The sequence below is a fragment of the Salvia hispanica genome, chromosome 2 (genome assembly GCF_029641045.1).
Source record: "Salvia hispanica isolate PSC_SH4W2 chromosome 2, Shi_PSC_v1, whole genome shotgun sequence".
Classification (NCBI taxonomy): domain Eukaryota; kingdom Viridiplantae; phylum Streptophyta; class Magnoliopsida; order Lamiales; family Lamiaceae; genus Salvia; species Salvia hispanica.
In genome coordinates this window covers 20811650-21375082 of record NC_142693.1, presented here as the reverse complement: position 1 = coordinate 21375082, position 563433 = coordinate 20811650, and the positions used below count along the sequence as shown (strand labels likewise).

The 563433-nt window shown below is 35.9% G+C and overlaps 72 protein-coding genes, 1 long non-coding RNA gene, 1 other non-coding gene and 7 pseudogenes across 108 annotated transcripts; 41 read left to right on the top strand and 40 right to left on the bottom strand.

The window, feature by feature from the left end:
- Positions 1-903: 903 nt before the first annotated feature.
- LOC148931790 (protein VACUOLELESS GAMETOPHYTES-like) lies at positions 904-6469 on the bottom strand. Its single transcript, XM_089064895.1, has 3 exons — positions 6322-6469; positions 3934-5468; positions 904-1499 (listed from the first exon to the last, which is right to left on the bottom strand). Exons 2-3 carry the CDS (start codon positions 4166-4168, stop codon positions 904-906), a joined length of 831 nt encoding a protein of 276 aa, XP_088921021.1. The 5' UTR covers positions 4169-5468; positions 6322-6469.
- Positions 6470-9734: 3265 nt separating this feature from the next.
- LOC125202120 (uncharacterized) lies at positions 9735-13609 on the bottom strand. Its single transcript, XM_048100460.2, has 4 exons — positions 13450-13609; positions 12387-13033; positions 11744-12124; positions 9735-10638 (listed from the first exon to the last, which is right to left on the bottom strand). Exons 1-4 carry the CDS (start codon positions 13596-13598, stop codon positions 9896-9898), a joined length of 1920 nt encoding a protein of 639 aa, XP_047956417.1. The 5' UTR covers positions 13599-13609; the 3' UTR covers positions 9735-9895.
- A 5432-nt stretch (positions 13610-19041) lies between these two features.
- Positions 19042-21065, bottom strand: LOC125202497 (ABC transporter G family member 10). Its single transcript, XM_048100897.2, has one exon. It carries the CDS (start codon positions 20965-20967, stop codon positions 19192-19194), a length of 1776 nt encoding a protein of 591 aa, XP_047956854.1. The 5' UTR covers positions 20968-21065; the 3' UTR covers positions 19042-19191.
- Positions 21066-23852: 2787 nt separating this feature from the next.
- Positions 23853-27007, top strand: LOC125201147 (ATG8-interacting protein 1-like). 5 transcript variants are annotated; one of them, XM_048099110.2, is made up of 4 exons: positions 23959-24117; positions 25252-25675; positions 25820-26103; positions 26702-27007. In XM_048099110.2, exons 2-4 carry the CDS (start codon positions 25285-25287, stop codon positions 26804-26806), a joined length of 780 nt encoding a protein of 259 aa, XP_047955067.1. In that variant the 5' UTR covers positions 23959-24117; positions 25252-25284; the 3' UTR covers positions 26807-27007. The 5 variants fall into 5 exon arrangements, with proteins under 5 accessions (XP_047955064.1, XP_047955067.1, XP_047955066.1 ...); XM_048099109.2 differs by having other exon boundaries at positions 25252-25738; XM_048099107.2 differs by lacking the exon at positions 23959-24117 and adding an exon at positions 23853-23939 and having other exon boundaries at positions 25252-26103.
- Positions 27008-36109: 9102 nt separating this feature from the next.
- On the top strand, positions 36110-40061 carry LOC125201450 (TPR repeat-containing thioredoxin TTL1-like). The gene is made up of 7 exons (XM_048099564.2): positions 36110-37279; positions 37827-38022; positions 38122-38306; positions 38399-38732; positions 38815-39019; positions 39091-39197; positions 39278-40061. The coding sequence occupies exons 1-7, from the start codon at positions 36399-36401 to the stop codon at positions 39428-39430; spliced, it is 2061 nt and encodes a 686-aa protein (XP_047955521.1). The 5' UTR covers positions 36110-36398; the 3' UTR covers positions 39431-40061.
- A 4289-nt stretch (positions 40062-44350) lies between these two features.
- Positions 44351-47069, bottom strand: LOC125202501 (ubiquitin-conjugating enzyme E2 36). The gene is made up of 8 exons (XM_048100905.2): positions 46922-47069; positions 46729-46756; positions 45887-45973; positions 45261-45319; positions 45077-45118; positions 44917-44990; positions 44707-44804; positions 44351-44598 (listed from the first exon to the last, which is right to left on the bottom strand). Exons 1-8 carry the CDS (start codon positions 46955-46957, stop codon positions 44561-44563), a joined length of 462 nt encoding a protein of 153 aa, XP_047956862.1. The 5' UTR covers positions 46958-47069; the 3' UTR covers positions 44351-44560.
- Positions 47070-47868: 799 nt separating this feature from the next.
- LOC125200727 (anther-specific protein LAT52-like) lies at positions 47869-48778 on the bottom strand. Its single transcript, XM_048098473.2, has 2 exons — positions 48548-48778; positions 47869-48355 (listed from the first exon to the last, which is right to left on the bottom strand). The coding sequence occupies exons 1-2, from the start codon at positions 48696-48698 to the stop codon at positions 48024-48026; spliced, it is 483 nt and encodes a 160-aa protein (XP_047954430.1). The 5' UTR covers positions 48699-48778; the 3' UTR covers positions 47869-48023.
- Positions 48779-49271: 493 nt separating this feature from the next.
- On the top strand, positions 49272-52814 carry LOC125202076 (uncharacterized). 2 transcript variants are annotated; one of them, XM_048100399.2, is made up of 7 exons: positions 49272-50438; positions 51179-51329; positions 51400-51681; positions 51753-51924; positions 52015-52093; positions 52190-52395; positions 52576-52814. In XM_048100399.2, exons 1-6 carry the CDS (start codon positions 49915-49917, stop codon positions 52392-52394), a joined length of 1413 nt encoding a protein of 470 aa, XP_047956356.1. In that variant the 5' UTR covers positions 49272-49914; the 3' UTR covers position 52395; positions 52576-52814. The 2 variants fall into 2 exon arrangements, with proteins under 2 accessions (XP_047956356.1, XP_047956355.1); XM_048100398.2 differs by having other exon boundaries at positions 49275-49637; positions 49874-50438; positions 52190-52814.
- Positions 52815-64142: 11328 nt separating this feature from the next.
- Positions 64143-69800, bottom strand: LOC125189148 (lectin-like). Its single transcript, XM_048086396.2, has 2 exons — positions 69666-69800; positions 64143-65140 (listed from the first exon to the last, which is right to left on the bottom strand). Exons 1-2 carry the CDS (start codon positions 69666-69668, stop codon positions 64307-64309), a joined length of 837 nt encoding a protein of 278 aa, XP_047942353.2. The 5' UTR covers positions 69669-69800; the 3' UTR covers positions 64143-64306.
- On the top strand, positions 69612-70649 carry LOC125189144 (lectin-like). Its single transcript, XM_048086385.2, has one exon. The coding sequence runs from the start codon at positions 69667-69669 to the stop codon at positions 70483-70485; it is 819 nt and encodes a 272-aa protein (XP_047942342.1). The 5' UTR covers positions 69612-69666; the 3' UTR covers positions 70486-70649.
- Positions 70650-73903: 3254 nt separating this feature from the next.
- On the top strand, positions 73904-84378 carry LOC148931789 (uncharacterized). The gene is made up of 6 exons (XM_089064894.1): positions 73904-74087; positions 74262-74726; positions 75253-75395; positions 75513-80037; positions 84146-84219; positions 84367-84378. The coding sequence occupies exons 1-6, from the start codon at positions 73904-73906 to the stop codon at positions 84376-84378; spliced, it is 5403 nt and encodes a 1800-aa protein (XP_088921020.1).
- Positions 82732-85635, top strand: LOC125202010 (uncharacterized). 6 transcript variants are annotated; one of them, XM_089064458.1, is made up of 9 exons: positions 82732-83094; positions 83274-83357; positions 83990-84059; positions 84146-84219; positions 84395-84448; positions 84518-84581; positions 84663-84824; positions 84903-85010; positions 85277-85635. In XM_089064458.1, the coding sequence occupies exons 5-9, from the start codon at positions 84435-84437 to the stop codon at positions 85298-85300; spliced, it is 372 nt and encodes a 123-aa protein (XP_088920584.1). In that variant the 5' UTR covers positions 82732-83094; positions 83274-83357; positions 83990-84059; positions 84146-84219; positions 84395-84434; the 3' UTR covers positions 85301-85635. The 6 variants fall into 6 exon arrangements, with proteins under 6 accessions (XP_088920584.1, XP_088920588.1, XP_088920586.1 ...); XM_089064462.1 differs by having other exon boundaries at positions 84367-84448; XM_089064460.1 differs by lacking the exon at positions 83274-83357.
- Positions 85636-86275: 640 nt separating this feature from the next.
- LOC125210258 (phosphoenolpyruvate carboxylase-like) lies at positions 86276-91167 on the bottom strand. Its single transcript, XM_048109823.1, has 11 exons — positions 91038-91167; positions 90584-90774; positions 89795-90186; positions 89601-89685; positions 89274-89496; positions 89054-89157; positions 88849-88936; positions 88521-88675; positions 87434-88432; positions 86969-87355; positions 86276-86881 (listed from the first exon to the last, which is right to left on the bottom strand). The coding sequence occupies exons 2-11, from the start codon at positions 90749-90751 to the stop codon at positions 86588-86590; spliced, it is 2895 nt and encodes a 964-aa protein (XP_047965780.1). The 5' UTR covers positions 90752-90774; positions 91038-91167; the 3' UTR covers positions 86276-86587.
- Positions 91168-139178: 48011 nt separating this feature from the next.
- On the top strand, positions 139179-139820 carry LOC125189123 (B3 domain-containing protein At3g25182-like). Its single transcript, XM_048086346.1, has one exon. It carries the CDS (start codon positions 139179-139181, stop codon positions 139818-139820), a length of 642 nt encoding a protein of 213 aa, XP_047942303.1.
- A 10927-nt stretch (positions 139821-150747) lies between these two features.
- LOC125202128 (putative sulfate transporter 3.4) lies at positions 150748-153565 on the bottom strand. Of its 5 annotated transcripts, none has more exons than XR_016135411.1 (8): positions 153429-153565; positions 152548-152678; positions 152364-152471; positions 151596-151702; positions 151417-151482; positions 151220-151329; positions 151005-151142; positions 150748-150924 (listed from the first exon to the last, which is right to left on the bottom strand). XR_016135411.1 is itself a non-coding variant. In XM_048100470.2 (7 exons), exons 2-6 carry the CDS (start codon positions 152582-152584, stop codon positions 151261-151263), a joined length of 387 nt encoding a protein of 128 aa, XP_047956427.1. In that variant the 5' UTR covers positions 152585-152678; positions 153429-153565; the 3' UTR covers positions 150748-151142; positions 151220-151260. The 5 variants fall into 5 exon arrangements, 1 of the variants encoding a protein (XP_047956427.1); XR_016135412.1 differs by having other exon boundaries at positions 150748-150966; positions 151035-151142; XR_016135413.1 differs by having other exon boundaries at positions 150748-150963; positions 151035-151142.
- Positions 153566-157407: 3842 nt separating this feature from the next.
- LOC125189109 (B3 domain-containing protein At1g05920-like) lies at positions 157408-158345 on the top strand. Its single transcript, XM_048086323.2, has one exon. It carries the CDS (start codon positions 157408-157410, stop codon positions 158131-158133), a length of 726 nt encoding a protein of 241 aa, XP_047942280.1. The 3' UTR covers positions 158134-158345.
- A 13837-nt stretch (positions 158346-172182) lies between these two features.
- Positions 172183-174634, top strand: LOC125201704 (protein LIGHT-DEPENDENT SHORT HYPOCOTYLS 10-like). The gene is made up of 2 exons (XM_048099928.2): positions 172183-172870; positions 174375-174634. Exon 1 carries the CDS (start codon positions 172336-172338, stop codon positions 172867-172869), a length of 534 nt encoding a protein of 177 aa, XP_047955885.1. The 5' UTR covers positions 172183-172335; the 3' UTR covers position 172870; positions 174375-174634.
- A 2346-nt stretch (positions 174635-176980) lies between these two features.
- LOC125201595 (peptide-N4-(N-acetyl-beta-glucosaminyl)asparagine amidase A-like) lies at positions 176981-179479 on the bottom strand. The gene is made up of 2 exons (XM_048099772.2): positions 177933-179479; positions 176981-177472 (listed from the first exon to the last, which is right to left on the bottom strand). Exons 1-2 carry the CDS (start codon positions 179369-179371, stop codon positions 177118-177120), a joined length of 1794 nt encoding a protein of 597 aa, XP_047955729.1. The 5' UTR covers positions 179372-179479; the 3' UTR covers positions 176981-177117.
- Positions 179480-186355: 6876 nt separating this feature from the next.
- Positions 186356-188711, top strand: LOC125201713 (multiprotein-bridging factor 1b-like). The gene is made up of 4 exons (XM_048099940.2): positions 186356-186563; positions 187562-187645; positions 188176-188258; positions 188363-188711. Exons 1-4 carry the CDS (start codon positions 186431-186433, stop codon positions 188480-188482), a joined length of 420 nt encoding a protein of 139 aa, XP_047955897.1. The 5' UTR covers positions 186356-186430; the 3' UTR covers positions 188483-188711.
- A 449-nt stretch (positions 188712-189160) lies between these two features.
- On the bottom strand, positions 189161-192566 carry LOC125201632 (tubby-like F-box protein 7). Its single transcript, XM_048099824.2, has 4 exons — positions 192053-192566; positions 190757-190844; positions 190308-190437; positions 189161-190014 (listed from the first exon to the last, which is right to left on the bottom strand). The coding sequence occupies exons 1-4, from the start codon at positions 192479-192481 to the stop codon at positions 189435-189437; spliced, it is 1227 nt and encodes a 408-aa protein (XP_047955781.1). The 5' UTR covers positions 192482-192566; the 3' UTR covers positions 189161-189434.
- A 2076-nt stretch (positions 192567-194642) lies between these two features.
- Positions 194643-196327, bottom strand: LOC125201696 (transcription factor-like protein). The gene is made up of 2 exons (XM_048099913.2): positions 195854-196327; positions 194643-195035 (listed from the first exon to the last, which is right to left on the bottom strand). Exons 1-2 carry the CDS (start codon positions 196304-196306, stop codon positions 194796-194798), a joined length of 693 nt encoding a protein of 230 aa, XP_047955870.1. The 5' UTR covers positions 196307-196327; the 3' UTR covers positions 194643-194795.
- A 716-nt stretch (positions 196328-197043) lies between these two features.
- On the bottom strand, positions 197044-198761 carry LOC125201677 (protein DOG1-like 3 pseudogene; annotated as a pseudogene).
- Positions 198762-203024: 4263 nt separating this feature from the next.
- LOC125201741 (uncharacterized) lies at positions 203025-203594 on the bottom strand. The gene is made up of 2 exons (XM_048099983.2): positions 203410-203594; positions 203025-203327 (listed from the first exon to the last, which is right to left on the bottom strand). The coding sequence occupies exons 1-2, from the start codon at positions 203486-203488 to the stop codon at positions 203200-203202; spliced, it is 207 nt and encodes a 68-aa protein (XP_047955940.1). The 5' UTR covers positions 203489-203594; the 3' UTR covers positions 203025-203199.
- Positions 203595-213318: 9724 nt separating this feature from the next.
- Positions 213319-216315, top strand: LOC125198675 (pathogenesis-related family protein). Its single transcript, XM_048096983.2, has 4 exons — positions 213319-213496; positions 214224-214356; positions 215487-215785; positions 215997-216315. The coding sequence occupies exons 1-4, from the start codon at positions 213359-213361 to the stop codon at positions 216135-216137; spliced, it is 711 nt and encodes a 236-aa protein (XP_047952940.1). The 5' UTR covers positions 213319-213358; the 3' UTR covers positions 216138-216315.
- Positions 216316-219387: 3072 nt separating this feature from the next.
- LOC125201640 (protein GRAVITROPIC IN THE LIGHT 1-like) lies at positions 219388-222611 on the bottom strand. Of its 5 annotated transcripts, none has more exons than XM_048099837.2 (3): positions 222465-222611; positions 222071-222187; positions 219388-220809 (listed from the first exon to the last, which is right to left on the bottom strand). In XM_048099837.2, the coding sequence occupies exon 3, from the start codon at positions 220807-220809 to the stop codon at positions 219613-219615; it is 1197 nt and encodes a 398-aa protein (XP_047955794.1). In that variant the 5' UTR covers positions 222071-222187; positions 222465-222611; the 3' UTR covers positions 219388-219612. The 5 variants fall into 5 exon arrangements, with proteins under 5 accessions (XP_047955794.1, XP_088920032.1, XP_088920033.1 ...); XM_089063906.1 differs by having other exon boundaries at positions 222071-222202; positions 222465-222548; XM_089063907.1 differs by lacking the exons at positions 222071-222187; positions 222465-222611 and adding an exon at positions 221637-222049.
- Positions 222612-224214: 1603 nt separating this feature from the next.
- Positions 224215-225835, bottom strand: LOC125201721 (DNA-directed RNA polymerases II, IV and V subunit 8B-like). The gene is made up of 5 exons (XM_048099952.2): positions 225719-225835; positions 225302-225374; positions 225039-225172; positions 224582-224682; positions 224215-224433 (listed from the first exon to the last, which is right to left on the bottom strand). The coding sequence occupies exons 2-5, from the start codon at positions 225369-225371 to the stop codon at positions 224322-224324; spliced, it is 417 nt and encodes a 138-aa protein (XP_047955909.1). The 5' UTR covers positions 225372-225374; positions 225719-225835; the 3' UTR covers positions 224215-224321.
- Positions 225836-226504: 669 nt separating this feature from the next.
- Positions 226505-229723, bottom strand: LOC125201621 (uncharacterized). The gene is made up of 7 exons (XM_048099813.2): positions 229602-229723; positions 228628-228997; positions 228033-228260; positions 227584-227938; positions 227368-227492; positions 227141-227276; positions 226505-226880 (listed from the first exon to the last, which is right to left on the bottom strand). Exons 2-7 carry the CDS (start codon positions 228969-228971, stop codon positions 226641-226643), a joined length of 1428 nt encoding a protein of 475 aa, XP_047955770.1. The 5' UTR covers positions 228972-228997; positions 229602-229723; the 3' UTR covers positions 226505-226640.
- Positions 229724-231899: 2176 nt separating this feature from the next.
- On the top strand, positions 231900-235051 carry LOC125201610 (NHL domain-containing protein). The gene is made up of 7 exons (XM_048099795.2): positions 231900-232186; positions 232366-232437; positions 232875-233045; positions 233355-233525; positions 233608-233817; positions 234022-234110; positions 234205-235051. The coding sequence occupies exons 1-7, from the start codon at positions 232105-232107 to the stop codon at positions 234871-234873; spliced, it is 1464 nt and encodes a 487-aa protein (XP_047955752.1). The 5' UTR covers positions 231900-232104; the 3' UTR covers positions 234874-235051.
- Positions 235052-235442: 391 nt separating this feature from the next.
- Positions 235443-236438, top strand: LOC125201729 (uncharacterized). The gene is made up of 4 exons (XM_048099974.2): positions 235443-235703; positions 235783-235905; positions 235992-236111; positions 236194-236438. Exons 1-4 carry the CDS (start codon positions 235667-235669, stop codon positions 236256-236258), a joined length of 345 nt encoding a protein of 114 aa, XP_047955931.1. The 5' UTR covers positions 235443-235666; the 3' UTR covers positions 236259-236438.
- A 109-nt stretch (positions 236439-236547) lies between these two features.
- LOC125201604 (uncharacterized) lies at positions 236548-239894 on the bottom strand. Its single transcript, XM_048099782.2, has 8 exons — positions 239666-239894; positions 239410-239465; positions 239193-239317; positions 238520-238679; positions 238029-238363; positions 237417-237914; positions 237211-237313; positions 236548-236846 (listed from the first exon to the last, which is right to left on the bottom strand). Exons 1-8 carry the CDS (start codon positions 239732-239734, stop codon positions 236711-236713), a joined length of 1482 nt encoding a protein of 493 aa, XP_047955739.1. The 5' UTR covers positions 239735-239894; the 3' UTR covers positions 236548-236710.
- Positions 239895-242457: 2563 nt separating this feature from the next.
- On the top strand, positions 242458-245011 carry LOC125199757 (craniofacial development protein). The gene is made up of 3 exons (XM_048099880.2): positions 242458-243275; positions 244137-244254; positions 244342-245011. Exons 1-3 carry the CDS (start codon positions 242518-242520, stop codon positions 244555-244557), a joined length of 1092 nt encoding a protein of 363 aa, XP_047955837.1. The 5' UTR covers positions 242458-242517; the 3' UTR covers positions 244558-245011.
- Positions 245012-245131: 120 nt separating this feature from the next.
- LOC125189074 (putative LRR receptor-like serine/threonine-protein kinase At1g53440) lies at positions 245132-250039 on the bottom strand. The gene is made up of 24 exons (XM_048086268.2): positions 249967-250039; positions 249694-249865; positions 249319-249390; positions 249158-249226; positions 249003-249074; positions 248857-248928; positions 248693-248764; positions 248517-248588; positions 248368-248439; positions 248237-248308; positions 248096-248167; positions 247927-247998; positions 247794-247859; positions 247660-247722; positions 247550-247588; positions 247426-247475; positions 246988-247352; positions 246725-246920; positions 246533-246649; positions 246359-246468; positions 246069-246279; positions 245763-246000; positions 245537-245687; positions 245132-245474 (listed from the first exon to the last, which is right to left on the bottom strand). Exons 1-24 carry the CDS (start codon positions 250037-250039, stop codon positions 245133-245135), a joined length of 2910 nt encoding a protein of 969 aa, XP_047942225.1. The 3' UTR covers position 245132.
- A 3751-nt stretch (positions 250040-253790) lies between these two features.
- On the top strand, positions 253791-260280 carry LOC125201567 (putative leucine-rich repeat receptor-like serine/threonine-protein kinase At3g14840). 2 transcript variants are annotated; one of them, XM_048099739.2, is made up of 23 exons: positions 253791-253981; positions 254085-254259; positions 255473-255544; positions 255646-255714; positions 255845-255916; positions 255999-256070; positions 256174-256245; positions 256330-256401; positions 256476-256547; positions 256643-256714; positions 256792-256863; positions 256997-257068; positions 257184-257249; positions 257334-257396; positions 257478-257510; positions 257607-257644; positions 257724-258299; positions 258448-258600; positions 258669-258787; positions 258871-259081; positions 259163-259400; positions 259478-259628; positions 259712-260280. In XM_048099739.2, exons 1-23 carry the CDS (start codon positions 253900-253902, stop codon positions 260063-260065), a joined length of 2976 nt encoding a protein of 991 aa, XP_047955696.1. In that variant the 5' UTR covers positions 253791-253899; the 3' UTR covers positions 260066-260280. The 2 variants fall into 2 exon arrangements, with proteins under 2 accessions (XP_047955696.1, XP_088919604.1); XM_089063478.1 differs by having other exon boundaries at positions 258871-259400.
- An 888-nt stretch (positions 260281-261168) lies between these two features.
- On the top strand, positions 261169-265670 carry LOC125189068 (putative leucine-rich repeat receptor-like serine/threonine-protein kinase At3g14840; annotated as a pseudogene).
- Positions 265671-294892: 29222 nt separating this feature from the next.
- LOC125201574 (putative leucine-rich repeat receptor-like serine/threonine-protein kinase At3g14840) lies at positions 294893-303853 on the top strand. Of its 4 annotated transcripts, none has more exons than XM_089063480.1 (24): positions 294893-295036; positions 295663-295837; positions 296036-296107; positions 298262-298330; positions 298642-298713; positions 298798-298869; positions 298953-299024; positions 299117-299188; positions 299268-299339; positions 299476-299547; positions 299626-299697; positions 299789-299857; positions 300225-300290; positions 300413-300475; positions 300557-300589; positions 300666-300703; positions 300829-301208; positions 301362-301557; positions 301864-301989; positions 302134-302252; positions 302340-302550; positions 302649-302886; positions 302977-303133; positions 303239-303853. In XM_089063480.1, exons 1-24 carry the CDS (start codon positions 294955-294957, stop codon positions 303602-303604), a joined length of 2964 nt encoding a protein of 987 aa, XP_088919606.1. In that variant the 5' UTR covers positions 294893-294954; the 3' UTR covers positions 303605-303853. The 4 variants fall into 4 exon arrangements, with proteins under 4 accessions (XP_088919606.1, XP_088919605.1, XP_047955707.1 ...); XM_089063479.1 differs by having other exon boundaries at positions 301831-301989; XM_048099750.2 differs by having other exon boundaries at positions 294894-295036; positions 301861-301989.
- A 6005-nt stretch (positions 303854-309858) lies between these two features.
- LOC125189063 (uncharacterized) lies at positions 309859-310611 on the bottom strand. Its single transcript, XM_048086243.2, has one exon. The coding sequence runs from the start codon at positions 310609-310611 to the stop codon at positions 309859-309861; it is 753 nt and encodes a 250-aa protein (XP_047942200.2).
- Positions 310612-319565: 8954 nt separating this feature from the next.
- On the top strand, positions 319566-321059 carry LOC148931788 (putative LRR receptor-like serine/threonine-protein kinase At1g29720). Its single transcript, XM_089064886.1, has 2 exons — positions 319566-319607; positions 320733-321059. The coding sequence occupies exons 1-2, from the start codon at positions 319566-319568 to the stop codon at positions 321057-321059; spliced, it is 369 nt and encodes a 122-aa protein (XP_088921012.1).
- Positions 321060-332839: 11780 nt separating this feature from the next.
- On the top strand, positions 332840-339717 carry LOC125202193 (putative leucine-rich repeat receptor-like serine/threonine-protein kinase At3g14840). The gene is made up of 20 exons (XM_048100555.1): positions 332840-332978; positions 333125-333299; positions 335072-335143; positions 335221-335289; positions 335537-335608; positions 335700-335771; positions 335879-335950; positions 336046-336117; positions 336199-336270; positions 336365-336436; positions 336518-336589; positions 336825-336896; positions 336960-337025; positions 337154-337236; positions 337325-338023; positions 338125-338228; positions 338300-338510; positions 338624-338858; positions 338965-339115; positions 339223-339717. The coding sequence occupies exons 1-20, from the start codon at positions 332912-332914 to the stop codon at positions 339574-339576; spliced, it is 2862 nt and encodes a 953-aa protein (XP_047956512.1). The 5' UTR covers positions 332840-332911; the 3' UTR covers positions 339577-339717.
- A 217-nt stretch (positions 339718-339934) lies between these two features.
- LOC125201396 (putative protein phosphatase 2C 33) lies at positions 339935-341255 on the bottom strand. The gene is made up of 4 exons (XM_048099485.2): positions 340935-341255; positions 340611-340853; positions 340413-340541; positions 339935-340341 (listed from the first exon to the last, which is right to left on the bottom strand). The coding sequence occupies exons 1-4, from the start codon at positions 341115-341117 to the stop codon at positions 340093-340095; spliced, it is 804 nt and encodes a 267-aa protein (XP_047955442.1). The 5' UTR covers positions 341118-341255; the 3' UTR covers positions 339935-340092.
- A 4014-nt stretch (positions 341256-345269) lies between these two features.
- Positions 345270-350981, top strand: LOC125200134 (protein trichome birefringence-like 41). Its single transcript, XM_089064011.1, has 5 exons — positions 345270-345660; positions 348596-348767; positions 349497-349672; positions 349952-350110; positions 350496-350981. The coding sequence occupies exons 1-5, from the start codon at positions 345404-345406 to the stop codon at positions 350779-350781; spliced, it is 1050 nt and encodes a 349-aa protein (XP_088920137.1). The 5' UTR covers positions 345270-345403; the 3' UTR covers positions 350782-350981.
- Positions 350982-351555: 574 nt separating this feature from the next.
- Positions 351556-354153, top strand: LOC125199578 (protein trichome birefringence-like 41). The gene is made up of 5 exons (XM_089064291.1): positions 351556-351829; positions 351904-352075; positions 352835-353013; positions 353096-353254; positions 353695-354153. The coding sequence occupies exons 1-5, from the start codon at positions 351576-351578 to the stop codon at positions 354020-354022; spliced, it is 1092 nt and encodes a 363-aa protein (XP_088920417.1). The 5' UTR covers positions 351556-351575; the 3' UTR covers positions 354023-354153.
- Positions 354154-354836: 683 nt separating this feature from the next.
- On the top strand, positions 354837-357371 carry LOC125212202 (protein VTE6, chloroplastic-like). Its single transcript, XM_048112301.2, has 5 exons — positions 354837-355280; positions 355993-356246; positions 356343-356466; positions 356612-356716; positions 356917-357371. Exons 1-5 carry the CDS (start codon positions 354882-354884, stop codon positions 357010-357012), a joined length of 978 nt encoding a protein of 325 aa, XP_047968258.1. The 5' UTR covers positions 354837-354881; the 3' UTR covers positions 357013-357371.
- Positions 357372-358141: 770 nt separating this feature from the next.
- On the bottom strand, positions 358142-360578 carry LOC125202088 (B-box zinc finger protein 22-like). The gene is made up of 3 exons (XM_048100413.2): positions 360215-360578; positions 358896-359315; positions 358142-358759 (listed from the first exon to the last, which is right to left on the bottom strand). Exons 1-3 carry the CDS (start codon positions 360395-360397, stop codon positions 358484-358486), a joined length of 879 nt encoding a protein of 292 aa, XP_047956370.1. The 5' UTR covers positions 360398-360578; the 3' UTR covers positions 358142-358483.
- Positions 360579-361386: 808 nt separating this feature from the next.
- HEI10 (RING/U-box superfamily protein) lies at positions 361387-364527 on the top strand. Of its 3 annotated transcripts, none has more exons than XM_048106208.2 (9): positions 361387-361550; positions 362210-362348; positions 362446-362518; positions 362780-362825; positions 362961-362991; positions 363107-363362; positions 363435-363586; positions 363811-364057; positions 364268-364527. In XM_048106208.2, exons 2-9 carry the CDS (start codon positions 362279-362281, stop codon positions 364269-364271), a joined length of 879 nt encoding a protein of 292 aa, XP_047962165.1. In that variant the 5' UTR covers positions 361387-361550; positions 362210-362278; the 3' UTR covers positions 364272-364527. The 3 variants fall into 3 exon arrangements, with proteins under 3 accessions (XP_047962165.1, XP_047962146.1, XP_088921493.1); XM_048106189.2 differs by having other exon boundaries at positions 363781-364057; XM_089065367.1 differs by lacking the exon at positions 364268-364527 and having other exon boundaries at positions 363781-364061.
- Positions 364404-367092, bottom strand: NADK3 (NAD(H) kinase 3). Its single transcript, XM_048106176.2, has 5 exons — positions 366937-367092; positions 365776-366021; positions 365602-365682; positions 364972-365123; positions 364404-364853 (listed from the first exon to the last, which is right to left on the bottom strand). Exons 1-5 carry the CDS (start codon positions 367033-367035, stop codon positions 364490-364492), a joined length of 942 nt encoding a protein of 313 aa, XP_047962133.1. The 5' UTR covers positions 367036-367092; the 3' UTR covers positions 364404-364489.
- A 412-nt stretch (positions 367093-367504) lies between these two features.
- LOC125202636 (trifunctional UDP-glucose 4,6-dehydratase/UDP-4-keto-6-deoxy-D-glucose 3,5-epimerase/UDP-4-keto-L-rhamnose-reductase RHM1-like) lies at positions 367505-370433 on the bottom strand. The gene is made up of 3 exons (XM_048101089.2): positions 370238-370433; positions 368245-369791; positions 367505-368161 (listed from the first exon to the last, which is right to left on the bottom strand). The coding sequence occupies exons 2-3, from the start codon at positions 369775-369777 to the stop codon at positions 367709-367711; spliced, it is 1986 nt and encodes a 661-aa protein (XP_047957046.1). The 5' UTR covers positions 369778-369791; positions 370238-370433; the 3' UTR covers positions 367505-367708.
- A 5151-nt stretch (positions 370434-375584) lies between these two features.
- Positions 375585-376041, bottom strand: LOC148931787 (non-specific lipid-transfer protein 2 pseudogene; annotated as a pseudogene).
- Positions 376042-377354: 1313 nt separating this feature from the next.
- Positions 377355-378146, top strand: LOC125199584 (uncharacterized). Its single transcript, XR_007172606.1, has 3 exons — positions 377355-377397; positions 377653-377722; positions 377833-378146. It is a non-coding gene; the product is annotated as an uncharacterized LOC125199584 (long non-coding RNA).
- Positions 378147-391120: 12974 nt separating this feature from the next.
- On the bottom strand, positions 391121-391663 carry LOC125203110 (non-specific lipid-transfer protein 2 pseudogene; annotated as a pseudogene).
- A 3069-nt stretch (positions 391664-394732) lies between these two features.
- Positions 394733-397316, bottom strand: LOC125189039 (uncharacterized). Its single transcript, XM_048086208.2, has 2 exons — positions 396736-397316; positions 394733-394982 (listed from the first exon to the last, which is right to left on the bottom strand). Exons 1-2 carry the CDS (start codon positions 397138-397140, stop codon positions 394941-394943), a joined length of 447 nt encoding a protein of 148 aa, XP_047942165.1. The 5' UTR covers positions 397141-397316; the 3' UTR covers positions 394733-394940.
- A 1112-nt stretch (positions 397317-398428) lies between these two features.
- Positions 398429-402782, bottom strand: LOC125201281 (mitogen-activated protein kinase 15-like). The gene is made up of 10 exons (XM_048099327.2): positions 402379-402782; positions 401304-401712; positions 401045-401172; positions 400876-400935; positions 400253-400402; positions 400009-400164; positions 399687-399898; positions 399508-399609; positions 399249-399397; positions 398429-399082 (listed from the first exon to the last, which is right to left on the bottom strand). Exons 1-10 carry the CDS (start codon positions 402403-402405, stop codon positions 398628-398630), a joined length of 1848 nt encoding a protein of 615 aa, XP_047955284.1. The 5' UTR covers positions 402406-402782; the 3' UTR covers positions 398429-398627.
- Positions 402783-403711: 929 nt separating this feature from the next.
- On the bottom strand, positions 403712-406677 carry LOC125212717 (pfkB-like carbohydrate kinase family protein). The gene is made up of 5 exons (XM_048112957.2): positions 405973-406677; positions 404549-404734; positions 404247-404442; positions 404056-404172; positions 403712-403949 (listed from the first exon to the last, which is right to left on the bottom strand). The coding sequence occupies exons 1-4, from the start codon at positions 406576-406578 to the stop codon at positions 404078-404080; spliced, it is 1083 nt and encodes a 360-aa protein (XP_047968914.1). The 5' UTR covers positions 406579-406677; the 3' UTR covers positions 403712-403949; positions 404056-404077.
- A 2670-nt stretch (positions 406678-409347) lies between these two features.
- MSRB1 (methionine sulfoxide reductase B 1) lies at positions 409348-411716 on the top strand. Its single transcript, XM_048103717.2, has 5 exons — positions 409348-409664; positions 410420-410531; positions 411080-411145; positions 411234-411431; positions 411527-411716. The coding sequence occupies exons 1-5, from the start codon at positions 409457-409459 to the stop codon at positions 411552-411554; spliced, it is 612 nt and encodes a 203-aa protein (XP_047959674.1). The 5' UTR covers positions 409348-409456; the 3' UTR covers positions 411555-411716.
- An 812-nt stretch (positions 411717-412528) lies between these two features.
- On the top strand, positions 412529-417293 carry LOC125221683 (SH2 domain-containing protein B-like). Its single transcript, XM_048123925.2, has 11 exons — positions 412529-412982; positions 413784-413975; positions 414090-414299; positions 414371-414460; positions 414575-414817; positions 414958-415320; positions 415464-415744; positions 415878-416037; positions 416124-416473; positions 416888-416956; positions 417050-417293. Exons 1-11 carry the CDS (start codon positions 412827-412829, stop codon positions 417066-417068), a joined length of 2133 nt encoding a protein of 710 aa, XP_047979882.1. The 5' UTR covers positions 412529-412826; the 3' UTR covers positions 417069-417293.
- A 298-nt stretch (positions 417294-417591) lies between these two features.
- Positions 417592-419003, top strand: LOC125202786 (Carbohydrate-binding X8 domain superfamily protein). Its single transcript, XM_048101247.2, has 4 exons — positions 417592-417794; positions 417926-417975; positions 418148-418382; positions 418744-419003. The coding sequence occupies exons 1-4, from the start codon at positions 417752-417754 to the stop codon at positions 418767-418769; spliced, it is 354 nt and encodes a 117-aa protein (XP_047957204.2). The 5' UTR covers positions 417592-417751; the 3' UTR covers positions 418770-419003.
- Positions 419004-419339: 336 nt separating this feature from the next.
- On the top strand, positions 419340-422654 carry LOC125209991 (Peptidase S24/S26A/S26B/S26C family protein). Its single transcript, XM_048109575.1, has 5 exons — positions 419340-419538; positions 419635-419859; positions 420813-420923; positions 421894-421971; positions 422304-422654. Exons 1-4 carry the CDS (start codon positions 419398-419400, stop codon positions 421930-421932), a joined length of 516 nt encoding a protein of 171 aa, XP_047965532.1. The 5' UTR covers positions 419340-419397; the 3' UTR covers positions 421933-421971; positions 422304-422654.
- Positions 422655-423250: 596 nt separating this feature from the next.
- Positions 423251-427470, bottom strand: LOC125202059 (cytochrome P450 CYP72A219-like). Its single transcript, XM_048100378.2, has 5 exons — positions 427098-427470; positions 426281-426498; positions 425362-425621; positions 424499-424862; positions 423251-423866 (listed from the first exon to the last, which is right to left on the bottom strand). The coding sequence occupies exons 1-5, from the start codon at positions 427366-427368 to the stop codon at positions 423450-423452; spliced, it is 1530 nt and encodes a 509-aa protein (XP_047956335.1). The 5' UTR covers positions 427369-427470; the 3' UTR covers positions 423251-423449.
- A 1173-nt stretch (positions 427471-428643) lies between these two features.
- LOC125189030 (cytochrome P450 CYP72A219-like) lies at positions 428644-431613 on the bottom strand. The gene is made up of 5 exons (XM_048086199.2): positions 431291-431613; positions 430720-430937; positions 430400-430659; positions 429676-430042; positions 428644-429202 (listed from the first exon to the last, which is right to left on the bottom strand). Exons 1-5 carry the CDS (start codon positions 431559-431561, stop codon positions 428786-428788), a joined length of 1533 nt encoding a protein of 510 aa, XP_047942156.2. The 5' UTR covers positions 431562-431613; the 3' UTR covers positions 428644-428785.
- A 546-nt stretch (positions 431614-432159) lies between these two features.
- On the top strand, positions 432160-432251 carry LOC148931786 (U6 spliceosomal RNA; annotated as a pseudogene).
- Positions 432252-432683: 432 nt separating this feature from the next.
- On the bottom strand, positions 432684-436234 carry LOC125204157 (acyl-acyl carrier protein thioesterase ATL3, chloroplastic-like). Its single transcript, XM_048102728.2, has 5 exons — positions 435894-436234; positions 435688-435788; positions 434852-434943; positions 433577-433672; positions 432684-432966 (listed from the first exon to the last, which is right to left on the bottom strand). The coding sequence occupies exons 1-5, from the start codon at positions 436079-436081 to the stop codon at positions 432847-432849; spliced, it is 597 nt and encodes a 198-aa protein (XP_047958685.1). The 5' UTR covers positions 436082-436234; the 3' UTR covers positions 432684-432846.
- Positions 436235-437470: 1236 nt separating this feature from the next.
- On the bottom strand, positions 437471-440837 carry LOC148931785 (acyl-acyl carrier protein thioesterase TE3, chloroplastic-like). Its single transcript, XM_089066109.1, has 5 exons — positions 440671-440837; positions 440424-440524; positions 440023-440114; positions 439667-439762; positions 437471-437703 (listed from the first exon to the last, which is right to left on the bottom strand). The coding sequence occupies exons 1-5, from the start codon at positions 440826-440828 to the stop codon at positions 437578-437580; spliced, it is 573 nt and encodes a 190-aa protein (XP_088922235.1). The 5' UTR covers positions 440829-440837; the 3' UTR covers positions 437471-437577.
- A 2427-nt stretch (positions 440838-443264) lies between these two features.
- LOC148931784 (cytochrome P450 72A14-like) lies at positions 443265-443702 on the bottom strand. Its single transcript, XM_089064885.1, has one exon. The coding sequence runs from the start codon at positions 443700-443702 to the stop codon at positions 443265-443267; it is 438 nt and encodes a 145-aa protein (XP_088921011.1).
- A 1471-nt stretch (positions 443703-445173) lies between these two features.
- On the bottom strand, positions 445174-448203 carry LOC125217138 (acyl-acyl carrier protein thioesterase TE3, chloroplastic-like; the record flags this gene model as incomplete). The annotated part of the gene is made up of 5 exons (XM_089066110.1): positions 445174-445299; positions 447090-447185; positions 447420-447511; positions 447807-447907; positions 448067-448203. Coding segments are annotated over 5 exons (552 nt in total), but the record flags the coding sequence as incomplete, so codon positions are not given.
- Positions 448204-452108: 3905 nt separating this feature from the next.
- LOC125202253 (cytochrome P450 72A397-like) lies at positions 452109-456641 on the bottom strand. Its single transcript, XM_048100620.2, has 5 exons — positions 456366-456641; positions 455503-455720; positions 454608-454855; positions 453407-453794; positions 452109-452700 (listed from the first exon to the last, which is right to left on the bottom strand). The coding sequence occupies exons 1-5, from the start codon at positions 456592-456594 to the stop codon at positions 452269-452271; spliced, it is 1515 nt and encodes a 504-aa protein (XP_047956577.2). The 5' UTR covers positions 456595-456641; the 3' UTR covers positions 452109-452268.
- Positions 456642-460664: 4023 nt separating this feature from the next.
- On the bottom strand, positions 460665-462630 carry LOC125210290 (DNA-directed RNA polymerases II, IV and V subunit 12). Its single transcript, XM_048109847.2, has 3 exons — positions 462476-462630; positions 462226-462318; positions 460665-460912 (listed from the first exon to the last, which is right to left on the bottom strand). Exons 1-3 carry the CDS (start codon positions 462513-462515, stop codon positions 460890-460892), a joined length of 156 nt encoding a protein of 51 aa, XP_047965804.1. The 5' UTR covers positions 462516-462630; the 3' UTR covers positions 460665-460889.
- A 3749-nt stretch (positions 462631-466379) lies between these two features.
- LOC125222396 (Pseudouridine synthase family protein) lies at positions 466380-470083 on the top strand. 2 transcript variants are annotated; one of them, XM_089064604.1, is made up of 10 exons: positions 466380-466883; positions 467277-467336; positions 467466-467624; positions 467771-467818; positions 467917-467997; positions 468098-468214; positions 468322-468423; positions 468495-468653; positions 469043-469492; positions 469957-470074. In XM_089064604.1, exons 1-9 carry the CDS (start codon positions 466575-466577, stop codon positions 469412-469414), a joined length of 1407 nt encoding a protein of 468 aa, XP_088920730.1. In that variant the 5' UTR covers positions 466380-466574; the 3' UTR covers positions 469415-469492; positions 469957-470074. The 2 variants fall into 2 exon arrangements, with proteins under 2 accessions (XP_088920730.1, XP_047980935.2); XM_048124978.2 differs by having other exon boundaries at positions 466381-466883; positions 469948-470083.
- Positions 470084-470349: 266 nt separating this feature from the next.
- Positions 470350-473595, top strand: LOC125222348 (putative late blight resistance protein homolog R1B-16). 3 transcript variants are annotated; one of them, XM_089064603.1, is made up of 3 exons: positions 470350-470879; positions 471012-472939; positions 473107-473211. In XM_089064603.1, the coding sequence occupies exons 1-3, from the start codon at positions 470354-470356 to the stop codon at positions 473152-473154; spliced, it is 2502 nt and encodes an 833-aa protein (XP_088920729.1). In that variant the 5' UTR covers positions 470350-470353; the 3' UTR covers positions 473155-473211. The 3 variants fall into 3 exon arrangements, with proteins under 3 accessions (XP_088920729.1, XP_047980906.2, XP_088920728.1); XM_048124949.2 differs by lacking the exon at positions 473107-473211 and adding an exon at positions 473469-473595 and having other exon boundaries at positions 470350-472939; XM_089064602.1 differs by having other exon boundaries at positions 470350-472939.
- Positions 473215-477032, top strand: LOC125189020 (putative late blight resistance protein homolog R1B-16; annotated as a pseudogene). The gene is made up of 2 exons (XR_016135485.1): positions 473215-473632; positions 474121-477032. The product of XR_016135485.1 is annotated as a putative late blight resistance protein homolog R1B-16 (transcript).
- Positions 477033-477525: 493 nt separating this feature from the next.
- LOC125201495 (protein NARROW LEAF 1-like) lies at positions 477526-481461 on the top strand. 2 transcript variants are annotated; one of them, XM_048099638.2, is made up of 6 exons: positions 477526-477683; positions 478341-478945; positions 479110-479253; positions 479864-480104; positions 480234-480734; positions 480828-481461. In XM_048099638.2, exons 2-6 carry the CDS (start codon positions 478457-478459, stop codon positions 481250-481252), a joined length of 1800 nt encoding a protein of 599 aa, XP_047955595.1. In that variant the 5' UTR covers positions 477526-477683; positions 478341-478456; the 3' UTR covers positions 481253-481461. The 2 variants fall into 2 exon arrangements, with proteins under 2 accessions (XP_047955595.1, XP_088922003.1); XM_089065877.1 differs by lacking the exon at positions 477526-477683 and adding an exon at positions 477724-477972.
- A 911-nt stretch (positions 481462-482372) lies between these two features.
- On the bottom strand, positions 482373-486886 carry LOC125201268 (Leucine-rich receptor-like protein kinase family protein). The gene is made up of 4 exons (XM_048099308.2): positions 486146-486886; positions 483137-486058; positions 482548-482931; positions 482373-482486 (listed from the first exon to the last, which is right to left on the bottom strand). Exons 2-3 carry the CDS (start codon positions 486039-486041, stop codon positions 482549-482551), a joined length of 3288 nt encoding a protein of 1095 aa, XP_047955265.1. The 5' UTR covers positions 486042-486058; positions 486146-486886; the 3' UTR covers positions 482373-482486; position 482548.
- A 4050-nt stretch (positions 486887-490936) lies between these two features.
- On the bottom strand, positions 490937-491010 carry TRNAN-GUU (transfer RNA asparagine (anticodon GUU)). The gene has a single exon. It is a non-coding gene; the product is annotated as a tRNA-Asn (tRNA).
- A 727-nt stretch (positions 491011-491737) lies between these two features.
- Positions 491738-493303, top strand: LOC125201112 (glutathione S-transferase U19-like). Its single transcript, XM_048099037.2, has 2 exons — positions 491738-492130; positions 492804-493303. Exons 1-2 carry the CDS (start codon positions 491810-491812, stop codon positions 493149-493151), a joined length of 669 nt encoding a protein of 222 aa, XP_047954994.2. The 5' UTR covers positions 491738-491809; the 3' UTR covers positions 493152-493303.
- Positions 493304-493312: 9 nt separating this feature from the next.
- On the bottom strand, positions 493313-499021 carry LOC125201111 (ubiquitin carboxyl-terminal hydrolase 25-like). Of its 3 annotated transcripts, none has more exons than XM_089065497.1 (9): positions 498644-499021; positions 497161-497653; positions 496914-497010; positions 496730-496822; positions 496123-496209; positions 495101-496041; positions 494269-494397; positions 493649-493783; positions 493313-493563 (listed from the first exon to the last, which is right to left on the bottom strand). In XM_089065497.1, the coding sequence occupies exons 1-8, from the start codon at positions 498825-498827 to the stop codon at positions 493663-493665; spliced, it is 2145 nt and encodes a 714-aa protein (XP_088921623.1). In that variant the 5' UTR covers positions 498828-499021; the 3' UTR covers positions 493313-493563; positions 493649-493662. The 3 variants fall into 3 exon arrangements, with proteins under 3 accessions (XP_088921623.1, XP_088921624.1, XP_088921625.1); XM_089065498.1 differs by having other exon boundaries at positions 493313-493560; XM_089065499.1 differs by having other exon boundaries at positions 496914-496989; positions 498644-499020.
- Positions 499022-499573: 552 nt separating this feature from the next.
- On the top strand, positions 499574-506206 carry LOC125202796 (UDP-Glycosyltransferase superfamily protein). 2 transcript variants are annotated; one of them, XM_048101270.2, is made up of 17 exons: positions 499574-499852; positions 501056-501172; positions 502061-502094; positions 502944-502999; positions 503081-503221; positions 503611-503759; positions 503853-503942; positions 504034-504100; positions 504175-504238; positions 504329-504440; positions 504654-504820; positions 504895-505005; positions 505089-505150; positions 505264-505316; positions 505409-505484; positions 505670-505798; positions 505883-506206. In XM_048101270.2, exons 2-17 carry the CDS (start codon positions 501080-501082, stop codon positions 505904-505906), a joined length of 1428 nt encoding a protein of 475 aa, XP_047957227.1. In that variant the 5' UTR covers positions 499574-499852; positions 501056-501079; the 3' UTR covers positions 505907-506206. The 2 variants fall into 2 exon arrangements, with proteins under 2 accessions (XP_047957227.1, XP_047957226.1); XM_048101269.2 differs by having other exon boundaries at positions 500963-501172.
- Positions 506207-506526: 320 nt separating this feature from the next.
- On the top strand, positions 506527-510132 carry LOC125205984 (bystin-like). Its single transcript, XM_048105231.2, has 11 exons — positions 506527-506940; positions 507135-507258; positions 507430-507481; positions 507594-507921; positions 508140-508219; positions 508772-508819; positions 509090-509236; positions 509342-509414; positions 509511-509586; positions 509674-509787; positions 509907-510132. Exons 1-10 carry the CDS (start codon positions 506623-506625, stop codon positions 509751-509753), a joined length of 1326 nt encoding a protein of 441 aa, XP_047961188.2. The 5' UTR covers positions 506527-506622; the 3' UTR covers positions 509754-509787; positions 509907-510132.
- A 951-nt stretch (positions 510133-511083) lies between these two features.
- Positions 511084-514357, top strand: LOC125202643 (pyruvate dehydrogenase E1 component subunit beta-like). Its single transcript, XM_048101093.2, has 4 exons — positions 511084-511397; positions 511597-511679; positions 511803-511843; positions 513121-514357. Exons 1-4 carry the CDS (start codon positions 511319-511321, stop codon positions 514091-514093), a joined length of 1176 nt encoding a protein of 391 aa, XP_047957050.1. The 5' UTR covers positions 511084-511318; the 3' UTR covers positions 514094-514357.
- Positions 514358-523550: 9193 nt separating this feature from the next.
- On the bottom strand, positions 523551-525652 carry LOC125214306 (9-cis-epoxycarotenoid dioxygenase NCED1, chloroplastic pseudogene; annotated as a pseudogene).
- Positions 525653-536143: 10491 nt separating this feature from the next.
- On the top strand, positions 536144-539879 carry LOC125221465 (ethylene receptor 1-like). Of its 2 annotated transcripts, none has more exons than XM_048123588.2 (7): positions 536144-536301; positions 536979-537921; positions 538000-538368; positions 538442-538708; positions 538783-538910; positions 539015-539212; positions 539473-539879. In XM_048123588.2, the coding sequence occupies exons 2-7, from the start codon at positions 537022-537024 to the stop codon at positions 539477-539479; spliced, it is 1869 nt and encodes a 622-aa protein (XP_047979545.2). In that variant the 5' UTR covers positions 536144-536301; positions 536979-537021; the 3' UTR covers positions 539480-539879. The 2 variants fall into 2 exon arrangements, with proteins under 2 accessions (XP_047979545.2, XP_047979551.2); XM_048123594.2 differs by lacking the exon at positions 536144-536301 and having other exon boundaries at positions 536980-537110; positions 537190-537921.
- A 3176-nt stretch (positions 539880-543055) lies between these two features.
- Positions 543056-546473, top strand: LOC125201747 (polyadenylate-binding protein-interacting protein 9-like). Its single transcript, XM_048099986.2, has 10 exons — positions 543056-543756; positions 544691-544801; positions 544878-544922; positions 545203-545275; positions 545371-545483; positions 545592-545651; positions 545783-545830; positions 545920-545988; positions 546093-546154; positions 546241-546473. Exons 1-10 carry the CDS (start codon positions 543481-543483, stop codon positions 546305-546307), a joined length of 924 nt encoding a protein of 307 aa, XP_047955943.1. The 5' UTR covers positions 543056-543480; the 3' UTR covers positions 546308-546473.
- A 288-nt stretch (positions 546474-546761) lies between these two features.
- On the top strand, positions 546762-551537 carry LOC125201769 (uncharacterized). 2 transcript variants are annotated; one of them, XM_089064189.1, is made up of 18 exons: positions 546762-547033; positions 547739-547985; positions 548068-548516; positions 548605-548680; positions 548839-548880; positions 549015-549077; positions 549217-549266; positions 549348-549375; positions 549524-549598; positions 549690-549800; positions 549887-549947; positions 550060-550173; positions 550246-550367; positions 550450-550516; positions 550658-550705; positions 550778-550818; positions 550912-551038; positions 551295-551537. In XM_089064189.1, exons 1-18 carry the CDS (start codon positions 546816-546818, stop codon positions 551423-551425), a joined length of 2070 nt encoding a protein of 689 aa, XP_088920315.1. In that variant the 5' UTR covers positions 546762-546815; the 3' UTR covers positions 551426-551537. The 2 variants fall into 2 exon arrangements, with proteins under 2 accessions (XP_088920315.1, XP_047955970.2); XM_048100013.2 differs by having other exon boundaries at positions 546905-547024; positions 547737-547985.
- Positions 551538-555890: 4353 nt separating this feature from the next.
- LOC125202361 (E3 ubiquitin-protein ligase DA2L-like) lies at positions 555891-559276 on the top strand. The gene is made up of 8 exons (XM_048100743.2): positions 555891-556662; positions 556921-556972; positions 557054-557099; positions 557357-557438; positions 557528-557669; positions 557744-557846; positions 558132-558198; positions 558372-559276. Exons 1-8 carry the CDS (start codon positions 556405-556407, stop codon positions 558915-558917), a joined length of 1296 nt encoding a protein of 431 aa, XP_047956700.2. The 5' UTR covers positions 555891-556404; the 3' UTR covers positions 558918-559276.
- Positions 559277-563433: the final 4157 nt, after the last annotated feature.

The following is a 563433-nucleotide window of genomic DNA, read 5'->3' as shown; positions in this document are numbered from 1 at the left end:
CTGTGGTTCAGAGATAAGACAGTAAGGTGGAGACAAAGGGGGAATAGAAGATTGATCATTGTCCAACCTAGGTGGAGATTTGTTGGAATAAAGGTTGAGAAATGATTCAATTGGGTAGGCAGTTATTTCAGTTATGAAGAGGTTCAAGATTTGGTTAAAGAGTTAATTCTTTTCTCAATCTGATTGGTGGCGCTTCGGTGCATATAAAGACTAAATCCAGCTCATTTTTTGGGATTCATTATTCAGCCATTCAACATTCCAAGTAGAAGTCGATCTTCTTCTACATTCAATACAACATACAAATCTTCTCTCTTCTCTACAACTTCATGATCGAGGGTTTCTAAGGAGTGATGCAGAGATGGTGTTGAGTTAGTGAGTGTGTGTTGTAACTCGTTTCTGAGAGTGTATTCGAGTGTGTGTGTTGTACACGATTAATCAATAAAGCTATTCCCTTCCCGTGGACGTAGGCCTACAAGGCTGAACCATGTAATTCTCCTGTGTTCTTTCTTAGTTTCTAGGTGTTTCGATTGTTCTTGAGAGTTCTTCACCGAAGCAATTCTAGTTCAGATTGAATCTTGTTCACTGATTCACAGTATTATATACGAAATTAATAGGAAGGGGATGTCTATAAATATGAGAAAGTTGTAACATTTTGTTTAAGTAGACAAGTTGAGATCTTGAGAAGTTTGAGAAATAAAAGTGTGTCTTACTTTTCCCACATCACCAACATCTCCTAAATTATTTCCTACATATTCCACCCATATTCCCCTCAAATATTTCCTCCAAACTAAATTACTCCTCCAACATATATCTTATATATTCCAACATGTTTCTTGGCGCAGCTTTGGTGCAACCCGAAGAAACAATTGGAGCACTCATAAGCCAAACCATCATCACCTAACTTCAATTTTCCCCCACAAGCTCCACACTGCCGCCCGGCGCAAATACCCTCCTCCAGTCGAACAAGCGAACAGGACATCTGTGCACATCCACACGAGCATCCTTACCCAACTTTATCCTGGAAAGCCGGTCGACCGAGGGAATGCAATCATAGTGGAACCACTGATCACACTCGCCGCAGCTGTAGTGCCACCGCCGCGGCCCTTCTCCCTCCAAATTCTCCTCACAGACCTCACAGAAGAACTCATCCTGACTGCTGCTGCAGCCGCCCTTTGCCTCTCTGGGGGCGGCTATGGTCAGCAGGATAAGGTGCGGGTCGAATATATGATGAACGGTGCGTGGCAGCAGGGCACATCTGACGTGGAGGTTGAAATTGGTGCAGCTGCTGCAGCTGTAGCATATTCCGGTCAGGGTAGAGCTGCAGCAGCTGCACTTTTCATAAATGCGGAATTCGGTGGTGGGAGACATGAAGAGGAAGTGGTTGCTCTTGTGAGGTGCGTGTGTTATTGCAGGAGTGATGAAGGCGCAGACAACATCCATGTTGAAGTCGTCGCAGAATATGCAAGAGTAGGAAAATCCATTGCACCAAAGATGACAACCTTAAGAGATACATGGACTATAGATTAGGATATTAGTAGAATTTATAACAAATGGACTAGATTAGCTTTCGACCGCCCATACATTTACCTTTTTTCCAGTTTTGGTAATTAAACTCATACTCAATTAATTCATTATACCAGTATAAAATTAATATGCAAAAATAGATTCATATTCCACTAATATTTTCACTCGTTTCTTTTATAAAGTTAAATAAAATTTTAAAACTCATATCGAGTCAAAATGTGACTCTAAATAGCGGGCAAGTGGAGTAGATTATAAAACAAATGGACTAGATTAGAATATTAGAATTTAAGACAAATGGACTAGATTAATTAGAATATTAATAGAATTTAGGACAACTGGACTATATTAGATATTACTCCATTCGTCCATCATTAACGTTCAATTTTGTCATTTACATCCATCCACCAGTAAATGTCACATTTGTCTTTTTACTACTTTTGGTAATGGGCTCACAATACACACTTTATCCAGTTCACATTTTATTTTAAAACTAATATAATCCACTAGCCTTTGCTTTTTAACTTTCTTTTACATTTTTTGGAATTCATGCCCGATGAAAGTCAACCAATTATTGTTGGACAGAGTGAGTAGAATTTAGGACAAAAGTTTAGAAAAATTGTGAATTTTGGGTAAATTCGGGTTCATCCCCTACCTTTAAAACCAACAGTAAAGATCACAAACTTTAACATTTTTCTCAATATCCCTATATGCTCTAATTTGTGTTATACTCCCTCTCTCTCATATAAATCAAGATATTCTCTTATATTTTTGGTAATTTCTTTCTTTCTAATAAGGTGGGTGATAAGTCGTATTCTAAGCCTTGATTACTGGTCAGTATGTCATGAAATGCATGTATTATCTGCAAAACAGTTGCTCAAGTGTGCAGAATTAAGGGATCCAAGCCAGTTGGAGACGATTCAGGCGACGCAAGTGAAAAGAAGTGCTAGAAGGGTGCAATACTGACCAGGATGCATGCCAGAGAAAAGGCTCGAGATGGAGAAGAAGGATAGCTGGGATGATCATTAACAAGGGCAGAAAAGTCAAATCGACAAGGAAGTCTACCCTAAAAGCAAGGGCAAGCCTCCCTATAAAAGAAGCCACTTGGAGAGAGAAAAGAGACTTGGTCGTTCACTCTTCACACTTAGTAGAATTCTCTCTAGAAGATCAATCCTTCAGCATTATCCAGTCTCTCGTTCCTCGCCACAGCTATGGTCACTTGACGTCCAAGAGTCTGCCGGAGAAGTCATCAATCTACTGTTCCAGCCAGTTTGTCGTAGTAGTATAGCAGTATCACCGCCCGGAGTGGCAAAACAATCGTTATTTGCTTTCTAGTTTAATTTTTACCTGTTTTCTTCGTTGGATCTGTTGCAAACATTTATTTTTGTTGCCTTTTGAAGTACTTGATGAAGATCCAAACGTTTGTTATGAAATTTCTATTCCGAATGTCTCTTTGGTTTGAGTTTGCTTCATTTTGCCTAGAAAAGCTAGATCTAGTTATCGCCTTTAATTTCTAAGTGCGTGCATGTATTTTCTTTCGAGTAGGCTAGATCTGTAGTTTTTGATCGAAATTTGTAGTTATGTCTCAGTTTGAGTTTCCGTGCATAAGGTTTCCTGTTCTGCACTGTGATCACCACCTTGCATGTTAGTCAGTAGAGGTAGTCCGCAATTTCAGCTGTTCATCTTAAGTTAAGCATTTTAATCAATGGATCTTGAGTTTGAAATTATGAATCTGAGTTTAGTCATGGAGTTTGTGTTCATATGATTTCTGTCAATACTTGGTGAAGAAGAAAGCATCAAAATCAACTTTACATTGGACCACTTTTGCTTTTTAGTTACTTTTGCTTTTGTCTCCTAGTTTTCAGTTGTACCTTCCAGACCTGTCAGAAAGCCAACCAGCCACCAAATATACCATGTTGTCTAAATTTCCTTTTTTAGTAACTGTCTACTTTTCACATGTCTCTGAGATACCTTGTCCCCTATTTTCACGAACATAACCACGTGCCTGTTATTTTCCCGCCTACTAGCCAGTAGAGTACCATCTTTATTTCTCGTCTAGGTAGAATCCCAACCCCAAAAGCGTGGTAGCTAACCAAAAACACCCAGGAATATCACCACAGCTATCCGAACGTGTCCATCCTTGTGGGATTCGACCCTTACCTCCATTATATTAAGCAGTAGAAGTGGATTGAGGAAATTTGTTTGATACCAGGTTCCGGTTGTCGCACCAACGACTCAGCTAGGTCGGAATCTCATTCTGATCAGTTGGATACACCCTTGCATTTACACACCCAACCGAAAACCTGCACTTTCAGTGGGTCACATTCTCCACTAACAATACTATAAATACTTTTTCTTTCTATCTCCCTCTTATTTTACCAATTGTGCATTAGTTCTTGTGGCATTACATACCTTTGCATGAGAATCCTGCAGAGATACCATCCGAGTTAGGTGCTTTCGGGCAGAGCACGAGATAGTGTTCTCTGAGATCGTGAGCACGGTGCTCGATTCGGGTTGGAAGATGAGCGCAACAGCCATGGAGATAGAAATCCGGACATTCAGAGCAGCTGTAAAACGGGGGGAGAAACATATTGGGTGCATGCATTGCATACGCGGTGCCAAGATCGATTGCCATCATCGTTTTCATGGAATATCAATGGATGTTTGTGGACTTCAGAGAAACCATCACTGCTGCTGTCAATTGCAGTAATATCATGTCTTATATAGGGAATGAGACTCGTCCGTTCGTCTTCCATTGGCAAACGACCAAGGTCGGAAGCTTTTGCGTCTCGCATAAGCACTGCATTTCATTTTCAAACAAAATCGTACGACAATATATAATACTCCCTTCGTCTATAAAAAATAGTTATAATGTCCAAAAGTGTCAGATTTTGCTTTTTATCGAATGTAAGCGACTAGACGAAGAATTTAAGATATCCGCAGTCACGGGCTCTTTGAACAATTGAGCATGCATGACATAAGAATGACTGAACTCGTAGAAAAACACTCAAAAACCCTAGTTTATTTTAAATTTGGTAAACCCTAGAAACTCAAAAGAAAATAAAATGAAAAATAAGAAATTAAAAATAAATTTGGAAAAACAATAAAAAAAAAACTATTTAAGCTTTTATACTATTTCGGATGGCCAAATTCTATCATATATCATTCCATATAAATTCTTTGATTACTCATTTTCAATTTTAGAATCACACTTATGTAATATCTACATTATTCTCTATATATTCACTTAACATACAAAACAATATCGCATAAATTACGGAATAAAAGTAGATGTATACATACCTGGCTTGAAAGTTTGAGGGCTCCGGCGGGCGCAACTGATGTGAACAAGATAATCAGTACATTTGAGACAAACAAATGCCCCAAAACTCCCAGTATGTACTTTAAAACAGATTAAACATCGGGAAGAATATGAAGTAGGGAAATTATAGATGAGAAAAAGAGAATGTTGGTGTTGTTTATAATTTAGGGCATTGAGTAAAAAAGCACAATCTGGATGAATCCAGTAACCGCAGAGGTTACAAAAATAGGAAATAGTCAGCCTCTCCGGCTTCAGATCATGCTTCGTGTTGCATGCGCCGCAAGTTAGAGAAGATGACTCCCTTTGCCTAATGACCGTCAAGGCATGGTTGTGGCTTTTGTGCTTGATCTTGAGGTTTAAAACACAAAATAAGTCGAGTCGAAAGTCACAACTAGGGTTAGGGCAATGGTAGAACGAGGTCCCACAGGTTTCGTTGCAGTAGCGGCATGTATAGGAAGTGTCATCTGGCTGCGGATCTTGAACCAGCTGGTTGATCAGGACTAGGGGTTTGTGCGGGTGAAGCTCGTGGACATATTTAGGCGACAGACTGACGCATTGTTCGTTCAGGAAAAGCTTGTCGCTGCCTAGAGAGAATGAAATGGATGGAGTCGAGAAGATGGGCTGCCTGCAGTAATGAAAACATATTTTCGTTTACTTGACTCAATACGACAAGTTAAGATATTACGTAGATTTTATAATTATTTTTTAGTTTACAAGAATATTTATCTTGATAAAACTAGGAAATAAAAAAAAAAAAAAAAAAAAAAAAAAAAAAAACTCTAAAAGAAGATTAAGAAACCAAACATACTCTAAAAGACGATGTTCTCTGTCCTACGGTTATCTGACCTAAAAAAATGTGTGCTCTTATCATGTTTAATGCTTTAAAGAAAATAAGGAAGCCAATTCACTTTCCGAATTTCAATTCTATTTTACAACACATGCACAAAAGCACGAGCATATGTATTGTTAGTACATAATTAGCATTCGCCTACAAGATAAGACATGTAATGACTTCTTTAAATTCTGTTTTACTTTTCGCATTTTAATAATTTATTTCAAAAAATATGTACAAAACCAAGAAAATATGCATGTTTTCTCAGCATAAACATTTTGAAGAATTTTTGGAGTTTCAGTATTTACTTTCCGCATTTCAATTCTATTTTACAATACCGTAACTGCAAGCGCAGCACAAAGAAGAGGTTTCGCTGTCCGGATCCACAACTCTTTCAACCTCGAGTTCTGTTGGAAATTTATATGGAGATAAATGAAACAAGAACAACAAAGTGAATACTTTGTGTAGAAAACTCTTGTTGAATACTTGAATGAATAATGAGTACAAGGATCATCCTATTTATACTAGTATAGGAATGCACTAGTTGGATGAACCTACACAAATACATGTATCAAAATTTAAGTAATACATAGAATTAATATTAGAAGTTGGACCATTGGTTCATGAATCTAGGAAATGCATTAACCTTCAATAAGTTCGCTGCCGGAATACCAATCTCTTTCGAGCATCCCAAAATTAGGAGCTTCTTCTTCTAGAGCAGAGTGTGTTCGCACTCTGTAATACAAGTTCCGCGGACCCATTTTAGCGTGTGGGAGTTGGTCTGAATGAGGATAAGGACCAAGATGTTAAATTTATATTGCTATGAAAATAAATGCTTTTTTTGGATTTCCAAATAACAATGGATTAAAATAAACAATGAATTCCTAACCTAATTACAAAGGAAAATCGGATTCTGTCGGGTGATGATTCTTATGTCAATTTTGTTTTGCTCATCTGTTTCTTTACCATTATTCCACGTTTCGTATATTAAGTACTTTCACCATATGATATTGTCATATTGATATAACTTTATCACATCGTCTGTCAAATAATGTCTCATTTGGTCATTTCAACAAGTCCCTGATTTAAGGTCTCATTTATTTTCTTCATCTCATATTAGTTGAGTCGTTTGTTTTGCCATGGAATTAAAAATATTATACTTTCTAGGTTATATATGTAGATAAAATAAAGTAAGACAGAATAAAGTAAAATTACTTCATCTGTCCCAAGTTGGTTGGGTCGTATTCCATTTCGGCAATCCCATTGTAGCTGGCCTGAAATTCTGGTTTTTCTTGGTCTTGATTATATTCACATTCTTCGTCTCTCAGTCGCGTCTCTCCTCCCACCTCTGGAGAGACGGGCATTGACCGACAACGGTCGAGAGTCGATCCAGGAGAGCTTGAGGAGGAAATAAATGGAGAAAAACTGTAACCACTTCGATCGGGTCGGCCATAGTGGACCCGGCCGGAGACATCACTAATATATTATAGCCTATTGTGCTAAGAGTGGCTGTAAAGATGGAATATTAGATACAATGAAAGTGTTTTGAGAGGCATTTTTTTCCTTTTTTAATAAAAAGGTTCAATGATAATTTCCCTTTATCCTTGACGTGCCGATTCGAAACTCAATATATTAATTGGAGGAAAATGTCACATGCTTTTTTCTATAGTTTGTTATCTTAGTTTAGACTAACCAAAAAAGGAAATTGAGTCATCATACACAGATGGACTATAAAATAGAATGTTACTTGCAATTTATTATTCATTTATTTCTTTCTCATTCATCGATAATATTATTTTTCACGGACAGATAGAATATTATTTTATTCACACAAATGTAATATATTCATTACTTGATTACAGAGCTACTGGCTCGATGTCATGTTTATTCTGACTCGTCATGAATCTTCAATAAATGTTTCTTGGCGCAGTTTTGGTGCAACCCGAAGAAACAGTTGGAGCACTCATAAGCCAAACCATCATCACCCAACTTCAACTTATCCCCACAAGCTCCACACCGCCGCCCAGCGCAAACGCTATCCTCCAGTCGAACAAGCGCGATGGGACATCCGTGCACATCCACACGAGCTTCCACACCCACCTTCATCCTAGAAAGCTGATCGATCGAGGTAATGCAATTGTAGTGGAACCACTGATCACACTTGCTGCAGCTGTAGTGCCACCGCAGCGGCCCCTCTCCCTCCAAACTCTCCTCACAGAAGAACTCATCCCGACTGCTACTGCAGCCGCCCTCTGCCTCTCTGGGGGTGGCTGTGGTCAGTAGGAGAGGGTGCGGGTCGAACATGTGGTGAACGGTGCGTGGCAGGAGAGCGCATCTGACGTGGAGGTTGAAATCATGGCAGCTGCTGCAGCTGTAGCAGATTCCGGTCAGGGTAGAGCTGCAGCAGCTGCACTTTTCATCGCTGCCGAATTCGGTGGTGGGAGACATGAAGAGTAAGTGATTGCTCTTGTGAGGTGCGTGTGTTATTGCAGGAGTGATGAGGGCGCAGACAACATCCATGTTGAAGTCATCGCAGATTGTGCAAGAGTATGCAAATCCATTGCACCAAAGATGACAACCTTGAAAGATATAACCATGAACATTAGTCAAATTCTGAAACATTATAAAATCGGCAGTAAAAATTGTGAACTTTAACATTTTTCTCAATTTTCCAATATAATCTAATTTGGGTGAATGAAAATTTCTATAAGGACGAGACAGACAATCCATGAATTTATCATTTTTGTAAACACATTAACAAATATAATAACTAAACGACGTCATGAATTTAAAAATCATATACTTTGAATCAACAATATATTGCGAATAAAATAAATTGAATATTTCATCATGGAAAATCGAGAAAAAATGTTAAAATTTACTCCCTCGTTCAATTAGTGTTGGATCATATTCCATTTATTTCATGATGTGCCAGATTCTGGTCTGTCCATTGACATTTGAAATCAGAATAAGAAATCAAGAAGTTTCATTTTTTTCAATTGTCTCATCCGTATACTATATGTCGTCTTTTAAAAACGACGTGTTTCTTTTCTTATTTTTGAAATATTGCCATTTTTACTATCACCAAAAGACGTCAATTTGTGTATAGATGAGACAATTAATTGAGAAAAATTGAAACTTAGTGATTTAATTTTTCACTTTCGAAATATCTGTCTTTAAATGAGTTTTCTAAATATCATCTTTAAATGCTAAAGCCTCATTTTTGTTACAAATCTAAATCATACTTCTCTCTCTATTATTTTTGCCGTGTATCATTAGATGATAACACGAATTAATAACATTGCATGAAGGAGTTTAATTTCTACACTCCATAATTTGAGATTGCATGCAGTAGAAATTTCAAACTCATCGTCTAAGGCTGAAAAATGATTTTTACACAATATCTGGGGGGTATTATCATATTTTCCAGAAGATACTAGATTCTTTTGTGAAGGAATTTAGAGGTTGCTGGGGGTGTCTTTGCAAAAGAATGGGGTGGCATTTTATATATATCAAAAGTGGAAGGGTCTGGGGATAGATCGTAGACTTGGACGAGGTCAGCTCTGACTCCGAACGTTGTTGCGAGGCTCCGCCATAACGCCTTGGCAGATTGGTGTTGAGCAAATTGCAAGACGAGTTTTGGCTCCATGTTTTGGATGAGCCAACAGCGAAGTCGGAAGCTTGCCATTTGTTGAATTCTGATCGGTGGTTTTTGGGGGATTCAGATCTCCTTCGATGTATTCGAGTTTCTCTCGATTGCCGATGACTACTCGCATGAGCCGGGACCATACAGAGAAGTTTTTTTCCATCTAACTTGAATCCTAAAGATACAGATTCAGTTTGTTTGGACATTTTGTGTTTGGTTTGGTTGATACTCACTTGGTTTTGGCTGTTTTTCAGGCTTTGGAATGGGTGGTGGTAAGGCTGATTTTTGCCTTGAGGGGTTGAGGGGTATTGAACGATGATGAGCACTTCTCTGAGTTCTCAAAGAAAATAGGATCGAAATCTTGCTCTTGATACCATATTGAGATTGATAGTTTTGTATATTTGATTCATTGAAGAAGATAACCAACATCCATGAATTTATACAAGTGTTGGTGACTGTTGGGATACAACAATAAATACAATCTTGGAACTAGTCTACTCTTGAAACTAGATATTATAAATGTTCACTTCTTGTAATTTTTGACGTATATTTTTTGGAACTCATACAAACGTTCTTATATACATTTTTCAGAAAAATTGGAGTATTTCTTTCTGTCGTGTTCTCCACTCTCTAGTCCCAACCTCTTCAACAAATGTTTCTTGGCGCAGTTTTGATGCAACCCAAAGAAACAGTTGGAGCACTCGTAAACCAAACCATCAACACCCAACTTCAATTTCACCCCACAAGCTCCACACCGCCGCCCGGCGCAAACGCCATCCTCCAGTCGAACAAGCGCGACGGGACATCCGTGCACATCCACACGAGCTTCCACACCCACCTTCATCTTAGAAAGCCGATCGACTGAGGGAATGCAATCATAGTGGAACCACTGATCACACTCCCCGCAGCTGTAGTGCCACCGCCGTGGCCCTTTCTCCAAATTCTCCTCACAGACCTCACAGAAGAACTCATCCCTACTGCTGCAGCCGCCCTTTGCCTCTCTGGGGGCGGCTGTTGTCAGCAAGAGAGGGTGCGGGTCGAATATATGGTGAACAGTGCGTGGCAGCAGGGCGCATCTGATGTGGAGGTTGAAATCAGTGCAGCTGCTGCAGCTGTAGCAGATTCCGGTCAGGGTAGAGCTGCAGCAGCTGCACTTTTTGTAAGTGCGGAATTTGGTGGTGGGAGACATGAAGAGGAAGTGGTTGCTCTTGTGAGGTGCGTGGGTTATTGCAGGAGTGATCAGGGCGCAGACAACATCCAAGGTGAAGTTGCATTCGTCGCAGGAGTATGCAAATCCATTGCACCAAAGATGACAACCTTGAAATATATGTAAAACTAGATTAGGATAATTTAGGACAAATGTTCAGAAAAATTGTGAATTTTGGTAATATCTCGTTCATCCTCCCTACCTTTAGTAAAACTCTTAAACTTTAACAATGTTCTCAATTATATGGTCTAATTTGGGTGAAATTATATTTAAAAATTCTACAAGGATCATATCGCACGTGAACTTTATTACTCCCTCCGTCTCCCATTAAATGTCTCATTTTTCCTTTTTCGTCCATCGGCCAATAAATCTCTCATTCACTTTTACCATATTTGGTAAGTGGACATTACATTCCACTAACTCATTACACTCACATTTTATTATAAAACTAATTCTCCCCCTGTCCCATTAGAAATGAAACGTTTTCCTTTTTGGTCTGTCCCATTAAAAATGAAACGTTTCTAAAAATGGGAACAATACTCTCTCTACTTTTTCTTCTCTCTTACTTTACTCTCTCTTCAATAACTCACAAAACAACACTACATAAAATCTCGTGCCGAAAAGCAAATGTTGCATATTTAATGGGACGGAGGGAGTATATAAAAGTAGGTCTCACATTCCACCAACTTTTCTATCCACTTTACTACATAAAGTCAAACAAGTTCTTAAAACCCGTACCGATCAAATATGGGACATTTAATTGCGGACGTAGGGAGTATTTTTCTCAACCTATTGAACAAATACTAATAATTCAGCCAATTTGAAATAACTGCAGTCCAAATCTATAATATTATAAATAGAAAAGGGAAATATTTTATTATGGGAAAATTGAAAAAAAAATGTTAAAAGTCGAGATTATGACTAATTTTTTAAAATTACGAAATAAGCCAGAATTTGACAAATTAATTTAATAAATTAAGATTAGATTTTATTTAACTAATGTAATCAAAAGAATTTAAGTCAATGGGGAATTTAGAAAATACTAAGAATTTAGAACACGTTTGTTCGATTAAAGATTTTTATAGTTTTCTCTTATTGAACCGTATATCACAAATTATTCCTACATGTGGTGTGGCGTAGGGCGTACGTACCATTTTTATTGTAAAAAGGGCAAACGTATTAATTAGTAGATGATGACATGAATTTATAACAAACCTTTGCATGAGAAGCCCGCAGAGATTCTATCCGAGTTGCAGGGTGCTTTGTGGTAGAGGTATAGATAGGATTCGTGAGCATGGTGCTTGATTCTGGTTGGAAGACGAGAGCAGCAGCCATGGAGATAGAAATCTGGACAATCAGAGCAGCTGTAAAACGGGGGAGAAATATATTGGGTGCATGCATTGCATACGCGGCGCCAAGATTGGTTGCCATCATCGTTTTTGTGGAATATCAATGGATGTTTGTGGACTTCAAAGTGACCATCACTGCTGCTCTCAATTTCAGCAATATCATGTCTTATATAGGGAATGAGACTCGTCCATTCGTCTTGCATCGGTGAACGCCCAAGGTCGGAAGCTTTTGTGTCGCGCATAAGCACTGCATTTTATTTTATTTTAAAAAAAAAACTAAGAAATTAAAACTAAATTTGGAAACCCAATACAAAGACACTTTCAGCCTTTTAACGATTTCAGATGGCCAAATTCAACATATTCTATTTCACAAGCCCAATGAGAATTTCAAAGCACGCACTCAAGGTGACTAATTTTGGAAAATGGAAACACTATTATCCATATATTCACTTGACGCACAAAATAATAGTATCGCATAAATTGCGAGATAAAACTAGAGCTATACATACCTGGCTTGCAAATTTGAGGATACCAGCGGGCGCACCAGATGTGAACAAGATAATTAGGAGTACATTTGAGACAAACAAATGCCCCAAAACCCCCCCTATGTAATTTAGAACAGATGCAACATAAGGCAACATAAGAAGTAGGGAAATTATAGATGAGAAAAAGAGAATGATGGTGATTTTTATAATTTAGGGCATTGAGTAACAAAGCACAATCCGGGTGAATCCAGTAACCGCAGAGGTTACACAAATAGGAAATAGTGAGCCTCTCCGGCTTCGGAGCGTGCTTTGTGTTGCATGCGCCGCAAGTTAGAGAAGACAACTCCCTTTGCCTAATGACCGTCAAGGCATGGTTGTGGCTTTTGTGCTTAATCTTGAGCTGCAAAACACACGAAAGGTCGAGTCGAAAATCACAACTAGGGTTAGGGTAATGGTAGAACGAAGTCCCGCAGGCTTCTTTGCAGTTGTGGCATGTATAGGAAGTGGCATCTGGCTGCGGATGGGGAAGCAGCTGGTTGATCAGGACTAGGGGTTGGTGCGGGTGAAGCTCGTGAAGATGTTTACGCGGCAGACTGGCGCATTGTTCGTGCAGGAAAAGCTTGGTGTTGCCTTTGGAGAAGGAAATGGATGGAGTCGAGAAGATGGGCTGCCTGCGGTAAAGAAAACATAGTTTGGTTTACTTGACTTGATACGACAAGTTAAGATATTACTTAGATTTTGAAACCAAACAGACTCTACTCTAGGTTTCTCTGTCCTAAAGATATGTGTTTTTATCATGTTTTGTTTTATTCGTTTTTCCTACCAAACTACCTCTTAGTTAATGCATTAAAGAAAATAAGGAAGCCAATAATTTCAGTATTTACTTTCCGAATTTCAATTCTATTTTACAACACATGTATGAAAGCATGAGCATATGTATTGTTAGTACAGAATTAGCATTTGCCTGCAATTTCACAAAATACAAAACCAAGAAAATATGCATGTTTTCTCAGCATAAATATTTTGAAGAGTTTTTTAGTTTCAGTATTTACTTTCCGCATTTCTATTCTATTTTACAATACTGTACCTGCAAGCGCAGCACAAAGAAGAGGTTTCGCTATCGGGATCCACAACTCTTTCAACCTGTTCAGGATACCAATCTCTTTCAAGCTTCCTAACATAACGAGTTTCTTCTTGTTGTTCTTCTTTACCTAAGAGTCTTGGCTCTCTGACCATTTTAGCTTGTGGGGAGTTGGTCTGAATGAGGATAAAGACCAAGTGTTAAATTTATATTGCTATGAAAAGAAATGCTTTTTTTTTGGATTTCCAAATAAATCAACAATATTCCTAACCTTATTACAAAGGAAAATCGGATTCTTGTCTAGTGGTGATTCTTATGTCAATTTTATTTTGCTCATCTTGTTTCTTTACAATTATTCCACGTTTCGTATATTAATTAAGTAGTTTCACTTTTACAATAATATGATATTGATATAACTTTATCACCTCGCCCGTGAAATAATGTCTCATTTTGTCATTTTGGTACATCCGTGATTTAAAGTCTTATTTATTTTCCTTTCGTCTAACTTTAGCTGAGTCGTTTGTTTTGGCATGGAATTAAAAATATTATATTTTCTAGGTTATATATACGTAGATAAAACAAAGTGAGACAGAATATATAAAGTAAGAAATTACTTCATCCTTCCCAAGCTGGTTGGGTCGTATTCCATTTCGGTCATCCCATTGTAGCTGGCCTGAAATTCTGGTTTTGCTTGATCTTGATCACAATCAAATTCTCCGCCTCTCAGTCGCGTCTCTCCTCCCACCTCCGGAGAGACAGGCATTGACCGACAACGGTCGAGAGGCGATCAAGGAGACCTTGAGGAGGAAAGAAATGGGGGGAAAATGTAACAACTTCGACCGGGTCAGCCATACTAGACCCAACCACAAACATCACTAATACTCCTTCCGTCCACGAAAAATAGACAAGATTGAGAATGACACGGGTTTAATGTATAATTAGTAAAGTAAGAGAGAGATAGGAAAAGTAAGAGAGGGGGAGTGAAAAGGTAATGAAATGAGTGTTGGTGGATTGTGGGGTCTACATTTAGAATGATGTGTAGGGTTAGTATTGGTCGAAAACTTTCTTTTTTGAACTTAGTCTATTTTTGTTTGATGGATCAAAATGGCAAAACTTGTCTATTTTTCGTAGACGGAGAAGTATATTATTTCCTATTGTGCTAAGAGTATGAACTTTGCGTTTTGTTGCTCTTTCCGGTCTTAAGCGAGAAAAAACAGCCATTTTTTGGGATGGGAATTGTATGAATGGGGATATAAAATTTAAATTGCGGTTTTTTGGATTTCGTTTAAAAACAACACTGAATCTTCCTAAAATAACTATAAAGAAAAATCCGATTCTCCCGGTTGATGATTCTTTGGATTGGGCTCATCATGTTTCTTTATAGTTTCTACGTTTAGTATATTGAATCCTTTCACCATGTGATATTGACATAGAATTATTTATTACAGGGAAAGGAACAAGAATCAAAAGATGCAGAATATGTGTCTATTGACATGAATTATTTATTGCAGGTAAAGGAACAAGAATCTTTGGTAAGGATCACTTACGGCAAATCTTAATTCATCTCCTAATACATACACACACATGAGTGATGGACCCCACCATCATTTATTATGCATGTATGTGTGTATGTATTAGGAGATAGATTAGAGTTTGCCGTAGGTGATCCTCTCCGTTATCCCATCTTTGAACATCAAATTGAGCCCTAAAAAATGCAAAGGACCAATCTAGCTGCCATCTTCTCCACAACTCTCTCTAAATCTCCAACCGACCCGGCGAGGGGCAGCAAGCTGCATTCCGAGAGTAACGTCCCGTCCTCCTAGGGTATAATAAATTCGGCGGTCGTTAACTGGGCAACTTAAATGCAACAAGAACAAGGCTAGGGTTTCATTAAAAGGGATTTGACCTAGGTATTTAACAACTAAGGAGGAAATAAAACCAGGTTTAATCAAGAATAATCAATAAAAAGTAGCTAACATAAATGACGATCAATGTCAAGAGTTTAACAAGAAAATCAAAGGAGAAAGATATCGTAACTACGATCCAAAAACAAACGGTTGACGTAAGCTCAACAAAATCCACGACATGTCTCAATCGTCTAAGCGAAGGGAAAAAAAATAAGTTCAAAATGACTAAGTGATAATAATGAGTTTCGAAATTTAGCGGAAGCATCCAAGAGAAAGTAAAGCCATGTATGAAGACACGACTACACTCGAGGTTCAAAATATCCATCTTATTAATTAAGTTTGCTCAACACCCGCCAACGCTCGTCGCCATTCAACCTGCACATAAGGAAAACACATGCAGGGCTGAGTATTTTGAAATACCCAGTGAACTCGTTGCCAAAATATTTTATTTAATAAGTTATGCCACCCTTACCATAGTAAACTCGAGTTTTAAGCATTTAAAAAGAATATCACGAGTATCACAAAAATAATTTCTTAGACTGGCCAGTCAAACATCTCCCCGCTTTTCTCATCAATAATCACAATCACAATCACAATCTTTCCATAGTGCGACGAAAGTGTGGCCACACTTTTCGCCCACGAGACCGGCCGACTAGCAAGGACGGCTCCCGATCCCACCGTGTACACGGCCTGGTAGGGTTTGCGGCCCATACTCAGACCCGAATTCGTTTATATATATCCATTGCCACTATAGCCTAATGGAGCGTACTCACAAACTAGGCATCAGGCACACAGTATCATCAAAACAATCACATGCATGGCATAATGTTTCAAACCACCCTTATAACACCAGTCAATATTTTTTTTCAAGAAATAAGAGAGTTTAAGAATAAAGCCCACCTCGACTGCTTAGATTTCAAGTATGTTCTTTCCCTTTGTTATCCTGCTTCGCAACCGAGGTTTCACCTTTTTACCACACATGTACATACCAAGTATTAGTCCCAACATAAATTCCTAAATCATGCATGTCTCGCGTTCTCCCTTTTCCCATCGATTTATCTTAATCTTACCAATCAAAATCAAGTCATATTCATCACATAGATTCATTCACATCTTAACTCTAGATCTACCATCAACATATGTCGCCAAGAGTATTTTGCCAACATACACACACCACACACACGACGCACACACATGCACACACACACGACGCACACACATGCACACATATATTCCACATCCCCTTTATCCCACTTTCACTCGATCAAGATGCATGAGGATTCAAGAATACCGATTAATCGGTTAGATGAAGAAGAATTAATATAAGAATACCTTTTTGGAGAAAAACGAACTGTAGAAACAAAGTAGAGACTTGGTTCTTCAAAAATCTTGAGGCTCAAACTCAAATTCTTCTCAGAGGATGAAGGATTATTGGAGAAAAGTAGAAGAAAATTAAGAGAGAAGAAGAAGAGAGAGGGGGTGAAAATTTGGAGGGTTGGGGTTAGGTTTTGCTCTTATTTATAGGGTCCAATAAAATCTTTAGGTAATTAAATAGAATATTTGGAAAGATTTTATTCTCCACAATTAATTAAAAACAAATATTGCAGAGTAGAGAAGAAGAAATTAACAAAAATAAGCTCTAGGGCTCAAGCATGAAATTTTCGAAAATGGTGGCTTTTAATTAGCCAAGATTTTGTTTTGTATATTTTACGGAGTAGAATAAAATATCACGGTGCAAAATAAAAATAAAAATCCTCCCATTGGAGAAGGAAAATAGGCGTGTAGTAGGCCTTTTAAATAAGGAATGGATTTTTAATATTAACTAAAATAAGATATGGCAAGATCTCCTTGAGGTATGGTAAGATTTGCTAGAATATTTAATTATAGGTATGGAACGAAATCAATAAGGGATCAATTAAAAATAAAATAATTCTTTCCTTCCCAAATATAGGTGATTTTCGAAAATCACCTAGAACAAGTGGGGGCCGATTTTTCTCATTAAAAATAGGGAATAATTGGGTTTTGGATTTAATTTGGATAAATATCCCAAGAATTAAATTAAATCCGGAAAATTAGGATTTTCTCCAATAAAATGAGTGGTTTTCGAAAATTCCAAGGGAAAAGGTTATGGAAAAAATATCCTAATAATCTCATTCACCCATAAACAATTAAATCATCACATAATTCCACCTTTAATTCAAATATTTGCATGCCACGTCATATAATCAACAAGTTTGACTTTTCAAACTTCCAACGCAACCCTAAACTCGACTTGGTCATAACTTTGTTCCTCAATTAATTCTCGTCTCCTAAGTCATAAATTAGGAAATTAAATTCTTGGCTCTAAATTTAGGGTTCGAAAATGTGGGGTGTTACACCGAGTGTCCAACTTCCCGAGAGCAGACCGACACTTGGGATTGCGATAGGTCAGAGAGGAAGTCGCAGTTGGTTGCGGTGAGGAGGGCGAGCTTCCTGGCGTTGACGACGGATTTGGATGGGGATATCTGTGAGATGAGGTGCCGGAAGAAGAAAATCCGAGCAACCAGTCAGGCGGCAGTGGGGAAAGTGACTACCATTTGGTGGAGATCGAATCGCAGGTGGCGATTTGCAGTATAACCATATGTACCCGTGATTCGAGTTGATACATGAGTCCTGTCACCGGTAGCCTGACAACTTGGCGTTAAAGTCCTGTAATCCTCAATCGGAACCAAGCTGTATACACCGGATTTCATTGTGAGCCGACCCGCTCCTGAACAAGATTTTAAATGAAAATTAGCATAGTGTTATTTATGGCACCAAGCGCTACAACTTAAGAAAAAGGAGTAAATTTGCATTTGAATATTAGTTTGATTTTGTTCGGAAATGGGTTTAATTTCACTCTGTTTCGTAGCTTGCTTTTAATTAATTGTCCCAAGATTTTAATTTCACTCTCATCATTTTGATGTTTACAAATTGGACAATAATGGAATCGGACTGGTGCAGCAATGATGGAGATGCACTAGTGTGTGAGAGGGAAAATCTTAGAGGTGAGATTATCAGTAAAAACTAAAAAGGAAGATGAATGCATTGACTCTAGTTTGTGAAGAAGGTGCCACATAGGATTTTGGGTGTTTTTTAATATTTTAAAGAGTACATACATGTTACAATTTTATTGGTGGGGTAGCAAATGGTATATAATATGGAGGAGGTGATCCGCTCCGGCTTAAACCAAGGAAAGGAACAAGAATCAAAAGATGTAGAATATGTGTGTATTGGCCAAACAGTTATGTTTAAACCAAAGGGAGTTTGAATCATTGTGGCGCTGCCCTAAAAAATATTGTTATTAAGACCTGATTCCATCATAATAGAAAATCCAGAAAAGAGTTTATTAATATGCTCGAATCTTAAGATTAGACAGGAACGGATCCAAGTGGGTCGGGAGGGGTTGACTGACCAACCCATTGACCCATATATTTCCGACTTCACGGCAACGGCTCTGCGCCTCTGCCCTTCTCCTTTTTTGTGTTTCCCTCTTCGGGAGTATTTATTTAATTTATTGATTGGCAAAAATATTCTTCTTACATATGGAGAAAAAATTCTCATAGTCCAGAGTCTAGACGTACCAAATGAATAGTTGAATCTATAGAGTTGAATAGTTCTATGATAAGTTTGGTAAGAAAATGAATCCTATATACGAACTAGTAGGACCATATATAAATTGGAATGGATTACTAGACTACAATATGAGAACATTATACAAATATAAATAACACCGACAAAATAAATTTGACTTTATATATAACACCACCACCACCGTACTAAAAAATCAAGAAAATTATATACTAATTCAATTTTATTAAAACTACAATCTTCTGGTCTTCAAACTTCTGCACCACAAGATGAAGAAACAAAGCAGTCTATATCCCACAACAAACCCAAACATCACCCCCAAATTGCTCCATTTATGTGACTCCTTCAACCCTTGCTTCCTCAAATACTCATCCCCAGAAATCACACACTCTCCCACCACTCTCTCCACACACTCCCTCCCTCCATACTCATTGATCACCAAGCACTCAAATGGGTACTTGAACATGCTCAAGTAGTGCATGAACACCCAGTACTCCGGTATCCTCTCCTCCGCGATGAAGTACCCGGAGAAGAGGAAGAAGGCGCCCATGATCCCCGCGATCAGGGACGCCCCCATGATGAAGTCGGGCACGAGCGCGGCACAGCACGCCGTGAGCGAGCTCGACATCATCACCACCGCCCACGCGACCAGGGCGAAGTAAAGGAACCCGCCCGGGTCGCGGCGGAGGCCCACCAGCCAGTAGGCGGGCGCGCTGTAGAGCAGCGCGACTGCCCCCAGGAACGGGAGGAGCACGAGCGCGTTCGCCAGGGCATATGACGAGACCCTGTAGGCGCCTCGTGCGACCTCCCGCGCGAAGATCCTCCTCTCCTGGAGGAAGATCGGGAGGCCCTCCGTTGTCGAGGAGAGGAGGAAGCTCAGTGTGAACGCGAAGAACCCGAGGCGGGTCTGCATCACCGCCTCGGATTTTTTGCGGTCCCCGCCGTTGTGGACGTCCATGTACACCGTGCCGAGGATGGACCCCACGGCGAGTGCCTGCAAGGCCCTAGCCGTGAAGAGCTCCTTCGTGCGGAATATATTCCGCGCAAATCTCTCTCCTAGAATCGCCACCTCCTCAAAGTGCGAGTTCGCATACGATGAGGTGGCGGTCTTAGCGTTGACCGAATCTATTTTCCTGCAATTACTGCAATCGCGACTATCGAGGTCGTGACCAGCAGCAACATCGATCCGCGGATCGATGTTGCTGCTGCTGGCGACCTCGATGGCGAACTCAAGCACGTTTATATGAGGGGGGATGCGGTGGCCGGAGCTAACGAGCCGCTCCTCGAGCGACTCCAGGGAGCCGTTGTGGAGCGCGCGGCCGCCGGAGAGGAGGAGGAGCCGGTTGATGAGCTCGAGAATCCGGAAGCCGGGCTGGTGGATGGTTAAAACAACCGTCTTGTGTTTAGTAACCGCCATTGATCTCAACAAGGAGACGATGTGAAGCGCCGAGGCCGAGTCCAAGCCGGAAGTCGGCTCGTCGATGAGGAGCGCCGCCGGGTCGTGGATCAGCTCCACGCCGATGGAGAGGCGGCGCCTCTCCCCGCCAGAGATGGACCCCACTCTGGACCCCGAGATGTGGTCTAAACCGAGGTCCTTCATAAGCAGCTTGGCCCTCCTCCTAGCGCCGCGCTGCTCAGGCGGAAGCCTGAGCAGCGCGCTGTAGGTTAGGGTTTCCTCCACGGTGAGGAGAGGAAACAAGGCGTCGTCCTGTGTGACGTATCCTGAAGCCCGGCCGAACCTTGCAGGTTCGGCCGGGTTTCCGTTAACCAGAATCTCGCCGGAGATTTTTCCCGATGGGATTTCTCCAGAGAGAATCTGGAGAAGCGTGGTCTTGCCGGCTCCACTGGGGCCAGCAATCGCGGTGATCTCGCCGGGACGGGCCTCGAGGCTGACGTTGTCGATGACGAGCTTCGTGGCCGGGCTAGCCCGGCGAGGGGTGAGGGTGAAGGATAAGTTGTTGGTTTGTAAGGTGTAGGATGAAACCGGCGAAGTGACCGGCAAATCCATGGATTGAATAGTGGAAAGGAGGGAAGGAAAGGGAGAAGGGATATTTAGGGGGTGTGAGAGAAAGGGAGGTGGTGAGCTAACATGCACCAAACCATGGATATATTTGGTTAGAGAGAGAGAGAGAAGAGTGTGGAGAAGTGGCATTGGCTTGACTTGAGAGTGTTTCTTGTGAGATGGGACAAGATTTGGGGGTGATTGAAGTTATGTGCAGGTAAACTGTATGTTGACCATGCAAGGTTGGTGTTGGTGGTTTCATTTGTTTTCTACTCTATAAAAATCTAACATCTCTACTATGTTTAACCTTTTTTATTTATTTTTTACTCCTATATGTTTTATTGATGTATAAAATTATGTGCCACCATGTCATTCCATTAGTTTATTAAAATTAAATGATTAAATATAATTATAGATTAAACTAAAGAAAAGTGAGGCATCAAATTTGGTAGATTGAATCCAATATACCCCCACCAACAAACTTATTAAATCATAATCTTACTGACACAATGGAAAATGATAGCATATAGGTAAACTATGTTTGTCTAAAAACAATTGTTTGGACAGATATCACAAGTTTTTATCCAAAATTAATAAAATAATAGTAATATAGAAATAATTACAATAAATAGATAAAGATTAATTTAAATGAATTAATCAAAATATAGTTACATGACTATTTTTCAAAAATGAGATAATATTAAATTGACTAATAAACAAGTCTCACACTCTCATCATATGCTCATTGAGCTTTTCCTTTTCCTTATTGAATATTCGTTGTTGTTGGTTTTAAATCATTTCTCCATTCCTTTAAATGAACCTTGTATTAGAGTAAAAATTTAATGGTCCAAACATGTTGTCTTATAACCTATCTAGTCGATTATAATTGTAGAAAAAGAGAAAATAAATGGAGAGGAAATATTCGTGTTATTATGAATGACTAGACATATTTGACAATATATTCGGAGAACTATATTTATATTCCTAATACTCGAGGTTGAAAGCAAGAAATTTTGTTCGATTTTAATTTGATGGTGTTGATTGTTTCATTATACTCCTACTCTATAAAGATCTGACATATATCAATATTCTAATTGCAAATAGTTGATTCATTCTTTTCTTGGGTGTACATGTTATGTTTAAGCTCAAAAACTCTCATGCGTAGGTATATCGTTGTTCTCTATTGCACATATAATCTTACTTTAATTCGTTACACCTATAAAAATGTAGAATTTTTCCACTATATATCTACAATACCTATTTAAAATAGACACCAAAAAATACTACTGTATATGTTTATTCATATTTATGGCTATTCAAAATTAATTATACAAGAATCGCACAAATGTACTCTCTTCATCTCTAAAAGTAATACTCCATCCGTCCCAAGGAAGATGACCCCTTTCTTGGATGGCACAAGATTTTATGTAAATTTATTTTGTGTGTTGAGAGGAGAGAGTAAAGTAAGAGAGAGGGAATAAAGTAGAGATAAAAGTGTTTCCATTTTAAGTAATGTGTCATCTTAGTTGGAACAAACTAAAAAAGAAAGTGGGTAATCTTCAATGGGACGGAGGGAGTATTTGTCATTTGATCTGTCAGCACAAGAACTTTCCACTGTTACTATTTAATCACTCTGTTCGTTTCAAAATAATATGAATTCAATATTCCTTTTTAGTTCGTCCACAAAAATATACACTTTGAGAACTCTATCTTTTCAAAGAGGTGAAACTCATTCTCCATTAATATACTTTAATTACTTTTTCCTTCTATTTTTCTATTACTTTACCAGTTGTGCATTAAAACTCATGTTCAATTAAAAGTGCATATTCTTGTGTGACGGATGGTAATTTTTTTTCTTTTTATCTTTAATTTTACCAATTTCACAACTAAATTTTCCAAAATCATTATTTTTACAGGAAGAAGGAAATTTATTTCTTTAATTTTTAGTTATAAGACTTTGATCTTGTTTTCTTTCTTATTTTACTTCATTATTTTAATTCAACTTATCCAATTCAACAATTTTAGAGGATAAAGGATTGAGAATTTTTAAATTTTGTTATTTGTTATTCAAATTTTTTAAAACAAATTAGATTAACTAAATTTCATTATTTTATAGACAATTTACTCTTTTGTTTTTACCTATTTTCCTTCACAATATTTCCAATTTTGTTATTTATTTTTCCATTAAAAAAATCTCTTATTTTCCCTATTACAAATTACTAGGGGTGGGTAGGTACGGTATACCTTACCAAAACTACTATATCGTATACCTTACCGTAAATACGATATGCGAAAAAGTCATACCTTTACCTTACCAAAATTTTCGGCATACCGAACTTCAGTATACCTTATTTTCGGTATGACGAATTTTCATACCGATACCGTACCTCATTTTCAGTATACCGTGCCGAAGTTCGGTATACCTTACTTTTGCGGTATACCTGACTTTCAACATCAATTAAAATGTAGAAAATTAGATTTTTAGAGTATTATTTATATTTAATAATTTTAAAAAATAAATTAAATATAATTTATTCATAATTATATTTATATTTCACAATAGATTTTATAATTTAAAAATATATAAAATATATTTTATATATAATTGTGTTTATATTTTTGTGATATATACCTTAGTTTACGGTATATACCTTAATTTACGGCATATACCAAAATTCGGTATGCAGCGGTATACCGCGGTATTTGAAAATTCATACCGTTACCTATCTTTCGGTAAGGTATCATAACGTATCAAAAGTCACGGTATACCGAAAATTCGGTATTTTTTTATATTTTTTCGATATGATAAGACCAGTATTTCGGTATTTGGATATTTCTCAACCCTACAAATTACAATGTCACTATTTCCAATTCGACTTTATCCAATGCACTTCCATCCCCGCGCACGCAACCGCAGTAACCGGTGGCGGCTTTCAACTGCTACGCATCGAAGCGACACCGTTTCACCCCCACAGCCGGTAACTCCCAGCTCCTCCATCACCGGCTACGCCGGTACCTCGTATATTCTAACCCCCTCCATATTTATCTACAATATTCTTTTATGTCGTATTATAATAATTCTCGATAAATCTCCAATCATTCTTCTCCTTCAACCTCCGTTACTTCCGCTCGATCGTTATCTCCACTCCTTTTTCTGTAAGTAGTCTCCTCCAATTCATCGATCGATTGTCTTTGTCGCGGTGATCGTGGATCCGTTTGATTGATAATTTGATGGTTTGACTTGATCCGAATTTTGTTCGGTTTTGGTCGGATTCAATCCTTAATTGCGGATCTCCGATTGTTAGCTTTAGCTGTTTAGTTGATTTAGCTGGTTTTTCACTTTATGATTCTGATTTTGGCTTGATTGTGTGTGATTACGTTTGTTATTGTGATGGATTTGTGATGGAAGAGTTGCTGTAGGCTATGTTGAGATTGGATTTTAGGGGGAAATAGTAGTGGAAGTACTTGTTGGCTGTGTTACTTACTGATTTGGTGAAGTGAGAGTTTCTGTGGGCTATGTTGATGGATTTTCTGGATTGACTAGCTAGCATCAAATCGAAATCTATCAGCATCGCCACCGGAACGTGCTGAGAAACGAGCAATATTGTGCTTGAATAACTATGCTAACTTTTCCAGCTCCTTGGAAGATATGAATAAGCTAGGTAGGAGGTAGCGATCCGCGTGAATGATAGTTGATAACGGCAAGCCATATGTGGATAATGGTTATGTATACTTGTACTATAAACTATACTGTTTGTTGTCGGATTCACATTCACCGATTCACGTTGTGGAAAATGTTGTTGAATTGTTAATGTATTGGGATATTGGTCCATAAAGCCAAGAACTTTTGCTTAATTCCGGTATTTCCCACCAACTTCAAAATTGGTCCAAAATAGCACAAGCTTTACATTCCGTATTTGTGTTTCCAACCCGACCCAGATAAGATATTTTCGACAAAAACATATTCTACGTGGGTAACATTGAAACGTTTATGATATTTTAGACCACTTTTTAAGTTCGTGACAAGTAGGATAGAAAGCCATGATGATTTAGCTATACCAAGTAGGATAAAGAATCCATGTATGTTAGTCGGATATGGTGATTGACCAGCTGTGGGAAATAACTCAAAATGTAAAGTTTAAGTTTGTGATATTTTAGACCGGTTTCAAAGTTCGAGGGAATACCAGAATTAGGCCAAAGTTCATGGTTTTAGGGACTAATATCCCTAATGTATTTCATGTTTTTGGCAATTTTTTAGGGCTAATATTTTTGTAATATTTCATTCTGTAGATAGGAACTATTGGTGGGTTGGCAGTCCTGTAAATGGCCGATAATGAAGAAGCGAAGGAAATTGGTCCAAGGGGAAATGAGTGGGAAGTTGTATCGCTCACCGCGTCTGCATATGCTGCTGCTCCTGGACCCGAACCAGTTGACTCAAGCGAAGATAGCATAATGATGTTAGATAAGCACGAGGGTGAAACTTCAAATGCCATGTTTATGTCTGGCCATTTTGTTTTTCCTCCAAACCAGCACGAGAATTTGCCAATTGAACCTGAATTCAACGAAGTGGACAGTGAAAAGGGTGGAGAAGATGATGTTTCTCAGTTGGGTATAGAGGATAGAGTTAAATCAGATCCGAAGGATGAAGACAGTGCAACTATTGAAGGACTCATGACTGAGGAGTTTCCTGGAATTCAGGTACTTGATATAAAAGGTAACACACTATCTCTAGGTGGAGCGGATCTGGGAAAAGATATGGCCTTTGACAAAGCGCAAAGTATTTACACCCCTTCGGAGTTTAGTTTGTTAAATAGTGAAACGGCCATGGGCATATCCAATAATAGTGGGGACGGTGCAGGAACTGATGATTCAGTTGAACCTCTTGATGCCTCTGTGGATCCTGACTTGCCAAATTTCCAGAAGGCCGTGGAGGGGGGCAAATATGATGATGCTGACCTTCCTTGTGAAGCTTGGTGGAAAAGACGGGCCTTATCAGTGTATGCTCATGCAAAAGAAGCAAATACGGTCTGGTCTATTTTCCTTGCAGCAGCTGTTATGGGACTTGTAATTATCGGCCACCAGTGGCAGCACGAAAGGTGGCAGATTTTGCAACGTAGGATACAGTTTGGTATTAATGATGAGGTATTCCCTCTTAACTATATACACTCATTTAGTGAATTGTCATCCTTATTGTATTTTCCAGAACACTATGCTATTATTGTATGTTAAGCAGCTTATACGTACTCTCGAGCTAGACTGGTGACTTCTGGTTTAATTAGATGATTGCTACTCCTTAAGTTTTCTAGTAGATGCCTTGATATTCCTGTGGAACGTATAGCCTGATAATTAAAGAAGGAAAGTAGAATGTAGAATGAAACAAGACAAATTAGGAGCAAGTGTGTCTTTGTTGAGGCATTCTACCCCTAGCCATTGTTCTATCAAAAGTATGAACAAGCACGAGAAGAAAGATGACGGAAGAATGTTGCTTGTGTATTTGAAATTGAGGCTTTGCTCTCAAAGATATTTGTCATTGTATATTTCAGATTTACACGGCCAACTGCTCCCTAGGAATAATTGTGTTTGGATAAGTGAAAAGTTAATAAACATACGAGTTGGAATATCTTTCAAAATCTGATGATTTTTTTCCCATGAAAGCAATATATGATGCTGAAGATTCATCTACCTATTCGCTCTGTGTTAATTGACTAGATTTTGTAATTTGTATGTGGTTCATGTGCAGAAGATGAGCAGGTTGCTTGCTCCCATATCCCGCCTTAAAGACGTTGTAATTGGTGGCCACAGACGGGGTTCACTGATTAGAGGGAGCGCCTCATCAGAACGCTAAGATGATGACGAAAAAGTTTCATTAGGGGTAAGAGTTCTACCGCATGTCATACGCAAGTTCTATCAAATTTGACTGTATATCTCTCGAGTCTCGACTAAGCCTGTTAATATTTTCTTCGTCATGCTTCCATCATGATGAGGTTTTTCTTGATATTTGAAACTGTGGTGTTTAAAGTAAGTTGTCAAATTACTTATTTTCCAACCTTCTGCGCTCTGATTTACTTATATGGCTGCTGTCTCTGCTTCTACTGGGCTTCATATTGATGCATCTTTATGTTATATTACTACTCTAGTATGTGAGATGGGATGCTAGTTTGTGCCAAACGAGGTTGAAGTCCATCATTTGAAGTATTTTAGATACAAAATTATAAAGTGATTATAGCTTATTGAAATCATGGAGTTTGGTTTGGTCAAATCCTGCTTAGATTGAAAACAAAGTAATGAAGGTTCAATTGTTCTCAATTGTCTTATCCGTATACAGAACGACCGACGTCTTTTGGGGATGCTCAAAACAATGTTGTTTGGTTAAAATAAGTAAAGAAAAATACTTATTTTAATAATACAATATCATATTGAGTATTCCTAAAAAGACGTCGTTTCGTATATGGATGATACAATTGAAACTTTGGGATTTAATATTATGTTTCAAATCTTATGAGACTCAATAGAATTTGATCAAACTACGTGACTGTAATCATTATTATTCCCAAAATAAGCATATGGTATTTGTAAAAAATTGGTGGAACAACCATCCATCCTTGCCTAGCTCATCAACTAATTGTGCAACATATATACCATAATACCATCTTTATTTTTCTGTCACATGCATGTGAATTGCATAAAATAGATGGGGGGGGCCTTAAGATTATGATTGTAGGAACAAATAATATTATTTTGGAATCATGTTCATGTGAGAAAATAAAAGGGCCTTTTTATTATGATTAGTTGAGGCTTTTTCAGAAGGATCCCACAAACTCCTCACTCAAAATATCCAAAACAATGCAAGAAACGATAAAAATGGCCATTTTTTTCTTCCAATTCCCATGTGAACTTCACGTGATTTTGCAGCCCATTTCATGAAACTCCCTATCCAATGTGTTTGTTCTCAATTTGTGATATTTATGTATTTCCTTTTGCAATATGTGGAAATATATAAGTATAAATTGAGAGATATACAATGTAGGAGATTTTGTTTATGTTTTTCTGATATTTATAGCTCAATTATAATTTGGTAAGTTATAACAAAACAAAGGAATGTTTTGGACTGCCTTAGCTCTTGATTTTTAAAATCTTATTGTAGATTAATTTTGAGGATTATGAAGCACTTCATATTTTTTTATTCATGAGGCACGCATCTACTTTTATACTCCCTCCGTCCCGGAGTATTAGACTTACTTCTTTTGGGCACATGATTTAAGGAATTGATATTTAAATAGTTAAAGTGGAGAGAGTAAAGTACGAGAGAGAGAAAAAGTAGGGGAGAGAAGAGAGAAAAAAGTAGGTGGAGAATAAAATAAGATATATGCTTTTTGCTAAAAAAGGAAATGAGTCTAATATGTTGGGACATCCCAAAAAGGAAAGTTGGTCTAATACCTTGGGACGGAGGGAGTATTATATATGCTTCCAAGTATTATGGAGCAATTCACATATACTCCCTTGAAAGCTTATTTTTCTATTTTGATTCGTCCGCAAATAGAATTTTCATTTTTTTTGTTAATCCATCAAGAAAAGTATCATTTCACTTTGTAAAAATAGGATACACATGGCACTACGTCTTGCAATTCATATTTTTTAAAATTCATACCGAAAAGAAATGAGACTCTTGCTTTTGAATAAAGGGAGTACTATTCATTTTTTTTCTTTTCTTATTTAAAAACAGATGCTAGAATCGAAATCGGTTATAGAAGGATGGTGTGTGCTGATGCCACACCATTGGTCGAGACACGTCAACAATTGTACAAGTATAACTGTGTTAGAGCACTCCCAATGGAGGTGGCGAATTCTCGGCGATAAATCGCCGATTATCGCCGAATTATCGCCGGCCATTGTGGCGAAGTCGGCGATAATTCGGCGATAATGTTACCGTTGCTTCGCCGAGTGGCGATTTATCGCCGGATTATCGCCGAGCGATCGCCGGCCACTGTGGGCGACGCTCGGCGATAATCGGCGATTTTTAAAATTTTTTTTTTTTTTTTTGGCCGAACGGCTATTTTATCCCACCCCTATAAATATTTCATCCTCTTCCTCCATTCATCACCCACAAACTTCATTCACACAAATTTTCAATCTTTTTTCTCTCCATCTTTATTAAATGAGTTCTGATTCATCGTCTCGTGCTCAGTCCGACGAGGAAATATCACATTCTTCTTCCGAAGAAGAGGTACCTCCCGCTCCCACCGGATGGGATGTAGCGGGTTTCGCCAACAACCCAATCAACAACTATATCTCCCGCTGCATACAAAGCGAGTCCGCCCGCCAGGGTGTACCGCACAACGAACATGAACGGTTCCAGGCGTTCATGGACATACACCAGAAGGAGGCCCATCAAGCACTACAACACGATATCATCGAAGAATTGTGGGCAAATAGAAACCGCGCCCACCGCCCTTGAATTTTTTTTTCTTTGAATTTTTTTTTTGATTTTTTATTTCCATTCGTGTACTTTTTTTTTTTTTAATTTTCTTCGTTGTAATGTGTACCCGTGTTTAATACAACGAACTTTATTACTATTTATTTGATTTATCTTTATAAATTAAATAAGCTAGCTTTATTATATATAAAAATAAAACAATTAAATTAGTGATGATGTAAAAATGAAATGTTGAGTTAGGGAGAAATAAGGGAGAAATAAGGGAGAAACCATTGTAGGGGTTGGCTAAAAACTGGGGATAAAATGTGATGCTGATGTGGCGCTGATGTGGCAGGAGTTAGGGAGAAATAAGGGAGAAATAAGGGAACTCCATTGGGAGTGCTCTTACGTGCTTTGTTGAAGACTTTGCAATGTTGTGCAAACCTTTTTTTTATAGCACAAATTTGCACATGCTCTAAGAAACAATGTGTGTTCACACACAAACTCTCACTCATGTGCATAAACATGGTGGATTCTGAAACATGATTATTGGGTCTGCAAAACCATAAATATTTTAATATAAATCCGTACACCTAAACAGTCTGATGTTAGGTATTTCGATGCATTCCTAGTTGCACTTCTTTCCACATGGCACCTCCACTACTCACACATCTCATTACTAGATTTAATTATTACACCTATCTTTGTTCATGAAAAAAAAATCTTTATAATATACGCTACAAATTTAACTGAAAAAAATTGACAACTACTAATAGATAGAATAAATAGAGATTAATTTGGTGGAGAGAATAAATGAAAAAACATGATTATTTACATGGACATAGATAGATAGTACTATCAAAGATATATTCAATCAAATACAATTTGACATTTGATTCTTTTCTTTAATATTTTTAATATGTTTCTTTTAGGGTATCAAATTTAAAAAGTAGTGTTTTGTGAATTAAGTGAAAAGGATAATTAGAGAAATAGATTGATTTTGTCAAAATAAAAGATGACTTTTTATTCCGAAAGTTCTAAAAAATAATACGAATCGATTAAATTGAGATGGAGGAAGTATATAAATGTTAATAGCTAAGCAGTACAAGACTTTAATATATATATATATATATATGGGGACGGGTTTGGGAGAATAAATTAGGTTGGCCAAAGAGGAAACAAACTTTTTACATGGAACGTGGGGTTGCTTATATATTAAAAGAGGGCCACTATTTACATAATTATTGGACAAATCATATGCCACATAATTCTACATCGTCACCTCATAATTATTTTGGCATTATCCTTGTCTTCAATTTCTCTTTATCTATATTTCTTCAGGATGATAGTACATGTGAAGAATAGGATTATAGCTAGTGATGTCAATTCAATTCAAATTCTAGTATGAATAAATTTAAAAATTGAAAATCATTTAACTTGATCGATCCATCTCGAAACTAGCCTACTAGAGATAGCATGATTAATTGATCTAGGTTTGAGGTTTTTATAGGTTAGTATGACTATAGTTCAAATATAATAATACTAGGGAATTCAAGAGACGAAACTTGTGGGCATGGCAAAGTGAAGAAGAAGATCGTGGGTCGAAAGCAGTATACCAATAAAATGAAACAAGTCAAAGTGAGATAGCAATTGACAACATAACAAAGATGAGCAATGTAGCAAAAGTAGTTTTTCTGATATTATTGTAATTTAGTTTAATAGGGCCAGAGTATATCTATGTATGTATAAAACTGTATTACTCCTACTATTATGAAATATCAAGAAGAATATCCTATATATATGTCTGTTTTTATATTCTTCATCTCACTTTCTGCGATTTGAAAATGTTTGAAACTTATACTTCATACGTTTATGAGAATAAAACGTATCAATTGGTGTTTTCACTAATATCGAACCGAACGAATCCTCACACTGAACTCACTAGCTTTTAAATTTGGATAACTCATTATTCCTCAAATAATACACTGCTCGCTTTCCTACACACTCATGCCTTCCTGGACCCTAGCTGGCAATACACATGTTCATCTTTACCCATATATACATTTTATATTTTTATTTAAATAAAACATTATATACTCCATCATTTGATCTTTTATCACACATTGATTTAAATGTTGACAATTTTTTTCTGGTCGGTTTTAACTTTCCTTAATTTTCTAAATAATAATAATTTTACACTTCATTATCTTATTTTATTTATATAATATATGTCAAATTTAATTTAATTGTCTTAAATATTTTCCTCTCTATGTCCCCGGGACTTGGCTCAGCCACTGAAAATTTAATTTAGTAAGTATGTAATAACCAAATTTAATTGAAAACATTAATAATAATAATTCTCATTTTCTTGGGTAAATAATCATAAATTAAAAGGTCACGACCTGAAGGACGTGCAAAACCTTTAAATTCAGACATTAACCTTTTATTGCTTGGCAACTGACATATAAAATAATAGTTCTTCAGTTCTTCTGGCGTGTAACTAATATAGGTGTATATATATGTGTGTGTTTTTTTTTAAATAAAGGAAGTTTAATCTAAATTAAATTTTCAGTTACAGTGGTTAGTGGTATTTGCCGTTTTATTTAATATGATACAGTGTTAGTGGACCCGCAGTTGATAAATAGTGATGATACATTGACACGTTCATATGGATACATTTTATTTATTTTGGAATAAGGTTGCATTTATTTTATTTTATTTAAGAATATGGACACATATTGTGTTTGTGCGATTTTGGATGCATCTATATACAGATAAGAAAAAATAGTAGTATCAAATAGAGGTCATACAAATAGAAGCATTAATATTGTATGTATAAAATTACAATTAAACTACTCCTAAAACTCAATGTCCATTGATATTGTTTTGCATGAAAGTCAAGTCAACCCTACACTATCATAACTAAATGAATCTCGATACAATTTTAATTATTCGATAATATATTACTCTAGTAGATGCGAATATTCGGAGATATACATGGGTTATGCCACCACCAATTCAATTTTAAAATTTTGAATTTCACAAAATTAGTTATGCAAAAATCCTGTTAATATACACATTTGTTTCTTGAAAAGGAAGAAAATATAGTTTCCAAATGAATCTATGACTTATGCTAAAAATATTATCTATAGATCTAAGCACTTTCATTAAACAGCATAAGCTTAAATCGAACAACTCAAACATTTTATTATTTTCATTTTAGCGATTTTCTCATTTAGTTTGGTGTTAAGTATACTTGAAGTTAATACTAGTAAATACTGATGGGTGTTTGTCATGTAAAACCAAGTCGCGATTCTACTATAGTCCGTCAACCCGTTGGCAATAAGATGTTACGTTCTTGCCAAGCTAGAGTAGCATCTCATCAAGAAACTAAATACATTGTCAAGTTGATTATCTGGTTGCACCAAATTGTAGATGTAGGAGGAGTTTTTCGATCATGTGCGGATCCAGCTATACTAATTGTCTCTTCTTAAATTCATAAATTTTTCTTATATAACTAAATTTTGCTCTCCTCAAATGAAAACATGGCTGCGTCCCTGTCTCTGAACCATGATAAATAATATTAATATGTATATTTTCAACTCAGACGTATTACTGAATTATCGTCACATAGTAAGCATAACATTTCATACAACTAGCTAGTTCTTACACATTCATATACTCAATTTCACAAGAAAAAAAAAAAAAAAAAAACTTAAGAGAGTGAGAACTGAGAACTTAACTAACACTAATTATTACCTTGTCAACTACATACAATAATATAGGCTCAAACCTTCGTAGTAAGTATTAATGCATATGTGATAATGTGAAGAAACAGAATAAAAAGCCAGTACAGAATGGCCGTAGCCTGCAACTCCACTTTCCTACAAAATTCATTTTCCATATAAATAAATCAAATAAATAATTTGTGGAAATTAAATTTATTCTGACTTGTTCAAGAAATTAATTTTAATTAAATTAGATGGGGGTTGAAAAATTAAAACTAAAGTGTGCTGAAACGGTCAACCCATATCGTCATTAACTTGATGGAACAATTAATTTATTTGGTGCATGATTATTTGTTGATCAACCCCACAACCTAGTATTTAATCCTCAATTATGTTTGCACTTATTTCTAAATTATCCCACTCTACTAAATAGAAAATGAAAAGATTCCATTAGTTACACTTTACGTTACTCTTAACATTATATAATTATTTTATTTATTGTTACAATTGGTTTCCTACTATCCTAATATTATAATGCCAGATGTTAACCTACTATTTTGTACAAACAAATAGTTATTACGTTTTCATATTTATCTTCTCATCATAAACAATCGTCTAATAAATAATTTATACAATTTGAAAAAATATGATAGATATGCATAATTTTGCGAGAGTTGGAAAAGGACATGGTAACACATCTCATCTTAATACTATTGAAATTCTTCAATCATAGTCAAAATCTGTACAATTTGTGTAATTTTAACTTTGGAATACAAATTATATGTGTAATTCTAAATAGCTTTATTAGTTTTCAGAAAATCATGTCTACACATCAGTTGAAATCTTGATCTCAATTTTTTGTCAATGTTCTAAGTTTCTCCTCCCAAATATAAAAAAAAGAAAAAAAAAATGGAAAAGAAATATCAGAAAAGGTAGCAAAAATACTACTATAACAAATAAAGTGGAATAATATTTGATCAAAATAACTAAATCTCACATACATTCGATTAAGTTTCTCATGATTTCACACGAAAATTACTTAATCTTTTGAAAAATGCAAAAGAGAAAAGTAACATATTGTATGATATTTAGTCAAACAATAGTAACATATTGTATGAATACAGATATGATTACAATTATATAATACGTGTAATTTTGACTTTCCAACTACAGAGATCATATATGTGTTCTTGCCAAAACTAAAAAAAGGAAAGTGTGTTACATTCATTGTAATGTTTAATTGAACATTGATAACACATTTTATATTTAATGCAAGTGTGTGGTATGAATTTACAAATATAGTAGTAGTCACTACCGATTTATGCAAATAGAACCAAATGCACATAATCTTGTGTAATTTTGACTTTCAACTATACAAAATAGGCATATTCTTATTAATAAGATTCGCAATACAATTTAAACAACCGGTGGATTTGAAGAATAATTTCAAACAGTCACGTCTCCTACACATCAACTAAATCATGATATCATTTTCTTTGACAATGTTCTAAAAGTTCACCAAAATATTAAAGAAAAATTAGATGAAAAAAAATACCACTACCATAGAAATAAAGTAGTAGCATTATATTTCTAACAACTCTTCCTTTGAAATGAAGGATTATCAAGATGCCTTTTGAAAAGAAACAAAGAAAAATGACCTTCAAACCCACTCTACCCATTGTATACTATAGTATTTATTTTCTATTATATGAATATCATTAATAATAACACTATTATGAAGTCAATTTTGTTAAATTTAGGCTTTATTAATTATTATGAAAACTACCCCCGGTGGAGCATATAAAAATAATACTCTTCCATCCATAAGTTCATAAAAAATAATCACTTTCTCACTCTAATAATATATATATTTTTTAATTTCATGTTCCACTAGTAACACTCTAATCAACTTTATTTATATTCATTTTTTCATCAATGTTGTATTAAAATTCATAATATTATCTATTATCAAAACTATCAACAAATTGAACCTGTCTAGTTTAAAATATTATTCCCTCCATCCGCGAATAGGAGTCTCATTTTCCCATTTTAGTCCGTTCGTGAATAAGAGGCCCGGTTTACTTTTACCATAAATGGTAATAGAGTCTCATCTTCCACTAACTCATTCTACTCACATTTCATTTAAAACTAATATATAAAAGTGAGACTCATATTCCACTAACTTTTAACCACTCATTTTTTTAACATTTATTAAAACTCGTGCCGCCCATAAATAAGACTCCTAATGGCGGACGGAGGGAGTATATCTTATGAGTAACTCTATGTTTGGTTTGTAAGATTGGATCTCTCGTCTTAAATCATAGATGAAAAATTAGATGATAATGAATCATAGTCATCCCTACCAACGAAATAATCCACTAACTTAACCATAGATGAACTCGTCTTAAATCATAGATGAAAAATTAGATGATAATGAATCATAGTCATCCCTACCAACGAAATAATCCACTAACTTAACCATAGATAATAAATTATATGATAATGAGTCATAACTACTTAACGACACGTTCAACTAAAATTTATTATTATTTTTATATTAAAATTCATATTGTCTAAAACTATTTTTTTTGATTGAACGTACACTCTACTGTACCATAAAAATTTGAGTGAATTTTAGTAGATTATATTAATGAAAATCATAAGTACTTAAGTGAAATGAGCTTCTTATCCATAAATCTAAAATAGAAAAATGAGACTAGTATTTTCGAATGAAGAAATACTACTACTCCAACATCCAAGAAAAATGAGACTAGTATGCAAGTAATTAAATCCAAATCGACGCCCACAGACTCTTCTCAATCAATGAGAGTGGGTTGTATAAAGAGTTGGAATATGCCAAATAACAGAAATAGTTTTTTCTAGAGAGAGAAAGTAATTAAATAAAGAGAGAGTAGAAGAGTTATCGAATTTATGTAGAGGGAAAGATAGTAGAGAAACCTGTCTCGTGAATAAGAAAGAAGGCAAATTATTTATATATATAAAATTATAAAAAAAAAACTCTTCTTTTCCCCCTCCTCTCTCTCTCATCAATACTTCAATTCCTTCCTCTGTAAAACCCACTCTGGTTTCGTTTCTCTCTCTCCCATTCACATTCATTCTTTGCTTCAACCCTTTTAAAATCACGAGATCCCCACCATTTCTCCCTTTCCCCTCTCTCTCCCCTTCTTCATAATCATCTCTCCCTCTCTCGCCATTGCCGCCTCCGCATTGCCGGCGATAATCCCAAAGACTGCTCCTTTCCCCCAAAACCACGACTCCCAAACCTAATTGAACAAATGTCGGCCAAAATCAAACCCGAATTAGGCCTCGATTCGCTCTCCGATCGCCTCCGGACCACCCTCCCCTACGCCGAGGCCGATTGCGCCGCCAACAAGCCGGATTTCCGCGAGCTCGATCTCGGCTCGCCGGTCTCCCCTCTCCGAACCCGAACCGCCGCCGCCACAACCACCACCACCACCACCACCACGAGCAGCAGCTCCAGCTCCTCCGGATCCGTTTCGGGTCGGAACCCTAACCCGATTCCGCCGCGGAAATCCGATTCCAATTCGGGAGAGCTCTCCGCCGAGAGCTCTCCCTCTCCCTCCGCAACCCGGAGCTTCAAACCGGGCCACACCCGGTCCGATTCGACCGGTTCCCACCCCGGTTCAGTGTCCTCTCCGCCTCTAAACGTGCTTCCCACCGGCAACATTTGCCCCTCCGGCCGGATTTTGAAAACCGGGATGGCGAGCCGGTCCGCGAAAACCGATGTGTTGGGTTCCGGTTCGGTTAATTACGGCCACGGCAGCATAATGCGGGGCGGTCTTGCTTCAAAACCGGGTTTAGACGCCTCCCCTCCGGCTTTCTCGAGAGGGCTGATGGTGGGGGGCGAGCCGGTAAAGAGGGCGGCGCCGCCGCCTGCCATCGGCGCCGCCGATCCGGAGGAGGTGAAGAGAATGGGGAATGAGAGCTACAGAAAGGGGAATTTTGCGGAGGCTTTGAGCCTTTATGATAAAGCGATCGCTTTGTCGCCGGGGAATGCGGCCTACCATTTTAACCGGGCGGCGGCGCTGATGGGGCTGCGGCGGCTGGTGGAGGCGGCGAGGGAGTGTGAGGAGGCGATTGGGTTGGATCCGGGCTATGTCAGGGCTCACCACCGCTTGGGATCTCTGCTTCTTAGGTGAGTTGATTTAATAAAGTTTGGATCTTGATTTCCTTTTTTGTGTTCTTGATCGTTTTTGTGGTTGCATTGGATTTCATTAGTTGTATTTTGGGGTTTGTTTTGGAATGTATTGATTATGTGATCTTAATCTGTGTTGGCATTGATATGCATTAGCTTCTTCTAGATCTGGTTGAGTTGAGCTGAGCTGAGCTTCAATGGCAAGATTGTTTGACTGTTTGTTTTCTTGTGGTAAAGTCACTGTCACTAGTTACCCTATTTTGCACTCCATCTTTAACTTGTGTGAGTGTACCTTTTCCCTCTCTTGTTTCCAATGGTTATTACTCATACACGATGGATGTTGGTGTCTGTTCTTGAGCTGCATTCAATGCGAATTGACCAATTATCGTCTCGGGTTTCATGCTGTTCTTGTTGTTAATTATCTTGGTCAATTGAGTTTCGTATGTGTATCATGTTATGAGTTTCGGACTACTGTCTTCGAATTCTTGGTTGTATATTGAGCATTAGACTGTCACGTCAGCTAGCTAATTCCTTGAAAGAATCACAGCTTAGGTCATATTGAGAATGCGAGGAAACATATTTGTTTTATCGGGCACCAACCGGATCCTGTTGAGCTGCAAAAGTTGCAGTCTGTAGAAAAGCACATGAGCAAGTGTACTGCTGCACGAAGAGGTGGTGATTGGAGGAGTATGTTGAGGGAAGTTGAAGCAGCCATTGCATCTGGAGCTGATGCTTCGCCTCAGGTTAGCATTTATTGCGTTCAACAAAGTTCGATTTTTTGTCTGTTTGTATGGAGCTTAGCGCGATTGCTGTGATTGAACCGTTTGAATTGGAATTTGCAGTTTTGCTCGTGTAGGGCGGAAGCTCTTTTGAACCTCCATCAACTAGAAGATGCATTTTTGGCGTTGCCAAGTATCCATAATTCTGGTCCGTCTTCCCATCTCCATTCCCAGTCGAAGATATTCGGGATGCTTTTCGAAGCATATCTGTATTTCGTGAAATCCCAAATTGAGTTGGCGAAAGGAAGGTGAGTTTGGAAATGTTTGCACGACTCCATCAGATACGAAAGATTAAATCTTTAAACTTTGAAGTATGAGATTAATCGTAAAATGTCTGCAGGTTTGATAGCGCTGTGACAGCCATTGAGAAGGCTGGACAGATAGACCCTCGCAACGTTGAAATAGCAGTTCTACTTGGCAATGTGAGGCTGGTTGGGCGTGCTCGTGCTCGTGGTAACGAATTATTCAAATCAGAAAGGTACACCGAGGCGTGCTCAGCTTATGGGGAAGGCCTCAAACACGATCCTTCGAATTCTGTTCTCTACTGCAACAGAGCGGCTTGCTGGTTTAAGCTTGGCATGTGGGAACGTTCAGTTGATGATTGTAACCAAGCCCTCCGTATCCAACCCAATTACATCAAAGCTCTGCTTCGGAGGGCTGCCTCAAATAGCAAGGTATAGTAAAACCTCTTTGCCTGTTCCAAAATGCAGCAATATTATTACATTTCATGGTTTAAATAAACATTACTACTTACAGCTCGAGCGGTTGAGTGAAGCTGTGAGAGATTATGAGGTGTTGAGACGGGAACTCCCGGATGACAAAGAAGTCGCTGAATCTCTGTTCCATGCCCAAGTTGCTTTGAAGAAATCTCGAGGAGAAGAGGTACATAACATGAAATTTGGCGGGGAAGTGGAGTCTGTTTCGGGTCTTGAGCAGTTCCGAGCTGCTGTCTCATCACCTGGTAAGTGTGTGCCCTGAACTAGTATGTTTTTCGTTGTCATACCAGTGAATCATCAAAGCTACGAAATGCAGGTGCATCTGTGGTCCATTTCAAGACGAGCTCCAGTGCAGAATGCAAACAGATATCTCCGTTTCTTGACACATTATGCACCAGATACCCGTCTATCAATTTTCTCAAGGTCAGTTGCATTTCTCCTTACGATTGTGCTTGTTCCGACGTTCTCATCCCTGACATTGTCCATTTCTCGTCCAACTGAAGGTGGATATCGAAGACAGTGCTTCAATAGCTCATGCTGAGAACGTCCGAATAGTGCCAACGTTCAAGATATACAAAAGGGGCACGCGAGTGAAGGAAATGATCTGCCCGAGCCCCGAGGTCTTGGAGTCATCGGTGAGGCATTACAGCATATAAGAAAGATGATGATTCTTGTTTGATATATGCATTCCTGTCTAAGAAAAAAGTCCGGGTTAGTCGGAAAAATCACACCTTGACATTAGTTCCATCTCTTGCCTAATAACCTCAATAGGATCTGTGGAATCAATCAACATAGAGTAGTAGCCTTTGCCCTTAAAAATTCATTCTTTCGTCCGATCCCGTCTTCGTCTTCGGCCCTTCTTCTCTTCCCATTTATATCTTTTTATCTTTACCATTTCTAGTTAGACCAGAGCCTGTTCCTAGTAAATGTTCACTGGAGAAAGGAGTAGTAGTGAGGGATGTGTACAATTATTTGCCTTTGGATCTTTAGTTGAAAGTTTAGAGGAAGAGAGAGAGAGGATGTGTGTATGTACATAATGTGATGATGAAATATACACAAGACTGGAAGGGCCCCTTTGGAGGAAATGAAATTGTGTGGTGGGTACTTATGTATTGGGTTGGTGAAAGAAGGATGAGGTCATTGATATTCATGTTTCTTTGTTCAATCATTTAATCAATAATAAACAAAAAATTCTACATTTTTTTTTTCATTTGGATGTTTCTTCCATGTATTATCATTGTAGACCATGTAAACACCTTCATATTTATACAGATCTTTTTTATTTTATTGCTTCTTTAATCATTCATTATCTCACTCTTACACACTGTACAAACAAGACTTTATCTTTTTGTTCCATGTTGTATTCTATTGCTCACTCTTTTTGCTCGAATCGATCTGGTTTGAGTTTAATTCAAGTTGGAGTCTTTTATCGAGTTGTATAAATAGGGATTCGTCCTTTCTTTTGCCTATCGAGTTGTTATCTTCCGTTATGCAAATCCATCGCTGTTTTACTTTCAAATTGATCATCGACTATTGTTATCTATTTTCGTCCGGGTGCTGTTATATTTGTGTAATCAACAACTTCGTTCCGATTGATCATGTCGATCGTATCATATGTTTCGTATACCAAGATATCACTTAGTATCAAGACTCGAGAGGGTTTATCAATAAGACACTAACCCGTCACATTATTTTTATTATTTTTTCTAAAGTAAAGATTAATATTAGTGTTGCAAGATACACTCTTTGTCCAAACAAAGACTTCTTTGATGATTTAATTTTTCAAAGATTAAAAAGAAATTGAGTAATGCTGAAGATGAAAAAAATGTAGTTGGATTACAACTGATTATTTACGGAGTATATTTTTTTAAATAGAAGTGTGATGTCTTTATTGTGCCATACTGAATTGAAGTTATACTGAATATAGAAAAAATATACTGAGTATAATTGTTTTTATTTACTCCTTCAAAAATAAAAGTGTGATGTCTTTATTGCAACATACCAAAAAAATAAAGTGAGACATCTTGGTTACAGCCAGGAACTACTAATTATAGTTGATGATTTGAAATAATTTATTATAGATTGGGATGGTGAGTCAAAGCCATAATCCCTTGACAAAAGGGTTTTGCCCAAAATCACATGTGAGCAATAAATATTTGCTAACTTCCAAACAATCCCCACAAATGATATAATAAGTATAATAATAAATCCCATCATTGAAGGGAATTGTAAAGCGGAAAAGCAGTGAGAAGTCGGTGGAAAGTAGAGTAAAAGAAATTAGGGTTCTTGACTTTCTATTCGATTTTTTTGGTAGTAATGTGTAATGCATTGAATACTTGCTGCATTTTCTTGACTGACAAATGCTACTGCTAACATTTATTTTGAATGGGAAATTGCCCTATATTAGAGACTTCCCCTCTTCAACTATCTTTTAGTATTAGAAATAATTATTTCAAGTGTTTTTTTTGGGTAAATTGCTAAATAAATTAAGACAATTGGTCAAATTTTGGTATGACTCATTTTTTAAAATTAAAAAAAAAAATCACGAAAGATGAAAATTTTGTAATTGTCCCACCCATCTATTTTCTGGTGAAATAAGATGATCTAGTAGTCAGTCTAAAATGCATGGACAAAACAATAATTTAAAAACGATAAGTCGATCCCGTCTGAAATAGTGTACAATCATGTGTAATTGCAATATCTCAGTATTCATATGCAAGATCAACCGTCACATTACCTTTTTTTCAAATTTTGTTAAATGTAGGACGAACTAGAATTTTTAACCACCTTTCAAGAAAAGTTACCCTTTATTTTTTGTATCAAGATATAAATCATCATCTAAGAAATAGGAGTGGACATAGTGTTGGGTGAAAAGATGGCGTGGATAACATAGGGCTCAAATTCATTTGAGAACACGTGGTTCTACAAATATACTTGTAGAGATAGGGGAAAATGTGGCATGTATATATAATTTTCTTTGTTATGGAAATGAAGTCCAAATGAAAAGTAATTTGCAAAATGGGAGAAAAGGTAATAATGAACATGGTGTTAAATTTTTGAAGGACCACTCTTTGTAATAAAGAAATTAATGCACCAAAATTGGGATATTATCTGAACCCAACTTCTCTATTCCATTCCTTGTTAATAGAGACATTTCTTTTCGGCATAGAGTTTAAGAATAGTGTGTTAAATTGATAGTGAAAAAAGTAAGAGTAATGGCGAGATAAAAAAGTAAATGAGAAAATTACTTTTTGCCAAGAATAAAAACAACTCAATTAACTTGGAACTTCTCAAAATAGAAAAATGACTCTATTAACATGGAACAGAAGGAGCAGTATTGAACTCAAGTTTTAAAAAAAAAATGACTTTTGTAAATGAAAGTGAGTGAAATTTTTTAATGAAATACTACTATAACTTTCACTTTTATGTATTGATTTCTTAATGGATTGTGAATATAGTGATTTAGTGGATTTCTCACTTTAGGAAGAGTAATAATTTTGCAACTCTAGCCAAATGTAAAATGTCGACAGCCAATCCTAGTCTATTACTAGTTGCTAAAATGAAATAAGATGATCAAACTCCCAAAAAAAGCATAGACATCAATGACGAAGAGAAGAAATGTGAAAATGATATGTAATGATAGTAGTTTCTATGAGATAGATAGCCTTTTTCATATTTATAGAATAATTGACTGCACATAAAAGAAGAAAAATACTAAAATTTCCCATGATAGGTATCGCCACCCAACTTTGTGTTGTGCTGCCTAATTTATTTTAGCCCTAAATTTGATTCAGTTACGCCAACGCATGCATGTGATTATCAGTTTATCACTATATTTTGGATTATTATTAGTAGTATTTATTACTCCTACTATTACTATTAGGGCAACTGGTCCCAATAATATGAACTCTGATCGAATTTCAATTTTTTTCACAAACTTAAAACTTTGTCATAAATGTCACGAACTTTTTTATTGTTGTCGTCAATTTCTAACGATCCCCAAGATTGAAATTAGTGTGTCAATTTAAAGCCGACGTGACAAGATAAGCGACTCACATTCCTTTTTGGGACGTCCCAACATAAGTGAGTCATTTCTTTTTTATGTATTCTCCTTTTTACTTTTTCTCTCTACTTTATTAATTCTATTACTTTATTCACTTTCCACTTTACTAACAAAACCTCATTTTCTTAAATCTCGTGCCAAAAAGTTTGTGCTCACTTATCTTGGGACGGAGGGAGTATTATTCATTTGAAAATCTGAAAAAAATCTAGAAACATCAATTGGGAAAACAAAATAAATAGACTATAAAGCCAATAACTCATAGACTCATTGCAAACGACTGCTTTAACATCCAGTTCAAATCACTATAATTATTCGTCACACATTAAATCGAAATTCTATCTCTAAATTGCATGGTGTATGATGTAGAAGCCCCACAAAATTGAGGATGAGGTGAAGCAATAATAATTACTTTATCCATCCCACAAAGTTCCAGTTTACTATTTTCGTCCGTTCCACAAAGTTTGTTCGAATTGGAATCTTTTCAAAAATAGACATTAAATACACCACTCAATCTCTTCAAAATGGGACCACTATTCCAATGCACGTCTTTATTTAATAGTACAAAGTTAACAATTTATTAAAACTCACCCTGGGTCAAACTTGGACAAATTTTATAGGCCGAATGGAGTAATAAATATAGTTCATGGCAGCATATATGCAAGGGAAATAAATATAGACTTCACAAAATGAATCCCATCAGCATACGTCTCCTATAAATCTGTAGATTCCAACACTTTTTCAGTAATCGATTTTACTTGTCAGCCACCCTATTTTTTGTGATGAAATCGTACATACTTTCACTATTTAGACCCTCTTCATTATTTGTATTGCATTCACATTTTTTGTCGGTTATGTTCATTTTTAGTGGAGTATTCTTTTTCTTTTAATTTTAAAGAATACCGTCATTTATAAATTTTAAAAATTAGTTAACTTAAATAGAAAATGAATTAGTGGAATGTGGACTCCTCCACATTTTGTAACACGGCAAATAAAACAAATTGGCCGCAGTTTCCCACCCAAATTTTCGAGAATTTGTATAGTAAACCCTTCTTTAATTTCACGCGAAGCTGGAAGATTTATCAAAATTTATGGTCCAAGAGTCGTCCCGGCATGTGTTCTCCCCAAAGTTTCATTTTTACCCTGAGCTTCGACATCGGTAAGTTTTTTCGAGAGAAATTGCGATAGGTCTGTACGCAGCACATACAAAGCAACAAAAAAGAATTGGAGTATTTGGTATTCAAACACAGTTCTATTAAAAAATCTCATTAAAAAGAAAGAGAAGGATAAAGAGAGGATGTATCAATAAGGGACTACATTTCGTGCAGCTTAGATCGACATTTTTTCTGGTTCAACTTGCCTAACAATGGCTTAAGTATTTCTGGGATGTTAACAGACAAGGCGTAACTTCAAAACAAAATTACCAATCCATGTGATGAAATCGGTATGGTTTCCTACTCTGCTTAGGCCAAGATAAACTAGTTGACGAACATCAAATTCTAGACACAAGATAGAGTGTTCTTAACTCTCACAGATCACACTTGTAAGTTGTAACAGAAGCATATTATAATTCATTATACATTTTGAGCAGCAGTTTAGAACAGGAAACGAGTACTATATTCTCGAGTTTTGAGCAAGATCATTCTTCCAATTTTCCATTCCAATTGAGGTCAATAGGATACAATTAGGTTATTTCTTGGGAGTCCTGAGTTTTTCCATGGCTACTTCATGCACCACTTGCATATAAACGCGTCCATTCTTTAGCTGCAACATCACCAACAAAAGAACACTCTTGATTGTCTAGTGGTTGTATTTGACACCAAAGCAAATACATGTTTCCATTTGAAATTAGAAACGGGGATAAAAGCGTACCTGTTTCAACAGCTTCGGCCTCATTTGATTTCCAATGCTTTGCAATATTTTCCGAGAGCGGATCATCAGGATTTGGAGCACTCAAAAGTGCTTGAATGCTAGAAGCAGAAAAATAATGTTGTTGAGTGTTACAGAAATTGTCTCCAATTTTAAACATTTTGAAATTAATTGAAGGCTAAAATACATACTAGAGTGTAACCTGAGTCATACCTCAAAAGTACAGTTCTTATCTGAAGTGCAGGACTCCATTTGTCTTTAAGAATGTCCAGGCATATTCTTCCAAGCTGCATTGAAATTTCATCAGCCAATATGAGATATTACATCGAGATCAGTCCAGTCCATACTAAGAAAAACCAAAATCAAGACAAACCTTGTCAATGTTTGGGTGGTAAATTTTTGTTAGGAAGCGTACCTGTTGCAAAGAAAGTACATTTAGCATTGTTCTAACCCAGATCAAAAAACAGATTACAGAAAACTTTTAAATTTAAATTGATGACCCCCCCCCCCCCCCCCACCCAATAACAATCGTAAGAAAGAAACAAAACATAAAGTACCTTTGGGGCAGCCATTGGGTATTCTTCTGGTAAAAATAACTCCAGCTTAAAAACACCTCCTAAATAGCACAGAACAAACAAGAACAATTTTGAGAAAATCATATTTTCCCATTTAATTAAGAAGTAATCCAAGCAAAAAACAAGTTTCTGCTAAACTAAACATACAAGACATTGGACCATTACAGCTACAATATAACATCTCAAGTGAGTAAGAGGATTTTCCGCCACTCACTTAATCTATCCCTTCGAGAAAGGTGCTAAATTGAGGAACACGGCTAGTAAATAAGCATGGCTAATTTCCAAGAGAGAGAGATGTAAAATATGTGCCTAACATATTCAAATAGATGAAATTCATTCAGAGATGCCAGTTTATCCAGGGGTATCAATCATTTTGTCAAAGAAAGTAATTATTTCTGTTGCACTCTGGAGTGGGTATTGATAAGTAGAGAAACCATATCCTAATTTCCGGTTAAACCTGTATACTGCAGTACTACTCCTATTTCTGAAAATTATAATCACTGCATGGGAATAGTGTACATTAGAATACAGAGGTATAAAATACAATAAATGTTATCAAGAGAGTATCAGTCATTCATTCAGTCAACAGAAAGTCCAGCTCTAGTTACCTTCATAAGGAGACTGTGTTGGCCCAAGAATCATTACATTGAAATACCGCATATTTTCTTCTGAAGGCGACGCACTGATTCCTGGGGCTGCATTCATACATAAAATATATTCAAGAACCTCAAAAAAAGCTTTACTTGCTCAGTTGGTGAACAGGAATGGCATCAAATCTTTATCCCAAGGACAACTGCACAATCACACTGCATATGACAAGCCATTCCCTCCCTTTCCTTCCCTAAACTATAAACCCAGATCATTATTAACTAGTCAAGAGAATAATGGCTTTTTTCAGTTTTTATCCTTTTAAGTATAAATAAAAAAAAAGGCCACAGAAGTAACATCAACAAACTCATCACCTGCATCTGTGATCAAATCCTTCTCCCAATTCTACAATAACTCACACCAATCACACATATGAATATATACCTTGAGTCCTTGACCTTCATATCTCAGTCCCTTCTTATCTTACTTTAGCATCTTGTGGACTATTCTCTTCTCAAAAACCTATAAACCTAAGGCTACAAAACTTAAAGAAATGTGCTAGAAGGGCTTTTATTTCATTTAATTTTTCTACAATAGGTGGGAAAATGACTAACCCAATCTAAGATTTCGTATTTACCTATAACATACTATTGTCCAACCCTGAGCAATTTTCTCCCCCAATTTCAATTCGACCTAGTACCCTCAACATATAAATCCAAAATCACAGTTTAAAGTTTTCTTCAGCAAGAAATCAAGATAGCCAATAGCCACAAAACTCAATACAATTAATAGGCATAGACCTCAACATTAAGTTCAATTCATTTTCAAATCACATGTATAAGTAGAAATTGAGGTGTTTTACCTGGTTCGCTTAGAAGACGCTGGGTTTCCTATAACATAAAAATAGATAAAAGAAAAAAACATCAATAATCACACCAATTAAACTGGCAGCACGCTGAATCGGATGAAATAAATCCAAATAGCAACGAAATACACGATTTACAGATAATGAAAAGGACAGATCGGAGGTTCAGGGCGACAATCGGAGGCTATACCTTGATGATTCTGCGCGGTAGATTGCTATTCGCCATGGCGATTGGATCTGCTCTCCTCTCTCTCTCTAGTCGGGGAGTTTACGCAACAGTGGGATTTCTTTGTGTTCTCACAAAGGGAAAGAGGAATGGGTAAAGGGTAAAAATAGAATAAAGAATTGAAAAGAAAATAAAATAAATAGTCAATTGGATTCGGATCGGGATCGGGATCGGGATCGGGATCGCGATCGGGATCGGGATAGGTGAAAACCCGCCAATTCTTAACTGGGATCGGAACTTTGACTATCGGTTAAAAACGGATATTAACTTGACATGCTTGTTATAGTTTCATTTTTCTTCGAATCAGAATGCATTGTCGATATTAAGAATAAAATGTTATTGCATAGTCGAAGTGATTAACTTATTACTTGTTGGCACATATTCAATTTTGGCATTGCAACGTTGTAAGCTTGGTTGCACCATGAGCATGGTTGTTTTGTCGACGCGGTAAGTACAATTGTACTACTGTGTGCATTGTTCCTCATCGGTATTATAACTTGTAAGCTCATTGCAAAGTGAATGGAAATATTATTGTACATACCTTATTTATGGAATATAGTCTCATTTGTTGACAATGCGAGTTTGATTGTTTGATTGATAAAGTAGGAAAGAAAATTAAAAATTGAATAAAGTAATAAAAACGAAACACTAATTCAAAGGATTTTATAAATAGAAATGATACTAATTTTATTGAATAAATTAAAATAAAGAAATGATATTATTTTTCGCGAATAAAGGGGATTAGTTTTAAGGCAAACTCCAAAATGTTAATTGTGTATTGCCTCTATACTTGTTATTTTTATAAATTAAGTTTTCTTCTTGAGAGAAAAGTCCATTATAGACGACTATTCATAGTTGAATACCACCACAAAACAAAAACAATTAATAAATAAATTTCCACGAAACATATATAAATGAAAGAAATCAATATATTTCATTTATCATATTCTTTCACAAGTTTTATTATTGATTACACATGGACAAGAGAAGACCAAAGTCAACATTGATGAGAAGATCATATCTTCAAAATGGCATAGGCTCAATTTTTGTGTTCTTAACCAACGAATTAATTCTCAATTTGGTCGACCAAAATCTCTTTCAACACCGATAAGCACTGCGGGGCAGCATCCAAGGTCATGAACCCTAACGGGTTAGCGAAGCGGGCATCGGTGTGGATCCCACTGTTTGTGGTGCACTCGATGCGCGACACGGTCACGTCATCCATAGGCATGTTGCATGCACTATCTGGGCTGCTGACGGCCATCACCTCACACGTGTCGTCTTCGTGGTCGCCCACAACCTCCACCACGTAGTGGCCTTGCTCGTTGGTCGTGCCGTTGACTGAGAAAGTCAACGCCTTTGTCTCAGTGTTCCTGCATTCCACTCTAATCGCGGCTCCTGCAATACATACACATATTTTGTTTTCAAACTTATGCTATCATGAAAACTAGTTGAGATTGATGAAGTATATTTTTCGAGATAATTTTTAATGCCACAATTATATGCATTATCTTGAATAGTAATTTATATTTTTTTTATGATAAACCTGACTTTTATGCAATAGCATGCAAACTGATTTATGCTCGTTACCTGAGAGCTTTGTGCTGAGAGGGGTCTGGAACTGGACGCGGCAAGGGTCGCAATATACATCGCCTTCGACTCTAAAGAGCTCGTAGGCACGGCCGACGGTTACAAAGGCCACAATGCATATCATGGAGACAAGAGATGCGGCCTTTGCCATTTTTTTTTTTTTAAAGATATTTTCCTTCTCGTTTAAATATAGATATTGGCTTCTCTTGGTGTGTGTGTAGATGTTTATTTGAAGCTTGTAAAATGAGTTTTTATAGGGGTGCAGAAAGATATAAAAAATAGTTAGTGGTGGAGCGCTTGATTCTTTCACCCTCTTATTTTTTTGGATGTAAAAGATTGAGATTAATCTATTTCTAACTTTTTATAATTCGGAGTTACTAAATTATATAGGCAAAAATGGAAAGTTTGTTCTCATATTAGTTGGGGAAGATATTAAACGTGAAATTATACTTGTTTTATTTGAGATAGGTTACGTGGAACATAAAACGATATACAAATAAGAAATACTACAAAAGATATCTATAACATATCCATACAAATCTAAGTCTCGTTACATGAGGTATGCAAGAAATAAAGAACAGTTACAAGTAAACGACAAAGATAAAAAAACTTAGTCTAGCACACAAACTTATTGGATGCACACTTTAACAAAAATCTCAAGGGGAGACTAGTGACAAAGTACCCAAGACCACAAGACATGACCCTAAAATCCCTACATATGGCCAGAAACCAGAATCCACGTACAACAACCTCACTAATACCACGAAAAATCACCAAATAGCCAGTAAGAAAACTCTTGGATCTCTCAAAGTACATAACTTATCCAGGCCAAATTCTAATAATGAATTTAGACCACAATAAATTTGCATGGAAAAAGAGAATCAGAGGGTACCACTAGTCACTCACACTACTCACAAAGGCAGTGAAATACGATGAAGAATCCAACCAAAGATGACACGAGAGAACACTCATAGAGAGAACTTAAGCAAGATAGAATAAACAGTGTGAATTCAGATAAAAAGAGAGAGTAGCAAGTTGTGAGGGCGGTGAAGGGATTCGGCTTTATAAGGTCTATCCGTCTCCTAACCACGTAAGAAAGACATTTAGACCATGTTAAACAAACGTTTTCTTTCCTTTTTAAAATATTCAATTATTTTATTTCTTTCTGCTTTACTATTTGTGGTGTGGGAGGAGTAAGAACTAATCAAAGTGTCATGTGGTGTGTCTGAACTATTTGTGGGAAACGGTTCACTCATTGCCTGTCCACCGATTGAATTCCCACTCTTCAATAAATTTGTAATCATATATCTACATTACCTTATTTAGCCAAATTAATTGATGAATCAACAACCTTCCCCCCCAAAAAAATGTCTTCCAAATTCGATCCATTTCTCCCACTCAATCCCAATCTCATCCTTCCCCACCCAAACCCTCCCCCCAACTCCCCTCACCTCCCCGCCGCCCCTCCCGCCGCCGCTAAACTCGTAATCACCGGCGGCAACAGCCTCTCCGGCCACGCGCCCATCAGCGGCTCCAAGAACTCAGCTCTGGCGATTCTTGCGGCGACGCTCTGCTGCCGCGGCGATTCGAGGCTCAGCAATGTGCCCCAATTGATCGATACGACGACAATGGCCGCCGTTTTGAGCTCTTTGGGAGCTGAGATTGAATTCTCCGGTAACAACTTGGTGGTGAGGACGGAGCGGGTCGGGTCGGTGGAGCCCGACGCGGGTCTGGTTGGGAGGATCCGAGGCGGGTTCTTTGTAGTCGGGCCGCTGCTGGCCCGGTTCGGCGAGGCGGCTGTTGGGCTTCCCGGCGGGTGCGATATTGGGGCCCGGCCCGTTGATATTTATGTTCGTGGGCTTAGGGAGCTTGGCGCCGTTGTGGAATTGAGGTTGGGTTTATTTCTATTTTTGTTTTTTTTTTGTATTTTATTGCTGTTTTTTTTATTGTATTTTGCGTCTATATATTTTTGGATTGGAGATTTGAAGTGATCAAATCAAATCTATCAATTTATGTGGATATTGTGAATTTATGAGTTGCTAACTCTTCGATTCTTCCCAACCACGGAAATTTTTTTATTTTCTCACTTTATCATTTAATTTTTCTTGATTGTATTGATTTATTGAATTGATATTATAATTAAATTCCATTGTAACAGTTGAGTCATTCACTTGAGCTCTGATTTTTTGTTCTAGAAGATGATCTATTATTTTATTTTTGAAAATAAATTGTATGTACTATAAGATGACCTATTATTTCATTTTCGAAAATAAATTGTATAGGACAGTTTTCAAAATTTTATTTTAAATTTTATGTTTTAGTAAACATTATTTGAAAAACGATTGGTAAATTTCATATAAATACAAAAGATAGAATATAATAAATAAATTGAAAAGAATGAGACATAATTGTATTTCCTCCCCATTCAAAGTTCTAAGTTTTTCTTAAAATGGAAATACCAATACTTTGGCTGCGTTACGCTATAGAATTCTGACTATAATGTAGCCTTTTTTACATGAATTTATAGCTAATAGAAAATGTGAAAACAGAACATAAAGACATTGCATCAAAACATCTTCCACATCAAGACTTCTTCTTGTAGTAGAGAGATTGATTTAGCAGCATCTTCAGGGACAACAAGCTCGTAGCACGTGCAGCGAACGGACGAGGTCTCGTTGGCGGGAGGTTCCGCCTTGACTACCCCAGCGTCGGAGCAACTCAAACTCTGATGATGGCGGCTTGCTTGGCCGAAGGCACGACGCTCCTCTCCAACGTTGCCCGAGTAGGACTCTCCCCATCCGAACAATACGGATTAACTTAACTCAAGTACTAATCTGTTAATTACTCTGCAGGAGCCAGAGATAGCCGATCTTGCTTCCTTCCTCACAAGCGCGGGGGCTCGTGTGGAAGGCGTGGGGACGGACAAGATACGCATTCACGGGACGAGGCAGCTCTATGGCGCTGAACACGCGATCATGCCTGATCGGATTGAGGCAGGCACGTTCATGCTCGCTGCTGCCATCACTCGCTCGCGCATTTCCCTCTCCCCTGTCTGGCCCGAGCTCTTGTCTGTCTTGATTGACAAGCTCTCGGGCGCTGGTTGCACGATCTCACACATGCGTGATGAGCTGGAGGTATCGTTTCTTCGTCCTTTAACGTAAGTCTTGAATCTTGATCTTGATCGATTGTGTGCTGTTCACATCAGCTTTCCGCCATTCCTCGAAGAAGTGGAGAGGGCTTACGCGGTTTTGATGTTAGAACGCTCCCATATCCCGGATTCCCGACGGATCTCCAGCCTCAGACAATGGCGATGCTGTCAACGTGTGATGGTTTGAGCATTGTAGAGGAATCCGTGTTTGAGAACCGCTTGACTCATGGTATTATGTTATGTTCGTTACACCTAAACGCATTCTTTTAGGATGAATTCTCCTGTTTGGTCTGTCTGTAACTGTCTAGCTCCTTTGCAGTGAAAGAACTGCAAAAGTTCGGAGCTAAGATTTACACCGAGGGAAGTACTGCATTTATACACGGGAAAGGGAGAGGAGAGTAAGTTCTACAGTTTATACTCTACAGATACGCCTTATTGTTCATCAGGATTTACGTCTCGTTAAAGCTCCACGCTTGATTTGAACCTTTTGGCAGGAAACTACGTGGTGCACGAGTTGATGCAGCTGACCTAAGAGGCGGGATGTCGTTAGTATTAGCCGGCTTAGCTGCAGAAGGAGTAACTCAGGTCAGCAGAATGTCTAACATAGACCGAGGTTACGAGAGTTTGGAGACGAAGCTTAGATCACTGGGAGCCGATGTGAAGAGGCTAGAGGAGCCCCAGTCCATCTTGAGATCATGAAGTACTTTTTTTGTCCCATTCAAAAGCAAATCATTTCTTTTTCTACACTAGATTTCATGCAGTGTTGTTTAGTGCGTCGAGTAAAGTACAGAAAGTAAATGTTTTCATTTTAAAAAATATATAGCAATATAATACAAAGAATTGTCAAGGAGAAGAGAGCAGAGTGAACTATGTAATGCAGTTGCAGGGGAACTGCAGGGGATTCACGCGCGTTGAGCCTGCTCGTTCAGAATGCATCTTCGATGATTTCTGTTGGGCAACGACGCTGGCTCGACGTGGTAAAAGGGGTTCGACGGAGATGATCATTCGGAGAGGGGACCAAGTTTTAAAGTACAGACATTGCTGATACCACAATTTGTATCTTTAACCAAATGTTGTGATCCTTTTTCATGTATATGAATGAGAACCTTTGCTGTGTAACTAATGCAGTTTTTTAGTTTTACTGTATGTATTTCTTCACTCAGAAGACATGAATAAGATTTAAAGAAAATTCACAAAAGAGGTGACATAAGACATATGAGCAAATCGAAATAATGAAAAGACCAGATTTAATACTGTGAAATCTTAAATCTGGACGCGTAAAGTAACAAACATATTTAAATTATAGGCACTTCAAATTAGGTCCCCTAAAAAATAGAGTTTGGATCTATTAGATCCTTGAATTTAAAGAATATCGCCATATGTATCTGAAAAATTATTAATCTTCAGGTCATTTTTAACTTTTTTCTTTCCCACTCCTGTGAACCCCTTGGATGATGTTCGGTTTCTAAGATAAAATAATACCAAGATTAGTCTAGAATTGAGTTGTGAAATTATTTAAGCCATAAGAGTTAGTTTATGACTAATTGTCGCATGATTATCCATCTAGGATTGAGTTGTGGGAAATCTCATGAACTCACTACATATTTAATTTCGGGTAACAATCTTACAAACCGAACACCCCTTGAAAAATTAATTAGCTTAAATTAGTATTTTCTAAATTTTGCATGTACTTATTTATAATTTTTTTTTAATTTACACAAAAATATAATATAGCTAGTGTGAACTTTTTAAAATGAGAAGTGAAAATTATATAAGTACTCTGATACAGTGATATCAGCTGATATCATAAAATACATATCAAAATATATAAATTCCTGAAACTGATATGTTCTGTGATGCCAACTGATATGAATGTATTTGCAACTGATATATTTTTCTGTTCTGCATTTTAGAAAGAGTGAACTACAAAAATAGTCCCTGGACTATGCATTTATCTCGCCAGACAACCCTGGACTTTAAAAATATCCCCAGACAACCCTGGACTAAGCCTTTATCTCAAAATTGGTCCTTTTTCACTGTTTCGTACCGAAACTACCCTTTTAGGGCTTTGGGCATTTTCGGAAGTTAAAAAAAAATCACTTTTTCAGATGTCAGCACATTTAATGAGATGTTGCAGGTTGTCTCATTATATTAATGCAGATGTCTTTCTCTCTCTCTCTCTCTCATTCTTTCTCTCACCTTCTCTCCTCCATCTCTCTCTTCTCCTCCCTTCTTCTTCCTCCCCTTCCTTTCTTCTGCAACAGTCGAGAAAACATCTCGACTCAAGAAAGAAATCAAAATGGAATGTTGTATCCCTTTTGCGAGCAAAAGGGTAAGGCTGGTTGGAGGCTGCAAGTATTTTCGCTGGTGTCATCCACCCCAACTGTGTGGATTTTGAAGGCTGCAATTACTTGGTTGAGCATGGCGGGAGTGAAGAGGAAGTTGATTCTGAAGTATCTCCTCCATATCTCTCTGACCTTCTCTCCTCCATCTCATCTCATCTCATCTCGTCTCTCTTATTCTGCAAAAGTCGACGCAACATCTTGTCTGAAATGGATTTTTGCGAGAACAATGGCAAATGATTAATTTTGGTGGTGTTATCCGAATTGTGTAGATTTTAATTTGGTTTGACAGATTTGGCGTGAAGGTTGGGTGGGGGGAGAGGCCGGACGAAGTTGATTTGTTAGATAGACTGCAGTTAGTGAGTTTTGGGCAAATTTTTGATTGGCGTGAATTTTATTTGATTATGTGTTTGTAAGTTGTAAGTTAGGAATTTTATTAATTTTGAAGGTTTGAAGGTTGTGATGTTGTAGTTCGGAGAATATGAAAATCACTTTGTGTTAAGTAGAAGTATGGAATAAGCATTTTCAGTCGAAATGTCCAAAATCTAGTTTCGTTTGCATTTTGGGGGCACTCTAACCTTGCAAAGATACTTCTCAGCTTTTCTTTAGACTATTTTCCACCAATTTGTGTGTTTGGATTTCTGTTTTTCTCCATTTTGTTGTGTTTAGGCGTATGTATTGGGTTGTGCAGGTGTTTGTATTGGTTGATAATGTAGGGTTCAATGAGTTGAATGAGTTCGTTGGAAGTTGGATGATTTTTCACGCGTGTTTGGATGATCATTGGGTACCGATCAAACTGAATTACACATATCATATACAATACTAATATCAGTTCGAAACTAATATCACATGTGGTTTGGAAAACAATATCATCTTTATTAATTAATATCACATGTGGTTTAGAAAATAATATCATATTCGGTCACATTCTTAGAGAATAATATCATCTTTGGTACTAATATCTGAAGATTGAAAACACTACTACACAAAACAATATCATGCTGCATACAAATAGTAATCTGGCCATAGTGGATATGCATGCAATCTCGCAATATCCATTTCATAAAATATGCATGCAATCCCACAAAATGATATCAGGTTCAACAGACGAAGGTTTAAGTACATCAGTACTACTAAGTTATGCATGCAATCCTACATAAATGCATACCAAAATCATCATCAGTCTGCACATCTCTTCCTATTCCATGGGAAAAAACAAACAAAAGGAGTTGCAACCCAAATAGTGAAGGTTAGAAACACAGACTGTATGTGATTTACACCAACAAAACCATAAAGTTCCAATATTTGTAATGCCATTCACCAAATACACCATTTGCAAGGCCAATTCAATCAGCCGTCTTGCGACGACCACATCTCTGAGCTTTCCGAACACGGCTCGGCCCAGCAGTCGTCTCTGTAGTAGGGCGAGGAGGTCGGTCCCTCTGCGCGTCTTGCTCCTGACTCCCACGCACACTTGATTGAGCACTTGCATGACTACGTTGGCTGTTGGGTACTGAAGGGTCGTTCTGGCAAGTCCGCCTATTATGCCCAATCTGTCCACACCGGCTGCATGAGAGCACTGCAGTTCTTTGTAGTGATTCAACTCCATTCTCATGAAGATGTACCTGTCAGGAAATCAAACTTGCATCCGTAATCAACGTTGAACAACACAAATGTGATACATGTAATCTGAAAAAGATGTGTTACCTGAGGCTGTTCTCTCCTCAGTTTTCTTGGGCGACCACGTTGCCTTTTTGTGTTCGGAGGGTCCAGCTCAAAACCAACCTCCGAAGACCTCGACCAGTTTTCCATACCGTTGATAGGGTACAAGACATGCTCATATAGTGCCGCCATGCTGGACCTCGAGTAATATGGTGAAACATAATCAGTCAGAGGGAGTTTACACTTGAGTATGGATGCTGCTGCATGCACGCATGGGATCCCACTGATTTGCCAAAGCCTACACGTGCATGACATATTGGGCATGTTCACCACAAACTGACCAGCAGGGCCTGAGACCTGGTATTCATTTTCTCCATTCCACAATGCTCTCCAAGAGGTAGAGTTGGATGCCGCCTTATCAAGAAGCTCTTTTATGACAGGTGGGACAAGGTAGTTGTAGTTCTTTACCCACTGACCTCTTATCTGGATGCGCTCCAGTTGGTTTGTTCTAATTTCTTCCAACAACGTCAGAATGGGTTTTTCACGAGGCTCGACGATCTTAGCATTAAACGTCTCACACATATTATTCAGCTGTAGAATAATGTCGACATTAGACAGTTTTGACTCCAAATTCAATACCCAAAACAGTGTTATATAAACTAAACGTGTGTTATTGACTTAAAAGTTGTTCACCTGCGTATCACATTTAGCATGTCCAGAGAAGTACGCCTTAACCCACTTTTCCTTCGGAGCCGCACCCAACAAATGCTGATAAGCCGCCTCGTTGTACACCCGAAGTTCATCCATATTCCTCTCGTAAACCTCCAAAGTTGTGCTTTCAGATACTTGCCACATCTTTTTCTTCAACTCTTTACCCGAGAACCGCTTCTTAAAGTTGTTGTACATATGTTGTAAACAGAACCTGTGCTCACTCTGAGGATACTTTTCAGCAATTATCTTAGACAAACCCTTTCCAGAGAAAAATTAGAGTAGTTACCTATCAAGTTATACAGAAACGCAATTATTTTCAGTTATGGTACTTACCTTCTGTTGATCAGACATGAATACATATCGAGACCCGTTTTCTGATAGCTGCAAGTCGTCGTCCAGATGATCTAGAAACCATTTCCATTGCTCATAGCTTTCAGTTTCACAGACAGACCAAGCAATTGGCCACCAACCATTATTCTGATCAATCCCGATGGCAGTCAAAATTTGTCCCTTATACGACCCTCGCAAAAAACATGCGTCAAGGAAGATGATAGGTCGACAGAACCGTTTCCATCCGATCTTCAGTGGCCCTAGGCAGATATAAATTCTAAGGAATCTCGGACTAGAGGTTGGTGTGCGTCTAAAATTCTCATAGTGTATCTGAACAGTGGAGCCGGGATGCGTTCGAAGCAGCTCATTCTTGTAGTAGAAGAGCTTCTTGTATTGCTTGTCAATGCTCCCAAATGTTCCTTCGAGCGCGTGTCCCTTAGCCCTGTAGGCCTTCATCCGACTAAGTTTGGAACCAAACTGCTCATCAACACATTGTCTGATTGCAACCAATGGAATCTGAGGATTTGCCTTGATCTTCTCAGTGAACTGTTTCCCCAACCACTTAGACGTGATCCATTTGTTTTCTTGAACCTCTGAACAAGTGTGAATATGCTTCCTGTTCAAAGTATGCACAACGTAGTCCCCATTTTTTTCCTTATGCAGGTACACAAACCAACTGCACTCACCATCAGCCCCACGGCACACGGCTCTCAACCTTGTATCATCATTAACTTTGATATGAACGGGCCTCTTTGACATCACGCCGTACTGTTGGAGGACCTCTCTAAAGAACTCTCTGCTGCCGAAGATATCTCCAGCACTAAATTGTGGCAGGTCATCAGTGAGTACAAACGGCCGATTAATCACGATAGTACGTCTCCTAGGTCCTTCATCTTCAGAATATACATCCCTCACCTCGGCATTGGCCACATCCTCAAGCATGTCAGCCTCATCAGCCAGCCATCGGTCATCACCTTTGTTCACATCAACCACAGGGGAGAATGTGCGGCGTTTAGTTGTCTTCGAGGTTGATCTTTTGCCGGCCGCGATCTTCTCTCTTGCGGCTTGCTGAGCCTGGCGTTCCCTTTGGATTTCATCGTAGAATGACAAAAACAATTGTTCATCACGGCACATGCTTGCCAGAGAAATGAACTGATCCAAGTCTTCGCAGTCATCATCACTATGCATATCAAAACCCTCGTTATGCAGAGGGCAGTCGCCAAGGTCTTCGTCGTCGACGTCGTCGCCCTCAACCTGACCGGCTTGCAAATTTATACTTCCTACATTGTTCACAAACTCCTCAGCAGCAGCCCCGACCTGGTTTGCCTCTGTGCTAAACTCCTCAACAGCAGCCGAAGTTGTGGTTGCTCCACCTGGTCCACCCAGGTTGAGATCTGTGTTAATATCCCCAACATCAGGCCAATGTGCAGTTTCTCCCACCTTGTTCTCCAAATCCATCTCATTTAGCCGCCCAAGATACTCCTCAAACACAGCAGCTGCTTCACCAAAGTCGGGCACAAACTGTCTTTCACAGTGTGAATGAAATGACCCGTAATCTTCCAAACCATCCATAATTGGCCTGTAAACATCATCCTCTACCTGTGCATTACTAACTGTTTCTTGTTCAACTGCTTCACAAACACCTAAAGTTGGCTGCAAAGTGAAACAAAATGCTGCATTAACAAAACCACAACAAATCTCTTATCTCTTCCTCAAAAAATACAAAATAATATCAAAATCAGAATGAATACAAACTAATATCAAAATAAATACAAATCCACACAACATAATATCAGAATCAGTATGCATGAAAACTAACATCAAAACTACATTCAAATGAAACCTTGAACTCGATATTATACGTACACAAGTAACAATACCTCATCAAATGCATGTTGAACCTCATCTCCAACTGAACAGTATAGATGAGCTTGTATTCCTCCCCATCCAAGCAATGTCTCAACCTACATCATGCATACAATATGATCAACTCATATACAATTTCATCATCTCATATACAATATGATCAACTCATATACAATTTCAATCAAGTCAGTTTGTCTGCTTTGTAACTCAGCAACCATGACAGCTATGTGAATGTAATCTATTCAACACTAAAGTCTCAAAACCAAGGACAGACAGTAAATTACCTCATCAACATGAGACACAGCTACATCAGATGTAGAATGAACTTCATCACCTTGTTCAACTGCTTTAGCTTGCTGCAAAGTGAAGTTATTTGAATTTGAATAATTTAATTTGTTAACGTACATCAAATCTCCTCTCTTCTCCTCAAAACCAACAAAACATAATAGCAAAATCAATATGCATGAAACTAATATCAATGACAGTACCTCATCGTCTTTAGATTGTGCTGCATCAATTGCTACAGTTTGTACTTCATCAACTACAGATTGTTCAACTACGGATTGAACCTCATCTCCAACTACATGTCCAACTTCATCTTCTAATCCTCCCACACCAAGCACGGTCTCAACCTACAACACGCATTTCCATAGTTGTAATTATGCAAGCATAGCATATCATCTGGTATTGAAATTCAATCCAAATGTAAAATTTCAATATCAATGCAAGTACCTCAGGTATGTCAAATGTCGTATGGACTTCATCAACTTGTTCAGCTGTTTCAGCTTGCTGCAAAGTCAAGTTCATTGAATTTGTTAGTTAACCAAATCAAATCTCCTCTCTCCTCCTCAAAACCAACAAAACTTAATAGCAAAATCAATATGCATGAAAAATAATATCAATGACAGTACCTGATCAGCATGTGAATGTGAATGTGCTTCATCAATTGCAGTTTGAACTTCATCAACTTGTCCAACTGCATGGCCTTTCTCTATCTACAACATGCATATAGCAAACGTATAACATATTACAGTTAACTTTATTATATACATAAATCTGTCATTTAATACCTGTTATAAAACATCAACATCATCTTCCGCAATTGCAGCACCATGATTAACATCACCAACATCATCTTCCTCTATTGCTTCACCATTATTAACATCACCAACATTATCCTACAAGATAATTTCAACATTTAGATATAGTAGCAGTTAGTATAGTTATAACACAACCAAACATAACATTGAAGTCACTAACCTCAACCACAGCAAATTCATCCATCAGATTCTTGATAACGTTTTCATTTTCCCTGTCTTTTGCCTTCCATTCCTCACGTGCTTTCACCAAGCTATGAACGAGGAAGTCCTCAAACTCGATGTCACGTTCATACCACCCTAACAAAGGTATTTGTGGATTAACCTTTGATTCTGTTTGAATCACCTTTGCCTTCTTCCTAGGCGGCTTCGGTACAACCAAATTCAGCTCCTCTACTTCTTCTATCGCAACACTACTAGACGATTGCGACTTCATAAACTTTTTAAACAACTCAAGTTGGTCCTCCTGCTGTCGTGCCCTAGCGTCTGCAGCTGTGATCTCAACCACGTAAACGTGAACGAGCCTTGATTTCGAGCTACTAGCAACCTTCATAAATTGAGAGACATCGTCTTCTTCGTACAGCGGATCCAGAGGATGCCCAATTTGAGTTCCCTCGCATCCATCATTGAAATGGGGATGACAATAGTAAGACTCACATATAGCGAACCTTGAATACCCAACTCTGACCATCATACTTGCCAATTCGAACAAGTCAAACTGCATTACGCTCACGTAATCGATATAGTTTAACAATCCCGCAAAGTAATCTCCAGCGCGGATCACACCATGGTGGTGAAGGGCAATTGTAAAACAATCGGGCCTATTCTCTGTCAAAGTCACACAACACAATAAAATCCATTAATTCAAAAATGTCTACCTTTTTCGAGTGCATAGAATCGATAACTTGTCACTAAACTCCTAACCTCAACATTACATAAGTTACAAATTCCTCAATTTTACAAGTATATAGTAAAAAACTTTTAAAGGTAAAAAAGGCGTACCATATTCAAGCTCCGGGTGGAAGATGGAGATATGTTCACCACGAAGTACCCATGTCTCCTGGTCAAGGTCTATTATCACCGGAGGTGGCCGGCTAGGGCCAGCACCATCGTTGTTCCTCGTATTTTCACTCGACCCAGCACCATCGTCGTTCTTCTTCTTTCGTCCCCTTTTTTTCGGCGGCATCACGATCACGGTGTCGTCCCCTTCGACGATACGACTTTCTGAGTGTGGGAACCGGTGATTTACTTGCTCAACAGTCACGACACAGAGGAGTAACAGTCGGAGGATGAAGGGTAGCAGGTGAGAGAGCGAAGTGAGAGAGCGAGGTGAGAGAGTGAGCTGAGAGGGAAAATGAAGAGTTGGTGTGAGGAAAGGAAGATGAAAGGTTCAAATTGGTGGGAAGATGGAAGGGTTTCTCGGAAGTCACTAACATTTGTCTCTCTCTCTCTCTCTCTACGTGGCAGCACCCCATTACTCCGTTCCTCAAATTATATATGTGTATATTTTGATAGTACATGCAAATCCGGCTGAGACTGACAGATTGAAAAAGTTAAAATTTTCAACAGTCTACAATGTACAGTACTCTACTAGGGACTGCAATTGATATTTCTTCAAACCCAATATGATATTAAATTTTGGGACTACATCGATATAACTATCAGGTATCAAATATGATATTATTTATTGCTTATTGTCCTAGTACTTCATATGATATTATTTGTGTTGATTACGTCGAGTACTACATCCGATATTATTTCAACAAGATGCATTTGTGTAACATCTCTAGCCCATTCTCAAACTAGTGAACTGTTTTTTTTCGATCGTATACATTTCATATCCATCGAAGAAAAACCCACTCATTCATGCCATGGTTAGTTTCATTACTCAATTTAGAAATCAAAATCAAATTACATTGATTTGAACACTACAATTCTTCCCCAACTTTCACGAACTACGTCACCAATTTATTTTCAACAAACTGCAATCACAATTTTCTGAAACAAATGTGAAACTTCAAAAATTAATACTCAGTACTTAGAAAACATACATCAAAATCAAATTACATTAATTTGGAACATTACAATTCTTCCCAAGTTTCACGCACTACTTCACCAAATTTTTCTCCCACAAACTGCAATCTACGGGTGAAAGCCTACTTCATCAAACTCACCATAATGGCTACAAACGAAACAATCAACGAAAACCCAACAAATAACACCAAAATATAATCTTTAACTTTACTTCCACCTTCAACACGATTTGGAGATAATTCAGAATCAACTTCATCTTGTCTTCCAACTTCGTCTTCACGGCCACCATGCTCAACCAAGTAATTGCAGCCTCCAAAATCCACACACTTGGGATGACACCACCGAAAATACTTGCAGCCTCCAATCTTGCCCTTTTTCTCGCAAACGAAATACAACATTCCATTAGATTCCTTTATTGGATCAACAACGATTTTGAGAATCGCTCTTTGCCGGCACAAACAATTTTCGTACTCAAATCGGAACCACCTACAACCAGTCCTGTGTCCTCCATCAATCGATTTTGAAAACGACAGCGAAGAAATTTTGATTTCTTTCTTGAGTCGAGATGTTTTCTCGACTGTTGCAGAAGAAAGGAAGGGGAGGAAGAAGAAGGGAGGAGAAGAGAGAGATGGAGGAGAGAAGGTGAGAGAAAGAATGAGAGAGAGAGAGAGAGAAAGACATCTGCATTAATATAATGAGACAACCTGCAACATCTCATTAAATGTGCTGACATCTGAAAAAGTGATTTTTTTTGAACTTCCGAAAATGCCCAAAGCCCTAAAAGGGTAGTTTCGGTACGAAACAGTGAAAAAGGACCAATTTTGAGATAAAGGCTTAGTCCAGGGTTGTCTGGGGATATTTTTAAAGTCCAGGGTTGTCTGGCGAGATAAATGCATAGTCCAGGGACTATTTTTATAGTTCACTCTTTTAGAAAATAGATTTAGTTAGTTACATATTATAGGAATCAAACTGACAAAAATTAAGCACAATTTAAAAAAAAAACATAGATATGGATAGAAGAAAATGTAGGCAAGAAGCAATAAGTAAACCATAACTAATTAATGCCATTAATGCCATTAGTTCCCATTGCATAACACCAAACAAATGGAAATTAGCTAAAGATTTTTATTTTTGGACTCAAACTAGCTAATCCTTATTGCATCCAAACAAATGGAAATTATATTTGAATAAAAAACGGAGCCAGAAATTCTATATAGATGGCACAAAAATACCTATAATAATATTTTAAGAATTAGACAAGGGACATGTATAGAGGATATTTCAAAAAAATTTAAAATTAGTAATCAAAATAGTATAAATAATTTTTTTCAGCTGGGGCAATTGCCCCTTGTAATGCGCATGTGGATCCGTTAATTTGAATATATGTGTACTAGATAAAACACCGAAAAATATCAAATTCTAGTTTCGTTCCATATTTTTAAACAAAATTAAATTATAAATTACAAAATTTGTAAATGTTACAATCATCACATCGATTTCTTTTCGGGCAACATATACAGTGATATAGCAATCAATTTGAAATACATCGAAGTGTTATGGCGATGGTAGAATATTATTTCCTCCCTTAAGGTGATTACATGTTTATGTGGCAGTGGCGTGTTTATAAATCGATTGTCGTATCATTATGTATAACGCCGGAAATTGGATAGATGAGATAATCATAAAAATTGCAAACTTTTTAATTTATTATTCTTTTTTTAAATAAAGGACACTAAAATTTAACCAACTTTCATAATTTTACAATAGGGGCACGTTAAAATGACAAAACCTCTTAAAATAACACCATATCACCATTCCTAGCAATCATTTGTACACGTGTACGAATAATAAGCTGCCATGTGGCAATAAAAAAAATGCTCAAGTGTACAAATCTCGGTCAGCAATATACAACAGTGTATACAATAATTTTTTCTCGGCCAACAATATCCAACACGCTGTACAACAATCTATAGATTGCCGTGTAGCGTATATAATATTGTTGTGTAGCGTTAATAATATTGCTGGATATGTGGTGTCACGGTATCACTTTAAGAGGTGTTGTCATTTTAACACAAACCTTTTACAATATGTTCAAATCTTATTGAATAGATCAAAATTTATCAAACCTTATAATAGTCTTATTTTTTCTATTTTAATATGTCCACAAAATTAGTATACTTTTATTTTTAGGAAGGTTTTTCTCCCCTCGTATTATACTTTTTCCACTAATTATTTTAAACACTTTTTTTCTATCTCTCTACTACTTTTCGTATTGGAACTCGTATCACCTCCAAAGTCCCCATTTTAATGGGATGGAGGGATTATTGTTAAGTTGGATATTAGTGTATATGCTATAAGAATGAAACTTGCAAATTAAGCACGATATTAAAATACATAGATTTGGATAAAAAGAAAATTTAACCATACCATTAATTCCCATTTCATAACAAGAAGTTAGTACTACATCCAAAGAAATTGGGATTAGCTAAAGATTTTTATTTTTGGACTCAAACTAGCTAGTCCTTATTCATCCTTAGCTACATGGCAAACAAACTAGAAAGCCATGAAATCAAGCAACCTTGCGGATACGGGCGGCGGCGGCGGCGGTTCTGGTGATGGTGAAATCCCAGGAGATGACTTCATGGCGGGCGACAAAAACCCCAGTGGAGGCAGAGAGTCCTACTTGAACTCTCGCCTGTAGAAGGCTCTTCAAGTCATAAACCTTACTCACCTCAGTCCTCCTCCCGCCGGCGGTGACGACGACGACGGTGATCGTCTTTGTGGCGGCGACGTAGCTGATGTCGGCGGTGACCTCCTCCCCGACCAGCCCCTCGGGGATAATCGTGGCCGTATCGGACCTAATCGACTCGAAGTTGATCCCCACGTGGGGCCCCTCCGGGTCCACTTCCGGGTTCGGGTATATGTCGAATTCTACTGCAAAGAGGTTGGGCGTGTACCCTATGTACTCGTAGATCCCGAGGTTCTCGCCAAAGGAGGCACTCGGGATCTGGGACCCCACCGGGGCGATGAAGAAGGCGAGGCCTTCCGCGGCCGCGGTGGCGCCCGTGTTTGGTCGGATGAAGAATTTCACGGTGGTTGTGAAGTCGGCGTCCGACCACCCGGGCATGTCGCCGAATGTGAACGGCACGGAGTGCATGGCCCGGCCGACGTTGTTTAGGACGGCTTCGCCGTCAGGTCTGGTGGCGGTGAGCTGGAGGTAGGTCGAGTCCGCACGGATGTGGGTGTTGCCTTGGTAGGTTAAGGTGGCCGGCTTCACTCCGTCGTTGAAGGTGTAGTTGAAGGACTGCGTTACCGACTGTGATCGTGCAGTGTTTGCGAGGACGAGGACGAGGAAGAGGGGAATTAGGGTTTGAAGAAACTTGGCCATGGTGATATTAGGTAGCTAGGGTTAGGGTTTTGCCTTTGAGATTGTGGGTACTTGGTTTCTCTCTTGACCCCCTATTTATACTAGTTTTAGTACTACCAATATCATGCATTGCATTATAGTCGCAATTCGTACTAAATTCAAATGTACTACTTGTCAATATGCCAATGTAAAATGAGATCTTATCCTCTTGAGATCAACTAATTAATTAACTAATACTCATATAAACAATTACTACAACGTTTATTGTGTTCCAAATCAAAGATTCAATCCTCCGCATTGACCGGCTGTCGCACTAATTAAATCCATCTATTACCATCTTCCTAGAGTTGAAGTACTAGTGACCATTTGTTAATTTGTAGTTTTCTCGTAGTAAGTGCCACTATGCATTATAGTCACAATTTCTATTATATTAGCAAATGAAGCTTGTAAAATTGAGATCTTTTCTTCTTAATATTAATAATCAATTAATACAAATATTGTGCCATGCACCCCATGTGTTTATATTAATCTATACACAATTATCAAACTTTATTGTATTCCAAATGAAATATTTGATTCCCCACATTAGCCGGCTGTCGCATTAATTGCTACACACTAATTAAATCCATCTATTACTACCATCTTCCAAGAGTTGACCTACTAGGGCACATATCCATATTGTAGCTTTGTGGCATCCCTCTTTCTATGTATAATGTATCATGATTCTTAATACTTTCACTAATGAAATGCAGTTCAGTTAGTAAGAATCCCCCTTTCAACAAAAATATAAACTGCATGAATATAAGAAATCATATCGACTTATAAAATTTTGTTTCTGGAAAATAAGAACAGATTCTCGAAATCACAAAATTATTCTATTTTTAGATTGAACATGATTAAGCTCCCGCATGCACCTCTAGTTGGGCTCGAGTCGCTTAATGGATGTGAGCGTCTGACTGTCTATTGATCGATCTCGTGATTCTTTTAACCATTTTGACGCCTATAAATATAAAAATGTACGTTGAATTATAAAACTATCCTTAATAGACACTAAAATAAGTAAGAATGTCATAACTCATAAGTATAAGAAACTTATCGGCCTTTTAGGGTTTGAATATTGAATATTCAATTATCCAATTATCAACGTTTATTGTATTCCAAATTACGTATTTGATTCTCCCCATTACCCATGGCTATCTTTATTAGTCGAATTAACTACGTTCCAAAATTTAATTGACTGGAACGATCAATGACATTTGAAGAAGACCTGTCGATAATTGCAGTTTCATTAGATCTCCATGAAAACGCTAGCTGTTATTATTAATCCACCCTATTGTTGTTGTTATTGTTGTCGTCCAGCCCCTCATCACGCCTGCATTTCTTGAGCAACCTCTACGGGCACAAATTAAACTACGGCCAACATAGCCTAGTAAACCTCTTTTGCACAGTGTGTAACGCGCTTTATAGTTTCTACACAAGCGCGCACAACACTAGCCGTGTCCCATGTGTGCAAGCTTGTGCATAACATAGTAAACTGTGATATTATTAATAGGTCTTATTCAAGTGACAGTGAACGTTCTAATCAATTGAATGTGGACACGTCTTCTCAAATACCAAAAAATATACTACTATGCACAATTTGTTTAACTATGTTGATGTGCATATAATAATTGTTCTAGACCTATCTAATTGTCTCAAATATAATCAATTATTGCCATCAAAGTAATAATTTTACCATGTTAAATTATTCCCTCGAGATTTACAAATCTAACTACTAGTTTAAGTTCAACATGGCCGGTCAACCGTCAATGTGGGAAACAAAGTAGTATGTAATTTGGAATGCAATAAACGTTGATAATTGTATGTATAAATATTCAAATGCATGTGGTGCATGACACGAGTGTTATTAGTTAATTAGTTCATACCCAAGAGGATAAGATCTCAATTTAACGATAAGATCTCAAATTACATTAGCATATTCCCAAGCATATGTGAATGCAATATATTGTAATTGTAAATATAGTGCATGAAGCACTAAAACTAGTATAAACAGAGGCTAAAGTGAAAAACCCTATAATACCCACTACCTCAAAGGAAAAATTAGTGGAGGATAATAGAAGTGAATGATCGAGAGTTGAATGAATTTTTTTTTTCACTTTAATAAGAGATAAAATTGTAATTTTACAAAATAAGTTTCTCTAAAAAATCTCAAAACAACGTCGTTTGCTGTCTTCTTCTTAAAAAATTTCAGATCTGGATTGATTGTAGTTTATCCTCATTTTGTCACAAAGCTATTTTTCAGTTGTCGCCCCATCCAGTTTCAATTAAGCCACAACACCTACGCAATGCAACCAGACATAAATTGCAACTAACCAATTTATGCCGCAAAACAATTTTTCTGTTTCATCAATTTTTGTAATTCTGTGATTTATTTATTTTAGTTTCGATATTGTTAAAATCAAAATAAATGAATAAAACTTCAAAGATTACTCAATTAAAATTCAAATATTACATTAATTAAATCAAGAAAATTAGTAGTAGTACTAATTAAAAATGTCAACATGCATAATTAAAACTCCTAATATTACATAATAAAATAAACTTTAGTTGTTGTGTGCCAAATTTATTCGATAAGATCTTGTTTGAGTTGACCGTAAGTTCGTTCTTGCGGATGGAAGCATGCCTCATCGCCGATGTGAACTCTTGCAATGTAGAGAGACCCTCGCGTCCAGCACATGTGGGGCACTGCTGGAAATACTCATTACGTCCTACCAACATGATGTCTTCAGCTTTTAAACTTTACCATACATACCTCTTTCCATATGATAACAATAACAATAGTAATAATAACAAAGGGTAGATTAATATTAATAACACCTCTATCAAGGTAATTGTCGCATTAATAGAAATAATTAAAATGTGCAATTATTGATAGGTCTTCTCCAATTAAATGTGGCACGTCTTCTCCAATAACAATATACACAATATGATTAACTATTTTTGTGAATCTCGAGGTTCTTATAATAAATGTAACACATCTATCAATTAATTTTGCCATTTCTGCAGTTTAATAATTCCTCGAGATGTATAAATTAATTTATTTTAAGTTCAAACTAGTCAACTCTTTCTCTTATTGGCCATGAGTAACTACCTCCAAACCCTAAAAGGCATACTTGCCCAATTAATTTGTTATACCTATGGCATAGTTACATGTTTTAGTTTTTATTAGGGATCGATTTATAATTCAATAAACATAGCATATACATATAGTGTGATGATTGCATAAAGTTAAAAATGATGGTTTGATCTATTTTAAGTTTATTTTTGAGTTGGAGCAATGTGGTTTTCTTTTTGAGACAAAAATCACGCACACCAATACCTAGCTAGCACAAATCACCAACCTATTACATTAGATGTGAGACTTCTTACCAACTGAGTTCCACTTCGATAGTTAAGCATGCGGGACTAATAATACTTCTTACACTGGCTTACTACGAGAAAACTACAAATTAACAATAGAGAAAACTTCTTTTTTGGTCCACGAACTTTGCCAAAGTATCATTTTAGGTCCGTGAACTTTGAAAATATCATTTGAGGTCCATCAACTATGGGATAATATCATTTGAAGTACTCTTTTACTATTTCCAAGTTTTTCTGGACGAAAATACCCTCAATACCTTAAAGGGTATATATTTTTAATAAACTTATCATATACTCATATTTTTTATAAATATCTTTACAATATATTTTTAACAATTTTTCTAATATAATTTGACCTTCAATATTATCACTTAATTTTGTGACATGCAAGTTAAATTGCTTCTTCAATTATTTATATTAAAGAATTTTAAAATTGAATATAGAACTTCTTTAATAATAAAAAAATTGAATAAGGATTATTTCTTGCATGTCACAAAATTAAGTGATAATATTGAAGGTCAAATTATATTTAGAAATTTCATCAAAAATATATAGTAAAGATATTTATAAAAAATATGAGTATATCATAAGTTTATTAAAAATATATACCCTTAAAAATATTGAGGGTATTTTCGTCCAAAAAAACTTGGAAATAGTAAAAAAAGTACTTCAAATGATATTACTCCATAGTTTATGGACCTCAAATGATATTTTCAAAGTTCACGGACCTAAAATAATACTTTGGCAAAGTTCGTGGACCAAAAATGATGTTCCCTCTTAACAATAAGGATATTATATTGGTCTCTAGTACTTCAACTCTAGGAAGATGGTAACAGATGGATTTAATTAGTGCGACAGCCGGTCAATGCGGAGGATTGAATCTTTGATTTGGAACACAATAAACGTTGTAGTAATTGTTTATATGAGTATTAGTTAATTAATTAGTTGATCTCAAGAGGATAAGATCTCATTTTACATTGGCATATTGACAAGTAGTACATTTGAATTTAGTACGAATTGCGACTATAATGCAATGCATGATATTGGTAGTACTAAAACTAGTATAAATAGGGGGTCAAGAGAGAAACCAAGTACCCACAATCTCAAAGGCAAAACCCTAACCCTAGCTACCTAATATCACCATGGCCAAGTTTCTTCAAACCCTAATTCCCCTCTTCCTCGTCCTCGTCCTCGCAAACACTGCACGATCACAGTCGGTAACGCAGTCCTTCAACTACACCTTCAACGACGGAGTGAAGCCGGCCACCTTAACCTACCAAGGCAACACCCACATCCGTGCGGACTCGACCTACCTCCAGCTCACCGCCACCAGACCTGACGGCGAAGCCGTCCTAAACAACGTCGGCCGGGCCATGCACTCCGTGCCGTTCACATTCGGCGACATGCCCGGGTGGTCGGACGCCGACTTCACAACCACCGTGAAATTCTTCATCCGACCAAACACGGGCGCCACCGCGGCCGCGGAAGGCCTCGCCTTCTTCATCGCCCCGGTGGGGTCCCAGATCCCGAGTGCCTCCTTTGGCGAGAACCTCGGGATCTACGAGTACATAGGGTACACGCCCAACCTCTTTGCAGTAGAATTCGACATATACCCGAACCCGGAAGTGGACCCGGAGGGGCCCCACGTGGGGATCAACTTCGAGTCGATTAGGTCCGATACGGCCACGATTATCCCCGAGGGGCTGGTCGGGGAGGAGGTCACCGCCGACATCAGCTACGTCGCCGCCACAAAGACGATCACCGTCGTCGTCGTCACCGCCGGCGGGAGGAGGACTGAGGTGAGTAAGGTTTATGACTTGAAGAGCCTTCTACAGGCGAGAGTTCAAGTAGGACTCTCTGCCTCCACTGGGGTTTTTGTCGCCCGCCATGAAGTCATCTCCTGGGATTTCACCATCACCAGAACCGCCGCCGCCGCCGCCCGTATCCGCAAGGTTGCTTGATTTCATGGCTTTCTAGTTTGTTTGCCATGTAGCTAAGGATGAATAAGGACTAGCTAGTTTGAGTCCAAAAATAAAAATCTTTAGCTAATCCCAATTTCTTTGGATGTAGTACTAACTTCTTGTTATGAAATGGGAATTAATGGTATGGTTAAATTTTCTTTTTATCCAAATCTATGTATTTTAATATCGTGCTTAATTTGCAAGTTTCATTCTTATAGCATATACACTAATATCCAACTTAACAATAATCCCTCCATCCCATTAAAATGGGGACTTTGGAGGTGATACGAGTTCCAATACGAAAAGTAGTAGAGAGATAGAAAAAAAGTGTTTAAAATAATTAGTGGAAAAAGTATAATACGAGGGGAGAAAAACCTTCCTAAAAATAAAAGTATACTAATTTTGTGGACATATTAAAATAGAAAAAATAAGACTATTATAAGGTTTGATAAATTTTGATCTATTCAATAAGATTTGAACATATTGTAAAAGGTTTGTGTTAAAATGACAACACCTCTTAAAGTGATACCGTGACACCACATATCCAGCAATATTATTAACGCTACACAACAATATTATATACGCTACACGGCAATCTATAGATTGTTGTACAGCGTGTTGGATATTGTTGGCCGAGAAAAAATTATTGTATACACTGTTGTATATTGCTGACCGAGATTTGTACACTTGAGCATTTTTTTTATTGCCACATGGCAGCTTATTATTCGTACACGTGTACAAATGATTGCTAGGAATGGTGATATGGTGTTATTTTAAGAGGTTTTGTCATTTTAACGTGCCCCTATTGTAAAATTATGAAAGTTGGTTAAATTTTAGTGTCCTTTATTTAAAAAAAGAATAATAAATTAAAAAGTTTGCAATTTTTATGATTATCTCATCTATCCAATTTCCGGCGTTATACATAATGATACGACAATCGATTTATAAACACGCCACTGCCACATAAACATGTAATCACCTTAAGGGAGGAAATAATATTCTACCATCGCCATAACACTTCGATGTATTTCAAATTGATTGCTATATCACTGTATATGTTGCCCGAAAAGAAATCGATGTGATGATTGTAACATTTACAAATTTTGTAATTTATAATTTAATTTTGTTTAAAAATATGGAACGAAACTAGAATTTGATATTTTTCGGTGTTTTATCTAGTACACATATATTCAAATTAACGGATCCACATGCGCATTACAAGGGGCAATTGCCCCAGCTGAAAAAAATTATTTATACTATTTTGATTACTAATTTTAAATTTTTTTGAAATATCCTCTATACATGTCCCTTGTCTAATTCTTAAAATATTATTATAGGTATTTTTGTGCCATCTATATAGAATTTCTGGCTCCGTTTTTTATTCAAATATAATTTCCATTTGTTTGGATGCAATAAGGATTAGCTAGTTTGAGTCCAAAAATAAAAATCTTTAGCTAATTTCCATTTGTTTGGTGTTATGCAATGGGAACTAATGGCATTAATGGCATTAATTAGTTATGGTTTACTTATTGCTTCTTGCCTACATTTTCTTCTATCCATATCTATGTTTTTTTTTTTAAATTGTGCTTAATTTTTGTCAGTTTGATTCCTATAATATGTAACTAACTAAATCTATTTTCTAAAAGAGTGAACTATAAAAATAGTCCCTGGACTATGCATTTATCTCGCCAGACAACCCTGGACTTTAAAAATATCCCCAGACAACCCTGGACTAAGCCTTTATCTCAAAATTGGTCCTTTTTCACTGTTTCGTACCGAAACTACCCTTTTAGGGCTTTGGGCATTTTCGGAAGTTCAAAAAAAATCACTTTTTCAGATGTCAGCACATTTAATGAGATGTTGCAGGTTGTCTCATTATATTAATGCAGATGTCTTTCTCTCTCTCTCTCTCTCATTCTTTCTCTCACCTTCTCTCCTCCATCTCTCTCTTCTCCTCCCTTCTTCTTCCTCCCCTTCCTTTCTTCTGCAACAGTCGAGAAAACATCTCGACTCAAGAAAGAAATCAAAATTTCTTCGCTGTCGTTTTCAAAATCGATTGATGGAGGACACAGGACTGGTTGTAGGTGGTTCCGATTTGAGTACGAAAATTGTTTGTGCCGGCAAAGAGCGATTCTCAAAATCGTTGTTGATCCAATAAAGGAATCTAATGGAATGTTGTATTTCGTTTGCGAGAAAAAGGGCAAGATTGGAGGCTGCAAGTATTTTCGGTGGTGTCATCCCAAGTGTGTGGATTTTGGAGGCTGCAATTACTTGGTTGAGCATGGTGGCCGTGAAGACGAAGTTGGAAGACAAGATGAAGTTGATTCTGAATTATCTCCAAATCGTGTTGAAGGTGGAAGTAAAGTTAAAGATTATATTTTGGTGTTATTTGTTGGGTTTTCGTTGATTGTTTCGTTTGTAGCCATTATGGTGAGTTTGATGAAGTAGGCTTTCACCCGTAGATTGCAGTTTGTGGGAGAAAAATTTGGTGAAGTAGTGCGTGAAACTTGGGAAGAATTGTAATGTTCCAAATTAATGTAATTTGATTTTGATGTATGTTTTCTAAGTACTGAGTATTAATTTTTGAAGTTTCACATTTGTTTCAGAAAATTGTGATTGCAGTTTGTTGAAAATAAATTGGTGACGTAGTTCGTGAAAGTTGGGGAAGAATTGTAGTGTTCAAATCAATGTAATTTGATTTTGATTTCTAAATTGAGTAATGAAACTAACCATGGCATGAATGAGTGGGTTTTTCTTCGATGGATATGAAATGTATACGATCGAAAAAAAACAGTTCACTAGTTTGAGAATGGGCTAGAGATGTTACACAAATGCATCTTGTTGAAATAATATCGGATGTAGTACTCGACGTAATCAACACAAATAATATCATATGAAGTACTAGGACAATAAGCAATAAATAATATCATATTTGATACCTGATAGTTATATCGATGTAGTCCCAAAATTTAATATCATATTGGGTTTGAAGAAATATCAATTGCAGTCCCTAGTAGAGTACTGTACATTGTAGACTGTTGAAAATTTTAACTTTTTCAATCTGTCAGTCTCAGCCGGATTTGCATGTACTATCAAAATATACACATATATAATTTGAGGAACGGAGTAATGGGGTGCTGCCACGTAGAGAGAGAGAGAGAGAGACAAATGTTAGTGACTTCCGAGAAACCCTTCCATCTTCCCACCAATTTGAACCTTTCATCTTCCTTTCCTCACACCAACTCTTCATTTTCCCTCTCAGCTCACTCTCTCACCTCGCTCTCTCACTTCGCTCTCTCACCTGCTACCCTTCATCCTCCGACTGTTACTCCTCTGTGTCGTGACTGTTGAGCAAGTAAATCACCGGTTCCCACACTCAGAAAGTCGTATCGTCGAAGGGGACGACACCGTGATCGTGATGCCGCCGAAAAAAAGGGGACGAAAGAAGAAGAACGACGATGGTGCTGGGTCGAGTGAAAATACGAGGAACAACGATGGTGCTGGCCCTAGCCGGCCACCTCCGGTGATAATAGACCTTGACCAGGAGACATGGGTACTTCGTGGTGAACATATCTCCATCTTCCACCCGGAGCTTGAATATGGTACGCCTTTTTTACCTTTAAAAGTTTTTTACTATATACTTGTAAAATTGAGGAATTTGTAACTTATGTAATGTTGAGGTTAGGAGTTTAGTGACAAGTTATCGATTCTATGCACTCGAAAAAGGTAGACATTTTTGAATTAATGGATTTTATTGTGTTGTGTGACTTTGACAGAGAATAGGCCCGATTGTTTTACAATTGCCCTTCACCACCATGGTGTGATCCGCGCTGGAGATTACTTTGCGGGATTGTTAAACTATATCGATTACGTGAGCGTAATGCAGTTTGACTTGTTCGAATTGGCAAGTATGATGGTCAGAGTTGGGTATTCAAGGTTCGCTATATGTGAGTCTTACTATTGTCATCCCCATTTCAATGATGGATGCGAGGGAACTCAAATTGGGCATCCTCTGGATCCGCTGTACGAAGAAGACGATGTCTCTCAATTTATGAAGGTTGCTAGTAGCTCGAAATCAAGGCTCGTTCACGTTTACGTGGTTGAGATCACAGCTGCAGACGCTAGGGCACGACAGCAGGAGGACCAACTTGAGTTGTTTAAAAAGTTTATGAAGTCGCAATCGTCTAGTAGTGTTGCGATAGAAGAAGTAGAGGAGCTGAATTTCATCAAAAAATTCCTTCGTTTGCCTAGTTAACCGTGGAGATTAACATCATTGCCCTGTTTTGGCATAGTTGGGGAAAACCATACAAAACATATCCAATCACCAAATCTGACTATATATGGCCATTTTTCCCTTGATCTAGACTTGTTTGGGAATCTATCCACCAAAATTCATCCAAATTAGGCGCGGGAATCAATACCAAAAAAAATCATAAAGATCAGCCAAATTTCAGCAAAAGTGTCACCCCTTGTTTGTTTTTCTTTGACTTGCATCTTGCTGATATGTGTTTATGGCTTTGTCTTCTTGATTTTGTTGACCAAGGAGTATACCTTGATTGATCCACCTCAAGCATTTAAATCTTGGAATTGTATTTGTGAGTGTGAGTGAATCCACCTTTCTCACAATATTCTAAGCCTTTGTCGAGAGTTATAGGGGAGTGATTTGAGGGGGGTTTGGGACATCAAGGTTGAGTTCATCTTCTTAAATTCTACTTTCTTTTATTACTAACCTCTAGGACTAGTTCCTAGTGTTTGTTTGATTTGTAGGTACTTACTCTATGCCTCCTCGCACCCGGTCCAACAAAATGGCGGGGACAAGTGCGGAGGGGGAGGAAACAAGCATGACTCACCCTATACCCGATGGGGATCTTGTGAGCATGATGGCCCGTATGATGAAGGAATTCAAACAAGTGATGATGATCCAAATGGATGTGCGAGCAAAAGAATCCATTGCTCAATCAAAAGAATCCGAAGCCCGCATGCTTGCCGCCCAAAACACTTTATTTGAGGAGTTCAACACTTGGAAGGGAGAGCGGGGTACGAGGCCTCCCACTCCTATGGGCAATTTTGTGCCTAATGAGGTCCCGGAGGAAAATGTTGAAGAGGAGGAGTATGAGGGGTGGCAAGGAGGGAATGTTTGGGATAGGGTTAACAATTTGGAGAATGGAAGGTTTGGGTGGAGGGGGGGAAATGGAGTCAATAGGCGAGGGGGAGGAGGAAATGAGGGGTATGGTCGCTATGGAGGAGGAAATCAATATAGAGGGATGGAGCCTTATGGGGATAGATTTAGGAGGGATAGGTATTATGAGGAGGAGCCCCGACCAAGGTTTGATGATCCGTCCAAGACCTTGAAACACAACCTTCCCGAATTCCATGGAAAGTTCGATCCCGAAGCCTACTTGGAGTGGGAATCTCAAGTGGAGAAAATCTTTTCCCTCCACAACTATTCCGAGGGAGATAAGGTGAAGATTGCTTTGGCCGAATTTAGGGGTAATGCTAACACTTGGTGGAATGATGTGTTGAGAAAGAGGAGGATAGCTAGGATGGGAGAGGTGCGATCATGGGATGAGTTGTGCCGAATCATGAAGGAGTCCTTTGTACCGAGGTCCTATTATCTCAAGCTTCGTGGGGAGCTTCAAGACCTAAGGCAAGGATCCATGAGTGTGATGGATTACTACTATGAACTTCTTGCTTTGATGAACAAGATTAGAGTAAATGAATCGGAGGAAACCACTCAAGACCGTTTCATCCATGGTCTCAACACGTCCTTGAAGCATAAAATCCAAATTGAGGCTTTGAGGGGAATCACATTGGGGGAAGTACTAAGTTTTGCCGAGACTTTTGAGAGGCAAGGTAAAGAGGTGGCTCTTAGCAAGACAAGAGTGGCTTCTAGTCAAACCAGGATGGGAGGAAACAAGTGGAGTACCCCTTCCAAAAAGATGGAGAGCTCACCTATTACTCAAGGCAAAGCACCATACAAGGGATCTCCAAGCTCAAGTCCACAAGTTACCAAGAGCCCTTCCTCAACGGAGAGTAGCAAGGTACAATGCTTCAAGTGTAAGGGCTATGGTCACTATGCTCGTGAGTGCCCCAACCAAAGAGTCATGGTTATTGGGCAAGATGGTAGCGTGCATAGTGAGGATGAGGAAGACGTGGTGGTAGAAGACAAGGAGGCGAGTGTAGAGCCACGAATGTCATATTCTAGTGGAGAAGAAGAGGATGAGGGGTCAAAATCCTTAGTGATGCTAAGGATGCTCAATGTACAACCCGATCTTGAGGAGCATAAAGAACAAAGGTGCAACATCTTCCATATGAATTGCAAGGTATACTCTAAAACTTGTTTGGTGATTATTGATGGAGGTAGTTGTGCTAATGTGGTGAGTGAACAATTGGTGGCCAAGTTGGGGTTGAAGGTTGACAAACACCCCAATCCTTACAAGCTTCAATGGCTAGGGGAGTCCGGGGAGCTAAAAGTGAAGGATCAATGTCTCGTCCCTTTGAAGAATGGTTTCTTTGAGGATGAGGTGATGCGTGATATCATTCCAATGACGGCTTGTCATGTGTTGTTGGGAAGGCCTTGGGAGTTTGATAGGAGGGTGTATAAGAATGGTTTCACCAATGAATATTTCTACATGGTGAATGGTTTGAAGGTTAGGTTGAAGCCCCTCTTACCTAAGGATGTGTTTGAGGCACACCAACATCTACAAAGGGAAAGGGAAAGGGATAGAGAGAAAAGGCTTGTGAGTGAGGGTGAGCTAAAAAAGCCAAGTGAGAGTGGGGGTGGTGAGAGTAAAAATAAAGTACCTAAACAAGAAAAACCACAAGTAAGGGAGGGAAAAGGTTGTTTGTTAGCTAGGACTCCCGACCTTGGGTGGGCACTAAAAAGCCGTTCAACCATTCTCCTCATGGTCCGGAACGATTTATGTTTAAATACTAACACTAATCCTTGTCCTTTGTTGATTGAAAGTGTTTTGCAAGGTTTCAAGGATGTCTTCCCGGACGAGCTTCCAAACAAGCTCCCACCCGTGAGAGGGATTGAGCACCAAATTGATTTTGTACCGGGATCCTCTCTTCCCAACCGGGCGGTATATAAAGCAAACCCAAAGGAGACTCAAGAACTTCAAAGGCAAGTCGAGGGACTCCTTGCCAAAGGTTTGATTCGAGAATCTCTCTCACCTTGTGCCGTCCCCGTTATTTTGGTACCTAAGAAGGATGGAACTTGGAGAATGTGCGTGGATTGTAGAGCCATCAATAAGATCACCATTAAGTATAGGCACCCTATACCTAGGTTAGATGATATGCTTGAGGATCTATGTGGCTCTCATTGTTTCTCCAAAATTGATTTAGCAAGTGGGTACCACCAAATTCGCATGAAAGAAGGGGATGAATGGAAAACCGCTTTTAAAACCAAATTTGGCTTATATGAATGGCTTGTTATGCCTTTTGGATTGACTAATGCTCCTTCCACTTTCATGCGTTTGATGAATCATGTGCTTCGTCCTTTCATTGGAAAATTTGTGGTGGTGTATTTTGATGATATCTTGATTTATAGTAAGAGTGTAGAAGAGCATGCTAATCATCTTAGGGATGTGCTTGAAGTGTTGAGAATGCATGCCTTATATGCCAAGTTATCCAAATGCACTTTTTGTGTTGATGAGGTTGTTTTTCTTGGATTCGTTGTGGGGAGGGATGGTGTGAAAGTAGATGAGGAGAAAGTGAAGGCGATTAGGGAGTGGCCTACACCCAAGAGTGTGAGTGAAGTTCGATCTTTCCATGGTCTTGCAAGCTTCTATAGGAGGTTTGTGAGGGACTTTTCTACTAAGGCATCTCCCCTTAATCACCTTGTGAAAAAGAATGTGGAGTTTAAGTGGGGAGAGGAGCAAGAAAGAGCTTTTAACACCTTAAAAAATGACCTTACTCATGCTCCTTTGTTAGCCCTTCTCAATTTTGACAAGACTTTTGAGCTAGAGTGTGATGCTAGTGGAGTGGGGGTAGGAGGAGTGCTCATGCAAGAGGGGAAGCCCATAGCCTATTTTTCCGAAAAGCTTGGCCAAGCCCAATTAAACTACCCCACATATGACAAGGAGTTGTATGCTATAGTGAGGTGTTTAGAGAATTGGCAACATTACCTCATGCATAGGGAGTTTGTAATACACACCTACCATGAATCCATTAAGTTCCTAGGGGGACAACATAAACTTGATAAAAGACATGCTAAGTGGAGTGCTTTTCTAGAAACTTTCCCTTATGTGATCAAATATAAGAAGGGGAAGGAAAATGTTGTTGCCGATGCCCTTTCTAGGAAGCCTCATGCTCTTTCAAGTGATGATGTCTTGATTGATAATCATGTGATGCATGTGAGAAAACAAGTGCTTGTTGTGTGTGCTTCAAAGTATGTTGGCTTTGAGTTCATTAAGGACTTATATAGACATGATCACGAATTTGCCACTATTTTTGAAGCATGTGAAAAAGGATCTTTTGATAAATATTATAGGATGGATGGTTACTTGTATAAAGAGAATAAGCTTTGCATTCCTAATTGCTCTCTTCGTGACTTGTTGATTAAGGAATCTCATTTGGGAGGCTTGATGGGGCACTTTGGGGTGTCAAAAACTTTTGACATTTTGAGTAAACATTTCTCTTGTCCTTGTATGAAGAAACATGTTGAGAAATTTTGTGGTCAATGCATAGAGTGTAGGCAAGCCAAGTCTAAGTCTAGTAACTTTGGGCTTTATACTCCTTTACCTATACCTACACAACCTTGGGTGGACATTTCCATGGATTTCGTGTTAGGCCTACCCATGTCTTCTCGAAAGAATGATAGCATTTTGGTAGTGGTAGATAGGTTCTCCAAGATGGCTCATTTCATTCCATGTAGGAAGACGAATGATGCTAAATTCATTGCAAACTTGTTTTTTAAGGAGGTGGTCAAATTGCATGGGATTCCAAAAACAATTGTGAGTGATAGGGATGTCAAATTCTTGAGTTTCTTTTGGAAGACCCTTTGGGGAAGTCTTGGAACCAAGCTTCTTTTTTCTACTACCGCTCATCCCCAAACGGATGGACAAACGGAAGTAGTGAATAGGTCCTTAGGAACCCTCCTTCGTGCTCTAGTATTTGAGAATAATATGTCTTGGGAGGAGTGTCTACCTATTGCCGAATTTGCATACAATAGGACTTTTCATTCCACTACTAAATTGTCTCCATTTGAAGTTGTATATGGATTTAACCCCCTCACCCCGTTGGATTTGTCCGCGGTGGATTTGCCTTTGTCAATTATGCTTGATGTAGGGGGAGAGGAAAAGGCTAAGTTCGTGAAGGAGATGCATACTCAAGTGCAAGAGAGGATCCAAGAGAGGGGAGAGCAAGTAGCCCGCCACGTGAACAAGGGACGCAAGAAGGTGGTTTTTGAACCCAGCGATTGGGTGTGGGTACATCTTAGGAAGATTCGTTTCCCCGACAAGACCAAGGGCAAGCTAGCCCTTAGAGGAGATGGGCCTTTTCTTGTGTTGGAACGCATCAACGACAACGCCTACGTGATCGACTTGCCCGGTGAGTATAATGTTAGTTGCACGTTCAACGTCACTGATTTGAGTCCGTTTGATGTTGTAGGGAGTTCGGATTTGAGGACAAATCCTTTCCAAGAAGGGGAGGATGATACGACCTCACGTGTTGGACCCATGACGAGAGCCATGACGAGGCGGCTTCGGGATGGACTCGCAACTTTCATTCAAAAGTCCAAGCGGGAGGAGCCTAGGAGGACGGATGAGCCAAAGTTGAGGATCGTGCTGAAGAACGAGGGCCGACCAGTTGGATTCAACTGGAAATCTTCCTATTGAGATGACATCCGAAAGGTATGAAACTACCACCATTGTCTTCGTCTTGGAAACAGCTTCGCGTGGGTATCTTGCACATCCCAATCGGAGTCCGAATGAGGGAGTTATGGTGGTTTTACAGAAGTCGCGCAGAGAAGGCCGGGAGCTTCGGGAAAAACGCCCGACCGGGCGTTTCGCTTGTGAAAATCGCCCGGGGACAGGGAAAACGCCCGGGCCGGGCATTTTGGCATGTGAAAAACGCCCGACCGGGCGATTATGCCATTTTTTTAGATTTTGTGGGCCAACTTTCTATTTTTGGACCCATACTATAAATACCTCTTGATGTTATTCCATTTCCTTAGATTTTGATGAAATTAGATGCTTGAGAGCTTTGTTTCCTCTTGGAGAGGGTTTCTATCCAATTCCTAGATTTAGGTTGCTTGAATCCATCAATTGCTAGTTCAAGCATGGATCAAGTAGAGGTATGCTTTGAGGTTTGTGGTTCCCTTGAAGATCTAGCCTTGGATGCATGTTAGTTATGTTGTAAGTGCCTTAGCTTGCTTCATCAATGACTATGTATCCCAATTTCCACCCTATCCAATGTTATTTCCTTCTTTGTTCATCTTAGTTTCCTTATTTGTTGTTGGGTTGCCATTATTGACACAATAGAAAATCTACTTCACAAAAATATTAGATCAATCACCTACAAATTGGGTAAATCCTTGGGAAATGGATCACAAAATACATGGATCCACATCACCTATTGTAAAATTATGAAAGTTGGTTAAATTTTAGTGTCCTTTATTTAAAAAAAGAATAATAAATTAAAAAGTTTGCAATTTTTATGATTATCTCATCTATCCCATTTCCGGCGTTATACATAATGATACGACAATCGATTTATAAACACGCCACTGCCACATAAATATGTAATCACCTTAAGGGAGGAAATAATATTCTACCACCGCCATAACACTTCGATGTATTTCAAATTGATTGCTATATCACTGTATATGTTGCCCGAAAAGAAATCGATGTGATGATTGTAAAATTTACAAATTTTGTAATTTATAATTTAATTTTGTTTAAAAATATAGAACGAAACTAGAACTTGATATTTTTTAGTGTTTTATCTAGTACACATATATTCAAATTAACGGATCCACATGCGCATTACAAGGGGCAATTGTCCCAGCTGAAAAAAATTATTTATACTATTTTAATTACTAATTTTAAATTTTTTTAAAATATCTTCTATATATACCTTTTCTCTAATTCTTAAAATATTATTATAAATATTTTTATCCCATCTGTATAAAATTCCTGGCTCTTTTCCCTGATTCAAATATAATTATGAATATGTTATTTGTCAATGAAGCTAGATCTTATCCTCTTGGGATTAACTAATTAATTAGTATATGCTGTCATGCACCACATGCATCTTATAATTATTTATATTTACACACAATTATCAACGTTTATTGTATTCCAAATTAAATATTTCATTTTCCACATTGGCTGGGCTAAATATGTAAATCTCGAGGAATAATTAAACTACTAAATATAGTAGTATACTTTAGTACTTTGAGAAAGGAAGGCCAATTTAGTGGCAATTATTGATCATATTTGAGTTAATTAGATGGCTCTATGTAATTATTATATGCACCTCGAGATTCACCAATATAGTTAGGGAAATTGGTCTCTAAAATCATGAACTTTACCTAAAATTTGGTATTTTCCATAAATTTTGAAATTGGTATATAATATCATGAACTTTGCATTTTGTTTGGTATTTCCCAAACTCACTCAAATAAAATATTTTCATTAAAATCTTATTTAACGTAGGCAACCGTGATATGTTTTATAATATTTTGAACCACTTTTTAACTTCATAACATGTAGGAAAAAAAGTTACGTTGAAAATCACGTTGATTTAATTGTGTGAAGTATGATGAAAAAGCTTCGTAAGTTAGTCAAATATAGTAATAGACATGCCGTGGGAAATACCAAACAAAATGCAAAGTTTGTGATATTATATACCAATTTCAAAGTTCATGAGAAATACCAAATTTTAGACAAAGTTCATGATTTTAGAGACCAATTTTCCATATAGTTAAGCAAATTTTACATAGCATATTTTATGTTATTAAAGAAGACGTGTCCCCATTTAATTGATTAAAACGTTCTCTGTCATTTGAATTATAAGACCTCTCAATAACTGCACAGTTTAATGGTTTCTTTTAAAGAGACAAATTACCTTTAAAACGCTATCATGATTAATTACCCTATCATTTTTATTATTGCTGTCATATGTTCGAGTTATGGTGAAGTTTCAACCTTGAACTCCTATTCTCTTTAATTCATATTTAATTTAATTTGCAATTGTAATTGTAATTTATTACTACCACACTACAAAAAAAGCGTGTGTTTGCGACCAAATATTGGCGAGCACACGCTGATGCTCGCAACTTTGCGAGCACAATGGAGAGCACATGTTACGGTGCTCGCAAACAATACTACTTGCAGAATTTTCTATATACAAATAAAGGGCTCGCAAATTAGCGAGCACATGTAAACTGCTTCAAATTCTCTAATTCATTTGCATGCTATCAATTCCCGCTTATTTGGAATCAATTCCCGCCGCTGTTCTCAGATCAGATTAGATCTGCGCTGCTCAGCCAACCGCCACCGTTCAATTCAACTCTGCTCCGCCACCGTCCAATTTAACTCTGCTCGGCCACGTTCAATTCTCCTCTGCTCCACCACTGATCCTCCGCCACACTCCAATTACTAAGTAAGCATTGCCTAATTGCTCGAAAATGTATGATTTTCAGATTTGTTTTTTCTGATTCCGTAGAAAAACTTTAATTCCTCGTCGTCAAGACGTACGGATGAAGTTACAAAGACATGTTCTTCGTGAAATTGAACTTCTAATAGCAAAAATAACATATTGAACGTTATTTGGATTGCTAGAAACAATTCGATAACGGCTTAAGAGGACAATTGAATCAATATTCATTTCGAGCAAAGTGTAGGAACGAATACCAGTTTCCAGAGGTAAAACGTTGTCTCTGTATCCCTCTGATCTTGTTTGGTAACATATGAGTTTGTTATGTTTATAATAGCACGCCAGCTGCTCGACTAAATGCTCAAAGGTATGTTTTAATAGCTATGGTAATTGAGCTCCATCATACTAGAAAATAAATGACAGATCCTAGTATTTACTATTTACTGTTGTCCAATATGAATAAGGCTAGGTGAGCTCAGTACGGGTCGTTTATCATTCAGAATACATATGATAGCTGTGCAATGTGATTTTGTTGATTATAAGTTAAAATGGTTGTATTTCATAAAGCTAGTGTGTCACGGACTCAATATTTCGTTGGATGTTTAATCATCCTTTTGAGATCCTGCTTTTTCTTTCTATAAAAGGAGGATAGAGCATAGTGAATTGTATTGTTAAATTTCTGATTGTGTTGATGTACTTTGATCAATGTGTTAAGGTTCACTGTTCTCATCTCTATTATTTGACTGTATTTTATAAGCTTGGAAATGATAAGTTGTTTCTCTTACAAATGGAGCAAGGCAGAGCAGTCAATTGCTTTAGCAACTGCTACTGATGCTACAATACATGTATCTTATTGAAAACTTCAATTGGTGCATAAACCAAATTACATTCTGTTTTGAAGGCAAACCAAAAAGTAACCAAAACTGTGCTGCTTAAGGATTTATATGTGGAAATTGAGAGAATGAAGCAAGGTTTTCTTTTTCTTCCTTGCCCATGTAATGGTTTAGATTAGTCATGCATGTTTAATTGACATTTACTCTACTTCGAATGTGTTCAGATAGTCGAGCAGCAAGAGAAAAGAATGGTGTTTTTATTCCACATGAGAGGTTTCTCCAGGATGAAGCAGAAAAGGTCAGTTGCTAACAGTAAACAGCGTAGCTTAGTTCTGGAACTACAAAATTCTTTTATGTTGGAGCTTCCAGTCTTATTTCGCTTCTATGTGCTATAAGTGAGAGTATCTGAACATGATGTAATTTATAGATATCTAATTTGTTTTAGTTTGTTGGTTAATGGATGACACTTGCAGGCTAAAAATGAGAGAATAGAACAGTTGGAGAGCGATCTTAATGAGAGTGAGAAGGTAAATTTTTACTCGTTTCTCATTACTCTTTTCTCCAAATAATTTCGGCTGACTTGTCTAGTTATGCAGAAAGTTGATAAATTCCGTGAGCTTTATCTCACTGAACATCAAAAGTGAACTTAAAGACTGCAAGGTAATAGAGAAGATAGAACATTGGAAAATATTTTACTTTGTGAAAATTTCTAGTCATTCAAATTATCATGCATTTTTCCAGAGGAATCTTGAGACGACCCATAAACTCTTAGAAGATCTAAAAGAGAAATATAAGATGGCTCTTTCCACACTGAAGGTTACATATGCACTGAAGACAAAAGCATCTTCTGATCTGGAAGAATTAACATCTGTGATGCCAGCCCAAACTATTGTTGTTGAGAATGTACGAAGAATCTAATCGTTACTTGAATATGTTCATTGTGTATCACCTATAAATATGTTTCCTTAATTGTCTATGCAGTTCTTCCAAACTGCTACCTTAGAGTCAAAGGAAGTACTTTCTGACATTCAGAAGTCCTTAACTGAACAGAGAAGGATGTTGGCTTTCTCTGCCCAACAACATACGGAGGTTAGATCACTTGATGTAACCCAGTGGTTGGTCATTAAGAAACAGTCTTCATTGTTTGTGTCTCTACTTGATTAGAAATGTCCTTTGAATAGATTTGAAGTTGGTATGTTTTGCTTGTTTGGACATGTTATTGCAAAAACAATGATATTTCTCCATTGTGACAGAACTCGATGGATAAAATTACATTTACTTTCTACATTGATTTGAGTTTAAATTTAGAATACTTTTGGGATTATGAAGTTGGTATGTTTTGCTTGTTTGGACAGATGCATTACAGGCTAATGGGGTAGAAGACCAAGATTATGATGCCATTTACGTTGAGCTTTCTGGGGAGACGAAGAAGAGAAAGCAAATTCCCGGAGCCGGTTAGGCACTGAGCATTTACTTCCCATATGATACCAGTTGTGCGTAGAGTTGCAGAAGCAAAATGCAGCATTGCATGTAGAGTCAGATAAGCAAAATGCAGAGTTGCGTGTGGAGCTAGAGAAGAAAAATGCGGAGGTGCTAGAATAGTTGAAGAATCTTAGTCAACAAGTCTACGAAATGAGAAGTCTTATGAAACTAAAAGGAAGTGTAAAACAATATCATTAATATTATGTAATATTTGAATTTTGTTACTCTTTAATTTCATTATATTATAATTTTTTTTAAAAGTTATCCAGAAAATAATTTGTATACCAAAATTACTAATTAAAATAGGAAAATACAGAATTTATGATTTGTGCTTGCAAAATAGTCCAAATTTGCGAGCAAAGCATAGGTGCTCACTAATTTGCGAGCAAATTTGTGCTCGCAAAGAGTCCAAAAGTGCTAGCTAATCAAGGTGCTCGCTAATTTACGAGCAGAATTGGGTGAATTGCAGGTGCTAGCAAAAGTGCTCGCAAATGGTCTTGTGCTCACAAAAAGTTGTAGCAAATTTGCTACAAGCCTCATAGCTAGCACACATAGTGCTCGCAGCCTGCTCGCAAAACTGGGTTTTGCTAGCACATTGGTGCTCGCAAAACGCCTTCTTTTTTGTAGTGCCACATTTATTAAAATAGAAAAATACTAATCATAATAAAAAGGGAAAAATATTTTAAAAAGCAACGATGAAATTAAATTGTAAATTGTAGTAGTAAATAGTAAAGGCATCAACTCTCTCGACCACTCCAACGTCTTGAGCAACTGTTTGGCTCCCATGTATAAGTAACCTTGCAAATATCACACTACGCATTTCGTTTTATTGTATGTGTTTGTGTGCAAATTCTTTACTCTGTAAATAGAAATAAGATAAAAAGATAAAATTCATAGAAGAGTTAAAAAAAAAGGCCTTAAATTAAGGTCCTTTTCACAAATGCCACTTTCAAAGTGACATTGCAGACCTTATTACATTGAAAAGGAAAGGCACAATAAACTAGTGTCATTTATTGAGATAGATAGATCAGACCAGGCTGAAAAGACGCATTGTGCAAGAACAAGAAAAAGGAAGATGATCAACACTTTTTTACGCGGTCGATCATAGCCTAACACAGTGAGGAACGGGAAAACGTCTCAGGTTGGATGAAGCCGGGGATGAAGAGAAGAAGACGCAAGTTAAATTAACCGGTGTTCTGTAGTCCAGCAGCGATACCCTTCATGGTCAAGATGAGGGTGTCTTCGAGCCCTGGGGCGTAGTCGCTCGTTGGGTTCAGCTTGACGAGCTCATCAGCAGGTTTGGATTCCATGTACTCCTTCGAGATATGTGGCCTCAGCTTCACATGGTAGTGTGGGTCGCGGATTCGCTTCAGTGTGTACGCCTGGGTCACGTTCAGTGTCGTGATGTAGGAATCACGGAGACGAAGCCGTTGCTTCAGGTGCAGGTCGCCTTCGAGAAGATCCTTGTGCCCGGCAATCTGTCAAGAAACAGGGAAATTGATCAGATCTCAACATGAATTGAAAATGTTGTGGAAATCAAATCAAATCACTATTAGATAGTTCACCTGGAGCAGAAGAGTCTGTGTTTGCTCGTAGTCGGACCTCAGTCGCTCGCCAAACGACCAGAGGTCTTCGGAGACGAGGAGTTTGTCGTACAAGGCAGCAATGCCTGGGTCTCCCTTGGCGAACACCATTTCAACCAAGTCGATTTGGACTCTGAAGAAGGGCCAATGATTGTACATATCTTGCAGCGTTTTGAGGCTTCGTATGTCCTTCTCTATGGCGTGTTTGAATCCTGCTCCGAAGCCTAGCCAGACGGGGAGATGGAATCTGGTCTGAGTCCATGCGAAAATCCAAGGAATGGCTCTCAGCGATTCGATCCCTCCACTCGGCTTCCTCTTGGATGGACGACTACCAATGTTCATTCGACCATACTCTAGCTCCGGTGTTGCCTAAAACAGTTCATAAATAACGTTATATTCACAAGTGGTATACCGTATACTGAATTATAACGTTTTGTGGACACTTACCAGGCGAAAGTACTCAACGAAACGAGGCTCCTGGAAGACGATCGACCTGTACTTCTCAGTGGCAATGACGGCAATCTCATCTAGAAGAGTCCGCCATTCTGGCTTGGGCGAGACAGGGGGACGCATACCATGCTCCAACGTGGCAGCAGTGAAACGCTGGAGTGTTCTAAAGCACAAGTGCTCCTCGCCAAACGATTGCTCGATGACTTCTCCTTGAACTGTGACACGAAGAGATCCGTTGATCGTGTCTGGTGGTTGGGACAAAATAGCAAGGTGAGTAGGGCCGCCTCCTCTTCCCACAGTCCCACCTCGCCCATGGAACATCGTCAATTTCACTCCGTATTTCTTTGCAACTTCAACAAGCTGCTCCTGTGCCTTGTACAGCTGCCAGGCCGCTGACAAACGACCGGCATCTTTACCAGAGTCCGAATACCCAATCATGACTTCTTGCTTGCCGTTGATTCTGTTTTTGTACCAATCGATCGAGAAAAGGCGTGCGACAGCAGCTGGTGCGGCTTCAAGATCGTCCAGTTTCTCAAAAAGTGGGACGACTCTCAGAGGATTCTTCACATGGCATTCACGTTGCAGAAGCTCAACTGCAAGCACATCAGATGCTGCGGTGGCCATGGAGATAATGTAGGCACCGAAGCAGTCAGATGGAAGTTCTGCCAAGACATGAAACGTGTCTAAAACGTCAGTAATCTCTTCGGTTTTTGGTAGATCAGGACCAAAGAGGGGCCTTTTGCTGGCGAGTTCCGACAGCAGCCATTCTTGCCGTTGTTCTTCTGACCAGTCTCTGTATGAACCTATTTCCAAGTATTGGGTAATGGCATCAAGGACGTCGGTGTGCCTGTCTGATTCTTGCCTTATGTCGAGTTTCACCAGTGAGAGGCCAAAAGTGGAAACTTGCCTCAGGAAATCGAGAAGGCTGCCATCAGCAATTGCTCGATCACCACTAGCACAAAGAGATCTGTAGCAGAGCTCAAGTGGCTCCAAGAACTGCAAAATGTCCATGCTAATTGAGTAAGTCTGCACATTCTACGTATTAAGGATGATTCGAGTGACATCGTGAAATTTTCTCAAATACCTGGTCGATGTTGGTGTAAGTTGAATCTTCTGAGATCTCAGAGATTCCTTGAGCGAGCAAATGACGAGAACGCTCACGTGTCTGGTAGAGCTTATCCCTCACGTCACCAAGAAGGACACGGTAGGGCTCGCTCGGGGGGATTGTTTTCCAGAACTCTGCACAACAAGGAATATAAAGAGTCATAAATTTCATACAGCGCTAGGGATGGCGTCGAATGCCAAATGGCCACGGAAACCAATCGGTATACAAAAACCAAAATGCACTAGATGCCAGTTCCACTCAAAATCAAGAAAATAGATGGAATCACTCATGTGAGTTGGTTGGCTACCTATGTAATGCTTGGCATCTCTTTTAGAAGAGGTGAGGAGTTCATCAGCTCGACCACGAAGCTCATCACTGCAGCGCCACATGGACAACTGGAGAAAGATTGCAGAGTTAGATGAAACAGAATCTTAAATCGTCTTGAGGAATAGCTCACATAACAAAAGATTCTAGATTTCTACTGAATATCTACAATTATAGTAACCATATACCTCAAACATGAGGTCCTCAATTTGTGAATAGTACAAGTTTGCAGCCATCATTCTTGCCAGCAGGCAAACATCCCTAGTGACTTCCGGAGTTACTCTTGGGTTTCCTGCAAATCGTTAAATATATAGTTAAACATAGTGACGGAAAAATAACATAATGCCCTGTTATGCATAGTTAAATATCACCAAATCAAGAAGAAAACATAAAGCATCGAAGCTATACCATCACGGTCTCCACCCATCCAGGAGGAGAACTGAATCAGAGGGGCGTTGTAAGGAACACGTTCATCGATCCCGATATTCTTAAGGGCAGTATCAACACGGCGCAAAAATTTGGGTACACCTTTCCAGATTGTTTCATGGAAGTAACTCATCCCCGCTCTCATTTCATCTTGGGGAGTAGGGGGAGTCCTTCGGATCTCATCAGTTCGGAAAGCAGCTTGAATCTATAAACATACGGACAACATGTAAGCAATTTATACAGCAATAGGCATTGCATAACATCACTTTTTCAAACTGCTCTCAAAAATTAAAGGTCTTGATAATTCACCTCTCTTTGTAAAGCCTCATCAAGCTCCTGTTTATCATCCGGAGTGATGTCTTTGGCATATAACTGAGCTAAGCAATTCCGAATCCTGAAAAAAGGACAGGTTAAGTCAACGAAAGTCGAAGAGAAGATTAGTCCAGATCATGAGAAAAATGCAATTATTAGTCCAAAAGCATATAGCAATCAGCAGATCCAACCTTCCGTGCTTCTGAAGCAGCGACCTTCGCACAGACTGAGTAGGATGAGCGGTGAAGACCAGATCCACGGTCTGATTCTTCAACGCGTCAAAAACTTCCTGAGGAGACTTCTTCAAGTCAACCACAAGTCTCTTGAGAGTCTCTTCGATGTCCGACTCAGTGGTGGCAGAGTTTTCGTCGGTGTAATCCCCCTTCTTCTTCTTGTTCCGCCTGCGGTAAGCAATCTGGACCTCCTCGGCCAAGTTGGCCAAGCTAAGCATGTGAGAAAATGCCTTCGCCACAACAATCGAATCACCCGGATCCAAACTTGTCAGCACATTCCCTAGCTCCTCCAGCTTCTTCGGATCACGCTTATTCTCGTACTCGGCCGAAAGCTCGTAGCACTCTTGCACCTACAATGATGGAAGAGAAACATGTTTCAACTCACTCCATCAAACCAAAACACTCTTAACAAGTTCATACTATTCCCAAATCACAAAAGAAAAAGTGGAATTGATAAACAAGCTTCTAGAAACTTCCAAGACCTGTGTTTACTCATTTTCAAATCAAATCCAAATCACAACAAGCCACTCTTTTCAAATCAAAACAACCCCCAAATTCAAAACCACTGATTATCAGAATAATCACATAGCTCAAATCTTCACAACAATTCTCACATCAACACATCAATAAAACAAACAAGATCAGATTTTTACACTAAAAAAAACACCTAATTCAGTCAAAACCCCCAAATCCAGATCTCCAAAACCAAATCGAGAACAAAACAAAGCCAAAAACACGGTGTTGTACCGTTTCCTTGAGATCCTCTCCATGCAAATCCTGAAGAATGTCGAGAAACCGATCCAGAAGCAGAGCATCATACTCAACAAGCTTATCATCTTCAGAGACTTTCCCAGGAACCAAGAGCCGCAGCTGGGCATCAATTGACGCCATCTTCTCCAGATTCCTCGTAGCCATCGCCGCCGATTCAACTCCCAACTCTAAAAAATTGATAAAAACGAAGTCAATTTGAGAAAACCTAGAAACAAAAAAAAATTGATCGCACAAATCACGGATTCAATCAATTAGCGTGAATGTAGCGTCAATGGAAGTCGCAAAAAGTGAGCTTCATGCAAAATGTTTGACAATCGCACTCAAAATTGATCAGTTTTACTACTATTTATGTACAATGATTGCAGATTTTTGAGTTGCTGTGATAGTGGAAATTGAAATTGAGGTGACTAAGAGTGAAATCACAGTGTACCTGAAGCTGGGATGGTATATTCTTGAGCGAGAAGGGGATCGAAAAGTGAGAGGGTGAAAGAGAATGTGATTTAAGCACAAAAGATGCAGGTACAAGAGCAGTTATATATAGGTACAAAATGTTGTTTTTGGTGGTGAATAAATTAATGGAGTACTTTTCTTGGACAATTCAAAACAAATAAATAAATTTACTATAAAAAATTATGGAATTTTGTTAAATTTGGTGAGTCTGATTTTAAAAATCAGATAGTAATCATGAAATTGGATTTATTATCAATTATTATATGTGTAAGATAATTATCAATTATCATTTGCTGGTAAAATTATGAATTAATAAGTTATATATATGTCAAAAAAATATTTTATGGGATAATTGAAAATAAATTTAAATTTAAATTTATATTTACTAATTTTTAATATTGCGAGACAGATTAGAATTTGACTAATAAAGAATGTTTTGGACATAAGAAAAAGAATTCGGTGGGGTTGTAGTATTGTTCATATTATACACAAAGTTTTATGCAAATTTTGTTAGATTTGGAACTTCATCTCTATCCGTTCCAAAACTCCCATTTTTCTATACTATTATTCATCCATTTAGATAAAATATTCTATTAAAAAGTTAATACTTACGTTTCTTTTTAAAAGTAGAAAATTTTAAAATTATATGAGTTTTAAATTCAAAATTAGTAAAACAAAAGAGATTAAAAGAAAAATGTATTAGTAGAAAATGAAATTCACCTTATTATAAAAAATGAAATCTCATAAAATAGAAAATTTTAAATTTTAAGGGATGGACCAAGAAAGGAAAAGGTGTTTATTTTTGGGAAATTGGTCTCTAAAACCATGAACTTTGCCAAAAATTTGGTATTTTCCATGAACTTTGAAATTGGTATATAATATCACGAACTTTACATTTTGTTTGGTATTTCCCACGACATGTTTATTACTATATTTGACTAACTTACGAGGCTTTTTAATCATACTTGACACAATTAAATCTACATGGTTTTCAACGTGACTTTTTATCCTATATGTTATGAACTTAAAAAGTGGTTTAAAATATTATAAAACATATCACGGTTGCTTAAGTTAAATAAGATTTTGACGAAAATATCTTATTTGGGTGAGTTTGGGAAATACTAAACAAAATGCAAAGTTTATGATATTATATACCAATTTCAAAGTTCATGGGAAATACTAAATTTTTGGTCAAGTTCATGGTTTTAGAGACCAATTTCCCTTTATTTTTAGTACAAGTTGAGTATATTAAATTGAGTACAATTGTACAATTCAAAGTAAATGCAAATTATGCAATAAACATTTGTTTCCACAAATAGTAGTAGGTTGCATATTCAGACTCTTTTACAAATATTTAGTTTCGTGTATTGTCACTATTCGTATTGAATAATATTATAAATACAATACAAGGGAGTTTATAATCTGAAGTATCTAATTTAAATATAATGCACGGTTTTAGTTTTAATCCACACGAAATTTCGATTTCGGAACTTATTGTTGCATATCAATTTTAACTACCATTAATTGCTCTTTTCCAATCGATATTTAAGTGAGATGTTTTCAATATTTTCTTTTCATTTCAATTTAATAATTTGACTGATTAAAGAATATGCCTTCGAAGATGCTTTTAGAATATTCGTCGTTGTCGATAGTTTACATATGACTTTACCAATAAGATTCTAAGAAGAAAATAGTGACATTGTTATGTACTAGGAATTCAAACTCAATTTGTCTTTACTTTAAAATAAAAATATTATTCTATACGTATTTTTTCTTAGAATAAAAGTTTATCAAGTACAAGCATATATAATGCCTCTAAATTTTAAAGGTTATATGCCTATAAATTTACGAAGAGTAGATCATTTTTAGTTTGTCATGCACTTTTTAAAAATTTGACTGATAAATTATGGAATTAAATCAAGCTGAAAAGGAAACTCAAAGGGAAAATATATATAGATCGAATCACTGTCAATGAGGATTGCAAACTCAATGAGGATTGCAAACTCTATGTTGTTGATAAAATTAAATTTATTAACCAAAAGACAAAAAAGTAAATTTTACAAGTATATTTGATATATATAATTTATATAGGGTCTTGTTAGGATGAGATTTTTGGGCATAATTAAGAAATGAGATGCAATCTCAGCCTCCTACTGAATTGCCAATACGCTCGTCTTCATCCCCTACCTCCTTGCTAATCGCAACTCCGCTTCTGTTTGCTTCTTATATTCATGTTTCAATTGCTCAAATTCTTCAGCTTTAATTTGGGGGAAAAAAAACGTGCAAAATGTGCAAAATTTTTGCTCAATAAATCCAGAAATTACACAACGAAAGAGACGAATTACTCACAGAGAGCAAGAGAAGAAGAGGAAGAAGAGTGTGGTGTAGTTGGGAGCTAACCGCTTGAGGTTCTCTTGGACACGGAGGCGCGACTGAGAGCGAGAGGACGGGAACAAGTACGATTCGGAGGAGCTGTAAAAAGCCACAGTCCATGGCGGTGTGTTGCCGGAGAAATCGCGGTGGCGAGCTTCGAGAAAGGGTTGAAGGTGAGCAGCGATAGCAGAGTGGGAGAAGAATCGCGAGACGAGGAATACTCTGCTGCTGAAAAAACATGAAAGTACCTTTATGTCCTTTCATATTAAATTAATCTAAAAATATTTATTGTGTGGCAAAATCTGGAACGCTTATTTAATAAAAATGAGTGGCTGATATTGCATCTCATTTCTCAATTAGCCTAAATAATCTCAATTGATCACAATCATAATCTATATATACCTTTTTATTATATAAAAAATATAGAATCTCGTAAATACAAATATACAGAATTATACACTTTTAGTTGCTACTTTAGTCGTGAACCGAATAAACTCGTGTTTAATAATAACTGCAACATCTTAGTTTTGGTAAATGATAATTACGAATATAGGTTTGTGTTAAAATAACAACCCCTAGTGACATCGTGACACCATTTATACAGCAATATTATAAACGTTACACATCAATATTCAATAAGCTAGACAACAATCTATAGATTGTTGTCAAGCTTGCTGGATATTGCTGTCCAAGAAAAATTGTTGTATAGTGTACAACATATTGCTGGCCGTCATTTTTAACTTTTTTTTTTTTTGCCACATGGCAGCTTATTATTCTTTCACATGTACAAATGATTGGCTAGTAATGATGGTATGGTGTTATTTTAAGAGGTGGTGGCACCCTAACATGCCCCTACAAGTATGTATATATATATATATATATATATATATAGGATTGTGTTAAAATGACAACACCTCTTAAAGTAACACCATACCACCATTCCTAGCCAATCATTTGTACATGTGAACGAATAATAAGCTGCCATGTGGCAATCATAAAAATTGCTCAAGGATAAATTTTCACGGACTGCAATATCCAATACACTAGACTGCAATTTTTCCCGACTGCAATATCCAATACGCTAGACTGCAATCTATAGATTGCAGTCTAGCGTGGTGTCACAGTGTCATTTTAAGAGTGTTGTCATTTTAACGCACCCCTATATATATATATATAACGCACCCCTATATAACGCACCCCTATATATATATATATATATATATATATATATATATGGAGATGATCAAAATAAGAATGTCCTTAAATCCAGAAATGCAGACAAAATCTTGGCCCTAAGATGATAATCTATTGGTCAATAATTAACCTAAAACACGGAAGGTCATAATTAAGTAGTTTTAGGTCATATTATAAGATTTTGGTTTATGTCATGTTAAGACCATTTTAGGTCATGCTTTGTTAGCATGACCTAAAAATAAACTAACTATGACCTAAAAATGCCCTACGTATGAATTGTTCTGCGTTTCTGTATTTAAATCTAGTCTTCATAGATCAAAACCCTATATATATATATATATATAAGGATGTGTTAAAATGAAAACTCATCTTAAAATAACACCAAATGTCAACTAGGGGGTATTATCGTCAATAGCCTGCACATCAAATGTCAATAGCCTGCACATCAATAAATACTTTTTTTAATTTATTTTTTTTAATTTTTTTTAAATTTTTTATTTTATTTTTTTTAATAAAAAAATATTTTTTTCAAATTTTTTTTTTGTCAACTACATATACTCCCTCAATTCCCTCATAGTTGAGTCATTTTTCCATTTCGAGAAGTTCCCTCATAGTTGAGTCATTTCCATATATAGTGAGTTTTTTCTCTTTCTTACTTTAATCTCTGTTGCTTTATTCTCTCTACTTTATTCACTTTTCACTTTATTCTCTTCTACATTTTTCTCTTTCTTACTTTTTTATCTATTTATTTAACACACTCAACATTTCTTTCTCCGTACCGAAATGTTTCGCTTCAACTATGAGGGAACATATGGAGTGCAAATCATGTCAACTACATATACAATTCATGTCAACTACACATCAAATGTCAACAACTTTATTCAATAAATACTTTTTGACATAAATTGTACATGTAGTTGACATGAATTGTATATGTAGTTGACATGGATTTTATACATAGTTGACATTATATGTGTGTAGTTGACATGAATTGTATATGTAGTTGACATGGATTTTAGATATAGTTGACATTATATGTGTGTAGTTGACATGAATTGTATGTATAGTTGACATGAATTGTATGTATAGTTGACGTGTAGTTGAAAAATAAAATAAAATTTAAAAATTAAAAAAAAAATTTAAAAAAAATTTAAAAATTTAGAAAAGAATTTATTTTTTTAAAAATTTTTTTTTTAAAAATGTTAAAAAATAAAAAAAGGTTAAATTAAAAAATTTAAAAAAATTATTGAATAAAATGTACCATGATATTACAATTCTGCCTTTTCATAATTAACTAATCTAAAAATATTTTCTATATGACAAAATTTGGACCACTCATTTAATAAAAATGAGTGACTAATATTGCATCTCATTTCTCAATTAGCATAAAAAATCTCAATTAATCAGAACCGTATATACGTGACAGTGTATGATTTATTGATTGTTTTCAGGCCAATATTTGCGATGGATGAGAATTGATGGATTACTTTGATTTGTTTTATTTGCTAGTTTTGGTTTCTTGTTTATGTAATAAAGTAATTTTTAGTAGAATGCATACTTGCGTTATATTTTTGTTTTTATTTATATTTTGAATTGTTTATTTATAAATACACTGAACACTCGCTATCTATTTGTCAGATAATTTTGTAGTGTATAAATACACATAATAAACTATTAGTACTCCATATGTAAATAAACCGTACACGTAAGCACAAATGTGTCCAATAAAATGCTAGCTAGATTCCTTGCTATTGGGTAATTAAAGGAACTATATTAATTAAAATAATACAAATAAATTGTTTAAAAAATTTAGAATATCCAATTTAGTACATACCTTTATTCCCTAGTGTGGGACTAATGTATCCTTTCTTTACCTCTCGAGTCATTAATTTTATACCAATAATTTTCATATGGAGTATTTCGTAAATTAAAACCTTTTTTTCTTACTTTTAAAAAAAGTACTCCTAATAAAATAGAAACACGAAGCATAATCCGTAAATTACAAGTTGAATTGATTACTTCCTCAAAGTTTGTCACTAAGGTCTCGTTTATTCCCTTTAGGGGGAAAAGAAATATTTAATTATAGGTATGTTAATTGAAATATTTAACTATTTGAAGTGAGATATTAATTAATAAATTGATTATATATAATCGTGCAATCATCACCTAATACATGATGAAGGGAATATATCCTTCCTAGCATAAAGACGAGTCTCATTTTATAAGCAATTATTTTCCTACCTATGAATCATGATATACAACCAAGTGTCACACTTAGAGACCATTTGTCTTAAAAATCATGATTTAGAGGGAAATTTATAAATATTATGCCAACTTTGAAAATTTTAAACCATTATTATTCAATTATGAGCTTGTAAGCAAAACCAATCAAGAAACAAAATCAATTTGGAGTGACTCATACATAGGGGTGAAAGTTCGGGTACCCGCCGGTACCTAAACCCGAAAATTCGGATACCCGAATCCGAAATCTCAAAAATATCATACTCAATACCCGATCCGTATGTGAATTCGGGTACCCTAATACCCGATACGGGTACCCGAACCCAACTAATCGGGTACCCATAAACCCGGAATTGTTATATTTAAAATTTATTCTTTTATATAAATTAAATTGTGATGAGAATAGAAATTATTAAAAATCACACAATACTTATACTATTTATTGACTATAATTCTATATTATATAAAATAGACCTTAGACAAATAGACACTACTTAATTTTAAAATAATTTTTTTTTTGGTATAAACTGAAACATAAAAGGGATTATAAAAGAGATTAAAATAACTTTTTAAGACATTAAATGAACATGTAAATAAAATGGAGAAAGCATAACTAATTAACTATATATTTTCAAAAGATAACAAGTACGAACATAAATAATGCAACATGAACCGAACACGAATGTAAAGAAGAGAGCAAACGGCAAAAAGAGAGCAGCAGCAGCGGCGTGAAGGAAACTTGAAAAAGTGAGGCATGCGAAAAATTTATAAATCTACAAGTGATTAAATAAAGTTACCCTAGATTTACCTTACGGGCCATAGGCCCTATACTAAATAAAAATATTTATCACAAATACATAATTAATCGGGTTTAATCGGGTATTAGTCGGGTACCCTAATACGGGTTTCGGGTACCCTAAACCCGAAAAATCCTAACATTAACTACCCAAACCCGTACCCGAACCCATTATTTCGGGTTTCGGGTACCCATAACCCGTCGGGTATTGGGACTGGGTCGGGAATACCCGAAACCAGCGGATTATATTTTCAGGCCTACTCATACACGACCAGCAAAGTAGACAAACAACTGTTGAACCGTGCGAATGTTAATTATCAAATCACAAAAACGATCAAAGCTAAGAAAGTCACCTTAGCAACTGTCCTTGAGAGGGGCGGATCCCCTACTCCACACTCACGACAAAATAAAATAATCCACCATCACTTAATAAAATTGCCCATGATTGTAAAATTATTTTATTTTGCTGTGAGTAGGTTGAGTAGGAATGGAGTAGGAATTGTGGAGTAGGGGATCCGCTCCGATCCTTGAAAGAAACAATTGTTCTTTAATTATTTCTAGACCACCTTCTATCTTTAATCAAACTTAACACGTCTCTCTCTAGAAACGCAGAATTTGGACATTAATCCTGGATCAGAGTGAGTTTCTTCTCGACATCTCATACTGGCTCCATCTTTTGAAATATAATATTGTTTCTAAGCTACCAAATGAACCATGAAATGATGTTGAAAAGAAAGCTTCAAATCCTCTTATCAAACTGCACGAAAGGTGCACTCATCCACGTGATAAATTGCAAACAAATTATCTTTACTACCCCTCTAAAGTCATAATATTAATTATAATTTACCTAAAATTAAAACTCTACAAAAATAAAATTGTAACCTAATATAGAATAAAATTTAGAGAGACAAAACAAAACATAATAAACAATTATTTCTAAGTAGGATTATCGTGTTACAACGCAACCGGCCGACAATCTTTGTTTAACTCAATTTAGAATACACCATAGATCAAATCATGACAAAAAAATAAAATAAAATAAAGTGAAGTAAACTGCCTCAAGTGTATATCTTATAGTACATAAATTCAAAGTCGTGTCAGTTTCAACAATAAATTAAAGATTAGGAAGATGGAAGATGCGTGGGTAGTGTTGGTTTTATTTCCTTTGTGTTTGTGGTGGAGATCCTCGTCGGTTGATCAATTATTGTCTTTTTTTATACTATGTGCTTTTATGTTCATCTCATTTTAAACTATAGTCTACACCCAATAAAATTCCACCTCATACTCTTACCAATTTTAGCCTTTTTAGGTATTAGGATCCCATGTGTGATTTTAAGTAGAGTTGTTAATTGGGCTGAGTTGAATTAGCTCAAGCTCATTTGACAATTCTAATCTTGAGTTTAATTATTTTTTCGTGAAGTGTAGTATATTTGTCACGATGATACAACCGTATAATATGTTAGAGATATAGGAAACAATTATTGAACTTGTACATGTGATATTCATCTATTACAACTGAAAGAAATTAATGAACGAAGCAATATGGGACTGATTTGCCAAATCATCTACTGATTTTACGTAATTAATTCTGATAACACCACACATGATCAATTGTCTAGACTTACTATTATACAAGGCATTACTATATAATAACGTATCATGTCTGTGGAACTGACTTCTTTTAACATGGAAGATAATTTAGGAAGTTTTCAAGTCATTCAACTTCTTCCTCTGCTTTATTAAAAACGATAAACTCGGATTTCATAATGGATTAGGTTATACTCGTTTGTTTTGTTAATTTTCACGAAATAGCTTCACTCTCACAGTAAATGCATACTCACTAGTCAAATGCAGTTTGTGGTAACAACATATTTTTCTTGAGATGGTGTCAAAATAATTCCATTCTAATCCCTTTTTATCTTGATAAATGTATAGTATAATTCACTTAATTACTAAATTCCACAAAAGATAATGAAGAAGGATAAAATGAGAAAACACAATGATTATATTCTACTATTTCTAAACTGGGGTAGTATTAATTATTAAAGCACAATCACATAATTTTAAAGGAGGCCGGAGTATTCCCAACAAAATGGAAATCTCAATTAAATGTCTTTCTCATTTCGTTGAATAGAAATTAGTAATTAATTAGATACTAAATTATTACTAGAAAAGCATGTTATTCCCTATGTAAGGTTATCACCTCACATTTCAATTGCAAAATTATTTATCAATCTAAATATATTCAAGTTGTGGGGGGCCCTAAATGATATGCACCTTGATATCTGAAAATAATTCATTAATTTATAGATTCTTTAAATATAAGTAATAATCGAACTGGTAGGATGAACTATGAGATGATGTCGAAATACACTTGAAATTATTACATTAAAAAAATCGAATAATGATAGTAAATAAATTCATGAAAGCGAAAGTCCGAATCTCATAACATATTGATAAGTCATTGACATTATTGAACGCATGGGTTGTTATATCACGTTTTTTGAATAATGGACTTAAATTATCAAAATTAGTCAATTTTAACCTTTTCATATTTTTGACTTGTTTATAAATTTCAAACTATTACCAAACTTTTGAAATTTCATTTTGGAAGAATGAAAGATTCTTAACTAGATCCATATATTCTTGCGTGCATCTTTTGTAATCTAGGGATGGGTGTAATTTCCACTTTGGTAATGATGGTCAACGCCTTTTGATTGCACCTCGACTCAGGTGATGGTTAAATTAAAAATATTTTACTATCAAATGTTGGGGGAAAATAAAGGGAAATTAGTACCTCAAATCCTACATTAGGCTCATTTATCCTTAATTGTAATTAAAGTGTTGATCATAGACTTTTAAAACAACAAATATCAGGTTATCTCACTTTCTAAGATGTCTACATATTAATAAATAGATGAAAATGCACCTTTAAATTGGATTAGTTATCTCACCCTTTGAATTTCCAACAAATCAGTTAAGAGATCAAAATGCTCACGAACGACATCTCGGGATCTTGGCCAAATTGACAAATCTAGCCAGTGGAGTGAATCAAAAGGACACGTGACTTTGACATGATCAAATCCGGTTTTTTCTCGTGGTTCCTTCCACCCAAGTCGTCAAAAACTTGATTAAGTGAGAACGAGAAGTCCAGGCTTCATTCTCTAATCCACTCACCGAGATGCCAAGAATGTGATAGCCTTAACTTTCTTGCCGCAAGCTTCTTTGGTAAGAAGAGTACTAGGTTTGAAGAATTAAAATGCATTGATTCATATCATAGTCGATAGCTAGTGAATGTGGTGTACAATTGAATAACGAGTAAATGCCAAAATTGGTCCTAAACATCTGCCCATTTTACAATTTTGGTCCTAAACTTTATCTTTTGAATTTTTTGGTTCTGTACATTTCAAATCGGATCACAATTGGTCCTCCGTTAACAATTCCGTTAATTTTATAACGGTCAACGGGTTTAACCCAATTTTGACCAATTAATTCTCTTAATTATGATTTTTAACTCACTAATTATATCATTAATTATTATTCTGATTTCAGATCATAAATTATGAATTTTAGGATTTTGGATCATAATTTATGATTTCGGGTCGAAATTATAATTTAGAGCAAGCGTTGCTCGATTTCTGGACAGCGACAAGCAAGCATTGCTCGATTTCGCAGACAATATCCATCTCTCCCGCCGCCCTTTGAACTGGGGTGTTTAGAGCTCAATCTGCAAGAATTGGACTGGAATTGGCTGCAGCGAAGATGGAAGCAGAGTGATATCACTGCGGCTGCCGGGAATCGGCATCCACGGCCCTATTCCGGCGAACACGCTCAGCCTCAGCCGCCTCTCGGTGCTGCAGATCTTGAGCCTCCGGTCAAATGGGATTAGTGGGACTTTCCCTCTCGATTTGGGTAATCTAAAGAACTTATCTTTTTTGAATATTCAGTACAACAATTTCTGGGGGCCTTTGCCTCTGGAGTTCTCTCTTTGGAGGAGCTTAACCATTGTGAATTTGTCTGATAATGGGTTTAATGGTAGCATCCCTAGCTCTATATCTAGTTTGAGCCGTCTCGTGGCCTTGAATCTTGCTAACAATTCGCTTTCCGGTGAAATCATAAATTAGAATAATAATTAATGATATAATTAGTGAGTTAAAAATTATAATAAAGAGCTTTAATCGGTCAAAGTTGGGTTAAACCCGTTGACCGTTATGAAATTAACGGAATTGTTAGCGGAGGACCAATTATGATCCGATTTGAAATGTACCGGATCAAAAAATTTAAAAGATAAAATTTAGGACCAAAATCATAAAATGACTACATGTTCAAGACCAATTTTAGCCTTTATTTTTTAATAACTTACCCTAGTAATATTTTCAAATGTCGCCATTTTTTGAATCACTGGATTTTGAACAATTGGACTTGGCCTGTTATTTGATTTTCAAATGTAGTACACATCTTATTGAAGTTACTGGATTTTGAATAATTGGACTATAGGCCCAATAAAATATCACTCCTCATGTGAATATTTAAAGTAGACCCAAATATTTATTGGGCTTATAAAAGGAGTCAATATTGCGAATTAGTAGTAACTACTACTACTCTTAGGAAGCAAATGTTATATTGGTTCCATCATGCTAAAGATAATATTGGATTTTAGAAGATAAACGATGGTGGATCCACCCCATGTATTGGTTCCATTATGCCAAAGATAATATTGGATTTTAGAAGATAAACAATGGCGGATCCACCCACTACAAATTCTATGCAATTTGGCATTCATAGCATTAAAATTATTCTTAGACCTCTCTACTCATACCTATTGTCATACATAATTCATAATTTAGACATCGATAATATGCAGATATTCTAAGATATCCTTACCAGTTATCCAAATGAATATTAATATCAATTTAAATTATAGTGCGAGATCATTTCACGTAGGATATATATTACTCCATATGTCCTACTAGGCCTGTCAAAATGGATATTGGGTATCCAATATCCGAAAAAGTCGGATAATTGGATAAATGAAACCTGATTTTTCGGATATCGGATCAGAATCGGGATCGAGTAGTGAGAATTTTAGATTATCGGGTATCGGGTTACCCGAAATCCGATCGGGTATATCCGAATTATCCGATTTGTTTTCTAAAAATAATAAATTATGTTTTTATTATAATTAAATGTAATTCAATTTCTTAACTATATTTTAATTAATACTTAATAGTTAGCATATAAGATATGTAATTTAATTTAATTACATTTTAATTTCTTTGATTTGTGATATTTTGAATTTGAATCTTTGATGATGTTACTGTTAGATCTTGATTCTTATGAATTATTGAATTATGATGTTTATAAGGGAGGAATGTTTGAACTTATGAATTTTGATGGTTATTGACTTATCCAAGGGAGGAATGTTTGAACTTATGAATTTTGATGGTTATTGACTTATTGTGGATGGATGAAAGATGTTAATATGTACATAACTTATGAATTTTGTATTTTTCAAAATTTGTAGTTATTTTCTTTTAAATTCGAACTACTACAAGAATTTTGTATTCCTAAATGTTTGTAGTTATTTTCTCTTAAATTCGAACTACTACAAAAAATTTGTATTTCAAAAGTTTGTAGTTATTTTCTCTTGAATACTACTTCAACTTTGTATTAAATTTGAATTAAATAAATACTAAAAGTTTGTAGTTAATTTTCAAAAATAAAAAAATTAAAATCATAATCGGGATTGGATACCCGATTTTTCGGGACTGGATACCCAAAATCAAATTCAGGTTGGGTATCGGGTAATGAATTTTGGAGATTTCGGATCGGGTATCCGCGAGTATCCAATTTGACAGGCCTATGTCCTACAATAGGAGTCACATTTGGCTGGATATACCACCATTTTCCTTTGTGGAATACTCCCCCTGTCTGGTAATAGGAGTCCCATTTTTTCATTTTAGTCCGTCCGCGAATAGGAGTCCCGGTTCACTTTTACAATAAATGGCAATAGGGTCTCACCTTCCACTAACTCATTTCACTCATATTTTATTTAAAACTAATATATACAAGTGAGACCCCTATTACACTACCTTTTTTCCACTCATTTTTTTTAATATTTCTTAAAATTTGTGCCGTCTATAAATGGGACTTCTAATAGCAGACGGAGGAAGTATAAAATTCTGTCCACGTTAATAAAAACAATAGTACTCACAGAACATCTAGCTGTTCCTTTGTGTAACGACTTTAATTTGTTTAAAATGGGAAAATATGATCATAGGCGCACACTCAAAGTTAAGGCATCATATCTTTAAAATTTACTCCATGTTACAACGAATAACGTAAGAGTAAATTAGAAAATTAATTTATTGAGTATATTATTATAGATTTAATGTTATAATGAACTCAGATTCATTAATATAAAGGTTATTAGGTGAAAAATACAACTATACGTCAATTCATTCATGACTTTACCACCAATATTAGATATGATGAAAAAATACATAAACTTTTATTAAGGGACGTGATCAAATGATAACTCTAAATATTGTACAAATTCAAAACTATAATCTGGATCATTGAAAAATGTCAACAGATCATAAAAAAGCATCAACAGGAAAATGTCAATTAAATTTCAACGGTAGTCAATGATTGATGTTGTGTTGATACTGTGTTGACATTAAAATCATGAAATTTACACTGTGTAGAAACTGTGTTGAAGAGTTTTGAGTTTGTACGATATATAAGTTTGCATTTTATCACTACCTCTTTTAGCAATGTGTAGCCAATTTTCCACAAATCAAATTTCATTCAAATTAAATCTAAGCAAGCTTAAATGTGAATACGGTTTCATATCTTAGTCATAGATGGTACGCATGTCGAAATGTCTAACTATAGTATAGTAAAATGGCGTCATTTCATCAAATAATACATAAGAATTCAACCACATATTTAATCATTAAAACTATATCAGCTTGATGTATAGTACTCCCTACGTCCCAACTAAGATATATATGTATCAATTTAGTTGGGACAGAGTGATAGGATAAACCTCCTATCGGCGTTCGTAGATCGGCGATCGATAAATGCCTGTCGCGGACAAGTGCCCGTCGAGCACGACAATTTTTTCACCTGGAGAAGAGAATGGACGATAATATTGATATTCTATTGATTGATTTCTCAAATGATTACAATAACTCCTATTTATAATGCAAAAAACTAACTTAATGAACAAGAAAACAAAGATATGGAAAAGATACGCAAATCCCTAATTTAACTAACTAAATAATGTTAATGCTCGTATCAACTCCCCCACGGTTGAAATCCACCTTGTCCTCAAGGTGGGAACTCCTCGGCAACCAAATCTGGTGCTGTGCGGGGAACGTCTTCCGTCGGGCAGCGGCGCAACTTTGGTTCGAGATGGTGGGAAGGCATAACTAGTTGTTGTGCGCGGGTGGATTCCCGTCAGGCAACGACGTAGCTATGGTTCGATCGGTGTGGCTAGTGGCTGTGCGCGGTGGATTCCCGTCGGGCAACGACATAGCTGTATTTCGATCGGTGTTTTGGAGGGTGAGATCGTGATGAAAACACCAATTTGATAGGATAAATCTTCTATCGGATTGATCGGCGTCCGTAGATCGGTGATCGCTAAATGCCTGTCGCGGGCAAGTGGCCGTCGAGCACGATGGTTTTCTCACTTGGAGAAGAGAATGAACGATAAGTTTGATATTCTATTGATTGATTTGATTACAATAACTCTTATTTATAATGCAAAAAACCAACTTAATGAATAAGAATACAAAGATATGAAAAAGATATGCAAATCCCTAATTTTAACTAACTAAATAATGTTAATGCTCGTATAACAGGGGGAGTTTGTCATGGCATCAACATCCATGACTAGACACATTAGATATGATTTTAATTTGTCAAAATACTTAATTGTGAGAAATTGGCTTCGCACTAAATGTCATATATTTTTCATCATAGTTAAAGTTTGCAATAGTAATTATCTGAATTGACTTATACTCCAGTCGAGTTAATTGTGAGAATTCCTTTCTATTCTCTTTTTACGCGTATTTTAGAGTATTTGATTCAGTTTACACAAGATATCAAGTTTAATTAATTAACTCTAATAATACTACGATACTGCAAGATTACAGTGTCGTTAGTAGTATTTCAAGTGTCGATCGACAGGGAGGTAAAGATTGTTTACACTTAAGAGCATATAAAAACATACAAAGATTTGATTTTGGATTTGTGAAAGTTAATGACAAAAGAAAGCAACAAGTTGATTAAAGAAAGACTATTCAAATGAGAAAATATGCCACTCAAGTTTCTCACTAGGCTTGTATTGTTCTACACCTATAACAATGAAACATGTGAAGGGATTAAAACATCAACCTAATCACATAAACTGAACATGTACACGATGAGTAGTTCACAATTAGCTGAACACAGAACCTATGAACCAATCTTTGATGTCTATAAACTCCTGCGGAAGCGCTGGAAAAATAAGCATCTACTATAATCACCTACTTAATCCACTATCAAATTATCCTCTGAACAATTCTAATTCAATAGCATACCAACAAACAAACATTCATAAACTATGTTAAACAGACAATAGCAAAGGAAAGAACAACACTACATTATTAGCCAAAAATATAGTGTATAAACATTAAGCACATTGTTGGTAACAAACACATGAGTTCAAAGGTGTAGAAACATCCATACAAAGCCTAGATTACAACTGGAGCAACATAGAGAGTTTAGCCTAAACACATGGTGGAATTTGCAATAAAAACCATAGAAATCATGCTCTCGATGAGTGGAACTCGTCCAAGAATGTTTGAATTTCCTCCTCAAAACCGCATCAAAACTATATGAAAACTGAATTTGGAGGTTAATTCGTCTTCGTACCCGGCCGGGTGCATTATTGGGCATAAAATACACCCAGCCGGGTGGCCAATTTTGAGGGCTTGCTGGAATTTTCGTGTTTTGAACATCGTACCCGGCCGGGTGGAATTATTAGGCATAAAATTCACCCGGCCGGGTGCCTCATTTTGAGAGTTTTTTCGACTCACGACGCAAACTGGGCAGTCTGTCAACTTGGGCAATCTGTCAACTTGGGCAGTCTGTCAAATTGGACATTTTGCACGACTTTTTCAAAGACATCCAAGCTTCATTCCATGTTTAATTCCTCTTCCTACACCATAAAACATACTTTTGCAAGTATCAAACTATATAAATCATGTAGAGTTATGGGAATAAAAATGTACAATTTGATTCGCATCACCTTTCTAAGTTCACCAATTTTCTCTCTTCACACAAGGTGTAAAAAGCTATTTTTGCAAAGATTAATTATGAAGTTCACTCTATAACCATTGATATGAAGTGTAAGTCGATAAATTTCCAATTCGATTAAAACTTATAATTGTTCCTGAAGCTAAGCATGGAGAATGTGAAAGAGTTCGTGATCGGCCAAACAGATTATTATACAAAAATGAAGAGTTTTGCCGGTGCACATAACAGGGGAAAGAAGGATAATTGTGAACATCGAAATAATGCTTAATTAATGAAATAAAATAGAAAAAAAGTTCAAGAATAATGCAAAATGACTTCACATATGATTATTGCAGTAAAATCAGTCCCTCCGTTGCCAATTGCGCTACGCCCCTGCGGGCAAAAGTATGATTATTCTATGTTCAAATATGATTATTCTATGTTCATGAACTATCCTTATTAATTGTAAAATTTACTAGGAATAGAAAATGTAAAAATCATTATTGTACTTATACTCTAGATATTCTATATCTCAAATGCTAAATAATTACCTCCAGCCCCCAATTTTATCGTTCATGTATATATATTGCTTACAAAATTTGATAATCTAGTATTAGTGAAAGTGGTCGTGGAATTGATCTTTTATTCTAGCTATTCTTTCTTAAGAAGGAGATAACTGTAACATCATACGAAAATTTTGGTATCTGAAAAATTGAAGTTTTGAAAGTGAAAAGTCAAAATCAAAATTGTACTAGTATTATTGAAATTAAATTAAATTAAATTAGAGGCGAGTTAAAACCGTGTAGGAAAAATATAGTAGTAAGAATTATGCAATAGAAGAGGATGTATTAATATATGAGGGGCTTTCTACAGTTGCATTTGGGGGGATCAATGTGATATTTTCTTGATGGGGATTTTCCTCAATAATTCGGTACTAAATGTGCATTCAGAATGCAAGAGAATGTAGAATAAAGCCCATTTCATTATATTTTTGACAAATAACTTAGTCATCAATTATACTCCACTAACCTCTTACAAAAGAATTGTTGCCATAAAGAAAGAGAATATTTGACAAATATCTTAGTCATCAATTATAACTGACCTCTTAACCGTGAGAGAGCACAGCCGCAAGATCGCACGTGACAGATACTTACCCAACTTGGATACTAACCCGTTTTATTGCTTCATAAACCCAAGTTAAGGGGTGAGGGTTTCACCATAATCCATTGTTTGATAACTTTCTGCTGCTTTCCTAAAGATTTGGATTTATTACTTATTGCCCGGTTTTATTCACTGTTGGGTTTAGAAAAATGGGCAAAAATAGTCCATCAATTTTTGAAGGACTTTAAACCCTAGTCGCCGCCTCCACCAGGATTAAGGAGCAAAATGCCAACCGTGCCCCTCTAATATGCAATTTCCAACATGACACAGTTCCCACAAATTTGAGGACAAAATGGTAAATTCAACTTAATACTCCTCAGTGCATAAAAGACACCAAACGTCAGAAATGAATTATCCAAATATTTAATCCAATCCATCTTTTTTCAATTGTTATAAAACTCTCACAAGTGGATAACTTCAACCTTAGTTAAAGCCAAAATTATCCAAATAATTAATCCAGTCCATCTTTTTCCAAACCAAGCAATAAAACAGGTCCATGTGGATCTGGGTTATTGGGTGTTAGGTAGAATGCCTCAAATTTTATGATATCACCTCATTTATACACAGATAATATATTTTGTGAATTGAGTAATAAAACTCTCTACTAAAGAAATAGTGATATTTGCATTTTAAGAGATGAATAAATTACAATGGAATGCTTCAAATAAAACAGGCAATTTTGAGTGAGAATTAAGTAGGTGGTATACATATGTATGAAAAATTCTTAGTTTTAGGCCATGGAAATTATTGGCTAAATGCCCCTCCTCAAATACTAAGAATGAATTTTACTACTAGTATCTATCTATATACATACAAATATAATTATAATCTGATAAATTCATAGTTTTCGGTTCATGGAATTCAATAATTTAAAATGATAGTAATATTAAAATTATAATCCTACAACTAGTACTATTTGTTAAAATGGTGAGAATATGATCATTACAAAGAGTTACACAGTTGTAATCGTTAACGAATTTTTAGTCCTTTCTGATACTACAATTTTTTATTCTTTGGCACAAATTTCGAAGACAAAATATCCAAACCTACATAGATTCGGAATTTACAGAAATTAACGGTAGGATCAACAGCAAGATCGCACGTGACTGACACGTGGAGACTTCCGATTTTATTTTTGTCAACAATCCATATTATATTGCCTTTTTATTCTTTAAAAGAGGTCTTTTTAATTAAATTCTTACTCTCTCTAGTCAAATTATCAAATAGCGAAATGGCATCGTATTACATCAGAAAATAAAATACTTATTATTGCATACACTTCCCAACTGCCCAACCTCGCTACTTTTATGTTGGTTGTAAACAATATATGTATACTTAACTTTTTTATCTTTTAAATGGCCATTGCCAATAAATTACTCCATGTTTTTACTTAAAATTTATTTATAAAATTATTTAACTATTGATTTGTTCTAATTTTGCAACCAATTAGTAAAATTTAAGTGATGACACATTTTAATGACTTACTTATATCACACCATCGATTGTTAATTAGCCAAATATGTTTAAATCATTTTAATTGTTGTATTATTCTGTTCCATCTCGTTTCTCAAATGTTGTTTTCTCCATTCCTTTTCAGTAAATAAAACTATTCATTTTAGATAATACGATGACGTTTAACTATCTAAAATGTGAACGTTGTTTTTGTTTATGTCTCATAGCGCCACGTAAATAAATTATCAAGATATATGTCAATATTGTTAGCTCACATAATCCATCTCACACATGTGCCACTTCCAATGATGATTCGATGGATGGCCAACGTGGAAAGCTTGCAGTATCTGTTCCAGATCATCACATCAAAATGGATAGAATTGACGATGCCAACTCATCTCTGAAAACCAACAATATTTTGCTGCAATCTTGTTAATAATATTCTGTATATATATCCCTTAGTTAGTTAGCATCTTTGTCTTTTAGTGATTGATAATATCTAGATCCTTCCTATGCTATGTATACATAGCTAATTATGTAGTCCTTGGAGACCATCTTTTTGAGTAATATAACAGTGAACTTTCTCCCATATTTCTTTTGTGTTTCCTATCATGGTATCACGAGCACAGCTCTGATCCTCTATTTTTTTTTAGTATCTTCTTTTTATCCAATGGCCTCTTCTCCTTTTTCTGATTCCCCCACCTCCGCTCCTCTCGCCTTTACCCATTCTCACCCCATCCCCATCAAACTTTCCGATAATAACTTCCTTATCTGGCGCCAGCAAATTTTGGCCACCGTCTCCGGCTACGGCCTTGAAGGATTTCTCACAGGCGACAATGTCGCTCCTTATCCTGTCGATGCATCTTCCTCTCTCCCTAATCCGGCCTTCTCGGCATGGCATCGTCAGGACCAGTTGCTCTCTGCCTGGATTCAAAGCTCACTTTCCAAGAGCGCAATGATTCTTGTTGTCGGACTCACGTCCAGCAAGGACATTTGGCAGGCTATTGAGGCCAATTATGCCAGCCAATCCAAGGCCAAAGTGATGCAGTACAAGCTCCTTCTCCAGACCTTCCGGAAGAATAATCTTTCCATGAGTGAGTATCTCAACAGAGTAAAATCATATTGTGATTTTCTTTGTGCTGCAGGCCAACGTGTTTCTCAGGATGATCATATCCTTCATATCCTTGGTGGCCTCGGTCCTGAATATGATCCCGTCATGGTCACTGTCACGTCCAAATCCGGTGACTGGTCTGTTCCTGATGTTACAGCTATTCTCTTATGCTTTGAATCTCGCTTGGAGGCTGCTCGTTCTCCTTCTCTGAATGTCGACGGCTCTCAGCCCTCTGCCTACGTTGCTTACTCTCCCTCTCCTCGCAGAGATGGTAGCTCTGGTTCATCTGCTTCGCCTCGTAATGATGGTCGGCCTCCGACTAGTTATCGCGGTGGTCGAGGTGGTCGTGGTCGTGGTCGCTTCTCCAACAACAGACTGACTTGCCAGGTCTGCCAAAAGCCCGGCCACTCTGCCGACCGTTGCTGGTACCGCTTTGACCAAGGCTTTACTCCTTCTGGTTCTTCTGGTTCAATTCTTGGCAGACCTCAGTTCGGAACTGCTCCAGCTCCTACTATGCTGCTGCCACCTTCGGCTAATCTCATTCAGTCAAGGCCTCCTCAAGGCTTTCAGCCTCCTCGGCAGCCTGCCCCTGTTCCTCCCTCTGAGTTTAGCTATGACAACTCATCTGTCTCCTCTTGGTACCCAGATTCCGGAGCTACCAACCATGTCTCCAATGATCTGTCCAATTTGAACATAGCTACTGAGTATCAAGGAGGTACATCTCTCCATCTTGGTAATGGATTTGGGATTGATATTGCTCACATTGGCAGCTCTAAATTTCTCTCCTCATCTCTTCCTAATTCTAAATCTCTTCTCCTGAGTAATCTCCTACATGTTCCTCAGATTTCAAAAAATCTCTTAAGTGTCTCCCAGTTTGCCTCTGACAATAATGTTTACTTTTAATTCCACTCTAACTTTTGCCTTGTGAAAGATCAGGTCTCCCATCAAGTTCTTCTCAGAGGCACTCTTAAGGAAGGCCTTTATCACTTCTATCTGCACAAGCCTCCTTCACTACCAAATAAGCGCATCATCAGTGTTCCTGCTGACTGCTCTCCATTTCATTCCGCTGGATCTCCTGCTGTTTATTCAGCTTCTGTTATTTCCTCTTTAGACATTTGGCACAAACGTCTTGGCCATAGTGCCTTTGATATGGTAGAAAAGGCCCTCAAAAGCTGTAATATTCCTTATCATTCAATAAAGACTAGCATATTGTGTCATCCTTGTTGCATTGCCAAGAGTCATCGGCTTCCCTATCCCTCATCTTCCACTATATACACAGCTCCACTTCAGCTATTACATACTGATCTTTGGGGACCATCCCCAGTTAAATCAAGAAATGGTTTTTCATACTACATCACCTTCATTGATCAATTCACCAGATTCTCATGGATTTATCTTCTGAAAACTAAAAGTGAAGTAGAAGGTGTCTTCAAGCAGTTTAAAACCATGGTTGAAAATCAGCTTGATCACAAAATTAAAACTGTCCAAAGTGACTGGGGTGGGGAGTATAGAAGCCTTACTAAATACTTTCAAGAGGTTGGTATCCAACATCGGCTATCATGTCCTTATACTCCCCAACAAAATAGGCTTGTTGAAAGGAAACATAGGCATGTTGTGGAAATGGGCCTTGCCCTCCTTGCCCAATCTGGTCTTCCTACTTCATATTGGGATGATGCATTCACTTCAGCCATTTTCATAATAAACAGAATTCCCACCAAAACTCTACAATGCTCATCTCCTTATGAACTTCTTTTCAAATCTAAGCCAAATTATCATATCATGAAAGTGTTTGGTTGTCTTTTTTATCCCTTCATAAGACCATATAATCACAACAAGCTCGAATTCAGATCTTCTCCAGCCACATTCTTGGGTTACAGCAGCTCACATAAAGGCTACAAAGTTCTTCTTGCAAATGGGAAAGTTATAGTCTCAAGAGATGTCATATTTGATGAATCTACTTTTCCTCATCTTTTGGCAGAACCTCCTACCTCTCTTATTCCTAATTCAAATGGCTATCCACCCCATTTTCCCATTCTCTCTCCCCCAGTTACTACTCCTAATAATTCGCCTCACATCAGTCCCTCAACTTCTTCCCTCCCACCCTTGCACAGTGACTATACTCATGATACTCCTGTCTCTGATCCTATCAATGTTCCTGTCCTCTCTCCTATTACTGAGTCATTACCCGTAGCTTCTCCCGTCTCTAATTCTTCCCATGACTCTCCCATCTCAGATTCTTCTCAATCTCCCACTCCCACATCTGCTACATCTCAATCTTCTGCTGCTACAACAATTTCCCCTCCTCAAAACATCAACTCTCACTCAATGGTCACAAGAGCTAAGGATGGTATTTTTAAGCCAAAAATTTTCCTTGTTCTCCTCCCTGGTTCATTTCTTCCCAGATCAGCTGCTGCTGCACTTCTAGTTCCAGTTTGGAAACAAGCCATGGTCGAAGAATTTCTGGCTTTGTTAAAAAATAAAACATGGATTCTAACTGTTCTTCCTCCTTGGAAGAATCTTGTTGGTTGTTCTTGGATTTTCAGGCTCAAGAAACATGCTGATGGTAGCATTGCTCGCCACAAAGCTCGCTTAGTAGCTCAAGGATTCTCACAGGAACCCGGTTTCGACTTTACTGAAACATTCAGTCCAGTTGTGAAGCCCACAACAATCAGGATTATCCTTGCGCTTGCTGTATCTGCTTCTTGGAGCATTAAGCATTTGGATGTCAATAATGTTTTTCTTCACGGCGATCTCAATGAAGAAATATACATGAAGCAGCCTCTTGGTTTCGAACAAGGGGCTCCTCATCTCGTTTGTAAGCTAAACAAGGCTCTATATGGCTTGAAACAAGCCTCTCGCTCTTGGTTTCTCACTGTACAGTCAGCACTTTTATCTCTCGGTTTCTCTCAGTCAAAGGCTGATACATCGCTCTTCTTTCGAATCCGCAAATCAGAGATTGTTTAGCTCCTACTTTATGTCGACGATATGTTGATTACTGGTTCGTCATCCTCTGTTGTTGATCAGGTTATTGCAAGCTTAAGTTCTAAGTTCTCTCTCAAAGACTTGGGCCAAGTCACTCACTTTCTTGGTGTCTAGGTTACTCGCACGACTGAGGGTCTTCACCTTAGTCAAGGAGCCTATATCAAAGATGTCCTTGACCGTGTTAAAATGCAGGATGCAAAGGGAACTCCAACTCCTATGCTAGCTAATCTTAAACTCTCCAAGGATGATGGTAATCCCATGGTTGATGGAAAATTATACAGGAGTACTGTAGGTGCTCTCCAGTATGCTACATTAACTCATCCGGAAATCAGTTTCTCGGTTAATAAGGTAAGTCAATACATGGCTAACCCTTTGGATTCACATTGGAAAGCCGTGAAGCGTATATTGCGCTATCTGGCTAGCTCCATTGACTATGGCCTCCACATCAAAGCTTCAAACACATCTCTCACAGCCTTCTCTGATTCGGATTGGGCTTCTGACATTGATGATCGTCGATCAGTTGGTGGTTATTGTGTTTTCTTTGGCAAAAACCTCATCTCCTGGTGTTCTAAAAAGCAACCAATTGTCTCCCGCTCAAGTACTGAGGCAGAATACCGAAGCCTCGCCCAAGCTGTCTGCGAGATCTCTTGGATTTCAAGTCTTCTTCATGAATTGCAGATTAAATGTCCTTCTGTTCCTGTTATCTGGGTGGACAACATCAGCACAATCTCCTTAGCCAGCAACCCTGTCCTCCATGCTCGATCAAAGCACATCGAATTGGATATTCATTTTGTTCGTGATAAGGTCCTTGAAAAGTTGATTGATATTCGTCACGTTCCATCCCTGGATCAAACGGCTGACATCTTCACTAAACCTCTTTCATATCAATTCTTCTCCAGACTCCGAAACAAACTGAGCATATGTTCGAAGTCCGCGCTCGAATTGAGGGGGGATGTTAGCTCACATAATCCATCTCACACATGTGCCACTTCCAATGATGATTCGATGGATGGCCAACGTGGAAAGCTTGCAGTATCTGTTCCAGATCATCACATCAAAATGGATAGAATTGACGATGCCAACTCATCTCTGAAAACCAACAATATTTTGCTGCAATCTTGTTAATAATATTCTGTATATATATCCCTTAGTTAGTTAGCATCTTTGTCTTTTAGTGATTGATAATATCTAGATCCTTCCTATGCTATGTATACATAGCTAATTATGTAGTCCTTGGAGACCATCTTTTTGAGTAATATAACAGTGAACTTTCTCCCATATTTCTTTTGTGTTTCCTATCAAATATCAACCAAAAATTTGATTAGTTGCAAAATTAAGAATAGTTCAATAATTTACAAAATAGCATACAAAATCAGTACTTGGCGAAAGTGTTGAATTGTAGGCCAAGTATTACTTTTTTTATAAAAAAAATAAACACCTGAAACTATATTGATTGATTTATTTGCAATACATAATAATTCAAGAATCTAGATACATGTGACGTGCGAATAAAATACTCCTTGAGCAATCTAATGAAAAGTACGACATCGCTTTGTCCTAGAAAAACATTTGGAAGATTCCGTGGTAAGAGTTGAAAGTCAAACCAACTCCCTCTCTCAATTGGAATTGCTAAAAATACATTAAATATCTAAATTCAAATCAATAAAATATGTGAGTATACAAACAGATTTTGAAAATTAATCCAAAAATGGTAAAAAAGCTCAATCTTACCTATAAAAACACCCCATAGCAAGAGCATTTTTATTCACATCTCACACCTTCCCCTCCCGCCAATTCGGATCCAATCCCAATCCGGATCAGAACCCGAACCCGAGATCCGATGGATCCAACAGACTTATCCCTCTCGGATTTCCAATCCCAAGAGATCCGCCGCAACGCCGACCCGGGCGCCATCCTGCTCGCCGTGGTGGCGCGCGCAACGTAAATCGCCGTTCGCTGCGGCGCGTGGAGGAGAAGAACGACCCGACCGTTTTCCATCCGCCGCCGCCGGAGATCCGCGAAGAGCCCGTTCGCAGTGGCTCCTCCGCCAACCCGGCGAAGAGGAGAAAGCTCCTCGGCCGGGGTCCTTTAACCTACATGATCCGACAGCTTTCTCTGCAGCGCGGCATTCCGCCGCCGCTGCCGAAGCTTGTGATACAGAAGACGCTGTCCCGCACCGACGTGGACTCCAACCAAAACCGGCTATCCATCCCGATATCCAAAATCGACGACGATTTTCTCACTGATGCGGAGAAGCAGCGCTTCCGCAGCGAGAACAAGCGGTCGAACCACGTGAATGTTACGATCATGGCTGCAGCAGCGGTGGAGGAGCTGTCGACGGAGAACGTGAAGCTGTCCCGATGGGATATGCACAAGGGGGAAGGCAAAAATACGTATTCGATTTACGCCATCAACGGTAAGTGGAATGCCTTTGTAAAAAAAAAAATAATCTGACAGAGGGGATGCTTGTGCAGCTCTGGTTTTTCCGGCTCCGGGAGGAGCTGTGCTTCGCGCTCGTGCAGTTGTGATTCATATTCGTATTCTACTTCATCGGAGTTTCGGATTTTTATTTTATGTTAGAGTGAAATAATGTCTTGTTCGAGGGTTTTCTCTTTGGTTCTACGCGTCCAATCTGTTTGGTAATTCTCTTTTTTATGAGTGAAATTGTATAGTTCGGGCGAGGGTTTTCTTTTCGGTTCTTTTCCCTTTGTGATAGATTAGGTTTTTCTTTTTCTTTATTATTAATAATACCTATTGATGTAATGTAATTCAATGTGCGTGTCACATTTATATGAAAACATTATGTATTCAGGTATATGTTTGTGTATGATTTTACCGTCAATTCAAGTCTTTATACATCAATTTTGAATATGGTCAAAAAGTTCCATTGACTATGTGGTAATGTCCAAAACGATGTCGTCTTAGTCCGAAGAAGCATGTCTGGATGTCTAACTGGACTAATACGACATTGTTTCATCAAAACTACTAAAAGATTATGTGTTTTAAGGCTATTAGAGCATCTCCAACCATTACATTAAACTCAAACTCATTTTAGTGTAAATGTCACACTAAATATTGATTTTGCTCCAACCATTTACACTAAACTCAAACTCAAAAGAATATTCCTCTACCACTAACTTTTTATACCTTTCAATCATACCTATATATTTTATCTAAATTACACACTAAACCCATGACACTTTGTCAATATCTTAAATTAAATTAAATAAGTATAATATAAGTTTTATTATTAGATTAAGTTTATTAGTTTTTGTAAATTTAATTATTAGTCTTCTATTTTTAATTTTATGTATTTGGCTTAGGTTTCTTTATTTTGGAATTTCCATATTACATATTGTTAATTACTAATGTTTAACTATATTTTGTTATATTTGATAGCATATTTAGTTTGAATAATATTAATACACATATAGTATATAATTAACTAATAAAATAAACGTAGATTTATACATACCATTTATACATACCATAAGTTATCAATCAATCTAATAAAATTTGATTCTGTATTGAAATAAAATAACGGCTCTTTATTAGTAAAATAATAGATTTTTTTTCAATTACGTTGAATAATACTACTCCATAATATTAATATGGGCAGACCACTATTTAATAACTAATCAATTATTAAAAAAAATATATTAGGTTATTATTTCACCACTAGTCTTCTTCCCCACGCCGCTGCATATCTCTGTAAGTTTTTCAATCTCTGTATTTTAATTTCTCTTCCCTCTCTTCTTCTATTTTGATGAATATGAACTGATTTGGACTTGAATGCAATAACTCAAACTATGAAAAGTGTTTTGGGTATACTTTTAGTGCAAACATAAAGATAGGTATTTTTTCTTCAAAAGCCTATAATAGGATTGGTTTTGCAGTACTGTTGGAAGTATTTTTCTACTGCATTTTTAGTTTTGCAGTACTGTTGGAGATGGTCTTAGCCCAAATTGTTTTAGCGCAAATTGTACATGATCAACATAATATCATGGTAAACGATGACTTTTCTGCTAGCACTTTATTACTTATAATTTTTCTTTCAAATAAAAAGGTTGAAGGTTGCTAATTATGCATTGGAATCACAAGACAGAACATTAATTAGTTAATTGTACTTTATGATAGTAGTAAATTGTGGCATCCTGGTCGTCGAAGAGAGAACACTGTATAATTGTGGGGAAGAGAAAGCATAGAGAGAGGAAAGAAGTTTGACGATAGAACACTACAATAGCTGAAGAGGAAACCAATACAAATTTTCATATTTCATTGAATTTATTTTATTTATTATTCATGTCGCTGTAAGGTTTAGATTAGTTCAATTTTGTGGGACAATGACTTTTAACTTTTCTTTCCTTGATAATCATAAATATGTCAACATGCAATAACATAATCATAATATGTCTCATAATAGAATAAGGAGTATATATTGTAGATTATTCAAAAGAACAAAGATAAATGTAAATAAATGGTACATGTACACATAATGGTTTAAATTTAAATTATAAATTATTTATTTTAAATTATTTCACATTTAAAAATTGATTTTCAATATAAAATATTTAAAAAGTTCAATTATGTAGTACTCCACAATTTATGTACAAGGAAATTAAATGAAAAAAAAACAGGGGAGGTGTATATCTTTGAGGTGAGGTGAGGTGAGGTGAGGTATAATTCTAATTTGTTATTAAAAACTAAAAGTAAAATGTGTCGTTATAATTAGTTACCACAACAATTTCTTTTTTCTCCAATTTGTTTTATGAGAATTATTAGAATAAAACCCCCAAAAAAATGATTCAATAGTTGTTGAACATTAAAGAAAAATAGAGAAAGAGCACGCTTTTTGCAAGAAAATTAAAGTTTAAGAGAACAATAGTAGAGATAGATTCTTCTGTACGATATTCCGAATTAGATATTGTATAACGTGTTAACTTCATTATGCATAGCTACTAAATAAGTTCACACATAGTGTTTCAATATATATGCATCGCTCTCGAGTATAACTGAAACTGACAATTTGCATAATTAAACAAGTAGTTCTGTATTTATGAAAAATATAATCACAAAATAATAGTACTACTAGTTGGTTAATACTACTATACTAGTATATGCATGTTTTGAGATATTCATCACAATAAATACTCTCATTGTATATTTTTATTTTTACTTTATTTTTTTAGTCTATTTTATTTACTACTGTATTCTTTATTTACTTTATTTTTCGTTATATACTTATTATTGTTATAATTTTTTTTATTAAAATCTACTGTATTCAAATAACTTAGGTCGCCGGATATAATATCAATAAACTACAGCCTTGATGCAAACTTAATATAGATCAACGATTTCAGATTGTCTATTATCATGAGATCGTGAAATGCCAAAAATATTATCTTCTACAAAAAATTAAAGTTTGTATTTTCCTAATCGGAAAACCCTAAATATTTTCACCCATAAAACTGAAAATGGATCATTATCAGCAGTGACTCATCATTCGGAGAGAGATATTACTAGTACATTACTGATTAGTGACTCATCATTATTCATTGCTGACTCATAAGAGAGAGAGACTGCAATATTGATTAATTTAATACTACTAATATTTCTTCCACAGTACAAGAGTATTACTAATAAGGCCGAAATATAGGGACAAAGTTTCTAGCATTCTTTGTTTTCATTCGCGTGTACTTTGATGGTGTTAGATTTCCAAAAAAAAATAATATCAATATATAATCTAAGATTGATTTGTGAGATTATTTTAGTCATACGGAGTTTGCTATTACTAATTATCTCATGATTATCAATCTATGATCGAATTATGGGATTGAATCTCATGAACCAAACACACTACAAATTTAATTTCGGATACAATCTTGCAAACCGAACACCCACCGTGTACAATTTTTCAGAAACTCGCTCTTCTCACAAATTTTCTCATGCCAAACACGCTTAATTTTGATGTTTTTACGAGATGAACTCTAAAAAGCCAATACCCACGTATTCTTTGAAATCTTTTTTTTTTTTTTTTTTCACTTCATTCATATTTCATCTCATTTTCATGTAGAGGTAACTCTTTGTCCATGCCTATGCATCGACATGACTCTACTATTCCCCTTGCGTTACAATTTTGTTAAATCTCATGAAATTGTTTTCAATAAATAATATTCCAAACGTTTGGTAAAAATAATAACTATATCTATTTTGATGGGTCCCTTGATATAATGCACTTTTTATTTTAAGATAAATTTTCTCTCTCATTTTTCACTAACATTACTTCAATCAACTTTTTCTTTTTCTCACTCTTACTTCTTCTAATTGTGTACTAAAACTCTTATTGTTTCAAAAGTTGTTGCTTTTTAAAAGACGAATGGAATACTTTAAAACAAAAGACTCATACTCCCTCCGTTCTATAGTAATAGAGTCATTTTGCCATTTTGGTATGTTCCATAGTTGATATGACCACAATTGCTAGACGTCAAGAGTGTCCCTCTCGGCGTGAGCCATGGATCGATTGGGGTCCAAGGATAAGAGGGAAGTCATGCCACATACCCAATACAGCTCGAGGGATGACCAAGGAAGCGAGAAAGAGGGAAGGCTCAGATTTGAGGACAAATCCTTTCCAAGAAGGAGAGGATGATACGACCATGGAAGTCGTGCACCAAAGCTTGTACCTGCAGCTGTCTTCAATCAGTATTATGCCCGTCAAGATGACTTCCAAATGCTTTGAAACTGCCACAATTATCTTCGTCTTTGAGAGAGCTTCGCGTGGGTATCTTACACGCCCCAATCGGAGTTTGGAGGAGAGAGTTATGGACGATCTAAAGCCGCGCAGAACAGGCAGGGAGCTCCAGAAGGAACACCCGGGCGGGTGTTTTCACCATGAAAATCACCCGACCGGGTGAAAGTGTTGTGAAGCATTTCCAGATTCCAGAAGAAACACCCGGGCGGGTGTTTTGGACCACACAATTCACCCGAGACTTAGTTTTTGAGGGCCTTTTTCCACATTTTGGGCCCTTAGTATAAATACCTTTTGGTGTCATTTTTCATTCTAGATTAAGATAAGATTGTGATTGAAGTTATCTCCCTAGTGAGTTTTTCCTCTTTGAGGAATGTATCCAATTCCTTCCTTGAAGGTTGCTTGTTTCAATTTCATAGATTGATTCAAGTAGAGGTATGCATCAATGGGGTGTATCCATTGAGTAATGGAACCAAGGGGTGATAGAGCTATTGAAAGTTGCCTAGGGTTGTTTCCATCCTTTTGGTCAAGGTCCTATGGTCATAACTCTTTTATCTCATCATTATACACATGCTTTCCATTCCTAATCTTCCATCCATTCTTGTTTAGATTCAATTTTTGTTGGTTGGATTTTTATTATCTTTTGCCTTGTGTTGATAAATTGAAAATTAATCTCACAAAAACAGTTAGACCAAGCATCATTAAATGGGTAATCCTTGGGAAATGGATCATAAAATACATGGATCCTTATCATTTGGTATCTAGAGCCTAGTACCCACTAGGTGTTTGATCTATTGTTGCTTTGGGTTGGGTTATTTTTCCTTTTGTTCTTTGTTTTGGCTCTGTTTTTGTTGGGATGATCGGATTGATCAATTGTGCTTATATTAAGCTGAAATTTGGTGTGTATGATCTATGTTATGTGACCTAGCTACCTGAAAATTTTCATCAAATAATTACTTCGTTTGCCTAGTTAACTGTGGAGATTAACATCATTGCCCTGTTTTGGCATAGTTGGGGAAAACCATACAAAACCTATCAAATTATCAAATCTGACTATATATGACTATTTTTTCCTTGATCTAGACTTGTTTGGGAATCTATCCACCAAAATTCATCCAAATTAGGCGCGGGATCAATACCAAAAAAATTCATAAAGATCAGTCAGATTTCAGCAAAAAGCTTCATCCCATGTCTTGTGTTCGTTAGTGTGTGTGTTTGCTCTAGGCCTAGTTTTCTTTGCTTTCATATGTTTAATCATTATTAATTTGGTATTTACTACTTGGTGTCCATATGTTCTTGAGGTGTATACCTTGATTGAGTTGTCCGGGTGCCAACGAGTGGGAATTGGATCGAGAGTGTGTGATACTAGCCCCACTATATTCTAAACCTACCGAGTGACATTGGTGAGTGACTTGGGGGGTGTTGGGATACTATATTGGGGTGAGTTAGCTTCTTAAATCTCTTTTTCTTAATTTACTAATCTCTAAGGCTAGTTCCTAGTCTTTGTCTTTGTGTTTGTAGGTAACTTGGATGCCTCCTAATACTCGATCTAACAAGATGGGGGACATCCATGAGGAGGAAGTAGGGAAGGGAGCGGGCTCAAGTAGTTCCAAACCCGAAGGTGATCTTGTGAGCATGATGGCACAAATGATGAAGGAATTCAAGCAAGAGGTGATGACCCAAATGGATGTTCGGGCAAGAGAATCCATCGCTCGGTCAAAAGAATCCGAAGCTCGCATGCTTGCCGCCCAAAACACTCTATTTGAAGAGTTCAACACTTGGAAGGGAGAGCGGGGGACGAGACCTCCCACTCCTATGGGCAATGCCATGCCCAATAAGGTCCCGGAGGAAGTTGATGAAGGGGAGGCCTATGAGGGATGGCAAGGAGGGAGTGTTCGGGATAGAGTTAACAACTTGGAGAATGGAAGGTTTGGAGGAAGAAATGAGGGGTATGGTCGCTATGGGATAGGAAACCAACATGGAGGGATGGAGCCTTATGGGGAAGTTGAAGGAAGGAAAGTGAGAAATTGGGATGAGAATAGGGGCTATAGTAGATTTGGGCAACGAGGGAGAGTTGAGCTCTATGGTGATGTTAGAGGTGGCTATGAATCAAGGTACCATGAAGATGGACTTGATAGGGGAAGTAGAGGGAAACGAGCTCCCTTGTCTCATGGAGAGTGGCATTCTAGGAGGGTGAGAGATCATGTTAGCCATAAGGGGTTTGAGAGGCCAATTGAAGAAGAAGTCTCATATAGAGCTCGATTGAGGCCTACCTACCTACATGGTGGTGTTGACACGAACCAAAGAGGTAACTCATCAAGTCATTTGACTACATCCTCTTCTTTCCATTTTTCAAATAAGCCTCTTGATGTATATGGAAATGTCTCCTCTTCGATGAGCTTAAACCAAATTAGTAGAGAAAAAGAACGAGAGAGAGAGAAAAGGCTTGAGAGTGAAACTGAGTCTACAAAGCCAAGAGAGCGTGATAAAAGACAAGAGTGTGAGGTTCAAAAGTCAAGAGAGAGTGGTGGGGGTGAGAGAAAAGAAAATTATCAAATGAGAGAAAAACCACAAGCACAAGTGAGTAAAGGGTGCTTGTTAGATTCTAAGGCCTACCTTGGGTGGGCACCAAATGATCCTTTGCCTCTTGCCCTTGGTGAGGAAAATAAGCCCTTACCCACTAACACTTCTTCTATGTATTTTTGTGTTGATGAATGTGTAGGAAATTTAATTGAAGATATGGAAGTGAAGTATCAAATTGCACATGGCTTGGAAACTATGCCCCCGGAGAAGGACCAAGAGGAACAAGGGCAAGTGGATGAACTCCTTGCCCAAGGTTCAAGTGCACTATCCTTATCACCTTGTGATGCTCCCTTGCATATGATTACACTAGAGAAGTCCCTTTGTGTTGATAGATTTGTTATTGATGACTTGTGTAAAAAGTGGTCTCATGAGCTTGAATCTTTGAATGCTAAATCTATCTTTGCATCATATGTTGATCCTTTCTTGATAAATCCAAGCATTGATAGACATGAAATTTCTCTTGTGAAATCTACCTTGAATGTTGGAGTGACTTCCTTTTATGCTAAGATGCTTAAGCTTTCATTTGTTGGTAATTTTGAGTTTCATGAGTGTGCGGATGAGAATAGTAGGACCAAGAGGAGTGACATGGATAGTGACTTTAGAACTTGGTGTTTGCTATGTTTTCATTTCAAGGTGGTTAAACCCTTCAATGGGATTGGAGTGTTCTATGGCCGTTTTGTGAAGGATTTTTCCACTCATATGTCTCTTGAGGATGATGTTGTGAATATGGGCATAAAATTGCATTGTTCCCATAATTGTGGTCTTGTTTTTATATTGTTGGAGCAATTGTGTAAGGCATATTTTGATAAAAATCTTATGATGCGTACTATGACTTTACACAAGTTACATATGCATGATGTTGTGCTTATTATACATGTGGAGCATAAAGATTTATGGCTACACTGTGCATATGATTTTGACCACTTTTTGAAATTGTTGAAGAAAGTGAGTGAAATCCATTGTGGTGAACTTTGTTTGCTGAATGATAATCCTTCTTACAAACTTGATGTGTGTTGTGATGAACCACATCTATATTTTCACCAAGAGTTTGTCAATTTGTGGAAGAGAACTTCTTATTTGAGCAAGAGTGGTGTGTTAATGATTGAAAATTTGTGCTTAGACCTCTCTTGATAACTTTCCATTTTGCACCATATGAGGACCCTTTCTTGTATATGCCTAGTCTTGATGAGAATGCCAAATCTTTTTGTCAAGATGTTCAATAATTTGGGCATCAATTGTGTGGGAATGATCGAGCCAAATAGAAACAAGGTGCTTGGGGCATGTGTGTTTTAGCATGTTGATTGCTTTTATGGTCTATTTGTGAAAAACTTTATATCTAATGGCTTTGTTTGGGACTACATAGTGAAGGAATGTCTATGTTTATTTGCACCCACATCTTGTACCTATATTGTGAGATTGTTTGAGTTTTGGTATGAAGGGTGTCTTGATAAGTTTGTCTTGATTTCTTATGGGTGGGATTTGGACATGAAAGGATTCATTAATTTGCGTTCTCATATTTATTGTGACTTGGCCTTGAGCTTGAGGGAAAATGAATTTGGAAGTCCATACAACGTCTTTGGTGTAGTATTGTCTCTTAGAGCCGTTAGTGGTCTCAATCTTTATCGACGTACTTTGATATTTGATTTGCTCTCGTTCTATTTTGTAGTTGCGCGTAACCCGGATTTGAGGGCAAATCCTTTCCAAGGAGGGGAGGATGATATGACCACAATTGCTAGACGTCAAGAGTGTCCCTCTCGGCGTGAGCCATGGATCGATTGGGGTCCAAGGATAAGAGGGAAGTCATGCCATATACCCAATACAGCTCGAGGGATGGCAATGGAAGCGAGGAAGAGGGAAGGCTCAGATTTGAGGACAAATCCTTTCCAAGAAGGAGAGGATGATACGACCATGGAAGCCGTGCACCAAAGCTTGTACCTGCAGCTGTCTTCAATCAGTATTATGCCCGTCAAGATGACTTTCAAATGCTTTGAAACTGCCACAATTATCTTCGTCTTTGAGAGAGCTTCGCGTGGGTATCTTACACGCCTCAATCGGAGTTTGGAGGAGAGAGTTATGGACGATTTACTAAAGCCGCGCAGAACAGGTAGGGAGCTCCAGAAGGAACACCCGGTCGGGTGTTTTCACCATGAAAATCATCCGACCGGGTGAAAGTGTTGTGAAGCATTTCCAGATTCCAGAAGAAACACCCGGGCGGGTGTTTTGGACCGCACAATTCACCCGACCGGGTGAATCACCCGAGACTTAGTTTTTGAGGGCCTTTTTCCACATTTTAGGCCCTTAGTATAAATACCTTTTGGTGTCATTTTTCATTCTAGATTAAGATAAGATTGTGATTGAAGTTATCTCCCTAGTGAGTTTTTCTTCTTTGAGGAATGTATCTAATTCTTTCCTTGAAGGTTGCTTGTTTCAATTTCATAGATTGATTCAAGTAGAGGTATGCATCAATGTGGTGTATCCATTGAGTAGTGGAGCCAAGGGGTGATAGAGCTATTGAAAGTTGCCTAGGGTTGTTTCCATCATTTTGGTCAAGGTCCTATGGTCATAACTCTTTTATCTCATCATTATACACATGCTTTCCATTCCTAATCTTCCATCCATTCTTGTTTAGATTCAATTTTTGTTGGTTGGATCTTTATTATCTTTTGCCTTGTGTTGATAAATTGAAAATCAATCTCACAAAAATAGTTAGATCAAGCATCATTAAATGGGTAATCCTTGGGAAATGGATCATAAAATACATGGATCCTTATCAATAGTATTAGAGTCATTTCCCTATTTAGTAAAAGTCAACACATTTTTCCACACCTACTTTACTCTCTCTTACTTTTTTCTCTCTTCATCTCTCTACCTTTTTCATTTTCCACTTTATTCTCCCTTTACTTAATTCACCTAACACAATTTTCCTTAATCTCCATGCCAAAAAGAAATGCCTCCATTACTATGGAACAGAGGTATAATTTAATATTTTGATACTTCTCCGTTCACAAAAACATTCTCATTTGTGGATGCCACGAATTTTAATAAGAAATTGATAAAGTGAGAGAGAAGGAGAAAAAATAGGTAAAATAAGAGAGATGTGGAGAATAAGTAAGTAAAGTAGAGAAGAAATGAGAAAAAGTGGATAAAGTACAGGAGAGATAAAATTTCCATCTTTAGAAATGAAATTATTTTTAGTGGACATTCTAAAATGATAAAATGAGACTATTTTTTATGGATGGATGCATTATATTATAGAAGAGAATTTTATTGCTTATGTTTCGTAGCCCAATAGTGAAATTTGGAACTATCCATAGCAGGCCAGGATAATATCTATAGGCCCGTCAGACTTTTATAGTAGGAGTATATATTATTCATACTACAAAACAATGGATTTACGTGGATTAAATAAATGGGCCCATACCACAATAACCCACCTATAAAATGGGTCATTAGGGAACAAGTATATGCATATAACATTTATTAAGTGGAAAATTTTCAGTTTTAGCCCATATGCCCTATATCTCATATAAATGAGCCTAGGAGTTACTATTTAATCTCATAATAATCCATTATTATCACTGCATAGCAACGCAAATATTGTTTATTTTCATCAATAGTTTGAATTATTATGACAATGATGTTGGGATTAATATGTAGATTAATCTTAACTGCAGTCTACAAAGGAGTGTTCGGTTGTCAAGATTAAATCTTATGATTAAATATGTATCATGTTTGGTTCATAAGATTGAACCCTACAACTTCATCCTAAATGGATAGTCTCATGATAAATAGTTATAATCTCACCCATCCAGCTAAAATAATTCCACAATTTAATCTTAGATGGATAGTCTCATAATATTAGTTGCCACCAAATAATATTAGTTTAATAACTAAAAGAAAGCATCATTTTTACAGATTTATCAAATATATTCGTCCCTACATATTGATTCAGATATTGCTTTTCTTTTTACCTATATATGTAGCCTAATTAATCCTAGATCTCCCTTTATTACTTTAATCGGAATCTTGAGGTTCAACGAAATTATCCTAAATTGTGAGAAAATCCTACCTTTTTCCTCGTAGGGGTGAAATGGTCAAACCAATTAATTATGGGGTATTTAGTTCATTGCAATTAGGGGTGGCAAAATGGGTAGCGGGTAATGGGTAATTCCCATCTTGATCCGCTATCCGCCGGGTATTGGGTACCCACTACCCGACGATAACGGGAAACGGGGCGGGATCGGGTAATGCGTTTTAGAGTTTTACGGGTAGCGGGTATACCCACTACCCGCGCGGGTATACCCGTTAGTCCCGATAATACCCGTTATTATTAGTATTAGCCATATTCCATCTTTTAATACTCCCTCCGTTCCATATTAATAGACGTGTTTCAAATAGTTAAAGTGGAGAAAAAAACAAGTAAATAGTTAAATAATAATAGCCTTATACGCACTCCTTTTGAAAAATTAAAAATATATAGTTAGAATGGAGGAAAAATAAAGTAAGAGAGATAATAATGTAGAGAAGAGTATTTCTATTATTATTTTTTCAAAATGAGTGAGAAAATGAAATGCCTCTATTAAGGTGGAACAATGGAAGTACTTTATCTAAGAGTTCATTTGAAACATTTATATATTCCAACGAACATACAATTGAAAACTCACCGAACTAGCTATAGAGTGTTCTCTAACTTTTATTCCCAATCTATTCAACGTTTACCATCGATATTAATAAAGTAAATTAGGGAACATTGACGGTTGTTATGGTTTTCAAATTTTTTATTAGGATTTCGGGTCGGGTACGGGATACCCGACACGGGTATCGGATAATCCCGGTATGTCGCGGGGCGGGTATCGGGACAACAATTTGGCTAAAATCGGGTACGGATACCCGCGGGTAACCCGTTTCGCCACCCCTAATTGCAATCATAAAATGGGCAAAAGCAAATTACTAATCAAATATTGACATATCTCTTTAACTGAAACTCGTAGGTTGGACACAAGAAAGAATTTTTTTCACATGTGTTAGAAGGCAAAAGTAGTGCAATGATAGTTATTATCAATTAATATCAGACGAACAACGATAGTGATCCTCAAACCCTTTAGAGATTAGGGCAAAGCTACAACACTATGAGATTAACGACAGCTTCAAAAACCATATTTAATGGAGAATCACAAAATTAATTGTCTGTTTAACTTTATATTCTTATTAACAAAATTAAATGTCTAAATTATATATTCACATAGAATCATTACCAACTCTAAACATATCGCCTCCATCAACTACTACACGTATAACAAATAAATTCTCATCGACTTAATATGCATCAAAACCATATTAGGAAGAAGTTCAAATAAAAATCTCTCTCTTTTTAAAAACCGAGAAGTATTTTCAGCTATTTGATAGTGAAAATTTACCATCAAATTAAAGTATTTTGTAGATAAGTCCCTCTATAATTTTTAGTACATATATGTGGGTATTAGATGGCCAACTTATAAGTTATTGGTTGTTTGTCTTTTTGGCTACATGATTCGTGGCTACGTATATTATTTTGTCGAAAACAACATAACTGACAAATCTAATACTAAAAAAAAGGCAGTTCCCCAAGATGTTGTACATCATTTAATAATACACAAAAATTTCTGATTGGCCTTCACTTTGGAAATTTATAAAACGTGATTAAACATATACTAGCAAATGACGGTTTCTAGGTTTCAAGAATTCAAATGCATTGATCATAGCAATAGGTAGTCGATATAGCTAGTGAATGTGGTGCACAATTGAATTAAGTCACACAATCTAATATAGCCATCTTATTTGAAATCACATGATTTTGAACATTTGGACTAGGCCTGATATTAAATTTTCAAATGTAACAGCCATCTTATTTGAAGTCACTGGATTTTGAACACTTGGACTAGGGCCCATTAATATATCACTCCTTATAAATATATTTAGGGTAGGCCCAAATATTTATTGGGCTTGTAAAATGAGTTAATGTTTCAGATTCATGATACATAAAAACATAGTTCTATATCAGTATAAAAATAATAATGAATCTGATCACTATATTAACTTTTAATAAATATTTTATCCACTCAAAAAAAACTTAATTAAAAATTAAATTGTTATATAGCATGAAATACCATATTTGAAATATAGCTTTCCACAAAAAAATGGTGGCCCATTCAAAATCCTTAATTCAAATATTGTTAATTTTCATCAAAAGTGTTAATCAATCTTAACTACAGTCTAAGGAAAGCGTCACTTTTAAAGATTTATCAAATATATTCGTCCATACGTGATTGAATCAGATAAAGCTTTTCTTTTTACCTATATCTATAGTTTAATTAATCCTCTCATATTATTACTTTAATCAGAATTAGTCAAACAAATTCATTATGGGGCATCTGAGTGCCAATAATGAAATTCATTGCAATTATAAAACAGGCAAAAGCAATATGGCCCAAATGGTATATATCTTGTTTTAATTCTAAACATGACATATATCTTGTACATTGAACATTAGTTCTGAATATTAATTCTGTGGGCCCTTCACACATAAATCTATCATGTTTTAATTCTCATCTTCCCCAATCAAACAAAGTGAAACACGCCCTAAATGTTCAGGTATCTTTCACCATATTCAAAGTTGATATATATATATAGTAAAAAATTTGAATGGTCTTATTCGATATAAAAAATTTGATCTCAGATATCATTTTTAATTAAACTTTGGCAATACTAAATTACCTCAAAAGACAGCATTGTAAAGCGAGTCACTGTGACGAACTAACATAAGTGTTAATCCTCGTCTTTAAGGATTAATATTTGAAATAGAAAAAAAATACTTTTTAAACAATGATGAAAATTCGTTCCAAAATTTGGTGTGGTTGATATAATGATATTGACTTATTTTGTCCTTGCAGTCTTATTATGTTGATATTTTCATTTATTCTGTTATTTTGGTCTTGGAAATCTTATTTTATTGATATTTTATTTATTTAATTATTTTGTCCTTACAAGTTACAATCTTATTTGTTGGAATTTTTATTAATTCTGATATTATATCCTTGCTATCTTTGTGAAAGGATTCTTTGAACTAGAAGAAATATATTGCGAACAGTTGCTGAGTAAATTGAATGAAAATAATGCCTATGTGAAAAATAATGCACAAATATAACATTGGCACAAATTCTCTACACATAGGCATTAAATTGATTTAATATTTGAAATAATCATTCTCTTATCAAGGCCTGCCTTTTTACTTTATGGTCCCACGTCATCTGTTTATTTTTTGTCTTATTTAAAAGGATACAACACCCTTTGGCCCATCACCAATTTTCTTTACTAGTGTATGTTCAATTAATTTATCATGCATACATCATGCTAGTTGAGCATTACAAAAATACAAAGGAGATTGTGCATTTCGCATTAAATTTGGTGAAACCTCATCACTAGCATGAACATAAATACGGAGTCTCTAAAAACATATTGTAAACAATAGATACAAAGTTCTAAATAGAAATTCAAAGAAAAAAAAATTAATTAACAGTTGCTTAAATTCCTAGCGAGCATAAAGAGATAAAAAAAAATAAAGTACTATGAATTACTATAATTTTTGACAGAGCTAAAAATATAGAGCTAACAAGAGAATTCATGTGATGAGCTAGGACAAAAAAAAATAAAAATATTGATCTAAAAATGTACTCTAAAACACCAAAGGGGAATAAAAAAAATTTAATTAGATACACATGAATGGAGTCACATCATTTACTCTTTCCTCAGTGAATTTACTTTCTTTAATTTGACATAAATTTCCCGGACGAAATTTTCTCGTGTTTTCCTACTGCTCATACGTTTGATTTCCAATCATATAAAATAATCAGTAATGTAGCCCACTTAGGAAACACACAGCAGATTTTGCAGCCAATCAAACAACGTTACTACCTTATGCGCAAACTGATGACATTATAATATTGTCCCTCATTTCATTCAATCGTAATCTTTTTCTTTTTTTTTCCTCTTTTTCCTTTCCTCCTCATCTATATTTGTCGCACGTCATTTAATCAATTTGATGCAAAAAAATTAAATTTATTACACTCCTGGCTTTTAGAAAAATGCAACACAAACTCACTATTCACACACCAATTTCTTTTGCCGAGTATTATATATGAATCTTGTAAGTGATGATCAAATCGTTTTTTTATACTTCATACTATTAAACAATTAGTTGCATGTAAATCATAGAAATTCAACATAAATTCACTTTATGTCGATTTATAATAATTTATACAATTGTTTTTATTTTCATATACAATTCATCTCAGCAAAACATCACTTATAATCTACCTCTGAAAAATGTCATGAAGCATATATGAGCAACAACATAATCTATATAAACCTTGCTTTTAATTTCACCTTATCTGATATACAATACTCACATTCTGTAATCAATACATATAGTACTACTATATATACCTTACAAAAATAACCCACATTGAAAATTAGACTCATGCAACAATTCATAGATTATATAAAAAATAACCAACATGGGCAATTAGAATCCATGGAAACACAAGATTATTGATAGTTGAATAATGAGCGGCCCTCTGATGTACTACATTTTTTATTATTAATTTATCTTCTTAGTTTTCTACAATCAAAAGAGAACTAACATTTTTTACACTATAAAAACACCACACCAACAAGAAAAATTTCTTATCCCAAAAACCAAAACGGCAAAAACAGATGGTACTGGCAAACATAACCCGAGCCGATTTTCAACCCGACGAGCTCGACCCGACGGCCAATCCTTTCGTCATGCTACTCGCCGTGGTGGCACGAGAATCGGAGAGAATCGCCGCCGCGGAGATCTCCACCAACCCGGCGAGTAGAAGAAAAACCCTCAGCCGGACTCTCCCTCCGGCTGAGGGTTTAACAACCATGATCCAAAATCTCTCTCTCCGGCGCGGCATTGCTCCGCCGACGCCGCCGAGACTGGTGATACAGAAACTGCTGTTCGCCACCGACTTGAGCGCCCAGCACAACCGGTTCTCGATCCCGATCTCCCAAATCGACAACGATTTCCTCACGGAGGCGGAGAAGCAGTGCCTCCCCGGGTCGAACTACCTGGAGGTTAAGATCATGGCGTCGGAGATGTCGTGGGAGACGGTGAAGCTCTCCCGGTGGGATATGCGGAAGGGGAGAGGCCGGAAAATGTCGTCGATGTACGTCATCAATGGTAGGTGGAATGCTTTTGTGAGAAAGAATAATTTGAGTGTTGGGATGGTTGTGCAGTTGTGGTTTTTCCGGCTTCAGGAGGAGCTGTGCTTCGCGGTCGTGCAGCTGCCCGCGCCCGCCTGAGTTTCGTGTTACGGACTCAATTCCCACATCGGTTGTGAGAACAACTGGTGTCCAGTATATAGACTAAATTAATTTGTGCACTCGTAACATGCTAGTCTTTTGGCCAGAGTTCTCCTGTTTAGTTTGTACTACTGCGTCGGTCGGGTATCAGGATTAGGGTTTTTGTGTTGGCGTGCAATTTTAATTCGTTTCGAGGGTTTTCTTTTTGATTCTTTCCCTCCGTGGCTTTCATTGAACGACTAGCTTCTCTTATTTGATGTGTCGAGTGAAATTATAACACTCGTCGACGGTTTTCTTTTCGGTTCTTTCCCTCTAGACTTTTGTTGAACCGACTAGGCTAGGTTATTATTCTCGTCTATTGAAAGACTAAAAGTTCATGTATTTTTCGTCATATTCAAAGTTGGTGGTAAAGATGATAAAGGCCATGGAACTCACACGACAGAACATTAGTTACTTCCCCAAAATAAACAAAAAGTGGTAATATGACAAACGATATAAACAAAAGATACGTTTTAGTTATAACATTAATGCAACTTATCCTTTTCAAGGATAAGTTGATGCAACTATATTAATTATGACGGGTGAAAATTCATAACATAAAGAATTTTCAAATTTCATTGAATTTTTATTAGTGGCTTTAAGAATTAGATTAGTTAAAGTTTGTGGGCCAAAGAGTTTTAAAAAATCAAAAGAATATGTGACTAAGACAAATTTTCAAACACTCGCTCCAGCTTAAACTTCAAACAACCAACTTCTTCCATAATTTAAATACTAGGATTAGTAAAATCAAAAGAATATGTGAGTAAGAAATTTGTTAAAAATTACTAATTCAATAGAAAAAAAGGACATAAAAGCACCACATGAGGAGCACGAGCTCAGCCGGAAGGCCAGTAAACTCTCCGTTCTACTCCTCGCGGCGGGGCTGAGAATTGGACAGACTTGCCGTTGCCGCCGCGGAAGAATATTCATTTCTGCGTCATCGGATTGTAGGACTAGGGTTTTTTTATATTTTGAATTTATTTTATGTTAGAGTGAAATTGCATCTCGTTCGAGGGTTTTCTTTTTGGATGGTATCAGCCTCAAATTTTACTTTCATCAAATCTAAACTATCAATTTTAGGATGGTATCACCCTAGTGCAACACTTTGTTAGAATATTCATAAAATTATCTTTAATAAAAAAAATCTTATAGATTTATAGTCTAGCCTATTTATCACCATTTTATCTAGAAAATCACTTGTATATTTATACCTCCCATCATGGTGGACGCACGCCGTAGTACTCTCTTTGTTCCTTATTAAATGTCCGTTTTTGTCATTTTTGTCTATTCTCCACTATATTTATTTTTACTTTTACTAAAATTAAATGATAAGTAGATCTCACATTTTTTATAAAATAAATATATAAATGTGGAATTTATGTTTCATTAACTTTTTCAACTCACTATCTTTTATACTCCTTTCTTAAACTCGTGCTGAATGAAAAATATACACTTAAATGGGGGGTTGAGGGGCTTAGGAAGTAAGTGTAGTGGGTTTAGGAGGTCTTTTATGGTACATCAAAACTATCAAAGGGAAAGGGTTATGAGGTGGGTATCCAAACACTTCTTGGGCTTGTTAATTGAGTTATTGTGTGATATCCATGATACATAAATGCATATTATTATTGGACCAGGCCCAGTAAAGGACTACTGCTAATACAATTTATGGTAAACCCAAATTATTCTTGGGCTTTTAAAAGAAGTTACTTTGATGATCATGATACATAAATACACCCAATCTCATATAGCTAGGGATGTCAATCGGGCTAACCCGTTCGGGTTCGGTCCAGCTCACTCGGGTCACCGGGCTATTTGGGTGCGGGCCATTCGGGTTATGGATTTTTCGGATCATAAATTTTCAGCCCTAACCCCAACCCGTCGGGTTTGGGGCTAACCCATCGGGCTATTCGGGCCTAAAAGCTTTCGAAAATAATCTCTTGTATCAAAATTTTCTTCTATAAAATAATTTTAAATTTTAGATACTTTTTTCTTTTTAGTTTATAATCATATAAAATCTTCAAATTTTCATAGTTTTCTTCAATAATACTTGAAAGAAGCCTTTCCTCTCGATCAACTACAATATAAATTAAAGCTTGTGTTCGTGTCATTATTATGACATTGTTCGTAACTAATTCTTAATGAAAATTAAAAATCATACCTTACATGAATCATTATTAAAATGATAAATATATTAAGATTTTGATGGGTTAGTTTTTAATTTTGTCTTGATTGGTTTTGGTGGTGGTAAGACACTAGTGGCAGATGATGGGACGGTGCAATAATGAGTTGAGATGGAACTTAAAAGCTGATATTATGGGAAAAGTGTAGAATGAAGATTGAATAAGATTAATGATCGTGTAGAATGAAGATTGAGGATTAAAAAATATAAAAAACCCCTAAAACTTAATATTTTATAATTAAAACTCACAACCCATTGGGCCGACCCGCAACCCGTTCGGGCCAACCCGTTTAGCCCGTTTTGTATTCGGGTAATTAAATTACAGCCCTAACCCGCTCATATTACCGGATTGTTCGGGCCGGCCCACGGGTTTCGGGTTGAATTGGCATCCCTATATATATAGCAATAATAAAATTACTATACTATTTGTTTTAAGTACACAAAAAGCTTATTTTTAATTAAAGTACTTATTATATAGCATAAAATAATATATTTGGTAAAAAACATCCACTTGGTTTTTCTGTAATATCAATCGATATGTATGTGTTACTATCAATATACGCAATAAGGTGCAGTTAGTGTCGTGTCTATCACCGTCGAGTCTTCTTATTGAGTGATGATTATTGAAGTAATCATTCTACATATTTAAAACGCTTCGTTTAGTAATCAATTAGTAACTTTGAATTCTACCATTTGGAAACCTTTACCCGTAAATTCTACCATCGAGAGCTTATTATTCTAAATTAAACATGGATAAGCATATTAGTTTATTCTATTAATTCAAATCTAAAACAGATTACCAATATCCATTGCTATAGGCATGCTTTACTTTTTTCGTGATATATAAAGTTGCTAATTATTTAGATTCGAAAAAAATGAAATCTTCACCCCTTTGCGTGATTGATGGGTACAATCATTCATGATTCAACCCATCACATGCTGCCTCGACTACATATATGTCCAAGTTTTGTCCACGTACGTGTTCCAAATTCGGAGATAACAAATTGTCTTCATCTTTTGTCAATAATAGCGTGTACTAGGTGCAACTCCTAGAGAGTATATAGAGATATAAAAAATACTCCGAATCACTATGATTTTTTATAAAGCTAGCAAGAGAACTCGTGTGATGAAAAATTAGGAAAAAGTTATTTCGATCTAACAATGTAAAACACCAAAGGGGAATAAAAAACAGTTCATTAGAAAAACTATTTCGATCTAACAATGTAAAACACCAAAGGGGAATTAAAATAAAATACTCCATTAGATATTTAGATAACATAAAGTCCATAGCATTTACTCTTTCGATTGTGATTTTCTTGTGATTCCATTTGTTACTCCTATTTCATATTGGATTTTCTTTGATTTCAGTCAATATATATGAGGACCATTGAAAAGAGACACAGCATGGGATAAATACAGCATGAACAATCAATAAATACATTATATTTTCATTTCTCATCCCATAAAAATAAGAGTGATGCTAAATGGCCAGATTATGGCCAGCCATAATATTAAAAAAATATTAAAATTCTGTGTACTTAATTTTAATTTGATGAAATTTATACATCTAGACAGTAGTAATTATTTAAAGACTAATGTACCCTCATATTAAATGTAGTAGGTAGTACTCCCCAATTCACATTTTGACTTATACTGATCACTTGCGCTTATATTTATTTTATTTCTGCACTCACATTTTCTTTACTTTTTTTTTGTTTCTTTTAGTTATGTTGAATAGTATTTATTTGTACTGTTTTTCTTTCCTAGATATTAGATTATATTATAAGTTTTTTTTCTCGTATTATGGAGTACTATTTATTTTAATTTCTTTGATTTTTTATGTTATAGAGTACCCATTTACTATATTTTATAATTTATGTTATATTATTTTTAATAAAACTCATACTTCAAATAAAAATATTCTTACTTTTTTTAATTGCTTTTTATTTTTTATATTATATTCTATTATTTTTATTATTTATATAATATTATTTTTAACACAACTCGTACCTCAAATAAATATTCTTGGTTTTTATTATTTACAATTATATTTATATTTCATATAATTTTATTTATATCATAACTATTTGTTATATAATTCGTACCTCCAAACCTTAAATCCTAGATCCGCCACTGTTTGTATACAATCAATAATACGAAAATTTGGACCTCAAATTCCTCTTCATTCTTGACTTGATTGGAAAATCAATAGATCCAACTCTAAGGCATGATGAAAAAAAAATTTACTTTTTCCTAGTTATTTCCCAATGCCTACATTTAGAAAACATTAAACCGCATACGTTTGATCAATTTTAACTATACTAATTTTTAATTATTATAAAATTGTTTAGTAATCAAACATGCACTTATTTGTAATAAATACATATTTTATTAATTTAAAATGAGGTACAAAAAATTATTCAGATGATTTAATATGTATATTAGTTTTGATTTAGAAAACATTGAACCACACACTTTTGATCAATTTTAACTATACTAATTTTTAATTATTATAAAATTGTTTAGTAATCAAACATGCACGTATTTGTAATCAAATACATATTTTATTAATTTAAAATGAGGTACTAAAAATTATTCAGATGATTTAATATGTATATTAGTTTTGATTTAGAAAACATTGAAGCACACACTTTTGATCAATTTTAACTATACTAATTTTTAATTATTATAAAATTGTTTAGTAATCAAACATGCACGTATTTGTAATCAAATACATATTTTATTAATTTAAAATGAGGTACTAAAAATTATTCAGATGATTTAATATGTATATTAGTTTTGAAGTCATAATAAAATATGCTTCTGATATTTCAATTCTATTATTAGTGATTATTTATGTTTAGCTTCACTTACTTCGTTTAAACTAATTTAAAATATTCTATAACTTATCCTACTATTAAATAACTTGTGAATAAAATACATGTAAACGCTATAACAATATATTGATACAAAAACAATTCAATTTCATTTATACTACAAATTAATTTACTGTTTAATTATAGTGAAATAATTTAATTTTAATGAAAACACATACTCCTACTATTATATAATATTAATAATTTGTCAAAATAATTCAGAGTTAAGTATTTAAATTTTATAACTAATTTTAATATAAAATATATTTAACCTTGGTGTTATATCACAACCTACTCACTTATGTGGAAATGTAATGCCAAATATTCACAACTTATTTTGAAATTATAGAGAAAATTAATAAATTAAATCTTGATATATGAAGATTTAAAAAATAAATTAAATAAACATATTACGATAGTAGTTGGATAGCTTCATCATTATCTTATTGATTATATGTTATGGAGTATTGTAATAACTAAAATTAAAAAAACTATTATTAAGATTATATAATATGGAGTGATAAAAATAAAAACGAAGTGGTAAAAAAGTTAAAGTAACAAATTACTCTAAAAAAGAATGAAATAAATGAAAGAAACCACAATTAAAATCTTAAGGGTAATATTGTCAACTGATTAAGCATTAAATGAATCAATTAAATTATTAATATCCAAAAGTACCTATATTTACTAAATCAGATAATTCGGGTATACCCGATCGGATATCGGGTAACCCGATATCCGATAATCCAAAATTCTCACTACACGATCCCGATTCGATACCCGAAAAATCGAATTTTGGGTATCCAATTATCCGACTTTTTCGGGTTTGGATATCAGGTATACAATACCCGATATCCATTTTGACAGGACTAATGACTACATAGCTTTACCCTAAAAATAATATACTGCTATATTTATCTATTTGTGATCACTTAATCCCTCCTTGTCTTTATGATCAATTTAATTCTTTGTCTCTTTTTTCTTTCCTCCTTTGTCTTTATTTCTTATTCAATTTAATCAATTTGACGCAAAAAACTACATTTATTACACTCTTGCATCCTAAACTCACGCCACAATTTGTAAAAGTTAATGCTCTTGTCATGGATGATGAAATCATTATATACATTACTCTCTCCGTTCCATTAAATTTGAGTCGTTTGCTTTTTGTCATAGAATTTTACTTAATGTTATTTTTTGAGTTAATGAAAAGAAAATAAAGTAAGAGATATGTACAATTAATTGTATATGATAATATTTCCATTTTAGAATACGTTTCATTTTTAGTGGGACAGCTGAAAAAAAAACGTTTCATATTTAATTGGGCAGATCCTTCCTAATATTAAATAATTACATGTAAATCATAAAAATTCAACATAAATTAAATCACATTATTTACATATGCACAATATTTACTGAAGTAGTATTGGTGCTTCATTTTCAATTGTCCAATTGATTAAGTTATCCAGCTAGTTTTAACAATCACGTCACTTGCTACAGTTTAAACATTCGTAGTTATAAACATTACCCATATTGATAATCCATGGAAGTCGAAAAAAGTAGTACTAATATAGTATTTGAAAATGTACTAGCTTGTTTGGTCGTTGAATAAATTGTTCTTCATTTATTACATTATCATAAATATTTAGGAACTATGGTAAAAAAATACCACGTTCATTTAAACTATAAAACCCTTATCTAACTTCAACTTCCACAATTCAATCAAAAGAAACCAAAAACAATGGTTCTAACAGACATAACCCGAGCCGATTTTCAACCCGACGAGCTCGACCCGACGGCAGATCCTTTCGCCATGCTACTCGCCATGGTGGGACGAGAATCGGAGAGAATCGCCGCCGCGGAGATCTCCGAAGAATCCCTTCGCGGCGGCTCCTCCAGAAGAAAAACCCTCAGCCAGACTCTCCCTCCGGCTGAGGGTTTAACCAACATGATCCAAAATCTCTCTCTCCGGCGCGGCATTGCGCCGCCGCCGCCGCCGAGACTGGTGATACAGAAGCTGTTGTTCGCCACCGACTTGAGCCCCCAGCACAACCGGCTCTCGATACCGATCTCCCAAATCAACGACAATTTCCTCATGGAGGCGGAGAAGCATCGCCTCCGCGGCGAGAACAAGCGGTCGAACTACCTGGAGGTTAAGATCATGGCGTCGGAGACTTCGTGGGAAACGGTGAAGCTCTCCCGGTGGGATATGCGGAAGGGGAGAGGCCGGAAAACGTCGTCGATTTATGTCATTAATGGTAAGTGGAATGCTTTTGTGAAAAAGAATAATCTCACTGTGGGGATGGTTGTGCAGTTGTGGTTTTTCCGGCTTCGGGAGGAGCTGTGCTTCGCGGTCGTGCAGCTGCCCGATTCGCCCGCCTGAGTTTCTCGTCGTCGGGTTTCATGATTAGGGTTTCTGTGTTAAGAGTGAAATTTTTAATTCGTTCGAGTGTTTTCTTTTTTATTTTTTCCCTCAGTGGCTTTCATTGAATGACTAGCTTCTCTTATTTGATGTGTCGAGTGAAATTATAACACTCGTCGAGGGTTTTCTTTTCAGTTCTTTCCCTCGAGACTTTTATTGAGCCGACTAGGCTTGGTTATTATTCTCGTCTTATAGGATTGAATTTTGAGATTATTTTAGTCATAGCTGGGGTTAGCTATGATTAATTATCTCATTATTATCCATCTAGGATTGAGTTGTGTGATTGAATCTCATGAACCAAAAATACTACTCCCTCCATCCGGCATTAGGAGTCCCGGTTGAGTTGGGTGCGGGTTTTAAGAAATGTTTGAGTGTGTAATAATTAGAGTAGTGTGATAATGGAATGTGGGATCCATTTGTATTATTATTTGCTTTATTTTTTGGATGTGTTTTTACTTGTGCTTCTTGCTCTGTCTGAGATCCTTGATGTTCCACCTCAATCTCAGAGATGATCACCCTCTCACTTTCACTTCTTGTATCAACAACTGCCTTCTTCTTGAAAGGCATCTCATGCTCCCAGAAAATGACATCTCTGCTTATAACAATCTTTCCATTCTCAGGTTCAATGCACCATAGTCTATAGCCTTTCACACCTGACTGATAGCCTAACATAATACACTTAACTGCCCTTGCTTCCAACTTCCCTTGCCTGATATGTGCAAAAGCCTTGCAGCCAAAAACTCTTAAGTTCTCATAGCTGCTACTTCTTCCAAACCATTTATTATCTGGTATATCCCCATTCAAGCTGGAAGCAGGGCATTTATTCATCAATATCACAACAGTGGATGTTGCCTCTGCCCAAAATCTCTTCTCCAAGCCAGCAGATAGCAACATACACCTTGTTCTCTCTAGGATAGTACGGTTTGCTCTCTCTACCACACCATTCTGTTGTGGATTCAAGGGGACAGTCCGGTGACTTTTAATTCCTCTAGACTTGCAAAACTCATCAAACTCTTTTGACAAATATTCTAGCCCGTTGTCTGTCCTCAAACATCCTAGACTTGTGTCTTTCTCTACCTCCACCTCAATGCACCATTCTCTGAATTTACTAAAAGCTTCTGACTTCTCCTTAAGTATGTAGAGCCATATTTTTCTTGAGAAGTCATCAATAATGCTCATGTAGTATCTCCCCCCTCCAATAGATTTTTCTTGGGCAGGCCCCCATAGGTCACTATGTGCATAGTCAAGTGGTTTTGATGATGTGTGTATGGCCTTCGGGTAACTTGATTTCTTGGCCTTTCCTAACACACATTCTTCACATCTTGCTGAATCATCATCATCTGCTTCATCATAGAGTACAAGGCCCTTTTTAATCAGCTCTTTCACAGTTTCAAAAGCTGGGTGACCAAGCCTAGAATGCCATACCCTCAAATTCTCTTTAATGACGGCACAATCCACCTCTGAATTGGCCTTCAACACAGTGGCAGTCATGTAGTACAAACTACCTTTTCTTCTTGCTTTCATTAACAACTTTCCTGATTTACCAACTGTCATCACCCCATCCTCATACACAAACTTGCATCCTTTTCCCTCAAGAGAACCAAGTGATATTAAATTTCTTTTAACTTCTGGGAAGTATCTCACAGATTTGAGCAAGATGCTGCACCCACCCTCAACTCTTAACCTGATGGAGCCAACACCTTTTACTGAACATATCTGATTATTCCTCAACATGACTGATCCAGTAATCCCTGTCAAGTCTTCAAACCAAGAGAGATTGTAGCTCATACGGAAACTGCAACCAGAGTCCATAATCCAAGATCCATCCTCCTTATCCATAACATTTAAGGCTACTGGAGCCTCATCTTCCTCAACTTCCTCGGTTGAATTCACTGTCTTGCCACCAGTTTCTTGTTGCTTTCTTTTCCAGGCATAGCAATCCTTCTTCAAGTGCCCCGGCTTCTTGCACCAGTGGCAAGAACGAGTTTTCCTTTGATCATTTGAAACATTCTTGGAAGGCTCATTGAACTTCTTGAATGGCTTCTTTCCCTTGAACTTTTGTACATTCAAGCTCTCAGACATTGAGTTACCTGACCTACTCTCCATACTCTGCAGCTCTTTGGACATCAAAGCAGCCTGCACCTCAAGGAATGTCACGGTTTTCTCTCGGCCATACAAGATCGCATCACGAAGTTGGTCATAGCTTGATGGGAGGGCATTCAATAACAGAATAGCCTTATCCTCGTCACCAATCGACACGTCAATATTCTCCAGATCATCGACGGTTTTACTAAAATCCTCCAACTGTTCTAACACCCCATTTCCTTCCAAGAACTTTGAGTTTACCCATTATACCTGCAGCGGTGGTTTCTTTTGCCACCTCTCGTAAGACTTTATCCCCAAGACTGAGAACAATTGTGTTGAACGCCTTTGCCTCATTCTCTGCGCTTAGTTGAGCACTCTTCTCACTTGTGTCCGCAGCCTCGGTCTCCTTTCCCTTAGTCGTCAAAGCGGAAGCTAGACCTTGTTGAGTGAGCATCGCACGGATCTTCATCTTCCACAGTGCGAAATCATTCTTTCCCGTGAATTTCTCCGCCTCGAATCTTGATGCCATCTCCGTCGCAGATTCATCTCCTCAAGAACTCCTCTTGTCTTTCAAATCAATCGATTTCCCACCGGACGGCGCCACTTGTTAGAATTGGAGATCGATTGTGTTGTAATCGCAGAAAGAGAACGTAGAAACGAGGGTTGAAAAAAGGGATTTCTGATTGAATTGACTCATGAGTGAATGAGCTACCACAACCTAACCGAAAAGTAACAAACACTTATATACATTTCAAAAACTAACGGTAACTAAAGATCAACGGCCGAGATTAAATCTTCAAGGATCAGAGGCTGATCCAACGGCTACTGAAGCTCATCATCAAGTAATGATCTTCGACTCCTTTCTCCGTTGTGTTTGCAGCTTAATCCATCAACATATTCACATAACGGCCTTAGACTAGAGTGTTATTTTCTATCTATCCTACAGACAGATCAAGATAGATAATCTAAAATTTATTATGACGCATGAGGAGCCGTATAAGGTCAAAATCTCATGTACGGTTTAAACAACGAAAATAAATTTTAACCTAGCATAGAATAATTTATTCCGCAAACAAATGATGATAGTGTCCAAGTTTTCAGGAATAAAGTACTCCCTCCGTCTCAGATTTGTAGTAACATTTTGCCATAAAAGTCTGTCCCACATTTGGAGTAACATTTAGAATTTACCATATTTGCACATAAAATTTTACCCCATTATTCACTAAAATTACACCCAAATGTCATTATCTATACTAAAATAAATCAAAACAAAAATAAAAAATCAAAGAGTCAAAAAGGGACCCACCAACTCACTTAATTTATTATACACTCTATCATCTCACTTCATTTATTACACACTCCATCATCTCACTCCACCAACTCACTTCATTTATTACACACTCCACCTCTCACTTTATTAATTACACACTCCACTAATTTCTTAAAACTTGCGCCATAACTAAATGTTACTATAAATGTGGGACGGAGGGAGTACTTATTTGGAAAGTTTCGTTTTAACTCTTTTAGCCGACATAAGATGGATATTGTAATATCAATACGTCATTGTTAGATTATTGTGTCTTTTTTGACTTTTCCCGTCTCGTGGACAACAAGTCTTACATGACTGACATGCGCCAAGTAAGGAATCAAATGATAGAAGACTCTTGATTGGTAGATAGGGCATTTTTTAAGAAAGGATAGCAGATTGGGATTGAAGTGAACCCTAAACGATGCACTGCATTGTAGCTTGGTTTTTGTTAGATTTCACTACATTTTAGCTTTATGATTGGTTAGATTGCAACATTGCATGAACAGACTTAAATGTGGAGTATATGGGTTGGTTAGTTAGGTATTGATATATTTCCTGGTTTCCTCAGTAATTATCCACTTTGAATTTAACACATGTTTTAAGAAATATAAATGAAAACGGTTTTAAAAAGTTAGTGGACTAAGAGTCCCACCTTTATACATTACTTTTGTAAGAAAATGTAACTGGAATGAATAAGTGGAATATAAGACCTAATTACCATTTATAGTAAAAAATAAAAGTGGATAATTAATGGAGTTGGACGAAAATGGCAAAAGTGGACCATTAATGAGGGAGCAGAGAATAGTAATCAATGGAATATAAGTTATTGAACGAGAGTGTTATAATCGATGATCAACAATAAAAGAAAAAGTCGCAGATTGACCCCTTCCAAACATAAGTAATATAGTAAGTAGTACCTTGAGATCGAGAAAGACCAACAATAATATCATCTTTTAGATAATTACAGCTAGGTATGATTTTGATTAATTGGAAAACCAGCACTACGTTATACTCCCTCCGTCTCATTAAAGATGACCCATTTTTTCTTTTAGTTTATCCCAAACAAGATGATCCATCACTAAAAATGGAGACATCTTTTATCTCTAGTTCATTTCTTCTCTCTTACTTTATTCTCTCCACTTAACACACGAAATAAAATCGTATAAAATCCCGTGCCGCCCAAGTGACATAGTATCGAATACATGCGTTCACGGGCCGGGGGGGGGGGGAGGAACCGGTCGATAACAAAAATAATACTAGTTGTAAGTATATTTGATTATTGAATTCTTTTAGGCTAAAATGTGATTAAAAAGATTGAATTAATATATAATCTGATTACTATATTAAATTTCAAATAAATATTTTATCCACACAAAAAACTTTAGCATAAAACAATAAAATTTGAAAAATAGATTTCCAAAAAAAATGGAGGGCCCATTAAAACTCAAAAAAGTTAACTAACACTGCATAATAACACACAAATATTGTTAATTTTCATCAAAGGTGTTAATCATGTTCGTGTAGGGATTTATAAATAGATTAACAGTCTACAATTCGTAGTTCAGTACTCCCCCAATCCCGGCTAAAATGACATATTTCTTAGTCAATATGGATTTTATGAGTTTTTGGTTAATGTGGTTAATTGAATAGAGAAATAGTTGGTGTAATTATTAAATGAAGAGAGAAAGAGAGTTTGAATATTTAAATGGAGAAAAAAAAGTGGTTAATTGGGTGTATTAATTGGAGAGAGAAAGTTACCAAAAATAAAAATATGTCTCTTAATTGGGACAAACTAAAAAGGAAAGTATGTTATCTTAATTGAGTGAGTACTAAAGAAAGCATCACTTTTAAAGACTTATCAAATATATATGGACGTGATTGATTTAGATAAAGCTTTTCTTTTAAAGATTTATCAAATATATATATATATATATATATATATATATATATGTACTCTATCTGTCCCATAGATATGTTAAGGTTGATACGAGTTTTAAGTAATTGGTAAAGTAAAATAGAAGGAGAAAAATTAATTGAATTTATATAGTGGATGTTGGGCCCATAAATGATTAAAGTAAAAGAGAAGAAGAAAAAGAATGTCATAAATGGATTTGAACTATTTCTATGAGATGAAAAAAAAAAGAAATATAATCTATTTCTATGGAACGGAGGGAGTAGTTTATTTAATCATCTCATGCTATTATTTTAATTTAATCAGAATTAGTCAAACAAATTAATTTGGGGCATTTGAGTGCCAATAATGAAATTTTTTGCAATGATAAAACAGGCCAAAGCAATTTGGCCCAAATAAAAGATCACTTGTGTTAGACGTGTACGTACAATTTAGGTAAGCCCAAATATATATTGGGCTTGTTAAAGGAGTTATATATGTTGCAATTAACAATTTAGGAAGCAAATGTTAAATTGGCACAATATGCTAAGATGATATTTGATTTTAGAATATATATACAATGGTGGATCCACCCACTACAAATTATATAAATTTGTTTTTAGAGCATTTAAATTCGATTATTAGATCTGTAAACTTATACTCCCAATTCATGATGTAAACATATGTAGATATTTCAAGATATCCTTACTAGCACAATAGGCGCATAAGGAAGACAACTTTATGTTGTTTAGTGACATTATTGCAAAAGTTAGTACTCGATTTTAAATATTGGTTAAATTAAGTGAAATATTTTGTGAAAAATGATGAAAATTCGTTCCAAAATTTGGTGTCCTTGATATTCACTTATTTTGTCCTTGCAATCTTAATTTGTTGATATTTCAACCTAACGAGCTCGAAACGAAGGCTGATGCCTTTGATGTTATACTCGGTGTGGCGGAGCGAGCAAGAGAGAAACCCACCAGCGGCACAAGAGTAAGAGGAAGCTAAGATAGATGCGCCACCCTCGAAGTCATATCTCAAAGGCTATAGTTAGTTATTATTTTTCCAAAACAAGTGAAAAAAATGAAAAGCACATATGGATTATAAATTATTCATACTACAAAACAGTAGTTTTAGGTGGATTAAATGGGCCAATCCCACATTTGTTAGTGGGGAAATTTTCAATTTTAGCCCAGAGGCCCTATAAATGAGCCAAGGAGTTAGACAGTTAGTAGTATTTAATCTCATACTAATCCATTATTCTAACGGTTAATGTACTACTCCCCCGTTCCATGTTAACACACTATTTTAAACTTCATGCCAAAAAGAAATGCTTCTATTAACAAGGAACAGAGGGAATACTAGGCAGTGAGGATTGGCCGAGTATGTTAACTGGGCTCCAATTGGGCCTCTTTACAAACTCAGGACCGGCCCAGACCTAGCAAATTCTGATATACGTCCTATATACTTCATTCTTAATACTTTGAATAGATCTATTTTATCCATATACATATTATTATTTATATTATTATTTGTTAGTTTATTTGTTATAAGACAAATTAAGTTAATCAATCTAAATCAAAACTTATTTAAAATTTGATTTCCATAATTATAATGATTAATTATTAACTAATTTTCTCTTTAAAAATAGTATATTCTAGAATTAAGCCTTAGAAGGCAGCCTTCGGTATATATGTATAGTATGGAGATTGGATATTATTTTCATACATATCCATATGTTTTCTAGTAATTTAATAGTAAAGTGCATGATTATTTTATATTTGTATATTTTCAAAATACTCATAGATTTTATTAATGATATTATGCAAACAGTAAAAGTAATCTATTAATTTTATTTCTCAACCTGAATCCAAACTTATACTCCATAATTATAGTAACAAATTGTTAATTGTTAAATAGTTCATTGATTTGATTTGCATTTGAATTCCATAATTATAGTAATAAATTTGAATTCCATGATTACATTTCATTTGCATGATTGTAGATTTTTATCATTAAATGATTTGCATAATTATGGATATTAGTTGTTAATTGATTTATCTTAATTAAATAAGAGTAACATTTATGTGTGTATATATTACATGCGTGTGGTGTGAATACACATTTTTGTAAAGTTTGGATATAAAATTATATTATATGTCATTCCTTTTACTTTTACATATAGTGCCAATTTCTTTTGGTTAAGGAAAAAAAATGACTTTGGCCCGGCCCAGCACAGCTCGGCCCGGGCCTGGGCTGGGCTCATCCTGTATACCAAAACCCGGCCCCGGCCCGGTCCGCCACAGACATGGGCCTGGGCCGGGCTGGGCTTAAATATTACCGGGCCTCACCGGGCCTGGGCCGGGCTGTGCCGGCCTAGCCCACTTGACAGCTTTACCCACAGTCAGTTTTTCGTCTGTCTAGTCATTTTAGGAAAGTTGTTCACTAGGTCTGGTAAATTTCGTCGTTGAAGTGTTACTATGTTTAAATCTATGTTTTCATCATGCCTATTTTCATTATGTTTTCCTTTTCCTAGGTCTAGCTGTTAGAATAGAACATTTGCACTTCCCGAGTCTAGTAGTTAAGTTCTCAACCCAAGTTTGAGTGGCAGCAGCCAAACCAGACCAAAGTCCTCTTAACTCTCACTCGTGTCCTATCTGTCTCTGTGGCTTCGACCCTTACTTCTCTATGCTAGTTACAGTGTAGTGGGTTGATGTATTATTTTCTTTGACAGCAGGCTGAAGGTGAGTCCAACGACTGTAATCTTCCTGATTATCGAGTTCCTAGATCTTGCAGTCTAGTAAATTCCCTTGACCTGAGGATTATGAATTAATTGATATGTACTGTGCTCTCAGCCCGACCTCTCATATATTAATAAGAAAATTAATATTTGTGTTTTTTTACGTTATGATCATCTAATAATTTTTCTTGAAAGCAAAAAAGGATAAAATTACAATAATTAAGTCCATGTAATTCTTAGGACAGCACATTAGTTACATCCCGAATTTAAACAAAAAAGTGTTACTTACCAATCATCAAAAGATATAAGTGAAATGCATGTATCAGATATTAACATTAATGCAATTAATCAATGCAAGTAATCTTATGACGGCTAAAGCTAATATTGGAGTCTATTATATTGTAAATTTCCAACTAATTTAATCATGAAAACTAGGACAAATCTTCATTAAGAAACTATTTTGCGAAATTGAGGACTTGTGACACGATGGTATGTTAAAACTAAATTTCAGAGTCATTAGTATATAGATGTCCAAAACCCGGGGCTGACCCGAACAATTTACTAAATTTAAAAGATCGGGGCTGTAAATTTTAATCTCGATAAAATCCAACTTGATCAAAACTTACATACACAATTGACCCTCAAGCCAAGCGTGAATATTGTGAATGAGTTCTTGATGGAGTAGGTTTTCCGACTCCTATTTTTCCTCAAGTTTGAGCGCTCCGTCACCATTTTTCTTTCTTCGTGTAAATGCTATTTTCGCAGAGATTAATTATGAAGTTCACTCTATAATTATATATATACATAGTGTAGATAATAGAATTCCAATTCGTTTAAAACTTATAATTGGTCCTGAATCTAAGCATGGAGAATGTGAAAGAGTTCGCGATCGACCAAACAAATTATTATACAAAAATGAAGAGTTTTGCCTATTAGAAATGTGTCACTCACCCCTTTAAAGGCCTCATAAGAGAGAGGGTTATCCACACTTATATAGATTAGATTGGATCATCACCAAGTCGATGTGGGACATAATTGAGAGAATTTAACACGCCCCCTCACGTGTGGGCCGGAAAGGACATCAGTCTTCCATCACGTGGGTAGGCAATGCAAGAGATAAGAGAGAACCATCATCGATGTGGGCCGGAAAGGATATCGGCCTTCCACTCGTGAGGTAGATAAGAAATAAAGAGAAATCCATCATCGACTTGGGCCCGCTCTGATACCATATTAGAAATGGGCATTGTCGCCAGAAATGTTAGCTTGGCGCAGACAAGATCAGCGTCTAGCGGCCTGGCTTTTATCATCACTCTCAGAAGGAGCTCTGATACCATATTAAAAATGGGCCACTCACCCCTTAAAAGGCCTCATAAGGGAGAGGGTTATCCACACTTATATAGATTAGATTGGATCATCACCAAGTCGACGTGGGACAAAATTGAAAGAATTTAACATTGCTTATGCAAATAAAAGGGGAAAGAAGCATAATTGTCAGTATCGAAATAACGCTTAATTAATTAAATAAAATGTAAGAATAGTAGCTTCAAAACTAATGTGAAATGACTTCAAATATGATTATTCTATGTTCATGAACTATCCTTATTAATAATAAAATTTATTAGGAATAGAAAATACAAAATTCATTATTGAGAAACCTTTTTGTACTTTTAGTACTCTAGATATTCTATATCTTTAAATGCTGCATAATTAATTACCTCCAGCCCCCAACAATTTTATCGTCCATGTATATATATTGCTTACAAATTAGGATAATCTAGTAGGATTAGTGAAAGTGGTCGTGGAATTGATCTTAGAAACTTTTTATTCTAGCTACTCTTTCTTAAGAAGGAGATAGTTGTAATTAACATCATGAAAATTTTGGTATCTGAAAAATTGAAGCTTTGAAAGTGAAGAGTCAAAATCAAAATTGTGGTATTATTGATATTAAATTAAATTAAATTAGAGGCGAGTTAAAACAATTGTAGAAAAAATATATTAAGAATCATGCAATCAAAAGGTAATGTATTAATATTTGAGGATAGTTGCACTTGGGGGAATCAATGTGATATTTTCTTGATGGGGATGTTCCTCAATATATTGGTACTAAATGTGCAGTCAAAATGCTAGAGAAGTTAGAATAAAGCCCGTTTCATTATTTCTCACAATTAACCGTGACATATACTTACCCAACTTGGATACTACTATTATGTGGATTTGGGTCATTGGGTGGTAGGTAGAAGGGCATATTATGCCATATTGCCTCATATTTTATGATATCACCTCATTTTTATTTTTAGCTTAGCTATTCGATAAGATTAGATTAAGTAAATAACTCTACTAAAGAAATAGTGATATTTGCATTTTAAGAGATGCATATATTACAATGGAATGCTCCAAACACTACAAAAAAAAGCTGCGTTTACCGAGCACCGAAGTGCTCGGAATATTCCTCAAGTGCTAGGAAAAATGATGTTTTCCGAGCAAAAATGGTGCTAGCCATTTGCTTCCTCGGAATTATTTCCGAGCAATTTTTCCGAGCACTTTCTGGGTGCTAGGAAAGATTGGTCAACTCTTGCATTTCACCTCCCTACTACTTCCTAGCACCTGCCTGTGCTCGGAATTCACCTACCTACTCTTTCCTAACACCTGTGTGAGCTCAGAATTCACCTATACGTTTTTCAAGAATGCTAGCACAATTTGGCGCTAGGAAGGTTCTAATAGTCTTATATTCCGAGCACTTATGTGCTCGGAATTCTTCGAATTTTTCATATTATTTATAATATTTTTATTTATTTCTTATTATTATTATTATTATTATTTCATTTTAAATTCTTATCCAATGAGATTAAACTAAAAATAGAAATGAAATAATCAAATTAAAATAACATTAAACTCAAGATGCACTAAACTGTTTTACAGGCAATTGAGTTCAAAATGCTTTAAATCAAAATCTAGTGATGATGATCAAGTTTGAAGACTTTCCAAAGCTTGTACGCTGCGTGGTAGTCAATTAGGCCAACCACAACAGTGATGATGATGGCTGCCAAGATGAGACTGGGAGTGTAAGAGAACAACAGCACTGCTGCAGCAATTACTATGTCAAGGAGAGTAGAAGTATACCTGAAGATGAGGAAATCAAGAAATATATACCAGTGGTAACGTAGCAAGACGAGCAAGAGCCAGCCATGTTCATCAGGCCATCGTTTCTACAGATTAGTTTTTCAGACTAGCAAATGTCCTTCCAACTGCAATCCCTTCCTACAGATTCACAAATGTAAAATGTTACTATTTGATTTGCAACTCAGATTTTTGTGCACTAATCTTTGAGAACTTACTGTGAGAGAAAGTATTCAGGTTATGATTCCAGTTTTGATTGCTAAAGCAGATGAGGGACATTGAAATACAACATGTTCGAAGAAACAAGAGCTTTAGGTTTTCTCATGCTCTGCATTCACCATCGAAATTCAGTCAGTCACAAACGAGTCAGGAAAAACCAAGCAACCAACCATGTAAGATGATCACAACCACTTACAATTTGCCTTGTTATCAGCAACAGCGCTAAAAAACCGATTCTCATCACAACTGTTTGCCAAGACCACTGCAAGCAAAAAATAGCTTCTCATTTAGTCAATCCATCATTTTAGCAACGCTGATTACATCAAAGATATGATAATCATCTAAGAAAAGGCCATGTTTAGATAGAGATTCTACCTCATCTATTTGATGGAAGGCAAAGGACAACACGGGAACCAGTTGCATTTTGGTAGTGAAATGGCCTATCCCAAGTAGCCCTTTCAACTGCTGCAGCAAGAAAATCACTGCATTTTGACACAAAAACAATTTACAGCAATAGTAAAAATAATTACTAGTAAAGCTATAACCAAATGCAACTGTATGCAAATAAGGGAGAGTGAAGATGAAGTTTCTACTTCAAGGGCGACTTATTAGCCACAAATATTTTATTCTGGACATTCTGAAGCTAGAAGCCTCTCCTTACTTCCAACAGTTTGTGGTATAATTATGTTTGCGCGACTAGACTTGCAATAAGATGGTTAGATGGATGTTTATTACTCCCTCCGTCCCGCTTAAGATGACACGTTTTCCTTTTTAGTTTGTCCCAACTAAGATGACACATTTCCTTTTTTGGTAACCTTCTCTCTCCAATTAATACACTCAACCACTTTTTCTCACTCCTATTAAAATATTCATCTTTCTTTATCTCTCTACTTTAATACTTACACACACCTTTTCTCTCTCCAATTAAACACTTTAACCAATAATTCCTAAAATCCCGTGCCGGCTAAGCAATGTGTCATCTTAGCCGGGACGGAGGGAGTACATGCTATCAGGCTTTATCATGAAATCTCATCACCTATACATTAGGCATAGCAAAACAATCAAAATCATAATCCTTAGGCGTAGTCTCACTTGTCAATTAGCATAACTTTTATCAGAATCAAAGAATGAAGAGGTGTGTACCCTGAGGCGTCTCTTTGAAGGCGATCAGCGCCCCAAGCAAGCAACTCTCGTATGCAATCAAGAGAACCACTTCTTGCAGCCAAATGAAGAGGACTACTTCCAGGGAAGCTGTGCAACAAATAATGCTAGAAATCAGAGAAAGTAGTCATATCATCAAAGGGAAGACCGAGAAAAGATATATTACCCGTATCCACAAGTTGAAGCGCAAACAAGAGCTCCATTTTGCAACAATATGTGAACACATTCAGGGCACCTCTGGCGTGCAGTGGTGTCGCTCCTTTGTGGTCTCTAACATTCACAAAATGAGAGTATCCCCTGCAGTAGTACTTGTGTTCAATTTCAAGACTAGTCAAATAAGTTTACTAGTATCAAACATCACAAAATTTCTTGCAAATGTGGTCTAATATTCCTTGCAAATGTCTGATGAGCAGGGGTGTTGGCCAATCTATGACTTCTCTTCTTTTTTTCTTCAACAAAATTTCATTTCCCTTATATTCACATTTATGAAGCATAAACAGCCCCAGATACAAGCATACATAAAATTAACCATCAGGATGACACAACATCACCAAGATAAAGCATAAATTTGGCATAATTAACAACCAATTTCAATCCGAGAACCTGCAGAGGTTAAACTCAACATAGAACTGTTTCCTTTTTTCTTTTTCTCTCACTTTCTTGCTCTATTCCTCAACTCACATTTAGAAAAGGAACTTTCACCATACAACATCAAATTCTCAAGTTAAAGGGTTAATGAAAAGAAAAACAAGCATTGATCAGTTTGAGTTTGAGTTCAATATTCAAAATCACATCCTACTCCCTCTCTGATTCTCATATGTTCCTGACTGACTATATGGAATCAGAGATACAAAAAATCATGATGACAGTGTAGAAAGGAGCATATGATTAGTTATAATCAGAGGAAATGATATCAGAAAATAAAAATCCAACACATGTTCAATTGGCATATAAACATAATAAACGGATCGAATTAAACTAAAATCAGATCATGTTCACTAACCCTAGCTAAACCAAATCAAACAGACACGCGGGATATTCACTAACCTGCAGGTGTGAGAAATGGAAGAAGTGTGCGCCGATGATTGGAGGTGTCTCGGAGAGAGATCGGAAATATGTGCTAGGTAAATGCGCGATTTTTTGTAGTGAAATTTAACAGGTCATTTTGACTGAGAAGTAGGTTGTATACATATGTATAAAATTGTATATAGGAATTTATTGGCTAAAAGCCCCGTCAAATACTTATAAATCAATTTTACTACTCCTTCCGTTCCGGCTAAGATGACACATTCCTTAGCCGACACAAGATTTTAGGAGTTATTGGTTACACTGTTTAATTGGAGAGAGAATCGGTGAGTGTAAATATTAAAATAGAGAGAGAAAGAAAGATGAATATTTTAATAGGAGTGAGAAAAAGTTGTTGGATGTATTAATTGGAGAGAGAAAGTTTCCAAAATAGGAAATGTGTCATCTTAGTTGAGACAAACTAAAAAGGAAAACGTGTCATCTTAAATGGGACGGAGGGAGTAATATTTATTTATATAAATATAGGGATGTATTCAGGTCAGAACGCTAAATATTGTCATAACGTCAAACCATATACATTTTATACACATATAATATACCACCCCCATATGTAATAATGTACCACTCCAAAATAATGTACATCCCCATATAATGTACATTATATGGGGGTGGTACATTATTATATATGGGGTGGTACATTATATGTGCATAAAATGTACATGATTTGACATTCTGACTGTAATACTGTTCTGACCGTAACAAACCCCTATAAACATAATTATAATCCAATAAATTCTTAGTTTTAGGCCATGGAAATTATAGGCTAATTGCCCCTCCTCAAATACTTAGGAATGAATTTTACTAGTATCTATCTTCTACAAATATTATTAAAATCTGATAAATTCATAGTTTTCGGTTCATGGAATTCAATAATTTAAAATGATAATATTAAAATTATAATCCTACAACTATTTGTTAAAATATATAGGTTTGGTAGAATATGATCATTACATAGAGATAACACATTTGTACTAATCGTTCACGAAAGCGTGTAACATAATTCATCAAGATAGTTAGATAGATAACACGGCCTCGACGTCATTTTTTGTCCTTTCTGATTCTATATTTTATTCTTTGGCACAAATTTCGAAGACAAAATATCCAAACTACATAGATTCGGAATTTAAAGAATTAACGGTTGGATCATCAGCAAGATCGCACGTGACTGACTTCCCAAATATCCATCTTTCCCTGCCTCCCTTTTTATTTTTGTCAACAATCCATATTATATTGCCTTTTTATTTTTAAAAAGAGGTCTTTTTCATTAAATTCTTAAACTCTCCAGTCAAATTATCAAATAGCGAAATGGCGTATTACATTAGAAAATAAAATACTTATTATTGCATACACTTCCCAACCGCCGCCCAACCTCGCTACGTTATGTTGGTTGTAAACAATATATGTATATTTACCTTTTAACCTTTTAAATGGTCCTTGCCTATAAACTTTTTACTATTTTTAACTATTGATTTATACTAATTTTACAATCAATTAAAATTTAAGTGATGACATATTTTAATGAGTTACTTATATCGCACCATCGAACATTAATTAGCCAAAAATGTTTAAATCATTTTATTTGTTGTATTCTCTTCTATCTCGTTTCTCATATTTTGTTTTCTCCATTCTATTTCATTTCTTTTCAGTGAATAAAATTATTCATTTTAGATAATACGATGACATTAAACTGTCTAAAATGTAAACATTGTTTTCGTTTACATCTTGTAAGGTCTAAGTACACCGAGCTATTACAAATAATACAACAATTCACAGAGATCTAGCTACCAAACTCCTAGATCTTGATCCTTCAATCTTCTAGCACTCCTGAAACCAATGTTTTAAAAACCGGATCGGACCGGCCAGTTCGACCGATCGGACCGCGAACCGGTAGGCAGTCCGGTCCGGTTCACTCCTTTAAACCACCAATGCATTGAACCGCTATGAACCAACAGAACCGGCCGGCCGGACCGGTTGGACCGTGAACCGGAAACCGGTTTAATATTGTTTTGTTTAAAATTTTTTAAAATTTGTTGTTGGTAGGGAGTTGAACTCATGACCTCTCTTCTAGATAAGAAGACCTCTACCACTCCACCACATGAGCTCATTGAACAATTTGAACATCAAATATTTTTATACATTAACCTTTAAATTTTTATCTACAAAAACTAATAATTCATTTTAATTTTGTATTCTTTAATATAATTGTTAATTATAATATAAATAATTATCATCCTCTATATTTTAATGATGCTCTACTTACCATCTATATTATTATTAGTACCATATAAGATTCATTATTTACTATAAATAAATTTTTTATATTACATACTTAATTTATATACCCTAGCTATTGACATCAATGAATATTTTATCTAAACTTAATACCTAATTCGTATTTAATTATAATATTATTTTACGAAATAAATTTTCTTAAATTAATAAACATCATCTATTTTAATACATAAAAATATTAAATTTCTTAATAATATTTAATATATGTGTTTATTATATATTCAGGTTCGACCAATGGTTCGACCAGTGAACCGGTTGAACCAGTGAACCAGTAACGACGCCGGTTCGCCGGCCGGTCCGATTTTTAAAACATTGCCTGAAACACTTAACACACCGATTAAATGCGTTCGCCGCAACAAGAAGTAAACAAAGCAATTAATCCAGAAAGTAAGAAACCACAAGAATCTCAGATCAAATAATAGGCTCAAGTTGCACCAGGTACAACTGCACAGGCCACTAATATCTGACCCTCAATCCCTTGTTCACCAATTGATTTGCCCTCAAGAGAAACCGCGGCAAATCAAGATCTGCTTCACTGTATCCACACAAGCCCTAGACCACACAATCCCACAGACTGTAGTCAAGATCAAGAGCCTTAGAACCAGCAAATCACCACAGGAAACCCTTCTCAGAAACTCAAGAAAACTTAACCACATTCGGTCAAATCCCTTAGACCAGAAAACCAGAAGTTTCCTAACTCACAATCATGCACCCTCACTCTTGTTTACACACACAGAAACCAGAGGGGGATCAACAATCTCTCAGGAACAGAAAGATCTACAGAGGATAGGAGAAAACCCTAACTTCACAGAGTGTCAAAATCAGAAGTGAAGAGGAAACAGTGAGAAAAATGAGTATATAAAAGACTCAGCTCTCACACCCCACAAGAGAGTGACACGTATAGGGTTTATTAGTGAAGTGGGCTAAGGCCTTATTCTACAGCAGGTTGTAATCTCTCGGGCTGGTTACAAGAGAAGCAGACCAGCCCAATTTAATAGGCCCACAATACTACACATCTCATATCATCACGTAAATAAGTTATCAATATATATGTCAATAACGTAGTTGCAAGCATCAGAATTAAAAATAATTTACAAAATATTTCAAAGTTAGTATACAAAATCAGTATTTGGCGAAAGAGTTGAATTGCAAATTATCCTTTATTATATAAACACCTGAAACTATGTAAAGGGTAGGTAGATAGATTTATTTGCCATACAAAATAATTCAAGAATCTAGATACATGTGACGTGCGAAAAAAAAAATCCTCCCTAAGCATTCTAACGACAAGTACGACGTCGCTTTGTCCCAGAAAAACATACATTACTCCTGCAAGAGTTTTTTTATTTTTTAATATTTTAAGGATCGTGCAAATGGAAGATTCCTCAGAAAGTACTGTAGTCATCGTTGAAAGTCAAACCAATTTACTCTCTCAATTGAAATTGCTAAAATGCATCAAATAAATAAATAAATTAAAACCAATAAAATATGTGAGTAAGACAAACAGATTTTAAAAATTAATTCGAAAATAGAAAAAAAGGCATCCTTACCTTATAAAAACTCCCCATAGCACGAGCATTTTTATTCACACCCCACACCTTCCCCTCCCACCGATTCGGATCCAATCCGGATCCGAACCCGAGATCCGATGGATCCAACAGACTTATCCCTCTCCGATTTTCAATCCCACGAGCTCCGCCGCATCACCGATCCTGGCGCCATTCTACTCACCGTAGTGGCGCGGGCAACGGAAATCGCCGTTGCAAACGAACCCGCCCGCGGCAGCAGCGGGTGGAGGAGAAGGACGATCCGACCGTTTTCCATCCGCCGCCGAATCGCACCGCCGGAGCCCGTTCGCGGCGCCAACCCGGCGAAGAGGAGAAAGCTCCTCGGCCGGGGTCTTTCTCCGGCCGAGGGCTTAACCAGCATGATCCGGCAGCTTTCTCGGCGGCGCGACGTTTCCCCGCCGCCGCTGCCGAAGCTTGTGATACAGAAGCCGCTGTGCCGCACAGACGTGAGCTCCCATCACAACCGGCTGTCCATCCCGATCTCCCAAACCGACGACGGTTTTCTCACTGAGGCGGAGAAGCAGCGCCTCCGCAGCGGGAACAAGCGGTCGAACCACATGAATGTTAAGATCATGGCTGCGGCAGCGGCAGGGGAGCTGTCGACGGAGACCGTGAAGCTCTCCCGGTGGGATATGCGGAAGGGGGAAGGCAGGAAGACGTCGTCGATTTACGCCATCAATGGTAAGTGGAATGCTTTTGTTAAAAAATATAATCTCACAGAGGGGATGGTTGTGCAGCTGTGGTTTTTCCGGCTTCGGGAGGAGCTGTGCTTCGCGCTCGTGCAGCTGCCCGATTCGTCTGCCTGAGGTTCTGCGTCGTTGGAGTTTAGAATTAGGTTTTTTGTAATTTTTTTTTTAATGTTAGAGCGAAACTATATCTCGTTTGAGGGTTTTCTTTTTTATTTAAACCCTCTGAAGGTTTAGGTGATTCTCTTCTTTGATATTTTTTTTGTCGAGTGAAAGTATCACTCAGGTGAGGGTTTTCTTTTCGGTTCTTTTCCCCTCGTGATCTTTATTGAACCGGCTAGATTAGGTTTTTCTTCTCTTTTTTAATAATACCAATTGATGTAATGTAATTCAATGTGTGTATCACATTTATATGAAAACATTATGTATCTGGGTATATGTTCGTGTATGATTTTACCATCAATTATATGTCAATTCAAGTCTATACAACCAATTTTAAATATGGTAAAAGGACACATGATTTTTTTCGTAATGAATTCAATGACTATGTTGTAATTATGTCCAAAACGATATGGTATTGGTCTGAAGAAGCATGTCTGAATGTCATCATAATCAAAGTCAATGATAAAAACAAAACTTGAATTGACGTATAGTTGGTTTGTTTTAATTAAGGCTATTAGCTCGTATTGTTTTAGCGCAAATTATACATAGTCAACAAAATGCCATTGTAAACGATGACTTTGCTGCTGAGTGCTAACACTTTATTACAATCATCTTATAATTTTTTCTTTCAGATAAAAAGGTTAAAGGTTGCTAATTATGTCCATGGAATCACAAGATAGAACATTAGTTACTTCCCAAAAATAAACAAAAAGTGTTTTCACAAACATTAAAGAAATTGTTCCTTTTATGGGATAAATAAATGCAACTATATTATGGCGGTTAAAGCTAACCGAATCTAATTATTCAAATAATTTATTCCTAAATCTTAGCTAATTTGTAGCACACTCAATATCTTAGCTGGACTAAGGATTCCTGATCATTTGCTTCTTCATCAGAATTGAATGCCTCTTTCTCTATTTAGTAGTAGTGATTTATTAGGTTTAGAGCATACGCAACGGTGATAACATATCCCGTCCCTCGGTCCCTGCAAGGGAAATAAGGGACGGGCAAACTGGATGGAGTAAGAGATGGCGGACAGATCGTACACCGTGATTTTTGTGGGTATTCTTTATGTATTTTCAAGACGATTTTACTCTTTTTAAGTATTTTCGCAATTTTTTGTCACATGAATATATATTTTATTTGCTTATATTGTTTTATTTATATTGTAAACACTACAGTTAGTGATTTCTGATGTGACTGTGAAGTGTAAACTACGTTTAGATATTTTACAAATTATGAAATTTAACGATACTTTGGTGTTGGCATTGCTTATTTCACTGGTTGAATATTGATTTATTTTAATTAATTATACTTTATGAGGAGTAGTAAATTGTGGCATCATATTCGTCGATTGGGTACACGTGTATTAGTTTTTAATAGTAAAATATATTAATAGATAACTGTGGGGAAAGAGATAAGAACTCTGTATAACTGTGGGGAAAGAGAACGCATAGAGAGAGAAAAGAAGTTTGAAGATTGAACGCTAATAAAAGCTGAAGAGGAAACCAATGGTGTATATTATTACCAAATTTCATTGAATTTATTTTATTTAATATTCATGTCGCTTTTAAGGTTTAGCTCGATTAGTTAAAGTTTGTGGGACAATGAGTTTTAACTTTTCTTTCAATGATAATTAAAAATATGACAACATGCAATATCATAATCATAATATTTCTCTTAGCAGAATATATAATCTATACATATATAAAAGACGAGTTTTGGCGTTTTTTTGAAATATTTATAAGTTTTGTTCATATTCTAAAATATTCATAAGATATGGGATCAATTTGATAATATTGCATTTGGAACTTACATTTTTTAAAATAAATTTAGATTAAATTATGTGGTGGAAGTTATTCAGCCATGGAAATGTAACTGCCACATTCTAATTCATTATCATGTACTCCCTCCGATTCACTCAAGATAGTCACATTCTTAATTGATGCGAGATTTTATGAAGAGTTATTAGGTGGAGTACTTGAATATTTTAATAAGGAGAGAAGAGAGAGGAGGTTATTTCAAAATTTGAAAAGTGATAATTTTGATTGAGACAAAAAAAAAGGTGGACATCTTGAATAAGACGGAGGGAGTATATATTACTATTACCATATTTATTACCATTACTATTATTCAATATTAGGATTAAAGAATTAGTGCAATTTACCACCACCACCCAATTAATTTGTTTGGATCATTTCTATAAATTAATAGTATGCAATCAATTCATAATGCGGCAGTTATAAACCAACGGTTACCACATTAATTTTAATATAGCACAAACTAAACGCCCAATAGTATATGATTCATATTCTTATCAATTAAATGCAAAAGCATGACAGTATAATCATAGTTTTACTAACTTATAATGGATTATAATTTGAAAGGTCAAAAAATTTATAATTCATTTGTTATTAATTTAATTTATAACAGGTATTATTGACTTTAAAGTCACTAAGAATATAAAGAGCTACCCGTTCTCTATAAATTTGGCTTGTACAAAAATGCTTTGCAAAAACAGAAACACGAAGACAATTGAGTTCCACCAAGCGAAGAAGCTCAAAGAGTTGATGGAAATTCATTCTTGCTAATGGCAACTTTAACAATACTGCAACTCATTGTTGGGATTGAATTAGCTCCAACCATTACAAAAGGTATCCTATTTTCTTTTTTCTTTTGGTTGTTTGGTACAATATCTACGATTTACTATGTTGAACTATAGCAATCCTAAATATGTTTTTTCTTTTCAAATTTTGAAAATTTCATTTACACTATTGTTTCTTTGTTTGTTCAATAGAAAAAGGGAGAGATGTCCCTGGTTGAACTGGCCAACGAGCAAAGCTTGGGTAGGATGATGTTTGTCGTCCGAAAAGAAGAAGATACATAAATATTTTGGTGAAGAAGATGAGAATGACAACTATTTTTGTTAGGTTAACATGTAGTAGTATTTGATTAGGTGTATATCAGCTAATAAACTCATCAAATGTTCAAACATGCACAGACGTGAATTACAATTATAAACGTGTATAATTATGTAATTATTGGCTGATTATCTGAATAGATTCTTTCTTGAAAACTTATACTCCCTCCGTTCAAAAAAATAGATCACTTTTGCCATTTTTGGGACGTCCAAAAATAATAGATCACTTTCTAAAAATGAAAAGTTTTATCTCTCAATACTTTTCCCACTTTTTCTTCCTCTCTCATACTTTACTCACTTTTTCTCTCTATCTCTCTTACTTTACCTACTTTTTTTCTTCATCTCTCTTACGTTACCAATTCTATATTAAAACCTGTGCCGAACAACAATAGATCTATTGTTTGTGGACGGAGGGAGTATAATGTTAGAGGCGTCGTTTAAGGATAGATTATAGGAATATTTTCTGTTTTTCTAAACAAACTTTTATATATATGTAACGTAACTATAATTCTTTTGTATTTAGTATAATGTATTATATATAATTTGTGAAAATATGTATTTCATAAAATGTTTATCCGTTATTTGTTTCAAGTTTTATTATTAAAATTAAAATTAGGTTTGTAATGTCATTAATGTTTTTTTATTATTATAATGACTTTTATTGTTATTTTTTAGAAAAAAAATCCCTTTTATACAAAAAGAAAATATTTTCACTCGCCTAATTCATACAAAACATCTATAACGACACTCTTATTATTTTAAAAAATATTTTCACTTCCACTTCCTCTGATCATTATAAAAATGCATAAATTATTTTCGTTTTCCTATTTTTGTAAAGGTTTAAGGTTTAGGTGTATTACTTATAAAAGTCTATCAAATGTTGGGTATATCAATGTGTATAAATTATAAATTGTGATTGTTTCTCTTTTGATTAAATATATTTATAATTGGAGACCCATATAATAATATTGTTTCATATTTCAAATAAATACTGCATACTTTGATATAAATAGAATGGACCGTGCATAGCACGAGTGTGATACTAGTAAAGATAAAAGGCAAAATACATAGGTCCTTATACTTTAGTCAAAATGTTCATTAGGTCCTTGTACAATTTTTTCATTTTAATAGGTCCTTATATTTTTCACAATATTTTTATCAGGTCCTCGTACAATTTTTCGTTTTAGTAGGCCCTTATACTTTTATCATAACTTTCATTAGATCTTTGTACAATCTTTTATTTTAGGGACTTTTTTACATTTATCTTGGATAATAATCTAAATCTAATTAAACTTAATGAACTTTTTAATATTCCATTATTTAACTTAGCATAATCTATAAAGATAATATCATCTTGTTATTCAATAATCTCAATAAGTTGTAGATAATAATAAAAAGATTAACCGTGATGATTGAAGATTAAAATCGAATTTTTTTTTAGAATAACTATCCGAATTTTTAATTGATTATTTATATTTATATTGAAAGATACGTTTCCCTGAATATTTATAATCATAAGATAAGTTAAATAATAAAATTAAAAGGTTCATTAAATTTAATTAAATATAAATTATTATCTAAGATAAAAATAAAAGAATATCTTAAAATAAAAATTGTATAAGGACCTAATAAAAATTCTAATTAAAGTATAAGGACCTACTAAAATGAAAAAATTGTACAAGGATGTGATGAAATTTATGAGAAAAGTATAAGGACCTATTAAAATGAAAAAATTGTACGAGGACCTAATAAACATTTTGATTAAAGTATAAGGACCTAAGAATGTGTTTTGCCTAAAGATAAATGTAATATATGTTAGACTATAAGTTAGTTTTGTTATTAGTTATACTACTCCGTATAATTCTATAGCAATAAAAAAATGATATAGAAAATTATGACAAAAAATTACACATGATTTTGAGATTGATTTGAAATAATTTTATACAACATTTAATAAAAAAATAATTAAATTTAAAATTCCAATATTTTTCTCATTGTTGCAAAATAATTAGTATACGTACAATTTATTTTAAATTAGTTCAAATCTATAAATTGATTTTCAACGTAAAATGTTAAAAATTTCAATCATGTAATACTATGACAATTTATGTATATTTATCACCAATTACCAATTAAGATGCAAGGGAAATTAAATGAAAAAAATAGGGGAGGTGTATATTTTAGAGGTGGGGTGAGGTATAATTGCTAAAAAAAAATTAAAATAATAAATTTAAAAGTGTATCATATTAATTTAACTACCACAACAATTTCATTTTCTCCAATTTTTATGAGAAGTAGTTAAATTAAAACCCAAATTGAATGTTATAGAGATATTCATCAACTAGTACTGACAATTCATCAAACAGAAACTAACAATTTACATAATTAAACAAGTAATTGTACTAGTGTTCGTAAGTTATAACGTGTAAACTAGTTGGTGAATACTAGTAGTATCTGTTTTAAATTATTAATCATAATAATCTCATAATTCAAAGTTCGTTAAGTTATATTTTATTTTAGACATTTGAAGTCATTTATTCTTATAATAAAAATATACTCCCTCCGTCCACAAAAAATAGATCACAATTATCATATTTGGCCGTTCACAAAAAATAGATCACAATCATATATGAAAAGATTCTCTCTTACTTTTTCTCCTTCTCTCTTACCCCACGTTCCACTAACACTACTTCTCTCTTACTTTTTCTCCTTTTCTCTTACTTATTTCCTTCTCTCTTACTTTTTCTCCTTTTCTCTTACTTATTTCCTTCTCTCTTACTTTACAAATTCTATATTAAAACCCGTGTCATATACAAAGTGATCTATTGTTTGTGGATGAAGGGAGTATATATTTAATTTTTACTTTATTTTATTTATTTCAGTCTCTCTTATTTACCACTGTATTTTTTTTACTATATATTTCTTCATATACTTATTATCTTTATAAATTTTGTATTAAAATATAACTTAAATAAATTAGTCGGATGAATAATACTAGTAATATCAATATCGCTAAGTTTACTTTTCATATTGAAAAAAAATGGAATACCATAAATAATACTAGTAATATCAATATCGCTAATTCGCTATTTTCACCCCCCAAAACTCAAACTGGATCATTATCAGCAGTGACTCATCATTCGGAGAGAGATATTACTCGTACATTACTCATTACTGAGTCATCATTATATCACCAGTTATTCAGTACTGCTGAGTCACAGGAGAGAGAGGCTGCAATGTTGATTAATTTAATACTTGTATATTTCCACTGCCGAAATAACGACCTTATTGCATGGGACAAAGTTTCCAAACATGTTTCGTCCTCGTTCACACACTTCGCGAGCAATTTTCCATAAAGTCACTCGACTCATAGTTTTCTGATCATGCCAAATACGCTTCATTTTTGGAGTATTTAAATTGCTTCAAAAGTCATAAACTTGAGCAAAAGTTTGTTTTTTTCCATCAGCTTTAAAAGTTCCATGAAAAATTATAAACTTTATCAGGTATTGTAAATTTCTCAACCGGTCCGATCCAATATATATTTCCGGCAGAAACTGATATGACAAAACACCCCAAATCCCAAATCCCTCTCTATCATCTCCTCCCTCTCTCAAAATAAAAAAAATTCAAACACCCCAAATTCCTCTCTTCTTCTTCCTCCAGCAACGGTTCCTCACTCCGTCGTCTTTGATTTCGCGGCTGGCCATCCCCGATGTCCAGCACCGTCAATATTCGTCACGCTTCCTCCGCTGCCAGTTCTCCTCCTCATCGCTGCCTCCTTTCTCTCTCCACATCCGCGTGCAGCGCCGCCGCCTTTTCCTCCGCCAAATTCACGGCCTTAGATATGTGATCAAGATCAAGTTCAACTCCGAGAAGCTGATCATCTATGGAAGCTTCGAGATGATGATTGAAGTGAATACTTCCAGCTCCGGTTACAAGCGAACAACCTTTTGCTAATGCTGCTTCAAACTTTGGCAGAGGCTTCAACAAGTTTCTATGCAGTCATTGTGGTAAAACTAACCACAATGTGGATAAATGTTTTTTTCTACATGGCTTTCCCCCAGGATATGGCCGAGATAAGCCTAAATCTACTGGATTTGCTCAGTCCAGCTCATACAAGCATAAGTCCGTCAATTGTGTTGAAGATAATTCTGCTTCTTCTGATTGGAAAGGATCTCAGCTTGGTGCTATGAATCTACCTAGTATGGATCAGTATCAGCAGCTTGTGAATCTCTTGCAGAGTCAATTCCATACTCAAAGCTCCCTCACTGCTCCAGAACCAACTCAACCTCCACAATCATATAATCCTTTTTCTGGTACGGTCTCAGTTAACACTTTATCTTCATCATGCTCCCCCTCAGTTAACACTTTATCTTCATCATGCTCTAGTTTATCTTCTTGGATTCTAGATACAAGTGCTACACACCATGTTTGCTATGATCCATCACTACTGTCATCTGCCTCTCCTATATCCAATGCTTCTGTAAACCTCCCCAATGGTCAAACAGCACCTATAACTCATATAGGTACTGTTAATCTTACTCCACAAATCACTCTCACATCAGTCTTACATGTTCCTTCTTTCTCTTTCAACCTGCTTTCTGTCAGTGCTTTAACCAAAAATGCCTTATGCACTGTCACTTTCACTCACAACCAATTCCATATTCAGGAAGCTTTACTGGGGACCACGATTGGGAGGGGTAAACGTGTTGGAAACCTCTACATGTTTGATTTTCCAGAGTCTCCACACATTGATCCAAGTATGCTGAAATCTCACTCCTCTACTGTTGTCTCCCATTCTATTGCTTTTGTGAATTCTGTTGTAAGTTGGATGTCTGGCACCAACGTTTGGGCCATCCTTCTTTGAATAAACTGAAGCTTTTATCTGATATATTGTCTCCTTCTAATACTCCATATCTTCCCTCTAGTAAAACAAAGAAAACTGCATTTCCCAACATCTTCCCACAGATCTTCTGTCATCTTTGATTTGATCCATTGTGATGTATGGGGGCCATTCTCTACTCCTACACACAATGGATTCAGATATTTTCTCACAATAGTTGATGATTTTTCTCGGTTTGTTTGGACCTTTTTGCTCACTCAAAAATCAGAAGTCCCTACTGTGATGTCTCAGTTCTTCTCCACCATTCTTACTCAGTTGTCAAAAAAGATAAAAATGATGAGAAGTGATAATGCTCCCGAGTTCAACCTTACTTCCCTACTCCCTACATATGGAACTATTTCTCAACACTCTTGTGTAGAAACACTCCAACAAAATGCCAGAGTAGAAAGGAAACATCAACATTTGTTGGAGTCTCCTTTTTCAATCTCATCTTCCTATGGAATTCTGGGGAGAGTGCATCCTTACAGCTTCTTTCCTCATCAATAGACTTCCCTCATATGTGCTACACTGACACCTTTTCAGCTATTGTTCAATAAACCCCCAACATACTCAAGTCTGAAAGTTTTTGGGTGTCTCTGCTTTGCTTCAACTTTGGATAAAAGCAAAAATAAATTCTCACCAAGAGCTATCAAGTGCATATTTATTGGGTATCCCTCTGGATACAAGGGGTATAAAGTCATGGATTTGGAGAACAATAACATTTTCATCAGTAGAAATGTTATTTTCCATGAAACTGAGTTTCCTCTTTCACATTAGACACCATCTTCCTTCCCAGATTCACCTTTTCCTGTTTCAGAAACCACTCTGCCTCACACAGATACAGATCTTTCTCTTCTTCTTCTGTCGCAGCAAAATACTTCCCAGCTTAATAACACTGATGATGTATCAATTGCAGCTCCTCACCATTCTGCTTCTGGGAGGGTTATCAAAACAACAACACATCTCACTGATTATATATGTAACTCAGTGGTCTCTACTTCCGAACATCCCATTTCTTCTTATTTTTCTCTTGCCAAGCTGTCTCAGCCTTACCTCAAATTCATCATTCTTCTTTCCATCCTCACTTAGCCTAATTCCTACAAACAAGCCGCACAACATCCTGAGTGGGTATTGGCTATGCAAGAGGAGTTACAGGCTCTGATAAGGACAAATACTTGGCTGATCACAGTGTTGCCTCCAGGCAAGATTCCTATATCTTGCAAATGGGTATACTAAATCAAGTTTAAGGCTGATGCTACAATAGAGAGATATAAAGCTCGCTTGGTTGCTAAAGGATTCACACAACAAGCTGGAGTAGATTTTCATGACACATTCTCTCCTGTTGCCACGCTTACTACTGTAAAAATGGTTCTTGCTCTAGCTGTTATACATGGATGGAAGCTTGCTCATCTTGATATTAATAATGCTTTCTTATATGGTGAACTTGATGAAGAAATATACATGACACTGCCACATGGTTTGGTTGTTCTAGAAGCTCCACCAGAATCTGGAATGCTTGTTTGCAAGCTGAAAAAATCTCTTTATGGCCTTAAGCAAGCTTCTCAGCAATGGTATTTGAAGTTCTCACAAGTTCTGTCTGGTTTTGGCCTATCTCAGTCAGCATCAGACCACTCTTATTTCTACAAACATTCCTCTAATGGTTCATATTTGGAGTTGTCATTTATGTAGATGAAATACTTGATAACAAGTTTCAAAGAGTTTCTCACTAACCACTTCAAGTACAAGGATCTAGGCACACCTAAATATTTTCTGGGGATTGAAATTGCTAAGAACCACAATGGTATTTTCATTTCCCAACACAAGTATGCATTGGATCTGGTTTCTGATGCATGCCTTCTTGGCTGCAAACCCTCTGCTATCCCTATGGATTCATCTAAAACACTGCAACAAGATGAGGGAGAGCCTCTTTCTGATCCTATTGTCTATAGAAGACTGATTGGCCGTCTAGTGTATCTCTGCATAATAGACCTGATATCACCTTTGCAGTGAATAAACTTAGCCAATTCTTGTCCAAGCCTTGTTCAGGGCATATGCTAGCTGGTGAAAAAGTTCTTAAGTATTTGAAAGGCACCCTAGGCCATGGTCTTTTTTACTCAGCTAAAGTAGATCCATCCTTGAGCATTTTCTCTGATGCAGACTGGGCTGCTTGTCCAGACACAAGAAGGAGCATATCTGGTTTTTGCTTATTCTTGGGAAGCTCTTTGATCTCTTGGCGTTCTAAGAAGTAGCACACGGATTCTAGATCCTCAGCTGAAGCAGAATATAGGGCAATGGCTTTGGCATTCTGTGAAGTACTCCCTCCGTCCGCGAATAAGAGTCTTGTTTTTCCATTTTAGTCTGTCCGCGAATAAGAGTCCCGGTTCACTTTTACCATAAATGGTAATAGGGTCCCACCTTCCACTAACTCATTCCACTCACATTTCATTTAAAACTAATATATACAAGTGGGACCCATATTCCACTAACTTTTTTCCATCCACTTTTCTTAACATTTGTTAAAACCCGTGTCGCCCATGAATGGGACTCCTAATAGCGGACGGAGGGAGTAGTTTGGATTGTGGCTTTACTGAAGGATTTTGGTGTTCCTGTGAAGCAGCATGTTCCCCTTTATTGTTACATTAGCTCCAATCCGGTGTTTCATGAGCGTACTAAACACATTGAAATTGACTGCCACACAGTTCGAGAAAAGCTACTTGAAGGAGTTATTAAGCCTATACATGTCCACAATCACCTTCAGCCTGCTGATATATTCACCAAGCCTTTGGCATCAACTCCCTTTCATAATCTGTTGGCCAAGATGGATTTTACAACGGTATATAGTCCATCTTGAGGGGGGCTCTTATATATGTGATCAAGATCAAGTTCAACTCCGAGAAGCTGATCATCTATGGAAGCTTCGAGATGATGATTGAAGTGAAGACTTGAGCTCAGCTCATTCAGCTGCCATCCTAGCTGTCATTAGTTAGTTTTTTTATTAGAGTTTGATCTTCTAGCTTTCACCAAATATACAAGGCGATTTACACACTTGTATTTGTAATTTCGATTGACTCAATAAACAAATCAAGTTCTCTCTTTGTTTAGCATGATTATGCTGAGATTACAAACTTGTTAGCCGCTTCTGCGCCGTCGTCGGCATCCCATCACTATCCTCTGTTCGCCCTCTCCCTTGTTCTCGGTTCCCTATCTCTCCGTCTCTTCTTCTCTTGCCAAGTCCAAACTTAATTCCCTAAACATCACCCCTCTTCTCTCGACTTTGTTCTTGTTTCGTGGCGCTTCCAGAGGTGAGCTCCGTCGCACTACCACTCTCTCGCTTGCATGTCTCACGGTGTTGGTCCGTCGCCAGTGTCCAGTCATCACCCTCGGTTCGCCTCCTCCCATACTCTCGGTCCTCTACAACTCGCCGCCGAACAGCCCTCAAAGACGGGGCTGCTGCCACCTTCGCCCTCTCCGTCTATCTCTTCCGGCGGGTGGATGCGGATGAGGAGAAGGCGAATGATTGGAGAGGGCAGTGTAAGTGAAGAGGAGGAGCGAGAAGACAGAGATAATTGTGGAAATGGACGCCATGGATGAATCTGATTATTAGATTGGAGCTTCAAAGTGAGTGGAATAGTAATTTACACGTCAGCACACGGATGGCCTGAATACTCGACTCGGGAAATCGGCAACAGAAGGTAAAGTTCATGACTTCTCATGCAACTTTTAAAGTTGATGGGAAAAACCAAACTTTTGCCAAAATTCATGACTTATGAAGCAATTTACCCTTGAATATAATAGCACTTATTAAATCAAGCTCTCCTCGAATATGCAGAATATGCAGTACTACAATACCTACATATTTTTGGAATCCCATTTTTTCAGGTGTATTAAGATTCATTCATATTCCTCTCCGTTTTTTACATAAAGGTTTCTCCTCGTCCATGCCTCTGCACCGACATCACTCTCTACTCTTCCCCATGCATTACAATTTTGTTAAATCCCATGAAAATATTTGCAATAAATAATATTCCGAACGATAAGTTAAAATAACAACTATATATATCTATTTTGGTTAATCCCTTAAAATCATGCACTTTCTATTTTAGGAGAATTTTTCTCTCTAATATTATTTGACTCATTCTTTACTAATAATACTTTAATATTTTTTTTCTTTTTATCCCTCTCTTACTTATTCTTATTCTAGTTGTGCATAAAACTCGTATTGTGAGTAATTTAAAATAAAAGACATATATAAAATTTAATATTTTCAAATATTTTATGTGACAAAATTATCATGCCTAATTTTATTGATTCACAGCCCACCACTGCATAATTCAACATATTTTATAGGATTATGTTTCGCAGCCCAATAGTGAAATTGGGAACTATCCATAGCAGGCCAGGATTATCTATAAGCCCGTCGGACTTTTACAGAAGTATAAATCATTCATACTACATACTAGTACAAAACAATGGTTTTAGGTGGATTTAATGGACCAATCCCACAATAACCCACCTATAAAATGGGTCAACAGAGAACAAGTATATGCATTTAATATTTGTTAGTGGGAAAATTTTCAGTTTTAGCCCATATGCCCTATATCTTACTATATAATTAAATCAATGAGCCAAGGAGTTAGTATTTAGTCTCATACTAATCCATTATTATCACTGCATAGCAACGTAAATATTGTTAATTTTCATGAATAGTGTGGATGATCATGACAATGATGTTGGGACGATTAATATATAGATTAATCTTAACTACAGTCTACAAATAACACTAGATTAATAACTAAAGAAAGCATCATTTTTACAGATTTATCAATTATAATCGTCCCTACGAATTGATTCAGATATTGCTTTTCTTTTTACCTATATATGTAGCCTAATTAATCCTAGATCTCCCTTTATTACTTTAATCGGAATCTTAAGGTTCAACGAAATCATCCTAGATTGTGAGAAAATCCTACCTTTTTCCTCGTAGGGGTGAAATGGTCAAACCAATTAATTACGGGGTATTTAGTTCATTGCAAATCATAAAATGGGCAAAAGCAAATTATTAATCAAATATTCACATATATGATAAATAAAACTAGCTATGAGATTAGGGCAAATGATAGTGAACCTCAACCCTTTAGAGGTTAGGGCAAAGCTGCAGCACTATGAGATTAACGACAACTTAAACCATATTTAATAGAGAATTACAAAATTGATTATCTGTTTTACTTTATATAAGTTTTAACAAAATTAAATATCTAAATTATATATTCACAGAGAATCATTACCAACGCTAAACATATCGCCTTCATCAACTACTACACGCATAACAAATAAATTCTCATCGACTTAATATGCATCGAAAGTCGAAACCATATTAGGAAGAAGTTCAAATAAAAATATTTTTTAATGTAAAAACCGAGAACTATTTTCAGCTAGTGGATAGTGAAAATTTACTATCAAATTCAAGTATTTTGTAGATTAGTCCCTCTATAATTACATACACATATGTAGGGATTAGATGGCCAACCAACTTATAGTTAATGGTTGTTTGTCTTTTTGGCTACATGATTCGTGGCTACGTATATTATTTTGTCGAAAACAATATAACTGACAAATCTAATACTAAAAAACAGCAGTTCCCCAAGATGTTGTACTTCATTTAACAATACACAAAAAATTCTGATTGGCCTTCACTTTGGAAATTTGTTACACTTATTGCATTATACTCTTTTTAGAAGCAAGATATATTGTTAACTTAACAAAGTTTTTTAATTTATAAAGCCCAACAGAAACTACAAAAACAATGCCCCTAAGCTACAAAAACTAAATAATAGTGAAAATTGCATAATTAATATATCAAGGATTAAAGCATCTTAATTAAAGCCATAACAAATCAAATCATAGTCTAAAATTTAGGGGAGACAGGTTTCAATATTACTTTGAAGCCTCGGAATAAAAGTAGGATTTTATGCTGTCCGTATCACTTTCTCCCTAATTAACTATGGTTTAGTAAAGCCTAGAGTCAATTAATTAGGGGTTAATTAATTAATAACCTAATGGCATTTGATAATGATTGCTTTCCAATGATGCTACCACAATCCAATTAAGATAAAATATATAGATGCATAAAGAAGAGCATCATTTCTAATTACACTTAATTACTTCCATTAAAGGAAGAAAATAGTGTTGTCAATGTAGAAAAGAAAAGGGATAGCTAAAGCACTTTCCTTTGTCCCATACTACCATGTTTCCTCAATAGTCTCTTCTCTTTGATTTATTTTTCCATCTCACTATATCATACATCACATTTCATCAAAAAAAAATTCTCCAACCAAAAATTTTTCTTAAGAAAAAATTAATGATGTCTAAAGACCACGGCGGAGGCGAGGAGGGATCGTCGTCGGCCGCCCACCCGCCGCCTCCGCCGCAGCTGAGCCGGTACGAGTCCCAGAAGCGGCGCGACTGGAACACGTTCGGCCAGTACCTGCGGAACCAACGCCCACCTGTGGCGCTGGCGCAGTGCAATTACGGGCACGTGTTGGAATTCATGCGCTACCTCGACCAATTCGGGAAGACGAAGGTCCACATGCAGGGATGCATGTTCTTCGGGCATCCAGAGCCCGCGGGCCCCTGCACTTGCCCCCTCAGGCAGGCCTGGGGCAGTCTGGATGCCCTTGTGGGCCGCCTCAGGGCGGCCTACGAGGAAAATGGAGGGGTACAAGAGACCAATCCATTCGCCAATGGGGCGATACGAGTCTACCTGAGGGAGGTTAGGGATTCCCAGGCCAAGGCGCGGGGAATCCCGTATAGGAAGAAGAAAAAGAAGAAGATGAAGAAATTGAGTGGAACGGTCAACTCTACCTTTCCCTCTATGCAGCATTCTGCGGTCTGAGGTCAGTTTTTTAGTCATTGTGATGCTGATTTTGAATTAAATCGTAATATTTCTTGTATTAAATAGGAATTATGTCAAAATCGAATTATATCATATATATCATACGGTACGGTACAATAATTACGTGGAGAATTTTTGCGACAATTTATACTCTTTTTTATACAAACCCTAAATCAAAAACCCTAATTTGCACGCCCCTTTATCTAGTAGTAGAAATAATTAAAATTTTAAAATATATACTGTACTACATATATAAACACCTTCAATACTTGAAAATGAATAGTAACAACGGGAATTTTATTTATTTGTTTATTTATTTATAATTAATTTTAATTTCTGGATTTGAATATTGTATTAATTTGTTCAGATAAATATATATACTTTGATGTCCATTTTGTCTAATCTTTTGTCTCTTGGGATTCTGCCTGATATTATGGAGTTCCCTTCAGTTTTATTAGAATGCTAAGTCACCAATTATGGAGCACAGCTTCTAATAAAATTATTAAATAATCCAACAGATATATAGATAGATAATATGATTAATTAATTATCTACGTTGCATAATCTGCAGCCTATATTTGTTTCAAGCCTTTATATGTAGCTACAAATTTTTATTATATAATTTTCTTTCATTATCATCAGTCACAACCACAGGAATGTCTTTTCCCTTTATAAAAGTAACATCAATTTTTGTTGTTGTCTCATTATATCTATAAAGATGAGGATGATGAGTCTGTTGCTGTGTCATTTCTGTTAAATAGTAGTACTAGTTAATTAATATGAGCAAGTATACCTCAGTTGCTCAATTGACATATATGTCTCTTTTCTTCTACTTTTGTGCTAACACCCATTTTTGCTTCAAATTTGAAACAAGTCTTTTGATCCAATTCATTCCATGATGAATTTTTGTATAAGTTGTGTGTGTGTGAGTGGGTGGGTGTGAGAGAGAGGGAGGGTTTTTAACTTTTTATCATATTAAATTATAAATTTGTTTCACAAATAGGGATTGGTGGTGATACAAGTTGTGTCAATTCCAATATGTATGATGATTTAATATAGAGGTATTTGTTTGAGGTGTCTACTATTTTGTTTGTAGCAAACAATTTATTAATTTGTTTTCCAATTTGACCCACAAATCCACTCAAAATCACAATGATATCAAATTTACCCTTGAGATATCTACTTAGCTTGTTGTCCTGATACTCTAAATCATAGCACATTGTTTTCTTGATATATGTTTAGTGGTTCACATTCTATTTTGTTTCTTAAATGCTAGCTAATCATCTTTTTAACTTGACCATTTTGTAACACAGAAAAAATTACTATATCATTTGCCAATACATATTAAAACTTAAAACTATATATATCCATGGCAAACATAGTGACCATCTAGCTAGCTAGAGTGGTAGGTGGCTAGACTCTTGATTAATTATGTTTTATTAAGATATATAATAGTAAATAAATATATTTTTGCAACTAACACATGATTTTTTTATAATTTGCAGCAATCTTGAAAGTGAAAGGAGAGCATATACGCCTAAAATGACCAGTTTCAGAATTCAGGGTTAATTGCAGTTTTAAGCTTTTATAGCTTAATTGAACAAGCAAACCGCAGTTCAACTCTTTTAAATACTTCTATTTCTTTGCTATATAACCAAAAGAATTTTGGTGGGATATAATATATATACACTTGTATTTTTCTAGATCATGCATTTGTCAAATATTAGTAATTAACAGCATTACATTTATCAGTTTTCTTGATGCACTCTTTGAATATCTTTATTTTAAGTTTGGTTTATGCAACTGGACGTTGATTCTATGATAAATATATGGAGTATTTCATATAGTATGCATTTCGTTGCTTTTTTCGAAATTTGGCTAGCATTTATTCGGCTCTATTATGTTTGGGTAGACGACATTCAATATATCGCTATGTGACACTCATTAATTGTTTTTAGATCATTATTAGAGTAGTTTCTTATTCGGTTAAGAGTTGCGGTGAAATCACTACTATTATTTGGCTAATGAAGATTGATGGATAACAAATTCACAAGTATTGATTTTGTGTCTTGTTTGTATTAATTTTATTACCTTTTTTTATTATTGTTAATTTAAAATTGTTTTGTAATACTATCTCGCCATTTTTTTTTAGCTTGATCATTTTGTATAGGAAAGACTAGCTATGTATATTAAGGTTCTTCTATACTTAAATTGCCCTGAAAATTTATGGGGTTAGAAACTCAAACAACTCTTCTTCTTCTTTCATTCCAGTTGTATACTAGTAATAATGTACTAATATACATGTGAAATTGTGTGGTTGAAAGAGGGAGTTGATGTTTGCATTTTCTATCATTAAAATTAAATTATCTGTTTCACAAATAGAAAATAGGTGTTGGATACGACTCAAACCTAGAGTTTAATTGCTTGAGATGGATACAAGTTATGTTAATTCCTATATATGTAATGATTTAAGATGGATGTGTTTCTATTTGTTTTTGCATATATCATTTTCAAGTAGATTGCAATCTGATCCTGGTGACCATTTCTAGTTTATTTATTTTCCAAATTGAGTTAAATCCATTCAGAATCAAATGACATCAAAATTTATCCTTAACATATTTGGAAAAGTTTCACCAATGTTCAATTTTGTAATTTGCAGCAACCTTGAAAGTGAAAGAATTGAAAATATGAGCATATGGCTAAAACAATCGATTACAGAGTTTACTGCAATTTTAACCTTTTATAGTGAATTGCATTAAAAACGCAATTTTATTTTATTTTTAATGTAAGTTGGTAAGAGTATTTCTTCTCAATTCAGTGGGCCGAGAGTTCGAGTAAACTGGTAAGAGACTAAGAGTCTTCTTTCCTGTCAAAAAGTGAATTGAATTAGAAAAATAGAAAGAAAAAAAAACATAAATAACATAAATAAAAATCGCCATAAAATGGCATTGGGCCAATCCACTTCAGCATGAGTTTGGGTCGGATTGGGCCTCATTCCAAACAGGGCATGAACGAATAAAGGATGGGTAAGTGGGAGCATTGAAAAGACCTTTATGGGCATCCCCATCCATGCTTTTAGCTAAAAGCACGGAAGTGTGTCCGGACCCACTTTTACTCCTTGTTCTTAGCTAAGAGCACAACACCCACATCTGTGCTCTTAGCTAAGGACAAGTTCAAGGGTCCCACCATTCTATTATTCAATTTAAATACTCCAATTATTAAAAACATTTCTACATTATAAAAATACATTAAAAAATAAAAATTACATAATTAAAATCCTAAAAAATGAAAATTACATAATTAAAATACTAAAAAATAAAAATACATAATGTGATTCTAGAAAAAAGATGAGAGAATGTGGATGATGATAGAATAGATGAGAATGTGATTTTTTTGTGTTGAAGTGGGGGTATTTATAGATGAAAATGTAAATTTTAGGGGGGACAAATTAAAAAATAAATTAAAAGTGGGGAGAAAACGGATATATTTTTTTGGGAAGTGGGAAAATATTTTTTTATTTAAAAACATTTTTTAATTAATTTCGCATTTAAAAAAAATAAATTAAATAAGCCAACTGCTATGCCATTGGGAATAAGGCGACGCCACGTGTGTTGCTCAGCGGCACGGACGTGCTCTTAGCTAAGAGCAGCGCCGTGCCGCTGGCACGAACGGACGCGCTCCATCAGCGGACGGACGAGCTAGGCGGTGCTCAGCGGCACGGACGGACGAGCACGAAAGTGTTTACCGCTGCGGATGCTCTAACCTTTTCTAGTACGAGAGGGCCGGGAAGGACACACGCATCTTCGATGTAGTAGTCATCGTGTCCACGGTACACATTGAGCATCCACTATTAAGTTTCTTGTGGTAGAGTAATTTACTTGGCTTTGTTCAATTGTTTTAGACCTTTTTTTCTTCATTATTTCATATGTTCTATAAAATTGATAATTTTTATATACATCAATACGATACTTCATTTATCCTACTTAAGTATCTCGTTTATTTTTATACACAATTCATTTGCCCTGAAATAGAAACATCATCGTCTTCACTTTATTCTCCGTATAAAATTCAATAATAATAAAAAAAAAAAGATTCACTTTAATCTGACGGATCAATTAATACTTTCTCATCTTTTATTCATCCAAAATGGATTACTAATTTATTCAACAAACCAAATATCTTAATTACACTTACAAGCCTAAAAGAAATCACTAATTTTCACCTCAATTTCCGTAATGAAAAAAATCATCAAAATCCAATAAGCCCTTTCTTCACACGAAAGTTCCTCCTCGAAGAATATGGCCACAATCGATCTTTTATACAAGCATGGCTGACTTCATCATGAAGAATAGTGTAGTTGAAGCTGCTCACATTCCTAAAATAGCACCATTTATCACTAGAGTAGCCATATTCTTGCTGATTTCTCCCAACTCCACTCACCACCAAGTTCCCCCTCACCACCGTCGACCCCTCCGCCCTCTGCACGTTTCTCACCCTGCTCGTCCCCACCCCGCTCCTCCGCACCCCCTCCTCGAACCCCAGAGTGACGTTCGCTACAGAGGCGTAGCTTCCATCATCGTTGTCAACATAGTCTGTGGCGTACCTGAAATATATTGGATCGAATTAGGTTATTGAGCTTTGATTAATTAAAATTGAACTTTAATTAATTAAATCAAAGTATAGTAGGACGTAATCATGAATTTTGATCAAATTTTAATATATCACACAACTTTGAAAATCAGTTGTATTAATTATGAATTTTAACATTATTCACAATTTTCCCACGAAGTCATAACATAATAACTTAGCCAAGTTATCAATTTGAAAAATGTGAGTCACATTAACAACATTTATAAATAGGCCACCAGAATATTTTTCAAGAAAAATTGAGAAAATGTTAAAAAAAACTCTTAGTTTTAATGCCAATTATGAAAGTTGTCAACTCTAGCAATTTATTGACTTCAATTATTAAACATGCGATATTAATTATGAATCTAGATTTGTATCCGTGTCAATAATTTCCGCCAAAAATAATTAGACAATAACTGTAATTATCAACATACCAAATGCTAAACCTCCTTTCCGCGTTTGCAGAAGACGACGGAGACGAGGCGAGGCGGTGATCACTATCAACGCTCGTGTTGAATGTGATCACCTGCTCAACAACTTGCCTATTCCCATCATTCCCCATCGTCATCGAGCTCGTGTACCCCAGCTCTCGGAGCGAGGTCGTGACGACCTCGCCTCGGGATGAGCTCACCACGCCGCTCGAGACGATCGAGCGGCTGGCATTGGTGACAAACACGCCGTCCAATCCCGTGAAGTTGGAGAAAACGGAGAGAGAGAGTTCCGATGCTCTGTGCTCTAGAATCTTCCCCTGTGTTTTCTCACTTTTCTCATCTAACCACAGATGCAAATTCGCATCGATGTACCAAACATTTAACGCATTCGTCACGCTGAATTCGAGATCGTGAGGTTTGTTATCTAGCAATTCGCCTAAGAAAGGTGTGAGATCGACGTCGTAGGTGGGGAGATCGAAGGAGCCGATGGCGGAGATCGGCCGCCAGAGGAGGGGATTCACTCCGCCGGTGTAGATCACGGTGAACGGGAACACGGCGCCGACGATTTCGCCGTCCAATTTCACTACGATTTCTCGGAAAGGACCGTTTCCGGCCAGATCGGTGAGGTTATTGGCTGACAGGTACTCATTTGGGGGATTTCCGTACCAGAATTCATCGTTTTCGTGAAACGAGACGTAAATCTCCAACACTGCTCTGTATGTGTTCAACGGAATTCTGAATTGCTTCGATTCTGCTTGTTTCGAATTCTCGATTTCAAACCACAATCCGTCGTTTGATTGCGGATTTTTCGAGATCGGAAGGATTAGATCTGCGGCGGTGGAGGCGGTTTTTTCCTCAGTGGCGTAGAAATGGAGGGAGATGTTGACGTGGTAGACGCCGGTGTAGGTGGAATCGACGAGATTCCCCAAATAAACAGCTAGGGTTTGGTTTGTGGAGAGAAGAGAGGAGTACCTCGTGACGTCCTTCTTCACCGTCCAGATAATGCCGGCGGCGGATGGCTCGGCAGTGCAGCTGCGGAGGATTTCGGCGCCGCCGATCCAGATGCCGAAGATGCGGTCGAATTGCCTGCCCTTGCACGTCGCCGTCCACTCGAGGACGATTTTGGCGGAGGTTGGGGAGGGGCAGTGCGGCGGCGGCGTGTAGGCGGCGAGGACCGGCGGCTGGCCGTAGGTGAAGGCGAAATCGTGCTGGAGGAGGAGGTAGGAGCACGGCGCGGTGGCGGGGAGCTGGATTGGTTTGGTGACTTCGAAGTAGGTTGTTGGAGGAGCGTCGCCGCCGGTGGATGATAATGTGGAGTTGAAATTGAAGTGTGGTGTGAATAGAGTTGTTGTGCGGCGGAGGTTGGCGGCGGCGGAGAGCGGCGGAGGGTGGAGATGGAGGAGAATTAGAGTGAGGAGGAGAGAGGGGATTGTTGCCGCCATTGATGAAGTGGTGGTGGGTTTGTTTGAAGCTGGTTTTGTTGAAGGAGAAACAACGGGTTTTTGCAGTTATTTAATGATGCTATTTATCTTGAATATTTTATTTTTTAGGAGTATTTTTATTTTCCATTGTGTTTGGCGTTACTCCTTCACATATATATTTTTTATTTTTCATGACATTATTTTATTGTGTTTGGCGCTCAATATTCTCAAGTTAGTTGTCCAATCAGATTCTTGTTGTGTGACTTACAATTAATTATATGGATAATTGTTATTGTTTAGAGGTAGATTGTGCAACAGTATGAATAAATTGATAATAATGGTCCATGATTGTACAATACTTATAAAGTCAGATCTCATTCATTTATAATAAGGTCCCCATAAACCACATCCCATCCCCCCCCCCCCCCCCCAACACTATAATAACTGAGTCATGCAATAATTACAATAATTCATGGCCCAAATCAAACACCAAATTATCTACTCCAACTTAATTTTATTTCTCCATTTTTTAAAATTATAATCCAATTTAAAGATTTCATTTTATTGTCTGTATTTTTGACTAAGAGGAATGATCGATTGATAACTCATCATTTAATTGCTAACTATAACTAATTTAAGACTATATGATTTTAGAAAGTTTGTTGTTTACAATTTGCTACGTGTAATTTTCGGTTTTACTCTATTAATTAAATCGAAAAAGATAAACAAAACTACCAAATTAGGGTTTTGGATTAAAATGTCAATATAGTGTTTCAAAAATATCAGCATAATGCTTTGAGAAAGTCAACACAATGCTTTGAGAATGTTAACGCATTGCTTATATTGACATTCTACGTGTATTATATTGACATATATTTATACTCCCTCCGTCCGCCATTAGGAGTCTTATTCATGGGCGACACGGATTTTAATAAATGTTAAGAAAAGTGGGTGAGAAAAAGTTAGTGAAATAGGGGTCTCACTTGTATATAATCCCCCCGTCCATGAAAAATAGAGCACTTTCATTTTTTGCCCTCGTTTTGAAAAAATGATTGTAATAAATAGTTAAACTGGAGAGAAAGTAAAGTACGAGAGAGAATAATGTAGAGAAGTCTTTTGTCTATATTAGTTGTAAATGAAATGTGAGTGGAATGAGTTAGTGGAAGGTGAGACCCTATCACTATTTATGGTAAAAGTGAACCAGTGTTCCTATTCGCGGACGGACTAAAATGGAAAAACGAGACTCCTATTCGCGGACAGAGAGTATACTATGTTGACATTTGTGTTGTACGGAAAAATTAAAAATTTTCGAATTTTTTTTCAAATTTTGATTTCGGAACATATGCAAGTGAGATCTCGTTAAACTCCTTGTGAAATTATCTTTAATTCGATATATGTTGTGCGAAAAAATATTTTAAATTGACAAAGTTATATGCGTCTTTAAAATTATGGGATATTTTTCAAAAGTTAGTTACAACTAATTTGTTGTAAATTGACCTTAATACCCTTATTGACGTTTTTTGTTGATTGTATTGACATTTCGGGATTGATGATCTAGGCCCTTCATTTGAATATCATGTAATTAACATTTAAGTATTGAGTTAACAATATAACACTCCTATTAAAAACTAAATAGATATCAAACTCAAATAATAATAAAAATATTTAATTAAAAACATAAAATTACGTTAAATAAAAATCTTTAAAATTGTGTTCAATTCATCAGCCTCGCCAGATCCCAACCACTTTGTAGAAATCTGTGTAGCTTATATGCTCAAGTCAACTCAATCTGATATATGGGTGTTTAATCCTGTACGTAGATCTTATTCTTTAAGATCAAAAGATTGTGGACCATTGGATCAGCTCATTGCTGATTTAGAGTTAGTTGATATATTAGCTTGTAAAATTTAATTAAGGCTCATATATCTCTGTTGTAATTCCCAAAATCAGAAACGAGCTGTGTTCTTCAATTCTTGAGTGATCAATAAAGTTTTCTCTTGATTCTCTCATATTGTGTGTTCTTCGATTCCAATAGTTAACAAATTGGCGCCGTCTGTGGGAAGCGAGCAATCGGAGTAGATTGTGTTTTGTTTTGGAATCGAATTCACAGAGAAGGATGGCGGCGAGGCTTGAAGCAGAGAAGTTCACCGGGAAAAATGACTTCGGTCTATGGCGGATGAAGATGCGCGCGATGCTCATTCAACAAGGGTTATCGGCGGCGCTTGAGACGGAGAAGGAGACGCCCGCGGTGGATCTTGATGAGAAATCGGTGGCGAAGCGAGTTGAAATTGCTGCGAAAGCACACAATGTGGTAGTGCTATGCCTTGGTGATAAGGTGCTCAGGGAGGTCGCGAAAGAAACTACGGCGGCTGGAATCCTCAAGAAATTAGAGAATCTGTACTTAACCAAGTCCCTCGCAAATCGGTTGTTCATGAAGCAACGACTGTATTCTTACAAGTTCTTGGAGGATAAAGGGGTTCTTGAGCAACTGGAGGACTTCAATAAGGCAATCGATGATCTTGAAAACATCGATGTAACGATAGGTGATGAAGACAAGACAATACTTCTCCTCAATGCTCTGCCAAGATCCTACGATCAGCTTCGAGATGCAATTATGTATGGGAGAGAAGGAACTATCACTCTCTTGGAGGTGCAATCTGCACTAAGGGCCAAGAAGTTGCAGAATTCTGGCTCAAGAAATGGTGATCCTACTTCTGAGAGTTTGAACATAAAGGGTTTCAAGGGCAAGAAACCTTTTAAGAAGAAATTTGATGCTCCTAAGTCGTCTGGGAATGAGCAGAAGGAGAGTAGGGTGTGTTTTTGGTGTAAAAAACCAGGGCATTTGAAGAAGGATTGCTTCGGGTGGAAGAAGAAGCAGGCTACATCTGGAAATCAACACACAAATACTTCTGATTGTGTGGAAACCATTGATGATGCAGAGGCGTTGAACGTGATGGAAGCAATTGATGGGGCTTCTTAGATCATGGACAGTGGGTGTAGCTTTCACATCTGCCCCAACTCAGATTGGTTTGAGGAGCTAGCTGATAGTTCTGGTACAGTGATTTTGGGAAACAATCAAAAATGTAATATCAGAGGAATTGGATCCATTAGATTGAGAATGCAAGATCAATCTGTAAAGGTTCTCAATGATGTCAGGTATATCCCCGAAGTGAAAAGAAACCTGATATCTTTGGGGTTATTGGAGTCAAAAGGATGTAGTTTCTTCTCCTCTGGTGGAAGAATGCTGGTGAAAAGAGGGGAAAGTGTTGTTATGACAGCTGAGAGAAGGGGGAGTCTTTACTATCTCTATGCGTCAGTGATTAAGGTTCAGAAGGAGGAGATGAATCTGGTAAAATCAGAAAGCTTGATGTTGTGGCATGGAAGACTTGGCCATCCGGCAATGGGAAGTGTTAAAGAACTGGTGAAGAAGCAGGTTATTTCAGCCAGTGATACAGAGGAATTGCAGCCATATCAGGATTGCATTCGAGGGAAGGGTAAGAAACTTCCATACCCCACTGGTAAACACAATTCTTCCTCTCCTTTAGATTATGTACATAGTGATCTATGGGGGCCAGCTTCTGTGAGTACTATAGGAGGAGGTAGATATTACATGTCTCTTATTGATGATTTTTCAAGGAAGATTTGGATATATGTGCTGAAATCCAAATCAGAAGCCTTTGGTAAATTTAAGGAATGGTGTAGTGAGGTTGAGTTGGAGAAGGGCTGTAAGGTGAAGTGCCTAAGAACTGATAATGGACTTGAGTATTTGTCCAAAGAGTTTGATGATTTCTGTAAACAGAAGGGAATGAAAAGGCATAAGACAGTTCCATTAAATCCTCAACAGAATGGGGTAGCAGAGAGGGCTAATAGGACCATAGTTGAGAGAGTCAGGTGCATGCTCTTCTCTTCAAGTCTGGGGAAGAAATTTTGGGGAGAAGCTGCCTCTACTGCGGTGTACTTGTTGAATAAATGTCCTTCATCCAGCATCAATGGGGATACACCATATTATAGATGGTTTGGGAAACATTCAAGTTACAGTGATCTAAAGATTTTTGGTTGTAAGGCCTTTGCCCATGTGAAGCAAGGGAAGTTAGACCCTAGAGCATTGATGTGTGTGATGTTGGGGTATCAAAAGGGGGTCAAAGGATACAGATTATGGTGTATTGAACCTGGGAATCACAAGATTATTGTAAGCAGAGATGTGATTTTCTTAGAGAATGATATGCCATATTTGAATAAGGGAATTACTTCTGATGGAGTAAGGATAGTTGCAGCAGAAGGTAATGATTTTGAGGCGGAGCCTGCAGATAAGGGAGATCATACCCAAGATGAAATTAGCCGTGAAGATGAATCTGCAACATAACAGATAGGCAGCAATGAAGCTAGTGTATCTGATGGGGGACCTGTGCAGCAAGATAGTGAGATTGGAGATCTGAGAAATTACATGCTGGCCAGAGACAGAGTTAGGAGAACATCAGAAATCCCAGCTAGGTTCTCTGACTCTGAAATGCTCTTCTATGCGTTTACTGCTGCAGAGGAAGTAGAGCTTGAGGAACCACTAACATACACAGAAGCCATGGGAGGCAATGAAAGGGATAAATGGTTGAGAGCAATGAATGATGAAATAGATTCATTACTGAAAAATAAAACATGGAGTCTGGTGGATAAAGTGGAAGGAAGGAAGTTGGTCAGTTGTAAGTGGATTTTCAAAAGGAAACTTGAAGCAGACGGCTCAATCAGATACAAGGCCAGGTTGGTTGCCAGAGGTTTCAGCCAAGAATATGGGATCGACTATAATGAGGTCTTTTCACCCGTTGTAAAACATAGCTCCATCAGAGTACTCATGTCTGTTGTGGCAAACAGAAATTGGGAATTGGAACAACTAGATGTCATAACGGCATTTCTGAATGGAGACTTAGAAGAGACCATCTACATGGTGCAGCCTGAGGGGTTTGCTAAGCCTGGAGAGGAAATGAAGGTTCGCAAGCTCAATAAGAGTATTTATGGGTTGAAACAGGCCAGTAGACAATGGCACAAGAAGTTCAACAATCACATGTTGAAATGTGGTTTCACAAGGTCAAAATATGACTCCTGTGTGTACTTCAAGAAGAGAGGTGGAGTTGTTGTGGCATACTTGCTTTTGTATGTAGATGATATGTTAGTTGCAGGAGCTAACATGAAAGAGGTGCAACTGGTGAAAGATGACTTGAACTCAGGATTTGATATGAAGGATCTTGGTCCTGCAAAGAGAATACTTGGCATGAGTATAGTCAGAGACAGAAAGGCTGGGGGCATTTGGCTTGGTCAGTCTGATTATATTTTGAGAATGCTGAAAAGATTCAAGATAGATAATCTCAAGGGAACTGGTACTCCATTGGCGCAACACTTCAAGCTGTCAGTGGATCAGAGACCTCAGAGTGAGAAGGAAAGAAAAGAGATGATGCTCATTCCTTATGCCAACATCATAGGTAGTGTGATGTATGCCATGATTTGTACACGGCCAGACATTGCGCAAGCAGTAAGTTTGACTAGTAGGTTTATGTCTGATCATGGGAAAGAACACTGGTCAGCTCTTAAGTGGCTTTTGCGGTACTTAAAAAATACAGCAAGTTTGGGTATCTGGTATGGAGGAGGCAGTGGTTGGTCTGGTGATGCTTTGATGGGGTTTAGTGACTCTGATTTTGCAGGGGATGTGGATAAGAGGAGATCACAGTCTGGTTATGTGTTCACAATGTTTGGCTCTGCGGTTAGTTGGAAGTCGAGACTTCAAGATGTAGTTGCCTTATCGACAGCAGAAGCGGAGTATATTGCTTTGACAGCTGCTGTTAAAGAAAGCTTTTGGCTGAGGGGGTTAGCTGCTGAATTTGGAGTGGTGCAGAAGTCAATAGCTATTGGCTGTGATAACAGCAGTGCCATATGCCTGGCAAAACACCAAGTTTTTCACGAACGTAGCAAGCACATCGATGTACGCTTGCACTTCATCAGATAGAAGATTGAAGAGGGCGAAGTATAGATATTCAAAGTGAGCACTGAGGTGAACCTAGCTGACATGCTTACAAAAGCTTTGCCTAGAGAGAAAGTAGAGCTTTGTAGGAGGCTGATATTCCTGCGGAATAAAGGTTAGAATTGCTTGAGCAAGGTGGAGATTTGTAGCTTATATGCTCAAGTCAACTCAATCTTTTATATGGGTGTTTAATCCTGTACGTAGATCTTATTCTTTAAGATCAAAAGATTGTGGACCATTGGATCATCAGCTCATTGATGATTTAGAGTTAGTTGATATATTAGCTTGTAAAATTCAATTAGGGCTCATATATCTCTGTTGTAATTCCCAAAATCAGAAACGAGTTGTGTTCTTCAATTCTTGAGTGATCAATAAAGTTCTCTTGATTCTCTCATATTGTGTGTTCTTCGATTCCAATAGTTAACAATCTGAATTTGGGATTTATTTTATACTTAATAGGTCGAAAATTTTAAATTAAGAATATGAAATGAAAAGAAGAAATGAAAATAAAATAAGATGGTAGTAGAGTAAATTCTAGTACTACATTACTACATACTTTTATTAAAATTCACATCTTCACAATTTTGTAAGCCTATTTTTTAAATGAAACAGAGTAAATTTATTAAAATAGTTTTCTTCAACGTCAACACTAATTTTATATGCCACATGGAATTTGCAACTCGTGAGTATAAAAATTCAAATTTATATTTTGAATTCGATCTTATCAACCAAAAAACTTCAGCGGAATATTGAAGTATGATTTTAAAAAGTTTTTTCTTTTCAAATAATGTTATCTAGAATTTTATTCCCCTCTCACGGAAAACCGAAAATGATATTTTTATTCTCCAGAAAAAGAAGATAATAAACAAAAAGATATTCTCCTATCCCCTGTTTGGCAAAACACGAAATGCCGCACGCATGTGGGCTCACCAAAACACCGTTTCCAAACAGATCCTCGCGAAGCATTTCTGCCATATATATAAACCCTTCCTTAGTCTCATAGAGCTGAAAGATCCCAAAAATTCTCCTCTATCTTCTACCTTCATCGATTAGCAGAACTTCCGAATTGAAAAAAAATGTCAGGATTCACACAGGATTGGGAGCCGGTAGTCATCCGCAAGAAGGCGCCGACCTCCGCTGCTCGCAAGGACGAGAAAGCCGTCAACGCCGCCCGCCGCGCCGGAGCTGAGATCGAGACCGTTAGAAAGGGTGAGTGTTGTTTCTCTGTGTGCGTAGCTATTTTGTTTTTATGTGAACGTGAATCAGTGTTTTTGAATTTGTGTGATATTCGTTGGAGGTTTAATTCGGTAGAGATTTTAATTTAGGGTTATGACTTTGAAGATTGAGAATAGTGACCGATTTTATCTGCTTTTGTTGGTTTGATTGTTCATCGTTTAGTGTCGAATTCATCATTTCCAGCTGGATTATGATTTATGCGGATTGATTGTTCATTGTATCTTTCTGGATTAGTGGTGAAATCTTGTGATTGGATTAGTGTTTGAATTTGTATAATACGTTCCTTCGTTGGAGGTTTTATTTGATAGAGATCTCTATTTGGGGTTATAACTTCGAAGATTTAGAATATTGACCAATTTCATCTACTTCTGGTGGTGTATTTTTCATTTTCTAGAGTTGAATTCATCTTTTTTAGTTGTATTTTGATTTATGTGTTTTAATATTGCCTAAATTTGTTGTATCTCTCAAATATTGTTTGTGGTTTATTTCTGGATGATTAATCATCGTTATGGATTAGTGGTGAAATCTGGTGATTTGATCAGTGTTTTGAATTTGTACAGTATGCGCCTGTGTTGGATGTTTTATTCAGTAGAGATGTTTATCTAGGGTTTTAACTTCAAAGATAGAGAGTAGTGACTAATTTCATCTACTTTTGGTGGTTTGATTGTTCATCGTTTATTGCCAACATTCCCAGCTGTATTATGATTCATGTGTTTTGTTATTGCCTAAAATTGTTGCATCTTTAACGAGTTTATGAGACTGATGGCACTTTGTAGCGTTTTTTTTGGGATGATTATTCATCTTTATGGATTAGTGGTTAAATCTCGTGATATGTCTACGCTTTTGTTTCATTTCTGGTGCCATGGAATTAAGTTTTATGTGACATTTTTGGTTTTGCTAACAATATACATAGCCTAGTCATTGAAATGCTGATGCTTGATTGTTGTAAATATAATTGTGTTATGCTGCAGCAACTGCCGGGTCGAACAGAGCTGCTTCCAGTAGTACCTCGTTGAATACCAGGAAGCTTGATGAAGATACAGAAAATCTTGCTCGTGAGTTGAATTTTGTTTTAATTTGTTTTTCTCTGGTTTTGAAGTACTATATTGATAAGTTCTACACTCAAATTTGAGATAAGATTTTTATATTAGTTGAAAACAATCTGTTCCTGCTGTCATGTTTTTTTGTGTTACTTTAGTTGGAATTATTGAGATCAAAGCATCATGCACTAATAGATTCATCTTAGATACGGACTCTTCTTATATTACTACTAATCTAATGAAGCCAGAATGATGATAACTATCTCTCAACAACTGCACCATTGAAATGCTGATGCTTGATTGTTGTAAATATAATTGCCAAAGTCGTGCTTCTACAGCTGCTTGTTTTGCTCTTGTGTTTAAAGTACATAGTTGGAAAAACGATGAGGGCTTCATGTACCTGCCCAACATTCTTTTATATGAATATGTCCCGACTATTTTGCAGTCGATGTTGTACTGGATGTATATCTCTGGTTTATGTAGTACAACAATCATTTCTTTGTTATTGTGTATCAACTAACAAGAAACTCTGATTGTTATCACAGATGAAAAGGTTCCGACTGAATTAAAGAAGGCAATCATGCAGGCTCGAATGGATAAGAAACTCACACAAGCTCAACTTGCTCAGGTTTGATTACTATATCTGTGTTTGATGTGTTCATACAGTTCCAGATTGCGATCAATCATTTTCCATTCTCTGGTACATAATCGAATGGACTTCACGTGATGCAGATTATAAACGAGAAACCCCAGATCATACAGGAATACGAATCTGGAAAAGCAATTCCCAATCAGCAGATCATATCCAAACTGGAGAGGGCTCTTGGTGCGAAACTGCGCGGAAAGAAATAATACAACGGGGTGTAAATTATCCTCTATCATCTTTCTATTCGAGTGTTTCGAACGCATATCAAGATACTAAAGAATAGGTTTGCCTGTCCTTCTGAAACATGCTTAGTTCTAAATGAGGCATCCTTAGATCTGATACTCTAATTGCTTATGAAAACTTGATTATCTCAATTATCTTGAAAAATATGTGGTGGTTTTGTGTTATTAATAAACAGCTTGTGTTTTTATTGCTTCGGAAATGGTATATTGTGTGTGAGGTCGTTATCGTGTCTACACGGTAAGGTCAAACCCAAATACGATTCGAAAGATAACCCTTGACACGGACATGACACAAATGTGATTAATTTGTGTTGGCACAACCCGGTGGAAACATGACAATAAAAAATGAATTTCACACAACGTAACAATCATATAAAGTCTAGACTTTTGTTCGTTCATCGATAAGATTCTTATTTCACATTTACCACAAATGGTAATAGTAAATAAGCCTCAATCCACTCTTCCTTAATATTTTTAAAACACGTGTAGTGGAACTGAGAGTAAGTTTCTTCTCTAAGTTGTTACAAAACAATATTTTTTTTGTTTGTAGGCTCTGCTTTTATGGAAGTTTAATTTAATCTTGTGTAATTGAAACATTCTACTATAGAGGACTACAAATATTTTGTAAATAAAGTTGAAACATTAAAAAAAATCAAAATAATGGAATACCTTCATTTACAATTTACGTATATTTTTTTTCACCAGACCCTCAGATACAAAAGAAAACTGCCGGTGAAAAAAGCAAAAACGATCCATCAATTTGTTCAGACCAGCAAAAACAATTTATTTACTAAAATTTACTTCAAACTCATTTAACAGCAGCCTTAAATACTTATTAGATCATGAAATAGAGGCATGGCTGCATGAGCAAGAAGCCGAACCTCGACACCGTTGTAGAACCCGACAGCCTCTTCCTTCACTCGCACGCCAGTTTCGTCCCAAAACTGGACAGGCAGATGGCGAACGCTTGGAAGGCCGAGAGAGGCTGCCTGTAGTCCATCGTGAAGGTGTCGTCACTCACCTTTCCAAACTGGAGCACCACTGTCTCCGCATCACCCTTTCCGTCAGGCTTGCTCTGGTCTACGGTCGCAACCATTTGGAAGTTCTTGACCGACGCGACAGTCACCCGGCCGTGAAAATTCAAGCACCAGCATTCCAAGTGGTCGTGCCACCGCGGAGCTTTGTTTTTCAAGACTGTGAACCCGGGAGCGGGTGATGCATCTTGCTTCTCTGTTTTCAATCCGTGTTCGTGTCCGTCGTTCGAGGTTTCCTCAGAGGACGGGCATGTGATTTTGCAGGACATCCTCCTCGGACCCCGAGATTTCAACAGATTAAACTTGTATGACACAGTCCCAATTTTAAAGTTACCAGATGGGACTTGGGGGCTTATCTGCTTGCTTCCGATACGGCGCCCAGCCTTGGTGCTCGATGACTTTGCACCACTGTGGGGCGTTTGGCTATCGTAGATCTTGAAATTAGTACCAAGGAAATCTGATCTGCCATATCAGATGAAAACATTGGTTATAAAAAACATTGATCTGCGACACCAGCAATTAAGTTGAATCTTTCTCATACTCAGCAATTTTTATTAATGAAATAAAGCTGCAAATCATCGAACAAAATGGAAATCGGTTCGTTCTAATGGATCAGTGCGTTTGAATAAATATCAATTGCTTTAAAGGGACGAAAGCAGCCAGTAAGCATCATTTAGATGGCTTACCAAAAGCAACGATAAAAAAAAAAAACAGGACATCATTGACTTTCAAATAGCATGTGTATAAATTATTACCTCAATTTTCCAACGTAGGATTTACTTCCCGGAGATAGATCACTTGCATCCAATGATATGATGTACTCAGTGCGTCCACCACTTCGGTATCTTCGTGCAGCTAGGAGAAACTTGCCATTGTCCGTAAACGCTGTAAAAACCCATCACGTATCAGCAATAGAAGTTTCCATTCACTTAGTACCAGAATCAATAGGATAATGTAAAAAAGGACCATGATTTGTAATTATAAAACCTATATATACATAGCGAAGTCCAGTATTTTACTAAATCAATGATGGATGAGGAGATTTGATGTGATAAACAGATGCATCTATGTCCAGTTTAGTTGTATCGCGAATTTGGTAATGGTTAAAATGATTAAGAAGCTTAGTCATCCATGACAGAGTAAGGTAACATACACAGATTAAGAAGCAAATATAATTGAAAATTGAGTGTAAAAGCATACTCACATGGGGAGAGAGCAAGATACAGGTAAAATGTGGCATTCTTCTTGTCACGTTTTATAAGGCACTGGTTCGGTGAGTCTTTTGGCCCTGCCTGCAGTATACAAAATGAACATAATATTCAGGGATTTATCGGTATATAGTACCGGATAGAAGTAGGATCTGATATACAGGTTCAAGTCTGTTAAATCACACATTCCATTCCTCACCAAACTCATAAACAAACAATCACAGATTTCTAAGAACATAAAAACAATCCATTATCATCCACCATATTCATTTCCTGTTATCAATGACAGACTAACATATCAAATTGACCAAATTTTATCAAAACAGCATTGTGACGCAATACCGATTTGTTAATATACCAATATTATCAATATACTTCAGACAATTTAATTGACCAAATTTTATCCAACAGAAAAATGAACTCCTAAAACAAGCTGAAATCCTTCATCGAAACATCATTGTGACGCAATACCAATTTGTTAAATCAATCCTGCACACAATATCGGGATCGAAACCTATCTAAATCAGGTAACCGATTGTGAGAGCTTAATTGCCCAAATTTTATTCAACGGAAACAATGAACCCCTAAAACATGCTGAAATCCTTCGTCAAATCATCATTATGACTCAATAACGATTAGTTAATCAATCCTACATTGATAGAAACCTAACTAACTCAGGCTAACCAATTCCGAGAGTTCAATTGCCCAAATTTTATTCAACGTAAACCATGAACTCCTATAACATGCTGAAATTAATCCTTCATCGAATATCATTATGACTGGATACATATTTGTTAAATCAATCCTGTACTCAACATTGTGAACGAAACCTAACTAACTCAGGCTAACCGATTCCGAGAGTTTAATTGCCAAAATTTTATTCAATGGAAACCGTGAATTCCTAAAACATGCTGAAATCCTTCATCGAATCATCATTATGACTCAATACCGATTTGTTAAATCAATCCTGCATTCAACATTGAGATCGAAACCTAACTAACTTAGGCTAATCGATTCCGAGAGTTTAATTGCCCAAATTTTATTTAGCGGAAACAATGAACTCCAAAAACATGCCGAAATGAGTGAATTTCTTCACCGAATAATCAATATGACTCAATACTGATCTGTTAAATCTATCCTGTATTCAACATAGGGATCGACACCTAAATCACTATAGCTAACCAATTCCGATACGCAATTAGACGATCGCCAAAACAATTCGAAAATCACGCGATTAAACCAAAAAATACACAATTCGAATTCCAAAAATTCACCAAAAATCAGAGGCGAACCTTTTTGAGCGAAGGCGGAAACGTGATTATCCCAGGATGATCAACGGAAGCCTTCTCCGCAGCCTCCTTGGCCGCCTCCCTCCATTTCCTGCAGACGCAGGCGCACGCGACGACGTTTTGGCGCTGCGGCGACTGCTCCTCCATCGCCTCCACTCGCTGCATTATTTCCCCGAGAAGCTCCGGCAGCATCCCCGCCCATCGATCCGACTCATCCGAATCGACGGCGATCCTCTGCTGCTGCTTCTGCCTCCCCCGCAGCCCCCTCTCGCTGTCACTCCACACACCATTGCCATCGCCGCTGTTTGAAATCCTGCTTCCCTCTCTGCCGAGATCGATTTCGTCCTGGAGATCGCGGTGCTTGGATTGCTTGCGCGATTTGGTGACTGAGCGGATGAATCTTCGCGGGAGAAAAGATCGTTTGGACGACATCTCGTTACCGCAGAGAGAGAGAGGGAGAATGAGTGCTAGAGAGAGAGAGAGGGGGACATGGGGGATCTCTAGAGAGATAATAAAGCTTTACTATTATTGGAGACGACATATATCGAAATGGAGTTCGTGGGTGATAGGCTCACATGTCTGTTATGGACGACTGCGTCACAGACCAATGGTGCACCTATTTTTGGTTTATTTGGATTAATAAATCTTAGGGCTTGTTTGGTAGCTATGTCATGTTTCGACTAGACATGATACCATTATGATAGTAATCATAGTTTCAATTAGTTAATTTACATATATTGGGTGTTTGGTAGATTAAGATAATTGTGAGTTATCTTATTGTAGTGTTTGGTACAATAAGTCACAAGTAAGGATTAAAATTATAATTGTCAAAATTATCCTCATTAGTTTAAGTTAATTACTAAACTATCATCATTTTGCCCTAATAATTCCTATAAAATCGTTTTGTTTAAAATTAACATCTTTTCAAGCTAAACTCCTTACAAAAATTAGCATCTTTATATCAAAAAACTTATATTTATTTTGGTATTCTATTTGTGTGAGCATTAATAATTTTGGACAAATTTTATGAATAATCAATTATTATTTTGGACAAATTCTATATGAAAATATTTTATCAAGTACCAAATTTTATATGTTCAATTTTTTGAAGTTTAAAGCGTTATGTTTAAAACAAAAGTAATTGCCTTCAAGTATTACGTAATTATAAATATAATATAATATAATATAATGTAAATAAAGTAATATAATGAGAATATAATATGATTTAATGTAAAGTAATATAACAAGAACACAAAGTAATATAATGAGAATATTATAATATAATATAATGTAAATAAAATAACAAAGTAATATAATTAGAACAACAAATTGACATCAACAATATTCTTAATATGATTTAATAGGAAAATGACGTCCTTCAATACAACAACTAAGTAAAATTGATGGGTTAGAAATCTTGATGGGTAAAATTGTATTTTGCTAACTTAACTAGGCTTCCATGATAAATAACATAGGATTTTGGGTAGTTACAAATATGACTAAAACATAAGATTTTCAGTGGGCTTTGTGCGGGCCGGAAATAAAACACGGGTTACTATGTTTGGTAACATAACTACCAAACACACAAATAAATCCAGATTAATCTCTTATCTAGGCGAAACATAGCTACCAAACGGCCCCTTAATATATAAGGGGAAAGGTTTAATTACAAATTCCCTAAGAAAAGGTTTTAATACATAGTATCAAATTACAATTATAGCATGATTTTTAAAGTGATCCAAATATATTAATCGCCTATTAATTTCTTGTTGTGTGCTTCTAGAACCACTTTGTTTCTAGAGAGTGAGAGGCCGTTGGTGGTCGCGGCTTATGCTTCTCTTTCTAGGACTGCGTTTATCGGATGTGTGCGGTCGACCGCCGCATCAATTTAAATTAAAAAAAAAATTAAAATTAGAGGCCCTTCTCTCTCCATGACCGGGCCGCTTCCAATGCAAAAGCCAACCGACTGGTCTCCGTGCTATTTCATTTTTCATTTCATCCACCAATGAGATTGTGTCAAATACACAATCTTACATTTTTAAATTAATTTATCTTTAATATATCATATTAAAAAATTATATCAAAAATTCATAATTTTTCTTATTTTTCCTTTCGAATTCTAGTTCAATTGTTTTGTATGATCTCAATTTTAAATGACAGTTAAGTATATCTCAATTGCATTGATTTTGTTATTTACAGTCTCAATTTTAAATGACCTACTATTTACAGTAATTTTTTTGTGATCTGTAACCTCAATTTTGTAGATCTATTTTGTAAATTATTAGGATACGGTCAAACTTGGAGAAATATATACTCCATATGCAAAGTATTTATTGAAAACTAAGTAAATTAAAAATCATTAAAATCGAAGTCGTATAAGACGATCCGAAACTTTATACTATTTGAATTTTTCTTGCGATTCAAGAGTCAAATTATAAGTGGCAAAATGTAACACGTGTCGACATGCATGCTACCAACATAAATTCCGTAACTAACCACAATCAATACATAATAAATTACATAAACCGAGGCACAACTATAGAAAATCTATATACAATTGTAAAATTAATATCAATACTTTCTTAATTTAAGATTAGAAAATTTAACAAAATTTCATTCAAAATCAATTAAAATAAGACGTGACAAAAAAACTGGTTAATTAGAAAAAGTGGCGGGGAAAATAACCAACAACCGCATACGGTTGAATCGGTGGCCGCCCGCCTTATTCCATAGTTAATTTTCCGATCTATTTATGGGAGGCAGTGGCGCGGCGGCGATCTTGTTGAATGCCCCAAGCGCGGATCCCGAACTGGAGATCCGCGGCTGCGACCAAGAACTCGGCCGCCTGCTGCAGCGTCAGCAGCTCGACCAAGTTCTTGATCGTCTTCAGCCGCAGCTCGTCTGCCTTCTCCAGAATCACCGATAGTTTCTCCATCTTCACATCCACGCCGGCGTACATGATTCCGACTATATCAGTTGCCTCGTCCTGGATAGGAAAATTGATAGAAAAATCATAAATTTTATTTGATCCTGGATAGAAAATTGACGAAAAAACCACAAAATTTAGTTAAATTCTGGTCTGGTTCGACAACCAACCAATCATGTACTTTGGATTCGATTGCAATTATCCTACCTTTAAAGATCAAAAGAATTTATGAAATTTAGGTTTGTTTGCAATAATGTAATATATATAGACGATAATTTTAACTCATTGGCAATGATCACGTCCCAAAATTTTATTTAGCTAGAAAAATTCTGAAGTTAGAATTCGTCTACAATTATCTTGCAGCAAAAGCAAAATAATCTAACAAGTGCAATATATATAGACAACAATTTTAAATTCAACTAGAAATATCATCATGAAGTTTGGATTTAGTTACAATTATCTTATTACGAAAGATATTCCGCTAAAAAATAGTTTGCTACTCCCTCCGTCCCCCGTTACTTGACACAGTTTGCCATTTTGGTCCGTCACCCATTACTTGACACACTTCACTTTTTCTATTTTTGGCAGTGGACCCCATATTCCACTGACACTTTAAAACTAATTCCACTAACTCATTCTTACTCACATTTATTATAAAATTAATACTTTAAAAAGTAGGACCCACGTCTCACCAACTTTTTCAACACCCTTTCCATTACATTTCTTAAAACCCGTGCCGGATCAAACCGTGTCAAGTAGTGGGGGACGAAGGGAGTACAATTTACCAAAAATAAATGTGTAATGTATCAGAATTTGATCAATTTTTATGATTTTTTCAACAATTCAACAATGAAACGAAGATTGATTTTGACAATAACCTGCCAGTCGCAGAGCTGGTCGGTGATGTCGTTCTCGAGCTGCACGGTCTCGATCTGCAGCTCGCTGACGCGTCGGAACTGACCAGGCGACAAGTCCCCGAGGTCGCCAGTGTGGTGACCTCGGAGAATGTCCACAACATGTGACTCAAACAAGATGCTAGACTCCGTGTAGACAAGGTGGAACGCGGTGGTGGGCCGCCACCCACCGATCCAGTGGAGGGACCGCTCGAGGGTGGTGGTCCACGGCGCCGCGAAGAAGGCCAGCACGTCACCGCGGGCGGCCGCGGCCTTGGATCGGTAGTACTCCGCGTAGTGGGCCACGGCCCTCCCGACCAGCTGGCGGAGCAGGGCGCGCTGCTCCTCGGTGGCCGGGGGGACCGGGGCCCCGCGGAGCTGCTGCACGAGGCCGCGGAGCTCGTCGAACCACGACTCGTAGAAGCGCTGGAAGGACATTGTGGGTGAGTGAGTGTGTGTTTTTGGAGGGGGGTTTTAATAGGGAGAGGGCACGTTGCATGAGAATGGGCTGTGGAGCGGTGCCGCGTGGTGTGAGAAAACTGTTTGAGGTTTATTTCTTTGACACCTAAGCTTTGCCTCCTCCGACCCTTCCATCAATTCAAAGGTTGACCCCAAAACCACCTTCTTCTCTCTCTCTCTCAATCTACCATCTTCATTAATTGTAATTAGTACTCACTCTGTCCCGTAATAGGAGTCATATTTGGTGTCAGTATGAGTTTTTAAAAAGAGTAAAAAATAGTAGATTGAAAAATTAGTGGAATATGAAGTCCACTTTTTTATAGTACTATTAGTTTTATATCCTTCCGTCTCGCAATTAGAGTCCAATTTAGTCATGACACGGGTTTTAAGAAATATAAGGAAAAGTGAGTTGAATAATTTAGTGGAATATGCATCTCACTTATATATAATAGTTTTATAATAACATGTGAGTAGAATAACTTGGTAAAATGTGAGGTCTACTTACTATTTATGGTAAAAGTAATATGACTCTTATTGTGGGACGGAGTAAAATGGCAAAACAAGACTTTTATTGTGGGACGGAGGATTAATAGAATATGAGTGAAATGAGTTAGTGGAACGTGAGACCGGCTTACCATTTATGGTAAAAGTGAAATATAACTCTAATTGAGGATGGACTGAAATGATAAGTATGACTTTTATTATAGGACGGAAGGAGTATTAATCATGAGTGGAAAATGAAACTCTTCTGAATCATCTCGTCAGAGAGAGAAACTTACCCTATATTCGCAGAGACTAATTTTATTGGATGGCAGAGATGCATAAAAAACTCGACCTACCTTTAGTGCATCTTGCTTTATTCCTTAACTAGTAGGAGAAAGCACATAAACTTTATATACATGGACATGGGGAGAAAGTCGTTCATGTGGATGTTTGTTCCTCCCTTCTGGAACCCCAGCAATGCATTGAGATGTGGAGCTGCTTCGCGGCGATCAGGAGATCGACGGCCTGCACCGGGCTGAGGATTCTCATCACCTCCTTAAGCGTCTCCATCCTCAGCTTATCCGCCTCGCATATAACCTCCGCCATCGCTGCCTCGTGCGCTGCCATTGCCGCCTCCACCTCTCCGCTCCACTCCCCCACACTTCGCTTCGCCATCGTTGCCAGCGGCTCATCTGCAATTTCCTCCTGCAAAAAAATACACATTGTTTATGTGTTACGTGTGCGTTTGGATGTTTAGTGCATACGTTCGCCTCGACTAATTAGGGTTCAACGTTCTCCGATTCGAATTTATTAATCACAATTATGATTTGATTGATTATAAGTTTTCATTACCAGTATAACGCGATAATGTCTGATGCTAAAGGTCTCAAATACAAGTCAGTGTTAATTAAATTAAATAAAATAATGCACATGAGTCAGGGCAAAAGCATGAAGGACAAAATGTGAGCAGAGTTATTCTTAAATTAGCTTGAACTTTGACCTTATGATGACTTTTCAGTCCCAATTTACGGAAATGATAGACACTTTCCATTTTCGTTCGTCGCATAAAAATCGTTCTTAACTTCTTTCTCTTTAATAATGTGGACCTTATTCTCCATTTACATATTTCAATAAGTCAATGTGTCTACTTTTAGCGATGCAATTCGATTAGCCGGAAATTTTGTCTCGGGCTATTAATTAAGGTGGTTTTAGGTTTCCTAGATAAAATAATACCAAAATATAATATAGGATTGAGTTGTGAGTGAGATTATTTTAGTCATAGGGGATAGCTATGACCAATTATCTCATGATTATCCATTTAGGATTGAGTTATCTCATGAACCATACACACTACATATTTAATCACGGGATACGATCTTGCAAACCGAACACCCCTAAGTGAATAACGAAAATGAAATGTCAGCATAACGTCAAAATCCGAGCTATGTGTGATTTAATAATTAACCCAAAATTGACATTAATATATAATGTGTGCCTGTAAAGAAGCAATCCTTGTAGAAAACTGGTCCTCCTCCTTGACAGTCTTGCACTGCAGATCGTTGATCATTTCGAGCTGCCTCGCCGAGAGCTCGGCGAGGTTGCCCCGCCTCTCGCCGCGGAGGAACCCGTCGAGCTCGGACCCGCAGACGCAGTAGATGAGCCGGATGAAGAGCGAGGGCCGGCACCCTCCGACCCACATGAAGGCGGTCTCGAAGGCGGAGCACCATGGTGGGGACAGGAGGCACGGCGCGTCCTGCCTCGCCATGGCGGCCCGCCTTTCCGAGTACTCCTTGAAATGCTTGATGCACTTGTCCCTTAGGTGCTCCAGCTCCTCCTGGCTCGTGGCGGTCGGGTCGGCCGCCACGAGCTCGTCGAGGTCCTGCTGTTGCTGCGCCATCCAGTTGCGGAAGGCGCAGCAGAAGTTGGAGTGGTTGGAGGAGGCCATGGGGGAAAGAGGTGGGGTGAGGAGTTGAGGTTGATCATGGTTGGATTTTATAGTTTGCGTGCATGTGATGTAGTAGGGCTGCAGAGGTTGGATGGGTTATTTTGTTTGATGTTTTGTGCATGTGAGAAGAGGCCAAAAATGGTTGGAAATTGGAGAGGATTCGTGTACTACGTCATAGGTATTCAACTACTCCATGTCTCATAAGTACTCCCTCCGTTCCACAATAATAGAGGTATTTCATTTTTTGCATTCGTTTTAAAAAAATGATATAAAATAGTTAAAGTGGAGAAAGAGTGAAGTAAGAGAGAGAATAATGTAGAGAATGATCTTATCTACAATATTCTCTCTCATTTTACTTTTTCTCCACTTTAACTATTTATAATTATTTTTTCAACATGAGTGCGCAAAATGAAATGTCTCTATTACTATGGAATGGAGCGAATATGATTTATGTGTAACTTATCAAAAATGGAATATATGAGTGAAATGTAATGATTTTATAATATAATGTGAGTAGATTAATGAACTACTAAAGTTAAGTTTCGCCTATCGAAAACTATTAAGACTTATTTAAATATCTAAAATGATAAAATAAGACTTCTGAGTGTCGGGCCTATTTCTATGCATTGATTGCCAAATATGACATCTTCAAGAGAGAAAGGTATATTTCTCATCTTCTAAAAATAACAACTATACATTACTTATAAACTCCGAGAGAAGAAGGTAAATTTTGAAAAAGTAAAATAAAATAAGTATTAACTTTATATCTTTTATCTAGAAAAGAGGTATACATCTTTTCAAAATTGAAGAATATATAATATCTTCTTAAATACATTTTTCATTGAAATATAAAGTTTTATTAAAAATAATAAGAATGTCAGTTTTTTTCGGTCATCCCTTCTGAGTAAATCCTAACAATGGATTGTTAACTAGCTAGCCTAGTATTTTCAATATGTCGTGAGTGGGACTTTGAAAATGAAATATGTAAGAAATTCGAGTAAATTAATTAAGCTAGATTCGAAAAGTGGTTCGATAAATGAAGGATCAGAAACAATCAAGGCATTCACCAATTTCAATAATTTACATAAATATGTGTATCAACAATTGATTTTTTTTATTAAAGAATGATATCCAATTAGTAATTTTGATGGGGCCAGTTCCGAATCCACTAGATTTGCCAGTATAAGTTGCTGCAGAAGCTGGTTCGGAATTTGGAGTACTCAAAATGTCAGACGCTACATACTGGAGCAGCGTGCTAACCATGGTCCAAAACTCAATTTCGCAGCACTAACCAAAAATAGTTGCAAGAGTAAACGGAAAATCATTACGGATCTCGAATTATTGGTTAATTGTTGAATAAGGCTTAGAACCAGTAGTTCATTATCTAATACTAGAATTTTCCGTTCTAATACTCTATTTGTAAGGGTTCCAACGCAAGGTTCGTCCACAAGGGTTGAGTCAGGCTTAAGATCAAGCTGAAAGGCGTAATCAGTGTACAATAGGTGAATATACATATACGGTCATTGCTAGTCCCAAGGATGGAATAGGCTAGATTAGTCAAAGATGTTTATCGATTCAACAATGTAAAATAAGAAAGGGTAAAGAGCAGAGAAAATGCCTGAAGGCAGTGTTCGAGCACCAAATGCTATAACAATGAAGAAACTCATGCCATACTTCCAGGAAAAGCCCAAATTTGACATAAGTGGGCAGATAGAGAATAACTAGGGATGTGAGATAACACTCTATAAAAAGCTTGGTAAAATAGCCCCATAACTTCGGGAAATGGCCGCCTCCTCATAAAGGGGTTCGCGATAACTAGATACAATCGATACTTTACTAAAAACCACAAGTCTTTACAACGTTGTAAAACCACGTATTAGGGTTGCTGACTAACACCTACCCAGTGTTGGAGGCCAAGGAAGTTTTAAGAAACAAGAAAAAAGCCAAATTTAGTACTAGCATATATACATTTAGTATGATGTTAATATTATCCAGAGTCTGAATTTGAAAGTTCTAGTACTAAAATATATTTTAATAATTTAATATAATATTCCTTCAGCATTATTTCATAATTATTCAACCGATTTTCGCAACTAGCATAAATGACAAACGGTTCATTTTTCTTCGAGACTGATGCTAACTAGTAACTTGTACTCTACACATCCAGAAAATTTTAATTTATTGGTTTCAATTTTGTCACACAACTTGAATTTGTGGAACAAATAACATTTTCCACCTAATTAGGAAATACAGATCAATCTACACTATTCCATCGTTGTACTATCTACAATATCATAAGCGTTGCAATATAAAGTAATCACTTTGACTAGACACAGATTATTAGAAATACGAAAAAAATGGACAAAAAATTAAACGAATATGAATGTTATTTTTATAATAGAATGAGAGTGGAATGATACAATTGAATGCCGAGTCCACTTACTAAAAATAGAAAAATTGTAATAACACTTTTAAATGCGGGCATCAATTTCTAGTAAAATAGGACTTAATTTAATGGACGGAGAAAGTATATAATTTAGTCAAGATGTATAAAACTGATAGATCCATAGTTCTTAAAATGTGTGTGTGTGTTTCAGCACAGCCTTCTACAGCATATTCACCCATAGTTGCGAGAGTATGAGAGAGACAGCAAGCAGATATCTTCACCATCACTTCACTTAGTGGTCCAAACCTAACGGTTAATCTTCAACCATGCTGATGATTTAATTCAATAGAATAAATCATGTATCAACCTTATAAACAATATTGCTTCCAGAAATAATAGATATAGGTTATTTTATCTAATAGGCATGTAAAACTATATACATTTCGAAAATTCAAGTAGCTTCTGCCGGTTAGTACCTACATTCCCTTTCCATCTGTCTACACGACTCGCACATAGCACGCTAAATAAACTGCGTTCAAGGTTCCAGAAAGAAGAATCCGTGCAAGTCTCTCTCAGGTGTTCCCTCCCAGTATGCCGGTAACCAGAAAACAGTAGTACATTATTTTGGAAGTGATAGGAAGGTGATGACATCTACAACAAGAGTACAACATTGGCCTTCACCGAATTCCATCCACAACTAGCAGTAGATACGACTATAGTATAGCATATTAAAGCTAGTCCAAATATGTAGGAAAGGTGTGGTTTCTTGTGAATATTCATGACTTGGTGCAGATAGTCATATGATTAGAAGCTCAATCGAGAATTCATTCCTAGTGTTTAGCAGGGAGTTTCAGCCCTTGGAACGATCTTAAACAAAGAAAGCGAAACTGCAGATACTGAACTAAACTATCCTATGAAATCAAGGTTATAGAGTAGCTTGCTAATCCATCTACAATACCTTCTATATGCATTTTCTAGTATAAGTAGTTATGCTTTTGTACGCCTAATAAACTCTTCCTTTCCTGTTGCTGGAAATGCTTAAAATCATCAATAAACCTCCACTACTGGTTAAAGATTACCATCAATGAGAAAACTCAAGTTTTTTGTATCCTTCAAAAGGGATTTAGGATGCCAAAATCTCTTAAATTTGTTTTCAATCTATTTATTCAACCATCATCTTCAACTCAGCTGTACAACGATAAATGATTACCCCCTAAGTGATCAAGCCCTTCAATCTACTGCTGAATTACCGTAAGAAGCAGAGCAATTGAAGAACTAGGAGCTGTCTATTCATTCCTATAACACTCATCAATACATCGCAACATATACAAGCAAACCAATAGAGAAGATAATCATTCAAAACAGAAATCCACTCAACATGATAACCTAGTAGCATTACACTCAACACACCATTAGTCACATATATGTAGGCTGTAGCAGAAACTTCAAATTCAAAAAGTAGTTGCAATTTCAGTGTAGTTAGACCATGTTATATGTAATGCTCTTGAAATCATGCCAGAAGTCATCTTAGTCATAGACCGATAAAATGGAGTGGCATTGAAGCTTATACTCCAATCGCAAGCCAATCTTCTACGATATGACTGGAGCCACTAACTCAATCCAAATTAAATGTCGGATAAAAGCTTAAATCATCAGAATTAACCAAACTATCGATGATATGTGCGCATCAAAACGAATAGATGCAGGGATGGAGTCTGAGTCGACTTCCTCACTTACAATACACTGCTGCCCCAAATCAGTAGAATGTGAACCAGCAATTTCTTTCGTTACATTTTTTTATACAAATTCCTTAACTACAAAACTATTTAATAGTAAAAGTTTCCAATTTACTTCACAGACGATATGGCATAACTCAAAAAATCAAAACTCAGAATCATTAGAATCGATATAATTACGCAATACGCACAGAAACAGCAGCAAAATCCTCACATATAGTTTCATCAATCCAAGTGCACAATTTCTCAGCTACTAAATCGCCACAGAATCAAATCTAATAAATTTCAGCTTATTAAAAAACGAAACAAAACTGAATCAATCTCATTCACCAGCCTTCTGTACCACAGCCGGCGAATTTTCCGGAGACGATTCACTCATTTGCTGCTCCTTCTGAATCATCGATTTCTTCTCGTATTCTTTCCACTTGTTAATCACGGCAGTGCAAACAACTTACAGAAAAAAAAAAGTAGCTATTTCAAAACTACGGAAACTGTACGAATGAATTGATGAGTGAGTAGATAAAGTATGTACCTCCGGCGCCGACGAAGTAGAGGAGTCGAGTGAGCTTCGGCGCTACTTCTTCGCCCGGCGGTAATGGTATTGGTTTCATCTCTCTCTCTGGCGCGGAGAATTTGTGATCGGAAATTGGGGTTTCGCGGTTGGGGAAAAATCTCTTAAACCCAGATCCCAAATTAATTTCACTTAATTATTTTGTCAACTATTTTAATTCTTTTTTACAATAAACTGATTAATCACTACTTTCTTAGACTATATACCAAAACTAAGCCACAATTAAATTAGAAATGAGTAATAATTTAATAAGTACAAAATTCATCTTGGTAGCAAGGGATACAATATTTTATGCTGAACAAGGTAATACTGTAGTAGTAGTAGTACATATCGAAAGAGAATTTTGGCAAGTATCGGAGAACGGATCCTCAGCTGTGCCAATTCATATCGAAAGAGAATTGTGGTAAGTATTAGATAGGGCTGGGTAAATATATCGAAAAAACGGTATATCGATCGTATCGTATTGAAAAATATCGAAAAATATCGAATTTTCGGTATACCGAAACTTTCGGTACGATACAATACCATATCGAAAGTTTTAGGTATGATAACGATATGAATTTTCTTATAGCACGATATACCGTTTTATATCGAATATACGGTATATATCGATATTATCGGTATATCGAAATATATCGAAAATCAATACGTATCGAATTATCGATACATATCATTTATACCGTTTATACTGATGATAATAATAATAATAATAATAATAATAATAATAATAATAATAATAATAATAATAATAATAATAATAATAATTTATTTATTTTAAGATTAAAAGTTTAAATCATAAATATATCAATATAACTTAATTATATATATTTTGATTATGAAGATGTGGACAATGTTTATTTTATTATGTTAAAATTATATTAATTTTGGTTTTATTTTTTGGTTTTGAAATTATTTTTTTGGTATAAAGGTATTCGAAATGGTATAAAATTTCAGTATATCGTACGAAATATCGATATGCCGTTCAGAACGGTATACCGAAGTTCGGTACGATATACCGAAATTTTGAAACGGTAACGGTATAGTTTTTTTCCATCCCGAAATTTCGGTATGCCGAAACTTTTGAAACAATAATGATATGAAATTCTTTCATATCGATATTTTCGGTATGATAACGATACAAAATTTTTGATACGATTTATCGTATCGATCCAGCCCTAGTAGTAAGGAACGAATCCTCTGTTGTGCCAATTGGCACAACATGAGGTGCTGTGCATTAAACGCAGCATTCAACGAATAAAACGCAGGTATGTGTTTTTCATTTTATTTATTTCTCTCTCCTTTTTGTTAAAATTTCACTCCTTTTCCATTTTCCTTTATTTTACATGAATTACAAATTACTCCCTCCGTCCCATTTTAGGAGTCCCGGTTGAGTTCGGCACGGGTATTAAGAAATATAAAGAAAAGTTTGTGGAAAAAGATAGTGGAATGTGGGTACTACTTTTATATATTAGTTTTATAATAAAATGTGAGTGGAAAAAGGTGTGTGGAATTTGGGGCCTATTACCAATTATGGAATATTTCAATCGGAAATCCTAAAGTGGAACACCTAAAAATAGTAAATCGGGATTCCTAAAATGGGACGGAGGGAGTAATATTTAGGATGGGTACTTGTGCCAAAATAAATAAACGACAAGACACTTTATTCAATGACTTATATCCTGAAAGTATCATAAATTTATATAAAAATATAAAATAAAGAAAAATGGAAAAAGAATGAAATTTTAACAAAAAGGAAAGAGAAATAAATAAAATGAAAAACACATACCTGCATTTTATTTGTTGAATGCTGCGTTTAATGCACAGCAGCAGAGGATCCCATTCCTAAGTATTGTCAATGAAAATACTAAGTACTATTAGAAGGAGAAACAATGTACTCCCTTCGTCTTAGTTTAAGAGTCTTATTTTATCATTTTCGTCCGTTTCAGTTTAAGAGTCTTATTTAAAATTTACTATATTTTGACATAAAATTTAACCTCATTGTTGATGAAATTTGCACTCAAATATCATTACTTTCATAAAAAAAAACAAAATAAAATTTTAATTACACACTCCAACAACTATTACCTCACTTCAATTATTGCACACTCCAACAATTTCTTAAAGAGTAAAGGCCAAAAGTGGTCCCCAACATATGACCGTTTTATCAATTTGGTCCTTAACATTATCTTTTTTATTATTTGGTCCCTCACAAATGAACTCCGACCTGAATCGGTCCTCCAATTGACAGAACCGTCAATAATAGGCGGTCAACGTTATTTCCGCTGCCAACCTCAGCTTCGGCAACCTTCTAGCACCCTACACTCTCCCCCTCTTCAACCTCAGCTTCGGCAACACCTTCAACCTCCCCCTTCGCCGCCAACTACTCCGCCCCCCTCAACTACACCTGCTCCAACGCCGCCTTCTGATTCTCCGCCTCCGCCAACGCACCCAATCCGACCGCATAACGTTTCCGTCGAGAGTGATGAGGACCTCGCGGTAGACGCCATGGCCAAAATCAGGATTAAAACATCAGAATTAAAAGTTTAAGTTGGTCAAAATCAGGATTAAACCCGTTGACCGTTAGTTTTTAACAGAGTAGTTGACGACGGAGGACCAAAATGATCAAATTTCCATATGTTCAGGACCACAAAATTCAAAATATAATGTTTAGGATAAAAAAACGTAAAATGAGCATATGTTCAGAACCAATTTTAGTCTTTACTCTAATCAAAAAGATAATGTTAAGGACCAAATTGATAAAACGGTCATATGTTGGGGACCATTTTTGGCCTTTACTCTTTCTTAAAATCGATACCTTAGTTAAATTGGACTTTTAAACTGGGATAGAGGTAGTATTTTTTTTTTTTGGTATTGTCAATATCAGTAATCTTTTGCGTTAGTATTATGAAATTGGCTACCATATCTCTAGCTGGGCCGGTTGCTTAATTGTATTAGATTTTGGGCCTAGGAGCTAAATTCTAAATTTGACTCACTAACAATTATATTTGGACGACATGCAGATATTTTGATGAAAGTATGAAATTATATTGAGATATTTGTCTTTAAAATCAAAATTTTACTCAAATTTAGTATTTTTTATGAACTTTAAAATTGATTTAGAATATCACAAACTTTGCACTTTATTTGGAATTTTCCAAATTTATCCAAATAAAATATTTTTTATCAAAATCTTATTTTATGTGAGCAACCGTGATAAGTTTTATAGTATTTTAAACCACTATCATAACAAGTAGGATAAAAAGTCACGTAGAAAATGACATTGATTTAATTATGTCAAGTATGATTAGTCAAATATTTTGATAGACATGCCGTGGGAAATACCAAATAAAGTGCAAAGTTTGTGATATTCTAAAGCAATTTTAAAGTTCATGGAAAATACCAAATTTTGGGCAAAGTTTATGATTTTTAAGACAAATATCCCAACAATATTTGACTCACTTTTAATTTGAAGCTTTCAAAAATTTAAAAGTGGCATCTCGACAAACAAAACCAAAATTCTGATGAAACTATTCAGGAAGAAATTCATGTTTGGATTCCTCAGCATTTGTATCCAATCATAATCTTTATAAATTCTCAGATAATCAGTCTACTATGTGTGTGGATACTTTAGACATGATATTACTAAAATTGTACATACTCAAGAACCCTAGTTTGGATAATCACGCAACAAAACCCTAGTTCGAATATTCATGCAACAGAAATAGAATTGACTAGCTAGGTTTCTCTATATTTTGGATCTTTACCAATATGAACAAAGTAAATCTTAAATCTAACACCTATGTAGATGAAGATTCTTAAAAAACAAATTTATATATTCATGACCAAGAAATATTACATTCTCTTTAGAATATAAACCAAAACCATTAAATAAACTAAACAAGGATGGAATTGTATTTACTAGTCAATCCCTAAAACAAACAAATAAAAAATTAAAAAATGGATACTAGTAATATTTAAATAAAAATTCTGATAAGTTCCATGAAGTTTCAATTTTTACTCAAACAAAACGATGTACTATTTGGTTTATTTTGAGGATATCACCAATCGTCGTTTAGTAAGGTGTTTCATAGACAATTGTAAAAATTAAATAAACATAAGGTGTTTTATAGACAATTAAAAAAAAATAAAAATTTAGATTTTATTTTATTTATTTATTTTTAATTTTTTTAATTGTCTATAAAAACATCTTACTAAACGATGATCTGGTGACCTTAGGTCACGAGTTCAAATCCCAGGTGGGAGACTTTCGGTTCCGCCGGAAGGTGGGTTCGGAACACCTGTGGTCAAACAAACAAACAAAAAAATTAAAATTTTGTTATTTAATATTCCGTTTATGATCAGAATTTGACTAAAATTCATGATTTAAATATTGTTATCCCGATTTACGCACCATCTCCGGCGTCGGGGCCAGCAACACCGGGATTGGCCGGCAGCGGCACGACCAAAAAGCACAACTCTCCGTCGATTCGAAAGCACCACAACTGCACCTCCATGCCCAATTCCAGCACATTCCTCTCCACAATCTCATTCCACGCCCCGTTGATCACGTAGCTACACGACGTCGTCTTCCTCTTCCTCTTCCTCCCCTCGCCCTTCGCCATGACCCACCGGCAAAGCTTCGCGGCCACCGCCTCCCCCGACGCCTCCACGACCCTCACGTCCACGCGGCCCTTCCTCCTCGCCCCGAGGCGCCGCCGCTCCTCCTCCGTCAGGAATCCGTCGCTGATCTGGCTCGCCGGGATCGAGAGGCGGTTGTGGTTTTTGCTCACGTCGGTGCGGAACAGCTCCTTCTGAATCACCAGCGTCGCCGGCGCCGTCAGCTCCTTCCCCCGCGCCATCTCCTCGATCGCCCTCCTGAATTCCTCCGGCAGCCGCGGCGGCGGCGGATCGTGATGCGGCGAATTTTGCCTTTCACTCCTTCCTGCGGCGGAGGAGGAGGATTCTGCAGCGGCGGGAGGCGGCGTTTCCTCCACGGCGTCTCGAAGTTGGATTGCGCACTGCGCGGTGGCGGCGAGGACGTCCAATTTGTCGCCTTCTATCGTGAACAAGTCTTCCACATCTTTCAATGTCAAATCCCTAAATCCCATGATTTAGGGTTTTGAATTGGAAGACTGGTTTGAATGGAAAGAGACGAAGGAGAGAAAATATGAAGACGAAATAGTGATTATTATTTTATAATTTGGTTAAATGTCTTAAGAAAAGCAATTAGGATAATAGTTTTGGATTAACTGAGATATGCATGGTTAAAGAGTTTAATTGAGATATACATGGAACAGACTGGTTATAATCTTACTAATATGATTTTTTTCAATAAATTAATAAGTTAAAGAAAGTCATAAAAAACCAGTACTTTTTCAAAATTGATATGGAAAGAGATGAAGAGAAAGGTTGAAAAAGAAAATATGTTAATTTTCTTTATTTATAAATTTGGAAATATTTTTGAATTACAATGGATATGAAAAGATTGAGAAGGGTGAGAATTACATTGAGAGGAAAGGATTTTATTTTATTTTATTTTATTTTTGTAGTAAATCCATCATCCGTGCCGTGCCCTATTCGGCCCTATTTCAACGGAATCAAGTCAAGTAACAATAGTGTTAATGATCAACAATGTGAATTTTGTAAAACGAAATTTATAATCGAGATATAAATTGGCACGATTTTCTAGCAACTTGTGTAAACAAATTATTGTTAAATGTCTTAACCAAAACGATTAGGATAAAATTTAGGATTAACTAATAATTAACTACTCCCTCCGTCCCAGATAATTCGGGACACTTTGACCCGGCACGAGTTTTAAGAAATCTAATGGAAAGTGAGTTGAAAAAGTTGATGGGATATATGTCCTACTTTTAGGGTCCGTTCGGTTTATAAGTAATAACCATTTAAGCAATGGTAACTAATTGAAACGGCTGTTCGGTTTTGCGAAAACCTTTTTTGCAAGGCCCGCATAATAGAGGGCGGCCCGATGAATATAGGTTGTAATGGACTGTTTATTAATCTCAAAAAAAAGCTGGGATACATATCAGCAATTTTAACAACATTCTGAAATCACAATCCAATTACTTCTCTACCCCTCCTTCATGCCCTTCTCCAAATTTGGGGAACATTGCACGGCAAGAGCTCAAAGACGAAAACACTGAATTCGTCGCCTGAGGTAGCTACAAACTGCAATCGAACTCGAAATCCGACGGCGAGGACGAAGGTCGTACTTTTCAGCAGCCCCAGCAGTTCGATCGCTGTCGATCCGTTGTGAAAGGTGTGTCCTCAAACTACTGTGAAAATGTAGCCATAAGCATAAAATGCATAGCAATGCAATGGGAAACCCATTCCTATGTACTCGGAGAAGAGTAGCACTCACCACGGTGGAGTAGCTGAGCTTGGCGAAAATATGAGAGACAGCGGCGTGCGGGAATGAAGAAATTTTCACAAAAAAGGTCCAATATTTTCGTGAAATTTTCTGAAGGGCATACTTGGAAATAGTTAAATAATAGAGGGGTAGAAAAGAAATTGTGTTCCCTACACATAGTCATTAGGGTCCGTTCGTTTTGTCAAACCAAACAATTGATACACAAACCAAAGAAATAAAATCGAACAAGACAAACAACGGTTTAAAAAAAGCAAACTTAGATACAGATTTGTTTTCCAACATCAAAACTCTATCTGGAAAAATAGTAATTGACAAAACGAACGGACCCTTAATGTATTAGTTTTGTAATAAAATGTGAGTAGGAATGAGTTAGTGGAATATGAGGTCCACTACCAAAAATGCTAAAAGTGAAGTGGGACAAATTATATGGGACGACCCGAAATGGAATACTGAGTTGAATTATCTGGGACGAAGGGAGTAATTAATTGTGACTTTCAACTAAATCTGCCATTTTAAATGATTTCTAGTTAGAGCTTATATCAATAGTGAGTATTTTTTTGATAAAAATTTATTACTATGAATAACTATGAAAGTTATGATTATGTCACATGCAAATATCACCAAATTCGCAATGGCTTCCCTCTATTAATTAACATGTTTTTGGAGTGTTTTCCATCATATACCTCTTGGTAAAGCTGCCCAAGGTTTACCGAACCGGCGGTTAAAACCGAAACCGTAACCGGCGGTTACGGTTCCGAACCGAAACCGCGAAAAATATGCCAAACCGAAACCGTGAATTTTAGAACCGTGGTTCGGTTCAGGTTCCAAATTTTTCGAACCGAAACCGCGACCGAACCGCCGGTTCCGGACGGTTCTGAACCGGCGGTTTCACGGTTCCGAACCGCCAACGCAATGATAAATTTAAACATAGTTAATCCTTATATTAAAACTATACTCCATTAAATAAAATATTGCTGAATGATCCGGTTTATGAGTTTTATACTCTTATATAAATAACTTTCATTTTTAGATTTGGTAATATCCGTAGAAACAATAATGTGGGACAAAATTTTGTAGCAAAAATAACTTTATAATACTATTTGGTAAAACTGGATGGTAATTTGAAAAACATAAGATAAAAGATAATAAAATAAAAATAACTAAATTACAAGATGGAGTCTATGTTGTATGGTTTATGGTAATAACTTTATAATACTATTTCTGATTTTATTAATTAACATATTTTTTTACGTATGGAATCTATGGAGTATGGATAATTATTAATAAATATTTATCCAACATTTTTTAATAAACTTAGAAGAATTGATTACTTTAAATAAAGTATAATAAATTAACATTGGTTGATGTCGTAGTTTTTAAAATTGATTAGTTGAGTCTTCAAAATTGATTAGTTGAGTCTTCAAAATTGATTGATTGAAGGTGGGCGATGGCTGCACTATTCAAAATTGATTGCACAAAACACCATTTCTTTTATTTTTATTTATTTATTTATTTATTCTTAAATGTTGATTTTAAATTCAAATTGGATCTCATTTCTCTCTATTTTTATCTATATTAAATACTCCTCTCTATCCTTACTTACACTCACCTTATTTTAGTGTTAACAAGAATTTCTCTCTTCAATCTCTCAATTTAAACTATCCATTTCCTTGTTCCAATTTATTTTATAATTTCAAACTATATGGCAAAAAAAAATCAACGGAAAAAACCGTGAAACCGCGAAACCGAACCTAAACCGCTACGAACCGTCCGAAAACCGGCGGTTCCGAACCGAAACCGAAACCGTGAAACAGCCTCACGGTTCGGTTCCGGTTCCATATTTCCCAAAACCGGAACCGGCGGTTCATGAACCGTGGGCAGGTCTACCTCTTGGTAGGAGTTTATAGGTCATAATTAGATAGTTGCATTAATTAATCCCAAAAAGATTACTTACATTAATGTTTTTCTCGTTGAACATGATATTTTATTTGATAATGTATAATTTGATTGTGGTCATTAATTTTGGTTGCTTGTTTCTTTGTTTTATGTTGCATTTTCTTTCTTTTAGTTAGTTTAGCCGGTGAAGATTTTCAGTTTTTTCCTTGGTGTTCAATTTTTTGTAAGGATTGTTCTTTTTTTTCTACACAAGCAAATGAAAATAAATTTAAAGGTCTATGGTGGATTCAAATCTAAAACTTTTGGCCTCGGGGTAAGTACTACTAATTTTCTTAGTTTCAATACGTTTATCTTTGTTGTAAGAGTCCGTCAGTGTATTTCAGGACTATTTTCTAATTTTGTTTTTGGATTGTTGCTTTGTCAAACTCTGTGATCACCACCATTATATTAATAGTTAGTGTTTTCACTACAATCAAATCAAAGAACGAATACTTAATTATACAACCCCACTACCCCACAAGCGTAGATACCAAATTTAAAATAATGTTTCGATCATATTTGTGGATTGATGATGTGCACACTTACCCAGAATGAATTATTATTGCATTATGCACTTATTGAGTAATTGATCGATGAGAATTTGGTTGATGATGGTTTTGCAAAAGTTTAATAACTCTGGCTTTGGTAAGAGAATTCATACCAAAATTGTATGCACGCATTTATGGAATTCAAGGTTGTGTCAATTTTTTTATTACTTGGTCAATTAACCGAGACCTTAATTTATGTAAAGAATTGTTAGTTCTTTCTTAACTAATGAAAAGAATTGCGAATGGATGAATTGAATTCTCAATTCTTGTATGCATGCAAATCTGAGAATTAGTATTATAATACTTGGTCAATTTACGGAGAATTAATTAGGTACGTAACTACGTATATTGTGAATGGAGATTTACATTATGGTTTACCAAGAATTTCTTTAGTTAAAATTAAATCTATGTCGTCCACGACTTAAGACTTGTTCAAGGATGAATTTAGTATTCAATCCGTCTCTTAAAAAATAGACTTCTTTTAACATTTCCTAAAAATAACTGCATTTTAAAAAAGTCTAAATCGCCGAAAATATCATTTTATATACCTTTGAAAATATTACAAACAGATTAACACACTAATGATGTGAATCTAACAATCCACTGACATTATTTCATTATTAAATCCACTAACATTATTTCATTATTATTTTCTCTCTCTTTTTTATTTATCAATTTTTCATTAGAATCTTTGTCGTTATAAAAGTTTTTATTTATTGAAACGGATGGAGAGTACTCCTAAACTATGAATAGGACATGATTCATATTTCTTGCACATCAGATTCAGCCAAATCTAACTCACTCATCACATTAATAACATTTGTAAGAATGGAGGTGTAAAATGGACGTGGTGGTTGGACACGTGTACCGTGTTTTCGGAAAAAAAAAATCGGTTTGCTTTCGTAGTAGAAAGGAAAACCAGAGAAGGGTATGTCCGTAATTTCAGCATGGTTACATATTTTCCTATATATAGGTGTTAGCACTAGTATGATTGGTATCATAAATATTGAACATATCAGTGTATAAATAGAGAGAGATGGAGAGTGAAATGAAAGAAGCAGGGGATAAGTATAGATCTTTTTTGCATGATGAAGCCAAAAATATAGAGTGGAGACACGGTGGCCCTCCCATTTACGACGCCGTTAACAAGCTTTTTGATGAAGGCCGCACCAAGGTATCTCTCTATCTATCTATCTATTTATCTATCGGTGTAAAGGATATTATCTTTTTCTATGTTTTGCTTTCGCTTGTATTCTACTGTAATTTAGTTTGTTCTTTGCTTACCAATTTTTTTTATTGGAAAAAATATTCCTATATATGTATTTAGGTACTCGTTCTATCTAAAAATATAAAGAGTATAATTGGTAAAGTAAGAGAGAGGAGAAAAGTAATTAAAATAGTGTTAGTGGATAATGAAACTTATATTATTATTAGCATTTAATGATGGACTTTTAGTAGTATAAGTTGTAAATAAATTGAAATATATGGAAAATAAGTTTGGGATAATATTTCATAAATGTAATAAGATATTTTTATGGAACGGGCAAATATAGAAAATACCCTTACCTTTATAGAATGGAGGAATTATCATTTGTTTTTATACTCTCTCAGATAGTAAAAATAATACTATCTCATTTGATCATTTTTAGATGTTTGAAGCTTTATATTCAATTAAATCATTATACTAATATTTTATTTAATAATAAAATTAATATTTATTTTGAGGATCTTTATGGTTGGAGTATCATACAAAAAATAGTGGTGGTTATTAATTCCTTGTTGTTATACTTTTAATTAGGTGAGTTCCTCCTACTTTGTTCTTACGAATAAATTCATATATGAATCATGTGATCTCTCTCTTATATTTGTACAATACTCCTAATATATTGGTTTATTTATAGGAATGGCCAAAAGGATCATTGGAAGAGGTGGTTCAGAATGCTATCAAGTCATGGGAGATGGAGCTCTCTCACAAAACTAACATAAAAGATTTCAAGACTATAAATCCAGACAAATTTAAGCTCATCGTCAATGGTACCCCTCTCTCTCTCTCTCACACACACATACATTCTGGAGTAATATTGATTCATCCATAAATTTCAAATCCATGACTATCATGTTGAAAATTAATTAAATAAATGTTGGTGAGTTGTGTAAAATTGAAACATGTATATTCTAATTAATTTGCTGGTATTTGGAAGCTTGATCCTCTAAAATTTTACCAAACTCTTTAATAATAGTAGATGCGTAAGATACATATATACATCATATTCTAGTATTAATAATTTAATATAGTACTATATAGTACTATATATTATGTGTGTAAATTCTTCACTTGCGCCGTAATATTATAATTGAACCAAAACTTTCATCTTATCTTATCCATTGGTATTTATATTAGTACTATCTAGCAACGTGGTCAGTTATTGGTCATGTTTTTATGTATTCTCCTTCTTGATTTTGAGGGAAAGAGTATTAAATTCTTATTAATTGCTTCAAGACTTTTACCATATGGTGGGGAACAACTTTTATTCAGTGACAAATCATAGGTCAACTCTTTTATTATTGAGCGTGTGTATAATGATTATCTGATTTATCTCAACATTTTATAAGATATTTTAAGCCATATTTAAATCAGTCATTTTATAAGGAAGGGCATAAATTTTATCTGATTATCTCAACGTTTATGATATTTTACAAGTATACCGACATTAAAATTTAATTAGTGTCACAACAATGTCTAGAATACATTTCCTGATTTGAAACCTATGGTGATATTTGGGGTTAAATAATTAATACTCCAACTTAGTGGGACCACAATGTCTAGACTCTAGATCATCACATTTCTCTTTCAAGTCCAATCTGGCAAGAAAAAAATCTCCAAAAAATTTACTATGAATATGCGGTCCACTTTATTTATCAGTTTTATAATAAAATGTAAATAAAATGCGTTAATGGAACGTATAAACCTACTTAAAACTCGTCGAGCGAACTCATCATTTTGTTTTCGAATTATATACTCATATCAAATAGACATAAATCAAACTTTTCGCAAAGTTAATAGTAATTGTTTAAGAGAAGACGTAAGTTTGGGACAGGTACAAGTAGAACCAACCGGGATCTTTTTCATGTCAATTTTTCGATAATTTGTACATGTATAACAGGAAGAGAGGGGCTATCCGGTGAAGAAACGCTGAAGTTGGGGAGCTACAACGCGTTGTTGAAGAGCTCATTGCCTGAGGAATTCAAATATTACAAAGCCGAGGAAGAAAGCTTTGAGTCCTCTCACGACGCATTTCGGGCGGCGCTTCCGCGCGGATTTGCATGGGAAGTGGTGGCGGTTTACTCAGGGCCGCCGCTCATCGCCTTCAAATTCCGGCATTGGGGTTTTTTTGAAGGCCCCTTCAAAGGCCATGCCCCCACCGGAGAGATGGTGCAGTTCTACGGAATAGGAATTCTCAAAGTACTATTTCTCTCTCATTTTACCATATCGAGGAATCTGTTATTACATGTTTCATTTTACTTTTAGTAAATAGTTCTCATATTTTATTAGAGAAATTTAATTCTCATTTTTTACTAGCTAATTAATTTTGCGTACATTTAATTGTAAAATTAATAATGTGTGTGTATAATTATAATATTATTTGGAATTTTTTTTAATTTATTGTTAATAGGTGGATGATTCTTTGAGGGCTGAGGATGTGGAGATATACTATGATCCAGCTGAGCTTTTTGGTGGACTTCTAAAACAACCAATTGTTTCCAGTTCCGACCAACCTCAAAACTGCCCATTTCAACACCACAAAACCACTTAATTATACCTTTTAAATCTCACCTAAGTACTAAGTTTTTATATATGTATTGTTGTATTTTGCATTTCTCTTGGGATTAATCAGTCATGGGTATTGTAATTTGCTGTTCGGATTAATTTGAACTTATGTGTATGTATTATGTGTTGCCTATTATATTTATTCATTCTGTTTTCTTGTGCTACTTTTTATTTTATTTTGCTTTGAGTTCGGGCTAAATAATAGATATGCTGAGGACGACCCCAACAACGAAACAAAATGTTTGATTTCTATAAATCTCATACCATGTATATTTCGTCTGAATTTATGATTTTAGTAGTGGACGGTACGAGTTTCATTGCAAAATTGATAAAATATGAGATAAAAGAGAAAAAATATGAGATAAAAGAGAAAATATGATTGAAATTTGAAATAGATAAACATCTCTAATGAAATTTAATAAATCAAATTAATCAAGGAAACAATTTGAAATCGTATTAATAGCAACTAGTACTATTTTATTTTCATTTCATTAAATAATCAATCTCAAATTTTATGAATTTGGGACTAATTCTCAACCCCAAAATGGAATTAGGTTATAAGTATTAAACTTGGTAGTTGCAAAATAATACTCCATATCATATTCACAACCTTATTATATACTAGCTATATATGGAGAAATCACATTATAATTCTGCACCCAATTGATGAAAATCTAGCAAATGATTCCCTGTTCAAAATTTCTAAAATCTTGATCTAAAACACAAAATCAAGTCGTGGAAGTGCCACTATAAAAGCATGTCACAATCCCCACAAAGATAAAATATATTCCATCTCTTGCCAATTTTCCTATTTCCAAAATTCTTCATATATTTAATCAAAATGCAACGTTTCCCCACAATTTGGGCTGTGATTGTGGTTGCTTTGATCATCTCACCCAAGCCATACAATCGAGAAAATTCTCATGCATGGAGAAGGTTCCGGAAAGTTTTTCGTTGTTCGTGGCAACGCCGGTTTCATCCTCCAGAGCCTTGGCTAGGAGCTCTTCGGACGTTACTAGGTTTAGCCGCAGCACGCCGACACGGATCATCGGAGTTTAGCGACGGAAAACCCTAGTCCTGGCAGTGGTGGCCATGTTTGGTTGACGGGAAAGTAAAGTTGACAAGGATAATGATTCCTAGGAAAATGAATCCCGGGAACCGGGAATATGATTCCTAGTAACTTTACTTTCCTGTGTTTGAAAAATATCAAGATTTCAAATTTATATTTAATTTAAATCCCAAGCTAAATTTTTACTTATTATTTTTATTTATAAAAAAGAATAATAATATAATTTTTTTAATAAATTATGAATAATAATAATTATATTAGTATATTTATTTATTATGATGGATAGTTTAAATATGATTATCCATCGGAATATATAATAATATAATTGTAATTATAGTTACATAGTGTATTATACTCATTTATTATAATAATAAATATGATTATTATTAATATGATTATTATAATTATATTTACGTATATTATAACTGAATAAAGTTTATAATTTAAAATTTCACTATGAATTTATTGACTAATTATTAATTTATAAAATATAATAATTAATATTTATTATACCATTTATATTATATAATTAAATTTTAATTATTTAATAAATTATTACTTACTATTATGAATTATTATACAATATTTTTAGCATTATAATTAATGATAATAACAATAATAATAATAATGATAATAATAATAATAAAATTATATTATATTGCATTAAATATGAAAGAATCCTAAAATTGGGAAAAAAAATATCTAAGAAAAGTTAGGATTCAGAATCCTGAAAAGTTGTACTCCCTCCGTCCCAAGGAAGATGACCTCTTTCTTGGACGGCACGGGATTTTATGCAACTTTATTTTGTGTGTTAAATGGAGAGAGTAAAGTAAGAGAAAGAGGATAAAGTAGAGATAAGGGGGTTTCCATTTTAAGTAATGGGTCATCTTGGTTGGGACAAACCAAAAAGGAAAGTGAGTCATCTTTAATGGGACGGAGGGAGTACTAACTTTTCTTATTCCCAGATTCTGATTACTTTCCCAATTTGATTAAAAACCAAAACAAAGCAAGAATTTAAAATTTAAGGATTCAGGTTACTTTTCCAGACAGAATCCCGACAACCAAACATGACCTAAATACTTCAGTTGTATAATATACAAATATATTGGTCACTAATAAAATTGAGTTGTGTGGTTGCATTCATTTAAAGTGGGAAGTGTGGAATATTTTGTATGCTTATATACATAGATATTGGTCACCAAAATAAAATTGAATTGTGTGGATGCATTCATTTAAAGTGGTAAGTGTGGAATATTTTGCATGCTTAGGCAATGGTATTTCATATACTATATTAATCTCTATTTATTGACCATGGCCAATTTATTTTTAGAAAATGATTTGGGCAATAATTTTTTCATTTTTTTTTCATAATGTAACTCATTTGTGTTCTTGAAACTATTATTAGTATCTCTAGGATAAACGTGTGTTTTGGTCGAAAGTCATACATCGAAATTTTCTCGTATGATTGGCCACGACACGACATATGCGCCTATTTGTAGAAATTGTTTTGTTTTCTAAGGAAAGGTGAAGACGTTGGTCGTTTTAGTATTTAAAAAAATGAAGTTGTGAAATTGCAATTTTACCTCTCGTTATAGTAAAAAAAAATAAAAAATTATTCTTCCCCTCACGCAAGTTCGCTTTAACTTAAAAACAAACCAATTTCTGTCAATTATGTTCTCGATCCGCCGCTTGTTCAAAGTATGTTTCAAACTATAAGAAAAAAGGAAATTTCATTTCTTTAGCCTTTTTTTTTTGTCATTGAATCTGTCCCTGAATAATTTGGGCCCAGTTCAAATTTTGTGTCCATTTTGGGCTACATAAGCCAATAGTAATTGTCATGAAGCGCCGTACTCTATTTTTAATTTTGTGACTAAATTAAAATAGCTACAAATTACAAAAACTCACTTGTAAAATACTCTTTCCATCCGTCATTTAAAAATTGTTTAATTTTAAGAAAATATATAGAAAGAGCTAGTAGAATATGAATTTAAATTTATAGTACAAGAATATTAGTTTTATACTAATATGTAGTACTATATGTAATGATTTGATAGTTTTAGGTTCAGCTACTAAAAAAAAAATTAAATCACATATTGAGGTAGTAATTTTTACGTGACGTAGCAAAAATGAATTTAGGACATTATTATTGGGACATAGGATATTAACATTATTTACGGATGTTAATTTTTGTATAATTTCGGATTAGCCCATCAAATAGATGTACCTATTATATGGCACATAAAAATGCATACAAGTACACTACAATTACAATATACACTTACCATCCTACTAGCAAAATTGGAAGCTCTAACAAACACATATTCCTTTAAACCAAAAAAAAAAAAAAAAAACTAACCTAAAACCAAGCCTAAGACCTCATCCAAGAACAAGATCAGCACAGATAAACTTGGCACTGAACGACACTCTTGCCAATCCTGAACCCCGGCGCGACGCTCAGCGCCACGAGAGGCTCCGGAAGCAACATGGCATCGTCGCTCAAGCTCTCCATGTACACCTCCGAGAACCGGCTCCCCTTCCTTACTTGGAAGGCAGAGATCTCCGGCTCGGAGGATAGAGCCAGGCGATGCAATAGCCACACGCGCTTCGCCATCTCGCTGAATGCTGCGAAGAAGGGCGTATCCGGGAGCCCACCGGATTCCACGCTATCCCTTTGGTCCAAGCTGCCGAAGAGAGACGCTTCCATCTTCGGGTGCACGAGCCTCAAATACTTCGCGCGACAGAATGCTGCGAACGAAGAATTAGGGCGGTTGAATCCATCGAACATTTTTTCGCACACGAAGGACTCGAATGCAAAACACTTATGGCTAGGGTTACGGAAACGAGCGTCTGGCTCGATCACCTCGGCCGCTGCATCCAAATCCCAGCCAGCAGATACCATCTCTGTGATCAGAAGCCGCACGAAGGCTCGGATAGATTTCAACGTCTCCCGGTGGGACGATACGAAGTTTCCGACCCTCGTCTCGGGAGAGAAAAATTGCCCGCTCGAGCTCAGCCTCGTCTCGAGCAGCTTGTTAGCCTTATTAGCTTCTGAGAGCTTCTTTTTTAGAGAGGCGGTCTCCGAGTCTCGGTGTTTGAGCAGAGAATCGAGCTTCTTGGCCGTGACCTCGTACATTTTCAGCGTACTCCTCTGCTCTCGAATCTCGGATAAGAGCAACGTCGTTCCTGGAGACGCCTCGTTCAGCTGTTTCTTCAAGTAAGCCTGCTTCAACTCGGACAGACGCTTGAGCTCGGATATGACCATCTCGTCGGCCGCTTGGATTCCATCCGCGTCGGGAGGAGATTGCGCGAACTGCATCTCCGCGTACGCAGCTTTAACAGCAGACACTGAAGCAAATAGTTTTGAGAGAAAGGCTTCTTGGACCATCCGGCCATCGTGGCGAAGCTCCTCCTCGTCTCTGTCTCTAAACGTCTGAGCCTCGAAACCATCTTTCTCTGCCTTGTCACGAGACTTTGCCTTCCGAATACCGCCATCGTCTGGAGCTACTCCCGTGACTGCACGAACGTGCAAGACCTTGGCGATGGCCCGGGCCAATCTACTCTTTCTCGGCGAGCGTTCCACTGAATCCATCTGAACAAAAAATGCGTCAAAGATGAAGATGAAGAACAATAATAAGGAGAGCAAATCAACCACAAGAATTAGCCATAGTGAGAATGTTTAATAAACAACTTTGAAAAATCAAGAAAAGGGGACACAAAACTAGACAAAGTTCTGTAAATTAGTACTGACAAAAGCATGATTGTGGGAATAGACAACCAAATTGAAAAGTTAGGTAGAACTATTAGTCATAATATTCTACTACAGCATACAATGTTTGACCCTCAAATGATTTCTTCAAAATTGTCTTTGAAAGACAGCAAGAAATAGAAATGTGAACCAAATCTTGAATAAAATATTGAGGAAGAACATGTTTAGTATGTGATGGAGACAGAAATTTACAAGGGAATGTGAAGACAAAAAGGCTCGAATTAGGCATTCTCGGGCAATAAAGCGTTAGCATCATGTCGTATATATGCATCTTAGATTGAAAACGAAAGGGCGAGTGTAACGAGCCGATAAATCTTGATCCCTCATTAATCACCATCACCTTAAATAAAAATCTAACATAGATGCAACAAAATACATCTTTCGGTGTTTAATCAGTGACAACTACTGGTTGACACAAGAGACCGAAAACAGACTTATCAGCGATAAAGTGTTCACATCGTGTCGAATATGCATCTTAGATTGAGAACGAGAGGGCTAGTGTAACGAGCCGATAAATCTTGATCCCTCATTTGTCTCCATCAAAATACATCTTTCAGTACACAAATCTACCAATACAAATGCAAGACATCCAATCCACCTAACAGTCTAGGTAACAACCATTTGGGACCAAATAAATATGATTGTCTCACCAAAAACAGAAAGAGCCATCCCCGGCTCACTACTCCCCGGTTCACCCTAGCAAACCGGGTGATTCGGAGACTAGCTACCGCCACGTCAGCTAACAAGAATTCCTAGCAATCACTATACAGAAAGGGACATAATTAACCAAAATTAATCATAACCTTCCAACAAGTTTTGAAAAAATCCAACACCCCACACACATCAACCAACGGATAAAAACACAACCACAGTCCTAAAAGTAGCTCTCATCCCTGCAGATTTTAATCTGGACCCTACACTCTTTCACTCACGTGATTAAAATTCAAAACAAACAATTACACCAGGTGATCACGTGGCACTCACGTGACAACACATCCCAATTGCTCCACAGACAAAAAAATCACCACAACAGTACAAAGGTAAGTAAAGCAAGAAAAAAAATGGATAAAGATTGGATTTTTACCAACACCCAAAGCTTAATCTCGACTCCCCAGAAATCTTTAACCGAAAGAAGCTGTGGATTTGGGATTTTTCTATTGAGGAAGCGTGGAACACTAGAAGAAAACAAGCTGCTCAACCCCTGAGATCAAGAAACCTGGAAAATGTCAAAAGAAAAGACATACATGTAGAAATATAAACGCACGTGAGCGTGTAGTGTGTGTATTTGTATGTATGGAAAGAGAATGAGATAAAGGTAGAATCTTTAAGCAGAATATGTTATTAGAAGCTCAGAAGAAAGCAGGAACCCCAACAAAATCCAGTCTTTAAAAGAGTTATATTGTTAAGCAATGAAAAAAAACCATTGCAATGAAAGAAAGCGAAGACATGGAGAAGTTTGTGGAGATAAAGATATGCACCTGCAAAGAAAATGGGTGAGTATTGGTTGTTGCTCTGAAAAGGAAGAGTTAAGAGTGACGAGGGGAGAAGGCTGGACTGGACTGACAAAAGAAAGCATTGGAAAGTAGAAACATTATAACGATAGAGTGGGGACAAATTCCTTATTTTGGAGACTTTTTGGACGGTTTTGTCCTTTTGCATTGGGAGTCGTGCTTGCAGTCGTGAGGTTAAATTGGTCAAATCGTGCTCTGTCTGATAAACGCGGCTTTTGGACAGAACGGTGGGAATGGGCCAAGTCTAGTAGACTGCAGCTGCTCAAGTTTTTAATACTCCCTCCATCATTCCTTTTTGGAGTGTCCCACTATAAATGACTTATTTTCATTTTTAGCAAAAAGTTATCTCTCTTACTTTATTATCCTTCTACTTTATTTTCTCTTCTCTCATCTACTTTTCCCTCTCTCATACTTACTCTCTCCACTTTAACTTATTTAAATATCATTCCTTAAATCTCGTGCCCAAAAGAAGTAGGTCACTTATCTTGGGACGGAGGGAATAATGTTTAATTTAATTTTATTTAATTTATACTCCAATAACATTTTATTTAAACAAATCCAATGGGATTACATAACGAGTAAAAGGAGGAATAAAATTTAAAAACTTCAGTAGAATCTAGAGATATCTTTCAAAAGTTGACCATAATCTCCACTACTATTTCAAAGACGTTCATCTTATGGTACACTTGTCATAGCGAGTACTACCGATTGAACATCCATCTCGAATTCTATTTTTATTTATCCCTTACTTTTGATCCAACTCCACATCTCCCTCAAGTTTAGGACTATGGCCATAGTTAGTTCAACTAAACTTCCCAACTGACCACACATCACGCTACCACTGTCCATTCAAAATCTTGAACAACCACGCCACATCCAAAGATCAATTTAATAGTAGCACTCACTGTAAGACATCAATTTAATTTCTACCGTCATTCCAAAAATATCTTTAATTTTATTTATTCTATTCTCAATTTTGAGGGTTTTTTTTTATATAAATAGGAACACAATGACCTTTTTCCATTGGATTTTTGTTGTTGGGGTTTTCAACTAATCTTTGGCTTTAAGCCAAGTTTGTCAGTATTGACTACATACGACAAGATAGAAATTGATAATTAAAATATTAAAAACTAATTTATTAAAGTAAAATAAAATAAATGGTCTGAGGGCTGAGGCGTAGATGGGCTGATATTTTGTTAAGTATAGTATTTTTTTTTTCAACCCAAATCTTTCCTCATTTTGGTAGACCTGGCCTGGCCCATGGGGCTAGACTAATGTGCCTGCTCTAGCACAGTGGGCCATAAGGCTGGGTCCGATTGGGCCCACGGCCCACCTTAAAATTTAACACTTGAAACCTCATGGGCTCAGCTCAGGCTCGGCCAGACTTTCTAATTTTCAGCTGGTAAGTTTTCGTGCAGCTAACCAAATGCAGCCCGATTTTGAGGAAAAGTGTTTAGAGTTAAGGGTCGAGGAAAGCTCATTAGGCTTAGATCGGGCTAGGGTAATCCGTTGTCACCATTCGAGATGTGCAGCACTAGGCAAACCCACCCTTTTCATGTGCAATAGTTGGTGGATCCGAGCTAAGAGCATCCGATCACAAGAATACTCACTCTACCAGTGGACGATCATCCCCAAAGGGGCATAGCTCAACATTTCGTTACGAGAATGATGAGTGGAGCCAGCAAGAAAACTGAAGATAAATAAGGAAAACTGAAGATAGGGAAAGAAAGAGTCTTTCAATAGTTCAATTAGGGTTAGCAACGGGCCAGATCATTCCACAGTCTCATAGCTTGTCGTTTTTTTGCATTTTTACACCCAAAGTTATCAGTTCTTCCTCAAGAGAAGAAACAACTTTTGATCAACCTTGAACTTGTGCATCTTCAGAGGATCGCCTCTCAGCATCAACTGAAGTCCTCCAAACGAAATATACACCTCCCTGTCGAAAATGAATGAGGGCCGATATTTAATGTCGGAAATCAAGATAACAGCAAGCAGTCATGCAACAATTTATTCAAACAAGTATAGCTCATCTCCAAACAAAATTGCTAACTTCACGTTCTAGGGGTAACAACAGCTATACGTACACTTTAACATCAGCATCCCCTTCACTCTTTGCATCAGCCATCTTATACAAAAGACCGTGCATCACATACTCGAATTTGTCCGCCAGTGATTTCGACTCCCCCTGCAATCAAAGGATAACAACTTTTAGAGGGTTTTCACTTGAACTTCGGAAGCTCTAGGACTTCGATAGCACGCATCATTGGACCTAATTTTGCGCGATTCATATCCCATTAATAAGACTTGCTAGTCACATGTAATCCTCGATAGACCCAAGCTTCTAACACTCTCCAAACGCACTACTAAACAAGTTTATCCCTTTACTACAAAGGAAAGTGATCATTGCAATATTTCGATATTCAAGAACACTGATTGCACTCGATTATAACATGAGTAGCAAGCATTGACACGACGTAAAATCCTATTTCTAGATATCCTCAAAATGGCAATTCTTGCAGAGACAAAGAAAAGGACACGTACTGAACCGTTGATAATCAGAGAGTTCGAAATCAGCATCCTGTGTTTCTCAGTAGGAAGCATGGGATACAGCTCAGAGTGCACATCCAATTCCACAAAAAAATCGTTTTCTTCACTCCTTGCATTTATCCTAGAAACTGCAGAAATCATCAGCAAAGCCAATCAAGCTCAATCCAACCAATTTTTTTTTCTGTTTCATAATCATCGTAGTTTGAAGTTTAGTAAATGAATCCATAAAACATAGTTTTACCATCTTCTTTGTTTACCTTTGTCATACACTACTCGGCTATCAGTATTGACCACTTCGATTACCTCATCGAAATACAAATCAGCCATAGCCTACCAAGAGAAAACAAGAATTTAGCTATACAATGAACTCCAAGACAAAGATAGCACTCATATCAACAGTGGAAGAATGTTTGAGCTAATCAACTTCAATGAATGCGTGCAAGCCAGCATTTGTCGATTTGATTGAGTGGATGCAAATTAACACAGAATTGGTGAATATAAATTGTGAGCCCTAAAAAGTGGCCGAGCTAATTCAAAATTTAGGGTCCGATTTTACTGTTCATACAATTCAATTGTGTGTGATACAATAGCGCTGAAAAGATCGATCAAAGCTCAATATACGCATTAATGGATGTAAAAGAGATCTGATTCCAAATTTAAGAAAATGAGTTTACCAAACGATTGAGCTGGGCGATTCGTTGCTCTGAGAGAGGCGATGAGGGGTTTTAGGGTTTTTCCGAATTTTGTTTCTCTCTTACTTTAGATATGTAAAATATGTAATTAATTACTAATAACAATTTTAATGGAGTATTTTTCTAAATGTCTTTGTATAGGCAAATAGTAGTACCATAAATTTTAAAGACTATGCCAGGGCAAACTCGAACCTATTTAGATAATGAAACGCAACTCAGTTGGTAAGACGTTTTTCCTCTAACTAATAGGTTGGAGGTTCGAGTCATCACGCATATAGTTGATCCTCTTAAATTAAAAAAATAAAACTCAAACCTACTCATTTGATCAACTTAACGCAAAGTATCCTATTTATTTTAATTTGTAATTGGCACGCAAATTGTAAAACTTAAAAATGTGATTGACTAGACGTATCAAACCATATTTTAAATTAAAGATATGGATTCGACTAGGCGATACTATCATACCAAACTTAATTTTTGCCAAATCTGAGTCCGTACAATTATTGAAAAAATTGTTAAAATTATGATACGACGAATTAAAATACTTGAATAAGTAGTTCAATAAGAGAGTTCGAATCAAATCGGTATTGATATATCGACCTTCAAGCATCCCGAAATATATGCTTCAACCAGAATTGGTAAATTAAAAACCTTAATTTGAGGAAACAACAAAAATTCTCCATCATTGCTATGTTTTCTGTTAGAAGTTGATCATCTTTGGATTAAACAAACAAGCAAAGGCCAATAAATCAAGTAGGAGTACTAAAATGAACAAGCAAAAGCTCAACTAAATCTCCATTAGAATTCTCCAAGGTGTGAACAGGGATTTTTGTTCTTTACATTCCTCAGCTAACCAAAATTGAAAAGTTTCAGTCAAGTAACTAGCTAGCTCAGTGGAATGTCATCAGAAACCGAAGAAACCAAGTTCGCTGGCCTTCTCCTTCTCGAACGTCTCGAAATACTGGTATATAATGGTAACTGCCAGCAAAATTCCTGTGCCGGAACCAATTGCGCCCATGAGATCTGCCAAGACTGTCAGCGCACCAATGCATATCCCGCCAAATGCAGCAGCAGTGGGAATGTAACGGTTTAGCTCCTTCTGCAGATTCGACTCTCTATGCCCGGGCATCACCATTTGTTGTTCCTAGATGTGAAAAAGACGGAATTAGATTCGTGTATACTCACAGTTGGTTGGAAATGAATCTATCTTATGAGAAATAAGCTTTCCAAATGGTGAAAAAACTTGCAAGTCGCTATCACGATTTCAGCATCATGCTTGTTTTATGCCAAATGTATGCAAACAAATCAACTTAAAAGCGAAACAATGGACATCCAAAGAGTGTTTTGTAATGTAGCATGTGTAATCTAACACGAATATAGACCCTTATGAAGTAACGAGGATACCTTCAGCTGCTTTGCCACATCCTTGGCTGAGGATCCCGAGACCTCAATCCACGTTTTTGAAAATAAAGCACAAGCTGACAGCATAAATACGATGTAAAACAATCCATGAAAAGGATTGGCCAATATATCTGCCATGCTGCAAAACCAGCCAATTGGAGAGATCAAAGAATGCAAATCAATTTAGATACGTAGATAAGCAACGAATCGTAAATAATACTAGCACTTACCTTGATGGGGCAGTTATATAATAAGCAAGACCCCCAACAGGAACAGATTGACCAGAGTATTCAGATTCCTTCCACTTTCCCAGAAGGTTTACAAGGAAATTTCCACTGTATTTCCTATACAGCAACTGCAAAAATGAAAAGCAAACATTTGTTACCAGCTGTATTTGAGAGAAAATGGCATCCCAACCAATAATTCAACGAAAAATAGCTTGTTACCTGGGAAATGAAGTAGAGGTTGGATACAAGGGCAGACTGCAAAATAATGGGCATATTCGAAGTGTAGAATAGCTTAATAGGATAAGAACCCTGTTGCCCCCGAGCATTCTTTGACCTCACTGGCAAAACGACACGGAACCCTTGGAAGTAAATGACAATAAGGAAGACCAGGACAGTGGCCAGCAAGTTTGTGACATTGGGAAGGTTCTGCCGGTAGAATGCCTCTCGCAAAGCACGAACCTTGTCGGTCCGAGTTATCAACAAATGGAACAAAGCAATGACAGCACCTTCAAATTCAGCTCCACGCCCACTGTTGATAGTAGTTGGGCTAAATGCTTTCCAAATGATGTTTTCACTGTAAAATAAAGAAGATTCTAATAGATAAATACCATCACTCTTGTCCAGAAAGTAGTACTAATATAGAAAATATCTGGATAATAACCACTTACCAAATATTGGTTGCAATGAAGAGTGAAATACCAGATCCAAGTCCATATCCTTTCTGGAGAAGCTCATCCAGGCAAATAACTATAATGCCCGCAAAGCAGAGTTGCAGAATAATAAGGATTGCATTCCCAACTCCAAGTTGGCCCACGCTGCCATACATTCCAGAAAGAACATATGCAACAGCCTCACCTACCGCAATTAAGATGCCCAGTAACTTCTGTGCTCCATTTCTGGTCAAGGACAGAGACAGTGATTATTAGCATGCCACATGCAAAATAAGATGAAGAGAAATTGAACTGGAGGATAAAGCAATACATATAATTAAATTGGAATAATCCATTTAGGCAACTTGAAAAGCAAAAGATACGAGTTAAAATAACTTAAAGAAACCTAATCTCATAACTTGACCCCATTAGATCAGATTAACGACTGCTAAAATCATGCTGACAGTAATATAAGAAAATGCTCAAGTACAATTCCAGTTTCACAGATTGCATGTATAGAAATATCCCTGCAAGGAAATAAATTTCACAATTTGCAATCATACCAAATCATCAAAAGCACACACAAAAATTACGCCTTTTTTCAATAACTTACAGGAGGGCTCGGTCCTCTCGCACGTTGTTGTCGACTTCAATGATTTTTGAACCCGCTAAGAGTTGCATAACCAGTCCAGATGTCACAATTGGGGTGATTCCAAGCTCCATCACTGTGCCTCTGTTTGAGGCAAGAATGACACGCATCCAATAGAATGGATCTGCACCAGTTGTAGAGTGTATGCCATACAAAGGAAGCTGGCTGCAGACGAGGAAAATGAACAGAGATATGACAGTGTATATAACCTTCTCTCTGAACGGAACCTTCCTGTCTGCACTTTGAACCTCCGGTAGAAACGAAAGGAAAGGCCGGACCAGATGGAGCACTCTAAAACCACCTCCCATTCTCGTTGATTAAATTATTCCAGCAACTGCCACAACATAGAGAGAAACACATCAGTAATAGTATGACTAAGAACACCATACATTTCGGAAGATTGGAAACCAAACTTATCCCCTAAATAAATTCAAAATTCTCTATCAAGAGTTTCCAACAATCTGCACATTCTAAACTGATTAAACCCTATAACAGTAAACATACTTTCTCGATCAAAAATCAACCGATATTTTATAACGAAGATTTCACACCTTAACTCGGAAATCGTGATCGTTCAAAAATTAACATTCAACCATTGCAAAATTCAAAATTAAAGCAATGAGACCCGAGACGATCCACCAGGAAATTTAAAAAATAAAAATAAAAAAGATAAAAACAATCAATCAATTCAAATGCATGATATCCGCCCGATCTTCGTTTCACAATAGCAATTATTCAATTTTCTCCTCAATTTCTTAGCTAACTCCTAAACTCAGCTGAGCATCAAACACGAAAACAAATCCAGTGCAACAAAATCACGACCTAAAAATCAAATTCCGAAGAAATCAACACATAATCATACAAATTCTATGATTTCAAATCACAAAACGGATCTAAGAACAATCTGAAATGCAAGACAGAGGAAGAATTTCACAAACCAGTGAAGAATGGTCGGAATCTGAGATGGATCTAATTCTCAGAAATACCCGATTTTACATTTATTTATATCGTCGGAGAGCTTCATTACTGTGACGTAAAAACTGCTGATGTGGCAGTGTTGATCACATTGAACCAATAATATAGGGACACGTGTGTATAAGAAATCCGAGTCATTGCCGGATTGGATGAATCGGATTTTTACACGGACCGTAAAATTAAAAATTGGGTAATTTTATTTAATTATTTTCTATATTTGCTTGGCAAATGAGGATTCCACGAATTAAGTTTCCATTTAAATTATACGGAGTATATAGATAAAAAAAATTATGCATATAATAACTCATTAATTGACATGAACATGTATTAACAACATACAACAAGAGTTCTTAAAATTATTTAATTCAATCCCAACACAAATCTATGTAATCCAGTTTAATAAAATGAAAATCAATTGACATTGACCACATACGTCCTAATTAATGTCATTACAAAGTGTTTATAGGTATAAATGGAATTTAATGCTGTAAATTTATGACATAAATCTCATTTGTGCAGATTCACTTAAAGCCTTTTTGCTAACGAATCTATATAGGATAAACGACTAGAGACTTATTGACTGCATTTAATTTATGTGCATCAATTAAATAGCTACTACTACTAAACATCTACTATGAATAATTTGATCTCAACTTGTACATGGGATAATATACACAACAATACAAGAAGAGGGATTTTATGCGCACAGCTAAGATTAATAGATTATCATATAAGAACAAATAAAAAAAGTGCATATTCCTCGAACAAATTCCTATAATTTTTTTTTTATGAAAGTAATCCAAGCATCTGGATGGAGGAAGTAATTTAATTGCTATAATATAAAATCAATCCCATATACTATGACTTAAAAAGAAATGTGGGAGTAACATGGGACTTTGGGAGTATTATTTTGGACCGAAAACTTTATCTGTTGCGCATTAACACTGGTGTTATTTTATAATTAGGCCATTTTTGGGGGACGGAGAGAGGAAAATTTGAATATTGGTAACATTTATTATATATTGACGCGTTGTGCACACATAAATATATGCATGAGGATTCCAACTAATTGCTTGTCGATAATTTCCTATACTAGATAGTCTATTAATTTTCTTTTCTTATCTAGTTATAGATATTTCTCTGGCAAAGACATTAAAGATGAATTCAATATTTTTCTTAGGGTAAGCTAATATTGCAGCATAATCGGAAATTATCAACCAATTGAAATCAGATTCAAATTAATATACTGTAATATTAGCTTATCCTAAGAAAAATATTGAATTCGTTTTAATGTCTTTGTCAAAAAAATATCTATAATTAGATAAAAAAAGAAAATTAATAGACTATCTAGTAGTATAGGAAATTATCAACAACAATTGGTTGGAATCCTCGTGCATATATTTATGTGTGCACAACGCGTCTATATATAATAAATGTTACCAATATTCAAATTCTCCCCTCTCCGTTCCCAAAAAATGGATTAATTGTAAAATAACGTAAGTTTTAATGCGCAACTGATAAATTTTTGATCCAAAATAATACTCCCCGGTCCCATGTTACTCCCACATATCTTTTTATGTCATATTATTTGGGATTGATTTTATAGGGGTGCGTTATATTGCTAACTATTTAAATTGCTAACTTTGCTAACTCATCAATGTTGTGTATTAAAAATGTCAATACGGTAACATTAAAATGTCAACACATAATATCAACACATTATATTGAAGTTCAACAAAATTATGTGTTGACATTTTAATGTCACCGTATTGACATTTTTAATACACAATATTGATGAGTTAGCAAGTTAGCAACTTAAGAAAGTTAGCAATTGATCACACCCCTGATTTTATATTATACTTCATCCGTTCCATAGTAATAAAGTCATTTTGTCATTTTGGTACTTTCCATAGTAATAGAATCATTTTTATTTTTAGTAAAAGTCAACACATTTTTCCACACCTACTTTACTCTTTCTTATACTTTTTTCTCTCTCCATCTCTCTACCTTTTTCATTTTTCACTCTATTTTCTCTTTACTTAACTTATCTAACATAATTTTTCTTAATCTTCGTGCAAAAAAAAATGCTTTTATTATTATGGAACGGATGGAGTAGTAATTAAATTACTCCCTCCAGGCATTGCTATTAAAACAATTGAAAATTCTATTTCCATATTCGTCGAAAAACTTTTTAAAATTATTTTTATGAAAAAAAAACAAGCGTAAAAAGCCCATAAAAAGAAAAGAAAAAAGGGAAAAAAAAGAAGAAAGAAAGCATGGTGAAATAGCTGCTTGTGTCTGTTGCAGCAGTAATGAGTGAGCTTGATTCCATGGCTTAAAATCTTCAACTTTTTTTCAAGTGAAAAACCACAAAATCTTTCCCCAGAGGAATCTCGACTCCATCTCCTTTTCTGATCTGCGTGGGCACGCACAAAATCGCTTCTTTCCCCCTCCCTTTTTATCTTCATGAGGTCTGTCCTCCTCTTCCTTGCTTTATTATCTCTACTCGCCTTTTTCTCTAAGTTTGAAGCTCAAGCTGCACCTGCTGGTAAGTTTTCTTGATTGTTTTCCCCCAATTACACTTTTTTTTGCTGCTGAAATAGCTGAAATGAGGAGCAGCTGAGATTTGTTTTCAGTAATTTTGATAGGGTTTTAGCTTCTTTGCTTGAATGTATGTGCTTGTTTGCTGGAGGAAGTAATTGCTTGAGTTCTTTTTCTTTAAATCAGGGCCGTTGATAAAGCATTTGTCATCCCTTGTGAAATGGACTAGGTCCTCGTCCAAAGCTCCCCACCAATCAGGTAAAGCCCATTTGTGTGTGTGTGTGCGTGAAATTGCAATTTGGATATGTGTGTGTGTGAAATTGCAATTTGGATATGTGTGTGTGTGTGTGAGAAATTGCAATTTTGGATGTGTGTGAGAAATTGCAATTTTGGATGTGTGTGTGAAATTGCAATTTGGATGTGTGTGTGTGTGAAATCACCCCACCAATCAGGTAGTAGTACATCGCTAGTTTATTTAGATGTGTGTGTGTGTGTGTGTGTGTGTGAAATTGCAATTTGGATATGAGTGTGTGTATGTGAAAGCACCCCACCAGTCAGGTACATCACTTGCTTATTTAGATATGTGTGTGTGAAATTGCAATTTGTGGGATCCCATTCTGCCTATAAAGGACTGGTGGTGGAAGTGTCATATATATCTGCTTGTTGTGGCAATCTTCAGCTTTGCTTTGTTGCAGATGGTGGCAATGTGCTCCAGTTTGAGGATGGCTATCTTGTCGAGACTGTGGTCGAGGGGAACGAGCTCGGGGTTCTGCCCTACTCCATCCGTGTCTCCCAGGATGGCGAGCTCTTTGCCGTGGATGCTATTAATAGCAACATTGTCCGGATCACGCCTCCACTATCCCAATGTGAGCCTTTTCTTTCCTCTTTAGAGGATTTTACGGCATCTTTTGTGCATTGAGACATTCATGAAAGTTCTTGATTACATATGAGCTTCCAGAAGTGTATTTAGTTCTACATATATGATTATATGTCCGTGTTCACTAGAAACAATCAGACGTGTCCTCTTTCTTGGCTTGTGAGTCTTGAAAGTTGTGAATTGTGTAATATGTGTTGGTTGTAGTGTTTGATAATGTGTGGAGGGAGAACTTTCGGTTATAGATTATGTTGCAACAAACAGTTGTTTGAAGATGTTGTATATCTTGTCATTGATGCAGATAGCAGGGCAAGATTGGTTGCAGGTTCGTTTCAGGGACGCACTGGTCATGTGGATGGAAAACCAAGCGATGCTCGTTTCAGCCATCCCAAGGGGGTTACCATGGACGACAAAGGGAACGTTTACGTTGCAGATACTTCAAATCTCGCCATTCGAAAGATTGGAGAAGCAGGTTTCTGAAATGCTAATCTTACTTCTCCTGTTACTAGAATTGGAGAGTGTGACAAACGTTTAAGTTGCATCGTTATTTGTAGGTGTGACGACTATTGCTGGAGGAAAATCAAATGTTGCAGGATACAGGGACGGGCCTAGTGAAGATGCTAAATTCTCAAATGATTTTGATGTCGTCTATGTGAGGCCTACCTGTTCGTTGTTAGTTGTTGACAGAGGAAATGCAGCACTTCGCCAAATCTCCTTGAGTAAAGAGGATTGTGATTATGAAAACAGCTCTTTTTCGCCTGCAGGTATATATACTGTCTTAGAACACGAAAAAATTAGGTCGTCAAGCCAAGAACAACTGAACGAGCTAGCATTAGTTAAAGAAACTGTATCAATCAGGCTGTGACGGCTTCACATATGATAGATGGCTGCATAATGTTGCACTATTTTGCTATTCTACGCGAAAAGCTCAGCTTGTACTTATCCGATAGGCTTGTCGTTACTTGCAGATCTTCTTATGGTTGCCGGTGCTATCCTCGTTGGGTACATTTCATGCCTTCTTCAACAAGGATTAGGTTCCTCACTTTTCTCCAAGATGGTATGTTGTCTGTCTCAGTTCCCTTAATCTATGGCCCGATTTCATTACACGAAAATGTAACATTCGTGTGTATTGCGTTAACTTACAACTGCAGAAAGAGTTTCCCCAACCCAAATTCAACAAGCCACTAGGAAGCAAAGAGCTACCGACTCCTGTAGACGTCACTGCCAAGGAAGAACCCGAAGCTGGATGGCCCTCGTTCGTGCAGCTCGTCTGGGACCTTGCAAAAGTCACGGTGGTAGCTCTGACCGGCATTCTTGCTCAGTTCATTCCCTCGAGTGTCTTAAACAACATTCCAAGAAGAGGCCTTACTCCACTGAAAGACTCTCTCGTTATGCCCGAAGACGAAGCTGAACCGGCCCTACCTCTCAAACAGAGGACCCCGGCTCCTCTTTCCGAAACCAGACAGGTTCCCAGCGAGAGACCAGCCGAGGCAAAACCTCCTAAACTTCGGTCGAGCAGCATGAAGGATCCATCTCTATCAACCAAGCACCGGTCTTCAAGAAGACAAGAATACGCCGAGTTCTATGGATCGGGCGAGGCACCTCAGTACGCACAGGTGAGGTCCAAGAGCCAGAAGGAGAGTCGAAGCAAGCACCGCCACAGAGAGAAAGGCGGAGGAGACGCAGCTTTTGGAGCACCACCGGCGCCAGTGATGGAGCCGAAGCCCGCGGAAGCCAAGCCCACCCGGTACGAGAACGCAAAGTACGATCCTTACAACTTCAGGGCGAAATACTCGGGTGATTCGTATCGTTTTGATTGAATCGGAAAATGTCATTCTAGAACATGATGTGAGAGCAATGTGTTGTTATTAATGTTAAGTTGCTTTGGCAGGTAGAAATCTTGTAACAATCACATGATGCTGATGCTTTTTCCTTAGTGTTATCTAATATGTATGTACAAGTTGAATGCCAGAAATCATTTGGTGTCGTTGCCAGAAATTCTTACTTCCAAAATTGGCTGATATATGTAAAGGTGTGGCCTTTATGTAGACATGTGTTTATTGGATGGTCTTCACACGATTAGGGCTATGAATTGGGTCTATTCGAATCGAAAAAACGAACTGATCTAGAATTTTTTAACTGAATGGAACAAAGGTCGGAAAGATTGAAAAAATTAGTCATTTACAACCACTAAGGAATGACTCAAAAATTTAAGAATTGGTATTTTTTCGGAAATTGGATGGATACGAACTTGTACATTCGCGAGGAACGTGATAGAAAAATTATCGAAGCATCGGTTTTTCCAGTTTGATTCAGTCAGTGCATGCCCCTTGAGCTCACGAAACTGGCAACTGTGATCACGAGAAATGGAAGATGACAGCCAACTGCACAAAGCCTTTTTTTTCTCTTTCTTTCCTTTCTAGGCTCTTTATACTTTTAAATATTTGCTTTTGTGGACAGTATTTCCCATTGAGTTGTTCATATCTTTAAAGATACTAACTCGTTGGATGTAGATGGCTCATCGCCAACCCAACTCAGTAACAACAGCTACGCCGTCTCTCCTAGTCTTGAACGGCGAAAAACAGTCCGTTTTCATCTGCAGACTTGCGGAGAATGGGGTGTGTCGGATCCTCACAGGCGAAAGCAGAAGGTAAGAGAGACTCTGAATCTTGGTACGTATTACATCATAGTTTCGACCACGTTGATGATGCCGGTGCTGCCCATGGCAGGAAGCGTCAAACAGGTGAAGAAACCGAGGTCATGGAAGCATCCTCAGCCGATCACCATAAGTCAGCTGATTCAGCTGAGAGAAGAGTTCTGGGATACTGCACCTCACTATGGTGGTAGAAAAGGTACCGTAGGGTCCTTTCTTTCAACGCCTCCACCCTTTCTCCGGTTGTATCTGTTTTCACTTTTCACCCCTATATCGTTGTTACAGAAATCTGGGATGCACTCAGAGCAGCAGCGGAAGCTGATCCGAAGCTTTCTCAAGTGATCATAGAGAGTGCAGGGATCATACTGCAAAATCCTGATATGACAGTGTGTTTCGACGAAAGAGGTAACACAAACAGTCAAACACAACATCTTCTCTCTGTGTGTGATTTCAGTATTACCTTGATTTTGAACTTGCACTGTTGCAGGTGCAAGATATGAATTACCTACATATGTATTGAGCGAACCAAAGAACTTGATACGTGATTCTTGATAACAGAAGCAAAGCTCACCAGAAAATAGTCATAATCATCATTGTCATTAACCCCAGATATAGCTGACTGTAATCATATCATAGGAACAAGATACTGCAGATTTTCCATGAGAAATAGAGTGTATAGCTATATCATGTTGTTTGGTTTCTAAATTTATCCAACGACAACTTTGCTGACAATTACATATTTCTATTTTACCATACAAGTTCTTGCATAAATGATGCTGTAATACAGCAATAGCTCTGAAAAGGGAAAGTAGATGAATTCAATGATAAAGTGGGAAGGGGCTGTAACTCAATCGATTTCACATTAGTTTGTACTTGTACTCAATGAAATTGTTACCGCAATGGTAAAATTAGTACTATAAAAGATCTAAACTTGTACTTACATGATTAAGAGGATTTCACAAAAGCAATAGCATTCTATCTTAGATTCTGAATCCTTCATTTCTTCAAACCTTCTTGAAAAATGAGAAGAGATTCCCTTGCTTAGGATCCTTAGCTGCTGCCTTTTTATTTCCAGCTTTCCCGGGTTGATTTGCTGGAGCAGCATTCCCTACTGCTGGCGACTTACGAGCAACCGGGGGCCTAAATCGTAATCACCATGGCAAATCAATTAGTTGAAAACGCCTCGGATAATCCCCTTGAAGATTAATCAAGAAAATAAACAAATTGATGCCAGCTTATGGCTCATCTTTCTTTTACAGGAACATGTATACTCGTAGTATAATCATAACATCATGTGGACAGAGAAACTGTATATTACTAGCATAATGAAAGTTTGAAACTACATAAACAGTTAAAATTGATGTATCAGTGTCTGGCAGCAGAATCTGAGTGATAAGATGTATGAATGACTCCCCTTGTAATCGACAGTTTTAATAAATATCGTATAAAATGGTTAAAAAAATAAAAGACATGGTAAAATGAACAAGCAAGTGAACAGCCGTACCTGTTAGTTGCATTGCTCACTGTATTACTGCCAGCAATTTTGGCTGAAGAATTATTGTTAGATTTTGTATCTTGCTCCTCACCCTCCCAAACAACTTCAGTGACTGTAACCAGAAGAAATATCAGAAGAAAAAAAATAGTACATGTGCAATAGTATTGAAATGAGTCCACACAATGAATAAAATTCAGTGTAAGATGTGGAAATACCTTCTCTTCCACGCTCATCAATTCGTGTCTTTACCACTTTTCTTCTTTTAGGCACATCACTAGCAGTTGCAACCTTTTCTCCCAAATGCTGGTTAGCTTTTACATGACTTTCTTTCTCTTCTTTGACCTTTGGCATACCTTTTACATCTCTTTCTTTCTCTTCTTTTACCTTTGGCTTAGCTTTAACATCACTTTTTTTCTCTTCTTGGACCTTTGGCTTATTTTCCTTCTCCCCGAAACTTAAATTGCACTCTGTGGTGAAAGCATTCAAACTTTCTTTTGAGTATAGAGTAGACTTCTTTGGGGGATCAGGTGACCCTAGATTTATGGCATTTTCATATTCATCTTCCTCATCGGAGTAATTGAATACAACTTTTCTCTTTCTACTGCCTTCACCATTTGAGGTTCTCCTTGCACTGAAAGCTTTTCCGTCGTCATCGTCATCACTAATATCATGTTCAGCTGATTCACGAGCACAAATTTGAGCTTCCGCACTGACTGGTATAGGCAAAACAACAAATTTTAAAGGCTGGAAATAATCAGCAAACAGAAGTATTGCAGGCTGTTTTTAAACATTTTCCTGTTCAAGTGAATAACGTAAAAGGAGCTAACCAGAAGAGCCTTGTCTGGCTTTGTCAGCTTGAACCAAGCAAGCATCAGGTTTAGGTGCTGCTGATGCACGACCCCACATGCTAGCTAATGAACTTCCACTGCCAGAAGACTTTTGATCATTTTGGCCCTTTTTGTTGTTGGGGAGCGACCGGGGAACTTTATCTCTTTCTGATACCTGTGCTAGATCTGGCTTTACATATCCTTCAGTTTTCACAGCATTTGAACCAGCATTCATAAATTTCTTCTGAATAGACTGTGGAGCAGCTATAGCTTGAGGAATAGAAGGGGTTCCTCCTACTGTTCTCGTAACAGATGAATTTGAAACCCCGCAAAACCTATCAGTAAATTTTACCGACATTAAATTTTCTGTTTGTAAGGCGTAACCATTATAAATGAGGATACATTTGTACATATTTGCGATAACAGAATTCCTATTTCATTGTAGAAAAGGTTTTAATTGTACATAGTAGAGAACTAGAGATGTTTGGAACCTGTTATCTCGCAAACAATTATCAACAGTCAATGGCTGCTTAAAAAGATCTTCAGCCTGAACAAACTCGTGATTCCAAAGTATTGCTGGATCCTTAGGGAGGCAGGGCTGTATACTGTATACTTGAACAGAACATTTTCCAGCGAACTTTTCCTTCGCATCTACACATGAAACGAATGTGGCATTTAGTATTATTTCTACTATGAGCATTCGTCCAAACTGACTGAAATGAACATAGTATTCAGAAGGAAGATGAAACCTTGGCATTTCAATATTGATAACAATAACATACACGTTACATAGTGGACCCTGAGGGTCAGAATTGCATATTCCAAGATCATTGATACGTAATCAATTCTGAATCAGGTCTAACCTATACATGTGACTCAATCAAGTGAACAACCAGACATAGGACTACTAAAATGAATCTATCAACATTATTGGTTTGGAACCAGCTGACATAAGAGATACAGATTTAACTGTTACCACTGCAGTGACCATAAAACCCACAAGGATCGACCAATTACATAGAAAGCAAAAAGTAAAGCCTCGATATGTGACAAGCAAGTGAACATAGAAATCATAGGTTTCATCGAGGCATAGTAAAATGGAGATCGTTATAGGTTTTATGCTGATGTAGCCTTGCAGATTTACACAACACTCTGTGGAATCACCTGAAAGCATATGACTGGGGACAAGCCTTATATGGTAGGTTGTAGGGTTATTCTTCAGCCAGCCAGACAAAGAGTAAATCACTGCTAATCCATCTCCATGCTGTTCAACGAACTCCTCTAGCAATCTAACATCCCAAAAATCCATCAAAATGTCACCACATCAAACCAAATAAAACAACACAACAAAAAAGGATGCCACGATTAACTTGCTATATACCTCTTTGCAGCATTGGAGGAAACCGAAAAATTCCGACTTAGCCATTTGTATGAAATCTGAACAAAAAGAGGGGGAAGATGATTCTGTGATGATTCTCAATGAATGAAACTAAATATTCACAATTCACTCCAAAATAAAAATCTAGAGTGAGTTTCTAGAGACTATTCGACCACAATTCAGCAGATAAAGTGAAAAATCGAAAAAAAAAACGAAAACACAAGCGTTCAATAAATAAATTGAGAAATAGAGGGTTTACCACTTGAAGCCTATCGGAGACGAGGGAGCGAATCTCTTCCAGCATTCCGAGAGTGGCGGTTTCGGCCATTTTTCGTCTGATTAAACTGATAATTTGCCGTCGCCAGCTGAAAATCTCGAAGACGAAGGGAACTGCTTTTGCTGCGGTTTTCCCTCTCAAAGGAGCTGTCTTTGATTTCCCGCCACAACTCGGGAAATTTTTAGGGCTTTTTGGAAGATAGATTTCGTACTTACTGTTACAAAGATAGAGTGATGTAGCTCACGTGATCACAATCGCACGTGACGGATCATATATTTTGTTACATCTCTCTATTAACAAAATTAAGGAGTAATATATTAACAAAAAGAGTGAACTACAAAAATGGTATTAAAATTAAGAAGTAATATAGTATTTTCTTCGTCCATAAAGATTGTCTTATTTTGACTGGACACAAGTTTTAAGAAATATAATGAAAAGTAAGTTGAAAAAAAGTAAGTTGAAAAAGTGAGTAGAATGTGAGTTCTACTTTAATATATTAGTTTTATAATAAAATGTAAGAGAAATGAGTTAGTGGAATATGAGGTCCACTATAAAAAAAATGGCAAAAAATAAAATAGAACAAACTTTGTGGGATGAACGGAAATGGAAAAATAGGACAATTTTTCTGGGACGGAGGGAGTATTAACAAAAAGAGTGAACTACATAAATGGTACTACCTGATCTTTCACTTACGCACATAAATGGTACCTGATCTTTATTTTATAGTGTTTTTGGTATCTATAAATCACATTTTTTGTACCCGATGTAATTTTCACCCCAAAATACCCTCTAAATAAATTCATTTTTCCATTTGTGTCATAAAGGGTATTTTGGGTATTAATAAAACTAGTAGTACCAAAAGTGATATTAATATCTTCTCTCATTCTCCTCACTCTTTATACTATTATTATTAATCAATATTATCATTATTATTTTGATATTATAAATTAATAATTAATTTATTTTTTAATATTATTTAAATATATTATAAATTAATAATTAATTTATTTTTTAATATTATTTAAATTATTTAATCATAATTATAGATAATTATATTTAATTATTATAATAATATATTACTATAATAGTAAAAATCAGTAGTAATTAATAAATAATAACTATTATTTTATATTAAATTAATAACTAATCAATATAGTCTTAAACAAAATTTAAAATTGTTAATTGTATTCATAATGATAAAGAGTTGAATTTTTTAGTTAGGTGTTTCGACCCCAAAATAAGTATAAATAATTTAATTAAAAATGCTCAATTAATTTAATTATTTTAAATAATTAATTTAATTAGTCGTTTTGTTATTGATTTATCTTATGAATGCAATTAGATATATGTATAAAACACTAAAAAGAAAAAAGAAAAAAAAGAGAAAAGAAAAAAGAGGAAACATAAACTAAGAAGAAAAAAAGAAGAAGAAAGGAAGATAAAATACTAAAAAGAAAGAAGACAATGATGAAAAAAGAAAGAAGAATAAACTAAGGAAGAAAAAGAGAAAGAAGAAAGGAAGAAAAAAAATCACAAATTCGGTTCTATTTAATTGAAATTTCCAAAAATATACTCCATAACAAAAAAATCACATATTTGGTACCTAGGGTTATTTTTGTCATGAGGTACCAAAAACGATACTCCCTCCGTCCCAAGATAAGTGACTCAAATTCCTTTTTGAGACGTCCCAAGATAAGTGACCTATTTCCTTTTTTGGTATTCTCTCTCTTACTTTTTCTCTCTACTTTATTAACTCTCTTACTTTATTCACTTTTCATTTTACTAACAAAACCTCATTTCCTTAAATCCCGTGTCGAAAATTTTGTGGTCACTTATCTTGGGACGGAGGGAGTATAAAATAAAGATCACGTATCATTTTATGTGTGAAAGTGAAAGATCAAGTATCGTTTATGTAGTTCACTCTAACAAAAATTATACTCCATTAATCCATAATTAAATGTCACATGGCGTGAGTTTTAAGAATTTATTTGATTTTATAAAATAAAGTAGAAAAAATTAGTGAGATGTGGATTCTACTTTTATGGAGCATATTGGTTTTATTACTGTAAAATATGAGTGGAATTAGTTTGTAAAATGTATTTATGTATGGTCCTATTTACTAAATATAGTAAAAATGAAATGAAACATTTATAGGCTAACAAACGAAAAATAAAAAATGAAATATTTTAATAGCAATCTGAGAGTGTATAAACCTAGAACCATATTCCACTAATTTTTTTTCACCAATTTTTACCTTATCCGAGTCCACTCATTTTAATTAATTGTTGAGTAAGGGAGTAATTTAAACAATGAATAATGTGCACGGTGTAAAGTTACAAATCAATAACGTATTAATGGAGTTCCTTTTTTTTTTTTTTTTTAATTATCTGAACCAACCAATTCTTGTTTTTTTAATTGTAATTTGTGATTATTATTTGATCTAAAACTACTTCAAATTTATTTGATCTAAGCCTACTCGTTTGCGTACTTTCAAACCCTTTCATACAATTTTTTCCTAACAATAATTACCCTTTATTTATTTATTTATTAAAACAATCCTTTTATAAAATACGATTACTTTTTTTCCTAACAATAATTACCCTTTCATACAATTTTTTAAATTACAAAACCAATTATTTTCAATTATAGGGTATACAAATGCGCTCACACTTTTTAATCTAAAATTTTTGTTACTTTTAACAAAACAAAACAAAATTAAATAAAAAAATATAAATAGTGTAAAACCCCAGAACACTTCTTCTTCTTCGCCAAAAGGCCCAAAACCCAGAATTTCATTCCACTGCAAATTCTCCAATTCCTGCTATATTTCCTCAATGATTTCGCTCAAAATCATCCGCACTCTTCATGTCACAAATCATACTCTCACCTTCATTTCATCCAATCCTTCCAAATTTACTCATTTCTCTTCAATTCCCCACCGCCCATTCTCGCGTTCGGCTCAATCCGCACAAACCGCCGATGAACAGACTCGCAGTTTCGCTCAACCCTTGAGCGGTTTCTTCAGAAAAGTCCTCTTCGGCAATGAAAGTGCCGACATCAATCGCGCTGCCGCCGAAAATGCGGAGTCGGGGGAGACAATTGTGGCGGAAAAGCTGCGAAAGCTGGAGGAAGAAATTAGGGATTTGAACGAGAAAAAGTGCGGGACGGCGGAGAATCTCGAAATTGTTAATGAAGAGAAGGAAAAGGGGCGGAAATCTGATTCTGCAATCGCGCCGAAGACGAAGAAGCTCAGGTTATCGGCATTGTTTAAGAAATCGAAAAAGAGGTCGAACTCGAAATCAGTGGCGGATTCGAGATCAGAATTGAAATTCGTGGTGGATTCGAAACCGAAATTGAAACCGAAACCGGTTGAGCGAACTGCGTTTGGGATGGAGGATCCAATGGTTCACAGAGAGCTCTCTCCTGATATGAGATTGTTTGCTGAGCATTTGTATGCGAAAGGATACTTGAAGGATGCAAATTTCATGAACCGAGATAGGTTTGATCCGATGGATTTCGAGGTCAGTTACGCCCGGGAGTTTCTGAAGTTTGCTGCTGTGAAGTTTGGGGAAGATCATCAGTATATTTCAAGGTATGTAATTAGTTCAAATCTTGAGCTTCATATAAAGCTACTCTGTTTGATCTGATGAATTCATGAGTTAGTTCAGTTCAGCTTAGTATCAATTGAAAATGCTGGTAAATGGAGTAATTGAAATGGTGTGAGATTGAGCAATGGAATTTTTTTGTAAATGGAATTAAAGATTGGATATTGATGATGATGATGATGATGATGATGATGATGTTGGTTCTCTTATTTGGTGCATCCAGTAATCTTGAGGTTATCAAGTTCGATTTTTGTGTTGTTTTTCTGAATTTCAGGGATATTACGATGCCTTAATGCTCTTCTAAGGTTTTGACGATGTAGTCGGTCTTTTAAGAAACTAAAGATTATGCTTTTGATTACCTTAAGTTGGAATACACTACAAGAGGTATCAAGATTTTCAGTGTTGATGTGAAGGATCTGTGGTTATATGTCATATTTAGTGAAATTTGATGTTATGATTTAGTTGTATGGTGCCAAAGTTTAAGATGCAGTGTTTACTTTTGATCGTATCACTTGCACGCAGAGTAAAAGAGAACCTAAAGAAAATTAGTTTATGTATCTTAAGTGCTGCGATTGGTTGTATGTATTTGCAATTTCGAAGAAGCGAGAGAGATTGATGAACATTTAAATCAACGACTAAAGAAAGTTGCTACTTGGATTTATATCGACTGGTGATCGAGTCCTGACGTGAAAATCTTCAATCATGATTGTCTTAATGCCTCCTTCTCTGAAGAAAATCTCCTTATGTGACTGTTCTACATTATTTGAGCAACTCATTTGAAGCAGTGGATCTGTTTAAACTCATATTTTCTGTCAGAAATCTTATGTCCTTGTTAATTACTGTCACAGATGGTTGTCTGCTGGGGATTTAAAAAAGGTAGCCCTTTTTGGGTGTCCGTCTATCGGGCAGAAGACTGTTTATGATGCTAAACATATTCGCGCTTTCTTCAAAATTGACGAACCCAAGGCAAGTTTCTATGCTATAGCATGCTTAACTTAACTGCTCTTGAACTTTGTTAATTCTGTTAGTTTTTCTTCCTCGTTCTGCCTTTAGGTTTGCCAAGCATGCACGCTGAAAGAGTCGTGCAAGCATTCAAATAAGAGTAATAAGAAACATTCGACCAAGTTATGTTTGGATAGTGTGATGAAGGTCCTCGTCATGTATGCCATGGAATCTGTCCCCCAGAAGTTGATCGTGCCCGAAGATGTCAGGAATTCTGTTAGTCGGTTACTAAAGGAGATAACGAGTCTTTCTCAAGAAAAGCCCTGAGGCTTCCCCGACCATTCGTGCACTGGCATATCAGATAAGTCCAGTTTGATTATATTGCTCCCTTTTTTTGCATGCTGACCGAATAGGAAGTGTAGGATGTTGCACACTACGAATTAGTAGTAGATGCAGTCGGTCACTACACAACGTGACGTTTTCTATAAATGCCGGGTTTCTAAGATATTTGGTGCGAAGGAAACGCAATGGTTGCTATATGTTGAGAGGCCTCATTCTTGTGAGCTCCTTGTGTTTAGATTTTATAGGATTCTTCTTCAACATGCTTATTCAATCTGCAGCTCCACTTTCTTGAAATTGTCTTGTTTCTGTCATGTAAGATAATTAGGTTTTTAGATTTTATTTATCTTAGTATTGGAAGATACATGTGACACTGGATTACCTTCATGTTCACTCCTATGTAGTTGATTGATTGGGATTTGAATAAATATTTATTAAAGTATATGACATTTTTGATAAACCAGGTTTGGAAGGTTTTGGTAGATTTAGATTAATATAAAATCTTTCTAACATCACAAATATAAATTTGAATTTAATGTTTCTAAGAATGCGTTTTCAAGATATCAACAAGTTTGGACAAACAAACCATCCAAGTATTCCCCACTTTCCTCTTTACTAATAGAATGGGACACTGAGCTACCAAACCATGGTCCATCCATTAACAACCCACTTCCCCCGAACGCCTCCTCGTCCGCCCCATCGCACTTGACAGCTGGCGCTTGAACCGGGATTGCACCTTGCAGCATCCCCACCACCGAGCTCATGGAGGGCCTCAGAGTCGGGGAGGGGCTAGCGCACAGCAGCGCCAAGTTCAGCATCTCCATCGCCTCTTCCTCCGAGTACCCCGACCCAAGCCTCGGGTCCACGAGCTCCAACAGACTCCCTCGTTCTTGCAGCACGTACGCCTTCACATTTCAAGAATGTCATCAAATGTAGACAACTACATGAAAAGAAGAAGCTTGCTTACCCAATCAAGAAGGTACAAATACTCCTCTTCTGGCCTAAAACAAGTGTTGCTCTTCCCACTTACGATCTCCAGCGCCACGATCCCGAAGCTGTACACGTCCGCCTTGTCCGTCAGGTAGCCCCTCATCGCGTACTCGGGTGCCATGTATCCTCTGCAAACGTATTTCATATTTTCATCCACATTGAACTCATTCTTGGCAACATGATTAGCTAGAAAGATAGCTTACACGGTTCCAGCAACGCGCGTGCTGATATGCGTGTTCCCCTCCTCACCAAGCTTCGCCAAACCAAAGTCGGATATCTTGGCATTCAGATCTTTATCTAGAAGAACATTAGTTGCCTTTATGTCCCTGTGGATGATCTTCAGTCTCGACTCTTCGTGGAGATACGCAAGCCCCCTTGCAATCCCTAGACATATCCTTTTCCTAGTCGACCACCCGAGGTCCAGCCTCTGTTCCGGACAACCTTAAACGAACAACCATAGAGTCACACCACCACCAACAACGATATCCACCCGGGAAACACATACTTACCAAAAAGTGCCCGGCCGAGACAGTTGTTCTTGAGGTATTCATAGATCAATATCAGCTGGTTCGCTTCGATGCAGCATCCAAAGAGCCTGACAAGGTTAGGATGTTGCAAGGCCGATATCATGCCCATTTCATTTAGGAATTCACGGTTTCCTTGCTTTGACCTGGACGAGAGCTGCTTAACCGCGATGGCTGTGCCATTCGACAGGGTACCCTGAGAAGGAAGCGCTCTTTGTTATCCCTCACTGTCGTCACAAGGAAAGAACAAAAGGCTTACGTACGTATTTACTTACCTTATACACAGGCCCGAATCCCCCTTCGCCTATCTTGTTAGCGTTATCAAAGTTGTTTGTAGCTTCTTTGATCTCTTTTAAAGTGAAGTAGCCATCGAGTCCTCGGAGTTCTGCATCAAGTAACTAATGATGAACTTGCAAACGCGGGTAAGCGAGAGACTGCAGTTTTATTACCTTTATCTTCGCCTCCTTTTCCTCCGACAACACACAAAATCAACAGCACGGCCGCAGCAGAAGAGAGGACGATTCCAGTAATGGCTGTGGCAGTTACTCCGGTGCTAACATCAAAATCTGCAAGGAACGAAAAGCCAGTCTCGTGATTATGCAGAGACGAAATGTGGACCGGGAAGGGTCTGGATTACGTACTAGGCGTCACAGCGATAGCAGATATCAACGGTCCATATACGCCTCTGTCAGGAATGGCGGTCGTCCCTTTTCCTCGCCAGTACAAGTGGATCTCCAACGTGCCACCGTTAACGAAGACATCAAAGTCTCTATATATACCTTTCCTAACACCCTTAGCTTCCTCTGCTATGTTGAAGTCCGTCAAAACCACGCGCCCCTGCAATGGAAAGTCGGTATAATTGGAAACGAAGCCAAGAATTCGAGAAAAGCAGGACACGCCTTACTTGTATCGCCACATCAAAAATCCTTCTCCCGTTGCTGCAAAACTTGGAGTCATCGGAGAAAATTATTTCAGCGAAATGGAGGCGTACTCTATACATTCCTTTGCGCAAGCAAAGGCCGTAGTACTTAAGTGAAGAAGGCGAAAGACGAGCTGTTTCATAAATTGATGCGTTCTGCGAAAACATTGGAGTGTTGTTTTCCGCAATGAATCTCCCCCTGTCGTTTCCTAAGTAAATGCCAGTGCTGCTGTATGCCCATTTATCAGTGGATTCAAAGTGCGATGGACCTGCATCGATTGCGTTCTCTTCGTATTCATTTCCTTCGAAGTTAACCTTTACTCCTCCGCAGTTTATGAATACCGAGGTGTCTGGAAATACAGCGAAAATGAGTAGTCGAACATGGAGCCTAACTTAAGTAGTTACATGAGCAGAAGGACTTACAGCCGGGGTTACTCGCACAATGAAGGTCTCGTTTCAAACACCATAACGTTCTGTAAAAATGGTTCATTTTCGCGTTAAAAACAAGAGAACTGCCACAGGCAATAGGGAATCAAGAGGAACTCACGATTTGCTCGATGTATTTGAATGGCTTGCAACTAAATTTCTGCAGACACTCAAGGTATGTTAGTACCTACTGTTAAAATGTTCGAATCAGTTATAGAAACGAGAACGTACACAGTGGAAAACTGTCGGCAGCTTCTCACAGAAGGCGTTGTGAAGCTGTTGTACGATACATCCCTGCAGTTCGTTTGCTCGTTTGTTAGTTAGTTATAAATTTCCGTTACTCTCGATTTTGATATAAGTCTCACATATTTTGTCGGCTATTCATGATCCAAGCAGGTATCTCTCCCGTCAGCAAGTTGTTAGACAAAAACCTGTAAACGAACATAAAACATCGTTAAGACAGAAAAAACAGATAGGAAATCGTACTAATATACGTACATGAATCTCAGTTTTGCTAACTCTCCAAGCCTGCCTGGGATTTCTCCATTCAACATGTTGAAACTGAGGTCACTGTCAAATATAATTGGATTTTTATCAACATTTTTCTGAAAATCGGACACGAAATGATCTGATAAGTACTTCTGATGTGAGAAGAAAACAAACTTACAGAGTGTCTAGTTGAGTCATGTCTCCTAAGTACTCAGGAATCGTGTCGTTGATCGAGCAATTTCTTAAAATCCTGCATCACGTCGACGTGAGCATCACTACCGCTGAGAAAAACTTAATCAGTAGAAAAATATGTACTCACAAATAAGCCATGGCTCTCATCCGCTGCAAATTGGGGAAACTCATGGCTGTTCCCTCAAGATCGGATATCCTCCTGACGATAAACGATTGTTACAATAAAGGAATCAAGAGCAAACAGATAAAAGAACTTACAGATCTGTCAAGTTTTCCAAACACGATATTGCTGCAGGAATAGGACCCTCCATCGATGTCCCTTGCAAGTCTCTGCAACGATGAATCATACCTAAATAGTAAATACCATAAAGGTCCGAGTGAAGATTGGTCGAAAGAACCAGACTCACAATCTCGTAAGTTGGCTCCACTTTCCAATGAAATCGGGTATTTTCCCCGACATTCTGCTCCCGTCTATCCTACTGCGAAGAAAACATCTTGCAGTTTAATCTTAGTACAATGTCAAAGTTCAGTCTGCAAAGAAAGTGGGCTTTTTCGTGTTTTGGCTTATTCTTATATAACTTACAAATCTGTCAAGTTCCTTAGATTGCCAAATGTCACCGGTATAGTTCCACTGAAGTTGTTCGCAGAAAGCATGCTGCGAAAATCAAGAGACGAAGACAGATATGATCAGTACTTTGCTACTAGAATGGTTTTGGATGCTTCATAAATTATGATCAGAATTCTTACAGCCTCTTCAGGTTCCTCAAACTTCCAAGATTCTCCGGTAGATTCCCTTCGAGCAGATTATCTTCCAAGATCCTAGATTTCAGACAATGACAGATACTTGAATCTGAAACATTCTTACACATAAAGTAACTTGCATTTTCACTTACAGTTCTTTGAGAGTGGTAATGTTTCCGATTTCAGCCGGGATTTCACCACTAATATGGTTTCCAAGAAGGGACCTGTGATGAAAAAACTCGGTATCCAGGCTATGGCCGTGGCTGGCAGAATTTCTCGAGGTAGGAAAAGAGGGATAAAAACTTACAACGTTGCAAGTCGAAGCCGGCCAAATATTTTGGGAATCGATCCATATAGGTAGTTTAGAGTGAGATCTCTGTAGTAGAATAGTACTATAAAGATCGAATTTGAATGCATACACGATGACCAAGTACATCAAATGTCGAAAATTCAGTAAAGATGTCTCACAGCTCTTGCAGATGAGGGAGTTTCACAAACTTCTCGGGCAAAGTTCCTGTCAAGTTGAGACCCCTCAACTGCCTGCATACGTGAAACGAGAAACTATGATCAAATGAGGCAGAGCCATCTAACATAACAGCTAGCAATTTGGACAATTTGGCATTAAGTAACGAGAGAATGGACTCGATCCGTTGCATGTTTCACTGTACGAATCAATGTACGTTCAATCAGATGTCTCAATACACGGGAGATTCGTTCTAGAAAGCATATCAAGACATGGCTAAACCTCCACATATATGAATTTTTCGATTTTGTATTATATTGCATTATAACTTTTTACAACATATATACAAGTAATGAGCATATAAGATAGCAAGAACATACATGTGAGTAACGTGGCATACGGTGCTATTGTTAAACGAACAGTCGCACACCACACTGCTGTACACATTCCTAACCCCTTCAGTGAAGTTAAATCCACCATGGCAAGAGCTTTGATTTACGTAGTCCCAATAAGTGTTTTGTAGCTTTGAGGATATTGTCTGAAGAACATCAACTGCACCAAGAACTAGCATAGATTAGAATCCAATTTGAGAAAAAAATGTTATGCATTAAAAAATCAAATTTTATAGTATTTTGTAAACAAGAGGATTTTGCCTTCATCTTGAGGCAGAAGTTGGGACTCAGAAATCAGAACTAGAGTTGCAAGAACGAGAATAATTTTCTCCATAGACTCCTCAAGAAAAGAGGTGGCATAGAAAAGAAAAAATCGAAAATCTCTGTTATGGTGTCTCAATTTCAACTTTTGTACTACTAGTTTTTAAGTAATTTTTCTTTAATTTTAATTTGTCATGTTTTAGCAGTATGATTTTTTATATGTTGGTTTGAATTAGTATTTGATTATTAGGATTACTTAATCCAGCTACATAATCTTATCAGTAAAAGTCAAATTTCAGTGATAACTATAGGACTCATAATGTTTTTTTTTGGTTGAAATCCACTTAATTTTGAATAAATTATGGATGTTGTTTCTATTTAGTGGCATTTCGTATTTACGAAATCAGTAATAAACTATTGGTAAAATGGGAGATTTTGTGGCTAGAAATCCAGTTTAGTTGAATAAATGTTCTTAGTTAATGATTAAAATTAGTTGAAAGTTTTGAGAAATGAATACTAGCTAGTATATTCTCTATCATATGTTTGGAAAACATTAATTAAAAATCATTGTGATTTTTGTTTCAATTTTGTTTCTATCACGTATTAGTAAGATGACAAAAATAAATAAATAAATAAAATATGGTTGAGGCATTTGTGGAAAATATTTCATAACCTTTCGAAATATAATATTTTGACCATGAAAATGCAAAGAAATCAACACGAAAAATAAACCTCCCATAAAGTTTATAGCCCATATTTCCTTATAAGATGGGCATTAAATTTTATTCCCTTAATATGTTTCTTACTAATGTTAATATTCATTAATAGAGTAATATTTCGAATTATTTTGGAAGATTTTATTTAGTTCTTTTTTCTTCCTTTTATCGATGGGAAATTTATGTAGCTTTAAATCTTAAAGTAAATTCGAGATATTAAAATTCAAAAATGGATGTTTATGGGTTTGGAGAGAGAGTGGTGGGATTTATTCGTTTTAAACCAATAGACCTTATTATTTACATAAATATTAAAATTAATACTCCCTCCGTCCAAAAAAATAGGGCAATTGAAGTATGACACGAGTTTTAATGTAGAATTGGTAAAGTAAGAGAAAATGAAAAAAAGTAAGAGAGAAGGAGAAAAAGTAAGTGAAAAGTAGTATTAGTGGAATGATGTGTAGGGTTATTATTTGTTGAAAACTTTCCATAAATGAATGTGCTCTATTTTTTGTGGACAACCAAAAATGATAAATATGTCTTATTTTTTATGGACGGAGAGAGTATGGTTTAATCAAAATTGATGCTAGTTGTACTCTCTATATAAATACAAATTTATATTTTCCAATATATTATTTGGATAAATTAAGGACAAGTGCCCATTTTACTCATCTAAATCCAATCTATCATAAACATCAAATTGAACAATCAAGAGTTTTACAATTAAAATCAAATAATTGAGCAAGTGGAAGAATTTAATTGCATAGGTGAGTTTGCCAACAGGTAGTCAAACATGTAACATGTATTCGATTAAAATACTTTTGATATAATAGTGCACTTTATTCAATCAGTCTGCTGTAGCCTGTATGTGCAAGATGTTAATGATTATTTATATATGCTATAATATAAAAATAATAACGAATTCAGGAAACAGATATATATGCTATAATATAAAAATAATAATGAATTCAGGAAACAGAACTTGTAGAATCCAGCATAGTAAAAAGACAATGGTGAATGTGGTGACTTTGGCCACTAGAGCAGGAGCGAACGCAAAAAAATATTATTGTAAGGACTATATGTTCAAATTTTGGATGATACAATAATTTTCTTATATTTTATCATTTTGGTAGGGACTTTTACACATTATAACACACAAAATAATAACAAAAATTATAAAATTATACAACTAAAAAAAATAAAAAAAATAATTTGGGAAGGGATAAGCCCTCCCTCGTGCCTATGTGTTCCGCCAATGCACTAGAGTCTGATCAGACAACGATTAGTGTAGTTTTCTTATATCACTGATCGACAAACTTGGATTAATTAACTCTCAAATACACCTATATATGTCTCAGTATAGAAATGTACTCTCTCTATCCACGAAATTACAAAAACTAGAACACATTGTGAATGACAGATGTTTTGTTGTGAAATTGGTAAAGTAAGAGAGAAGGGAAAAAAGTAAGAGAGAAGTAGTGTTAGTGGAATATGAGATCCATATTATTAGTAAGATAGAAGAGAAAAAAGTAAGAGAAGGAATTAAAAAAGTAAGAGAGAAGTAGTGTTAGTAGAATGTGAGGTAGAGAGAAGTTGTTGAAAACTTTCCTTTTTTAAATGTGCTCTATTTTTCGTGGACAACTAAAAATGACAAATGTGCTCTATTTTTCGTGGACAACCAAAAATGACGGAGAGAGTAATATTTTAAATAAAATCACTTAATGGTAAAAAGAAGTCTATGTCAACTTTTTTTCATCGAAATTTCCAAACATTGGAAAGCCAATCTTTCAAACATATTCATATATGAAAACTAAATCTATCTTTTTTCTAGTTTACTCGAATTCTACTTAAAGGTGCGATTTCATGCATGCACACTAACACTGTTTACACTATTGCCTTTTTGCATTTTATTTAAATAATTATGTATAAGACCAAATTTCACACGCAAAAAATAATTAATGAAATTCAAAACTTCTATTTCTACATAAGTTGGTTCTGAAGTCAGGGAAATTTCACTAGAGATATAGAATTGACTAGCTGAGAAGCATATTACTGAGTTACAGATGAGATTTTTTTTATATTATTGAGATTTTCTTCCTAAATTTAAAGTCTCAAGTCTCAACACATGTAAAAAGTAAGATGAGATTTTCTTCTTAAAATTATTGTCTGAACACATGTAAAAAAGATTAGACAAAGAGTTTGGAATCTTGAAACTAAGTCAAGTCAATGTTATTTCCTTTTCTTTCAAGTCAACGTTTGTGTTCGAATATTTTAATGTGGCCCTAACTGGCTAAAATTTGAATAATATGATAAAAAAATTGTAATCATGTGAGAGTAAACAAGTTGACAAGAATTTGCTGTAGTTCAGTATCTACATTATATAGATGTGGATGGTTAAACTTAAATCGAAAGAGAATCACAAAAAATAGACTGAATTGGAATTAGCTTCGCAGTTCAGACTACTCGATTCACATTTCACTGTTTTAGAATCAGACAATTAAACAGTGATTTCCATTTAAAATGGAGAAAAACCAATAGCGATGCGCAGACTTAAATGCCAAAACTTCCAAAACTTATGTTGGGTGATTTTGATTTAATTATGTTGATATTGAGTCTTGTAATTTACGACCAAGCGTGTATCAGTGTATGGTTACTAAATCGAACCCGACCATCTATTCTTGTTTAGAATCAGAACCATCATAAGTTGACTGAATTAGAATCAGATTCGCGGTTATGATAGATTGATTTTCATTTCACCCGATTCAGAACCGAACAATTAACAAGGCAATTTTAATTTAAAATAAAAGAAAACCGGCACTATTCTTAAAGCTAACTTTTTGTTACCGTACATCGCCCATGGTACCGTTTGCTTCCGTCATTATCCAAATTCACAAATCTATAATTAAAATTATTATTTATTTGTCGTATTATTATTTTTCTTGATATTTGAGATCAAAGAAATAAACAACTACGTGGTAGCTACCAACTCGTTTGACAAATTTAATACCCCATCATTTTTCGCAATATTAATTCATTTTTCCTTATAGTAAACGCGTATATATAATTATAAATACACTTAAATATAGCAACTGGCCAACTAGACTTCTTCTCTCTTCACTTGCATATTTATCTTCTTCTCAGCTCACACCCATTCCTCTCTCTCTCTCTCTAAAATCTAAGTCTAAGCAAACATGATAAATTGATTCCACATTTCTTCATAATGTTGTGTTTTTGGAGGCTTATTGCGTTGATTTGGTTTGTGAGCTTAGTTTCCGGAGCAGCGGTTTTGCCTCCTGATGAAGGTTGATGCATACATGGACATTGTGTTTTTGTATATTTGAATCTTAATTATTGAACATTTTGGTGAATGATTTTTGTGAAAATTGTGTTTGTGGATTTTGGCAGTGGAATCGCTGAGGGTGATAGCGAGGAGGTTGGGGAAAGGGGATTGGAATTTCAGCGTGGATCCATGCAGCGGGTTGTCGGGCTGGGCGACCCCGAACCCGATTAAAGGCAGTGAAAATGCAGTGACTTGCAACTGCACGTTTGACAATAGCACCACTTGTCACATTACCAGCATGTGAGTTTTTTTTAAACGCATTAATAGTAGTCTAAATTATGAAATTTGATCAATTTTGATCTAACTCGTAAGATTTGAAAACATAAGTTTCCGTTTTCTTTCATGTCTGTGTATAAATTGATGTTGTTTGATTAAAACCAGAAAAAGAAATGAACGAGTTCTTGCAATATTTGATAAATGAAATAGTCGTTTTGAGTATCACCAAGAGACCCGTTCTGTACATAAAATGAGATAATTGTGAAAAATTATTTTTTGTGATTTAATATTTTATTTTAAAATTTTGGTAAGAAGTTCACTGAATCTGAGCAAATTTTGTGATCCGAATAACTATTATTCATTTTATTTAAAAATGAAGGGACTATTAATTTTAATATTGTGTTCTAGGAGAAAAAGGTAGGATAATATTAATTTTTTTCCTTATAAAATTTGATTCGGATTAATATATTTTACTTTGCAATATTTTTTGATAAAGAATTTCTCAACTTATAATTTCTCTTTTGAATTTGCAATATTGTGTTCCTATTCCTAACCAAAAATTGAATTATTACTGTAGAAATTCAGAATATGTCACAGGCCAAAGACAATAATAGTTTCTCTCTTTCTATCTGTTTTCAGCTGCATATTCTTTAATATTGTTGTCTATTTTGTTGCAGTTAATGGACTGAAAATTTTGATTAAATTAATATTTTCTAAATCTAGGTGCCTGTGTTAGGTTGTGAATTTTTCATATTCTACATCAGCAGTTTTATAGTACTATGAATAATTCTTGAAGTCGATATTTACATAAAGAAAAGAATAAAACTTTATGTGCTGTCAAATGGTCCATTTGGCCAAACATCTCTTTCCTACTTATGTCAATTATATTAAATGCATTGATAATTTCTACATTATTCTTTTAGTACTAGTACTGTAATAAATTTCAATAACTTTAGCTGTATCAACACCATAATATCGAAGTGAATTATTGTTCAAATTTATTAAAATATCTTAATTTGAAAAATATACCCAATAATTGAATTATTGTTCCATTTAATTAAATATCCTATGGTGGCCCAATCTGAGCCTGCTATTATAATCATCATATAGCCTCATAGGTCATAAATTAATAGTATATGTCAGAGGTCATAAATTTTCTATAAAAGGTTATATTTCCAGAATTATGATTGTCAATTAAACATTTTTTTATTTATATTTTTGGCCCAATAAAATGCAGAATTCTGAAGGCCCAAAATCTGAATGGATCAGTCCCACGCGAGTTTATTAGGCTCCCATTTCTTCAAGAGATGTAAGTACTTTACGAATTAAAATTAATTTTTAATTCAACATAAAAAAAAGTACTAGTAACTAATTTAACCGCCGAGTTTCAATTGCATATTTCTTCCACAGTGATCTCACTCGGAACTACCTCAACGGCACCATCCCCCCGGAATGGGGCTCCATGAAACTCGTAAACATGTACGCTCTTTATCTCTCTTTGCGCGCGCACACACAAACACACATTGATGTTTGGATAATCAATTGAATCAATATTTGCAAATAGGAGTTGGATTTATGTTTAACTAGTGATGTAATGTTATATATGCAGTTCTTTGATTGGAAACCGTATCACTGGTTCGATACCGAAAGAGCTCGCCAACATCACTACGCTTCAACAACTGTAACATTTCTCCGCCAAATTTGTGATTTATTTGATGAATAGAGTGTTTGCATATGATATTTCTAATATTCAAAAATTGTAGTGTTTTGGAGTACAATCAGTTGTCTGGAACTATACCTCCCGAGCTCGGGAATCTTCCTCTAATACAAAGACTGTAAGGCCTATGCAAATTCATTTCCCCCTCCCGCCTTCGTATTTAGATGGTTTATCATATTAATCGCTTTTTTTCTCTTTTTTTCTATAATATCATCGTGTAGACTATTTACCTCCAACAATCTAACCGGAGAATTACCCGCAAGTCTAGCAAAACTGACCACTTTGACAGACTTGTAAGTTTCTTATCATTTTTATTCTAGTAATCTCTTGATACCGTGCTTCAGTCTTTGACATATCGAAATGTTATTCCGATGCAGTCGTGTTAGTGATAACAACTTCATAGGAAGCATACCGAATTTTGTCCAGAACTGGACGAACATGGAAAAACTGTAAGGGTTGATCAGCACTTACATTGATGTTACCATCTCATCATCTCTTGATATAATGTGTCGTTTGATTACAGAGTGATTCAGGCTAGCGGTCTATCTGGGCCGATCCCGACTGGTATTGCTTCCTTAACCAAAATGACTGACATGTAAGTATAGATTATGATATATTATAAGATGATTAGGATGACATTGAGAAGAACTCATAGGATTTGCGTGTATTCATACGATTAAAAATGTGCAGGAGAATCAGCGACTTGACTGGAAACGATTCAAGTTTACCGTCTCTTAGTCCAATGAAAAAGCTAAAGACACTGTGAGCGTGATTTTGTCATTGCTATCTCATATCGTATTCATTGCTTTTATATGACTCTGGTGGATCTTGATATGCAGGATATTGAGAAGTTGCAACATTGTTGGGACATTGCCGGATTATATTGGAGATATGACGACACTCAAACTTTTGTAAGTAAAACTTGTTCTGCCTGCTTAAGTCTTCTCAAAACTTCATAGCTCTATTTGCCAGGAAGCGTTTGCATGTAACGGGATAAATTATCCGTGCGTTCTTTAACTGATTTGTTATTTTTGCTTTGTGCAGAGATCTAAGTTTCAATAAACTAACCGGACCAATTCCCGAGAGCTTTATTAGTCTATCAAACACGGACTACATGTAAGAGTCTCGATCTACAACCATTACTAGTGCATTTACTCATCTTGAATTGATCAAACCGTTATGAAAAATATATAACACTATTAATCGCTAATTCAACATGCTCGTGCTGCAGCTATTTAACCGGGAATTCTCTAAGCGGGCCACTGCCAGCTTGGATGCTCAAAGACGGGGACAACATGTAAGACTCCCCCACTCTTCTACGCACTTCTCTTTTAACCGACGAAAAAACAAATTCGTTTAAAATGTCTCAATTTGGATGCAGTGATTTGTCGTACAACAACATTACGTACGAAAGTTTACCAGCAGAGTGTCAGCCGCGTAAACTGTGAGATTTCTAACCCTTATCTTTACGTGGAATCTTATAATGGGATCGCTAATCTACTTTGATATGATGCATTCTTTCCAGAAACTTGTTTGCCAGCTCGAGAGGAAACACCAAGTGAGTTTCATGATTTTGTAACATGCACAACTCTTTTGTCCTCGTTCGTATTTTGTTTCTGTTGAATCTTACGTGTTGGCAATATCATCATGGCAGTAGCGCTGTTTCCTGCTTAAGAAGCAGTTGTGAACGAAGTAAGTGATAATGCAAATGATATACTATTAATTTCTTGTAGAAGCGAATGTTGAGAATTTCGTCTCTTGTTCGTCTCAGAGTATTATTCGCTTCGCATAAACTGTGGAGGAAAACAAGACGTGGACGACAAAGGAACTAGCTATGACGACGATACAAATTCTGGTGGGGCCTCGAATTTCTTTCGTAGTAGGACAAACTGGGGATTCAGCAGCACTGGCCACTTCTTGGACGACGATCGCTCCAGAGACTCCTACACGTGGCAAAACGCCTCAAGCATATCCGGACAGAACCAGAAGCTGTACACGGATGCACGCCTCTCTCCCCTCTCGTTGACATACTACGGATACTGTTTGATAGATGGAAACTACACAGTAAACCTCCACTTCGCGGAGATCATGTTTACGGATGACAGAAAGTATAGTAGCCTCGGAAAGCGTATATTTGATGTCTACATTCAGGGGAAGCTGGTCCTGAAGGATTTCAACATTGAACTTGAGGCAGGAGGAGTAAACAAGCCAATAACGAAAAACTTCACTGCGGTTGTTACTGATAATACGTTGGACATTCGCTTCTATTGGGCTGGAAAGGGTACGAACGGCATGCCTGTAAGAGGAGTCTATGGTCCTCTCATTTCAGCCATTTCCGTCGATCCTAGTAAGTTGTCTATTTGAATTTAGTATCTACAGTATTGCATTTTTTTCGATAGATACTAAATTCAGACATTACATGTAGATTTTCATAGTATGACATTTAGACTATGTTTTCACTTCATCTGAACTTTCCCAATCTCAAATCTGTTTAGACTTTACGCCCCCGTCTTCGTCAGAAGGTGGAAGTAGCATTTCTGGAGGTGCTATAGGTGGTATAGTGGTAGGAGTTCTTTTTGCAGCCGTTTTGGTTCTAGGCGTTCTCTGGTGGAAGGGTTGTTTTGCACGTAAAGATTCGATGCACGATGGTAATTACTAACCGGACATAGTCTCATTTCTTCAGTTGACATCCTTGACTTATTTGTGCAATTCTCAGATTTGAAGGGTTTAGACCTTCACACTGGATCATTTACACTAAGGCAAATCAAAGCTGCCACGAACAACTTCGATCCTGCTAATAAGATCGGTGAAGGTGGTTTTGGTCCTGTATTCAAGGTAATATTACTTAACAACAATATCATTACCATTAGCCTTACTCTTCATTTCTGATCTTTGTTTACTGTTATCTCTTTGTAAAGGGTGTTTTATTAGACGGTACAGTCATTGCTGTGAAGCAGCTTTCTTCCAAATCAAAGCAGGGGAACCGCGAATTCATAAATGAAATAGGCATGATTTCTGCCTTGCAACACCCTCACCTTGTTAAGTTGTATGGATGCTGCATCGAAAGCAACCAGTTGCTGCTCGTGTACGAGTATTTGGAAAACAACAGCCTTGCTCGTGCACTATTTGGTAAGCTCTACAACAATTCTAACCTCAACGGATCGCGCTTTTCTAGTTTCGTACTCGTGTATATAAGCTATGCATTTGCAGGTCCGGAAGATCTGCAATTGCATTTGGACTGGCCTATGAGGCACAAGATCTGCATCGGTATAGCACGAGGCTTGGCCTACCTCCACGAGGAGTCGAGACTGAAAATTGTGCACCGTGACATCAAGGCCACGAATGTGCTCCTTGACAAGAACCTAATGCCTAAGATATCTGATTTCGGACTTGCCAAGCTTGACGAAGAGGATAATACTCATATAAGCACGCGCGTCGCTGGAACTTTGTAAGAACCTAATTAATTTGATGTTACAAATTTAATCAGGGTAAAAAATTAATAAAAACATTAATTGATTTTGACAGTGGATACATGGCTCCTGAATACGCGATGCGAGGCTATTTGACCGATAAAGCAGACGTATACAGCTTCGGAGTAGTTCTCCTAGAAGTCATATGTGGAAGGAGCAACACCAGCATGAAGACCAAGGATGATTGCTTCTATCTTCTTGATTGGGTATTTTTTTACAAAATTGAACTTTTCTCGTTACGACTTTATTTATTATTCGTGGAATAAATTCATCGATGATCGTTTCACAGGCTAATACGTTGAAGGCGAAAGGAAATCTGCTGGAGCTAGTGGACTCAAGGCTGGGATCAGACTTCAACAAAGAAGAGGCGATGACGGCCATCAACGTGGGGCTGCAGTGCACGAATGCGCTGGCTGCGGAGAGGCCAAGCATGTCGACCGTGGTGAGCATGCTCGAGGGGACAGTAGGCGTTCAGCACTTCGTCTCAGGCACGAATGTGTCGGTTGGGAAGGAGGGGGCTGATGAGGTCACGGAGGGGCAGAGTATATCCATGGACGTGCCGTGGACCGGATCCTCGACAAATACTGCTGATCTGTACCCGGTGACTGTGGATACTGAATACTGGGAGAAGAGAGATCTCTAGAGTTTTGAAGTGTTTTCTTGTTTCTTATCAACTTTGTATATTTCTTGACTTTTTTTTATGGCTTTGTACTATTTTTTACCTTCCCTTGTTGGTGATGTGTAATTAGACAATTTTCTTATTTGTCACATTACTGTATGATATAGGGAGTTGTTACACACTTGATTAACCTTATTATTTGAAGTTGAAGTTGAAGAAAATGTTGCAAGTATTATTAATTCCCATTTTAATTGATATTTTTTGTTGTTTGGTTTGGATGAAGATGAATATATGTTAAATTATACTGTGACAAGTATTGTAGCACTAGTATTTACAGTTGGATTGTATCACTAACTACTGTCACACGATACCTCTAGCTAGTGAACTTGAGGGCGAAATATCGCGGTTCCTTTAATTTTGATAAATTAAATCTCATATAATTTATAAATTAATTTACAAGAACACAGAATCAATAAATTCACAAGAACAAACACTGAAAAACTTACAATAAACACATAAAATTTGATTTATGTCGCCGGCCATGTGTTGAATTTCTTGACTTCTTTTATAAGTACTATATTTTTATATTTTTTTTATTATGTGAAGTTTAAGTTGAAGAAAATATGTTGTATTATAAATCCATTTTGATTGATCTTTTGTTTGGGTTTGGATGAAGATAAAATGATAAGTATGTTAAATTGTAATGTAACCAAAATTGTATTCATGGTATGATATTACCTCCAATGACAAGAAATGAGTTTGATTAGGTCATAGTCCAAATCCATAAAATCACAATTAAATTTATTAGTCGTATTAAGCTTGTATATATATATTTATATGAGATCACTGATGTACACAAATACGTGGTCGCTACCAAGTACTATTACCAACTCGTTTGACAAATTTACTACTCACTATTAAATACTACTAGTAATTTTCAATCATTTTCCACAATATTTATTCATTTTTTCCCAGATAGTAAACGCAACTGGCCAATTTTCTGTCCTCACTTGTTTGCTTATCTTCTTCACATCACACCCATGCATGATGCATCTCTCTCTATGAAACATAAGTATCATTTTCCAAAAATTGACTCCAATTTCTTCTTCCACATTTTTGGAGGCGTTATGTTGTATTTTTGGAGGTTTATCGCGTTGATTTGGTTCGTTAGCTTGGTTTCTGCAGCACCGGTTTTGCCTCCCGATGAAGGTTGATACATATAGGAATTGTTTCTGTATATGAATATGAGTTATTGATCATTTTGGTGAATGATTTGGTGAAAATATATGTTGAATATGTTTATGTGTTTGTGGATTTTGGCGCAGTGGAATCGCTGAGGGTGATAGCGAGTAGGTTAGGGAAAGGGGATTGGGATTTCGGCGTGGATCCATGCAGCGGGTTGTCGGGTTGGGCCACCCGGAACCCGGTTAAAGGCCGCGAAAATGCAGTGACATGCGACTGTACATTTGACAATAGCACTACTTGTCACGTCACCAGCATGTGAGTTTACGATTTTTCTATTTTGACATTCACAAAAAATAATTTCATTTCTAAAAATGAAAAATTTTTCTTTCATATGTTACTTACTTTTTATAAGGTTTACTCTCAAATTAAAAGGCAATGATAGATGCTTCTCTTAGTATTGTATTTTTAGCTGCAAATTCTTTATCGTTGTCTGAATTTTGCAATTAATGGACTGGGAATTTTGATTATGTTGACATTTTCAAAATCACGTTGCAGTCATTCGCTTGTGAATTTTTCATTTATTTTTTTAGCAGTTTTACCTTTATAGGAGTATGAGTAATTTTTGAAGTCAATATTAATTTACATATGGAAAAGAATAAAATTTCATGTGCCATTTGGCCTAACATATAATTTACTTCACTTTCCTACTTAGGTCAACAGATCTACTTTATTCTTTTCATTCAATAATTTTAGATGTATCAACACCATAATATCGAGTTGAATTCCTTATTAGAAAAATATACCTAGGTTTGGAATTATTGTTTCAATTGATTAAAATATCATTAAAAAATATATATTCCAATTGATTTAAATATCCTAAGGTGGCCCAATCAAAGCCCGCTATTACAAATCGTCATAAACTATGATATTTCAGAGGTCATAAATCCATAGTAAAAGGTTATATGTTTCTAAACTTATGATTTCATAGAATAAATTAATATTGTTATTTATTAGATTAATTGTAAATTTTTTTTGCCAAATAAATTGCAGAATTCTGAAGGCCCAAAATCTTAATGGATCTGTCCCAAGCGAACTTGTGAGACTCCCATTCCTTCAAGAAATGTAAGTAATAGCAATTGATTTTTTACGTAACATCCAATTAAAGTTCATAAACATTAAACTAATAATTATTAATCTCACATGAAGACGTCATTAATTCACAATTAATTTTGTGATTTATTTGATAACATAGTGTTTAAAAATTTGTAGTGTTTTGGAGTACAATCAGTTGTCTGGAACTATACCTCCCGAGCTTGGTAATCTTCCTCAAATACAAAGACTGTAAGGCCTCTGCGAATTGCTTCGTATTTAAGTGGTTTGTCATAGGTTAGCTGATATATCGTTGTTTTTCTATAATATCGCCGCGAAGACTATTCACCTCCAACAATCTAACCGGAGAATTACCCGCAAGTCTAGCAAAACTGGCCACTTTGACAGACTTGTAAGTTTGTTTTCATATTTATTCAAGTAATCTCTTGATACCGTGCTTCAGTCTTTGACATATCGAAATGTTATCCGATGCAGTCGTGTTAGTGACAACAACTTCATAGGAAGCATACCGAATTTTATCCATAACTGGACAAATATGGAAAAACTGTAAGAGTTGAAAAAACATTTACATTGATGTTTTGGATATTTCACACCATCTCTTTACTGATTAGCTCTCGATATATCGTGTCTTTTGATTTCAGAGTGATTCAGGCTAGCGGCCTAGCTGGGCCGATCCCTTCTGGCGTTGCTTCCTTAACCAAATTGACTGACTTGTAAGTATAGATTATGACATATTATCATACTTTGATTTACATGTATTCATGTGATTCCAAATGTGCAGGAGAATCAGCGATTTGAATGGGAACGATTCAAGTTTACCGTCTCTTAGCACGTTGAAAAGGCTAAAGACACTGTGAGTGTTATGTTTATCATTGCTATGTCGTATTGTATTTCATTGCTTTTATATGACTTGGTGGATCTTGCTACGCAGGATATTGAGAAGTTGCAACATTGTCGGGACATTGCCAGAGTATATTGGAGATATGACGACGCTTAAACTCTTGTAAGCACAACTTTTTCTGTTGGCCTAATCTTAAAACTATGCGTACTCTTTGAATTATTCGCGCCTTTTTTAACTGGTGTGTTGTTTTTGCATTGTGCAGAGATCTAAGTTTCAACAAATTGAACGGACCATTACCCGAGAGCTTTATGAATCTATCAGAAACAGAGTACATGTAAGAGTTTCGATCTACAACCATTCCTGGTGAATTTGCTCATTTACGATACTAATGTTGCAGCTATTTAACCGGGAATTCCCTAAGTGGGCCACTGCCGGATTGGATGCTGAAAGGCAGGAAAGGCATGTAAGACTCATCATAGTATGATTTATTGTGTGTGCTCAAAACGCATGAAAACAAATTTGTCTGAAAATTCTCAAATTTGGATGCAGTGACTTGTCATACAACAACCTTACATATGGAAGTTTACCGGCAGAGTGTCGGAACTCTGAAGTGCTCATCAGTTGTTTTTCAAGTATAGCATTATTACATTTTCAAAAGTATATACTGGCTAGGTTTGTTGTTGTCTGCTTGACAATAGCGAATGTCCTAATTTTTTTTATCAGCAACGCATGTAGTGATCGAAGAAAAGCAAGTGATTGCACTTGCAGAAGCACCTAATACCGGCAGGAAACTGGGGGAGCATATTTTTAGGAGCTACATTGCTGCGTCGTCACCGAGTGAGGCGCTCAGTGCTGCGCCAAGTCCGGCAGTGGAGGCTCCGGGAGAAGGTGGAAGCAGTATTTCTGGAGGTATTATAGGTGGAATAGTGATAGGAGTTTTTTTTGCTGTCATTTTAGTTCCGGGTGTCCTGTGGTGGAAGGGTTGTCTTACACGTAAAGATTCGAAGCACGATGGTAATTACTCTACTGACATAAGTCACATAACCATATTTGTCTCATTCATGTACTTTACATTTTGATACTTATTAGATTTGAAAGGTTCAGATCTTCGCCCGGGATCATTTAGCCTAAGGCAACTCAAAGCTGCCACAAACAACTTTGCTGATGCTAATAAGATCGGTGAAGGTGGTTTCGGTCCCGTATTCAAGGTATCATAATATATATTGTTACTATCTAGCTGTACTCTTCATTCATGATCACTGTATGAATATTCCTGATCAGTGTATATTGTTATCTATTTTCTATAGGGTACTCTATCGGACGGTACAATCATTGCTGTCAAGCAGCTTTCTTCCAAATCAAAGCAAGGGAACCGCGAATTCGTGAATGAAATAGGCATGATTTCCGCTTTACAACATCCAAATCTTGTTAAGTTGTATGGATGCTGCATGGAGGGCAACCAGTTGATGCTTGTCTATGAGTACCTGGAAAACAATAACCTTGCTCGTGCATTATTTGGTACGTTAACGTTATTTCAACAATTACTTCGATTTTTTTTTTTTATCATACTCAATTACTTCATGTTTCATAACAGGTCCAGTAGAACACCAATTGCATTTGGATTGGCCAATGAGGTAAAAGATATGCGTCGGGATAGCAAGGGGTTTGGCTTACCTCCACGAAGAATCACGGCTGAAAATTGTCCATCGCGATATCAAGGCTACTAACGTGCTTCTTGACAAGAAATTAGTCCCTAAAATATCTGATTTTGGGCTCGCGAAGCTGCATGAAGAAGACGACACCCACATAAGCACGCGCATTGCAGGAACGTTGTAAGTAGTTGTCTCTATTTAGAATATTCAATACAAAAACTATAACTATTTGTTATATACTTATATAGTACTTGATTGTCAGTGGATACATGGCGCCCGAGTATGCAATGCACGGCTATCTGACAGATAAAGCAGACGTGTACAGCTTCGGAGTCGTCGTTCTGGAAATTGTCAGTGGGAGGAGCAACAGAAGCATCAGACCGAAGGAGGATAACTATTATCTTCTTGATTGGGTAACATTTCTTTTTCATGCAAAGGAACACAAATTTAGCTCTTTAAAAATTATATCCATCATATAAATGAAAAAAAACTTGGATTTCTTAACTTCACTCAGGCTATATCCTTGAAAGCGAAAGGGGACTTGTTGGACCTAGTCGACCCGAGATTAGAGTCGACCTTCAACAAGGAAGAGATGGCGAGAGCTATCAATGTGGCGCTCATTTGCGCGAATGTTGCAGCTGCGGAAAGGCCGAGTATGTCGGCTGTAGTGAGCATGCTCGAGGGGAAAGATGGCGTTCCTAAGTTGGCTTCCGAGACGAGCATCTCAGTTGATAAGACGAGACCCGGGGAAGTGGAGATGGGTACATTGGACGGGGAGGGTGATTCCATGGATGCGCCGTGGAGTGGTTCTTCAGCTGATCTCTATCCACTCTCCGAGTAAGGAGTTACGGCCCAGTTACACTGGGCTGAATTAAAGGCTCATAACTCATAACGCATAACCCCTATTCTTTTTAAAATATGAGTCTTATTTTTATATATTTATTTTATAATGGAATATAATAGTAATGAGTTTATAAAAAGGTGGGTTTACTCACCAAAGGAATTAGAGAATATATATCTTAACCAGCCAAGGAAATCTCTCTCGAGAATTATTTTGCATATTCTATTTTGAACAGCCAAGGAAATCTCAAACGGCCAGATAGTCGCCGTCGTTGTCGTAGTCGTCATGTGCCAGGATGAAGATTTTAATTCTGTGTTTTTTATTTAAAATATGGATGAGTATTCGTAATTTTTTTTCAAACTTACATCATTTATATATTTTTATTCTATATTTAAGTACATTTCTCAATATTATCATTATACAGTAAAATTATTCTTATCTCAAATTTGTGACACAAATTATAATAAACTGATAATTTTGTAGTATATCACAATTTTTGTTTTAATAAAACTCACTACTATTGTTGTACATATTTATTAGTATTAAAGTACATTTTAATTAAAAACCCCATATAATGATATTATTTCATATTAAAATTTTTTTTACACTCCCTCCATCCACCAATAACTGTCTCATTTGTCATTTCGTTTGTCCCTCCATTTGGTAATGGACTACACATTATTTTCCATTAGTTTTATCCCATTCACACATTATTATAAAACTATATTTCATCTGTTCCATAAAAATATGTGCATATGAAATGACACGAGAATTAAAGCACAATTGATAACATGAAAGAGAGGAGCAGAAGGATAGTTAAAACTTAAAGTAGTGTTAGTAGATAGTAAGACCCATATTATTATTAGTATTTAATGAGTTGTAATGGTGGGTCATAGTAGTATAAGTTGTAAATAAATTGATATATATGAGTAACTAGTTGAGGACAACTTTCCATGAATGGAAATGACCATATTTTATTGGAGGGACAAAAATGGAAAGTGCACATATTTTTATGAAATAGAGGAAGTATTAAAATATGGACTCACATTCCACTATCTTTTTCCATACACTTTCTATTATATTTCTTAAAATCTGTATCAACTCAAATCAAGTCTATTATTCATGGATGGAGGGAATATTTCATAACTTGAAGTAAATAAAATGGGTCAATAGAGTGTGATCTAGTGTGAAAAAAACTTTACAATATAAATCAATGAGCTTGTGCATTTGAGGTTGGTGGCATGGTTTTCCTTTCTCTCTCAAAAAGTTAAACGATTTAAGGAGGTGGTCAGAAAAAAGACAGAACCCATAGCTCGGCGTTAATTGTGACGTTCTGAGAGCTTGTTTGGTTCTTTTAGACGAACTGAGGAATGAATGGTCGTCAGTGAGCAGTTTGTTTTTGTGTTGGTGTTGTCTTGATAATTCTTTTTTTTTTTTGTTGGCTTTTTTGTTGAGACCTTTTCTTGGGTTTCCTAGTTTTTGCTTTTTGGTCAGGTTTTACTCTAAGTTATTTGTTTGTACTTGCATTTATTTTTCTAATTATGTTCTCAATATCATTTCTACACTCATTTCTTTTAAGTTTGAGCATTTCTATTTATCAAAATGACAAAAATCAAACGCGTGTTTTCAATTTTTGTTAAAATGAGTAAATGGTGATAGTATAATACAGTAAATATCAAAGGGTTTCTGTCAATAGTACTATTCACGCGTTTATACAAAAATATCTCTCTTTCAAAGCTAACCCTAACGTCAAGAGTAAGCAAGAAATGGTGCTTTTTAAGAAAGAATTAATTAAACAACATGGTGCTTTCAAAATCTTACCTTTTGTAAGAGGAATTATAATCTTGATTGTTAGTAAAATTATTTTATACCTATTACATGTAACTAAGTACTCCATCCGTTCCATAGTAATAGAGTCATTTTGTCATTTTTTTGGTATGTTCCATAGTAATAGAGTAATTTCACTTTTTAGTAAAAGTCAACACATTTTTCCACACATACTTTATGCTCTCTTCATTTATTTTCTCTTTATCTCTCTACCTTCTAGTTTTCTACTTTACTATTCCTTTACTTAACCTCACCTAACACAATTTTTCTTAATTTCCATACCGAAAAGAACCGTCTCCATTACTATGGAACAGAGGGAGTATGAAGTTTGCATTACATGCTTGCTGAAAAATGAGTAAATACGTAAGTAATTTTGATTATCACAAAATCATTATTTATATTTTGTTAAATTAACGACAAATTATCAAATAAATTAACAATATTGTTAAATTCGGGCCAGTACCATATATTTTTCAAATAACAATAATAAATCACAAAATTTGAAAAATTCACAATTATCAAATTCAAAATTTCCCAATGGCCTTTATGTGTACAAATTATAATAACATGTCGTATATGCATGTACCAATTTAAATAATGTAAATATTTTTCTTTAATTTCTTTTTCCTTTCTATTATTGCAAATAAAATTGGCAGTATCAATTTTCTCCCCGTTTTCTTACTCTTACCTAAACACTTGCTCTCTCTTACTCACTCTATTTTAATTCCATATTAATTTAATAAATAATTACACTTATTAGATACTATATCATTTTCAATTCGCACAATCTCATTGGTGTACATATAAGTATTTGTGACAACTGTAAATTTTGTCTCGCATTGACTTAGTTCTCATCTATACAATTATGAATAACTCTCCCCTGACCCCTCTTATAAGGCCTCCTTTAAAGGAGGCCAATGATCCATTTCTAATAACACTGATCAAGTCAAGTCGTCTCCGTGGGTCGTGGGTTTTGCTCCATGCCTTTGATTTTTCTAGCATGAATTTTGTCATTTAGCATTTTCACTTCTCCATCAAAACGTCGCGTATTTAAGCCATGAGTGTTGTCGGGTTTTCGCAAGTCTTGCTACAATTCCCTCATTGATTACGAGTGCTTATTCCAACATTTTATTTCAATATCCTACTTATAATGCACGTTGTTAGAAGAAATATCACGTAAGATCTGGGAAATTATATGAAATTGATATGGAAGAATATTGTGCCTTATATAGAATAACAATTATTGTAAATTAGGTTTACCATATGTAGAGACACTCTAGCCTATATATTCTTGTAATTTATGTATCATTGGCAGACTGAATAAAACAACCGATTCTTCCCATTGAATTTCTACATGGCCTTAGAGCAGATCGATCTTGGCTCAGAAAATTTTCATCATAGCCGATAATACCTATTTTTCCACCCTTTAAGCCCAGAAAACAGCCCCTACAACCGAAAATGTCAGACACAGAAGACACGAAAATTGATCCAGAACAGATAACGAGTTTGAGGAATAGCAAAAGCATCACAGTTGCGTTCAATTTGAATGGAAGAAACTACCCCCTTTGGTCTCGATTGATCAAACTAAAAATTGGAGGCCGAGGAGCCTACTCATACATCAGGAACGACCCCCGGAACCAGGAAGCAAAGGGTTCGATGTGTGGGAGGAAAACGACTTGGTGGTGTTCTCGTGGATCGTTGACAACATCGAGAACGATATCGTCGCCGACTTCGCGCATCATCTGACCACCAAAGCGCTATGGGACAGCCTTGCCGTGACCTTCGAGAACAAGGCCGATAAATACCACATCTACGACCTGGAAGAGAAAGCAGTAAACATCAAACAAGGAAACCTCGATCTGGAAACTTATTACCGGAGAATCCACGGTTTGTGGATCAATATCGACAGAAGCCAAAAACAATCGATTAGCTGTTGTGACAAGGGAATCGATCAGTTTCGAACACACTCGAATGAGAAACGATTGATCAAATTTCTGACCGGGTTGAATCAGGAATACGATTCAATTCGAAGGGACATCTTGAAGGAGGAACCGATCCCATCACTAGAGCAAGCCTACGGATGGGTGAAGACAGAGGCGGCTCGACGTAAAATCATGCCACCGGCATCGTCCTCACCCACCGGAGAAGCCAACGGTAGCAACGCCGATTTGTCATTTGGGGGTGAAATCGGACTCGGGCTCGCAGCAATCGGACAGAACTCCAACCCCCAAAACCAGCGCCCACCGTACCGCGACGCTCCACCGCGTCCCTCCGCCGCCAGCCAATCGGGAAACCCACGCCCCGACACCTCCAAATTGTGATTCTCACACTGTGGAAAACAGAAGCAATCATGGAAGACGTGCTTCAAACGGGTAGGATACCCAAAATAGTGGGAGGAGCGACAGAAATCGAGAGCAGAGGCGGTGGCGCAGGCGAAGCTCGCCGTGGAGGTAAACCACGATGGAACACCACGGCGAATTGACGGGGGAAATCATGGAGAATCAGGTGGATTAGGGGTGGCGGGGCGTCAGGAGGACCAACCCGTCGGCGGCAACGTGAGAGGCGCCGGGAATTTCGCGGAGAGGACGACTGGAATTGGCGGAACGGTGCAAGGAGGTAACGGGTTTGGGTTAATCCCAAACCTTAATTTAAAACTTGCATATTTTCAATTAAAACCCCCTAGAAATTAGAAATGTCGAAAAATACCCCATGTTGTTAATATTCGCCCCCCTGACTGCCCGAAAATTACAATTGAACCCCAGACAGGTCGAGAATATTATATTTGCCCCAATTATGTGTCTGAAAATCGTTTTGAACCTCTACAAGAAACTTCCGCTGCATTGCATGTTCATAATGTGATTGATAAACATTCTAAAGGTTGGATATTTGATTGTGGGGCAACTGATACCATGACTCTGGAAAGGGATGATTTTATTACTTTTGATAATGGGATGAAGTCATATATTAGAACAGCCAGTGGGGAACTAATTACTGTTGAAGGATCAGGCACAATTGAAATTTCACCTACACTTAGACTGATAAATTGTCTATATGTTCCTACTTTATCTCAGAGAGACTGATGTTCGTTAGTCATGTGACTAAGGAATTGAATTGCACGCTCCTAATGCACCCCAACTTTTGTATTTTGCAGGATATTTAGACGAGGAGGATTCTTGGGCGTGGCACTGAGAGACGAGGACTCTATTACGTGGATGGGATAGCTCAACATGGTAGTGCAATGCTGGCTCACGGATCCACGAAACAAGAAACTTGGCTCTGGCACCGAAGACTAGGACACCCTTCTCCTGGTTACTTTAAATTGCTTTATCCGAACCTTTCAATTTCTTCTGATTTTTCATGTGAAACTTGTGTTTTGGCCAAGAGCCATAGACAGTCTTTTAAGCCTACAAATACTCATGTGAAATCCATGTTTTCTTTAGTACACTCTGATGTTTGGGGTCCCGCACCAGTGGTGGGCGGGAATGTTTTTCGAAACTTTGTGATTTTTATTGATGACTGCACTAGAATGACATGGGTTTATTTTTTAAAAAACAAATCTGATGTGTTTGATAGATTTACCTCGTTCTTTAAATTGATTGAGACGCAATTTCATACCACTATCAAAATCCTTAGGTCAGATAATGAGGAGGAATTCGTTAACAGTGCTATGGCCCAATTTTGCAAAGAAAAGGGAGTGATCCACCAAACCTCGTGAGCCTATACACCAGAATAAAATGGGGTTGTCGAGTGGAAAAATAGGACAATCCTAGAAATGACCCGAGCCATAATGATTGAATCCAAAGTCCCGAAACATTTTTGGCCAGAAGCAGTTGCTACATCCATCTACCTCATCAATCGCCTTCCTACAAAAATCCTGAACATGAAAACCCCCCTTGATTCCCTATCCAAACAAGCCAAAATACCCGAACACTTGAACCTTCAGCCCAAAGTCTTTGGTTGTACCGTCTATACTCATATCACAAAACACGAGAGAACTAAACTATCACCTTGTGCAACCAAATGTGTCTTCGTGGGGTATGGAGTGAATCAAAGAGGCTATAGATGCTATGACCCATCCACTCGAAAAATCACCACTACCATGAACTGTAATTTCCTAGAAACCGAGTTTTTCAATCATACCCACCTTAGTAGTCAGGGGGAGAGTGGTCCGAATATTTCTGAGGACTATCTAAGTTGGGTTGTGCCATTGTCAAGCTCCTCGATTGGGGAACTAACAGATCCATTGGTAGTCGTTGCCGCCGAGCCCCTCTCACCACAAAAACCCTCTCATCCGCTCCCAAACGATCCTCTTTCGACGATATCTGAGGTAATTCCTGAACCGAATGTTGTTGAAAGTACAGTTATTATTGATCTATTGATACAGTAGCCCAGGAGGAGGATAACACCGTGGACGGAGACACCGGAAAATATGTGCTTCCTTTCAGAAGTACAAGGGGGATTCCAGCGAAACGATATTCCCCCGAAAAGATAGGGAAGAAGAGCCGCTATGGGGTGGCAAACTTTGTGCAAGGAAATCTGACTAAAATGGCTCGAGCTTTTGAGGTAGCTCTATATGAAGAAAAAGAAATCCCACAGACAGTCGAGGAGGCAATGAAGCATAAGAAATGGAGGGAAGCCATGCTTATTGGCAATGAAGCATAAGAAATGGAGGGAAGCCATGCTTATTGAAATGAGGGCCCTATTGAAGAATAACACGTGGATTAAAAGCAAATTGCCCGAAGGATCTAGAACTGTCGGATGTAGATGGGTGTTCACGATAAAGAGAAGGCCAGATGGGACAATAGACAGATACAAGGCTCGACTCGTGGCGAAAGGATACACTCAGACGTATGGCGTGGACTATGCTGAGACATTCTCTCCGGTTGCTAAGATCAATACCGTGCGGGTGTTATTCTCGATTGCTGCAAATAAGGATTGGCCGCTCCACCAGCTTGATGTGACAAATGCATTCTTGCACAGAGAGTTACCCAAGCCAGTATTTATGGAACCACCACCTGGTTTCATAGGAGAGTTTGTAGATGGGGAAGTTTGTCAGCTCAAGAAGACACTATATGGGTTGAAACAGTCGCCTCGAGCGTGGTTTGGAAGATTTACTGAAGTGATGAAGAAGTACGAATATGAACAGAGTAATGCAGACCATACTATGTTTATCAAGAAAAGAGGAGGAAAGATCACATGTCTGATTATATATGTAGCCGACATGATCATTACTGGAGATGATGCGGAGGAGATAGTCGAATTGAGGAAGAACCTATTCTATGAGTTTGAAATAAAGGAACTTGGTCTCCTCAAATACTTCTTGGGGATAGAGGTACTGAGGTCAAAGAGGAGAATCTTCATAAATCAGAGAAAGTATATACTTGACTTGTTGGCCGAGATAGGGATGATCGATTGTAAGCCCGCAGATACTTCTATGGTGCAGAATCATGGATTGCAAATAGTGGGAAGGAGCAAAGTCGACCGACAGGGGGAGATATCAGAGGTTAGTCGGGAAACTTATCTATTTATCTCATACTAGACCAGATATTGCGTATGCAGTTGGAGTAGTAAGTCAGTTTATGCATGCACCGCAAGAAGAACATTGGGAGGCGGTTTTGAGAATCGTGCGATATCTGAAAGGAACAGCTGAACATGGACTTATGTTTGAGAAGCATGGGCACATGGAGATACATAGTTTTACTGATGCTGACTCGGCAGGGAACCCAAATGATAGGAAGTCGACTGCCAGGTATTTCACATTTGTGGGCGGGAATCTTGTAACATGGAGAAGTAAGAAGCAAAAGGTAGTAGCGCTTTCTAGCGCAGAGGTAGAGTTTAGAGGAATCAAAAGTGGACTGAAAGAGGTATTATGGCTGCGAAGACTGATGACGGAATTGGATCTTCGACCTGCCCTTCCTTGTAGATTGTTTTGTGACAACAAGACGGCCATTAGTATCTCGGAGAATCCGGTGCAACATAATAGAACCAAACATGTGGAGGTAGACAAGCACTTTATCAAGGAGAACATTGAAGTAAAAGTGGTGGAAATGCCTTATGTCAAATCTGAAGATCAGTTAGCAGATATCTTGACAAAGGAAGTGAGTTCGACGTCATTCCAAGAAGTACTATGCAAGCTAAGCATTGGGAATTTCATTACTTAGCTTGAGGGGGAGTGTTAGAAGAAATATCACGTAAGATCTGGGAAATTATATGAAATTGATACGGAAGAATATTGTGCCTTATATAGAATAGCAATTTTTGTAAATTAGGTTTACCATATGTAGAAATACTCTAGCCTATATATTCTTGTAATTTATGTATCACTAGTGTTAACCCACGTGCGATGCACGATAGAATATTTTTTTATCATACAATTTTATATTGTTAATTGATTAATTAAAATAAGAAACAATATAATTATATAAGATTTAAAATAGAAAAATATACTACTATATAATAAAAATTCAATAAATATATACTCCTCAATTCATTTTACACCTAAAGACATTAAATTAAACATATTTAAACTGGAATTAAGACAAACACAATTATTTGGATAATGCTAAAGAGACTATATTAAGTGTTGACATTTTAAAAAAATATATTTAAAACAGTCCTTTATATTTCTCTACTAAAAATAATAAATTGTGTAAAGATGAAGATAAATACTATGTATGCTTGAGTTAAGGATGTGCCAATTCTTACCTTTCTAAGAACTGTAAGAAATATTGGAATAAAATTCAGGAACCATACTCTAACTATTGTAATCAAAGAAAAAAAACAACAATAAATGAAATGAAAATTACAATGAAAATTAGTCAAGAAAAATCCTCTTTCCGCAAGACAAATTACATCACGGTTAGTGCTCTCGGATTGACGTATTTTTTCCAAAGATGAAACGACTTCCTCCTAATGTATATAACATCTCAAACCTCCTAGACACCTATAAACTTGATGGGGCTCCAAACTCAAGCAAAACAATGTTCCTAAAATATGCAATAAAATATTGAGAACTTGAGAGAGAATGGAGAATGTTTTGTTAGTATTCATCAATAACTCTATGTCTCTTATAGGTACAAAATTAGTACTACATGAGAGATCATGAAATTAAAACATCATAAATTATAAAATCAAGACATTATAGGTTACAAAATTTGTTAAATGCACATTATTCTATTTAAATATATATTTGTAACCACCAATGACTCATTGTAGTGCTTTAAGAATTAGTCAAATGATCATTAAAATATCTAAATAAATATTCATGAGATTTACTTAAAATATTCAAATTGGTCCATAACTTATAAATATTTCAAAATAAGGACAAAACATATAAATATTTCAAAAAAAGGCCAAAACTCGCCTTTTATATATGTATAGATTGGCAGACTGAATAAAACAACCGATTCTTCCCATTGAATTTCTACACACGTGTTTGTATAAATATATGTTATTCCTAGTACATATAATTAATCTGATGTTTGAATTATATGATTGCTAAAAAGTTAGTTTATGGGGTATAATAATTAATCAATAGTGACAGAGTGAAAATATAAATTATAGTTTAATTTGTTTATTTGAAAAAACTCGATGTACACATATTTCATATTTGTAAGTAAGAAATTAGGAGCATCAAAATCAAAATAAAAATCAATTATTATATATGGTAGTAATCTATATGTTATTCATGATAACTGTATAGGCAACATGATATAAAAGATAAAAGGATAACTGTATAGACAACATGATATGAAATAAGGTATAATTAAATACAAAATCTTACTTTAATGATAGTTGGTGTTAACATGATATGAAATAAGCTATAATTAAATACAAAATCTTCATTTAATGATAGTTGGTGTTAGATGGCCGAGAGAAAAAATTTCCTAGTCTAGACATACCATTTGGCATAGTGAATTGGTATGCCCAACAAATAATTATTTGATAAATGGAACTCTAAAATAGTAATATTCCAACTATGCATTGCTTTACATGGAAATAGATTGATGTAAATCTAAATTCAATTATTACTTTAAACTATGGAAATTTTCCAAATTGTTTTGAGCTTGTCATATACATACTCCCAATCTAATGGGAGTAATATATTCATATAATTATACATGTACCTATTGAGTTGTGATCAATGTCGAACCCTTCTTAAAGACCGAACTAGAGACCAAATTACATCCACCCATTAATCACATCTAATGGTTATTAATAATCACATATTATTTGATTTTTTTATTGATAAAAGGGTAATTTTGGAAGATCAAATCTCTCTTTCTCCATCCTTCCATCATCTCACCGCTGCCTTCCCTTTGCGACGCCGATGCTGTCTCGGAGAAGGTCTCTCTACCGCTGCTGTTGGCGTTCAGCCGCCATCGCTGTTCAGTTTGTTGAACAACCAACAGTCTGCACTTCGTCGCCTCGCTCCAGGCTGTTCGTCACTGAGCAGCACTCAGCGCTACTGACGTACGGTGTTCGTCTCCATTGCAGCACTCAGCACTACCGCCGCCACCGCTGACGCTTCTCATATCCCCGTCGCTATCATAGCGGTGTTCGTCTTCATCGCTTTGGCGCCGCCGCAGCTGCTCAATGTCGCTTTTGAAAGATCGATACTACAGTTATTAGTTACCGTCCATACATATGGGTGAGTAGATTGATTATATGAATATGTATATTTATATTAATGCTAAGCCTATGATTAATAATCTTCACCGAGTGGTGATTAATTATGTTTCCCAGATTAGGAAAGATTTTGGATTAATGTTTCTTTATTGATTTTGGATTAATTTTCTTGTTCGTCGTCCGCTTTGGAGCAAGGTGTGTTTTCCAGGTGCATTGTATATGTGTTTACGCGAGAGATATGAAATTAAATGCCAGATTAATTGCATTCCTCTAGTGTCTAGATCTAGACACGTTTGGTGCTTTATATGATGAAGTCTTTGTATGGTTATTCTGAACCTATTTATACATATAATGAACTATATTCACTAAATAATGAGCTAAATGAACCTATGTGATGAAGTAATTTCGATATTTTATTGAAATATAGTAATGATAAAAAAAAATTAATTGTGTTAAACGTTAAACGATAGTAATGAACTATATTCACTAAATAATGAACTAAATGGACATAGTGATGAAGTAAAATCATCTCAAAACTTTAAATTAACGCAACTCTCCCGATTTTAATTATTTTTTCGCAAAAAATATAGTATCAAATTAAAGATAATTTTATAAGGATTCCAACGAGATCTCTGATAAGTCGTATTTTAAGCCTTGGTTACTGGTCAGTATATCGTAAAATGCATGTATTATCTGCAAAACAGTTGCTCAAGTGTGTGCAGGATTAAGGGATCCAAGTCAGTAGGAGGCGATTCGAGTGACGCAAGTGAAAAGAGCGCTAGAAGGGTGCAATACTGACCAGGATGCATGCCAGAGAAAAGGCTCGAGATGGAGAAGAAGAATAGTTGGGATGATCATTAACAAGGGCAGAAAAGTCAAATCGTGAAGGAAGTCTACCCTAAACGCAAGGGCAAGCCTCCCTATAAAAGAAGCCACTTGGAGAGAGAAAAGGGGTCGGTTTGGAGTTCGCAAGTTCGGTTCTCATACACACTTAGTAGAATTCTCTCTAGAAGATCAGTCCTTCAGCATTATCCAATCTCCCGTTCCTCGCCACAGCTATGGTCACTTGACGTCCAAGAGTCTGCCGGAGAAATCATCGTTCTACCGTTTCAGCCAGTTTGCCGTAGTAGTATAGCAGTATCATCGCCCGGAGTGGCAAAACAATCGTTATTTTGCTTTCTAGTTTAATCTTTACCTGTTTTCATCATTGGATTCGTTGCAAACATTTATCGTTGCTGCCTTTTGAAGTACTTTGTGAAGATCAAAACGTTTAAGTTATGAAGTTTCTATTTCGTATGTCGCTTTGGTTCGAGTTTGCTTCATTCTGCCTAGGAAAATTAGATCTAGTCGTTGCCTTTAATTTCTAAGTGTTTTCTTAGCTGGAGTTGTTGATCTAAGGTTGTAGTTATGTTTCAGTCTGAGTTTTCGTGCGTGAGCCTTTTGTTCTGCATTGTAATCATCACCTTGCATGTTAGTCAGTAGAGACAGTTTACAATTTCAGCTGTTCATCTTTAGTTAAACACTTTTAATTGATGGATCTTGAGTTTGAAATTATGAATCTGAGTTTAGCCATGGAGTTGTGTTCATATGATTTCTGTTAATGCTTGGTGAAGAAGAAAACGTCAAAATCAACTTTAGCCTTGGACCACGTTTACTTTTTGAGTTACTTTTGCTTTTGCCCCCCACTTTTCAGTTGTACCTTCCAGACCTGTCAGAAAGCCAACCAGCCACCAGATATACCTTGTTGTCTAAATTTCCTCTTTTGATAACTGTCTACTTTTCACATACCTCTGAGATACCCTGTCCCCTATTTTCACGAACACAACCACATGCCTGTTATTTTCATACCTACTAGTCAGTAGAGTACCATCTTTATTTCTTGCCTAGGTAAAGTCTCAACCCAAGCGTGGTAGCTAACCAAAAACACCCAGGAATGTCACCGTAGTTATCTGAACGTGTCCATCCCTGTGGGATTCGACCCTTACCTCCATTATACTAATCAGTAGAAGTGGGTTGAGGAATATTTGTTTGATACCAGGTTCCGGTTATCGTGCCAATGACTCAGCTAGGTCGGGAATCTCGTTCGGATCAGTTGGATACACTTTAAAAATATACGTTGACCGTGGAGACCTGCGCATTCATTAAAATGGTGCCGTTGCCGGGGATGGATGACGTTCATACCTGTTATTGTGTGTGATCTTTTTGGTGTACATACTGTTTATAATTTTCCTTTTCTTTTTATTTTTCAGTTTATGAGAAGTGGCTCGGCTCCTGGCCAGTGGAGACCAAGGATACTTCCCCGAGGAACGATACTCGTTACCACTCGTTCTGGCCTGTCGACAGCACTGTCCGACCTAGACACGAGCAGTGACGAGGAGGAAGAAGATCTAGAGTACCAACTCCCGGAGCTTCCACTCCAACCAGTAAGAACACTAGTGAGAATGGCTGACCAAGGTGAGGACAATCCCGAGCTCGCAACACTTACTGCACATGCTGACGGAGATCCCCCACAGGCCATAGTGGTCACCCCAGGCCAGACCGCCTGTGATGTGAAACCCCACGTTATTGCAATCCTACCGACGTACTGTGGGAAGAGTTACGAGGGACCCTACGAATTCTTAAATGAGTTCTGCAAAATCTGTAAGGCACAGAGGCGGCCAGCAGGAGCAAGCGAGGATGATTACAGACTGAAAGCCCTACCTTTTGTCCTAAAGGGAGAGGCCAACACCTGGTTCATGCGCCTGCCAGCCGACTCCATCAATACATGGGCCGATTTCAAGTCAGTTTTCCTAGCTGAGTTCTTCCCGTCTTCAAAGACAAGTGCATTGAAGAGGAAGATATCATGCATAAGGCAAGAATACGATGAGACCTTGAGTGAGTACTGGGAGAAGTACATGAGTCTGCTGGAGTCATGCCACAACCATCGCATGAAGGAGATAGAGGTGCACCACACCTTTTATTAGGGGATGAACAAAGAAACAAAGGATCTGGCGAATTCATCATCCGGAGGCGATTTCACACAGTTGAGAGTCAGTGAAGCCAAGAAGGTTTTACGCAAGCTGTTTAATGCAAAAAAGACGTACGACAACGCAAGAGATGGGTACAGCAGAGAGAGGGTAGCAAGTGCTTCGGCTACTGACCTGGAGGAAAGGATGGATTTGAAGATGGAGGAATTAAAGAAGGAATTGCTAACTGCAATCAAGTAGAACACTCCACCACCTTCTCCGACTGGAGGAAAAGAGGCCTCAGAACTACCATATAATTAGCCGGACAACTCGCCAGATGTGGAGCAAGTAAATGCCGCAGGATACTACAATTCGAATGGCAATTGGGTTTCGGGAAAGTAGGGGGATGCACCATGGAGTCATCACCAAATTTCCGATGGGGAGAGGGAAACCAGAATCAATACAACCAAGGTCAAGGTCCTCAAAATCAGCCCAACCCCCAGCTGAACCAAAACTTCAACCATGGCCCAACGAATCCTGACCACCAATCTAACTGGGCAGGAAGAAACCAGCAAAATCAGAACCAAAACACCCAAAACCAGAATTCAAACCCAGCATATGTACCACCCCACCAAAGAAACTAGCAAAATTACCAGAACCAAAACCAATCCCACAACCAAAACCAAAATCAGTTTCAAACCCAGAACCACTTCCAAAACCAGAACCAAAACCAGCACAACCAAGACCAGTACAACCCTCCTGCCCAGTATAACCAATACCCACCGAACCAAAACCAACAAAATTTCCAAAACCAACAGCAAAACCCACCACCCCATTACAACCAGCACCAAGGTTCAAGTCAGCCCTATTACCCAAACAGGTCAAGGAGGTCTATGGAAGACATGATGGGGGAGATGATCGCATCACAACAGAGTATCAAGAATGAACTGCAGTCCAATCACGAAGCAGTGCAAGGGATGCAAAGTGCCCATAAGGAGCATAGGGCGAATATGGATATGATGAACAGGCAGCTGGCCCAGCTCGCAAGCTCTGTGGGAGAAATGAAAGGGAACTCAGGGAAACTCCAATCTACAGTCCATGTACTCGAAAAGGCAAACGTGAGTAAAATCACATTGCGGTCCGAGAGAGCCTATAGTGGACCTCAACTCGGAAAGCCTACTGGGGAATCTAGTGGAGTAAGGGTGCTGAACGACACCATCTCAGTAGAAGAGCTCGAAAAGCCTCTACCTCAGATGGAGGATCCATTTTTTCTAAATGAGGAGTCTGCTGAAAAAAGAAAGGCGGTAGAAGCACCACTTGAGAGCAAGCAACCTGACGAGACAATACCCACCTCGGGACCTCGAACCCAGGAGACATCCAAGGAAAATCCGATAAAGCTTGTGGAAGAAGCTAAAGGTGAGAAACCGTTTCCATATCGGTTTGTTACGAAGAGGAAGAAAGGAAACCCTGTGGATTTCATGTCAATATTCGGAAAGCTGGATGTCACCATACCATTCCTCCAAGCCATGAGACTGCCCCCTCTGGGGAAGTTTATAAAGGAGTTCATAGCCGGAAAGGCCCAAGAGGATGGAAAAATCATGGTGGAAGGGATAGCATCAGCCATTGTGCAAGAGAAACTACCACCCAAGAGAGCCGACCCAGGTATGTTTACTTTACCCATAACAATTGGAGATGTAAAAATCGAGCATGCAATGTGTGATTTAGGAGCATCTATCAATGTTATGCCGTTATCCATTTATAATCGGCTGAAAGGGTTAAAGTTGTCAAATACTAGGGTGTTGATCCAACTGGCTGATACGTCATGTATAAATCCTGAGGGTGTGGAGCCTTACAGACCTGGTGGGGATAAGCCCAGATGTCTGCATGCACCACATTAGGCTGGAGGAGGGAGCAAAGGCACATAGAGATTCGCAGAGGAAGGTGAACCCAAACATGAGGGAGGAGAGAGACCTGAACGAAATGGCCAAGAGGCAATGGTTAATGACGGATGATGAGTTCCAATCAGTTTTGAGCAAGAGAGATAGGATCGTGGTAAACCCTAAAGGGGTGGCTGAGGTACTGGACCTCGCATCCCAGGCAGTAGGAAGAGGGGAAACAACCAAGGGAGCAGATGAGTCAGAGGGGGTAGTCCACCAATCCATGGAGGAGATGACAGAAGAACAACCCGAGAAAGCTGAAAAACTTGAAGAGGAGAGACAGGAACCAGAAACATAACCAGAGGAAGCCTCAATAGTGACTAAACCGAAGCCAGTAAAGAGGAGGCTAGTGTTGAAGAACGACCCCAAGGCAGGAAGGCAGAAACCCCAAAGAGTGTCACAAAGATGCTTAGGAAAGTGGAAGTCCAACAAGGCAGGAGCAAACACAACAGCAGATGCAATGGAGGTCTCTAGCGAAGACGAAAAGACTACTCCTACAAAACCTAGGGAGCAGCCCTCGAAAACTAGCCAGGAGGACACACAAATGGCAACAGGGACAGTTTCTTCAACGCCGACTGACCAGAAGGAAGAAGCTGACAAGGTGGCTGAGGGTCTGGACCTCGCATCAGAGTCAGTAAGTCGGGAGGAGGCGACAGGAAGTGATACTAGCACCCGCGTGGTGACCGAGCCTACCACCCAAGAGGACATTTCAACACAAGCCGACGAAGAAGCACAGGCAATGGAAATCGAAGACGACAAGTACATCCAGGAGAGAAAGAGAAAAGGGAAAGCCCCTGCCAAGACGAAGCAAGTCGTAAAGAAACAGCGCACAGGCACTGCCGGCATAGTGATCAGAGAGAAGGAAGAAAGACGGAGGTTAAGTGACAGCGACTACACTTCCAGCGAGGAGTCTGACTCAGAAAGTGACATCTCTCTAGAAGGGGAAGAATACCATGAGCAGCAGCTCCCCGACAACCACCAAGAACTAGTCCACCCTCCAGTAGAGAGGATTGTGTACCGGTGGTGGAGGGTAGAGCTCACTGATTAGCTTATGGAGGACATGAAGCACTACAACACCAAAAAGCTTCAAGACACATTCGACGACAAGGAAGATAGCAGCAAGCAAGTCAAATGCAGAAAGGTACTCCACATACCCTCTCTGGATGAGTTATCTGTTCGTGATTCCTTCCTAGCCAGTATGGAAGCGTTGGGTTTTGAGTGGCTGTTGGAGAATAGGGACCCAGAGATATCAGTGAGATTAGCGAAGGAGTTCTTTACTACGTTTAGGTTCCAAGTCACAACGGACCTAGACGAGGTGTCAATTTCCTTTAGGATATTCGGTGGAGAGCTGTCCATGAGTCTGATCGAATGGACCGTGCGACTAGGGATGTGTAGTCTGGAGGAGGCTATAGGACTAGAATGGAGAAGCCGAGAGAGGGGGTACCGAGGAGACACGTAGACTTCGAGCCCCAGGAAGCCTGCGAGGAACTAACCACCCCGCTGCTGGCCAATTCACATCCACCATCTCCAGATCGACCCATTTCAGCAACCCCATGCTCAAACTAGTACAACTCTATTTAGGGTACAACCTACTGGGCCAGACAAACTCAGCTGCCAGGACATCTATGACTGAGCTATACCTAGTGTGGTGTGCGAATCGTTGAAGAAGGCTACACTTGGGATTCTGGACAGCCTACCAATGCTACCTGATAGCTACCCACCCAGCTAGAAACTTGTCCCTCTACAACATACTAGGAGCCTTTGTGCGCAACAACATCATCATAACAGAGGCAGAAGACCTATCTCCGATGTATATGGTCGACTCTCCTGGCCTGTTTGATATACCCTTCTTCGTCCGCACAAACGTGGTATACTACCGAGAAGGAGTACCCCAGTTCTACCCAATAGGAGTAGCACCTAGTGGAAGGGCACAACAGGGCCAAGGGGGGCAAGCTGGGCAAATTGAACAATCGCAAGGGTTGAGGCAAGAAAGTCTGGAGAGGGCGGTAGCCAAGCTAGCAGAGGAGAACAAGCAATCACGAGCAGAGATGGCGAGATTGACTAGCCTGATGGAAAGTGTACTCAAGGAGTTAGCGAAAGAAAAAAAAAGCACCGGAGCTGGACCAAGTGGCCATGGAGGCCATGATGATTCACCAACTGAACCCAAAGAGGACGAAAATGATGAACCGGAGGAGAACCAGACAGAAAATATTGAGGAGGAACCCAATGAATCACCTGCACAGAGCACTGCCCCGAGGAGGAGCAGAAGGAATGTTTGACAAGGCACCCCGCCGACCAGTTAGTTTTCTTTTTAATTTTTTTAGTTTAGTTTTTTTTCGTTATTTCTTTTTACTACTTTTGTTGTTTAGGTAGAATTATATGTGTGTCATATGTGCAAACCCCATTCTAACACTTAGCCTATTTTATAGTCTAAGTGCGAGAAGAAAAGGGTTTGCTACTTTGTGTTATGTTCATGTTTTTTGTGTTTTGTCATATGCATGTTAACTCACACTTAGCCTACTGTGTAGTCTAAGTGTGAGGAGTTTATATGTTTATATAGCATGTTTCGTAATATTTGATTCTGTTTTGTTAATTCTATGTGTGTATCTGAAACTCTCCCACTTAGCCTATTGCATAGTCTAAGTGTGAGAAGTTTTTTTATATAATATGTGCTGTTATAAATGTGTGTCTATCATACTAGTCATTCCCATTTTTCACTTCACAGCCCGTATCTGGGGCAGACACTTGTGAAGGGAGAGGGGGGAGCAAATGGCCAGTATGACATGTGTAAATGTGTTATGTGAGTCAGTTCATGTTAATGTTTTTAGGGTTTGTTTAGGTCTAGGAACTATGTGTTATGTGTTTTTTTTATGAATGGGCTTAAAACTCAACTGCCTCGAACTGGCGATGAGGGGAATTGAGGGAGATAAGGCATGCCGGAAAATAGAAACCACCCCCTCCAGTAACCCCTAGTCAGTATAGATGATGCAAGTATGAAGGAAAAACTCATCCCTTAGGTTAGACATGAAAGCCCTCTTAAAAGGTGAGTTAGAAGCCCAAAGTGGAATTGATTTCCACTAAACACTGAATAAAAGAAGAGTGGCTACCACATGATGTCTAGGGCGAGGTGACCGCGTGTAGCAAACCCTGAAGGCAGTAAGAAACCCTCCCCCACAAAAAAAAAAAAAAAAAAAAAAAACCTACCCTTAGAACCCCATTTTCTAACCTGATCTATACCCCGAAATAACCCATCAGCCACTGGAACTGTGTGTGCACAAGGCATAAGGCAAGGAGGCAACTGCCCAGGAGGACATACAAAAGGGACCAGCTGAAGAAAAGAAAAGCAAAGAAAGAAGGAGAAAATCAATCTGGAAAAAGATTCCAGATCCAAAAATAGAAGAAGGTATAAGGGTGGCGAAGCCACAGGAAAGAAAACCGAAGAAAATGGTCTCAGATACTTGACCACAAAAGACAAAAGGAGGAAGAAGGAATAAGGGTGGCGAAGCCACAAGGAAGCTACTGACCAGTTGGAAGCCAATGTCAGAAATTGTCCAGCCGAAGAGGAAGCCCTAGCCAGAAGCCCAAATACACACAGTTCTCCTCATCAAAATAAGTAGTTAGTTTTTGAACCTTAGAGCCTTAGGAACAACCACCCCAAACATTACAAACCAATAGCCCCGTTACAAGCCTTAGAGACCTTCAGGAGCTGCACGAGAGATCTGAGTCCGAAGCATTTGTGGTTCAGCATTGAGAGAAAACAGTCCTAACATCCCCTGTGAGGAATGAGTGACTGACTGAACCCAGTGTTTGGCCTAGGATTGGGTGATCCTGACAAGCGGATATACTGACTGGGGAGGAAAAGGGGGGCGGTGGAAGTTCAAGGCTGCCTAAGGTCGGATTGCACCTGATCTCGAGGGGAGGGATGGTTGAAAATATAGCATGTTCTATGTGTTTAAGTTAATTATATGTGTTATGTGTTTGTGTCGTTGTTGTTTTCTTTCGTCAGAGTCTTGAGTCTAGTTAGGTAGAGTCGGTCAGGGGGAGTAACCAGGCTCGAATGCGACTTATTTCTTTTTGTTTATCTTCACGCTTGAGGACAAGCATGTGGTAAGTGTGAGCCGTTTGATAAGTCGTATTCTAAGCCTTGGTTACTGGTCAGTATATCGTAAAATGCATGTATTATCTGCAAAACAGTTGCTCAAGTGTGCAGGATTAAGGGACCCAAGTCAGTAGGAGACGATTCGGGTGACGCAAGTGAAAAGAGCGCTAGAAGGGTGCAATACTAACCAGGATGCATGCCAGAGAAAAGGCTCGAGATGGAGAAGAAGGATAGCTGGTGATGCACTTTTTATTTGCACTATAAATACCTGCAAGTATACAGAGTAGGTAAGTATAGCAAAAGGTTAGTACCGGGTATCGAACACGGGGAAGATATACACAAAGTGTCTATCTTCTACTAGAACTCAATTACTATCTGGAGAAACAATAATTTTTGAAAACTTTTGAAAACGGTAAATATTAAAACAGTAAACAACTAAATGCAAGCAAATCACGGAGAGAAAAGTATAGAGATAAGGGGAATTCCAGGGATGTGCTTTCACTTTTATGGTTATACAAATTCCAAACTACAATACCCTAGCACAGTTAATACTTTGAAAGGACGAGTCACCTAGCTTATGCTCATGCGATACAAACGTTGATTACTAACATTAGGGTTGTCAATCCTAACACGTAACTCCAAAAAGCTCCTAAGACCCTTGAAAAGTCCTCACTCTCAATTAACAGTGCCGTTTTAAAGGAAGCTAACTGTAGTGTCTACTAAGTGGATCTAACTCGCTAGAACTCTGTCACAGTTATGAAGCAAGTTGTATTGAATCATACATAATTGTGTCACTCAATTATGAAGCATCATGATTAACTTAGGGAAGAAACAAAGTAAAAACAAAACGGATATTAAATAGAAAACGGAATTGTATAACCAAAGTTGCTACTAACACATCCCTAGAATCCTATGAGTTTAGTTACACATGACTGAATAAACTAAAAACATAAATTGAAGGGAAAACAATTTGAACATAAAACTAAAGCAAATAAAACCCGTAGGTTGAATCCTTGTCGGTTCTTGATGTTCTTGAAATCCTTCTCCAACTCCTTGCACGATTGAAGTACTCTAGCTTTTGATCTCTATGAATGTTGCAAGTAGTCACTCTCTTTCTCTATGAATGTGTTCTTGTTGTGTAAAACTCTCTCTGATGTCTGTCTTGATGAAGCTTGAGGTCCTATTTATAGGGGAAGATTATTCCTCATCATAGAAGGAAAAGATCTTTAAAATTTGGTAAATCTTTGAGCAAATCTAGGGCTGGTCGGATTCGCCGCCTTTCTCCGGCGGGCCGCCGCACCTTGGCCGGCGGTCGCCGCGTTGGAGTCCAGAGACTCTGACCCTTCGGTGGCGGACCGCCACATGTCCTCCGGCGGTCGCCTGGCGAGACTCTTCTCCTAGCGTAAATTTCCGAGGCGGGCCGCCACATGGCTCTGACCCCCGGGCGCCGGCGGTCGCCGTACAACTTCGCGGCGGTCGCTGGTCGCCGTCTGACTCCAGATTTCCAGACTATGCGTTTTTACTCCCCTTTTCGGCTCGAATATGCACATTTCTCACAAAACACGTTAAAATACCAAAATGTATAGAATATGCAAATAATGGACATGTAGAGTGATTTTGATATAAAAAACGGACCAAATAATGGCCTTAAAACAGTGCAAAATCCGGGCGTATCAGCTGGGATGATCATTAACTAGGGCAGAAAAGTCAAATCGTGAAGGAAGACTACCCTAAAAGCAAGGGCAAGCCTCCCTATAAAAGAAGCCACTTGGAGAGAGAAAAGGGGTCGGTTCGAAGTTCGCAAGTTCGGTTCTCATACACACTTAGTAGAATTCTCTCTAGAAGATCAGTCCTTCAGCATTATCCAATCTCTCGTTCCTCGCCACAGCTATGGTCACTTGACGTCCAAGAGTCTGCCGGAGAAATCATCGTTCTACCGTTCCAGCCAGTTTGCCGTAGTAGTATAGCAGTATCATCGTCCGGAGTGGCAAAACAATCGTTATTTTGCTTTTTAGTTTAATCTTTACCTGTTTTCATCGTTGGATTCGTTGCAAACATTTATCGTTGCTGCCTTTTGAAGTACTCTGTGAAGATCAAAACGTTTAAGTTATGAAGTTTCTATTTCGCATGTCGCTTTGGTTCGAGTTTGCTTCATTCTGCCTAGGAAAGTTAGATCTAGTCGTTGCCTTTAATTTCTAAGTGTTTTCTTATCTGGAGTTGTTAATCTAAGGTTGTAGTTATGTTTCAGTCTTAGTTTTCGTGCGTGAGTCTTTTGTTCTGCATTGTAATCATCACCTTGCATGTTAGTCAGTAGAGGCAGTTTACAATTTCAGCTGTTCATCTTTAGTTAAGCACTTTTAATTGATGGATCTTGAGTTTGAAATTATGAATCTGAGTTTAGCCATGGAGTTGTGTTCATATGATTTATGTTCATGCTTGGTGAAGAAGAAAACGTCAAAATCAACTTTAGACTTGGACCACTTTTATTGTACCTTCCAGACCTGTCAGAAAGCCAACCAGCCACCAGATACACCTTGTTGTCTAAATTTCCTCTTTTGGTAACTGTCTACTTTTCACATACCTCTGAGATACCCTGTCCCCTATTTTCACGAACACAACCACATGCCTGTTATTTTCATGCCTACTAGTCAGTAGAGTACCATCTTTATTTCTTGCCTAGGTAAAGTCTCAACCCAAGAGTGGTAGCTAACTAAAAACACTCAGGAATGTCACCGCAGTTATCCGAACGTGTCTATCCCTGTGGGATTCGACTCTTACCTCCTTTATACTAATCAGTAGAAGTGGGTTGAGGAATATTTGTTTGATACCAGGTTCCGGTTATCGTGCCAACGACTCAGCTAGGTCGGGAATCTCGTCCTGATCAGTTTGATACACTTTAAAAATATACGCTGACCGTGGAGACCTGCGCATCATCAATCTCAATTGCATATGTTCCGACGATGTTCGAGTGATGAAATTTGATAAATTATATTTCAATTTTCGTGCATGTTGATAAACAGATTTTATCAACAAATGCAAAAAAATCTCAATGTAGTGTATACATAATCTCAATATTGTGCAAGTAAAATATCAATAAAAATGTGTTGATATTTTCTTGTCCTTGTGTTGATATTTTCATGTCATACTGTAGATATTTGTAATACACAATGTTGATATAAAAAAACATCCACGAAAATTATCATATGATAACATAATGACGATATTATCATTTTGTTGATATTTTGTCTACTATTTATTGAAATTTGTGAGCTTTAATCTCATCCACTCATTTTGAAATCAAAGGGTGTAGATTTAGTCTTGGTTTTGTATTATGGTGTTATAAGAAGGGGACCCACTTGAATTAAACCTATCTTTAAGATTACTGAGGGATCCATGTCCGCAGGTAATGTAAAAATAATACTCCTATTACTAGTACTCCCTCCATCCCATAAAGATAGTCCCACTTTGACCCGGCACGGGTTTTAAGAAATGTAATGAAAAGTAAGTTGAAAAAGTTGGTGGGATGTGGGTCCTACTTTTAAAGTATTAGTTTTATAATAAAATGTGAGTATGAATGAGTTGGTGGAATATGAGGTCCACTACCAAAAATGGTAAAAATGAAATGGAACAAACTTTGTGGGACGGAGGGAAATGGGAAAATGAGACAATCTTTGTGGGACGGAGGGAGTATTAAAAAAGTACTATATCTGTGAGACTGACTAAAATAAAAAAAAAAGTTATTAAAAAGATGGAAATGGGAATTATCGACGGCAAATCCATCGGTAATAACCATGGATTGCCCACCATCGGTAAACCATCAAGTTTTTTTAGTGTGATTTCTATCACGAAATTATTTAGACAAAAAAATTACATTAAATTCAATTGTTTTATCAATCATAATCATGTAATATCGTTTAAACAAAAGAGTACATCATATGATACATTTACATTATTGTCATTAAACCCAGTGGCGGACGCAACTTAGAACAAGGGGGTACGACTGTACCCCCAAATTTTTTCTAAACCATCCGCCATAGCCATTAAATCCATGTTCAGCTGTTTGAATTGGAAGAAAATAAGTATCGCATACTGTTTTTTTTGAGTTTTCATTTTTCACAGAAAGGGGGAGGGATTAGGGGAAAGTGAAAGAGAGAGAATGGACGCGCCTTTGCATAAGAGGTGGGGGCCACTTCTGATTTGCTAGTTGGTTCTGATTTGTGTAAAGTGTGAAAATTTTCTATGTGGAAATAATAATTTCTTATTTTAATTTTTATATTTTTATGAATTTGAAAATATAAGGGAATACTAGATTGTAAAATATAAATTATAAATAGTATATATAAATTGAATTTAAGAATGATTTCATACTTTATTCTATCGTTATTGAATTGTATACATAAAATTGACTAGCAAAATATGAATTTTACTATAATAATCTATATAATACGATTTTTTATGTGTTTCTATACACATAAATCACTATTATAAAAAATAAATAAATATTGCTTAAATATATTCATATCAAATTTAAAATCTAACTAGTAGTACTATATTAAAAAAAATTCCGATCATCCAACTCGATTGCTTTTTAACGAGCATTAATATCATGCACTGAAGATGACTTGAACTGCTCTAAAATTTTGCAATGGTTACTCGTACTTCAAGGTGTCTGACTCGCTATAATATTTATCGTACCCCCAAACCTAAAATCTTGGATCCGCCACTGATTAAACCAAATAAACAAGTAAGATAATAAGCACACGGACTCTAATATTCTACTTCGGTTGTAAAAACAACTAACGTGGAGTTCAAATGATTTAGTTTTTCTCTTCGATCTGAAAGAAAAATGAAATATTTCAATTACGACATAAGATGAGTTTGCGACGAAACTAGTCAGAACACTCGAAAGTCTAAACACGATTTTCTGTATATAAATTACTCTTTTCATCCACTATTAGGAGTCCCACTTTATCTACTTACTAACACATGGACGACTTACTATTTATAGTAAAAATGAAAAATGAGACTTGTTATCCCAGCAAGACTCACACACTTTGATTATCTCACACACTCTTAGTATGAACAGTCACACACATAGAACACACACTAGAATCTTGATGAAAAATTAGAGAGGATTTTCTTGGAGAAAGGGATTCTCTTTATTGACTGAATTCTGATCTACAAGATACAAAAAAAGGCCGAGCTATTTAAAGTTGGCACAAGAGTGGTAACCGCCACTAACTAACAAGAAACAAGAAACAAGAATCAAGAGCCTCAAACGGCTAGTTTCTAACAAACTAACTAACTCCAATGGCTAGTTTCCAACTTGTCTCTTCTTCTATTATTTCAGCATTTATCCTTAAGATTCTAGACTAAGTGTGAACTCTAATCTTACAAGACTCCTATTAATGGGACTAAAATCCTTGGATTTCTTCCCTTCAACATTCACATTCCAATTTTCATTCATTTTTTCTTCACTCGGGCTATTTCCTTAAAAGTGAAGAGGGACTTATTGGAGCTAGTCGACCGAAGATTGGAGTCGACCTTCAACAAAGAAGAGATGGAGAGAGCTATCAATGTGGCGCTCGTTTGTGCGAATGTTATAGCTGCAAAATCATAGAAATTCATGGGTTACATTCTAAAACCAATTGGTGATAGGAGGAGAGGCCTACAAGACTTTATAGTGGATTTAGTTGTTTGTGTACACTAATGTGGGATATTATTATATTTATTTTATGTTTCAAATGCCAAAAATCTCCCTTAAATCCTTCAAGATGAACCTTGGAGGGGTTGGACTTTTTTTCTGATAGATTGGACCACTTGCCCATTTTTATTTATTTTTCGATCGGTTGAACCATTGGCCCAAATTTTAGGCCTAGATATACTGTTGGATTAGCCATTTTTTCGGTTTCAACTCAGATATACTGTTGAGTCAGTTAAATTTGGCCCACAATCAGCGATCCGCTCTGTTGCAATGATTGAAATTCATGGGTTCCATCCTAAAATCAATTGATATAAAAGAAGAGGCCCATAAGATTTATATAGTGGATTAAGCTGTTTGTGTATACCCAGGGACGGAGATAGCATAGGCCAAGCTGCCGCTCCAGGCTCCGGCGGGGGCTTGGCCGGTGCTGTCCTCCCATATATGCCTGTAGCATTTTCGAATTTTATTTACAGATATGAAGGAAGAAGATACCGAGGGGAAAGAGGAGAGAGGTGTAAAGAGGAATAGAGTCATAGGCCTAGGGACCAGAGAGAGAGGAAGTTTAAATCCCTCTCTTGATTTGTGTGATAGGAATAGTTGTAATTTCAGTTTAGTGTGATAGTTTACGAATATTTTACTATTTGTTCTCCATCTTTAAAATTGTTTTAAGAATTAATTACTCAATTAAAAAATTTATTTTAATTAATATAATAATATCTCATATTAATCAACTTATTTATAAATTTTTAATTCAGAACTATTAGTCTAATATTTTATTTCTGGTCTATCCGTCAAATATATATTTATTTATCCTTTATTAATTTTGTTAAATTCACAATTTACTTATATTTATTATAAAATACTATATAAAACAATTTACATTTTACTAACATTTTCTACCAATTTAAATTATATTATTAATATTTGAAACTGAATCAAAGTAGGACAAGTAATCGCGGATGGTTGGAGTACTATAATTATGTCAAACTAATATTTTAACAACTCAATTTGCGAACTATTAGGATATGCACTTTGGGTTCGACACGAGTTTTAATGCAGAAGAGGTAAAATAAGAGAGATGTAGAGAGAAAAAGTAATTAAAGTATTATTAGTGGAGAATGAGTCTCACCTCATTAGAGAGAAAAAAATATCCAAAATTGAAAAATGCATATTCTTATAGGACGGATGGAGTAGTATATTTGTATGGAGTAATATTTTCTTTGAATTTGCAAATCGAAAATCTTAGATAGTTAGATACACCACTAATCCACTATGGACCACTAGAGAAGACAAGCCGCTACAGTAGATTCTAGGAACATCGCGCATCCTACCGTATTTGTCATTAAATTTCAGCACCGGCTCATTTCAAGTTCTGGTTCCGTCCCTGTGTATACCGATATAGGATATTGTTATATTTATTTTATGTTTCAATTGCCAACACAGAAAGGCCAAGTATGTCAGCTGTGTAGTGAGCATGCTCGAGGGGAAAGATGGCGTTCCAAAATTGGCTTTCGAGACAAGCATCTGCATCTTAAATTATAAGACGAGACCCGGCCGGTGAAGTGGAAATGGGTACATTGAGTGGTGTGAGTTAGTTTATAGTATAATCTTTTACTATAAAATGAAACTATCTTGCTGAATTTTGCTTGAAGATGTGATCAATGAATTTGCATTTTTTGTGTTGTGACATACTGATATTTTCTCATGGTTGTATATAAGATTTGAATTGATTTAGTTGTATAAAGCTGGGTTAGATTTTTCTCTCATTGTTACTAGGCTTCCTTTTTATGTATAGATATGTTTTGAATTTCATAAGGTGGAGTAAATAATTTGCAAACTCATAAATGCTTTAGATTTTAGTATACTAGTACTCTCCTCCCGTACTCACATTTTAAAATTGTTTATATAAATTGTTAAATAAAAAAGTAAATTTGTAGTAATTTTTTTTGAATTTGTCATGAGTTCATATTGTATATTTCTATCATCCCATTCGAATCTCGTTTCTTTTGGACAGCGCTCCGTCAAAAAGCTCTAAGATCAAGAAATACTCCCTCCTATCCATAGTAGTGGAGAAATTTTTTTTCGACACGGAGATTAAGAAAAAATTGTGTTAGGTGAGTTAAGTAAATGAAGAATAAAGTAGGAAATGAAAAAGGTAGAGAGATGTAGAGAGAATAAAGTAAGAGAAATAAAGTAGGTGTGAAAAAATATGTTGACTTTTACGAAAAAAGGAAATGACTCTACTATTATGGAACGTACCAAAATTGAAAAATGACTCTACTACTATGGAACGGAGGTAGTACAATTTTTGTGGCTATAAATCAAAAGGTCTCATCGTTTACATTTTTTGAAATTAAGATAAAATTAAAATTAAAACATTAATATTAATTAAAAAATGACAAGACCAGAGTAGACTTTGAGTCGACGCTTTTTCTTTTTCCTTTCCGAAAATTGAAGGTGGACCAACCTTAATAAGTGCTAATAAGAATTTGAACAAGTTGAAAGAGATCATTATCATATGACTCAACAAAAAGCATTGTGTTAACACTATAGTTACCGACAACACAAGTGCGTAATTATGTTTCATGTTCAATGACAGGAAACGTCTTTTCTCTCGTTTTCCTATGGTAAAAACATGAGCTAGAAAAAGTCTAGAGCTACTTAATTACTTTGGTATACAATTTTAGGGCGGGGAATTCGGCCGGTTCGGTTCTAACCGATTGGTTCCGCTGTGGGTGTGCGCACATTTGATAGAGTTGGTTAGGACCTTCTTCAGTCGGTCATTTCCGACCAAAGAGTTTCGTTACTTGAATTTGTCACCAATGGTTACCAAACACTTTCTAGATTTAGAAAACAAGTCATTACTTGACGAAGTTGATCTAAATCTCGTCGCTGAATGACATAAATGAATGGCTGCACGGAATGCAGAGTTCCAGTAACGGTGACAACAATGACTCTGCAAGCAGTGGCGGTAAGGCCATCCACAGCAGTGTCTCTTATCCGTCTCTTAACCGTCTCATCTCTTCACTATTCATGGGCCCCACTGTACTTTTCACTCCATCTCTTAACTAAGAGATAACACCCACATCAATCCATCTCTTAACCATCTCATCTCTTAACTATTCATTCAATTGCATTTTTCATTTTTATTTTCAACAAATCCAATTAATAAAAAACACACTTCATTAAATAAAATAAAATTACAATTTAAAATCCTAAAAATAAAAAAAATTACATAATTAAAATCCTAAAAAAATAAAAACACACATAATTAAAATCCTAAAAAAATAAAAATACACACCATTAAAAAAAATGGAGGCAAAGCGATTGTTCCATTAGTTGACGCATTAGCTCAAATGGATCCATGAATTGATTAAATTTGGGAGAAGAAAAATGTTTTGAGATGAAGAATGTAGTGTGTTTGAGTGAGAATAGAGAGTTTTTTATGGTGGATAATTTGTGGGAATGATTTGGTATTTATAGAAGTGATTTGGGGCTTTAAAAAAATATAAAAAAAATTAAAAATTTGTAAAAAACGGCTATAAACGGCTATAAATGGCTAGTATAATTTTTGAATTTTTTTTTATATATATTTTTTATTTTTTTGAATTTTTTCTGATTTTTAAAAAAAATATAAAAAAAAATCAATTTTAACGGATATAAACGACGCCCACTCGCAGGACGGCGAGTGGGCGTCACGCACGAACCGGAGCTCGCCACGTCGCCCAAGCGCGTGGCGTCTCGTCTCGCCGGGAGCCCCTTCACTAAGAGACGTGGGACGAGATAGAGACGGGATGGGGACGGGATGCATCCCACAGCGGCGTCTCTTATCCGTCTCGTCTCTCCGAGACGAGATAGAGACGGTTTTGTGAACCGCTGTGGATGCCCTAACATGATAATGTCAGAAAGAAAAAAAGAAATAGAGAAAAAATAGAATATATTAAAGCGCACCACCATAATAGTTGCTTCACTTTAAGATAGTTAAAATAATAGTTGACCATAAATTTTATTTCTACAAGTCGTCTACTACTGTATATATACGTTTATTTCTTTAAAACTGGCGAACTAAATTTTTCTCTTCACTTGCTCATCTTCTACCACATCTCTTCTTTCTAGTTTCTACTTCTTCATTTTTGGAGGCTTAATGTCATATTTTTGGAGATTTATTGCGTTGATTTGGTTTGTGAGCTTGGTTTCTCGAGCAGCGGTTTTGCCTCCTTATGAAGGTTGATACATTTGTACATATATAAATCTCTATTATTGATTATTTTGGTGATAGTGTGTTTGATATGATGAAATTGAAATTGTGTTAGAATAATTCTATTTAACGGAATTTTAAGTTATAATATTCTAATTCGTTTATGAATTCTTTGTTTGATAACATTAAAAAATGTTGTAGAATAATTTTCTAATTCCAAATTATTTGTTAGATAGGTAAAGAAATTTATCAAAATTTGACATTAGTTTTTAATTAAATATATTTTTAAATTTTATTTATATACATTATGTATCTTTTTATTATTGTCTGAGCAAGTGTATGTATTGTGTGTCATGTGTGTGCAGAGTATGTATACGGGTTGTGTGCAATTTGTGTATGAGAAATGCCCATTTTTCAATTATTTGAAATTCCGGATATTTACTTTAGTTTTAGAATTAAAATTGTAAAATTAAGAGAATTTGGAATAGAAAATCAATTTCAAATTCAAATATTTTTTTTTATACCAAACAATTGAATTAGAAATAAAGGCTACAATTCCAAATCCACACCCTCAATTCTATGGTATCTAGCGTCGCTATAATATTTTTGGTGAAAACTTGTTGATTATGTGTTTTGGTTTTCAAATTTTGGCAGTGGAATCATTAAGGGTGATAGCAAGGAGGTTAGGGAAAGTGGATTGGGATTTCAACGTGAATCCATGCAGCGGGTCATCAGGTTGGGCGACCCAGAATTCGACTAATGGCCATGAGAATGCAGTCACTTGCAATTGCACATTTGACAATAACACTACTTGTCATGTCATAAGCATGTAAGTTTTTTGTTTTTTGTTTTATTCCGTCAATTAGACAAAAAAGAACAGTACTATATGGTCAAATCCTGGTTTGTTCTATAAATATCAATTAGAAAAAAAATATGATCTTTGAATTTGTTCACAATTATTAATATTTAAACCAATATTATTATATAAGGAGTAGATTAATGGTACTTTTTGCCGAACAAAATGCAGAGTTCTAAAGGCCCAAAATCTTAATGGATCGCTGCCCCGCGAATTCGTCAGACTCCCGCTCCTTCAAGAGATGTAAGCATTATTAGATGGTGGGTGGAAAAGCACTGTTGAGTGGGGCCGCCTTCACCGACCGACATGCTTGTTCCACACGCACGAGCCCAGAGCACGTGGCTCTTCACGTGCACTGTGTTATATTTCTCTCATACTTAATTAATTGTGCATTAAAGCCATATCATTCTAAAAATGTTTATTTTTATGAAACGGATAGAGTATATTAGTATTGCATTACGTAACCCATGAAATTAAAAATTAGTACTCCCTCCGTCCCATAATAGATGACACACTTGGAGATTGATACGAGATTTTAGGAGATGTTGTTTTGTGTCTTAATTGGAAAGAAAAAATAATATATTTATCTTAATGTGAGAGGGAATTTCCAAAAAAGAAAATGTGGCATTTTTTATAGAACAAACTAAAAAAGAAAGTGTGACATCTATTAGGGAACGGAGGAGTACTAGTATACATAAATTTTGTCCTTGACTTTAAGCTCAATTAACATGAAACATGGATATTTAGGATAAATTTTGAAATTTATAAGTAGATAAAATTTAATATTTCAGTCCAGACAAGTCTACTATCCACCAATAGGCTGACCCAAATAATTCTCCTTTCAGTTTTTATTAAATGTCCCTATTTCTTTACTTTTAATTAGTGTTTTAAAAACCGGTTTGGATCGGCTGGTCGGACCGGTCCGGCCGCGAACCGGTACCTCTCCGATCCAATTCACCATATAAAACCGGTGGAGTATTGAACCGTTTTGGACCGGGTGAACCGGCCGGTTGGACCAGAAATCGGGAACCGGTCGTAAATTTTTTTATTTTTAAAAATTTTTAAAAATCAATTTAAAATAAAATTTACACTAAACTTTCATTTCATATTAACCCGTACTTGTAATGGGCCTATGAATTTATAAAAACTAGCTTAAAAAAACATTTGTGTCTTTCTTTATAGATGTATTCCACAAGATTGTTCTTTCATTTTTCAATGTGGGATGAAAAGCTTATTTTATAGTCATCTTTTACAATCTTTTGCCTTTACTTTTTCAATGTGGGATATAGTTTGTTTTGTTAATATGTACTACTTCATATTATATCAACTATCTTTTGCCTCGGGTATCCATATCCGACGTATCGGGTATCCAAATACCCGACTCTATACATGTGTCAATAATTAATAAAAAAATTAAATTTTATATATTAATAGAAATATCTAAATTGACTAATATCTTTAATGTTTCATTTATTTTGTAGTATAAAATTAAAAAAAATGGATCACTTTCATTTTAAAGTATAAGATTATATTTAATGCAAAATGGCTAAACCTAATTTAAAATATGCTTTAAATAATAAATTGGATATTCGGGTAATACCCGATACCCATTCGGGTTATCCAATACCCGATTTATCTTATATTTCAATATCCAATCCCATACCCAATCCCATAAAATTGGATATTGGGTATCCAAATCCGGCGGATATCAGGTCGGGTATGGGTAAATCCAATACCCGATATCCATATTCCCACTCCTAGAAATGACTCAATTATTTTGAAACTTTCCAAAACAGAAAAATGACTCTATTAGCATGGAAGGAGTATTTATTTTTCATTCACTTTTCTTCACAAATTCAAATTAATTTCTTTTGAAAATATTCCACCAATATAAAACCAATTTTAACCTGACACGGGTTTTAAGAAATACTCCATCCGTCCACAAAAAATTGACTAGTTTTACCATTTTGCGTTGTCCACCAAAATTAGACTAAATCTAAAAATGGAAAGTTTTCAACCAATACTAATCTTACATATTATTCTAAATGTGGACTCTACAATCCACTATCTTTTTCTTTCATCTCTCTACTTTTTCTTATCTTTCTATTACTTTACCAATTATATATTAAAAATTTAAAACCCCTTGTCATTCATAATCTTGTCTATTTTTTGTGAACGCATGAAGTATAGTATAAAGTGAGAAAAAATGTTAGTGGTGAGTGAAATAAAATTAGTGGAATGTAGAGTCCATTACTAAAATAGTAAAAAATAAATGAGATATTTATTGGTGGACGGACAAAAATGAGAAAATACACTTATTGATGGACGGAGTGAGTATTTGGATTCAAAATTATATTTATATATTTATCATTAAAAGTTTCAATTCATCTTTAATAGTGATCTCACTTGGAACTACCTCAACGGCACCATCCCTCCAGAATGGGGTACCATGAAGCTTGTAATCATGTACGGCCTCTCTCTATCTCTATCTCTCTCTGCGCGCGCGCGCGCACACACACACACACACACGCATTCACTCAAATACATGTATGCAATATGTATGGATGTTCTGATAATCAATTGAATCGAGATTTTGTAAGTAGGAGTTGGCTCAATAACTAGTAGACAATAGTTTGATGATGCAAAGTAATAGCTCAATTTGTAGGAGGGGATAATCAATGTGTGTATGTAATGTGTATGGATGTTCTAATAATCAATTGAATCGAGATTTGTAAACAGGAGCTGGCTTTTTCGACTGATGTCTGTTATATATGCAGTTCTCTTTTTGGAAACCGTGTAACTGGTTCGTTACCAAAAGAGCTCGCCAACATCACCACGCTTCAACAACTGTAGCATTTCCCCTCTGTCAATTTTGTGATTTATTTGATGATAGAGTGTTTTCTGATGCTCTTTCCCCTCTTCAAAATTTGTAGGGTTTTGGATTGCAATCATTTGTCTGGAACTATACCTCCCGAGTTTGGGAATTTTCCTCAAATACAAAGACTGTAAGGCCCTCCCGCCTTCGTATTTAGGTGGTTTGTCATAGATTACTGATTTATGGTTCTCTGCTTTTTACTATCATATAAAGAGTATTTACCTCGAACAATCTAACTGGAGAATTGCCCGCAAGTCTAGCAAAACTGACCACTTTGATGGACTTGTAAGTTTCTTTTCATTTTTATTTTAGCGATTTCATGAAAAGTGTTACCAGTTCTTCAATGTTTAACATATATAAATGCTGTTTCGATGCAGTCGTGTTAGTGATAACAACTTCGTTGGAAGCATACCTAATTTTATCCAGAACTGGACAAATATGGGGATATTGTAAGATTTGATAAACATATACATTGATGTCCATCTATTTACTGATTAGCTCTTGATAGACTTTCCCTTTTGATTTCAGAGGGATTGAGGCTAGCGGTCTAGCCGGGCCGATCCCTTCTGGTATTGCTTCCTTGACCAATTTGACTGATCTGTAAGTATGAATTATGATATACTATTATCTGGCTCTTTGACATTTCATTTTATTTACTCAATTCATAAAAAAAAATAGATAGAAATTGAGAAGCACTCTTATGATTACTTGCATTCATGTGATTCCAAATGTACAGGAGAATCAGTGATTTGAATGGGAACGATTCAAGTTTACCATCTCTTAGTCCATTGAAAACGATAAAGACACTGTGAGTGTGATGTTTGGCATTGCTATGTCGTATTGTATTTCACTGCATTTATATGAGTCGTTGGATATTGTTATGCAGTATATTGAGAAGTTGCAACATTGTCGGGACATTGCCAGAGTCTATTGGAAATATCACGACACTTCAAATCTTGTAAGTAAAACTTACTCTGTCATACATATATTTATAGAAGCACTGTAATGATTCTAAGGGAGTAACAGAATAAATTTTTTATGTTGTGCAGGGATCTAAGTTTCAACAAATTAACAGGACCATTTCCCGAGAGCTTTGGCCTATCAAAGGCAAACTACATGTAAGATTTTCGATCTACAACAATTTCTGGTGTATTTACTGGTCATGATTTCGAATTGATAAAATTGCTAAATGAGCAACCTTAAACAAAAATGTTGCATACAGGGGCATTGAAGCTCCAACGAACAAAATGATGCGACTCGATTCAATTTAACTAATTGTCTTAATATTTCAGCACAGTCAGAGGAGCTACTTTGATGTTTACTCTGAATATATGTTGATTTTACCCACTACCTTACTATGTATGACTTTGTTCAGCTGTACATCTCATTTCTGTAGGGTACAAAATTACTTTTCATCGATCTTTTTTCCTTTTCCAACAGCATAAAAATACTATTCATTGCTCATTGAAGATGCTCATCTTGCAGCTATTTAACTGGGAATTCCCTAAGTGGGCCATTGCCAGCTTGGATGCTGAAAGCCGGGGACAACATGTTAGACTCCCAGCCTTGCTCTTCTTCATGCTTCTCTTTTAACTGGATGCCTACTTGTCATTGTGTTAAACAATGTGTGTTCAAACAAATTTGTTTGAAAAGGTCTCAAATTTTTGATGCAGTGACTTATCTTACAACAATCTCACTTCTGGAAATTTGCCAGCAGAGTGTCAGCAGCGTAGCCTGTGAGATTCGTAACACTTATGTTTACGTGGAAACTTTTATTGGATTGCTAATCTTACTTCAATATGATGTATTCTTTCCAGAAACTTGTTTGCCAGCTCGAAAGGAAAGACCAAGTTAGTTTCTAGATCTTTTTCCTGTTTGCGTTTTGCACCTGATGAATCTGACATGTTGTCAATATTGTCATGGCAGTGGGGCTGTTTCCTGCTTAAGAAGCAGTTGTGAACGACGTAAGTGATAACTCAATCATTTATTTAAGATTCAGATCTAAACTGTTTATTTATGTGTTGGTGCAATTTAAACAGTTATTTTTTTTGATAGTATTTAAAAAGGTTAATCTCTTGTTTGTCTTAAGAGTATAACTCTCTACGCATAAACTGTGGAGGAAGACAAGAAGCGGACGATAAAGGATCTAGCTATGACGATGATACAGATTTGGGTGGGGCTTCGAATTTCTTCCAGAGTAGGACCAACTGGGGATTCAGCAGCACTGGTCACTTCTTGGATGACGGTATCAACAGAGACTCCTACACCATTCAAAACACCTCGGTTATTTCCGGACTGAACCAGAAGCTGTACACGGATGCACGCCTTTCTCCCCTCTCGCTGACCTACTACGGATTTTGTTTGTTTAATGGAAGCTACACAGTAAACCTTCACTTTGCGGAGATCATGTTTACTGATGACAGAAAGTATAGCAGCCTCGGAAGGCGTATATTTGATGTCTACATTCAGGTACTTATCTGAACTCCACCACATCCTAGAGGCTCTATCTATACGGAAATGTACGGAAAGAATAACCACTTACCGTGGATTCTTTGCTTGTAATATTTGGTTTCCGAAAAGTTACTATCAAATACCTGATAGTTCTGATATCAAACTATTCAGGGAAAGCGGGTGCTGAAGGATTTCAACATTGAACTTGAAGCAGGAGGAGTGAATAAGCCAATCACAAAAACCTTTACTGCGGTTGTTACTGATAATACCTTGGACATTCGCTTCTATTGGGCTGGAAAGGGTACACGTAGCATTCCTGGTATGGGAGTCTATGGTCCTCTCATTTCAGCCATATCAGTCGATCCTAGTAAGTTGTTTATTATTCTATCCAGTAGTGTATTCAGTATTTACAATGCTCGGAAATTTTTTGATCTCTTCATTGAAGCCAGTAGAGTTTGGAAACATATCTACACATCACATGTAGATTTTCATAGTACGACATAAGCTATTATGTTTCCAAGCATGAATTCTTCTATGTAGTAAAATTTATTTGAGTTTTTGGCCTTACCGATTACATATAAGCAACATATTGACCATGTTTTCACTTCATATGACCTATCCCAATCTCAAATCTGTTCAGACTTTACGCTCCTGTCTTTGTCATTGTCAGAAGGTGGAAGCAGTATTTCTGGAGGTGCTATAGCTGGTATAGTCATAGCAGTTCTTTTTGCAGTCATTTTGGTTCTAGGCGTTCTCTGGTGGAAGGGTTGCCTTACACGTAAAGATTCGACAAACGATGGTAATTACTCTACTGGATATAACCATATTTTTCTCATTCTCTCAAATGACATCTACTATTTTGTAGTAAAGAATTTTTCATGTACTTTACATTCTGGTTTGCAATAGTTTCATGTTCTCATGACTTATTTGATTCCATTCTCAGATTTGAAGGGTTTAGTCCTTCACACTGGATCATTTACCCTTAGGCAAATCAAAGCTGCCACAAACAACTTCGATCCCACTAATAAGATCGGTGAAGGTGGTTTTGGTCCAGTATTCAAGGTAACATAAATGAACAACGTCTTTTTTCATTAGCCTTACTCTTTATTTCTAATCTTTGTTATGTTTACCGTTCTCTCTTTTTTAAAGGGTGTTTTATTAGATGGTAAAGACATTGCTGTGAAGCAGCTTTCTTCCAAATCAGCTCAAGGGAACCGCGAATTTGTGAATGAATTAGGTCTGATTTCTGCTTTACAACATACCAATCTTGTTAAGCTGTATGGATGTTGCATTGAAAGCAACCAGTTGTTGCTTGTGTATGAGTATTTGGAAAACAACAGCCTTGCCCGTGCACTATTTGGTGAGCTCTACAACAATTCTAACTTACGGATAGAAGATAAAATGGCCATGTTAATATAGTTTTGTACTCAGGCATAAAAGCTATATATATGTTTGCAGGGCCAAAAGAGCAGCAATTGCATTTGGACTGGCCAATGAGGCGCAATATCTGCATTGGTATAGCAAGAGGTTTGGCTTACCTCCACGAGGAATCAAGGCTGAAAATTGTCCATCGCGATATCAAGGCTACTAATGTGCTTCTTGATAAGAACCTAATCCCTAAAATTTCTGATTTTGGGCTCGCGAAACTGGATGCAGAAGGCGATACCCACATAAGCACGCGCATTGCTGGAACTTAGTAAGCACTCAATTGATCAATCAGTACACGTTTTCTGCTTTAACTATTCAATACAAAAACCAGAACTTATATGCCATGTATGATTATCAGTGGATACATGGCGCCCGAATATGCAATGCGGGGATATTTGACAGATAAAGCGGACGTCTACAGCTTCGGAGTCGTTGTTTTGGAAATTGTCGGTGGGAGGAGCAACAGCATCAGTGGTGGCAGGTCTAAGGAGGATAGCTTTTATCTTCTTGATTGGGTAACATTTTACTCATTTTCTCTTTTTTATACTACAAAGGAATACAAATTCTGTATGTGCATGGTTCCTCCCTTTCAACATATACGCTCTTTTTTCTTCACTCAGGCTAATTCCTTGAAGGCGAGTGGGAACTTGTTGGAGCTAGTTGACCCGAGATTAGAGTCGAGCTTCAATGAGGAAGAGATCGTTAGAGCTATCAATGTGGCACTCATTTGCACGAATGTCGCAGCTGCAGAAAGGCCAAGCATGTCATCTGTAGTGAGCTTACTCGAGGGGAAAGATGGCGTTCCAGAGTTCGTGTCTAAGTCGAGCATCTCAGTTGATAAGACGAGACCCGATGAAGTGGAAATGGGTACATTTAATGATGAGGGTCTCTCCGAGGAAGCGCCGTTGAGTGGTTCTTCAACTTCTGCTGCTGATCTCTATCCAATTGAGCCGGATACAAACTACTGGGAGAAGAGAGGTTTTTAGAGTTATTAATGCCTGGGGCTGAAATTCTTGGGTTCAAGACCACCGTAATAAATAAGGGGGAAAAAGAGAGGGAGGGGGGGTTGGGGGTAACTTTCAGTAAAAAAATGAAACTACCTTGTTTATGTTGTGACGATTTCCATGTTTTCTCATAGTTGTCCATGTAAGATTTGATAATGAAATTATCATGTTTTGTGTTATGACATGGATTCTCATAGTTGTCTATATATAAGAATTCACTTTAGTGGACTAGATGATAGTGTACAGTAGGGTTTAGGAAGTTGAAGAGTCCACTCAACAGCGCTTCCTTGTTTGATAAAAATGATGAGATATGAAAAGATACGTAAAACAAGATAAGAAATGCGGGTTTCATGTCAAGATATGCAAAGATATGATTTTTTTCCATTGTTGTTTGATAGAAAAGAAATTATCTAAATTTGTATTGTATATTAAATAACATGGCTTAACTTGACAAATTGATGAGATGCATAAACATGGTTAATATTATAATTTTGTTAAGGTTAGATAGAGCACTTGTCTTATATTGGGCTTTGAGGTAAGCTTAACATTGATATCAAACAATTAGAAATGTCCATATATAATTCTCTATCTTGGTATTACTAACTTATCAAACACGTAAATGAATTATTTAGTTTTTTCTGTTTCAAATTGATTGATTATGTGGCATAAGATAAACGGTTATGTTAAGTGATGACCGATTCGGGTCCGAGTTTATTTGTGAGGGACCAAATAATAAAAAAGATAATGTTATGGACCAAAATGATAAAATGACCATATGTTAGGGACCACATTTGACCTTTACTCTAAAATGAAAGAATATGATTAAAATGCAAACAATTAGAAAAAAAATATTTATTTTTTATATTATGTAAAAATGTATAAATTGTGGACAAATTAGATTAATAATAATTGCTGAGAGAGCAATTTTTTAAAAATTGTACTCCTCCTGTCTCAGTCTAACTGACGTATTCATTTTTTTTTTTTTCCAACCTAAGTGAGACGCTTTCTAGTTTTGGTGATAATTAATTCACTTCTTTCTCACATTATTCTTCTATCTCTCTTATTTTATTCTCTTTTACTTTATTAGCTCACTCTTTCTTCTTTATTCTCTCTTACTTTACTATTTGCAATTTAATTCTCTAAACACCACTATCTAAATTCCTGTGCCAAAATAGAAATGTTTCACTTAGGCTAGGATGGAGGGAGTATTACAAAATTGAAGGATAATCAAATAAGTGAGTAAGAGTGGATCTAGTTAACTATCATAAACATAATCATACAAAAAAAATAAGTATTTTATTAAAATGGATTATTTTATCAGTTGTATCTTATCATTCAAATTAAGTCATCCAAGAATGGAAATCCATTAACAAAAATGACATTTTTGTTCATAGATTTCCATTCCTAAATGAGTTATCACTCTTATATGACCTTAATAATACATCATATTACACATTTACATTATTGTCATAAGTCGAATATATAAGTGAGAGTTTAATAAAAAAATCTGTTTTTGTAATTGTTTATATAATAGGTTTATTAGTCATCTTCATATGGGCTTCCTTTTCTATATAATGAATATTTTCTTAAAAAGGTTTAATGGTCATAAAAATAACAAAATTCGGCAGGCTTGCTTTTTACTTTTTAATTATTACTAATTCATTTCGTCAACTATTATTAGTCTTTTTGTTCACGAATAATATGCAGTAATGCAAAATTTATAAATTTATAATTTTATAAAGTATAAGAGAAATAGAGAAAATATAATTAAAATACTGTTAAAGTCTTAATTTTGAGAGAGAAATAAAACAGTAAATAAATTTTGTGGCTGATAAAAAATAGAAAAACATAGTAGGGAGTAGTAATTTTTAGTTATAGCTTAATAAAAGTAGCTAATACATGTTTGTATGTATTACCCAAAATGCTGTAATATAGTATTCCTTGCGTTCCAATTAAGTTGAGTCGTATTTTTTTTTTGGATGTTCCAACTAAGTTGAGTCATTTCCTTTTTTAACAAAATAAAACATCCAAACACTCTTATTTTATTCCATCACCTACTCTACTCTCTCTTTAGACCATGTTTTGGAACCATCCAACCCAACCCAACCATTCACTTTTTCAATATTTAATTCATTTCTATCTCCTCCACATTATCTTCCACATCATCAATATTCATCCAACTTCCAACCCAACCACACCTATTTTCATGGTTTATCAATGACCACCCAACCACACTATTATACATTTATTTTTATATCATTTTTTAAATAATGATATTATTACATGAATATTTATTATTGCATAATAAAATTTATAAAAAAACACAATAAATGACAAACTAAAAATTATAGAGACAACACTTAAAAAAATATAAATTACAATAATTAAAATACGAAATTGAAAATACATAATAGGTACTCATACATAAGATGAAAAGTAGACATTCAATTGGAATTGCCGAATTTCGCCGATATATGCTCAACCAAATCGTTTAGCAGAGCTTTATGAGCGTCTCTGTTTTGAAGTTGGGCTTTATTTTTCATGTAAGAAGCTAAACTCGCGATAAGGCTAATTTCATGCATTGGTTATGTGGTAAAATTCTGTGATTTCCTGGGTCTAACAAGGTTTTATAAGCCAGGTGTGAAAAATGAGCTGGCGGGAAAAATGAGCGGAAGAAGGAAGAGTTACTAGACTGAGGAGCATCAAATTGGAGGGTAAGTAGGAATCACAAGAACAATCTAGAAGCTCTATCCAATATAAATAAGAGCATACGCCCAACATGAAGGGAGATCACGTTCCATTACTCTTTCGGCTCTTAGCTTAGTTTTCCACTTCTCTACACACACATTTACGGGGAATTGTCGCGGGGGATCACGTTCCATCACTCTTTCGGTTCTTAGCTTAGTTTTCCACTTCTCTACACACACATTTACGGGGAATTGTCGCGGGGGTTCACGTTCTAATTTGATTGTGGTGCAACACCGTCTCTACGGAGGCGAAGAAAGAATTATTATTTGCTTTCCAGTTTACTTTTCGTACTTTCCGAGTCCTCGCTGTTCGAGGCTCGGCTCTGTTTTGTTATTGTCGTCGAATACTTCATATTTTGCAATGGATATCGCTACTTTTGTTCCGTTTACCTTATTGCTGTGTTGTTGGTTTGATTTGCTGATTATTGTTGGTTGATTTGAGTTTGGAGTTTGGATTGTGTGGAATTTGTTGTTGATCGGTTGAATCTACTTAAATATGTGAGGATCGGAGATGGAAATGATTTTTGATTGTTGTGGATGGCTTGGATCCGGAGTGAATTAAGCGTCCTGTGGCTGGATCTATTTACTTGTGCTTGATTATGATGTTTAAATTCTGCATTCTAGTTTGCCTCGTCTAGTAGTCGTAGATCTGCATTAATTTTACTTGTTCATTGTTTTTCTCGGTTTAATTTCGTTCACCCTGTTTCGATCTTTGTTTTGCTCTGCTTTTCACTGGTTGTTTTATGATAAAAGTTGGAGAAGATGATGTCACTGTTAGTTAGTCCTTTGGTTAGTTATTTTACAGCTTTTCAGATGTACTATGCCATTTTGGGGAATGGTCCTCACGTCTAGTTTTCCTATGTCTAGGTTAGTTTAGAAAGCTGTTCGCTCGGTCTAGTAAATGTTTCGCTCTGTTTTGGTTATTATGTATGCTTTCAAGAATCTGCCTAGATCTAGCTGTTAGGATAGGTTCTTTAATTTCCCAAGTTTAGGAAGTAAGTCTCAACCCCGATAATTGCGTGGCAGCAGCCAAAAATAGTTCCCAGGTCCTTGAACATGTTCACTTGCGCATCTGTCTCTGTGGATTTGATCCCTGCTTCCTTATACTAATCTTAGTTAAAGCGGGTTGAGGGTTTTGAAAGGGGCTAAGGCAGTGATTGTGTGCCCAACGACAGGTAACTCAAGATTCTCTGAGTTCCTAGACCCAGCGTCTAGTGGATTCTCTGGATCAGAGATTTTAAAATTTAAACCATACTTCACTGACCCTAAGCCGACCACTTCAACTCGCGATCCTATTCGTAGAATATATGAAATCATTATTCGCATCTCCACCTTCATTCTCACGACTACTTTGTCCAAGTCGATCTTGAATAAATTCGGCTGTATCACAATAGTTCGAATATGTGCTTCTTTCATCTCCCACTATCATATTGTGCAAGATATTGCAAACAATCATTATTTTCCCCATAATATCATGATCCCAAATAAGACATGGACATTTGATAAAAGCAAAACGAGCTTGCAAAACACCAAAAGCTCGCTCAACATCTTTTCGCGCGGACTCTTTATGTCGAGCAAACAACTTGTGCTTCATCGTTTGTGGACCTGGAATAGATTTGACAAATGCCGCCCATTGAGGATAAATGCCATCAGTAAGATAATACCCCATATTTTTTTCATGGCCATTTACTATGTAATTGACCTTCGGTGCTCGACCTTCCAAAATATCATCAAAAATAGGAGATTGATCAAGCACATTAATATCATTTCTCGAACCTAGAGTTCCAAAAAAAAGCATGCCAGATCCACAGATCTTGAGATGCTACTGCTTCCAAGATGATTGTCGGACTCCCGCTTCTTCCGGCATATTGTCCAGCCCATGAAGTGGGACAATTTTTCCATTCCCAATGCATGCAGTCAATACTACCCAACATGCCTGGAAACCCACGTTGTTCTCCAATATGCAGAAGTCTTGCCAAGTCTTATTCGGTGGGCTTTCGCAAGTACTCATCGCCGAAGTTAGAAATTACACCTTCAACGAACTTGATGAGAGATTTGTGAATGAATTGTGCGCTCATTCTCAAATATTCGTCGTGCAAGTCGGCCGCCGGCCCGTAGGCCAATACCCTCATCGCTGCTGCACATTTCTGAATGGCAGACATACCAAGCCGACCAGTAGCATCACACTTTTGCACAAAAAAGTTGTCGGTCTCGACGAGCTTGTTCATTATTTTTTCGAACAAAGGTTTACGCATGTGATAGCTTGTTCAGAAAAAATCTGGAGGATACATTGGATCTTCAGCAAAGTACTGCTCAAAAATAGTATCATGACCCTCCTCACGTTTTCTTTCAATGTATCTCCTTCTAGCTCTAACCGTTTGGGTTGTAGGTTGTGAAGACATGGTTGTTGGCCAAATAGCTATATCCTTGATTAGTTGATCGAGTTGCTGATTTTGTTCAACAATTTTTTCTCCCCATTCATTGTCTTCAAGAAGATTGGAAGCTTCAAAATTAAAACTTGATGACATTTTTTAGGGAGAGTTGGTTCAATAATTGTGAGAGGATTTGTGTGTAATTTTCGTGAAGCATATAGGTAAATATATAGAAGTTATTTGTTGAGCATAGGCTTCCACTACTATCATTTATGAGCACATGGGTTTTCCTTGGATTCTACTACCACTTGTTAAAAAAAATGACTTGTAAATGTAGTCAAACTTTGATTTTCGTGATCACAAAGGTTTCTATTGGATTCCACCACCACTTGTAAGTGGAAAATGACTTGTCATGTAGACATACGTCCATTATTCTTGATCACATGAGTTTCTATTGGATTCCACCACCACTTGTGATGGAGAATGACTAGTCATGTAGTCATATTTTGATTTTCGTGATCACATGAGTTTCTATTGGATTCCACCACCACTTATGAGTGGAAAATGACTTGTCATGTAGGCATACTTCCATTATTCTTGATCACATGGTTTCTATTGGATTCCACCACCACTTGTGATGGAGAATGACTTGTCATGTAGTCATACTTTGATTTTCGTGATCACATGGGTTTCTATTGGATTCCACCGTCACTTGTGATAGAGAATGGCTTGCCATGTAGTCTTACTCCATTATTCTTGATCACATGGGTTTCTATTGGATTCAACCACCACTTATGATAGGGAATGACTTGTCATGTAGTCATACTTTGATTTTCATGATCACATGGGTTTCTATTAGATTCCACCACCACTTGTGAGTGGAAAATGACTTGTCATGTAGGCATACTTTCATTATTCTTGATCACATAAACTGGAAATTACATAAGCAGCAGAAATTAAAGGTTACATACTAAGCAACGGAAATTGGAAATTACATACTAAGCAACAGAAAATAAAAGTTACATACTAAGCAACGGAAATTGAAAATTACATACTAAACAACAGAAGTTGAAAGTTACATACTAAGAAACATACATTGAAAATAGATAAACTACGATCACTTCCCAAACAATTCTGCTATTAGAGCGCGTTTCAGATCTTCTTCTTCTGGAGTTAAGTCCCTCCTAGCCATCAACGGAGTAAGGATAGCTGCCTTGATCTTCCGTTCCTGAATATCACATTCCCTTTCACGTGTGACTCTCATTTCACACAGTGCTGCAGTGAAATCATTAGGAATTGTATATGATGGTGTTGCAACTTCTTTGCCTTTTCTTTTAGCCTTAGCTTTAGCCTGATCTCTCCCAATAGGACGTTCCAATGTAGAAGAACGACTCTCAGGAGTGGAGTCGATTTGAGGTCCTCCTTCTTCACTAGTCCTCGACCTTTTTGAGCTCCCACGACTTTCTTCAAGACTATCTTCATCTGGCTGGAAACGCGTTGAACCAGTGCTATTCAATTTCAATTCCCACTTGGGATTGTATCTCATCACCTCCTCAAAAACCTTATGGTGAGTAAACTTGTTCTTACCATACAGTTGTTGAGCGGTTTTCTCAATGTCCTCTTTAGACTGGCCACTCGTAGCTCGATCATGCGCATGTTTGTATGCACCAATCCACTTTGAGACATTTGCATTGATTCGTTTGTAGTGTTGTCTCAATGACTCCATACTTCTTGGTTGGCCCATTGTTGGATTTTCTTTTCTTGTTTGCTCATACAGATCAGTAACATTGTACCACAAATGGAAATTAGTTTGGTTGGTGCCAACAATTGCATTTGTGCTGAAGAAACACCAAGCAGACACTAATACCATGTCTTCTTGCTCATTCCAACCATGTGGAGTGTTTGAAGCACTCGTGTTGGTTTTTTATTTGTCTTTGCTTGACGGTTGGTTTTGAAGTGAGCTTTGAAATTGATTAGAATTCAGAAAATCATCAAAGCCAGGGAAATAATCTTGGGAAGGATCGAAATTTTGAGAGGGATTGATGTTTTGGGAAGGATTAAAATTTAGAGAATCGGAGAATATCCCATCATCCTCCATAGTATTACAACAAATGAAACAAAAAAAATATGAAATTGTATCAAACAAGGAGGATTATAAGGGGAGAAAAGATGATTTTTTTTAATGCAAAACTATAGCAAATGTGGTCTCTATTTATAGAGGAAGAAAAATTATGAATTTTGATATAATTTTATAATTTTTTAATATAATATATTAAAGATATATAAATTTAAAAAATATATATATCAACCAATGAGATTGTGCCAAATGGCACAATCTCATTGGACGATGGAAGAGAGACCGGGCGGTTGGTGTTTGGGTGGGAGAGACCGCGGTGGGTCAGGAGAGAGGGCTTCTATTCCATTTTTTTTTAAATATGGGGTGAGGTGGCGGTCGACCCACCCCACCGATAAACGTAGTCTCATCTTTCCTATTTTATTTATCTCTCGCATTTTTCTTTACAATTTCTTAATTCCTGTGTTCAAAAGTTGAGTACCCAATATTTTTATAATTGTGTGAGGGAAGCATGAGATGATAGAGTAATTATTAGAGTAATTAAACAAATTTTTTGTTTGTGGAATTGTCATTTCTTATTTCAGTCATTGTTTAAATTTTGTTATGTTTGAATGGATGAAAGTTCCTCTTTAGATAATTTTATTTCATGCGATAAATAAAATTCTAAAAATGTTTAGAGCGTATATAAACGAATCTATATTTACTTGAGAAATAAAAATTTAAAAGTTATAGAAAAGTTTTGTTAATTATAAAACCAAGGTTTGTTGAGTCGAGTAAACGAATATCGAAGGAGAAGGCTCTGGAAGTCAGGAGACTAAAGGTCTCTCACACAGAAACACACTTCCAATCCAACGGCCAACATGTAAGATCTGAATGGAGTGCGACTTGGCGGTCATCCGGGCGAGATCAGCCAATTGGGCCACACTAAGACATTGGGCCATTAGCAATTAATTGCAAAGCCCAAATACTCAACAATATCAAGGGTTTCTGTCAATAGTGTGCACGCGTTTGACCACGAATATCAAGCAGTCACATCTTGTACAGACTACGAATCAGCCCTTGAAGTAATATTGACCATGACAGAGTCATACTCAGATCCCAATCCTCCCAATATGTGCAGGATCTGGTCTTCGTCAGAGACACCAGCATGTTATCTTTCTTCAACATCTGGAGTTGCAGTTTATATTGCATAATCCTCGCTTTGGACTGACTAGTGAAGTTCGTTTCAAGCGTACGCCATATCTCTTGCGCAGTGGTCAAACCAACAACGAGAATCATGATATTTTCTGATAGAGATGACTGTATCCAAGCGGACAACAGTTGATCTTGGCGTTGCCAAGACAAGAAATCCGGGTTCACCTGCGTCTCATCGGAACCCTGTGTTTGAATTGTTTGTGGAGGACTCGGATGACTTCCGGTGAGAAAATGCTCGTCCAGATGAGAAAATTTCCATCATTGAGTTTAATTGAAATAGGGTGATTTTGAGGTAGGATAGGAATCGGGTAGTTTTGAGAGGTAGCATTTTGTCTGATTCCACTGGTTTCATCAGATTCTTCTGCCATTTTAAACAAGGAGAAAAAGAAATACGTAGCTTAAAGGAAAAAATGATATAGATACCATGATAAAAAATGCACAAAAGAGAAATAGTGACAAACATGGAAACAAGAGCTGAATGATCCATTATCAAAGATTATGCTTTTTTATGCCTTTTTCTCCTGATGATGGAGAATACAAAACTCATCAGAATATATACTTGACAATGGAAAGATCTAGAAGAAAAACCTAAATAGCTAGAATATAAAACAACGTAAATGAAAGCTTGCTTCAGCAGTTACAAAGTAACTGAAAGTCTTCTTTAACCATTTGACAGCAAGACATCTTTCCAGCTTGTCTTTGAATGGTGAGCTGGACAAGTTTCGGATGCTGCTTCACTTCCTTCAGCTTGTGCTTTGCTCTTTTCACTTTGCATTGGAGAGGCACTCTCGGTTTGGTCCACAACAGCCACATTCACAAGGATTTGACCCCGAATATGTGTTGTAAGCAAAGTGCCTAACAAACCATTCGCACTAAAGTTCTCTTTGTTTTTAATATGTGTAGAATGATAACCCCGTCCCTGAAAAATATGAACAATTTTATTTTTATTCCGTCCCTGAAAAGTATGAATATTCTAATTTTAGAAACTCTTTTCTCTCTAATAAGGTGGGACCCATTATCCACTAACAATACTTTAATTACTTTTTCTTTCTGTCTCTCTTACTTTACCAATTATGCATTAAAACTCATGCCGAACCAAATGTTCATACTTTTCAGGGACAAAGGGAGTAGTAATTATGCATATCTCGTATTATAAGAAGAAATAAAACGAAAAAAAGTTACAATATTAATTATAGTAAAATTAATAAGTACTCCGTCTGTCCGTGAAATGTTATCCAGTTTTGCCATTTTGGTCCGTCCGTGAAATGTTGCCCACTTTGCTTTTTTCCATTTTTAGTAAATGGACCTCACTCTCCACTGAATCATTACACTCGCATTCAATTATAAAACTAATATATAAATGTGGGAGCAACATTCAGCTAACTTTTTCCACTTACTTTTCTTCATATTTCTTAAAATACGTGCTGAGTCAAAACTTGGACAATATTTTTGCGGACGGAGGGAGTACTATATATTATTGAATCGGTTATGCGGTTATAACCGATAATCGATCTCGTCCTTGAAACGAGAACCGGGACCAAACCGAAACCTAATTAGGTCGGTTATCCATTACTCGAGAACTGAGTTTCTTGGTTTGGTTCTCAAATAACCGAGTAACCAATAACCGTTTACCCAACCCTACTTTTTTATTTCACCTAGCTCTCTCTCTCTCTCACTCACTCTATTTTAATTCCATATTATTAATTAATTTAATAATTATGATTAAATATCATTCTCAATTCACACAATCTTATTAGGTAACATATTTAGAGAGATAAACTCTGATCAAGTCTCGTCGTCTCCGTGGGTCTTGGGTTGCGTGTTTGATTTTCTATCAAGATTTTTGTCATTTGGGTATAATTTGTTTCTTCACTTTCACTTCTCCATCGCAACTACGCGTGGTTATAATTCTGGAGTTACAATGATATTTTATTTGTTTCTGTGACTCTGTCAACATTGACAGTGTTGTACAATTTCCTCATCGATTACGAGTGTTTATTTCAACATTTTATTTTAATATATATCCTACTTATAATACACGCATTTGTATGGATATATCATTCTCTCTTTGCAAGCTAAAACCTAATCGTACGTCAAGGGCTAGCAAGTAACAAATGGTGCATTTTAAATGAAAAAAACTAAGGGTGCTTTTAAAATCCTACCTTTTTGCAAGTGGGATTATGATCTTGTTATAATTCTGGAGTTACAATGATATTTTATTTGTTTCTGTGACTCTGTCAACATTGACAGTGTTGTACAATTTCCTCATCGATTATTTATTTCAACATTTTATTTTAATATATATCCTACTTATAATACACGCATTTGTATGGATATATCATTCTCTCTTTGCAAGCTAAAACCTAATCGTACGTCAAGGGCTAGCAAGTAACAAATGGTGCATTTTAAATGAAAAAAACTAAGGGTGCTTTTAAAATCCTACCTTTTTGCAAGTGGGATTATGATCTTGATTGTTGTAAAATTTACACCTTCCAACTTTCCTCAAATGTCCGATGTGGGATAGGTTTGTACTAAAGCCATGTTTTGTTTATTTTTTATTACATTCATGTTTCATAGCAGGTCCAGTACGTAGAACACCAATTGCATTTGGATTGGCCACTGAGGCAAAAGATCTGCATCAGGACTTACCTCCACGAAGAATCACGGCTGAAAACTGTCCATCGCGATATCAAGGCTACTAATGTGCTTCTTGATAAGAAATTAGTCCCTAAAATATCTGATTTCGGGCTCGGGAAGCTGCATGAAGAAGACGACACCCACATAAGCATGCGCATTGCTGGAACTTTGTAAGCAATAAATCAATCAATCGACACTCGTTGTCTCTTGTTTATATTGGATTGAATAACTAAATTCATTGGATTGATAGGACTCTAGACATAAATGTTTCTAGGAACTATACTACACAATAAATGTTATTCTATTTTCCAACACTTCTAGGAACTCATGTATCCTCTTTCCAATACTCTTGGAACTCATGTTCTCTCTTTTCAACGCTCCCCCTCAAGTTGGTTAATGGGATTCCCGATATCCAACTTGCCAAGGACTTCTGCAAAATTCTTTGCTCCTACTGCTTTTGTCAGAATGTCTGCGAGTTGGTCTCCAGATTGAACAAATGGGAACTCAATAATTCCCTCTTCAATTTTCTCTTTGATGAAATGTCTGTCTATTTCAACATGCTTTGTCCGATCATGTTGGACTGGATTTTCTGCGATACTGATTGCAGCTTTATTATCACAGAAAATTTGACACGTCTTCTATGACAAAAAACCCAGTTCACCCATCAATCTCCTAAGCCACAGTACCTCAATTAATCCATGTCTGATCCCTCTAAATTCTGCCTCTGCACTTGATAATGCCACAACCTTCTGCTTCTTGCTTTTCCATGTAACAAGGTTTCCTCCAACAAATGTGAAGTACCCTGAAGTGGATCTTCTGTCGACTGGGTTTCTAGCCCAATCGGCGTCTGTATACCCATGGATATCCAGATGTCCACTCCGTCTGAAAATTATTCCATGATCAAAGGTACCTTTGAGATACCGAACAACTCGCAGTGCCGCTTCAAGATGGTCACTTTGTGGTCGGTGCATGAATTGACTTATCACACTTACTGCATATGCTATGTCCGGTCTGGTGTATGAAAGATAAATCAATTTTCCGACTAACCTTTGATACCTTTCTCTATCGGCAAGTTGAGCTCCATCTGTGATTTGAAGTCCATGATTAACTACAATCGGTGTGTCTGCATGTTTGCAATCCATCATGCCAGTTTCTGCCAGAAGATCCAACGTGTATTTTTTCTGATTTATAAAGATTCCTTCCTTTGATCTCAAGACCTCGACTCCCAATAAGTACTTAAGTGCCCCCAGATCTTTCATTTTGAATTCCGTGGCAAAATTCTTCTTGAGCGCTTCTATTTCTTCAAAGTCATCTCCTGTAATAATCATGTCATCAACATAGATTATGAGACATGTAAGCTCGCCCCCCTTTTTCTTCATGAAGAGTGTGTGATCTGCATTGCTTTGTTGATAATCATACTTCTTCATTGCTTCTGTGAATCTTCCAGACCATGCTCTAGGAGACTGTTTTAAGCCATACAGGGTTTTCTTCAAATGACATACTTCCCCATCTTTAAAGTCTTCTTCGAAACCTAGAGGAGCCTCCATGTAAACTTCTTTCTTCAATTCACCATGTAAGAAAGCATTAGTTACATCAAACTGGTGAAGAGGCCAATCTTTGCTTGCTGCAATAGAAAGTAATACTCGGACAGTATTCATTTTTGCCACGGGCGAGAATGTCTCAGAGTAATCCACTCCATATGTCTGGGTGTAACCTTTAGCCACAAGGCGAGCCTTATATCTCTCGATGGACCCGTCTGGTCTTCGTTTGATAGTAAAAACCCATCTGCAACCTACAGTTCGTTTCCCCTTTGGAAGTTGACACTTTTCCATGTTTTATTCCTCTCCAGGGCTTTTAGCTCTACCATCATTGCGTCCCTCCAATGCTTGATTTTTAATGCTTCCTTTACAGTCTGTGGGATTTCCTCTTCTCCATAAAGGGCTGCTTCAAAAGCCCTAGCAAGTTTGGTTAAGTTTGCTCTTGCCACACTTCCTACTGGATATTTTGACCTTCTGCTTGTTCTTTCAGGTGAGTAACGTTTGGGTGGAATTCCACGAGTACTTCGTATAGGTCGAATGTACTGTCTGGTGTCTTCATCTATAATCTGTCTCTCTTCTCCTTCTGTAGCAACATTGTCAGTACTGATATTAACAGAGTTCTCAAGATTGGTTACCTCAGATATCGGATCGGGTACTGTTGGGGTGTCACCTAGTTCCATAGGTTGGGTCATGTTCGTGGCATGCTCGGCGACAGATGTAGCTGGCTCTGGTGGACCTTCGGAAGAGGAGTGATTATTCGGCATAGGAAGCCAACTTATCGAGTCAATTATATTTATTTCCGTCTCCCCCTGGCTCGGAAGTTGGGTGGCGTAAAAGAATTCAGTTTCTAAGAAAGTGCAATTCATTGTGTGCAATTCATTGTGGATTATAGCACCTATAGCCTTTCTGACGAGCCCCATACCCAATGAAAACTCACTTATCTGCACAGGGTGAGAATTTGTTACGCTCATGTTTGGGGATATGGACAAAGACCGAACAACCGAATATGCGAGGTTCGAGGGACATGGTAGGAGGTATTTTAGACATGGTGGATAATTTTTGGAGGGGGTTTTTAAGGTCGAGAATTTTGGTGGGAAGACGATTGAGGAGATATACAGATGTGGCTACGGCTTCGGGCCAGAAAAAATTTGGGACTTTGGAATCAAGGATAAGGGCTCGGGTTATGTTTAGGATTGCACGATTTTTTCTCTCAGCTACCCCATTTTGTTCAGGAGTGTAGGCACAGGATGTTTGATGGATAAGACCTTTTTCAGCACAAAAATCTTTCATTTTAGTGTTGACATACTCTCCCCCATTATCGGATCTAAGGACCTTGATTTTGGTTTGAAATTGGGTAAAAATCATAGTATAGAAATCAGAGAATTTTGAAAAAACATCTGATTTATTTTTAAGAAAATATACCCAAGACATGCGAGTGCAATCATCAATAAAAAGAACGAAATATCGAAATCCATTTCCCCTAACTACTGGCGAAGGGCCCCAAACATCAGAGTGTATTAAGGAAAAAGCAGAATCAACTCTAGTATTACTAGATTTAAAAGATTGTTTGTGGCTTTTTGCCAAAATGCATGTCTGACATTCAAAATCAAAGTTTTTAGGAGAATTCGGAAATAAAATATTTAAATAACTCAAGGAAGGATGTCCTAACCGCCTATGCCATAACCACATTTCTCGTTCCGTAGGTCTGTGAGCCAACATCCCTCTGCCAGTTTGAGCTACCTCGTCCACATAATATAATCCATGGTATTCAGTGCCACGCCCAATCGTCATCCCCGTCCGAATATCCTGTAGAAAACAACAATCCGGTTGCATTAGCAGTCTGCAGTTGAGTTCTCTTGTTACATGGGAGACAGACATCAATTTTTGTGATAATGTGGGAACATAAAGGCAATTAGCAATTTTCAATGATGGAGATATTTGAATAGTCCCTGCCCCTTCAACTGGAACAAGGTCCCCTCCTGCTGTCTCGATATAAATTCGTTTTGACTTTGTTAATTCCCCAAAATCAGCCCTATCGTATGACATAGTATCCGTTGCACCACAATCAAATATCCACCCCCTTTCATCCCTAACTTTTGATTTTCTTACTTTACAAGCCACAGAAATATCGAAATCATTATTTATGACTGAAAAACGATTCCTACATTCTATATAGGGTGTTTTTGGAAGATAAGCATGACTCAAGGGCCTGTTTTGTAATTTTTGGGTGACCTGGGGTTCTTTTCCTAATAAATCATTTTTCTAGGGGGGCAAATTGAGAGACGGAGAAAATAAAAGGGTTTGGGGCAAACCCCCAAACCCTTTACCTTCGATTGAATGTGTATACGATGCTCTAGCCGCTTCTTCCCCTTTTTCGATTCCTCCACCAGATCCCCACCAGCCACCGGCCGCTGAGCTCCCAATTGGACGGCTGCCATCGTTCCTAGCGCCGGTGGCTGCCTGGTCGCCCGATGGGAAAAAGCCCCCGTCTGCTCCTTCTCGCCCAACGGCGATTTTCCCTTTTCTAGGTGTTGTTCTTGTTTGATTTGTGACCATCTTCCCACCATTCCGGGGAGCCGACGAGTTTGAAGCATGTCTCTTTGGTGTGCTTGGTCATCACACAGTGTGTGCAGTAGAGTTTTGATTTGTCAACTCCCTTTCGATTGTTGGAGTTCCCTTGTGGTGGTAGCGCCGATGAGATTTGGTGAGGCGGCTGGATTCCTCGGAATTGGAGTTGTGGTGGTGGTTGTCTCGCGCCGAACACACTGCCTATTCCCGAATCTGGGGTTTGGGCGGTTGGTTTCCAAATCCCCTCCCTGGATTCTTCTTGCTTTACTCTTCCGAATACATTGCGCATCAACTTCGAACAGATTGGGAAGTTTGTCCCATCTACTTTGATTCCAATTGATACTGTTTCAATTGTTTTGCTGGCCATTGAGGATGGGGTACTCACTTGATCTTAGTGTTTTTGATTTTGTAACAGGGGCTGCGTATGGTTTTTCTAAGATTGGATAGGGATGGTTTGTTGCCAGATCTTGGCTGATTGGTTTGGGAATGGTATGGAACAGTGATGAGGAAAATTATGAGTTCCAAAGAACTAATTTAGGATCGAATTTTTTCCTGCTCTTGATACCATATTGGATTGAATAACTGAATTCATTGGATTGATTTGTTTGATACATTGTACATGAGTATATATAGGACTCTAGACATAAATATTTCTAGGAACTATACTACACAATAAATGTTATTCTATTTTCCAACACTTCTAGGAACTCATGTATCCTCTTTCCAATACTCTTGGAACTCATGTTCTCTCTTTTCAACATAAAATATTAAATACAACTTATTTTTTATATACTTACATATTTGAGTGGATACATGGCGCCCGAGAATGCAATGCACGGCTATCTGACAGAAATTGTCAGTGGGAGAAGCAAATGAAGCATCAGAACCAAGGAGGATAATTATTATCTTCTTGATTGGGTAACATTTCTACTTCATGCAAAGGAATACAAATTTAGTTCTTTAATTTAGAGTGAACTACAAAAATGGTCCTTGGACTATGGGGTTATCCCGTAAATAGTCCCTGGATTTCAAAAATATCACCAACAGTCCCTGGACTAAGGGTTAATGGTCCTTTTACACTGTTTCGAGACGAAAATGCCCTTTTGAGGAGTTTTGGGGGGTTTGGGCAATTTGGTCTTTTTACACTTTTAACATTTTAAATCTGATATTATTTCAGTTACGTACTAAATTTGATATTATTTCTAAATTATCATTCTTCTTCCCTTTTGTCATCTTTCACTTTGTTTCTTTATTTCAATATTAGATTTAATTTTACAAATTTAAAGTTTAAATTTCAGTTTTTAAAGATCAATAAATTTTTTTAATTATAAAAATTACTCCTATTAAATAACAAAAATTAATAGCATAATCAATATTTGATAGTGTCTAATATTTAATCAATAAGATATGACAACGCCTTAGTTTTAATCAATATTTAAAGCTTTAATCATAAATAGATCATATAACGCGATTTATTCTAAAATAAATATGCATCTAATATAAGACTAATATAATTTTCGTATATTAATTTGAAAACAATCAAAACTACTAGAAAATTTCAACAAAAATACTCCTATATAAAATTTTTAGTCAACTTCATAATATTCTGTCACAAACAATTATAACAACCGAACGGATGCTAATAATGTCAGAGTTAGTACATAACTGAAATAATATCAGATTTAGTACATAACTGAAATAATATCAGATTTAAAATTTTAAAAGTGTAAAAAGACCAAATTTCCCAAACCCCTCAAAACGCCTCAAAAGGGCATTTTCGTCTCAAAAAAAGTGCAAAAGGACCGTTTTTTATATTAACCCTTAGTCCAGGGACTGCTGGTGATATTTTTAAAGTCCAGTGACCATTTATGAGATAACTCCATAATCTAGGGACCATATTTGTAGTCACTCTTAATTTTATTATATCCATCACATAAATATAAATGAAAAAAAAAAATTGGATTTCTTAACTTCACTCAGGCTATATCCTTGAAAGCGAAAGGGGACTTGTTGGAGCTACTCGACCGGAGATTAGAGTTGACATTCAACAAGGAAGAGATGGCGAGAGCTATCAATTTGGTGCTCATTTGCACGAATGTTGTAGCTGCAGAAAGGCCGAGTATGTCAGCTGTAGTGAGCATGTTCGAAGGGAAAGATGGCGTTTCAAAGTTGGCTTCTGAGACGAGCATCTCAGTTGTTAAGACGAGAACCGGTGAAGTGGAGATGGGTACATTGGATGGGGAGGGTGATTCCACGGATGCGTCGTGGAGTGGTTCTTCAGCTGATCTCTATCCACTCTCCGAGTAAAGAGTTACGGCCCAGTTACACTTGGCCGAATTAAAGGCTCATAACTCATAAGGCATAATACCTATGCTTTAGAACGTGAATCTTATTTTTATATATTTATTTTATAATAGAATATAATAGTAATGAGTTTATAGAAGGGTGGGTTTACTCGGAATAGAGAATATATCTTGAACAACTAAGGAAATCTCTCTCGAGAATTATTTGCATATATATTTTGAACAGCCAAGGAAATCTCAAACGGCCGGAGAGTCGCCTTCGTCGTCATCGTTTATCAGGACGAAGATTTTAATTCTAGTGATTTTTATTTAAAATATGGATATGTATTAAACTTTTTTCAAACTTACATCATTTATACATTTTTATTCTATATTTATGTACATTTATCATTATTATCATTATATAGTAAAGTTATTCTTATCTCAAATTTGTGACAAATCTTATTAATCTAAAACGACAGTTTATTGAAAAGACATTTTTGCCCTTTTTGGAGGGAAAATATGAAGTTATTGTATTTATCCCTTAGGCCATATTTGGTTGCTAGGATTTTGTCTGGGAAAGTAATCTGATTCCTTAAATTTTAAATTCATGTATTTGTTTCGGTTTTTAATCAAACTGGGAAAGTAATCAGAATCCCAGATCAAGGAAAGTTAGTACAACTTTCTAGGATTCTGAATCCTACCTTTTCTTAGGTATTCTTTTTCCAAGTTTTAGGATTCTTACATATTTAATGCAATATAGTATAGTTTTATTATTACTATTATTATACGTATTAATTAATATTTCAAAAATGATTTAAATTATAAATTATACTTAATTTCAATATAATAAATATTATTATTAAAATTATCATAATTATAACTATATTATTACAATATTTAAATATAATGTATTATCATAGTAATAATTAATAATTTATTAAAAAATTAAAATATAATTATATGATATAATCATACAATAATAAATAATTATTATTTTATAAATTAATAATTAATCAATAAAATCGTATTGAAATTTAAAATTATATCTTTGAATATTATGGTTATAATAAATAATAACTATATATATTATTATAATTTATTTATAATTATAATATAATACTCCATGTAACTAAAAATACAATTATATAATTATATATTATGATGGATAATTCATATTTAAACTATCCATAGTAATAATAAATATGATAATGTAATTATTATTATTTATGATTAATAATTTATTAAAAATTTATATTATTATTTTTTTTATAAATAAAAGTAATAATAAGTATATTTTAGTTGGTGTTTAAATCAAATATAAAATTTAAAATCTTGATATTTTTGGGAATAATTTTTCTTGTCAATTTTACTTTCCCGTCAATCAAACTTAGGTCATTTTGAGAAATGATAACTATTGGATGAAAAATAGGAAGATATTATTGGAAAAAAAATCTTTACAATCAAAAGGGACAGACGAGAGAGAAAGGTGAGAAGAAAAAAAAGGAAGACGAAGGAGAATGAGAGAAATGCCACCGCCGCCGCCGGTTAGGTGGCTGTGCAGAACCACCAAAATACTCCAGAGCACACTACAGCGAGGGCGGCGAGCGGCGAAGCAGGGTGGAGGAATTGGCGAGGCAAAGCGGTAAAGCGGCGGTTGATCGGCGAGGCTATGCAGAAGAAGTGTCTGCGATTCAGAATGGAGGTCGGCGTACGGCGCACACCACAGCGAGGTAGAGGCGGCATGTGCAGGCGGGCAGCGAAGCAAGGCGATTGAGCGGCAAGACTATTCGAAGAAGACGGAGAGATGAGAGATATGCAGAAACGGAAAAATGGGGAAGAAGAGAGATGAGAGATATGCAGAAACGGAAAAATGGGGAAGAAGAATAAGACGAAGAAGGCGACGGTCGACGGCTCTTTTTTTTTATTAGGTTTTAAATGGACATAAATGTTGGCTTTTGGGCTATCCAATTAAATATATTTAGTTAAATTTTAATGATTAATTATCTTAAAGCAAATTTTAATTTAAATGGGTGTATTTACCATAAATTTTTACCATAAATAGAAATGACTCAAATATGTTGGGACACTCCAAAAAAGAATAGGAGTGAGATCCTCTGCTGTGTATTAAACACAACAGGAGGTGCTGTGTATCAAAACGCAGGAGAGAAGGAATGAAACGCAAGAATGGGCTGCAAATTTCTTTTTCATTTTTTTTGTATTATAACAATATAAATACAAATTGCATTATAAATTAAACAAAAAAAATACAAACATTACCTATAGTTAGAATTAATATGTAAAGTAAACATAAATACAATATCTGATATCCTAATTAAAATTTTTAGAAGTATCTCTTTGCATTTTTTTTCCTTTTTAATGATATTATAACACTTTCAATAACTATATTAAACAAAATTTATAAATACTATATTGCTTTTGTATATTTTTTCTTTTATTATTTCTTACTCTAACTACTGATATTAGATAATGTTTGTATTTTTTTTTGTTTAATTTATAATGCAATTTGAATTTATATTGTTATAATACAAAAAAGAAAATGAAAAAGAAATTTGCAGCCCATTCTTGCGTTTCATTCCTTCTCTCCTGTGTTTTGATACACAGCACCTCCTGCTGTGTTTAATACACAGCAGAGAATCTCACTCCAAAAGAATAAGGGTCTAATATCTTAGAACGGAGGGAGTATTTTACTTTAAATTCAAGCTAGGTTTCAATTGTTTAGTTTTGACATATTAATTTTTATTTATAATTTATTATTACTTATTTTACAATACTACATTTTAGATAAGATTCATTTTATCTTAATAGATTATTATTATTAATTATTTATTTTGTATAATATATTTAATATATATTTATTTAATTGAATGTATAATATTTTAATATATATAAATATATCAATACGAACAATTGTATTAAACTATTTAATTATGTATGGAAAACTATTGATAAATTATTGTGGGTTTATATGTAATTTAAATAAATATGTAGATAAGATTGAAAAAGTAGTGAATATAAACCTATAGTTAAAAGGATTGAACCTATATAATAAACCTATTTTAAAGTAATGTGGTTGATATGATTAATGATTTAGATAAATAGTTAAAAGGATTGAAGTATATTAGCATATAGATTACATTTATGGTAGGAGATAGAAAGTATATGTCATAATTTATAATTTAAATTATGACATAAATCAATTTAAATTTGTTGGAAAAAGTGATTTGAAAAAAGTTTTGTGAAATGTGGACCTATTAATATTTTTGAGATATTTCAATTGAGGGAGGAAGTAATATCTATTGATATTTTCTTGGAAATAGCAAATACATATTTTGATTAGAATAATTCTTTTTATCTTATTTTATAAAGTGTTACTATTATTATGGAGCAGTACATTTCAGATCTTTAAAGTCGGTACAGTTATTTTTTTATTTTAAAGTGGGATGAGAGAAGTATATTTCTCTTTTTTGTTATTGTTTATAATGTTTTTAATTGTTTACATGTTCTTAACTATAAACATCATTATACTCCATTTGTCCTCTATTTTTTTTTTAATTTTAATCCGCTCATTTTAAAATTTATCTTCATTATTTAAAAAATTATATGACCCGTGCATAGCACGGGAGGTAATACTAGTTATAATAAACTGATAATTTTGTAAATCACAATTTTTGCTTTAATAAAACTCACTATTGTACATATTTATTATTAAATACATTTTAATTTTAAACCCATATCATGATATTTTTCATTTTTTTTAAAAAAGAAAATTGTCAGAATTGTCGGCGTCGGCAGTATTAGTTTGATATTGTCCGCTTTGGGTCAAGCCCGCACGGATTTGTTTTTGGGTCACTCCCAAAAGGCCTCAAACTAATTGGGGTTGGACAGAAATTATATACACCTTCCAACTTCCCTAAGATGTCCGATGTGGGATAGGTTTGTACTAACAAACCTCCCCCTCAAACCGAGACCTCATCGAGATACATATATTACGGACCCGTCGGCCCTTCTCGAACTTGGGTCTCTCAAACCGGACTAGACCCGACGCTAGACGTCCCCAAACCGAACCGGCCCGGAACCGTCACCGGCGGTTCGGAACCGGGAACCGGAACCGCGGCGGCGGTTCGGAACCGGCTAGGGGGCGGCGGTTATGGCGGGCCGGTTCAGGGTCGAAACAAAATGAGAACCGGAACCGCCGGTTCGAAACCGGCGGTTCGCCGGAAACCGGCGGTTCCAAACCGCCGGTTTCGCGGTTCCGGCAACTTTTCAGGCGTAGGGGCGGTGGCAGCATAGGTGTGCAGGCGTAGGGTGGCAGGAAACCGGCGACTAAACCGCCGGTTTTCTCAGGAACCGGCCAGAAACCGCCGGTTCCGGCAGCTTTTCAGGCGGTCTAGGCTAGGGTTGCAGAGTAGGGTGGCAGAACGGCTAGAAACCGCCGGTTTGGCGTCAGAAACCGGCCAGAAACCGGCGGTTTCGTGTCAGAAACCGGCGGTTCAGGCGGTAAACCGGCCGGTTTCAAATTTCGAAAATTCAATTTTTTTTTTTTTATTAAATCTGATTTTTTCTCCTATAAATACCCCATCTCCCCTTCATTTCTACTCACCCCATTCTTGTGTTAACAAGGATTTCTCTTCTCAATCTCACAATTTCTCTCATCTCTATCTCCATTCTCTCTAATTGTTCAAGTTGTTTACTATATTTGTGCAAATTGTTCTTATAATTTACTTCAATTGTCTATCATAATCATCCGGTCATCCCTCACTACTCTTGTTATACTCTCTCTTTATTTTTCAATTTGCAAAAAATGTCTTCATCTCGTCGTGGTGGTGATCGGGGCAAGGGAATTGCCCAAGACCAAGATCAAAGTGGTCTTCGGAAATCAAGACGCCCTAGTCGTCGTGAGGTTATGGATGAGGTTTCCCGACAAACCGCTATGCGTTTGCAAGTAAGTTGTTCGAATATTAATTTTACAAATTCTTATTTTTGGTACTATACATTATTTATATCGTTTATAACTTTATATATAATATTTGTAGGCCGAAGAAGATCATAGGGCTGCCATGGCACTTAGCAACATGAGCGGCGGCGAAGGTTACGAGTCTTATCACTCTTATGGTAACGTGAATTTATCATCCGACGACGACGGTGATAATGGTGGAGGATCTACACAATATCCTCCGACGAGCGCCGGACAAGTTGGTGAAAATGATGAAGCGGTTCCTCCTCCTGAAACTCAAACCGAGCGGGGTAAGGCTAATAAGAAGGCCTTGAAATCGGATATTTTTGTTAAACATTATAAAAAAGTCGCGGTAATAGATGCAACCACTAAAAAACCGACCAATGAATTCGTCGCATATTGTAACTATTGCGATAAATCCTACCCCTTTTTTGTCGGTGGGGGCTATGGTACTCTCCATCGTCATTTAAAGGCAAAGCATCCGATCGAATATGGGGCCGCCAAATCCCAAACCCAACTAAACTTCCCATCCGGTGCGTCTGAAACAACAGGTACGCCTCTTTTTAAATATGATCATAAAGTCGCTCAAGATGCTATGGTTAGATGGGCTGCAATGAAGCACTTGCCTTTCAATTTTTTTGATGACAAAAAATATGAAGTTACTATGCAAACCGCTTTTAATGTCGGTGCTAAAAGAATACCTGCAACTTCACATCAAAGATCTAACAACAGACAATTTTTTGAGAAGCAAAAAGAAGTAACACGTTTTTTGTCCACCTTGAGTCACAAAGTAAACATTTGCTCTGATGTGTGGACTGATGCTTTTCAAAGAAATTCTTATATGGGCATTACATGTCATTTTTTGGACAATAGTTGGACATTGTACAAGCGTTTGATTGGTTTTAGACAATTTCCTACGCCACACACCGCACCCGCAATTGCTGCTTTAATTATTCAAGTTTTGAATGAATATAGATTGTGCAATAAGGTATTTTCTGTTGGTTTTGATAATGCAACCGCTAACACTGCAAGTATTGCCGACTTAATTGCGGCTTGTGCCCCGGTTATAAATGGTAAGTACTTTCATCAAAGATGCATTTGTCATATTTTAAATTTATGTGTACAAGATGCTCTTTCTTTGTGGCAAAAACATGTTGATCCTATTAGAACTGCCGTAAATTTGATCCATTGGAAGCCTCAGATTGGTAAGGCTTGGAAGAAATATTGTCATCAAAAGAAGATCAGGTACACAAATTTTACAATTGATGTGTCTACTAGATGGAACTCCACATATGATTGTTTGAACTCTACTTTGGAGCATATAGATTATTTGATTGATTTTTTTAGGACTTATCCCGTTCCTGATTTATATTTATCGCATGCATGTTGGGAGCAAAGCATGAGTTTGTTTAAATTGTTCAAAGGTTTCAAAAATGCGACTGTTGAGTTATCGGGTGTTTATTATTGCACATCTGTTCGTGTTTTAGAGCATTGCATGTATATATCACTTGGTTTTAAGACGGCTATGAAAAATTCCATTACAAATCCTGAGTTGATGTGTGTTTTATATTATATGATTGACAAATGGCTTAAGTATTTCAGTGAGATTCCAACGGTGTTTTTGATTGCAAAGGTTTTGGATCCGAAATGGAAATTAGTCGGTACCTTGAAGATTTTAGAATTTTATTACAACAATTTGAGTTCTATTGATCTTCAACCACTTCGGGATTTGCAATCCAAAATCAATGAGGACAACAACAACAACAACAACAACAACATACGTTTGTCCGAAATATTCCAAATAAACCTCCCCAATCTCTCCGTCATCAAACATGCATTTGAGTTTGAGTTGCGAACTCTCTTTGCCGAATACGAAGCCAAGTACAACAGTACCCACCAAGTGAGACAACGACCCACCCCTCATCAACAATACAGTTTTGGGTTCTTTCAAGTTGATGACCCCGACGCACAATCCCAATTGGCCGACCTATACGGTTACACCACCAGCGGTAGTTCGTCGGCAAGGAGTACGGTAAGTGAGTTAGATTAATATTTTGACTCACGCTTTTCTTTGAATGAAGATGAAGGTCCCGTTCCCAACCAAATCGACGTCCTCGATTGGTGGGGAACACATGAGAAAGATTTTCCCATCCTTGCATCAATGGCCAAGGAGATTTTTTCAATTCCGGCTTCCACTGTCGCCGTCGAGTCCGCTTTTAGTGTTGGAGGCAACGTCTTGGACGATAGAAGAAGTAGACTATCCGGCCAAAATATGGAAGCCACCATGTTACTTGACGATTGGTGTTCGGCTGACATTAGAGATCAAGAGCTAGATTGGAACACCCAAGTACAAACCGACCAAGACTACTACCCCGACGAAGAAGAAGAAGAACAATGAGGTGGAGTGGGGGGTCTACCGCCGATTGCCGAATAGGTAAGTAAGGTAAGAGAACTACGTGGACTTTGATTCCTTAATGTAATTGAGCATTAAGGATACGTAGGCAACCCAACTTAAATTTTAAATTTAAGTTGGGCTCAAGTCCTTTTCCTTTATTTCTTTTTTTTTTTCCAATTGTTTCAACTTTAAAATATACAAATACAATTATATAATTGTATTTGTATATACTCTAATCGATGAAGAAGACTTCTCTATAAGACTAAATCCAGGAGACTTTTGACAATTCTACCATGATTGTTGATGGTTAAATTAAACTCAACAATTAAGGTTGAATTGCTAAAGGTATCCTCAATTTAGTTATATAGAAACATCTCCTTCGCCGACTAAGAGTATATATATAATATATTATACTATCTATTTGCATTTATAATTTATTGTTTTTTACTTAAGATTTTTTATTTAAATTGTTATACAAGCTAACAAGCATGTATTATGTTATGTATTAAGACTTAAGTCTTTTGACTCTTTTGTAATTTCAATTTTCAACATTTGTATTTGTAATATCAACATATTGTTCAAATTTGTATAATTGTATAATTGTAATTTGTAATCATTGTATCAATAAAATTCCAATTGTCCAACTTCAATGTCGACTTCTACTCTATTTGTCAATTGTCATTTTCGTTATATTTATTTATTCGATAGTAATTAGTAAGTAGAACACTACAACTACAAGATGTAATTTGTAATTAGAACTATAAATGAATAAATTTAAAAAAAAAAAAAATGAAATTGAACCGCCGAACCGGCCCGGAACCGGCCCGGAACCGTCTGAAAACCGCCGGTCTTGAACCGGCGGCGAACCGTCATCGAACCGGTTCATGAACCGGAACCGCCTGACCCTAGGCGGGCCGGTTCAGGTTCCATAATTTTTGGAACCGGAACCGGCGGTTCCGAACCTGGAACCGGCGGTTCCCGAACCGTGGTGACGTCTACCCGACGCCAACCTGGCTCTGATGCCGCTTGTCAGGATTGTCGGCGTCGGCAAACAGTAGTTTGATATTGTCTGCTTTGGGTCAAGCCGCACGGATTTGATTTTGGGTCATTCCCAAAAGGCCTCAAACTAATTGAGATTGGACAGAAATTATATACACATTCCAACTTCTAATTGACTCATTTGTCATTTTCGTCTGTCTCTCAATTTGGTAATGGACTGCATATTATATTTCATTAACTTTATTTCACTCACATTCTATTATAAAATTATACTCCCTATGTTTTATAAAAATATTATCATGTGAAATGACGCGGGAATTAATGTACAATTGGTAAAGTAAGAGAGAGGGAGAGAATGATAGTTAAAGACTTGTAGTGTTAGTGGATAGTAGATATTAAGGCTCACCTTTTACTGTCTTTTTTCATCAACTTTCCATTATAATTTTTAAAACTCATATCAAATCAAAGTGAACCTATTATTTGCGGATGAAGGGAATATTTCATAATTTCAAGTAAATAAAATGGGTCAATAGCACGAGTGTGATACTAGTGTGAAAAAAACTTTACAATATAAATCAAACGGGCTTGTGGATTCGAGGTTGGTGTCATACTTTTCCTTTCTCTGCAGAACTAGCTCTCGAAACGTTAAACGACTTAAGAAGGTGTCAGGGAAAAGACAACACCCATAGCTCGACATTAATTGTGACGTTTTGAGGCCGAGGGCTTGTTTGGTTCTTTCGGACGAACTGAGGAATGGTCTTCAGGTTTGACAGCTTTATCTTTGAGTGAGCGGTTTGTTTTTGTGTTAATGTTGTCTTGATAATTCGTTTTTTATTGGCTTTTTTTCTTGAGACCTTTTCTTGTGTTTTTTTGCTTTTTGGCCAGATTTTACTCTAAGCTGTTTGTTTGTTTATGTTCTTTGTATCCGTTTCTTTTAAGTTTGAGAGCATTTATAAAATGACAAAAATCAAACGCGCCTTTTCAGTTTATTTTAAAATGAGTAAATGGTGTTAGTATAATAAATATCAAAGGGTTTCTGTCAATAGTACTATTCACGCGTTTATACAAAAATATCTCACTCTCTTTCAAAGCTAACCCTAACGTCAAGAGTAAGCAAGAAATGGTGCTTTTTTAGAAAGAATTAATTAAAAAAACATGGTGCTTTCAAAATCTTACCTTTTGTAAGTGGAATTATAATCTTGATTGTTAGCAAAATTATTTATACCTATTACATGTAATGTAACTAGTATGAAGTTTGCATTACATGCTTGCTGAAAAATGAGTAAATACGTAAGTTTTGATTATCACAAAATCATTATTTATCTTTTGTTAAATTTACGACAAATTATCAAATATATTGACAATATAGTTAATTTCGGGTCAGTACGTACCATATATTTTTCAAATAACAATAATAAATCACAAAATTTAAAAATTCACAATTATCCAATTCAAAATTTTCCAGTGGCATGATACAAATTATAATAACATGTCGTATATGCACGTACCAATTTAAATAATATAAATATTTTTCTTTAATTTCTTTTTCCTTTCTGTTATTGCACTTTGGTAATTTGCCCTCGTTTGCTTCTCATAGGTTACCATGCATTTCGTATTTCACGTAGCTCTCTCTCTTACTCACTCTATTTTAATTCCATATTAATTTAATAAATAATTACACTTACTAGATACTATAGTACTATCATTTTCAATTCACACAATCTCATTGGTGTACATATAAGTATTTGTTAAAACTCTAAATTTTGTCTCGCATTGACTTAGTAATGATCTCGTCTCATCTATACGAGTGTGAATAACTCTCTCCCCTCTTATAAGGCCTCCTTTTACGGAGGCGAATGATCCATTTCTAATAACTCTGACCAAGTCAAGTCGTCACCGCGGGTCGTGGGTTTTGCTCCGTGCCTTAGATTTTCTAGCATGAATTTTGTCATTTAGGTCTAAGTTGTTTCATCATTTTCACTTCTCCATCACGTATTTAACGTTCTTGATTGTTGTCAGTTTCCAACATTTTATTTCAATATCCTACTTATAATGCAGGCGTTTGTATAAATATATGTTATTCCTAGTACATGTAATTAATTTGATGTTTGAATTATATGCTTGCTAAAAAGTGAGTTTATTGAGTACAATACTTAATCAATAGTGACAGAGTGAAATTATAAATTATAGTTTAATTTGTTTATTTGAAAAAACTCAATGTACACACATTTCATATTTGTAAGTAAGAAATTAGGAGCATCAGAATCAATTATTATGGTAGTAATCTATATGTTATTCATGATTCCTTTAAAGAGTAAATGATAACTGTATAGGCTATGAAATAAGCTAGAATTAAAAACAAAAACTTCATTCAATGATGGTTGGTGTTAGATGGCTGGCCCCTTAATTAATCACTAAGATGCACATGAAAAAGAAGGGCCAGTGCAACTAATTAATTGTATTGTTTTATAATAAATTAGTAATTTAAAATACATGCACATTCATAACCATTGTATTGCCCTCAAATTAAAGTTTATTTTGGGGGTTAGTTGTATTCGGGAGTTAGGACTGTTAAATCGTGCGAATTTTTGGTTATCTGATAATCATCTTATTTAACAAGATCTAACTCCAAACATAGACATGACTCACACACAACACAAACTCGTTAAGAACACGATGCAATTTGAAACCGTTAATTTTTTACGAAAAGATCAAAACATACTGTCTAAGACCAAATAGATATTTTGGATAGTTGTACAGAAGTCAATTTTGGAGTTTAGTCGTAAAAATATTTGACAATAAAAAGTACACAGTATATAAATCGTAAAACTGTTTTATGGAGATTTTTAAAAGCCCATTAAGAACCTACACATGATGAATGGAAACTTTAACAATTTACTATGGATGGATGATTTTACAAAAAATACCGAGAATTAACAAACTATGAAAGAATATTTGAAGTTCTCAAAAGTGTTCATGATAAAACAAATTACTATTAAGATATTTATAAAACTCTGTCTAAATCTCCAACTTGAGGTTTAACTTTTTTAAAATTTCACAAAAATTGACCCTTTTAACTGTTATGAATATCACACATTAACTGAATTTCGAATTAAAATAAAAGATTCAAAAATTATTTTTAAAATTGAAGAAAGCAATTATATATATACTCTCTCAATCCAATAAAATTGTGATGTTTCTCTTAGTACATACCTTTATATTTTAAATTTAATCTCACTCACACATAATCAAATACCCAATACTCAAATTTGTTACTTCACTAGAAGTTATAACTATTGGGTTTTGAAACATTCCAAAGATTCTCTCCATTACTGTCATTGTTTTAATATTAATGGTTGTATGCCCCACCCCAACCTTAAAGACTTGGTCGCATCATTTATTTATTACTATTAAAATTACATTTCATTTTTGAATGCATATATATATTGTTCACATCGTTTCTTGATAATTTTTTCAAAGCTATAATACATATTGATGATAAGTGATGTTGTTAGCATTGATTTGGTTTGTTGGGTTTGCTTCTGTAGCAGCTCGTTTGCCAGCTCAAGAGTGTAAGTCTATTTATTTTCACAAACATACACATATATATACAGGATTAATACTCTAACTAATCAATATTTTTTCATTGTTGAATCACTAATTTTGTAAAAAAACTCAATTATATTGTTATGAAAAAATTAGAATTTGGTTTTGGCAGTGGAATCCCTGAGGGTAATAGCAGGGAGGTTGGGAAAAGGGGATTGGGATTTCAACGTGGATCCATGCAGCGGGTTGTCAGGCTGGGCGACCCGGAACCCAGTTCAAGGCTTCGAAAATGCAGTGACTTGCGACTGTGGATTCCGCAATAGCACTACTTGCCACGTCACCAGCATGTGAGTTTTTGTTTTTTTTATTATTAATAAAAAAGTTGCCGATAAAATTATGAATCTTGGTCAAATTATGTATATGAACTACGCTGTGATATGAAATCAACTTTCTTGCAAAAAAGGACACAAATATTATAGGTCGAGAGTTATTGAACCATCATCATCACTTTAATCACTCTAATACTACTATTGTGAATATTGTGATATCATCTCGTCGTCGATTCACCATTATCATCAATCAAAATCCTAAATTTACGGATCCACCATCACCGAATCCCCAACCGTATCCCAGATCCATTATCATTTTTTTGGTTACAAGAAGAGAGCCAACGCTCTAGGAACGCATATTCTTAAGCAACAACAAATCGTGAAACAACCTCACTTTCCTTATCTAGCTGGAGTAGATTATCAAATAACAATGCCTCTTGGAGGATCATTTAGTAGTCGAAATATCTCATTCATCGTCAGACTCCAGTTAACCATAAAATCAGCCACTCGATTTACTTCGCGATAGACATACTTAATCTTCATATACCATTGTTTATCAACAAGGACCAAATATGTCTAACAATGTCATAATTGCAACCTTCTCTTTGAATCCATTCAGAGCATTCGAATCGCGGTTGATCGACAAAGCCAGAGATTGCTTAGGGCAACTTCGATAGTAACAACTTGAGCGTTTCTAGTTTAATACTCCCTTTGTCCCATAACATTAGGGACTTTGGGAATGACATGAGTTTTAATGACAAATTGGTAAAGTAAGAAAGAGGTGGAAATAAAAAGTGATTGGAGTATTGTTAATGGATATTAAGAGCATCCCCATCCGTGCTCTTAAATAAGAGCACGGAGGTGGACCCAGACCCACTTTACTCCTTGTCCTTAGGCAAGAGCACAACACCCACATCCATGCTCTTCCGTAAGGACAAGGGTCACACCCTTCTATTATTCAATTTAATACTTCAATTACTAAAAATATTTCTACAATATAAAAATTACATAATCAAAATCCTAGAAAATAAAAAAATACATAATTAAAATCTTACAAATTAAAACCTACATAATTAAAGACTAAAAAATACCCCCGTGGAAGACTAGTCCTCTATCCCCAATGTTCTTCGGATACCCCGTATCATTGGGAAAATTGAAAAATAAATTAAAAGTGTGTAAAAAATGGATATAATTTATTGGGAAGTGGAAAAATATTTTTTTAATTTAAAAACAATTGTTTTAATTAATTTCGAATTTAAAAAAAAAACAAAAAAACAAAATCTATGTTGTTGGCCAATCGCAGCCTACCACGTAAGTCTGCTCAGCGGCACGGACGTGCTTTTATTTAAGAGCACCGCCCTGCCGCTGGCAAGGACGAACAACGTGCATTGGTGAGTAGCGGCGTCCTTGCCAGCGACAAGGACGGCGTCCGACCGTCCGTTACCGCTGCGGATGTCTAAAACCCCATCTCATAAGAAATAAAAACTTGTGGAACATCCCAAAATAAAAAGAAATATGGACCGATGGAATAGTTTTTCACTACATTTTATATATGTATACGTTTTTCTTTTAGAAAAAAAAAAAAAACCACCAAAAACAAAATACCTAAGAATTTGATATGCACAAAATTACCTGGTTTTAATTGCCACCTCAATTTTGATTTACCCCAATTTATTGTATGGCAAAAATAAGAAACAAACATAAAATAATGATTTGGATTTAAAGTTTACAAGAAAAATGAAAAAACATTATAAGTTGAGATTAACTATATTTTGCCAAACAAAGAGCAGAGTTTTGAATGCCCAAAATCTCAATGGATCGCTACCAGCTGAGTTCGTGAGGCTCCAATTCCTTCAACAGATGTAAGTATCAATTAATTACTCCACATTTTTTGACGCAATCTCAAATTCGAGTATAAATTCTGCTGTTTTTTCCACAGTGAGCTCAGTCGGAACTTCCTCAACGGCACCATCCCTCCACAATGGGGTTCCTTGAAGCTTGTAAACATGTACTCTCTCTCTCTCTCTCTTTCAATTGATGTTTGGATAATCAATTGAATTTAGATTTGCAATTCAAGCATAATTCAATAATGGCGTTGCTTTGAAACAGGAAATGCAATTGTTTAGGTTATTGACAATAGTTTAAAGTAGTAATAGCTCAATTAATTATAGAAAAGGCAAAATTAAGCATGTATTTAATGTGTATGGATGTTTGGATAATGCTAAAGTAATATGCTATGTTTGTTATATATGCAGTTCTCTGAATGGAAACCGTATTACTGGTTCAATACCAAAAGAGCTCGCAAACATCACTTCGCTTCAACAACTGTAGCATTTCGTCCTCTGCCGATTTTGTGATTTATAGTATTTGATAAACAGTGTGTTTTCTGATGCTCTTTCGCCTCTTCAAAAATTTTAGGGATTTGGAGTACAATCAGTTGTCCGGAACTATACCTCCCGAGTTTGGGGATCTTCCTCAAATACGAAGACTGTAAGGCCTCTGCAAATTGTACTCCCTTCGTATTTAGATGGTTTGTTGTAAATTTACTGATTTGTTGTTGTTGTTTTTCTCGTCGTTTCAATAATACCATCTTGAAGACTATTTACCTCCAACAATCTAACCGGAGAATTGCCTGCAAGTCTAGCAAAACTAACCACTTTGACAGACTTGTAAGTTTCTTCTCATTTTATTTTAGTAATATTATTAAAACCTCTTGATACCGGTTCTTGAGTCTTTGACATATCTAAATGTTGTTCCGATGCAGTTATGTTAGTGATAACGACTTCATCGGAAGCATTCCAAATTTTTTCCAGAACTGGACGAATATGGAAAAATTGTAAGGGTTGATCAGCATTTACATTGATGTTACCATCTCTTTACTGATTATCTCTTGATATACCGTGTCGTTTGATTACAGAGTGATTCAGGCTAGCGGTCTAGTTGGGCCGATCCCTTCTGGTATTGCTTCCTTAACCAAAATGACTGACCTGTAAGTATGGATTATGATATATTATTAACTGGCTCTTTGACACTGAGAAGAATTCATATGATTTAATTGTATTCATGTGATTCCAAACGTGCAGGAGAATTAGCGACTTGAATGGGAACGATTCAAGTCTACCATCTCTTAGTCCATTGAAAAAGCTAAAGACGCTGTTAGTGTGATGCTTGTCACTGCAATTTCATAGTATTGTATTTCATTGCTTTTATATGACTCGGTGGATGTTGCTCTGCAGAATATTGAGAAGTTGCAACATAGTCGGAACATTGCCAGAGTACATTGGGGATATGACGACACTTAAACTCTTGTAAGCACAACTTTTCTTTCGGCCTAATAAGGTCTTATCAAATTTTCATACAGTATTTGTTTTATTGATTGACTTAATCATGCGTATGTATAGAATCACCTTAATGATTCTAAGGTCAATAAAGCTTTTGAGTTCTTAGTACCTGAGATCTCGAATCAGTTTCAGTAGCATCAGGATGTAATAGAGTAAATTATTCGAGCGCTCTTTAACGGATTTGTTGTTTTGCATCGTGCAGAGATCTAAGTTTCAACAGATTAAAAGGACCATTACCCGAGAGCTTTATTAATCTTTCAAAAACGGAGTACATGTAAGAGTTTCGATCTACAACCATTACTGGTGTATTTGCTCATTCAAGATACTAATGTTGCAGCTATTTAACCGGGAATTCCCTAACTGGGCTGCTGCCGGATTGGATGCTGAAAGACAGGAAAGGCATGTAAGACTCCCATCCCCACTATTCTATGTGTCTTTTAAAACTGGACATTTGTTACTCATCATACTATGAAGTATCGAACCCATGAAAACAAATTTTTTGAAAATTTTCAATTGGGATTTTGGATGCAGTGACTTGTCATACAACAATCTTACATATGGAAGTTTACCAGCAGAGTGTCGGAACTCTGAAGTGCTCATCAGCTGTTTTTCAAGTATAACATTGTTAATTTTCAAATATATATACGGGTTAGGTTTGTTGTTGTCTGCTTGATAATAGCGAATGCCCTAATTTGATCTCAGCAATGCTTGCAGAGATCGAAGAAAAGGAGATTGAAGAAAAACAATTGATTGCAGAAGCACCTAATACCGGCAAGAAACTCAGGAAACTGCGAGAGCATAACTTTAGGAGCTTAATCTATGTGTCACCACCAAGCCCGGCGCTCAGCGCTGCGCCAAGTCCGGTGGCTGATGCTCCCGGAGAAGGTGGAAGCAGTACTTTTGGAGATGCTATGAGCGTCGCGCCAAGTCCGGCACCAGATGCTTCGGGAGAAGGTGGAGGCAGTATTTTTGGAGGTGGTATGAGCGTCGTGCCAAGTCCAGCGCCAGATGCTTCAGGAGAAGGTGGAGGCAGTACTTTTGGAGGTGGTATGAGCGTCGTGCCAAGTCCGGCGCCAGATGCTTCGGGAGAAGGTGGAGGCAGTACTTTTGGAGGTGGTATGAGCGTCGTGCCAAGTCCCGCGCCAGATGCTTCGGGAGTAGGTGGAAGCAGTATTTCTGTAGGTACTATTAGCGTCGCGCCAAGTCCGGCCCCAGATGCTTCGGGAGGTGCTAAGAGCGTCGCGCCAAGTCTGGCAGCTAAGGCTTCGGGAGGAGGTGGAAGCAGTGTCTCTGGAGGTGCTATAGCTGGTATAGTGATGGTAGCTATTTTCGCAGTTATTTTGGTTCTGGGTGTTCTTTGGTGGAAGGGTTGTCTTACACGTAAAGATTCGATGCACAATGGTAATTACTCTACTAACATAAGTCACATAATCATATTTGTCTCTTTCCTCTGATTTGCAAATTGTCTCATGTTCCCTTGACTTATTTGATTCTCTTATCAGATCTGAAGGGTGGATCATTTACCCTAAGGCAACTCAAAGTTGCCACAAACAACTTCAATCCTGCTAATAAGATAGGCGAAGGTGGTTTTGGTCCCGTATTCAAGGTAACATAAACTACAAATATATTGTTACTATTCATTTCTGATCTTTGTTTAGTGATCTCTATTTTCTAAAGGGCGCTCTATTGGATGGTACAATCATTGCGGTGAAGCAGCTTTCATCGAAATCAAAGCAAGGGAACCGCGAATTCGTGAATGAGTTGGGCATGATTTCTGCAGTACAACATCCTCATCTTGTTAAGCTGTATGGATGCTGCATGGAAGGCAACCAGTTGATGCTTGTGTACGAGTACATGGAAAACAATAACCTTGCTCGTGCATTATTTGGTATGCGACTTTTAACGTTTAAACTTCTATTTTAAGTCATCCTTAAACTAGCTGTGAAACAGCTTTCCCATGTTTTTTTTTAATTTTTTTGTTACATTCATGTTTCATAACAGGTCCAGTAGAACACCAATTGCATTTGGATTGGCCAATGAGGCAAAAGATCTGCATTGGGATAGCAAAGGGTTTGGCTTACCTCCACGAATCACGGCTGAAAATTGTCCATCGCGATATCAAGGCTACTAACGTGCTTCTTGATAAGAAATTAGTCCCTAAAATATCTGATTTTGGGCTCGCGAAGCTGCATGAAGAAGACGAAACCCACATAAGCACGCGCATTGCTGGAACTTTGTAAGTAGTCAATCAATCAATCAATCAATACTCATTGTCCCGGTTTCAAATATTGAATACAAAAACCAAAACCTATATGTTATATACTTAAATATATAATTGTCAGTGGATACATGGCGCCCGAGTATGCAATGCGCGGATATTTGACAGATAAAGCAGATGTGTACAGCTTCGGAGTTGTCGTTTTGGAAATTGTCAGTGGAAGGAGCAACATAAGCATCAGGCCCAAGGAGGATAACTTTTATGTTCTTGATTGGGTAACATTTTTTTCATAGAAGGGAATTGCAAATTTAGTTCTTTAACTTAATTATATCCATCAAACTTCAACATTATTCCAATTTTCTTTCATTTTTTCTTCACTCAGGCTATTTCCTTGAAAGCGAAAGGGAATTTATTGGAGCTAGTCGACCCGAGATTAGAGTCAACCTTCAACAAGGAAGAGATGGCGAGAGCTATCAATGTGGCGCTCATTTGCGCAAATCATGTAGCTACAGAAAGGCCGAGTATGTCAGCTGTAGTGAGCATGCTCGAGGGGAAAGATGGCGTTCTAAAGTTGGCTTCTGAGACGAGCATCTCAGTTTATAAGACGAGACCCGGTGAAGTGGAGATTGGTACATTGGACGGGGAGGGTGTTTCCATGGATGCGCCGTGGAGTGGTTCTTCAAATTCTGCTGCTGATCTCTATCCACTTTCTGAGAAGAGAGGAAACTTCAAGTAAAAAAAATGAAACCATGTATTTAGATCTATTGATAACTATTTCACCTGGTTGGTCGAGCGGTAACCTTCTCTTCTTCCGCAGTAAAGGCCGAGATTCGAATCCCATCAACGACATTTTTATACAACCTCCGTCCTTTGTTAAGTGCGTCATTTCCTTTTTTGGCATTATCTCTTACTTTTTCCTTAACACTTTATTCTTTCTTACTTTATTCGTTTCACTTATATAACAAAATTTCATTTTCTTAAATATGTTGCCGAAAAGAAACGCCTTTTCAAATCTTGGAAGAACCCAAAAGACAAGTAATAGACATTTAGTTGCTGAATTTAAGCTCCAAAGACAAGCAAGAATAGATCCTCAGTGAAATGAACAAAGGTAATGATTTTGATGAGAACATGTGACAAGCCGAATAATTAAAAACTAAGTAATACTAGTATTAATTGATTTAAAGATTCACAACCCCTATCTCAAAAATGATAGTTTGCTACTTTGCTAGCAAATAACGGGCGAGCTATATCTCTATAGCCACACTCGCTCGACAAACTGCTCCGGACGAGAACAAATATGAAGTCGTGTCATGGTCCTCATTTCGGACTCTTGAGGCGAGCCAAGGAAGAGGCAGACGACTGCACATCCATCATCAACAACCTTGTACTTATTCCTCCATCCAACAAGTGCTGCATTCACTACTGCTCGAGCTGCACACAAGCGTGTAGGGGATCTGTACACGACAGCTTGCACATCCCCGTTCGAGAGCTCGTCCCAAACCTGCGAAAAATGCATAAAGGTTTATGCCAAAATGTAGTGGACATGCAATGGAATGAGTGAAAAAAATGTACCTTAGCTGGTGCTAAGACTACAAGGTCGCCTTGATCCACGTTCATCACTGCAACGAATGCATCATTCTCGTCTCTTATCCCTAGTACACCTCTCGAGTCCCCAATATTTCCGATTGTAAGATCTTGACCCTATCAACAAATAATCCATTGTTGAGTGATATTTCAAAATCTACTGATAAGTAATGTGTATTGCATTACCTTTTTCACCAGATTCACTGCTGTAGTTCTGCCACAAACGCAATCCGAACCTTCTGCATCGACATCAGAATCAGTTTTCCTAAGAATCTTGACTTCCCAGTGTTCACTCAGCTTCGGAGGGAGGAAATTCCGGACAAGCTTAACAACTGTGTGGTCGTCAGAGAAGGTGGTCTTGTGTTGTATTGTCGAACCAAGCTTGTGCTCAGTGAAGGACGTCGTGTCTTCTGTTGTCGAACCAAACTTCTGCAATGCAATTCATTAGTATTTGAAAATCATAAGTAAGATTCAGGTAAAAGGAGTAATGAGAATGAGGCAAGTGGTGACCTCCAAAACAAGCATGGATCTCTTGCCATGCTTTGAGACGAGGGAGGCGATCTCAGTCGGCCGATTCAAGAGGAAATTCGGGTGATCAGATGATGTCATTGTCGAAAACTTCCACTTCTTAGCCACCATGGGAGTAGTGGGCATAGGGCTCCTCTTACTTTCGCACGATAAGTACGATCCCATCCCGATTATGTTCTATACACACTTGCAGTTCGCCTCACTCTGTAACAAATTATACTACTACTAATTATTCCTTCTGTCTTCCAAAAATTGTCCACTTTAGTTCCAGCGTGGGTTTTAAGAAATGTAAAAGAAGGTGGATTGAAAAAAGTTAAGCCTATGTACTACTTATTGTATAAGTGAAAGTGGACAATTAATAGGGGCAGACGGAAATGTCAAAAGTGGACAACTAATGAGGGACAAAGGAGTAATAATCACTCCAATGTCCAATCACCTCTTTACATCAAACACCACAATACACACATCACACGCACACTAACACACATTGCACACACACATAACACGCACAATACACACAACATAAACATACTAGACACACGCACATAGCACACAATACACACTGCACACGCACAATTTACATGCACATGTACACAAAGGCTATTGAAGTTGAGTAGGAGTCTAGAATTAAGAAGAATTCCAATGGTAAAATAGAAAGATATAAAGCTAGACTCGTTGCGAAAGGATGGAAGATTTACACTAGCTGTAGAGAGAAACAGATGATGAAACCAAAGCGCACACACCCCTCCTCTCAATACATACAGCTTTTCACTATGGAGTAGTATTTGAAATTAAGAGAAACATAAAATTCAGCAAATATCCACAAAACTACTATACATGTAACATGCATATGCAACATAACTTGTAAAAAATGAGTAACTGTAATCCTTTTTACAATATTAGGATCATACAATTAATTAATGCTTTTCTAAAATCTAAAATCCCTAAGAGTTGAAATACTAAAAATCTATGAACCACGTACAACTGCTTGCAGCTCACAAAATATTCTTATTTAAAATTGAAAACCAATTGAATTATCAAATTATAATATAGCGTAATCGAACCTTTGTTGAAGGATTAAAGATGAGAAATTTGAATGACTTTGGTCGAGGACGAAGGAATCTTATGCGATGGTTTGGAAAATGCATTTACACTCCACTCAATGTATATCAAAATAATACGGTTTTGGATTTGTAAAGTGGTTATGGATACACTCAAAACAAGGGATCCTTAAAAACAAATCGATTTTGATACTAATTTGGATTTGTTAAAGTGGTTAATTAAAATTTATAAATTAATTTTTAATGTAAAATCTTGAAAATTTTTAATCATGCACGTACAATTTATGTACAAAATATATGAGTCCTACTTTTATATATTAGTTTTATAATATAATGTGAGTGGAATGTGGGGTCTATACCTATTACCAACTATGAAATATTCTAACCGGGACTTCTAAAGTGGGACACCCAAAAGTAGTAAACCAAGGCTTCTAAAGTGGGACGAAGGGAGTATTATTGTGAATCATTGTGGAGTAGTATAAACCATCCAGTTTTTTTAGCGTGATTTCTATCACGAACTTATTTAGACAGAAAGTTACAATAAATTCAATTATTTTATCAGTTACAGTTAGGGATGTCAATCGGGCTAACCTGTTCGGGTTCGGGCCAGCCCACTCGGGTCGCCGGGCTATTTGGGTGCAGGCCATTCGGGTTATGGATTTTTCGGGCCATAAATTTTCAACCCTAACCCTAACCCGTCGGGTTCTGGGCTAACCAATCGGGCTATTCGGGCCTAAAAGCTTTCAAAAATAATCTCTTGTATCAAAATTTTCTTCTATAAAATGATTTTAAATTTTAGAAACTTTTTTCTTACTATTTTAGAATCATATAAAATCTTCAAATTTTCATAGTTTTCTTCAATACGTACTTGAAAAGAAGCTTTTCATCTCGGTCAACTACAATATATTTATTAAAGCTTGTGTTCGTTTTATTATTATGGCATTGTTCGTAACTAATTCTTTATGAAAATTAAAAATCATATCTTATATAAATCATTATTAAAATGATAAATATATTAAGATTTTGATGGGTTGGTTCTTAATTTTGTCTTGATTGGCTTTGGTGGTGATAAGATACTAGTGGCAGATGATGGGACGGTGCAATAATACTTGAGATGAAACTTGAAAGCTGATATAAGTGGGATCGAGTGGAAAAGAATAGAATGAAGATTGAATAAGACTAATGATTATGTAGAATGAAAACTGAATAAGACTAATGATTGTGTAGAATGAAGATTGAGGATTCAAAAATATGAAAAACCCCTAAAACTTAATATTTTATAATTAAAACTCAGAACCCATCGGGCCGACCCGCAATCCGCTCGGGCCAACCCGTTTAACCCGCCAACTCATTCGAGCCAACCCGTTTAGCTCGTTTTGTATTCGGGTAATAAATTACAGCCCTAACTCGCTCATATTATCGAGTTGTTCGGGCCGGCCCATGAGTTTCGGGTTGAATTGACATCTCTAGTTACAGCATATGTTATATCGTTCAAATAATAGAGTGCATCATATGATACGGTGACATTATTGTCATTAAATCAAATATACAAGTAAATTAAAAATCAAATCGGACTTTAATATTTCCCGTCCTGTAAAAATAAAGACTCATTCTCCACTAACATATTCTAATAATTTTTTCTTTCAATTTTACTTTGCTAATCATACATTAAAATTCATATCATCTTAAATATCTTTATTTTTATAGATCTAGGAAAATATTCTACTCCCTCCCTCCCAAGGTATTAGACCAACTTTCCTTTTCGGATGTCCCAACATATTAGACTCATTCCCTTTTTTTAGCAAAAAACATCTATCTTATTTTATTCTCCACCTACTTTTTTCTCTCTTATCTCTCCTACTTTTTCCCTCTCTCATACTTTACTCTCTCCACTTTAACTATTGAAATATTAATTCCTTAAATTATGTGCCCAAAAAAAATGAGTCTAATACTCTAAGACGGAGGGAGTACTTCAATTGTGAAAACAATTAATGTGGAGTTCAAATCAGTTAGTTTTATTCTTCAATCTGAAAGCGAAATGAAATATTTCAAATAGGACACAGGGTGAATTTGCAACAAAACGAATCAATAAACCCAAAAGCCTAAACACGCTTTTGTGTACATAAACTACTCCTTCCGTTGCTGTTAGGAATCCTTATTTATCTACTTAGGTCATGTTTGGTTGGCGAGAAAGTAAAGTTGACAGGGAAAATGATTCCTGAAAAATTGAATCTCGGGAATATGATTCCTAGTAACTTTATTTTCCAGTGTTTAGAAAATATCAAGATTTTAAATTTATATTTAATTTAAACAACAAACTAAAAATATACTTATTATTTTTATTTATAAAAAAGAATAATATTATAAATTTTTTAATAAATTATTAATTACAAATAATAATAATTATATAATTATATTTATTATTACGATGGATAGTTTAAATATGTATTATCCATCGTAATATATAATAATATAATTATAATTATAGTTACATGGAATAATATAGTACTCATTTATTATAATAATAAGTATAATTATTATTATATTATAATTATAATATTTATGAATATTATAATTGAATAAATTTTATAAATTAAAATTGCACTATGACTTTATTAATTAATTATTATTTATAAAATATAATACTAGTTATTATTTATTATAAAATTTATATTATATAAATATATTTTAATTATTTAATAATTATTATTACTATTATGAATTATTATAGAATATAGTTATAATTATGATAATTTTAATTATAGTATTTATTATAGTGAAATTAAGTATGATTCATAATTTTAAATTATTTTTAAAACATTGCAATTATTATTATTATTATTATATTACTATTATTATGTTATTATTATTATTAATATACTATATTGCTTAAATATGTAAGAATCTTAAAACTGGGAAAAAGAATACTTAAGAAAAGTTAGGATTCAGAATCTTGGAAAGTTGTACTAACTTTTCTTGATCTTGGATTCTGATTATTTTCCCAGTTTAATTAAAAATCGAAACAAACACAAGAATTTAAAATTTAAGGAATCAGATTACTTTCCCAGACAGAATCCTGGCAACCAAACATGACCTTACATTATTTGTAATAAAAATGAAAAACGAGACTTCCAATTAATAGACAGAAATAGAAAAAAACAGGACTAAAATACTTTTTTACTTTTATAAGTAAAATAACATTTCTAAGGGAGGGAGAGAGGGCACACAGACTTACCAACACAAAAAGTCAAAAACATTTCATTATGTATTGAGAAGGCACACAGACATACATCCTCAGAGAGAGAGAGAGATAGATCTATTTGTTATCCTATTTCCTCTCTTTCTTTCTCTAACCCACGTTGCTATCTTCAAAGGGAGGGAGAGAGGGAGATGAGATTAAAAGATGTGTTAATCCTTGCAACTGCGATTAGCCTAGCGTTGTGGCAATCCAAAGCAAATGCAGAGGAAAAAAAATCGTGTGATTTGTTTGAAGGGGAATGGTTGTCTGAATCGTCCGCACCCTACACTCTCTACGACTACACATCGTGTCCGTTCATCCAGAAAGAGTTCAACTGCCGCAAAAATGGCCGCTCCGACGACTTGTACCTTAGGTACAACTGGCGACCAAACTCCTGCAACTTATCAAGGTGCCTCTTTCTCCCCACCTTTTTTTTTAATAAATGTTTTTGTTAATTTTTTTTTAAAAATGAATACTATAATAATAATAATAATCATTTACATTTGTTTGGAAAGATTGTGACTTGACTTTAATAGATGATACTACCTCGTTCCTCAAAATTTGTCTCACTTTAACCTGACACGAATTTTAAGAAATGTAATGGAAGATGAGTTGAAAAAGTTAGTGGATCGTGAATCCTACATTTATATATTAGTTTTATTATAAAATGTGAATAGGAATGAGTTAGTGGAATATGAGGTCCGCTATTAAAAATAGTAATAAGTTAAATGGGACAAATTTTGGTGGATGACGGAAATGTACAAAATGGGACAAATTTTCAGTACGGAGGCTGTATAAGTAATTGTTAAGATATTATGATTTTAAGTGAATTAAATGTGTTACTAAATTATTAGTTAATGGGGTGATTTTTATTGGAATTGAAATTATGGAAAGCACGAGGGTATGATTAAATAAAATTGCTCCCTTTTAAAAATAGATTTATGCTGATTTTAGTAAACGTTATTGGAATATATCGGTCGAAAAATGATAAGCTGGCAAATAAATAATTGTATTGTATCTATAATTATAATGATTAATATTTTATCCGCATTAGCAAAAATGAGTTGTTTTGATAGATGAAACAGTGCTATTGCTATTACCATCGTCCATCAAAATTTATCTCATTTTTTCATTTTCATTCGTCCTGTAAAATTTATCCCATTTTATTTTTACCATCTTTTATAGTGGATTCCATCTTTCACTAACTCATTTCTACTCACATTTTATTACTATAAAACTAATAGGAGTATACATAAAAATAGGATCCACAATTCACTAGTTTTAAGCCCATTTTCTATTATATTTCTTAAAATTCGTGTTAAGTAAAGTGAGATAAAATTTGATGGACAGAGATACTTGAGTAGGATCAGAAAGAATTTAGTGGTAAACAACTGAAGGCGACAACAGCTAATATGGCAGGCTAGCTTTTTACCTGTTTTCCGACAAAAATTTATCTTGTGGTCACGTTATTGTCATCCCAAGTCAGATTTTTAATTAATTTAATAGGAATATTGTTTTATTTCGTCCACTATTAATTTTGCTGACGAGTGATACGCGTTTAAGAGAGAAATTTTTTAAATATAAAAAATTACTAGTAGTATTACATTTTGTTAACGACATAATTTATTTCCTAAATGCTGTAGTACTTATAACTAGTTAGTGGTAACGCATTATGCTTTACGAAACAATTGTTTGTGGAATTGTCCATTTCTTACTGACAAATGACAGGCTCGTGATTTACAGTTGTCTTGTTTCAGTCATTGTTTTAATTTTGTTAGTAAGGTGCAATGGAAGATAGACAGATCCTCTTTAGAAAATTTTATTTCATGTGATGAATAATTTTTTAAAATTTTTAGAACTTATACATACGACTATTTACTTGAGAGAAAACAATTCACAAGTTATAGCAAAGTTTTATTAATTATAAAGTCATACATTATGCATATTAGTATATATATTTGTTGGTTTTGTTCAATGTTAAACGTGCAAGTATTTCCAATTGAAATATTTGCCCCACCATGATTGAAAATGGCAATTTTCTATATATGATACACTATTTCTTTTTGCATATCAGTATCTATATTTGTTAGTTTTGTTCAATAACGTGCAAGTATGTCCGGTTGAAATAATTGCCATCACGATTGAAAATGGCAATTTTATATATATATATATGGGCATGTTAGGGTGGCACCACTCCTTAAAATAATATCATACCATCATTCCTAGTCAATCATTTGTACACGTGGACGAATAATAAGCTGCCACGTGGCAAAAAAAAAAGAAAAAAAAAACTGAAAAAGACGGCCAGCAATATGTTGGTCTTTAACCAGCAATATCCAACACACTATACAGCAATCTATAGATTGCTGTGTAACGTTTGTAATATTGCTGTATAGCGTTTATAATATTGTTGTATAAGTGGTGTCACGGTGTCACTTTAAGAGGTGTTGTTATTTTAACACAAACATATATATATATATATATATATATATGGGTGCGATCATATCATAACTCATATTTATGTGATAACCTAATAACCCTATCATTTTATGGGTCAAAAGTATCATTTTTACTAAAAATGATATTTAATACACGATGAAATGATATTTTTTCAGCATGCATAAAATGATAATTTTATTCCATAAAATGATACTTTTCGTCCATAAAATGAGGGTTATTAGGTTATCCCCATAAATATGGGTTATGATATGATCACATCCTTATATATATATATATATATATATATATATATATATAGGAATGTAATCAGGTCCATTAGTGAAATTCTGTAAAAAATCAAAGCAAATCTCAGTCATTGGATCCAGTAATGTAACCGTTAGATTAATGCCACGTGTCACCTAATAATGTAGATTGTGTAGTCTAATAATGTAGCTCGGCTAATAATGTAACACGCTGTAGTCAAATAATGTAGATTGTGCAGTTTAATAATGTAGCCTAGTTAATAATGTAACGCTTTTAGTGTAATAATGTATCTCGGGTATTATGATCACAACCATCTAATCTGAGGATCTAAGGGCTGAGATTTGCTTTGATTTTTGACAGAATTTGCCTTATGGACCATAATGCGCCCCTATATATATATATATATATAATATATGAGATACTATATTTCTTTTCGGTACGAGATTTAATTAAACTGTAAAGTGACATAAACTTCGAAAAATATACTTGTATTATATGAAATTGTGTGAAGCAAGAAACAAGACATTATATGAGACAATTTGAAAAGATATACATATCATGAATAATAGACGAAAATTCGATTAAACACATAGAGAGGTTTCTTTGGCATATGACAAATACTATGTTGTAAAATTGTGTAGATTTGATGGAGAAAATTTGTTGAAGACATACAAAGGGAAAAGCATAATGTTTGTGGGTGACTCCCTCAGCCGCAATCAATGGGAATCTTTAATATGTATGATCATCGCCACCGTGCCGGAAACTAACTACACTCACACCTCTTCCGGCGAGGTTACCACCTTCACATTCACGGTAAGCATTATTCGCGACCACCGTTCTCGTTTAATTCAATTTATCATTAGTTTTTTGTGATATTAATAGTTAAAAATGAAAAAAATAATGTTTAAAATTTAATTTCTTGTGAGCTACCTCTGTGAATAATAGTTATGGAGATGTAGCAATAAACAGTTAAAGTTGTCATATAGTGTAAATATCTTGATTGATATTTAATGAGACAATCAAGTTTTATAAATTATTGATGTAATGTTACTTTAGAAATGAAAGAGATAATCGAGAGGTTGTTATTGCGTAATGAAAGAGGGCTTCAATTATTTATCATGATTTAACACATTGAAAAAGCTACACTTTAACAACCATTTTTTGCTTTTATGTGAAATTGATATTACTACTTCTCAAGCGTCATTATATAGGTGATGTTGAGAATTGTTAAGAATTAATGTGTGCACGTGCGTGTATTGAACTAATGATAGAGTTGTTATTGTATGAGGCCAAAGGTCGGGTTCAAGTTTACTATGGCGCAAGTTTCTTTAATGCGGGGCATAAATTAAACTTGTTACAAAATTCAAATATTTAAAGTGAAAATTTGACTAGAGATGATTAACCCCCCAAAAAATATCATAACAACAAAGTACATTTCAGTTGGTAGAACATTTTCTTCAACTCGGATTCAAGTCATCTAAAAGTACAGATGAGAAATCATTACTGATCCTTCTTAAATATACCGATGATCATCTTGGACAGGATTATGAAGTGAAGGTGATGTTGGATCGCAGTGTATATCTTGTAGACTTAGTTGGAGAAGCACAAGGTAGAATCCTCAAGCTAGACTCCATACAAGGTGGCAAGAGGTGGCTCGGCATCGACACCCTCGTCTTCAACACGTGGCATTGGTGGAATCGCCGCGGCGCCTCTCAACCGTACGTCACTTAATTTCTCTCTTTGAGTTATAATTCACACGCAATTGTCTTCAGGCACATTGGGTGATCAGAACCCTCGACCTATTAGTTGAAAAAAAAAACGCTTTATCAACTGAGTTGCGTTTCATCCTCAACCATACCATAGTTCACACCTAATCACATTTATGCATATTGTGTGACTCGAACTTGGATGGAAAATTTCTTTCTAATTAAGTTGTGTTTCATCGTTAACCAGTTTAATTTCGCTTCCATCTATAATGCATGACAAAATTTGTGTAGGTGGGATTTCATCGAATTAGGGGGGCAGCTCTACAAAGACATGGATCGCGTCCTCGCCTTCGAGAAAGCGCTCCACACGTGGGCCGGTTGGGTCGACGACAACGTGGACCCCACCACGTCCAAGGTTTTCTTTCAAGGGATTTCCCCATCGCATTACAAGTAAGGTTCACCCCTTCCTTTTTTAACGGCCGCGTTGTTAATTTTTTTAGTGCCCGTTCGGTTTCTAAGATAACTTTTATCTTCTCCATTCACATTTTCAAGCAAATTTTAGCTAACAATTGTAGATATGGGTCTATTTCGGCCCATTTGAATGGACTCCTTTTCACCTATCCCATGACTAACCATCTCACCTCACCCCCTCCTACTAATTTGTCCATCTCCCTCTCCTCATTATTCTCCTCCACCCTACTCTACAACCATGCATAAGACTAATTTAATCCTAGCCAAGGTCTATTTTAGTGTATCTTACACTGCATCTCAAGACAATTTTGTTTCATGAACCGAACAGCCACTTAATGAATTATATGCATATTGTGACGAGCAGTGGGACCGAATGGAACGAGCCAAGTGCGAAATCGTGCATAGGACAAAAAGAGCCAGTGGCGGGGCCCACGTACCCTGTGGGTTTGCCACCGGCTCTAGGGGTACTAAAGAAGGTGTTGGGGGCAATGAGGAAGCCCGTCACGCTGTTGGACGTGACAGGCCTTTCGTTGATGAGGAAAGACGGGCATCCCTCGATTTACGGGCTTCCATCGATGGACTGCAGCCATTGGTGCCTGCCGGGAGTTCCGGATACTTGGAATCAGATTCTTTACAACCTCATTGTTTGAAAGGTTGTATATTCATGTCACATTTTTACTAGTAATAAGATAATTTGAGAAGGAATAATTTATCAAGATGGGATGGGAAAGATGGAATTAATAATCAATTCTTGTTTTGAGAATTAGTATATCTTAAAGCATATACTATTTGTTATCTGTATTTGAACGAAATTCTAAGATCCTAAATTATAATTTAATTAATTTCTATATATTATGCAGTTAGAAATATCTTATTGAATTGTGTACTGATAATTGTACATGCATCGGAATGAATCACCTGCAAAATTCGATTATATATTAGAAGCAAATAATGCTAGAAGTATTTCTATTAATTAGAGCAAATTGCTAGAAAATTCATGAATTTTGGTTGATTCCTAGTCTATTTTACAACTTTCAAAATTGGTTATAAAAATTATGAATTTTAATAGTTTTCTCAAAGTTTTCACGAGGTATAATTCGGGTGAAATTATAAATAAGTAATTGAAATATAATAGTAGGACACAATAATTTTATACGTTCAACATAACAACTTAATTGATAAGACGCTTTTCTCCGTCAAACAATAGATCAGAATCCATTGTTTCAATCATTGATCCGCCAACAAGGCAATGATGAGAACTTAGCTACTTGCAAGGGTCCATCCCATTTTGTCTTTCCCTTCAAGCCAATCCATCCATTATTATTCCACCTAGCTCTAACCAACACCACTTCACACACACACACACACACACACTATATATATATATATAAAAACACAATACACACGAAAAAATATCCATTGACAACATAAATCTCACCAAACAATGTCACACATTGCAACATTCTTAACCATCACCCTCAAATTTGTGTTTCTCACTTTCACATGGTTCCAATTGTCATCCAGCCTTGATGCGGGATGTGATTTATTCCAAGGCACTTGGGTGGCCGGCGCCCGCCCTATCTACGATGCTACGATGTGCCCTTTCATCGACAAACAGTTCGACTGTATCAGAAATGGAAGACCGGACAAGCTCTACCTCAATTTCACATGGAAGCCCAACAACTGCAAATTGCCCAAGTATGTGTGTGTGTGTATTATTAATTATAATTAATTAATATTATGATCTAAATTAATTTGTTTTCTTTAATTAGATTTAGTGGGGTGGATTTTTTGAGGAGGTTTCAAGGGAAGAAAATGTTGTTTGTGGGAGATTCCCTTAGTTTGAATCAGTGGGAGTCTCTTGCATGCATGCTTCATGCCTCGGTTCCTCAGTCAAACTACACTATCAAAAAGACAGGAGGGGTTTCCACGTTTTACATGCCGGTATTTTTTCCTCTCCTAGTATGTAAAACCAGGGTCAGATTCAGGATTTCAATTCAACGGGGCAAAAATATAAGAAGAAATTTTAAAAATTTGAGGTAGGGTATTTTTAAGGGGAATAATTTCAAAAATTATATAACAAATTAGTAGCACATGAAATATATTGAGGAGGGGCAAATGCCCCTTATGAGGCCCTACTAGATCCGCCCCTGTATAAAACCCTGATATTCATTCTAGATTAATGTATGATCTAATTTTAAGGTTGTCATTTATATCTCATGTATGTATATGCATATGAGAAGACTCAAGCAGTATATGTTGATATGATAGCCGTAGATCATACAATGAATAACGGTATAATTTGCAACCAGTTCACCAACACATATATGCATGAATCTACTAGATACATACAATATAGGGGTTCATGCAATATATGTGTTGATGAAGGTTGCAGATTACACCGCTGCTCATTGTGTGATTTGAAGCTATCAGATCAACGTATATTGCATGGATCTTCTAATACGGACTGTGTTCATTGTATGAGTAGTCACATGTCATATAATAGTACGCGTTAGAGACAATTGCAGATCATACAATGAACAATGCTCCATATTATGCATGATCACCTTAATTAAGCCAAATTGATGTAACATTGTTGGTGATTTTGAATTTGATATGCTAATCAAAACCGAACTGTAACTGAAAATATCGGTTAGGGTGATAACCGATAAACTATCTAACCACCTCTATCTGCATATGCAGGAGTACAGGATGTCGTTGATGCTGTCGAGGAACGCGCTATTGGTCGATTTAATTGTGGACAAGAAGAGGGGAAGGGTTTTAAAGCTCGATTCAATCAAGAACGGGGACTCATGGAAAGGGTTTGATATGCTCGTGTTCAATTCATGGCATTGGTGGGTTCACAAGGGAAGACAAACGCCGTAAGAAGTAGTGTAGTCTTGGTTTTTCTTTGTTTATGTGTTTTTGTAGTAATTTGAATTGTGTACAAACTGATATGGTTAGGTGGGACTACATCGAATTTGATGGTGAAGTGTACAAAGACATGGATCGATTGAAAGCTTATGAGTTGGGCTTAAGAACATGGTCCAAGTGGGTGGATTCTAACATCAATCCTTTGCAAACTAAGGTTTTCTTTCAAGGCATTTCACCAACTCATTACAAGTAATTAAACCCTCTCTCTTTGATTCAGTCATTTTATTTCTAAATTTCTTTAGTCATTTAAATTAACTTTTCATTAGAAATAACTCTTCCTTTTGCAATAATCATTTTTAATCAAAAAACTATTTTTAGTTTATAATTTGAAACTCACTATGATGTATACTCAAAAAAATATTCACTTTATTCATTAATTGGAACACATTATAAATTTTTATTTACACAATTAGTTACTATTTTTTAATATAAAAGTTTTTAATCATATGAACAATCACATTTCAAATAGCAACTTTATAACGAAAAATAATTTTCACACGAAGCTTAATATAAATATAGCCGATATTAATTTATTTTCGAGTCTAAAAAAGTTTTAATTTTTAGTTTATGATGGAGTAATTAATTTTATGCGTCCGCTCCTGATCGTATTCAATCATGCATACATGTAGTGGCACGGAGTGGAATAATGCATCACAAAAGAATGCAACGTGCTACGGAGAGACAGAGCCGGTCCTCGGGTCCGTGTACCCCGGGCCGGATCTGCCAGCCGTGGCAGCGCTGAAGCGCGTGTTAAGCAACATGACGACATCGGTGCAGCTGCTGGACATTACCACGCTCTCAGCCCTGCGGAAAGACGGCCATCCGTCCGCGTACGGCATCGGCGGGAAGAAGGGGGACGACTGCAGCCATTGGTGCCTCGCTGGCGTGCCGGATACATGGAATCAACTGCTCTATGCCACTCTCCTTGCTAATGGAAATCAATTAATTCCAAGATAAAATTTGCTCATTAATAAAAACATTCTTTTCTATGTGTACATGTTGTTGAGACGACTACGCGTAAAATCAAAGAATGTATTCTTTCATTGATTTTTTTAAAAATTATGAAAAACTCAATTTTTCATCCATAATTACTATCCATAAATGTTTGCATCTCTGATTAACAATATGGCTATATGAGTTATAAAAGAAAAGGGAAAAGGAATTAGGTTATAACTTGAATCAGGCAAGGCTAAAATTTTATGCATTGGAACTAAAAAATAAATGAAAAATCATTATTAATAACAACTAAGCTAATTAAAATAAAATGAATAAAATATAGTGTACAAATGTAACTTCTTTTACACCACTCTTGAAGAAGGGATGCCAAATCTAGGTCCGCGCCGTGGTAGCTACCATATATAGCCTTAATTGCTAGAAATTAATACTATGTGAATTTTAGCAAATTATATTACTAATATAATTTCTATAATATAATTGCAAGGTCATGATTTTTTAAATTATTACTCTCTGTCTCACTATAAATGAACGTTGTTTTTTTTTATTGTCTTACTATAAACAAGCCATTTCTTTTTTAAAAAAATAACCCTCTTCATTTTTAAAATTTTGAGTCCAAAAAATTCTTCATTTGTAATTTAACAAATGGAGTGTAAAGCAATATTACTCGAAATTTTATTTGGTATCGAAAAAGTCTGCGTACATAAATGAACACCCAAATTAAGGTGGCACGATATTATTTTCCATTTATATTAATACTCTAATTTTTGAACTACAATAAAATCATTATTTATAAAATTGAGAAGTCTTTGCATTTTTAGCTTCTTTCTTCCCATACCAAACTATCTTACTGCAAACAAAAATGGCAGCTTCTCTCTCAACACCGACCATTCTCTCTCTCACCCCTCCATTTCCACTCCCCAATTCCCACAATCCCACTTCAAAAGCCCTCTTCTTTACCCCTCTCAAGCCAACCCCTAAAAATCCAGTCTTGAAGCAGAAATCGGCATCCCAAATTCAAGCATCAGCGACTGATTTTGATCCAGGTCTTCTTCAGCAGGCCATCCAGCTGGTCAAATCATCGCCTCCCACGTGGCAATCCGCGCTTCTCAGCAACGCCGCGATCTTCGTCTTGGGCTCCCCGGTTCTCCTCTCCGGATTGTCGCCGCCCGGATTTGCGGCGGCGTTCTTGCTCGGGACCCTCACGTGGCGCGCCTTTAGCTACTCTGGGTTCCTTCTTGTGGCTACTTACTTTGTCATTGTGAGCTCTCTTTGTTCAATTGTGTGAATTGTGAGTTTTCATTAGTGGAATGCTGAGCTGAGTTGTGCTTTTTTGAGCTGTGAGGGAGCTGAAATTGTTGGAATTTGGAATCATGTGTGTGTTTCTGCTTTGATTTATGTGTCAAGATTTGAAATTTTGATCAACTATAAAAAAGATTACATTTTTCTTGTTTGATTGTTCTGGAATTCTCCTCTTGCATAAGCAGGGTTGCATAAGGCTTTTTTATGTTTTGTGTGTAGAATTACAAGAGGGTTTGAAGCTTATTGTGTGTGTGTGGATTTCAGGTATGTGTATTGCAAATATTGAGTTTCATTAGTAGAGTTTTGAGTTGAATAATGTTTTTTTTGAATTGTGAGGTAGCTGAATTGTTGGAATTTGGAACAATGTGGGTGTTTGTGTGTGTGCGCGCGCTTCCTTCTCAATGTCTGAATTCAAATCAACTACAAAAAAAATTACATTTTTGCTACTTTGGCTGTTTTGGATTTTTTTCCTCTTACATAAGCAGGATGGCAGAAGGCTGATTTCTGTGTTGAATCACAAGCTAATTAGTGTGTGAAGCTTGTTGTGTGGATTTCAAGTATGCGTATTACAAATATTGACACTTTCATAAAAAAATTGGTTTAGTGTTTAGATGGTGGAGTTTGTGTATCCTCTAAGGTAGAAGTGTTGAGTGATGGATTGATAATTGTAGGGAACGGCCGCGACAAAGGTGAAAATGGAGCAGAAGGAGGCTCAAGGGGTTGCTGAGAAAATGAAAGGAAGGCGAGGACCGGGAAGTGTGGTTGGATCAAGTGCTGCCGGCTGTGTTTGTGCAGCCCTCTCAATCTCCGGAATCGGTGGAGTGGCACTTGCTCCCCTTTGGAAACTTGGGTTTGTCGCTAGTTTCTGTACCAAACTCAGCGATACTGTCTCGAGTGAGATAGGGAAAGCATATGGCAGGACGACGTAAGCTCACCTCTTTTTCTTGTAGTTATCCGAGTGTTTTTTTTTCAAGATATGCTCTTTTCTTCACATCCATTGATTAGTTGATGTTTGTTGTAGTTACCTAGTCACAACATTCAAGATAGTCCCAAGGGGTACTGAAGGGGCCGTTAGTCTTGAAGGAACTCTTGCTGGAATTTTAGCTTCGGTTCTTCTTGCTTCTGTCGGTGTTGTTCTTGGTCAGGTAAAAGTTAGGATGTCATCTTCCTCCCCGTTGTTTTACACGAATATCGATCGATAAATCTCTACATTTTGCAATAAATTTGATTCATTCTCGCACCAGTGTTAATTTTCTTTTCTCCAACTGATGAAGAGTTATGTCTGAACAGATAAACATACCACAAGTCGTCATCTGTGTAATTGCTTCCCAGATTGCTAATCTCGGAGAGAGTATCATCGGTGCAGTATTCCAAGAAAAAGAAGGGTTCCAATGGGTTAGTTATTCTCTTTCGCTTCTCGACTTGCTTTCTTGTTGAGTTATGTTTTGTATACATTTTTAGAAACGGTTTCTTGTAGCGGATATTATCATCTTTCTTGGTTTGTAATTAGAGTTATATGCGCATCATCCTCGTGAATCATGTGGGAAGCCGGCATTTTCTGTGGTTATGAGCGTTTTCCTTTCTTTGCATTGCAGCTTAACAATGACGCGGTCAATGTCCTAAATATATCCATGGGCAGCATTTTGGCAATCCTTATGCAGCAACTGTTCCTCCAAAACTGGCTCACATAGAGGCTGGTACGCAACGGCTAACTTGCTTAATTCGCTAATTAATCACTGTGTAGCTGCCACCAGCCGACTCTTGAGTTTGAGCCGGATAAACTGACACAATAAAACGAAATGGAAGAGTGAAGGGCGAATCCATCTTCACAGTTACCAAAATCTCTTTCATTTCAATGACTAACTAACAAGAGAGAGCTGCAGAAGAGCAGTTTGGGCTGTGAATTTGGAATTGGTGTTGGATTTGAAGCCAAGTGTGAATTTAGGCTTACTGTTGTATGAATTTTGCATTCATTGTTGATAATGAAAAGTGGAAAGTCTTCAACCATTATTCTGTCTGTTGTATGAAATGAGGTCTGAGGTTTCACTCGTGTTTTCCTCTTACATTTTACTATGTGATATTAACATGAATGAGAGAATGCATGTAACTAAGAAGTTTAAAGCTTGATGTAAACAATTTCTCTCCATCTGCAAATTACAAAGACACATTCACATGTAGATTGTATATTTATCCTCTCAAATAGGAAAAATGTTGACTCTCTTCATCTGTGTTTTATTCATATTATGATTCATTCAAATAGAACTTATATGTTATAAGTAGATTTCAAATTCTATCAATTCAGTTAGCTTATATTTTCTTATAAAATCAATATAATAAAGTCTGTGTTCTATTAACTTTTTAAAATATATTTTTTTCATTATAAAAATAAAATTTAAGTTCCATTAATTTTTTTCATTCACATTTTTTTAAAACTAGGGGGAAAAAATGGAACTCATGCTATTGGGTGGAGGGAATATTTGGCTTTCATTTTTTGTGGGAAATATTTGGTTTTCAATTTCTTTTCTCCAAAGATGAGCATTTTATCTAGTGAATGAGAATTAAGAGTGCAAATGAATATTATGTTATTCATAGTACAAATCTACACAAATTGTGACAAGCTTGATCTAAACAAAATTCAGCTTGTCATTCTTTGTTTTGGTCTCATTTTAATTTCATATTGTACTTCGCTTTTATACTTATTACAAAATAAAATTTTGAATGAATACTCATCTTTTATACTTCAATCAAGAGATCATTGCTAATTATATTCCCATATTGGGAGTTAAACTTGCATTAAGCTCAACTTCTAAATACTTGAAATAAACATTTCAAATTTTCAATTCATAGCTACCAAAAGTTAGATATCCATCAAGCATATAAATTCAACATCATCATCCAACACCATGCCATCGTCGCGACGGTCGGGGCCAGCCCTGCCGGAAAAAGACTTTGTAGACAGTACCGGGACATTGGGTTTCGACAGGTCTTACAAAACCTCTTTTAAGAGGATAACGACGATTACAAAACAACACTGCTTGCATACAACGATAACAAGTAGGATTCAACACTTGCTATGATCAGATTGTCTATATCATATTCATAGCCCTAGAAAACTAATGTGCATAACTCATAACTCTTGATACAAGTGGAAAGTAGGGTTAATCAAAAACGCCTCCGTCGCTTCATATTATCACCACCGTGTGAACGACGGTGGTGTGTAGGCAAGGAGATTATATCGGGCACGAAGGCAGCAGAGTCGCATGGGGTCTGGGGAATCATGGGCCAGTTAAGCCCGGATGCTGTCGGGGGAGATGGAATCTCCGGCACCGTCCAGAAATTATTCGGTGACTGTCCCATACACTCATCGCCCTCGACCTCCATATCAGCAACTCGAAACATAGGCGAGTAGTCTGAATCTCCAAATCTCCCGGAATCCGCCTGAAACCATACCAAGATATCCAATTTATCTTCAAACATATGCAATTTGAGAGGAATACATGTTGGTGAAGATTAGATTCGAATCTAAAACATCAACTTTCTATCCAAAAATCATATGGATATGAATAGATTGAACCTTGGATGAGCCGGGATCCATGAGATCGTACTTCTGACCGAAGTCACCAAGCTCAAGGAATTCATCCAACTGCCACGGTGAAATACTTTCAGCCGTGGAACCTCCTGTAAAAGACAACCTCGACATTGAAATATCCCCACCTACACTGGCTTGGACAGGCAGAGTTTTATTGGATTGTTCAGCTGTTGCTATGTTCATAACGTTCTTTGGAGTGGGAGGAGCATTCGATCCCGAGCTTCTCTCAACTGGAAGGGATGGCATTGGTGGATCAAATTTGGCTGCTTCGAGACCTACTTTAACTCCAGTGAGCAGGAACCTCTGATGAGCAGCGACCAAGCGATTTGCAGTGTGTATAGAAACATCACATCGTCTGCAAAGCAGAGCTCGATCCTCCAGGCAAAAGAAATAGCCTACCGTTTCCTGCATACACATGGAGTTTGAATATCAAGACCTATGTAGCTCAGTAATTAGGGTCAAGCCACTAATCAAATCAACCACAAAAGAGACTGCAAATGGAATCCCCAGATAGTCGAAGTCAGAATACTATTGCAGCAATGAATAACAATTAGTAATATTTTAGATGATAATCTCAGATTAACTCCCCAATCCTGAACCAAGCTTTACATATCCAGGAATCTAATTTGCAGTTTTAGTCAAATTTTTACATACCCTTCGAGAAGGAGCAAGCGATCACATGGAAGGAACCTAATTTCTGCATCTCGAGGTTCGAATGTTTGATAATAGTGAAATGTCTAATTCACAAATTGATTATTTGCTTGAAGATGCTTCATGATCAGTGTAACTAACTACAGCCCCACTAGAAGAGCACATCTACGTCGTATGTCTGTTACTAAACACACAACACACTGCTTCACATATCCAGGTACCTAATTTGCAGTTTCGAGGAGGAGCAAGCGATCGCATGGAAATCGCCTAATTTCTGCATCTCGAAGTTTGTATTTGCGTGATGTGAAACTAACTACAGCCACACGTGAAGAACACATCTAATTCGAATCTCTGTTGCTAAACACACAGCACACTACTTCATGATATCATTCCAGAATTTGGAAATTGCGATCGTTTTGAGTCAAATTAGGAAAATCTATGGGGAACGAAGGAATTCAACAAACTAAACTAGAAAAAACTCAATTGAATGTTCATCATATCATTTCAGAATTCGGCAGTTGTGATCGTTTGAGTCAAATTAGGCAAATCTACGCGGAACGAAGGAATTCAACAAACTAAACTAGAAAATATAACAAAATTGAAAGCTGAAAGCGGAACAGAATTGAGATCTGAAAAGATCGTGAGCTACCTACCTGGCAAATATCGCACTTAGGCTTCTGCGACGAAGAAGTAGAGAGAGGAACCCTCTGATGCTTACTGGAGAGCTTATTGGCGGCGTGCACCTTCTGATCGCAGTCGCCGCATAGCGCCGCCTCGTCGGCGCAGCAGAGCACCTTCGCCTCCGCCGCCTCACAGACGTTGCACTGAATCTTCATCACCGCCAGTAACAGAGCAGCAACAGCGACGATTCCCGCGCTCAATTGTTCACACGCCAGCCGCGGAGAAGACAAGTAGCGAACGGTTAGAGAGCAGGAGGAAACTTCAGGTGGGGGAAAGGAGGGTTGCAGCAGCGGTTTAACCGAGAGAGGGAGAAATGGCGGGGAGGTGGTGAGCAGCTTTTTATAGTGAAGTTGGATAGTTGTTGGAAGCTGAGTGTGAACACGTATCGCTCTGGTAGTATTGTTTTGAGGCGGTGAGGTGATTTTTATAAAATAGTCGTCACTCTTCACGTCACATCACGCCTCTTTCTTCGTAAAAAGGTTCAACGTTCCAATTAATCTTTTTTCTTCATTAATAAGTTAAATGTTCGAATAACCATTTACACGATTGTTTTTTTTTTCATCAATAAATCGAGCGTTCCAATCACTGCTAACACAAGAATAAGTGATGAATAGTTGTCAAGCTTTTAATTTTTTTTTTTTTGGGTGACCACACATGAATTTAATTTGATGATTCTGAGAATTAAGTCTTATAAACGTTGTTCGAACGAATATATTTTATTCTAGTATTTAATCTCGTGATAATGTCATATAGAAATAGTGTTGAATTATGAATATTGATCCTTTCAAGTATTTTACATAAAGAATTGGGGGTCAGTGTAATCTTGAATAATTGAAAATCCTTTGTGTTTAATCGCAATTTTTTTTTGTTTTGTAAATTCTAATCGCAATATATTTATTTTTTGAAGGTTTCACAGTCCAAGTTCTATTTTTTGCAAAGGTAGTTGTCCACGTGAGGTTGAATGACAGCTTTGGACGTATTTCTTGTTAAGTGTGATTCATTATACAATTTTTATTTCATATGGTAATATTGTGTAATTTAAGATAATATATGTCAAATTATCACAAAATATTAAAGCTTTCATAATTATATAATCCTTTAAATGACACTAATTAAAAAGGTTATATATTAACTACCATTTCGCAGATCATTTAAATCTGCAACGTCTCGCGGAATTTCTTCTCGTCTTTGCCGCGCAATCTGCGATCTCGCTCCAAGTCGATAACCCTAGCTCCGTAGTGCTTCGATTCCTACCATTTTCTCTACATTTCTGAATTCAGCAACCATTGCTTGTTTCCGGAGTTAAAGGTCAGTTTGTACACTTTCTTCGCTGCCTAATTTCTGCCGCAATCTGAATTCTATTCGCACAATTGCAGAATTCTGTGTACATTGCTCGCAAGCTTCCATAATTTTCTGCGATTTAGCTTCCGATTTTAGGAATCTAAATTGCTATTGGTTAATTGCTTGATTTTGCTGATTTATTTGACGATAGAGGTCTCAGTTGAGCATCGTGCGCGATAAGTTTGAAATTGATGCTTTTTTCCTGCAGATTTTGTTTGAGTGAATGGTGAACTAGATCTATTCAGCTATACCGTTTTATATTTCTCGTGTATTGAGAGTTTAATCTTCACGATTTTTCTATGTATAACTTTGGTAGCGTAGCTATACTAAGTGTTTCAAGTGATTTTTTTGATAAAACGAGGATGTTGAATTGCACCTGATCTTGTTTATTATCTTTGAGATTTTCTTCATCTATGTTTGAATTGGAATCCAGGACTTGTGTTGTGGTCAAGCATGCAGGTTCTGCCTTTTGAGGTCAAAGAGGAATTTTGATCTAGTACTTTGATTGATAGCAGTTCTCATTATTTGCTTACTAGATATTACTATTAAACAGCTTTATTGTGCTTAACACTTTTATAAGCTTAAAGTCTTGAGTTGGTTTTTGGTTTTCTTATTACAATTCTCAGGTTATCAACATATTGCAAAGTTGAACTCAAAAGAGCGAAGTGTTAATTAAATCATTCTGAGACACTGAAATGAGATGCAATGCGTGCTGGCGGGAATTGGAAGGGCGAGCAGTCGCCACAACATGTGGTCACATCATGTGTATCCAAATATGAATGGATTAATTCTCATACTTTTTATTTCTATCAAAGTCGTCATTTTGGTATGTTTTGTCAGACTTCCTTAATAACTTTTGAAGGCACGGAAGATGCTGGTAGGATTCTCAGTAATGATGGTTCGTGTCCTGTTTGTGATCAAGTGCTCTCTAGAAGGTATTGATAACAAAGTGAAACTTGTTCATTTTATCTTATGTCTGTAATTTCCAAAAGGAACAATTCTGTTATCAAATTATAGACTAGCTGTTATGTTATGTGTCAGAAGTTTTTCACCCATCTGATGCAATGAAAGTTGAACTTAATCATATATTTCCCTTCTTCATGTGTCTCTAATATGTAGACAAGGTATAGTTTTGTGGTTATCTGTGGAGTCATTTGATTTTAATTGGTTTGAAATGTCGTCCTTTTACTTGGCAGTCATATGAAGCCAGTGGACATCAATCCAAATGACGAATGGATCAATGTGAGGAAACTCTCTGGCAAAGACTCTGCCTCTTGATTAGTTTATCATTTGCTTGTGTCAATTTACCCTTTCTTAAGTTACATATCATATGCCATTCACCACATTCCATGACATACTAGTTGTTGTTTTGCGCAGATGGCCATGATGGGATTATCTCCTCAAATATGTATCCTTAACTAAAGAGTCTAGCTCAATGTTTCTCGATTGATTATGTTTCACCAGTATGATAGACTATGGATCTAGTTCTTCCTGTAATTTAAGTATTCCTTAAAAGGTCCTAGCATTGAAGTGTGTATACAAAAGTTTCATGTTTCATATTGGGCAAAAAGAATTGGAGATGCAAGCCAAGATGAATAAATTAGCAGCTCAGTATCGGCAGAAATGTGAATTGATGAAAGAGGCACTTACACAGAAAATGGAGGAGACAATTGGCGCGTACCAGAAAATGCGTAAGAGGTGCCAGATATTGGAGCAAGAGAATGAGAATCTGACTAAGGATAAAGTGGAACTGCAAGAAAAGTTTTCAGAAAAGTGCAGGTCAATCTACTGCTCTTCTTTTACTATAATTATGGTTGTGGTTACTAATGATGTTCTTATTGTCACTGCCAGGCAAAAAAGGAAACTCGATGATATGTACGATCAAGCAAGAAATGAAATCGAGTCAATGAAACGTTCAGCAATTCAGCCGGCAAATAATTTCTTCAATAGGCCAGAAGCTAACATGTTCTCAGAACCAGACAGAAGAGACTCTATGAGGACCGGTAAGCCCATTCGACGCCATTTTCACTTACATAGATATTCACATGGTTCCGCTCTACCCTGATAGTTACCTATAAACTTTTATCTTTACAGCATAACACAATATTCTACTTGATCTCTTGAAAAATACCAATAATGGCATATTTAATTATTCTCATACTCTTCCAAAAGTGCTAGTCCGGCTTATTTGTCGCAGATTGGTCGGTTCTCACTCCTGACACTCCAGGGCCAAGAGATGACATGTGGCCGGCACGACACAACAATTCTAACTCCACATTTGACATGTCTGGTGGCTCACCTGCCAAACAATCGGCCGGTCTTGCTGAAACTGGTAGTCGAGTGCCAAGTTCCCATCCTTCTTTTGGCGTTGGAGCTGGACAGCGCCCAGCAAATCCTTCAATGACTCTGAGGAATCTTATCCTTTCACCTATAAAGCGGCCTCAACTCTCGCGTAGTCGACCTCATGTGTTCATGTAAGCCCAGTAACTGCTACACTATTGCAATATATAGTCTCAGATGTAGGTAGAATTACTCTAATGTGACATATATCTTTGCTTTATTTTTCAATAATGATCAACATTAAATAACACTTTCGATAATGATTTCGTTCATTTAAGTTCTTGCATTCTGTTTATTCTTCTTGATTCATGATATCAAATTCCGTTCTTGCTTAATAATGGCAGGTGATGAAGCTATAGTTGAAAATGAAACTGCAGCCATGTTTGCAGTTACCTCCTCAAGCATGCAGTGACACTGACATAGGAGTAACTCGTTCGTTCAACACCCAACTGTCGTTCTGATAGAAACTAAAACGACATATTAGTAAATGCAACACTGGGATTACCATCTGCAAACTACTCGAGACATCGTACAATTATAGTATGCGAGTATATATCTATGTGTATTCACTTGTTACGTGAAATAATTTCGGGTGACAGATACATTTTCAACTGCGGAGCCCTAGAAGACATTTCTATCGTATCCCCTAGCTCTACAGAATGGAACACATTCGAACCATCAACATACAGCTTCCCTTCTCTACAGAACCAGGAGATATCCATCGTCTCGTTCGATTTTACAAACCCGTGTGTTAAGTTTGAACCTGCAGCAATGGGCTCCCTCACCAAGTACTGCAGCTCCCTGGAGAAGATGGGCATTGTGAATCCACCAGCCGAGTGCATTGCAGCCGTTGATCCAGCGCCTGTCGACACTCTGATGCCACTTGATCTCGAGTGAAGTAGAGGGGAGGGCTCCCCATCTTTCTTGATCCTATATAAACAAGAATATCAATCACACAGTTCGTGTGTTTTAAGAAATAAAAAAACCAAACCAATATCTATTTTCCCATAAAAAATAAAAAAACCAAACCAATTTCCATTTTCCCGACCTGAATGAGAATCGAGAAACTGTTGCAGGACATGGATGTGCGAGTAGAATATCATTGAGAGCATAGGTTGGAATAGGCTTTGAGTTGATAGCAATGGCCATCCGTGATAGTTCAGATGGTTCAACACGATTCTCAAGGATGTCGTCTACCACCTAGAAAAAAAAAACAGAGTGTCACTATTTCATGGTGGGAACTGGGAACTTAGACTTAGGAACAAAAAAATCTATAGCAGTTAACTGCTCATTACATCTGCAAAACCAATAATACTAAGAATGTAAAGTACGAAGCATGAACATAATCCGATCCTAGCCAATTCAAATAACTAAGAGACACCCATGTGCAGTTCGATCTTTGAAAGAGTGGAATAAGAAAAAACTCACAATTTCAGAAAACAAACATATAAAATATAGTATGCCAATAAGAAAGAAGATCGGGTCAGAGCTCTAATAAACCAGTAGCTATGAACTTAGAAAGTGTGTTTCTAGACCGAGAGAGACGAATTTCCTACCTACGTATTTATGTTAACTTCCACTAGTATCAGAAACTCTTTACTCAATCAAAGTCATACTTTCGAATAGCAGCCAGCAGCCGAAGGTTTCAAATATATAAATAGATTTTGTGAAACCTAACCTCTTCAAAGTTGCTGGCAGTGGAAGCACAAAGATATCCAGTGCTCCTTGTTGCATCAAATTCTTCAATGAATTCTGCTACCTAAATAACACGTTTAAATAAGGCATTAGAAGGAGATGGAATCAAATTAAGATATCTGATCTAGCAAGGTAAAAAGGCAGTGAAGTTAATTACTTCTTTTGGTTGAGTGGGATCAGAATTTACTCCAAGGACCGGGATCGAATCATCCACCAAATGGCTTGCATGTAGTAGTGTGCCGTCACCTCCAATTGCAATGACCAGATCAACATCACGGATAGGCTCAGAAATCTCACTACGGAGAGCAGTTACCCATTCAACGGATTTTTTACTCAAAACTTTCTGGCAGAAGTTGACCGTGTTTTTGTGAGACAAAGTCCTGTTATGCAAGTATTTCAACACCTGCAATATCATCAACGAATAAAAGGTATGTCATCTGAGAATCGAACGAAGCATTTGAGAAGGCATCAAATGGAGAGGCGGCTGATAAAACAAACAATTCTGGACTATCCTTCTCAAAGTTCTCCGTAATAGCTCCTAACAGAATATGAGACCAAAATGACGCAAACTAATTACGTACTACATTACTTTATTCGTCATAATAGATCTGCATCACCATGATGGTTTTGGCTGGTAGAAACAACGTATAAAAGTGTGCACAAAGCAGTATTAGAGTGAGAAGGGGAGGAGAGGCAACCAGTGTGTGATTTGAACATATTACTGGCTGAAAGCATCAAGTAAAATGATGATAAATACACCATATCACACTGCTTAAAACTACTCCCAACTACGGAATGTGGGCTCGTGCAACTTCTTCGAAAGCACATTCTTCACACCAGAGAGAACGGATTGATTCTTGAATAAAAGTGGGACCCACATTCATTCTACTAACTTTTTCCATCCACTTTCCTTCATATTTCTTAAAACTCGCCCGGTCAAATATGGACATTACTTCATGGACGAGGGAGCATTACGATGAACAGTAAAAAAATCGACAATCTTGAGTGAAAAATAAAATAAAATAAACTCATCCATGGGAATTGCTACATGATTAGGTATTTAGGTTGCACCAATTTTCCTAATTGGGCATTCTCCCCAAATATTAAATACATATGCGTAATGCAGAATAATTATTGGGGAAACAACCAGATTTCCTGAACCGAACACAAATGAATCTCAATACCGAAGATCTAATTATTGAATGATTCTCACCATAGCAGAGTGAAATCGCAACACCTCAATACCAGCTCCAATTGAACGGTAAAACTAACAAAATTAGAGGGTTTAATTTGAATTTTGAGGCTAAACTTTTGATACCTTGTCGCGATTGGAGGAGGCGGTGGTAACGGTGGCGGCGGTGTGAAGCGATAGATCATAAGATGGCTTCAACAGCAGCAGCAGTCTCTTCCGCACCATTCTCTCTCTCCGTTTCAATGGCGGAGGGCGGGAATGGTAGTATTTATACTCTGAGTAGTCGGTGGGCGGGCCCGAACCCGGCCCGGATCTATTATGATTACCTCACGAATAATAAAACTTTTTATCATAATATAGTTAAATATCACTTACACATTTCATAAATGTAAATTGAAATGTAAATTAGGACCATATTGTTAGTTAAGTTTAAAATGGACAATATTGTTACTTATTTAATTTTAAAATAAAAGACTACGTAAATAAGAGAAATACTATTATTTCGGTCCAGTTTGAAACGTCTCATATTTCATTTCGATTTGTTCTATTTGAATGTCACATTTTCATCTCAGAATAAAATTTGTTGGTTTGTGCCCTTTTCTAATAGTCCAATAAAAATGAGAAGTTTTAAATGCGACGAATGGAGTACTATTATTTATTAAATTGACTCAAATATAGAAAATGAAGAAGAATGTGACAATTGTATGTAGTATATTTATTTAGTACGATGTTTGAAGAATGTTACACCCACAAACAAGCTTGACCAACTAAGCCAAAGGCGTTGATCAAACTCTAAATTAACATACAATAAAGAGAGAAACAACAAGAAGATGCAGTAATAATAACTAATACAATATGTATTGCATTGTAATGTGATGTATGCAAATCTGGACACCCTTCAAGCAGCAGAGGTCTTCTTGTTGGGCTCGAAAACGTACTTGATCAACGACTCCTTGATGGATCGCAGCTCCGGGAACTCCTCCTTCAACTTGGAAGCGTCCATCTCATTGTTGCTCCTGGCAGCAACGATCACCTTGGCTTGCTCCTCGAGCGTGAAGTTGCTCCACTTGAACTCCGGGTTGATGTACTTCTTGTACAGCTCCAGGCACTCGTTGTGGCTGACGACGCCAGGGTTAGTGAAGTTCCACACTCCCCTGAGGTTTCGCTTGGCCATCTCGATCGAGATTGGGAGAAGCTCGTCCAAGACTGTCATGCTGTTGGGGATGTTCACCACCTTGTTGTACCGGGAGATCTTTATGATGAAGTTGCGCGGGTTCTCAAGGTCAGAGGATATTGGCATCCTGACTCTTAGCGTGCACACGTTGTCAAACTCTTTCAAGAGATCCTCCACCTGTGGAGGATATGCAAAGAAGTCAGTATACAAACACAATGAGATGTCATGTTGATAACAGATTGCAGTGTTCGGGTTATTACCATGGCCTTGGTCTTGGAATAGTACGAGCCGGCAAAATTGGGGGTGTCATCCTCCTTGAAACCGATCCCAGATCCCTCGGGGTGTGCAGCATCGTACTCGAATATACAGCCAGTCGCATAGTTCACCACTAGAAGACCTTGCTCTCTGCAGACATCTGCAAGAGTCAATGTGCCAACGACGTTGGTACGGATTGTCTCCACCTTGTGAGACTCGCACCAGTCAACGTTGGGTCTACCCGTGAGACCAGCAGCATTGAAGACATGAGTAGGCTTAACAGTGGCAATATCCGCCAAAAGTGATGCACGATCCTGCAAACGCCCCTTTCCATATTCGTAAGGGATCCCTTGTTTCTCACAGAGCTCACCGAGCAAGCCACCAATCCACCCTGTCCTGCCATAGATCAAGAACTTGAAGGCTGGTTTCTGAAGGGAGGAGCTGTTTTTGTCAGCCGGGACCAACGTCTTGGCCTGGCTAGCGTTATCAGATGCCCTATCCGTGCCACCGGGCATCATCAACATTCTAGGATGAGGTATCAGAGCACCAGAGACATCACCCCACCAGTCCGGGTTGCTGATGTACCACTCCATCGTCTTCCTCAACCCATCTTCCCAAGCAGTCCTCTCAGCCCACCCCAAATTCTTCAGCTTCTCGTCGTCAAGGAAATACCTCTGATCATTGAATGGCCTGTTCTCCACAAACTGAATGCACTTGGCATCCTTGTTAAACAGCTTGCATATATCTTGAGCAACATCGATGACTCTTCTCTCCCTCTTCGTCCCAATGTTGTACACATGGCCAACTTCTCCCTTGTGGAGAACCACTTCAAACGCCTCCGCAACATCCTCACAGTAGAGATAACTCCGCACATTAGAGCCATCGCCATGGATAGGCAGAGGCTGCCCCCTCAAGGCCAAGAGGATAAACTTGGGAATCAACTTCTCAGGGAACTGATTCGGGCCATAAACATTGTTCCCACGAGTTGTGATCACAGGCAATCCATAAGACCTACCATACGCCATGACAAGCATCTCCGCCCCTGCCTTGGTTGCTGAGTAAGGGTTCGTGGGAAGCAGCTGCGACGCCTCATGGTTGCCAACAACAGCATCCTCATCCGTCTCCCCATACACCTCGTCAGTGCTGACATGGATAAACCTCCTGATCTGACTCCCAGTAACCTTGCAGGCCTCCAGAAGGACATGAGTGCCATAGATGTTGTTCTTGGTGAACTCAAAGCTGTTGCCGAATGAATTGTCAACATGAGTCTGAGCAGCAAAGTGCATAATCGTGTCGATGTTCTCAGTGATGAGAAGGTAGTTCACGAGGTCAGCACTACCGATGTCTCCCTTAACAAACTTGAAGTTGGGAGAGGAGTTGGAAGGGTATAGATTCTTCAGATTGGAGCAGTAATCAAGCTTGTCAAGCACAACAATCTTGTATTCAGGATAGTTTCGAACTAGCCTATTCGCAACGTGCGATGCAATGAATCCGGCAGCCCCAGTAATCAGGATATTTTTGGGAGTAAATGCCGACATCTTCACCTAGAATTCTGCAGCAAATTTATGCACAAATCAATGAAAATTAAGCTAAAACCTAAATCTATACTTAAGCCACAAGCAAAATCAAGTTACCAAGATCAAGTTTTTGCATCTCTAAACCTAACAATTCCAATCCAATTCCGCAAAACTCATTAATTTTCCCCAATGTAGGGAAAAAAAAAACCGAACTCTAGGTCATTAATCGCAGAGTATTTCGATAATAAGAAGCAATTAAGCATGATTAAGTTAATTAAACAGCAAAATCATTAACTCGGCTCTAAACATCCAATCAAATCAAACATTCACCATAACTGCTCAGCAAGCACAAGCTTAAACCAACGCCTAAACTAAATTACATGATTTAAATCCGAAATCAAACGCAAATTGAATTCACAAACAGATCTAGCACATTGGATCAGAAATGAAGCGAATGAGATCTCGGAAAGAAAAAACTCACATTTCGCAGTTGCTCGGATCAGATTCAGAATGAAAAAAAAGAAGAAAAACAATCAAAAAAGTTCCACTTGAAAACAAGAGGAATGAGAGAGGAAATGATTTGAGTAGCTTGAATTTCGATCAACTTCCCGCTCCTATTTATACATAGGATCTCGGCGAATCATGCAAATTACATTTAATAATTTTTCTTTATTTTATTCCTCTTTTTCGGTTTAATTTTCAGAAAGTAAGTAATTATAGTGTGATGCGTTGTTTTTCATGTGTAGAGAGAATATGTGGAATGACCCAATTGACCTTTAGGAATCGAATTCTATACATTTGGGCGGTGTTGATATTATGTTTATTTTAGGAGATGGTGTTTAACGAGTTAAATAAACAAAGAAAAAGTAATTTAATGTATTTATAAAAATTGAAAAAAGTTAGTATTAAAGTAATAATGGAAGAAGAGACAAGATGGTTACTTGGAGTATTAGTAGCATTTATTGTTTACAAATAAGAAAAATGAAAAAAAAAATGAAAAAAGAAAAAGAAATTGTGATATTATTTTGGGATAGATAAAATACTTTGTTCATAAATAATAGTCTTACTTTTTTTTATTTTGCTACGTCTAATAAGTACGGAAAATCTTCAATTAGCGTCGGATGTTGAGGACGACAATGAGAAGGCAGTGGCGGATTTAGGGGATATAATGGGGGTTCGAATGTTTCGGACAGTCTAAATATCCCTAGAGTTTAATCGAAAAATATTATAATAGTCACTTCTGAATGTAAAAATATAGTAATACTATTTGTTTTCAGTTCTTGTCATAAAAGATTTAATAACCTAATAGTTAAAGTATTAGTACTCAACGGATCTAAAAATTTAGAATCAAATCCTCAATGGAAACTTATTTTTTCTTTTCTTTATTTTACTTTATTACATCTTATTAATAAAATAAATCTGAAAAATATTTAATAAAAATGATTCTTCATTTATCTTTATGTTATTAATTTACTCTCCAAATGCACCCTTACAACACTTTATTCCCCTACATTAAATCTTATAAATAAAATAAATCTTTAAAATATTTAATAAAAATGATTCTTCATTTATCTTATGTTATTAATTTACTCTCCAAATGCACCCTTACAACACTTTATTCCTCTATTATTTGTTCTTATCAATATAATTTCTTTAAAATACTTCCAAATCTATTATTTATTTATCTATCTTTCTTTTTTTCTTTTTTATTCATCCATGCATCTTATTATCAAATTAAATCTTTAAAATAATTTGTGGAATCTAACCATTTAGTACGAACCTTTTAATTACTTAAAATACTTTACAAAATCTAACATGATTTGTGTGGGAAAAGATAAATGTAGTGGAGAGAAGTAGGTGGAAACTTTATTATTGAACTGACATTATACTATATATAGTAATGAAGCAACGATTTAAGGTGGCTGCGTTTGTTTTTAGAAAAATTAGTTAGTAATGGCAGGCAAATATGCAATATTGGTTTAAAAGATACTCCATTTATAAATTTATTGGAAAAATACTCCATTTATAAATTTATTGGAAAATATTTTACAGATATAATGTCTCCAATCCATAATGTCATAATGAGGATTAAATAGTAATATTACATTATATTTTATTTTTAATAAAATTTGTAATTTATAAAGGTTCATTTTTGCCCCTACATTTAGAAAATGAAAATTTTGAATAAGGGGTATTAATTACGTATGATATAAATAAGATGACTTCATTATGAGAACTATATATATGGAAGATATGGATTAATATTCCAATACATTTCTATATAAGTTCGAAGATTATTTGTCTAAGGGAATAATTTTTATACATAGTTGATTTATTTATTTTTTTAATTTGCTGGAAAAATAAATTAATGAATGTATAAGTAAAAGTTTATCAATTTTTAGCTATTTTCCATTAATATGAAAAAATAATAAAACAAATAATTTTAAAATATTAAATAATCAAATGCTTTAATAATTTTACAAAACATATAAATTTAATATTTGCTCTTTCGGACATATTAATTTTGGTCCGTCCACTGCAATTAGTACCCTTTTTATTTGCGGAAATTTGTTCACACTTTTGATTTATTGGTATAAATTAAGTTTGTGATTTTGATTTTAGGAATTTCATAGATTTTATTGTAATTCTTTACAATCCCAAATTTAATTTCATTTAATTCTTCATTTTTGAAATGCTATAGTCATATCTTAATAAAAAAATATAATCATATGTTATTAACTCATTTATAATTTACTATTTTTAAAATTAAAAAAATTGAGTTATTATCACCATAATATTCAACTTCAAAGTCATACATATTATAAAATTAAAATAATTACTTATTTTATAGCACAATTAAGAAAACAAGTCATATTATGTAAAACTAACAATATTATAATCACAAAATAAAAAATAAAATACAAAATACGGAGTATATCCTATATAAAAATTAAAATACAAACTAACTAATGGTATATAAAAAGTATAAAAAATAGAAAGAAAATCAAACTTATACAAAGCACATTACGAATATATTTAAGATATAAAAATAATATAGTAATAAAATATACTAGCTTCCTAATAGTACGTACTACTTAAAGAAAATATAAAAATCTGCCTAATATTTGTAAAAATAATGTCTAATCTAATGCATTAATAAAAACGGAATATTACAATTTAGCTAAAATCAATACGGATATATATCTAATTTAATTTGGCATGTATAATCCAATTAGGGTATATTAGTCCATATTTGAATTAATCTTATGTAAAAAAGACATAGGGATATTATGGCTTGGAGACATTATGTCTCTAAATCACTACTCAAATTTATTTTAGATTTATAGTATTTTTCAAAGATTTTGCCTTGATGATAGATCTACTCAAATGTCTTTATTGAACTATATATGTACTACTAAACTAAGACTGATTTTTTGGATTGGATTTAAAGAGTTTATTTTGTCAAAAGATTTTGATTTGATGGTAGTTCTACTCAAATCTGTTTATCGAACTACTTAGTAAAGGCTTATTATTTTTGGGTTATATTTTAAGAATTTTACTTGATGATTTCTACTCAAATGTCTCTATACATAGAACTGTGTAGTAATAATTTATATTAGCGGGAATAATGCGAGAAAATGAATTAATTAAGAAACTGGTTAATAGGTAAAATAATTTACATACTAATTAGAATTATTAATGTATTACAGTATTTTTTTATGAATTTTAATAAAATAATCTTGTTTGATATAATATGGCCGTATAAAATTTTATTCGATTCAAATCATAGTGGAAGAAGGCAAAAATCTATTGGTTTACATTTACAAAAAAAAGCACCAAGTAAACTCATATGGTTAAAGTGTGTCAATTTCTTTTATTATGGATAAATACATACTAACGTAAACCTTTTATTAACTAACTATACGGTAAAGATTAAATTTATTTGATTGGAGTTTACGAAAAGTTTAATGATTTATTTTGCGTTAACTTAATTATAAACAAGAGCAAAAAAAAAAAAATCACTTTAAAAAAGAGAGCCATTGTACTTTTTGGTTAATAATATCCGCAATAAATTACTACTTTGTTCATATTTTAGACATAACTGACTCGTGACTTACGAGGCCTACCTGCACAATTACGAGTTTAAAGTTGTAAATTTGGGCATAAAAAAACACTTTTTATACGAAGTCGTTTTTTAGATTTGGTCTAGAAATTACTAGTTTCATTTAGATATAAACTAATTAGTATTACAGATTATATAACTTTTTGTACGTTAAGGTTTTTAATAATATACTCAAATATGAAGAGGAGTATTACAATAATTTTGAATCCCAATTTTATAATTGCTTTATTAATAATAGTGGACAAATTTAGCCTTGAGGTTAAAATGGAAAAGAAATAGTATCAAAAATTAAAAAAAAAAAAAAAACTGCCTCAAATAAAATAAAGTTTTTACGTAGAAACTTCTGATGCTATTTATTATAATTAACGTGGTATTGCAAATATGCAATCTGCATTTACTAGATAATGATGGAGTATCAATTTGATTGTTCACTTTTCTATTAAATGCATTATTCCATTGCTAAATTAAACACAAATTTAGATATGATAATCAACTCAACTAAATTAGGCGGGACAAAGGTAACCGAAACCAATTGAACTAACCTACGAAATTTTTGAAAATAAACAATTGAAATATTAGTAAATCTGTTTCCAACTACACAAGAAATGGGTTGAGAAAATAAAAATAAATGCTGATTCACTTAAATTCAAAAAACTAAGATATGACATTATCCAAAGAAAACATTTTTTTAAAAACATGAATTTGAATGTGCAGGATCGTTGTGAGCTTAAAATAAAAGTGAAATCAGATATTTGCACATAAAATAAACAAAACCCAAAGACCTTAATTTGGCTCCTAATTAAAATTTAAACTTGAAAAAGGTACATGAACTCAAACTTGAAGGAATAACCTTTTCATTTCTAATAATAATTTTTTCATTGACAAATTATTGCATTTAATCATATTTATTAGGGACATTGACATCTAATTAATACTTCCTCCGTCTCACTTTAGGAGTCCCGGTTTACTATTTTTAGGTGTTCCACTTTAGGAGTCCCGATTGGAATATTCCATAAATGCTAATAGGCCTCACATTTCACTAAACTTTTTACACTCACATTTTATTATAAAATTAATGTACTATAAAAATAGGACCCACATTTTATTATCTTTTTTCACCAATTTTCCTTTATATTTCTTAAAACCTATGCTAAACTCAAATGAGACTCCTAAAGTGGGACGGAGGAAGTATCACGAAACTTTTTAACAATTTGTTTTTTTTCCATGAATTTTGAACTTGACATATGATATGATATATCACAAATTAACTTAAATAGTTGTTCAACTTTTTTAACCAACGACAAAATTCGGCTACATATGGTTCAATCAACCAACGTATGGGTAGAATTAAAATGAAATCAGGAAAGTTAAAGCAGCGAAAATAGTGCAATTATCTGACATGTCATCGTTTAGAGCGACGACTAGTAATAATAGAAGTGAGATTGTCACAAAAAATTCTCTGCAAATTATAATTAAAATAATACACCAAAGTCATAGCAAATGTAATTGGAGTCGGCATCGATCATCTCCTACAAACCCCAACTAAAAGTATGCTAACTATTAGATACGATGTAGTAATGCATAAAATTCATCTTTTGTTATCACATGTTTATTCAATTCGAAAATATAACACATTATTTACATTATATTGTGGCACTTTGCCTTTTCGATATATATATATACGTTCAAATTAAATAATAAACCATTCAAATCACAAGTTATTTTTCATTCATTCATTTATTATTATTATTATTCTTGATTCTTCCCCCTTTCTACAAAATCATGCAAATAACCTCACTTAGAATATCATTTTATTAACCAAGATTCAAAAACCCTAAAAATTGGAACAATAAAGAGAAGATCAAAGAAATCAGCAAGTCGGAGGCTGGATGCCGCAGGCGGCAAGAATTTTAGGAGAGTCGACGTAAGGCTTGAAGAGAGGGTCCCTGATGTAGTGGCAGTAGCAAGGCAGCTGCTCCTTGAGCTTAGCACAGCACGTGGGCGACGGATCCTTGCCCAACTGGACCGCCCCACTGCACGGAATTGCGATCTCCAACGGGTTGCACGTCACGGCCGCAGTGTCATGCACCAGCGCCACTGCCGTTACAACCATCATAAACAAGGCCTCAACACCCTTCTTCATCTTCAACTCTCTCTATATATATATATATATATATATATATATATATATGTTTGAGAATATTGGAATGTTTTTGAGTAGGGAAAAATGGTGGGGTATTTATAGGAGTTCAAATTTGAGGGCATTTATTGTAATATCCCAACTTTGTAAAAACAGAAAATAGAAATAAATATGGTAATACTATTTGTTTTCACTTCTTGTAATAAAAGATTCAATAACAAAGTATTATTCAACAAATCTACAATTTTATAATCAAATCCTCAATGGAAACTATTTTCTTCTTTTCTTTTTTTACTATATTACATTACATCTTATTAATAAAATAAATCTTTAAAATATTTAATAAAAACGATTCTTCATTTATCTTTGTTTTATTATTTTAGTCTCCAAATGCACCCTTACGACGCTTTATTACTCTATTATTTGTCCTTATCAATATAATTTCTTTAAAATACTTTCAAATCTGTTATTTATCTATCTTTCTTTTTTATTATTTAGTAATCCATACATCTTATTATCAAATAAATTCTTAAAATATTTTGTGAAATCTAAACATTTAGTACGATCGAACCTTTTAATCTATATCTATCTATCTATACATACATCTATACATATATAAAAGACGAGTTTTGGCCATATTTTGAATATTTGTTAATTTTGGGTAAATTTTTAAATATGTATAAATTTTGGATTTTGATTGTAATTTTGTACTATTTAATTTGTGTATCATTATACCTTGAATTAAGTCATGATAATATTGTAACTGCCGATTACTCATAATTATTGTATTAGTTTGACTATGTAAGCTGTAGAATCCTCATCCGTTTAACCATATTAATGTGGAAATTATACTAATATTTATGTTGATGAGTGCATAAATATTTAAATATGGAAAGAATCGTTTCAATTCCTTTGACCATGGAAAATGGGCTACAAAATGTATTTCCTTTTAACATCCATTTAAAATTTTGACAATTTAACATAAAATTCTTAATAAATACTAACACAATGATTATTGTAACGGTTCTTTTAAATAAAATATTAAATTACATAAAGAGAATTAATCTATCCTATTTAAATCTATGACTATAAATATATGGTCCATAGATGCAAATACCATATTGTATTCCATAACATTCTTACGTCAAGTTTGGCAAAAGAAAAAGGCCGTTAAAGTTATCTTCATTGCAATAGTTGTGTGTAGTAATTGTACGACAAGAATTTTCAAACAACCGGTACATTTCATTTTCTTTGATATGCTAGAGGGTGTATGTAAAAAGTAAATGGTGAGATCATTATAGTGGTCTTTGGGTGTGTAGATGGCCCTAATTGTTCGGCTGTAGTTCATTATCGAGTTTAAGGAAGCTTGGGTGAGAAGGTAATCAGCAAAAAATAACATTGTGATTAGTTATTTTATATATATAACGTCTTATTTGATATTTATTTTCATTTAAATTAAGATCCTAATTCTTTTTTTTATGATTAAAATATGGCATGTGGTAGTTATAAATTCACTCACTCTTTATTTTCTATTTTCTATTATATATCACTGAATTTCCGATAAACTTTATTCTTTGGGTTCACCTTTCGATTGGATAGATTTGATTAATTTTCATTATTTATGTAATTGCAGGAATTATATACACTACGTGGATTGTGGTGTTGGAAGTAATTGTTTAAGCATAGATTTTAAATAATTTCATGTAAGTATGAGATTTGTAGTTTATTTCGATAATTGATATTGAGCTGCCAATATTTTCTTTATTTTAATTATTAATCTAAAATTTAAAATAATCTAAACCTTTTGAGACAGTGAAATTTGATATCGAATCTCCAATTGATCGAGAATAAGGAGGAAATGAGATGGATACGTAAGTTGTAGCAGAAGCATATTGCAGAAGAAATTAACATCTGAGTGAAGAAGAAGATTTGACAATGTGTTTATGTTTAGTTAATGTTTTATTTATTTATTTTGTAACTCTTTTAGTCTTGGGTTTTGAGTTTTAAGTGTTGGGATTGACTTTGGAAATAATTTTCATGCACAATTATTATAAGCAATATAGTTGGAGTATCTTTTATTTCGTGAGAGAGATTATGTGAATGTAATGAAAATTTTAATTTGTATATCTAGGAGGTTGATGCAAATAAGTTTTCCAAACCTTGTGAACGAATATATTGTTATTATATAGTAAATTTTTTATGCCGCATACTTATATTTTATTGAATCTTTAGATTGATGATTATCTCTACTTTTTGATGTGTATGATATTGAAGCATTTATGTTGTCTATTAATACAATAAAAGATTATGATTGTTGTTTTGTGGTAGAGATTAACACAATATAGAACTATGATTACTGTTTTGTGATAGGGAATAAAATGGTCATTTAAATTGTTTTACACATCTGTGATTCTTAAAGCACTTTGTTGATTTATAAAGTTGTTTAATTATATGTTTTGGGGTTGTTCATTTTAAATTATTTTACACATCTGTGTTTTTTTTTAACCATGAGATCATATAATTATATCTGGTTTTATGTAATTAGTTCAGAATACGATATTATTATGATGAAATTAAATTGATCCGTGCATCGCACGAGTGTGATACTAGTATATATAAAAGGCGAATTTTGACCCTTTTTTTTGAAATATTTATAAATTATGGGATGAATTTTAATATTTGTGAAATATGTCATAATCAATGTAGAGAATGAAGATTAAATGAGTGAAATTATATCATTTAACTGCACCCAATGATGCAAAATATATGTATAGCGTGATTGCAGTTACTATATAAGAATGATGAGGATTAAAACTCATATTTACTTGGCCGTTACTTTTTTTTTTTAACTCAGGCATTCAATCTGCAAATAGTATGTAACAAATGTCCATTATTAAATATAGTAATAGTAACTTAAATATTATATTAATATAAAAAAATATATGATTAACGGATCTCTAAATGTGTGATTAAGATTAAAAACGTGTGATTAAAGGACTTTTAAATTAATTTTGCAGTTACATCATATGAAAGGTCAAATTATTTTTGAAGCATCAATTATTTATTTAAATTATTCCATAATAAATGACATTACGATAACTGCAAATAATTAATATTGAGAAGAATGCCAAAAGTTATTACATTTTCTATAAATTTGAATTCCTGTAATCAAAGGCATGTCTATATTGTGTATCATCGTTTCTCTAATATTTATGATTTTTAATTTAATATGCAAATTGTATTCTTTATCAGCTTATGATTTGATTTATTTTTTATATTAAAGATATTCATATTTTTTTGCAATATCATGTAACCTATATGTAACCTAGAATTAAAGTCGGTCTTCATTTGACAAGCATGTTGGAAAAATAGAATTAACGTCAGTTTTGGAGGTTGCGGTGACAAAGGATTTGAAATTTGTAGAACAATATGAGAAGAGTATTTAGTGTACATGTGGTGATGGTGGTGGTGGCTCAACTAACGTTTGTAGTACTCCATATATTCATTTTCATTATTGATGGTACGAAAGTCCAAAATATTTTTATATTTCTTTATTCATTCAAAGGAGAATGTTAGGGTGCCACCACCTCTTAAAATAACATCATACCACCATTTTTAGCCAAATCATTTGTACACGTGGACGAATAATAAGATGTTATGTGGCAAAAAAAAAAAAGTTAAAAAAGACGGCCAGCAATATGTTGTACACTATACAACAATTTTTCTTGGACAGCAATATCCAACATGCTAGCGTATTGAATATTGTTGTGTAGCGTTTATAATATTGTTGTATAAGTGGTGTCACGGTGTCACTTTAAAAGGGGTTGCCATTTTAACACAAACCTTCCTTGAAATTCTAAAATATTTCTATATTTCTTAAGCGTTGATACATTTTTCCATTACTATTACTTTATTTCATAGGGTAAGTATATTAGACTGTGAATAGTATTAATAAACTGTGAATTATTACTCTGGAGTATATTGGCATTTGTTAACATTTTTTGCCTATAATCTATTATAATATTGGTTTCTAAAATTTTAAATATTTCATGTAAATATCTAGAAAATATATTTTTATGTATTTTTACATGAAAGTCTTGCCTAACATAATGACATTTGCCCTATCCGAGTACCAACTAAATAATTATGGAAATAATGGGATTGATTTCATTGACTTGGAGGGAGCGAAATCCATGGGACAAATTAAATCCATGGGACAAATTGTGTTATATCATAGGAAAGGAGGAATAATTCTATTTGAAATAGTGGTCTATATAATATACGTGAGTTACAAAATTGTGTTATATAATAGGAAAGGAGGAATAATTCTATTTGAAATAATGGTCTATATAATATACGTGAGTTACAAAAAATGGAGATTTATGGAAATGGATGCAAACAAATCGGCCACACAATCTCCTGCATTAAATACACGAAATGATAGTCATGTTGAGGTTGATTAAAGTTTTTTTAGCTGTAAATTAAGTACTATATTAAACTGCCTTATCGAATTTTAATACTATATTTATAATTCTATGGCTCGACCTTTAAATTTAAAGTTATTTAACCATCCAAAATAAAAAATATAAAAAATATTGTATTTATAATTATTAAATGAAAATAATATACAATGACATTCATGCATCTATTTTTTTCCCAATTCACCGATCAATATATTGGTGAACATTTTCTTTTATAAAAAAAAATTGTTTGGTTTTACATTTTTTATACTTTTTCCGTCTCATAGGAATAGACTAATAAATTTTTTATTTTATATATTTATGATTTTAGATTTCCTACTATCATATTTTTTTAACATTTCGTAAAATTATTTTATAGTATAAAATAAGTGTGAAGAAAATAAAATTGACCGTGCATCGTGCGAGTGTGGTACTAGTTACTCAATAAAATCTAAAAGTATTTACTACGGGTCCTTAAAATAGTTTTATAAAATCTAACATGATTTGTCTGGGCAAAGATAAATGTAGTGGAGAGATGGAGGAGAATCACAAGAGGTAGGTGGAAACTTTATTATTGATCTATCATTATATATTGAAGCAATGATTTCTCACGTGGCTGCGTTTATTTTTAGAAAAATTAGTTAGTGGTGTGTAGGATACAAATATGCAATATTGGTTTAAAAGATACTCTATTTATAAATTTATTTTAAATTTATAATTTGTCAACGATTTTGCCTTGAGTGATAGATCTACTCAAATGTTTTATGAACTATGTACATAGTAAAAACTGATTTTTTTTTATTGGATTTTAAGAGTTTAATTTGTATTTTGTCAAAAGATTTTGATTTGATGGCAGTTCAACTCAAATCTCGTTATTGAACTACGTAGTAAAGGCGGACTGTTTCAGGATTATATTTTAAGAATTATTAATTTATTATTTTTAATGAATTTTATTAAAATAATCTTGTTTGATATAAATCATAATATGGCTGCATAAATTTTGCTCAATTTAATTCATAATGGAAGAAGTAAAATATATATTGGTTTACATTTAGAAACAAAGCACAAGTAAACTCATGTGGTTAAAGTGTGACAATTTCTTTTTATTGTTGATAAAGACATATACGAACGTAAACCTTTTATTAACCAACCATACGGTGAAGATTAAATTTATTTGATTGGATTTTACGAAAAGTAATTGAATGATTTATTTTGCGTTAACTTAATTATACAAGGGCTAAAAAACTCACTTTAAAAAAGAGAGCCATTATATTTTGTGTTTAATAAATATCCGCAATTATTTGTGACTTACGAGGACTACATGCACAATTACGAGTTTAAAGTGTATTTGGGCATAAATAAACTCTTTTTATAACGAAGTCGTTTTTGTAGATTTGGTCTAGAAATTGTACTAGTTTCATTTAGATATAATCTAATTAGTATTACTAATTACTACTACTACATAATATTTTAATTTGTATGTTAAGGTTTTTAATAATATAATTGCTTTATTAATAATAGTGGACAAATTTAGTGTTGAGGTTCAAAGAGGTAAAATGAAAAAGAATTAGTATCAAAAAAATGAAAATTGCCTCAGTTAAAATAAAGTTTTTATGCTACTGTATTTATCATCACAAGGTACTGCAAATATGCGATCTATATTTACTACTCCTAATAGATGGAGTGTCAATTTGATAGTTAAGTTTTCTACTATATGCACCATTTCATTGCTAAACAAAACACAACTTTAGACATGATAATCGACTCAACTAAATTAGGCAGGACGACATAGGTGACAAAACCAATTGAACTAACTTACGAAATTTTTGAAAATACAATTGAAATATTAGTAAATCTGTTTTCAACTAGACAGGAAATGGGCAGAGAGAATAAAAATAAATGTTGATTCACTAAAATTCAAAAAACTAAGGTATGACATTATCCAAAGAAAACATTTCTTTTTTGTAAAACATGAAACTGAACGTGCAGGAACCGTTTTTTGTAAGAGCATCCACAATGGCTCGATTTTCGTCCGAATGATAGGCCATCCGCGCTCGTTTGGCCCTTGCAAGGCGACGCACGAGCATGCGAACATCGGTCCGGACAAACCTTCGGGCATGGACGAAGGGGCACCTGACCGTCATCCGTCTCCTCGTCCACCCACTGCGGGATCACAGATGACAGACGATTAAAATAAATAAATTTTTAATTATAAAAAAATCAATTTTTTATTATAAAAATCAATTTTTAGTTAAAAATCAATTAGAAAAACCAAATTCTAATTACAAAAATCAATTTTTAAATTAATTTTTTTTAAAATATATAATTTCACAACGATCCTTACTAAAAGACAGATCTGTGAATTAGTGAAAGATTATATTTTGTAGAATATAATCCTTCATGCTAGATGAGCAAGTTGCATTGCTTGAATAAACATTTTATAGATATGTTTTGAACTCCAACTTTCATTGTGACTTGGATGTGAGATAAATGTTGTTTTATAAATAGGTTTTCAATTCCAAGTTTCCATGTGATTTCGATGTTAGTTTGTTTTACACTTAAAAAGAGTTTTTGTTGCTTTATATATAACTTCTTTTTATTTCAATACAAATTATGTTTAGCCTAGTGGTAAATATGTCTTGAATAATCCTAGCTAAAACTCAACATTTTGTTTTTAATTCTGACGTTTATTATTCGTTTGTCATTTTTTGTTTTCTTCAATTAATGTACGTGTTTTATTTAGATTTGTTGTGTTTTATACTCCCTCCATTCCCTCATAGTTAAGGCAGAACTTTTCGGCACGTAGTTTAAGAAATGAATGTTGAGTGTGTTAAATAAATAGATAAAAAAGTAAGAGAGATGGAAAGGTAGAGAGAATAAAGTATAAAGTGAATAAAGTAGAGTGAATAAAGTAAGAGAGAGTAAAGTAAGAAAGAGAAAAAAGTTACCATATAAGGAAATGACTCAACTATGAAGAAACTTCCCGAAATGGTAAAATGACACATCTATAATGAAACGGAGGGAGTAGTATATTATATTTTGCTATTTATTATTTGAAAACAATATTGAAAGGGCGAACACTAGTTCGCACCACTGCAAGAGACTAGTCCAGGCTAAGAAATATTGATGTGGTGGACTATAGTTCGGCCACTAATCCGGGCCATTGTAGATGCTCTAAAATAAAATTGAAATCAGATATTCGCACATAAAATAAACAAATTATTGCATTTATAATCATAATTATTTCCACACTGTCATTGTCATATATACATAACCTAATAAAATAAATAAAACCCAAAGACCTTGTATTTTGAAATTGAAACTAGAAAATGGCACATAAACTAAAACTTGAGGTAAACTTTTCATTTCTTATAATACCATTTCGTGACAAAATATTGCACTTATAATCAATTATATCCACCACTCATTCTTCATTGATTTAATTTCACACAACCCAATAAAATAAATAGAGCGAATGTCACTAGAGGGCCCTAATTTTTCGACTTGTTTCATCGAATACTCCTAACTTTTAAAAATCCCACCAGAGGTATCTAACAAAATATATAATCACAAACCTTGTGTTTTTTGCCATTTTTCGGACGAAAATGCCCAAATTGGCTGTAGGGCAATTTAGTCTCTTTACGAACAAAACCTGCATTATTCTGCAGCCCTATTCTGCACACCTACTTACTGCAATGCAAGCAGATTTTAAAAAAAGCATAGACTCTATTTTTCCATTCTCCTATTTTCTTTCTTTCTTATTCTCCTCTCTAATAATTTTTGTTCCTCTTCTCCTCTGTAATACTTTTTGTTCTTATTCTCCTTGTGAACCCCAAATATCACCATACCTAACTCGACCTTTTTACTTCTTCTGCTGTTTGTTTTTTGTAAGTTGTAAAGTTTGCGATTTTCCTTTCTCTTTAGACTGGTAGATTTTAGACTGGTAGATTGATTGGCGGCAGCGAGTTAGGGGTTTTATTTGCAATTGTGTTTGGTAGGGTTAGGGTGGTATCCACATTTTAGGGGATTTCATTTGAGCGAGCAATAGTGATTTGTTGTTGATGTTTTTTAGAATATCATTCAAATTAATTTGCAATTCTTGGTTGAATTTTATTTTGGCAAGTCAAGTCAGGTTTTGTAGGGTTACAGTCGGGTTTCGGGAATTTTATTTTGCAATTCTTTGTTGAAGTTTATGGTTGTTGGGAGTTGGGCATCTGGAATAATGATTTTATGTTTTCTGCTATATTTCTGCGACATTGCAATGCTGATCTGGAATTTGTAATGTTGAATTGAATTCAGGTCGTGTTGGTCTTCTTCTTCTCAGTCTTTCGGGTCAAGCTTCAATTGGAATTGGCCTCGTCCCGAAATTGTGAATTGTAACCACGATTTTGAGGCTGAGCTTGTGACATCTAGGACGGCTGCTAACCCGGGTAGACGTTACTATCACTGCCCAATATGGAAGGTTAAAATCATGTATTTTTTTCATTTTTCCATTATTTTTGTTGGCAGAAAGTTTAATGACAAAGTAGTATGCAGGAAGATGATTGCAAGTTTTTTTGATGGGTTGACGCGGGTCTATCCCCAAGCCAAGACAGTTACTTTCAGAGAGTGAAACTTGAACGAGACCAATTCGAATCTGAGCTTAGAGCCAAATCGCTACTTGAAGGTGTTCTGCAAGAGAAATTGCGCATGAAAACCGATGATTTTGAAGCCATGAAGTTACAACTGGCCATGAAAACTGAAGAGTGTGAAGCATTGACACTACAAATTACTAAGACAACAACTACTTCCCGAAAGTTAAAGATCACAATCTTGTTGTTATGCTTTGTAATTTTTCTACAATTATAAGCTATGTTGTGTTTTCTAACAAATGACAAATGAAGTTACATGAAGTTAAGTATTGTACTATGACTTCAATCTAAATCACGATTGAAGTTTTTCAAGAATGACTGAAATCACGAATGAAGTTACGAAACTATGACTGAAATTACAACTATATCCTCAATTGAAAAAACCCCGACAAAATAGAGTAAGTACTCTATCACATGCCATCAAAATATATCATAAATGCCACCAAAATACTAGTGTAATTTGCTACAAATCACTGCCACAAAAATTAACCAAAATACTAGAGTAATTTGCTACAAATCACTGCCACAAAAATTAACCAAAATACTAGATTAATTTGCTACAAACTGCCACGAAATATATCATCATCGTTAACATACATATCATATAATCACTGCCACAAAATATTAACCAAATCCAAAAACCACTAGTTTTGTGACATACGAACACTGAAACCATCCCAAACAAACACCAAGTTTTTATAGCAGGTAAGACAGTCAATCTTGATCACCGCGGCGGCCACATCGCTGATGATGAGTCCTGGCCCTGGTCCGAGTGCTAGGTCCCGGATCCGAATCATTAGGCTGCAATAATATATATATCAGAAGTGAGCGTACGAGTGGACAATATAGTTGTAGATGCTTATAGTACCTGTTGGCATTGGCGATTGTTTGACGGTTCAGGCAAAGTACTCTCAGCACTCTCACGCGACCCAACCTCAGACTGAGCATCTGTCCGAGGATCATTGTTGCATGTCCTCCTATTATGACCTTCCTGACCGCAATGGCGACATTTCATCATGAAGGTTAGTCGTAGTGACTCACCTCCGTCCGCATGAAGACGAATCTGGGGCTCCTCACGCCTCAGTTTCTTTGGCCTACCACACAGTCGCTTTGACCTCGGGGGCGCCAGTTCCAAAGAACCGTAAGAACTCTTCGGCCAATTGTCCACTCCATTGATTGGGTAAAGGACATTCTCGTACAACATGATCATTGTTGACTTCAAATAATAACGGGAGACGTATCGCATCACATCCTCGCCATTCTTGTTGATTGTTGCAATCACATGAGTGCATGGGATTCCGGTTAGCTACCACAATCTGCAAGAGCATGTAAAAGAGGACATGTTGACAACATATTGGCCAGACGGCCCTGTTACTTGGTACGAAGACTCTCCATTCCATGTAGCCCTCCACGATGAAGCCCGCGAGTACCACTTATCCACAATCTCCTTGATAACAGGAGGGACTGTGTGGTCGTAGCTTTTGATCCACTGGCCTCTGATCTGAATTCTTTCCATCTGACTCGTGCGAATGTCCTCCAACATGCTGATAATTGCTTTCTCTCGAGCCAATGCAACCTTCGAATTGAATGTCTCACAGATGTTGTTTAGGAGCACATCACAACAAGTATGTGGAGAGAAAAATGCATTCACCCACTTTTCTTTGGGAGCAACTCCAGAAAGCCAATGATGTGCTTGTGGATACTCGGTCTGAAAAGTATCCATCTTATCCACATAATGTTCGATGGTAGTACTCGCGGCAATCTCCCACAATCGCTCTTTAAAATTTTCCCCGACGAACCTCTTCTTGAAATTGTTGTATATGTGCTGAACACAGAATCGATGCTCGCTCTGTGGGAATTCCTCAACAATCACCTTTGCAAGACCCTGCCCATCGAATGGAACACAAACATTAGCACAAAATCACATTGACCATACATAATGTATTAATAAAATCACATAAAAAAATAATTCACAAACGAAGTACATTATATAATAGTGAAATCATAGTGGCCATACCTTTTGTTGGTCAGAAATAAACACAAATCGTGGGCCATTTGCATGCAATTCAAGGTCCTCAGACAAGTATTCCACGAACCACTTCCACTGGACATAACTCTCGGCCTCAGTCACGGCCCAAGCAATCGGCCACCAGCCATTGTTGGGATCAATTCCCATTGCTGTCATGAGTTGTCCTTTGTACATTCCTCGCAAGAAACAAGCGTCGAAGAATATAATTGGCCGACATAACAGCTTCCATCCCTTTTTCAATGGACCTAAACAGCAGTAGAACCTGAGGAATCTCGGACCCACGGCGCCAGGATCCCTCGAACTCTCATACTGTATATGTACGCTGGAATCAGGGTGCGTCCGCTCCAGTTCGGCTTTGTAGTAGAACAAGTTTCGATATTGGGTAGCTGCAGAGCCGAAAATGCCGTCCAGTGCGTGCTCTCTGGCCCGATATGCCTTCATCCTACCTATCTTCAGCCCAAAATCTTCATCCACACATTGCCGTATAGCTGCAAGTGGAATGTGAGGGTTGGCTTTGATCTTTTCCATGTAACGCTCGCCTAGCCACTTTGTCGTCAGCCACTTCTGATCCAACACTTGGGAGCATGTGTGCGCGTGATCGCGTTGCATATTCATCACCACATAATCATGGCCGTTGTGTGATTCGAGCTTCCTCAAGTAAACATACCATTCACAGCCTTGCCCTCTACAAATCGCACGAAGTTTGTCGCCGTCATTTCTTTTCACGTGCACCCGCCTTCTGGACATTATTGCGTACTGCCTCAACACGTCATAGAAGAAATCTCTATGCTTAAAAACATGACCAGGCTTCCACAACGGAAGCTCATTAGGAAGGAGCTTGAACGGGGTATACTTTATGCCTTTTTTCTTCAAACCCTCCAAATCTTCAAGGTCATCCATATCTTGTAGATCGTCCACAAGTTCTTCCTCGAAAAGTGGGTTATCTGTCATGTTCATCTTTTCCACATATGGCGAATACTTCCTCCGCCTTTTCTCCCCTGGCCCCCTTGACCCCGTTTGGTCTTCGTGTTCACCCGTCTGGTGTACAATCTCTGGCTCCTGATTCACATGTTGTTGCTGGAAAATGGATTCGTAGTATGAAGTAAACAGCTGCTCATCTCGGCACATGTATGCCAACGAGATAAAATGGTCAACCTCATCATCTTCATCATCAGTCGGCGGTCCCTCGTTATGGAGATGACAGCCGTCCGGAACATAATCAAACGATGGAATGTATACCTCCTCCTCTGAAGGTTCTACTTCCGGCCCATCATGTACATCCGGTTCAACCTGCACTTCGGGTCCAGCTTGTACTTCCGGTTCAACCTGCACTTCCGATCCAACTTGTACTTTCGGTCCAGCTTGTACTTCTGTTCCAGCATGTTCCACATCACATTCAATTCCGTGCATTAGCAATTCATCAGAAATCTTGTCGATAATGGGAACTTCCGACTGCGGTTGACATTGAGCTTCGTCTGAAAAAATCCAGGCTCGGCTTGTACACAGTGTTGTCAACTGCCATGCATTCTGGTTCGTCAATGGCTTCAACATGTTGTACATCTTGGCTATGAATTGATTGTCCCATCTGATTTAAACACGAAATCACAAATTAACACCATACATACAACATAAATCACAATTGCATGTGTGTGCTAACCTCTGACACGTTTTCAGTGTGTTCTATTGGTTCAACCTCATGTTGTAATGCTTGGTGGGTGTTATTTGATTGCTCCATCTGACAAAAAGATAAATCACATATGAATACCAAACATAAAAATCACAAATCACAAACATAGTTCAAAAAGTTGTGTACTAACCTCTGAAACGCTTTGTGGCCCAACATCTGTAACTTTTGCAACATCTTCTTCTACCACAGGTTGTGTATCTATTACAGATGGGTGAATTGAAGGATTCAACGATAGCCCAACCTCTGAAACACTTTCAGTAGGAGGACTTGACATGGAATCAATTGCTGACGGTCTTGGGCTTGGGACATCCTGCAATAGACGCAATATAAAACATAAATCTCAAGAAGACACAATATTTTAACTCACAATCACAAACAATACCTCAACCTCTTGCACATTTGCATGGACGTCTCCTTGTCCAACAAATCCATCTACTGCATCATTCTCTTCAACCTCCACCACAACAGCTTCGGCTTGTGCTCCTTCTGCACTACACGATGCAAATGCGTCCATCAAATTCTTACGTGCTGCCTCCTCTTCCCTCTTCCATTCCCGACGTTTGTCTTCTAAACTTTTGGTCAAAAACTCTTCAAACTCAACATCCCTAGGGTACCACTCAAGCATCAATAATGGTGGTGTCGATGGTTTCCTCTGTTCGTCGTCCTGATGTTTCCTCCTTTTGGGTTTACACTTCGGCACAATTGGTTCTGGTTCGTCAATCTCTTCAATGATCACCATGGTTTTTTTACAAGCTTTGACAAATGCTAGAAACTCCTCCGCTTCTTCCTTTCGCTTCTTGAGTAAGGCGGCCACCGCCGTCATCTCCACGACATAAATGTGTACTAGCTTTGTGTTAGTAGCCGCGACTTCGAGAAACGAGGCCATATGAGGATCGTCAATAATGGGCAGCAATGGACCTCCTATGTCAACTCCGTTACAGTCATCACTGTACCTTGGATGAACGTAATAGAACTCACAAACGGTTTTCCTATCATACCCCAACCGTAACACCATACTGGACAGATCTAAAAGCTCGAATTGGTTAATATTGCAAAAATCAAAGTATGTCAAATGCCCCCCAACATATTTCTTCTGTCCATTTATTTCGAACATTGACCCTCCATGATGAAAAGCAACGGAAAACATCCACGGACGATCCCCTGTTAGGGTTTGTATACAGTTAGAAAAATTCCAAAATATCACAAATAGAACCAGAAAAATCACAAATTAAAACCCTAAAACAATTTCACAAACAAACAATTTTTTAAATCACAGTCAACCCCGGTGCCTTGTAAAGTTTAGTTTAAGTGAACGATTTGTAAAATTTCAAATCTGAACTTACTATATTCCTCCTCTGGGACAAAGAAATCCAACCGATGATCGCGGATGGTCCATGTTTCTGGGTCTACGTCGACTATCCTAGGTGATGACGGAGGTGATGGTGATGAAGACGGTGGCGTTGGAGGCTTCTTTTTGCGCCGTGACGACCCGGAGGAGGACGCTCCAGCGGAACATCGCTTCCGTTTTGGAGGCATTGATGATTGATGACAATGGCGAGTCGAAATTCACAGTCGAAAAATGTGGTGAGTGTGCGAGAAGAAAATGTTGAAGTGAGAATGAATTGGAGGGAAATAGGAAATTAAGATAAAAACCAAGTGTTATAATTTATTTTTCAAATATCAATGGAGGTTTAGGTGGCGTCCGTCTGCATTCTGTGGAACAGAGAGGACAAAGGATTTGATGTGTCTGTCACATCCGGATTCGCGTCATCTACAGTACATGCAGCAGGTGAGAGATGCAGGGGCGGCGTCATAAAATGTCCAGTTTGCCCTTTCAAGCCCTAAGGGTTTTATGGTCTGAAAAAACAAGGTTTGTGATTATATATTTTGTTAGATACCTCTGGTGGGATTTTTAAAAGTTAGGGGTATCTGGTGAAACAAGTCGAAAAGTTAGGGCCCTCTGGTGCAGTTCACTCAGATAAATAAAATCTAAAAACCTTTTACTTCTACTCCCTCCGTCCCACTTTAGGAGTCCCGGTTGAGTTCGGCACGGGTATTAAGAAATATAAAGAAAAGTTGGTGAAAAAAGATAGTGGAATGTGGGTCCTACTTGTATATATTAGTTTTATAATAAAATGTGAGTGGGAAAATGTGAGTGGAATGTGGGGCCTATTACCAATAATGGAATATTCCAACCGGGACTCCTAAAATGGGACGCCTAAAAGTAGTAAACCGGGACTCCTAAAATGGGACGGAGGGAGTATAATTTAAACTAGACAACGGCAAATGAAATAAAAATTGAAAGGGATAAACTTTCATTTCTAATAATAATCCTTTCATAACAAATTATTGCATTTATAATCATAATTATTTCCATCACTTTCTCATCATGGGTTTAATTTAACATGACCTAATTAGGACAAAACTGTCACAACTGCACTTTGCTAAATATAGCAAAACTCGATAATCCGTGATTAGAAATAAGAATTAAGAAGAGGATATATATCCCTTTGGAGACATCTGATAAAATTGGAACAATACAGAAAAGAATTACGAAATCAGCAAGTCGGAGGCTGGATTCCGCAGGCGGCAGCAATTTTCTTAGCATTAGGAGAGTCTACGTAAGGCTTCAAGAGAGGGTTCCTGATGTACTGGCAGAAGCACGGTTGCTGCTCCTTGAGCTTAGCACAACACTCCGCGGACGGATTCTCCCCCGACTTGATCGCCACGCTGCACGAAACGAGCTCCAACAGGTTGCAGGTCATGGCTGCGGTGTCGTGAACCAGCGCCACTGCCATTACAACCATCACAAACAAGGCTGCAACACCCTTCTTCATTTTCAACTCTATGTAGTGTTTTTGAGTGGGAGAAATGGTGGGGTATTTATAGGAGTTGAAATTTGTGGGCATTAATTGTAATATCCCAAATTTATGAAAATGGAAAATAGAAATAAATATAGGGATTAGAAGGGGAACTGGCATTTATTCTAATTTCCAAATTTATAAAATAGAAAATAAAAATAAATATAAGGATTATAATTTTAGTGTGTTAGTATATTATATGTACAAGTGTTAGTTAATTTTAAAATAAGGGGCTGTTCGGTTTGCATTTAAAAGATGTAGTGTGTTTGATTTATGAGACTGAATCTCAAAATTGAGAACATGCGCTCTTATCTTTCAATATGTCTCAAAAAAATATGCACTTTCTAATTTTGGATAGTTTTTTTCTCTCTAATGAGACGCAACTCATTTTTCACTAATAATACATCAATTAGTTTTTTTTTTATCTCTTTCTTACTTTATCAACTGTGCATTAAAACTTGTATTTAACTAAAAGTCCATACTCTTGTGAAACGGAAGGAGTATTATTGTGGTTGTCCGTGAATACACATATGTGTGTATAGTGTATACTAATGAAAATAATAAAATATAGGAATGAAAACAGTAAAAGGAAAAAGATTAAGGCATTCACAAAAGTGTAAATCAGCCATATAAATCCGGCCATCCCTATTTTATTCCTGTCACATCAGGATTTCTTCTAGCCCCAGCACATGCAATAACATTCTAAAAGTCTGCCCTATATATATCCACCTGCAATTGCACTCTTTAAAATTTGTATAACCCAAATTTATAAAATAGAAAATAAAAATAAATATAAGAATTAGAAGTGAAATTAACATTTATTGTAATACCCTAAACTTATATTAATAGAAAATACTAGAAATAAATATAAGGATTAGAAGTGGAATTGCATTTATTGCAATACCCAAATTTAAAATAATAGAAAACATAAATAAATATAAGGATTAGAAGCGGAATTGGCATTTATTAAAATATCCCAAATTTATAAAAATAGAAAATAGAAATAATATAAGGATTAGAAGCAGAATTGACATTTATTGTAATACCAAAATTTATAAAAATAGAATACAAAAATAAAATATAAGAATTAGAAGCAGAATTGGCATTTATTGTAATATTCCAAATTTATAAAATAGACTATAAAAATAAATATAAGGTTTAGAATTCATGGTTATCTATACATATATAAAATGCGAGTTTGAGCTAAATTTTAAATAATTTATAAGTTTTGGGTGTCATTACAATTAAATTAAATTTATGTAGTAGGAGTAATAATTTTAGATACAATTTTGTAATCCTATGCGGCAGTTTCACATGCATAAATGCATTCCACTATGTAAAAAAATTAATTTTTCCAATCATGGTTTAGAAATTTTTAAGGTTATTATGCAGTAATATTAATTTTCCATGCTAATGCATTAAATGCCCACATGACTAAACGCTTTTTATTCAAATGTTGCTATGATAGCCAGACAACATCTATTAGAAATAAAATTGATTTCTATTAATGATTATGATTTGAAATGTCCAAAAATTAAAAGTCATTTATTACTATTAGTTTGATTTTATAATAAAATAAATGGCATTGTATTCAAAAAGTTATTAAGAAGGCGAAAAGCTACCAATTTGCTATAAATTTGTTTGTACAATGATGATTTACATTCATGGAAACACGAATTCAGATTCGATTACGTCCCATAAGAGAATTTAGTTCGGTGAGAAAGCTCGAAGAATTTAGTTCGTTTTTAATTGGGGCAACTTCAACAATACTGCAACTCATTGTTGAATTGAAATAGCTCCAACTATTATGCAAAAGGCATCTCATTCTTCTAGCTTCTTTTTACAATTTTGCACAAAATCTATGATTTTAGTGTTGAACTATCGTGATTCCAGTATTTTTATTTTTCAATTTTTTGAAAATTTCATTTACATTCAAGTTTCTTTGTCTATTATCAAATAGAGGAAGAGAGAGACGTACCTGATTGAACAGGTCGACAAGCAGATATTGGATAGGAATAAGTTTGTCAACCGGAAAAAAGAAGATACATAAATATTTGGAGAAGATAATGAGATCGAGCAATTTTTTAGCTAGGGTAACATGTAGTAATAGTGTTTAATTGTGTGTATATATAAATTTCTCAAATGTCCATATATGCAAAAATGAGTTACTGTTATAAATGTGTATAGTGGTGTATGGGCTGATTATAAGATTATTTTTCTGTTTGGAAATAGTAAAACTTTATATATGTGTAATCTAGGAGGCTGTTTTTAAGGCTAGATTATAGGTCTATTTTCTTTTTTCTTTATGGAAATAAAAATTAAATATAAGTTACAGTTTCTTTTCAGCCGAATATTGCTATTTTGTATGTACTACCACAAGATTAAAGATTGTTGATAGTATACAGTAGTATTTATTTTGGATCTGCTAATAATTTATCACTATTTTATTTCTTACAGTACAAGAATTATTATGTAATAGTTATGGTTTCACATTTTTATTGAAGATTGTTGACATAGACTTTGTTACATCATATTCATATGCTACAAGCCTTCGAATAAAGAGACTCAAAATTTGAATTAATTTAAAATTAAATGCGTTATTGTGTGTGATTTTAATATTAAAGTAGTAGTATTTTAGTATTTTATTGTATATGGTTTTAACTTTTAATAATGTGTTTGTGATTTTTTTTGTCATTTTGATCAATAGATTAATTCACAACATAGAATTGTGGATAATGTGTGGTTATTTATAATAGAAATCTAAATGTATTTAATCAAATTTGATTTAATTCTAAATTTATTTACTTTTAATTTTCTAATAAATGTGTTTGTGATTTTTGTGTCATTTTGATCAATAGATTAATTCACAACACAGAATTACAATAGTAGAATTGTGCAACGCACGGGTGTGACACTAATAATTTATAAAAGGCAAGTTTCTAATAGGAGGTAGTATCCATCAAAGCGTAACACCTCTTATTCGATTTTAATAATCAAATAGAGGGTGTTACAATTATAATCAATTATTTCCACCATTCTGTCATCATAGATTTAATTTCACATAACCTAAAATAAATAAAATCTAAAAACCATTGACTTCTAAAATTTAAGCTAGAAAATGGCACATGAACAAAAACTTGAAAAGGGATAAACTTTTCATTTCTAATAAAAACCACTTTGTCATCATAGGTTGAATGTTAACCTGATTAGGACAAAACTCTCTGCAAAGTATAATTAAAATAATACACCAAAGTCATAGCAAGTCCCTCAATGTAGTTGGAGCCTGCATCGTCTCCTACAAATCCCAAATAAAGGTATGTTAATTAGTAGGAACAATGTGGTAATGCATAAAAATCATCTTTTGTTATCACATGTTTATTTAATTCGAAATAATAACACATTATTTACATGGCAGTTTGCTTTTTTAATACAAGTATATGATTATATTCGAATCAATTAAAAAACAATTAACAAACACATCTTTTGTACCATCGGTATCTCCAAGGGTACTCTAAAATCTAAAATGAAATAGGTATTTAGTTTCAATAGTACTCCAAAACCAATTCCCATTTTTGGTTTTTGAGAAAAAAATACCTATCTTTAGGTTTACACTAAACCAAAACCTAAAAGTTTTTCAAATTTTGTGAGTAAAAAAGGCATAATTTAGAGAATATTCTTTTAAATTTGAGTTTAGTGTAAATGATTGGAGTAAAATCAATATTTAGTGTGATATTTACACTAAAATGGGTTTGAGTTTAGTGGAATGGTTGGAGATGCTCTAACATAGAAAAATTATTTCATTTGTCTCTAGCTATTTGGACAACATAGAAGTGTCAAATTCTTATACTCTATGTCCTATAATAAAAGTCTTATTTTATTATTTTCATCCGTTTCATAATAAGAATCTTATTTCGTTTTTAATATAAATGATAAGTATGTCTCACATTCCACCAGCTTATTTTACTCATTATTGTGGAACAAAGAGAGTAATATTCATAATCACTGGAGTACACCTAGTTTCATATATCAAATCCATAAAAATGAGTTAACATGAGGATGGATTCCTTGCGACAAAATTCACAACAAAGGATATATGCTCATCTTCCCTATTTATCCGCCATTAATTATCTCAATGTACCATTATAACCATCCATAAATAATTGTTCCATTTGGCTTTTATTATTTTTTACAATGAGCCTCTTATTCTAATATCTTTATCTTTCTCATATTATATTAATTACTCCTTCTGTTCCACGTTACTTGAGTCATTTCTTTTTTGCACTCGTTTTGAAAAAATAATACTTCAAAATGAGTGCGAAAAAGAAGAGTCTTATAGTATTCTCTTTTTCACTTTATTTTTCCTCCACTTTAACTATTTATTATTATTTTTTCAAAATGAGTGCAAAAAAGAAGTGACTCAAGTAACGTGGGACGGAGGGAGTATAAAACTAATATTTCCTCTTTCCCAAGATACTTTAGCCATTTCTTTAGACACATAATTTACGAAATTGATACAATATTACAAGTTAAAGTGGAAAGAATAGAATAAGGTATGAGAAAGAAAGAGAGAGTAAAGTATGAACTAAAATAAAGTGCTTGCCGAAAAAAGAATCTACAACTCAACTACCTGGGACGAAGGAAGTTGTAAAAGTAGGACTCACCTTCTTCTAACTTTAATCGTTCACTTTCTACTAACTTTTGTCATTCACTTTCTATTACCATTCTTAAAACCCGAGTCAAGTGAAAGTGAGACTCTTATTTTAATTAATTTTTATCCATATTTACTAGTTTTACATATTAAAATCTTTGTCGTCCACTGCTAAGATTATTGTCAGTGAACAACGACTAGAAATAACTCTGTGATCTACAAATCAACCTTGTTACTATGATCCTTTCATTTTATGAATCTTGACTCAAATAGTAGACATTTTTGGGACCCTTTAAGCCTAGACCTTAAGCGAATCGCATATTTCGCCTAGGTTAAGGGTTGAACAAAAACGACAAAAGTATTCCCAACTTATTTAATTTATAGAACATATAAAATGGACCTGTTTGCACATGATTCCTTGGTGAAGTGGAGTGCCCCTTTGATCATAGAGAATGAGTCCACTAAACCTCGGCAGCTCACACTTCCCTCCCATCAAAATCGGCCGCTGCCACACCGCTGCGGCCGAGTCGTGGTGGCTCTGCCCCTCCCTCTTCACCAGCACCGGCCGCCGGATCTCCTCCCACTCGATATTCCGCGGCCGGCTCCACCCCACCGACCCCAACAGCACCTCCACGCTCCTCCTCGACGGCGGCGGCGCCTCTTGGTGCACGCGCCGCCGCCGACGCCGCCACGTGGCGGCGGCGAAACACGCCCCGATGAGTAGGAATGAGGCGCATGTGAATATGGCTATGGCCTTTTGGGTTGAGAGGTTCCATTTGTCTTCTAATTTCCACAATGCTTCCATTTTCTTGAAATTTTAGTGAGATTTCTCTCAAACTCTTCTCTTGTTTTGAATTTTTTCACGAATAATTTTATTTCGACGTTGTGATGTGGGAATTGTTTTCATGTGAGATCACCGTTGGGAATTTAATGAGTTACCGTTTGAGGGGCTTCTTAATATCGTTTCACGAGATTGAAGAAACAAATTTTTAATACTAAATCCTATGGATCTTAGGTTTCATTTGTGCAGATAGCTACATGCTATATTAGCCATGCTAGCTAGATAGTTAGTTAGGGTGTCACTGTCACACTGTTAGATTTTGAATAAAATCTATTTGATCGGTTAAGAATTACTCCTTATAGATAGATTGTCATTTAAGACTAAGACAGCTCTAGGTAACAATTTATAAGAGCCATTCATATAAGACAAAATAAAGAATTAATACTCATTTCGTCCAATTAAATACTACTACTAGTATGAAACATTTTGATTTAGTTTTCGGTACGGATTTTATATAGCTTTATTTTGTGAGTTAATGAAGAGAGATTGAAGTAACAGACATGAAAAGGTAGAGAGAGTATTGCTTCCATTTTTAGAACATTTTATTTTTAATTGGACAACCCAAAAAGGAGAACCTTTCATTTTTAATGGGACCATGAGAATATAAAAATAGATGAAGAATAATTGAAAATGTGTGATGGATCCGCTCTCAAATTCCAACGTGATATCTACCTACTTCGTGTGAAATCCATAAATTGACTCGAATAGTTCAACCATTCGAATGAAAATTTATAATCTAAAAAAAAATTCACCCAAGTAATCCTGAATAAAATAGCCTGCAACCTGACTTGATAGGTTGACTCAAAAATAACACCGAGTCATGTAGGATGATACTTCCTTCATTCCACTTCCACTCTAAGTGGATCATTTCTATTCTGGCACGGAATTTTATGCAGTGTTGTTTTGGAAGTCAAGTGAAATGAATAAGTAAGAGAGAGGGAAAAGTGTAGAGAACAATATTTCTATTTTTAGAAATGTGTCATTTAGAGTAGAACATATCAAAAATGAAAATGATCACTTATAGTGAAACGCAAGGAGCATAATGAAAGAATAGTTCTCGTCATTTAGTTTTCAATTTTTTCAACTTTTAGAAGTTTGTAAAATAAATCATTTTTTCAAATGTTTGTACATATATATATTGATTCAATATTTGAGATTTTACTTATTTATTTTTCTTGATTGACTTATACACTTAATATGTGTTCTTATCATAATTGGTCTTATCTATCTTTTCCACCAAACGACCCCGGTGTAAACCAGTAGCAATTTAGAAGATTGGATATATGAATAAATGAAGGGTTGCTATACAATGAACTAAAACTAGAAGACTAAGCCACAACCTTCTTTCTCACAAACAGATCATAATGAAGCAACGTCGAGAGCCGGTTATAATCCCCTTTTGCCCCGAGTCATCACAAAGGAAACCCATCATCATGCAACCGAATCATCTCTCATGTAAGTCCGAGTTGAACGGCACCAACCTCCCGGGCAGCAGCAGCAGCAGCTCCCGCTGCAACCAACTGACTCTGTGCTTGCAACAATTTCGCATCAATAGCAATTCGTCCGTTCAACATTCCTGCTTTCACTTGAGACCGGTAGTATGGATTGCTATTCATGTCGAAACTCGTGCAGGAGTTCAACTTAGATGGGGTGTATTGAGCTTGTCCTTTGGAATCAATCTCAAGACCCGTGCCATTTATTGATTTAACTGCTTGTTTCAACTGAGATGCTTCCATCTCGGATGCTATCCGACTATACTTCCCTGGGTTACTTCTGTGATAACAATGTGGAGAGACCGACTGATGAAGGATGGAATTCTGGACATATATCCTACCATCATGACTATCATTCACATATCTGGCATTTTCATAAGGTAAAACAGGCCCAGCTGGTCTTGCTGGTTTTGCTGCAACGGTTAAAGAGCTCGTTAGCATATAAAAGACAATAGACTCTACACAAACACATCACAAGCCTAGTTTAGTGGCCACAAATTTAAAGCCTTGGGTGAAATTTATAGCATAAAGGTCTACTATGAAAAAACACGTTAGTTCAAGGTAGGGATCTTTCAATACCATTAGGCGCCCTTGGTGGAGGCCGCATAACCTTCGATATATCCCCTGAAATGGCGGCAGTTGACATTTCTCCAGTGATTTGACGACTATCGAATGTTGAACTATTTCCTACTGGTTTTGGAGGAATTGGACAGGAATTTACGGTAGACCTGCACAAAGTCAGACAAAAAAAAACGATCAAGGCCTTGTTCCCCTAAAAACAGCCAAGAAAGTTGCTCCTTCAACAAGTAAAACATGAATCCAGAAATTAAACGTCAACCTTGGAAGAGATACATGCTTTCTCTCGGGAGGAATCACAGGCCCATTTTTCCCAATATTTTCCTCAAGGTAAGCAAATTGCTTCTTGAAATTACCAATGGCACTGAAAAACACATACACCAAAGTAAGAATCATATCAAAATGTCGATAAGCATCGAAAAGTTAAGAATGATTTGGCACCTAGGATAGAGAAAACTCGTGCCACCGTTTCCTGATATGTAATCCCTCAATAATTGAGGATGGTACTCTAATACTTCCCGGAATATTAATTCCCTAATATCTTCCTTTGTCACTCTTCGTCTTTCAAACTCAAATTCCAACTTCGAGATTGGCTGACAAGATGGCTCCCGCTCAATTTTAGACAGCCCCTTGAAGTAGGGATCAGATAGCGCCTAGTGTCCAAATAAACCAAAATAAGTACAGACTGATATTATATTAAAAAAAGTTAAATGATATACTAAGGATTAAAAGCAATATCATGATCTATTCAGGCACCAAGTACCTCTTCGGCACTTGGACGATCCTTAGGGTCAAATGACAACATCTTCTCCAATAATTTGAGAGCCAGAGGATCTGCATTTGGGAATTTCTCAGTAAAAGGCACTGGGCGCTTTTCTGTCAAATCCAACAAATACTTCCTGGCTTTCTCATTACGTACCTACATCCAGGAGCACAACATTATGCCCCATAGTTTTTAGAGTATTATGCACAAAAATAATCTACATAAAGGTATTTCTGTTCAGTACCCCAGAAATTGTATCCGATGAAGGTGTCCCAAGAAGATCAGTAATTAAATCCAGCTGCTGCACAACACTTTTACCAGGAAACAAAGGCTTGCCCGTCAAGACTTCGGCAAAGATACAGCCTATGCTCCAAATATCAATTGCAGGAGTATACTGCAAGAAAGTATGAAAAAGATAAATGAGAATTCAGAAGAATAAAGTAACAAATCCATTATGAAAAACCACCTGACACAATTTACCTCTGAAGAATACAAATATCAACTTCCAGGATAATTCAATAGCCCTCCCTGAACAAAAATTGTTTTTTAATCTACGGCACTACTAATTTCACTAGACATGATCAGAAGCTAAGACATAAAGATACATAATAAGAACTAAATCCTTTCAAACTTCTATCACCAGCACAAAATTTAAATCACTAAGGAAATTCCAATATTAATAACTCAAGATGTCCTGTGGGCCAATTATGATTTGCAAGGAAATTGTTTTAACAACATTGGCCCAATATTCTTATTCCACAGATTAATGATATTTGATTGTTTAAATGTAAATCATAACATTGGAACTTTGCAGTCAAATCTTAATTGAGAAAGGAACGAAGGTGATAAAATGCCATGTTTTATTACCTTAGAGAAGAAAGAACCACACAGCTCTGGAGCCCTGTACCATCTTGTAGCAACATAATCCTGCAAGCAGAACAAATCGTTCAGAAAGTTTACCCCTTCGTCACTAATGCAAAAGTAAAAGAAACAGAGACGCCCTAATCCTATAATGAATTCTACAGAAACTATGTACCGTCCAAAAACTTGTTGTTGGAGCATCACTGAAAGCCACTCTTGCTAGTCCAAAATCACATATTTTAAGTTTGCAGTTGGCATTTGCTAGTATATTCTTCGGTTTGAGATCCCGATGAAATACATTGGCTGGCAAAAACATTAGTTAACAAAAGAAAGACAAGTAATAAATTATTCAAACAATACATTCCATGATGAAACCGAAAAACACAGACAAAGGTTTTATCTATAGTATCCCGCGAGTGCAGTGGATATGTTACCTGTATGCATAAATTTAAGTGCCCGTAACATCTGGTAGAGGAAAAATCGGTGATGCTCATGTGTCAAGTCATCATTAGCTTTTATGACTTGATGAAGGTCTGACTCCATAAGCTCAAAAACAACATAAATGTCTCTGAAGTCCCTCCTAGAGGGTGGTAAAATGATTCGTTTAATTTCCACAATATCAGGATGGCGTAACAGGCGTAGCAACTTAATTTCACGCAAAATCCGAATTGCATCAGACATGTGCTCAAAAATGTCTGTTATTTTCTTTATAGCTACTTTTCCTCCTGTATGTGTATCAATTGCAGCACAAACAACTCCATAGCTGCCCTTTCCAATAATTTCCAGAATCTTATATCTATTCGCATCTCCATAGTCAGTAAAGAATTCTGCTTCCTTCAGGATCTGACAAAACAATAGTGTGACGCGACCATGCAACAAATTAGCATTATTATCATTTTGAAGCACATACTGTTCAAATTCAGAATAAGATGCAAAACTTTTTATTCGCAAATTTACATATAAAAAAATGAAAGTAGCAAAGATCAAAGAGACAAGGAAAGAAGAAAGTAAAATAAAAAAGTATATTCAATCACACCCCCACAAGCTGTCAATGGAAAAAATAGCTTAAACCGTGAAGCTGTAAACAGTGTCATCAATATATACCCCCGTTTGTTATAGTGAGAAGACTTAATCCTATATTTTCCACATAAAGTTCCAAAAGAATCAAACAAAGTACGGCTGTCTAACCTATAAAACAACAGCTAGCCGACAGAAATTTGAATTTCAAAACCACTAGTCATATGAGAATTCAATTTTGACAAACAGAAGCATTTAATTCACTCCAAACTTTCTCCATAATCATAAAAATCTGGTTCTATCGGCAATTTTTCCATGACAACAGAATCGAGAGAAATCGCAGAACTCGATCTATAATCCAAAACAAAGCTTTGAAATACAAAAATCAGCACCATACTTCCGGAGAAGAAGGAGATAAGATCACAATTTCTATTTCCATTTCAACGTTCCAACAAAAGACCAAAACAGCACGCGCAACGAAACCTAACAAACCTTCTTCCCTTGATCTTGCAGCGGCATACTTCCTTCCTCTCCCCTAAATAAACAAACAACGCAGCCCTAGCTCTTCGATACTCTTCGATCCGATCGGATCAAAGCTACAATCCTTCCACAAAAAAAATCAGTAATCACGAAGCGAAAACGCCGAGCTATAAACTAACGAGAAATCAGCTGCATTTGCAGTGCACCGCACCCCGAACAAATAAATCCTCCCTGAACAGAGCAAATCGGTGGAGAAAAACGTAGAAACTTGGAAGGGATGAGTAAAATTAGGGTTTGGAAATGAGAAGATTGGGATTGAGAAATGAAGAAGAAGCTAAAGTGATTTCACGAGTATGTGGCTTTGCGTGATTTCGGATTTTGTTTTTTTGTTTTTTGATTTTAATATAAATGCGTTAGTTAATACCGATTAGGTGGAAGTGAAGTGTATGTACCAACTACCAACGTGTATATATATATGATGTTGGTCTACGTACAACGGTACAACTGCCTTTCTGGAGAGAAATTACGTTTTTACCCCCACGGTACAAAATGTGTGATTCGAACGTGTACGTAACCCGTAGTCGCGTAACGCCATTGACGGGCATCTTTAGGTAAACATCGCTTCCAATTTAAGTGTTTAATGTTCAATTGGAGTTTTGTTTGTGCGTTTCAGATACCGACACACGACCTCATTCAAGAAATCGGTGTTTGCAGGGTTCGGTTTCGACGGAGGACAGATATCTGGCTACCGTTAGTGTTCTGAGGGTATTTTAGTCTGCGCATAAAATTTTGGTATTTAAAAAGAAATGGAAAAATATTGCATAGCAATTCTAGGTACATTTCTTGCTTACCAAGCATACAAAATCAGGAACAAATATGTCGGTCATACCATTCAATATTACCCCATGTTTTATAGTATTTGTTCTTTTCCTATGCAGGAAAGTGAACACGTCCTTAGTCTATTTTATGAGTGAGTTTTTCTCCATTTCGTATGGTTGATGTTGCTATGATGAGATCAGGTTGTCTTCAACTATATATTGACTTTATGAATAAATATATTAGTTGGAAAAATATCACGATATATATAACAATAAAAATTTTAAAGGAAAAATCCATTTCTTATTTTAATTTTGGATTTTTTATCATGCAATTTTAGTTGCTTAATAAAACTTAAATATTTTATCATGCAATTTTGGATTTCTTGTGACTCGCGAAGTGTTGAGTGAGAGTATGTGCATGATCCTAAACCCTAAATCTTAATCAGATATGTTTTTAAGTGATAAAAAAAATAAAACTATGAGTTATTAACTGGTGTAGTATATATCTTGTAAGTGTGGATAGTATATTGAAGAAACATGCTCCAAGACATAGTAAAAATTTAAAATCAAAGTTTCAAAACAACCCAACAAAACTCAGTTTTAAGAAAGAGAAACACCACCATGATTTATTGATAAAGTTAGATTCTAAAAAAAGAACAAAAAAATATGTGCAGTTAACAACTTCAAATTAGTTTTGAGGAGGAATGATGTGATCAAGAGTTTGCAAGCCTGCAAGCAGTGGAAGTTCGAACGACGACGCATTTCCTGCACCAAATACACGAGTGTAGAGGTGTGACAATGAACGGAGAATGGGTGTATTTATAGATGAAAACGAAGAATGCAAATAAGTGAGAATGCCGTTGAAGAATACCTCTTATTACACCGCCGGTGAGCTAATAATGCATCTGGATAAGATTCGAGACTGATTTCCTGTCGGGCATGCTCGGGATGGCACCCTTTACTTGCACACAAAGAGAAGCCGCAGCAGCTGATAACACAATACATAACTTTGTCAGACCGAGCTTTAACTAAGAGAGAGTCGAAAGGGATAGCCGAACATACCAGCAAATTCCAGGCATTCTTTCCTGGGCTTTCCCTCCACGAGGGCGACAGCGAAAGCTGCAGTGAAGGTATCGCCAGCTCCTGTCGTGTCAACCACTTTCGGAGCTGATATGATCGGTTGTCTCATTGGTTCCTTCCCTTCCGTGAAAAGAACCGAGCCTTTGGCTCCAAGTTTCACGAGCACTTCCTTAACACCCTAGAAAGAAACCGGAAAAAGTTGAACGACTGTTGGAGAAGTTCTTAAATAAACGGGCCAATCAACGAAGAAACATCATAAACGAGTGCAATCAAATGCCACCAACCATTTCGTGGCATTTCCCTACAGCTTGGCTGATCTGCTCAAAGCTTTCCGTGGGCATATTTGTTAGACGAGCAAGCTCAGATTCGTTTGGACTCAGAATATCGATAAACTGGAGTAGCTCCGGAGGAATTGGTGCATCAACTCCCCCGGCATCCAAGATGACTGGAACACCAGACCTCCGTGCAGCCTGAATGCACGAGAAATATTAAACACGCATCTTGCTAAAATCATTCGACACAAATGCATCATTTGTCATAATCTATCTGTCACATACACAAATTATTTACTATTTATGTTCTTCACTTTTCTTGAGCAGCCATACACATAGCATTAACAAGAAATTGGAACATCAAGAAACAATTTTCTAAAGCAGCATCTAACTCTAATTTTGGAAAACCAAATGGATCCATTTGACAATTATGATGCCAAGTTCTCATCTTTCAGTCTCCACATGGAGAAAATATCATCATTCAAGAAAATGGCTCGTGACAAATAGCGAAAAATAAAGCCTAATAGCATATAAACTACACCAAATTCTGATCTTTCACATCTCAACTTAAATCTTTGTGACAGAATGAATTTTCAGTTCCATCTGTTTTGGCACCGACTTTTACTTAACAAAACATCGTTGTTTTGGACTGAAACTGCACGTGATTAACTGAAATACAAACCCTATCTCATCAGCAAGATCAAATCAAATTAAGAGTTCAGCCATTATTATAAGGGCTATTGGTCCCTAATATCATAAACTATGCCATCTGGAAAAGTCATGAACTTTGTTGTGCCTCGGATTTCCCACAATATGTTTCCGGGGAAATTGAACCATATGTGGCCTTTACCAAATCAAATCTAATCAAAGGAGAAGAAATCGATGCAAATGACTAACAAGGGCACTGAACGCTCGACTACAAATATCATCTGAGAACAAGTAAAAGTTTATGTTGAGGTTTAATCGCAATGTATGCAAGCTATTAATATCAACACCATTGCTCTTCCCGTGTGATTAGTCCACTTATACCATCTGACTATATTTCATCAGGGGAATCACCAAACACTACCAAAATTCATGACTTCTAATATCTACTATCAACTATCAAGTTATAAGCCCGGTCATAATATTAGCAACCAATAGCCCTTATTATAACCAAAATTCGACCAAAGTTGGTTAATTTACACCTATTAGCCATTATACCAAACCTAATTACACACAATGCATGCTCGTAAGCTATTAAAAACAGCACCATTCCTTTTCCCAAGTGATTAGACTATCATATATCTTTCGGTAAAATCCCAAACACTATCAAGATTCAAGACTTCACTACAAGTTGAGAAAATCTCAAATTCGGTCACAATGTTAGCAACCAATATAACCCGAATTCGATCAAACTTGGTTAATTTACACCATGGCCTATTAAAAGATCTCACCTTTGCAACCTGAATGTTGACAAAATCAGGAATCTCCCTCTGCAGCAAAACAATCCCGGCACTCTCCACCACCGCCACATCCTCCGCCGCCAAGCTCTCCGGCCACCCGGCCATATTCGCCCCTCCCACGATGATAATCGAGTTCTGCCCGTCCGGCTGCAGCATCACCACCGCGTGGCCCGTGGGGGCACCCGCCACCGTGGTGAGGCGGTCGAGCGCCACGCCGCCGCCCTGGAGGGCCTCCGCGACGAGGCGGCCGTGGGCGTCGGGGCCCACCTGGCCCACGAAGTAGGTCGGATAGGCGAGGCGGCCGCCGCAGACGGCCTGATTGGCGCCCTTGCCGCCGGCGAGGGTCTGGCCCGTGGCGGCGGAGATGGTCTCGCCCTCGCGGGGGAGGCGCTCGATCTCGACGTAGATGTCGGCGTTGGCGGAGCCCACCACCACCAGCGGCGGCGGAGAGGCGGCGGGGGAGGATTTGAGGGAGAAGGAAGGGGTGGGGAGAGGAGGGGGGCGGAATTGGGCGGATTGGGGGTGGATTGGGGGGGTTTCGAGGTTGGGGGATTGGGGGTATGGTTTTGGGGTTGAGAGGGCTGCGAATGCTACCATTTTTGGGATTGATTTTCTTCTTCTTCTTCTTCTTGATTTTGTGTGTGTGTGTTTTACTGTGTGTTGAAGGACTAGAGTTGAGCTGACGGCTGATGCTGGATTTTTTTTTGATTAAAATTAATTGTTTCTATCTGAAATTTATTATCATTAGATCTGAATAGGTTTATATCTATTCTTCGTCGAATTTATCGTTAATCTCTATTAATATTATATTGGTTTTATCAACTTTTATCATAATTCATATGGATAATAACTTTCGATATGTAATTAGTAAGTTGAGAAAAATATGATGGAATTGATATTGTTGTGGATAAAAAGATACGTTGATATGATGTGGGACCGGTTCCGATTCTAATCGGACCGATTGACCAGTTAACTGGTTTTAAATTTTCATAAATTTTAGAATCGGAACTGGAACCGATCGGTTTCTGTTTGGAGCCGGCCGGTTAAGAACTGGTCGATTCCGATTCTGAACCGGAACCGGTGTGTAATTTTAATCCGAATTTATTTATAATTTTAAATATTTCAATACTAAAAATATAATAATCTAACATCTTGAAATATAGCAAATAATACCTAAAAATTCAAATAAATACAAAAAAAATACAAACCAATAATACAATAATATTCATATATGGATAAAAAAGTGATGCCAAGTGTAGTAGGTCGGTCGGACTAATTTATGTTAGCAATTTTATAATAAAAAAATAGGAGTTCTAAACTTTAGCCATTTTTAAAAAAAATAAGTTTTAAAATTGAATTCTATTTTTCATTTTTTTGGCTAAACAAATATTCAATGGAATTTCTAATACTAATTGATCTTGTTGTGTCTTTTTAGATTATAACGGAACAATTAATAAATTATTCACAAACATGTTAAAGTATGTTAAATGAATTGTTACATAAATTTATTATAAAGTTAATTTTCTATCATATGAAATGATATTGTATTTGTATAAGTTTTTAGAGAAATTAAAAACAAACTTATGATGGCCTACTCATTGTAGTTACTTTAATTCAAAATTAATTCAATTAAATTAGATTTATTAGTATATTAAATTATAAAAAAAATAAAATTGAATTATAGTCCGGTTCTCGGTTAGGAACAGGTCGGTTCCGGTTCCTAACCGGAACCGATTTTATTTAAAAAGTTGAAACCAGTACCGGAAAATTCGGTTCCAGTTCCGCAATTAACCGGCCGGTTTCGGTTAATCGAGAACCGGAGAACCGTTTAAGCACCCGTATGTGGGAGGATCATTTCTTTGCCTTGATTAAAAATAAGATACGTAGAACTATGGGTCCTATTCTAATGCTTATAGCACACTAATCCAAAATCAAGACTATATCTCCACCCTTTGATTTTAAAATGAGTGGATGAGATTAAAGCTCACAAATCTCAATAAATAGTAGACAAAATATCAACAAAGGGTAATATCGTCATTATGTTATCATATGATAATTTTCGTGAGTGTTTTTTTATATCAACATTGTGTATTACAAATATCAACTATATGACATTAGAATATCAACACAAGGACAAGAAAATATCAACACATTTTTATTGAGATTGGACATGCATAATATTGAGATTTTGCCTACAATATATTGAGTTTTTTGTTGCATTTGTTGATAAAAGTTGCTTATCAACATGTACGAAAATTGAAATATAATTTATCAAATTTCATCATCCGAACATCGTCGGAACATATGCAATTGAGATCTCGTTGGAATCCTTATTAAATTATCTTTAATTTGATATATTTTTCGAGAAAAAATAATTTAAATTGAGAGAGTTACGTAAATTTAAAAATTTTGAGATGATTTTGAGGAGAGAAAAAGTAGTTAATTATAATTACTACATATAGGATTTGACATTAATACCCTTTTAATTTAATTAATAATTATTTAAATTTAAAATATATTACATTTGGCATTATATCAACCACCATCTTCTAATCTAATAGTTAAAAATTGGTTTTAATTTTAGATTGATAATTAGTTAGCAATTGATCACATCCCGTAAAACTATATATTGATTCTTATCCATTTATTTGATCAAAACTCCTATAATACGTAGTATTATGTACTTACTTTTGTAGAATATGATCCGTGTGGGTGTTGTCCCACTAGATCGAGCTAGGCTCCCTAGAACGGGCGTCTCGCTGCAGGTAATCATTTGCAACGGTGTCCCGCCAGCATCCCTCCTACTAAGACGAGTCATCTCATCCCGTAAACACGTTTGTGGATGCTCTAAGCCCTATCATTATTATTTATTAATTAATTATTATTTTATTTATTTTGAATTGTATAAAAATGGTAAATTATTAGCAAAATCCCATCAAAATATTGAAACATATATTTTCAAATAAATTTGTTTCAAGCATTCGTCTTGCTGATTGTGGAGTGATGTCAATATGGATTCATATTACTATCGTGTTCGTATCTGTACGAGCAGATGTTGGACTTATCGTGTCGAGTCGACGATGTTCGAGATTCGGGCAAGCATGACTTGCCAAACATAGTTAGTTAGAATTCCTTTATTTTTCTACGGGATAACCTAATATTCTCCAAAAAAAAAAAAATCAATTTGTGGTAAATAGAGTCTCCACGCTGGTTACTGCTGACGTGGACTGTAAAGCCTTCAATCCTACACGGATGGATACGCATACGCCACCTGTTCGAAAAAATTCCGCTACGGAATTATTTCTAGGCGCCAAAATCACAATCCAATCCGAGCCCGACATTGGACACAGAGATCGACAGCTGGCTAATTAAATGGTGGAGAATACAGGGTGCACAGCTCGCACACATCAGTATAAACCAAAAGCATAGAAGCATAAGCAGTTGCCTGTGGAATTCAATGAGCTTGTTCTAGAAGATGGGGTGCTACACCATAGTCAAAACCAATTTCGCCAGTCTTGTTAATCCCCACTCTATTGCAAAATCCCATTTCGGTTTAGGCAGTAAGCGTCAGATTTCATTTGCCTTTGGTGGGAAATCGTTTCACACAATCAGAAGCAGGCTGCCCTTCTCTGTTTCTGCCATGGGCTCTTCATCCTCCTCTCAGAAACAAGACAGCTCTCAAGGTCTCTCTCTCTATAAATTCATAGAAATTCCTGTTTGATTTAGCATATTTGTAGGTGGGATTTCTTCTATTCGATTTAGAAGAGATAAAGATTGGATTTTTTTTTTGAGGATAAGAGGTTTCCCTGATACTACATTTTTTGGTGATTTTGTTGGTGGGCAAAAGTGTGGATTATGTAACTTGAGTTCTAGCTGATTAACATTAACCAGCAGAATTGTAAATTTTTTAGTATTTTTTTTTCTATTTGTAATATTTTGAGCTTGAAATTGTTATAGATGGTTGTGCTATAAGGAGTGAGATCGAAGGGCCTTGCTCTCTAGATTCATAAATTCTTGTTTGATTGCAATATGTAAAAAAAAAAAAAAGAATAGTGTTTTCAAGTTTAACATATTTGTTGGTGGGGGTTCTTCTCTTAGACTTGAACATATTTGTCAGTTTGGAGTAGATAAAGATTGAATTTTTGGAGGATAAGAGGTTTTTTTGGTGGTTTTGTTGATGGGAAAAAGTGTTGAGGTCATGTTTGGTTTAGTTGATTAGTACATTGGTTATTTGGAATTCTAGATAGAATTTATACTAAAAATTCATATTGAGCTTTGATGATTTGTTGGTTGATAACTTAGATGTTGCAATGAGGCCATTTTACTTCCAAGCTGTAGTTTTTAACATCATAGAGTTGTTGATTATGTTTCTAGATTCACTAAATGTTGTTGTATAAATAGGACTAGTGACATTTTTCTTGTGGTGAATGTGGTGCAGAGGCGGGAAACACGAATTACAGTTCCATAAGTGAAGCAGAGTGGAGGAAGAAGCTTACTGATCAGCAGTTCTATGTCACTAGACAGAAGGGCACTGAGAGGGCATTCACCGGGTACGTATGAGCTCCTCGTAGGAATATTCATGTTTCTTGTTCATCTAGTTATGAATATGTGTGGGTCATCGTTTAGGAGTTACTAGCTTCGTATGAACTTCACGGATTCCTGGGATTGATTGTGTGTGCAGTGTGTGTATTGTGTATTTATGTGTGCAGCGTGTGTTCCGTATGTGTATTGTGTGATCAATGATGTGCATATGCAATGTGTGTATCGTGTATGTAGTGTCGAGTGCAATGTTTGTTTTGTAGGTAGATTGAGAAGGTTTCAATTCCAAATCCATACATTTTTTGTAGCCAAACAGTGCATTTAGAATTGAAGTCTCCAATTCCAAATCCATCCCCGATTCCATGCTACCAAACGCACAGTGAGCCCGATCATTGCGTATGATTGAAGCGCAAGAAGATGCCTTTGTGTTCTTTTCTTTTCGTGCATTTTGACCTATACTCCCTCCGTCCTATTATAAGTGACATGCATTCCTTTTTGTGTCATCCCACTATTAATTGAAACGAAGGGATAACATTGCCAAATCATATACTATTTCCAGAGAATACTGGAACACGAAAACCACCGGGACGTACCATTGCATCTGCTGTGACACTCCTTTGTTCGAGTGAGTATCCCTCGTATATACACTCAAACATTCCCTACTACTCGGGATCTCGTATTTGTGTCTGAACCCCGTGCGCCCCGTGTCATAGGTCATCGACCAAATTCGACAGCGGGACCGGATGGCCCTCGTACTACCAGCCCGTGGGAAACAACGTGAAGTCGAAGCTGGACCTGTCTATCATCTTCATGCCGCGTCAAGAAGTTCTCTGTGCAGTCTGCGATGCTCATCTCGGCCACATCTTCGACGATGGCCCTCCGCCTACGGGGAAACGCTACTGCATCAACAGGTTCTGTGTAGAAAAAAATCCATGGCATTGCCTTTCAATCTCTTCTTTATTTTTCTGCTAACTGATTACCATTTTTTTCCTGTTGAATTTTGCAGTGCTGCCCTTAAACTAAAGCCTAAGTAGATTTTGGCTTTTTCAGAAGAAACAAAGTCAGCAATAATTAGTATTTATATTCATAAAAAATTGCCTCAGATTTGCTGTGAGAGAGCTGTTTGTGTTGTAACATGTTACATGTGTATATTATTTTGGATCTGATCGGAGGGAATAAAGTGTAATGTTGTTGGATGGGCTGTATACTTATATGATACCACTCCTGAATTTTAATCTAAACCGATCACGAGACTAAGGTGGTGTTCGGTTTGATCGAATAAAGAATAATGTTCGGTTAGGTAAATATCGGTGGGTGTTAAATCTTGAAATAGTGTCGCATGGAACCGGTCTTACTGTATGAGTCTTGGCCTCACCATGTGTCGAATTCATCTCGAGTAATTTTGGTTTGGATTGATTTGAATCAATTAAATAAAATCGAGACTTATGAATATTGTTCAGCTAGACAAATAGTATCCTAGCTAAAGACAAGACTACCAATATGTTGTAATACTGTCTCGATGTTATGGAGTGTTGCACACGCGTCTTATGAAATGTTGTTCAGATGAATAGATGTTGTCTCGGTATTTATACAATTTTAATTGAAACATGATCTTCTATGGTGGTGTTTGGTTTGAACAAATTTCCAAATTATAATCAAATCCGATCATGGGGCAAACTCTTGATATGGTTGTGTTTGGTTTGATTGATTAGATAAGATTGAAACTTACGATAACGGCCCAGCTAGGTTAATAATGTCCGGTGTCAAAATTATGTAATATTAGTCCTATTTTATGAGTCTTGGTCTCTTCATATGATAAACTAATACCTGAGTTATTTTGGTTTATACAATATCTGTCGGTCTCGAAACAAGTTAATTTTGAGCAATCGAACGCTCCTCGCCAAAAAAAAGAAAAGCTAATAAATCATTGAAAACATTCTCATTGTAGAGGAGTGTTTGGAAGCTGAATAAATATTGTTCGATTAGACAAATATTATCTCTTCATTTACATAACCTTGATCGAAACATGCAAACACACCCCAAAATTGAGAAGCGCGGAAAAAGACCAGAAGCAGAACTGCCGAAGACTCTACCAACCGTCAATTAACAGCCGTCGCAACAACTCCACTCTCAACTTCCCCACAAAAACAAACCGAAAATAAAAGGGACTATAAATTCAACCAAAGATTCTTCAAATTCTGCCAAAAAAGGGACCAAAGCTCCAATAGCGGTGAAAACAAGCAGAAACCGCCGATTTTTAGAAAGGGTTTCTGCAAAAGCGTTGATCGAAGAAAATTTGGGGGAGGATGAGTGATTTCAGTGAAGATTATGTTCCCTTGAGGAATCTCAAAGTGGAATTGGGAAGAGGCGACGATTGGGAGGAGGGAGATGGGTGCTTCGCGCTTTGTTTCTGGATTTACATTGATGATTGTGTTTCGTTGCCTTTTTCAGTTCTGGTTCAGGTCATTTTCTTACTCGGCCTTCCTTTTGTTTGAGAAATGGGCTCTGAGAAATGTAGGGTTCGTCGCTTAGTTGAGAAAGTTTGAATCTTTGAGGTGGTTGTGTTCCTTTTATGCCTTTTTTCTTGTGCATTTTGGGAAATTCTTGTGTTTGTGCTGTTCCCTTGTGCTGATTTGTGTGTTTTGAGTAAATGTGGGTGTTTGGATACTTGGGTTTTTCAAAAAGAAGGTTGTTGTGGGATGATTGATTATACATGTTGTTGCTCACTCGTTGTCACATTGTATTCTGAAGTGATTGCGTTGTGATTGTAGATCAATTTTTTTAGGATGACTCGGTGCTTGAGTTTTGTTGCTGTATTTGCTCAATGCCTTTGGAGGGGTTGTGTGTTTATGTATAAAGAAAGTGACAAAATGGTCTTTCATCTCGTTGTGGGATGATTGTGCATGTTGATGCTCACTCGTTGTCACATTGTATTTCAAAGTGATTGTGGTATGATGATAGATCGATTTTTGAGGGTGACATGGTGTTTTAAATTATACTCATGTTGTTGTTGTATTTGATCAATGTTTTTGAAGATATTGTACGTTTATGTCTAGAGAAAGTGACGGCATGGTCTTTCATCTCATTTCTCTTTAAGGTGCAAATTTAGTGCTAATGAATAACGTGACACTGAAGTGATCCAATCCTTTATTTTCTACGATCTTTGCAAGCTTATATGAGCTGAACTTCACTATTGGAATTGAGAATCATGCCTTGTTAAGATCGAAAGACGTGGTTCATTTGATCATCTTTACATTATGCAGAAGCACCCTGATGTCACTCCTGATCTGCCTTTCTTGTACTTGGACGACAATAAGAAAATGAAGCTCTTCCCGTTCCTGTATATGTACAAAGAGGCTCCAAACCCTGATAAACCTATTCCCTTGACTGAAGTTCCGTGTGTCTCTACTGGGATCGAGTTCCCTATGAAGAAATGGGTTCATATTGGATGTGAGGTATTTGGTTTGCTATCGGTGTTATGCTTTCCAACGTTATGTTTCCTTTATTACACTAGCTACCGCGACTTGATTTCTTGAGGTGAACTTGATAGCGTGAGAATTTAATGTCAGGTTTCGAGGGATTTCATGAGGCTTCACGTAGATGGAGAAATTGTCGGTGAAAATCATTTAACTTGCTCATTTGACAAGGACTTGTATGAAGAGGGTTTGAAAAGGATATGCTTGGCATGCCCCGACGAAAATGAAGATATATTACATGGTTATGTTCATGGGCTTGATGTCCTGTTCCGAGAAACGTCTATCAAAAGCCACTATGTCCAGGTTTGTTTTAATTATTTTCTTAGTATGAGTACTCCGTTGTTCTAAAACTGTTTCCCCCTAATGATGCCCAGGATCCTCCGTTACAACTGGCAATTGACAATTCAACTGCATTGGAGATTGAAGAAGACAGTGACGGTGTGTGGAGCATTGTTGGGGGCAAGGTAAAAACGATCATAGGGAATTACTTACTGAATCCGTGCATTATCGTCTATACTTCCAATTCTATTTCTAACTCGTGTAATCTGTCATCTTTCGTGAAAAAATACAAAAAACAGGCATCCTGCCGCAGGATATTTTCTCTGGACGTTGTGTTATTGGACGCGTTTGGTGGTCCTGTGAACAAAGAATTTGAGGTTGTTGCTTCACTTCTCTATGCCGACAATGGCGTCCCTGTTGAAAACACTAATGATGCAGAACCTCCCGTTTTTGTGAACTGTGACGGTATCGAATATGCTTCTCATGATAGACCATGCAAACTCATCAACGGGCGTGCTTCTTTTAAGCTCAAGATATCGCAGGTATGCTTTGAGTTGGCTTCTTTTCCTCTTTTTCAATGCAGTGTTAGGTGTTTATGAGCACAGAAATTTGTCGAAACCTTCAAGTACCATCTGTTTGACTGCATCTGTGGATACTGAGTTCTTCGAATTTTGCTCTTCAGCTTTCTTCAAAGTGTGACAACAGGCTGTTCCAGATAATGTTTGACGTTCCAAGATTGGGAAAACACCCTTTTCTTGAGACGCTATCTCTTCCTTTCCGTTGTGTCTCACGCAGTAAGGGTACAAAAACAGCTTCGGTTACATTGAGAAAGTCGTCCAGCAGAAGTTACTATGGGAATGTGTGCGAATCGTCTAGTCCTGATGATGGATCGATGCAACTTATCACCAATACTGTTCGTGAAGCCAAACCAAGTCCTTCATCAAAGCGGATCAAATTAGGACAAGATGTGCCGTTCGTGATGTTCAAAGAAGAAGCTAGGCAAGCCAACAAAGCTCACCACTCTCGTGCTTGGACTGCTAATCAGGTAGTCTTTTAATGCCAGTTTACTCCGTATGTGTCTGTGGTTATCGGTGACTACATCTACCATACGTTGATTTCTTGTCCTTTGTCGTTCCTTTATTCTTCGTAGTGGTTCTGCACTAAGATTTAATGAATTTTCGGAATTAGGATAATACACATGAAACGAGTGTGAAGAGGAAAACCAAAGACCGTTGTGGAACAGAGAACAACTCATGTCCTTCCGATAATAGTGAAGCAACAAATTCTGACCCAAGAAGCATGCTCAGTGTTTCGAGTCCGATTTCAGATTTGATCATTTTCAAATACTGCCTCGGAGGTCCAGCAGAGAAATACCATCTTCTCAAGGAAGTTGCTATTTCTGCTACGGAAGAGCAACTAGCCGATTTTGCGAAGCATGTTTCCCTTTTTTCCGGATGTTCGCATCACAGGTAATAATACTCTGCCTCTATCTCTCGTTTGCTTGCTCACACACACGCGCGTCTACATCCAATCATTCATTTTGTTGGATTTATTCATCGAATTTCATATGTGATCTGGTAAGTGGATTCTTGTATGTTTCAGGCGTCAAATAAAAATGACGAAGAGATTGGTGGAGGAGGGAATTCAAGCTTGGACTTCAGTATCCGCGAACAACAACCACGTTCTATGGGAGAATCTCGTTTTCAGCATTAACGAACAATTCATGAAGATTGCTTGCTCTACTCGTCCTTTAATGGATCAGGTCTCGTTCCTCTCTCTCTCTCTCTCTCGTGCTAAACTTTTTTTTGGACTTGACGTGATTTGTGACATCTAATGCCATATTCACAGGACCTCGAGTGTTTGAGGAGAATAGCTGGCTGCCGGGATGTCGTTATGCAAGAAGATTTTGAGAGAATGTGGTCATGGCTATTCCCAGTAGCATTTACCTTGTCGCAAAGCGCTGTTAACGCAATGTGGGATTCAATGTCACCTCTATGGATCGAAGGGTTCATCACCAAAGAAGAAGCGGAATCTGCACTTCAAGGCCCGGGAGGCCTTCAAGATCCCGGAACATTTCTACTGCGATTCCCAACATCAAGGAGCTGGCCTCACCCTGATGCTGGCAACCTCGTCGTGACTTATGTTGAAAGCGACTACACCATTCGCCACCGGCTTCTATCTTTCGATTTCATTCACAGGTTGGTTTTTTTTCCCAAGTTCATTTGTTAGGAGAAAAGCACAAATAATCACAAACATAAACATATAAATTCTTTACCAAGGTATCTACGTGTGAGGGCGATGCCGAACAGGGATTTCAATATATAATTTTCAGATACAATTTACAACGAGAGAGGAGATATAATATAGGCAGAAAAACTAATCTTGATCGCATCCACAATAGGAATTGTGTTGGGCCTAAATATAACTTCCTTCCAGACTCCATTCTCAACAATAACGTCAGCTAGCTTCGTGTTTTAGTAGTAAAACCGAACTCGGAAAATTCTTATATACACACGTTATCCAAGAACGTGTTAAGCTTTTCATATTTGTGCCTATTCGTTGAACAAGTTTTGAGACGACAATTAAACGTGTTGCTTTCTTGTCTACTGCAGTTTTCCGTCCAAGGAAGCAACGCTACACGACCTGCTGCTCCAAGAACCTAAGCTCTCGCAATTGGGAAGGTACGGTCTCGACTTTTCTGCGTAAATACAGTGTCTGAGTTTTGTATGGATGAGTTAACAGTTGGTAATCCACTGTGTGTTGAAATGCTGCAGAGTGATGAGAACCGAGTAGAGGCGTCGCGATGGCGAAGGCAGTGAAATTCTGATTTTGCCCCTCGTTCGTTGTTACTATGTGTGTATAGACTGCAAAATTTGTGCACAGCATCTCATCAGTTGTAGGGCTTAGTCATTTAATTTACAACTTAGGTAGAAGAAACTAATGTCATTTTATGACTAATATGGGGCTTCATTTACCTTATTTTGCTTTCATCTAATGAATGAAATATTTATGAATTTAGTTTGATAACATTACCTTTTCTATTATTTGCATTAAATAAGGATTTTATACACTGTAAGGGTAAATATCACTTTAAATCTTATTAGGATTCACCAATTTTATAATTAGAATTTATTAAATTTACATTGGATTTACTCTATATTACATTTAAATACACTGGAGCGTATTTGTTTGACAATATTTGTCTTATCAATCATTAGTAGGTGACTACCAATTCAACACTTGAATTTGTAACGTTGTAGATATTTAGTGGACAAATAACAATACAAAAAAAAACATAGCAAAAGTCAATATAGAGACTGCATTTTCTCCTCTTAACAAAAAATAATTCCAATTAGCCGTTGCTTATGTCCCTTTTCCTCTCTTTCAAATACTGTCACAACACAATAATTCTTATATATATGTATACACATTCCTACTAACCAAAAATCCATCATCAAGAGAGAGATAAATCAAGAATGGGTGCTCTTTTACTTGTTGTGTTACTTTTCTTGAGTTCAGGTATACATATTTCATTCATGTTATAACTACTTAATTGCAATAAATTTATGGTATATATGTATACTCTTAGCTTTATTACTAAATTCTTGTTCTAACTTTATCTATATGTTATGTTTGATTTTCATTGCCAGCCACTCCGCATTCATATGCAAGTTCCGTCGTACATAGCAATGATACACAGGTGAGTTGTCGGTTAATACACGAACTTTCACTAATTTTTGTAATTTTCACACGACTTTAGAAACGGTTGCAATAATAATGCCACCACATCCAATACGTTTCAAATTTAACACCCTTGTCTTTTTAGGTCACTGAAAGTCAATAATATATCGTTAGTTATTTTTTTTTTCCAGAAAACATGGTGCATTGCAAAACCGTCGTCGGAAGAGAGCATTCTTATAGCGAATATCAACTATGCTTGCTCTCAAGTAGACTGCAGAATTCTGCAGAAGGGATGCCCTTGCTTCATACCTAATAATTTGATCAACCATGCCTCAATTGCCATGAATCTCTACTATCACTCTAAAGGCAGCAACCACTGGAATTGCTACTTTGGTAACTCGGGCCTTCTCGTCGTCACCAACCCGAGTAAGTTTTTTAAGTTTTATAGTATTAATTGGGGTATAATCGAGCCAGCCCGAGCATGACCCCACTAACTTTGGCGGTGATCATGATTACTAACGGATTACCAACAGAAAATTTAGAAATTCCGCTGGTAATCATAGACGGTAATTATGATCCCCGGCGAATTACCTACATAAATTCTGAAAATTATGTAAGTAATAATGATTATTGACGGATTATCATCGACAATCAACTAGCGACAGATATTCTTCAGTAATCTGCACTTTTTATAGTGATAATAGCTAGGGAGAAAGCGCGATATTTAAATATTGTATTCAAATAATGTAAATGGTGGGTTGTTAACAATGTTTTGTGTGGATTGCAGGTTATGGAAGCTGCATTTATGAATAATGAGGGCTTGAGTGACATTGTAGCAAGGAACTATTGATTCATGACAATGAAAATCATGGATTACAAATAATTTATTTGATCATTTTATTTTACTGCTATTATTGTATTTGGTTAGTACTATGTAATTTAGTATCTCGATGGTTAGGAGTCAGGACATAAAAGTTTAGTACTTTCCATGTAAAATAAATTGTGTATGTATTTTGACCATTTTCATTAAACCAAATTAAAGTATTATTGAGAGCATTTTAATCATACACATTAATCGGAGGTGAAATTCGAACCTCAAATCGAAGTTGGATTTACCACGTATGAGGTGCAATTCGAATCTCATATCGATATTGGATTGAAAAATTTGATTTTGAGTTAAAATGGATGTTTCAAGAAAAGAAAGTTATTTTCTTTATATAATAGTAAATGGTAAAGATGTAGTATCAAAAAATAAAACAAAAATCATGTACTATTACGTCACAAATAATAATAATAATAATAATAATAATAATAATAATAATACTTAATATGATTAACTGAAAACCGCTGTTTTATAATTTTTTCCCCAAAACGCCGCATACGTATATATATACACATACATCCGAGCTCGGCCGCCATTAATGGCAGCAAATTCGAGACGATGATAGCTCCAAAACTGCTGCAGCAATACGCTCTACGATGGAAGTCGGCCTCTAAGGATGTGTTGAGCCACTCCGTCCTCTTCGCTCAATTTATTTCCCTTTTGCACATCACCGATACCTACATTTTCTCCCCAATCCTAGTAAGCTTCCTCCTTCTCTCTTTCTGATTCGATTCATCATCGATAAATTGTACTCTCGTTGAATTTTCTATGTCTAATTGGTTCAATTTTGTGAAGGTTTATGGCCCGAGCATGCTGCCGACATTGAATTTCACGGGCGACGTTTTGCTGGTTGATAAGCTGTCGCCCTTGCTGGGGAAGGTGGGAAACGGTGACGTCGTTCTGGTGAGATCGCCGGAAAATCCTAGGAAGAGCATAACCAAGCGAATTGTTGGCGTTGAGGGGGATACAGTCACCTTCTTGGCGGATTCCGGCCGCGGTGATCAGTCTAATTCGGTGGTGGTATGTATGAGATAATGGCCAATATATTTATAGTTTGAGAATTATCGGTTAGCTTTGGTTGTTTTTTTTTAATTGTGTTTTTGGATATGTCATGTTAGCTGACTGTTGCTGTTTAATGTTTGATTATTCCAGTTGTGGTTCTATGCTTAGAGTGTTTATGTTTGTGGGTAATGGATTTTGGAGGGATCGAGAATTGTTTTGCTCAGAGAGAACTGAACTTTATTGTTTTTGTTGTGTTTTTCCCTTCGAAAGTGCTAGAAATTTGAGGAAATGTGAGGTCGGAAGAAATTTGGTGGTTATATTTCAGTGAGCTTTGTTCTTGAACTTGAAAATGAATTTTGGTTGAAGCTAAACTCTGATGAATGCTTTTGTAAGCATATCATGTGCACTGGCTTGTAACGCATAGTGTATCAACCAAATGTCCATTCTTCAATGTTACATGTATGGTAATAGGAATGTACTTTACGAATAGCATCTTCTTCTGTGAGAATCTTGTCTTCATGGATCTGTAGCGTAGTCTGCCATGGGTTAATAGGAATGTGCTGTGTATCACAGGTTTATATTTTTCTTACCAATTTTCATTTCATGGGAAGAGCATGACTTTTGTTTATGTCCAATACTCCAATAAACACTGTGGCAAATGTTCCTGCATAGTTGAATGCAAGGATGAAAAATTATGATTTATGAAAATAAGGTGTTTTAGTGAGCTGTGGAAAGAGAATAGATATCTAGGAAATTTCTTGGATGAAATGGTTATAAGAATTCCTTTGTTGTCATCAATATGTTTTCAACCTATTAGACCAAAGTGTGAGCTATCTCATCTGACATACATTGTTAATTAACTGCTACCTCTGAACCTGTTATTAGTCTTCTGTACATGTTTAACTTCTTCTGATGAATAAAATGCTGCAGTATCAAGGAATATTGATATACACAATGATTGTAAATGACAGGTACCAAAGGGTCATGTGTGGATTCAAGGAGATAATATCTATGCATCAAATGACTCACGAAACTTTGGTCCCGTTCCTTATGGGTTGGTTTATGGGAAAGTCTTTTGCAGGGTAAACCTTGCTGCCACATTCTTGATTAAATATCTGTATCATTAACTGTTCAATGCTTTCACTCTTTAGTGCTCTTGAAAGCTTCATGCTTGCGTACCTTATGGCTTCAATCAATACCATTTCCCATCACTTGACACTGTTTACCAATATGAGTTAGTTTGTGTCTTTGTGATTTGCACTGTTCTAATTTTGTTAATTCGATAAATCTAGAAACAGTAGAGGATAGCGGTGTGCCTATTGGTGTTATTGGCTTGTGGTGGTGTGCTTGATTAAAAACTATGAAGAAAGATGATCAACATCATGTAGGATGTGAAGAGATATTAATATATAAGTCTTTACCTTAAAAAGCAAACTGAACTGCCCAGATTGAGGTGTTTTAGCCATTGCAGACCTAACGTATGCTGCCTGTTTGAATCGGTGAGATAAACTGTGGCCACAGTCTGAATGAATTTCCTGGGCAGTGGGCCCAACTTAGTCCACTAGCTCGTATGAACTGACCCGTCGCATGCTTCATTGGGCTGGATGACTTTGATCTTGGCCCTTGGGTTGTAGCAACTAACAAGCCAAACTTTGCATTAGTTTTACCTATCAACTTCATTTTGATGGTTAAACTTGATTGTGTAAATTTTATAAATATCATATACAAGGACATTTATTTGCTCTCTAAATTTGTAATACTGTGACCTTTTAAGTGTCGCTTATTCGTATTGTGTAGCTTCTCTTTATTCTTTTATCTGCTATGTTTGCGACAACTGATAAGTGTACGTAGGCTTGGCTCCATCTCAGATTAGAGTACTTTGTGTTAAATTTTCCGAGTTTAGTTTATTTTATTTGTTCTTTAGTTTCCTATACTTGGTTTCAGTTTTATAGTTCGCTCAGAGTATGTTTGGTTAAGCTCTGTATTTGTAGAGCTGTATCATTTATTATTCTGTACAATACGTTCTTTATCATGCTGTTTTTCGGTATGCAGGTATGGCCACCTGAAGACTTTGGACGTTTGCCACAATAGAGCTATGAGAATTGTAATGTAGTTATGGGTATGCCACCGGTGAGTAACCCGATTATTTTATTCTGTCACCCATCCGAACCTGGATTTGCCTCTGTCTGGTTGACCTAAATGTATTGCAGTTCACAAGATTTCTAATCCATCACTAATCACTATGAATATTTGTTCCAAAATCTAAGAATAAGCTGAAAGGAGAAGACTTGGATGAATTTTTTTCTTCATAACTTTGTTACCTATGTATGCATGTGTGTGTTTAATTTCACACTTTTGAGACTACTCTACTTGTTGCAAGTGTATATTTGAGCACTAGTAGTGTGATATTGGTAACTATACACGTAACTAAACCGACGAAATATCCATTGCTTCCTTGCTAGATACCTGCAACCTGTAACTGATTCTGGACAAAGATGCTGCAGTCAAAGCTTCATCGACAGAAGAGACAATGTGGTCTGCCCTCAACTCCTCCAATAGTGATTTTCAGTTTCCGAACCAATCAATACATGCTTGCATTTTGTAGCCAGCCGAGCCTCTAACTGTGTCTCGAAATGGCGCATAATGTTACATTTGCTGATTACTGAGGTAGTACCTGTTTCATACTCTACTTCATTGTTACTTCAGAAATCTCTGTTTCACTTACACATGATTATTGCTTATGATTTTAAGTTAGCGTGTGTAACACATGAATCTTACTTTTGCATTAATGATATAATTGATATTTTTGACCAGTTTGGGTTGCATGGATACCTTTTCTTCATCTCTAATAGGTTAAAAATGTGAATGATGTTATAATCATGAAAACTTCAAATCCATGTTTTTTTTATTATTATATTACTATACTTTACTATATCTTCTCAAGTCCCTACAAAAATTAGGTGGAACTTGGACATTGCGAAAGGCTCCATGTGTATTCGTTGGATCTTTGGAATTAGCTATGGCCCTTTCGTTGAATCCATAGCTTGCCATTTTAATTTGTTCATGATAAATTTTTTTTGAGAATCACTTTTTTAATGGCAATGAATAATTAGTTAATAAAATACTAGTATTATTTGAAGCTAGACATCATGATGAAACATTGATTGGAGGTGGCAATGAAATGAAGTAGAGAAAGTATGCACACTTTCTAGAGAGAGACAAGCCGACAGCCAAAAAGTTATAAGAGTTGCATGTCATAACTTTTAGTACTAAACAATGGGGTTGTCCAACAATGGCCTTTAAATAAACCATAAGGCCAGAGATAATCTAAGTATAATAGTTGTATAACTTTATCATCGTATTTTAAAACAAGGTTCAGATCCTAATATAATCTTGGAGATGCAGGTCGGGCTCACAAGCAAAACAAACTTTATTACTAGTATTTTTTATTTTATAAAATTGTTACATATCAATTTTGTGTGTACATTTTTATGCATAATCCCCTATAATAAAATCGAATCAAATGATAGCAGTCTTCTAAAAAACTTAAAACTCCATATTTAAGAAATGCAACTTCCACCAATATTTTTTTTTCCTGCGTCCGCCCTCTACTCGAACTTACGCAGAAGCAGTGGCACGCCGTGCTGGGGCTGAAGGGTGAGGATCAAGAACGGCGCATGCAGATACGAGGGCGACAACTCAAATGAGAATCTTTGCAGCATCATTGCCACCATGATCTTGGCCTCGATCATGGCCAAGTTCTGCCCTATGCATACACGAGGCCCGAAACTGAAAGGCATGAACCCCGATTTCCCTCTCACTCCACTCTCTAATCTCTCCGGTTTGAACTCGCTCACATCATTGCCCCATATAATCGGATCATGATGCATTTCCCCTATTAGCAGCATTAATTCCACGCCGATCGGCACAGTCATGTCCCCCAACTTCACAGTCTTCGTAGGTGCCCGAGTTAGCAAGGGCGCCGATGGGAACATCCTCAACACCTCGTTCAGAATCATTGTCACCTGCAAAATAAGAAACAAAGACAAAAAGAAATAAAACTAGTTACTCCCTCCGTTCCATATATAAGAGTATGTACTCTTTCCTTTATAGTTCGTCCCTCAAGATTATGTACAATCTAATTTTGAAAATTCTTTTCTTCCTATTAAGGTGAAACTCATTTTCCACTAACACAGTTTTCTTTCTGTCTCTCTCTCTCTTACTTTACGAATTTTGCATTAAAACTCGTGTCGTTTCAAAAGTTCCTATTCCCTAGTTCCTATTTTTAGGGAACGGATGGTGTATTTACCTTTATTTATAATAGAGTGGAGTACTCCCCCCGTCCCATTCAAGATGTCCACATTTCCTTTTTAGTTTGTCCCACTTAAGATGCTCATTTTCCATATTTGGAAACAAATTCATCTCTCTTCTCTCCTCATTAAAACACTCAATTACCTTTCCTCTCTCTAATATATATGGAGTACACTAAATAATTTTTCCTAAAACTCTGTGCCACCCAAGATTGTGAACATCTTGAGTGGGACGGAGGTAGTACTTTTTTTTAGAGCCATGCCCTTTCAGTCTTGGATCCTAGGTGAGATTTCGCCTGTCGCCAAGACTAGGGCTGGTGGGTGAGGTGAGAGGGACGCGATCTTACAATTTTAAGGCGATTTAGGCCGTCGTAACAAGGATGCCCGTTTCTGAACACTTGAAGAACCTCCTCTCTCGCTTTAGCTTGCCATTCCTGATGCTTGCTGAGCATCACCATTGTCCAAATCACTAAGACTGAGATTGTATCCGAGCCTGCGAAGTAGAATAGCTTGCATTCTTCGATCACTTCTTCGACGGTCATGCTGTGGGCCTCTCCGTTACTCGATTCCAACAATGTGCCTAAGAGGTCTCCTTCAACTGCTTCATTCCTCTCCATTGCTTTCTCTCTCTGGTTGATGATGCCCGTCAATATTGACCGGATTTCCTCTGATATTGCTTTGGTTCTTCTGTTGGCTTTCGTCGGGATAAACCTAGGCGTTAAGCAACTTATAAATTCTTGAAAATGTTTGTCATAATAAAATTCTAAATTACGTTTAAAATCTAAAAATATCTCGTACGATCCGTCCTTTACATTTTGGCCAGAAATTTTCTATTTTCGAAAACCTTTTTCTCTATAATTAAGTGTGACCATTTCCTACTAACAATACTTAAATAGTTTTTTCCTTTTTTACTTATCGATTGTGCATTAAAACTCATGTTGTTTTAAGAGTTTCTATTTTTAAAAAACAAGAGGGGTAATATTTTTAAAAAGCCACAAAAAAGTTCTACTCCCTTCATCTACGAAAAGTAATCTTATCATAATTGGTGAAGTATATGAAAAAGAAAAAAGAGAAAAATGAGTAAAGTTGGAGTGATAAAAAGAAAACGATGAAAAAGTTTTCTTAAATAGAAACGAGACTAATTTTGATGGAAAACCAAAATAAAAAAATAAGACTATTTTTTGAAAACAGTAGATACTAAATAGTTTACCTCCACCCGGGGATGGACATGAATTGCATGAGCTCCAAAGTGAGCTTCACAACCTCCTTATGGAGTTCAAATATTCTCCTACCTTGCTCATGGGAGCTCCCGAATGCCACCCTCGAAATCACGTCGCCCGATAAATCCGCAATAAAAGGCCACACATCGATCTCCACCGCCGAATTGCTTCCGCCTCCCTTGCTATCCACCAAAGCTTCCCATTTTGCAATCGTATCCGAACAACTCAAACCAATGACCGAAACCATACTCTGCACCAATGGAAGCAATGAATTCCAAAAATCATAGAAACACTGATATTTTACTTATTATATTTTACTTATAATAAGTAAAGTTGCAAATAATATACTCCCTATGTCCCTATTAGTTGTATCAATTTGTCATTTTCATCCGATCCTTATTAATTAATTATTCCAATTACTATTATATTTAGTAAGTGAACCTCATATTCCACTAACTAATTTTACTCATAATTATTACTAATATATAAAAGTATGAGTTGCATTCAACTAACTTTTTCCTTCCACCTTTTTTTAAGAAAGAAACAATTTTTTAAAACTCCCACAAGTAAATAATTAATGCAGACCATAGGGATATATGGGTTATCTCCGCTCCTTTAGTATAGGGCTTTTTTTGAAATGTCCCCAAAACAAAACCGTGACAGTTTATCTCAAAGCAGACAATATTATTCTATTGTTGAGTTTGGGTAAGCATAGTATTGGAGTCCGGTTTGGGTCAGGCCTGTGTAGCTCGGGGTACGGTCAAGACACGTGGTGACTTGTGACATATGTGGTCTTGGTTTGGGTGGAGCCACTCCCAACTCCATTAGTATGAAACATTTTTAAAACGGACAACATACTAATGTGGAGTTGGAGTGTGCATTTTGAAGTCTCACAAAATGAATATATACCTTCAACTTGTCCGTGTTAAAAGCTGGATTGATGATTTTCCTGTGTTTTGCCCATTTCTCGCCCTCGAGAAACAGAAGCCCTCCGGCCACCGTATGCCCGATAGGATCCGGCTGCGGCTTCCAGAAAACATCCGGTCTTGCAAGAATCTCTCTCATGAGCTGTGGATCTGTGATCATCAACTTCGGTGATGGTCCAAACCATATGAAACAATTTTCACCTGATGCATTGAATTTATAAAGTTATTGTATTCGCCGTAAAATTAAACTTAAACTGTGGTATAAAATATTAAGATTTTCCGTTACCTACGAGAAACCGAACTCATGTGATATTAGAAAATGGGCCACTCACCCCTTAAAAGGCCTCATAAGGGGGAGGGTTATCCACACTTATATAGAGAAGCTAGGATCATCACCAAACCGATGTGGGACAATGATTTGGAGAATTTAACACGCCCCCTCATGTGTGGGCCGGAATGACACATCGGACTCACGTGGGTAGGCAAGAGAAGAGATAAACCATCATTGACTTGGGCCCCCTCACGTGTGGGCCGGAATGACACATCGGACTCACGTGGGTAGGCAAGAGAAGAGATAAACCATCATCGACTTGGGCCCTGCTCTGATACCATATTAGAAATGGGTCACTCACCCCTTAAAAGACCTCATAATGGGGAGGGTTATCCACACTTATATAGAGAAGCTAGGATCATCACCAAACCGATGTGGGACAATGATTTGGAGAATTTAACATGATGCATTCATACAGTTCACTAACGTTTTCAGTCCACTTTTCTTCGCATTAATTAAAAAAACTTACCGTACTTGCTAATGATTTGGTGAAAATAATGAAAACTGTGAGGAGGAAGATCGTCAGAGAATTGGATTGGTTTGAACTGTTCTTGTTTGGCGACGGAGATGAGGTCTTTCAGGTCTCCGATAAGAGGCCGGTAGGAATTACCATTGAGCCCCTGCTGCCTCAGCAGCTTCTGCAGCTTTCTCGGCCTCAGCCATGCCCAATTCAGTAATTTCACTCCCAATGCTACCACTGCAACAAGCAAGATTGAATACAAAACTTGGCTCAAGTTCATTTTTTGATTTTAACTTTTCACTTGAAATATTCCAAAGAAGGATATTTTGGTGGATGAGATGATATTGAAATAAATTTTGTACAAATATACATATATTTAGAGGGAGAGATGAGATTCAAAATATAATATTGTTCCATAGGAAAAATGGAGTATTATTTTTCTCTATTGATTGATATCTTATCATCATCGATCAATCAAATCGAAAGTTCAATGAAATTATAATGTTAAATATGGAATTACCAATAATGTCAAATATAAGATTCAAACTAATGAGGTGGATAACCAAATAAAAAAATGGGTTGTTCCAATGGTGATTTTTTGTAAGTATATTAATTTATTTTTTACTCTTGAAGATGGTGACATTTTGTAAGTATATTAATTTATTTTTTACCCTTGAAGATGGTGACATTTTGTAAGTATATTAACTTTTTTTTTCTTGAAGATGGTGATTTTTCGTAAGTATATTACATTTTTAATTAATAAAATGATAACAGTATTATATGAAGCTAGCAATGGGATTTTCCAATATTGACCTTTTAACCTAATTATAATATAACCTTATCATAATATTTTAATACAAGCCAGACCCGCATATAACCTTGATAGTTGATAATGATCATACAACCACAAACCCATAAAAAACAAAAACAAAAAAAAGAAAAGAAAAAGAGTTTGACATTGCATATAGTAAAAGAAAAGAGCACGACATGAAGAGAAATTAAAGGTACTATATCATAATTTAAAGACTAATATGGTTATATTTTGATATGTAAAAAATAATTACTCTCTTGTCCATGAAAAGTAGACATCTTTATTCAATTTTTTATGTTTACCAAAATCAGTCCACATCTATCTATGATAATTGATAAATTTATCTCTAATATAAGTCACATTGTCTATTAACAAAAGTTTTAATTATCTTAATTTTCACATAGTTGTCAATTTTTGACAAATCATAATTGATTGGTTGAAGTGGTGTGGACATTATTTGTCTAGAACATTGACCGTCTTTAAACCATACATCCATAGAACTAATAATGCAAATATATGTGAGTGAGTTAGCTTACTAATAGAGTGCATGATGTTCGAGACTTTAAACTCACCATAATAAAGTTTCAAATTTTTGTCTATTTGCCTATCAAAAATAAAAATAATGCAAATCTCTTTCTTCACAAAATATTGATAAAAACGTTATTAATAAACTACTCCATATGATTACATAAATGAAGAATAAAATTGTTAAACGAATTTAAAATTATTATCCATCAAAATGAATTATAGTGAACGTAAAATAAAAATATTTATGTTTATCCATTTACTATCATTTAAAGTAAACACATGTGAATCAAACTATCAATTATTTTTTTGTAAATTTTTATGCAATAAGGATATTTAATTTTTTTTTCTGCGTTCGCCGCTACTTCAACTTACGCAGAAGCAGAGGCACACCATGCTGGGGCTGAAGGGTGATGATCAAGAACGGCGTATGCAAATACGAGGGTGATAGCTCGAACGAGAATCTCTGCAGCATCATCGCCACGGCTATCTTGGCCTCGATCATGCCCAAGTTCTGGCCTATGCACACACGAGGCCCGCCACTGAAGGGCATGAACCCCGATTGCCCTCTCATTCCACTCTCGAATCTCTCGGGTTTGAACTCGCTCACATCATCGCCCCATATCTTCGGATCATGATGCATCGCCCCTATTAGCAGCATTAAATCCACGCCAACCGGCACCGTCATGTCCCCCAATTTCACCGTCTCCGTCGGCGCCCGAGCTAGCAGTGGCACCGAGGGGTACATCCTCAACACCTCGTTCAAAATCATCGTCACCTGCAAAACAAAGATATAAAAGCTAATTATTACTCCGTAGTAATATTCCATCGGTCCTATTATAAGTAGCTCGTTATTTTTAGGCACGTAAATTAAGAAAAACATATTTTGTGCTTAGAGAAAGTTCATTTATTTTGGAATGAGTCATTATTAATGGGATGAAAAAAAAAAATATAAATCGACAATGAACTGCAACTTAATGATAAGGCGCTTCTCTCTCAACTATTAGGTTAGGAATTCGAGTCATTTCCTAGAAAAACTCAACATTTCAATTTCTATTTTAAAATGTCTTAGTCAAAAAGTTGAGGACCAAATTGCCCCTGGATATTGAAGAAGATGTTGAAATTACTCCAAGAGGCAATTTGGACCGGAATTTTTTGGCTGGGACATTTTAAAGTCAAAATTGAAATGTTGGTTTTTTTTAATTACCTATAAGAGATTGGGCCTGGTCAGGGAGGGGGATGCGATCTTACGATTTTAAGGCGATTGAGGCCGTCGTAGGATGGATGTCTCTCTCCGAACACTTGAAGAACCTCCTCTCTCGCTCTAGCTTGCCATTCCTGATGCTTACTGAGCATCACCAATGTCCACACCACTACTAGCGAGGTTGTCTCCGAGCCTGCAAAGTAGAAGAGCTTGCATTCTTCGATCACATCTTCGATGCTCATGCCGTGAGCTTCTCTATTCGATTCCATCAATGTACCTAAGAGATCTCCTTCGCTGCCAACTTTCTTTTCACTCCCCATTGCTTTCTCTCTTTGCTCGATGATGCCCTTCAGCAGTGATCGGATTTCCTCCGACATTGCTTTGGTTCTTCTGTTGGCCTTGGTCGGGACAAACCTAGACGTTCAGAAGCTTACGAGATCTTGAAAATTGTTTATGTAAAATAAAATTTTAAAAGAATTTTCTTCGTCCCTAAAAAATGTCTTATATTTTTCATTTTGGTGGTCCAATAAAATTAGCTAGCTTTTATTATGAAATATTTTCACAATGCATTTACCTATATACATCATCGTAATTACAAAATATACCAACAAGCAAATATAACTAAATACTTTTGTCATTGCGTATTAAAATAGTACTAAAATACAACTATTGCGTATTAAAATTTTTGTCATTTTCTACAAGGACTTTTTTTTGGGGACAAATTTAATTTCCGAAGCTCAATTATCCAAACACTTTGACGCTAAAGTTTACCTCCAACCGGGGATGAACATGAACTGAATGACCTCCAAAACGAGCTTCACCAGCTCCTTTTGGAGCTCAAATATCCTCCTCCCTTTCTCATGGGAACTCCCGAACGCCACCCTCGAGATCACATCGCCCGAGAAATCCTCAATAAAGGGCCACACGTCGATCTCCACCACCGAATCGCCTCCGCTGCCATCACTACCCACCAAAGCCTCCCATTTCCCCATCATGTCCAAACAACTCAAACCAATCACCGGCACCATACTCTGCACCAATGTCAACAATGAATTTTACAAAATATATATAAAAAAAAAAATTATGTTTACCTTTAATTTGTCCATGTGAAAAGCTGGATTGATGATTTTCCTATGTTTTGCCCATTTCTGGCCCTCGAGATACAGCAGCCCTCCGGCCACCGTTTGCCCGATCGGATCGGGCAGCGGCTTCCGGAATATATCCGGCCTCGCAAGAATCTCTCTCACAATCTTCGGATCAGTGATGATCAACCTCGGCGACGGTCCAAACCATATGAAACAATTCTCTCCTGTTGCATAATAAAGTTCGTTATCACGAAAACACTGCACTGAATCCATAAAGTCAGAGGGTGTTCGGTTTGCAAGATTATATTCCATGATTAAATTTGTACTATATTTAGTTCGAGATTGAATCTCATGGATAGTATGTGATAGTTAGTCATAGTCAATCTATTTTATCTAGGAAATCGAACACCACCTTACTGTATTTACATTTGCAGTGAAATTACGAAAATTTCCACCTCGAGATTCGAATTAACTCATGTGATGCATACATCTTATTAAGGATTCTGATTTGAACTATCAAAGCCAAGAAGAATCAAAGTAGAATCTCTCTCTTTCTCTCTTTATGAAGAAATCTTACCATATTTGCTGATGATTTGGTGAAAATAAGGAAACATATGCGGCGCAAGATCGTCGGAGAGCTGGATGGGTTTGAACTGCTCTTGTTTTATCACTGAGATGAGATCCTTCATGTCTCCGAGAAGAAGCCGGTAGGAATTACCTTTAAGCCCCTGGTGCCTCAGCAGCTTCTGCAGCCTCCTCGGCCTCAGCCAGACCCAATTCAGTAATTTCACTCCCCATGCTATCACTGCAGCAAGCAGGATTGAGCACAAGATTGAGGGCAAGTTCATTTTTTGATGTAAATTTGAGAGAGAGTAATATATAAAGAAGATGTAGAGATATTAATATTGGAATAATTTTTTATTTGTGATGTGGAGATATGCATATATTGTGCATGTGCAAGTTGGGGATTTGGACAAAACATGGAGAGGAGAGACAGGTCGACAAAAATTTCAACATCTGCGAAGAAAACGGAGCGTTGTTTCGTGTCTGGGATTAATAATCTTGTTTGTCTCTTGTTGGGTTTCCCATTTTCAAAATTTCCACTACTATGGAGAGAAAACTAAGGAATAATAGTAATAGTTAGGACACACATATATAGACAAATATTATGATACATGGTGAGGAGTATTAAAAAAAAATGTGTTACGTGAGTTAAGTAAATGGAGAATAAAGTGTAAATGGAAAAAAAGTAGAGAGATGAAAAGAGAAAAAAGTAAGAGAGAGTAAAATAGGTGTGGACAAATGTGTTGACTTTTACTAAAAAAAAGAAATGACTCTATTACTTTGGAACGTACCAAAATGGCAAAATGACTCTATTACTATAGAACAGAGGGAATAGTATACATTGTTTTGTTTTGTTTTGTTTTGTACATTTAATTTAATTTTGTACCTTTGAGGACATCCAATAAAATTGGAATGACACAGAGAAAAGATTAGCATAGTTCTTGCGCATAAATCGAGAAATGGTAGATTTAGTTTGATTCTGGTACTGTAAAGATTGTTGTCAGTATAAAAGATCAGTGTTTTCCAAAATTGAAATACTCTGTAAATTAAAAGGTGAAAGTGTTTAGTAAATTGGGATATAGTGAACAATTTTAAAGCACGAATAGTGGTCGGTAATTGCTTCGTAAGAGAGTTTCCGGTAAAACATTATTTTTTCCTTTTATTTTAGTACTCTTTTTGTTTGAGCAAAATCTCCAAAACCTCCCAAAATTAAGTTGATTCAATTATGTACATCGAAATTACGTTTGTAAATCATTAAAGTTTATTACTTTGGTTATTCTCTAGTACTTTTTTCTTTTGTAGTTATCAGTACTCTATATAAAATTATATTCACCAACTAATTAAAACAAAGAACATTATAAGTAGATATTACCCCCTACAAAAATAAATTGAAACAAATGGTAGAATGAATTAAAAATAAAAACAGTTTTATTAAATTATTGTTGTACGTGCAGATGCACGTAAGTTTCCCTAGCAAAAAAAACAACAAAGAACGACACAAAAATACAATATCCCATATAACAAGAACAATACAAATACAACAATCCAAGTTTATTAAAAATTCGAGCATCATTTGTTTGTGTGTGTTAGTAGGAATTTATTGAATTGGGAAATCATCGAAGGTGTGATTTGTGTCGGACGAAGCCTCTTGTCTAGTAGAATCAGTGTGGCCGTACCCCATACAATCGGCTGCACCCAACGAACAATATCATGAGAAAAAGCCTTTACAGTATTATAATATGATGTCAAAATCGAAACTAATGTAACAAAATCAAATATTACGTGATCACAAAACAACGTCATTTTATTTTTTTACCAACTAAAACAAGACCATTGTGGGACAATCGTAAAAAAATTGAAAAGTCAAGATTTAATATTTTAGTTTCAAAAGTTGTAATTGACTAAAAGTCAACAACATAGTCACAACTCCACGATATACATCAATTTATTTATTATTTTCATATTATACTTGTCATATATTTTTTAATAATTACTACTAACCAATGTTTTAAAACCGGACTAGACCTATTGGTTCGATCATGAAGCGATAGATTCATTGTTTCGCTTGCTAGTAGGGTTTTAATTTTTAAAAAGTTGCGACTAATGCAGGACACTTTCTTCACTCACACTACACTAATTTTTTTAAAATTCGCATTGAACTCGTCAAATTTTATTTTAAGTGACAAAGAGAATATATTATGACCATATGCGGGCACATATATACTAGGGAAAAAAAGTAGTTAAACTGTTAAAAGTAATTAATTTCATAGCATTAAAATGAGAGAAAAAAATCACCAACCTTATGATCTGGTAGCCTTAAGACTTGCTCCTCAAAAAAGAATCGAGTAGTTGAATAATCATATAGCCTCACTTTTAGCATATATCTATCTTTCCTCTGTGCATAAAAACAAAACAAAATACATATATAAATAAGAGTGAACTACATAAACAGTACATGATCTTTATTTTATATTGTTTTTGGTACCTATTAATCACATTTTTGGTACCTGATGCAATTTTCATTCCAAAAATAGCCTCTAAACAAATTCATTTTTCCATTTGTGTCACAAAGGGTATTTTGGGCATTGACAAAACTAATACCAAAGGTGATATTATAATACCTTTTCTCATTCTCCCCACTCTTTATACTATTATTATTAATCAATATTAATAATATTATTTTGATGTTATAAATTAATAATTAATTTATTTTTTAATATCATTTAAATATTTTTAATCAAAATTATAATTATAATTATAATTATGTTTAATATTATAATAATATTATTTTTATAATAGTAATAACTAGTAGTAATTAATAAATAATTATTATTTTATATTAAATTATTAACTAATCAATAGAGTCTTAATCAAAATTTAAAATTGTGAATTGTATTCATAATGATAAAGAGTTGAGCATTTTTAGTTAGGTGCTTCAACCCTAAAATGAGTATAAATAATTTAATTAAAAATATTCAATTGATTTAATTATTTTAAATAATTAATTTAATTAGGTCTTTTTTTATTGATTTATATTATGAATGCAATTAGATGAATGTATAAAACACTATAAAAAGAAGAAAAAGAAGAGAAAAGAAAAAAGAGGAAACATAAACTAAGGGAAAAAAAAAAAGAAAGAAGAAAGGAAGATAAAATACTAAAAAGAAAGAAGAAAATGAAAAAAAAGCACATATTTGGTTCTATTTAATTGAAATTCTAAAAATATCCTCCATAATAAAAAAAAATAACATGTTTGGTACCTGGGGTTACATTGTTCACTCTATGAATAAACCAGAGATAAAAGTTCGTGTGAAATAGTATATTCAAATATTATTACAACGGTAAATAGCCACATATATATTTTTAAAATTGTTGTTGATTTTCAATCATATCATGATCCTTATTGGTATAGGATAAGTTTGAAGTAATGTTTTTTCGAAGTTTGGGTATTTTTTATAATGCATTGGTGTTAAAAATAGTTCATTTTTATATACCAATCATTAATATTAAAAATTCTTAATGAAAATAAAAAAGATTAGCATATACTATAAAAAATGTTAAAATAAATCCATACCTTCAAAGGTGAGATATATTTGATTGTGGCATCGGACACTGCTAACTTTATATCAGCATCAAAACCGATCTCATGAAGGAGTTTGTATGTAGCTGTTCAATCACAATATCTTAATGAAATATTAGAATCTCATCCATTTGATCAAACACCAAATATTAGTATGATATACCTATAAAAATATTGTTTTATGAATAAAAAACATGATTATATATAGAGAAAATAATATTATATATATGGGAAAGGGTTATGGATCGAATCTATCATGATCTTTAATGTTTTACTATTAGTTATGTTTGAAAATTTGAAATTTATCATTTTTATCGTCAGCCTTTAATAATTATTGGTTGAAATTCATGGAATTACATCCTAAAATCAATTAGTGATAGAAGGAGTGGTCTCTAAGATCTATATAGTGGTTTCACTAGACACTGATGTTGATGTTGAAGTTGTATGTTATTTTTTAGTTTCACCTGCCAATATACTCTCCCTTAAATCTGTCAAGGTGAATCTTGTAGTGATTGGATTTTTTTCTGATAAGTTGGACCACTGATATACTACGGGTCAGTTAATTTGGCCACAGCTGGCGACCCACTCTGGACCTCTGGTACCATGATAGAAATTCACGGGGTTCTATCCGAAAACCAATAGGTGATAGGAGGAGTGACCCATGAGACTTAATTATATTTAGATAATTTTTTAAAAATTTAAAATAAATTAAAATATTAATACAACTTATTTTTTTAAAAAAATAATAAAATAATATTTCATCACGTAATTTAAATTCATGGATCCAATTTCTACCCAATAGATAAAGACCAATAATATTTGTATCTTACCATATTCACAAAGATTGGAATATATAGCATTATTCACTACTCCAAATTGATCCAATTCATACTCTCGGACTTCTTGTTCTAGTTCGAAAAACCAACTCATCCTGTCAACAAAATTTTGTGACAAATTCTATAATTCATGACACTTAAATTAAAAATAAACAATTAAAAAAAATCAATCCAATAGTATTAAAAATAAAATCAAGTACCCTTTGCCACCTCCGGTTAATGTATTACTCACAGCAACTGCAGTGCTCTTCGCCATCAGCGGCCGCCACTGCGAAAGCCGATTGCAGCTCCTAACGAGAGGTGGCAGCTGCTCGGCATGCCGTCTCGGAACGACGGGGAAGCTAAACGCCGATTGTGAGGGAATGTGAGTTAAAGAATTATTTAACATTTTTTCAGTTAGATAAAAATTGCACCACAATGGTAAGGCACAACTTGAACATGTATATATATACACACACACCTAATTTCCTTAATTAATTAAGTTGCACAAAATATAGTGAAATGTATTTTAAGTTGAATCTACACATTATAAAAAATGATTAAAATGTAGTCAATTCCAATGAATAAGGAGTACTACTAAAAACTGAAGCTTATAAGTTATAATTAACCTATATACCATACCGTACTTATGGTATAACCAACCCTAATATAATAAATTATCACCTAAAAATTCAAAATCTTAAATTACTAATGCCTAACTGGATATTAGTGAATTATAATTAATGGTTATACAACTAAACTAAAGCAATAGGATTTAAATTGAAAACAAAAAACAGATTAAAATTAAAATAAAAAATAAAACCGAACAAGGTACTAAAATTTTCAAATTTAATCGCAAAAAACACTGAAATTTTCATACCATGAATTTTATATTGGATATTTATAAGTTACAAATAGTAGCATTAACAATAAAAGTAGGACAAATCGATACAGAAGCTAAGGAAATATTTTATCATTTGGACTAGACCTCATCGACCAAGAAAATAACAATAGAATAAAATTAATTTATAGTAATAAGTATAAATTTAATTAATTCCTAAATATTTAATGCAAGCATGATATATTTGACCATCAAGAATATAGCTCTTTAATTTAATTAATTTGCTTAGGAATTAGGGTTTGGTAGGGGTTGTACTACAAAGCGGAAAGCATGTATGAATGTGGTAAAGAAATTATTCAACATTTTGGATGTAATTAATGATGAATTTTTAATGCTGTTAGCTCCAATAATAGATATAAGTAGAAGCAAATGCACCTATGATGAAATTAAATGATGAGATATTAGGAAATTTAGTTCCCAAGGATACTTGAGATCTAGCCATGATATTAAGTTTTATTCTTTTATTCAATTTCATTTTATTTTTACTTTTTAATTACAATTAGGATTGGATGTATCTCGGTAGAATTTATACTCCCTCCGTTCCATAGAAATAGGCCATATTTCATTTTTGTCTGTACCCATAGAAATAGTCCACTTCTATTTATGATAACATTTTTCTTATTCTTTTTCCTTTATCATTTGTGGCCCTACAATCCCACTATACAATTTCAACTACTTTTTCTCATTCTCTTTTACTTTATCAATTATACATTAAAACTCGTGTCGATCTCACCTTAAATGATCTATTTCTACGAGATAGATGAAGTATTTATTTCAGCATTTGGTTTAGTTTTAGCTAATGTATACGGGAGTAGTTGATTATTCATGCAGGCCAGGATAGGCTTTTGAAGGCCCATTGGGCTTTGGTAGTAATTATCAAATATACAAAACACAATAAATTGGAAGGTACCAAACCCACTTTATTGCTATAAACAAAACAGGCCCAATTTATTACATATATTGATTATTACACTTAACACAATGAATCATAAATAAACAATGATTTACAACAAATGTTGCTTATCACTTTTGTTGAATTCATCGATTCCTGGTTTGACGAATGGAGGAAGCAGAATTGGGTGTGAATTCTTGTCAAGTACAACCGCGGTAGCTTTATTCTCCAAAATAAGCTACACACAAAAATTAGGGGTTAAAAATAAAATTGTTTTTAAATTTATTTATATCACAAAGTTTAATTGCTAGTCATGGCAGGAGAATAAAAGTGTGCACCAAACTTTTATGGCTCGTCTCTTTGTGAGGAAATTGTAGTAGTACTATGTTATTGAGAATATGATTCTGGAAATATGATCTAAAAAAAATATAATTACTTACAATGTGCTTTAAAACATCAAGGGAAATTTTTAAGATTCTGAATTTATTTTATTTAAGTTTTAGTTGAGTTTGAGAAAGAATATTTTAAATAAGAGGGAACATCTTTTTTAGTCCACGAACTTTGCCAAAGTATCATTTTAGGTCCGTGAACTTTGAAAATATCATTTCAGGTCCATCAACTATGGGTTAATATCATTTGAAGTACTTTTTTACTATTTCTAAGTTTTTCTGGACGAAAATACCCTCGATACCTTAAAGGATATATATTTTTAATAAACTTATCATATAGTCATATTTTTTATAAATATCTTTACAATATATTTTTGACGAATTTTCTAAATATAATTTGACCTTCAATATTATCACTTAATTATTTGACAAGTAAAATTGCTTCTTCAATTTTTATATTAAAGAATTTTAAAATTGAATAAAGAACTTTTCTTTAATAATAAAAAATTTAATAAGGATCTTTTCTTGCATGTCACTTAATTACAAAATTAAGTGATAATATTGAAGGTCAAATTATATTTTAAAAATTCATCAAAAATATATAGTAAAAATATTTATAAAAAATATGAGTATAGGATAAGTTTATTAAAAATATATACCTTTTAAGGTATCAAGGGTATTTTTGTCCAAAAAAACTTGGAAATAGTTAAAAAGTACTTCAAATGATATTAACCCATAGTTGATGGACCTGAAATGATATTTTCAAAGTTCACGGACCTGAAATGATACTTTGGCAAAGTTCGTGGACCAAAAAAGATGTTCCCTCTTTTAATAAAACTACTAACTGAGATAATAATAACATAATAATAATAATAATAATAATAATAATAATAATAATAATAATAATAATAAAATAATAATAATACAACAAATAATCCATAGTTTTAAAAATTAAATTGAAATTTGCTTTATAAGTTACTACCTCTGTCCCTGAAAATTTGATACAGTTTACTATTTCGGTCCGTCCCTGAAAATTTGATACACTTCATTTTTACCATTTTTGGTAGTGGACCCCATATTCCACTAACTCATTCCTACTCACATTTTATTATAAAACTAATACTTTAGAGTAGGACCCACATCCCACCAACTTTTTCAACTCACTTTCCATTACATTTCTTAAAACCCGTGTCAGGTCAAAGTGTAGCAAATTTTGGGGGACGGAGGTAGTATTAACTTAAAACATAATAATAATAATAATAATAATAATAATAATAATAATAATATATTAGTGTTAATACTACTATTATTAATTATTATTGTTAAATGCATAAATATGAACCATACGCTTAGAAATTACATTAAAAATTTTAAATAAAATTTTAATTGATATCGCAATAATAATTATTAATATTATTGGCTGTACCTAAACGGGCAAACTCCTTTTGGGCTTTTTCACATTTTAAAATTATTAAGTTATGTGGATTGTCTAAACACATACTCCATTTGGTAATATGTTCATGTACAATTTTGTTGGAGAAAATAATCAAACTTTGACACCAAAACATTAAAACCATGTTGGATAATATATAATGAACACCTAAAGAAAAAAACACCGCTAAAGACAATTTTTTAATGCAATTAAGGATACTAATTTATGTCTAGAGGATGCAAATGGAAGCGTCCTAAAATAGCAAAAGATTAAGTTAATTTGTCCTTAATTTAGAGACACTTTCTTTTGCGTTCTAAATTGTTGTTATTTTTTAAAACATTAAAATACAAGTAGTTAAGTTTTTTTTTAATGGAACAAACCTCTTCATTTGGTAGTCTGAAAATGAAGTTTTCAAGATACAATCGAGCAAGAGAGAATTTATATATTCTCCCTTTGATCAAGAACCTGTCCTTCTTCTGTAATCACAATTTAAACTTCAAAACATGATAACACAATAGTATTTTTAAAATTTCCCCATGTTTTTATTAGACAAAAGAAAAAGACAGATAAAAGTTCCAAGATTAGGAAACTGGGTAACAAGTAATAAGTTTTCGTTTCAAGGTTTGCAATTTGTTAACAATTTTTTTAATAAATTCAAGAATTCACTAATAGTTGACAAATTTATAGCCAATTAACCTTAAAAAAATAAGTGTACGGAATACTAAATATTTCATACCCTTAAAGGAGAAATGAATTTGTATGACGACTCAATAAGTGCTGGTATCATTTCATCACTAAATCCAACCATGTGGAAGACTTCGAACATACCTATTCAATCACCAAATAATTAATAACAGAATTATCCTTTCACAAGATCATACTTCTTTTTTATTTCGGAATAGAGTTGGAAATTTATAACCTCTCGATTTATAGTCTGATTAGTCAGCAAGTCAATTAAAATTGATCGAAAATCCGCTAGACCGATCTGATTGACATCTCTACTGTCGCATATTTGGGAGTTTGTATAATTTGGGAATATTATAAAAACAAGTATATATATTACGAAATGTTATATGCTACATATACATAATAGTTGATAATTTTCTACAAGAAATAATTGGTTTGGAGTAGACTTACTAGCCTCACAGTAATTGGCATAAACAGCATTATTCACAACTCCAAATTGATCCAACTCATATTCTCGAACTTGTAGTTCAATGGCATGAAATCCGACCATCCTAAATATTGCGAGAATATATATTACATTTCTTGAGGAATGTAACTCCTGAGTCCGAATAGCATGAAAAACAAATTTTTAATTTATTTTTCGAATATAATTACTTTAATTGTAACTTTATATGTTCCGTGTAATGTTCTTACTTACCCTTTTCCACCCTTGGAGCTATTACAAGCAAGGCGACGACATCTCCTCAACGGTGGTGGTAGCCGGGGTGGAAGCCGATGGGAAGTGAAGCCGGTGGGGAAGCTAAGTGGAGTCCATATGGTGGTCATATCATAAAAGGGTGGCGTGATAAGATTCATATTAGAATAGCATGATCTTAAATAGGGGATTCATGTGTGATTGCCTATTACATTTTGAGGATAAAATCGATTATTTCGTACTCCGTTAATTTACATCAATTTTCTTTTTCTTCCGTCTCCAATTAATTGACACTCTTAATTTTACTGTTTTTAATAATGCACTTCACATTTCACTAACTCATTTTACTCATATTTTAATACTCTCTTTGTCCCTCATTATTTGTCCCAATTTTCCATTTTGGTCTGTCCCACATTAATTGTCTCACTTCATTTTTATCGCTTATAGTAGTGGGTGGTGTCCACATTCCACTAACTCATTCCGATTCACTTTTTATTATAAAACTGTACATAAAAGTAGGACTCACGTGCCACTAACTTTTTCAACCTACTTTCTATCACATTTCTTAAAACTCGTGCTGTGTCAAAGTGAGATACATATTAGGGGATGGATGGAGTATAAAAGTCTACTAACTTTTTCCTCCGTTTTTCCACGCATTTCTTATAATCTGTGCTAAGTCAAACTGTGTCAATCAATGGTGAATGGATTAACTCTTCTATTAAAAAGATATTAGTTGACTTAGATTAAAAATTTTACCACTTCTGCTATAATTTATTTTTCATTTGATTGGCTGATTTTATTAATATTTCTATTAATATGTTTAATGATTCGCTTAGTTTTCGGTTTTTCCTTATTTTATTTGCAATTTACTTGGTTTGGTTATTATGGGGAGGAGTATATAAATGTGTTGCATTTTGTTGGGTTTTTCTTGGTTTTTATTTTAAATTTTTAGGATTGACTATTCAAACTTTTTCGAGGCTATCTTTTTCGTGTCTCTTTTTCTTCATAGATTTCTATATCTTAGGTGCACTGTAAATTTAATTATAAGGGGGTCCTGTGACGTAACATACTATTAAGGGTTGATAATCTCATATTTATAGCGTTGTTACGTGCAGCATTATAATTTAAATAATTAATTGCCCTGTTTCCATTTTAGTACTATCAAATTGGAAATTTAGAAAATTGAAAGCGCTGAATTGCTTAAATATTACCGCAGTCCTATGATTACACATGTGTACTTTTTCTGAATCTACACATTGTTGATATTTAAAAAAATAATTTTTATTCTGTTTTCTTGGTTTTATTATTAATTTTAAACTTTTTGGAGGCTAAAGCTTGTATGAAAGGAAGTACCTCTCATCTTAGCTTTAATTATCAATCGTAATTATTATAGACTACATAGTATACAATAGTATCAATTCAATGGTATTTAGTTTTCTATATTTATTATTTTGTGTACTTTTTCATAATATCTATCCACACACGTATGACTATTTTAATTTCTTATACTCCGTACAATATACTACTAGTATTCAATAATATCAATCCGCTGACACTCAATGGCGAATCCAGAGTTGAGAAATAGAGGAAAAGAATATAGTCATTAGAAATGTTAATTGAGTAAATCCATTTGTGTCCGTATGTTCAGGTTGTCGAACTATTCGATTAAGAATCCTTCAGATTATAACTAAGCCCATTGACTATATGTTCAGGACCAGTTTTGGTCTTTACTCTTAATTAATAATCCTACACATTAGACTATAGTATAGTACGTGCCTAATAACCATGTTAGGTGTCTTGATTCAGAGTTCTTCTAGATTATACAAACGTTTTACTATAATGGATTTTCTTAGCATCTATTCTCACCCCATAAGAAAATAATTAGAGGTCCCGAAAATTAAATGAAGACTTAAAATTAACTTGATAAATTTAATGAAAATTAATACTACGAGAGAAAAGCTAAGTAACTAGCTAGTTCAAACACCTATATATCAAAGATTGTTAAGCTGCTTCTAATTACCGATGGATTGATGATAAATATGTTGGTAAATTCCTGACAGGCTTTTTCCCGAAACGAACGTGCCAAAAATCTTGATTGTCGACAGATTTTTAGTGGTTATTGACGAAAAATAATCCAGTCGGTAACCAAAAACCCTCTCCACTTAATCAATAAGAAAAAGGGCTAATTGCCTATAATATCACAAAATTTGGTCAAATTTCTGATTCGTCCACACCAAAATTTGACCCATGATAACTTTTTTGGAGACAAATTCGATGATGCTAAATTGGCGCACACGCATAAAATTTTGTTATTGTCATTGAATAGTGACATAAATGTATATAAGTGTGAAGACGTAGACAATTCTAAACGACGTAATTTTGAGCTTAAGAAATTAAAAGACTAGTACAAATTTTTAAACTTCATGATTTATATGAAAAAATGGATAAACCCGAATTTAATCATAACTTGCTGATATTATAGGCAATGAACCCTAAAAATTTTTTAAAAAAAACATTTCAATTATCATGATATTTGGTAATATTACATCAGTATCAACACAAGCCAAAGGAAAGCATAAACGTACAATAAAATAAAATCATTTATGGAGTCTCCTTAAGGTGAGATGAATCCCGTGCTGGGGCTGGAGCGAGAAGACGAACGACGGCACGTGCGTGTAAGCCGGGGAGAGCTCGAACGAGAAGCGGCGGAGGATCATAGCCAGAGCCATCTTGGCCTCAATTAGGGCAAAATTGTTGCCGATGCAAACCCTAGGGCCCCAGCTGAAGGGGAAGAAGGAGAGCTGATTTTGTGTTGCTTTGGCGATTCCTTCGGAGAATCTCTCCGGCTTGAACTCGTTGGCGTCTTCGCCCCAGAGGTGCTTGTCGCGATGGATCAGGACTATCGGCAGCAGCACGTGCACTCCGCCGGGGAGGGTCATGTTCCCGAGGTCGGTATCGTTTTTGAGGATGCGGTTGAATATTATTGCTGGAGGGTATAGTCTTAGAACCTCGTGCAAAATCATCGTCAACTGCATGGGCGAACGCAGAAAAATAGTTTTACGGGAGTTAGTTAAAATCAAACTTTTTTCATAGAAAATAAAAAAGTTTTGACAATGAATTATAAGAAAAATATAAGTTGAAAAATATTTAAAATTTTTACATGTGTTAATTTAGGATTGTTCAATGGTACTATTAATTAGTGTTACTAATTAAAAATTATTACTTATGCTAAATACTCCGATTATAGAGAAAGCTTTTTCGTCTTGTTTTACTAGAAGTTAAAATAGTAGGATAGATTTAAGCCATTACTTTGGATAGCATTAAACAAATTGGTTTCTTAAGTCATTGGTTGTTATTATATTTTTTCAGCAATTGTTGTTAATATAAAGAGTTTTGGCCGATTTCTAGATTTCCATACAAACTTAAATATTGGTAGTAAAATCATAAATTTTGATGATGATTGAGAAATTAATTTAATTAATTTAAAATAAGTAACAATTCAATTAATTTGCTTAGGATTTAGGGTTTGGTAGGAGTTGTAATACAAAGCGGAAAGCATGTATCACTACAATAAAAAAACACATCTAAGGACGCTTTTTTAGTCAACTCGGGACGCTATTTTTTGTTTCTAAATATTTCACTGACGCTTTAAAAAGCGTCGTTATTGGTGATGTACCAAATAAAAATAAAAACGCAATTAGCAAGCGTCAGTGAATTAATTTGAAGACGCTTTTAAATTACATCTCCACATATTTTCCAATGCAATTCATAAAAGCGTCCTAACTTTCACATCCTTCCTAACGTTAAGACACTATTAAAAAGTTTCCCGAAATGTACTTAAAAGTGTCTCCAATTAATTCATTGACGCTTGCTAATTGCGTCTTTATTTGCGTTATACTTTATTTTTAAAATTTTCACTGACGCTTCCTAAGCAATAATAAGATCAACAAATTATTGCTTAGGAATTAGGGTTTGGTAGGGGTTGTACTACAAAGCGGAAAGCATGTATGAATGTGGTAAAGAAATTATTCAACATTTTGGATGTAATTAATGATGTATTTTTAATGCTGTTAGCTCCAATAATAGATATAAGTAGAAGCAAATGCACTTATGATGAAATTAAATGATGAGATATTAGGAAATTTTTAGTTCCCAAGGAGCAAGGATACTTGAGATCTAGCTACTGATATTAAGTTTTATTCCTTTTTCATTTTACTGTATTTTATTTTTACTTTTTAATCACAATTAGGATTGGATGTATCCAGGTTGAATTTATTACTACTAGTATTTATTTCAGGAGTAGTTGATTATTCATGCAGGCCAGGATAGGCTTTTGAAGGCCCATTGGGCTTTGGTATATAGTAGTACTAATTATCAAATGTACACAACACATTAAATTGGAAGGTACCAAACCCACTATATCAATAGGCTATGAACAAAACAGGTAGTACAATTTATTAAATACATTACACTTAACACATAGTATATTCATAAATAAACAATGATTTACAACAAATGTTGCTTATCACTTTTGTTTAATTCATCGATTCCTGATTTGACGAATGGAGGAAGACGAATTGGGTGTGAACTCTTGTCAAGTACAACCGCGGTAACTTTATTCTCCAAAATAAGCTACACAAAAAAATAAGGGGTTAAAAATAAAATTGTTTTAAAATTTATTTATATCACAAATTTTAATTACTAGTCATGGCAGGGAGTATAAAAGTGTGCAGCAAACTTTTATGGTTTGTCTCTTTGTGAGGAAATTGTAGTAGTACTATGTTACTGAGAAGAGTGAACTACATAAATGGTATCTGATCTTTCATTTTCATATGTAAATAGTACCTGATCTTTATTTTATATCGTTTTTGGTACCTATAAATCACATTTTTGGTACCTGATGTAATTTTCTTCTAAAAATGCCTTTTAAACAAATATATTTTTCCATTTATGTCATAGAGGGTATTTTGGGCATACATAAAATTAGTACCAAAAGTGATATTATAATTATCTTCTCTCATTCTCCTCACTCTTTATACTATTATTATTAATCAATATTAATATTATTATTTTGATTTTATAAATTAATAATTAATTCATTTTTAATATGATTCAAATAGAGATATACTTAAATATTCTTATAGTTATAATTATATTTGATTATTTAAATCCTAATAATATTATTGTTATAATATTAAAAACTGATAGTAATTAATAAATAATTTTAGTATAATTATATAAATTATGAATCACATAATATTATGTAATAATAATAAATATTATTAATTATTATTATTGTTGTTATTATTATTATTATTATTATTATTTTACATTAAATTAGTAACTAATTAATATAGCCTAATAAAAATTTAACATTCTGAATTGTATTCATAATGATATAAAAAATTGAATATTTTTAGTTAGGTGTTTCAACCTTAAAATGAGTATCCAATAATTTAATAAAAAATATTCAATTGTTAATTACTTTAAATAATTATTTTAATTAGGTATTTTGTTTTTTATTTATATTGTGAATGCAATTAGATGTATGTATAAAACACTAAAAAGAAAGAAGAAAAAGAAAAGAAAAGAAAAGATAAGAAACATAAACTAAGGAGAAAAAAGAAAAAAGAAAGGAAGATAAAATACTAAAAAGAAAGAAGAAAAGAAAGAAAAAAGAAAGAAGAAGAAAAACTAAAGAAGAAAAAGAGAAATAACAAAGGAAGAAAAAATAATCACAAATTTGGTACTTTGGTTGAAATTTCTAAAAATATCCTCCATGAAAAAAAAATCACATGTTTGGTACCTAGGGTTATTTTGGTCACTGGGTACCAAAAACGATATAAAATAAAGATCAGGTACCATTTATGTGCGAAAGTGAAAGATCAGGTACCATTTATGTAGTTCACTCTATTGAGAATATGATTTCTGGAAATATGATTTATAAAAATATTATTTAAAATATTAAGGAAAATTTATATTCTGCTTTTAAATAAATCTTTAATTGATATAACAGTAATAATTATTAATATTATTGGATGTACCTAAACGGGCAAACTCCTTTTGGGCTTTTTCGTATTTTAAAATTATTAAGTTATGTGGATTGTCTAAACCCATACTTGGTACTATGTTCATGTACAATTTTGTTGGAGAAAATAATCAAACTTTAACACCAAAACATTAAAATCATTTTGAATAAATATATAATGAACAATGAAAAAAAAATCATTAAAGATATTTTTAATGCGATTAAGAATATTAATTTATGTTTAGAGGACGCTTCGAAACGTCCTAAAATAAAAAAATAAAAAAAAAGTTAATTTATCTTTAATTTATACACGCTTTTTTTTGTATCCTATATTATTGTAATTTTTTAGAACTTTCAAATGCAAGTAGATAAGTTGTTTTTTAGTGGAACAAACCTCTTCATCTGGTAGTCTGAAAATGAAGTTTTCAAGATACATTCGAGCAGGAGAGAATTTATATATTCTCCCTTTGATCAAGAACCTGTCCTTCTTCTGTAATCACAATTTAAAATTCAAAACATGATAACATAATAGTATTTTTAAAATTTCCCCGTGTTTTTATTAGACAAAAGAAAAGGATGGACTGGGCAACAACTAGTGAGTTTTCCTTTTTCATTTTGTTAACAATTTTTTAATAAATTCAAGAATTCACTAATTAATAGTTGACAAATTTATAGCCAATCAACCTTTAAAAAATAAGTGTACGGAATACTAAATATTTCATACCCTTAAAAGCGAACTGAATTTGTATGACGATTCAAGGAGTGCTGGTATTGCTTCATCACTAAATCCAACCATATGGAAGACTTGGAACATACCTATTCATAATTCAATCACCAAATAATTAATAATAGATTCATCCTTTCACAAGATCATACTTCTTTTTTCTTTCTGAATAGAGTTTAGAAATTTATACCTCGATTTATATATGGTCTGATTAGTCAGCAATTTCTAAACTTACCTGATTGATATCTCTACTGTCGCGTATTTGGGAGTTTGTATAATTTGCAAATATTATAAACACAAGTATATATATTACGAAAAGTTATATGCTACATATACATAATAGTTGATAATTTTCTACAAGAAATAATTGATTTGGAGTAGTCTTACTAGTCTCACAGTAATTGGCATAAACAGCATTATTCACAACTCCAAATTGATCCAACTCATATTCTCGAACTTGTAGTTCGATGGCATGAAACCCGACCATCCTAAATATTGCGAGAATATATATCATATTTCTTGAGGAATGTAACTTCAGAATCCAAATAGCATGAAAAACAATTTTATTTTTATTTTTTTCCGAATACAGTTAACTCAATTATAAATATAATATAACTTTATATGTTCCGTGTAATGTTCTTACTTACCCTGTTCCACCCTTGGAGCTATTACAAGCAAGGCGACGACATCTCCTTGACGGGGGTGGCAGCCGGTGTGGAAGCCGATGGGAAGTGATGCCGGCGGGGAAGCTAAGTGAGGTTTGTATGGTGGTCATGTGAGTAAAAGGGTGGCGTGACAATATTCATATAAGAATAGCATGCTCTTAAATAGGGGATTCATGTGTGATAGCCTATTACATTTTGAGGATAAAATCGATTATACAAACTATTACTATTACTAGTACTCTATTGTATATGGCTATATGCAAATAAGTACTATCCGTGACTATGAAATAAAGTCTCATTTTATTATTAATGGACGTCTGCATTTAAAATCCTCATTTCTTGTTCTATATATCAAAATTGGATTCACATATTTTAAAACTCACACTCAAATTTTTTATTGCATACGGATGGAGTATTACACCCTCCGCTTTCCTATTAATTGGCATCAATATATATTTTCTTTTGTTCCCAGTTACTCCCTCCGTCCCACAATAAAAGTTACTCTTGTTGTGAGCACGTTTTAAGAAATGTAAAGAATAGTGAGTTTGAAAAGTTAGTGGATTATAAGACCCACTTTTTTATATTGATTTTATAATAAAATGTGAGTAAAGTGAGTTAGTGGAATATGAAACCTACTTATCATTTATAGTAAAAATGAAGCGTGACTTTTATTATGAAACAGATGGAGTAGATACTCTTACTTTTCATACTTATAGTATTGGACTCCACATTCCACTAATCCATTCTACTCATATTTTATAACTCTTTGACCCTATTATTTGTCCCAATTTTTCATTTTGGTCCGTCCTATATTAATTGTCTCACTTCATTTTTTATCATTTTTGGTAGTTGACTTTACATTCCACTAACTCATTCCGACTAATTTTTTGTTATAAACTTAATACATAAAAGAAGGATTCAAGTTCCACCAACCTTTTAATTCACTTTCTATTACATTTCTTAAAACTCGTGTTGGGTCAAAGCGGGATACATATTAGGGGAAAGATGCTGTATAAATTAATACTCTCTTTGTCCCAAGAAAGTTGAGTCAATTTTCTTTTGCACTCATTTTAAAAAATTCGTAAAAAATAGTTAAAGTGGATAGTATATGATAAAGTAAAAGCGAGAATAATGAAGATAAAACTTTCCTCTACATTATTCTCACTTTTACTTTTCTATATATCCAATTTGACTATTTATTACTCCCTCCGTCCCTGATTAGGATGACTTTGACCGGACACGAGTTTTAAGAAATGTAATGAAAAGTTGGTTGAAAAAGTTATTGGAATGTGGGACCCATTTTTTTATATTGGTTTTATAATAAAATATGAGTGAATCGAGTTAGTGGAATGTGAGACCTACTTACTATTTATGGTAAAAATGAAGTGTGACTCTTAATTGGAGACGGACCGAAATGGAAAAGTGTGACTCTTAATCGGGGACGGAGGGAGTACGGTTTTTTCAAAATGAGTGCAAAAAAGAAATGACTCAACTTAGTTAGGACGGAGAGAGTACTATATAAAAATAAGACCCACGATCTACTAACTTTTTCATTTACTTTTTACTATATTTTTAAAAATATGTGCCAAGTTAAACAATGTTTAATGAAGGATGCGAGTAGTATATAGTAGTATTAACTCTTCTATAAAAAAGATCTTATTTGACTTAGATTAAAAATTTTACCACTTCTGCTATAATTTATTTTTCATTTTAATTGGCTGGTTTTAATAATATTTCTATGTACTATTTTTTAATGATTCGCTTAGTTTTTGTGTTTTCCTTGTCTTATTTGCAATTTATTGGGTTTGGTTATTATGGGAGATGTATAAATGTGTTGCATTTTATTTTCTTGGTTTTTATTTCAAATTTTTAGGATTGACTAGGCCATCATTTTCATGTCTTTTTCTTCATAGATTTCTATATCTTAGGAGGTACAATGTAAATTTAATTATGAGGGAATCCTGTGACATAACATACTATTAAGGGTTGATAATCTCATATTTATAGAGTTGTTAACGTGCAGGAAAAGGATTATAATTTAAATAATTAATTGTCCTGTTTCCATTTTATAAAATTGAAAGCGCTGGATTACTATTTATTACCGCAGTCCTATGATTACAAATGTGTACCTTCTTTTGAATCTACACATTGTTCATATTAAAAAAATAATAATAGTTTTATTTTGTTTTCTTGGTTTTATTATTAATTTTAGGCTTGACTTTTCAAACTTTTTGGAGACTAAAGCATGCAATTTTAAAATATTCAAGCAGAAAAAGAAAAACACAATTCACACTGCCAACAAAACCAAAATAATATGGGTTGGGCAACTTGGTTTGGGCCTTTGGGCATTTGAATTGTGACTTGGGCTAATGAGTATTAAAATGGGCATAATTATTTGTTTTTATATGACTTGGGTTGCTCGACCCATATACGGCGGTATACGTAGGCTTCAAACATGGGCCTTCGAACAACGAACTTCTTCTTAGGGCGATGTTGGAAGCCAATAGAGGGGGCGGCCATGGCGATTTTCCGTCTAGCTAAGAGATAAACTATCGGAATCAAGTGGTTTGGGAGACCGTGGCGATTTACTTTATAGCATAATTTAGAAAGTACGTATCTTTATCAGAATATATAAATATTTTATAGTTTATGTTTTTATATAATAATTTATTATATGGAAAAACCTAACAATTTTATCGTTCGACAGTTAATTTATTATCCTACATATTAGACTCTAATATCGTACTAAGTGCCTAAACACACAGTTAGGTGTCTTGATTCAGAGTTCTTCTATATTATTTTGGTATACAAACGTTTTACTATAATAGATTTTCTTAGCATCTATTCTCACCCCATATATAAGAAAATAATTAGAGGTCCCGAAAATTAAATGAAGAGTCAAAATTAACTTGATAAATTTAATGAAATTTAATACGAGAGAAAGCTAAGTATCGAGCTACTTCAAACACTCATATGTCAAAGATAGTTAACCGAGCAGCTTCTAATTAATTATAATCTTAAATGATCATCAAAGGTGTACATTTTTTTCAACATTGTTCTAGCATATAATAATCCGTTTTTAATTATGGTACGAAGTCAGGGTCACCGGAGACCGGAACGGCGACCGAGAGAGTACCTATGCGTAGAGCACTATGAGAGGAAGAGGGGGAAGAGCTATTTTGCATTAATTCGATAATGATTTGTTTACAAAGGAAAGGCAGCTTATATAGATGCTGCGTGTACGGAAATAACAACATCACAACTATCTAACTAACTACATTCTTCTCATGCTCCGCGCTCATGGTTGATTTAATCCTCTGTTCTCCTATGTTGCATGCACCCATGCTCCACTTTATTTAAGTTTTCCATCTCCCGCGCTTATTCAAATTGCCCATCACGTATCAAATTACTGATGGATCGACGAAAAATACGTTGGTAAATTTTCTGACTGTTGGGTTACAAACCCGTCCCACATCGGATGAGGAAGGGAAGTTGGAAGGTGTATATAATTCCTATCCAACCTCAATTAGTTTGAGGTCTTTTGGGAGTGACCCAAAATCAAATCCGTGCGGGCTTGACCCAAAGCGGACAATATCAAACTAATGTTGCAGTCGGCGATCCTAACACTGACAGGCTTTGTCCCGAAATGAACGTGCCGAAAATCTTGATTACCAAAATATTCTGTCGGTAACCAAAAACTCTTTCCACTTAACCAAAAAGAAAATTTTCTTTAAAGAGGCTAATTGCCTATAATATCACAAAATTTGGTCAAATTCTAATTCAGCCACACAAAAATTTGAATGATAAATCACGAAGTTTCAAACGATTCTCAATTAACCCATAATAACAATTTTGGAGACGAATTCGATGCTAAATTGGAACACGCGCGTAAAATTTTGGTATTTTCATTGAATAGTAACGTAAATGTATATTAATGTGACGATGTAGACAACTAAATGATGTAATTTTGAGCTTATGAAATTAAAAGACTAGCACAAATTTTTGAACTTCGTGATTTATCATTCAAATTTTGAAAAGTACAGAATAAACCAGAATTTAATCAAACTTCCTAATTTTAGAGGCAATTAACCCAAACTAAGCATTTCAATTATCATGAGATTTGGTAATATTACATCAGTATCAACACAAGCCAAATGAAAGCATAAACATAAAATTCAATAAAATCATTTATGGAGTCTCCTTAAGGTGAGATGAATCCCATGCTGGGGTTGGAGCGAGACGACGAACGACGGCGCGTGCGTGTAAGCCGGGGAGAGCTTGAACGAGAAGCGGCGGAGGATCATAGCCAGAGCCATCTTGGCCTCAATTAGGGCAAAATTGTTGCCGATGCAAACCCTAGGGCCCCAGCTGAAGGGGAAGAAGGAGAGCTGATTTTGTGTTGCTTTGGCGATTCCTTCGGAGAATCTCTCCGGCTTGAACTCGTCGGCGTCTTCGCCCCAGAGGTGCTTGTCGCGGTGGATCAGGATTATCGGCAGCAGCACGTGCACTCCGCCGGGGAGAGTCATGTTCCCGAGCTCCGTCTCGTTTTCGAGGATGCGGTTGAATATTATTGCTGGAGGGTATAGTCTTAGAACCTCGTGCAAAATCATCGTCAACTGCAGGGGCGAACACAGAAAAAATAGTTTTGAGCGAGTTAGTTAAAATCAAACTTTTTTCACAACCAGTTGATAAAAGATAAAAAAGTTTTGACAATAAATTATAAAAAAATATAAGTTGAAAAATATTTAAAAATTTTACATGTGTTAATTTAGAATTGTTCAATGGTACTAATAATTAGTGTTACTAATTGTAAATTATGACTTATGCTAAATACTCCGATTATAGAGAAAGATTTTCGTTTTGTTTTTCTAAGCTGATTAATTTCCATTTTGCCATTTCATAATTTAGATTACAAATATTTTAAGGTGGTCTCACGTGAGGACGTCCTCATGTATGGGGACGTCCCGAACTGGGGATTAAACAACTTTGGATGTGATCCAAATGCGTCCTCACGTGAGGGCGGCCCAACAAAAGAATTTGTTCTAAATATTCCTAGTAAATTAAACAAAATTAAACAAAATTTCAGCATTATTGATGTTTTATATATAAAAAAAAAATTCACTATTAATCCTAAAGTCATCAACAATTTAGATTGAGAAAGTTACTCGACATCGCACGTACGTGACACAACATAAGACTGTTCATGAGCGTACACGAAAGCAAAACACGACAAAGCCTAAACAAAAGACCAACAATGCATATACTCGCGAACAAACACAAGTTGTAATAAGTCATAAAAACAATAATTGAGTGTGAACTTACAACTTTGAGACGATTCAATCCATCAAAATGAGGCTCTCCATCTCCAAAAACCCTAAAAACCTCATCCCTAGCTTGCTCCTGCCACGTCGGATGGGCTCCCAACAACATCATCGTCCACGACAAGAGATTCGACGTGCTCTCTTGCCCGGATAGATAGAAAGTCTTGCACTCCTCCACCACTTCCTCGATGCTCATCCCGGCACTGCTGCTTCCATCATTCTCGCGTATCTCTCTCTCATTCGACTTCAGCAAGATGCCTAGCAAGTCGTCGTCCGCGCACTCTCCCTTTCCCATCGACTCTTCTCGTTTGTTGATGATGCCTCTCAGTTGCCGGCAGAGTTGACTGTTGATCTCTTTCATTCTCCTGTTTCTCTTTGTTGGGATGTATCTGAACTTTGCAAAAAAGTTTTACCATTTGCAATTTTGTGGGAAAACAAAAAACTTTCATGTTTCGGAGTAAAAATTTTATTTGTTTTAGTACAAGTAATTTCTCAGTGAATAGAATGACTTTATACGTTTAATACGGTGTTCTTACGTTTTCATGAAAAAATTAATTATTTTTATTCAAACTAAACCCAAAATCGTCAACCATAATCATATTAAATTATTAAATAGTTAAAACAGTAGTAGGATAGATTCAAGCCATTACTACCTTTTTTTGGGATAGCATTTAATAAATTGGTTTTCTTAAGTCATTGGTTATTAGTAGTATTATTTTTTTCGGCAATTGTTGTTAATATCACGAGTTTTGGCTAAATTCTAGATTTTCGTACAAACTAATTTGGTTGTAAAAATCATAAATTTTTTTGATGTTGTTTGAGATTTTTCAAAATTGACTATTCCAGCTAAATCAGAAACTAATTGTCCTTATATTTTGCTTCTTTTTCTTTTTCTCATTCATGTATTCAATGTGAACAAATATATTTAATTGAAATAGAAATCTATGGTTTCCATCCTAAAACCAATTGGTGATAGGAGGAGGGGTCCATGAGACTTATATAGGGGATTAAGCTCTTTATATACACCGATGTGGGATATTGTTACATTCATTTTATGTTTCAATTGACTAGCATTTTATTACAAATTTGACATTGAAATTAAATTGCAATCATTTACTACAAATTAAAAGTTATACTGCAGGCAAAATATTAGCTGATGTGCAAAACCAGAATTTTGTGAAAGTTTGTGAGTTTAGACGTACCTCCATCCGGGGATATAAACGGACTGCAGAACTTGGCGCGTGAGCTCCGACTGCTCTTTCTGGAGCTCGAAAATCCTCCTTCCCTCTTCATGTCTACTTCCAAAAGCAGTTCTTGATATAATTTCAGTGGTTAAATCCTCAAAATGTGACTGCACCTCTATCTCTATGAATCCCACCTCATCCACCACCAACTTTTCCCATTTTCTTATCATTTCATCACAACTCGTGTGCATCGCAGGCACCATGTGCTGAAATAATCTTGTCGAAATTAGATAATTATATTGTTCAATAATAGATTGATTTCGATTTATTATGTCAAGTTTTGATTTTTTAGATTAGTCTTATCTGTGTACAAACGACGTTCTTGGTGATGAAACGTCTTTTTGAGCATCGGCTAAAACGATGATTTGTATATGGATAAAACAATCGAGAAAAATTGAATTTTTGTGATTTTTTTTTTTTTCTTTCAAATATTATGGGATTAGAATTTAACTAGATTTCATAATTTAAATGACTATTATCTTAACAAATTATGATCAGTCTTATAAGATTCAAAGACAAAATATATTAAATAATTCTAGTAGTAGTTTTTATATCTCTATTGTCTCATCCGTATACAAATGACGTCTTTTGGTGATGCAACAAAACAACATTATTTCATTAAAATAAGAAAGTAAAAACAAAAAATAAAAGTAAACGTAAAATAACTACTTATTTTAATAAAATAACATCGCTTGAAGCATGGAAAAAACATCATTTTGTATATGGATAAGACAATTTTAAAAAATACACTTTGTGATTTACTAATATTTTGTTTCCAAAATTTATCAGACTGATCAAAATTTGACAAAATTTTGTGATTTTAGTTATACTATTATCCCGATAAATTCGATACCTTGAGCTTTTCGACGTAGAAAGCCGGATTAATGATTCGTCTATGCTTAGCCCACTTTTCATCCTCGTAGCCAGCTAATCCACAGACAAGAAACTGGGCAAGAGGGTTGTGTGTTGGCTTCTTGAAAATGTGGTTGTTGATCAAGATTTTCTTTAGAAGCTCAGGCTCCATTATCAATACTCTTGCAACTGGCCCAACCCATATGAACGATGCTTTTCCTACACAAAAATAAATTTCATTTACTATCTCGGCAGATTATATTTTGACGAACATGAATCTCCTAAATTTCACTTGAAATAAACACATTGATGTTGTAGTTGGAATTTTTTATTTATTTTTATTTTTAAAATATTTTTAGGTTTTTGCCTTGAAGCACGAAATGGCACGGGGCTCAAACCTGATTCCTTTGGTCCCAAGTATTAACCATTTCATTTTATGTACACTTTAATTATATTTACATTACAATTTTATTTTTTCGCGCATGCTCAGAAGAAATGAGTCAAGTCGGATGGGACAAAGATAATATATATTTGAAATAAATCACAACTGAAAATAAACGCATTTAGGCATTTAGCTGTCATGGTACGGTTGATCAAGCTATATATTCTCCTAGTTCATGCATCAAAAAATCAAGTAGCAAAAAAGAAAAGAATTCTTACTTCAGCAACTTGTGGTGTAAATCAAAGAAGAAAAATATAATAAAATCTAGAGTGTACTTAAACGACAAGTAGCTCAATCATGTAGTCAGATTATAATTAGTGATCAAATGCTACTAGCAAATAAATAAAGAAAATGCTAGCACTAATATTTAATAATAACTATAAAGAAATCATGGTTAATTTTACTATGGTATATATATGTACCGTATTTATTGATAATGTGGTGGTGTAGTGGCAAAACCCTCGGCACAATGTCATCGGAGAGTTTGATCGGCTTGGATTTTGCCTCCTTGATCATGGCGGCCATGTCGTTGGTGTCACCATAAAGCAGACGGTAAGAGTTTCCGGCTAGGCCTTGTGCCCTAAGCCTTTTTTCTATCTTTTTCGGCCTAATCCACACCCAATTCAACATTTTCCAACCCCATATCACCATTGATGCTATCAACAAACATAATATTACAATCAAGCTAATGCTTAGAGGACTCATTTTTTCCTTTTCTTCTTTTTTTTGGGGGGGTGGGGGTGGGGGGTACTAATAGGGTTAGGGGGTTGTGTTAAATAACTTGTTGTAACTAAATGAATTTATATAGCAATGGGAGAAGGCTAGGAAGGATGGTATGATTAGATTAGACAAAGTAATAGGCTTAATTTTCTTTGTGAATTCACCAATCATATCTATTTGCACCTTCTGATAATTGGGAATCTCATCTGCTTGGTTATGTATGGACCACTTGAGCTGTATTTTGGATTGTGGATTAATCAAATATTTAGAATATAGACTAAGCTGTAATTTTGGGTGCTAATCTATAGCAAGGAATAGAAGTTTGTGGTGTATAGTGTGTCAATGGGTTATATATATTTTTGTAATAATTATTAGAAATTATGTACACTTTGGTTCTAGCCTTCTAGGCCTCATGCTTGTGGGGGGGGGGGGGGGGTAGATGCAACTATCATATTATTAAATACACCAAATTAGTTAATTTTATGGTGAAAATAGTAATTTTGGAGAAAATTATTTAATATCTAGAAAAAATTGATTTTCACGTAATGATGTAAATAAAATAACAATTAGAATATGTGATGAAAATTATAATTTAACTATTTTTCCTCCCTCGGTGATTTGCCATAGATCGTTTATAGAGGTTTTAACGAGGTTCGGCCCAGAGAGATTGACTTTATTTATTTGTTTTTGAAATAGTATCGTTAATGATTCTTAGTTAATACCATATGGTTTCGGTGACTTGAACTATATTGATTTGAGTTATCAAATACTAAGTTGGTTGGGTTAACTTTTGACTTTTGATGTTTGTGGTCCAAGTTTTAGGTTTTTTGTATGTTTTTTCTTCTCTATATAAGAACCAATTTCATGATATTATAATAATTTCATTGATTTTTATAATGAAGTCAAAAAAATGATTGTTTATGAACGATCATATTCGTGATAGTTGTAGTAATTAGGGTTGAGCAAGACATTTTATACTTAATTAGTTGTTTTTAATACTATAATTATAATTACAAAAATACTCATCGTCGAGTATGATTGTATGATGCATTTATATGGTACCAAAACAAAAAATATTGAAATATTAATACGATTTCAATATAAAAGTGCGATGTGTGATCTCAAGTAGTATTACAAAAGTGCCATGTGTGAGTGATTAGTTGAGTAGATCTGTTGGTTGGTGTGAAGCATCATATAAATCAAACCATGTTACTATAATTTAATCATTTTGACTTTTATAGAGTACAGACTGTTCGTTAACATGACCTTTCATTGCATGTTGTCGCGCTCAATTTCATGCTTGGTGTGTCTCCCTTAGTCTCGGTTGGCTCTAGGCAACATTACGTTTCATGTGATGTTGTTTTCGCCTCTTATTATTGAAGGTCTTTTGCTACTTTGCACTCTATTACTAATTTTTAAAGGTTTGAGATTTTTGGGTTATATAATAAATATCTCAATAATGAACCTATGTAACTGTATATTTTCATTAGTATAGAGAGATTTTTAGAGTGTGGTCCAAATTATAATTTTGTATTGCTACTAGTGACATCATGAGTGGTGTCACAAAATTTGTTATTTTTAGGTGTATCAAAATTTAGGTGCACCCTCACATGCATATATAAACATTTGTGAAACATAAAAATATAAGTAAAATTTGCTATGTTTAGAGATGCATGTTACAAACTGAGTGACATTTATTCATTTAATTGAACTTAATTTTGTAAGCTATCACAAAATCCTTTTGTTACATGTATATGTTACTCTCTCTCTCTCATTATATTACTTTAATTATTAATAAAAAAAAATTCGTAAATACTTACAAATTGATTGTCAGGAAAAATACTGGTATATTCGCATGTCACAAAAGCATCTACACTTTAACATGTTACAAAATTAGCTATACAGTCAAATATTGCTAAATTTAGTGATATGTCTTTATTTTGTGATACATAATAGCTACCCAACTATAATACTCCATCTGTCCCACGTTACTTTTCATAGTCGTTTTGGAAACATAATAGTTTTATAGTTAAGTGAATAAAAGTAAAGTAAGAAATAGAATAATATAGAGTGTCTTATCTATATTATTTTTTTCCAATTTAACTATTTATTTTCATTTTATCAAACGAGTACCAAAAAAAGAGCCTCAAGTAATGTGGGATAATTTTATTAGAAGTACATTTATAAGTATCATAATTCATCAAGAATATCAATACTAAAATATTTTGTTGTGGTGTGTGAAAACTCTGAAACGAATCTATAGCAAGTACACTACGATATTCAGCACTAACTAAGTATGTATTAGAAATCCATAAATATGGCACTACATGTACGTGTGCATGTCTAGATTTCTAATGAGGATGCTCAATATTAATGATATAGAATACAATATACTGATTTATGTTATAAATAAGATGTATGTAGAAAACATGCCTAAAATTTATGATATGAAAGTGAAACATCTTCCTGAAATTGCCACCAAATATGCTTACAATGCCCTAATTGTTACATAGGATCCGACAAGTTAATTTAACGAGAAAAACAGAAATAAAAATTCATAGTTGCCTTAAAACAATAGCAAAAAAGTGACAAAAAAGACAAGGTTCCCCATCTCATGATAATATTCGATTTTGATGAAAAATAATATACCTTTCATTGGCTCTTACAATGTTGAAACAATCACCTCACAATTAAATAAATGATACTACCTTAACCATCACAAGTTTATTTGAATTTCTCAACTGATCTCGTATTTTATTTATTTGTTTTGTCAATGCCTTCATGTTAGGGCTATAAATCTTAGAAGGGGACCATTCTATGTATTTGGTATGATATGAATTATAAATCATAGTAAAAGTACCATACACAATATTTTGTGCCAATATTTTAATTATTTTTTTAGTCAATTATTTAATTATGGTAAATTTACGTTCACAAGTTTGTGCATAGGTTGTAAATTGTAATGTAGGGATGATTATATTAATTTTGAATCCAGATCATAAATGCATGACTAATATATTTAGCTACGACCTAGCTATAGCTCTATTTATATGAAAATCATTAAGAAAGATATTCAAGTATTTAATATTATCTGGTGTGACAGCTATTCGAAATATATAAATGTTTCATACGAATTTAAAGAGTTACAATAAAGGAAGCATTAATTATGACGACTATACTACATTTTTAAAAATATATAAATGAAAATTTATTTTTTTAGATTATAGTAAAATTTAAGTTTTTTACTTAAACTATTGGCAAACTACTTATAAAATAAAATAATAAAATAGTACTTTAGTTTTTGCCTCTAAACTATTTTAGTTGGAAAAGAATGAGAATTTTTTTTAATAATCCTAATTTATATTCATATTTGGCGGAAGAGTGTATGAGTGTAATAAATAAGATATTAATTTATTTTTATTACTAATTTAGTGAGTGTATATTAAAATTATCTTGTGTGGCAAGCCATAGATTAAAGTTTTCTTTAAATTTAAATCTTAGTTAAAGTATTAATCGATGTAAAACAAGTTTGAATAGAAAAGCAGTAACTTGAACCTGAAACGACTATCATTAGCGTTAATCACGCATTACAGATAATCATATAACTAAACAAAATAAAGAAAACGAATATTATAACTTTCGTTGTTCATTGGATCATCGAGAAAGACCAAGCCTCCTAAAAAAATTTAATACTACTATATTTTAAGTCCACTAAAATTAGACTAATTTCTAAATCTGAAAAATTTTAAATATTCAAATATTACTTATACTGTAAACCCAAAATCCACTATCACTACTTTTCTCTTACTTTATCAATTGCATATTAAAACCAATGTCATACACAATTATATCTATTTCTATGAGAGAAGGTAATAGAATTTTGAATCCACATTCAAAGTTGGTGGTAAAAGTCTGAATTGATCTATATTTTATGTATTTTTCCGCTATTAACCATTTACATAATTATAGTAAAATTCTATTTATCAGCATACAACTACTCATGAACAAATAGAAGCAACTGTATAATGATGAACAATCCCAACATAGACCAAACAAGTAGGTAGGTTGCTGATAACAGAGTATTTAGCTTACAGATCCTAAACACAAAGCAGTGATATCAAACTCATTTCTGAAAGAGAAGTCATCAGCAACATGTTGAATTATCATAACAAGTTTTAGGTATCACAGAATGTAGACCATCACCATGCGTTGCTCGGGAAGCAGCTTCAGCGAGCTTCGTACTGGACAACTGCAGGAGTCACAGATAAATGAATTAAGCAGAGGTTACCAATTAGATTATCAAGACAGATGTAGATAGGGAATTTTCCGCAATCGAGTTAAACAATAGTGCTTTCACAATGGCGGGGAGAAGGAAGTAGAGAGGACTCCTATGTTCCCTTTGGGTGATCGATGTAAACAAACTATGATTATGAACTTGGCATCAGAATTAAAGGGGGTTGGACCTACCTTCTCCTCTTTTAGTAAACTTGAGACGGATGCAGATAGGAAATGTTTTTGCAGACAGTTTGTTCACGTCAAAGACATATATATATGCATCAAAGTTGAGATGATTGAGTTTTCCACGCATTCAATTCTATGATTCAATGCATGATGATATCAACACATACAACCTGATTATGCAACTTGCGCAATAAAAGCCATCATCTAAGACGATTACACAGTAACCCACAGCATGGTTCCACAAAGGGTGATAAAAGTGTAAACTATGTACTTTTAAGCCTAGTAAAGCAGAGTATATTGATCAAAACTGAAACAATTTTATGCACAAATCAACAAGTGATCCCCCCATACAAACGAATATTGCTAGAACCCTTTTGTAGAGCACTAGAGCTGAAAACCGTCTTACTCGGCATCCAAAAGCAACTCAGCAATAGTATTTTCTTGATCAAACAGATGAGTCAGAGTATACTGACATGAAGAAAGTAGTAACTATAACAGCAGTCTTCCTGTAAAAGGCAGAACTGATCCCACACCAAGCAGTGGTTATACATGAAATGTAAAAATGACTATTCCAGTTCTAGTCCACAAAATAAGGGGATGTGAAATGCGATTACAGAAAGTCATTCCTATTAGTACTACTTAAGAGGCAGGGCATTTACTGTTGAAGATTAGCCTAGATACATTCATCTTTTGTTTGCTTCTAAAGACCTTGAATATTTTTACAATATAAGTTAACTCGTCGGATTCATGTATAGGATTAGCAGAAATCCTCGTGACAGATAATATACTCAACCATACCATACAATATTGTATTCATGAATGGTAAATTTCATGAACTACTACTACAATAATCAAGGTGACTACCATCCTAACCTCTCAAAACCCCCATTGAATTACATCGTGGACGAATTGTTTGAACCAAATGCCCCCCAAAACAACCAACAAAAACAAGCCTTGTCTCAAATTTACCGGAGACAGTAATCTAATGCTGTCTATGAAATTCTAACCTAACAACTTAACTAAATCCCCAAATTTATAATTTTAAATGAAAAGCTTCCACAAAAATCGAGAAAATCAAACGAGTTTCGAAAAGAAAATTACTGCGGCGGGTGCGTTTCTTGTAGAGAATGCGATAGCCACATTCGCGGCACTGAATCACATCGCCTTGCTTCAGCGTATTCTCTTGCCCACAATCTAAAACACCACGGTTCAATTTCCTCAGCAATATTCAAGTTAAACGCAGCAAAATTAAACGAACACACACACACACAGGCCTCAATTACAATTACGCGCACAAAATTGAAACTACGAATTACTTAAGCATGTGATTCAAAGAATGAAAAAAAAGAACCTCCACAGATGTAGTTGACTGGTTCGGGCTGAGCATCCATTGTTGATCGGCGAGGGAAGGTCAGAAGAAATTGAACTGGTTTAGGGTTTAAACTTTAAAGGGTTCTTATATTGTGCGAATTCAAAGCATTCTTATTTTATGCCAATAAATAAATTCGAACTTACCTTTTTACAATTTTATTTTGTTTCCTTGTTTGAATAATCAAATGGCAAAATAAGATTTGAACTATACAATTAAAAAGTACTTTTGCAAAAAATTATAAATATTAATCAACCCTATATTTTGGACTCAGAAGTAAAGGTTGGATGTTGTTTTGATACAACGATTGGAAAACAAATTCAAGAAAATTATATATATTCGAAGTTCGAACTTTTCACATCGAAATTTTATACAAGTAGTACATTCCAGTCCTAAAAAATGTAGTACTTCATCTATCCGCCATGATTACCTATTTCATTATATTTTATGGTTCATCCATTTTTTACTAGCATTTCCATAAACGAAATCTCACAGCTACTGACTTATTTTACTTTCATTTTATTAAAGTATAAAATTAGTGTAATTTACATTTATTAACTTTTTCATATACTTTTGTGAATTAAAATATGATAAATAAATAAAATATTAATAGTGAATTAAGGAGGGAAAATGAGGAAAGCTACTAAGTTCAGCTGCCTTGCCGCCGCCTTTGCTCAGTTCTCGGCCACATCTCCAGTCGTTGCCGCCGTCGCCTCCTACGCAGCCGACAGCAGCCTATCTCCATAGCTACCGCTGGTATATTCTTTGAAACACTTGTCGGTTGTGGGGAGTATTGATGCAAGAGTTTAATTTGTTTGATAATTGAGGGAATTAGCCTGAATTAATCATGAATTATGAAATAAAAATTCAATCTTGACTGGGAATTTTGAGTGTTAATCCCCAACATTAAGTTCCAATAACGTAACTATCTAGAAACACTCATTTTGTTAGCTTGGAACAAGAAAGGATCAGTTTTAAAACATAACTAGTATCTATTCCCGTGCGATGCACGGTTCAATTAATTTTACGGAAATTAATTTAATAAATCACTTTATCATCACTCGAATTTGAAAACTAAAAAAAAAACTAAACTTGCGAAACTTAACATCTACAAAATATGTACAGTAGGCATATATATAGACTACATATGTATTTGTTCTAAAGTTTTCATCCTATTTTTCTTTCTCTTCTAGAATTTTCTACTTTTTTCTTATATATTCTATTTATCCCTAAATATTTCTATTATAAATTATCTTCAAATTTTAATTACAAAAATCGGGCTTATTATTTATTTGAACACATTTTATAAATACTATATTATGTTATAGTAAATAATTATAACCTGCAATTATTATACTATATTGATTAAACTTATCAATTTTATTTTGTAAATAATTATAATCACAACTAATAACTATAATCTCAATCTAGAGTAATATAAGTAAAATGTTAAAACCTGCAATTAGTATAATATTTAAAATTATACTAAAACAACAAAAGCACATATATTGATTAAAACATATTTAGATATAAAATGAACAATCTTATTTATACAATACATAGTAAAATTATGTCTAACACCATCAATATGAAAGTATTAATATACAATTTATAAAGTTCAAAATATGGAAGTCATTGTCATAGAAAAATATAATAAATATTTTTATCAATTTCAAAGATCTAATTTATTAAATTATACAATAAATTCATCACATTAATCCAAGTCATCACATAAATGCATAAGAATTTGTTACATCATATACTATGTCTCATAAAAAAATAATCATGTAAACTCTTTACCTATATAATTGGGTCAACTAATTAAAAAATGTATTGCTAACAAACAATTTATTAGGTATAGTAACTCATTCATGTTAAAACATTACCCTCCGACTTCTCTTTGTACTCCAATACCCCTTTAACTTATCATTTTTCCAACATCTTTTATCCGCCTCCATCTAGCTCGGCCCTTCTTCATCACCAGTTATCATCTCCTGTATTTTTCTCGTCTTGCATCGGCGCAATTTATTACATAAGCCAGTTTTTCACCATCTATTCTACATGTAATACTTTAAAATAAAAATCAACTACATACCCTATATTACAACTTTTTACCATTTAGGTGCTTTTTTGCATAAAATCTATGGAAGTGACGAAGTTTGAGATGAATATGCAATGCATTAACCACAAAATATTATAGATGGTCAGTTTCTATGATACTATATTGATTCTATTTGTAAATAATTATTATAGTTAAGACAAATAAAAAATAAAAACAAAACTAACAAAAAATAAAACAAACTAACATTAAGAAAAAAGTTTAAATATGGACTAATATCACTTAAACATAATATGATCCTCAACCTTATTTTCCTCCCCACTCTCCAAATTAATATTTTATACTCTATGTCTTCTTTGCTTTCGTTTGCCATTTCGTTGACTTTGAATGTTCGCTTTGCATGAAATCTGTGAAAGTGACAAAGTTCGAGATGAATATGCAATGCAAAATATTATAGATAGTTAGTTCTATGATTTCTTATATCGGAAAAAAATAATTTACAATGATAATATAAATTTTATGCTTGAAAGTTGAAACATTTACAATTATGTAAAAACGTTCATAATGATTAAATAAAATTAAATATTATTAATGAATATGTAGTGTCATCAATCAATCATAATATTAAATGTACATAAATATCATTATGAATAGTATAACAACCTTTCATTTTCTATAATAATTATGACATATTGTATAGTAATTATTAAAATTTATACTCGTATAACTTACATATTTCAATATAAGACCAAAACTCGCCTTTTATATATACTAGTGTTAACCCACGTGTGATGCACGACAGAATATTTTTTTGTCATACGATTTTAAATTTTTAATCGATTAACTAAAATAAGAAACAATATAATTATATAAGATTTAAAATGGAAAAATATACCACTATATAATAAAAATTCAATAAATATGTACTCCTCAATTCATTTTACACCTAAAGACGTTAAATTAAACATATTTAAAATGGAATTAAGACAAATAAAATTATTTGGACAATGATAAAGAGACTATATTAAGTGCTGACATTTATGAAAAATATGTTTAAAACAATCTTTCATATTTCTCTACTAAAAATAATAAATCGTGTAAAGATGAAGATAAATACTATGTATGTTTGAGTTAAGGATGTTACCATTCTTCCCTCTCTAAGAAATGTAAGAAATATCGGATAAAATTCTGGAACCATATACACGCGATACTCTAATTATTGTAATTAAAAAAAAAACAACAATAAATGAAATGGAAATTACAATGAAAATTAGTCAAGAAAAACCCTCTTTCCGCAAGACAAATTACATCACGGTTAGTGCTCAAAGATAAAACGAATTCCTCCTAACGTATATAACATCTCAAACCTGCTAGACACCTATAAACTTGACGGGGCTTCAAAATCGAGCAAAACAATGTTCCTAAAATGTACAATAAAATGTTGAGAGCTTGAGAGAGAATGAAGAATGTTTTGTTAGTATGTAAATTCATCCACAACTCTATGCCTTTAATAGGTACAAAATTAGTACATGAAAGATCATGGAATTAAAACATCATAAATTATAAAATCAAGACAATTTAGGTTACAAAATTTGTTAAATGCTCACTATTCTATTTAAATTTATTTAACTACCATTGTAGTGCTTAAAGAATTAGTCACATTCTCATTAAAATATCTAAATAAATATTTATGAGAGTTACTTAAAATATTCAAATTGATCCATCGATTATAAATATTTTGGAATAAGGATAAAATATATAAGTATTTAAAAAAAAAAAAAAGGCTAAAACTCGCCTGGTTATATATGTATAGAAGATATCCAATGTCTTCTTTGAGGTGAACTTGGAATGTCACAGGAAAATTCTAGCTCCTTCGCCGTTCTACCTTGGTCGAAACTGAGATCAAATCATACCTATAAGCAGTCCTAAAAAAGGAGGAATGATCCTCCTTAAAAATGAATTGATTTTCTGAATAAGTGGTCAATAATCTGTTTAAAATTGCTAAACATTCGAGTCCAGATTATGCGGAAGAAGCTCCTTAGTCGCGAAGCCTTATCAGCAGCTGTAGGGCATAAGCCACGGTCAAGGATCCGTGCACCACCGCCTGATTCATCCCCTGTGATTCGAGTATCAAATCACATGGTTCAGTTGGGCCGCCCGAAAGAGGGCCCAAAACCTCGGCAGCTGCTATCTCTGCCCCCATTTCCAGGCTTCCATTTGCCTGGAAGGAACTCGACATCGGCTGCGTATGTCACTGCCATTAGCTGGCTCAGATACTACTTCAATGACATCCCTCCACTCGTCATTCAGAAGCATTTTTATCAAGGCCTAGTATGTATCTTGTCTCCTTTGTTGCTTTCGTATTTTGTGGCGTAGTTTCTGTTTTTCTGATTGACATTTTTACTCATTTGTGCTATAATTCAGAAACGTAGTTGCAGTTGATCTCTACTTCATTAATACTGTTTTTTGTAAAAGTGTTGGTTGGCATTGTCCACTTCAAGAATGACTTAAATTACTGTAATAGTGTGATTACTGTGGTCTGGATGTACAATTCCCACTTTCGCAAATATTCATAAACTCTATAAACAATTTGGAAATAGTACAAAGAGTTGTTGTAGATATCGACATGAGAAAATCTATGACAAGTTATGCAGCATTGTGAATCCTAGTCTTTTCTTCTTATGTTAAGACCGTTGAAATTAGACTGCTTATGGGATTTATCAGGTGCGGAGTACAAGTGGTCTGTCAAGATGCTATGAAGGACAAGCAATGTCCTTGAAGAAGGTAATATCTTATAATTCTTTCAAAAAATTGTTGTATAAACTCAAAAGTGTCTTTGGACATGAATTCTATATGCATAAACTGTAATTGATATTGACATTACTTTTTTGTAATCGAAATGGGTATGAGCAGATTAGACCTAATGACATCATGGAGGTGGGTGCTAGAGTTCACGTCCCAGTATCTGTTGCTGAAAGTAAAGTCTCAAAAAGGTTTGATGTTATACCAAGTGCAACACAGTATCCAAATGCGGATGAGATTGAATACATACAGAGACTTGTGAAGTACAAGGTATGCCTGTCTGCTTGGTAAATAAGAAATGGTTATTCATATCTGTTTTTCAAAATGATACAGGAACCTACGCTATCGTATTTGGTTAGCCTGTAGATGTGTTATACTCGGACACTTTAATATGATATGCTGCATTATAATTTCAGGACTCTGCTATACTGGTGTTAAACAAACCTCCTAACTTGCCTGTAAAGGTTAGCATCGTTGACAGTCTTATAAAACATCGGTTTTTGCTTATTCTACTATATATACTCATATGCCCGTTGAGTTGCTAATGCATTATGTGAAACAGGGACCTGTGCCAATTCACAACAGCATGGATGCCTTGGCTGCTGCATCGTTATCGTACAATTATGATGAGGGCCCTAAGTTGGTGAGCAGCTGTCTACTAAATGGATTTTGTTATGGCCCTCTTGTGACATACCTCTGTTGTTCCTTTGAATATTCTGATTCATATCCAACGTGTAATTTAGGTATGTCGACTTGACAGAGAGAGTAGTGGTCTCCTCCTAATGGGAAGAACGAAGGAAAGCATTTCCTATCTTCAGTGTTTGTTCAGTGATATGAAAAAAACAAAGTCCTTTCCTAAGGTGCTTAAATCTCTGTTGAAATTTCCAATCATGTTATGGAATGCTGCTGATTTTTTGTTAGTGTTATGTTAACTGTGATTTCCCCTCTTTTTTTGGGTGTTATAAAGGAATGGAATGATGCTTGTGATGCCACCTATCAGAGATATTGGGCATTGGTCATCGGTTCACCCAAGCAAAAAGAAGGCTTAATTTGCGCTCCGCTGACAAAGGTATCTCCAAAACTTAAAATAGCCTCCTGATATCTGGTTATGACATAATCATTCGATATCGTTGATTTCAGGTTATTCTTGACGATGGGAAAACCGAGAGGGTCATTCTAGCTCATAATTCAGGATTAGAAGCTTCTCAAGAAGCAATAACTGAATATCGTGTGCTTGGCCCTGTTATCAATGGATGTTCATGGATTGAATTGCGACCACGTACGAACTGCAAACATCAGGTACATAATTTATTTTCATTGTTTTCTTCTCTCTCGGGCTATAGTTCACTAAAAATACGTCTGACACTCAAATGGTTTATCTGCAATGGTTTCAATTTTATTTGCATTGCACAAACTACAAAGGTTGTATATTACTGTTTCTATCTAACTGTTAAAATGAACTAGGCTTGCTAATATTGATATTCTTCGTTTCATACCATCTCCAATAGCGACCTAATCATATGACCATACACAGCTTTGACATATGTGCAAATTGGGGTACTATTTTCGGAATAGCATTTTATGTCTGGTTGAAATTTCTGAACATATTCAACATTATTGGAGAGTCATCATTTTGTCAATTGCTTTTGTTTCTTTTATTCCTCATATTGGCTTGTCGTTTTCTGCAGTTACGAGTTCATTGTGCTGAAGCTCTTGGCACTCCAATCGTAGGTGACTACAAATACGGGTGGTTTATTCATAGTAGATGGAAGCAGCTCCCTAGGGTAGACTACGAGGCCACAACTGGAGAACCTTACAAGATGCGGAGGCCCGAGGGTCTGGACGTCCAAAAAGGTAGTGTCTTATCTAAAGTTCCTCTTCTGCATCTACATTGTAGGGAGATGGTGCTGCCCAACATTGCTAAGTTCATTGAGCTTCACAACCGGCGGTCGAGAATCAGTTGTGGGGATCCTGAGGAACGCGATATCCTCCGTTTCGTTGCCCCAATGCCTTCTCACATGAAAATTAGTTGGAACCTCATGTCCTCTTATTTGGTATGACGACTGGGATTTGATTGGGATTTGTGGTCTCATAATTTTGAAGGCATGCAAATTCTCCCTTCACGGATAAGAAAAATTGTAAGTTCTTTTCATATTATTTTGTAATTTTGTTGTCACATGATTACTTATTCAGTATATTCATAACTTGCATAGGTTTTCTTTCATATAACTGGAATATTGGTACTTGCTTTTTTAATGATATTGTTTTAACATTTGAGGGAAATTTTTTTGCTTTCTTTCTATTTTGAGTGCAATCCATGAAAAAGGTCTTCAAAATGGGATTTCTTTAATTCCGTAAGTGGGAAAAATGCACATATGAAGTACGTCTTTAAATATGTATTTTGCGTGTGTGTTTTATATAAAAGCCCGATTGCTTGTGTGGTTAGGAGTAGAGACTTAATTTGCTACTTATAGCATGCAGCCTGGGTTCAGATCTTACTTGCTGCACTTTTGATCTACATTACCTAATATTTCATATTTAATTTTATATTCTTAAATATTAATTAATTAATTATAATATTTTATGTTTCTAGTAAGCGCAGACAATGTTGGAAAATGAGGATGGGAGAAATTGGAATGGAGAAGAGGAAGAAGAATAGAAAACGAAAGAGAACTACCACAACTACTTCCTTCTTGGAATTGTGTGTGTAATTAAGAGCAGATGGCCCCCCAAAAGGCATTGGATTCCACTTTCTCTACTATTCACTCCGTCTCTTGATTTTGGATTCTCTTCTCTGTTGCCATCTTATCCTCCACTTATCTTTGATTTTGCCAAAACAAACAAGGAAAGCAATCAAGAAAAAAGATACTATTACTCCTTGCTCATACATGCCTTTGACCACATATTGAAGCAGAGTAGAAGAAATTTATTCGTACTACACCTGCTGCAGCCCATCTTTCTCAAACTTGCCTGAAAAAGAAGATAAATAGAGTTTAAAGATGGCAGCAACGGCTCATGCATCTCTAGTGTCGCTGTTGAATACTATGGATCAGATCCAGACTCATCCCCGCCTTTCCATCTATTTCGACAACTATCAGTTTCAATCTCTTCGGGAGGTGGTGTATTTCCTTGTTGATTTTGTGGAGAATTTTTCTGAAGTAGAAGATATGATGAGGCGAATTGGGGATGCAGCTCATGAGGCTGAAGACATAATTGAAGTCGAAGCTGCTGATCGAATTCGTGGTGAGTCTACTACAAAAAGTCTAACAATGTTGCTCCATCTGCAGAGAATAATACAAAACATTAGCTCTATCAAGGATGAGGTTATCAAGTTTAAAGAGGAAACTGGATTCATAAATTCGATGCCTCCTTCATCATCATTGTCATCGTCATCATCAGCTCCTCGTGTCACTAAGAAGACTAACATGCTGGGATTTGATCGCTATGTGGCGCAGCTTTTGGATGAGCTCACCGGATATGATTGTTGTCGGCGAATACTCCCAATCGTTGGAATGGGAGGCATTGGTAAGACCACTCTTGCGAGAAATGTTTATGAACATTCAATTATGGTGCATCATTTTGATGTTCGTGCTTGGGTTGTCGTGTCTCAAGAATATAATACAAGTGATATGCTTTCACAAGCACTTTCTTGCCTAGGTCGATCGCCCAAGAATAAACCTGATGATCAACTAGGTGAAGAGTTGTATAAAACATTATCAGGCAGACGGTATCTGGTAATATTGGATGATGTGTGGAGTGTTGAGGCGTGGGAAAAGATACAGTTCTTCTTCCCCCAAAATGATAATGGAAGCAGAATTGTTGTAACGACCAGGCAACAAGAACTGGTTAATTACTTTGGCTGCTCTTCAGTTGCGGTGGGTTTTCTTGATGATGAAAATAGTTGGAAGCTTTTATGTGACGTGGCATTTGCAGGACAAGGTTGCCCTCCTCGGCTAGAAAAAATCATGGAGGAGATTGTCACGAAATGCAAAGGACTTCCACTTGCAATCAGGGTGATTGGAGGGCTTCTTGGAAAGTCACCGAGGACGCAAGAGTATTGGGAAAAAATCGCAAAAGACAAGAGCTTGGTTATGGAATATTCAGGTGATGGCAGCAAACCCTCCAGCATATTATACACGAGTTACAAGCATTTGCCTGTTTGGTTAAGATCATGTTTTCTTTACTTGGGACTATTTCCCGAAGACCATGAAATAGATGTGCCTAATCTTATCAAATTATGGGTTGCGGAGGGATTCATAAAACCAATTAAAAGCCTAAGTTTGGAACAGATTGCTGAGGCTTACATAAAGGAGCTTATTGATAGGAATCTTCTAATAGTTACTGAATTGGAAATAAACAAGAAAGTTTCATATTGTTGCCTTCATGATCTAATAAGAGAGCTATGCATATGGATAGCAGAGAAAGAAAACTTCTATTATGACCAAAGGGACATAGCTGGGTGGCGTCACTTCATATCTGATGAAAGAACGAGAGGTTTTTACTGTCGAGAATCTTGGACTAGTTTAGAAAAGCCATCAGTTATGAGACCTCTAATATTGAGTAGGGAGGAAGGAGAAGCACCACTTAAATCTAGATTGTTGAGAGTGTTGGTTGCTGATCATGAGAGTCGCCTAGACCCTTCTTTTCAGCAAGTTAACGTGCGCTACATATCCCTAAAATCTTATACATTTGGTATACCTATTCCTTGGTCAATATCACTATGTTGGAGTTTGCAAAGTTTGATTCTGGAACAATGGACGCGAGTAGTTGTACCATCCGATATTTGGAAGATGCCACAACTTAGGCATATCGAGATCAGCTTAATGGTAGTAGAGAATCCTACCCCCGGTGACGTCTTTGTTTTGCACAACTTACAAACACTCAAGTTGGTAAAGGATCTCATTTTCACAGAGGAGGTGTGTGCGAGAATACCAAACATTAGGGAATTGGGAATTGTATATGGCTTCGATAAACAAGCTGGGGTAAGAAGGGACAAGTTCCATCTGCAAAATTTTGGCCGCTTAAACAAGCTTGAATCACTACAATACTCTTTCCTTGGAGGGGGATACGTAAGCGATCGCTTTGAGAAGCTTAAATTGCCCAACTCACTCACGAAGCTCATTTTAAACAATTGTTATATGGTGTGGAGTGATATGGAAATTATTGCATTGTTGCCTCATCTTCAACTTCTTCGATTGGAACAACGTGCAGTTGTAGGGGCAGAGTGGAATTTTGTTAATGAGGAATTTCGTAGCTTGAAACATCTTATCATTTTTAACTGTGATGATATGTTTCATTGGATTGCGGAAAAGTCCAATTTTCCAGTGCTGGAGACGCTCGATCTTTGGAATTTAGATAAACTGGATAAGGTTCCTTGGGATATTGGAGAAATACCCACACTCGAAAGAATATGTGTTCGTTACTGTACGAAATCAGCGAGCATGTCAGCAATGGAGATACTAGAGGAACAAGAGAATCTTGGAAATCAAGTCCTTCATCTTGGAATTGAATTCAAAGGAGATCCGATGTGGATGGAAAAGGTCAAACAACGCTTCACATCCCAAAATCTTCACATTTCATCGAAGGTAATACGTCCCAACTTCAAATTGAGTTATAAAGATGTGTTTTTTTTTTTTTTTTGAAGTATGTGAATTTCTACACTCTGTCCCTTCTAAGCATCTTCATGAATTTGATAGTTAAAAAATGAGTTTTGATTACATATTGTGTGGGGCTAATGATAGTTTGTATGCAGGGTTTTTATCATTCATTGAGTTACAATTTGCTCACGCACTCAAGATGACTCAGTTCTTCGATCTCTTAGTTGGAGGGAAACGTCTTACGACTAAGTTGCGTCTTTGTAGGTGTTTGGTTGCTTCATTGCTGCTATATTTTCACATTTTCAGCATTTATTTGCAATTGAGTGTTTGCAAATATTAGATGGAATGTCGTTATTCTTTAAACGATTCTTGTTTGAAATCGTTTAAGTGGTGCATTTGATTGTCGAAGTTCTCATAAGGCATTTTTTCATTTCATTAGGACTTGGTAATTTCTGCTTGAATTTTGTATTTGTTCTACTATGTATGATAAAGCTAATTGTTGACACTTGGCTTTCAGAGATCCCCAAGTTGAGTGAATTGATGAGTCGAGGTGTTGAGAATGGAGTCGAAGATTTGAGGATGATGGACGGGCAAGAATCTATGTGTGTAGAGCCCGACCTATACTGCACAAAGCCTGTTTCTGGGATAATTCATAGCCATTCGTTGCTGCTCTTGCTACTGGTATGTACCTATTTTTTGTCAAGATGAATGACAAGAAAAGAAAAACTTTCGTTTGCATAAGTTAGTCTTGTTTAGAGTTGCGTTACTATCCACATCGACGGGAATGTAGCGTCTAGGGGAAGTTGAGAGGCATGGAGCCATCCGTCGACCTATTGGTTGGAGCCTTGGACGGAAGCTTTTACCCATCAATTTTATTTCTTTACTCACTATTGTCCCACTAAAAATATAGCTAATTATTTGGCTAATTAGATACTAGTTGATTGGCCAAAGCATATGTAGGATGGACCTACATAACTACTCCATTTATATTGGTTCAATAAAATAAATAAGAAAAAGAATGAATACAGTGTAGATATGCCAGTTATAATTCCTCATTGGATTCATCGCTGCTTTAATTGGATTTACTGTATTTTTGTTTTCTCTGCATTGCTCATCATTGAGTTCTCCTCCACTCCTCATTGATCCTTTGATTTTGCCAAAACAAACAGGAAAAGGAAACCAGAAAAGAAAAGATAGGTTCACAAAAACCTTAGACCACATACTGAACCAGAGTCAAGGCAATTTGTTCTTGAAAAGAAGATATTTGGAGTTTAGAGATGGCGGCGACGGCTCATGCATCTCTAGTGTCACTGTTGAATACTATGGATCAGATCAAGTCTCATCCTCGCCTTATGACTTATTTCGACAACTACCAGTTTCAATCTCTTCGGGAATTGGTTGATTTCCTTGTAGATTTTGTGGAAAATTTTCCAGAAGCAGAAGATTTGATGAGGAGAATCGAGGATGCAGCTCATGAAGCTGAATACACGATTGAAGTTGAAGCTGCTGATCGAATTCGTGGTGAATCTACAACAAAAAGCCTAACGATGTTGCTCCATCTGCAGAGAATAATACAAGACATTACCTCCATCAAGGATGAGGCTATCAAGTTTAAAGATGAAACTGGATTCATAAATTTCATGCCTCATCCATCATCGTTGTCGACGTCGTCGTCATCACAGCTCCTCGTGTCACTAAGAAGACTACCATACTGGGATTTGATCGCTATGTAGTGCAGCTTTTGGATGAGCTCATCGGAGATGATTGTTGGCGAATATTCCCAATTGTTGGAATGGGAGGCATTGGTAAGACCACTCTTGCCAGAGATCTCTATGTACATTCAATTGTGGGGCATCATTTTGATGTTCGTGGTTGGGTTAATGTGTCTCAAGAATATAATGTAAGTGATATGCTTTCACAGGCACTTTCTTGCCTAGGGGGATTGTTTGACAATAAAACCGATGATCAGCTAGGTGAAGAGTTGCATAAAAGTTTATTTGGTCAGAGGTATTTGATCATATTGGATGATGTGTGGAGTGTTGAGGCCTGGGAAAAGATACAGTTTTTCTTCCCCCGAAATGATAATGGAAGCCGAATTGTTGTAACGACCAGGCAACAAGAACTGGTTGATTACTTTGGCTCATCTTCGCTTGTTGTGGAGTTTCTTGGCTATGTAAATAGTTGGAAGCTTTTCTGTGACGTGACATTTGCACAGCCAGATTGCCCTCCAGAACTAGAAAAAATGGCGAAGGAGATTGTCAGGAAATGCAGAGGACTTCCACTAGCAATCTGTGTGATTTGGGGACTTCTTGGAAAGTCACCCATGACGCAAGAGTATTGGGAGAAAATTGCGAAAGATAAGAGCTTGGTTATGGAATATTCAGGTGAGGGCAACAAACCCTCTAGCATATTATACATGAGTTACACGCATTTGCCCGTTCGGTTAAGATCATGTTTTCTTTACTTGCGATTATTTCCAGAAGACCATTCAATAAATGTGTCCAATCTTATCAGATTATGGGTTGCAGAGGGATTCATAAAACCAACTAGAAACCAAAGTTTGGAACAAGTTGCAGAGGGTTATATAAAGGACCTTATTGATAGAAATCTCCTTTTAGTTGGTGATTTGGAAAAGAACAAGAAAATTGCAAGATGTTTCCTTCATGATCTTGTAAGAGAGTTGTGCATAAGGACAGCAGAGAAAGAAAACTTTTATTGGTTCCAACGAGACATAGTGGAGTTGGAAGGCGTCAGCACTTCATATATGAGGAAAGAACGAGAGGTTTTTATCGTCAAAGAGAAGCGCCACTCAAGTCTAGATTGTCACGAGTGTTGGTTGATGATCACGATAGTTGCGTACTCCCTTCTTTTCAGCAAGGTAACATGCGCTACATATCCCTGAAATATTTTACATGTGGTATGCCAATTTCTTTATCAATTCCTCGGTCGATATCATTGTGTTGGAGTCTGCAAACTTTGATCGTAGAAAAGTGGCTGACAGAAATTGAATCATCCGAGATTTGGAAGATGTGGCAACTTAGGCATATTGAGATTCCCTTAATGAATCTTAGTCATCCTCCTTGTGGTGACATCTTTGTATTACACAACTTACAAACACTCAAGAGGGTAAAGAATTTCATTTTCACAGAAGAGGTGTGTGCAAGAATACCCAATATTCGGGAAATGGGAATTGTATACAGCTTCAATGAACAAGTTGGGTTAAGTTGGGGCAAGTTTCATCTGGAGAATGTTGGCCGCTTAAACAAGCTTGAATCTCTACGGTTCCATTTGTTGGGAAAGGTATATGTAGGTGATCCTTTTGATAACCTTAAACTGCCGAATTCACTCACTGAGCTTGTTTTAGGCAATTGCAAGATTGCATCGAGTAATATGGCAATTCTTTCGTTGTTGCCTCATCTTCAACTTCTTCAATTGGAAGACCTCGCATTTGGAACAGAATGGAATCTTGTTAAGGAGGAATTTCGTAGCTTGAAACATCTTGTGTTTTTGAATTGTTTTGAGCTGACTAACTGGATTGCAGACAAGTCCAGTTTTCCGGTGCTTGAGACGCTTTGGCTTTGGGCTGTGCATAAATTGGATGAAATTCCTTGCAGTATTGGAGAGATACCCACACTTGAGGAAATACGGGTTGTGTTCTGCTCGGAATCAGCAATAAAGATGTTAAAAGAGCAAGAGAATCTCGGAAATCAAGCCCTTCAACTTCAAATTTTATTCGAACATGGAACATGGAGGGAAAAGATCAAAGAACGCTTCGCGTCCCAAAACATTCACATTTTCTGATACGCAGCTGAAAAGGCCGGATTCAGAGTTTGCTGCTGGGTTTTTATTCTTTGACAAATCACAATTTTGATATCAAACCTATTAGTTGAAGGATAAGCGTTTGAACGAACTAAGTTGTTCTTCACAGTTTATGTCATTCTTATTGATATCCAATGCCCGAGACTCTTTTTCATATTAATCACTCTACCACTAAATCAATTCATAAACCTAGCTGAACTTTTTCTTCCCTTGTAATTGTGGACATAGAATGAAGTGGACTTATATTCCAAGTGTTTGTTAAGTTTAGTGTTTTTATTTATTTTATAAAATTTAGTAATTCATTATGTTTCATAATTTCAAAGCATTTGATTGGAGTAGACTATATACCTCCTCTGCATCAACATTCATGCAACGCCAGTATTCCAAACACTAATAATATTTTTTTTATTTTAATAAGTGATACTGGTTTGAATTTACAAAAAAAATAAACTCAAAAATTGGTATGCCTGGTTATGGAATAAAACACCCTATCAGTTTAGTACAATGAGATTAAATATTTAAAATAATTATGTACTCCACTTGGATAGAAGTTAGAACCAAGTGTAATTACATTGAGATTAGATAAAAGCCTTAAAAGTTAAAAGTGAAAAAAACAATGAAACACTAAAGTCAGATATTCAACTGATGATCAAGTGCGCAAATGTTTATATTCTGAGTTGAACCCCTAGAATTTATGGAATTAACATATTTGACCCACAGTCCTAAATTCGTAATTAACAGCAAAACATTGCATTCATGTCACTTTCCCAAAGTCATCACTCTCCAAGTCTCCAACCTCTACTGTTAGCTCATCTGCTCTTGCCACCATACGCCGGCTATCGTTTCGGCGAGATGAGCTGAGCTGAAAATTTCCACGACCTTTTGACGCCGCTCCGCAATCGCTACTACTACGGTTGAAACACTCTCTTTTTCCTTCTTTTCACTACTGTTGCTATTCTAGGCTGTTTCAGCGTTGTTAGTCAGCGAATCAAGCCTGTAAAATTCGTTCAAGTTCATTACATAAATTCAGTGTGTTTGTTAGCAATCGATCGAGTTCCTTTCTATGTAGGGCTCCATAACCTCAACAAACTCCTATTTGTGTGTGTGTTTAGAAGCTATGGTGGATTCCTAGTGAAAATCAATGAATTGGACTGTACATGGAAAGGAATTTATTCAGGCTGGCCGCACTATTCAGGAATAAGGTGCAAATCAAGTATTTGATCAAGGATTTTCAACGGTTGAGAGAGATTTGAGAAGATAATGAATCTTACTAATCACGTTATTTGAAGGATATCGAAATTGTGTGTATTGATTTGCGAGCATTTGTATAGAAGTTTATGTTAATTTCTGTGTTTTGTTCCTTGATTTATAACGTATAGTAACCATATTATACACTTTTGTATACGTAATTGCATATATAGAAATACAACCTAATGAATATGGTTAAATCATTGTTTTTACTTACTTGTAATGCTAGAGCTTCCGTTTTGGATATTATCAGTTAGATAATTCGCTTTGCAGCTACTTGTGGTTTAATTTTATTGCTTTTTTTGTCTGATAAATATTTCAGGTGAATTGACGACCAAGGAAATCAACTATTACGGTTTGCTATAACGAGCACAGTTGTCCTTGGATTGGCCTTCTGATTTCATAAAATTGAATCATCTCTCAGTAGTATACCTATAGATGGACCAAGGAAGGTCAAATTCTAGAGCCCGAGGCTCAGGCTCTACACCGTCAGAGGAATCGTCCTTGGATCTTGAGAAGTACGGTTGCAATCACTCCTTCCGCACTTCACTAAGCCCGACATCGCTTCAGCCTCATGGAACAGGGGGGCAACATTGTGAGAGTAGTGCCGCATACTTTTCGTGGCCTTGTCGTATAAAAGATGATGCTGAAGAGAGGGCAAACTATTTTGCTAACCTACAGAAAACAGTCTTACCTGAAAGTGTTGGACCATTGCCGGAAGGTCAGCGAGCAAATACCTTACTGGAGCTCATGACAATTAGGGCTTTTCACAGTAAAATCCTGCGTTGCTATAGTCTTGGCACAGCAGTCGGCTTCCGGATTCGACGTGGTGTTTTGACAAACATACCTGCAATACTAGTCTTTGTATCAAGGAAAGTTCACAAGCAATGGCTTACCCCACTCCAGTGTTTGCCAACTGCTTTGGAGGTAAAAGACAATGCTTATCGTTTTCGCTCCGAACCTTCAATTTATTGAAAATGTTATATCTAATTCTTGGAGGCGGGGTCGGGTGGGATGGATGGTGAAAAGTTACTTTCTGAGTGTTAAACTCAAATTCTTGATATTTAAATGATTTATTTTTCTCTCTTCAGGGACCAGGGGGCATCTGGTGTGATGTGGATGTGCTGGAATTTTCTTATTTTGGTGCGCCAGAGCCTACACCTAAAGAACAATTATATACTGAGATTGTTGATGATCTGCGTGGGAGTGATCCCTGTATTGGTTCTGGCTCTCAGGTACACGCACTCTCTTCCACTTGACATTACCTCACTAGGAAGATGCTATATTCTAGTGTTAAAATGGCAACTTTCTATATCTGTCCCTCCCTCTTTTTTCTTAAAATAAAGGGAAACCTCTATAGCAGAAGCATGCCAAATTTCATTATGGATATTGGCTTTCGATAATTCATGGTTTCTGTCGAGAAGCATATGGAGGTGCTTCTTATGCATTTATGAGTTTGAACCTGTTGAAATCAATCAAAAAAAAATTAAACTTTATCTTTCAAATTTAAGAATGAGTTAAAACTCACAGGAAAGGGGGTGGATAGGTGGGGTGGGGAGCATTGAGTTTGGATATCAAGGATGAAGGAACATACTTCGGAGTTCCACCAACACGAAAATTTCTCGTTGGAAACTTGTGGCTGCACGATTTGGTTGTGGCTGTGAACGATTTTGTGCACCTAATGTTGATAAAATCTTAATCGTGGTTGGAAACTTTCTGTGTGGCCATCTTTCACTTTAGCATCTTTATATGTCTACATCTTTTCTATTTCTAAGCCAAGTTTTGGACAGTGTTAAACTGATCTTTCATGTTAACTCTTTCCATTAATGCTGTATCAATTGTCAGGTTGCGAACCAGGAGACATATGGAACCTTAGGTGCTATTGTGAGGAGTCAAACCGGCAGTAGACAAGTTGGTTTTCTCACAAATCGCCATGTTGCAGTTGATCTAGACTACCCAAATCAGAAGATGTTTCATCCCTTACCACCAACACTAGGACCTGGGGTTTATCTTGGTGCAGTTGAGAGAGCAACTTCATTCATCAGAGATGACTTATGGTTTGGGATATTTGCTGGCATTAATCCAGGTTAATTATTTTGTATTTATTCGCGTGATCAGATCCCATTCAGTTGGAAGAATAGATATGCTATATGATTAATTACAAAAAGTGGTTTGCTCTGATTTAACTGAATGATGCAATTCTCAATTTATGCAGAGACATATGTAAGAGCAGATGGTGCCTTTATACCGTTCACAGATGATTTTGACATGAGTGCTGTAACTACATTTGTGAAAGGAATAGGAGAGATTGGAAATGTCAAAACCATTGACTTACAATCTCCGATCGATAGTCTTGTGGGAAAGCAAGTGATGAAGGTTGGAAGAAGTTCTGGTTTGACTACCGGAACTGTATTGGCATATGCTCTTGAGTATAATGATGAAAAAGGGATATGTTTTCTGACTGATTTTCTAGTTGTTGGTGAGAACCAACAAACATTTGATCTTGAAGGGGACAGTGGAAGTCTCATCGTAATGAAGGGTGAAAATGGCGAGAAGGCACGACCGATTGGGATAATCTGGGGCGGGACTGCCAATAGGGGCCGTCTTAAGCTGAAAGTTGGCCAACCCCCGGAAAACTGGACTAGTGGCGTTGATCTTGGGCGCCTTCTCAATTTCCTCGAACTTGATCTGATCACTGCAGATGAAGCACTAAGAGGTTGGTATATTATGTTTGAGAATATTTCTCATTTCAATGATTCAACTGTTAAATGTTGAGAATATTGAATAATTTGTCTTTGTATCTCTATAGTTGCAGTTCAAGAACAGAGAGCTGCTTCGATGACAGTGGTTGGATCGACTGCAGGGGACTCATCGCCTCCTGACGTAATGCTTCTTCCCAAGGACAAATCCGAACCTCTGGGTCTCCACATCCAACACATCCCCTTGGAAGACGGTGCAGTCGGGCCAGATATAAATTCGTCTCCCAAAGAAGGCAGTGTTTTTGATCTGGAAGATGGGGTGAGCACATGTCCGAGTTTCGAGCATCAGTTCATACCCAGCTATGACGGGAAGCCCGCTGTGCATCATGACGATCAACAAGATAGAGTGGGATCCGGGAATTTGTCTCTCTTGAGAAACGCTTGTGATCAGGACCTGAATTTTTCATTGCAGCTGGTCGAGAACGAGCCCAAGAGAAGGAAATCCGAGCCCACACCTGCACCCGGGACGGAGTAGCCGAAGTGGTTGCTTCTCTTGTCCCATTTTCTTTGTGTTGTTCTTGTGTACACTCTCTTTCTATCATTTCACCGGACACTATTTTTGGATGAAATTTTAGGAAGAGAGAGAAGTGTTAAGCCGGCGGTACCAAGGCGCAAGGCTGGTTTTTATTTCAAAATGAAAATAATGAGATTGAATTTTGATAACTAGTTTTAACAACTTTTGTTTTTCGTTTGTTTTGATTTGGTTGAAAACTTGAAATTATGTTACTCTTTCCTGCAATAGATTGAGGATTTGAGTCAACACGGTTCAAGCGTAAAAAAAAGGGGGCTTTAAAAAAGATATGTTAGTCTGTAAGAAATAAAAGAAAAAAAAATGTTTATTATCAAGTCTATTTACGAGTTCATTGAATTGCGGCTCATTTGATAATTAATAGGTTGAGGGTTTGAGTTACCGTAATCATATGAATAATTCATAAAAACTTCTTAGTTCGAGAGCTTAGTTCATATGTATATTATCAAGTCTATTTACGAGCTCAATGAAGTGCAACTTAGTTGGTAGTAATTAATAGGTTATGGGTTTGAGTAACCACAAATGTGTTTAATTGACAAACTTCTACGCAAACATCCACAATAATTAGTATAGTATGTTAATATTAATACTCTATTCGTCCCACCAACCATAAGCGAGTCATATTTTCATCCCATCTAAAATGAATTATTTCCCTTTTTGGCAAAATACTCACTTATCGCGGGACAGATGAAGTACTCCCTTCGTCCCTCTGTAGCTGAGTCGTATTCCTTTTTGGGTTGTCCCACTGTAGCTGAATCATTTCCTTTTTAGGCAAAAAGCAACAACTTTTCTTCTCTCTTACTTTATTCTCTCTTCCTTTTCTACTTTATTATTCATTTACTTAAATAACTTAAAATAACTTTTCTTAAATCCCGTGCTAAAAAAGACGCATCTATTACATAGGAACGGAGGGAGTATTAATTAGGAGTTAATTAAGAGATAAAAAGGAGAATTAGTAGGGTTAAATAATTACATTAGCTGCGTAATGATACTAATAATCTCTATGCTTGTAACAAATTAGAAACACCAATAGCACATAAACCTATGTTGTTGTTAATATAAATCAAATCAGAAACTAATGGCTCAAATTATTATTAGCAATGAATCGATTCTAGCTAGTAATCCACCTTTACAATTCAACATCAGAGTGGTTGCATCCTCCTACATTCCCATCTTCTTCCTATATAAAGTTAAATAAAACTCAATAACTAAAAATCATACACATTGCTAAAGAAAGCTACCTCAACAATAATCCTCTCCATCCAGAGGAGTTTCTGATGTTGGAGACGCGACCGAATCTGCGGCTCCATCCCTCGCATCAACGAGCATGGCGATCACCTCCCTCATATTCGGCCTATTCAGAGGCGACGTGCTGGTGCAGAACAACGCGATCTTGAGAACCAAGAACATCTCATTAGTCGTCCTCTTAGCACCTAGATCAATACGCCGATCGAAGATCTCAGACGCCGTGTCCAGCTTGTGCATCGACCTCCTCACCCACGTCACCAGGTCCCCGCCCTGCTCCAGTGGCTGCACCGGTGACCTCCCCGTCACTAGCTCTAATAGAACCACTCCAAAACTGTAGATGTCACACTTCTCGGTCACCTTCATTGTGTACGCGTATTCTGAGACAGTGTTTAAACACGTTAAACGAGCGGTTCTCGTGAAATCAGTTGGCATCACAAAACATAGATACTGATATTCATAGATTAGTGAACTAATATATTCTGTGATGTCAGCTGATATTAATATAATTGCAGAACTGATACGTTTTGACTTTAAGAAAAGTTCTGATAAATATTATAATGTGTGACAAAAAAAGTATTTTACCAGGAGCAATGTATCCATATGATCCAGCAACAGCAGACATTGATTTAGAGTAGGAAAACTCCATCAGCTTAGCCAAGCCGAAATCGCCTACGTGCGCCTCGAAATACTCATCGAGCAAGATGTTGTTCGACTTGATATCTCGGTGTATGATCTGAGGCTTGCAGTCGTAGTGCAGATAGCAGAGTCCCTCAGCAGCACCGAGAGCAATTCTGTAGCGTGCGTCCCAGTCCAGCATCGTCGCTGTCTCGTCTCCGTGTAGTATCTCGCCAAGGCTCCCGTTGGGCATGTAGTGGTACAAGATGAGGTTGCTGTCCTGATGGTAACAGAAGCCGTACAGTTTTACGATGTTCTTGTGCCTAATCGTCCCTAGAGTCGATATCTCGGCTCGGAAGCTGCTGTCGCCTCCTTCCCCGCGCGACTTCAGCTTCTTAACCGCGATGGTCTCGCCATCCGCCATGACGGCCTTGTAGACCACGCCACAGGCGCCTTTCCCAACGACAGCTGCTTCGGAGAAATTCCCCGTGGCTTCGACTAGGTCCTGGTAGTTGAAGCCCTGCTTGGGGAAGTAATAGCCGTCTAACTCATCCTCCCTGATTTGGTCATCGAGTGAGGCGAAGGAGGGCCCCGGGCGCCTCATGATCCAGCAAACGACAACGATGAAAACTAAGGAGACAATACCGATGCAAAAGGAAACAATGCTGATTATTCGCTCTTTCGCTGAGCCATCCTTGAACCAGCTCCGGTTTGGGGGAGATGGTGTTTGATCCGAATGGCATTGGCTCTGGCCGACCACGCATAAACCGTTGTTTCCAACGAAATTACTCGCATCCATCTTCTGGAAAGTCGGTGTGTTAGGAACCACTCCGGATAGACGGTTGTTAGAGAGGTTGCATTGGTTGAGGCTCCTCAGCCCCCCTATCGAGGTAGGGATTTCGCCACTGAGCTCGTTGTCGTTCAGGCAGAGAATCTCAAGCATCTGCAGGCTCCCGAGGCTGCTCGGGATCGAGCCACTGAGATTGTTGTGGCTCATGTTGAGAGCAATCTGAAGAGCTGTAAGTTGGCTTAGCTCAACAGGAATGCTCCCTGAGAACAAGTTTCCTCCCATTTGCAGCTCAGTTAGCCTCACTAAACCACCTACGCTCCCGGGAATCGAGCCTGTCAATCTGTTATCGGATAGCTTGAGCAATTCGAGCTTCACTAGCGAGCCGAGTTTGTCAGGAACGGGGCCAGTGAACGAGTTGCTGCTAAGATCAAGCCTCTCTAGCTTTACACAATTCCCCAACTCTTCCGGGATGCTACCAATCAACTGGTTGAACGAGACGTTGAACGCAGCGAGCTTCACAAGATTCCCTATCTCTGGAGGAATGTGGCCAATGAAATGGTTGTGTGACAGCAGGAGCCTCTCTATGCTTGTAAAGTTCCCAATTTCCGGAGGGATAAGCCCTGAGAATCGATTTTGTTGAAGCTCGAGCGCTGAGAGGTTCTGAAGCTTGGTATACTCAACAGAGAGGCTTCCAGTGAGTAAGTTGTCACCTAACATAAGCTGATCAAGTGATTTACATGTTTTGAGGCCATGGGGAATGTTTCCCGACAACCGGTTTGATCCGAGGCTGAGAAAATTCAGCTTCTGATATCGACATATATGCGGAGGAATGCTGCCTATGAGGTTATTTTTGGAGAGGTTAATGATTGAGATGTTGGATTTGTATCCAAGAAGTGGAGGGATTACACCACTGAGGTGATTGTTGAAGAGCTGAATGTCTTTCAAGAAAACGAGGCTTTGAAACGCTAACGGGATCGAACCAGTTAAGTTGTTTATGGACAGATCCAGCTTCTTCAGCTGGTGCAAGTCCCCTAACTCAATGGGAATCTCTCCCACAAGATGATTCTCAAAGAGGTAAAGGAGCTCAAGCCGGGACACCCGAGAAAACTCTCTCGGGATTACCCCGGTCAGTTTATTCTCAGAGAGATCAATCTCAACTGCATTTGAACAGTTGGTTAGCTCAACTGGGATGCTCCCATTCAGCTGATTTGTGTAAAGGTACAACCTTTTTAACACGGGCAGCTTCCCGATCTCTCGTGGGAGAGCTCCCGACAACTGGTTCCCGTTCATCGCCAACAGCTCCAAGCTAGTGAAGTTACCTATGTCAGGAGGGATCTCACCACTAAACAGATTGTTCCAAAGAATCACAGTGGTTAAAGACTTGAGGCTTTGAAGCTGAGAAGGGAAAGGGCCTTCTAGCTTATTCTCAGCTAATCCTAACATAGTTAACCCCTCACATTCACTGATCTCAAAAGGGAGAGGGCCAGAGAGGAGATTTCTCCCAGCCCTGATGATCCTGAGCCTCTTCAACCGTCCTATCGACGAAGGGATCTCGCCGGTTAGGTTGTTACTATACACCACAAGCTCCTCAAGAGAGGGAAGGCTGCCAATATCATGAGGGATTCCTCCAAAGAGATAGTTCTCACAGAGGTACATCTTTGTGAGGGATGTGATGGTGCAGAGGTGAGACGGGAACTCGGAGTGGAGGCGATTCGTGCAGAGGTCCAACACTTGGAGGGATTGGAAGGAGCTGAAATTGGAAGGGATTGGGCCAGAGATGAGGTTTTTGGAGATGTTGAAGATGGCTAGGTGTGGGAGTTTGCTAATGGAGGAGGAGAGATTGCCAGATAAGTTGAAGCCACTGAGATTGACAGCAACAACAGTGTTGTTTGAGATACAGCCTATGCCTTTCCACTTGCAAGGGTTGGAATCCAATGGATTCCAGCTTTGGAGATTGAGGTAAGGATCAGTGAGGGAGTTCTTGAATTCAAGAAGAATGTTTCCCTCTTCATTCAATGATTGGACAGAAGCAATTAAGCAGCAAAACATTATTGTCAAATTCAAAATCTTGCTTCCTCCCATCACTGGAAACAGAGGGCCTGCAACAAAACAACACAACACAACACAAAATCAAAACAGGGAAAATTCAAGAAACACACAATATAGCATATGTTGGGATTACTTACAGTTACAGATAGAAATGGAGCTGACAGGAATTGAAGAATTGGGAGTGCCCTACATTGTAAGCTTCATAGAAAACATGATTCATGAATGGAAAAAAAGGCAATAATTCATGATCTTGTGAGCCATAAAGCAAGCAGAAAGGGGGAGAAGCTCAAAAGGGGAAGGAAAGGCCTTGAGCCAATTACAGTTGAGATAAATGTGGAAATTAAATATCCATATAAATAAGTGCTACTAGAGGAGATAAGTCACATTAAAGGTGAATGGAATTGATTGACAAGGCAAGAAGCAGGAGATGAACCAAGAAAGTCACAATCTAGGGCATGAGAGGAATGAAAAGGGTCAACTACAAAACCTCACAAAAAGGCAGCCAAAATGTGGTGCATGTGAGCTCTGAAGCTCCACAATCAGCCTCTCTCTTTAGAATTGAGGGATTCATCATTTCAATTCTCTCCATTATTGGTGGAGGGAGGGAGGGGGGATGGAGATGGGACGTGGGAATACTAGGATTACAATCTTTGGCCATTGAGTTTTGGGGGTAAAGATTGGATTTTTATTCTTATTTTTAAAAGATTTTTGAAAGAGAGTTCTAATTTGGAGTGTTGTGGGAGTGATGGGATTGAATTGGGTGATGATTTGCAGCAAGACTATGGAGGGTTTGTGGAGGGAAGGTGGGTTAGTGGGATGGTGATGACTGAATTCAAGCTTATCTTTTTCTTTGGCTACTTTTTTCTAACTTTCAGTGTTGGGTTTGGCATCCTTGAAAAATACTGTCCTCACACCACAATTCAAATTCTTCTTGTTTTCGTCTTTCTATCTTCGTCTACTGCCAATAATCTTGATAATTGACAACAAAAATACGAGTTTAATAGTACAAAATTGGTAAAATTAATTATTATTTTTCACGAAAAATGAGTCTTGCAACCATCGTCTTTCTGTTTAAATACTCTCTTTGTCTACTGTCAGTCGTCTGAACGGTACGAGTTTTATAATATAAAATTGATAAAATTAAGTGGTTGGAGTATCGATTGTTGGTGAAAAATGAGTATTGTCTCACTAGAGATAGAAATTTATTTTAAATAGAAGGGGACCAAATTTAGTTGACGGATTGAAGTAGAAAAAAACATGATTTTGTGGACGAGGAGAATTATTTATTAATGATATGAGAAAATAGAGGAGGATATAATTTGAAAATAAAGAGAAAATAAATTGTATATTTGTCAACGGTTGTTTGGCAAATTTGCCGCCAAAAAAACGGTTGTGAAAGAATATAATTATACTTTTTTTGGACTTAATTAGTGGGGTGTGAATTGAAATTGAAGGTGGTAGATTCTGATAAGGTTAATTAATTGGAGGTAAATTCATTAATTGTTATTGAATTTGATTTGTCCATAATTTATAAAATTAGTGTATAATAAAGTTTTTAAAAATTATAGACAAAAGCTAAAAAAAACACTAATAATTAATGAATTTACTGTCAATAAATTAATCAAATATTGTCATAAATTGAGCATAGATGTTGATTCATTGCTTCGTAGAAAGCTTTTTATTTTGTCAATATTAGTGATAATAAGATATTCGTGCGTTGAATTTCAATTCAACGCCAATCCAAACGTTTGGCAGTTCTAACTCTTTATAATTAAAAAAATACAGATGTACATGGTTGACAATAAATAAATAGTAGAATTTGTATTTATATAAAAGTATCCCAATTGGATAAGAGAAAAATGATATCATACGTTGTCAATTAGTAGTAGGGTAATAGGAGTATTATATTTTATTTCATGGAACATTGCAATGCAATCAGAGCATTGATACTATAATGTTAGAATCATAATGAGGAACAATCTTTTCTACTTGAATCCAGCCTACATTCAATTTTTTCATAACAAAGATAAATAATTGCCAACTTTATTTATAAGACTTATCTATGTTTCGAGTAAAATTGACATTATTCGATTCAGTTACACTAGTGTATAGCAATTTATGCTGCTTCATGAGTGAGAGACAAATGCAAATTGGTCGTGCAGGGTTTTAGGGACTTTTAGTTTTTATTCTTAAATTTTGGGATATTGATATCTGAATCGACTGAACAGAAAAAAAATTGAAATTTGCTAAAATTTTAATTCAAATGAAAACAAAATCCAAACAATTAAACAAAATTCTAAATTTCAATTTGTTTGAATCAGATATTCAGATTTCGGATATTTTGCTCGTCCTAAAACGGGTTGACTACACATCCCATATACTCCATCCGTCCCACGTTACTTCATTTTTTTTTCAGCATGCGATTTAAGAAAGTTGTGTTTAGTGAGTCAAATAAAATATAATAGAGAGGGTAAATTAAAAAAAAATAAAGTAGGTGTGATTAGATGTTTTAACTTTAGCCAAAAAAAAAAATAATTCAAATAACTTGAGACAACCCAAAATGGAATACGACTCAAGTAACTTAGGACATAGTCTCCTATAGTAAGTATATACGTGAATGGCGGTGTTGGTATTTTGTGGATTGAATTGGGCCATTTTGGAAAGTCAAAACCCAACCCCACCTCTACTAGTCTACAAATTTCCACTTTCAACAAATTCAATTTAATGCAACTATTCAAATATACATAATTGATAAGTCTGATTTATCAATGATGCTTACGTGCCATTTTTTTAATTAAATTTGAAACAGTTACACGAAAAATTAATTATGCGAATTTTGACAAATAGAACGTCTGACGTTAACATATAGTACTAGTAATTACCATTCATATTTAAAAACTACTATGAATTACATAATTATGTCGACAATTTAAATATCGGGCCCAAGAATTAGAAGCCCAACAATTAAAAGTAGTTTTGTAGAGATTTTGAGGGAACAGCTTTTAATACTATGAAAATGTTTTTTTTTATTGAAAATGAGGGATCTACTTTTATTATAAAAAATTAATTATTTTCATCAACTAGTGACTTTCATATATAAGTTTCGCCCCAAAATTGTTTTATTGTCAGAAACTGTCCCATTTGAGTGTAAATACAATATTCATTCCATTATTGGTGAAAGACCACAAATAAAATAAAATAAGGAAAAATTGACATTCAACTCATAAAATTTTGATTTTGTATAATTCTGTAATTTTCCTATCCTGCAAACTCGACCATAATTTTGTTAAATTTTGCAATTGTCCCATAAAGACTGTCTACCGATGATTATTTGCACTTATTTAATGATATACTACTGATACCTATATGAATACAGTGTGATTAAAGTAGAGTTTCAATCTCATTTTCACGTTGCGATGAGTTGTGAACCACATTCGTGAATCAGAAAACTCGACTTACACATTATTAATATCAGTAGTTATTTAGTAGTACTAAATACTAATAATCACCAAATAACCAGTAAGTTATTTTTCAAGTAGAGTTTCAATCCCTTCTGAACGATTAACATTATTTTGGTGTTAATTAATAGTACTAAAAAGCTATATCATTATTAACACTAATAAAACTCTAATAATTAAAGCTATATTAATTTAGATAACAAATTTTCTGATAAACATTATTTTTCAAAAACCATCACCAAATACTCCATAATAATACCAGTAGTTATTTAGTGTAAAAGAAGTGTTGTTATACTCCCTCCGTCCCGCTTTAGCAGTCCCATTGACTTTTCTGCCCTCTTTTTGTAAAAATAATAAAAAATTGTTAAAGTGGTGAAATAGTAAAGTAAGAGAGACAATAATGTAGATAAGGCTTTTCTCTATATTATTCTCTCTCTTAATTTACCATTTCTCCTCTTTAACTATTTTTTTATCATTTTTACAAAAAGAGGGCAGAAAAGTCAATGGAACTGCTAAAGCGGGACGGGGAGTAATATATATATGGAAAAGTGTGAATTCTGATTATAATCTTATAAATCCAAATGTCGACTAATAAAGGAAAAGTCGGCAATTAGATTCTCAGACGATATCATTAAATGGTTTTGAAGAAGCCAACTATTTCGACTTCTTCATATCGTCCATCATTAAAACACGACTAAAAATTAACCACTAATTACATTCAGAGTATAGTTATTTGGTAAATTTCTTAAAATGTAACATAAAAATCATCAATGCAGAAGCTGCCGACATTATTAGAACAGATAATGCTTTTTATAATAGTAGTTATAGAAATAATAAAGATTTCAAATTTGAATATACACAATTTATGAATTGGAGATTCATATTTTCGGTTGTTTAATTGTTTTGGCTATAATATCATGTTATGTCGAAAGAAGTTACTCCCTCCGTCCCCCAAATATTACCCACTTTGACCCGATACGAGTTTTAAGAAATGTAATGAAAAATTAATTGAGAGTGGGTCATACTTTTATATATTAGTTTTATAATAAAATGTGAGTAGAAATGAGTTAGTGGAATATGAGGTCTACTACAAAAAAATTTATATATTAATTTTATAATAAAATGTGAGTAGAAATGAGTTAGTGGAATATGAGGTCTACTACAAAAAAAATGTTAAAGAGTGAAATGGAAATGGAAATGGAAATGGAAAATGGAAAAATGGAAAATAGTAAAAGCAAAATATTTATCCTTTAAGAAATGGAAAATATAATGATTAATTAAGTTGATGGAGTGGAAAAAATCAAATAAGTCCAACCTTTGAAAGTGCCAACGTTTGTTCTTCTTTTTTGTCTTTCACTAGCTTTCTTGAAATTTATGTGATTTTCACTTCATCTAATTAAACAAAAGAAACATGCAATATTAGCAAAATAAATAAATATAATTATATTGGTAATAAAATTTAAAAATGAGCGCTAGAAGGAGGGCTTGAACCTCCGACCTTGTGGTTAACAGCCACACGCTCTAACCAACTGAGCTATTCCAGCTATATGTTAAGAATGCTAACCACTTATATAATACCTTAATCAAACATAGAAAATTTGTACATACATAAAATTTGAGAATATATGCTGATTATAACAAATCATAGAAGGATTATTTTTGCAGTTTGGCTATATTTGTTTTCCCGTTTACCTCTCAAAATTTGGCATCCCCACTGGATTCAATCAACATGAATGATTAACAAATAAAAGTGAAAATCAAATGATAAAAACATTATATACGTAATTGAGTGGAGTATATTCTTGTTCATGATTAAAAGTTAAACTAAAGTAGATAAATTAAGATAAATTAGCATTGAAAATAAAATATCAAGAGTGGGAACCTAATTTGGTATAGTGGATCTCAATTATTGCCATTTTATGCATATTACTTACCTAATTCTGAAATTTGATTAAATAAATCATACTATTGGTTTTTGGTTGGTTGTTTCATTTTGGCATCTATGACATCTATATAATAAATTATATCCTTTTTCTGTTGTTATGATAAGTTGATCACTATAGATGACAAGCATACTTGATCTACTATTAGTATTTAATATTTCAGGATCATGTTATCTATTTTCAAATCTACAAATCACGTGTTTTACTGCAGCATTAACATTAATTTATTTCATTATCATCATTGAATAATGAAATAAAGATTAGACAAATATTTGAGTAGCTAAGATATGCTCCATTGTTTAACAAAATATGATATTCATGATTGATATATTCACGTTAAATAAGTTCAGCACAATCATTCACAAATGTGATAGATCAATCAAGAAAGTTTGCAAAGAAAATGAGTGGTGGTGATGAGTGGATTTTGATAGATTTTTGGTCAAGCATGTTTGGATCAAGGGTTAGGATTGCACTTGCGGAGAAGGGGATTGTTTATGAGAGAAGGGAAGAAGATTTTCCGAAAAAAAGCCGGCTTTTGTTGGAGATGAATCCGACTTACCACAAAATCCCGGTTTTGATTCACAACGGCAAGCCTATTTGCGAGTCTTGGAACATCGTGCAATATATCGATGAAGTCTGTTGTTTCGCGCCATTTCTCCTTCCATGTGATCCTTATGAGAGAGCTCAGGCAAGGTTTTGGGCTCATTTCATCGACCACAAGGTCCTCTCTCTCTCTCTCTCTCTCTCTCTAAATATTCGATCAACGATAGGTTTAATCTTTCACTAAGTAGCGACGGATTTTCTTATTGTTGTTGCATGCAGGGACCATAGTAGAAATTTGTTTTATTTTCCTATGTTTTATTGTGATGATATAAGCTTTTGCATAATGATTCGCACAAAATATCAAAAATTTAATCATGTTATAAGAATATAAAAGATGTTTTTTTTAGTTTGGTAGAGGCTTAAGCTCGTCTTGCTTTTATGTGTGTCTGTTGGTGTATGTACGGCAAAACACAAAGGTGGATCTAGGAAACAGATATGTCGGCAGTGATGGATAACAGACGAAAAACAAAAGTGAAACCTAAGCTGAAGGGTTGGGATGGAGCTGTTGCATCGTGAATCGACAACTCCAATAGCCGAAACTAATGGGGTCGGTTAATCCCTTGCCCTACTTGGGCCCATCATTGCAAAAGCATATCGGGTTTACGCCCGTCGCTAACCTCATCAACGGAAAATATCAGCCATTAAAACATTATAAAGACAAAGGATTTAGATTATGAAATGCTTGCTAATTGTATTTAGCAACGAAAAAAATAGTCGTTGATCTTTTTTTCTTTTCTTTTGTTCCGTCTCTTTGATCAGTCTCTGATGATCTATGTTTGCGTTGATGGCAGCTACACACCACGAGTATAAAGACGATGTCGTACAAGACGAAGGAAGAGTTGGAGGCTGCCGAGAAGGAGATGGTCGAGCACCTGAAATTACTCCAACATGAGCTTGGTGAGAAGGCTTATTTTGGAGGGGAGGAAGTGGGATATCTGGATGTGATTTTAGGTGGATTTTGCACCTGGTTTTCTATATATCAAGACTTGGGAAGCTTCAGCATCCTTGATGAGCTCCCTAAGCTCATGGCATGGGCTCACCGATGCATGGAGAGACGAACCTTCTCTGAATCTCTCCCCGACCCTGACCGGCTTCGTGATCTCGTGCATGACATCAGAAGACGCAAGGGCATAGAATGAATTCATGGATCAATCTGTGTTGGTGCAGTGTTGTTGGTGATGTAGAATAAAAAACTAAATACTAGTTGCTTAGGGTTTATCTTTTTTGTGTGGGAAAATGGAGATGAATCTGAACCATTCAATCGAAGCTTACAAGGTTGGTGTTATGATCAGTTCAAGAATACCTCAAACTTTGCTTCTTCATTGCATTTATATGTATTCAAAACTGGTAATGGCAAAAAGAATATTGTACAAAGATTGTATTGTGTGCCTTCTCCAATGCCCTCTCTCTCTCTCTCTGCACCAACGGTGCAGCTGCGCCGTCTCATCAAGACTTACCTAACTCGGCAACCAGGTTATCTAAGTTTGCATCCGCGAAATATTTACAAGCATATTGATCGAATGGGAACAGATCACACTCTCGTTAAAACTGCTGCAATTCAAAATGGGGGAAAAAAAACATTATGCATATGATAATATGGGCCAAGATGTTTCAAACATTGAAGTGCAAAGCGTACCATGTCTTGCTCGGTTAAGTGTCGGATAGTTGTGTCTCTTGGCTAAACAACTTGAGACGCTCAACTAATTTTGCTTTCAGTGATTCAGGAACCTTGGAAAGAAAAGCTCTCTTCGCTTGTGCAATGAGTAAGCTCCTGCACAACCACCATATATACATATTAATGAGGTGTTCACAGGAATATGACCAAACCGAGAATGAGAAGACAACATGATAGCTAAACCAAATGCATCAACAAACAAAGTCGAAGTTTAACTTTACTCGCATCAAGTATGAAAACCAACCAGATTGAAGCCAAAGAATATTACCAAAGCAACAATTAAGACTCGATCAAAATTATATTGACATGTTAAAAAACAATTTGCAAATCACGACAACTTATTATATTTTCATCTCCGACAAATATAATTTTGTAGAATTCGTAATGTTTGAGCTCTCCTTGGTCCTTAAACAGTAACTTGTCCCCATGTAAGTTTTACAAATTGTAAGGCAACAATATTTAAAATTCGTATGGCAAACAAACATGATGTGAACTTGCACCTAATATATACTAATATACTATATTCTAAAGCACGAAACTACTATTTGTTAATCTTGAACAATAAATACAAGAGAGCTTACTTCCTCTCATGGTCATTCAGTGCAGAATTCCCTGTTTCCTGACACGACTTTTTTGCTGCATGCATGAAGCTATGCACTTCCTCGGACCATCCACATGAACGTAGGATCATGGAAGCTTCATTTTCAATCCTGAGAAATGTAAAAACATTATTTAGTATATTCCCTACATACATCAGTAGATTCAATCAGAAATTTGATCAGTAACTTCAGCCGGAAAAATATCTGCTAAATCAACAAGTAAAAAACTCTGCTAGATAAAGGCAATGAGTAGATTACTCCATTGGTGATCTTGTTTCTTGTCTGTGACAGAAATGGAATCAATCAAGGAGTAAGAAAGTAAGGCAGAGATGTATATGTTCCATTCCAGAATGATGAAATTGGTTAATCATGGGTTTATTACAAATCTAAAGTTACGGTTAACGATTCTTCTTTTGAGGATGAAAGATCAGTCCTTGCCTGTTAAAGGCATCTCGATTACACATGTTTCCCTATCATCAAAAACTCAATTATTTGTCCTATGGTAATTAAATTCAAACAACAAGGTAAACATCACATATCCGTCTCAGGAGGACAGCGACCATGAGTATACTAGAGGGAACAAATCCAGCCGTGCACATCAAAGAAGGGGTAACTGAATACAAACCATCTCCTAGAATTTTTCCCTAACCAAGCATAGATTTACTGCTTCAAATAAATCAGCACGAACAATGTTAATTAACAAAAGAATTCTTAGTCCTGGGGGAAGCTATTATGCAAATTCAAAGTAGAAACATCAGGTAATTAGCAAAAGAAAGGCAATTCTCTACTTAATTATTCAAGTAAAGTGACATACGATTCCTTGAATGTTTCAACCCTTGCACGAGATTGGTCATCTTTGGCAAAAAAGATGCACGGACAACCATCCTTAATCTTCCTCTTTACACATGAGTTGTTAGAGGCCCCAATATTTCCACTGAGTGGGCCTTGGCAGTTAATAGTCTTTTGTGAGTCCGTCATGTGAGCAGACCCATCCACTTCAGGCAAACAAGATAGCCCTTTCCCTGTTCTCTGAATATCAGCTGACGCTTTTCCCATACACTTAGTGTCACTCATCAGCCCACTAAGGCCAGTTCTGTCTTTTTCATCTGGTGACTCTTTCTTTTGAACGGCAATCCTAATATTTCCAGGGACAAGAACCTTGCTGGTACTCCCAGAGTCATTAAATGTTCTCTGCTGACTAGGGCGCTCATGATCAATCTTAGACTTAACTGAATCACTTGTCTGACTATGGTGGGTTGAAGACTCTTGAGCATCTACTTGTCTTACACAAGAACCAGAGGTTTTACACGTCCCAGGTTGGTTATCAGAAAGATCTCCCGCATTAGCAGGGGTCTCCACATGACCAGTCCTTTGGCATGTATGTGTTTTAGTGCCGTTGGTCGCAATGATATTATTTGACCTGTTAGTCCCAGAACGGTTGGCAGAAATTTTCATGCTAAATGGTTTTTCTGCACAACCTGACTTCTTGATAAGCGATCTACTGCCAGTTGACTTATTGGTCTCTTGCAGATGATTGGAAACTTTATCTATAGAACCAGATTTTGGCATTGTTGATATCTTATTGCCATTTGACTCGTGTGTCTTAGATCCATTAACCACTGCATCAACCCGAGTGTGGGGTCTCTGTTTTGCACGGGAGAAGAAAAGTATGTACACTTTCTCTGATAAAACCTCCTGCAGGGTTGAGACTGAAACATAAGTATCATTGCAGCAGTACCAGCGGCCAATCGCATCCTGAGCATACAAACCAAGTTAGTAAAAATATACTTCTGGTTACAGACTAAAATCAAGAGAATTCGACAACCCTCAAACGACCTTGATATATGCATAGTAGTGCCCAGAATCAGGAGAGAAGCCTGAATGTACAATAGTACCAAAGAGGTTATATTCCGGTTGTTGATCCTGCATAAAGAAGACATCATTTGTGCATCAGTAAAAATGTAAAAATACTGAACAATCTTATGACAATTCTCTATACACCTATCTAAAGAAAATCATAGCTTGTCAAAGAGGCTTCACATGAACCCTGAGAACTATATTAGTGTGACTTTAACAACCAGGATCATAAAGTGAATGAATCACAGAAGAACCTCCACAGATGTTCAAATCATTTAAGTACAAAGTTGAGCAGTAATGGATCAATCAATCATGAGATGCAAAAGCAAGCAAAAGTTATTACGAAACCTAAGTGCAAGGCAGTGGCTCCCAAGATTCTTGACAACACAGGTTTGAGGGGAGACCGATGGGTATCTGAGGTTGATATGACTGATGTACAGCATGAGCTTTTGAGTATCAAAACGTGCAAGAAACGTTAATAGGGTTGGTAACATGAAATAGTAGCATGAAGGTTGTTATCATATTTACAAGTTTGTACTGGTAACTTTTCAGGTTTGGAGGAAGAAGAAAAGAAGAAAAAATGTACCTTGCTTCCTTTGAACATGTAACTTGACAGCACCAATACCTCACCAAATGCAATGGGCTTATCAATCTTTGAACCAAATGTACCCTCAAACCTCTAATCAAAACAAAAAGAAGAAATAAGGTCAAACATTCTTACTCACTAAGCCAAAGTAAACAAATAAAGCATGTTCCAGTAACTGGCATACCTTTAATTGAATTACAAGAACATTTGGAGCCTCAAGAATCGACATTTGCTTCCTTGCTGTTACCAATTTTTTGCAACTAAACAGGAACAAGTTTCCACTACATAAAGTCAGAATTTAAACAGCAGTAATATAAGTGAAACATGCTGGTAAAAGCTCATCTGCACACACCATATATGAGTAAAGAACAACATGGTATGGACAACCAAACTAATCTATCGTCATAATATTAAGAAAGCTAAATACTTACTTATCACACTTGTACTTATTATTTCCATCCAATACCTCAGGCTGAAAAAACTTCTGCAAAGCTTCTCGGAGTGATCCACTATGCAAAATATCCAGACTTATATCCATTATCTCATCAACCTTATTTGACTCAGCCCCACATGCCAAACATTTTACTTGACTCTGTAATGTCCCTCCAAAGATCTCCTTGATCACTGTTTCTCCAGCCCCAGCAATATCATCACCATTGGGAGCCCCATTTCTCCCTCGCTGTTGTTGCTGCAACTTCTTTAATCTTAAGCATGTATTATGGCACGCGTCGATCACATAGCGCAAAAACTCATGAGCATCCTCTTGCCTCCCGGAGCGAAAATGCTCAGCATAAATCCGCAAACAGCTATTTATCTTTATAGGCGCATCTGAAACTGAATCACCACTTAAAGAGCGAGCAATGCGTTTCTCTAATAAGCAGAATGGACAATCCCCCTTCTTCTCCTTTCCTGTCCCAAAATCACCTATAAATGTTTATGATGTTAATAATTTGTGGGCTCACCAATCCACTCTCCACCCTTAAACTGAAGCATCATTATACAATTGGAGAATAAATTAAATTCTAATAAGATGCAGAGTTCATTTTATTAAAATACAAGATAAATTAAATTTATTTGTTAATCACAGAATAAAGGAACTAGAATGTAATGTAATCCATAGACTGTGTTTATCAATAACCCTTAATATTGTAAGGTTTATGTTTAACCAAACTACTGAATGTCCTAGGTTCTAGACACCAAATGGGACAGACTGGGACCATTTAGTTCCAATTCTCAACACCTCATAGTCATAGACGAAACATCATATTTATAAAAATCTATTATCCATTAGATTTTCCACATAATTCCGTATTAAGTTAGCCTGGGTACCATCTAGACAGTTTTCAGCTTCATTCCTATAAATTCCACACCTTCGGACCATTAAATCGGTGATAATATACACTCTCTTGAGATTCATTCACCTATAAACTACACACTTCCGGACCATTATTTCAGCGATAAATATATCGCAAGCTCAATCTAACCACTAGATGAAAAATTGACAAAATTAGCATTTATCACATCAGCCCCCACCACTCATGAATGTCAACTACGAACTAGAACGACAACTTGTTTACTAAGTTCCATAGCAGCTCCCCACAGATTTAAACAATTCCATCACATATCAGTCTTGCGATACCAAGAAGAGAATAACCCCCAATAAGAAACCTCGTATCAGCCCAAACAAGCCTTAAACAGTGAAAACTCCTAAATTAATAAGCATTTCCAGCTCGAATCCCAATCTTGTCACACTCAATACTGCAATTCTACATAACAAAAATTCAATTAAAGTAAAATCAAACCATAATAACAGTCAATCACATAGTTTTGAGTAATCAACTAATCATCACGATGAATAACACAAAAACAACATACGTAGATATGGAGGGAGAGAGAGAGAGAGAGGCGGCGTACAAACGGAGGAGTGGAGGAAGCGGAGGCAGAAATTGGCGAGGGGAGGGGTGAAGGTGAGGCACTGCAGGACGGAGTTGAGGTAGCAGGTGTTGCCGAGGTTCCGGAGGCCTAGCGGCGGGGAGCCGTACTTCCGCTTCAGCGACTTGAGAAGGCTCGGCTGCCACGTCATCTGCAGCATGGCCATCAGCGCGCCGCCGCACCATTGGCCGGCCGCCACCTCCGAGATCGCATCACACTTGCAGATTCTGCTTTTGTTCGGACTGAATTCGTCGTGTCGATGATTTTTTCCCCTTTTGTCGCAATTAAAACTAATCGGGAGCTAAAGAGGGGTTTCTTTCTGGGGTTAGGAGGTTTTCTTCGTTATTTTTTCCTGAGCTTTTTTATTATTTTCGACTACTTTTTTTTTTGTTATTATCGTTATGTAACTGTACTAATTTATATTTTTAATAACACTATTATTTCTATTTTTGTTTATTTAAAGTTAATTATATTTAACCGTAACTGGGCGGGCGGGAGAATGTGGAGTGTGGGCCCAGGTCCCAGGACATGGTTTTGGAATGTACTAACATTTTCTTTGAATGATAAGTTAATCTTAAAAATTAAAATTAATTATTTCGATTTCATTTTTACAATTAATCTCATTGAGCTCAAATATCACAAAAATGAATGGTAATATCACACAAATAAATACTTCGTTCGTTTCATGTTAATAGAATTATTTTTATTTTGAGAAATTTCAAATTAATTGAGTCATATTTATTTTTAAAAAAAACAATTTTACTATTTACTTTATTATCTTTTAGTAATTTTTTTCACTATTCATTTAACGCATTATTCTTAAATTATTTACCTAAAAGAAAATAGTAGTAAAAATTAATCGTAAAATGAAATGGGAATAATTAATTTAGTGTTTACATCTAACCGACCACACGCATGAGCTGAAACACACGCGCACAGCCTTCTTTCTCACTCTTTCTCTTGCCTTTGTCGCCGCCGTCGTTCATCTCCGGCGCCGCCTTAGTCGCCGCCCTGCCTCCACCTTCCTCTCCCCTAATCGGCCAGACGACCATTATATCCTTGGTCATACAGTTGGCTGTCTCAGTCGCCGATCACTCTGGCTGATTTGCTCAATCTGCTTCTGCCCATTACTCAGCCGCCAGCCGCCCCGTCTCATTCGCCAATCCGCCCGATCGCATCCGAAACTAGCAGGTAAGTGTATAATTGAATCGATTAATCGATTGATTTACTTGACATGATTGACTGAATACAGATTTGTTAGCTTGTGATTGGCCATTAATTTGTGATCGGTGTATGAGCTTCATGATGCACTTTCCAGTAGCTTAGAGAGTTGAATTTCACAAAATATATATCTTGTGCTATGAGATAGTTTTGGGTTCAGATCAGTTTACCCAATCTACTTCTTATAATTCAGTGATTGTACGAGTTAGGGTACCTGATACAATAAAACTGCAGCTGCTTCATTCATAACTGTTAATTTTAACATTAATGTTAGAGATTTAGAGAGAAACAGTTGATTTTTGAAGAGTATTTTGGAATTTGGTATCCAAATCCACTAATTCAGATGCCCAATTTCGATATTGGATAGTGCAATGGATATACTAGTTATTTGAGTAATGCTAGAGTTTGACAATCAAGTCCCTGCTTTGGAATTTGCCCCAATAGTTTGGTGAACTAAATATAAATAGATAAATATATTCTTCTATAGCATCAAAGTATGTCTTGATTCTTCAAAACAGAAATTCTCATCAAGGACTTATCATAGTAATTCATTTTATATTGTTTATAACTTGAGATACTCGACATAACTTATCTGAATTTGGATTCTGCTATTAGTTGGTTGAAGCAGATTAGATGGGTATAAAACTGACAATATAAATGCTAAAACTTCCATGAAGTTGATTGAGATTATCATTTATAGAAGAATAACCATAATGAGCAGCTAGATGTCTAATGTTGAATTAGGGTACAATGACGGTGAGTCTTGCTTGATGAGATAAATATACCTGAGTCTAGTGTCCTGTGTCTACTAATGATGATCGTTAGATTTTTGACTTGGTTTGATTAATCTAAGCTTATATATCGATAAATGTGGTAATTATGATACTAGTATATTGGATGGCACATTTACATGAATTGTATATCATTTGTCTATTAACATTTGGGTTCGAATATAGGATATAATATTAAGAAAATATTTTGAACAGTGGAACATGCTATTATGAACAATGCATTGTGATATTGTTGAATGTTTTGAGAAGATAATAGTTAAGAATGGAAATTTGCTATTTGATGATCAAGGCTAAGGAGCTAACAACAAAAGGAAAGAAAAGGTTCAAGAGTAAAGGAGATGTCAAGTTGAGTTGCTCTGATGAAAAGTTTTTGTTCAAGTAGTGTATAGGGGACAATCGGCCTCAAATGGGGAGGAGAAATAGGGTTTGTGTGGTGGTGCTTGGTGACATTGGTAGGAGCCCCCGGATGCAATACCATGCCCTTTCCCTTGCTCGACAGGTATTGTTCTATCTTTGTATGTGTTTGAAGTAATTTGTGGTTATTATAATGTATACATTCTTTCACTCTGGAATCAGGGGTATATTTGATATTTGCAGGGATTATTAATTCATTATCTGTTATTTATCATATGTTGAAGAGTTACCCATACTTTATGCTTATGTATATCAAATTAGATTTGTGATCAGGCTGGATGATTTCCTTTGTATTTGGTGTCTAAGATTCTGTTATCAGGCTAATAATATATTCTCCATCTTTCCCCTAATCCCATTAGTTATGGCACATTTCTCTTGGGAATGGGTTGGAGAGTTGAAAAGTGGTGTAAGGAATATATATCTTATACAGTTACGTGAGTAATAAAGGTGTCTTAAAAAGAAAACGTGCTATGTTATTGTTATATGTGATAGCCTAAAAAGGAATATGTTGTATAAATAATAGGGAGCAGGGAGTACTTGCTTAAGAATTAATTTTGAATATGAAAAACTACAGCATTGATTTTTCACTCTAATGTCATCTTCCATGATAAGGAGTCAATTAATGATGAAAGCTAGTGAGTAAATTTATGTTTATGTCCCAGGGAGAAAACTTCAAACAGCAAATTGAATAGCATTTTGGAAACTGAGGTTGGAGTTTTGGAAGTGCTACAATTATTGTTAGTCATAAACTCATAATTGATAAATTCTGAAAGGAAATACTATACTATGAACACGTTGGACCTTTTTCTGAGTTCCCTTGATCAGCAGTACGAGCCTCATGTAAAGTTGTGAACTTGACTGACTATGATTTAAGCGCCTATGACTGTGAAAGAAGTTGCATTTGTTAAATTGCTTTTTGATTCTCTTTATCCTTTTGGGGCTTATGAATAATGAAATTCCATCTTTGTTTCAGGCTTTACTAGATGTTGATATTGTCGCATATGGAGGTATCCTACTAGTTTATTGCCTAAGCTTTAGTTCTTTTCTCCTATCAATTTACTTTTTCCGCACAGACACTACGTACGACTATGTGTCGTGTGTTGAATTGGTTACGCCCTTAATGAAATCTATGATCTATCCACCGCTACCCATCTCTTAGCGCATTGCATGATATCTTGATTTATAGTACATTGGAAATGAATTCTGCGCGATGCTTTCTGTGTTTTTTATATATTGATTTTCTACTGTTTATACTCTCTATAGCTGATCTTTGTATGTATTAGTGTCATTAGAGCAGTATGATTGTACATATTGGTCAGCATCAACTACCTTAGGATATAGGAGTATTAAAAATTACAGGCAATTGCTTACCTGCTACTAATATCTTATGTTTTAGCCTTCTGATCAGATTCTCTTATGTTTATGACTCAGCTCAGCTGGAGATGTTTTTCAAAATTTATAAACTACTGAAGTTACGACTTATTATAAAGTTCTACTCCCTCCGTCCCCAAAGAATATGCACTTTGGGTTTGGCATGGAATTTTTAATGCAAAATTGGTAAAGTATGAGAGATGTAGAGAGAAAAAGTAATTAAAGTATTGTTAGTGGAGAGTGGGTCCCACCTCATTAGAGAGAAAAGAGTTTCCAAAATTAGAAAGTGCATATTCTTGCGGGACGAACTACAAAAGGAAAGAGTGCCTATTCTTGTGGGACGGAAGGAAAGAGTGTCTATTCTTGTGGGACGGAGGGGGTATATGATTCCAGAAGTGTGTACTGTACATTTGTACGGAAGACGGTGTTGTTGGATGACTTTTAGATGTGTTTATTTTCCTGATAGAAGCTTGATCTTTGTATAGGTTCGGAACCCCACATTTCGCTGCTAGAGAACCAATCTATCCACATCCACAGAATGGTATGAATAAGGTTTTTGTTCATAGATTGAAATGTTTTAATTTTGAGGATTTTGACAGCAGTCTTTTATTTCTTTTCACAGCCACCATGGCCAACAGTTCTTCAAAGGCTTCCGAGTATTCTACGTCCTATATTTCTTATTCTCAAGCCCATAGTCCAATTTCTTACGCTGCTTTGGTATCTTTGTGTGAAGATACCAGCTCCGGATGCCTTCATAGTGCAGGTGAGCTTCATGTTGTGTTTATTTATCCTTCCCTGCTCAACTGAATTGCATAATAACTGTTCCATACACTTGTTTTTCTTCCTTAATACTTGTCTTAATTCACATGGTCGTTGTGTAACTTGTGTTCTACAATCAAACTTTGTTAACTTTATTGGAGTATTTGCCGTTGAGGTGAACTTTTTTTTAAGTAACTCAACGGACAAATGTAAAACTAGAGACCATCTATGTTTGCAATTTTTTCTTGCAGAACTATTCCCTGGGCAGTTAAAAGGTGTGGAGACATTGCATGAAAATGGATAAATGTTCTATTGTATCATTGTTTTGTTCCTTGTATACAACACCAATGTATTAGTAAGCTTTGTTAAAATAACGTAATGTTGCTTCTGCAGAATCCACCATCAGTTCCTACTCTAGTGGTTGTGAAGTGGGCTAGCTGGTTGAGAAAATCAGCATTCATTGTTGATTGGCATAATTTTGGATACACCCTGCTGGCTCTGTCACTTGGAAGGAGTAGTCTCTTTGTTACGATATATCGTTGGTGAATTTAGACTTCAACTTGTCCAATTTTGATGACTTGCTGATGGATGGTTTTGCATGAGACTATATAACCGATGTTTTCATCTATGACTAGGATTGAGAAACGTTATGGCATGATGGCTCATGGTTCTTTGTGTGTGACGAGGGCAATGCAACACGAGTTGCTTCTGAACTGGGGGATTAAGTAAGATGACAACATGAAAACATTGCTCTATTATTTTACTGCACCCACTAGCTTCAATTGTAACTTACATCTGTGATTTTTTACACTGCAGAGCCACTGTTTTGTATGATCAGCCTCCTGAATTTTTCCAGCCGGCATCACTCGAGCAGAAGCATAATGTGAGCAAAGTGATATTCCACGGTTAGCTTAGAGACACATTGCGTTAGAAATTCTAAAGTCAACAATCTTCTAGTTATTTTGCAGGATTAGCAAAAGTCTTCACAGTCCATTTGGTCTTCAAGATTGCATAAGCAATGGTGAAGGAAGCAAATAAACTATTTCTGATTCATTTTAAACTCAGCAAGCATGTGCCTGCTAAATTCGGTCTAAAATGTGAATACTTGCAGGATCAGCAGCGCCAGACAATGATCCTAATGCAACTCCATTTACAACTCGCGTTGGTTCTGATGTATTCTTAAATCAAAACAGACCAGCACTGGTTGTCAGCAGTACAAGCTGGTATACTCCTGATAATTTGGCTACTTGCCACCTCAATTTACATCACCTTTGTTGTAGAACTTTTAATCTGCTTATCATTAATGGACATAAAGAAGCAAAGGAGGCTCGGTTGCATCCCCTTTATTTCTCATTGTCCGCAATTGATAGCATGGATATTGATATACATATAGTTTACGTTTACACAGTTGAACAGTAAAGAATGACTTTATTCAGGACTCCAGATGAAGATTTTGGTATTTTACTGGAAGCAGCACTTATGTATGATAGACGCGTGGCTGCTCTCTTAGGCGAGGATGACTCTATTGCAAATGAAGTTGTCTGGGATAGTATTAATGAAGGGAAACAATTCTTGTATCCAAGGTTGCTGTTTATCATTACTGGTATGCCTATCTGATTTTCCTCAGCTATCTGATTTTTTCCATGTATTCTAAGACAATAATACCTCAAACTGAAGGTAAAGGACCCGAGAAGGAAAAGTACGAGGAGAAGATAAGAAAACTTAGCCTCAAACGTGTAGCATTCCGTACAATGTGGCTGTCGGCAGAGGATTATCCACTACTTCTTGGTAACTAACTTGAGAAGCCTCTGTAGGTTTAAGGTTTCCTGTCCTATATAAACACTTACATTATCCCCGTTTTACACAAACAGGGTCAGCAGATTTAGGTGTCTGTTTGCATACATCGTCATCAGGGCTGGATCTGCCCATGAAGGTCTGTGCTAATAATGCCTCAACTTCATTTCTATTGGAAAGCAGTATAACAATTTATTGGAAAATAGCTCTTTTGAAGTAAGATTTTCATCTTTGAACGTGATGGTTAATTAGGTTGTGGATATGTTCGGCTGTGGACTGCCCGTCTGTGCTGTTTCTTATTCTTGGTAAGATCAGTTAATTTTAAAAAAAATATCTTCTTAGAGTGTGACTACTTAGAAAGACTAAATAAATAAATCCATCTCGAATCTGCATCTAGCATAACGGAGCTGGTGGATGTTAACAAGAATGGCCTCCTTTTTTCGTCGTCTTCAGAACTGGCTGATGAACTCATGGTAAGCTTCTTTACTATGTTCACATTTCACATACCAATAGGAGATTTATGGTACACATGTTTTTAAAATTTGTAATTACATGTGCTTTACATCTCTTAGACCTTAGTAGTTAGTGTATTCTGCTTCGATTTTTTGAGCTGGTTTCGTTGACAAGATATAAGCATAACTGCATCGGCTTCTTACAGATGCTGTTTGAGGGTTTTCCAGAGAGATGTGATGGGTTGAAGTCGATGAGATCAAGCTTGATGGAAAGGGTATCTTCCGTTAGGTGGGCAACGGAATGGGAAGAGAATGCCTTGCCTTTAATAAACGAGGTTAGACTTTTCTGCCAGTTGTAGCGTTCCTAGCATCGCTTTGCTCTCACAGATGGTCGATCAACAAGAACGTGATTCTTTCAGGTTATTTCCGAACGTGCTGGCTGAAAAGAATCAAAGAACTACATGAGGCCTTCCCATCAAGTTTTCTTGTACACTCAAAGCAACAGAAAAGAATTTCATTTTTGTCGTCTTAAAGAAAAAGAAGAGGAAAATCTCATTTACTGTGTATCGATTATAGCAACTCAAAACCTCAAACCTGACCTAATAGTTGGAGAAGACACACATCTCACCATTTTAAGATTGTTAGTAAGCCAATATGGTTTTGGACATGATGATCTTTGTGCCTATGTTTTACCACTAAATTCACATCTTTTACTACAACATCATATTATCTTGTTTATACTATATGTTAGGGTTGTTTGGTTGCCATGGCTAACTTTAGTTCTTGTATAGTAGTGTTATTCTACAAAGCTCGGCTAGTGACAATATATCTTGGCACACTTCTATAATAACGAGATTAATGATTCACTCCTACGACTAATTTAATCTTAGACTAACGAATCAAATGTTACCGCAATTGGAATTATACCACGTCAATTTTATGTGTAATAAGGCAATATTTGTTAAGGCAATTATATATGTGTTTATAACTTCCAATTTTTTAGTTGATTTTATAAACAAATAAAATTTGCAAATCTTAATTAGATATGGAGAAGTTTATTTCAATTTAAATTCCAGTGCTATCGAAAAACAAAAAGAAAAAACACCTAAAACCTCTCTTCTCAAATTAGGGTTTAAGGATTTGGATTTTGTCTGCAACAATGTCGATGAAACGTCCACGAAACACGAATCCGGAGCCGTTTTTGCCGCTGGGCTCCGACGCATTCTCCTCAGGAAAGAAGCGGCGCAAGCCGCTGAAGCACCACCAGCTAGAGGAGAAGCTCGTTCCGTCGATCGTCAGCTCTACGATTCTCAAGGAAGCCCTTTTGCAGCAGAAGGAGATCCAGCGAGAAGAGGAAAGCGCCAACAATGTCGCCGATCACACCGCTGACAGTAAAATCGTGTTTCCCGAAATTCACGGCCGCAAAGAATACGAATTCGACGATGACGACGTGGATGATTCCGAAGGGTTTTTCGAGGTTCGATTTACTCTCAATTAGCCTTGTAGTTTTGTTACGAGAACATATTTTGTTAAAATCAGAGGTTTTAGAAGAGTGGATTTGGGATTTGGATCAGTTTTTGAGTGTCAGATAATTTTGGTGTAGAATGTTTGTTTTGTGGAAGGGTAATTGAAGCCATCTTTTATTGCTAATTGTATTCTTATGATGTAAAGGATGCTATTAATGAGGAGGACGAGAAGCTGCTGGAGGCCTTCCTATCGAAAGATGATTGCCTTGAACGAACCGTTGCTGACATCGTGGAGGAGATCAAGAAAAAAGCTGCTCAAGTTTCAACCGGTATGCGTTTAATTTGCTGATGACAATTAACGTTGTTTCGGGGTTTCTACTCAGCAAATATTTTGTATTGCTAATACAAAAACATGTGGTTGTCTATTTATGAAATGATGCATAGTGTCGTGGATTCATGGCTATTAGCAAGTTTATTGAATGGTGTGTTTTTGTGTTTAGGATCACAACCAATGATGAAATCGGACGACTCGGTCATTGAACTGTACAAGAGGTATGCTTAGAGGCTATAGCCTTGTCACAGATAACCAACTGCAATGTGATTTTTTTCTCGCCTTCCCCTTAGTAGTGACTTTACTGATTTAAGGTGGATACGTATTGTGCAGGGTTGGTAAACTGCTTAACAAGTATACCTCTGGCAAGATTCCCAAAGCTTTGAAGTTCATACCTTCTCAACCATCCTGGGAAGAACGTCTATACTTGACCGAACCTGATAAATGGTCGCCACATGCACTGTATCAAGCAACAATAATCTTTGCTTCTGGTATGGGTGTTAATAAGGTGGCACGTTTCTATAAGTTTGTTTTGTTGCCACGCGTGAGAGAAGAGATACGGAAAAATAAGACGCTGCACCCTGCTTTATATCAGTCATTGAAAAAGGCTTGCTACAAACAAGCTGCTTTTATTAAAGGAATCTTATTACCCTTGTGCGAGGTATGCTTTTGCTATATGGTGGATCTACGTTTAGTATGTTTCATAGCCTTTGAACAAGTCTATGTTCATGCTTACATATGAATAATTGATTAATGCATTGTTTGTTAGTGTAAAGAGACACTAAATGCAGCTTTTGGGAATTTCTCAAGCAACATACATCTCGTTCTGCTTTTCTGGAATTGAATTCAACTAGTTATGCCTGTTGTGTTCTTTTACAGTCAAGGACATGCAATCTAAAGGAAGCTGACATTATTGGGAGCATCATTAAGAAGGTTTCTATTCCTTATCCCCTGCCTAGGTAACGTTGCATCCATCTGGTATAGTTCTTTTGAAAATTCCTTTCTCATTACTTGCTGAAGAAATCACCGATGAGATGCATAAACTTGCTGAAAACCATGATATGAAAATTTTATTATCAAGAAACTTGACTGTAAGTAGCATGTACATATTTAACAAATAACACTTCCGAAGCCTCTAATTTGAACAATTCTAACAAGTAAAGTGAGCAGTTGAAATGTTAACCCATGTCATAGGGTGGTCATAGACTCAGAGATCAGTTTGTTTGCTGAAATGACCCATTGGTCATCACCAGAAAACCAACATGTCATTTAGCTGAACTGGACTAGCAATGTATTTACACTTGGCTGGAATAGCATCAACCACAAAGGGAGATAGTTTCCTGAGATTTGGACGTTGGCTGCATTAGTATCCACTTACTTTTTTACAGGGAAACTTATAGTTCCTCGTGAATTGATTTTCTCTTGCCTGGATCTCTAATTTCTAGTATTTTTATCTATTGATATATTTCGCAATTTGTTTGTTGATATGTTTTCTCTATTATTCATGACAGTGCCACATTAGCGACGCTTGCAATCATGGAATACAGCAGTACAACAAGGTTTAGACATATGCAATACTCTTCTGGAATTCCATAAATGCACAACATAGTTTATATCTCTGACGGTCAATAAGCTTGAAGTCACTTTCAAGAGCAAATCATAAATATTTTATTGATCCTCCTATGACCTAGCTGCTTCCTAAGCAATCCATTGTATTGATTACAAAAGTTCCATTTTAATTGCAATGCTATTTATCTTCATTTATTTTTTACCTATATATCTTTGGATCCATCCTCATGAAGACTATTTCATTTGTATGTTCTGAGCAGTTATTTCATCGCGTTACTAATTGAGAAGAAGTGTGCATTGACATATTCTGCACTTGATGCTTTGGTTGCACATTTTGTGAAATTCAATGATGAGTCCAGAGCAATGCCTGTGATCTGGCATCAATCACTTCTTGCATTTTCACAGAGGTTAGTTCATCTTCTTGACATTTTCTCCTAAAAATGAATTATACTTAATGTTTTCTTTTGATTGCATAGTGTAAATTTTTCCTGCTTTGCTCGATTCTTGTGCAGGTACAAAAATGGATTAAAAAAGGAGGACAAAGATCGTCTCATTGCACTAGTTGAAAGGCAAAGGCATAAACTAGTAAGACCATAAGCTTACCTATAATAAACTGATCCCATTCTTGTGTCTTATTCATGGAATTTGTGATACTATCTGCGTTTTTTCTCTATCACGCAGATTACGCCTGAAATACTGAGGGAGTTAAATAATAGCCACAACCGTGGAGAGACAGATAATGATCCTATGTCAATATATATCCTTTCCTTTTCCTTCATTGTCTGAGATTTTTCTAAAACATTCGATAAGTCTACCTAGTCGTGTTTCCTTAACTCCATAGCACCGGCACCTCTATCTGTAGTTAACAGAACAATTATCGAAGACAGGTTTGACATTCCAGATGTTCCAATGGAGGAGGATTAGATTTGCTACTGCTATTCTTTCTGTTTTTGTAAAGGTAATCTTCACATCTCAAGTAGTAGATTCATTTTCTTGCATGAAATTTATTCCCGTGAATCATGTTTTTCATTGTTGTATCCATGGATGATTTCTGATTTATTCAAGCTGTTGATGTAGGTGGTTCGAAAAATTCTGGGCCGAACTTCACCAGATAAGCGTCCTATTGAGGTCAAGTTTAGGCGATCGAAGAAAATAGTGATTATATAGCACAAGCTCCACCTTATATATATTCTATTTACCACGTTTTTCGTTTACATGTTCGGTTCATGTTCATTTACCAGCCCGGTACATGTTCATTTATTTTATTTTTTTAATTAAAATAAATAAAAACTAGCTTCCTTCCTGCAGTTTTCCATTAAATTAAAGATTAGAGATGCAACATGACTTCTCATGTTACCTGTTTGAAGTGTTTGTTTTATTGATGCTTTCTTTGGAGACTAGCTTTGCTTTGTCTTTTTTTTTTCTTTTTCTGAGGGAATATGTGTGCAGTTCATAGTTATTGCTTGGGTCTTGGTATTAGTCTTGGAAGTTCAGTTTTTTTTCACAAAAATGCAAGTATAAATACTCGATTTAACAAATTAAAATGTCAATTAATAAATGCCCTTAATTATCAAAAAAGTTAGGCAAAAAACAGATGACCCACTTTTGGAATTGTAGTTGAAAGAAAGCAGCTAAAATCCAACCATTGTTGATGGAAGTATGTTTTGTCATAAGCAAATAGCACTTGCACAAATCCATTTTATAATTTTGGTCCTAAATCCTCAAATTTTATAGTCAAAGCAATATATTTAACTAAATTCTGTGAATTGTTTCTTTCAAATATTGAAGTTTAGTGTTTCTTTTGGACACGAGTATTTAAGAGAACGCGGAAGTGGTGGATATGAGTGTTTTGAGTAAAATTACTCCGGCCAATTCAACCAAAGTGATACATTTTTCTTTGTGTCCGTTCCAAAGTGACGTTTTTAAAAATAGATATCATTCTTTTTACATTAATTTTTTTCCACATAACATACTTAACAACATTGCATATATAATCCCATGCGAGGAAAAAAACCCATTTCGAATGAGATAAATGTGACAACTAAAGAAACCCGTATTCGTGTCATGATTAACGGACAGACGACTTAATTGTCTGTGACCGAATTTCGCATTAGTATGATATTTCTTGTCATGATTAACGGGACGGACGACTCATTTATCTGGGACCGAATTTTGCATTAGCATGGTATTGTCCGATTGGCTAATCCGAACTCCATTGGCGAAACACAAACAGCAATAGCTGTGGGCAGTTTGAGTTCATTCACACATGGCGAAAATACAGATGAATCATCATAGGAATCATCGCCATTGCTATTTGTACTTTAAATCTACCTCTCTCTTTGCATTTGTATCTCCGCCTCCTTCCCTCTCTCCTTCTCTCTCCTCCCTGCCAATATATAACCACTTTTTTCCGCCACACCACCTCACTGCGATCTCTCTCTAATCTCACAGCTTCAATCGTCTATACATTCGTAGAAACAGAGGCTTCAATGGCAGCTTCATTTGGAGTTTCGTCGGCCGCCGTTCAAGCCGTCAAATCGTCTGCTTCTCCTCTCCCTTCTGTTCCAGGTATATACCGGATCTTAATTTTGCGATTTGAATACCGTTTTAAACAATTGAAATTATCAGATTTTTTGATCTAGTGGAGCTGCGTCTAGTTAATTTGTGTAAAATCGTTGGACTGCATTCTGCGATCGTGAATCTCGTGGAATTTTGTTGTATTCGTGATGCATTGTGTTCCGTTATTCACTGTTTGTTGCTTTCGCAGTCGTCAGATCTGAGGCGAGGCCGATCTCCGGTCGGATTAATAGATCTCGGAATGCTGGGAAAATCGCTACCCACGCAGTTGCGGTTAGTGCTATGTTGTGTAGTTGGATTTTATGCTGGTTCATTTTCATTGTTAGATAGAGAGGGATTGTTTGGTTTTTGCTTCGTATTAATCGACCTAGGTTTTGTTTCATCTTTCGTATTCAGGCACAGACTGAGAATCCTGCCTCAGCTGCTTCGAAACCAGGGTATGATTTTTAGTTATTAACTATGCTTTATGTATGGTTTCTGTCTCTGTTTGCATAGCACAAATTGAAAATTCCATGTTTGTTTTGGAAATCTACAGTGATGTGAGCTATGTGTAGTTCGTGTGTGGCTGAGTTCTCTTTGTCTTTGAGCTCTTTTCATCCTTTTATTGAGAGGTGGTCTTAGTTCAAATTTATCTTCCAAGTGTTAGATAATTTCTCTGTGTCCATGGTTATGCATGTGACCATTATCGAAAAGACAAGTCCATTAGTTTGTTCGTGTTACCTTACTGTGTGAAGGAAGGGTTCTATATTCATTGTTCACGAGGATGCATTCCGACTGTGGTATGGTATGTGGTATTTACGAGTTCGTTAATTATTTAAAATAATTTAGCATTAGCTTGATAGATTGAATTAAAAAAGTTACAACTAGGAGTTGTGCTTTACAATCATCATCACATGAAGACAGACTGGATGGTTCATGGTTCATATTAGGACATTATTGTACACAGTATATGCATTGATGTTTTCTGCTAACAAGCATTGATAATTGCATTCTTTACCCAACCTTCTTTCACACTCCACCGTGGGATTGACTTACTTCCGAACTTTGGTTCCTTTTTATGTTTAAACTTTGCAAGATCATTTCTTTTTTCTTTTGGTTAAACTTTTCTATCTGACCTTTCAACTTTCCCAGTGAACTTTTGTTTTTAGCTAAAAGTTTTCGTCTTTGTTGTTATATGAATGATATCCGGTGCCTATATTTCCAATGTACGCAAATTGTGCTTAATTGTGCATTTGAAATTTGAATGGTTAGAATTGAATTTACCATAACCTGAGTCTAGCTGAGCACTTCATGTGAGATAAGATGAAGAGAGCCTTAATAATTGACATCTAACACAAATTTTGGCTGTTGGTTGTAAAGTATAGCGTTTTGCGAATTGAAATAAAAGGTTAGGTACTTAGGTTACAAAGTTTCAAAATAACCATAGTTTAGGTGGCAATAATTGTTTTCCCTTGCAGTGGATGTTTCATTTTCAGATTAAAGATCTCCCTAATCCATGTAATTTGGTTATAATTAAATGGTTTGGTGGGATTGTGTGATCACGCACATGTGAGATTCTGTTTGCTCAAGCCATTGCTGTGTTGGGAAACATCTATGTATTGTGAATTTGTGATGCTATCATGTTATCTCCTTTTAATTTGCAATTATGTCTCATACCAGCTGTCTGATCTTGATCTTAAATCCTTAAATAATGTGACGTGGATACCTATTCCAGGCATGAAGTGCTGCTGTTTGAAGCCCTTAAAGAAGGACTGGATGAAGAAATGGAAAGAGATCCTCGAGTTTGTCTCTTTGGTGAAGATGTGGGACATTATGGTGGTTCGTACAAGGTCAGCAAGGGTCTTGCTGAAAAGTATGGAGATCTGAGGGTGCTCGATACACCCATTGCTGAAAATTCTTTTACCGGCATGGCTGTTGGGGCAGCTATGACAGGTCTAAGGCCAGTTGTTGAGGGCATGAACATGGGATTTCTTCTCTTGGCCTTCAACCAAATATCTGACAACTGCGGCATGTTGCACTACACCTCAGGCGGGCAATTCACTATTCCGACTGTCATTCGTGGACCAGGAGGAGTCGGGCGCCAACTTGGGGCTGAGCATTCACAGAGGCTCGAGTCCTACTTCCAGTCAATCCCCGGAATCCAGATGGTTGCCTGTTCGACCCCATACAACGCCAAGGGTCTGATGAAGGCTGCCATCCGCAGTGAGAACCCTGTGGTTTTGTTCGAGCACGTGCTCCTATACAACTTAAAGGAAAGAATTCCCGATGAAGAATACGTAGTGTCACTAGAAGAAGCAGAGATGGTGAGGCCCGGCGAGCATGTCACAATCTTAACATACTCGAGGATGCGATACCACGTCATGCAAGCTGCCAAGACCCTAGTGAACAAAGGCTACGACCCAGAAGTGATCGACATTAGGTCTTTGAAGCCCTTTGATCTCTACACAATCGGAAACTCCATTAAGAAAACACACAAAGTTTTGATCGTCGAGGAGTGCATGAGAACAGGTGGTATCGGGGCCAGCCTTACTGCTGCAATAAACGAGAACTTCAACGACTACCTGGACGCGCCAATTGTTTGCCTCTCGTCTCAGGACGTGCCCACTCCTTATGCCGGGACGTTGGAGGAGGTGACTGTCGTCCAACCTGCGCAGATTGTAACGGCTGTTGAGCAGCTCTGCCGGTAGCTTTGGAAGACCTCTCTCTGCCTCTCCGCATAACAACGGTATCTCTTTTCATCATAACTCAGTTATCCTTTTTTCAAAAAAACTAGTTTTTGTTATTAGATGTTAGATCAGTTATTTAAATGACTGTGAACCTATTTATGTCTACTCTGTATTGGAGAAAATCAGTAGTTTTTTTTTTTGTGAGATTTTCTAAACTTGTTAAATTCAGTTATTTTTGCTTGAATTGAACTTGATCAAGAAATGCATTTGTAATTTGAGTTTGAATGTTTTGCCCTTTTATATTTTTTTATGTGTTTTATGTTGTCAATGCTTTTTCAGCATCATCAAAAAATAGTCACACTACACATTATATATAGACTTAATAATTTTTTCTATGATTTGGGCTTAATTAAATTGGGCCTAATCTACCCTGTTTAGGAACCATACTTGATACTAAAACTTTTAATTTACACACAAAACACCTCAAACCATTACATATAACAATGTTAATAAAATGAACTCCAAGAAAATATTTAACAAAAATATGTGTTAATGGAAAACACTCCACTATGTGGAGTTTGATGAACCATGTTTATCTAATAATCTCATGCTTCATGTTATGATTTACAAATAGAAACAAAATATTCAATTATCTATCCACCTATTTATCATTTATGGGACTTGAAAAACAAGAACATATATCTCACCATTGCCTTAATTATAACTAATTTAATTAATAGTTACTTCATGTTCTCTGATAATTAAGCCTCCACAACTTCTATAATCATGCAGATGCATAAATCATAATTTCCAATAAATGGAATAGTTAATTACAATTGCTTTGTTGGTTAAGCCAACGCTAAAAATGAGTAACACTTAATTATTATGAGAGAGAACAAATATTTTCAACCTTTTAGTCGCAAAGATATGAGTACCATATATAATTGATACATCTTCTTGTTAAGTGAATGCAACACCTAAGTCTTGTAAAAATCAAATTAATGTTGATTTCTCCGGAAACTAATTTACCGTAAACACAATGCCTTTATACATTTTAAGGTAATATTCTAAAAAACATACATGAATAGGATTCACCACAGCTCAATACTGCATTATTCCAACGTATACTCCATTCGTCTAAATATAGATGAGTCGCATTCTTTTTTGGATTGTCTCAAGGTAGTTGAGTCATTTTCTATTTTTGGCAAAAACTTTTTTTTCTCTCATATTTCACTTTCTCTTCATCTCTTTTATTTTATTCCCTATCTTACTTTTCTCTCTCCACTTTAACCTTCAACACATCAATTTCTTAGATCTCGTGCCCCAAAAAAAATGTCCCAACTACCTTGGGACGGAGGGAGTACTATATTATGCGTTTGTGTGCATGCAACTACATGCAATGACAGATTCATGTGAGATCGGACGTTCGACCAGTCTCACTTCTAGATTCGATCATTAGAGTTGTCCACATGATGCGACAACTCCAATCTAAAACTTTAGAATTGGGTTCAATTTCATTCTTCGTTATCATCTATTGCCATCAATCCTCGAACCTCTATTGACTAGATGCAAAATTGGAGAATATATGTACGTGTACGTCTCTAGATGAATTGCATGTCAGTAATTATCATCAGACAAAGTGCTGACGTGAAATTTAATTCAAAAAGGTCTTCTAAATGCAGTCATTGGAAAGTGGAAATCTTATTTTGATTCTCACACGAATCTTACAAAAGTGAAAAAGTAGTACTAGGATTGATGTCTGCAAACATTAATTGTCACTGAAAAAAGCCAGTTTTTGCGATCAATGCAAAAGAAGAAAAAGATTTTGTTTGTTAATTGCGGTGCATACTCACGAAAATTAGGGTTTCTTGCAACAGACAAATCAATGTTGGGAATTGTGTAGTATGCTCGAAAGTTTGAGCCTTATTACAATTCCGAAAAGAATGAATTCTTACAGTTTTAATTGGAGTTAATAAATTATATACATGGACTAAATTAATTAAAAGATGTGTGAAATTGAAAGAGTACGTTAAACAACTTTTATCTTTTAGACGTAATTCCGTGAGCATTAGTCGATACATAGATTGTTTTGTGGTAGGTTTACATTTACAAATGTTGTTTACGCTTCAATTTTGTACTGTTTCTCGTAATGTTGTCTATATCATACTTGTACTTTATTTCGAACTTTGAGTTTTAATCTAGGCACATAATTGAATTTAAGAATACAATTAAAAGTATAAGGATTAATTTATTTAGGTTTGTTTGTATGCCTTCTTTCAAGCCTTGGCTTCAAAGTTTGATCTGATCCATTGAAAAGCTAAATTTGTCGTATAAGAATGTGATTTCTGAATTCTAACAGTAGCATCAAACATATACCCTATCAATTTAAATATATATAAGATGTGACATATATATTAGTACATGTGGATGAAATGTGTTTAAATTAGCTAGAGTATATTTCAGCACTTTTTATCCTGAATTTTCTGTCACCATCTCCTTGTTTTATCTCAGCCCTCATGTGCTCCTTAAAAAACAAAAGCACAAGATTTTTAAGTGTTAATTTTTCGAAAGAAATACAGTCCTTACATATGTTGAGAATACAAAATCATTCCCGTTAAATACAAATTTATTAAAAAATATTATTAGCATTTTTACTTTTACAAAATTCATGAAAATCAGAATTTGATCTATTCGTTTGCTCTACAACTTTAAATACATTAATAAAACAACAAAAAATGAACGAATCGAACTTTGTTTTTGAAATATAATTAGGTATACATTTCAAACTAGAATACTTAACCAACACATAAAATAATAGACACACGAAAACATCCGAGTTGTCAAGCATACTATTCATTTAATATTTGTGGTTGAAACCCTCTTGAGATAAGCTTCACTTCTGGCCTTATAGCTTCCACGTCTCCCTACTTATTTTCTGCTTAATATTTCTATATATTGAGTTATATGGTGATTCCTAAATTCAAATCACAACTATAGATTTTTCCTTTGTATGTATAAATTATAATTATATAGTGGCATGCAATTTTGATATTGAGTTAGGATCTGATATTAAGATAGAACTGATATTCATGGTTCAACGAACTGCTATTAATTGAGGAACTAGTAACTGATAATTATATATTTGCAAACTAATTTTATACTCTAATTTTAAGAAAAGTTCTTAAATGAACTTTTTCCTCACAATATGAGTACATTTTTATACTCCCTCCGTCCCAAGATAAGTGACCTATTTCTTTTGGGCACGGGATTTAAGGAATGGTATTTAAATAAGTTAAAGTGGAGAGAGTAAAGTATGAGAGAGGGAAAAGTAGAGGAGAGAAAAGAGAATAAAGTAGGTGAAGAATAAAGTAAGAAAGATGACTTTTTGCTAAAAATGGAAATAGGTCACTTATAGTAGGACACCCCAAAAAGGAATACAAGTCACTTATCTTGGGACGGAGGGAGTATATTATTATCAAAAAATATTTGTGCATATTGTGTGCGTGCATGCTTCATTGAAATTAAGGAACCTTTTGGGCAAGAAGAAGAAAAGATAGATTTTGTTGTATGTGGTCAACTTTTCTTAAGAAGAAAAGTAAGATTTTATCGAAATCTTGAGAAAAGCACTCTTTATGGATTTTTCTGCAGACTATTAATGGTGTGAGCCTTTCAATTAGCTGGAAAAAAGATGAATTTGTATTCTTCCCTCTTTTTAAAATGTCTGACTTCTGAATTTTATCATGTTACTTTACTTAAAATATTGAATTTAAAGCATTTATAAATATTTTGTTGCATTTATATGGACACCATTTATGTTTAAATCACTTTAGCATTTTGGTTTTTATACATTTGTTTTAATTCTAATGAATACACCAAAACTATGGACCAATCCAGCCAGGAAAGTAGTTTATGATATATTGGAAAGTGGAATATTCGTTATAATCTAATTTGAGAACACAAAATTAAGAAACAATTTATTCATATGATGCATCATTGTTTGTTAATTTAGATGTCAAATTGGTTTCTTCAATTCGTAAAGAGGCAATCATTATTGGCAATATGTGTAGGGTGCTTCAAACTTAGATAGGCCAATTAACTTTGACACAATGGCAAAACCTTTTAATTATATATGGTCATGATTTTGACAAATTAATGTTCAATGTTACAATATTACTTAAAAAATATATATATCATGATATATACTCAAATTTTGGCAAAGAAAATTCACGTGGCATTGCGAGATCTCGTGCAAGAATATAAAGTGGCGGTGACACATAAGATCTATCGACATATTAACTGGACGAGAAAGTGTACGAATCTTACCAACTGAGTCGCACTTTAAACCTTTGATTATCGTAATCCACATCTTGAAAGGTTATTAAAGAATAAAAGTAACAGCTAGCTCAATTCATGAATCAGCACATACAAAAATCGACGTGTAAATATAAATAAAATTTAAAATCCATCGAGTCAAAGAAGGTAAACGCCTGCTTCTAAATTTAGTAAACAATTATAAAATCTAAATAGAATATATAATCATAAATTATAAATTATATATCTTGATTTAGGCATTCATAAGCCAAAGTGATGCCACCATGGTTTATTGAAAATAAAGTTTGTTATAGACAGCAGAAAATAACTCATTTGAATATTTTGTAATTTACTATTTTGAGGCTAGTGAATTTTTATTCATAACATATATTCATGAAAGTTAGATAGCATCAATCTTGAAATTAGAGTTATGATGAGAATCATGAGATCATGTTTTGCTATTTTCTCAAACTTACAACCTGGAATCAATTGTTTTTATCTTTAGAAAAAAAATTCTTCACTGAATTAAATGAAGAATAAAGATATAATTTGGTTAGAAACTATGTACATTGATAAAACTTTCAAAATATTGTCAGAATTAAACCTTAAATTGTGGTGATGTCGTGTGATACAAAGAATCTCTCTAATAGAATAGATTCAATGCATGGACCATGGTTGCGCATATATTATATTTTGATTTACTTTGGTGCATATATATTATAGTATTATACTTTGATAAAAAAAATTTAAATTATTCAAGGAGTACTAATGTTGATTTTTGAATATGAATTAAAATTGATTTGTATGTAAAAGAACCATTGTTGTCTTGTTGTTATGACTTGAATGTTAAAAAATTTGTTACCAAACCCTAAAATTTATTTATTTAATTAAAATTAAACTATATTTGGAATTTATTTTGTTACCAAACCCTAAAATTTTAAATACTCGACAAGGTTAAATAAATTGATGTTTTTTTGTCTCCATTACAACAATGGACATGTACGTTGATGTAACTTGTATTAATGAGATCTAAATAGAGAGAGGAAATTAATAATTTACAATAGTTTGGTAGTACTCCTAAGACCCACAATTCTGAGCAACATAAACCATTTTCTCGAAGATGGAGATAGAGTAATAAAGATTGTGGTAGTTGTATTCATCCACAACTAGACCCATATGTTGCCTTGAACCTATAGCACAATTATGTATAGGCATGTGAAACAATAAATGGAGATATATGCTTGGAGACATATAGTATATGTAATGCACTCCATCGTTGTTTCACATCGATTGTGTAAGACAACAAATGTGTCGTTTATAGACAAAATAAGTAATCTCTATGATAAACTAGTCTTTTGGGATGAATCTTTGTGCTTAGGATGTGTTAGACAATAGTGTGTGATGATTTTTAAACAGGATAAGTTGTCTCTCACGTGATAGACTAGTTTTTTAAGACTCGAATTTGGGTTGTTACAAAAGCTATGATGTTTTGTGAGGATTTGGAATAAATTGTATCCATTGATCTTATCAATCATATGGTTGAGATTGAATGTAATGTTAACATGCACTTTTTCTTGCATAAGGACAAATATGTATCAATCAAATTTTAAGAAATAATTGCACAAAATATCACACAAAAATCCTATTGAATATGGACATATCGCAATTTGATGGGGGAATATGGCCATAACCGGTGTTGATTATAGGCCATCATTGAAATTCATATACATCACGTTTTTATAGACTACGAATTTTCGTAAACACCGTCATAAAAAAAATCTGGCACGGGACAGATGGAAAACCATTATCGATCTTATGTTAAGAACCGTCCATAAACAATCTAACATGAACCTGTTCATGTCGGGTACTGGTTTGGGTTGGGGTTGGGATTGGGTCCGGATCAAGCCGGCCTTCGCATGGTGGGGGCTCGACATGATGACCCAGAGTGAGTCCAGACAAACTAGAAGGTAGGGCAACGTTGTAGTCCTTGACTCATTGGCCTCATGCACAACTTGTAAGTCTAATTGTCTAATTGTCTCTTGTCATTAATCAACAAGACAACAACGATTTGAGTGCCAACTTTCTCTTGTAAAATAGATATTCAATGTTTTGTTGTTCATTTTAAATATCATGGGTTAATATAATAATCTTATAATTATGAACATGTGAAACTAAACACTCTAATTCGAATTTAGATATGCATTCATCTAGCAAAAATATAGGGAGAATTGTCTCCCTCAAATAATTTTTGATAAAATGTATATAGTGTAGTATAAAACAAAGTTGTGTAATTTTGTAGTATAATACTAATTCTTCTTGTTGTAAATGCGAGAGAGGGACAAATCCAAATTTATCTTTCATCCTTATAAAAAAGCGATGTAGGGCTTAAGATATGTGAATTGTCAATTAAGTCTTGAAATAATAACTTGAAATTGAAATTGATACATGGACACTAAATTACTAATTATTTGAATTGATTGATGATCGGATAATATAAATGTCTATGGAGATTGAATTGATTGATGATCGGATAAATATATATATCTATGGAGAGTGAAGTGACATAAGAGCATAAATTATTGATTTCATTACTTGTACAAATATATTTTCTTAAAATATAACACTTTTTGTCTTAACATTTGACCCTAAAATAATAATGAAAGTGATGTATGGGTCAATAAATTAGCGGATTCACATTAATTTTCTTGACTTTTCTCTAATTTTAATTAAGAAACCAAAAATTATTAATTCATGATTACCTAAATTGGGACCCAACCTCACCCAAATCTAAACAACTAAAAATCATCAAGGATATTGCGGCTATTTTATTTTATTCCATTTTTTAGTTAAAAAGTTACGGTGGATTATTATTTTTTAATCAGTTTCTTTTATAATTGATGAATTCGTGTCATTGTTACACAAAAGGATACAAATCTTCCCAAATTATATATAGGAGATATAAATAAATTAAGAGGAATAACGAGATGCGAGAAATGAAAAAAAGAGATCAGACGAAGCATAACAAATAAAATTATTTAATTTAGTACTCCATATACAATGATGTTTCACTGTCTACTACGTGATGTCATTTTGATTGACGTCGATAATGCTGCTGCTTAGTACTTTAGCTATCAAGCTATGTCAGCATCGAAATCTTGATTAATTGTAAAATAAAAAAAAAATGAATATATAATTTGATAGCAGTAGAATTAGGATTAGGAAGACAACTCATGATTCAATTTATGGATGACTAATACTATCATATCACTAATTTCGTTAAATTTGGCTAATCCGAGAATTTGGAATCTTGGATTTTCAAATGGTCCCTTCCAAGAGTGAAACCCCACTCCAAACCGGCAGATCATCTGCCTCCACATAAAACATGATGATTTTGACTTGGTGAGATTCGACATATTTTCAAAATTGTCTTTAACAATTAAAATCAAATTAAAATCAACTTTCTTTCAATATTTTTGACTAAAAAAGAAAACAATTACCTTTAAAACAGGGGCGGATCCACCTTAAGCATAGGTGGGGCATTTGCCCCTCCTCATATTTGTTACCATATGTATATTTTTTTCATTTTTAATTTTATTGCTTTTAATCGTTCACTAAATGCCCCTCCGCAGGTTCTTAATACTCCTTCGTATATAAATTTGCCCCCTTCCCTACAAATTCCTGGCTCCGCCCCTGCTTTAAAATTATTCTTTTTATTCATAACAGTAACAATTTTTATTTATAACAACAATAAATTTTGTCCTTAATTATATCATAATTATTTTTATTCACTATATTTTTTATTTAATAAATATTATATAAAATGAGCATGATATTAAATCAATAAGGATCGGGTCAGGTCAGGTCGGATCCCTTATTTAATTGTGTTTTATTTTATGTTATAAAATAAAATAAATTGAATGCATGTCGGTATGTCCCAACACCAAATTGACGACTATTAATTGCATACTTCTGCACTTTTGCCTAGACAAATCAGATATTCCCTCACATTTATTACATCAATCTTCCAATTAAATGGCTTGTTTCACTTACACCCACAGACCAAACTAACAAATTTATACTGCTACTATACTTTTGCATCCAACCGTCCATAGGAAACTTGCTCGAATTGACTAATAAAGTTATATTTTTGTATTTAACCGTCCATTGGAAACTATAGCTTAATTGACTAGCAATCAATCAATATGAAAAGTATAGTAATGCAGTGCTATGACTAATCCACTATTGAAGTTGGACTGGATTTTTCAATATCTCCAAAGTATGTAACATTTCTCCTTCGATTAATAATATCGAAAACGAAACATCACAAGGATAGATGAAGAACCATTATTAACCTCTTTTAAAAAAATGTGCATGACGATCTGAAAAGATTCTAGAAATTGGAGCGAACAATACAACTCTTCCTAAATGAGATGTAGTATTGCTTGATTCATCTCCCTTTCTTTGCGCTACACTCTTGTTTGCAGGGGCGGACGCAAATATAATTATCGATAGGAGCTGAGATTCTAAATTTTATTTTGATGTATATTTTTTATACTTTAGATAATATGTAGAGGCTTTTACATTATAACTTACACTAAACTTGACTAAATTGTTTAAAGAAAATAATAGAAAAAAAGTAAAAAAAAAAATATTTCATCGAGGGCTTAAGCCCCTCACCCTTCACTTTGTGTCCGCCCATGCTTGTTTGTCGTTGTCTTGCTCCCATTTTCAGCGATTGCAGTGTTTTTTGTTGTCCGTTTTCCTAGTGTTTTCCTTTGTTTTAGGCACATTTTATTGTGTAGGTAGTCTTGGTTGTACTGTAGTTTTGTTTATTGTCGTGTGTTTTGTTTAAGTGTCATTGGGTTGTATTTGTTTTAGTGTTTGGTCCATGTACACGAGGCTCACCACAATTAATGATTTTGAGCGTTGCTTCCTTTCAAGAAGTGGTAATAATATTTGCAGAATAACGTTTTCTCGTGCTTTCAAACATGCTTAGCTAGGTAGAATTACGAAAAACCCTTACTATGTCTCAATTTTGCTAGTTGAAATATGTCTCATTAACATACCATAGGCAAATTCATTGCTCGTTGTATTGAAGGAAAAAAACAGAGGAGTAACATAGAAAAAACAGAGGATTTATATATACTCACATTCATAAAAATTGAAGTATACAAAGTATTTGATTTTATTCCTAAGTTAAATATGTATCAAATCCCACACTATGTGTGAAAGAATGAAGTGAAGAAACCGCTGAGCTTCCATTTTCTATCTACACCAAAGCTACAAACAGTTTCCTCTTAAAACCCCTCACACTATAATAAATACTGAAATCCCTAAAACCCTTTTTCAAAAAAAAAAAGGCGCCAAAATCAGCCGGCGGCGAAACTCCGGGGATGTATCCCTAACAATCCCTCAGGCGTCTCTCCTCCGCCGCCGATCTCCGATCACGCCTGTCCGGCGAGCTCCTCCGCCCCGACGAACGTGCCGTGGAAGCCGTATGGAACTCTCGAGGGGAGCTGCACCGTCGCTTCGAGCTCCATCGTCGCGGCGTTGATGATTTGCAGCTCCGATTTCCACGCCGCCTCGTCGTGCGCGAAGGCGAGGATGTATCCGTCGTCCTCCGCCGCGGTCGGATCTCGAGGTAGGAAGAGCGGCTCGCCGCCGTATTTGTTCTCGCCGTAGAGGAATTTTTTGGTTTCTCCGGTGACGAGGTCGACCTTCGCGAAGCCGGAGACCTTCGGCCACGGCTCTGCGATGGCGAGGTACGCGTAATTCGTTTTCCGGCCGAGTTTGTTCCGATTGACCATTCCGGCCTCCAGATTGACCTGATCGTCGCCGGAGAGGATCGGGCGGCGCGTCGATTTTCCTGTTTTTAAATTGAGGCGGATCTCGGAGAGGACGCTCTTCAATCCTTCGTCGCATTCGTTGAAGATCGAATCCGGCGGAGTCATACACGATCCGATCACGACGATCTCCTCCGTCTCCGGTTCCTCCCACGCGTTCCAGAGATGGAAGCAGAAGCAATCAGGCACCTCGATCCACTTCATTCTAGAAGCTTCCTTAGCATACTTGCTCAACACGCCGAATCTCGCCGTTTTGCTTTTGTCGTACACCACCGGAGATCCGCCGCGGAACATCTCCGATAGCTTGAACACCACCTGCTGATCTGGAATTACAACGAAATTCTCCGTGATCGCGAAATCGTGCATCATCGTTGGATCGGAAACCGGAATTTCAACATCCTTGGATTTTTCCCCGTTTTTGGAGAATCGGAAGTATTTCAGATAGGGCTTTTTGATCACGTCGTAGCTGAGGGCGAAGAGCTCGCCGGAAACTGGATCGATTTTCGGATGAGCGATCATCGTCGATTCCGATTCCAATTGTCCGTCAAAATCGTAACGCTCGACGGTTTCCAGATCGCCATTTCCGGTGATTCTAACGTGGTAAGGGAGATCGTCCTCCGACATCGCGAGGAGGCGGTTGTTGAAGTAGACGACGCCGGCGTTGGCGGTGCCGCATCCGCGGCGGTGATCGACGAGGTCGAACAATCCGCGCGCGTAGAAGAGGATGAGCCTCGCCACGCCGGAGTGGCCGTGGAGCTCGCCGATGGCCTTCGGGAAAATCGACCTCCCGAGGGCGCGCTCTTGCGTGAGCCTCTCTGTTTCGGTGAACCGGCACGCGTAGCTCACGTGCCCTCCCTCGCCGAATTCAACAGCGTGGATCATCCCGTCGCCGTCGAAGAAGTGGTGGCCGGCCTCCGGCGCGAAGAGCGGATTCGCGCCGTTGCGGACGTAGACGCCTTTGATAGACTCCGGTATTTTTCCGGCCACCGGGAGGCGGTGGCGCACCGGCTGCTCCGGCACCGGAGCGAAATTTCCGGCGATTTGGACGCCGGGGTCGGCCGTTTTCGGGAGCGGCTGCTGGAGCTCGTGGTGCTTCAGCGCCTTCTCCACCACGTCGAGGGCCGCCGCGGCAGCCGTCTGGATTAAATTCCATTGTGGCTTTGGTTGGGAATCGGTTTTCTTCACTATCTGCGGCGGCGGCGGCGCGGTGGCGGAGTGGTGAGGGAAGCGGAGGGTGGGGGTTTGGAGGGAGCATTTGGTGGTGTTGAAATTGTTGTTATGATTAGTTCTAATCCAAGAATTTGAGCATGGAGCTGAGGCAGCCATGGATATCTATTTTGATGAGTTTTTGTGTGTGAGAGTAGTGTGTGTTGTTGTTGTTGAGTTTGGGAGGGAGTGTGGAGGAGAGAGAAGAGGGAGATTGTGGTGTGATGAGAGAGGGGGGAGGGGGGAAGGTATATATAGATGGTGAAATGTGGGGAGGGAGGTCCACGTGTTGGATACAAAGGAAAAGAGATGCATGATAATAAGGCGAGGGTGGTGACTGGTGGGAGTGGGAGCAAGGTCATGCTATGTCTTCATCAAACTTCCACACCACCATGTTGCTTCACTATAAAGGAATTGTATGAGGAATAGTTTTGTTACAATTCTTCTTCCTAAAACAAGAAAAGTTATAGTACTACACTACTACTAACTTGTGTAATCCATCCACGGTCAATAGTGTACAATTTGTTTGTTGGGATGTCTTAGTACCAGTCCTAGTTCTAGTACTAGTTCATTATTGTGTAGTGGGATGTTCTAGTTATGTGACAGTGCAGTGGCTAGTCCTAGCGACGTGGTAAGAGGTGTTTTTGGCTAGTCCAGTGTTAGTCCGATCTATTGTGGATGCTCTTAGTACTTCCTACATCCGTTCCATATTAGTGAATGCGTTCCTTTTCGACACGTGAATTAAGAAAAATTGCGTTCAGTGAGTTAAGTAAAGAAAAAATAAAGTAGAAAATGAAAAAAAAATAGAGAGATGAAGAGAGTAAAGTAAGTGAGAAGAAATGTGCTGACTTTTATCAAAAGGAAAAATGACTTCACTACAATGGAACATACCAAAATGACAAAATGACTCTACTACTATGGAACGGATGGAGTATTCAATATTATGAGTTTTAATGTAAAATTATTAAAATAATGGAGAGATATAGAGGCAAAAGAGTTGGAATATTCATATTAGAAATTGGAGCCCATTTTATTAGAACGAGAAACTTACTAAATACTGTAGTAGGGTGCGTTAAAATGACAACACCTCTTAAAATAATATCATACCACCATTCCTAGCCAATTATTTGTATACATGGACGAATAATAACTTGTCATGTGGCAATAAAGAAATGCTCAAGTGTAAAAATCTCGGCCAACAATATACAACACTGTATACAACAATTTTTTCTCAGTCAGCAATATCCAATACGCTATACAACAATCTATAGATTGTTGTGTAGCGTTTATAATATTGCTGGATATGTAGTGTCACGAAGTTACTTTAAGAAGTGTTGTCATTTTAACACAAACCTATTGTAGTATATATAAATGGACTAACTTTTGTGAATGGGCTAAAAAAGAATGAGTGTTATGTGACTATTGATTGTGGACGGAAAGAGAATTTTTAACAAAAGATAAATTGTTGAAAAATCATGAAGTTTGATAATTTATTTTGTTAAAATTATGTCCGTGAAATTATACATGGACGTCACCCCATTGAGTTAAATGATGTTGTTGATTAATAAAACCAACTCTATCAAGACAAAAATATATATAGAAAAGATAAATAAATAAAACATGATAATTAACTAATATAAATAAAATGTTTTTATTTATATAGTTTTAAAATTAATGTGTTATCACGTGGCTCTGTCCTCTTACCTCAACCTACTAAGGAAAAAAATGATAGTAATATGTAAATCACACAAGAAAGATAACCACCTACAACTATAGATAATTTACTTGCAAAATCTGGAAGTAAGAGTAAAATCTATTTTTAATTAGTGGTCTAATGAAAATATTCCTGTGCTTGACGTGTTGACGTATATATTATTAATATTTTAGTATGTAACATGCACGATTTGGTTATGCAGTGCATGATCCACGATAATTTTGTGGCAAAAAATTAAGCACTGTGATAGCGACGTATAATTAGTTATTGGATTTAATTGGAAAGCAAAGACTATGTTAGTTAGCTCTAGTTATCAATTAGACCAATAGCTTTCTTATGTTCATGCTTTATTCTTTTATTTATTTATTTATTTTAAATTAAAAGCAGTTGCATGTACTAGAAGATTCAACGTGTTCGATTCGAGGGGCATCAAATAATTACAACGATTTAAAGCTTCACAGTCCGAGTAGTTTGAAGTATGAACGAAGCAACTACAGAAGTCATGAAAACACAAAAATATATCCGTAATTGGAGCAGTCAAACTGAACAAGATCAAAAATTAATTTGGATTTCTTGATGTAACCAATTTAGTGCATCAATCTTTGGATTTTCTCGAATATTTCTGATTATTAAGTTCGGTTCGGATTTACTTACAAAAATTTTCGATTTTCATAATTAGGTTTTTGATATTTTTTTTCATTTAAATTTATCTTCTTGTAAAATTTGAATTTTAGAATAAATCAAATATGAAATCCAAAACATTGACCCCAAACCAATACTAGTTCCCTTGAGCTAAAGTAACATGATGCCAAAAAAATCAAGGCCCTAAATTGACAATGAATTCCACGTTACTAGTAAGTTAAAATTATTAAATTATGTTTATATAGTAAAGCTATATGAAAAGGATTTTTGGCAATGGGAGGAGGAGGTTAGGTAGGTCCGAGTTGTGAGTGGTGAAAACGCCGCGTTGAATCCTCTAAAACTGGAGAGGAATAGTACACGTGGCACTAAACCGAAATCTATGTCGCATCAACACTGTGTGTTTTTCCCCACCCAACCGCCACTTACTGTTTGCCTTTTATACTATGACCGGTTCAACACAAAACGACACGAGTTTCAATGTTAACGTGCAATTGGTAAAGGACGAGAGATGACGAGAAAAAAGTGGGCAAAATATGATTAAAAAGAGAAACCTTGAGAAAAAGTTCTATATTTTAGTATTTGTATATGAGTAAAGGCCAAATGTGGTCCATAACATATGACCGTTTTATCAATTTGGTCCTTAACATTATCTTTTTGATTATTTGGTCCCTCACAAATAAACTCGGACCTGAATCGGTTCTCACTTAACAGAACCGTCAAAAAATAGACGATGACCGCAATTTGACTATATTAAATTACTAAGAGTAATTAATTATACCTAATTATAATTCTTAATTCCTATTAAATTACAAATTATTCATTTCATTTTGCAACTGATACTATCTTTTTTTCAATTTTGCTAATAGGAAAAGAATTATAATTAAGTATAATTAATTATCATTAGTAATTTAATATAGTCAAATTGCGGTCATCGTTTATTTTTTTACGATTCTGTTAAGTGAGGACCGATTCGGGTCCGAGTTTATTTGTGAGGGACCAAATAATTAAAAAGATAATGTTAAGGACCAAATTGATAAAACGGTCATATGTTAGGGACCTTATTTGACCTTTACTCTTTGTATATAAATGACAACCATATTTAAATAACAACATGACACCAATGAGGACCCTTAGATTTAGGACCAGATTTAATTTTAGCCTGTCACGTGGCAGGCTTGCTTGCTTATGTATCGCAGATTGCTTGATTATCTCTAATTACGTATCGCAGTTGCTTGGAACCATATGCCGAGTTGATTGCGTATGTATCACAGATTGCTTGCCTAAATTGTCATTTTAATTATGGTGTCACCATAGTGCTCTGATTTCGTATCGCAGATTGCTTGGAACCATATGTCGAGTTGTTTGTCTATGTATCGCAGATTGCATGCTATGTTATTGTCAAGTTGTCACTTTAAGACTGGTGTCACCCTAACGCACCCCTATTTATACATGTATATATTGTATTAATCAATTCATGATTGGAAATAGTAGAAGTTGTGAAGTATAGCCAAAAGCACAAATTCATGATCGTAATTATTTTAATACTAAGTTCATCACCTATTGGTTTATTCTTTATCGTTGTTTATTTTGTAGTAATCATTTGTATAGATATAGAATATGGTGTAGTATTATTTTTTTAATACTAATAGTACCAACAAATTAGCTTCATGTCTAGTTAATTCCCACATACTTAATACTTTTATTTTAGCCACAATTTGTTTATGAAATTTTATAATAACACTTTACTATTTTGTCAAACATGCAACTATTTGTATTTATCTACTACACATCATTTTAATTTAAAAACTATTGTGGTGTATCATATGAAGTGAAAAACTAATTATTTATTTGACAGTTAGTTAATGTACACGTTAAGAACGATCCAGATTTTTCAAAAGAATTTAGGTACGGATTTCCTTGACAGACTAACTTTAGTTAGTAAGAATTTATTTTAATAACTAATCACAAAGATCCTAAATTAACAACCATATCTTCACTAATATAATATATTTTCCAACGAGATTAATTTTTATAATAGTATTGAGTTTATATCAATAGTAGTGTTTTTCTTCATGTCATTGATGACTGCAATAAACAGAAAAAAGGGCTAATATGATAATCGTTAATTGGTAGGTTATCAAAAATAATTTAAAGTATTTAGTTGGAAAATAAAGGGTTGATTTTGATAGAGATATGATCTTTGTGACACCTGCCTCCCATCTTACCTTTCATAAATATAAGAAATTAAAACTACTAGATAGCTACGTGTTGTTTTGGGCAAGGATTATGTCATGGGGTCAAAACTCCATTATGTTTATTTTTTAATTTTCTAAATTTATTTAATTTGAATAATTTGCGTGGGAGGAAGTTTGAGGTGGACTACTAATTCAAACATAAAACTATATACTGATTTGTTGGTGATTTCAATCAAATTTTGTTTATAATTGGTCCTTGCATGATCGTCGTGGTTGGTGATTATTTAGACGAAAATTTATTGTTAGACTCGAGGTTGGTGTCCAAATTTTCTTTTTTCCAAAATAATTGATCGATAATTTGAGCACTTAACTTATTTTGAGATAATATATAAAGTTTTAATAGTACTATAAAGATTTTTTTATCTTTATATACAAAATTATAAACAGAAGTACGTAAATATTAAAAATCACAAGTTTAGTGTTCTCACTCACTCCTAAACACAAATCTATAAATTTTTTAAAAAAATTAAGAATAATTAATAATAAAAAAAAAGAGTCTGCAAAAAGGACTGACATCTGTCTATCGCTGACACACATATATCAAATCAAGCTAAACGGACAAATACACCTCCTCAAGGGTTGAAGGAAGAATAGTAAAATCAGGACTGAATTTGAGGCAATGAGGTTTATGAAACTTTTTGACTGAAAATGTGATTTTGTAAATGTCGAGTACTAGTTTTCTGGATACTAGTTTTGTAGTTCAATCTATACTCTAATATTCTACTCCATACAAGAATTTTTTAGATAAAAAGAAAAGTTTAAGCTCCTAAAGAAGAGCATAAATCTACAACAAATAACAAAAGCAAATCAAGATATATAGTAATGGATCTTCTTCATGAGAATAAATGTCTACTAAAATCTTGTTTTGAACAAGAAAAATATGTGTAGTTTGGATGATGATTAAGGATAATGATCACCATCAGTTTGTTTTAAAATGGATAATTCTTGATCGCTTATCATAATCATCATGAGATAAGATAATTAAAAAAATATTTTTATAAGGGCTTTCACATTGATGTGTAATAATTAATCCACACAGAGATTACTATATTTAATTTTGAAATCAATTAATTTAACTTCTTAATTCGGATTAGCTAATTAGTTAGTAGAGACAAAAATTCATATGCTGGAATATTAAAGAGACTTTGAACTAATTTCATATACATTTTGATCATTAATTTTTTTCTAAGACACTAATCTTACATGCATGTATGTATTGTTTTATAATCATGAGAATAAACACAAAATAGATCACCTACAACTGCAGAAGACTAGTAGAAAATAAATTAATTGATTAAATTGTACAAGTAGTAGTATATAAAAATTATAATTGAAAATCCTTCAAGATTTCTTGGAGTTGATTGTCGATTAGAAGCCCCACTTGAACCTTAAAGACCCATTCCACGCTGTCCATGTTACATATTGCACATGACTAATCATTGCTAATTTAAATTATTTCTCAAAAAGTGATCAAAATTTTGATTCTATATAGCCAAACCCATTTCTTAATTACAACTTGACAAAAAATTGTTGTGCTTATCATATAACAATGATCTTCTTTGTGTTTATTGGTTTAGATTCCCATATCTTTTGAGACTTTCTGAATCTGTCAGTTGTTAATTGTTTGTTCTGATCAAATTCTTGCTAAAGTGATTAATTAAATATTGTCATGTGGTTTAATCAATGAAATCTCATCAAGTCTTGGAATATTGGATGTTTCCAACTTGAGCAATATGATATGTATCTACGTAAGAATATTTTGAATAATACTAACACACACCACAAGTGGTAGACTGATTCACAAATAATGAGAATAACTGTAATCACTATTAGTAATTAAATATTTTTAATTATTCAGTAAGATATTTTTATCAAACATAATGAAAGTTGGGGACACAAAGAAGGATTAACTTTAGCAATGATTTTTTTCATAATTTTGGTTTATCATTATCTTTCAATATAATTCTTTCAACCGTTTTATTGGGGCCATTTTCATATATAGAGTTATTAATGCCTTGAAAACATAGAGAAACAATGATTTTTATTTTTTTTTAATTTTTAATTTGTGATTGTTATAATAATATCTTAAATAATGATTAACTCTAACTCCTTAAGTAGATGGTCACACTATGCATAGAAAGATGCATTTTTCTTACTATGTGTGTATTTTTGTTTTTTATACAAAAGAAATATTCAGAATAAAAATTGGTGAAATTAATAATTAAAAAACAATAAAATCACCGTCTAAACAAAATAAGCGTTTTATGACATTATCCATCCATCTCATTTTATAAAGAAAAATGATTTCATTACAATTCAAAATCAAAATAAGCGTTTTATGAAATTATCCATGATTTCATTATAATTCAAAATCAATAGAGAAATTCTAAACAACAATCACAAATAATGAGCATCCCAACACACTAAGAAGAAGAAATTGCCATATGCGAAACAATCTCTGAACTTTTGTACTCTCTCCGTCCATAATTAAATGTCTCATATTTGACCAACACGAGTTTTAAAAAATTGTTTGACTTTATAAAGTAAAGTGGGTAAAAATAGTTAGTAGAATGTGAGACCTACTTTTATATATTTGTTTTATAATAAAATGTGAGTGGAATATAAAGTCCACTAACCAAATATAATAAAGTGAAATGAGTAATTTATTATCGGATATACGAAAAAGAAAAAATGAGACATTTAATGGCAGACAAATGGAGTATTTAAGATGGATGGCCTACCTTTGTTTCTACAATTAAAAAATCCATACTTATAACTACCAAATCCCAATTTCTTTCAAAACGATAAAGCCCATTATAATATGACAATCTACAAGCAAATTAGTTATTACAATATCTTATTTATATAAAAGTAAGATTGGAAGTTAGGTGAAGCTTTGGCATGACAAATTGACGGCGATGGATACTGCAAGAATATTTTCCTCTCTTGTTTGATGGGTAGTTGGCATTAATTAGTTCTTAATTACTAAATTAATGAAGTATCTAATTATTAATTAATGTACAAATAAGTTCCCTCTCATCCCATTTATTATTGGCCACGAGCAATCTAGAAACCTTCACAGGTGTTCAATATAATAAAATTCATAATCTTGAACTTAATTTTTTATTTGGGATGGTATGTATTGTTAGGTCGATCGATCATGTCAAAAGACGGCATTCATCTTCAAATTACAATCTTTCTTGGATTTAATTAATAATAAAAGAACTAAAGTGACAAGTCACTTGTTTAATTAGCAATATTTTTCTTCTTCTAAACTCTAAAGTATTATCTATGTACACATTTTTCTACCAATGGAAAAATGCTCCAACCAAAGATTGCTGAGCTAGTGCAATATGAGATTGAGAGCACTTTAGCCGAAATACTAACTCTTCTATCCATAAGAAATAGTTCCATAGTTGGACGATACAGTTTTAGTGAAAAATTAGTAAAATAATAAAAAATAAGAGAAGAAGTGGATAAAATACGAAAAGAAAAGAAAAAAAAATGAGAGAAAGTTTCTATTTTTAAAATGAAAAGTAATGACCAAATATTTTGTATTTTTTGGATCTTGCCGGCCTCTAATGTTACCCAAAACTTTAATACTAGCATTTCAGTGGAAAAAGGAAATTTGGGCTCCATGTAAAAAAAATAGAAAGAATTTAAACTTTCACATGTTAGTGACCTTTTCAATTAGATTAATGAAATCGAATCTTGCAATTTTGATAAATATGATTCTTTTCGGGCTAGAATATGAATTATAAAAATATACTCCTAGTAGTTAGTACATGGGCCCTTTTTCGGATCTCATAAAAGCCCGATTTATGCTACTTTACAGTATCTAAAGCCTGGTGGGCCTAACAGAGCCCATATTTGCGCCTATTTTATGCTATAAAATCACGCACTAAAAAACTTGAGCCCATTGAGATATATATAGATACAACATCATTAATTTCGAATTGGTTTATAGATAAAATTTAAAATAATTGCTCATTAGCTATAGAAACAAAATTTTACATATAGTATCGAAGAACAGTGATAAAATACAAACTCTAAACATTATACAAATTCTAAATTATAATTTGGACTGTTAGAAAATATCAACAGATGGCAAAACAACATCAACAGAAAATATCAACATAATTGTGTTGATATTTTAATTTTCTGACGATCCAAATTATAGTTTGCAGTTTGTACAATATATAAAGTTTGCATTTGATTGCCTCCCTAGTATCGAAAACCATAAACCCTACCTCAAACTTAATAGATATATATAAGGCATAGCATATAGTGGTCCCAATAAGCAATAAGATGTTTCGATTATTATTACATCTATCAATTTAAATGGGTTGATTCGTAGTATAGCCGCGTGGGCTCTTGCAACTGGGCAAAAACATACAGTGAAATGAACACAAAAGAATTAGCTTTGAACTTCCTCTTTGAAAGAAAAAGAACAATGGCAGTATTTGATTACTTATAATGTGTTTTAAAAATCGGACCGGACCGGCAGGTTCGACCGGTTCAACCGCGAACCTGACCGCTAGTACATTGAATCGCCGTGAACCGGTGGAACCGGCCGGTCGGACCGGTCCGACCGTGAACCGGAAACCGGTTTTTCACCTTTTCAAAATATTTTTTTTAAAATTTGTTGTTGTTAGGGTTTGAACACACGACCTCCTCTTTAAATACCAACTCCTTTACCGCTCCACCACATCATCATTTTGTAATATTATGAACATTAATTATTCTTATACATTAAATCTGAAATTCTTTTTCCACTAAAACTAATAATTCATTTTAATTTTATATTATTTTAAGAGAATGTTAATTATAATATATTTCTTATATTTTAATTATACTTTTACAATCACTAATATTTTACAATATATGAGTTTATAATTATACATAGAGTTTAATATTAGTTTTTAATATTGTGTATTATAATTTACTATTGTATTTAAACATATGGTCATTAAAATTATAATATACTAATGCAAGACTTGTTTTCTACAATAATACTATTAAATATATAACACTATAATATTTATTGATAAAATATTTAATTAAATCTTATTATTTACTACTACTAAATAAACAAACAAATATATATATATATATATATATATATATATATATATATATATATATAAACAGTATTCCGGTTCAACCAATGGTTCAACCAGTGAACCGATTGAACCAGTGAACCAGTAACGACGCCGATTCGCCGGCCGATCCGATTTTTAAAACATTGCTTATAATCAACTTCTTCTAAGATTAAATTGATCAGAGACTATTCAAAATTATTTTTTCCATAAGAAAAGACCAAGACCCATATATCAATACTATTCCTACATGATACTATTGTTTTGAGATTAAGGATTAGTAAAGCTCAATTTTACTCATAAGCCGAATACCATCTATAAGTAGTATAGTTTGGCCTCATCATTAATAGCCTTACTTAAAGTGGAATGTCCCCGTAAAATTAGTCATTTTAAATGGGACGGACAGAATGAAAGAATAATATAAGTAATGTCAAAATTGATGGTAGTTTGAGAAAATAATAAAACTAAAACATGAAGCAAAGTTAAAATAAGAAAATCATAATTTAATAGTGAGAATAACAAAACTCGAAACATGGATAGAATAAAACAATAAATAAATAAATAAAAGAAAATCTTCAAAAGTTTAATAAAAGTCACCTAACAAATCTGCAAATATTTTTTTTTGCCATCTCCAACTCGTGGAATAAAAATCTAGTAAGTGGAAATTAACTATTTCAAACTTTTCTATTTTTATATACAACCACCCAAACTTCTCTAATATTTCTAGCATATATTTTTATATTTTTAAATACAACTATTTGCAAACTGCTAACTAACCAAAAAGGAAACGGCGTAAAAATCAAATAATTCAGACACACCCACCTTATCTCGCTACCGTCACATCACAGTCAATCACTAACCGTTCTGATCTCCCACTTAAAAAAATAATCAACGGCGTTAAATGACAGTCACGTAATAAAACATAACAGCACGGTGAGGTTATCATCCCCGGCAAATCCATGGTACGTGGACGCTTTCTTTCTCTCTCCCTCTCTAAAAAGAAGTTTGAAACAATAAACCATTAAAGAAAAGCTTAAGATGCTGTTGCTGCGTTTAGCTAATAAAGTAGATATGCTGCTAACATTTGACCACATTCATCCCCTCACTTCTCAAGCGCCGGAGCTCATTCCGATCGATTCAGAGGCGGATTGCAGGCTCGGTGAGTTTGCTGCTTTGATTATCCCTTTTTTACTTCGTTTTTACTGAATTTGGATCGGTTGCGTTGCTTGGATCTGAAACATGTTCATTGATCTCGGATTACTGAAATTAAGAGTGTGATTCGTGTATTGGTTGATGAGAATCGGAGATTGGCTGTGGAAAATGGTGCAAATTTAAATTGGGGGTAAAATTGAAAATGCGGATTTTGAATTGGGGATGATCGAATGTGTGGAGAGGGTTTGGATGAGTTTCTGTTCCTTTCCAGCGTTTGAAAGATGGAATTTTGATTTAGTTTAGTTGATTTATTGGGTGTGATTGAGCTGTAATTTCACCTAATTAAGTTACTTGTTTAAGCCAACTGAAAGTAAGTAGAGAGATGTGATCATAAGTTTGTTAGCTGGATTAAACCATTTTATCGGCAACGGTTATATCTGTTCGTACTTCGTTTCCAGCGTTTTCGTGTTTAGCTTTCAGCAAAAGATGAAGATATTGATTTAGTTGATTGATTAGATGAAGATGAAGTTACTTGTTAAATGTGGCAGTGGAAACTAAAAGTAGGTAGAGAGACGTGATTGTAAGTTCGTTAGCTGGATTAATCAGTATTCGTTTCATAGTATAGCACTGACTTTAGACTTCATTGAGCTTATATCCTTTTATGCATTCCGTTTGCTGTTTTAGTTGCATTGAGAGAGGACTGAAAAGATTCCAGTAACTTCGAAAAATGGATTGTAACTGCTTCGACTCACCATGGCCACCGGATGACCTGTTGATGAAGTATCAGTATATATCGGATTTCTTCATTGCGTTGGCGTATTTCTCGATCCCTTTGGAGCTGATATACTTTGTCAAGAAATCTGCTGTTTTTCCTTATAGATGGGTGCTTGTGCAGTTTGGGGCTTTTATTGTTCTTTGTGGAGCGACACATCTGATAAATTTATGGACGTTTAACATGCATACGAGGACCGTGGCACTTGTGATGACTACTGCCAAGATGTTGACGGCTGCTGTGTCGTGCGCAACAGCCCTTATGCTAGTGCATATCATCCCGGATCTGTTGAGTGTCAAAACGAGGGAGCTGATTTTGAAGAATAAGGCGGCGGAGCTGGATAGAGAGATGGGATTGATTCGTACGCAGGAAGAGACCGGTAGGCATGTTCGGATGCTGACTCATGAAATCAGAAGCACTCTTGATAGGCACACGATACTGAAGACTACGCTTGTTGAGCTCGGGAGGATGTTGGGTTTGGAAGAGTGTGCTTTGTGGATGCCGACGCGGACAGGGCTGGAGCTCCACCTTTCGTACACGCTCCGCCACCAGAATCCGGTTGGTTTGACCGTGCCAATACAGCTGCCTGTGATCAATCAAGTTTTCAATACTAGTCGTGCTGTGAAAATCTCTCCGAACTCCCCCGTTGCCCGGCTTCGGCCTGCTGGGCAGTACATGCCAGGGGATGTGGTTGCTGTGCGCGTTCCGCTCCTTCATCTGTCCAATTTCCAGATCCACGATTGGCCGGAACTGTCTACTAAAAGATACGCGTTGATGGTTTTGATGCTCCCTTCGGACAGCGCTAGGCAGTGGCACGCACATGAGTTGGAGCTCGTTGAAGTGGTGGCGGACCAGGTTTGGTTTGCTTCGTCTCTTCCTTTTAATATCGTAGGCTTATGATCATTTGATGAATGATGTCTCTCCGTGTATCAGGTCGCTGTTGCTCTATCCCACGCTGCAATTTTGGAAGAGTCGATGAGGGCAAGGGATCTTCTTATGGAACAGAACGTTGCCCTGGATCTGGCGAGAAGAGAAGCAGAGACTGCTGTGCGCGCTCGCAACGATTTCCTGGCTGTCATGAACCACGAAATGAGAACTCCTATTCATGCGATAATTGCTCTTTCATCCTTATTACTTGAAACTGAGCTCTCGCCTGAGCAACGTCTAATGGTTGAAACGATCCTTAAGAGCAGTAACCTCTTGGCTACCCTTATCAACGACGTATTGGATCTCTCGAGGCTTGAAGATGGTAGCCTTCAACTTGAGATAGGAATCTTCAACCTTCATTCACTTTTCCGAGAGGTAAGACCACTCACCATTTCGTGATGGTATAGAAAAATGTTCAACTCGTCATGGTAACTGTTTCATGTTGCAGGTCCTTAATTTGATAAAACCTATTGCTTCCGTGAAAAATCTACATGTTACGTTGAATTTGTCCCCTGATTTGATTGAACATGCCGTTGGTGATGAAAAACGGCTTATGCAAGTTCTTCTGAATGTCGTTGGGAACGCTGTAAAGTTCACAAAAGAGGGAGGCATCTCAGTATCTGCTTTCGTTGCAAAGTCCGACTCTCTAAGAGATCCTCGAGCCCCGGACTTTTTCCCTGTACCTAGTGACAACCACTTCTATTTGCGCGTAGAGGTTTGTTTCCGATGGAAGTACTTAATTCTATATATTATCCGAGTGTTTAACAACCGTTTGTTCCTATTTTTCAGGTAAAAGATACCGGTGCAGGAATCAACCCGCAAGATGTCCCTAAGCTATTCACGAAATTCGTGCAGAGCCAACTGCTTAGTACCAAAAATTCCGGCGGCAGTGGAATTGGCCTAGCCATTTGTAAGAGGTGATAACTTATTTCGTAATCCTTCCACAACAATATTCGATTTTTACCTAACTCATTGAACTCAATCGTATTCGCTGTTTGAAATTGGTTTGTTGTGTGATCAGGTTTGTGAATCTCATGGAAGGGCACATTCGGGTGGAGAGTGAAGGTCTTGGCAGAGGTTCCACTGCGATCTTCATCGTTAAACTCGGAGTTCCTGGTCGCCTAAATGAGTCCAAGCTTCCGTTGTTGCACAAAGGCCCTGGGAATCAAGCGAAGCAAAACTTCTCCGGGGTTAAAGTTGTTGTGATGGATGATAATAGGTTAGTTTCGTTTTTGCATTTTTGTCTATTTTTTGGTTCTAGCATCAATATCGTCTCTTTCTATTAGTTATCTATGGCACTCAAAGTGACATATTCTAAAAAGGAAACACTACTGTCTCTACTTTATTCTCTCTCCACTTAACATGCTGAACAACACTGCATAAAAACTCGTACCGAACAAGAAAAGTGTTACTTTGAGTGGGACGGAGGGGTATCTTTTTGTATCGCCAATTTGATGTACATTTAATGCGTTTTTTCAGCTTATAGCATGGATACTGTCTTGAAACTCGATAACGGTAGAAAGGGGAAGTGCTGACGTATGGCGAAACGTGAAATGTGTCGTGTGCCAATTGCAGCCTCTCGATGGTTGCAGCGGATTGATAGTCACACAAGCTTTCGAAGGAGTTTTGAAGATGAGGATTGAGCTGCTTGTTGATGATGCAAAGGTAGATGAGTCAGTTTGATTTTGTACAGTTCTGTGTAATCTTATTTTCTTGATACTATGTTAGAATTTGATGGTTTGAGGAGTTTTAGCTATTGAGAAAATCAGGCCTGCATTTATTTATATCAAGTGATTAAATTATGATTGTTTTGGCAAGTTTGAAATTTCAGACTTGAGAGATCATTTTAGTGAGATATATTATAGTACATTGCTATTTGGCTTTTATTTTTTGAACTACAATTTAGTGCCCATGTTACTGTGTGCATATGAGTATATGACTGTAATTCATTCATTATCATTGTTACTTTCATTTATAATAACAATCACTTTTTATATATTACAATGTTATTTGTTAATTGAATCATAGATTGAGTCATGGGATGTGTTTTGGATCAAATTCGGGGCATGTTCGGGGCTGACTTGGGCTCGCAGGTGCTTGGACCGAGTTTGCTCTGGGTCGACCCTGCCCGATAGACCCATGAGGGTGTGCACGTAGGAGTGTTTATCATCATTTTATAAGCTTAATTATAGTTGCTTTTAGCTCAATTAATTAATAAATTAGAATATTGCATTATAAGGTTTTAGTTTCTCTTCATTGTTTCATCCATGTATAAAATGATATCTTTGGTGATACTGAAATTGTTTTTTTTTTAATTATATTAAAAAAATCTAAAGAAAAAAGAAATGAAAAGAAAAATTAAATATTTGAAATAATGCCGTTACATGTATCACCAGAAATTGATCAAAATTTTGCAACATGTATATGACTATTATCTATCTTTAAACTTGGATACTACTATTAGTATTCTGTCATTTGTAGTTTTAACCAATTTTCTATCTTGACTGTGGAATACTTTAGACTATCTTAATTCTTTGACCTTAAAAAATAAATTTTGCAGACATCCTACCAAATTTCTAAGTCAAAAGTTGGACTTTCTTGGAGTATAATACACGGCGGTAAACATCTTTGAGCAATCACTAAATTAAATAAATAAAATGGTACAAATACTTGTTAAAAATAGTTTTAATTTATAAACTAGTCTAATTGGAATAGGACTTGGAAGTGTGTCCAAACGGAGTATAAAATTTTAATTTAGTCTCCTTGGAAGGGGTTTAAAGTTTATTATTATTTTGAGGTAATTTCTTCTAAATAAAATAGTCTAGATGAATTATGTTGTGTGTACTTGTTGACTATAACAAAATTAGAAATTTTCTATATTTACATTCATCACATATGTAAATTCATAACATAATAGAACAAATCCATCTACTAATTCGGATCTCAACCATCAAATGTAATTTAGGTTAGAGATAGTCTCATGTGATGACGTCGTCTAACAATCACTGCACCAAAATATTTAAGGGCAGTCAATTTTTTTGAGATAGTCTCTTGTGATGATAATTAATAATTATAATAAAAAGTCCATAAAGACTATGTAAGAGCGTTCATACAATATAACTGTTTCAACGAGAATGTGTCGATAATTCTATGAAATTTTTGACAATAACAGATCTACGTCAGTGCCAAAACGTTATCGTGTGAGTACACATCGATTTGTATTTATTAGTACTTCGTAGTACTATTAATAGTAACGGATCTATGTCAGCGCAAAAACGTTATCGCGTGAGTACACATCAATTTGTAGTTATTAGTACTCCGTAGTACTATTGATACCTATATTGTACACAATTACATATCTATGTGAGAATAATAAGTACAATTATATTTGAAATACTTTTTATGGTATCATATAATTATGAATCACTATATGTCAAATTGTGCACTCACGTCTTGGATTCATGTTATGCCTATATTGTAAAATACATTTCCTTAGTGTTACGTAGTCTACTTGAAAGATAAACCAACCTTGAAATTGAGCATATGATAGAAGCAATATTTCTCCAAGCTAGTTGCGCATGTCTACATCTCAAAAGATCTTACCCTCTCATCATACTTCCATAGCCCATTATCCAATATCCATTTATCCATACTTTGAAATCTCGTAGCTCATTTATCCTCACTTTCACGACCTATTCACTAGTAGAAGGAACGAAACGAAAGTAATTCAACAAAGAATGAAAAGAGATGAGAACAATAGACAGAAGAGCCGGCACTCCCACTACTGCTAGATACACCACTGTCTATCGAGATATAATCAATGACGCCGTGACATGACATGACATCATCTAATATCCCCGCACCAAAATATACAAGGATGGTCGATAATTTTCAATATAGAGACATTCTCCTCGTACCAAAATAAATTTCTTTAGTGATAGTCTCGTATGACGATACTTGATAATATATTAATCGAAAGTCCATTAAGAGCCGACATTCGCACTACTGCTAGACACATGGGCGGAGCTAACCATTCTACTTTGACTATATTATATGTATTTAGAAGCATTAATCGAATCACTTGGTAGTGCAGTTGGCAAGTCCATTGGCTTCAGTTCTTAGTTGTGGAAGGTACTGACTTCGAATCTCAGCCACGCCTTTCTTTTTTAAATATTTGCCCAATGTGTTAGTAAGCCATTTCTTGTCAAATAAATTGCAATATTTACCTGATCATGAAATATTATTTTTATCTTATGCTATATTCTATTTTTTTGGTCAAATTATATTTTAGAGATGTGATATATTTATTCAATAACTATTTCTGTCAATTCATTTTTTAGAGACGTGTTTAGTTCATGACTTTTAAAGAGTATTTTGAAATGATGTTATTTGTTCAATAACTTGTAAATATTGTAATATAAATTTTAAAACTATTTTTATATTAGCATTGTAATATAATTAATAGTTTTATCAAAAAAATTTATATGTACACTTAAACAATTGGTTTACTTATGAAAAACTTAATTTTATTAGTAGGTAATTTTTTTTAAGGTCATCACAAAATTCTTATATCAATTATTTTCGATTTATTACATTTTCTTGATATGCATTTATTTCTTTTGCATTAAATATCTGAAAACATTCCTTTATTTTTAAGATCTTTTAATTCTAAATGATGAAAAAAAGGCAAAACATAAAAGGGTCTTCCTACGACTACTTTGATGACAAAATAATCGAGAAATACCTATATTTATTAACAGTGAGCGCTAAAATTTTTCTTCTTCTTGGACCCCCCACAAAATTACTAGCTCCGCCACTGGCTAGACACACCATTGTCTCTGTCTATACTTAACGATTAACGACGACACCGACACGACGTCGACTGCTCCAATTATATATTTTTGTCACACCTCAAATTAAAAATTACTCGAATAAAAGTGGAGAGCACATGTATCATTTCATTACAACATCATTATAAGATGCTTGCAAGGAAATGAAATTTATCAATCCCAATAAAAAGGAGTCAGTTATGATTGATGAAAGCCATATCCTGTCACTCACAAAAACCAAATTCCCTTTTAATTTCATTCCACCGCTCTCTCTCTCTTCTCTCACAGTTAGCATGCACCGACTCTCTCTCTAACGAACAAGAATAACAAAAAAGAAAAAAGCCAAAGCAAAGGGCCACCTGTTGATTCATTCCATAAACCACCATTGCCACTTGTGATCAAGAATTTTGCCTCAGAAAAAAAACCCTTTAAAAACATTGCACCTCTCTATCTCTCTCTCTCATCACATTCCTCCCATTGCCGCTCCATTCAATTGTGAGAGAATCTCTCTAGATAAGGGGGCTCTTTTTGATCGATCCCTACATTTTAATTGCGAAATAGTAATAAAGATTGGGTTTTTATGAGGAGAGAAGTGAAAAAGGAGTGATCTTTAATCCTTTCCTCACTGCCCCTTTTTGATTCTTCAATCTTTTCGGAAATGGAGTTAGCTGCTGTTGCTGTGGAGCCTTCTTCAGTGGAGGAATTTGGGAATTCTAATTCGGAGGGCTCGGATGGCGTGAATGATTCTGGTTTGAATCCGAATGTGGATTCGAAATCGGAGCTGGAGATGAAGGAGATTGTGGATATGTTGAAGAAGCTGGAGCTGAATCCCTTGGCGAAGGAGTTCTTTCCTTCGTCGTATCAGCAGATTCACAATGGTGGTTACAATTTGCATATGGATTTTGGGAATGGGGGTTTCGCTAATCACAGAAGGGTATATGAATTTGATTCTTTTTGATGGTTTATTTTGTTTTTTTGTCTTTGTTCATATTGATTTTGAGTGGAATTTTTGTGGTTGATGGAATTCAGTTATGTTGTTTCTTTGATTTCTGGAAAAAAGGGAAAAATCCCATTTTTGAGGTGTGGATTGAGAGTGGTTGAATTTGTGATTGGCTTCTTGAATTCTTTGCCTTTAGTATTAATTTGGTGGCTGTTTCTCGTTCTTGAAGAAGTGTTTTGTGTTTTGATATCTTGTTGATGATCTTGTGTTGATAATTCTGATTTTTTTCCCAGTAATTTGATGGTCTATTTCTTGATGTGGACTGTGATATTGGTTTCTTGTCTTTGTTCATGTTGATTTTGAGTGGAATTTTTGTAGTTGCTGGAATTCAGTTATGTTGTTTCTTTGATTTCTGAAAGAAAAGGAGAAATCCAAATTTTGGGCTGTGGAATGAGTGATTGAATTTGTGATGAGATTCTTTGCTTTTAATGATTTGGTGGCCTTTTCTCATTCTTGAAGAAGTGTTTTATGTTCTAATATCTTGTATGTGGATGATTGTTTTGACCCCATTTTTTCCGGTAATTCTGTCAAGAAACACACTTGTGGTTATTGAGGGGAATTTGGCAATTGGTATGAAGTTCTAAAGATGTATTTTGAACCAATAGTCATCATTTTGTTGTTGATTCGAACCTCCTTTCCCGTTGGATATGTTTCTTGATCATGATTCACTGATAATTTTTAACCTCCTTTCCCATTGGAATGTTTCTTGATCCCGATTTATGTAGAATTTAGTGATTTATGTAGAATTTAGTGATCGTATAGTTTCCTGATGTCTTAAGTAATCCAGACCATTTATCAGCTGTCACCGAATTGCTACATGTACATGTAGTGTTTCCTGATGGTGTTTTGTTCTACTTTCTGTTGTCAGAGAAGAAATAACTACGACCAGGGTAAGAAGAGAATGAACGGCCGAGCTTTTAAAGCTCAAAGAGAAGAAAGTATTAGACGAACTGTTTACGTCGCAGACATTGATCACAATGTAAGTGAAGATCTACTAACTTATTCGTATTGCATCATTTTCGAAACTCTTGTTCATATGGTTTTCCTTCATTCAGATCTCCGAGGAGCAGCTTGCTGCGTTATTCAGCAGCTTTGGACAGGTACGTTTCTCAGCTCGTTTGTTCTTTAATATACCTATGGTGCTCGCTAAAGCATACAATGAATCTCCGTATTTTTATGCAACAAAGGCATTTTTAACTCAGTCTCTGTACAATAGAGAATGTCTGATATTTTTTACTTCTATCAAAGTCACCGCAACGCCATATACATGATTTACTATTTGGAACTTTTGCTTCGAAACTTGGATAAGTCCATTATTCGATCCATCAGGAACAAGTGTAGTTATACGGATCTTGATATCTCGTCTTATCTGCTTTACAGGTGGCCGATTGTCGAGTTTGCGGTGATCCACACTCCAATCTTCGCTTTGCTTTTGTAGAATTTTCTGATCAGTGTAAGCTTTCTTTTTTTATTTTCTTGTGGAGTAGCTTCATTCGCTTGTTTGATCTTGTAGACGTTATTTATCGCTCATGTGATTGATTCCAACAGATTCCGCTCGAGCTGCTCTGGTTCTCAATGGTACGGTTTTGGGTTTCTCTACTGTCAAGGTCTTGCCTTCTAAAACGGCCATTCTTCCCGTGAACCCGACTTTCCTTCCCCAGGTAAGAAGCATTTCTCATGCTGTTAACTCTCGACATCTCACTACCATTTTTCAACTGTTTTGTACTGAATTCAATCGATAACTAACTCTCTCGCACAAAATTTAACAGTCGGAAGATGAGCTTGAGATGTGTGCCCGAACAGTCTACTGCACTAACATTGATAAGAAGGTATACGTTCCACATTTCCTTCTCGACCGCCTCTTAGTTTCACTAATAATAGCACGTGGGGTTATGTCAATAGATGTCAAAAAGTGAAATCATGTTTCGTAAATTCACATGATACATGTTTTCCCGAGCAGGTTACTCAAATTGATGTCAAGAATTTCTTTGAAGCAAGATGTGGCGAGGTATGCATACGAGTTCCAAAACGAGCTGCGGTTTTACATATATTTTCACTTGATGCCGTCTATTTATCAGAAGATTCACTTAATTGTAGGTCTCCCGCTTAAGGCTCTTAGGCGACCAGATGCACTCTACTCGAATTGCTTTTGTCGAATTCAAAATGGTACATTTTCCTTTCTATATCGACATGATTCAAATGGCCACATCCCATATCTTATTGTAACGTTAATTAGGCTTTGAGAATCGTGATCGTTTTAAAATTTGCAGGCCGAGAGTGCTCTACTGGCCCTCGACTGTTGTGGTGAGATGCTGGGTTCCCAGCGGATCAGGTATGCATACGTCGTCTTTGTTCTAACTCGGGGTTTTGGAAAACTAGCAACTTTTTTTATATAGTAATTTTGACAACATTTTGCAGGATTAGTCCTTCGAAAACACCTGTGAGGCCACGTCTTCCTCGCCCCGGGATGGAATACGCACACTAACTCGAGCTTCCCGTTTCAGATGGAAACCCGAATGCTGGTGTTGCTGGGACACACTAGTTTTTTCATGCCAAAATTAGTTTCTTTGACAGTAGTTGTTATGTTTTTGAGATGGAACTGTGCATACTAAAAAGAATTTGCCTGTGTTTTATTTTATGTGCATTTGCAATTTCTCATTCCAAATATATTTCATAAATGGTGATCAAATCTGATACGAGTGCCAAACATAGTTCTCGTATTATTTCCTTATCCAAAAATAAATCATTTTATATGAAAAAGTAGTTATACTTTAAAAAAGTCAGTGAGTTATTTATGATTTAATTATATAAACCATAATTTATCCGAATATCTAAATAAATTAAACTAAATTCATCGTGGTTTTAATACAATGAACCATAATTTTACGAAAAAATAAAAAATTCAGGTTCAATTTTTAATTTTTTGAAAATGAAAAAATGGAGAAAAAACGTTGTAGTAATAAAAAAAAGAAATAAATGAAATATTTTCTTGCATGGATTATGACATGGAAATGGCGAAAATATGCACGTGTGGGATTTCTCTCCTCTCTTCCTTAAATTCTCCGAACCCAACTCCACTCCCACTCAATCACACCGCCAAACTGCCACAGAGAGAACCAGATCCCCAATCGACACACATAGATTATAGCTATACATATGAAATCACAAGAATTTTGATAAGTTCTCCCCAAATTTCCACAAGGTACGGTGTGTTTCACATGCATTATAACGCATTCATTGTATTTGTCGAAATGCCAGAACCCTTTTGTAGGAAATCGAAGCTGAATTCATTTATTGTAGGTACCCCCAAATGTGTGTCTTTTCTTGATTAAAGATCGTTGTTTTATTCTGATTGATTTTGTGGAAATGATGTGTTAGTTCCATTGTTTGGCCTCCTAGATTTCCTCATTAGGGTTCAATTCTTCACACATCACCAAATTAGTGAGTTTACTATTAACAATAAGTAGTTCTATAGCTTTCTTCAATCCGAGTTAGTCCTTAATTAGTTGATAAAAGAGAACAACAAGGTCATTTGTAGTGAGAATTCACTTAAAAATGACATCTTGGTTTGATTGTAAGTAAAATCTTGACTAGAAAGGTAGAGATTGTGGGAATTTTTTGTTTTTGGTATGAATGTTGGTGTGATATATGTATGTATCCGGCCTTTTCTAGACAACGATGGTGCATTTTTCCGTTGTCTTATTGCGAATCTGGCGTGGCCTTAGAAGTGAGAGAGCTCATAATGCTCTTCAACTGGTGTAAATTAGTTAGATTCAATATGGTATAGACTAACTCATAATGAAATTAATCGAAGAATCGCTGAAGATTGAGATATAAATTTTCTAGGATTGCGTTTAGGGAAGTTTTCGTTAGTATCATCGCTTTGTAATGCTTCGTCTGTTGTTTACAAACAGAGGAAACAAGTCTTTTCGGGAGTTTTCATCATGACGTCCCCAATGCATCAGCATACTCGTTCCACTTCGACTAATCTAAGTATGAAGAAGCCACAGAACAAGGCAGCTGCTCAAAGGCTTGCGGAGGTTATGGCTCAGCAACCAGCAGATGACGAAGAGGAGGACGAACTGTATGATTTCAACTCAAGCGTTCCGTCAGCTGGTATAGGACTTGCTGGCGGAAGGCAAGCTCGAAGTCGTTCTCCAATGGTGAGTTATCTTGCATACATGGCAGTTTTCTGATTCTACGTCTCTGTTTTTTCGTATCCTGAACTTCTTTTTTACTTTCTAGTCAGTTCGTAACTCAGTAGATCAGCCTTCGTCAGCTCGTAATAGGCAGTCTCGCTCCAAGCCTCTCGAGCCATCTTCAAGCGTGGAGCATCAGCAGCCTTCCTCTGCTCGTTATTCTCGTCCCAAGCCACTTGAACCATCTGTAGAACATCAGCAGCCTTCATCAGCTCGCCACCGACAGTCAAAGCCTGTTGAACCGTCCCTGTCTCTTAATCACTCCACACATGTAAGAACAGCTTCTTCTGTTCAAATGAATGCTTCGGAGGAACCACCACAACCAGCATCAGCTCGCACCGCTGGAAGATCATCCTCTTCTGCTAGTTTAGTTGGCCGGCCGAATTTGAGGGTGAAGACAGTTGCCATGGTGCCATCAAGCGTGTCTCTGTCACTTAAGCCCGTGGCATCTGGAAATACCGCTGATTCTCAGCTCGATAAAGTCAGGGATAAAAAGTAGATGTCTTCTTTAACTTCCTTTGGTTTTTCGAGTAAATATTTGGTTTCACTCTTATCTCGTGCATTACTTTTCTGTCGATTCCAGGTTATCACTCGATTTTGGAACTTTCAAATTAAAAGAACAAGGTGGCCTGCAGTCCTCTTCTGCTCTACAAGACGAGGTATGATTTACAACATTAGGTTGATTTCTTCAACGGGACCATCTATTGTATGTGCGTGTTATCATACATATTCACAAAAAAAGAGGACTTATAATGGTAGCATTGCGTATTTCATTCCATTTCATTTGATCACCGAAAAGGATGCTTCGAATCTGCAGCTTGACATGCTTCAAGAAGAAAACGAGAGTTTAGTGGAAAAGGTGATCCTTCTAGGCTCCTATTCTCATTCACTACCTTTTCTTATCGAAGATCTTGGTATCGGAAAGCCTAATTTCAGATTTCAGTGTCCGGTTTTACCTGTTGGTTAGCATCGTAACGTGACCATCTCTTTCAGCTCAGGATAGCAGAGGAACGTTATGATGAAGCGGAAGCAAGAACCAGACAGCTCGAAAAACAGGTAATCGTTTGAGTCTATTATACTCTACCGATCCAAAAGAAAACGTTTAATAATGTGAAGCGACAATGCTGATTTTTTCTGTGCATTTCTACACTAAAAATGTGGCTTTATACGCCAATTTAAAACTGCGCTCTTTCAGATTGAGTCTTTAGGCGATGGTGTGTCTTTAGAAGCTCGGCTTTTAAGCAGGTTGTTATGATTTTTGGAACTTTTTCGATAAAAATCATGATTTCTGTATGTAAACATCTCCTTGGTATGCTCACTCTTCAGGAAGGAAGCTGATCTTCAGAAACGAGAGGTATGTCGATTATCTACTGGTTATTCCAGTTTTCCATCTGTTTTGACATCTCATCGATTTCATTTGTGTAGCTCATTAGTCTTTCGACCATTTTCACAAATTAGTCTTCGTACGTAGTTTACAAGCTGAGCATTGTTTCCCTTTGCAGGCTGCTCTTAAAATCGCAGCAGACACTTATGGCGGTGGCAACGAGGAGCTTGCAGTCCTCCGAATGGAAATTGAGGTATTTGGACTCACTGGATAGCAATTTACACTATTTTTGTGAGTTTTTATCATCTTGAAATGTGACGATTCGTATGATTTTTCTCTTTAAGGCATCGAGGGAAGAAGCTAACTCTGCTCTGGATCAACTCCATGTCGCGATGCTAGAAGTTAAATCGCTTAAGATAACCACACAACGGATGATACTGACTCACGAGGAGATGGTATCTACCGGTTAAACCAGACCTCGCCTCCTTACAGCCTTTCGTTGTTTGTCCTTACTTATCTGATTGGCAGTCTAATACTTTAGGAAGAGGTTGTTCTCAAGAGGTGTTGGCTTGCTCGATGCTGGAGTTTGTGCATTCGCCACGGTAAATTTAGTTATGCATTCGTTTGAAGGCGCTCGTTTTTTTTTGAGCCTCTGTAAGAGGATATTGCGAAAGAAATCCATCTGCAGAGTTACATTTCATTCGTTTTATGCAGGGATCCACGCAGAGATAGCCGAACCAAGGCATGAATATTGGTCACGTTTCGCTTCACGCCCTGTTGAAGTTATATTGGCAGCAGGACGTAAAGCAAAAGATGTGCATCATTCCGGTAGGCATCATTTTCGTTGTTTAGTTAAAATATTTTCATTCCAACTGATTTTTTTTTCTGTCAATTTGTCAGCGGCCGATGGTTTAGACGAAAGGGAGAGAGTTCTGCTGCACAAGGAAGATCTTACAAAGAAGGTCGACTTGGAAAGCATGCTTATGGTTGAAAAAGGCCTCCGGGAACTGAGTGCCCTCAAGGTTCATTTCCCAATCATGATCCCTCACGTCTTCGTTTGAATCACATTACTGCGTTGATTTTTTGCTAGTCTTTCTTTGAAAGGTAGAGGAGGCGATAGCTATGGCACTGGCACAGAAACGTCGCCCGGTTATTCTAAAATCTAATATTGGTATGTATGGATTCATCTCTTAAGAGTCTCCTTTTTTTTCATGTATGTGCCATGTTGAGGTATGATCTTTCAAGAGTTTCTAGGAGTAAACGACTAACGAGCTTTTACTTTCTTTCGAATTATGAAAAATTCAATCTGCAGATGAAGTGAAGCTACCGGCTGAGAGCACCAATAATTCGGAAACATTTGGTATTTTTCGTTCGTTCTGTTACATGGAAAGTCTGATATCTGAATGTATTTACGAAATGTGCTTCGTTTCAGGATTGAGTCCGGAGGAGTGTGAAGACGTGCTTCTTAAGCAAGTAAAGCCCGAATATCTTCCTGTGTTTGTGCTTTGACAATGCTTGTTTGATCATATGATATGGCTAATAAAGCTGTATACCTTGTGTATCAAGGCTTGGCTGTCGTACTTCTGGAGACGAGCGAAAACTCAAGGGCTGGAACCGGATATTGCTGAAGATAGGCTGCAATTCTGGATCAACCAAGGAAACCGGGCGCCTAATTCACACGATGCCGTTGATGGTACTCTCTCTTTTGAACAACCAACAATGTTAACATTAAATCTAAATGTGAATTATTTGATACAACTTGACTTAGCATAGTCTAAAATACTCGTCTTTTTCTGTTGCTCTATACATGCTTCGCTGTTTTAGTCCACGACGTGCTAGCTAGGGCCGGCTTTTTATAGGCCGAAGTGTTTGAAAACAACTCCACATTGTCAAAATTCATTGTTGACGCTTGACATAATGTTGAGTGTATATGTGTGATTTTGTGGCAGTCGAGCGTGGTCTTATGGAGCTTCGGAAGCTGGGGATGGAGACGAAGCTGTGGGAGGAGTCGCGGAGATTGATCGATCACAGCTCCTCCCACAAGACTCTGCTGGAAACTGAGTATGAAATTTTGTCATGAGCTTTTTTCTTGTTCCATCCTTTTATTTCTTGCTACATTTTGGTGCAATAAACTTTTTTCTCATTTAGCAATCTTGATTGAAGAAAGTTTTTTCATCAAATGTTTTCCCTTTCCATTATTATAAGCCCATAAGTATCAATTTTAGCTCTTAAGCAATCTACAGTCCAACTAGTTGTCCGATTTTAAACGTGGAATTTTTATTCGTACAAATTTCATGACGCGGAAATATGAGATATTCAACGTCATATATTCTTTTAATTTTATAACAACCACATAAATGAGTTATTTTGCTATTGTGGAGAACGGGCAATCCCATAAGTTTTTTATATAATTCGGACGACCAACATGCTTAGGCACGAATACACGTGCATCGGGGGCGTGCTTAGGGATATGCAACGGCGTGCTTTTCCCTATCCCTACACGCGGATGTGTATGCCCTTAGTCTGCATATGAATGTGTAGCTTTTAGAGAAAAAAAATTATAACAATTTGGATGCATATTTAAAGTCCAAAATCAGATCAGAGTTGGTGAGGATTTTATCAATTAACCTATATAATGGATAATTTATTTTAAGCGTGGGAATCAAAATAATTGACTAGGATAAATAAATAATTAATCATCTCGATAGTTGGTGAGACCCTCGTGTTAAGTTGATGAACACATACCTCTTAATAATATTTTTATACATATGGTGTTGATCAATAACGTTAGGTCTCAGTTAGTACTTATATTTTATTTATGTATGACACGAGTCAAACCATATTTTGATCGAAGAGTGAATCTAATAATATACAATTATAATAATAACAGATCCAGAAAATAGAACTAGTAGGATCAAATATAGTGAAGAAAGTCTTCAATACATAGACATATGAGATATGATGGTCATCACTAATAAGAGATGTCAGATAAAAAACGTAAGTGAACCTTAATTCAAGAAGGTCAGGACGGAGCTGCTGAAACGTGAGATCGGTGGCAACTTCGAAAGCTCAATATAATAAAATTTTCCAACCCAAAAAATTCGAGCAGAGCTTCCGAACTGTGAGATTGATGACAACTCCAAAAATTGAACGATGACAACTCCAAAAATTGAACGATGACAACTCCAAAAACTGAATTTTAGTGAAATTTGTGGAATGCATTCGATCGACCGTCCAACCTCACCTAACTCAGCTTGGGTAAGAATTAAACATTAAATAGTAACAAATTCACACTATGAACAATTGAACATGTAAAAAAACAAACCAGCTTAGGTCACGTTCCATTAATCCTCATTTTAATCGCAAAAAACAAAATTAAGTGAAAAGAAAACTTATTTAAAACAACCATATCCCATTAATCATTTTCACTACCTTAACCACTCTATCTACAATCCAACAGCTCACAAAATAGTTAAGCCCACTATTATTGACAGAAATTAAACAAAAGAGATACTATTAATGATTTTGCTAAAGCATACCAATTAGGTTCACAAGGTTAACCAACCTTAACAACCAATTGTTTGTCTTTCTTTTTTTTTTTTATATTTATTTTGTAAAGAATCTAATATTCATGTACAATATCCTATGTGTCAGATATTGTTACATTGAAATGGTCGGAAAACAGCCAATTAATGATGAAAATACCTTATACTTATCCGAGTCTTTTTTAAAGATAGCTTTATATCGCACTATTTATTGCATGAAACTATACAATTATTCTTATAATAATATTAACATGATATTGGATGTTGCACTTGCTATATTGACATAACTAGGAAACACATTAAAGCTTATTACATTAATTTATGGAGTAATATATATAGGTCTACATTATGATGAAAATGCCTTATACAATTATTTTTAAATGATCTTGCACGGGACGGATCTAGAAAATGATCATAGAAGGAGCAAAAATACATGTGGGGATATTTGAAGTGCTTGAGAAGGGACATTTAAAGAAGAAACTAATATTAATTTTTTTCTATAATAGAATTTATACATAGATATGAAATTTTGAGGGAGGACATTTGCCCCTCCTCCTTGCACATTAGATCCGTTCCTGCACTATAGTACATATGATCTCTTAACACATCGACTCTAGTGTGTTTTTCTAGTCTGAATGTATATGACCCTAGCAAAAGTAGATTAATCAACATATATTTTCGATGATTAAGAAAATACATCCTCCGTAATTGCGACGCAAGCACGTGTCGTTATTAAAAATAAATATAAATAAACATTAATGGCGGATTATGTCGGTCTATAAACAAGTTATGTAGATAATGTTGACGGTGCGTTTCAGCATGTTCTTAATTTTGCGGAATTGAATTTGCCGCTACTTATAATCCTTTGGCGGTGTATTGACTCTCATAATTAAGCCCATATTAACAACAAAATAATAATATTCATATGTATTTCTAATCTATAGATGAACTTTTATTTGCTAACAGGGTTGAAGGAAAACATGTATAGATTTTTTTCACTTTTTTTGGCACTAGCACTCTAGTATCTCAATTGATTAGAGTATTTTTTTTCTAACACTAGTGAATAGGTGAAAAGGACTCTACAAATGAACCTACAGACATGGAAACATCCTAATTTTGGTTGTCTCACTAATAAAGATAAACCAAATTGTACAATATTGTACTACCATTCCCCAAAGATAGATCAAGTTGATAAATTAATCGATTTCATAATCAAATCTTACATTATACAATAGCCAACTAGGAAATTAATAATTTCAAGTTTGCTTGCTATCTAAATTCAAATTACATTAGCATGTTGTCCACTTAGTATTTTTTCATAAACACGAAAAATACCTCGAGCAAAATCAATTTCGCTAATATTATTATCAGTGGCGGAGTCAGGATTCTAATCCTGGGGGCCCAAATTATTGCTAAAATTTGTTGAGTGTTTTCTATGTTAACGACGCGGAAACAACTCCGACATAAGTGTATGTGAGAAATGGATAATGAGATAAATAATTAGAGTATGAATAATAAAATTTAGTAATATAGTAACAACATCGAATTAAAAAATATATTAAAGAATAGATTTGTTATAATAAAGACCATACTATTTAAATTGATTTTACTATAATATATCTATGTATTTGTGGAATTAATGAATTATTTTCTTCTAGTCTAGATTTTTGTAAATGATATGATTAAAAGTGATTTCTAAATAATATTATATGAAAATTTATATATTCATAGAATTAAAGAGAAAGGAGTCATTTATATTGTTAAATAATGAAATCATTTAATTGTAATTAAAAAAATTATTTATATAAAATAATAGCTATAAGATTATACTAGAGAAATTAACAAAAAGGCATAAAAACTAATACAGTCAATATGCTAGATATGGGATTTGAACTCATATCAGTTGGATTGGCTTGCCTGAAACTCAGACCAACTCGGCTACTGAAACAATTGCTAATCCTTGCATACATATACTTCATCCGTCCCATTAAAGATGACCCACTTTCCTTTTTGGTTTGTCCCAAGCAAGATGACCCATTACTTAAAATGGAAACCCCTTTATCTTTACTTTATCCCCTCTCTTACTTTACTCTCTCCATTTAACATACAAAATAAAATTGTATAAAATCTCGTGCCGTCCAAGAAATGAGTCATCTTCCTTGGACGTAGGGAGTATTTTATATAGGAATAAATCAAATGGGTGAGGGGCCCTTGGGCCCCTCTGGCCCCAGGCTCCGCCATTGATTATTATAATCCCTTCAAACACATAATCAATTGCACTCAAATCTTATAGTTGAAACTAATACTCTCTTCGCCCTCAAAGATATATTATGCGCATTTTTTATTTCTTCTTTTGACAAAAAGAAGATATTTTCATTTATTCTCTTTTTTATTTTATTCGTTCTTCATACATTATTTTTATTTTGCGTGTTAAAATGAAATGCATCTCGTAAATCATGATGAAGAGAGTAATAATTGGTACTCCCTCCGTCCCAAGGAAGATGACCCCTTTCTTGGACGGCACGGGATTTTATGCAGTTATATTTTGTGTGTTAAGAGGAAAGAGTAAAGTAAGAGAGAGGAAATAAAGTAGAGATAGAGGTGTTTCCTTTTTAAGTAATGGGTCATTTTAGTTGGGACAAACCAAAAAAAAAAGTGGGTCATCTTCAATGGGACGGAGGGAGTACCATTCTTTTAACACTAGGTTATGATTGGAACCCTAAACCAATTTTCAATTTCGTTGCAATCCTTTTTTTCTAAAGAATATGATTATATACTATTTCCCCACCCCTAGTCAAATTATTTCAATGATGAAACCAAAAGTAAAATTAAAAGTAGAAAAAGATCCAAAAGAGAAACATTGTACGAACTACAAAACAAAAAATTGACAATGGTAGTGTAGGACAATTTCTCTACACACATCATATACTTCACTTTATTACATTTATAAATTATAAAAAACAACACTCTCTCTGCAAATTGATTTACTCTATTATTTATTCATTATTCTTTCCGGATATTGCACTCCACCACCCCTTTGATTCTCTCTATTGCTCTCCTAATCATTAATTACATATTACTCAGCATCATTAAGTATTTAATCTCTTTTTTAATTAAGGCAATTGATTGGTTAAAAATCGAAACTTTCTTGTTTTTTTGCTGCAAAAATGAGGCAATAAATTATTTTTAAATTTATTTATATATATATATATATATATGTAAATTATGTATGTATAGCCGTCTCTGTTCTGTTCTTCTCTGTGGCAGTAGCTTCAATTTCTTTAATCCATGGCGTAAACACCGAATCTAGTAGATATATCTTGTTCAACTCTCTCTCTCCCCTCTCCAATATAAATATACATGTAGGGATGTGTAAAGGCGCATAATTTACCTGTGTATCATTGCAATTGAATTCCAAGGTTTAATTGAATTCCAATTTATTCCGAAATCTGTGTTTATTTCGAGTGCAATTGGCGTTTCTTTCTACCATTTCTGTGTTTTACGAGATGTTTGGATGCGATTGAGTGAGAATTTTGCTGCGATTGTGAAGCTTTTGGGGGGAAATCGAGAGGTATTGGTGATGGGGAATAAATTGGGGGTGAAGAGGAGGCAGGTGGTGGATGAGAAGTACACTAGGCCTCAGGGGTTGTACCAACACAGAGATGTGGATCATAAGAAGCTTCGGAAGCTGATTCTTGACTCCAAGCTGGCGCCTTGCTACCCTGGTGATGATGATTCCTCTGACCTTGAGGAGTGTCCCATTTGCTTCTTGGTTTGTACACGTTTTTTTGGAATTTTTTGGAAATTTAATTTAATCTTATTTTTTGGTGCTTTGGTTTATTAGGATTGTTGTTGAGGAACTCGAATTTGGTGGTTGTCTTTATTATGGGTTGGTGATTACTTGTAGCAATGTGTAGTCTTGATGATGGATAGTTTGTTGTGTTTTTTGAGTAATGCATATTAGGTTGTCTCTTTCAATGTGAGATGTTCATCATTTAATGATATCGTTCTTGGTTTTGGATGTTTTCAGTACTATCCAAGTCTTAATCGGTCGAGATGCTGCACCAAGGGCATCTGTACGGGTATTGATTCTTGCTTGTTTCTTAGTTCAACTAAATAATGGTCTGGTGTTTGTGATTTTACTGAACTGCTCCCACTTTTAGAGTGTTTTGTACAGATGAAGACCCCCAATGCGACGTGCCCTACACAGTATCCTTATTTTAATGGATTTGATTTTGGTAGGAGTTGTTTGTATTTGTTTCCTTTGAAACAGAGAAAAGAAAAGAAGAGATTGCATGTCGATGTGTTAGATTTTACTCATATACTGATAACTGATTCAAAAGTGTATGGATGTGTGCGCGCACACACACAAACGCATATCGTAACAGTATATGATTTAGGGAAAATTGTGTTTACCTTTGTTACATGTCAAGTTTTCAGCTTGTGCTCGTCTTTAACTCTTAAAGGTGCCCGTTCTGTAAAACATCAAATTATGCTGTGGAGTATCGAGGTGTTAAGACAAAGGAGGAGAAAATCATAGAGCAACTTGTGAGAGCGATTTTATCGTAATTTTGTGACTTTTATTTGTAGTATTGAATATTCGTCACTGAAACGTTTGCTATTATTTTCATCCACAGGAAGAGCAACGAGTTATCGAGGCCAAAATAAGGATGAGGCATCAAGAACTCCAGGATGAAGAGAAGTCGATACAACTAAGAGAAATAAGCTCTTCTAGCAGTATGAGAGCACCAACTGAGGTTGAATATTGCTCAACCCAAGGTAACTGGTCTGAGCCTCTCATTGTAGATACTGATTTCTTGCTCGTGTAATAATTGTGATTTGCCTGTACACAGCGCCCACTTCTTTTTCTGCAATAGAAAGTGAAGAAACTGTTGCTTCAGATGAGTCCATTGAAACTTCAGTGATTAGACCACCTCCACGCCAAAGGCAGACTAGGTACGCCATTTTTCTCTAATTAGAATTGTTTATTTAGAAAATCCATTGATATTTTTGAGCTCTTTGCAAATATTAAAGTTTCATCAAGCGTTCCCTGTGTATCACATGGCTATTGTTGTAGAAATGGTCGATTAATAAAGCCATTTGGTACTTGGCTTTGTGAGTATTGAAGATATAATATATACAATTAATTAGGGATTGCTACTTAGAGATTTAGACATTTACTAGATGGTTGTTGAACATGTAACAGACTTTTTATGTTAATTATGTTTGCTCTAAATGTAGGGAGGATGAATTTGACCTTGATCTCGAGGACATCATGGTTATGGAGGCGATTTGGCTGTCTATTCAGGTACTATTTTGCTAATATCCAACAGATCATCCTCATCTGTTCTCGATTTTTCACGAAAACCATTGTGTGCTTTACTTTCCATATGGATTGAATCCTCATTTGAAGAAGTTTTTGTGCAAGAATTAGCCATACTAACTTGCTCTCTCAACTGTATGTCCTCGACGATTTTATAGGAAAATGGCGGGCGTCAAGATCTATCTTTTCAGTTAGGAGAATACAACGTAGAAGATCACACCTCTTTAGCAGAAACAGTTCCCGCAGCTGGATCATCATCGTCTCCTTCTGGTGGTCTTGCTTGCGCAATCGCAGCCCTTGCTGAACGTCAGCAGGTTAACGGAGGGCCCCTAACCAACTACGGTGGTGACATATCTGGATACAGCGCGTATTCCAACGGGGAGGGGCAGGAATCTGAAAATTATTTTCCTGCAGAGAGCGGCACTGTGGCATCACCCGACATGACCGGGGATGCTGGAGAATGGGCTGATCATCGATCTCAGATGGCTGAAATAGGAACTAGCTACGGAGGTTCTGATGAATTTGGGGATGCTATCAGTCTGGCTTCTATTTCACATGAAGACGAGAACCAGAGCAGCAGTGGCCAACCTTTTCCAGGATCAATAATGCCCGAGAGTTTTGAGGAGCAAATGATGCTAGCCATGACTGTTTCGCTGGCTGAGGCCCGAGCGAGGACCAGTACTGTTGGAGTAGCGTGGCACTAGCTCGTCAGGTCAGTCGTAGCTTCCTCATCGTAATCTTGGCTGTGCTAATCACGAGTCATCGGACATTGGTTGCGAGTTCCTTGGACCTTGAGAAAGTATCTTGTGAGCATCTTCTGCACAGCTGAGGCTTCGACAGGGGAGGCGCGGGGAGGCCGTTGTGTACGAGTATCTGGCTGGAAACGACGCCACCTCGGTGAGGTGGGAAACCATGCCGTGATTGTACATATAGATTTATACACACAATCATATCCCTTCTTTGCTTGAATCTGTGCTTTTGGTAAGGACTATGGAGATGCTGCTCACTATATGTATGAGGAATAGTTTTTCTAGTAAGAACATGCAAATTCTTTTTTTTGTGATTTTATTTCTTCATTATATTTTTTTTTCGTAGCAGATATGTTGTAGATTGTTGCTACTGGATGTTATTCTACATCATTCATTTTCATCACATCAAATTTAATTAATTTCTGATCAATCCTCTAAATTTGAAAAATACTCAATTACTATACCATAGTGATTTTGATGAAAAAAATTAGTGTGCTACGTATCTGAACTTATTGACATAACATATACACGTGTACAAAAAGATGTTATTAACTAGGTGTAGTGTATTAAACAACGTCGTTTAAGTAGCCCAATATTTTATACATATTATTTTCCGTCCACCACTGTCATACATAAATTCTCCCAACTATGAGATTATAAGGCAATTGTGGAAAATGTCAAAATTATGATATAGTAATTGACAATTTTTGAAAAATTGTGGGATTGACTATAAATTGACCAAACTTAGTGATAATGCTGCTACTTAGCTCTAAATAAAAACTGGTTTTGCATCGTTAAATTGTGTCATTAACTGACTCTGAAAGAATTTCATTCAAACTGGTATCTTTCTGTTTATGCATGAAATTTAGGAAGGCCACACAATCGATTAATGTTGACTCGATCGGTGAAAATTTTCATAAAGAAATATTTATTGGTGCAGTTTTGGAGTATCCATTTCCCTTTTAATTATAGAAATTTTTGAATTAAGTGAACAGATTTAAAGCTACGTTTTTAATTCTTTTTGCCTAGCTAGTTTGAACACATGACCAATTCCACATGTAGTCTCAGCATGAATTGAATGTTTTAAACTTTTAATTTATAGTCAAGCTCCCAAGTCCCAAAAATAGCACAAAGCTAAACATAAAAAATTATATGTAGACTTTAATATTTATTTATTATCATGTCAAATATTTCCTATATATATATGTGGCTTTATCAAACACAGTTTTGTACGCTCTAAGTAAAATGCATTTCTTGTTGAAACTTTTAGTGCTTATGCATCTACTAATATTCTCACAATGTATCAGGCATCCGTTCTCTACTAATGATCTAAGTGCACCGGCCTCACCACCACCTCCTTTGAAAGTTTCGATGCAGTCAGTAATTGGACCGGAATCGGATGCACCACCTAAGCTGCCTCCACCGTCTTGTAAACCAAGGTGTACATAATTAATTAATTTGGTAAATGTGAAGAAGACGAAGGTGTTGCACTCACTGTATCTCGGCCGAGTGAGTGTACGCGCGTCTCTTTAGCAATAATAATATAGTGGTCGAATCTTTTGTTTTTATTGGCTCGAGCGTGTAATAAGCTCCTTCATGTGTTTTTCTTTGTTTGGTTCTTTTCCCGTGTCGTAGTAGCGAACCAAACCGGGGCTCTTGTTCTCATAAAAGGCATGTATGATGAATGAGAAGTTTTCCCCTAGCCCTAAAATTAATGATATTAGGAAACCATGTAATTTTTTTCTGCTTTGGGTACATCTGTTTGACTTGGTGTAATAGAAAGATTATTACTATAATTTATAGTTAACTAAACTAGAAATTTAAATACGTTGGTGCTAATTTAAAAAAAAATAAATACTCAATTGTTCAATTTACATGTAACATCATTAGAAAAATTGTAACCGATCATCATTTTCTCGTGTCCAAAACACACAAAAAATAAATACTGGTCAATCAAATTTCTTCCATTTTTGGCGAGTTTTCATTACTACTATTTGTTAACCTAATCAGATGAATTTTCATTGAAGATCCAAGTTTTCACATTTGCAAGTAAAATCGTGGTGCAACATAGGACTGGGCTGTAATATAAAAGGGCCCTAAGGATTAAGCTTTGGGCTGTAAGTAGGAGTAATAAATATAAAGTAGGAAAAGGCCCAAACGGTGAAGCCCAATAGAATGGTGAAGGCCCAAATGGCTGTAAATAATAAATATAAAGTGGGAAAAGACCCAAATGATTCAGCTTTAGGCTCTCTCTTGCATTTCCTCTTAAAATGGGCTATAATTTGTACTCCCTCCGTCCCATTGTATATGCAACATTTGGTTTTCGGCTGAAAATTTTATATAGTGTAGTTTTGTGAGTTAATGAAGAGAGAGTAAAGTAAGAGAGAAGAAAAAGTAGAGAGAGTGTTGTTTCTATTTTTAGAAATGTTTCATTTTTAATGGACAAATAAAAAATAAAAACGTTTCATTTCTAATAGGACAGATGGAGCAATATTTATGGGTTGTAGTAGAATAGTTGGCAGCACAAAATTGTGAGAATCTTAAAGTTACGGGTCAAATCTCGTGATTTACTGTGAGACTTTCAATTTTAATCTGCAAACCCAGTCGAGTAGGATTAGTTTGATTCCGTCAAAGGTGTGCTCGGAACACCTGCGATAAAAAAATGTTGTAGTTGATTTTATATAACTAAAATGTATCATTATTTTTTTTGTTTCAATTTTTGAACTAATCTTTTTTTCAAAAGATTGCTTTTCCACATATTCCATTTTTCAATTTGAATTTTTAGTTTATAATCACCTTTAAACATGTGAATACTTTTTTCACATATCGACTATAAGTGTTCGCATGAAAGTAATGCAGGAAGCAACATTGAAAGGCGTTTATGATGAATATAATCAAAATAGCAAACAAGCATTGCAAATTAATTTCCTGAAAATCATAAATAGTGCATGGTGTATGTTAGCAAGTTTCGTTGTAAATTCTTGTTCTTTTCCTTCTTAATTTTGCCTTTTATACGTAAAAATATAAAGGAATTTATGATGAATATTGTAGTAATTTATAGCGCACTCAAAATAGCAAAATCATTGCAAATTAATTTCCTAGAAATCGTAAATAGTGCATGGTAGTATATGTTATTGAAAAGTAAGTTGAATTTCGTTGTAAATTCCTGAAATTTTCCTTTTTAAAATTTTCGTTGTAAATTTCTTGTTCTTTTCCTTCTTAAAATCGCGTTATTTCACAGTGGCAATAGAACAGAGAGGGGGCGCACTTCGCAAGGAGATACTCTAATTTATTACTCATTTTTAAATATAAAATTTATAATTATTTTATAATATAAAATATAATTACATATAATGTCATTAAGATGGTTGAGATCATATTATGAATAATTATACGAAATTGGAGGTTGGTATGGGTCGGCATAAATTATACTACCTACGTCCACGAAAAGCCGTCTTTATAATAAACGACATGAATTTTAATAAAAATTAGTAAAATAAGAAAGAGATTGAGAGAAAAATTCGTTCAAATATTGATAATAGAGAGTTACTTATTTTGATTGGTTGGATCAAAATATAAAAATAAGATTATTTTTAATTGACCATAATCTATTAAGTGAAGAAATAAATTAAAATTTATATATTTCTGAGTTTTCGACACCATTTTATTGTATCACGCGGAGCTTATGAATTACACTTTCCTTCGACTTTCTTTATCAGTCAATACCATGTCAACATAACCGTGTTAGTATTTGAAATTTTCATTACATTTTCTTGCCGAGGCAACTAAATTTAACATTAAAAATAGCAAATTCTTCCATAAATTAAAAATAATAAATAATAATAAAACACCTCTATATAAAGCACACTATCCCACTCCTCAAATTCACAAATTCAGATATCACTTCTCCATAAACTCATACTGCAGCCTTCTCTCAAATTCCCAATTCAGAGTTCACTTAAACTTTGTAGGAATTTTTATCCTCATTCTCTGTTTATCACTTCAACTTTGTCCTAAATATTCATTTTAGATTTATTTTTTCATGCAAAATTGTAGTACTATAATTTTCTATAAATATATATCTTGCTGAACACTTGTTTTGTTCTATAAATGCAGGGCAATTGATACTGAGAAATTGCAATGACTCCGTTTTCGAAATTATTGTTGGTGACTATGTTTATGAATCTAGTGATTCTCTCACAATGTTTGAGAGATCCAATCTCTGCCAATGGAGGAGTTCCTATCTCGGATCAAAGGAAGCCATTATTTTCTCAAACCAATGACGATTATCCAACAGCACCGGTGCAGCCGACTCCTCTGCCACCGGCTTCAAGAGTAAAGAACCGTTCGATGCAGACAGTGTATGAACCGCAATCGGATCCACCACCTAAGCCAATATCTAAATCTTGTAAACCAAGTTGTAAGTAGTCAGTTGTAAACTAGGTACTCCCTCCTCCGTCCCTCTGTAGTA

Bases quoted from the DNA above. Each gene is read 5' to 3' on its own strand.
- LOC148931790 (XM_089064895.1), bottom strand. From the start codon at position 4,168: ATGAAAACGATGATGGCAATCGATCTTGGCACCGCGTATGCAATGCAT. The intron at 1,500-3,933 runs GTATGTAATGCC...GTATCTCTTAAG, and splicing joins TGCAGGATTCTCATGCAAAG to GTTGTCATCTTTGGTGCAAT.
- LOC125202120 (XM_048100460.2), bottom strand. From the start codon at position 13,598: ATGGTCAGAGAGCCAAGACTCTTAGGTAAAGAAGAACAACAAGAAGAA. The intron at 13,034-13,449 runs GTACAGTATTGT...TCTTTACCGCAG, and splicing joins TCTTTGTGCTGCGCTTGCAG to GCAGCCCATCTTCTCGACTC. The intron at 10,639-11,743 runs GTTTGTTATAAA...ATATATTTCAAG, and splicing joins TGCGGGCTTCTCATGCAAAG to GTTGTCATCTTTGGTGCAAT.
- LOC125202497 (XM_048100897.2), bottom strand. From the start codon at position 20,967: ATGGATTTGCCGGTCACTTCGCCGGTTTCATCCTACACCTTACAAACC.
- LOC125201147 (XM_048099107.2), top strand. From the start codon at position 25,285: ATGGCCGATAATGAAGAAGCGAAGGAAATTGGTCCAAGGGGAAATGAG. The intron at 26,104-26,701 runs GTATTCCCTCTT...GTTCATGTGCAG, and splicing joins AGTTTGGTATTAATGATGAG to AAGATGAGCAGGTTGCTTGC.
- LOC125201450 (XM_048099564.2), top strand. From the start codon at position 36,399: ATGTCGGCCAAAATCAAACCCGAATTAGGCCTCGATTCGCTCTCCGAT. The intron at 37,280-37,826 runs GTGAGTTGATTT...AAAGAATCACAG, and splicing joins TTGGGATCTCTGCTTCTTAG to CTTAGGTCATATTGAGAATG. The intron at 39,198-39,277 runs GTCAGTTGCATT...GTCCAACTGAAG, and splicing joins CGTCTATCAATTTTCTCAAG to GTGGATATCGAAGACAGTGC.
- LOC125202501 (XM_048100905.2), bottom strand. From the start codon at position 46,957: ATGGCGAATAGCAATCTACCGCGCAGAATCATCAAG. The intron at 45,320-45,886 runs GTAACTAGAGCT...TGTGCTATTTAG, and splicing joins AACACAGTCTCCTTATGAAG to GAGGTGTTTTTAAGCTGGAG. The intron at 44,805-44,916 runs GTATGACTCAGG...TTCTGCTTCTAG, and splicing joins ATAAGAACTGTACTTTTGAG to CATTCAAGCACTTTTGAGTG.
- LOC125200727 (XM_048098473.2), bottom strand. From the start codon at position 48,698: ATGGCAAAGGCCGCATCTCTTGTCTCCATGATATGCATTGTGGCCTTT. The intron at 48,356-48,547 runs GTAACGAGCATA...TATGTATTGCAG, and splicing joins TCTCAGCACAAAGCTCTCAG to GAGCCGCGATTAGAGTGGAA.
- LOC125202076 (XM_048100399.2), top strand. From the start codon at position 49,915: ATGTCTTCCAAATTCGATCCATTTCTCCCACTCAATCCCAATCTCATC. The intron at 51,682-51,752 runs GTATCGTTTCTT...TGTTCACATCAG, and splicing joins ACATGCGTGATGAGCTGGAG to CTTTCCGCCATTCCTCGAAG. The intron at 51,925-52,014 runs GTATTATGTTAT...GCTCCTTTGCAG, and splicing joins TGAGAACCGCTTGACTCATG to TGAAAGAACTGCAAAAGTTC.
- LOC125189144 (XM_048086385.2), top strand. From the start codon at position 69,667: ATGGCCAAGTTTCTTCAAACCCTAATTCCCCTCTTCCTCGTCCTCGTC.
- LOC148931789 (XM_089064894.1), top strand. From the start codon at position 73,904: ATGCCGCCGAAAAAAAGGGGACGAAAGAAGAAGAACGACGATGGTGCT. The intron at 75,396-75,512 runs GTGATGATGATC...AACACTTGGAAG, and splicing joins TGATGAAGGAATTCAAACAA to GGAGAGCGGGGTACGAGGCC. The intron at 80,038-84,145 runs GTGAGTATAATG...GAATGTGTTCAG, and splicing joins CTACGTGATCGACTTGCCCG to ATAGTCGAGCAGCAAGAGAA.
- LOC125202010 (XM_089064460.1), top strand. The intron at 84,825-84,902 runs GTACGAAGAATC...TTGTCTATGCAG, and splicing joins AAACTATTGTTGTTGAGAAT to TTCTTCCAAACTGCTACCTT. The intron at 85,011-85,276 runs GTTAGATCACTT...TTGTTTGGACAG, and splicing joins CTGCCCAACAACATACGGAG to ATGCATTACAGGCTAATGGG.
- LOC125210258 (XM_048109823.1), bottom strand. From the start codon at position 90,751: ATGGCTACGAGGAATCTGGAGAAGATGGCGTCAATTGATGCCCAGCTG. The intron at 88,676-88,848 runs GTAGCCAACCAA...CTTGTTGTGCAG, and splicing joins AGATGCCAAGCATTACATAG to AGTTCTGGAAAACAATCCCC. The intron at 88,433-88,520 runs GTATTTGAGAAA...GACATTTTGCAG, and splicing joins CTTACACCAACATCGACCAG to TTCTTGGAGCCACTTGAGCT.
- LOC125189123 (XM_048086346.1), top strand. From the start codon at position 139,179: ATGGTTCTAACAGACATAACCCGAGCCGATTTTCAACCCGACGAGCTC.
- LOC125202128 (XM_048100470.2), bottom strand. From the start codon at position 152,584: ATGGAGCTCTTGTTTGCGCTTCAACTTGTGGATACGG. The intron at 151,483-151,595 runs GTAGAATCTCTA...TTTTGCTTGCAG, and splicing joins CCTTCCATCAAATAGATGAG to TGGTCTTGGCAAACAGTTGT. The intron at 151,330-151,416 runs GTAAGTGGTTGT...TGGTGAATGCAG, and splicing joins TGCTGATAACAAGGCAAATT to AGCATGAGAAAACCTAAAGC.
- LOC125189109 (XM_048086323.2), top strand. From the start codon at position 157,408: ATGGATCCAACAGACTTATCCCTCTCCGATTTTCAATCCCACGAGCTC.
- LOC125201704 (XM_048099928.2), top strand. From the start codon at position 172,336: ATGATGTCTAAAGACCACGGCGGAGGCGAGGAGGGATCGTCGTCGGCC.
- LOC125201595 (XM_048099772.2), bottom strand. From the start codon at position 179,371: ATGGCGGCAACAATCCCCTCTCTCCTCCTCACTCTAATTCTCCTCCAT. The intron at 177,473-177,932 runs GTATGTTGATAA...AATATATTTCAG, and splicing joins GAAAGGAGGTTTAGCATTTG to GTACGCCACAGACTATGTTG.
- LOC125201713 (XM_048099940.2), top strand. From the start codon at position 186,431: ATGTCAGGATTCACACAGGATTGGGAGCCGGTAGTCATCCGCAAGAAG. The intron at 186,564-187,561 runs GTGAGTGTTGTT...GTTATGCTGCAG, and splicing joins GATCGAGACCGTTAGAAAGG to CAACTGCCGGGTCGAACAGA. The intron at 187,646-188,175 runs GTGAGTTGAATT...TTGTTATCACAG, and splicing joins AGATACAGAAAATCTTGCTC to ATGAAAAGGTTCCGACTGAA.
- LOC125201632 (XM_048099824.2), bottom strand. From the start codon at position 192,481: ATGTCGTCCAAACGATCTTTTCTCCCGCGAAGATTCATCCGCTCAGTC. The intron at 190,438-190,756 runs GTGAGTATGCTT...GGGTTTTTACAG, and splicing joins GTATCTTGCTCTCTCCCCAT to CGTTTACGGACAATGGCAAG. The intron at 190,015-190,307 runs GTAATAATTTAT...CTGATATGGCAG, and splicing joins TCCTACGTTGGAAAATTGAG to ATCAGATTTCCTTGGTACTA.
- LOC125201696 (XM_048099913.2), bottom strand. From the start codon at position 196,306: ATGTCCTTCCAGCGCTTCTACGAGTCGTGGTTCGACGAGCTCCGCGGC. The intron at 195,036-195,853 runs GTTATTGTCAAA...TTTCCTATCCAG, and splicing joins ACCAGCTCTGCGACTGGCAG to GACGAGGCAACTGATATAGT.
- LOC125201741 (XM_048099983.2), bottom strand. From the start codon at position 203,488: ATGAAACCAATACCATTACCGCCGGGCGAAGAAGTAGCGCCGAAGCTC. The intron at 203,328-203,409 runs GTACATACTTTA...TTTTTCTGTAAG, and splicing joins CTACTTCGTCGGCGCCGGAG to TTGTTTGCACTGCCGTGATT.
- LOC125198675 (XM_048096983.2), top strand. From the start codon at position 213,359: ATGGAGAGTGAAATGAAAGAAGCAGGGGATAAGTATAGATCTTTTTTG. The intron at 214,357-215,486 runs GTACCCCTCTCT...CATGTATAACAG, and splicing joins ATTTAAGCTCATCGTCAATG to GAAGAGAGGGGCTATCCGGT. The intron at 215,786-215,996 runs GTACTATTTCTC...TATTGTTAATAG, and splicing joins ACGGAATAGGAATTCTCAAA to GTGGATGATTCTTTGAGGGC.
- LOC125201640 (XM_048099837.2), bottom strand. From the start codon at position 220,809: ATGGATTCAGTGGAACGCTCGCCGAGAAAGAGTAGATTGGCCCGGGCC.
- LOC125201721 (XM_048099952.2), bottom strand. From the start codon at position 225,371: ATGGCTGATTTGTATTTCGATGAGGTAATCGAAGTGGTCAATACTGAT. The intron at 224,683-225,038 runs GTACGTGTCCTT...CTTTGATTGCAG, and splicing joins CTCTGATTATCAACGGTTCA to GGGGAGTCGAAATCACTGGC. The intron at 224,434-224,581 runs GTACGTATAGCT...CATTTTCGACAG, and splicing joins GGGGATGCTGATGTTAAAGT to GGAGGTGTATATTTCGTTTG.
- LOC125201621 (XM_048099813.2), bottom strand. From the start codon at position 228,971: ATGGGAGGTGGTTTTAGAGTGCTCCATCTGGTCCGGCCTTTCCTTTCG. The intron at 227,493-227,583 runs GTAACAAGCTAT...TCATTTTTGCAG, and splicing joins ACCTCTACTTCATTTCCCAG to TTGCTGTATAGGAAATACAG. The intron at 227,277-227,367 runs GTAAGTGCTAGT...CTGGTTTTGCAG, and splicing joins TATATAACTGCCCCATCAAG to CATGGCAGATATATTGGCCA.
- LOC125201610 (XM_048099795.2), top strand. From the start codon at position 232,105: ATGAGGTCTGTCCTCCTCTTCCTTGCTTTATTATCTCTACTCGCCTTT. The intron at 233,046-233,354 runs GTGAGCCTTTTC...TCATTGATGCAG, and splicing joins CACGCCTCCACTATCCCAAT to ATAGCAGGGCAAGATTGGTT. The intron at 233,818-234,021 runs GTATATATACTG...CGTTACTTGCAG, and splicing joins CAGCTCTTTTTCGCCTGCAG to ATCTTCTTATGGTTGCCGGT.
- LOC125201729 (XM_048099974.2), top strand. From the start codon at position 235,667: ATGGGGTGTGTCGGATCCTCACAGGCGAAAGCAGAAG. The intron at 235,704-235,782 runs GTAAGAGAGACT...TGCCCATGGCAG, and splicing joins CTCACAGGCGAAAGCAGAAG to GAAGCGTCAAACAGGTGAAG. The intron at 235,906-235,991 runs GTACCGTAGGGT...TCGTTGTTACAG, and splicing joins TCACTATGGTGGTAGAAAAG to AAATCTGGGATGCACTCAGA.
- LOC125201604 (XM_048099782.2), bottom strand. From the start codon at position 239,734: ATGGCCGAAACCGCCACTCTCGGAATGCTGGAAGAGATTCGCTCCCTC. The intron at 238,680-239,192 runs GTGATTCCACAG...TTTCATGTGTAG, and splicing joins CCCCAGTCATATGCTTTCAG to ATGCGAAGGAAAAGTTCGCT. The intron at 237,314-237,416 runs GTATTTCCACAT...TTCTGGTTACAG, and splicing joins TGATGAGCGTGGAAGAGAAG to TCACTGAAGTTGTTTGGGAG.
- LOC125199757 (XM_048099880.2), top strand. From the start codon at position 242,518: ATGATTTCGCTCAAAATCATCCGCACTCTTCATGTCACAAATCATACT. The intron at 243,276-244,136 runs GTATGTAATTAG...TTACTGTCACAG, and splicing joins GATCATCAGTATATTTCAAG to ATGGTTGTCTGCTGGGGATT. The intron at 244,255-244,341 runs GCAAGTTTCTAT...TTCTGCCTTTAG, and splicing joins TCAAAATTGACGAACCCAAG to GTTTGCCAAGCATGCACGCT.
- LOC125189074 (XM_048086268.2), bottom strand. From the start codon at position 250,039: ATGGAGAAAATTATTCTCGTTCTTGCAACTCTAGTTCTGATTTCTGAG. The intron at 247,999-248,095 runs GTAAGTTTGTTT...TATATTTGACAG, and splicing joins ATGACTCAACTAGACACTCT to TGACCTCAGTTTCAACATGT. The intron at 245,688-245,762 runs GTAAGCTATCTT...ATACGTTTGCAG, and splicing joins ACGCGCGTTGCTGGAACCGT to AGGATACATGGCACCCGAGT.
- LOC125201567 (XM_089063478.1), top strand. From the start codon at position 253,900: ATGTTGTGTTTTTGGAGGCTTATTGCGTTGATTTGGTTTGTGAGCTTA. The intron at 256,715-256,791 runs GTGAGCGTGATT...CTTGATATGCAG, and splicing joins ATGAAAAAGCTAAAGACACT to GATATTGAGAAGTTGCAACA. The intron at 257,250-257,333 runs GTAAGACTCCCC...ATTTGGATGCAG, and splicing joins CTCAAAGACGGGGACAACAT to TGATTTGTCGTACAACAACA.
- LOC125201574 (XM_089063479.1), top strand. From the start codon at position 294,955: ATGTCATATTTTTGGAGATTTATTGCGTTGATTTGGTTTGTGAGCTTG. The intron at 299,025-299,116 runs GTAAGTTTCTTT...GTTTCGATGCAG, and splicing joins CTGACCACTTTGATGGACTT to TCGTGTTAGTGATAACAACT. The intron at 299,548-299,625 runs GTGAGTGTGATG...ATTGTTATGCAG, and splicing joins TTGAAAACGATAAAGACACT to TATATTGAGAAGTTGCAACA.
- LOC125189063 (XM_048086243.2), bottom strand. From the start codon at position 310,611: ATGGTATTAGTGTCTGCTTGGTGTTTCTTCAGCACAAATGCAATTGTT.
- LOC148931788 (XM_089064886.1), top strand. From the start codon at position 319,566: ATGGCGCCCGAGAATGCAATGCACGGCTATCTGACAGAAATT. The intron at 319,608-320,732 runs GTCAGTGGGAGA...AACTTCACTCAG, and splicing joins ACGGCTATCTGACAGAAATT to GCTATATCCTTGAAAGCGAA.
- LOC125202193 (XM_048100555.1), top strand. From the start codon at position 332,912: ATGTTGTTAGCATTGATTTGGTTTGTTGGGTTTGCTTCTGTAGCAGCT. The intron at 335,144-335,220 runs GTAAGTATCAAT...TTTTTTCCACAG, and splicing joins CTCCAATTCCTTCAACAGAT to TGAGCTCAGTCGGAACTTCC. The intron at 336,590-336,824 runs GTAAGCACAACT...TGCATCGTGCAG, and splicing joins ATGACGACACTTAAACTCTT to AGATCTAAGTTTCAACAGAT.
- LOC125201396 (XM_048099485.2), bottom strand. From the start codon at position 341,117: ATGGGATCGTACTTATCGTGCGAAAGTAAGAGGAGCCCTATGCCCACT. The intron at 340,542-340,610 runs GTAATGCAATAC...ATTTGTTGATAG, and splicing joins CAGTGAATCTGGTGAAAAAG to GGTCAAGATCTTACAATCGG. The intron at 340,342-340,412 runs GTACATTTTTTT...CATTTTTCGCAG, and splicing joins TAGTCTTAGCACCAGCTAAG to GTTTGGGACGAGCTCTCGAA.
- LOC125200134 (XM_089064011.1), top strand. From the start codon at position 345,404: ATGAGATTAAAAGATGTGTTAATCCTTGCAACTGCGATTAGCCTAGCG. The intron at 348,768-349,496 runs GTAAGCATTATT...CATCTTGGACAG, and splicing joins TTACCACCTTCACATTCACG to GATTATGAAGTGAAGGTGAT. The intron at 350,111-350,495 runs GTAAGGTTCACC...TGTGACGAGCAG, and splicing joins ATTTCCCCATCGCATTACAA to TGGGACCGAATGGAACGAGC.
- LOC125199578 (XM_089064291.1), top strand. From the start codon at position 351,576: ATGTCACACATTGCAACATTCTTAACCATCACCCTCAAATTTGTGTTT. The intron at 351,830-351,903 runs GTATGTGTGTGT...TTCTTTAATTAG, and splicing joins AACAACTGCAAATTGCCCAA to ATTTAGTGGGGTGGATTTTT. The intron at 352,076-352,834 runs GTATTTTTTCCT...CTGCATATGCAG, and splicing joins TTTCCACGTTTTACATGCCG to GAGTACAGGATGTCGTTGAT.
- LOC125212202 (XM_048112301.2), top strand. From the start codon at position 354,882: ATGGCAGCTTCTCTCTCAACACCGACCATTCTCTCTCTCACCCCTCCA. The intron at 356,247-356,342 runs GTAAGCTCACCT...TGTTTGTTGTAG, and splicing joins AAAGCATATGGCAGGACGAC to TTACCTAGTCACAACATTCA. The intron at 356,717-356,916 runs GTTAGTTATTCT...TTTGCATTGCAG, and splicing joins AAAAAGAAGGGTTCCAATGG to CTTAACAATGACGCGGTCAA.
- LOC125202088 (XM_048100413.2), bottom strand. From the start codon at position 360,397: ATGAAGATTCAGTGCAACGTCTGTGAGGCGGCGGAGGCGAAGGTGCTC. The intron at 359,316-360,214 runs GTAGGTAGCTCA...ATGTGTATGCAG, and splicing joins CTAAGTGCGATATTTGCCAG to GAAACGGTAGGCTATTTCTT. The intron at 358,760-358,895 runs GTTCAATCTATT...GTATGGTTTCAG, and splicing joins TGGATCCCGGCTCATCCAAG to GCGGATTCCGGGAGATTTGG.
- HEI10 (XM_048106189.2), top strand. From the start codon at position 362,279: ATGAGATGCAATGCGTGCTGGCGGGAATTGGAAGGGCGAGCAGTCGCC. The intron at 362,992-363,106 runs GTATCCTTAACT...AAAAGGTCCTAG, and splicing joins GGGATTATCTCCTCAAATAT to CATTGAAGTGTGTATACAAA. The intron at 363,587-363,780 runs GTAAGCCCATTC...TATTTGTCGCAG, and splicing joins AAGAGACTCTATGAGGACCG to ATTGGTCGGTTCTCACTCCT.
- NADK3 (XM_048106176.2), bottom strand. From the start codon at position 367,035: ATGGTGCGGAAGAGACTGCTGCTGCTGTTGAAGCCATCTTATGATCTA. The intron at 365,124-365,601 runs GTTAGGTTTCAC...TTTTTTTTCTAG, and splicing joins CTGCCAGCAACTTTGAAGAG to GTGGTAGACGACATCCTTGA. The intron at 364,854-364,971 runs GTCGGGAAAATG...TTGTTTATATAG, and splicing joins GTTTCTCGATTCTCATTCAG to GATCAAGAAAGATGGGGAGC.
- LOC125202636 (XM_048101089.2), bottom strand. From the start codon at position 369,777: ATGTCGGCATTTACTCCCAAAAATATCCTGATTACTGGGGCTGCCGGA. The intron at 368,162-368,244 runs GTAATAACCCGA...TATCCTCCACAG, and splicing joins ATTCCAAGACCAAGGCCATG to GTGGAGGATCTCTTGAAAGA.
- LOC125189039 (XM_048086208.2), bottom strand. From the start codon at position 397,140: ATGGAAGCATTGTGGAAATTAGAAGACAAATGGAACCTCTCAACCCAA. The intron at 394,983-396,735 runs GTCCATTTTATA...TGGGATTTGTAG, and splicing joins AAGGAATCATGTGCAAACAG to GAGACGATGCAGGCTCCAAC.
- LOC125201281 (XM_048099327.2), bottom strand. From the start codon at position 402,405: ATGCCGCTGCAAGATCAAGGGAAGAAG. The intron at 401,173-401,303 runs GTAACATATCCA...TGTTTTTGCCAG, and splicing joins ACTTAAATTTATGCATACAG to CCAATGTATTTCATCGGGAT. The intron at 399,610-399,686 runs GTGCCAAATCAT...TGTGTTTTTCAG, and splicing joins ACGAGTTTTCTCTATCCTAG to TGCCATTGGTAATTTCAAGA.
- LOC125212717 (XM_048112957.2), bottom strand. From the start codon at position 406,578: ATGGTAGCATTCGCAGCCCTCTCAACCCCAAAACCATACCCCCAATCC. The intron at 404,735-405,972 runs GTGAGATCTTTT...TCGTGCATTCAG, and splicing joins TCAACATTCAGGTTGCAAAG to GCTGCACGGAGGTCTGGTGT. The intron at 404,173-404,246 runs GTATGTTCGGCT...TTGTGTTATCAG, and splicing joins AGAATGCCTGGAATTTGCTG to CTGCTGCGGCTTCTCTTTGT.
- MSRB1 (XM_048103717.2), top strand. From the start codon at position 409,457: ATGGGGTGCTACACCATAGTCAAAACCAATTTCGCCAGTCTTGTTAAT. The intron at 409,665-410,419 runs GTCTCTCTCTCT...AATGTGGTGCAG, and splicing joins GAAACAAGACAGCTCTCAAG to AGGCGGGAAACACGAATTAC. The intron at 410,532-411,079 runs GTACGTATGAGC...TACTATTTCCAG, and splicing joins ACTGAGAGGGCATTCACCGG to AGAATACTGGAACACGAAAA.
- LOC125221683 (XM_048123925.2), top strand. From the start codon at position 412,827: ATGAGTGATTTCAGTGAAGATTATGTTCCCTTGAGGAATCTCAAAGTG. The intron at 413,976-414,089 runs GTATTTGGTTTG...ATTTAATGTCAG, and splicing joins GGGTTCATATTGGATGTGAG to GTTTCGAGGGATTTCATGAG. The intron at 415,321-415,463 runs GTAGTCTTTTAA...TTTCGGAATTAG, and splicing joins GTGCTTGGACTGCTAATCAG to GATAATACACATGAAACGAG.
- LOC125202786 (XM_048101247.2), top strand. From the start codon at position 417,752: ATGGGTGCTCTTTTACTTGTTGTGTTACTTTTCTTGAGTTCAG. The intron at 417,795-417,925 runs GTATACATATTT...TTTCATTGCCAG, and splicing joins GTTACTTTTCTTGAGTTCAG to CCACTCCGCATTCATATGCA. The intron at 418,383-418,743 runs GTAAGTTTTTTA...TGTGGATTGCAG, and splicing joins TCTCGTCGTCACCAACCCGA to GTTATGGAAGCTGCATTTAT.
- LOC125209991 (XM_048109575.1), top strand. From the start codon at position 419,398: ATGATAGCTCCAAAACTGCTGCAGCAATACGCTCTACGATGGAAGTCG. The intron at 419,860-420,812 runs GTATGTATGAGA...TGTAAATGACAG, and splicing joins ATCAGTCTAATTCGGTGGTG to GTACCAAAGGGTCATGTGTG. The intron at 420,924-421,893 runs GTAAACCTTGCT...TTCGGTATGCAG, and splicing joins ATGGGAAAGTCTTTTGCAGG to GTATGGCCACCTGAAGACTT.
- LOC125202059 (XM_048100378.2), bottom strand. From the start codon at position 427,368: ATGAACTTGAGCCAAGTTTTGTATTCAATCTTGCTTGTTGCAGTGGTA. The intron at 425,622-426,280 runs GTATATATTCAT...CCATTGGTGCAG, and splicing joins TTAACACGGACAAGTTGAAG to AGTATGGTTTCGGTCATTGG. The intron at 424,863-425,361 runs GTAAACTATTTA...CTTAACGCCTAG, and splicing joins ATGTCCATCCCCGGGTGGAG to GTTTATCCCGACGAAAGCCA.
- LOC125189030 (XM_048086199.2), bottom strand. From the start codon at position 431,561: ATGAACTTGCCCTCAATCTTGTGCTCAATCCTGCTTGCTGCAGTGATA. The intron at 430,660-430,719 runs GTAAACATAATT...ACATTGGTGCAG, and splicing joins TTCACATGGACAAATTAAAG to AGTATGGTGCCGGTGATTGG. The intron at 429,203-429,675 runs GTAAGATCGCAT...TTTGTTTTGCAG, and splicing joins GCCTCAATCGCCTTAAAATC to GTGACGATGATTTTGAACGA.
- LOC125204157 (XM_048102728.2), bottom strand. From the start codon at position 436,081: ATGTTAAATAATTCTTTAACTCACATTCCCTCACAATCGGCGTTTAGC. The intron at 435,789-435,893 runs GTACTTGATTTT...TTTTGTTGACAG, and splicing joins TTAACCGGAGGTGGCAAAGG to GATGAGTTGGTTTTTCGAAC. The intron at 434,944-435,687 runs GTAAGATACAAA...GTGATTGAACAG, and splicing joins TTCCAATCTTTGTGAATATG to CTACATACAAACTCCTTCAT.
- LOC148931785 (XM_089066109.1), bottom strand. From the start codon at position 440,828: ATGAATCTTATCACGCCACCCTTTTATGATATGACCACCATATGGACT. The intron at 439,763-440,022 runs GTATGAAATATT...TTGTGATTACAG, and splicing joins AATTCATTTCTCCTTTAAGG to AAGAAGGACAGGTTCTTGAT. The intron at 437,704-439,666 runs GTTTGTTCCATT...TTTTGTGTGTAG, and splicing joins TCAGACTACCAAATGAAGAG to CTTATTTTGGAGAATAAAGC.
- LOC148931784 (XM_089064885.1), bottom strand. From the start codon at position 443,702: ATGCAGTTGACGATGATTTTGCACGAGGTTCTAAGACTATACCCTCCA.
- LOC125202253 (XM_048100620.2), bottom strand. From the start codon at position 456,594: ATGGTGATATGGGGTTGGAAAATGTTGAATTGGGTGTGGATTAGGCCG. The intron at 455,721-456,365 runs GTACATATATAT...ATTTTTGTGTAG, and splicing joins CCACATTATCAATAAATACG to GAAAAGCATCGTTCATATGG. The intron at 453,795-454,607 runs GTACGTCTAAAC...TGCAAAGTTCAG, and splicing joins GTTTATATCCCCGGATGGAG to ATACATCCCAACAAAGAGAA.
- LOC125210290 (XM_048109847.2), bottom strand. From the start codon at position 462,515: ATGGATGCTCAGCCCGAACCAGTCAACTACATCTGTGGAG. The intron at 462,319-462,475 runs GTTCTTTTTTTT...GTGGTGTTTTAG, and splicing joins AGTCAACTACATCTGTGGAG to ATTGTGGGCAAGAGAATACG. The intron at 460,913-462,225 runs GTAATTTTCTTT...TGACTCCTGCAG, and splicing joins CAAGAAACGCACCCGCCGCA to TTGTCCAGTACGAAGCTCGC.
- LOC125222396 (XM_048124978.2), top strand. From the start codon at position 466,575: ATGCGGAAGAAGCTCCTTAGTCGCGAAGCCTTATCAGCAGCTGTAGGG. The intron at 467,625-467,770 runs GTATGCCTGTCT...TTATAATTTCAG, and splicing joins AGAGACTTGTGAAGTACAAG to GACTCTGCTATACTGGTGTT. The intron at 468,424-468,494 runs GTATCTCCAAAA...CGTTGATTTCAG, and splicing joins TTTGCGCTCCGCTGACAAAG to GTTATTCTTGACGATGGGAA.
- LOC125222348 (XM_089064602.1), top strand. From the start codon at position 470,354: ATGGCAGCAACGGCTCATGCATCTCTAGTGTCGCTGTTGAATACTATG. The intron at 472,940-473,106 runs GTAATACGTCCC...GTTTGTATGCAG, and splicing joins ATCTTCACATTTCATCGAAG to GGTTTTTATCATTCATTGAG.
- LOC125201495 (XM_048099638.2), top strand. From the start codon at position 478,457: ATGGACCAAGGAAGGTCAAATTCTAGAGCCCGAGGCTCAGGCTCTACA. The intron at 480,105-480,233 runs GTTAATTATTTT...CAATTTATGCAG, and splicing joins ATTTGCTGGCATTAATCCAG to AGACATATGTAAGAGCAGAT. The intron at 480,735-480,827 runs GTTGGTATATTA...GTATCTCTATAG, and splicing joins TGCAGATGAAGCACTAAGAG to TTGCAGTTCAAGAACAGAGA.
- LOC125201268 (XM_048099308.2), bottom strand. From the start codon at position 486,041: ATGGGAGGAAGCAAGATTTTGAATTTGACAATAATGTTTTGCTGCTTA. The intron at 482,932-483,136 runs GTAAAATACTTT...ACACTGTCTCAG, and splicing joins ATATGGATACATTGCTCCTG to AATACGCGTACACAATGAAG.
- LOC125201112 (XM_048099037.2), top strand. From the start codon at position 491,810: ATGAGTGGTGGTGATGAGTGGATTTTGATAGATTTTTGGTCAAGCATG. The intron at 492,131-492,803 runs GTCCTCTCTCTC...CGTTGATGGCAG, and splicing joins CTCATTTCATCGACCACAAG to CTACACACCACGAGTATAAA.
- LOC125201111 (XM_089065497.1), bottom strand. From the start codon at position 498,827: ATGGCCATGCTGCAGATGACGTGGCAGCCGAGCCTTCTCAAGTCGCTG. The intron at 497,654-498,643 runs GTACGCCGCCTC...AAACATTTATAG, and splicing joins CTTCCTCCACTCCTCCGTTT to GTGATTTTGGGACAGGAAAG. The intron at 497,011-497,160 runs GTAAGTATTTAG...GACTTTATGTAG, and splicing joins AATAAGTACAAGTGTGATAA to TGGAAACTTGTTCCTGTTTA.
- LOC125202796 (XM_048101270.2), top strand. From the start codon at position 501,080: ATGGGGAGGAGAAATAGGGTTTGTGTGGTGGTGCTTGGTGACATTGGT. The intron at 505,485-505,669 runs GTAAGCTTCTTT...GGCTTCTTACAG, and splicing joins AACTGGCTGATGAACTCATG to ATGCTGTTTGAGGGTTTTCC. The intron at 505,799-505,882 runs GTTAGACTTTTC...TGATTCTTTCAG, and splicing joins CCTTGCCTTTAATAAACGAG to GTTATTTCCGAACGTGCTGG.
- LOC125205984 (XM_048105231.2), top strand. From the start codon at position 506,623: ATGTCGATGAAACGTCCACGAAACACGAATCCGGAGCCGTTTTTGCCG. The intron at 506,941-507,134 runs GTTCGATTTACT...TATGATGTAAAG, and splicing joins ATTCCGAAGGGTTTTTCGAG to GATGCTATTAATGAGGAGGA. The intron at 509,587-509,673 runs ATATCCTTTCCT...ACTCCATAGCAC, and splicing joins TAATGATCCTATGTCAATAT to CGGCACCTCTATCTGTAGTT.
- LOC125202643 (XM_048101093.2), top strand. From the start codon at position 511,319: ATGGCAGCTTCATTTGGAGTTTCGTCGGCCGCCGTTCAAGCCGTCAAA. The intron at 511,680-511,802 runs GTTAGTGCTATG...TTTCGTATTCAG, and splicing joins TCGCTACCCACGCAGTTGCG to GCACAGACTGAGAATCCTGC. The intron at 511,844-513,120 runs GTATGATTTTTA...TACCTATTCCAG, and splicing joins TCAGCTGCTTCGAAACCAGG to GCATGAAGTGCTGCTGTTTG.
- LOC125221465 (XM_048123588.2), top strand. From the start codon at position 537,022: ATGGATTGTAACTGCTTCGACTCACCATGGCCACCGGATGACCTGTTG. The intron at 537,922-537,999 runs GTTTGGTTTGCT...TCCGTGTATCAG, and splicing joins TTGAAGTGGTGGCGGACCAG to GTCGCTGTTGCTCTATCCCA. The intron at 538,369-538,441 runs GTAAGACCACTC...TTCATGTTGCAG, and splicing joins TTCATTCACTTTTCCGAGAG to GTCCTTAATTTGATAAAACC.
- LOC125201747 (XM_048099986.2), top strand. From the start codon at position 543,481: ATGGAGTTAGCTGCTGTTGCTGTGGAGCCTTCTTCAGTGGAGGAATTT. The intron at 545,276-545,370 runs GTAAGCTTTCTT...TGATTCCAACAG, and splicing joins TGTAGAATTTTCTGATCAGT to ATTCCGCTCGAGCTGCTCTG. The intron at 546,155-546,240 runs GTATGCATACGT...AACATTTTGCAG, and splicing joins CTGGGTTCCCAGCGGATCAG to GATTAGTCCTTCGAAAACAC.
- LOC125201769 (XM_089064189.1), top strand. From the start codon at position 546,816: ATGGATTATGACATGGAAATGGCGAAAATATGCACGTGTGGGATTTCT. The intron at 549,948-550,059 runs GTAAATTTAGTT...CGTTTTATGCAG, and splicing joins GAGTTTGTGCATTCGCCACG to GGATCCACGCAGAGATAGCC. The intron at 550,517-550,657 runs GTATGTATGGAT...TTCAATCTGCAG, and splicing joins TATTCTAAAATCTAATATTG to ATGAAGTGAAGCTACCGGCT.
- LOC125202361 (XM_048100743.2), top strand. From the start codon at position 556,405: ATGCGATTGAGTGAGAATTTTGCTGCGATTGTGAAGCTTTTGGGGGGA. The intron at 557,439-557,527 runs GTGAGAGCGATT...TTTCATCCACAG, and splicing joins AGAAAATCATAGAGCAACTT to GAAGAGCAACGAGTTATCGA. The intron at 557,670-557,743 runs GTAACTGGTCTG...GCCTGTACACAG, and splicing joins TGAATATTGCTCAACCCAAG to CGCCCACTTCTTTTTCTGCA.